The sequence below is a fragment of the Schistocerca gregaria genome, chromosome 2 (assembly GCF_023897955.1).
Source record: "Schistocerca gregaria isolate iqSchGreg1 chromosome 2, iqSchGreg1.2, whole genome shotgun sequence".
NCBI lineage: Eukaryota > Metazoa > Arthropoda > Insecta > Orthoptera > Acrididae > Schistocerca > Schistocerca gregaria.
The window spans coordinates 124,493,781-125,070,496 of record NC_064921.1 but is presented as its reverse complement, the minus strand read 5'-3'; the positions used below and the strand labels follow the sequence as shown (position 1 = coordinate 125,070,496).

The 576,716-nt window shown below is 43.6% G+C and overlaps 1 protein-coding gene and 1 non-coding gene across 8 annotated transcripts; one reads left to right on the top strand and one right to left on the bottom strand.

Annotated features, from left to right (window-relative positions):
• Nucleotides 1–182,585: 182,585 nt before the first annotated feature.
• LOC126336494 (phosphoinositide 3-kinase adapter protein 1) lies at nt 182,586–573,743 on the top strand. Of its 7 annotated transcripts, XM_050000238.1 has the most exons (22): nt 182,586–182,734; nt 188,681–188,884; nt 196,988–197,174; nt 532,663–532,798; nt 534,599–534,834; nt 535,819–535,988; nt 536,229–536,373; nt 536,461–536,612; nt 538,372–538,498; nt 539,658–539,848; nt 540,031–540,100; nt 541,365–541,580; nt 546,097–546,249; nt 556,648–556,809; nt 558,444–558,613; nt 559,825–559,942; nt 560,021–560,143; nt 566,133–566,230; nt 566,367–566,486; nt 570,522–570,648; nt 572,000–572,257; nt 572,385–573,743. In XM_050000238.1, the coding sequence occupies exons 2-22, from the start codon at nt 188,687–188,689 to the stop codon at nt 572,390–572,392; spliced, it is 3,165 nt and encodes a 1,054-aa protein (XP_049856195.1). In that variant the 5' UTR covers nt 182,586–182,734; nt 188,681–188,686; the 3' UTR covers nt 572,393–573,743. The 7 variants fall into 7 exon arrangements, with proteins under 7 accessions (XP_049856195.1, XP_049856194.1, XP_049856197.1 ...); XM_050000237.1 differs by having other exon boundaries at nt 182,652–182,734; nt 572,000–573,743; XM_050000240.1 differs by lacking the exon at nt 546,097–546,249 and having other exon boundaries at nt 182,652–182,734; nt 572,000–573,743.
• Nucleotides 327,582–327,653, bottom strand: Trnat-cgu (transfer RNA threonine (anticodon CGU)). Its single transcript has one exon. It is a non-coding gene; the product is annotated as a tRNA-Thr (tRNA).
• Nucleotides 573,744–576,716: the final 2,973 nt, after the last annotated feature.

The window sequence follows — 576,716 nt, the reverse complement described above, 5'->3', positions numbered from 1 at the left end:
AATCGTGATAGCGTTACGGAGATGTTTAACAAACTCAAGTGGCAAACTCTGCAAAACAGGCGCTCTGTATCGCGGTGTAGCTTGCTCGCCAGGTTTCGAGAGGGTGCGTTTCTGGATGAGGTATCGAATATATTGCTTCCCCCTACTTATACCTCCCGAGGAGATCACGAATGTAAAATTAGAGAGATTAGAGCGCGCACGGAGGCTTTCAGACAGTCTTTCTTCCCGCGAACCATACGAGACTGGAACAGTAAAGAGAGGTAATGACAGTGGCACGTAAAGTGCCCTCCGCCACACACCGTTGGGTGGCTTGCGAAGTATAAATGTAGATGTAGAACCCTAATACATGCACTACAGCAACTTTAACCACAAAGTACACCATCCTTCTCACTCGACCAAATTATTTGTTGAGGTTAGAATACACATCTAAAATTTTCGACGATGATTTTTCCTATTTGTGATTTCCAATGAAGGTGCTATTTCACTCCATAGCTTTGGAGCTATATCCTTTACGATATTCTTCATCCTCAGGGTGACACCAGCCCCTTCTTTCTTGAACTAAACTTATCAGTTTCTCACAGCCCATACTTCGTGTTTAAGAACGTCGACCGATTCAACCTCACAAAAACTGATTTGAATTTTTCACCTATTATCGTACGAAATTTGTATGATCGGGCGATGAAATCGGCTGCAGTCTTACCACGTACGTAATGGCGTACTGATCTCAAAAGAACGGCCGTCTCCAGACAACGACGTTTATCTGCAGAACCCACCGATTTGCTGCCATTGTGACCGCCGCTTTATAGCTTCTCTTTTCGGTCTCCATTTTCTGTCTAACCAAACCACATTAGTTGCCATTAGTGTTGTCAGTTATGAAATTAAATAACCTTCAATTGATAAATCAAAATTACCACAATGAAAGAAAATTGTTTCTGCTTCGTTGATGGATTTACGACCCTTCTTCGTAACGGTCAATAAAAAGCAAAATGTAAAATGGAGGCGCGCAGTCCGGAGCCGTGCGACTGCTACGGTCGCAGGTCCGAATCCTGCCTCGGGCATGGATGTGTGTGATGTCCTTAGGTTAGTTAGGTTTAAGTAGTTCTAAGTTCTAGGGGACTAATGACCACTGCAGTTGAGTCCCATAGTGCTCAGAGCCATTTGAACCATGTAAAATGGAATAAGTTCCTTCTCAGTTATACCACCTCTCTGTCCATCTTCCCTGCTCCACCTCTGTGTCCCCCTCCCCCACTCTGCACTCCTGTCCACTCCCCCCCCCCTCCCACCTTTCTCTGTCCTTCTGCTCCTTCCTCATTTAATTCTGTCTCCTCCTCCACCTCTATTTGTCCATGTCCTCCTCGCCTCTCTCTTTCTCCAGCTCCTCTTCCCCTATCTCTGTCCTCCCCTTCTTCTGTAGATTTCCTCGTCCCTCTCTGTTCATTTCCGCCCCCTTGAAGTCAATTAAGACAGAATATCATAATATGAAGTAGGGAAGAGTTATCTTGGCAAATACGACATCTTTGCCGATAAGATAAATTCAAGAAGTTTTGATAACAACAACATTATACATCACTGAGAGTTTTTGTTATGAAAAGAGGAGGAAGAAACCTCGGATTTAATTAATGGACAAATATCCAAGTGATAATTGTAATTAATATCTTGAAAGCCAAGTCCGAGGTGATGTTAGCCAGAGATAACATTTATGTGGAAGAGAGTTGTAAACACGACGAAGAAATTCAATGCGCCTACACCACTCTTTCACAGAAGAAGGCGCTTGCTGGCTCTCGTCCTGTAAAGAATTGCGAGAACAATTCTTGTCTTCATTATTAAGAGTACAGAACGTGACGAGATTGCTTTTGCGTACAGAAGTGTGTCTTGCGTGACGTGATTCACGAACTTCGGAAACTGATTTTCTAAGCAGAGACAGGAGCTGATAGACGCATTTAACCGTGCAGAACGGGTTAATTGAAATTTATTGACGGAACTAGTGAATATTGGACTTGACTTTCAAATAGTTGGAACTAAAAGAAGAGTGGATAGTATATGAAAGGACTACACTCGCGTAGGACACAATTACACGACTTCACGAAGACAATGCAATTACGCAGAAGAGTCAAGAAACTTATTTTTAATAGAACTGACTTTACCAACCAACTGCGTGTGCGTGTGGTGCGAAAGTTATAAAGTATGTAGTGGCCAAGGAACAATAAGCTGTGCGTTTCAAGTGAAATATCAAGCGTGGACTACATTATTAAGTGATTTAATCAATGATAGTTAACCAACGACTGTTCAGCAGGGACAGTTTAATCTGAATATCAAAATACCTACTTCATTAATTGAAAAGAGAACTTTTGAATATTTTTTTTTTTTAATTTACGGCGTAGGTTCACTCAGACGTGATCAAAGAGTATCTGTGGATCACGCTTCATACAGGTTCAACAACTCGAGCCAACAACCTACTAGAAGACTGATAATTACAATGTTTCCTCGCAATTGGTGGTGTGTACGATGCGGATGAGGTAAGATTTAACGACTACTGCATATCCGGGCAATGAATCATTCAACCTTAAATCAGAAGAAGCATCCATCGTACGAGGTCGCATTTCAGTCTCCCGTTCACCAACGGGGACCTTCGTCATCACGTATCATGTCTCAACTCCACTGCGAGAGCTGTTGCAGTCTCGGCTCTACGGCGTCGACAATATCAGCACGCGGTTGGAGTGCGGGGACGCCACAGCCCCCATGCCGGTATCTTCCTTCCCCTGTCTCTGTCATCTCCTCCTCTTTCCTTTCTCTGTCCAGCTCTTCTTCTTCTTCTTCTCTCTCTCTCTCTCTCTCTCTCTCTCTCTCTCTCTCTGTCTGTCTGTCCATTTCCTCCTACCCGCCATCTGTGTCCATCTGCTCATTGCCTTCACTGCCTGTTCCGCTCCTCCTAATCTTTCTGACTCCACGTTATCACGCTCAAATTGAAATAGTTCCAGAGGCTTAGGAAGAGGTTTTTAGCCTCGGTTTTGCCCGTTTCACATATGTCAAACACATTTCCCATATATTTAAGATATTTCACACGTGTTTGTACACTTATTTCACCTGTATCTCTAGCGAATTTCTCCGTGCAATTTCATATTCACCCAGTTCAATGTCTTATCTTCTGAACTACATGTTGTACAACGATACAATTTTGAATTCTTGTGGTATATGTGGCTACTGTAAGCGAAATGTTTGTGGAGAGAATTAGCAGCAAATAAGTAATAAATTAAAACTCAAGCTTCACGCTGTATTTATACTGCGTGAACAGTGAAAATGTAGTGAGCTAGAACTTTTTTACTTTCATCAGCGAGAAAAAATTTCGTTGTGCTTCGAAATTGTGAGTAAAGTTTGTTGCAGCTTTCTAAGTGCTCTCATTCACAAATACTGGATAACTAAACTATGAGTATTTATGCGTCGTGGGCTACACTGCTATTTCACCCCCACCGCCACCGCTTCGATAGGTAGGTAGTTCTTACCCCCAGTAAGTTCAGTATGTAATATGTGTACCAGGTTTGGTCGACATCAGTCAAGTGGTTTAGGACGAGATGTGGAACATACTTACGTACATACATTTCTATAATATGTATGGATAACCTTCAGTGGCGTGATCTTCATCCTCATTATAGGCAGCAGTTAGTATGACAGCTCGTTCTTTAAAGAATATTTCCTTTTTTGCTAAAGAAATATATAATATAATATAATATAATATAATGTCTTGAAGTTTGTCCATTGCTTTTATCCTGTTTGAATCTCATTGAACTAGTGATATAGCGCTAGCATCACAGAACGCTTGAAATTTGCGTTATTTCCTGTCTTGTGAGGAAGTGCCAGTAGTCAACGAGGCTGATATCGGCTCGTTTATTGATCACGCAATGTGCATTATCCCACTGGGCTACCGCCCCATGCTCTGGAGGATAGCACTCAGCGAGATGAACAAGCCAGCAAGAGTTTTTTCTGAGAGCGAAACTCCCATTCTTATAAGCAACTGTGCTGCAAAACTCGTGCCTCACCGTGAGCGTTGTTGAGTTCTAGAGGTGAGCAGAAGCACGAGCGCAAAGCGAGGTCCCAGCACTTGAAAATAAGACGAGAGTCTGTGCCCTCAAGACGCACAGACTCCCCGAGGCAGAACAAACTTTGTAAGTGTTTCGCACAAAACTTTTTTTACGTGGCGACTTGCTTCTCGTGATTAGTTTGCCTGGACAACTTGAGAGAACTTGGAAACGGTACAGCTTGCTGTCTTGCGCTGTATTCTCACCTGAATGAGAATCTTGTCATAAGAGGTTTACCTTGTTCAGAGTCCTCAAGTTGGCTCCATGTTATGCTAAAACGTTGTGAAGTACGTGACTCCGTCCTAGCTTCGCTGGCTATAAGAAAAGCTGAGAGAATTTTAATAAGTACAATGATCCATTCGCAGCCTTTGTCCCTGGTGCTAAACCAATTATTCTTAGTCAAATATCTTAATGTAAATTTTAATTCGCTATTTTCAGTTGCTACAGTATTAGCATTAGTGTTTCCGCACACGATCTTCCATACCGGCAATTACAATACTTGAAAATGCAGGGACTTCTCCAAGCATCCAACGGAAAATCATGGCATACGACAGTGGCTTCTCAGTACGTGCCATATCTATCGTAAGACTCGTACTTCTAGAAATAGTACGAATTAAAGACGAAGTTGGGTGAAGACATACCAATTTCTTAAGTTACTTTCTTTATCACACGTACTTTCACATATTTCATTATTAATGTTTTCTTTATCTGCCATCAACAGGTTCGGTGAAATACGCAACTAGTTATATTTTTCATAGACATTTGAAAGCCTTTTATTAAAAAAAAGGTTTTATCAAAAAACTTTCTAGTCCTACTCATACCACTACACTTAAAAAACTAGGCTTTATTTTAATGGGTACCGCTCTCTAATCGGAAATTCGTTCGTAGAATCGACTTCAGATTAGATTTAAAGCTTATTTTGCTCCTTCTCAGACACTTTATGGTATTGGGCAAACGATCAAGAATTTTTCTTGCTGCATATTGACCTCCTTTCTGTGCTACTGACAGTTTCAATAATTGGTAGTGTTATTTTTGTCCTCTATTGTTTTAGGTATAGATATTACTACTCTTCTTCAACTGTGAAGGATTATAAAAGAAATTCGTTAGAGAATATATGTATTGTAATGTTGCAGTTGAAATGCCCAACACTTTGAAGACGCGGGGCAACACAACATATTATTCTGAACGGTATTTATGTTCTGTCGCTGCAACTGCGAATATGCGTGTTTTTCTACCAGACGCTTTTCTCATTATTGAGGTAAAGCATCATCAGTGACCTGATATTAAATTATTTACATTTTGACTTGCTTTTTAGGTCAAAAACAGTTCGTTAAGAATAGGTTGATACAATATTACAGTAATTTTTTGTCTGATTTCTCGCTCTCATCGGAAAATGCCGAATGCTAGCACATCGTTGTTTTCCTGTATTAAACACTGATAATTGTGGTCTAATTTTTAGGCGTTCTGCATCATTATGCATTTCTAACAACACACTTTATACACATTACTGTATTCCGTTTGTTTTTGTACTTAAAGTATGTGTTGTTGTTTGTGTTTTTGTAGTGTTGCCAACACAACCTTTCCACTACTTTGTCTTTGAGATAAAACATCCTTTTTTAAAATTAGATTATTGTATGCGTGTAATTCTATTTAATTCTGTTTCTGTGTATTTATGTAGTGCGTAAGAGTAAAGAAGGAATAGCGAAGGAGAGATGTTTTTTCAGGGAGGGGAAAGCCATGAGGAATGGACATAACTATATTGCAGTGTGATGGAGTGAGAGTTAGAGGACAAGGTGAGACGTGAGAAGTAAAATGAAACTGTGAGTGGGAGAGGGGGGGGGGGTTGTGGGAGGGGGTGAAGGATGAATAAGCTCTTTTCTTTTTCATGTAATTTCATCAATTATTAATATAGAGTCTGGTTTCCCATATTTATCTGGTCATTGAGCAACTGTTTATTTTGTGTTAATGCATTTTTGTATGTGGAAAGTTTCTTGAAAAGGGAGGAGGGGACTGTCTTTATTGATTTTTGTTATATTCATATCGTTTTCAGTATTGCTTGGTCTATGGTGTTCTTCTTTTAGATGATCCGCAAATGTTGAATGATTTGTACCATATCCGAATGCTCTAATGTGTTCTTTATATCTTGTGTCAAATGTCCTGCCAGTCATTCCATTGACTATGATGTCACAATCTCTGCAACTGAGGTGACAGAAACCACCTTGTTAGTATCTGTCTGGTTTTGATTTTAGTTTTGGGATGTGCTTTTGCATGGAATTGTTTGTTTTGTAAGTAATGTTTATACCTTGTTTTTCGAATATGTTTCCTATTTTATGAGTGAATTTGTTATGGTTGGTCATTGCATGCCACTTTTTTGTTGCAATGCAAGTTGTATGAGTTAGTATGGTTTGGTTCGTTTAATTCATTATTTGTCTTTTTATTTTTTGTTTAGAATCCTTTGTTTGTGTCCTTTTTTAATTCTATTTGTTTTATAATGGCTAACTCTTTCTAGTAATTAGAAGTTTTTGGGGGGATCCTGTTCACCCTGTTCCACACGTAACTAATTGCTGCTTGTTTGTTGTTCTGTGGGTGGTTTGAAGTTTCATTTAAGATAATGCCACTTGCTGTGGCTTTTCTGTATATGTCACATGTGTGTTTATTATTGTCTCTTCTTAAGTTTATGTCTAAAAATTTGAGTGTGTTTTCTCCTTCTTCTTCTATTGTGAACTTTATGTTCTTTGGGTACTTGCTGTATTCTTTTTTTAGGTTCATCTACTATGCATATTATGTCATCGATGTATCTGTACCAGTAGATGACGTTGTAGCTTTTCTCTTTTATTATGTCTTCAAATATTAATTTTTCTATGCGATTCTTGAAGATGTTGCGTAATGTACCTGACACATATGAACCTTCTTCTTGTATGTAGTGTACTTTATTGAATTCACAATAATTTTATTGTGTTGTTAACTGTAATAATTTTATGGTCTCATTTGTGTGTTCAGGAGGCAGCTTCTCCTCTAACTAACACTCAGTCACAATGCTATATACCTATGTCCACTCATCATGGATTCCCCCTACCTGAAAAAAATTTCTCCATTGCTATTCCTTCTTTACTCTTACACAGTACATAAATAAACAAAAACATAATTGAATGGAATTATACATATACAATAACTTTATTTTAAAAAAGAATGTTGTGTCTGAAAGACAAAGTAGTAGAAAGGTCATGTAGGCAACATGTAAACAGAAACAGCAACACATACTTGAAGTACAAAAACAAACAGAATACAGTGATGTGCATAAAAATGTGTTGTGAGAAATGCATAGTGCTGCAGAACATCTAAAAATTGGACCAAAATTATCAGTGTCTAATACAGAATATCAGCGATGTACTAGCAGACGGCATTTTCCGATGCAAGCGAGAAATCAGCCGAAAAATCAGTCTAAGCACAAATCAACCTATTCTTAACGAACTAAAAAGCAAATCAAAATGTAAATAAAGTAATTACATACGCCTTACCTCAATAAAGCGGAACGCGTCAGGTGAAAAAATCACGCATTTTTCTAGTTTCAACGACAGAAAAAAAATACCCTCGAGAATTATAAAGCAACTACGGATACTATGGCCACAAAAATGAAGAATTTAATATCGCATAAAACAAGATTAATTTTAATTTGTATAAAACAGTTGAAACCTTCAGATTCAATACCCATTGTAAAAATAATGATCTTACGCTAAAATATATAAATGTAAAGATCAGAAACAGTTGAAAACCAGCAAAACTTAACCAGACAGGCCACTAAAAATGCCTTGCTATAACTCGAAATTAAATCACTATATACAATGAAACAGACATTAAATGAAGAATTATACGAAATGCACCTTCAGCTAGCACAAAATTTAATAATCCGGCTGTCTTTGCTTCCATTGTAGATAAAGTCGAGAACTGCACATGCAGAGATTAAACAAATTGCGACTAAAGGATAATAAGAAATTTGAAAATGTTAAATTGCGCCACAATATACCTCATAACATTAAACACATTCACTCACACAAGTTCTATCCTAAGGTGGTCAATCTTATGGATATAACACTAGATGAAAAGAAAAACAGCTCTACGAAAAAGGTCTAAAACACAGTGTTGACTCATCAGCAAATAAACAACAGATACAAGATCTCATTATAGAATCAGAATACACTCTAACTATAGAAGAAACAATGAAAACAGTGGTGTAAACATAGGGCTAACTTGGAAGTTAATAAAGTGAGAAATTACAAACATAGCAACACAGATTAAAAAACCAAACAATAATTTCAAAAATAATTGCCATGAAAAAGAGCTTAAAAACCTAAAGCAAAAACTGGAGACAGAAAATGTCATTGTGACAAAATCTGACAAAGGCAATAGTGTTGTCCTCATGAAAACAAAAGAATACATGGAAAAAACAGAAGAATTCATCAGCAAAAACAACATCAAAAGTTAAATTCCGACCCAACTAACCCATTTCAAACAAACTCAAAAGCATCGATTATAAATTTACAGACAGAGGGTTACAGAGACTTGTACATTAAAAACCTGAAGCCCCCAACATGAGATGTCAACCAAAGGTCCATAAGGAATATTAACCAGTTCATCCAATAGTAAATTTCAGTGCATCTCCTATGTACCAACTAGCAAAACAAACACAGTCATACCTCACCCAGTATTATAAACTAGAATGATACTACAGACAAAAATACCTCTCAAATGGTGGAACATATAATATACACTAAAATACCTGACATAGCGACACTGCTCTCCTTTGATGTAGAAAATAAGTACAGTTGCATCCCTGTTAATGAAACCATAAAAACAACTGAAGAAAACCTGAAAACACAACCTGCTACCTCATGAACACACACATAAAACCACAAAATTATTACAGTTAACAACACAACAAAATTATTTTGAATTCAGTCAAGAATATTACATACAGGAAGACAGTTTACGCATAGGTTCACATATCTCAAGTACATTATGCAACATCTTCATGAATCACATAGAAAAATTAATATTTGAAGACATAATAACAGAGAAAAGCTACATCATCAGCTACTGGTACAGATACATGGATGACATAGTATGCATTGTAGATGAACCTAAAACAGAGCACAGCAGCTACACAAAGACATAAATGCTGCATACAAAAACATTAAGTTCACAATAGAAGAAGAACAAGAAAACACACTCAACTTTTTAGACATAACCATAAGAAAATACAATAATAAACACACATTTGACATATACAGAAAACCCAAAACAAGTGACATTATCTTAAATGAAACTTCAAACCACCAACAGAACAACAAACAAGCAGCAATCAGATACATGTTAAACAGTCTGAACAGAATCCCCCTAAACACTTCAAACTACCAGAAAGAGTTAGCCATTATAAAACAAATTGCATTAAAAATGGACCCAAAGAAGCAATGCTAAACAAAATAATGAAAAAACTAACCAAATCACACTAACTCATACAATTCGCACTGCAACAAAAAAATGGCATACAGTGACCAACAATAACAAATTCACTCATAAAATAGGAAACATATTCGAAAAACAAGATATAAATATTACTTACAAAACAAACAATTCCATACAAAAGCACATCCCAAAACTTAAATCAAAACCAGACAGATACCAACAATGTGGTTTCTATCACCTCAGTTGCAGAGATTGTGACAACATAGTCACTGGAATGACTGGCAGGATATTTGACACAAGATATAAAGAACACATTAGAGCATTTGGATATGGTACAAATCATTCAACATTTGCGGATCATCTAAAAGAAGAACACCATAGATCAAGCAATTCTGAAAACGATATGAATATAACAAAAATCAATAAAGACAGTCCCCTCCTCCCTTTTCAAGAAAATTTCCACATAAAAAAATGCATTAACAGAAAGTAAACAGTTGCTCAATGACCAGATAAATATTGGAAACCAGACTCTACATAAATAATTGATGAAATTACATGAAAAAGAAAAGAGCTTATCCATCCTCCACCACCTCCTCTAACTCACACTCCATCACACTGCAATATAGTTATGTCCATTCATCATTGCTTTCCCCTCCCTGAAAAAAACATCTCTCCTTCGCTATTCCTTCTTAACCCTTACGCACTACATAAATACACAGAAACATAATTAAATAGAATTACACACACACAATAATCTTCTGTAAAAAAAAGACTGTTGTATCTCACGAGACAAGGTAGTGGAAAGATTATAATGGCAACATGTAAACAGAAACAACAACACATACCGTAAGTACAAAAACAAACAGAATACAGTGGTGTGCATAGAAGAGTATTGTGAGAAATGCATAGTGCTGCAGAACGTCTAAAAATTATACCAAAATTATCAGTGTCTAATACAGAAAACAACAATATGCTAGCAGACGGTATTTTCCGACGTAAGCGAGCCATCAGCCGAAAAATCACTGTAAGTGGAAATCAAACTATTCTTAACGAACTGCTTTTCGATCTAAAAAGCAAATCAAAATGTAAATAACTTAATTACAGAGCACTTTACTTCAATAAAGAGAAACGCGTCTGGTGAAAAAATCGCGCATTTTTGTAGTTGCAACGACAGAATAAAAATACCCTGAAGAATTATAAAGGGACTACGGATACAAAGGCCACACAAATGAAGAATACAACATATTATTCTGATCGCTCACTTTTGTGCAATCAGTACTTTCTAACTATTGAATTCATTCGATTCCTTCCAACACTAGCAATTGTACGAAGAGCAAAATGTAGCTGAATATATCGTTTGAGGAGCTCGGTAATATGCTGCTTCCAGTTCATGTTTTCTTCAAATATACGCCATGAAATTTGGGGCGTTCTGACTGTTAATGAAGCGCTCTATTTCATTACGCAGTCGACAACATTTAGAAGTTTAATCGCCCTATAAGAACAACTTACTATGAGTCTCATAACGTCTTTTAAAATTGCGATTTGCTACACGTAAACTCAGTGCATGACGGTATATTACTTTTTATGCAGTAGTTGCAGATTCTTGGTTGGTGCTCCTCAGTGTTTATTACACGGAAATCGTACATTTCAACAACTCTGCAAGTCTTAGTTATTGAAGCAATCCATTAAACAGTATAGGAGTAAAAGATGCACGTACGTGGTGGAATTTTACGCAAAAGTGCAGTTTAATCACTTCTGGTATAAGAATAGTTACAGGTCGTCGCAAATGTGTAATAGACCTGGAGGTACCAGAATGCGGCAGATTCAGTACACAATGATATGACAGTCTTCGATACCATAGTTTAAACGGCGAAGCATATCCGGGGACATCTGGATTCTGACCATGGCTTATTGGATATTACGCACTGATTGATAAAATTGCAAAACAGAAGGAAGATAAAGTGATACCTGGATAAGAACCTAGATTGTCGAGAACATTTGGCAGCGACTGCAGCAGGAGTATGGAATAAGCTAGAAGACCAGTTGGGTAGCTTTGAGGTAACTGTCCGATAGAAAATCTTGCATTACACAGGAGATATTTAATTGACAAGAAGAGGAAATATAAAAATACTGCGTGTGAGGCAGGAATAAGGAAACAAACATGTCTAAGGAAAATGAGACTGGTAGAAAATGAAAAATGGGGAAGGCAAGAATGGCTGGAGGAAAAATCCAAGGCTGTAGAGCAAGTCTGACTATGGGTAAGATAGATGCTACTTAAAAGAAAATTTAAAAAAGAGCCTTTAGAGAAAAGAGAAGCAGTTCTAGGAATGTCAATAATGGCTGGAGGAAAAATCCAAGGCTATGGAGCAAGTTTGACTATTACTACTTAAAAGAAAAAGGGAAATAATGGAAGGTTGGGGGAACATGGGAAGGGGGTGGGGGAGAAATGATAGAACAGACGAGGCAATACAGATCCTACAACATATCTTACAAGATAAGAAGCATGAAGGCAACCAAAGTTTATAGCTTTAGTAGATTGATAGAAAGTTTTTTATAATGTTAACTGGAATAAACTCCTTGAAATTGTGAAGGTAACAGAGGTAAAGTACAACGAGTGAAAATGTATCTGTAAGTTGTACAGGAACCATGGTACAGCTATAAATAATAGTCGCAGGATATGAAAGGGAACAGTAATTGAGAAGGGAGTGAGATAGAGGTGCAGCCTGTCTCCGGTATTCTATGAGTACATAGAACAAAATTTAAAAGAAACGAAGAAAAATTTGAATAATGTAATAGTACCAAAGATGACAAAGGACTTGGGAAACCATTTGATCGATACGAATAGTGTCTTGAAAATAATTTATGGTTATGGATTAACATGTAACAGGAGTAATGCCATATAGTCACATTAAATGAGAGAATTAGAAAAAGAAATAAGACACTAAATGTCTAGGTGAGTTTTGGTATTTAGATAGCAAAATAACAGAAAATGGAATGAGTAAACAGGATTTAAAACGCAAATTGGTAATAGCGAGAAAAGAATTTGTTTGAATTAGCGTCATACGGAAACGATACGTGGACGATGCACAGACAGTTAAACAAGACGAGAATAAAAGCTTTTGAGACATGCTGCGTTAGGCAAATGCTGGAGTTTATTTGGGTAGATCCGATAACTTATGAGGAAGTACTGAATCGAATCTCGGAGAAAAGGAATGTACACCACAACTTGATTAAAAGAAGGTATCAATACATTGGTACATTCAAAAGCATCAGTGAACAGTCAATCTGGTAACGGGAACGGGGGAGGGGAGAGAATAAATAGTATAGAGAGACTAAGGTGTGACTAACATATGCAGGGCAAATGGATCTGTAGGTTACAGTAGTTAAGCGGGGCTGAAGAAGCTTGCAAGGGATAGACTGGTATGGCGAGCTGCTTCAAACCAGTCTTCGGACTGAAGACAACAGCAGAAGTAATCCGAGAGGAATCAGGCAATGTGTAACTTCCTCAAACATTCATCTCACGAGACGACCATGGCGATAAAGTCGGAAACGCCAAAGATACTGATTTCTTCTGTAAAAGTAAGGAAAGAATTACAAGAGCTGTTCAATGGGATAAACAGTGTAGTGAACACAGAAAACTGAATGAAGAAAAGTAATGAGGAACACAGGAGGTGACATTAGCGAGAAAATTGCAATCACAATTGTGGCTACGTGGTAGTCGATGGAATTTTCTATCTTGGGAAATAAAAACATAGAGGACGAAGCAAATACGATATAAGAAGCATATGCAAATGAAGCATTCCTCACCAAAAGGTCTGTTAATATCAAACAGAGATCTTTATTTGAATAAAAAATTGCTGGGAATTTACGTTTGATTGAGAATGTATGTGAGCTGCATGTGAATGATGGGCTATGAAAAAACCGTAAAAGAAGAGAATCGAAGCGTTCGTGATATGGCATTAGGGGAGGATGCTAACTAAATTGAGACGTTTAGAAATCCGGAGGCTCTCCACAATAAGAGTGAAGAAAGGAATACTTGGATAAAGCAAACTTGAAGAAGCGTGGGAATGACAAATTATGTGAAGGCATCATAAATTACATTCGCAGCACTAGAGGCAGCTGTAGAGTGCTAAAACTGTAGCGGAAGACTGAGATTCGAATTTACTGGGGAAATAATTGAGGACGGTGTTTTCAGGCGCTATCCTGGAATGAAGAAAATGGCATAGAAGAGGAAATCGTGGCGAACCACGAGAAATCTGCCAGAAGAAGACGAATGAAAAAAATGGTTCAAATGGCTCTGAGCACTATGTGACTTAACATCTGAGGTCATCAATCCCCTAGAACTTAGAACTACTTAAAACTAACTAATCTAAGTACATCACACACATAGATGCCCGAGGCTGGATTCGAACCTGCGGCCGTAGCGGTCGCGCGGTTCCAGACTGAAGCGCCTAGAACCGCTCGGTCATTGCGGCCGGCTAAAACGAATGCATGCCGGAAGTTGATCAACCCGCGTATCGCGCGACAGTTGGGGGATGATAGTCGTACACGAAGTAACGTTTTAACAATTCTGCCCATTAAACTGAAGTAAAATTATTACGATTGAATAATATCTAGTTGTTTCAATGGAAACTTTCGGGCGGCGGAACTCGGTTTCCCAATATTTTAACACAAATATTTACCACACTCCCAGGTATTGATTTAATTACTAGTTGAATTCTCACGTGTATAAAACAAAACGATTAGCCACTTGCAGTTCATAACCATACAGTGTCGGCCTCTCGGTGCCGAAGTTCGCCCCTGGAATATAATTTCTGTGGCCCTGCAGAATTCTGGCGATCGTCGACTCTCAAAATTCTTAAAATAATCAGAGGCGCAATCGTAGGCCGAGGGGAAGCTTTCTTGGGTAATGTGATGTACAAGCTCTGCAGCTTGGGAATCAGGATCCAAGTTGCGTATTAATTTCGATAAACTGTCAGGAATTAATCTCTCAAAATGGGGCATAAACGACCGTGGTGCAGGCTTTACTCATTTCCCAGGATACAAAGTTCCCCATGGAGCTACGACACATCAAATATTGTTCCGAGCCACAGACAACAAAGAAGTTAAAATAACCAAAGAATTGAACGTATCTTTTCTGTTCACGAAATTACATTTTTCCATAAATGATCTTCAGCTACGTTTCAGGACACATCATCTTGTAACTTGTGCGAAATGTTATAATAATTATTCAAATTACGTTCAGTATTCAAAATAGCAGCTTACAACAGTGCTGCTAATTCTAGTTCCGCTACGATCCTATTCTCTGCAGTTCCACATTCTATCCATAGAGCTTTCATATCGCGAGTCAGAGATAATCTCTTCCACTATTGCAGTCATAATTAGTCTTTGAGCCATACAAATCACTTAGGTTTGTAGACCACATAGGTTTGTAGATTGCTGGCGCACCTGTAACGCTGCAGGTAGTGTAGACCAATAGGATAAACAAAGTTGCACTCCTACAATAATAGTTATAGAGGGAACACTTAGATACAAGCATAAATTGAATAACAGTAGATTAGAGATCGATGTAGTGGTGAAGGAATAATAGTATTGTACCTGTAGTGTTAGAAATTAAGCTGCAGAAATGTAAAATAATATGAAATTAGGACCCACTAATGTACTTAGGTAGTGGGTTGATGTGTATAATTATACTTATCTGAATACAGAAATTTAAAAAAAAAATCACTTGTTTGGCAACGCATGAACATTTGCGCTACAAGATAAAAAGTAATAGAAAAAAAACATGATACTACAACGTTTGTGGAAGCTGGCTTGCCGAGGGTAAGAGTAGGTGGAGAAATCACCGAATATACACAACGTACAGAAACATTTCCAAGAACTTTGTTAGTACAGAAACCGTAGACGGAGGAAAACCAGAAATGTCTGCTTGTCGCTACAAGCGTCACTGAATCTTTCCGAGAGGGAATGAAATCCGCTCCACGAAATCTGCGTTACCCCGCATCCACGTTAATTACTTCGTGAGAGTGGCTTGCGCGTTAGCGCCGTTTCCGCAAACACGATGCAAGCACGGGAGTAATGGATTTCTCAGATACTACCTCCAAATGCTAGCTGCACGCAACCACAGCGGAGCGAGATGGCAATGGCCCGTGAGGCAGCGCTGCGTGCATGGGTAGCGAAATCTACGTTCTGGATACGGACACCTCTACGGCAGCCACCCACAGCTGAGTGGTCAAAAGTTTGTAGACAGAATTTGTCTACAAAGGCTTTCAGGAGGAATAGTAAATAATTTAGGAGACTAATCGAATAAAACATTCCACGGAACATGTGTCTCATTGCTTGAAGGCCTTGAAGGGTCGACGATTCCCATCGGACGAATATGTGCATCAGGCAGTTACATACTTCTTCACGCAGCAGTAAACGGCGTTTTACCAAAAGGCTGTCTTCAACCTGGTGCGTCTGTGGAATGATTGCCTCAGTGTTCACGGATGATTTTGCCTATTTGGTATACAAATTCTGTATTGTACGGCTTACGAACGGAAACCATTTTGATCACCAATTATACCTCCGGGGATAAAAGTGTCGTTCACTTGAGTCTAGGTAACTTCGGAGTTACGATATTTGCAATATTGGGACGCGCGGTATCGCGAAGCAGCAGCACTCGTTGTCGCACCATTCCAAAACGGTGGTTTTCGGCAGACATGCAGCGCCATACGAATTCTTCATTTCTCCGATGGTTATCTACCGGTGTTTGTACGTAGGCGGACCAGAAAAGAATAATAGCACGTTGGTCTTGGACGTCGTCATAGTTCACGTTTCCGCATTTACCGCAAGAACATCTGAAAGGCACGAATGCCACACTAATTCCTTGCCTACATGTCGGTGCTTATATACCCGCATAGGAGCAGCGCTACGTTGCATATATCCTTCAGCGACGCCCTCAAACGAGAAACTTTTTGATCATGCCTTATACTTACGAGTAACCCAGAGCTTCCATTCCACGTGCCCCCTTCACAGCCGAACACTTGCTCGATTCTTAGTTTCGTTTGCAGCGCTATGTCTTGCGCTTTGCTCTAGTGGCGTTAACAGATATACATGACCATCTGGTAATGTGAGAAACAAAGCGGGGAGACGCAGACGACTTCTAGGTGCACGCTCCACACTCATTGCTATTCCCACTTCATTTAATCACTGGAAATACGACTGCTAAGAAGTTTATAAGGTGTGTACATATTTCGAAACAGTAAGTGCAAACAATTTGAGTGAAGCTACATGACAGTTACGGTAGCTACACTATCACTCTTAACAAATGCATAGTATACAATTCTTCATTCCACATATGAGTCTTCAAATTTGACCGTTTAATGTGCGTTTTGTTTTTAATGAAATGTTTTTGGTAGACGAACCTGTGTGTCTGTTATGTCATGAAGACTAATGAAAAATTTATTTTTGCAAAATATACTGTATTTTATTAAAAGTCTTGATTGTTATTTTGATGAACAGAACAAAACTTTTGACTGCAGTTGTACCACCATAACAAATTTGATGTTCATAACAGATTATAATAAAATACTCATTTAGTGACTGGAAAATTTATGTCCTTTTGTTGCGTCCTGAATTTTCGGTCCTTGTCCTACCGATTTTTTAAACCACCAGTCCACAAGTCTCCATCTTCTGCAAATTCCATCTGTGAACAATACTGACAATCTTCTTGCGAAGACAGCTCCGTCGATGCATGTCGTGTAGGCATTCTCGTATGCGCGATGATGCATGAAACGAAATGGGACTCCTGTATGTACACATTGGTCTCTCAAGTGGATACGATATGCCCAGAGAATATGACACCCTTAAAAATCGTGACACCGCCTGTGACGTATGTTGTGGGCGGTACCTGCCGTGAAACTATGACGTCAGTCAGTCCTCTCTTAGACTCCATTTCTACGGTGCCCCTGTCACCAACACATTGACTATCGCCTTCCGGAGTGGCCGAGGGTTCTAGGCGATACAGTCTGGAACCGCGCGACTGCTACGGTCGCAGGTTCGAATCCTGCCTCGAGCATGGATGTGTGTGATGTGCTTAGGTTAGTTAGGTTTAAGTAGTTCTTAGTTCTAGGGGACTGATGACCACAGCAGTTAAGTAAGTCCCATAGTGCTCAGAGCCACTTGAACAATTTTTTACTATCATCACGTGGGCTTGCAAATACTGTTACCTGTAAACTGATTTCTCAGCGTCGCTTCTGTTTGGTCATGCAACCACTTCAACATCAACACTGGAAAAACAGGTTTTGTATCCGGTTTTCACCCGCATGTATCCGCTACACCACATTTGAATTTATCAACATGTTTTTCTCTGTACAGTTCTGATAGGAATGGATTTGTAAAATTCCACATCCAAATTGACGGCAATCTATTTTATTTTAGACCCTCAATCACCCCAAATGATTCTATCGAAGCGACGTGACTCCCGTTGGTCAGACTCTTTGCGGCGGTTTAGCTTTTGGAAACGTTGTCTCTTCGGTAACGAGGATCCACCGTACACACTGGTGGCTTCTGAAAGCTGATTTCTTACGTAATTTTCGAAATGGTATAAACCATGCGTCTTTAACCAATTATCGTCCCATGTTCAAAGTTGGTTACCTCGCGGAGTACAGTCATGTTCACTACACACGAATCTGTAACAGACTGCTCATATATCGTGTTTACACGCCATACGCCACGATGCTCAGGAGTCATATAAGGCCAAATGTGTCAGCATTTCCCGTGACTTTTCGCCCATGTCTTACATGTCACAGGTTCATTCACAACTTTTTATTTGACGCTAGCCCGCATCTCGTGGTCGTGCGGTAGTGTTCTCACTTCCCACGCCCGGGTTTCCGGGTTCGATTCCCGGCGGGGTCAGGGATTTTCTCTGCCTCGTGATGGCTGGGTGTTGTGTGATGTCCTTAGGTTAGTTAGGTATAAGTAGTTCTAAGTTCTAGGGGGCTGATGACCATAGATGTTAAGTCCCATAGTGCTCAGAGCCATTTGAACCATTTCACGCTAGGGAGAAGTGGGTGTCGCTTGTTTCCTCATAAACTGAATCATGTGAAGTGTTTGGACAAAAACATGGAAACACTAGAAGCACATTACCATATCTAATACGGTGCAGGGAAACCAATGGCACTCAAAACAGCTTCCTGTCTTCTCGGAATGGGTAAATACATGTCCCGTATGGCTTTTAAGATGATATTATAGCATCCTTCCTGCAAAACATGGCCCGGTGGGGTAATGATGATGCAGCTGGATAGCTACCACGACCCTTCTCTCCAAAGTAGATCACCAACGCTCAACAACATTTGGGAATGGTGATTGCGGTGGCCAGGGGAGATGCTACAATTCATGCTGGTGCTCACAAAACCAGTCCTGGACGATGTGAGCTACGTGAAGAGATGTCCTGTCATCTTGGAACAAATCATCTCCATTGCGGAACAAACATTGTACTATGGGAGGGACTGATCGGCCAAAATTCTCACATACTCCTTGACAGTAATGCGACCTTGCAGGACAACCACGAGGCCCTTGAAATATCACGATACGGCTGCTAAATCATCACCGAGTCACGCCATGTTTCACTCTTGGGATGTAAACTCGGTCACTAGTTGGAAATTGTGTGAAACAAGGTTCATCCAACCAAGTGACATTCTTCCATTGCTCCATAGGCCATGTTTTGCAAATTCGGCACCACGTTTTCCTGTTATGGAGATTTCCATCACTGACGTGTAGTCTGGGAATTCCAGCTCGCACTGCATATTTCCTACTTACCTGTTGAGCACCGTTAGTTTGTTTCGTTGTTGACAGGGTCCGCGAGTGCGACATTCGGTTGTGCAGTGACTTTCACAGTTGTCCACCTCTTACTTTTTTTGCGCAGTCCTCTACAATGAGCGTCTGTCACGATCACTCAAGACACAGTTTCGTCCCCGTCGTAACCTGGCGGATGGTGTTTTTCGGCTTTCGCTGAAAGCAGCATAAATCTTCGATACAGTGTTTCTTGAAACATAAGACATTTCAGCTACATTGGTTAAGGAAGCACTCACCATACGAGAACCAACAACTTTCCCACGTACGAATGCGCTTAGGTTCCACATAATGCTCTCACAACCATACAGAACTCTGTTTTGACCACGACTGAAAAATTTGGAAATTTATGGTAAGGGCTATGTGACCAGACTGCGGAGGTCATCGGTCCCTAGGATTACACACTACTTAATCTAACTTCAACTAACTTACGCTAAGGATAACACACACACCCTGCCCGAGGGAGGACTCGAACCTCCGACGGGGGGAGCCGTGCGAAGCGTGACGAGACGCCCTAGACCGCACGGCTCCCCCGCACAGCGACCACAACTGAGTCTTGCAACGTATTGAGGACATTGCACAAGTACCGTTCGTGGTCAAATGTAGCAGCCCAATCCAAAAGCGTGATTAGCCTCTGCATCTACGTTCGAGCATGCGTTTCTGGCGGTGTTTCCATATTTTTGTCCACCCGCTGTAGTAGACTGTGGTGATTCCGTGCTTCTCTCGAATAGCATCAACCTTAACGTCCTCATACGGCCAACGATCCCCCATCAATACCTCCACACGCTCTCGCTCCGCGACAACAGTGAAAGGTTGTACCCAGGATATTAGAGTAAACTGGGTTGAAATGAGGCGATCAGGAATTTTACTGCACTATCATTTCTTCACTTGCAGGCGTAATGCTGGCACTGATGTGTATCCTTTCTAGACTAACTTCACCACACAATCCTAATTCGGCCTCTACGCTACTGGAATGTGAAAAGGGTGATTTTTCCCGCGATGTAATATTTCTAGGACGCTAGGGCATGACGTATTAGGAAGACTACAACTCTCTCGGAGGAAATGAGGCGTACTATAAATGTGGCTGCATAGTACAGCGCATATTAGACCTCAGTCTCTGTAACAATGTAAGATTGAATAAATCGTCTCTAGTATGGAAACCACACATTTCCGGACGTAAGTTCATTAGACCCTTTCTCTTCCGTATCCTCCCATTGATCAGTGCCTAGATTTTGTACACTGTGGGGAAAAAAAACACCCCGTTAAAAGAAGGGCAAAAAAGTATTTCTTGCAAAGCGGAAGGCATTTATTAAAACCAGATCAACAAAACTCTTGTACAGGTTGTCGAAGAAGACGCTGTCTCATTCTTGACTTTGAACAACTGAAGAAATAAATACAGAAGTTGTTTTATCCGTATAACTGCTTTGAAGCTGGCTAAAAGATTGTTGTCAGTGTCGTATTGCTTTTATTTCAGTATCGTACTGTTTCCGTTGTGAAGCCATGACTGATGTGAGCAAACACAGTTGCATTGCTTTTATACATCGCTTTGGCTAGAGCCTCCATCGTAAATCAATACTGCTTGATTGAGAGAAATGTGCTTTCGTTTCAGGCAGAGTCAAAGGCAGGCCGCAACAGTGGACGCAAGAAAAAACGAGTCCAAAAATATTCCCTTGTCGCTCAGTCAACTGAGCAGTCAATAAATACACTGCCTGGCAAAAAACTGGAGCACCCAGACAACATGGACAGATATTAATGTAGCTTCATACAAGCACACACCCTAGGCGTCTACGATTAGACTATCAATGCTTGACGTTAGGTGCGAATGTGGATTGTCAGTGAGTCGTGCGGAGATGGTTCGCGCAGTTGCCGTAACGCTGTGTCCCGGATGGCGCAGTGGTTACCGCACCTGCCTAGAAATCAGGAGGTGCCGGGTTCGAATCTCAGTCCGGTACACATTTTTCACTCGTCGCTACTGATTCCGCGTAATGAAACGCTGCACCTGACGGTAGTGACCCCTGCAGTTCGCGGTGTGTTCAGAACTGCAGTTCTGGCTGACAGAAAGGTCACAACAGTGCTTGAGTGTTGTTGGTGTTAGTGTTGTTTCCACGGCCAGGCGGAGTGACCAAGCGGTTCTAGGCGCTACAGTCTAGAACCGCACGACCGCTACGATCGCAGGTTCGAATCCTGCCTCGGGCATGGATGTGTGTAATGTCCTTAGGTTAGTTAGGTTTAAGTAGTTCTAAGTTCTAGGGGACTGATGACCACAGCAATTGAGTCCCATAGTGCTCAGAGCGATTTGAAACTTTTTTGTTGTTTCCACGCCTGGCAGGATATACAGGGTGTAAATTTTAAGTTGACAAACCAGAATAACATGAAAAATAAACCTCACATGAAAAACTGTGTAGAATCCGAAGTTGATTATTTTCAAGAGGGACAACTGCTGGTGCTAAAATTAGCCCGCCACCCCAGCCCCCTGGGGATGGGGCGGGAGGCCAGCTGGTTGGATAGTGGAATATCCAGATGTGACGGTGGCCCGATGGCGAGTTGCGTGTCAATGTAGGGGCAAGGTTTACCCGTCGTCACGATTCCAATCGATCACGTCCGACCAACGCAAGACAAGACTGCCGTATTCTGCATCCAGAACATCGTCACTGCTTCACATCTGCGCCTTCCACGCGAGAGCAAGTAAAGGATTCCCAGAAACATCATTAGTCGAAGGCTAGTAGCTGCCAGACTATGGAATTCCCGTCCCATGCATAGGCTGCCTTTAACACAACAACACAAATGACAGCTTCTGTCGTGGTGCCGTGAGAGGGCAGCACGGACTGCTGATGGATGACCTCTCACTGTGTTCACCAAAGAACCGCGGTGATGACCATCGTAAGCGAGTATGGCGGCGCTCTGGGGAGACATCCCATTGTTCCAACATTTTGGAAAGGTACAGCGGTGTTACTCTTGGCTTCATGGTGTGGGGAGACCTCAGGTATTTCTTGAGTTCAGAGGTGCTAGTGACTGAGGGAAGTTTGACAGCACAGAAGTACGTCATTGACATCCTACGTCCTTTTGTGTTATCTCTCATGCGATAGTATTTTGGTGCCATTTTTCTGCAGGACAATGCTCGTCCACACACGGCACGTGACACTACGTGATGATCAGGTTCTCTCGTGGCCAGCAAGATGGCCAGATATGTCCCTGACATGTCTGGAATCAGTTCAAGCGTCAAGTCTATCCCATTGTCAGTACCTACGGCCGGTTCACAACCGAACCTTTTCATGCGTCGACAACAGAGGGGGTGCAACATCATACTGATCAATGAGTTCATGCTGCAAAGTTCTATATAAATTTGACCCATTTTTCAGTGAAGGGAATAACTTCACAGTTAGGCTCAACCTGCGAAATTTCATTTAGTTTCCACCTTCTCCTGTGGCTATCTCGCTTTCTTTTTATTTATTTTTTTGTATGGTAGTATAGATTTATCCAACGGCATAGATTTATCCAACGGCATAGATCACCGAAGTCTGACTGGGGTAGCACTCTAATGGGTGACCAACCGGTTGCCTAGCCCTGTTGCTAAACGGGGTGCACTCAGTTCTTATGAGGAAATCTGAGGAGCTACTAGATGGAGAAATAGCGGCTGGGGTCTCGTAAAGTGACAGAGGGCCGCGCGGGGTAGCCGCACGGTCTCGTTCGTCTTTTCACGGTCCGTGCGGCTCCCCTCGTCGGAGGTTCGAGCCCTCCCTCGGACACTGGTGTGTGTGTCGTCCTTAGCGTAAGTTAGTTTTAGTCAGATTAAGTAGTGTGTAAGTTTAGGGACCGATGACCTCAGTAGTTTGGTCCCATAAGACATTACCACGAATTTCCGAATTTTTGACATAGGGCCGGGACAGCGGTGTGTTGACCACATGCCCCTCCATGTCCGCATCCAGCGACGCCTGCGGCCTGAGGATGACACGGCGGTCGGTAGGTACCTTAGGGCCTTCATGGAACTTTCTGGCGGAGTTAAGTTTTTAGTGTATATTTATGTTCCAATAATTATGCAGAGAAGACGAGACCTGGAGAGGACAGACTGTATCAAAACCGTCTTTAGACACAAGACTACAGCAACATCATTCCTTCATAACTGACATTAGCCACCACCGTGCATAGACTCTACGACTGCATCTAGATACGTACCCCGCAATCCACCTTATGGTGCGTGGCGGAGGGTGCCACGTACCACTGATAGTCATTTCCTTTCCTGTTCCATTTTAAGATGGAGCGAAGGAAAAACGACGTGGTGAGACCGTGGCTATGTACAATTAATGTAGGTTAATTCTTACAAAGAAGAAAACAGCAGCCAGCCACTGCTATTTATTTAGATAAAAAGTGCCGTCACCGGTTTCGAACTGGCAAGTTCATCATCAGACGGCTGTTCACGTGATTTTCAAGATACACTTCACATTATTGTCCGTTTTCGATTTTTATCATTCCACTGTGGCGAAGTACTTTTGGTGTGTTGTTGCCCTACTGTAGGAAACAGTGTTAGAAGCGCCCTATGCGAAAATAACTAACCTCTAAACGATGAAATACAACGTAAATAAATATGTGAGGTTATGTGGTTACGGTACTAACGTCAAAAATTCCGCGCGATTTTGTTCCGAACTTGCAGGATTGTATTTTTCGAATATTCCTGCAACTTCGGAGCAAAAACGCGTAATTTTTTACGTTAGTACCGTAACCACTTGTTGTTGTTGTGGTCTTCAGTCCTAAGACTGGTTTGATACAACTCTCCATGCTACTATATCCTGTGCAAGCTTCTTCATCTCCCAGTACCCACTGCAGCCTACATCCTTCTGAGCCTGTTTAGTGTATTCACCTCTTGGTCTCCCTCTACGATTTTTACCCTCCACGCTCCCCTCCAATACTAAATTGTTGATCCCTTGATGCCTCAGAACATGTCCTACCAAGCGATCCCTTCTTCTGGTCAAGTTGTGCCATAAACTTCTCTTCTCCCCAATCCTTTTCAATACTTCCTCATTAGTTATGTGATCAACCCATCTAATCTTCAGCATTCTTCTGTAGTACCGCATTTCTAAAGCTTCTATTCACTTCTTGTCCAAACTATTTGTCGTCCATGTTACACTTCCATACATGGCTACACTCCATACAAATACTTTCAGAAAAGACTTCCTGACACTTAAATCTATACTTGAAGTTAACAAATTTCTCTTCTTCAGAAACGCTTTTCTTGCCATTGCCAGTCTACATTGTATATCCTCTCTACTTCGACCATCATCAGTTATTTTGCTCCCCAAATAGTAAAACTCCTTTACTACTTTAACTGTCTCATTTCCTAATCTAATTCCCTCAGCATCACCCGACTTAATTCGACTACATACCATTATCCTCGTTTTGCTTTTGTTGATGTGCATCTTATACCCTCCTATCAAGACACTGTCCATTCCATTCAACTGCTCTTCCAAGTCCTTTGCTGTCTGACAGAATTACAATGTCATCGGCGAACTTCAAAGTTTTACTTCTTCTCCATGGATTTTAATACCTACTCCGAATTTTTCTTTCGTTTCCTTTATTGCTTGCTCAATATACAGACTGAATAACATCGGGGAGAGACTACAACCCTGTCTCACTCCCTTCCCAACCACTGCTTCTCTTTCATGTCCCTCGACTCTTATAACTGCCATCTGGTTTCTGTACAAATTGTAAAAAGCTTTTCGCCCCCTGTATTTTACCCCTGCCACCTTTAGAAATTGAAAGAGAGTATTCCATTCAACATTGTCAAAAACTTTCTCTGAGTATACAAATGCTAGAAACGTAGGTTTGCCTTTCCTTAATCTTTCTTCTAAGATAAGTCGTAGGGTCAGTATCGCCTCACGTGTTCCAGTATCTGTATGGAATCCAAACTGATCTTCCCCGAGGTCGGCTTCTACTAGTTTTTCCATTCGTCTATAAAGAATTCGTGTTAGTATTTAGCACCTGTGGCTTATTAAACTGATTGTTCGGTAATATTCACGTCTTTCAACACCTCCTTTCTTTTGGATTGCAATTATTATGTTCTTCTTGAAGTCTGAGGGCATTTCGCCTGTTTCATACATCTTGCTCACCAGATGGTACAGTTTTGTCAGAACTTGCTCTCCCAAGGCCGTCAGTAGTTGCAATAGAATGTTGTCTACTCCGGGGGCCTTGTTTCGACTTAACCTCACATATTTATTTAAGCTGTACTTCATCGTTTGGAGGTTAGTTGTTTTCACAAAGGGCGCTTCTGTTTTCTACCGTAGGGCAACAACACACCAAAAATACTTCGCCACAGTGGAATAATAAAAATCGAAAACGGACGATAATGTGAAGTGTATCTTGAAAATCATGCGAACAGCCGTCTGATGATGAACTTGCCAGTTCGAAACCGGTAACGGCGCTATTTACCTAAATAATTAGCAGTATTAATAGTGGGTGGTTGATGTTTTCTTCTTTGTAAGAATTAACCTACATTGACAGAGTATATGCTTCCGTACAAGCCATAAGTTCTTTTATCTTAAAAGCGCATTTCAAGATGGCTGCAGAACGATTCTAGTGCCACCATCATACATTTCGCTTAAGTACCATCTTTCTCAACATTGTTCCTCGAAAAGAATGTCGCTTTGCCTCCAGGGACTCCCATTTGACTTCCAGCAGCATCTCCGTAATACGTGTTGTTCGAACCTGCCGCTAACGAGTCCAGCAGACCGCCTGTGAACAGCTTCGATGCATTGTCTCGAGGGTTATGGGACCTGATTTGTATGACACGTGCATGCTGAAGTGGATCTCACTGGACAGCAGTCCGCTGGAAGATGTGCGAGGTGTGAGGAGAAAGACGAGCGCGTAGGAGTGTGGGAACCAGGCAGGGGGCGACCGGAAGTGTGGAGGGAGAGGACGACTGCTACCCGATTCCAGGCCGACGCTGCTTGTGGGAAACGCACCGAACGGCTGGGCGCAGGAGAGGCTCCTCGCGAAAACTTAAGACGCGACAGCAGACGGCGGATGCAGACTAGTCATCACGGCTCTCAGAGTTAGTCGCACTAACTCCCCGTCCTAAAGTACAGACATACGTACGCGAAGTATCTCAACATACCAACATGTAAAAGCTTATGATAATATTTTGCCATGAAACCTCCAGTAGAAAATAAATGTGTATTCTACAAAACTGTCATTTATAAATAGCTCAATGGACAATTTCTTACAGATTTCCGTACAAAATACTAAAAAACGAATGTGTTGTAATGTATATCATTATTTTTGAAATGAGTTTGTTTTTGCTATTATGCTAGGTAAATATCTTTAAAAAACTTCTAAATGTACGCCCACGAGCTACCCTTTTTATTTATTTAATCAGTAATTTCACCTGGCAATGTTGGAGGTTTCAAGTTCTCTCTCTCTCATTTACGGAGGCAACGTTAGTGACTCGACTTTACCATTTGTGAACTACATGAGCAGTATAAAAGGGTATTAACAATAACAATAAAAAATAATAATGCATGTGGTAATGAATATATAAAATACCGACCATTAAAATTGCTACTCCACGAATATGACGTGCTACAGACGCGAAATTTAACCGACAGCAAGAAGATGGTGCTATATGCAAATGATTAGGTTTTCAGAGAATGCACACAAGGTTGGCGCCGACGGCGACACCTATAACGTGATGAAATGGGGAAATTTTCAAACCGATTTCTCATACACAAACAGCAGTTGACCAGCGTTGCCTGGTGAAACGTTGTTATGATCTCTCGTGTAAGTAGGAGAAATGTGTACCATCACGTTTCCGACTTTGACAAAGCTCGGATTGTAGCCTATCGCAATTGCGGTTTATCGTATCACGACATTGCTGCTCGCGTTGGTTGAGATCCAATGACTGTTAGCAGAACATGGAATCGGTGGGTTCAGGAGGGTAATACGGAACGCCGTGCTGGATTCCAGCGGCCTCGTATCAGTAGCAGTCGAGATGACAGGCATCTTATCGGCATGGCTGTAAGGCATCGTGCAGCAACGTATCGATCCCTGAGTCAACAGATGGGGACGTTTGTAAGACTACATCCAACTGCACGAACGGTTCGACGACGTTTGCAGCAGCATGGACTATCAGTTCGGAGACCATGGCTGCGGTTACCCTTAACGCTGCATCACAGACAGGAGCGCCCGTGATGGTGTACTCAACGACGAACCTGGGTGCACGAACGGCAAAAAGTTATTTTTTCGGATGAATCCAGGTTCTGTTTAAAGCATCATGATGGTCGCATCCGTGTTTGGAGACATCGTGGTGAACATACATTGGAAGCGTGTATTCGTCATCGGCATACTGGCGTATCACCAGGCGTGATGGTATGAGGTGCCATTGGTTACACGTCTTGGTCACCTCTTGTTCGCACTGACGTCACTTTGAACAGTGGACGTTGCATTTCAGACGTGTTACGACCCGTGGCTCTACCCTTCAATCGATCCCTGCGAAACCCTACAATTCAGCAGGGTAATGCACGACCGCATGTTGGAGGTCCTGTACGGGCGTTTCTGGATAGAGAAAATGTTCGACTGCTGCCCTGGCCAGCAAATTCTCCAAATCTCTCAGCAATTAAAAACGTGTGGCCAATGGTGGCCGAGCAACTGGCTCGTCACAATACGCCAGTCACTATTCTTGATTAACTGTGGTATCTTGTTAAAGCTGCATGAGCAGCTGTATCTGTACACGCCATACGAGCCCATTTTGACTCAATGCCCAGGCGTATCAGGGCCCGTATTACGGGCAGAGGTGGTTGTTCTGGGTACTGATTTCTCAGGATCTATGCACCTAAATTGCGTGAAAATGTAATCACATGTCAGTTCTAGTATAATATATTTGCGCAATAAATACCCGTTTATCATCTGCATTTCTTCTTGGTGTAGCAATTTTAATGGCCAGTAGTGTATAATGTAGCGAATGTCAGACTTGTTAAAATTGTGATGAGCAATTTCCTCATTACGTTCTTGTCGAATGTGAATAATGACACCTAACAGAAACATTTGTCATCAGTATGAGGTTAACTAAGAAACAGCTTTTTTGAGTGCAGTCTCGAAAGTTAAATTACCAGGTGTCCCAGAATTCTTTCTCCGATTACAATCATCCATAAGTCATAAAATATGACACATAGACAAACATATTTTTCTTGAATTGCGTGTGGCATATTCACATTTTTGTCTAGTTACATGCTCACCGCTACTTTCTTTGTTACAGGTTCCAATGATGTTGGAAAGACTGCACGATCTGGACTTTGTACGCACGGAAAAGAAGTTGTTTATGCAGGCTGCGGTGCACTGTCGTCTTTGGAATCTGCAACTCACGTGAGGCTCTGCAGACTACCTTCTCGGAAGTTCTTGTGTCTCTCACTGTCTGAATCGCCTGCGCGCTATGTTCTAAGGAGATCACAGACACTTCTTGTTTTCTTAAACTTCTTGATACTCTTAACATCTGGCGGCTCTCTTTGGTATGCCATCCAGAATTTTCTTTATACTTTTTTGGTGACTGTGCCTCGTGACACCACAGGGCGCATTAGGCTTTCTCCTGGTTTGAGTACTCGTTGTTTTCATATGATGTCCGATTCGTCCGATTCCGCTGTTGTTATGTCACTGGGTTCAGTAACAAAGGAACAGTGAGTATGTTCCACACGAAAACCTGAATGTCTCATACGCAATTCAAGACAAAAAGTATTTGTCTATTTGTCATATTTTATGTCTTATGAATTACTGTAATCAGGTAAAGGACTTCTGGGACGTCCAGTACTTTTTGATTTCACTTTCGATATTTTGGGATCCAGTAATCACGCGTTTGGCACCCTCTAATGGTATCTAGTTGTCTTGAGTGTACCAAATTGTCCGATTTTGGGCATTTGAGACGACATTTCACCTAAAGACTTCGCTTTCACTGCGTGTTTATTGTATGTGATTACTGTTTCTTGTCTCCACAACTGCCACTGTTTGTTTTTCGGTCGACTTTCGTGCGGTGGCGTCTACGAGTTTGCTACACGTAATGTAACTTAATTCCCTTCACCGTCTTCGAGGGCAGGTTCCTTACGCGAAACAAGAAGAACATGTCTAGTAAACATGGACTCTAAAATATATGTCTTAAGATATATGTATACTAGTTGATCTCGGATGCTGTGAAACAGATCTATTGAAGAAATGCTTATAGCTTTGAAGGCACACATTTTAAGACCCCATACATACCAGACATATTTTTTCTTGTTTTGTGTGTGTGTTTGTGTGTGTGTGTTTGCGTGCGTGTGTGTGTAAGGAAACTGCTCTCAAAGCTTGTTAAAGGGACTAAGTTACATCCTGTATAGGAGCGTGTTTTAGTGTGTATGATCGGGGATGCCCTTGCCAGAGGGCAGAAATGCGGTAACCGCATTTTTTTCTGAACGTGTCAGTGATGGGGAAGTGAGTCATTTATTAATACGCTATGTGGTTACGTTCTACATCTCGGTTTGTTTCGAGGCTTAGCATGGTCAGCTGTTACTTATATTAATTTGATCGTTTATTACTTTCTTGTTTATTGTAAGGCCTCTTTGTACCTAGAAATGTTTTGGTGGTTTTAGGAGTGTCTGTTGCGATTGTTCATTCTAATAAATTCTGCATCCTGTTCCGAATTAGGTGGTTAATTCCCGTCCTTTATTAAGTGTTCAGCAAAAGCAGAATGGCTATTTTCATACTTCCTGCTCCTTATGTGTTCGTTGTATCCAGTTTTTAAGTGACATGAAGATAAACAGCCTTTTGTTAAGATGCATAGACAAACCACATTTACAAGAACGTATTAATTATAATAAAATAAATTATTAACTTTTCCTTCCAGTAAGAGGTTTCTTGCTGCGTTTGTCCGGCACTGCAATCAGAGTTACCGACTAGTGCACCCCGGACGAGTAATCTGCAGATAAAAGTAAAAATAGTAGCGTTCCTTTTCCATAAACGAGTGAACGGCCTTCAATGCTAAGATTTGTGGCACACTTTTCATGTCAAGTGGAGCAGCATTTTCTCCGGGAATACTAAATGTGAATGTAATCACGAAACATGTTTTGTTTGGAAAATAAGAACGGTCTGATTCGCTGACTCAGCGTGTGACTGGCGGACATCAAATGCTTGTCTGGCACCTATTGCTTGTCTGGCACCTGTTGCCTTTATTTCTTCTCTGACAATGAGTGGTTAGCTGGCAAATGCCAGATTACAACGTGGTACGGATTGTTGGCATGTTATAATGTTGGATGGAAGTTATGTAATACTAGAGCAACAGGGCCAGGTCTCCTAAAGCACACAAAGATTCACACCAAGTGTAAGGTGAAAAGAAAATCATCAATACTAGTGAGTGAGTGTGTGTGTGTGTGTGTGTGTGTGTGTGTGTGTGTGTGTGTGTGTGTGTGTGTCTGTCCAGTACTTCTGTCTTATAAATATTAGTTTTCTCGATTCAGTTTTCCTTTCATATAACACAAGAATGAAAAATGATTAAAAGATAATAATCATACTGGCTTATCATTGCTTAAAGGTCTACTTAGTTCCTAAACTAATGTTACGCTACCTATTCACATTTCATCACGAATCACATACTAACACTGTTCCTTTCAACAGGGCCGTGATTATACCCATGCCTTTTCCATCGTAGATCTTTGACATACAGTATTGCAGTAATATACATTATACGGTGAACATATGATGTAGAATGATAAAAATGTTTTTTTTTATTTTTTTTATTTTTTTATTTTAGCCTAACTAACTTTTTGTTGGCAACACATTGTATTGTATTGTATGGAACAGGGGACCTAAAAACTGGTTCACAACCCAACAACAGGCTACAACAGTCCACTCACCCCACCGCCGCCACGCACTGAACCCAAGGTTATTGTGCGGTTCGACCCCTAGTGGACCCCCTGGAAACGTCTCACACCAGACGAGTGTAACCCCAATGTTTGTGTGGTAATTATGGTGTATGCGTACGTGGAGAAAGTGTTTGCGCAGCAATCGCCGACATAGTGTAACTGAGGCCGTATATGGGGAACCAGCCCGCATTCGCCGAGGCACATGGAAAACCGCCTTAAAAACCATCCAGCACACCGGAACCTCGACACTAGTCCGCCAGGCGGATTCGTCCCGGGAACCGGTACGCCTTCCCGTTCGGAAAGCTGAGCGTTAGACTGTATGGCCAAGCGGGCAGGCTACCAACACATAAACTTCGTGTTGTGTAGAATTGCTTCGAGTTTTTTTTAATATTTTTCTCCATATGCATTAACTAAGTCTGGAACTTGTCCCATCATCATGTAATATATACTAATGTTTTTATGTACCTAATGATGAAAGGGGCTCTGAGCAATATGGGACTCAACTTCTGAGGTCATCAGTCGCCTAGAACTTAGAACTACTTAAACCTAACTAACCTAACGACATCACACACATCCATGCCCGTGGCAGGATTCGAACCTGCCACCGTGGCGGTCGCGCGGTTTCAGACTGTAGCGCCTAGAACCGCTAGGCCACTCCGGCCGGCCAAAACGTTTATCGCTTACTATATTTTTGCTATTCATGCAACAAAATTTCACCATCAGGTATGACGTTTTAAATTATTTGATCTTTACCACTAACTCGCTGTGCAACACATTTTGCGGACTGTATTGGCATATGCCATGAATGTACCTCCAAAATTATATCACAGTTCAGGAGACATTATATCTCAACGATTGAGAGGCTTGATAAACTCCCTTTCGCTTAAAACGTACACCGTATTCGTCCAGTGTTTCATAATGAGGGCACTTAGCGCATTCCATAACCTTTGAACATCATTTCAAACGTTTTTTTTTTTTTTTTAACTTCTTCTTGCTTATCGTCAAATATTTACCGTATTAACTCATGCGTCAATTAATCAGACCTTTGAAGCTGTTTTATACTGGGTGTTCCCCTAAACATGTAATAGGACACACAGAATGCTGCAATGAAACATATGAGGTAGGGAACCTGGGGTCGATGAAGGAGATAAGGAAGTAAACTTGACTACCGCCTTGTCAAGCATTTCTGTTTGCCAGCTTATTTACAGCAAACATGCGTACATGTTTACACGTACTGTGCTGTTTATTTACATGTACATTCTTTATTTCCTGCAAGGAAACAAGGAGGACAAGGAGGACGAACCTGACTTCCAGGAAGTTCAAAAAAATGGTCCACATGGCTCTGAGCAATATGGGACTTAATTTCTGAGGTCCCCTAGAACTTAAAACTACTTAAACCTAACTAACCTAAGGACATCACAAACATACATGCCCGAGGGAGGATTCCAACCTGCGACCGTAGCGGTCGCGCGGTTCCAGACTGTAGTGAATAGAACCGATAGGCTACCCCGGCTGGAAGTCACGACGCAGGTTTTGTTTACTTTACTTGTCCATAAGATGGCTCTGCTGCGTAGAATTCATGAATCGACGACAGACCCATTTATTGCTGAGAGCTATTCAGAGACGTACAGTACAGTCAATGGAGCAGTACCGGTACAGTATTTCCTGATCACTGGATTGGAAGGAGAGGTCCTATTCCATGGCCTGCAATATCACCTGAGCTGAATCCCCTAGATTATTTACAATGGGGATATCTAAAGTCACTTGTGTATGAGACCCCAGTGGATTTTATTCGAAATACACCAGGGATATCAACTGGGTGCGTCAGAATTTGCTCGCCGATGTATGTTTGCATAGATGTTGATGATCATCAGTTCCAGCCCATTTTGTAAGATAGAATACAAATGGTATGCTCATTGTGTCAATGGTGGTATCTACAGGTAACTAATGTAAACAAAAAAGTACACATTAGTGTAATTTTATTTCTATTATCTCCTTAAGCTGGCTTCTCCGACACCAAGTTCTCTACCTCTAATTGTTCAGTGGAACATCCTGTATGTCCTGTTAAACTTTTGCACGCTATTAGGGTAACGCACTGTGTATGGGACTTCAATTCCTTAAGGAGTCTGGAGTTTACTAATTATAACTATTGATGAACTCTACTCCAGGGAGAGCAACTTTAGCAGGTGATAACTACCTGGAAATTTTTCCGCGGTAAGTAAGCAGTAACGTCTGTGAGCTCCTACAAAATACTGCAGGGAAGGAACGTCTATATTACTTCAATTTTAAAGTAATTAGAGAGCATAAAAGACTTCTTCGTCGTAAGTAGTAAACAATCTTTTTAACAACATAATCACATCTAACACCCAAAGAACCTGGTATTGCCGGCCGTTGTGGCCGAGCGGTTCTAGGCGCTTCAGTCAGGAACCGCGCGACCGTTACGGTCGCAGGTTCGAATCCTGCCTCGGGTAAGGAAGTGTGTAATTTTCTTAGGTGAATTACGTTTAAGTAGTTCGAAGTTGTAGGGGACTGATGACCTCAGATGTTCCACAGCGCTCGAAGCCATACATGGTATTGCTTTTGTTCGTGGTATAGACTTGTGTTATATAGCTGCTGCGGCGAATAATGTAATTCTCAGGCAAGACACCTGAAACGAGCCAGCTTTAGAATGTTGCGGGAAGGCAGTGTTTTAACAAGGGTTTTTCAGGTATCAGTGACAGCATTATGACCTATCAGTGTAGAGTCGTAAGTGTAATGTCGTTACTGGACAATTATATAGCTTCAAACCAAACTAGGCAGGTGAACTGGACCATAAACATTTTTTCGTACATTATCAACACATCCGAATTCAGCATGTACCACGTTACTACAATATTCATAACGGATGCAGATTGGGTCCCCGAAAATTTCTTAAACATATCTTTAAATTGAGCCTAATTACTGCTTTTAATATAGTTAGCATGTGGCCTAATGTGTTATGAAGTTGTCTACTGAGGTAAGTAGGTAGAAAAAGCCCTGATTTATTGATGCTATGCTTCTTATAGATACATTCTTGATCCAAAAAGAGATGCCCCGCACAATGGTGATGTTCTGGAATGCTATTTCTTTTCGTAGCAGGACCTCTTTGGTTGTCATCTGTGGCACTATTGCACCACAGCGATATGTGGACGATATTCTACGCTTCGTGCTGTTGTTCCCCGTGACAAACCTTCCTGGTCGTTCATTTCATCAAGGAAATGCCCGCCCGCAAACGGCGAGAATTCATATTGCTTGTGTTCGTGCTTGCCGAACCCTACCTTGGGCAGCTACTTCGCTGGATGTCTCTCTAGTTGAGAAGCATTATGGGCACGGCCCTCCAACCAGCTCGGGATTTTGTGCGATCTAAGGCACCAGTTAGAATTTGGCACGATATCCCTCAGGAGGACATCCAACAGCTCTGTCTACATCTGCATCTACATCCATACTCAACAAGCCACCTGACGGTGTGTGGCGGAGGGTACCTTGAGTACCTCTATCGGTTCTCCCTTGTGTTCCAGTCTCGTATTGTTCGTGGACAGTAAGATTCTCTGTATTCGTCTGTGTGGGCTCTAATCTCTGATCTTACCCTCGTGGTCTCTTCGCGAGGTATGGAGGGAGCAATATGCTGCTTGACTCCTCGGTGAAGATATGTTCTCGAAACTTCAAACAAAAGCCCGTACCGAGCTACTGAGCGTCTCTCTTGCAGAGTCTTCCACTAGAGTTTATCTGTCGTCTCCGTAACGCTTTCCCTATTACTAAAAATGATCCAATAACTAAAGCGCGCTGCTCTCCGTTGAGTCTTCTCTATCTCTTTTATCAACCCTATCTGGTACGGATCCCACACTGCTGAGCAGTATTCAAGCAGTGGGCGAACAAGCGTACTGTAACCTATTTCCTTTGTTTTCGGACTGCATTTCCTTAGGATTCTTCCAATGAATCTCAGTCTGGCATCTACTTTACCGACGATTAATTTTATATGTTCACTCCATTTTAAGTCACTACTCCCAGATAATTTATGGAATTAACTGTTTCAATTTGATGACCTGGTATATTGTAGCTAAATGATAAAAGGATCCTTCTTTCTATGTGTTCGCAGCACATTACACTTGTCTACATTGAGATTCAATTGCCATTCCCTGCACCATGCGTCAATTCGTTGCGGATCCTCCTGCATTTCAGAATAATTTTCCACTGTTACAACCTCAATCAATTCCAAGCCATATAACTGCTTGCACAAGTGCACAGGTGGACCAACACGTTATTGAGTTGCTGAATTTGAGAAGCTCTTTCTCTCAAATTAACCATCTATTTCTTCTGATATTGTAATCTGCTGTCTGTATGTAGATGTACAGTACACCTACAGATTTCCATAGTAATCGCGTGTTTCCTTCGTAGCGCGTCGTCCTTCATTTTTTTGGTCACATTGTTCACGTAAACATGGATATTGTATACCTCATTAACTGAAAAGAATTAAAAGTGTGCTGTTGTGCGTATCACTTTAAATTAGTTGAGTACCTATCCTTTTTATGAAATAACAGCATCAGACTGAAAAGCCGTGGCTGGGAAGTGGGGCAACCTGGTGACAGAAAACCAAGTTTTGTTTTGGGTTTCAGTGCAAAGAAATTATTTGTACAGTAATAGAAATTATAATCAGACTTCGTTAGGATTATAACTGTAGTCTGAAATGATATATGTTGTAATTTTCAACGGGTAGCTCGCTTATAGTGCGCAATACTTACTTCACCAAACCGAGTACTTCCAAAAACTTTAACGTGCTGAAATATACATAAAAACACTTAATCATTTAGCACATCACAGGGTTACATACAATACTTCCAAATTAGACATTACTGAGTTTTAATTACTTAATATTTCAAAAGAATTCCCAACAGCACATTATTTACTTTACCTGACCGTCCAATGGCTCCAGGCAGAAACGTAGAGGAGGTGACTACTCGTACTTCACATTCTTAAAAACAGTATACAGTCGAAAATTGGAAAATACATTAATTCTTTACATACACATAAACATTGCATATAACATAATAATTTTATCGATGACAGAGCGAAATACAAAAGTTCGTTTCACCGTCTCCTTTAATGGTGGAAGCAATGTCTATTACAGAATATGGAAACGCCATTCAATGATGTTTCACTGAGGCACTCGCCTTTGACACATAATTGTGGTAATTACATAGTTATAGTTAACGGAACATGTAGTTGCTTTTTTCAAAAGTTGTTATATCATAGATAGATAATGGCTTCCTGTACACTGTACAGACAAATAAGATGAAGTAATCTTTTTCTCATGACGTTTATACAAGTGATGACGACTACCACAGATTTGTCTTCAGACGTTAACACTTTGCGGAGTTCAAGATGCTTTGAAGAATTATGCAAAGGAAACGGTGCAGAATGTATTACATATGCTAAATCTGTTAAATATGGTTCTTGATAAACAACTCATTAGATTTCGTTATTCAGTAACATTTTCATTCAGTAAGTGCTTAACTGCCTGCTTATACAGCTCAAATTTGCCGCAAAAAGTTTCAATTCGTGGTATTGACATAGATGTATTAGGTTGGTGCGTAAGTTCGTAGTGTTTAATAAACACATCAGATCCACTTAACAGAGACTTCAGTTATCAATAATGTATTCTCCTCCACTGTTTACAACAACCTCCCAACGCTGCGGTAGCTTTTCGATTTTGCGAGTGTAGAAGTCACTTGGGTTTGAGGTGAAGGAATCGTCGAACCATGTTCAGAGCGCATTTTCATCTGGAAGGGAAGTTCCTTGAAGGTTGTTCGATAGAGAGCGGAAACGGTGAAAATCAGAGGGCACAGGATCAAGTGAATAAGGTCGGCAGGGAATGACTTCCCAATTATAGTCTTTTTTGGCAGTCTAGCAGATGTGGGTGGACTGTATCGCGGAGAAGATTCACTTCACGCAGTCTTCCTGGTCGCTGTTCTTGGACTGCGTCTGCTAGACGTCTCATTTGTTGACAATAGATGTCAGCAGTGATGGTTACAACTCGAGGAACCACACCGTCGCTGTTCCACCAGAGGCATAATATTTTGTGGATGCGCGCGGTTGTACGGGGAGCTGCTGCTTTGTTTAGGCTCAGTCATTCATTTCTTTTCTTTATGTTAGCATAAAGACACCATTGCTCGTCAACAGGAACGGTGCGGGACAGTAATGGTCGGAGTTGTTCACGGGCCAATTGATGACGATCAAGCAGAGATAAGCACCCGTTGACTTTTGTGATTTGGCTTAGAGCATTCGGTACCCATACATTCGGTTTTCGAATCATTCCCTTTGTATGCAAGTATCGCACGATGGTTGAACGATCACAGTTTATCACAAGCGCCAGTTCTCGAGTACACTGACGTGCATCATTGTGGATTAATGCGTTTAAATGATTTTCATCAAATCCCGAAGTTCTTTCTGAACGTTGGAGTCACTAATGTCAAAATAATCCTCCTTAGAACGGAAATGCTCTGTCCAATGGCATTATTCCCAGACCCTATGCAGATGTTTCTGTCTGCCTCTACTGCTGTCGCCGTTGTATTGAATTCAAACAGAAGAATATGATGGATTTCTCTACTTGGAACACTAGTTTCTAGAGTCCACAACTCCATTCACTATCTCCAAATGACAATATGTAAACTCAAAAGGCGACAATGAACAATAAATAAAAAACGACAAACGATAAATTAAAAAAAAATGGTTAAATGGCTCTGAGCACTATGGGACTTAACTGCTGTTGTCACCAGTCCCCTAGAACTTAGAACTACTTAAACCTAACTAACCTAAGGACATCACACACATCCATGCCCGAGGCAAGATTCGAACCTGCGACCATAGCTGTCGCGCGGTTCCAAACTGTAGCGCCTAGAACCTCTCGGCTACTCCGGCTGGCGTCAATCGATAAATAAACTTTTAGCAACCGGAATACCAACACGAAAAAAAAAGAAACGCTACTAACTTATGCACCAACCTAATATAAATTTTCGGTTAATGTTCTCATAATGTTTTTCCCTTGTTTCTCATAGATAGCACGGTACGAGTGACATATAATAAGTAGGATAGGCGGAATAAGATAAATACTATAGTTTCACCTATTCGTAACAATAAATGCCAACAGTCAGGAAATTGTGGGTGGTGGTGATGGTTGGATGATGTTGCAGGCTGTAAAAAGTTGCGATGGACCCAAGGACAAGGTATACATGACGTTGTCAGTTGTTTTGGGGACCTTTGTTTGTAGCCAGGATCCAGACAAAGGTTGGTGGCCGGACAGCAGGGAAAGATACATCAGCACAGCTTCGGTTGTACCTCAAGAAGTCAACAGACAGATTACATGTAACTGTTCTACAACATAATTACTATTACGTAATGCATGATTTATATCAGTTGTGCTGAAAGGGTAATCTGCTTAACGTATATCTGTTACACTATTAAAATAACGAAGAATGAATCAGATACACCACTAGGATCCGTGATTAGCGTTGGTGGATCTTGTTTCTGTTTCATCTACGAAACATAACTCAGTGTCCAGTACACGGCGATTAAAACCATCAATGTTCGTGATGAATGAGTTGATACAGTTGGGACCAATGTTGTAAATAATCTTCACAACATCCTCTGTGTAAGTGTCTCTGTGGTCAGCTTTTCATTATTCTGGATACGCAGTTAAAATCACTAATGTCGGCGTATACAGCGTTTCATGTCGAAAGTCATTTGATGTACGAGGCAGGCAGAATTGTTAACTAAACTGCTGAGTCCCTGTGTGCGTTACGCCTCGCTCATCTGATTTCCTTGGTGTGTGTGTGTCTGTGTGTGTGTGTGTGTGTGTGTTTGTGTGTGTGTGATAGAGAGAGAGAGAGAGAGAGAGAGAGAGAGAGAGTGTGTGAGAGAGAGGGGGGGGGGGGGGGGGGAGTCTACGCAAAGTCTTCCCACCTCACACTACGAAAAAACCATTTTTTGTACTACACTACACGTGAATAGCAGATCGCTGAGTTACTTTTAGGTAAATGCAAAATTCTTCACAGTGCTTGTGTCGGCATTTTAATTTTGGTTGTCCATTTCTGCGCATTCTAACACACTCCTCTCATCACGCATTCACTAGTGCAAAACTATTTTTACAACTTGATCATAACTTTTCTACATTCATCATTCGCAGATGCGAACTTTAGTATCACTTCCTCGGGTAACAATGCTCTGATTAAAGTAAAATACAGGTAAAATGTTTATAGAACAATTGTGTACATTTTTATGCAATAATTGCATCCTTACTCCATTACAGAATTAAATTTACAGTCAATGACATAGTTTCCTTTTATGACTATGGGCTGATTTCGTAAAATCTTGGCATTGCCAGCGCCTCTACATTTATGTAGGCAAGGACAATATTGTGCATACATAGAATATAATTAACCTTTGGGTGTGAGTCTTTAAGTCACAGCCATTGGTGAAAAGTCGGCAAAACACATAGAAAGAACAAAGACACCCTTAATTCATAGCAGAACGTTTACTTAGAAGCTGTGAAGTGTCACAGCAAACGTAATTATTGTAAGTCAGCTTATATTGTTAATGGTACTTAATATTAATACTAAATTAACTTTCAGTCTTTACCATATAGCAATCTTGATATGTTTTTACAAATGAAATGAAATGCGGGGTGGCTAGCGCCTTCCTTCGGAATGACCAGTCGCCTTGTGCAAGTGTTTTTACAGGACGCCACGTTGGCGGCTTGCGTGTAGATGAGCACGAAATGATGTTGAGGACATCACTGCAAGTTTCTTTTAAATCATCATTTAATTTAGAACTGGTACTGGCTTGGTTGTTTGTAAATTTGCTGTTAAGCATTTACGTGGCCATGTGCATTTTCAACTGCGAGAGAAACTAAAGCCTGCAAGAATACAACGTGAATTTGGCCCTGTTTCATAATCTTTCTAAAAATGTGCCACTGATTAAATCCTGAAGTAGGCTATTAACCTCTTTAATTAAGCAAAGTGGTCCCTGTGCGTTAACTATCTGCGCAATAATGTTGTTCTTGAAATGGTCCCTGACCGTTGATAATTTTCTTAACAAACTGATCCTGAAATGAGAACTCCTTACTTCGTAGTATAAATGCTTGGAGACGCGGTGCTTGCTGCTCTGTGTTCGCCAGCAACATATATTTCCAACTACAGTTGCTGCGAGCTTAGTGCAATGCTCCAGGCAACAAGTTAACTATTTTATATGCATCGTTGAGTGGGACACTCTTACAAATAAAAAAGATTTGAATCGAGGATGTGGAGAACGCTCTTAGGTGGAATATTTCTTTAACGAACTGTTTTTAAATTATCTGATATATTATTACTTATATGAAATTCATGTCACAACACTCATTAACATTGATGACGGGCAACATTGATGACAAACTCTTACTCTCACAAATATTACACAAATAAATATGAAAAATATCTTCCAGCGAAAGCACTCAATCTGTAATAAAAAATCTGATGTTTTATTTGGTCCAGAACTACTGGAAAAACACGTAAATAAATATTTTTTACAGCTAAATACACAATATTGTGATCAACACAACAGACCAGTCACACAATGCAGTTTAGCTATGTATACAAACGTCTCCCCTTTCTTTACAGTACACAAGCACATTAATATTAAATTGGATAGTAACATATCATTTCTATCAAACTACCAGAAATGGTAGTGAGATACTGACAGGTTTCAGATAGATTATATAATGGTAAGACAGAGTTTTAGGAATCAGGTTTTAAATTCTAAGACATTTCCAGGGGCAGATGTGGACTCTGACCACAATCTTTTGCTTATGAACTGTAGATTAAAACCGAAGAAACTGCAAGAAGGTGGAACCTGGATAAACTGACTAAACCAGAGGTTGTACAGAGCTTCAGGGAGAGCATAAGGGTACAATTTACAGGAATGGGGGAAAGAAATACAACAGAAGAAGAATGAGTAGCTCTGAGGGATGAAGTAGTGAAGGCAGCAGAGGATCAAGTAGGTAAAAAGACGAGGGCTAGTAGAAATCCTTGTGTAACAGAAGAAATATTGAATTTAATTGATGAAAGGAGAAAATATAAAAATGCAGTAAATGAAGCAGGCAAAAAGGAACACAAACGTCTCAAAAATGATATCGACAGGAAGTGCAATATGGCTAAGTAGGAATGGCTAGAGGACAAATGTAAGGATGTAGAGGCTTACCTCACGAGGGGTAAGTTAGATACTGCCTACAGGAAAATTAAAGAGATATTTGCAGGAAAGAGAACCAATTGTATGAATATCAAGAGCACAGATGGAAACCCAGTTCTACGCAAAGAAGGGAAAGCAGAAAGGTGGAAGGAGTATATAGCGGGTCTATACAAGGGTGATGTACTTGAGGACAATATTATGAAAATGGAAGAGGATGTAGATGAAGATGAAATGGGAGATACGATACTGCGTGCAGAGTTTGACAGAGCACTGAAAAACCTGAGTCGAAACAAAGCCCCGGGAGTAGACACCATTCCATTACAACTACTGACAGCCTTGGACAATACTCTACCATCTGGTGAGCAAGATGTATGAGACAGGCGAAATTCCCTCAGACTTCAAGAAGAATATAATAATTCCAGTCCCCCCCCCCCCCCCCCAAAAAAAAACACAGGTGTTGAGAGATGTGAAAATTACCGAACTATCAGTTTAATAAGCCACAGCTGCTAAATACTAACACGAATTCTTTACAGACGAATGGAAAAACTAGTAGAAGCGACCTCGGGGAAGATTAGTTTGGATTCCGTAGAAATATTGGAACACGTGAGGCAGTACTGACCTTACGACTTATCTTAGAAGCTAGATTAAGGAAAGGCAAACGTACGTTTCTAGCATTTGTAGACTTAGAGAAAGCTTTTGACAATGTTGACTGGAATACTCTCTTTCAGATTCTGAAGGTGGCAGGGGTAAAATACAGGGAGCGAGAGGCTATTTACAGTTTGTACAGAAACCAGATTGCAGTAATAAGAGTTGAGAGACATGAAAGGGAAGCAGTGGTTGGGAAGGGAATGGGACAGGGTTGTAACCTTTCCCCGATGTTATTCAATATATATATTGAGCAAGCAGTGAAGGAAACAAAAGAAAATTTGAGGTTCACCGATGACATTGTAATTCTGTCAGAGACGGCAAAGGACCTGGAAGAGCAGTTGAATGGAATGGACAGTGTCTTCAAAGGAGGGTATAAGATGAACATCAATAAAAGCAAAACGAGGATAATGGAATGTAGTCGAATTAAGTCGGGTGATGCTGAGGGAATTAGATTAGGAAATGAGACACTTAAAGTAGTAAACGAGTTTTGCTCTTTCGGGAGCAAAATAACTGATGATGGTCAAAGTAGGATATAAAATGTAGACTGGTAATGGCAAGGAAAGCGTTTCTGAAGAAGAGAAATTTGTTAACATCGAGTATAGATTTAAGTGACAGGAAGTAGTTTGTGAAAGTATTTGTATGGAGTGTAGCCATGTATGGAAGTGAAACATGGACGATAAATAGTTTAGACAAGAAGAGAATAGAAGCTTTCGAAATGTGGTGCTACAGAAAAATGCTGAAGATTAGATGGGTAGACCACATAACTAATGAGGAGGTATCGAATAGGATTGGGGAGAAGAGAAGTTTGTGGCACAACTTGATTAGAAGAATGGATCGGTTAGTAGGACATGTTCTGAGGCATCAAGGGATCACCAATTTAGTACTGAAGGGCAGCGTGGAGGGTAAAAATCGTAGAGGGAGACCAAGAGATGAATACACCAAGCAGATTCAGAAGTATGTAGCTCGCAGTAGGTACTGGGAGATGAAGAAGCTAGCACATGATACAGTAGCATGGAGAGCTTCATGAAACCAGTCTCAGGACTGAAAACCACGAAAATACACTTCATCACGCAGGTGTGGGATCTGTTGGAGCAACTTATTGTTCCTGCGTAAAGCCAAGCACCGGCACGCCGGTCATGAACATTAAAGCAGAGAGGTTTGTGAAGAAGCCGTCAGCCAATAGTACGCGACCCGTCTCTAGGACGACAACGAGACAGCAGCGGGATCTACACGAATAGCACATAGGCGCCGCGCCGCCTGGCCGCGGCCCGGTTGAAGACTATACATTCTACGAGCTCTGCAGCAGCGACTTGGGAACTGTATAATTTCACTTATATTAGGCATTGTCTATACTGATGAGATTCCTTATTTTGTTTGTCCCCCACTCTTGCAACACATCCTTGTAAAGTCTGGAAGTTAAGTATTGTAATTTATCTTACATAATAAAAATTCATTAATACGATATGCTTGAAATGTTGAAAGGTCTCTGTTGGATTCCTTTCATGTTAATTTTTTTAAACTGTTGTCATTTACGGCATAAATTCCTCTTCTAAATTTACTGTGGTGTTTCTGACTATCTGGGAGGAGACTGAGCAGTGGAACGTGTTACTTTTACACATAAACAAGAACGATCTGTCACACTACTACACTTTAAAACACAGTTTATACGTAATTCATGTCCCACAGTCTCATACGGAACCTACATCCGCTTTCTTTTATATACTGTATATGATAAGATACTGTCATCCCCATTCCCTTCTGTGTGAGAGGATGGATGAGAAAATGTATTTCTAGTTGCATGCTTGATGGTAGCATACAAGCCTGTCTGCTAGAGAACAGTAGGACCAACGTCGGAACAGGTAGCTACGCTTTGTAGAAGCAGAGAGGTTTCTATTCTTAGTATGGTCCTGTCCGTCCCTTGTCATGTTGGTATAGGGAGCTGCCTCTCTGGTCACTTCCGTTTGTATTTGTGAAGCAAGCTCGGTAGGAGCCCCGCAGGTCAGTCTGTCCGCGGCGAGCGTCTGGAGTGGTAAGATCTCCGGCTAAGCGCGTGTCTGCTAAGTCTGTAGGACAATGGATTTCTTAAAATCAGCCTAACTGAAAATTTAATCACCTTTATTTCAGGATTAGCTCTAAAATATTTAATGTTATCTTAAATTGCAACGCAGTGTAATTCGAGTGTGAAGTTCAGAATATATTCCGGTAGTTGCTTTGTCACTACTTTGTGTGTAAAGTGGAACCACGTGTTGATCAATAACTCTAACTAGGATCATCAATCTTAAATGCGAATGTGCGTGAGATTATAACGTCTCGTCTTGGCAATATTTTTCAATATAGCAACTTTTCTTTATGTTCAACCCTCGTGGGGTGTACTTTGTGAGAGCAGTACCACGTGCTTATACAATTGTTTGACCATCAGGTTAGTAGCAAGACGATAGTAACCAGTTCGAGGTTTTTGTTTTGTAAATTGCTTTTCGATCTAATTTATTTTAATTATCATAATTATTGTGGAGTTACACTCTTTGTGTAAACCAAGTTGACCACGTGAAGCATGTGGTGTAATCATCAAAGTAGTCCTCAGATATTCTTTTCGGGTAGATTTCACAGGGAGTTAATATGAATTTAGTATACCAGTGTGTGGTTATTACATGATGGACAGGATTGCGCTACGAACGTAACTTCTTTGGTTGAAAATTGAATCGGTTGGTTGTGGTTAATTTCCTCTTGCATATGTTTCAACGTTCTTCGTATGTTATTTTATGAATGCAGTGTTGTATGCAGTCTCCCAATCTTGGCTCCATATTTGATGTGTTCCGTAAGATTACAAACTCAAATTTTCACAATCCTAAATAAGGCACCAGTCACTTATGAATCAAGTTTAATTTGCTGAAATTTCAATGATCAATGTTAAAATAAATTTCCAAATATAATCTGATTTATTTCTTTTTGTTTAAATTGTTTATATATATATATCACCGGTTGTCGTATGACTATTAAAAGATTATAATTACTGTTAGTCTGGTAGGGAATCTGGTTAGCTAGACTGGATACCTGGTGAAACAGATGCTCAGTAATGCAAGGTTAACTTCCCCAGACAGCTCACAGCTTTTATCCCACTTTTATGGTCATGAATAGCAGCACCGCTTACATCTCAAATTAAAGCAACAACGTTACAATGTTGTCTAGCGATCCGAGAAAGCAGGCTTCCTAGGCACCCCATATTGGACGATAGGCAGGACACAACACTTACTGCAGTACGTCCACTTGCACCAATGGCCATCAATCAGTTACCAACCGAGTTGGTGGAGGAATGGATCGCCCGACAGTAAGACCTCCTCCCCAACCTTGTGGGCGGCACTGGAGCAGGTTGGAGCGCATATGTTGCCATCCGTGGTGATCACACACCCTATTAAGAACCGTTATTTGTACTGTACAGGAAACTGTTATAAATCGCAGTGACTTCAGGGTAATTGTTCTCTTTGAATAAAATTTCCGTTCCTTTTCTTATTCTTGTGTATTTCTTTCAGCTGCTCTCTGTACTGTACTGTAGTTTAGCAGTTCTTTTTTATGTACTGTCCAAGTCTAATCGAGCTAAGTTACTTGGCAGTGACATATCATGCGAAAGTTACTGTCATCCTGTTGTGTGTATGACGTGAACTCTTCGAACTCGTCGTTTAATTAACGGTAGAAGCACTGTGATACATCTAGACTTGATGTTTTTGGTAGTACTTTTTCATCACGCTATTCCGTATCGCGTCTCACTGGACTACTGCTTAAGAGTGACGGAACTGGTCCACGAATATTCATAGGGAGCACGCTCAGAAGGAGTGCCTTTGACATTAAAAACAAGATCCTTCCAGGCAAAGTACGCGACTTTTGAATACATTGTGGGAGTATACAGTGATCAATGTTATTACAAATATTTACTATCAAAAACAGTTTTGGTCACAATTTATTTATTCCGGTGACCAGTTTCGACCACAACTGTGATCGTCTTCAGACCAATGAGTAAGAGTCTCCTTCTTCCATTCTTACTCATTGGTCTGAAGATGACCACAGTTGTGGTCGAAACCGGTCACCGGAATAAATAATTTGTGATCAAGACTGTTTTGGATGGTAAATAAAGTACACGACAGTTCACACAACGGAACACGAATATGTCGCTGGTTGCCATCGGATGGATGAGAGTCGAGATATTATGGCGCAGTCTTAGGCCAGCATCAGCCCATGTTATAGTGAAAATTTATATCCAGTCGAAACCAGTATAGCCACAAGAACATTCAAGCGAATTTTGGCTGTAATAAACTTTGGCATGTCATCTTTCAACCCAGAGTTGGTTTTAACACTACTGTGCTTTACTAATCATTGTACCATTTGGATTCGCAACGCCCTTGCGTTCATCCGATCTTTGAACTGCTTTAACCAACTATTGTAGTGCGACCTGCAGTTTAAAGTGGTCCCCGAAACTAGAGATTTGTCACATATAAATACCATTGTCGGGGATGGAAGAGCTGATAAATGAGAAAAGGAAAATACCAGAACACATCGGGGTTTGAATTCTGAGCTTCTTATTAGTAATCAGGCAGTTAACTACTTAGCCAAAATGTTACACAAGATGAAGTTACGATCTTGACAGAAATTGGAATAAAGAGTAGAAACGTGCAAATCGCCTTCAGTAAGGAATGTGACACATTTTTTTCTGAAGTCAAATTGGTTTTATTCAGGATTGTACTTTACATATTATTCCTCTATCTTTCGGCTACAAAACCCTATTTTTAGTGCTCTGTACGTCAATCGGTAAAAACGGAACCCTTGTACGATCACTTTGTTGCCCATCAATCTGTCTGTGCAACTGTTAAAAATTCTTTTTCTCCGGAACGGATGGATGTATCACGTTGAAGTTTGTATCATACACTGAGGTCTATGGTCCTTTGGCGGTGTAAAACATTGAAGCTTCACAAGTCAATGCAATCGAAGGATACAGTGAAAGGTGGCTTCACTGAATCACAGCGCCATAGACTGCGACAAAGTTTATTATTCCACCGCCTCCACTGGCAATAGCAGTTGAGAGGATATCGAGGGCAGTCGTCGTTCTGTTGGGCGAGAGAGTAGACGATCTGACTGTTGACTGAAATGTTGTACTGTTCGGTTGGTGTAATGCACAGATGTAAGAATATGCAATTGACAAAATATATTTGAGAAAGGAGATAGGCTTTTGATTTATGATGATGGTGTAATGGAATATTTTCGTCAGTATATAGTGACGTAAAAAGGTAATACAGTTTTCTTTTATAACAATCCCTCTTGCTCACAGGTACAGTCAACAAAGCGTCTGGCTCGTGTTCGTTTATTACACTTGTAATTCTGGTTTCTATGTGCAATTATAGTATTTCTGGTTGTTCAATTAGTTCATTGTAAACGGTGTTTAAAATATTTTGTCGTGTTGAGAAAGAACCGAGCCAGATACATGTACGTTGAGTCACACTACCACACACAGAACACTTTCACTTGTGATTTGTTGTTTTGTAGCTTTTATAGTTGCAGGGGACTTAGTTAATCTATTGTGTTAATGGGAATTCCTTGTCATTCCTTATTTTTATTTTATGCAGTCAGATAGCGTGCTAATACTAGTCAGGGCCAACCAGTTACGAGTCTTCGTAACCGGTCACACAGCTAGTGTAATTATTGCATTTATTCAATAATATTAGTCTTTTCTTTTTAATTAAGCCCTCTTGCAACAGCCATTTATGTCATATATTTTGATTCTCGCAGATTCACTCACCAAAACGTAGAGGGTACTTCTTGTTGATCTAGAATCACGAAATTTGGCAAGAAAGGTTTTACAGAACAGCTAATGGAAAAAATTCCAAAATTGTTAATTTGTAACTATATCACACGAAAGAAATACTTCTTTTGCCATTTGTTATCCGACGTCAAACTTGAAATTACATCCGTCAGTAGTTCTCCGTTCAGGCTGACCGGATCGCAATGAATGACTTTATTTCTCATTTAACGCGTTTCGAAATTTATCAATCACCAGATATCCAGGGCGATTACGACACGTGGATATGGCGTTCAAGCTGTGTATCAAACAAACATTCGTAGGCTAGTCTGCGAACGTTTGTTCTACATACAACTTGAAACGCCATACCAGCGCGCAGTAGTAGGTCCTGGATATCTTATGATGGATAAATTCCGAAACGTCAGATGAGCGATAATGTCATTCCTTGTCCCATATTTAATGGAGAACTACTAACTGTTATAATAATGGTCGCCTGCCTCCTGCATGACTTTGTCACGTTTATATTCATAAAATCAAAATATTTTCGCAATTTTTGGAATTCCTGAGACAGATACATTTTCAGTGTCAATGTCGATAACAGACAAAAGTGATCGAGATTCTCGATACCCGGAATGGATAAACTGCCTAAATGAAATTCGTCCGGAGCGCTCACTGCGCGAGTCCTACTCGGACCTGGCCAGTTTTTTCAGTACAATCGCCGTTCGATGGAACGTCTTGCGCCACCTTACTGGGCGGTCCTGTATCCATGCATGGTAGAACCCTACTGGCCGACGTCGGATCCAACGTCTTTCCGCAACATACTCATCGTCAATGTACTGCTCCTAGTGTATTGTCCATTTGACCTAACAAGTTGCTCTTTACGATCTACTTTTAGGCCGCGAAGAACCCACTGGGCACACACCTCTAAGTACCCTAACTGGTGGACGAGTGTGTTAGAATTACCAATAGAAACATCCAGATGTGCAGCGAGGTGTTTGATTGTGATCCGTTGATTACCTCGAATGCGAGAATCCGCACGCTGCACGAGTCACAGCTGTCTGCTACCGGCCGGCGGGGAAACCGGACAGTTTAGCAGGATCTCGTTGCGATGGTGACAAACCCCTCGCCCAACGACTCACTGTGTTTTTGTTCAATGCTAGTCTCCGTAGATATTCTGCAAGCGCTTATGGATACCTGCGATGCTCTGGTATTCCGCCAAATGAAACTCAGTGACGGCTCTCTGCTTCCTCCCCATCTGACCCCCCTCAGATTTAGTTATAAGTTGGCACAGTGGAAAGGCCTTGAAAAACTGAACACAGATCAATCGAGAAAACAGGAAGAAGTTGTATGGAACTATGAAAAAAATAAGCAAAATATGCAAACTGAGTAGCCCATGTGCAAGATAGGCACATCAAGGAGACTGTAGACATAGGAGCGCCGTGGTCCTGTGGTTAGCGTGAGCAGCTGTGGAACGAGATGTCCTTGGTTCAAGTCTTTCCAAGAGTGAGAAGTTTAATTTTTTATTTTCAGACAATTATTATCCGTCCGTCCGTCCGTCCGATGCGAGGTAACTGAGCCGTAGTATGGGGACGCTATACATAAACAAACGTCGAAACAAAAGATATGTTTTGACAGAGTACAGGGAAAACTTTGCGACTGTGAAACTGTTGCATTCATTTGTTGCAGTTTATGTGACAAACTCTTATGTTTTCATAACTTTTTTGGGAGTGATTATCACATCCACAAGAAAACCTAAATCGGACAAGGTAGAAGAAACTTTTTACCCATTCGCCAAGTGTACATGTTAGGTGGGTCGACAACATATTCCTTTTATGTGACGCACATGCCGTCACCAGTGTCGTATAGAATATATCAGACGTGTTTTCCTGTGGAGGAATCGGTTGACCTATGACCTTGCGATCAAATGTTTTCGGTTCCCATTGGAGAGGCACGTCCTTTCGTCTACTAATCGCACGGTTTTGCGGTGCGGTCGCAAAACACAGACACTAAACTTATTACAGTGAACAGAGACGTCAATGAACGAACGGACAGATCATAATTTTGCGAAAATAAAGAAAGTTAAATGACCTCTCGTTCCGCAGCTGCTCACGCTAACCAGGGGACCGCGGCGCTCATTAGCACATACATTCCTTGATGTCGCCTATCTTGCACATGGACTACTCAGTTTGTATATTTTGCATATTTTTTTATAGTTCCACACAACTTCTTCCTGTTTTCTCGAGCGATCTGTGTTCAGTTTTTCAAGGCCTATCCACTGTGCCAACTTATAACTAAATCTGAGAGGGGTGCGTGGGGAGGTTCCCTTGTTAGAACTCACTTCAATTACAGATGTCAATTTAACGGCTACGTATAGTGCCGCCTCCTTTTTCATGAAACTGTGGGGGCTAAAGTGGGAATATTCCTCTCTGTCACACAACAAATTCCGCATTTTTAACCGAAATTGGTCGAGAGAAAAAGGGTTGCATCACTCATCGAACGCCGCTGGTATATTCGTCCTCATTCGTGGAACTTTTTGCCTCACTGACTAAACAATAAAGGCCCTAGCATTAAACCGCGTGGAACGAATTATTTCTCCCCCAGTCTTCAATGATCGCAATAAAGGCACTTGGCTAACAGCATGTACCCAGCGAACGGCGTTGTGCAAGAAAAGTGCAGAAGCCAGCTGTCAGGGCAGCCGAGGCCGCTTCCGCGCTCCCTTTCTGTCGCCAGGCGGCGCAGCTGTCGCGGGCCCAAGTTGTCTCTCGGCAGCGCTTCCTGCCATCGCTCTTGCCTTCCCAGGTCCTGTGGCCACGTGCCGCGCCCCACCCGTGTGCGATTCCCGACACGTTGTCAGCTGACTCATGTGCAGTAGACTGCACAGCTAACAAACAATGGAGGCTACACCCTTCAAACACCCAGCTGGCACACGTGCACATATTGATGAACCTATCATAGACTGTGCAGAAAAAAGAGATAATACGAGGGGCGTTCCAGTAGAAAATATTACACTACTGGCCATTAAAATTGCTACCCCAAGAACAAATGCAGATGATAAACGGCTATTCATTGGACAAATATATTATACTGGAACTGACATGTGATTACATTTTCACGCAATTTGGATGCATAGATCCTGAGAAATAAGTACTCAGAACAACCACCTCTGGCCGTAATAACAGCCTTGATACGCATTGAGTCAAACAGAGCTTGGATGGCGTGTACAGGTACAGCTGCCCATGTAGCTTCAACACGATACCTCAGTTCATCAAGAGTTGTGACTGGAGCATTGTGACGAGGTAGTTGCTCGGCCACCATTGACGAGACGTTTTCAGTTGGTGAGAGATATCGAGAATGTGCTGGGCAGGGCAGCAGTCGAACATTTTCTGTATCGAGAAAGGCCCGTACAGGACCTGCAACATGCGGTCGTGCATTATCCTGCTGAGATGTAGGGTTTCGCAGGGATCGTATGAATGGTAGAGCCACGGGTAGTAACACATCTGAAATGTAGCGTCCACTGTTCAAAATGCCGTCAATGCGAACAAAAGGTGACCGAGACAATTGCACCCCATACCATCACGCCGGGTGATACGCCAGTATGGCGATGACGAATATATGTTTTGTATGTGCGTTCACCGAAATGTCGCCAAACACGGATGCGACCATCATGATGCTGTATACAGAACCTAAATTCATCCGAAAAAATGATGTTTTGCCATTCGTGCACCCAGGTTCGTCGTTCAGTACACCATCGCAGTCGCTCCTGTCTGTGATGCAGCGTCAAGGGTCTCTGAGCTGATATACCATGCTGCTGCAAACGTCGTCGAACTGTTCGTGCACATGGTGGTTGTCTTGCAAACGTCCCCATCTGTTGACTCAGGGATCGAGACGTGGCTGCACGATCCGTTACAGCCATGCTGAGAAGATGCCTGTCATCCCGACTGCTTGTAATACGAGGCCGTTAGGATCCAGCACGGCGTTCCGTATTACCCTCCTGAACCCAATGATTCCATATTCTGCTAACAGTGATTGGATCTCGACCAAAGCGAGCAGCAATGTCGCGATACGATAAACCGCAATCACCATAGGCTACAGTCCGATCTTTAACAAAGTCGGAAACGTGATGGTACGCATTTCTCCTCCTTACACCAGGCAACGCCAGTCAACTGCTGTTTGTGTATGAGAAGGCGGTTGGAAACTTTCCTCGTGTCAGCATGTCGAAGGTGAAGGCGCCAACCTTGTGTGAATGCTCTGAAAATCTGATTATTTGTATATCACAGCATCTTCTTCCTGTCGGCTAAATTTCGTGTCTGCGGCACGTCATATTTGTGGTGTAGTAATTTTAATTGCCTGCAGTGTATTTCCCAGTATTTAGGTTACAAAAGGCAAATTTTTAAACTAATCTGTGTTCAATGCGACAGTGTTAGGCCTACTTACTGGACAGGCCTGTGTGCCTGTATGGTAATACTACTCCACTGGTCGACGTTAGAGTGAACGTCTTGCTGCATCGACAACATCCCCATCAGCCACGTACTGCTGCTCCACGACTGTATCCTTCGTTGCTCTTTATGGCCTTCTGGTATACGGCGAGGAACACAGAAGGCTCACACCTTGAAGTACCCCATAACTGGTGTACGAGTCTGCTGTCAGCACCACCAAGCAGAGACGGCAAGTTGTGCAGCAAGGTATTTGACTGTGATCCGTCCATCACCTCGAATGAGAGTGTCCCCATGTTCCAACACAGCGGGAATCCCAGCTGCGTGCGGCCAGTCGGCACGTGGGAGATCGGACAGTTTTGCTCGACTTTGTTACCAGAATGAGATTTTCACTCTGCTGCGGATATGAAACTTCCTGGCAGATTAAAACTGTGTGCCGGACCGAGACTAGAACTTGGGACCTTTGGCTTTCACGGCAAGTGCTCTACCATCTGGTCCCAAGTTCGAGTCTCGGTCCGGCACACAGTTTTAATCTGCCAGGAAGTTTCAACCTTGTTGCTTTCGACTCTTCGTGCTTTCGTTCACTGCCAAATCTCCAAAGACATTGGTTTTCCGCCAAAAGAAACTCAATGACAGCTCTCTGCTCGGAACGCATCCCCTTCACAGACACCATTATGGACGCTACGTATAGTCCGCCACCTATTGGAACTTCATGAAACTGTAGGACTGAAGCGGATATTCCACAATATCCCACAGCAAATTTCGGATCTTTTCAACGAAAAGTGACCGAGAAAAAAAAAAGTGCTCGATGTACTGAACACCCCTCATATCGAATGCCAATTGAGGTGGAATGAACACATAAAAATACTAACGAAGAGAATGTCATCATGTTATGCCCCAAGACCGCTGTCATCAGCTTATTACTTTTTTACTATAGAGGTGGAGCCCCTCCACGCCCACACCGGCATGATGGCAAACTCAATACGTCTACCGCCATGTCTGCATAAGGGTTATTTTTCACTAACGTGAAGTGTTGCAGGATGTGGGTATTGCGATGTTTGCGTACGTATGGTTAGGATTAACCATTAATACGCGCTCATCTGGAGATAGATTGGGTCGAAGTCGAACGAAGGGTAGCGGTTTGAAGGGCAGAGGAAAAAAAAGTGCCAAGGCAAAAGCCAAGGGAAAAAAAAAACCTCTGCGATAGTTAGGTCGGGTGGGAAGAGCAGTAGCGGATGTCTTGCTGCCTGCGATAGGTCGTGCAAGGGTAGGCTTTGTTAGTAGTGGGTATCATGCATGTCGATATCTTTGGTACGGTGGTGTTGCTCGGGGGCTGCCGCTGTGTGCCGGTGTAGAGCTCTCGTTCAGCGTCAGCAACCTGCAACAGTTAGGTTTATTATCGTTTTTGTGTCCGATAGGTCATATATCGGATGCACAATGCAGGGTGATGTTGGCGAGTTGTTTGTGCGTCAGTGGGCGGGCTTGTCGGTGTCCCAGCTGTGGCCTGTTGGTCGGCTCTAGTAGCAGCTGGTGATTAACAGTCAGTGTTGCTGATATGCAGCGGCTTGCCGACGTTTGTCGCTTGTTAGTGTAGGTTAGTTTACCACAGGTGGCTATGCTCTAGCTAGCAGTGTTTTTGGCCGCTTGTGTTTCCACCTGTGGTTGTGATCGTAGTTTCCCAGAGTGAGGATGAAAGATTTGTTCGAGTGTCTCGAGTTCCTGTATAGTCAGGTGGCGTGTTTCTTGAATACTTCCTTAAGGGTCTCAAGGCGGTATTCTTGGTGAAAATCCACGCTGCATGTGTAGCGTGGAGCGTTGCTAATGATTCGTAGCACTTTGTTCTGTATGATCTGTAGGCGGCGCAGTCGTGTAGGAGCTGCATATCCCAGGACGGGAGCTGCGTACGTCATGAGAGGTCTAATCAGTGTCATGTATATGGACCTCGACACCCTCCTATTCAGTGAGAAAGTGCCTCTTATACTGTCCCAAGATACACACAGACCTGAGCTGAGGTATGATTTTTTTTAGGGGATCACTTGCAAAAAATATAACCATAATATTCAAACAGCTGAGAGTGGCCAAAGGAATTTGAAAGTTGTGTGTTGAAATGGCACCAGCAATTCTACCAAAGTTTCTTTGTTTAACTCGCAAAACTAATCTTCGTAAGCTTTCCGCGTAGACGTCATGTAATCAGTAGCGGTAAGCTGTGCAGACGCTGATTTCATATCTCTATGCGATACGGCAGCGGTAGTGCATGTACCACTAATGGGTTCTGGTCGCTTGCAGCCAATCAGAACAGCGGGCGACACTGACCCATATTGGCGAGTGAGTTTGAATGCACTCTGTGTTCCCGGGTCGTTTAGGCGTGACATCTTGTACTTCGGAGGTGGCTGCAGCAGCTGGAAATCTGACGGGATTGTTTCAGTTATTTAACGTGATTGTTAACAGGCAAACTATTTAGTCATTTATATTGTGTGATATTCACATTCGTATAGTTATTTTGCAATCATTTCGAGTGCTTAATTTGTGATGATTTGCAAACGGGTTGCCGCCCGGGGTGGCCAAGCGGTTAAACGCACTTCAATCTGGAACAGCGCGATCGCTACGGTCGCAGGCTCGAATCTTGCCTCGGGCATGGATGTGTGTGCTGTCCTTAGGTTAGTTAGGTTTAAGTAGTTCTAAGTTCTAGGGGACTGATGACCACAGATGTTAAGTCCCATAGTGCTCAGAGCCATTTGAACCATTTTTGCAAACGTGTTCTGGTAATAGATATGAGATATTACAGTGGCTCAAATGGTTCAAATGGCTTTGAGCACTATGGGGTTTAACTTCTGAGGTCATCAGTCCTCTAGAACTTAGAACTACTTAAACCTAACTAACCTAAGGACATCACACACATCCATGCCCTAGGCAGGATTCGAATCTGCGACCTTAGCGGTCGCGCGGTTCCAGACTGTAGCACCTAGAACCGTACGGCCACTACGGTTTGCGATGTTGCTATAGCCTTGCGTCCAGGTCTCGACATCTCTGCGTAATTATTGGAACCTAAATCTACTCTTAAAACTTAAATCCGCCAGAACAGACCTTGAAGGCCCTAAGGCACCGACCGACCGCCGTGTCATCCTCACCCCACAGGCGTCACTGGAAGCGGACATGGAGAGGCATGTGGTCAGCACACCGCTGTCCCGGCCCTATGTCAAAAATTCGGAAATTCGTGGTAATGTCTTATGGGACAAAACTACTGAGGTCATCGGTCCTTAAGCTTACACACTATTTAATCTAACTTGAACTAACTTACGCTAAGGACGTAACACACACCCAAGCCCGAGGGGAGCGCCCATTAGAGTGCTAGCCCAGTCAGACTTCGGTGATCTGACGAGGAACCGATGTTACCACTGAAAATAGGCCGTTGGTTAAACACTACCATACACAAAAAAAAGAAGAAAAGAAAAAAAAAAGAAATCGAGATAGTTACAGGAGAAGGTGGAAACTAAATGAAATTTCACAGGTTGAGAGGAACTGTGAAGTTATTCCCTTGACTGAAAAATCGTGTCAAATTTATAAAGAACTTTGCAGCATGAACTAATCGATCAGTATGATGTTGCACTTCCTTCTGGTGTCGACGCATGCAAAGTTTCGGTTGTGAACTGCCGTAGGTACTGACAATGGGATAGACTTGACGCTCGAACTGATTCCACACATGTTCTGTCAGGGACATATCTGGCCATCTTGCAGGTAACGAGATACGATATACGATACTGCGTGAAAAGTTTGACAGAGCACTGAAAGACCTGAGTCGAGACAAGGCCCCGGGAGTAGACAACATTCCATTAGAACTACTGACGGCCTTTGGAGAGCCAGTCCTGACAAAACTCTACCATCTGCTGAGAAAGATGTACGAGACAGGCGAAATTCCCTCAGACTTCAATAAAAGTATAATAATTCCAATCCCAAAGAAAACAGGTGTTGACGGATGTGAAAATTACCGAACTATCAGTTTAATAAGTCACAGCTGCAAAATACTAACGCGAATTCTTTACAGACGAATGGAAAAACTGGTAGAAGCGGACCTCGGGGAAGATCAGTTTGGATTCCGTAGGAATGTTGGAACACGTGAGGCAATACTGACCTTACGACTTATCTTGTGTTGTTGTTGTGGTCTTCAGTCCTGAGACTGGTTTGATGCAGCTCTCCATGCTACTCTATCCTGTGCAACCTTCTTCATCTCCCAGTACCTACTGCAACCTACATCCTTCTGAATCTGCTTAGTGTACTCATCTCTCGGTCTCCCTCTACGATTTTTACCCTCCACACTGCCCTCCAATGCTAAATTTGTGATCCCTTGATGCCTCAAAACATGTCCTACCAACCGATCCCTTCTTCTAGTCAAGTTGTGCCACAAACTTCTCTTCTCCCCAATCCTATTCAATACCTCCTCATTAGTTACGTGATCTATCCACCTTATCTTCAGTATACTTCTGTAGCACCACATTTCGAAAGCTTCTGTTCTCTTCTTGTCCAAACTAGTTATCGTCCATGTTTCACTTCCATACATGGCTACACTCCAAACAAATATTTTCAGAAATGACTTCCTGACACTTAAATCTATATTCGATGTTAACAAATTTCTCTTCTTCAGAAACGCTTTCCTTGCCATTGCCAGTCTACATTTTATATCCTCTCTACTTCGACCATCATCAGTTATTTTACTTCCTAAATAGCAAAACTCCTTTACTACTTTAAGTGTCTCATTTCCTAATCTAATTCCCTCAGCAACACCCGATTAAATTTGACTACATTCCATTATCCTCGTTTTGCTTTTGTTGATGTTCATCTTATATCCTCCTTTCAAGACACTGTCCATTCCGTTCAACTGCTCTTCCAAGTCCTTTGCCATCTCTGACAGAATTACAATGTCATCGGCGAACCTCAAAGTTTTTACTTCGTCTCCATGAATTTTAATACGTACTCCAAATTTTTCTTTTGTTTCCTTTACTGCTTGCTCAATATACAGATTGAATAACATCGGGGAGAGGCTACAACCCTGTCTCACTCCTTTCCCAACCACTGCTTCCCTTTCATGCCCCTCGACTCTTATAACTGCCATCTGGTTTCTGTACAAATTGTAAATAGCCTTTCGCTCCCTGTATTTTACCCCTGCCACCTTTAGAATTTGAGAAAGAGTATTCCAGTCAACATTGTCATAAGCTTTCTCTAAGTCTACAAATGCTAGAAACGTAGGTTTGCCTTTTCTTAATCTTTCTTCTAAGATAAGTCGTAAGGTCAGTATTGCCTCACGTGTTCCAACATTTCGACGGAATCCAAACTGATCCTCCCCGAGGTCCGCATCTACCAGTTTTTCCATTCGTCTGTAAAGAATTCGCGTTAGTATTTTGCAGCTGTGACTTATTAAACTGATAGTTCGGTAATTTTCACATCTGTCAGCACCTGCTTTCTTTGGGATTGGAATTATTATATTCTTCTTGAAGTCTGAGGGTATTTGGCCTGTCTCATACATCTTGCTCACCAGCTGGTAGAGTTTTATCATGACTGGCTCTCCCAAGGCCGTCAGTAGTTCTAATGGAATGTTGTCTACTCCGGGGGCCTTGTTCCGACTCAGGTCTTTCAGTGCTCTGTCAAACTCTTCACGCAATATCGTATCACCCATTTCGTCTTCATCTACATCCTCTTCCATTTCCATAATATTGTGCTCAAGTACATCACCCTTGTATAAACCTTCTATATACTCCTTCCACCTTTCTGCCTTCCCTTCTTTGCTTAGAACTGGGTTGCCATCTGAGCTCTTGATATTCATACACGTGGTTCTCTTTTCTCCAAAGGTCTCTTTAATTTTCCTGTAGGCAGTATCTATCTTACCCCTAGTGAGATAAGCCTCTACATCCTTACATTTATCCTCTAGCCATCCCTGTTTAGCCATTTTGCACTTCCTCTCGATCTCATTTTTGAGACGTTTGTATTCCTTTTTGCCTGCTTCATTTACTGCATTTTTATATTTTCTCCTTTCATCAATTAAATTCAATATTTCTTCTGTTACCCAAGGATTTCTAGCAGCCCTCGTCTTTTTACCTACTTTATCCTCTGCTGCCTTCACTACTTCATCCCTCAGAGCTACCCATTCTTCTTCTACTGTATTTCTTTCCCCTATTCCTGTCAATTGTTCCCTTATGCTCTCCCTGAAACTCTGTACAACCTCTGGTTCTTTCAGTTTATCCAGGTCCCATCTCCTTAATTTCCCACATTTTTGCAGTTTCTTCAGTTTTAATCTACAGGTCATAACCAATAGATTGTGGTCAGAGTCCACATCTGCCCCTGGAAATGTCTTACAACTTAAAACCTGGTTCCTAAATCTCTGTCTTACCATTATATAATCTATCTGATACCTTTTAGTATCTCCAGGGTTCTTCCACGTATACAACCTTCTTTCATGATTCTTAAACCAAGTGTTACCTATGACTAAGTTGTGCTCTGTACAAAATTCTACTAGGCGGCTTCCTCTTTCATTTCTTAGCCCCTATCCATATTCACCTACTATGTTTCCTTCTCTCCCTTTTCCTACACTCGAATTCCAGTCACCCATTACTATTAAATTTTCGTCTCCCTTCACTATCTGAATAATTTCTTTTATTTCATCGTACATTTCTTCAATTTCTTCGTCATCTGCAGAGCTAGTTGGCATATAAACTTGTACTACTGTAGTAGGTGTGGGCTTCGTATATATCTTGGCCACAATAATGCGTTCACTATGCTGTTTGTAGTAGCTTACCCGCATTCCTATTTTCCTATTCATTATTAAACCTACTCCTGCATTACCCCTATTTGATTTTGTGTTTATAACCCTGTAATCACCTGACCAGAAGTCTTGTTCCTCCTGCCACCGAACTTCACTAATTCCCACTATATCTAACTTTAACCTATCCATTTCCCTTTTTAAATTTTCTAACCTACCTGCCCGATTAAGGGATCTGACATTCCACGCTCCGATCCGTAGAACGCCAGTTTTCTTTCTCCTGATAACGACATCCTCCTGAGTAGTCCCCGCCCGGAGATCCGAATGGGGGACTATTTTACCTCCGGAATATTTTACCCAAGAGGATGCCATCATCATTTAATCATACAGTAAAGCTGCATGTCCTCGGGAAAAATTACGGCTGTAGTTTCCCCTTGCTTTCAGCCGTTCGCAGTACCAGCACAGCAACGCCGTTTTGGTTAATGTTGCAAGGCCAGATCAGTCAATCATCCAGACTGTTGCCCCTGCAACTACTGAAAAGGCTGCTGCCCCTCTTCAGGAACCACACGTTTGTCTGGCCTCTCAACAGATACCCCTCCGTTGTGGTTGCACCTACAGTACGGCCATCTGTATCGCTGAGGCACGCAAGCCTCCCCACCAACGGCAAGGTCCATGGTTCCAGACGACTTATCTTAGAAGAAAGATTAAGAAAAGACAAACCTACGTTTCTAGCATTTGTAGACTTAGAGAAAGCTTTTGACAATGTTCACTGGAATACTCTCTTTCAAATTCTAAAGGTGGCAGGGGTGAAACACAGGGAGCGAAGAGCTATTTACAATTTGTACAGAAACCAGATGGCAGTTATAAGAGTCGAGGGGCATGAAAGGGAAGCAGTGGTTGGGAAGGGAGTGAGACGGGGTTATAGCCTATCCCCGGTGTTATTCAATCTGTATATTGAGCAAGCAGTGAAGGAAACAAAAGAAAAATTTGGAGTATGTATTAATATCCATGGAGAAGAAATAAAAACTTTGAGGTTCGCCGATGACATTGTAATTCTGTCAGAGACAGCAAAGGACTTGGAAGAGCAGTTGAACGGAATGGACAGCGCCTTGAAAGGAGGATATAAGATGTACATCAACAAAAGCAAAACGAGGATAATGGAATGTAGTCGAATTAAGACGGCTGATGCTGAGGGAACTAGATTAGGAAACGAGACACTTAAAGTAGTAATGGAGTTTTGCTATTTGGGGAGCAAAATAACTGATGATGGTCGAAGTAGAGATGATATAAAATGTAGACTGGCAATGGCAAGGAAAAGGTTTTTGAAGAAGAGAAGTTTGTTGACATCGAGTATAGATTTAAGTGTCAGGAAGTCGTTTCTGAAAGTATTTGTATGGAGTGTAGCCATGTATGGAAGTGAAACATGGACGATAACTAGTTTGGACAAGAAGAGAATAGAAGCATTCGAAATGTGGTGCTACAGAAGAATGTTGAAGATTAGGTGGGTAGATCACGTAACTAATTATTAGGTATTGAATAGGATTGGGGAGAAGAGAAGTTTGTGGCACAACTTGACTAGAAGAAGGGATCTGTTGGTAGGACATGTCCTGAGGCATCAAGGGATCACAAATTTAGCATTGGAGGGCAGCGTGGAGGGTAAAAATTGTAGAGGGAGACCAAGAGATGAATACACTAAGCAGATTCAGAATGATGTAGTCTGCAGTAGATACTGGGAGATGAAGGAGCTTGCACAGGATAGATTAGCATGGAGAGCTGCATGAAACCAGTCTCAGGACTGAAGGCCAGAACACAACAGTTAATTATAGACGATATGCCTCCTAGTTTGTAGTTGCGCGGTTTTTTGAGAGTTTCTGTTATTTTGATTATTTGCTTTTCCTATTTTCAAAGTCGCATTTGGTGTCAAAGTCTTTTCTGACACCTCGTTGAATCGGGCGTACTGCCGGTGGTCTGCATTTTTCTAACACACTATTTCGGCGTCTTCATCAGGTGCTTCCTGTGACTGAATGACAGGCTGACCGTGTCCCGTATTTATGTCTTGGCAGAATCTGGCGTTCCCTACGCCGTCCGCTCCCGCTGCGACCGTGTCGGTTGGTCGCCTGATGCTGGAAAAACGCAGACCACCAGCAGTACACCCGATTCAACGAGATGCCACAAAATCGCCGGGAAAGTCTAAGAAATTAGAACATCGGTTCGCAGCTCGCTGTAGCGTTCTCGCTTCCCGAGCACGGGGTACGCGGTTCGATTCCCGGCGGGGTCAGGGATTTTCACCTGCCTCCAGATGACTGGGTGTTGTTGTGTCGTCTTCATCATCATCATTCATCCCCATTACGGTCGGAGGAAGGCAATGACAAACCACCTCCACTAGGACCTTGCCTAGTAAGGCGGTGCGGGTCTTCCGCGTCGTCCCCTACGTATGGGACTTCACCTCATCTGGTCACTGGGGGTCAGTTCGAAGCGGGATTCATCACTGGAGACAATTCTACACCAGTAAATGAAATACTAGGCCGAATGTGTCCGACACCACTGCAAACAGCCTTGTTGATGTACAGTGGTCAATGGTAGTAGGCGCAAGGGGCACCGTGAGCTCAGCCCCCTCTCTGTGAGCCACCTACTGCTGGTCCTCGCGCCGGCCGCGGTGGTCTAGCGGTTCTAGGCGCTCCGTCCGGAACCGCGGGACTGCTACGGTCGCAGGTTCGAATCCTGCCTCGGGCATGGATGTGTGTGTTGCCTTTAGGTTAGTTAGGTTTAAGTAGTTCTAAGTTCTAGGGGACTGATGACCACAGATGTTAAGTCCCATAGTGCTCAGAACCATTTGAACCATTTTGCTGGTCCTCGTGATCACTGAAGCACCAGCTGCAAGACGCATCGATGATGATGACGAATCCTTGGCTCTCAGCGCTTCTGTAGGGATTACTCGGTCCTCATGTTTTGTCGTCTCTCTAGGTCGACCGCTCCCTTCTGCACGCTGCGTTCGGCCATGGTACACCCATTATCGCTACTGTTCATATGTCGAGCGATTCGCCCATTACTCCTTACGACTTCTTTGAGCCCAACTGCACGTCATCTCTCAAACGTTGACATCTGCATATATTGTTCGCGCGCCTGCCAAGCTTATTTACCGTCCAGCTAAGTACACAGAAAGAAAATCACAAAGAATTAGTGCGCTGGTATTGACAAGTCGTCTGTTTACTATCCTTGGCAGCTGCCCGGTGAGATTTCGCTACAGCGTTACACATTCGTCGATCGGCGGGCAAATTTACGGTTTTACATTTTCCATCGACACATGTATAAATATCAGTTGGCAACAAATTTGCATAGCTCCTTCGTGGAGCGTCTTTTTTTTGTCTTGCAGTGTATTTTTATTATTCTTGAGCTGTCGTCAAAGTGATGCTATTGTCCTTCTTGTTTTACTTTCTTGCTTTAAAGGATTCCAAAAACCCACACCGGTCGGCAGGAAGCAACATTGCAATATCAGTTTTCTCTCTTGCTGTCTAAGTCTCGGTCGAGCTATCATCCAGTTCCCTAGTTGTGGTGTTCTCGGGATCCTCATAACTGTCTTCATCAATGCTTCCCAAACCAATATTTATTACTATTCTTTCATTCTTCTACTCCAGGAAAGCGTCATGGCGCTGGTATTCATTCCCGATACATTTAACTTGTTCAAATGGTTCTGAGCACTATGAGACTTAACATCTTAGGTCATCAGTCCCCTAGAACTTAGAACTACTTAAACCTAACTAACCTAAGGGCAACACACACATCCATGCCCGAGGCAGGATTCGAACCTGCGACCGTAGTAGTCCCGCGGTCCTGGACTGCAGCGCCTAGAACCGCACGGCCACCGCGGCCGGCATACGTTTAACTTCTGCACACTCATTCATGAATCATCCAACTGGTGGTCAGTTCTGTCAAAGCCGCAGTTGGAAATTGGAAACATTGAAAGTTTACCCTGTGGGGCTCTTATAAATGATTGAGAATGAAGCAAAATTTAGTAGAGTTCTAACAACATTTATTTTTCAAAAGAAAAAGAAACAGAGATAAATTATGCTAAACACGTTATAGATTGATTACCGTAAACAACTAACAGGTGGTTTAAGAGCACAGTGGACAGGGATCCTGGGTGGCAGAAGTGAGTCAAGTACTCTGACCCTAAAAATGTGGATAACGCAATCTGAATTCATCTGATGCTGAGCAGACTTTGATTGTTCAAATCTAAAGAGGTTTTTCCATATAGTTGCAGCTGAGAGCAAGTGGCTATTGTGATCTGTACGCCCTGACATGGCCAAAGCGGCAGTACGTTACCCTGATTGCTTCGAGCGGCGATACAACTTGCAGCTGGAGAGGTGTGTGCGGCGGAGGCGAGACGTGACGCGGCACCTGTGGATCGATGGCGGCCATGAAAGAAATTCAAAAATCTCACGGTCTAGCGATCAGGCAAACGGATCGCGATTTACTTTCTACCAGAGCCCTGAAAGCACGGTAGATTTCAGTGTGTGACACAACCGTTCGCTGGTCGTACCAAGAACCAATTTGGCTCACTTATACGACAGAGTTCACAAGGAGTCCAAACGTCAAGACTGGTAAACCAAAAACGAATATGTGTGCCCTTGGCAAACGAATAAAAAAATTATTCTGAGCACTATGGGACTTAACATCTGAGGTCACCAGTCCCCTAGAACTTAGAACTACTTAAACCTAACTAACTTAAGGACATCACACACATCCATGCCCGAGGCAGGATTCGAACCTGCGACATCTACATCTACATGACTACTCTGCAATTCACATTTAAGTGCTTGGCAGAGGGTTCATCGAACCACAATCATACTATCTCTCTACTATTCCACTCCCGAACAGCGAGCGGGAAAAACGAACACCTAAACCTTTCTGTTCGAGCTCTGATTTCTCTTATTTTATTTTGATGATCATTCCTACCTATGTAGGTTGGGCTCAACAAAATATTTTCGCATTCGGAAGAGAAAGTTGGTGACTGAAATTTCGTAAAAAGGTCTCGCCGCGACGAAAAACGTCTATGCTGTAATGACTTCCATCCCAACTCGTGTATCATATCTGCCACACTCTCTCCCCTATAACGCGATAATACAAAACGAGCTGCCCTTCTTTGCACCCTCTCGATGTCCTCCGTCAATCCCACCTGGTAAGGATCCCACACCGCGCAGCAATATTCTAACAGAGGACGAACGAGTGTAGTGTAAGCTGTCTCTTTAGTGGACTTGTTGCATCTTCTAAGTGTCCTGCCAATGAAACGCAACCTTTGGCTCGCCTTCCCGACAATATTATCTATGTGGTCCTTCCAACTGAAGTTGTTTGTAATTTTAACACCCAGGTACTTAGTTGAATTGACAGCCTTGAGAATTGTACTATTTATCGAGTAATCGAATTCCAACGGATTTCTTTTGGAACTCATGTGGATCATCTCACACTTTTCGTTATTTAGCGTCAACTGCCACCTGACACACCATACAGCAATCTTTTCTAAATCGCTTTGCAGCTGATACTGGTCTTCGGATGACCTTACTAGACGGTAAATTACAGCATCATCTGCGAACAACCTAAGAGAACCGTAGTGGTTGGCGCGGTTCAAGACTGAAGCGCCTAGAACCGCTCGGCCATTCCGGCCGGGGAAAACTAATAGTTCGCGACGTTTGAAGTCACTCTGGCAGTACCGTAATAACTTCACCACAGGCCCCCAGTCTAAACAACTCCGAAGTGAAGTCAGGAGGATAGGTCCCACGCACCAACCACGTATGCCAGAGCATCGACTAGAAGTCTTCTTACCAGACCAAAGTCCAGGACCCCAGAGCTTCTCACCCCCCCCCCCCCCCCCGGAAAAAAAAGAAATCCGTTTTCTCGCAAAGTGCACGAACGACACCGCCTTCACGCCGTTTTGAGACAATCACAGCGCTCTAGAGGCGCTATGTTTCCCCTCCCCCATAATAGCACAAACTCCTGCCAAACCAGGGCAAGAGTTAAGAAACCTGCGTCACTGAAAAAAAAAAGAAACTGCTAATTACTGGCTTCTTTAAGTTTTGTGAAGGGGGCAGATGTTTTTCTCCGTAGTCGCGTCGCTTCCCACGGCAACAAGCGAACAGATACAATCTTAAATATCTTTGTCGCCTGTGTCTTGGAGCTTCTTAGTCCTAGCTATGAGGTGTCATAAAGATTCTATCTCTAAACGTTTCTCAGATGCCGGAGTTCCTTAGCCAACTGAGGCGGCCCAATGGAAGTGGGTCACAGGCCTATTTGAAGTAACTTGTGAATTTTTATTATGTATGGCTCTGCACACAATGTCTGGTTTACGACTCCACTTTGTAGATGCGTTCCTTCCGTCCGTCGCCCCTAGCCCAGCCTTCAGCCGGCACCAATGAATCTGCAGGAGACCTGTCTCGATGAGGGGCTGCTCTGTCTGCCCTGTATGGCTGTGGGCGTGTCTGGCAAGATTTACTGAGGGATGGGCTCGCCGCCAATTGCTTCCAACATGCCGTTTCTATGAGCTAAGAACCATAAAAATACCTCATGTTTTTAGCGCCCTACGTCGACTCAAGGTCGTTAACTTTCTAGAGTCTCACTTGAGGTGTATCAGGTTGTATTGAAATCTTTGTGGAAATTAGGTGAGACAGTAACTTGTCCTATCTCAACATGGTTTACGACTACTTTTCGTTTCACTACATTCCAAATGATTTTGTTTGTATTGAGACATTATACAAGGTTTATCATGTGATTCTTGAGTTTCTCCCAGCGTATTTGATAATCAAATTATCCACGGGTGTACTGCCGGTCTAGAGTGTCCAACGGGCACAATATTTCGGCGATCATACATGTCGCCATCATCAGATGCACTGACGGACGGAGCTCCTGTACTCAGAGTGGCAGATTCAACGTGCTCTCCGCCCAACCACTACAGCACAACCTGAGGAGATGCATGAAATCAGGAGGGAGAAGGTAGGCACTGCGTTTATGCCATATACAGGCGCACTCTCGGGGAAAATCGCCCGCATTTTGAAGAAACACCGGGTTGGAACTGTGTTTTGTCCTCCGAATAAAACTCGTGCACTGGTGGGGAGCGCCAAAGATGACCTCGGTTGGAGGAAGGCCGGCGTGTACCAGATTCCGTGTCAATGTGGCAAGTCGTATATTGGTCAGACGATGCGTACCGTCGAGGATCGATGCCGTGAAAACCAGAGGCACACTCGACTGATGTATCCGAGCAAGTCGGCGGTCGCTGAACATTGTTTGTCGGAAAATCACGCTATGGAGTATGACCGCACGAGGATTCTGGTACAGACGTCGAGATACTGGGACAGCGTTGTTAGAGAGGCAATCGAAATTCGCACCAATGACGACCTCATAAACCGTGAATGTGGCTATAATCTTAGCAAGGCTTGGGAACCAGCGATTGGGTTAATCAAGAGTAAATCGAGCAAACGTATAGTTGTGACGACCACGGCGGACAGAGCCATCACACCGACGTCATCTCAGACGCCGTCGCAATCTGTTCCACCTCGTGACCGTGGCGCGGGGAGCGGGCAGCGGAGGGAGCGCGCCGCGGGCGGAGGGTATTTAAATCGGCCGCCGCCGGCGCGACCGAACCCAGTTCCCTCTAAGCAGCCATAGCGTACGGATCTCCGTACCGGCACGTTCACAGGAGCTCAGTCCGTCAGTTCACCTGATGATGGCGACATGTTTGATCGCCGAAATATTGTGCCCGTTGGATACTGTAGACCGGCAGTACACCCGTGCATATTTTGAAGGTGTATCATAATAATTATTCCTCGTTTTCTGATATAATAGAGGGCATGAAATTTAAGTTTTTTCTTAATAAAGCAATGTCCAGAAATGCCTCGTTTGGACTTACACTGGGATGAAGGAAACTATATACTGTAATAAAAATACTGGAAGGACTTCATTACAAAACGAATGTAGAATTTAGAGCACGACCTTAGGAGTGGCACTTATTGAAAATGTGCTACAAATTGGCAATTCTGCCCAACGCCACTGTGGATGTGTCACACGATGTGAAAGTCGTCACACCCACTCTTACTCACATTTCACACCTTCATTTGACGTCTGTTTGACGGAGGTCAAAACTTTGGCGCCCTGTATTGAAATCACGCTGTTTTCTTACAAGCAGCCAAGGAAGACTTTTCAGACGCACTGCCACTCAGAATCGACACGAACAGGCCTCAGAAGGTGGCTTAAAGAGCGTCAATAGAATCAGCTCTTCCCTTAGAGAGTTAATTCCGACACATTGTGCGGTAAAAAACGACAGTTCGGATTGCGATGAGCGACAGGAAGAAGATACTGTCAACCGTTGACACTGAGGACACCCTCGCACATTTTAGCCCTTCTCTATGGACACTGTGGGGCTGCAACTCCATTCAACTTGATTGCAGCAGTTTGGAGCGCAGTACGACCGCAGTTTATGCTCTCGTGTACAAGCTGCAACCATTCGACAAAATCTGAGTATGATCTGAAGCATAAAGGCTACTAATGCCGTTTCAACCCTCCTGTTTTCCATCCTCTTGTGGCAAAGGCTCCCTCTAAGTGGCGGCCACTCTAGCGCCTGAGGATTAGGCAACTTCTTCGATTCGCCTTTGGTTGCGGTATGCCTGCTTTCAGGCTCCAGAGCAGCCATTAGGCTGAAATGGTAGCGAAGTTTCTGACAGGTACAGCTGTAACGTGCTCAACAAAGTAGTGTGGGTGGCACTGCGGGTTTTTCCGAAACCGGGTTCTTAGAAGGACCCTTTGCCGTTTTATCCACGCAAATACACCAAAGAGCCAAACAAACTGGTACACCTGCTTAATATCGTGTAGGACCCCAGCGAGCATGCACAAGTGCCGCAACACAACGTCACATGGACTCGACTAAAGTCTAAAGTAGTGCTGGAGGGAGCTGACACCGTGAATCCTAAAGAGCAGTCCATAAATTCGTAAAGAGTACGACGCGGAGGAGATCTCTTCTAAAGAGAACGTTGCAAGGCATCCCAAATAAGCTCAATAATACTGATGTCTGAGGAGTTTGGTGGCCAGCGGAAGTGTTTAACCTAGAAGAGTGTTCCTGGAGCTACTCTGTAGCAATTCTGGGCGTGTGGGGTGTCGCATTGTCCTGCTGTAATTGCCCGAGTTCGTCGGAATTCACAATGGACATGAATGGGTGCAGGCGGTCAGACAGGATGCTTACGTACGTCTTACCTGCCAGAGTCGTATCTAGGTGTATCGGGGCTCCCATATCACCCCACATGCACACACCCTACACCATTAGAGCCTCCACCGCTTGAACAGTCCCCTGCTGACATGCAAGGTCCATGAATTCATGACGTTGTCGCCATACCCGTACACGTCCATCCGTTCGATACAATTTGAAACGAGACTCGTCGGACGAGGCAACAAATTTCCAGTCATCAGCAGTCCAATGTCGATGTTGACGGACCCAGGCGTGGCGTAAGGCTTTGTCTCATGTAGTCATCAAGGGTAGACGAGTCGGCCTTAGGGTCCGAAAGCCAATACCGATGACGTTTCGTTGAATGGTTCGTAGGCGGACACTTGTTGATAGCCTAGCATTGAAATCAGCAGCAATTTGCGAAAGTGTTCCAATTCTGTCACGTTGAACGATTCTCTTATGTTGTCGGTTGTCCCGTTCTTGCGGGATCTTTTCACGGCCGCAGCGAATTCGGAGATTTGATTTTTTACCAGATTCCTGATATTGACGCTACACTCATGAAATGGCCGTATCGAGTATCCGCACTTCATCGCTACCTCGGAGATGCTGTGCGCCATCGCTCCAAAGAGGTGTGATCACGTAGAAAACGCATGCAGCGCTACAATGTCCCTAGAGAAGAACTGAAGCATCCGAGGGTGCCACCAGTGTCAAAGGTTGTCAAGAACGTTTTCCTGTCGAACGAACTGTGAACTGTCGTTTTCGACCGCGAAATGTGTGGGAACCAACGTCCCGAGTGAAGGGTTGTTTCACTGACGCTCTTTTTGCCACCTCCTGAGGCCTTTTCGAGTCGATTCTGAGCGTCGGTGTGTCTGAAATGTCACCCTTGGCCACCCGTAAGTAAACACCGCGATTTCAACGCTGGGCATCGCGGCTCTGACCTTCATCGCACAGACGTCAAACGAAGGGGTGAAATGTGAGCAAGAGTGGGTGTGACGGCCTTCTGATCGTGTGACACGCACGCGGTGGCGTTCGGCAGAATTGTGGACAAATTTTGTACCAGCAGGTCATCGTTAACGTGTCTTACAGCTGACATGACTTTTCGGGCTGTGGTCTTTTTTTCGCATCTGTCGACACCTCGCTGTCTGAAGCGCCGCCGAGACGGTTGGTGACGTCGCAGGGCGCCACGCTATAGCGCCAGTACAGAGGATGGGCGGCCAGAGTGGCCGAGCAGTTCTAGGCGCTACAGTCTGGAACAGCTACGGTCGCAGGTTCGAATCCTGCCTCGGGCATTGATGTGTGTGATGTCCTTAGGTCAGTTAGGTTTAAGTAGTTCTAAGTTATAGGGGACTGATGACCTCAGAAGTTAAGTTCCATAGTGCTCAAAGCCATTTGAACCATTTGAACAGAGGATGGCTGTAAGCACCTCTTAATTTAAAATTTATGCGTCGCGATGCGAGGCAAATACTGGGTTTCGGAAAATTCGTCCTTTAATTGCGTTGCACAGTGTAAAGTGCAGTGGCATGTCACGCTGTAAATAACTGCCTGGAATGCTTAGAGGCTTCGTATTACGGAAAAAGACGGCATCCAACATGCAACCGAACTTAGTGCTACTGATAGTGGGTCAACAATACACTTGTGTATACCGTCAGAAACTCTAATTCAACCTACTGTACCACAAACAACTATTAGTTCATTACAATTCCGCCAGCTATAGCTCGTGAAATATGGAGTACTATAGTACAGACTGAATCTGTGAACGTGTCTTTACCGTCTAATAACAAAATTATATTTATTCCGATTTTCATTGCAATGAGTATTTTTTGTGTATTTCCAATACTCCGCGAATTATGCGTTTAAATTGTGTCAGACCTTTAAAATAACTGTAAAACTGGATTGCTGTATGTTGGGGTGGGACCCAGTCACACGTTCTGTCCCGGGCCTTGAGCGCCTCCACCTGCGCTGGTCGATGGGGTCGCGCCTTTTCATCCATAAAACTGAAGTCAGGGACGAATGCACATCAGAAATGAGGCACGTGCGGAAATATAACTGTGCCACAATAACGCAGACCAATGAATGTAAAAAATGTTCAAACATGTGTGAAATCTTATGGGACTTAACTGCTAAGGTCATCATTCTCTAAGCTTACACACTATATCTACATCTACATCTACATCCATACTCCTCAAGCCACCTGACGGTGTGTGGCGGAGGGTACTTTGAGTACCTCTATCGGTTCTCCCTTCTTGAGCCAAATTATCCTAAGGACAAACACACACATCCATGCCCGAGGGAGGACTCGAACCTCCGCCGGGACCAGCCGGCAGCGCATTAGACCGCTCAGCTAATCAGCGCGGCACCACTAAGTGTACCGTGTTCATGATTCTGAAGCCAGTAAGCCCTTGCAACATTATGTCTCCCCACACCATAACGCCTGGACCACCAAAACGATCGACTTCGGCAAAGTTCCTGGGTGCATAACGTATTTCCACATCTCGCCATCTGAGAGTACGTCCATCATTGTCGAACGTGATCGTTTTGGTGACTTAGGTGTAACGTTGTGGGGTGACCTAATGTTGCATAAATCTTTGAACGCGGTACACTCACAGGTCATAGTTATTGTGACAGTGTACTCCTTGCCCATTGATACGCCATCAGGGGTACTTCCAGCCCTGATTACATTTTTATGGACGACAATGCGCGACCGCATCGAAGTGCGCAGCTGCAGCAGCCCTGGAACGAAAGGATATTCGGCGTAAGGGATGGCCTTCCGTTCCCCCGACTTAAAACCCACAGAGCACGTGTGGCATGCGTTGGAGACACGTACTGCAGCATGTCCACACCCAACAATGACCATCCAACCATCCAGCAGTTGTCAACCGTGCTGCTAGAAGAATGGATCGCCCCCTTGCTATCCTGATCTGCATGTGAGCAAATTGTAGAGCATTTGTTTCCGTCCGTGGTGATCACACGCCCTGTTAAGAACCTTTTGTCGCCTTTCGTAACGCCAGAGGGATGATTATAAATCTCGGTGACTTCAGTGTAACTGTTGTCTTAGAATTAAAGTGTCGTTTCCGACCGACCCATTGTGTATTTCTTTCAGTGGTCTTCTGTATCATAGTTTAGTAATTCTTTTATATATCGTGTATGTTTCATTGAGCTATCTTGCTTGCCAGTGACACATCACCCGAAAGTCATTTTCGACCTTAAGTACTGCACATCAGTGTGTATGACAAATCGTCTTTTTGTGGTGTCCTCTGAACGTAGTCTCAGTATTTAAGGGGTGTTACAAGATGAACAAAATCAAATGGAACAACAGCTCGTAAACTCACTCACCTGAATTCCAGATTTCAGTGAAGCTTCCTTGTTGGAGTCTGGTTCGAATTATTTTAGATTTTTATCAATTTTCTTTAAATAGCATCTCGCCTTCCTCGGTTGTAGCCTTCGTTGCAATGTACTTTACATAAATAAAGTTTAGATTACTAGAGATCCGTGCCTTTCTCAGTGTTATTGTTTCTTTTGCGATTTCTCATGTAGGTAAGGGGGTTGGAGAAAACTATGGAAACACTTCGAGGAATGCGTAGTTGGATATAAATGTAGATGCTAGCCAAACCTGCAGATTGCGCTGTTGTGTTGGTCCATGAATGGCACCTGTGCAATGTCCTCAATAAGTTTCAAGTGACAATTGAGTTCAGAACATCACTATTGTAGTAGTGACTGTATTATGTCGTAGCTAATTGAATAAGAACGTGTCAATTCGATGGTGCTTGTATTATACGTGATTCCACAACCAAGGTAACCGAAGTGTTTGGTGTGTCAAGAGGCTCTGTATCGAGGATTTACAAATGGTTCAAATGGCTCTCACGACTATGGGTCTTCACATCTGAGGTCACCAGTCCGCTAGACGTAGAACTACTTAAACCTAACTAGCCTAAGGGCATCACATACATCCATGCCCGAGATAGGATTCGAACCTGCGACTGTAGCAGCCGCGTGGTTCCGTACTGAAGCGCCTTGGACCCCTCGGCCACCGCGGCCGGCGGGGATTTACACTGACGTAACAAAAGTCATGGGATATCTTCTAATATCGTGTCGGATCTCCTTCTGCAAGGTGTAGTGCAGCAACTCGACGTGACATAGACTCAATAAGTCGTTGGAAGCCCCCGTAGAAACACTGTGCGATGGTGCTTCTATACCCGTTCGTAATTGCGAAAGTATTGCCAGTGCAGGATTTTGTACACGAACTGACCTCTCCATTATGTCCCATAAATTTTCGATAGGATCGACGTCGGGCGATCTGGGTAGTCAAAAGATTCTCTCGAACAGTCCAGAATGTTCTCCAATCCAATCCCGAACAACTGTAATCCGGTGACATCGTTATTTGGAAACATGAAGATCATGACTGTAAATGGTCCCCAAGCATTGCACCATTACGTGTCAGTGATCGAAGCAGTTGGACCAGAGGACCCAGTCCATTTCACATAAACACAGCCAACACCATACGGAGCCACCACCAGCTTGCACAGTGCCCTGTCGACTGTTTGGGTCCTAGGCTTCGTGGGGTCTGCGCCACACTCTAAGCGTACTATCAGCTTTTACCAACTGAAATCGGCATCATCTGACTAGGTCACGATTTTCAGTGGTCTAGGGTCCTACCAAAATGATCAAGAGCCCAGAAGAGGCGTTGTAGGTGATGTTGTTTTGTTAGCAAAGCCACTCGCGTCAGTCGTCTGATGCCACACTCCATTAACGCCAAATTTCGCCCCAGTGTCCCACGCACGTCGTACGCATTGCATTGAGTTCTGCAGTTATTTCACGTAGTGTTGCTTGTCTGTTAGCTCTGACAACTCTTCGTAAACGCTGCTGGTCTCAGTCGTTTAAGGCGCTGCAGTCACGGACTGTGCGGCTGGTTCCGGCGGAGGTTCGAGTCTATTCCTCGGGCATGAGTGTGCGTGTTTGTCCTTAGGATAATTTAGGTTAAGTAGTGTGTAAGCTTAGGGACTGATGACCTTAGCAGTTAAGTCCCATAAGATTTCACACACACATCAACCGTTTAAGGCTGAACGGCTGTCGGCCACTGCGTTGCCCGTGGTGACACGTAGTGCCTGAAATCTGGTACTCTCGGCACGCTCTTGTCATTGTGGATCTCGGAATATTGAATTCCCTAACGATTTTCGAACTGGAAGGTCCCATGCACGTAGCTCCAACTAGCATTCACCGTTCAGTATCTGTTAATTACCGTCGTGCGGCCATAATCACGCCGGAAACCGTTTCACATAAATCACCTTAGAAAAAATTATAGTTCCGCCAATACACGGCCGTTTTATACCTTGTGTACGTGACACCATCTGTATATGTGAATACTGCTATTCCATGACTTTTGTCACCTCAGCGTATGTAGGATACAGGCAAAGCGGATTGAAGTGTGTGCTGAGTTGTCGCAAGAGACGGCCATCGTAGAGGATTGTGACGAAAATTAAGACAGCTGCAAAAATCATCACAGAAATTGTAAATATGACATATTTACTGTACTCGGACAAAGATGCATAAGCGCGCTGCACGAGTAGTGGACAAGATCCACACTTTGAGTTTAATGGGATTTGTGATGCGCTTGGTCAACACCCAGTTGCGCAGAGCTAGGGCATTATAATTAGAGGCATAGTAGCTAGCAGCTGAGTTTGAGAGAATTCCATCTGTGAATGTGGAAGATAAACATCTGGAGTACTTTATTATGGAGAAGAAAGCCTGTTTCCAAAAAAGTTTTGCATCACTTCGGTTCCCAGAACTCCTGAAGGCAGACGTTGACTGAGGATATTGTATCACAGAGAATGTCCATTTGACTGTTAAGAGATGTCACTAAACCCACCCAAAGATGTAAAAAAAAAATGCATGAGCAGCGCCTATTAGACGGAGGGGGTCCGACAGCCGATCAGTTTCAGTCGCTGCACCAGGAAGGAGGTACACGAGTCGTGTTGTCTGTAGAGCAACCATGCATAGACGGTCAATACCGCGGTTTGATCGCATCCGCATTGTTACTTTGTGGCAGGAAGGGCTCTCAACAAGCGAAGTGTCCTGGCGTCTCGGAGTGAACCAAGGCGATGTTGTACGGACATGGAGGAGATACAGAGAGAGACAGGAAGCGTCGATGACATGCTTCGCTCACATCTCCAAAGGACTACTACTGCAGTGGATGACCGCTACGTACGGATTATGGCTCGTAGGAAACCTGACAGCAACATCACCGTGTTGAATTAGCTTTTCGTGCAGCCACAGGATGTCGTGTTGCGACTCAAACTGTGCGCAATAGGCTGCAAGACGCGCAACTTCACTCCCGACGCACACGGCGAAGTCCATCTTTGCAACCATGACGCAATGCAGCGCGGAACAGATGGACCGCTCAGGATTGGTATCACGTTCTCTTCACCGATGAGTGTCGTATATGCCTTCAACCAGACAATCGTCGGAGACGTGTTTGGAGGCAATCCGGTCAGGCTGAACGCCTTAGACACACTGTCCAGCAAGTGCAGCAACGTGGAGGTTCCCTGCTGTTTTGGGGTGGCATTGTGTGAGGCTGACGTACGCCGCTGGTGGTCATAGAAGGCGCCGTAACGGCTGTACAATACGTGAATTCCATCCTCCGACCCATAGTGCAACCATATCAGCAGCATATTGGCGAGGCATTCGTCTTCATGGACGACAATTAGCGCCTCCATCGTGCACGTCTTGTGATTGACTTCCCTCAGGATAACGACACCTCTCGACTAGACTGACCAACATGTTCTCCAGACATGAATCCTATCGCACATGCCTGGGATAGATTGAAGAGGGCTGTTTATGGACGACGTGACCCATCGACCACTCTGAGGGATCTACGCCGAATCGTCGTTGAGGCGTGGTACAATCTGGTCCAACAGTGCCTTGATGAACTTGTGGTTAGTATGTCACGACGAATACAGGCCTGCATCAATGCAAGACGACCTGCTGCTGGGTATCAGAGGTACCGGTGTGTACAGCACCTCTGAACGTCTCGCTGTGTGGTGGTACAACATGCAATGTGATCTTTTCATGAGTAATAAAAAGTTCGTAATTGTTAGACGTTTATACTGTAAAGCCTTCCTTGACAATAATCAGAGCTTAATTTTTCAAGATTTCTTTTCTTTAAAGTAAAACACTACTCCTTCATTCTTAGAAAAGTTTTAAATATTTTGTCGTGTGTACATCGCGCTTTACGCTACACGCAACCTCAGATTGTTTCTAACAAGCGAAGAAAAATTTGGTATGATTAGCTTATTTTTCTTTAGCTACTGCATTCGATGATTTCAGTTTGCTTTCTAGTCCGTTAGTACACCAGACACAGTATAGCCTGCTGAGCAAGAGGTAAGTTACTTTTCTTTCAAGGCAGATCTCACTTTGTATTCTTGTGAGCAAACAGTGCGTAGTCAGAATTTTCAAGGTGTTGTGCTACGCAAGCAAATTAATTTACAGGAAACGGTTACTTTCTTCTGAGTTGAGCAGTATTTTATTTTGTGAATATTTGAAGTCAGACATTGCACTTCGTGTTACTTAACTTTCGTAACGTACTTCAGCATTGAGTTTCAGTTTTACTTGGGAATTTAATTAGTTTCATTTATTTTTTGTAAATTATAGATTGCAGCTATCAGTCGTCCTTTTAAAATTTTATTGTGCAGATCTACATTTCAGCTAGAGGCTAGCCATTTTCAGTGCAGTATTATTTTCGCTCAGTGCATGTAATGCCTGTTGGTTGGGCTTCATCCACTGTTCATTGAATACAAATGTTCAATGTGGATGAAGCCCGACCAACAGGCATTACATGCACTGAACGAAAATAATAGCCCACTGAGAACGGCTAGCTTCTGGCTAAAATCTAGATCTGCACCTTAAAATTTTAAAAGGACGACTGATAGCTGCAATCTATAATTTACAAGTTAATATAACAATCGCTGAGTGAAACAGCTTTCTGAATGGAAGGTAACCTGATGTAGTTTCATTTTCCTTATTTCAAAATCAGCGTTTCAGCAAGATTAAAGTTTAATTTCACGACGCTGTTAACAAGCACAATATAATGGCAACCAAGGTTCAATATTGCTCCTCATCTTAATAAGGCGTTACACAAGGAATTTTTGAAAAAGAATATTCAGTAACTCACATATAGATAAATTAGGCCTACTTAGAAAGCTTGCAATTAGAAGGGGCACTCGCGAATGCCGTCAGCTATCACTCCGTACACATTACTCTTTCCCTACCTTTACATGCGACATAACTTCCGAAAGACGAAAACCGAATTGTGGAAACAGTGTTTCTGTTGTGTTTACATGCTGGGCTCAGAAACGTATTTGCTAGCCCATTTAAACATGGTGTCTGGAAGACAGCTATTACAGTTTCTGATTTAGTCAGTGTAATCGCTATTTCTCTTCGTTTAAACGAGGCGTAAACAACTTCAGTCTAATATTTCTACTTATCTTTCACTGTACAAAAAGCCACTCCGTCCATATTAGCAGAAAATTCTTAAAAACAAGATGAATCCTGACAGCCCAAGCACGTTTCAGAATGTTTTGCGTATACTGAGAACGAAAATCGATTGTGAAATTGGAAAACAAGCAGCTAGAAGCGGATTTCTAGAATAGGTTTTGAACTGTTTACATGAGCACCCAGAAGCGGTATTGGGAAATTGGTTTACTAACCGGTTTTGCAAGCCCCATGTAATCTGGATGATTACACTATACCTGCCAGGTGTACTGTGCAGGTGATCAGGAACTTTTGCAGGCGAACACGACTGCGGAATCGACAGGGGAATGGCGGAAATTCAACTGTTTCTACCTATGCTGTTGTCCAGGCGGGTGTCTGTGCGGTTCCCCACCGCTGGTTTCTACATTTACATCCATAATCGGCAATCCCAGTGTAGTGAATCTTACTGGGTACTATAAGTTTCCTCTAATTTACGTCTATGGACACAAACTTTTTGTTAACAGATTACCGGTTTCTGTATATAATGACCATCATCATATCTGTTTTATAAAAACAAAGTCCTAAAACAGATCGGGTGATGGTGATTATAGAAACCGGTAATCTATTAGCAAAAAGTTTGTGACCATAGACGTAAATTAAAGGAAACTTATTGTATATATGGGTCACTGTTTTATACACGACAATGTCGCACCTTGCGTTACTGGGTACTTCCCGTTGCAGTAGGTGGTAAGATTTTCCAGATTCCCTTCGCGTATGGAGAATGAGGAGAACTGTGTCTGTGTGCGCTGTGATTAGCCCACTATGGACTTCCCTGTCCCTATAACAGAGATACACAAGACGCTGTAGAACATTCCTACACTCTTCGCTTAGTGCAGGTTCTCGAAATTTTGTAATTACGCTTTCGCTGGATAGTTTATCTCTATTTTGAAGAGTCTCGATTCCGATTTTTTATCATTTCCGTGACACTTCCCTATGAGTCAAACAAAGCCGTTACCGTAAACGTCATCCTTCCTTGTAGACGCTCAATAGTTGCGCAGTATTAGAGTGGATCGGAGACTGACTGCAATTCCTCAATATGTTACCAAAGAACCTAAGCCTGCCACCTGGTTTAATTACAGTTGAGTCTATATGACGATTTCATATCATATCTCCACAAATAACATCCAGGTATTGGTATGGGTTGACAGATTCCATTGGTATCCTAATCATAGGAGATTATGTTCCTTTGCATTTTGTGAAGTGCGAAGTTTAACATCTCTGAACATTTGAAGCAAGTCGGTAGTCTTTGCACCACTTTGATATTTTATAGCGATCTAAAGTATCCAGTGCGCACTTTAGCTTCTTTTCAGCACATGATAAGTTCCAAATATAATTCTATTGCCGTCCGCATTATGCTAATTTGTACTGAGTCAGTAGCATCCTTCGATTTTAAGACAGTATTTTCATTTATATGGGGTGGACAAAAATACGGACACTCCAAGAATACGTTACCGCGCGTAATAAGGCTTACGAAACCCGTTGGCATTCTAAACAGCTTCCAATCGTCCCGAAATGGATAAATACAGATCCTGTATGGTTTTCAAGGGAATCTTATAACATTCATCCTGAAAAAATAGTGACAAGTTCCGGTAAAATGGTGGAGGTGGATAGTGATCATGTACATTTCTTTCCAAACCGTGGGAATGTTCATTGGTATATCGTATAAAAGTGTGAGGTAAATCGTTCAAGAACTTTTCCAGGTGTTAACACACAATGTTTCCCTTTCATATAACACATATAAGGTGTTCGTAAATTCCCGTTACAAATTCCTGGGACTTCTAGAGTGAAGTGAGTATATATGTATTTTGAATTGCAGTGAACCGTGAATTTACTTTCAAAACCTTTTCTTAAGAATTTGCTTTATTTACTAGCAATTCATCAAGAACATTAACACATTTAATCACACTATGTGAGCCTGGAAGTAGTTACCAATGGTAACTGAAGAATCAAATTAATTTTTTTCAATAAATGGAAATTTTATTCCTAAAAGCCTATTTAAAAAAAAAAACTGATTGAAAATTATAATCAGAAAGCACCCTGTAAATATCAAGTTACAATTTATTGAGAGGCAGAAATAACAATTTTTTTAATAGTATGAGCTTTCGGGCTGAGAATCTTGCCGCTGCCTTTTAACACGGCCGTAGTCACGACCGCTCACAACCACCTCTGAAAGACTACACTGGTGCAAATCTACAACACACCAGATTACTTTAAACTAAAAATTTCAACAACTCACTCAAGCACATTAACTATGCACCTCGTAAGAGGGATGGTAACGGTACAAAACACTCACATTAAAAATTATTTGCCACCGAAAGTGCAACTTGTTTTTAAAAGAACTCTTACGGTGGAAGGGTGGCAATTTTGTATACTTAAAATGACCATTTAAATAAAATCCATGAAATGCAGTTTCACATAAAATGTACCGACATGCTCTACATTACACACATACCACTCCGCAAGATGATAGGCAAGATAAAAACATATTTCAGGAATTCGACCTAAGCAATAAATTCATTAACACCGAGTCCGAGAAACATGGCAGAGGTAGCTATTAACGTACAGCAGACCGACAGACACAGACACTAACTCCCTAACAAATACGGACGAGAGACAGACGAGCAGGCTGGGATGAGTAGAATTTAACAAGCAAATGAAACAACATATCACGAATCATTTAACTTCTAATAAACTGCGATGTGTGGCGAAGACCTGGCGCAGCACCCACTGAACGTCGTCCGCTGCCAGTCGCTTCAAGGGACGCGGGGAGGCGCGCCGATCTCCCGCTTCACGGCGCCGCAGCTCGCCGCGGCAGACCGACGCCGTGGGTTGACTCCTGTTGCTGTCGTATCGGCCGCGAAGCCACTACGCCTCGCTATACAGCTCGGCCCACTGGACTCAAGTGGCGACCTGTCCTGCGCCGACGCTCAAGACGGACTAGTCACCTGGTGTCCCAGTGCGCGACCGACCAATCGATCGATCGAACCCCCTGTGACCATTGCCCGCACAAGCTCGAGCAGACTGGCGGGCCAACACATACCAGCACTCCGGACGACGGACAGACACTAACTGCCCCACACTGACCCGGCAAACCAACTGACCGGACTCGCTCCGACTGACCTACTAACGCTGCCGAGCTCATAGCGCCCCTTAAATGCACGTGAACAGGCAACTTTTCCCCTCTCGCACCAGTGGAGACAGCAAAGTTGCGATTGCCACAGCGGCGCCACCGTCAGAAACGGAAGGAGACTGCTTTACACTACGCTCTGCGGAGTGCTCTTCAAAACGGCAATTTTTACCACGGCTCATGCAGCCCATGTCCAATAACGTCATCCAGTGACGCTACAGAGCGTCGAAGTTATAGGCTCCAGCACCTGTAAGTGTACACTTAAAAAAAGATGAATCTGTGATGATGTTACGTAATTTAGAGAAACATGGAGATGGTTAAATGTGTGAATTTCACGTAACGGTCCCTCCTTCGGCAACGAACGAGTCCAGTTACAAGCGAAAGTGACTGACAGTGGAATACATGTGCCAGTACAATTGTTGCTAACAATGTAGGGTATGCAACTTTCAGAGGTGGTAGTACGGACCTGTGGTGTGCGTACTGTAAGACCTTCAGTACACACACCATCAGATTATTTGACTTGTCGCTCTAACGAAGTAGGCGTGGTCTTATCGTGGCATGTTTATCTTCTACCGTTAGGTCAGACGATAGAATCCCACTTGCACGGTTAGAGTTGCAGATTGATGGCGACCAACTTTAAACAGAACTTGATTAATTTTCACATACATTTATTAAAATAATAAAAAGCATAGACATTACGTAACTTGATTCTGGATGCTGTTAACAATTGACAATCTCAAGTTCCTTTGGTCTTGGTACGTTAATCTTATTCTCACATATCTCTGATTCTTGACAAAGTGTCTATACATTTATCTTCATGGCTATGTACAGGAATATGATAATCTTATTAGGCGTAGACTGAAACTTGACTGGATACTGGTACAGACAAATGCAGACTGGTGCAGACTGGTGCAGACTAGTGCAGACCAATGCAAACTGGTACAGACTGGTGCAGACCAATGCAGACTTGTTATAATACCTCGCGCGTTCAGGTATCACTGCACGGGTGTGATCTGCGAGGAGAAAAGGTTCTACGATAGCATCAATCTCATTGGCTGCGTTACATACACTCCTGGAATTGGAAAACATTAAACGAACGAAAAATATTATTTATTGCAAAATTTAAGAAAAATCAAAAGAAACTTTTATTCATAAATTGATACACAAATTTCCAGATTCTTTACGGAATAGGAGGTTACCTCTTGTGGATATACACTCCTGGAAATGGAAAAAAGAACACATTGACACCGGTGTGTCAGACCCACCATACTTGCTCCGGACACTGCGAGAGGGCGGTACAAGCAATGATCACACCCACGGCACAGCGGACACACCAGGAACCGCGGTGTTGGCCGTCGAATGGCGCTAGCTGCGCAGCATTTGTGCACCGCCGCCGTCAGTGTCAGCCAGTTTGCCGTGGCATACGGAGCTCCATCGCAGTCTTTAACACTGGTAGCATGCCGCGACAGCGTGGACGTGAACCGTATGTGCAGCTGACGGACTTTGAGCGAGGGCGTATACTGGGCATGCGGGAGGCCGGGTGGACGTACCGCCGAATTGCTCAACACGTGCGGCGTGAGCTCTCCACAGTACATCGATGTTGTCGCCAGTGGTCGGCGGAAGGTGCACGTGCCCGTCGACCTGGGACCGGACCGCAGCGACGCACGGATGCACGCCAAGACCGTACGATCCTACGCAGTGCCGTAGGGGACCGCACCGCCACTTCCCAGCAAATTAGGGACACTGTTGCTCCTGGGGTATCGGCGAGGACCATTCGCAACCGTCTCCATAAAGCTGGGCTACGGTCCCGCACACCGTTAGGCCGTCTTCCGCTCACGCCCCAACATCGTGCAGCCCGCCTCCAGTGGTGTCGCGACTGGCGTGAATGGAGGGACGAATGGAGACGTGTCGTCTTAAGCGACGAGAGTCGCTTCTGCCTTGGTGCCAATGATGGTCGTATGCGTGTTTGGCGCCGTGCAGGTGACCGACACAATCAGGACTGCATACAACCGAGGCACACAGGGCCAACACCCGGCATCATGGTGTGGGGACCGATCTCCTACACTGGCCGTACACCTCTAGTGATCGTCGAGGGGACACTGAATAGTGCACCGTATATCCAAACCGTCATCGAACCCATCGTTCTACCATTCGTAGACCGGCAAGGGAACTTGCTGTTCCAACAGGACAATGCACGTCCGCATGTATCCCGTGCCACCCAACGTGCTCTAGAAGGTGTAAGTCAACTACCCTGGCCAGCAAGATCTCCGCATCTGTCCCCCATTGAGCATGTTTGGGACTGGATGAAGCATCGTCTCACGCGGTCTGCACGTCCAGCACGAACGCTGGTCCAACTGAGGCGCCAGGTGGAAATGGCATGGCAAGCCGTTCCACAGGACTACATCCAGCATCTCTACGATCGTCTCCATGGGAGAATAGCGGCCTGCATTGCTGCGAAAGGTGGATATACACTGTACTAGTGCCGACATTGTGCATGCTCTGTTGCCTGTGTCTATGTGCCTGTGGTTCTGTCAGTGTGATCATGTGATGTATCTGACCCCAGGAATGTGTCAATAAAGTTTCCCCTTCCTGGGACAATGAATTCACGGTGTTCTTATTTCAATTTCCAGGAGTGTATTAATACGCGGATCGTCGGAAGCAGAACTTGGTCCGTCTCCAAGGCAGCGCCATCTCGTAGTGCGGAGACGGACGAGCGCTGCGCCTGCGCTGTTGTGCTTAGCGGGACGCGCTTGAGTGGGAAAGTTGTGTACGAGCTGACTACGCGGAACTATGTACACAACAGGACCAAATCAATCAAAACTGTCAAGCCAACATGGGTTCTAAGATGTATACCTGAGGAGCTATGAGCACTTGTTCATCTTCGATAGTGTAAAACACACTCCTTGAACGAGTGCTCGTAGCTCTTATGGCATTCATTTTAGAGCCCCTGTTTACTAGACTTTCTTCTTGTTTTAGTCCATGCTACCACCTCTGAAAATTACCTACCACACAATAGTAGGGAAGATTGCCCATTTATCAGACATTTTTCTTTATGTTCATATTTCACGTACTTTATTAAATGCTGTGTTAAAATAAAATACACTTTCACATGCCACAAGCGTCTCAATAAAATATATCTTAACAAGGGTTTCATTGTTGATATTATTTTGGGCGCAAATTGTATATTTATGCGCATTTCAGTGTTTTTAAATTAGGGTTCCTACTATCGGATAGCAGTCAGGATTTAGTACAATTCGATATAAGAAGAAACAGCGACTGTTCTATAATACAAAACTTTGAAAAACACAGCCCTCAGACCCGAGAAACATATTGCAAAAACAAAATTTTGAAGAACACAACCCTCAGTCGCGAACACCTAGGTTTCGGTGTCACAAGAGACACCTTCTTCGGACAAAATTAAAACTAATGTTACAGCATAACGTACCAAAAAATACGAAAGCTGCGGTCATGCCTGACAGCGTCAGATAGAATTAAAATGAAATGCAGAAGAGGTGCAAGCCACGAGGGGCTGCCGTGTGTCCTCTGCCACAGTCAAAACAAAACTGAAACATCGTGTGACTTGTGCGCCACGGCAACTTCAAGACAATTCCGCCATATGGCGGCTAATGGGTGAAACAAGCTATTTTGTAAACATCACTCGTAACTGCAGAGAGGGAAATGAACAAACACCTGAACGGTGTACATGAAGTAATTACAATAGCAGGATACTGCATGATATAAAATACAACTAATGAATGACTGGCTGTAGTACAAAAATTTCAGAATCAATGCATAAAGAATACATATACGAAGTAATCCATTAAATGACATTACTGCTTGCTATAATAGATACGTTATTAAATCCAAAAAAGTTTTTTAATTTACATATATGAGCCGTAAAAGTAGAAAGAAAAGGTATCTCTGAAACTGCAAGAAGTAGTTGGTACAACAAAGTGTTACATGTCGTCAAGCAGCGGCTTTATGCCATTGAAATAACTTCGTCAGCGCAACTGCCCCTGCACCTTGAGAAATAGACCGTCATTCGAAAGTAAATGCTTGAAAATTTTCAGCTCTTCTAAAATATCAAGGGCGTAAACTTGACAGCCATGTTAAAAACCTTAAGAATCATACTTTATCTTTCAAGTACTTTTAATAGACAACGTACAAAAACATTACTTGCAGAACAAAAAGACGTTATTCATCTGTTTACCGTGCATTACTTGCTTAATTTATTACAGTGATCACATACAAATTGTAAGGGGTTCTCCACCCTGCTGGAGCAAATGTAATTTCGATGTATTGGTCACGCGCTGCCTGCGACAGAAAATGTCCTTGCTGTAGTACAGTCGTAGGTCAGAGCAGTCTCGTCAACAGTTGCAGTAGCTCGCCACTACAGGGCAGTTGTAGTCTGTCGCTGGTGCAGCGCAGTTCATAGCCATGTATTATAAGGTAAATTTTATTATTTTTATTGGCATGTGCATAGTTAAGTCACTTGTCTGAGATGTTAATATGAATTTGTTTCAATCTTTTTGTGATTCGTCAGCACCAGTTTGTAAAACCATAGCTTAGACACTACATACGTTTTGTTGATTCATTTAGCTTTCTATTTTGCTCAACATCCCATCGCTGAACATCTGTAATTAGTATACAATTAATTCGATACTGTAATGAAGTGTAATCTCTGTAATATTCACAATATGAGCAAATGATCTTTTGTCTTCCTCATATAATCTCTTTGGTTATCTTTGAGGTTCAATGATTTTGCCTAAGTAATTTTTTTGTAGAAATGTCAATACGTGCAATTATGTGTTTTACTTAATATGTTTGGTTGCTGTTATGTAAACTGCTGATCTTCACTTATGGTTCTTAGTTATTTCATATGTGAAAGGTGTTGTGGTTCCCCTCGGGAACGGAACTTCATAGCGCGCACAAAATGTGGTTGGCATGAATAAAAAGGTGGAATCAAGAGTCATTGGGGGACGAGCAACCAAATTATCAACTACTCACGTAAAAGTTGTGTATTGTGTTGGTTCCGAGAGAGGCTTTTCCTGGCTCTTTCCAGTGTCTCCGATGGATGGATAGAGAGCTTGAACTATTCTGAAACTGGTGTCTATCATCGCCACCAAGAAATGACAGAGTTAAGCAGTTCTACCCGCAAATCCACCTACCAACATGCAATCGCCACCACACTGCGCAATCACTTTAATGGAACACTATAGTAATGTACAGTGAAGGATCAGCTCATAGGATGTTATAGTGTACCCAGATATAAGGTAAAATTTTACTGAACTCTTGTACCTACCGTGATTTATCCTCAGTCACACATCCACTTAGGGTACCTCCCACGCTAAGTTGTTTATCGAGTGTCCTTTATTGAAGACATATTAAAATTAATATGGCAATAGAGTGTGCTAAAATTAATATTGTTTGTTGAAACGATCTCACATATATCTCAAATTTGTGTTTCACTGCAGTAAAAGTTCAGAACTGGAACTGTTGAGAGTTATATGTTCAAGCTTGCTAAATGTTTCACTGCTGTAATAAAAGTGTGTTTAGTTTGCTCTGCTACAGTGGTGAAGATTAAGGGCCCCCCTCCATTGAAAGTAGTTCAAATGCACCAAGTTACTTATTTACAGAAAGTTTCAGTTACGTTTGTTATTCAAGTGAACTTTTGTACGATATTGGGCTCCCCTTGTGTATTAAAAGTGCATATTAATGGTGTAACAGGATGAACGGTTTGTCTATTGTGCTCATACTAGATAACGATTAATAGAAAGACCACTATCTATGAAAACAATAATTACTTTATTCAAAAGACAGTGAGAAGTAATCTGTTAGTGAATTCCATTTGATTTTCATTCTAACTAGAAAGGTGTTTAGCAGTGAAAAAATGGTCAAAATGGCTCTGAGCACTATGCGACTTAACTTCTGAGGTCATCAGTCGCATAGAACTTAGAACTAATTAAACCTAACTAACCTAAGGACATCACACACATCCATGCCCGAGGCAGGATTCGAACCTGCGACCGTAGCGGTCACGCGGTTCCAGACTGAAGCGCCTAGAACCGCACGGCCACACAGGCCGGCCGTTTAGTAGTGAAAGACTTAATCCATGCACAGTAACTAAATTTTCTGTGGACCACATCCATATTTCATGTCAGATTTGTTTGAAAAGTAATATTAAACCTATGTCCAATGAATATTAATAGTAACATTATTGAAACCATTCAGTTTGACTAAGTCCTCAAGGTTATAGTATGATTTATTATCTGGTATATTTATGCAAATAGTTTGTTCTGATCTGGTAGCTCCAAACTTAACGTGAACATACTCTATCCAGGTGCCAGAGTTCATTGCACTCGCATGTGGCAAACGATAGGTTGTGTTTGTGCGTTAAAGTTACTCATACTTATTTTCTTGAACTAGAATGTCAATCATTCTCTTGGCTAATTAGGCTGGCGACCGTTTTCTTTATTCTTTGAACAGTGTAGATAGGTAAAATGTTGTTTGTTACGGTTTAAATATATACGTAATTTTGACTTTCACTTCCGTTAAGCCACCTCCGTTAGGTACAACACGGTCAACATAACAAAATTACTCTCAGAGGGTAACACTGCTCTGTTGCTTTATACCATAACTGCTTTAACAAGATAGTTTTATTTCACGACCTGCCTCCAACTTTAAGGTTATGGTATAGCAGTAGCGGACGGCAGTGTTATAAGTTGACCCACATTCATAATATTCAGTTTTTTATATAATGGATTGCAGATCCTTATCAATAATGTAAGCGATTTTCAGAATATAAGTTTTACCAGTCTGCAAAAAGAATTAAGGAATAATTTTGCCTTAAGTCATTACCAATCCAGATCTAGTCATTTATTTACATTTCAATATTTCAGAAATTTTCACAGGTCATAGTCAGTTTTTTTTTTTTTTTTTTTTTTAGTAATCAGACGACCGTCTGTATAGCTGTGTCAACAAGCAAAGTCAGTTTTACTAATAATTTAGATCTCATACAAATGTTGTCCAGTAAGAGTAGATAGGCCAGCACTGCACTAAGCTGTGCCATTTACGAGCAGATATACAGACATCGTTATGCGGCGACACCATTATGAGGTAAGAATTTTTCACATTGATTTCACAGGGCCATGGCCTAACGCTGCTTACGCCAAAATTTATCAGTTTTCATGAGATAAGATACAAAAAAAATTCATTTTTTATTTTATACGAGAAGGTTACAAAATGTTGTCCATCCCTTTTTGGCAACGCTAGAACACAATTCATGCGCCCAACGAAGACCTTTTGTGCAGCGGATCCACCGTTCACCACTTGTGTCTAATTTGTAAGAGTGATTGCAATATAGGCACACCTCATCCGTGCTGTCTTCCTCATCAGTGGAGACAAGAGGAGCACAATCACCCTCAGATGAGGAGGAAGATGAGTAACGCTTTCTTCTGCTTCCTTTTTTCTGTCTTGTTGCAGACGTTCCTGATGCTGCAGCTGTTGATCTTTCCGAAGATGAACGTTCTGACACGGCTCTGGCTGATTTTGTGGTTGATGGGCCTGGTTCAGGCCTAGGCTTATCTGTTGTGCCGTGTAACTGCAACTTTTCTTCAAGCGATTTCTTGAAAGGCGAGCTAGTGAGTGTAGCGGCTTTACCAGTGGGATGTGCTGTTGCATTTGTTTGGCTGACTGTTGAAGGTGGACGCACATGGAAAAGTGAAACAATTTTTTTTTTTTCGTTTGGCTGGGCTCCAGAAGTTGATGATTGTCAGGATTATTTTCGTGGCCATCACCCAATCGGATAAAGCCCAGCCGCGCGGGATTAGCCGAGGTTACGTAGTGTGTAAGCTTAGAGACTGACGACCTTGGCAGTTAAGTCCCATACAATTTCACACACATTTGAACATTTTTCTGATAAAGTCCTGTTCTGAAAAAACATCCCTGTTAAAGGGGACTATGCCACATTTTTTTAAACCACTCATCGCGATTTCAAGATCTGCGCGCTTAGCATACCTTCCCCATCAGTTCCCCGACTTGATATGCTGTGCCGGCCGCGGTGGCCGAGCGGTTCTAGGCGCTACAGTCTGGAACTGCGCGACCGCTACGGTCGCAGGCTCGAATCCTGCCTCGGGCATGAATGTGTGTGATGTCCTTCGGTTGGTTAGGTTTAAGTAGTTCTAGGGGACTGATGACCTCAGAAGTTAAGTTCCATAGTGCTCAGAGCCATATGAACCATTTTTTTTAAATATGCTGTGACTGCCTTAAAGCAATGGTTATACATCCAGGACTCTATTTCTTGGCTGTACTATGTTTTGATTGGTCCTATAAAGGCTACATCTAATGGCTGGAGTTTGTGTGTTACGTGTGGTGGTAGACACACTTTTATTACACCATGCTTCCTAGCTAATTCAATCATGTCGATGTTCCTCATGTGGGAGAAATGCCCGTCCAGTATCAAGATAACTGGGCTGTCGGTAAATGGTTCTGTAACTGTAAGAAGTGCTTGCACCATTCTGTAAAAATATGGATTTGAATCCATCCTGAGGGGTGACAACTTGCAACTGTTCTTGGAGGACAATCGTTCAACAATTCCACTTTCTTTTATTTTACGAGGAAAGACAATCAGCGGCGGAACAAACATGCGAGCTGACTCATGCAAGTTACCAGTGTCATCAGGGATCCTCTTCCTCGTGGTGACATACTTCATACCTGCTTTTTGCCCCTTAAAACTAATAATTTTTGTACGTCGATTTTGAACAACGGTTATTCCCGTTTCATCTATGCTAAACATTTTGGTAGGATTGAAACCGATCTTTTGTAGCTCAGGTTCCAGAATGTCGAAAAAGGAATCAACTTGTTTTTTACGCACAACCTGTAGCTCTATCCAAAGAAACGGACACCAGTCTTCTTAAACTAAGACAGAGATGATGCTTTATAAAATTTCTGAGCCATTTTTTCCCGCTGCTCCTTTTGAAAGCGCGAACGGATGTTCGATGTCATTTCTCACTGCTAATTGCAAAGCAAGCTGCCTTACGTCACATGACCATAACCCAAAATATGTACCTTCCATTACTTTAAAATAACCTACGAATTATTCTTCCAAGTCATTTCCTAACACCCAAGATTTCCCTATTTCTTTTTTTTTCTATTTTTAACCAAACTTTCAACATTTTCAGTCATGTTCTTTACAAAGCCTACTATGGTTGATTTGGGAACATGGTAGATTATTGCTGCTTTCAAATACCCATATTTCTTCTCTCCAACGGCATTTACTGCTGATAACATTGCTTGCGGATCGCATTGCGTCCTTTTCTTGATTGGTGTCGACAATGACATCTACTAAAGATGCAAAGCAAAAAAAGCTATGTAAAGTATCGGATACCCGATAGGTAGAACCCTCCCACTATCCGATAAAAGGAACACACGCATGCAAGTAAAGACCAGCATATAACAAAGACAGAATTTAACAAACACATTATTTCAAGCTATTGTTCAGAAGTTGAAACTATAAGCTTTCCCACTATATACAACATTAAACCTCATACACTTACACTTACTCGATGTCTGCAAGTATAGTGAACGATGAGACTGGTTTGATGCAGCTCTCCATGTTACTCTATACTGAGCAAGCTTCTTCATCCTTCAGTACCTACTGCAACCTACATCCTTCTGAATCTGCTTAGTGTATTCATCTCTTGGTCTCCCTCTACGATTTTTACCCTCTACACTGGCCTCCAATACTAAATTGGTGATCCCTCGATGTCTCAGAACATGTCCTACCAACCGATACCTTTTTCTAGTCAAGTTATACCACAAGCTCCTCGTCTCCCCAATTCTGTTCAATACCTCCTCATTAGTTATGTGATCAACCCATCTAATCTTCAGCATTCTTCTCTAGCACCACATTTCGAAAGCTTCTATTCTCTTCTTGTCTAAGCTATTTATCGTCCATGTTTCACTTCCATTCAGGGCTACACTCCATACAAATACTTTGAGAAACGACTTCCTGACACTTAAATCTATACTCAATGTTAACAAATTTCTCTTCTTAAGAAACGCTTTCCTTGCCACAGCCAGTCTGCATTTTATATCCCCTCTACTTCCACCATCATCAGTTATTTTGCTCCCAAAATAGCAAAACTCCTTTAGTACTTTAAGTGTCTCATTTCCTAATCTAATTCCCTCAGCATCACCCGACTTAATTCGACTACATTCCATTATCCTCGTTTTGCTTTTGTTGATGTTCATCTTATACCCTCCTTTCAAGACACTGTCCATTCCGTTCAACTGCTCTTCCAAGTCCTTTGCTGTCACTGACAGAATTACAATGTCATCGGCGAACCTTAAAGTTTTTATTTCTTCTCCATGGATTTTAAAACCTACTCCGAACTTTTCTTTTGTTTCCTTTATTGCTTGCTCAATATACAGATTGAATAACACCGGGGATAGGCTGCAACCCTGTCTCACTACCTTCCCAACCACTGCTTCCCTTTCATACCTCTCGACTCTTATAACTGCCATCTGGTTTCTGCACAAATTGTAAATAGCCTTTCGCTCTCTGTATTTTACGCCTGCCACCTTCAGAATTTGAAAGAGAGTATTCCAATCAACATTGTCAAAAGCTTTCTCTAAGTCTACAAATGCTAGAAACGTAGGTTTGCCTTTCCTTAATCTTTCTTCTAAGATAAGTCGTAGGGTCAGTATTGCCTCACGTGTTCCAACATTTCGACGGAATCCAAACTGATCTTCCCTGAGGTCGGCTTCTATCAATTTTTCCATTCGTCTGTAAAGAATTAGCGATAGTATTTTGCAGCTGTGACTTATTAAACTGATAGTTCGGTAATTTTCACATCTGTCAACACCTGCTTTCTTTGGGATTGGGATTATTATATTCTTCTTGAAGTCTGAGGGTATTTCGCCTGTCTCATACATCTTGTTCACCAGATGGTAGAGTTCTGTCAGGACCGGCTCTCCCAAGGTTGTCAGTAGTTCTAATAGAGTGTTGTCTACTCCGGGGGCCTTGTTTCGACTCAGGTCTTTCAGTGCTCTGTCAAACTCTTCACGCAATATCATATCTCCCATTTCATCTTCATCTACATCCTCTTCCATTTCCATAATATTGTCCTCATGTACATAGGCATTGTCTTGGCTCTCTATATACTCCTTCCACCTTTCTGCTTCCCTATTTTGCTTAGAAGTGGGTTTCCATCAAAGTTCTTGATATGCATGCAAGTGGTTCTCCTTTCTCCAAAGGTTTCTTTAATTTTCCTGTAGGCAATATCTATCTTATCCCCAGTGAGATAAGCCTCTACATCCTTACATTTGTCCTCTAGCCGTCCCTGCATAGCCATTTTGCACTTCCCGTCGATATCATTTTTGAGACGTTTGTATTCCTTTTTGCCTGCTTCATTTACTGCATTTTCATATTTTCTCCTATCATCATTTAAATTCAATATTTCTTCTGTTACCCAAGGATTTCTACTAGCCCTCGTCTTTTTACCTATTTGATCCTCTGCTGCCTTCACTATGTCATCCCTCAAAGCTACCCATTCTTCTTCTACTGTATTTCTTTCCCCCATTCCTGTCAATTGTTCCCTTATGCTCTCCCTGAAACTCTGTACATTCTCTGGTTCTTTCAATTTATCCAAGTCCCATCTCCTTAAATTCACATCTTTTTGCAGTTTCTTCAGTTTTAATCTACAGTTTATAAGCAATAGATTGTGGTCAGAGTCCACATCTGCCCCTGGAAATGTCTTACGATTTAAAACCTGGCCCTAAATCTCTGTCTTACCATTATAGAATATGTCTGATACCTTTTAGTATCTCCAGGGTTGTTCCATGAAAACAACCTTCTTTCATGATTCTTAAACCAAGTATTAGCTATGATTAAGTTATGCCTTGCGCAAAATTCTACCAGGCTGCTTCCTCTTTCATTTCTTAGCCCCAATCCATATTCATCTACTATGTTTCCTTCTCTCCCTTTTCCTACTGACGAATTGCAGTCACCCATGACTATGAAATTTTTGTCTCCCTTCACTACCTGAATAATTTCTTTTATCTCATCATACATTTCACCAATTTCTTCGTCATCTGCAGAGCTAGTTGGCATATAAACTTGTACTACTGTAGTAGGTGTGGGCTTCGTGTCTATCTTGGCCACAATAATGCATTCACTATGCTGTTTGTAGTAGCTTAACAGCACTCCGATTTTTTTAATTCATTATTAAACCCACTCAAGCACTACCCCTATTTGATTTTGTATTCATAACCCTGTATTCACCTGACCAAAAGTCTTGTTCCTCCCGCCACCGAAATTCACTATATCTAACTTTAACCTATCCATTTCCCTTTTTAAATTTTCTAACCTACCTGCCCGATTAAGGGATCTGACATTCCACGCTCCGATCCGTAGAACGCCAGTTTTCTTTCTCCTGATAACAACGTCCTCTTGAGTAGTCCCCGCCCGGAGATCCGAATGGGGGACTATTTTACCTCCGGAATATTTTACCCAAGAGGACGCCATCATCATTTAATCATACAGTAAAGCTGCATGCCCTCGGGAAAATTTACGGCTTTAGTTTCCCCTTGCTTTCAGCCGTTTGCAGTACCAGAACAGCAAGGCCATTTTGGTTAGTGTTACAAGGCCATATCAGTCAATCATCCAGACTGTTGACCCTGCAACTACTGAAAAGGCTGCTGCCCCTCTTCAGGAACCACACGTTTGTCTGGCATCTCAACAGATATTCCTCCGTTGTGGTTGCACCTACGGTGCGGCTATCTGTATCGTTGGGGCACGGAAGCCTCCGCACCAACGGCAAGGTCCATGGTTCATGGGGGGAGGAATACATAGAATATAACTCTAAATTCACTCAGGCAACCACTTCACCAGAAATCACGCTTCGTACTGCGACAAAACTCAAAATGGCATCTCAGCAGACCAATACTTAACAGTTCCTGCTACCTCCGACAGAGTGCAGTCCTTACTTGATTAGAAACCTTAATATCCGATGAATGGGAACTATACGATAATAGAGCACTCTTCCCTACTGGTACACATATTCCACTGTCAGAGGTATCAGAACGGTTTTCACTTGTAACGTGCGACTTGTTCGTTTCAGTTCTGGGGCCGTTACCGAAAACTGATACATTATTATTCTCCATCACTCATGAAAATTTACAGTATCGTCAAGGAATCACCTTGTATGTACATACATTTTCAGAGGCCGGTGGCTATAACTTTGACGTTCTAAAGCATGTAAAGCGTCGTTGGAGGGCCGGCCGTTGTGGCCGAGCGGTTCTAGGCGCTTCAGTCCGGAACAGCGGTGCTGCTACAGTCGCAGGTGTGAATCCTGCCTAGGGCATGGATGTGTGTGATGTCTTTAGGTTAGTTAGGTTCAAGTAGTTCTAAGTCTAGGGGACTGATGACCTCAGATGGTAGCACTCAGGAGGACAACGGTTCAATCCCGCGTCCGGCCGTCCTGAGTTAGGTTTTCCGTGATTTCCCTGAATTGCACCAGGCAAATGCCGGGATGATTCCTTTGAAAGGGCACGGTCGACTTCCTTCCCCGTCCTTCCCTAATCCGATGAGACCGATGACCTCGCTGTCTGGTCTCCTTCCCCAAACAACCCCACACACACCTCAGATGTTAAGTCCCGTAGTGCTCCGAGCCATTTGAACCATTCGTGGTTGGATGAAGTTTCCGCACATGGATTCCCATTCAAACTATTATATACTCACTCTCTTGTAAAAGCTGTAATGGTAAATTCTGACCACCCTGTATGTTTTTGTACATTACATACATTTAAAAAAAATCTATAGGGAGTTTCCGTAAAAATGTAATAGAACATAGAGAATGCTCCAATGAACAATATGAGGTAGGGAACCTGGGGTCGGAAAAGCCAGCGGAAGGAGATATGGAAGTAAACTTGTCTACCGCTTTGTCTAACGTTACTGTTTTCCAGCTTAATTACAACTAAAATGCGTACTAGTTTACACAGTACTGTGCTGTTTATTTACATGTACATTCTTTATCCCTGCAAGGTAACAGGGAGGACGGCCTGATTACTAGGAAGCCATGATTCAGGTTTTGTTTGCTTCACTTGTCCATAAGGTGGTTCTGTTCTACCTTAGTTGTTGGAGAACGTACCCTTCGCTGTTCGTGATAGGATGTAGATACAACTTGACGGTGTACCGCTTCACTTCAAAGTGACTGTCCGCAACCATCTCAGTGTTGTATTTCCAGCTAGCTAGACTGGAAGGAGAGGTCCTATTCTGTGGCCTGCAAGGTCATCTGACCTGAAACCCCTAGATTATATTCTACGATATCTAAAGGCATTTGTGTACGAGACCCCAGTGGATACAGAGATGGAATTTGTTGCCAGAACTGTAGCTCCCTTTGATGTGATTCGAAACACACCAGGGATATTTGTCAGAGTGTGACAAAATCCTGTTCGCTGATGTCATGCTTGCATTGAGGTCGATGGTAGTCAGTTTCACATTTTGTACGACACAGTGCAAATTGTACGTCCACTGTGTCGTTGATGGTATTTGAAGTTAACTCTAACTAACATAAATAAAAAGTAAACGGTAATGTGATCTTATACCTATTATCTCCTTAAGCTGGCTTGTTCAGCGCGGCATCCTATATATGTTGTTAAATTTTTGCACGCTCTTACGAAAACACTGTGTACAACCTCCGAACATTCATTAGACTATTGTCAAAAATTTGAAGTAAATCGGTCTTGAACGTATAGAGACTTTTTTGGTAACAATTTTGAATAACGTCTTGTCTTTATATGCACTACTGGCCATTAAAATTGCTATACCACGAAGATGAAGTTGTACAGACGCGAAATTTAACCGACAGGAAGAAGATGCTGTGATATGCACGTGATTAGCTTTTCAGAACATTCACACAAGGTTGGCGCCGGTGGCGACACCTACAACGTGCTGACATGAAGAAAGTTTCCAACCGATTTCTCATACACAAACAGCAGTTGACCGGCGTTGCCTGGTGAAACGTTGTTGTGATGCCTCGTGTAAGGAGGAGGAACACTTATCTTCACGTTTCCGACTTTGATAAAGGTCAGATTGTAGCCTATCGCGATTGCGGTTTATCCTATCGCGACGTTGCTGCTCGCGCTGGTCGAGATCCAATGACTGTTAGGAGAACATGGAATCGGTGGGTTCAGGAGGGTAATACGGAACGCCGTACTGGAACCCAACGAACTCGTATCACTAGCAGTCGAGATGACAGGCATCTTCCCTGCATAGCTGTAACGCTTCGTGCAGCCGCATCTCGATCCATGAGTCAACAGATGACACTGCAGCACAAACAGGAGCGCCTGCGATGGTGTACTCAACGACTAGCCTGGGTGCACGAATGGCAAAACGTCATTTTTTCGGATGATCCAGGTTCTGTTTACAGCATCTTGATGGTCGCACCCATATTTGGCGACATCGTGGTGAACGCACATTGGAAGCGTGTATTCTTCATCGCCATACTGGCTTGTCACCCTGGGTGATGGTATGGGTTACACGTCTCGGTCACTTCTTGTTCACATTGACGGCACTTTGAACAGTGGAAGTTACATTTCAGATGTGATACGGCCCGTGGCTCTACCCTTCAGCCGACCTGAGTGACCCAGCGGTTCTAGGCACTTCAGTCTGGATCACGCGACAGCTACGGTCGCAGGTTAGAATCCTGCCTCGGGCATGGGTGTGTGTGATGTCCTTAGGTTAGTTAGGTTTAAGAGTTCTAAGTTCTAGGGGAGTGATGACCTCAGAAGTTAAATCGCATAGTGCTCAGAGCCATTTGAACCATCTACCCTTCATTCGATCCCTGCGAAACCCTACATTTCAGCAGGATAATGCACAACCGCATGTTGCAAGTCCTGTACTGGCCTTTCTGGATACAGAAAATGTTCGACTGATGGCCTGGCCACCACATTCTCCAGATCTCTCACCAATTGAAAACATCTGGTCAATGGTGGCCGAGCAACTGGCTCGTCACAATACACCAGTCACTACTCTTGATGAACTGTGGTATCGTGTTAAAGCTGCATGGGCAGCTGTACCTGTACACGCCATCCAAGCTCTGTTTAACTCAATACCCAGGCGTATCAAGGCCGTTATTACGGCCAGAAGTGGTTGTTCTGGGTACTGAGTTTTCAGGATCTATGCACCCAAATTGCGTGAAAATGTAATCACATGTCACTTCTAGTATAATATATTTGTCCAATAAATACCCGTTTATCATCTGCATTTCTTCTTGGTGTAGCAATTTAATGGCCAGTAGTGTAGTTGGCAGAATTGTAGCTCCCTGTGATGTGATTCGAAACACACCAGGGATATTTGTGAGGGTGCGACAGAATCCTGTTCGCTGATGTCGATGGCGGTCAGTTTCACCTTTTGTAAGAGACAGTACAAATTGTACGTTCACTGTGTCGTTGATGGTATTTGCAGTTAATTGTATCTAACGTAAATAAAAAGTAGACGGTAATGTGATCTTATTCCTATTATCTCCTTAAGCTGGCTTGTTCAGTAGCGCAGCCTCTATATACTGTTAAAGTTTTGTACGGTCTTACGTAAACACCCTGTATAACCTATGACACTCCGAATACTTATTAGAGTAGCGTTAAAAATTTGAAGTAAATCGGTTAGGAACTTCTCGAGGTTTTTTGATAGCAATGTTGAACAAGGCGGGTGCCAGTATGAGATTCATTGGAAGAGTCCTTAGAAAATGTAGTCCATCAACAAAGGAGGTGGCTTACAAAACACTAGTTCGACCTATCTTGAGTATTGCTCATCAGTGTGGGATCCGAACCAGGTCGGGTTGACAGGGGAGTTAGAGAAGATCCAAAGAAGAGCAGCGCATTTCATCACAGGGTTATTTGGTAAGCGTGATAGTGTTATAGAGATGCTTAGCAAACTGAAGAGGCAGAATTTGCATGGTAGTGTAGCTTGCTGTCCAAGTTTCGAGACGGTGCGTTTCTGGATGAGGTATCGGATATATTGCTTCCCCCTACTTATACCTCCCGAGGAGATCACGAATGTAAAGTTAGAGGAATTGGAGCGCGCACGGAGGCTTTCCGGCAGTCGATCTTCCCGCGAACCATAAGCGACTTCAACAGTCACAGTGGCACGTAAAGTGCCCTCCGCCAAACACCGTTGGGTGGCTTGCGGAGTATAAATGTAGATGTAGATGTCCTGTCTTTATATAGTAGTACAGATTTATTATGTCCAAGATCGCTTACAAGTTTAAGCAATTCTTGACCTAATGTATTATTATGTGAAAATTTTAAAAGATTCCATTTTTATGTCTAACAGTATGCCAAATTCAAAAAATTGAGTGGAGGGCCTCGAATTTATTTAGATTGGGTTCCGCGACGAGGAAATTAGTGTAATGGCGTAGCGTAAACTGGGTTTTTCGCCCAAAATGTTGGCACTGGCTTGTCGAATAACATATGAGAGACGGCAGTTGTCGTCGAGGTTTCCCTCCTGCGCTCTCCACATTCACAGATTCGTCCCCGCTGGTGAGGGACTAAGCAGGCGCAGCTGCCGCACGGAAGTAAAAGCGAAAACAGAGCGGAGCGGCGGAGTAGGGTGCAAGGCTATGACCAGCTCCAGGAATAGTCGCGCCAGCTGCCTACAGACCCGACCGAGCGAGCGAGCGCCGTCCCGGCGTGCCGCGACGCTTCTGCCGCGGCCGACGGCCTGGCGCGCGCCCGTCCCGACCGGCCGCGCTGGTTGCCCACCTCCCGGGCGCTGCCTCCCCCCTTCCCGCCCCCAACTCCCTCCCCCGAGTGTCGGGGACCCGGCAGAAGCGGCAGCGGCAGCGGCAGCGGCGGGTACCGCACGCCTAGCCGCTCGCTAGACACGCCAGTAGCTGGCCATCTGCTCGCCAGTGAGGCCACGCAGTCCCCACCGCGCATGCGCACCGCTTCCCGCTGCCAGCGTGCCAGACACTTGATGGCCCACATGTGCACGCCCAGCGCCGTTCCGCAGTCTCCTTCTTCCGCACAGTAGCCGAAGAACCGCGACAGGCACGAACGACTGTCACACGCTCGAGTGGATACCATCGAAAGGAAAACAAACACACACACTTGTCACTTCGGCGTACCACCAATTGATGCCGCGATTGTCGACTTCATCGATAAGAACTACCTCCGAGATTACTCAGTGAACCTACGGCCGGGGACTGTCGGGGCGTCCAAGTAGGGGAGTCTTAGCAGGCCATTAAGATGCCCTGGCCGCGCTAGCTGCCAACGTCGGTGGATCCCTCCCACCCCCCGCCCCTCCGTGCACCTGTCCAAACCCTTCGCGTGTGTGACCAGCATCGTCGTCGGCGCCTTCCCGGCCACCGGATGCGGCTAGCCTGCGCCCACGACACAAGCAGCGACAGATCCGTCCTCGCTACTTGCTGAAGATCCGAGATCGTCCGGTCCGGAGCGGCTGCAGCTGCAATGGAGGCCCTCGGTAAGTCTGCTTTGGAATCTATCTCCGCGTGCTCGTATACTCGGACTATGTACTAGTGCCACCTTGCCGCCCCTTCCCAACTTCTGTCATCTCTTCCCGCCTCCTCCCGCCGCTGCTAAGCAACTAACCCCTTCCCCACTCTTATACCTCCACCTGTAGCGGAGACGAGCCACTGAGGTCGCAGCTACTGTCGGATCCTCCCCACCTCCGACACCAAGGAGCCAAGCTTTTTTTGTAAATGACTTTTTTGTCTCGGCGGGCTCCTGCGTGCGTTAAACGCTTGTTGTGTATGCGCCGTGAGCTCCCGTCTCCCTGGGGCCCGCTTCCTGTCGGGTGCATTTGACGGTCCGCGCGCGCGCAACACACACACACACACACACACACACACACACACACACACACCTCTTCTTTCTCTCCCTGTCTTCTTTTTCTCTTTCTCCGCCTGCTTCTCCTCCTTTCGTCCTCCCCCAATCTCCCAGCATCTCCGGAACCGCGCTCACTGTACGTACGTATGTGCCCGCGCGCCTTTCTCTGTGTCCCGCCACGGCAGCCGCGCCAGAGAAACAATCGCTGTCCGACAATGGCAATGTGTTGCCGTGACCATTGTGCCTGCTGACCCCGCCGAGGACTCCCCGAGGCCGCGGACGAACGCCGTTCCATTGACCGGCAACGCCACCACGTCGCCTTTCGCGGGACCCACTCCTGGATTCCGTGCTGGCAGGTACAACTTGTCTTCCGCACTTTACATGCGCTTTCCGCGGCCAGCTGTCGCGTTAGCGCCAATGCGCGTGCGCATCTCGTCCAGTGAATGCGTTGTGACACTTGAGTACGAGAATGGAGATGTGCGCATGCCGCCCGACAACAGGTGCTGCCTCACATATTCATGACGCCGAGCACTTCGCGAGCCAACTCGCTGTTAATCGCGGCCGTGTGTAATTTGGAATCAGATTTTCTTTTGTTATCAATAGACCTGTCGTCATGGTCTGTAAATTAGAGATATTTTTGTTGTTATTACGTCTTCTTCGGTCGCAGTACTTTAATTTCCTCTTTAAGTGCAATGCGTTTCGGACATACGATTCCATTTTCAGCGACTACGATGACGTCATTGGGCGTTACATCTGCTTCGGCTTGTCACTTAAGATGGGGTAGGACGGCAAACGGGCCGACTTGGAACAGAAGAGGCATCACAGGACATTTTAATTTCCACTGTCTACACTTTTACAAATAAATTCATAAAATTTTGTCAGCATCACCACGAAGGATTCAGGATTCACACTCATTGCAGTGGAACTTCGAAAACATGACCCTTTCTTTTTACATGTGAAATTTCATCGTTTTTTCACTTACTAATGGCTGCATTTGTTGCTATAGGTACACTTTTCTTCATAAGTTGGAGATATTCTTCGATGAATTTTGCACAGCATACAAACCATACTTAAAGGCGTATGAAACTCTCTTACTTATGAAGAAAAGTGTACCTAAAGCAACAAATGCTTCCATTAGTAAGTGAAAAAATGATGAAATTTAAGATGTAAAAAAAATACTTCGTTATGTTTTCGAACTTCCACTGCTATGAGTGTGAATTCTGAATCCTTTCTGGTCAAGCTGACAAAGTTTTATGAATTTATTTGTAAAAGTGTAGACAGTGGAAATTAAAATGTCCTGTGGTGCCTCTCCTGCTCCAAGTCGGCCCGTTTGACGTCCTATCCCCCTTAACGCTAAATGACGGCACAGTTGTTTTACGAGGAAATCATCTCAGACGAAATTAACGAACAACTGAAGTACTGTCTTTAGTTACCATAGACCTAGATAATATGGACTGTGCCTGACGTAGTTGTACTGAAACCAACATTTAAGTCACGTGACGTGGGGCGGGAAGCCGAGAATGTCATGTGGAAATTATAGTGCATATGTGACATTTCTGTTACAGATCAAATGTTGCGCTTTTTACTAGAAGCAGAATGAAAGACCTTCAAACATGCTCAATTAAATCTTATTTTGCATCCTGCAGATTAGGTAAACTGACGAATACTTACAGGGATATATTCCATGAGTTGAATGTTAGACTTTATGCCGATCCTCAGATGTAAAACTCGATTAAACACTAACCTCTTAAAATGACAATGTTAATATCTAACTCACTACAGTAATTCTCTACAATACTTTATTAAGTATTATGTCTACTGTTTTGGTATCTGTACTGGATAAAGTAAAGCCTTAAAATATAAACGCTTATTATGGGAATACTGACATTATGGATACAAAATGATTTTATTTCTTATAAAAGCGTAATAGAACGTTTCATATGTATTGTTGAAGAATCGTCAGAAAACTAATGCTGTCCACAAAACCGACAGTTCGTATTCTGCTCCTGTGCTTCGGTGAATTAAGTGACAGTGCAACAAAAACAGGCATTCACCAAATAACTGTAATTCTGTCGTTTGTGAAAAGAATTGTCAATACTTTTCAAATGGCCACTTGTAAAACGATAACCTTCGCATTAATATTATGAATTTTGAACAGTTAACTTTACTAGTACTGACGTATAATAGCTATAAGTCATTTTATTTTTGAAATCATGCTTTATTTCAGGTATAAATAAAAAAACTGTCAGCCCCGCTTCGCATATCGCGTAATGACAGATTCGGGTTGCTGCAACGAATTTGGCTGCTGCCCGAGTCACGTGACTTAGATATTGGTTTCAAACTTCGACATGGAAGAGATTGGTGGGTGCACGGCACATGTTATCTGTGGTCTATGTTAGTTACCTTCAAAGAGTAGGAATATCTGTGGAGTGATTACTCAGAGGCGCAGCACGGAATTTCTATCGTCAACAGACATCCGATTCCAACAGCCACGTGAGTCTGGAGCGGCATAACGTTTGACTATAAGCGCTGTGCACATTTTGAATGTAATTACATCGTTAGAACAGACAGAGCGCGCTGAAAAGTATCATGTATTTCGTAGGCGAGTTTCATAGGCATGTTAATAATTTTCTTTCGATATTTGACTGCATCTGGCTTAAATCTGTGAATAGATAAATGCAAGGGCATTACGCTTGTTTCCGACGAGTGACACAGCTTACATGTCGTAAATTGCTTTACCATAGAAAACATAAAAAACCCATCGCTGTTTTTAGGTTTTGTATTGCACTTTATCTTATTGTCGAGTCTCTGTTGTAATAAATTACGCAGTTTTAAAAAACTCATTCTGCACGAGATAGGAATCAATACTACAGTTTCCTAATGTGACTAGTTTAAACAAAAATGGTTTGAAGCTCTACATAATTCGGAGGTAGTGACTGGGACTATTGTACCGTATCTGCAGGGTAAAATTGATAGGTAGCACTCTCCCACAATGGCGAACTGATATCTAACATTCTCCCGAAAGAGCGAATTTATTGAGCACTTATCTCGTAAATACATGGCTACGCAATCGTATAAGTTAGACCTACTATATTAACTTGTTAGTACACTGCCAGTATGCCATTATTTTCAACACATAAAGCGCCCCTTTCTGGGGTAATAACTCGACTCTGACTTTGCTGGTAGTTACCTATGAAAAGCAACTTTTCCTCGTTTGACGCATTTCGATTTGCAAACGTACTGTAGCTTGCAAAAATTATCGCCATTTCTATTACTATTAGGTAGGTAAAAATAGAGCAAATAGTAGCAACATTAAAGTCTGTCTTAGCGCAAAATGCAAATAAAGAGCACGGTACATTACTCACATGATAATTTCCGTGTGATGTTGGTGACATGTGCAAATCGGCTACGCTCATTCCGTAGATATTCCTGCTGTATGATTACCTTCATCTAGCCACAGTATATTCGTCTTACGCATTGGTGGAATGCTTCCACATTTTATCTTACGCCTCAAATAATGTAACATGTTCATGACTGTAGTAAAGGATTCAAATGACACATTTCATTTAGTGATTCAGGGATGTATTAAGGGCTCCATACGTGAGCGACAGACAGCAGTAATTCGTCGCCAGGTTGCGCGATTTGTCCGTACATCGCATGTATGTGCCCAGATCGCAACAATCGATCACTGATCGCACGTAATTCGCGAGCAATCTGTTAGATCACATGCGACGAACCGGTCATGTGTGGTAATATGGTTTCCTGACGGCGATCCTTTTGTCTAGCCGTTAAAGCGTGGCTGTGTAGTTTTGTTTCGTTTCGCTATGTGTACCAGAAGTATTTTAGGTTTACACTTCATGGCTCTTCTGGGAGCATGATCCATTCTTGAAAGTTAACGGCAGTGTTGCCCCAATTAAATTAGAAAAGAATACAAATGCCCAGTCAGATGCGTTATTGTTTTTAACTTCTAACGATGTGGACATTTTAATGTAAATGTTTAAGCCATAGCTGCTCTAGAGCTATAATTAAGTCACTCTTATAGAATTTACAACAAGAGTTATGGTAAACAACAGTGCTGCTTTTGGTAACAGACTTGTGATCAATGGAAACTGTAACTCTGTGTCATTTGCTACAATTACCATAAACGCGTTCCCCATCACGTTTAATAAGCTTAAATTTCAGTTGGTTTTTTTTTTTCTAGTATAAGTCGACAATCGGAGATTGCAAATCTTTATCATGGAAGGAGCAAATTTTGAGGAATAAATTGAGTCACACAATAATGGTAATGATCGTGCCAAATCTCGTGCAGTGTATGCAAGAATGTGAAAAGTAGATTTTAACTGCCTAGAGTTTTTTATTTCGTCATTTTTGTAAAGGAAAATATTGTGACAGTAGCTACTCAAATACACTATTGAATCACAAACAGAATTGTTTCACTTGAAACATGTAATATAGTCATAAACATTTTAAATTATCTGAAGTCCAAATGTGTAAGATTTTTCCAACGCAGAAGACGAACAGTTCCTGGCCAAATTAACTTAACCTCTCATAGTACTTCATTTATTTCTTAATGTCGTCTGAGACACTATTCTCGTAAAACTAAGAACTGCATTATTCATTCACTTCGAGGTGACAAAAGAAGCATGTGAAACGCCCAGAAACGCCAATATAGTTCTTGAAAATGTTGTAGCTCCGAGATGCTTTGGCTCTGAATGTGATAATTAAATATTACGACTGAAGACGATGTATTGTTGTTGTTGTGGTCTTCAGTCCTTGAGACTGGTTTGATGGAGTTCTCCATGCTACTCTATCCTGTGCAAGCTTCTTCATCTCCCAGTACCTACTGCAACCTACATCCTTCTGAATCTGTTTAGTGTATTCATCTCTTGGTCTCCCTCTTCGACTTTTTCCCTCAACGCTGCCCTCCAATGCTAAATTGGCGATCCCTTGATGCCTCAGGACATGTCCTACCAACAGATCCCTTCTTCTAGTCAAGTTGTGCCACAAACTTCTCTTCTCCCCAATCCTATTCAATACCTCCTCATTAGTTATGTGATCTACCCATCTAATCTTCAGCATTCTTCTGTAGCACCACATTTCGAAAGCTTCTATTCTCTTCTTGTCCAAACTATTTATCGTCCATGTTTCACTTCCATACATGGCTACACTCCATACAAATACTTTCAGAAATGACTTCCTGACACTTAAGACGATGTATTTTTTTTCTAGTAATACATCTGACGATGTATTACTAGAAAAAAATGCTCGTTAAATTATTTTGTTGTCAGGGCTATATTGTGCTACACAGGAACGATTGGTTACTTGGTCTGTAGATGAGGTAGATAGCTCAAGACGTTATTATGACGCTCGATTATCAAAACTTAATACTGACTGCTTTTCTCCAGATTATACTTTCTTGGTGCATCTGTAATCTAGTCCCCAAAGAGGGTCTTTTAGGGGTGAAGTATACTCCAATTGCCTTTTGTTTACCTATGTTTTGTTTGGTCAAACCGTGTTTCTGCGTGTGTAATCTGTGGCTGAATGTCTTCCTACGTTTGCAGTGGCGTCTCTTGTGACATATCTTTCGCAAATCGCGCTAAGATCATAATATCCTTCAAGTGAATATCGTTCACGCACACATTAATAATATTGTTGACACAACTGATCCGTGAGGCATGGCAGTTGAATATTGCTACTCTTGTGTCTACGTTCAAGCTTACACGTCTGACTCACATTCTTCGCCCTTGGAGGTAACCAACTTTCAGATTCACATAGCAATCGGGGATCGTGCTGTTTAGTTTAAACTTCGTAATGAGATTTTGTCTTCCGTTTTATCATAAGCTTTCTCCGCGTCTAGAAATACTGATGCAATGAATTTACTTTGGTTAACGTTCATGTGTTGTGTAAGTGCTTCCTAACTCTGAGAAGTTGGGTTTCTCTGATAGTTTTCTTTGAGATTCATGCACTCCCGGGCGATATGTGTTGACTGGTGGATACTGTTATAGGCGAATTTTGCAGTAAACATTGATTAACCTTTATTATAATGTGTTAAATCAATTTTTTTTTATTATAACGATAAAGTCTTGCACAGAGTTCGGGCGCACAAGAAAATTTGTGGAAGGAAGTGATATTTCATTTCGTGGATAAGGTTGTTCTAAAAGACCAACGTTTTTGCTGACATGTGATTCGAGTTCAAGTCACTGAATTACAGGCAAAAGCTAAGGAGTGATTTCGTTACCGAGCAGATGCGATTGGCCACCAAGAGGTTTTATTGGTTTATAACTGTTACGAATTTCTTGGAAGAGTTGTTATTATTCTGACGCACACAAGTATTAATTACACTGGTCTTTTCTGTCAATGGTAGGAAATTCGTTTAACGAAAACACGGTATTTTCAAGTAATGCATGAGCTGAAAGTTGGAATTTTGTCGACCATCAGTTCCGGAAGTTAATAAATGAATAAGACTGTGAGATATTTATTTGATACACAACAACAGTTTCCATAATAATTATTTTTTCAACATATTCCGCACCTTGTCTCAGTATTGCTTCAGTAGCCCTATATGTACTTGATTGGACGTAAGCCTTACATTATAAGAAATGCACACGCAACGTACGTATTGGGCGTTATTTTTGACAACAAAATAGCAAAAAGTTTAAACGCATTTTCGAAGAATCGTCTGGAAATGAAAACGTTGTCGATCGGACTGATACGTTGTCTTCTAGTTCTGAGTGAACAATGGTGATACTTGTAAAGCAGTGGCAGCAAACGTTTTTGCTCAAGAACCAAAACTGATATTGTTAAGCGACACCTTTTATTGATTGGTAACTGAACCCTGGTACTACTCAATTCTTTAGTAAATCAAAATTACAATCTTACCACAGTTATTTAAGGGAGATGGGAAGCCCGGGATCACTGGTGATGGACAAGCTTGTGATTATTGTACAATTTTAATTTGAAGCAAAACAAATTTTATTATAAACTTCAATTCGGACATTTGCCCTCTTACTGATGCAATATACAAATCTTCACTTTAATTGAATTACATAAACACGAGTAAAAAGGATATTATTTTGCATCAGCAAACCAAAATCATTGATAATAGGCATGGTAAATAATCAACCATAAACAATCTTCCTCGGTTAATCATATAAATAATCAACCATAAACAATCTTCCTCGGTTAACCATATCTCAAAGACTAATAATATTATACATTTCTAACCAAAGTTACACAGCCACACAATACCACAATTTCATAAATGAGAAGAGATCTTATGTTGTTGTTGTTGTTGTTGTTGTCTTCAGTCCTGAGACTGATTTGATGCAGCTCTCCATGCTACTCTACCCTGTGCAAGCTTCTTCATCTCCCAGTACCTACTGCAACATACATCCTTCTGAATCTGCTTAGTGTATTCATCTCTTGGTCTCCCTCTACGATTTTTACCCTCCACGCTGCCCTCCAATGCTAAATTTTTGATCCCTTGATGCCTCAGGACATGTCCTACCAACAGATCCCTTCTTCTAGTCAAGTTGTGCCACAAACTTCTCTTCTCCCCAATCCTATTCAATACCTCCTCGTTAGTTACGTGATCTATGCACCTTATCTTCAGCATTCTTCTGTAGCACCACATTTCGAAAGCTTCTATTCTCATCTTGTCCAAACTATTAATCGTCCATGTTTCACTTCCATACATGGCTACACTCCATACAAATACTTTCAGAAATGACTTCCTGACACTTAAATCTATACTCCATGTTAACAAATTTCTCTTCTTCAGAAACGCTTTCGTTGCCATTGCCAGTCTACATTTTATATCGTCTTACTTCGACCATCATCAATTATTTTACTTCCTAAATAGCAAAACTCCTTTACTATTTTAAGTGTCTCATTTCCCAATCTAATTCCCTCAGCATCACTCGATTTAATTTGACTACATTCCATTATCCTCGTTTTGCTTTTGTGGATGTTCATCTTAATATCCTTCTTTCAAGACACTGTCCATTCCGTTCAACTGCTCTTCCAAGTCCTTTGCCGTCTCTGACAGAATTACAATCTTAAAGGTTAATAAAACTTAGCTGCCCACATAAAGGACCACAGTGAAACATGCTAATACTAAAAATACAAGGTGGGCCAACCACGGTCGCAAAACGTGTACACGGAAATAATAACAAGTTGCATGTTCATTAAAGATACACAAATTATTAAAATAGGTATTAAATAAGAAAGGCTTACTAATAACTCAACGAGTAAAATAACTTACAGGAACGCTAATATTATAAGAGGGTGGCCCCACTTAACTAACGGACATAAAGACTCTGAATGATTCCCAGATTGCACTTAACTTCAGAGAATAGCGTTAAGGCCCATAGCAATGTTTGGAAGCAATAACGCTACGGCCGGCAGACAATACAAGCGTTCACTGTTCACGGCTTGTGCACAGGGTCACATAGCAGGCGGTATATATTTATATATAATCCGACCGGCATCACAATGAGCGGTCCTGACAATTCACAACCGGGCCGACGCCAGAGACAAGCAGACTTAAAAAAATGGCCTGCAGCACAAATAGATTGCAATGAAAACAAGGTCAAATCACAGCCACACTGGAATAAATATTAAGCACGCCCCGAAATCCTTACGGAGCAATACTCTAGCATTACCCGTCTCCCAGTAAATTAGCGGGAAACCTTAGAGATCACGTCCAGTTGCCGTAAGGCACTTTCAACATTAAATAAACATACCAAATGCTCCCGTGACGAAAGATTAACCATCAACCCTACAGCTGCCGGGCACGTACACATCCGCAGCCAGTACCAAGGTTGGCAATATGCGCTAAAACAAGTTAAAATTTGTATAAAAACCACTTCAAACACACACTCCACAGATAAACAGAAACGAAATGAGGAACATCAGGCTCCTTAAAAATAGCCACTGTGGAACCAAGTTCAGAACCATCTCTGGCAACTACACATGCCACAATAAGTTTCAACAGTCTTCTTATCTGAACACAGAATAAAAGTTATACATGACTTTGGAGCTTGCAAACTACGAGCTGGGAAGCTGTTCAGCGTGAGACGACGAACCCACCACAATTTTACACGCCAAGGCGCCCAATGATCGGCGCCGTACACCCGGAGCGCGCCCCAAGGCAAGGGCGCCAAGCACGGCGAGGCCCATGCGCCACGGTTAGGGACGCGGGCTTGTTGTCAACACAAGTTGGTTCGTTGAACTCCGACCGGGGGCTCACTCGTCACCCGTTCACCCGGAAAACCGCCGGGGGAGCAGTCAAAGGTAGTAGGACAGCCGAATATCGATGTCAGCGATGCAAGTGGAGCACCCTGGCGCCAGCAACCACTGCTCAGTAACCTACATGTATTAGTATGCCACGAGTCCAAAACAGACTAGCTTCAGTTAGAGCGCGATAAGGCGGCCGCCATTCCCAAAGTAATGATCGTTAAAATTCGGCATCATTCGGAACACCTCGTGGCGACTGTGGTCTGTTTCAGATTGCTGCCAACGTCAGCGAGCTAACAGTTGTGACAATGTAATTGTACGGTAAAGTGTGGTTGGCTTTACTAGTGCGAGTGACTTTGATTAATAAAAGTATTTATACTTACGTTTAAAAGCGCTGCTTAATATGAGACATGATGTAAATGCTCGTTTTCTTCTGCTCACTGCTTTATATTACAACAGTCTTACGGTCCACGGTACAGATGATTGCCACATTTGAAGATGGCCATCGCTGTAATGAGAATTCCCAGTCCGTGTTACTTCTATATCAAAATTTATATTTATTTATTACTTATGTAGAGTGAGAAGATTAGGGGCTTAGCGCCATTTCTTACATCTGACCTGGAACAACACACACAAAAATATTACAAAAATATTCACAAGAATTATAACAACAGTAATACACTATGGCAGCTGATCGGTGCGAGTCGCTCAAGTCCTCGAATTGTCACTCCTGGAAGACAAACAGTAAAACACTTCCTCTCATAAACACTCTAACCGCATAGCGGCCTTGTTACTTACCGCTCTGACCCCATCAGCTTTGCTTAGCTCACGGCCGAGTTCGCCAGCTTTAATTACAGTCGTGTACGCGAAAAAATATTACTGTTCCTACAAGTATTTTTTTTTGTTACTGAATAGGAAAACTACTCTCTTAAGAAACTCGTAGCGTTAGTTGACATTTTTGGATTTGATTTTTTTATAGATAAGTATTGTTATAAAATACGACTAGAACCGCAGGCCGCACCAACACGTGATTCTGGGCGCATAAGGAACTCGGGTCGCAGTTTGACGATTACTGTTGTAAGGCGTTAGAAATGAACTTGTTCAAATGTGTGTGAAATCTTATGGGACTTAACTGCTAAGGTCGTCAGTCCCTAAGCTTACACACTACTTAGCTTAAATTATCCTAAGGACAAACACACACACACACACACACACACACACACACACACACACACACACACACACACATGCCCGAGTGAGGACTCGAACCTCCGCCGGGACCAGCCGCACAGTCTATGACTGCAGCGCCTTAGACCGCTCGGCTAATCCTACGCGGCAGAAATGAACTGTTTCAAAATATATCACACGAGAGATATTTCTCTTGTGTGGTTGGTTACATGCCAACCCATCATATTTTTAATGCAATAACTTCAAGGATTGACAGCATCAGATTCACGTTTTTCCCATCATCTAGTTGGAATATCTATGGGAGCGGCGGTATTCAGACGTTTTGGTGGTGTTCAGTTTCTCGTTGTCTGCACTATAATGATTAATGAAAACTTTGTTCAGATGTTACTGCGGTCACACCGTCCGGCCTGAAACCACCGCATCAGCCACGTGAATTGCGTATTTAACGCAGATCGAACCTTCTTCTATTTAGTATTGAGAGCCGGCCGTTGTGGCCGAGCGGTTCTAGGCGCTTCAGTCCAGAACCGCGCTGCTGCTACGGTCGCAGGTTCGAATCCTGCCTCGGGCATGGATTTGTATGCTGTCCTTAGGGGAGTGGAGACCTCAGATGTTAAGTCCCATACTGCTTAGAGCCATTTGAACCATTTGAACAGGTGTATATTGTTAGTTATGTAAGCCCATCCACAGCGGCAAGGTCATATCGCATCGGATGGAAAAAAATCAGTTTTCATTTGTACTGAGGCCAAAAACTGCATAAAATCATTAATAAAAATCAAATTGGATTATTAATATCCGTAGGACGGGTGCAAAATATCTTCAATATGCTGCCCACCGTTTTCTGCAACAAGTTCAAATCGAGAAACAGGATGTTCCATAACTGATCGAAGTGTTTCCGGGGTCACTTTCAGAATGCGTTGTGCAATGCGTGTCTTCAATGCAGCTAAGTTTCCAATCGGAACACTGAACACAACATCTTTCAGATAGCCCCACAGCCAGAAGTCACACGGATTAAGGTCTGGTGATCGGGACGGCCAGGCTGTAGGGAAATGACGACTGATAATTCTGTTGGAGAGCTGGAATGATGTAGTTGCGCAAAAGACACTCATCGCACTTACCAGTGACGGTACAGGTAACAGGACCAGAAGCACTTGTCCCTTCGAAATACTATGGCCCTATGATAAATGGTGGCGTACACCCGCACCACACAGTGACCTTCTCAGGATGAAGTGGTACTGGTTGATTTGCGTGTGGATTATCCGTTGCCTATATTCGACAATTCTGTGTAGTGACATATCCTGTCAGATGTAGAGGGCTTCGTCTGCCCACAAAATCTTCCATGGCCAACCATTTCCTACTTTCATGCGAGCAAAAAATTCTAAAGCAAAGGTCTCTGTTGCTGGCAGGCCAACAGGAAGCAACTCGTGCGCATGAGTAATTTTGAATGGATAGTAAAGAAGGATGTTTCGTAGGATTTTACGCACCGTGCGCACGGGTATGTCCAATGTTCGGGCAATTCTCCGTGACCTACACACGTTTGCACTCCACCACTCGTCTCCTGCACTGCTGTGGCCACTGCTTCCACTGACGTCAAACCATTGCGTTTCCTCCCTCTATCAGGTTGCACACCTAAACAACCCGTCTTTTCGAATTTCCGATTCATTTTCTCAAGGCCCACGGCGGTCATCGGACAAACGCCTTTTTTTCAAAACCTGCAGGGTCCAGAACTTCTGCAGAGTGACGTGTGCATAGTCATCATTTTTGTAATACAGCTTTACAAGCAGAACGCGATCCTGCGTTGAGACAGTCATGGCGAACGTCGTAGACGCGAAAGGAGGCAAAGCCGTGTACCCGGCGTGTTTATACCAACTTCAATGGGGTGTGCGCATGACAGGTGTTTTCGTGAACGTATTCTGAGACATACAGGGCCATCTATTGGTCAACTTTTACACTCTTCTTCTTTCTTCTGTCATACGTTTTACCACTTCTCCGATAATATTCAGTTGCAATTTGACGTCATTCTGAGCAATGGCGTTATTTCTAAAGCGTTTTGGAAGTTTAATTATAATCGCCCTGTAGATACGGTACAGCAGAAAGCCTGTAACAATACCTTGGGGAACGCCAAAAAAAATTGTGTTTTACTCGGTGACTTTCAGTTAGTTACCTCTGACAGAAAATCGCGAATCCTCTTACATAACTAAGACGATATTCCATACGCACGCAATTTTACTACAAGCCACTTGTGTGGTACAGTGTCAAAGGCTTTCTGGAAATAAAGAAATGCGGAATCAATTTGAAATCCCTTGTCAGTAGCACTCAGTACTTCGTGTGAAAAAAGAACTGGTTGCGTTTCACAAGAACGATATTTTCTAAATCCGTGTTGACTGTGCGTCAATAGACCGTCCTAAAATGGTTCAAATGGCTCTGAGCACTATGGGACTTAACATCACAGGTCATCGGTCCCCTAGAACTTAGAACTACTTAAACCTGACTAACCTAAGGACATAACACACATCCATGCCCGAGGCAGGATTCGAACCGGCGACCGTAGCGGTCGTGCGGTTCCAGACTAAAGCGCCTAGAACCGCTCGGCCACCAGCGGCCGGCTAGACCGTTCTCTTCGACGTAATTCATAATATTCGAACACCACGCATGTTCCAAAGCTCTGTTGCATATCGACGTTAATGATATGGGCCTGTAGATTACTCCTACTACCTTTCTCGAATATTGGTGGACCTGTGCAGCTTTCCAGTCTTTGGGCAAGGAACATTCGTTGAGCGAGCGGTTGTGTGTCATTGAGTATAGAGTATTGAGTATAGAGCTATTGTATCAGCATGCTGTGAAAGGAACCTAACTGGTATACAGTCTGGCCGGAAGATTTGCTTTTATTGACTTAAGTTGCAAGTCGCTTCAGTACTCGGAGGATAACTATTTCTGAGTTCCTCATGTTGGCAGCTGTTCTTGATTCAAATTCTGGAATATTTACTTCATCTTCTTTGGTGAAGGAATTTCGGAAGGCTGTGTTTAGTAACTTCTGCTTTGGCAGTACTGTCGTCGGTACTATTTCCAAAGCCATCCGGCAGAGAAAAAACTGATGCTATCTTGGCGCTAGCATACTTAACATACGACCAGAATCTCTTTGGATTTTCTGCCAGGTTTCGAGACAAAGTTTCGTCGTGGAAACTATTATAAGCATTTCGCATTGAAGTCTGCGCTACATTTCAAGCTACTACAAAAAATCGCCAATCTTCGAGATTTTGCCTTCGTTTAAAATTGGCACGCTTCTTTCGTTGATTCTGCAACAGTATGCCAGCAAAAATAGAAGTATAGCGATGCCAATTATTCCCATGGGGACGGTGTTGTCGTATCCCCTCCAGCGGAACTGCGACAGCGACTGGATGTTAAACAAGCACTGGTATGTAGAAATGCATGTCAGCTGTTGTAGATGCTTCTAGATCGTAGTGACTGAAAATACTGCTTGAGTGACGCTATTAGTTATCATGGAAGCGGCGTGGAAATATCGATGTACGCGTTACAACAGCAGACTAGCTGTTACAGAGTATTGGCATGTAAGTATGGCAGCCGTAACCATGTATGTGAGATCCCCCAGTTAACAGTGACCAAGTAACCAACATGATAACGGGTAAAATAGGCGTATTTGTGGAAAAGTAAGTTACATCAAAGGAACACTACGACACGATTTATTATGGCCCCATCAATGTAGCTGAAACTTAAACAAAAAGTATAAGCAATCAAAATTTAAAAGATACTGAGAGCATAGTTTGTTTACAGTCATGAATATTCCATGAAATAGGCGTCCATAATGTCAGATGCTACATCACTACAATACAATAGACCATGGACCAATCTACGTAGTCACAAATGCAAAACAAACGCATAAGCACCCAAAATTTAAAAAATACTGTGAAAATAATTATTTGACATAATGAAATATCCATACAACAGCGACAAACATGAAATCAAAATTACTATTTGGAATAATAAAAACAAAAAGATAAACGAACGCAAAAGATATACCGTTCTTTAGTTAGTCTACAACAAGTCCAGCAGATTAAATCAAGGGAGGCATGCTACAGTAATTGTCAGAAAACAAACTGGCCTATTAATTCCGGTGGATTGTGCATATCGATAAGTCCACGTTTGCGTCTCTAAACCACTATCTTTGCTGGCATAGAATCTACGAGTTTTCGGCAAATCCCCACAGATGGCTGTCGGTGTTCTCACAACCGATTATTATTGTTTACTCATATATATATATATATATATATTGATGGAATGCTGTTTCTGTTATTTTGTGAAATGTAATGCGCCTTTTGTGTAACTAGTCTGGGTGTACCTTATTGCGAGAACTGTTTTACGTCCTGTATGCCTGACTGGCTATTGCTGACGTAATTCGATATGCGGTTGGCGAAGCATCGCGTATTTAAGCAACTGCGTTGCTCTTCGTGGTGGTTGACCTTTGTGGAGCCGCAACCCTTGCACCGGTCTTCGCCACCGCCTCCCATCGTGGGTATGTTTGCTTGTTTTAGTTACTGTTATATCTCTTGCATTTTGTCATTACTTTTATCAGACTGCCCTCTGAATCCATTCGGTGTTTATATCTCAGTATAAATGGTCTAAGCGAAACCGGCTACCATGGCAATTAATGTTTTGTTGCAGTCAAGACTGTTTTTAATCCATTTTTAAAATATTTTAGCCAGGTAAATATTTTTCTCCACGAGAAATGTTACTGCAAGTTTTCAGTTGCATTTGTTACTTTCTGAACAATACCGACACTAATGATAAAAAAATGCATTACACCAAAAACCAAGGGTGTATTCGGACATATCAGAAGATTTTTCGCAATACACTATTGTTACCAAAATCTTCACTATGTAGTGAAATTGTGGAGACTAAAACAACTAGGTATGATTATCGCGAATTGCTTACAAGACAGGAAATGTATGTTAGGCATGAGTAATCATTGTTAAGTGACAAAGGAAATATATATTTCTTTACCATAACTACAGTTTGAGTACTGCATCTTCGTTCTTGATGTAGAAGCAGCTATTCATTTTAAATTTATTACCAGAAGTTCGCTGCATGTATATTCTTTGTGTCTTTAGAGACAGCACATCGTCTTTGCGCCCTTCTAGCTCATCTGTTTGCTAACTTACATTCGTCTTTCAACTGTCATAGTACTATGTTCGAGCACGTTTCCGATTAGGACGTTCTTGTGTGTACTATTCTCTTTGAATCGCATTGTTGTTGGCCTCGTTAGCTGCCGGGTCAGCACAGCAGACTGCTGACTACAGCGGCCTGGTTTCGATTCCCGCCCTGATCGGAGAGTTTCTCTGCTTGGGGACTGGGTGTTGTGTTGTCCTTAACTTCGTATCGTCAAAACTGACACGAAACTCTCCTAAAACACACTGTCATAGTGCCATTCCACTATTGAGATGGCTATGTGCACAAACCTGAAACCAATAAATGAAAAACAATTGCATTATAAATATGTCATTCGTAGTCTGTGCCCCCATCCGTAGTACTGGTTGGGTAAATGACTTCATATTTGATTTTGTTTCATATGAAATCATGGCTTCATTCCTCGCATTGTATCCTGTGCTCTGACATGTGTTTTTACTGCTTACGCATCGGTGTGAAGCGTCCGGTTTAAATGCATAGAAAATATCTTACTAGTATTCTACGTTATTTTTGTTCCCAGCCGTTTTTCGTACTCTCGCAGGTAGTGGAGGCCACCAAAATTTTCACTGACGTCTGCTAAAATGTACGTATTAATAACGTGTCAAGACGTTTGGGTAAGTGTAGTCACATTTTTAATATTTGGAAGGAAGATTGCTCTAGTCACTAAGACTACAAATCATACTCATCTACAAGTACGTCGAAACTCTTCAACCTAATGTGAAATGCATGGTACTCAGAGGCAAGTACATACTCATTTAGTGCAGATGCTATGCAGTTAATTACCGATACTATCAAAACATGCTAACATGGAGTTCTCCATTAAATGCAAGAAGTACGAAAACGGATGTAGACAGACTTAAAGTGTATTAAGAATCAGTATCGAGTAGTTCACACACAGTTACGTGAACACCGAGAAATTTCAGCAGCGAATCTTAACTCTGACATCTTTTCACCTAGAATTTTAATTCCACTATTGAACCCTGTTTTTACGTTTGTCATTGCTTCTGATGACATTGCTATCCTGAGTGAAAGTGAAGAAGAATTAAATGATATGCTGAACGGAATGAACAGTCTAATGAGTACACAGTATGGTTTGAGAGTAAATCGGAGAAAGACGAAGGTAATGAGAAGTAGTAGAAATGAGAACAATGAGAAACTTAACATCAGGATTGATGGTCACGAAGTCAATGAAGTTAAGGAATTCTGCTACCTAGGCAGTAAAATAACCAATGACGGACGGAGCAAGGAAGACATCAAAAGCAGACTCGCTATGGCAAAAAAGCCATTTCTAGCCAAGAGAATTCTACTAATATCAAATACCGGCCTTAATTTGAGGAAGAAATTTCTGAGGATGTACGTCTGGAGTACAACATTGTATGGTAGTGAAACATGGACTGTGGGAAAACCGGAACAGAAGAGAATCGAAGCATTTGAGATGAGGTGCTATAGACGAATGTTGAAAATTAGGTGGACTGATAAGGTAAGGAATGAGGAGGTTCTACACAGAATCGGAGAGGAAAAGAATATGTGGAAAACACTGATAAGGAGAAGGGACAGGATGATAGGACATCTGCTAAGACATGAGGGAATGACTTCCATGGTACTAGAGGGAGCCGTAGAAGACAAGAACTGTAGAGGAAGACAGAGATTGGAATAAGTCAAGCAAATAATTGAGGACGTAGGTTGCAAGTGCTACTCTGAGATGAAGAGGTTAGCACAGGAAAGGAATTCGTGGCGGGCCGCATCAAACCAGTCAGTAGACTGATGACAAAAAAAAAAAAAATGCTTCTTCGATACACAGATTAAATAGTAGGGGCGAAAGACTATACCCCTGTCTTATTGTTTTTAATCCGAACACCTCATTCTTGGTCTTTCAATGTCATTGCTCCTTCTTCACTCTCGTACATTTTGTATATTACCCGTCTTTTCCTATAGCTTAACCCAATCATTCTCAGAATTTAGAACATCTTGTACCATTTGACATTGTCGAACGCTTTTTTCCGGATGGACAAATACTATAGATGTGTCTTGATTTATCTTTAGTCTTGCTTCCAAAATCAACCGCAACGTCACAACTGCCCCTCTGGCCCCTTTACCTTTCGTAAAGCCAAACTAATCATCTAATAGGTCCTCAATTTTCTTTTCCATTTTTCTGAGTATTATTCCTGTCAGCAAGTTGGTTGCATGAGATGTTAAGTTGACTGTGCCGTAATTCTCACACTTTTCGGCTCTTTCAATCTGCTGCATCGCGTGGATGATGTTTTTCCGAAAGTATATCGCCAGACTCACACATACAAGCCAACGTGAATAGTCGTTTTATTGCCACTTCCCCCAAAGATTTTAGAAATTCTGATGAAATGTTATCTGTACCCCATACCTTATTCGCTCTTAAGTCTTCCAAAGCTCTTTTAAATTCTAATACAGGATCCCCTATCGATTCCTTTTTTTAAATTTTATCACGTAATCAGTCAAGTATTTCCCCCTCATATAGGTATTCAATGTACTCTTTCCACCTATCCGCTCTATCCTCTGTATTTAACAGTGGAATCCCTTGCTTTCAATATCAAGATACTGGACGAGCCCCGAGTTTGTGCCACACACTACAAAGCTTTACACTATACGAAACGCTGGTCTACCAATCATGTGACATTCGCCTCGTGCAACGTGAGTGCAAGCTATAAACTATAGACTGCGAAATAGCCGCAACAAGCTGTACCTCTGCTCGAAATTTGACATTTTCGTGAAACAAGGGTGCAAATAACTATGTCAAAACGAACGTACACTCCCCGAGCGAGTAAAATCTTCCATAGCGGCGAGAATTGAACCTGGGACACCGCGATCTATATGCAGCGACAGGAACACCACCACCACCACGAGTTGTGCAATTGTTTGTATGATGCTGTGATGTAATTCTACTTGTATCCATGTTTCACGAAACTGTCAAATTTCAAGCAGAGCAATAACTAGTTGTGAGTAGAGTAGTTTCTCGCTTATGGCTTGCACTCACATCGAACGGCGCAAATGTCACGTGATTTATAGACAAGCACTTTATACAGTATCGAGCTCTGTGGTGTATCGCACAATCTCAGGCTCGTTCAGTATCGTTTACCATCTATATTAATAGTCGCAATTATGCCGTGCTGAGTGCTAAATTCGCTTCGTAATTTCACGATAATATTTTCACAACAGAAGTAAGGTAATAATTTCACTTGCACATCCTCAACTTTCCCTTCGTCTCTAATTTCTCTTTCTCACTTCCTCTACTAATGTATTGATAGTAACGTCATTATTTTTTTCAGAATTCACTCTCTCTGGATCACAAATAAAATAACACTTTGCTGGGTGTTATGGGGATTCTCTTTAGAAATGTATGATATCACGCGTTTTTAAAACGATATAACAGGTCAGCTTTACTGTACAAGTTTTGTAGCACTCCTTTTTGGCCTCTATAATACAAAATTTTAAAAATCATCGCCCTCATTCTCTTGAATCTGAAGTGTACGCTCTTTCCCGTTGTGCAATCTTCTCTCCACACTTCTTTTACGCATTTTGGTTGCTGATGATTCTCTACAATAGCATCACCTTTTAGGTAGTGTGTAAAATAATGCAGGCAACAACAAAGTTCAACTCACCACTATATTACGAGCGCGTTTTCTAACTTTCGCCAACTCGCTACGACTGCTACGAGAACAAGAACGGACGAACATTATTTTTTCTTTTCCTGCTGCCGTCTTTGGCAAATCAGAAGGTGTCGGTAGCAGTGACACATTTGCTCAAGTGCGCACCTAATCGGTTTCAAAAGAATTATGAACGAAAAGCAATATACCAAACGCTACATTACAACAACTAAAATAAAGTGTTAGGTCGTTGCAGGGGGTAGAGCGTGGTATTACATCTTGCTCCGAAATCTTTCATCCAATGTAATGGATTCATATTGGTAAGGAATCGGAAAGTATCCTATATTGTTTTTAGTGACATTTCGTTGTTTGCCTGGCAGCAGTATCGCGGCCACTAAGCACGATGATCTTTGGGTGACAAATTAAAAGAACTGCAATCATATTCGTAAAGAAAAGCAAAAAGTTTTCATATTTGACAACAGGGTCACGTATCGTTACGAAGCTGTTCTTTCCATTAACAGTACATTGCCCATGACCCATCAGAGCAAAGAAAACTGTTTCAATTACGAATCCCCAAAACATGGCTGGAGGGAGGTTATAGCGCCCTTGCAACAATGATAGTGCGTTAGCTACTGCTACAGCTGCCCAAAGGCCTTATCTTTACAGGCTCTACCTATTCCGAACTTGTTGATTATAGATTCAAATGGCTCTGAGCACTATGGGACTCAACTGCTGTGGTCATCAGTCCCCTAGAACTTAGAACTACTTAAACCTAACTAACCTAAGGACATCACACACATCCATGCCCGAGGCAGGATTCGAACCTGCGACCGTAGCAGTCGCACGGTTCCGGACTGCGCGCCTAGAACCGCGAGACCACCGCGGCCGGCGATTAAAGATTATTCGCCGAGTGGTTCTAGGCGCTTCAGTGTAGAACCGCGCGACCGCTACGGTCGCAGGTTCGAATCCTGCCTCGGGCATGTATGTATGTGATGTCCTTAGGTTAGTTAGGTTTATGTAGTTCTAAGTTATAGAGGACTGATGACCTCAGATGTTAAGTCCCATAGTCCTCAGAGCCATTTGAACCATTATAGATATATTCGGACTATCATTTCCAAAAGTAGTGGCAGTGTATAATGCATGTGCAAACGATAAAAAGTATTAAATTTATCGTATACACTTTGTGTATAGCGCCTTCAGTCCCGGTGATGAAGTAAGTAGAAAACGTTTTCATCATTTGTTGTATTGTTACTGCACAGTTACATTCTAAATTGCTTAGTTTTTTTTTATTTTTTGTTCTTTCTAAAAATACTTGAAGTACATATATGCGTACTTCAAGTCTTAACCAGTAGGCGGCAAAAAATTGTAACACATATTAAGAGCTTTTTTCATGGAATTTTAAAAGGCAGTCGTTTTCAAGTACGCACAAATCTATATTCCACCCCTTGCACACGATTCTTGTGCGTGAAACACACCCTTCGTAGCTATATGTAAAGGCATTCTTCGCCATTCTGTTGAGTCATATCTGCAAAACGCTGAAAGTGGCACTGCAAGCTGAGTGTGGTTCAATGTAGTAGCAAAAACTAAAACTACACATCCTACACGAATGTGTGATACAAGTCATGATTTGGTAAAAAGCGTTTATTAATCCTGTGATGAGAATTCTGTAAGTCCACATACGTGTACCCACGAACTGAAGACGTTAATTGTTCTCGTCTTGTACAGATGGCACGAAGATGGTCAGTTTGCGACCGAAATCGATAGCCACATTAAAAATAAGTATATATGTGTAGTGCATGATGCAGTTCTCAACCTTTCGTGGAAATTCTTCCATAATGCCGACACACAATAAAAAAAAAACGACAATTTGCAAGTCAGATAAAAAGTCCGTCTTCTGACTTCTCATGACATAATGACATATTTCTCCACCTCGCGCCGTATTGCTGTGAACTTCTGCAGAACGCGAAATGACGTAGCTTCGTGTTCCAGACTGACAGGAACCTCCAGGTTCGTTGTCCAACTTCCATTTTCCTCGTTGTCTTTTGGACGTTTCACCGCCTCTGCAGAACAGAAATTTTGTTCTTACGAAACAGCGAAAGATGCTAAAGCAGCTTACCGAATAAATACTTCGCAAGTTTCTTGCTGCTTCTTTGCAGACACCGCAACACTCTCTTCGGTGTCCCCGCCCGGTTCTTACAGAATTTTAAGCTTGTCAACATGACAGGCAAAGTTTCTCAGGAACAGATGTTGCTCTCAGGTGCACTAACAGGCGTTTCGGAAGCCGATTTCTGAGAAAACATTTTATTAAATCTTTTGTGACTCACCCATTAAACTGTAGAACGTGAGAATTTTTACATCCCCTACCTTTAAAAGGTTACGAGAGTCCATCTGTTGTCCTATGAAAAAGCGGTTGCGAATACAGTAATTAATAACTTTGTGTCATTTCGTACAGGTTTAAACTATTGCTTCACATATCGTATAGTGGGTTAAAATGTTATTTGTTTGGTCTTAAGCGTGCGACAATGATAAAGTATATTTTGCCATTGTTGCTCTGGCTTGCATACATAACATACACATTTTAAAATAATTAATACCTTAAACTTTGTTAATCATAATCATTAGAAGTTAACGTGTAGCCATCGGACCACAAGTCGTTTTTAAAACCGAACGTTTTACCATAGGGCTTCCTGTTTCTAATGAGCTATTCAGAAATCCTTGTACAACTTTTAAGACAATTCGTTTGTGTTGTTCCTAATTTAGAGCTGGATGCCCCTTTCTTCAGAGCAACTACATAGGATGAAATAGTCCACCGAGAATAGCTGCGAAGCAAAGTCATAACTCATGGATACAGGTATTCTTTATTTTTAATGCCGCGCTAAGTTTCAAATATTCAGCATCGCGGTATAAGATGAGTTATAAGAGTAAATTGGTCTTGGTGAACTCCACAGAACTGAATTCATTTCTTGGTCTCCCTCTATGATTTTTACCCTCTCACACTTCCCTGCAGTACCAAATTTGTGATCCCTTGATGTCTCAGAATGTGTCCTTCCAACCGATCCCTTGTTCGAGTGAGGTTGTCACAGATTTATTTCTCCCCAATTCTGTTCAGTACCTCACCTTCAGTTATGTTATCTACTCGACTAATCTTCAGCATTCTTCTGCAACACCACGTTTCAAAAGCTTCTTTCTCTTCTTGTCTAAACTGTTTATCATCCATGTTTCACCTCTGCACATCACTACCCTCCTCACAAATACTTCCAGAAAAGTTTTCCTGACACTTCAATCACTATTCGGTGTTGGCAAATTTCTCTTCTGCAAAAACGCTTTTCTTGCCATTCCCAGTCTACATTTTATACCCTCTCTGCTTCGGCCATCATCAGTTACTTTACTGCCCAAATAACAAAACTCATCTACTATCTTAAATGCCTCAATTTCGCCTGATTTAATTCGACTACATTCCACTACCCCTTTTTTTGTTTTGTTTACAAGATATTGTCCATTCCGTTGAACTGCTCCTTTGCGTCTGTGACAAAATTACAGTGTCATCAGCAAACCTCAAAGTTTTTATTGCTTCTCCCTGAACCTTAATTCCTACTCCAGATTTTTCTTTTGTGTTCTTTACTGTTTGCTCAATGGACAGATTGAAGAACATCGCTGACTGGTTACAACCCTGTCTCACTCCCTACTCAACTACTGATCCCTTTTCATGCCCTCGACTGTAACAACTTCTGTCTAATTTGTGTACAAACTGTAACTAGCCCTTCGCTCTCTGCGGGCCAGGGTGGCCGAGTGGTTCTAGGCGCTACAGTCTGGAACCGCGCAACCGCTACGGTCGCAGGTTCGAATCCTGCCTCGGTCATGTATGTATGTGATGTCCTTAGGTTAGTTATGTTTAAGTAGTTCTAAGTTCTACGGGACTGATGACCTCAGCAGTTAAGTCCCGTAGTGCTCAGAGCCATTTGAACCATTTGAACCTTCGCTCTCTGTTTTTTGACACTGATACCTTTAGAATTTCAAAAAGAGTGTTCCAGTCAATATTGTCAAAAGCTTTCTTCAAGCCTGCAGATTTCATAAACGTAGATTTAGTTTTCCTGAAGCTATTTTCTAAAATTACTCGTAGGGCCAGTATTGCCTCACCTGTTCCTACATTTCTCCTGAATCCATTGTTATACAGGGTGTTACAAAAAGGTACAGCCAGACTTTCAGGAAACATTTCTCACACACAAAGAAAGAAAATATGTCATGTGGACATGTGACCGGAAACGCTTACTCTCCATGTTAGAGCTCATTTTATTACTTCTCTTCAAATCACAATTATCATGGAATGGAAACCGACAGCAACAGAACGTAACAGCGTGACTTCAAACACTTTGTTACAGGAAATGTTCAAAATGTCCTCCGTTAGCGAGGATACATGCATCCACCCTCCGTCGCATAGAATCCCTGATGCGCTGATGGAGCCCTGGAGAATGGCGTATTGTATCACAGCAGTCCACAATACGAGCACGAAGAGTCTCTACATTTGGTACCGGGGTTGCGTAGACAAGAGCTTTCAAATGCCTTCATAAATGAAAGTCAAGGGGGTTGAGGTCAGGAGAGCGTGGAGGCCATGGAATTGTTCCGCCTCTACCAATCCATCGGTCACCGAATCTGTTGTTGAGAAGCGTACGAACACTTCGACTGAAATGTGCAGGAGCTCCATCGTGCATGAACCACATGTGTCGTACTTGTAAAGGCACATGTTCTAGCAGCACAGGTAGAGTATCTCGTATGAAATCATGATAACGTTCTCCATTGAGCGTAGGTGGAAGAACATGTGGCGCAATCAAAACGTCACCAACAATGCCTGCCCAAACGTTCACAGAAATGTCTCATGTCAACACAAGCACCGAAGTCAACATTACCTTCCTTCAATTGGGCCAACTGGCGGTGAATCGAGGAAGTACAGTACATACTGACGAAACTAAAATGAGCTCTAACATGGAAATTAAGCGTCTCCGGACACATAACATCTTTTCTTCATTTGTGTGTGAGGAATGTTTCCTGAATGTTTGGCCGTACCTTTTTGTAACACCCTGTATAATTTAATGTCATTTGTCGCAGTGGTCTGCAAACGAAGGCTTGATGTTCCGCCAGACGGGCGCTCCTCATTATGCCGTCGTCATTCAGACTTGGGTCGCGGCTCCGACTCTAATTAAAGGCCTGGCCAAGATTCGACAGTTCTATTCTGGGTATCGACGCTCCTGGCCGTCGGGCTATATTTTCGCGCGTCCGTATTTCGAGCGAGACTTGCACGAACAATCAGTCGTTTACCTCGACCAATATAGGTTCTGCAGGGGAACAGAAGCGTAGCAGGGGCAGAAAACGGCACGTCAGCACGTGCGTCAGTCGCGCTCCAGAATGCAAACAACTCGCCGCCTAACGTAGCATGTGCACTACCATGCTCCCCAAGTCCGTATTTCCTCGGCTTGGTTCACGGCTTGGCCATGCCAAGCGAGGAATCAAGGCAAGCTTCCTGTAGGAGTTGCTAATAAGTACACATCCAGGAGACATCGCTATAATACCTACTAACATTGTCACTAGCATTGATAACAGTCTTACCTTGTCGATAGACAGTCCACAAGTTTCTGCAGTTGGTTGGTTGGTTGACTCGGGGGGAGGATACCAAACCGCGAGGTCATCGGTCCCTTAAGGGGGGGCAGAACGACGAACGGGCCGACTTGGAGCAGGAGAGGCATCACAGGACATTTTAATTTACACTGTCTATACTTTTACAAATAAATTCATAGAATTTTAACAGCAAGACAAGCAAGGGTTCAGGATTCATACCCATAGCAGTGGAAGCTCAAAAACGTAACAACACACTTTTTTTTTACATGTGAAATTTCATCACTTTTTCACTTACTACTGGCTGCATTTGTTGCTATAGGTACGCTTTTTTTTCCTGAGTAAGAGAGATTCTTCGATGGCTTTTGCACAACATACAAACCATAGTTACAGGTGAATGAAACTCTAGAAGTTATTTAATTTATCAAAAAATGAATAAACTATTCCATTTTAAACTTCATGTTTAGAAAAAAATTCAAGTTTTATAGTTAATTATCTCAATTTTTACCACAGTTCTTTTAATAGATTTGGAAGTTTCTAGAGTTTCATACACCTGTAACTACTGTTTGTATGCTATGAAAAATTCTCGAAAAATCTCTCTTACTTGGGAAGAAAAGTGTACCTATAGCATCAAATGCAGTGAAAAAATGATGAAATTTCACATGCAAAAAAAGGTATTTTGCTACGTTTTTGAACTTTTACTGCGATGAGTGTGAGCCCTCAATCCTTCCTGGTCATGGAGACAAAGTTTTATGAATTTATTTGTAAAAGTATAGACAGTAGAAATTAAAATGTTCTGTGGCGACTCTCCTGCTCCAAGTCGGCCCGTTTGACGTCCTACCCCCCCTTAAGATAAGAGAAGGATGGGGAAAGAAGTCGGCCGTGCCCTTTCAAAGGAATTATCCGGGCATTTGCCTGAATCGACTTAGGGAAATCACGGAAAACCTATATCAGGATGGCCGGCCCGAGTTTGAGCAGTCGTCCTCCCGTATGTGAGTCCAGTTTGCTAGCCACTGCGCCATCTCGCTCGATAAGTTTCTTCAGGTATGCTGTACACAGCTGGTTGATGATATGGTCCCATAGACCTACGATCGCACAGACTTCCATATTGAGGAAATAGTAATAGGCAACTCTGACACAGAGAAACATCTGAGAGGGATGTCAAACAAAAGCCATCAGCCGTCTGTATTTTAAATATTATTTTGTTTTGCTACCACTTTCGGCGTTACACTATGCCATCTTGAGGCCCCATGACCCTACTACAATCCATATATATATATATATATATATATATATATATATATATATATATATATATATATATAGAGAGAGAGAGAGAGAGAGAGAGAGAGAGAGAGAGAGAGAGAGAGAGAGAGAGAATACACAGAAGAAAGATCCTTATCTACAATATAGCAGTTCAGCAACTAGAGGCAATTAATTCTATAAATTATCTGAGAATAGGCATCAGGAGTGATTTAAAATGGAATGATCATATAAACTTGATCGTCAGCAGATGCCATACTGAGATTCATTGGAACAATCCTATGGAAATGAAATCTGAAAACAAAGGAAGTAGGTTACAGTGCACTTGTTCGCCCACTGCTTGAATATTGCTGACCAGTGTGGGATCCGTACCAGATAGGGTTGATAGAAGAGATAGAGAAGATCCAACGGAGAACAGCGCGCTTCGTTACAGGATCATTTAGTAATCGCGAAAGCGTTACGGAGATGATAGGTAAACTCCAGTGGAAGATTTTGCAGTAGAGACGCTCAGTAGCTCGGTAAGGGCTTTGTTGAAGTTTCGAGAACATACCCTCACCGAGGAGTCAAGCAGTATATTGCTCCCTCCTACGTATATCTCGCGAAGAGACTATGAGGATAAAATCAGAGAGATTAGAGCCCACGCAGAGGCATACCGACAATCTTTCTTTCCATGAACAATACGAGACTGGAATAGAAGGGAGAAGCGATAGAGGTACTCAGAGTACCCTCCGCCACACACCGGCAGGTGGCTTGCGGCGTATGCAGAAATAGGCGTCGGCATACAGTCTCTGGTATCCGTAGACAACTTTTTAAGAACACGGTTCCCTCGATTATCACTTGGACTGCCAGTGATAATCGAAGGGATCGCGTTGTTGAAAAGTTGTCTACGGATACCAGAGACAGTATGCCGGCCTCTGTTTCTAGTGTCCAAGAGGTGGGAATCTCCCTTCATGTTGGTCAGGAGGCTGAAGATAGTTTAGTGTGAAACCGAAGCTGGTAGCAAAACAAAAACAAAAAAGATGGCTGAAGATGATTTTAATTTGACCTTTTGTATTGAACTGCCGACGTCCAGCAACCGTCTGTATAAATATGGATTTAGAGACACAGCTGAAAGAACTGAAAACAAATTAGTACCCAGTTCCGGAAGGAATCCTAGTTCAGTATTACAAAGAGTACTCCACGGCATTGGCCCCTTAATTAGCTTGCATTTATCACAAGCCTCTCGCCCAGTGCAATATCCTAAGCGACTGGGAAAAAGCGCAGGTGACTCGTGTATGTGAGAGAGGTAAAATAACTGACCCGCAAAATTACAGACCAAGGTCTCTAACATCGGTTTGTTGCAGAATTCTTGAGGATGTTATGAGTTAGAAATAAAATTTTCCTTGAGAGAGAAAAGCTTGTGTTCACTAATCGGCACGTTTTGGAAAGCATCGCTCTTGCGAAACTTAGCTTGACCTTTCATCCCATGATATCCTGCGAAATATGGATGAAGGGCAACAGGCAGATAACATATTTCTAGATTTCCGAAAAGCGTATGACACTGTGCTCCAGTGCAGACTGTTAGCGAAGGTACGATCATATGGAATAGGTTTCCAGATATGTGAGCTGCTCGATGACTTCTCAAGTAATAGAACTCAGCACGTTGTCCTCGACGGCGAATGTTCATCAGGTACAAGGGTATCGTCAGGAGTGCCCCAAACAAGTGTCATAGGATCGCCGTTATTTTCCTTATTCATAAACTATCGGGCGAACACAGCAATCTGTGGTTTTTGCTGACGATGTTGTGATGTCGATAAAGTGTCGAAGTTTAATGTCTGTAGGATGGTAAAAGAAAACGTAGACAAAATTTATAATGAATGGGAGCTAGCTCTAAATGTAGAAAAATGTAAGTTAAAGCGGATGATTAGGATAAAGAAACCCCCGCTGTTCGAATGCAGAATCAGTAGTGTCGTACTTGACACAGTGACGTTGTCTGAATATCTGAGCGTAACGTTGCGAAGTGCTTTGAAATGGAACGAGTATGTGGATATTGTAATAGGGAAAGTGAGTGGCCGACTTCGTTTTTTGGAAGGATTTTGGGAAAGTGTAGTTTATCTGTAAAGAATATCGCGCATCGGACCCTATTATGAGTAATGTTCGAGTGTTTGATATCCGTACCGGGACGGATTGAAGGAAGACATTGAAGCAATTCAGAGGAGAGCTGCTTGATTTCTTACCGGTAGGTTCGAACAACACGCGAGTAATGTGGAGATGTTTCGAGAGCTCAGATGGAAATACCTGGAGGGAAGGTGCCGTCTTCTCGAGAGATACTATTAAGAAAATTTAAAGAACAGGTATTTGGAACGGGAAAGGAAATGTTTAGCACGCTCCGCTACGCTACATATGGTGACATCCGGAATATGAATGTAGATTCCGGAGATACTGATTGCTGGGTTTCACCCACTGTTCCATATGGTCCCAGACACCCTCCATGCTATAAAGATCGCTTGATTCAACGGACAGTAAAGTTCCGGTAGGGTACTTGAGTCTTCGCCAAACCAAGAAAGCCTGCGTGGAAATCCTTGTGAAGCCATCCGTTGTCTTTTTCGAAGGCAGGCCACCAAGAATGTTAAAACAAACATCGTGGTTCATCAAAAGTTCCATTCCTGGTTCACTGTGTTGACTGTGCGTCAATAGACCGTTCTAAAATGGTTCAAATGGCTCTGAGAACTATGGGACTTAACATCACAGGTCATTAGTCCCCTAGAACTTAGAACCACTTAAACCTAACTAACCTAAGGACATCACACACATCCATGCCCAAGGCAGGATTCGAACCTGCGACCGTAGCAGTCGCGCGGTTCCGGACTGAGCGCCTGAGCAGCTAGACCACCGCGGCCGGCGGTTTTTAACAAAAGCCGTTACTGTACAGTTATGTTTGTTACAAGTCACTGGAAACAGTGATATTCCTAAAATACCGAGGATTAAGCGTCTAGAAGAACTAAATCAGAACGACGACATAAAACAAACTGCAGTAACAGGGGGGAATTCTAAGGAAGACGAATTCGCCCACGAGTTCTTCAGACAAGTTTTGAGTACTGCTCGATAGTCTGAGAATCCTCGCAGGTAGAATCAACAGAAGAGATCAAAGACAAGAAGCGCTTTTCATCGCGAAAGCAGTGACTCACAAAACACTCGTCCGCTCGTTGGTGGAGTGTCACTCGTCAGTGTGGTCTGCTCACCAGGTTGGATTAATAGCGGAAAATGGCGGCGGAGAAGATACAACGAACAGCGCCGTGTTTCGTCACGAGTGCGCTTAGTAGGCGCGAGAGGTCATCATACTCCAGTGGCAGACGCTGAAAGAGTGGGGTTCTGCATCATGATGAGCTTTGCTATAAGCAATTCCGAGCTCGTACGTTCTGAGAAGAGTCGAACAACATATTACTTCCTCCCATTTCTCTCGGAGTGGGTGCGACGACGAAAATCTGAGAAATTAGACTTCATTCGGAGGTTTACCGACAGCCGTCCTTCACATGCAGAATTCGCGAACAAGGAAGTGGGGGTTCAAAATGGTTCAAATGGCTCTGAGCACTATGGGACTTAACAGCTGTGGTCATCAGTCCCCTAGAACTTAGAACTAATTAAACCTAACTAACCTAAAGACATCACATACATCCATGCCCGAGGCAGAATTCGAACCTGAGACCGTGGTTCCGGACTGAAGCGCTCGCCACCGCGGGTGGCGTCGTTAGTCATCAAGGATAAACAAGTGGCCCTCCGGCTCCGAAAGCCCATATCGATAATGTTTCTTTGAACGGTTCCCACGCAGACATTTGGTGACCCAGCGCTGAAATCTGCAGCAATTTGCTGATGGGTTGCACTTTTGGCACGTCGAATGATTATCTTCAGTCGTCCTTGGTCCCGTTCTTGCAGGATGTTTCTCTTGCCGCAGCAGTGTCGGAGATTTGATGTTTTACCGTATTCCTGATATTCAGGATACACTCGTGAAATGGCTGTACGTGAAAATCCTCGCTTCATCGCTACCTCGGAGATGCTGTGTCCCATCGCTCTTGCGCCGATAACCGATTTAACAAATGCGTCAGACACTTGTAGTCTTTTATAAGCGCCGCCCACCTCAGAGCTGCATTCTGGATGTTTACATATCTCTGTATTTGAATACGCACTCCTACACCAGTTTCTCTGGCGCTTCAGCGTATACTGTCGAGTCACGTTAATGTGACCACCTGTCAGAACCACTTTTTGCACCGCAGATCTCTGCCAGAAGTGCGAGAAGAGTTGAGAATCCACGGCGCGAACAGCACGATCGAGGTGGTTGCACAGATTCTCGATTGGGTGAGGTGGCTAGGGGAATACGTTACTCTCATCCGCTTGCTCTTCGAACCACGCACGTACAGTACGAGCTGTGTGACACGAGGCCTTGTCCTGGTGGCAGATGCCCTAGTACCGTGGAAAAACAAATTGCATGTAAGGGTGGACGTAGTCCCCAAGGATAGATGCGTACATGTGTTGATCGACTGTGCCTTTCAGAATGGCGAAATACATACTGCTTAGAACCATTTGAACCATTTTTTTGACTAACGACACAACGTTTTACGCCTCTCCTGGGCCTGTCAACATCGACACTGGACTGTTGATGACAGGAAACATGTTGTCTGGTCGGACGAGTCTCGTTTCAAATTGTATCGAGGGGATGAACGTGTACGGGTATGCAGACAACCTGACGAATTCATGGACCCTGCAGATCAGCAGGGGACTGTTCAAGCTGGTGGATGCTCTGTAATGGCGTGGGGCGTGTACAGTTAGAGTGATCTGGGACCCCTGATACGTCTAGACACGACTCTGACAGGTGACACGTACGTAAGCACCATGTCTGATCACCTGCAACCATTCACGTCCACTATGCATTCCCACGGACTAGGGCAATTCCAGCAGGACAAAGCGACACCCCATACGTCCAGAATTGTTACAGAGTGGCTCCAGGAACACTCTTCTGAGCTTAAACACTTCCGCTGGCCGCCAAACTCCCAAGATGTGAACATTATTGAGCATATCAGGGATGTCTTACAACGTGCTTTTACTTATTCTGTACTGTTACTTATTCATGGACAGCCATGCAGGATTCATGGTGTCAGCTACCTCCAGCACTACTTCAGACATTAGTCGAGACCATGCCACGTCGTGTTGAAGCAATTCTGCGTGCTCGCGGGGGACCTACACGATATTAGGCAGGTGCACCAGTTTCTTTGTCTCTTCAGTGTAGATTGTCGATTGCTTTTTCTAGGTCGGCAATTCCTATAAAGATGCCTTGATGCTTCTTGCTTCCATTATCAAGTGAACAACGAGAAGCAACTCTCTGGTACTTTTCCCCTCACTAAAGCCAAACTAACCGTTATCTAAGAGGTCATCTATTTTCTTTTGATACGGAGAAGTAAAAATAGGAGTATGGTACACTCGCACAACATCCAGAACGATGGTTTTCAACATTTTAGCGCTCTACTTTTACAGCAAATTATACACTACTGGCCATTAAATTTCCTACAACAAGAATAAATGCAGATGATAAACGGGTATTCATTGGACAAATATATTATACTAGAACTGACATGTGATTACATTTTCACGCAATTTGGGTGCATAGATACATTTTCACCCCATCTGGGTGCGTAGGTCCTGAGAAATTGGTACCCAGAACAACCACCTCTGGCTGTAATAACGGCCTTCATACGCCTGGACATTGAGTCAAACAGAGCTTGGACGGCGTGTACAGGTACAGCTGCCCATGCAGCTTCAACACGATTCCACAGTTCAAGAGTAGTGACTGGCGTATTGTGACGAGTCAGTTGCTCGGCGACCATTGACCAGACGTTTGCAATTGGTGAGAGATCTGGAGAATGTGCTGGCCAGGGCAGCAGTCGAGCATTTTCTGTATCCAGAAAGGCCCGTACAGGACATACAACATGCGGTCGTGCATTATCCTGCTGAAATGTAGGGTTTCGCAGGGATCGATTGAAGGGTAGAGCCACGAGTCGTAACTCATCTGAAATCTAACGTCCACTGTTCAAAGTGCCGTCAACGCAAACAAGAGGTGACCGAGATCATCACTCTGGGTGATATGCCAGTATGGCGATGACGAATACACGCTTCCAATGTTCGTTCACCGTGATGTCGCCACATACGGATGCGAGCAACATGATGCTGTAACAGAACGTGGATTCATCCGAAAAAATGACGTTTTGCCATTCGTGCATCCAGGTTCGTCGTTGAGAACACCTTCGTAGGCGCTCCTGTCTGTGATGCAGCGTCAAGTGTAACCGCAGCCATGGTCTCGTAGCTGATAGTCCATGCTGCTGCAAACGTCGTGGAACTGTTCGTGCTGATGGTTGTTGTCTTGCAAACTTCCCCAGCTGGTGACTCAGGGATCAAGACATGGCTGCACGATCTGTTACAGCCATGCGGGTAAGATCCCTGTCATCTCGATGGCTTGTGATACGAGGCCGTTGGGATCCATCACAGCGTTCCGTTTTACCCTCCTGAACCCACCGATTCCATATTCTGCTAACAGTCACTGGCTCTCGACCAGCAGTGTCGCGATGCGATAAACCGCAATCGCGATAGACTACAATCCGACCAGAATCAAAGTGCGAAACTTGATGGTATGCATTTCTCCTCCTCAAACGAGGCATCACAACAACGTTTCACTTTGCGACGCCGGTCAACTGCTGTTAGTGTATGAGAAATCGATTGGAAAGTTTCCACATGTCAGCACGTTGTAGGTATCGCCAGCGGTGCCAACCTTGTGTGAATGCTGTGAAAAGCTAATCATTTGAATATCACAGCATCTTCTTCCTGTCGGTTAAATTTCTCGTCTGTAGCACGTCATCTTCGTGGTGTAGCTATTGTAATGACCAGTATTATATTTTCTGTAGCGCTTCGCATGATTTTCAACTTTTCATTCTTGCGGCGAAGCGTACAATGTGGAACAAGTGTTTCACTTACTGTGTTCATTGCCATCGTGTGTGTGATTCGCTTGTACGTGTGGGCAGAGCGGGTTCGGTCGGTGGATGTGTATTTCAAAGCCAATCGCAGTCCTTGCCGGGTCGCTACAGCGGAGTGCCGTCGTGCGCAGTGCGTTGGCGCGTCGTCAAATTTTCAGGTGGCCGCTAGCGGACCAGGCAAGCTGCTCTGCGGTCGCGTTAATTAAACGCGCCGCCATCAGCGCGGCAGCCGCGAATTACGGCTCCATTTGGCGAGCCGCGGCCAGCCGTGCCGCGCGGCGCAGAGATTCCGGCCGGCGCATCCGCCTCTGTTCCCGGTCTCACTTTGTGTCGCCTAACTCGCTCTTGATTAACGCCGCGCCGACACAAGCGCGCCGCTGCGACGGAAGTCTGCTGCCCTCTCTGTAAACAGGGGAGGGTTGGTAAAATTACATTACGGACAGAAACAACTGCTCGAATGCCTTACCTGTTTATGAGAAGCAACTTTTCAAAACTCATAGTGTCACGTTTTCAATTTTTACACGAAACGCTCAGATAGGACTGGTGGTAAAAATGTGTTTATCACAAGATAAAATTTTTGTTCTACTTTCAAGGTATGACGACTTTCGTAGTAGTCTAAATTCGGTTTGTTGTGTTCTATTTGACACTGTGCGTTTTGATGTAAGACGTCTTCATTAATTTTCAGTAACGTAGAACTGGTCAAACCTTCCCGTCTCCCCCATCTCTTTTGTTCCCTTCTACAATGACCTATGAAACCTTTCCTTCGGATTTCTGTCTCTTGCTTAATAATAACAAATGAAATCTTCCCTTTCAAATTTATTCTCTTTCTCAATCTTCGCATACAAATTTAAATGCTGCTTATTAAAATTGATTTTGTGAATATTTCGACGAAACATAGAATGTGTCGACCTCGTGCCCCTCAGTCGTTACCTGCAATAACCCAAAACTTTTCCTTACCTTTTTTACTGTTACTGGATCGCCATCTGACTGCTACATCGAACTGCGACATGAATATACTCTGGTTTACTAGACTCTATTAACTGCTGGTGGGCTGTCATAATAAGTGGCTGTATTTATTACCAAAGCTGACGTTATTCTTTAATAGCAAAGCTGACGTTATTCTTTAATTAATTTGACTGAAGTTACGTAATTCATAGAAACACTTTTTCTTGACAACAATAAAATTATTGCAAGGATTTACGTTGATGGTTTTTGGGATGGATTGTAATCAGTAATGTAACGTTGCTGGCAAAAATTAATTATATTCTGAAAACATTTCTTCATTTTACAATAATCTTAGAACTAGCATTGCGCAAACGTACCTTCAGTAGTCTTGAGTTCCGCAAAGAAAATAATTCGATAATATTAGTTCCTCTTATGAAAATAGTTAACTGATGTCTCTGTACATCCGTTTATAATCTCTTGTAAATCATAGCTGGTGGCTGGCAGGCACACTGCTCCTCTCAACCTCTCGCCTCAGACCTGCTACCGACTCGTTTCACATTTCGCTAACTACTGACTTCCTACGAACGTACGAACGCTACAGTGCGGTCTCTCCTGCCAACAATCCCGGTTACCTTTACAAAATGTATCAATGCGCGGTCTTTCCCGCTCCTTTCTTAAAATGTATCCATACGTGTTCTCTCCCCCCCTTTTTAAAATTATATCAATGTGCGATCTCTCTTGCCAACAATACTTTGGTGCAGACATTCCCTGCTACCACAGTTATTTCCAACATCAAAAATATTAATTATTCCTACTTAATCCTAATAATAAAATATAAACATCCTTCATAAATTGTGGTTTGACAATAAACAATAGAAATATACACGTCTTACAGTGGCAAACACATTTTTTTTTTTTAATTTCTCTTTTAGTATTCAATGAACGTCTTCAACACCAGGGAGCAACCACATTAGTCCTCCTAGGGGCATCCCTTGCATTGGTATATTCTGCAGTAGAATACTGTGCACCAGGTTGGCTCCAAAGCTCCCACGTAGTGAAAGTAGACGTCCAACTGAACTCAGTTATGAGAGTAATTAGTGATACAGTCCGGTCTACACCAACTTCCTGGCTACCAGTGCTTTCAAACATCTGTCCACCAGACCTCCGTCGAAAGGCTGCTCTTTACAACCACTGCCAGCAAGTTTCTGAAAACAACTCGATCCCTCTTCATGACGATTTGCTATCAGTGCCCATAAAACGCCTCAAATCTAGAAGACCAGCATATGAAATTGGAGTCCAAATGCTATCCACAGGATTCGACAGGGCGCAGAGTGGAAATGTGAGTGGCAAGCTACAAGAACCCGAAACCACGAACTTGTAAACAGTGCAACAGTTCCAGTTCCAGGTTTCCACCAACCAGAGGAGGTGTGGGTGCAGTTAAACAGATATCGGACTGAAGAGGGTAGGTTCAAATACAACATGCACAAGTGGGGCTTTTCAAGTGACATTGCGAATGAATGTCCAATCAGACGCTTCCCTGGTGGCATTGAGAAGCTCCATCAAGAATCCCTCGAGGTACTCGCTGCATCGAGTCCATCGACATCGGAAGTGTAGGCTGAGCCGTTTTAAAACTTCTGTACTGTATATAATTTCACATGTTCATTTTTGTTTTGCTAAATGTGTGTTACTGTTATTGATGCATACGATAATAATAATAACACCAGAGGCAGAAACAAAAACATAAATATGCTACATTTGCAACCACGGCGTTCACACTATTTTGCAAAGCACAGGCTTCTCTTCTAAACGATCACAGACAATACCTTGGGCATTAAATTCGTGACCTGGATGAATGATAATCTCGGTGAAAAATTTCATTGTCTTACCTGGGTCACTGATAATCTAGGTGAAACTCTTCATTTCCCTCCAATTTTTTTCCAAATCAGGCTTAGTAATTTTTCTAAAGTGACTTTCTTTCCTCGTTTATTAGTTTTCAGAGATGGTATTTTTGATCTGTTTGCTTCTTTGCTGAAGCTGTATGCACGTTTGCCTAGCGGCAAAAACCACTTTGAAGGATCATCAAATAAGTAGTTGGAGTGAGTTTTGATTTTTCACATCAGTTAGCCTTTCACCTGTTATTTATTTCTGCCAGTGAATCATTTTCGAATCACTGATCCCATTTACAGTCTTCTGTAAGTTTTTACATCGTTCCTTTTATTAAATATTTCCCAGTCTTTCCGCAAAATCCTTGTTTCATCCACTTCGCCACACACTTCCTAGTATTATTTCAATTCAATATTTCTGAAATTTTACGAAGTTTCCTTTTTACGCTCCCAAAAATTCTCAGTAGATAGAAAAAGAGTCGAACTGGAAGACAGAGAAGTACATCACTCACATCCACTGGAGATTCGCTTCTAAAAAAAGTGAAAATCAATTAAAAATACGTCAAAATCAATTAAATAATACGCGGCCACTGTCTGTTATATTCCCAGTCTTAACAGAACAATGTTTTTACGTCTGATTTCTGTATACCGAACAGTCAGAATGCAAAAATACACAACAGTGCTGTAATACTGAAAACGATTGCCAATTGTTGGTAAGTTAACAGTCATCAGTTCATTCCACCAGCCAACATTGCGTAATAACACAAGATAAAATAAACTGATGGACTATATGCAGTTAGATTCATTCGTACTAGACGGCAAATTGCTACTTGTACTCCAATCGACATAATAATAAAAAAGTCACGTTCAAATGCAATCCTTGTATACCAACGGCTATAAAAAAAGGGGGTCTGGGATCAAAATTCAGATGCGCTGATGTCGTTCCTTCTCTCAGTGAGGGCTGTTGAATGGAGTGAGCCCAGAGTGTGGATTGAGAATAAACCAAAGAATGACGACAGTAATCAGGTATGGCAGACATGTTAGTAGCGATAAACTTAATATGAGAGTTGTGGTGCGCGTAGTAGACAGTGTAAATTGTACATTGGCAGCAATATAGCACACGACACATAAATAAAAGAGAATATAACCAGCAGACTGCAACAAGCAAAGAGGGCATTCCTCGCTAAAATAAGCCTTTTAGTATCAAACATAGGCCTTAATATGAGGAAGAAATTTCAGAGAATGTATGTCTGCAGCACTGCGTTGTATGGTAGTCAATCATGGAGTGTGTGAACGCCTGAAAGCAATAGAATCGAAGCGTTTGAGAAAAGGTATTAAATTGGATGTTGAAAATAAAGTGGACAGGTAACAAATGAGGTCCTGCACAGAATGAGTGAGGAAAAAGTAGCAAGAAGGAGAGGCAGAATGATGTGTTAAGACATCTGGCAACAGCTTGCATGGAACTACAGGGAGTTGTGGAAGACAACAACGGTAGGGGAAAACAGAAATAGGATTGCATGCAACAAATAATTGGAGACTTGGGATGTAATGTTACTCTGAGATACAGTTGGCACAAAAGAAGTCGCTGTAGGTCACGTCATACAAGTCACAAAATGATGATCCCACAATGCTTATAGCCGAAAATAACAGGTACTGGGGAATAACCGATCACCAAATCGAATTGAACGAAGACTTCACAATTGCTCTAACGCTATATTAATACACTACTGGCCATTAAAATTGCTACACCACGAAGATGACGTGATACAGACGCGAAATTTAACCGACAGGAAGAAGATCCTTTGATATGCAAATGGTTAGCTTTTCAGAGCATTCACACATGGTTGGCGGCGGTGGTGACACCTACAAGGTTTCCAGCCGATTTCTCATACACAAACAGCAGTTGGCCGGGGTTGCCTGGTGAAACGTTGTTGTGATGCCTCGTGTAAGGAGGAGAAATGAATACCATCACGTTTCCGACTTTGATAAAGGTCGGATTGAGCCTATCGCGATTGCGGTTTATCGTATCGCCTCATTGCTCCTCGCGTCGGTCGAGATCAAATGACTATTAGCAGAATATGGAATCGGTGGGTTCAGGGGGGTATTACAGAACGCCATGCTGGATCCCAACGGCCTCGTATCACTAGCAGTCGAGATGACAGGCATCATATCCGCATGGCTGTAACGGATCATGCAGCCACGTCTCGATCCCTGAGTCAACAGATGGGGGCGTTTGCAAGACAACAACCATCTGCACGAACAGTTCGACGACGTTTGCAGCAGCATGGACTATCAGCTCGGAGACCACGGCTGCGGTTACACTTGACGCTGCATCACAGACAGGAGCTCCTGCGATGGTGTACTCAACGGCGAACCTAGGTGCACGAATGGCGAAAGATCATTTTTTCGGATGAATGCAGTTTGTGTTTACAGCATCATGATGGTCGCATCCGTGTTTGGCGACATCGCGGTGAACGCACATTGGAAGCGTTTATTCGTCGTCGCCATACTGGCGTATCACCCGGCGTGATGGTACGGGGTGTCATTGGTTACAAGTCTCGGTCACCTCTTGTTCGCACTGGCGGCAGTTTGCACAGTGGACGTTACATTTCAGATGTGTTACGACCTGGCTCGTCACACTACGTCAGTCTCTACTCTTGATGAACTATGGTATCGTGTTGAAACTGCATGGGCAGCTGTACCTGTACACGCCATCTAAGCTCTGTTTGACTCAATGCCCAGGCGAATCAAGACCGTTATTACGGCCAGATATGGTTGTTCTGGGTACTGATTTCTCAGGATTTATGCACTCAAACTGCGTGAAAATGAAATCACATGTCTTTTCTAGTATAATATATGTCTCCAATGAATTCCCGTTTATCATCTGCAATTCTTCTTGGTGTAGCAATTTTAATGGTCCGAAGTGTATCACTTCGTTCGGCTATGTGTTACGGCTCTTGAGATGGTTATCAGTTCGTCATTCGTCCTCTAACAAGTGTAGCTACCTGTATATTGGCAAAGTGTCATTCCACATCTATCAGCCGGTTTTGGGTTGTGTTTAATAGTCGTTTATTGCCTGCATTGGCGGAACAAGTTAGAATGAAGACAATAACACTATCCTTCTGTCCGCAGAATACTTCAGCCACGCAGCGCAAGGTAATCAGACTGCCGTCTCTCTTCTTCTCTAAATATATGGCGCCACGGAAGACTGACATGGCTAGCTGTCTATCTGAGCGCTTGTTTGTATCTGTCCTCCGCTCCGTACGGAAGTGCGGAAGTTGCTACAGATCTCAGTCTGAGAGCGAGCCCGTATTCCGAAGCTGAGTTTATTTTCCTTCAAAGCCGAGGCGCGGCGATTACGGAAGATTAAGCAAAACAACAGCGTCTTTTATAGTCTCGGAGTGGCAGACGAACGCTGTTTGTTGTTCCTCTGGCTGTGAAATAACCAGTGGCTTATGCCAGCCAGTTGAAATAGTAACAGAGAGCAGAGGAATTTCTTCCTTTTCTCTTGGGAAACAGACGTAACAGCGGTACCGATCGCCGTCTTTCAAAAACCTGCTGTTCAGTCATCGTATTATGCGAACTGAGGAGCCAAATTCGTTCCAAATGTATCGTTTTTGAGGTAGTATTTTAATGGAGATGTGAGACTTTAAATTAACGTCAGAGGAAATGAAAATCCCCGTAAACAGTCGTCTCCATTAACAGAAGAAAATACGAGGTATGACACAAAAGAAAGAGCACCACGGTGGCGTATACTGGAACACATGTCAAGCAAGACATGGATTCCATTCTATAACAAAACCACAGAGAGGGAGAGAGAGATACACACGTGCAAACTAGGTATTCACATTTGTGTCTGGGGCTCATGTCCCAAAATGAAAATCCTCCAGTGCCGACCAAGATTTTATAGAGTTGATTGTAACGCAACTGTGGAAGTGGTAAGAAGTGGTAATCCCCTCCAAAATACAGTGCCTGATACACTACTGGTCATTAAAATTGCTACACCAAGAAGAAATGCAGATGATAAACGGGTATTCATTGGACAAGTATATTATACTAGAATTGACATGTGATTACATTTTCACCAAATTTGGGTGCATAGATCCTGAGAAATCAGTACCCAGAACAACCACCTCTGGCCGTAATAACGGCCTTGATACACCTGGGCATTGAGTCAAAAAGAGCTTAGGTGGCGTGTACAGCTTCGATGGCTGTCCATGCTGCTTCAACACGATACCACAGTTCAACAAGACTAGTGACTGGCGTATTGTGACGAGTCAGTTGCTCGGCCACCATTGACCAGACTTTTTCAATTAGTGAGAGATCTGGAGAATGTGCTGAGCAGGGCAGCAGTCGAGCATTTTCTGTATCCAGAAAAGCCGTACAGGACCTGCAACATGCGCTCGTGCATTATCCTGCTGAAATGTAAGCTTTCACAGGGATGGAATTAAGGGTAGAGCCACAGGTCGTAACACATCTGAGATGTAACGTCCACTGTTCAGAGTGCCGTCCATATGAGCAAGAGGTGACCGAGACGTGTAACCAACGACACCCCATACCATCACGCCGGGAGATACGCCAGTATGGCGTTCACGAATACACGCTTCCAATGTGCGTTCACAGCGATGTCGCTAAACACGGATGCGACCATCACGAAGCGGTAAACAGAACCGGGATGCATCCGAAGAAATGAGTTTTGTCATTTGTGCACCCAGGTTCGTTGTTGAGTACACCACCATGGCAGGCGCTCCTGTCTGTGATACAGCGTCATGGGTAACCGCAGCCGCAGCCTTCGAGCTGATAGTCCATGCTGCTGCAAACGTCGTCGAACTGTTCGTGCAAATGGTTGTTGTCTTGCAAACGTCCCCATCTGTTGACTCGGGGGTCGAGACGTGGCTGCACAATCCGTTACAGCCATGGAGATAAGATGCTCGATCCAGCACGGCGTTCCGTATTACCCCCCTGAACCCACCGATTCCTTATTCTGCTAGCAGTCATTGGATCTCGACCAACGCTAGCAGCAATGTCGCGATACGATAAACCACAATCGCGATAGGCTATAATCCGACCTTTATCAAAGTCGGAAACGCGATGTTACGAATTCTCCTCCTTAAACGAAGCATCACAACAACGTTTCACCAGGCAACGCCGGTCAACTGCTGTTTGTGTATGAGAAATCGGTTGGAAACTTTCCTCATGTCAGCACGAGGTAGGTGTCTCCACCGGAGCCAACCTTGTGTGAATGCTCTGAAAAGCTAGTCATTTGCATATCACAGCTTCTTCTTCGTGTCGGTTAAATTTCGCGTCTGTAGCACGTCATCTTCGACGTGTAACAATTTTAATGGCCAGTAGTGTAAAAAAAAATATGAAGCACCCAGAAGGGGAATAGGAAACGAAATTAACTTCAAAGGTAGACAAGCTACACTATGTGACTAAAAGTATCCGGACATCCCAAAAACATATGTATTTCATATTAGGTGCATTGTGCTGATACCTACTGCCAGGTACTCCACATCAGCGACCTCAGTAGTAACTACACATCGTGTGGGAGCAGAATGTGGCGCTCCGCCGAACTCGAACGTGGTAACGTGATTGGGAGTCACTTGTGTCATACGTCTGTACGCGAGATTTCCATACTCCTGAACATCCCTATGTCCACTGTTTCCGGTGTGATAGTGAAGTGGAAACGAGACGGAACACGTACAGTACAAAAGCGTACAGGCCGACCTCGTCTGTTGACTGACAGAGACCGCCGACCGTTGAAGGGGGTCGTAATGTGTAATAGGTAGACATCTATCCAGACCATCACACAGCAATTCCAAACTGCATCAGGATCCACTGCAAGTACTATGACAGGCGGGAGGTGAGAAGCATTTCATGGTCTAGCGACTGCTCATGAGCCACACATCACGCCGGTAACAGCCAAATGACACCTCGCTTGGTATAAAGGGCGTAAATATTCTACAACTGAATAGTGGAAAAACGTTGTGAATAGCGATCTGATGGCAGGGTGTGGGTATGCCGAACGCCCGGTAAACGTCATCTGCCAACGTGTGTAGTGCCAACAGTAAAATTCGGAGTCGGTGGTGTTACGTTGTGGTCGTGTTTTTCACGGAGGAGGCTTGCACCCCTTGTCGTTTTGCGTGATACTATCAAAACACAGGCCTACATTTATGTTTTAAGCACCTTCTTCTTCCCACTGTTGAAGACCAATTCGGGGATGGTGATTGCATCTTTCATCACGATCGAGCACCTGTTCATAACGCACGGCGTGGCGGAGTGGTTACACGACCTGCACAGATTCCTTACCTGAATCCTCTAGAACGCCTCTGTAATGTTTTGGAATGCCGACTTCGTACCACGCCTCACCGACCGACATCGATCCTCTCCTCAGTGCAGCACTCCGCGAAGAACGGGCTGCCATTGCCCAAGAAACCTTCCACCGTCTGATTGAACGTATGCCTGCGAGAGTGGAAGCTACAATCAAGGCTAAGAATGGGCCAGCACCATCTTGAATTCCAGCATTACCGATGAAGGGCACCACGAATTTGTAAGTCTTTTTGAGCCAGATGTCCAGGTACTTTTGATAACATAGTGTATGTGATGTTATTTCATTGATTAGAATATCGAGTTAAATTTACAATGAAGTTGGCAGTGTCAGCCAGTTTGTCAGCATGACCTTCCACCTCTCTCTGGCCTATATTTGTGCACTAATTCTGTTGGGAAGGGTCATGGGTCATATACCCGCTGTACTTTCTCGTGTGGCAAGCTGGCCCACAGCTCTTGCAAACATGTCTATGATACACTCGATACTGACAATGAGACGAAGATGATTCGCGAGCTTGTTCCACACTCATTCTATTGGGGCCAGATCTGGGGATCTTGCTCACCATGACGCAGTGTGTCCACACTCCACACCTCTGCCCAGGCCACCGCCATATTAGTCAACGAGAGTTCATTCAGGGTACTGCTGAAACTCCTTTCATTTCTGAACACACTCCGATGCCATTCATCTGCAATGCATGCTTCGATGTCACAACACCGATGCAAATGCAGCCATTTGTGTTGTATTAATGGCAGCCCATGCATGGGACGCTAATACCCTAGCCGGCCTGCTACGCGTCTCCGGGCAGCCCAATACTTGTACTCGCGGCCGCATGCAAAATGTGACATCCTTCCTTGTGGTAACCGTGGTCGACTGGAACCTTGATGACGCGTGTTCCTGCCATCTCCTTCCCACACAGCCCGACATTGGGACACCGTCACATCTTAATGGACCACAAATGTGGATATAGCTCGATTCGACCAGCTCAGCTACATAGAGAGCTACGCGAATATAAGGTATCTCCGTGTCCTTCTGTGATCACAACATCTTTCGCTGTTCACGCACTTGAATATCTTACCAGACATGGGAAGGACACTAATGCACTCCAGTGGCTTATCGCTTAAAAGAACTGCAACTCTAATCATCTACACAGCCGCTGACGATGTGTGTGTGTACGAAGTTACACTGACATCCGTTACGGTCTTCTCAGAGCTTAACTTTTTTATATGTCAGTGCGCACTCATTAGCCAGAATATTATGACCACTGCCCACCGCGAGTTTGAATGTTGCCTAATGGCGTTATGTGAACGTGAGACAGTAAAGAAAATAAAAAGTGGTCAGAGATGGACGGGGAATCATTGTGGCGACGACACGGGGAAATCTACTGGCTTAAGCGACTTTGACAAAGGTGATAATACACTACTGGCCATTAAAATTGATACACCACGAAGATGACGTGCTACAGACGCGGAATTTAACCGACAGGAAGAACATGCTGTGATATGCAAATGATTAACTTTTCAGAGCATTCACACAAGGTAGGCGCCGGTGGTGACACCTACTACGTGCTGACATGAGGAAAGTTTCCAACTGATTTCTCATACACAAATAGCAGTTGACCGGCGTTGCCTGGTGAAACGTTGTTGTGATGCCTCGTGTAAGGAGGAGAAATGCGTACCTTAACGTTTCCGACTTTGATAAAGGTCGGTATGCAGCCTATCCCGATTTCGGTTTATCGTATCGCGACATTGCTGTCGAGATGAAAGGCATCTTATCCACATGGCTGGGCCGGCCGGGCTGGCCAAGCGGTTCTAGTCGTTAGGTGCCGAGAATACCAAACATCAAGGCGTTACCTCTCACGATGGACAACACAGTGGCCGACGGCCTCCACTTAGTGACGGAGAGCAGCGGCGTTTGCGTAGACTTGTCAGTGCTAACAGAGACAAGCAACACTGCGTGGAATGACAGCAGACATCAACGTGGGACGCACGGCGAACGTATCTGTTAGTGCAGTGCGGCGAAATCTGGCGTTAGTGGACTATCGCAGAGGACGACCGGCGGAAGCAGCCTGCAGCGCCTCTCCTCTGCTGGTGCCATATTGGTTGCACCCTAGACGACTGGAAAACTGTGGCCTGTTCAGATGAGTCCCGATTTCAGTGCGTAAGAGTCGATGAAGGGGTTCGAATGTCGCGCAGACTGCACGAAACCATGGATCCAAGTTGTCAACAAGGCACTGTGCAAGGTGGAGGTTGCTCCATAAGGGTATGGACTGTGTGTACATGGTTGGACCGGGTTCTCTGGTAAAACTCAACTGATTATTGACTGTAAATGGTAATGTCCCGCGATTGGGAGACCTTCTGCATCCATTCGTGGACCTTATGTTCCCAAATATGTTAACAGGTCACAACTGTTCGCGATTGGAACATTCTGGACAGTTGGAGTGAATGGTTCAGTCGCCCAGATACTCTGACATGAATCCCATCAAATATTTATGGGACATAATCGAGAGGTCAGTTCGCGCACAGAATCTTGGAGTGGCAACACTTCGTAACTATGGACAGTTGTAGAGAAAGCATGGCTCAGTAATTATGTAGGGGACTTCCATCGACTTGTTGAGTCCATGTCACGTCGAGCTGTTGCAGTAAGCTGGTCAAAAGGGGGTCCGATACGATATTAGCAGATATCCCACGACTTGTGTCATCTCAGTGTATTAGGACATGTAAAACAAGTATGTGTCGTCATGTTGTTGTTGTTGTGGTCTTCAGTCCTGAGACTGGTTTGATGCAGCTCTCCATGCTACTCTATCCTGTGCAAGCTTCTTCACCTCCCAGTACTTACTACAACCTACATCCTTTTGAATCTGCTTAGTGTATTCAACTCTTGGTCTCCCTCTACAATTTTTACCCTCCACGCTGCCCTCCAATGCTAAATTGGTGATCCCTTGATGCCTCAGAACATGTCCTACCAACCGGTCCCTTCTTCTTGTCAAGTTGTCACACTAACTCCTTTTCTCCCCAATTCTATTCAATACCTTCTCATTAGTTATGTGATCTACCCATCTAATCTTCAACATTCTTCTGTAGCACCGCATTTCGAAAGCTTCTATTCTCTTCTTGTCCAAACTATTTATCATTCATGTTTCACATCCATACATGGCTACAGTTCATACAAATACTTTCAGAAACGGTTTCCTGACACTTAAATCTACACACGTTGTTAACGAATTTCTCTTCTTCAGAAACGCTTTCCTTGCCATTGCCAGGCAACATTTTACATGCTCTCTACTTCGACCATCATAAGTTATTTTGCTCCCCAAATAGCAAAACTCCTTTACTACTTTAAGTGTCCCATTTCCTAATCTAATTCCCTCAGCATCACCCGCCTTAATTCGACTACATTCCATTATACTCGTTTTGCTTTTGTTGATGTTCATCTTATATCCTCCTTTCAAGACACAGCCCACTGCGTTCAACTGCTCTTCCAAGTCCTTTGCTGTCTCTGACAGAATTACAATGTCATCGGCGAACCTCAATGTTTTTATTTCTTCTCCCTGGATTTTAATACCTACTCTGAATTTTTCTTTTGTTTCCTTTACTGCTTGCTCAATATGCAGATTGAATGGCGTCGGGGAGAGGCTACAACCCTGTCTCACTCCCTTCCCAACCACTGTCTTCCCTTTCATGCCCCTCGACTCTTATAACTGCCATCTGGTTTCTGTAAAAATTGTAAATAGTCGTCATATTTTAAGTGAAAGTTTGCACGTCCAAGGAAGTAATCCTTATAGCTATTTTATTGTTTAAATACGTAAACTGTCTACCAGTTGTAATTCGTTTTCCCATGTTTTGCTGCAGATCTGAAGATGGTCATTGCTGACCAACGGACCAAAGTTTTCTGGTCATTGGCGGAAATAAAAGGAATTTCTTCCGTTCCCATAACTGGCCTCCCCTTTGCTCAGTGGTTTCGCGACTGTATCGCGTGCGTCACAAGCGCTATGAGACGGCAGCCAGCGCCATTTTCAGTGGTGCGGGGGGACAGGAAGGACTGAGCTGCGAGAGTGCGCGGCGCACGTGCGCTGTGCCGGCCGATGCAGCGAGTCGGGTGCACGCATAAGCACGCACACGCATGTACATGCCCTGTAATAAGCCGCGCCACGAGCCGCCACGTCCCCAGTTCATAGCCGCGTGCGCCACGAGTGTGCGGCCGTGACTCAGCCGTTACGGCGAACGTTCGCTTCTGCGGAACTGCTGTACAAGTCACAGCTACGGGCGCCGACGACCCTAGCAGGCCCCTCTCCTTGCTAGCCTCTGTCTCGCGACGGTTATGACGCACGCTGGCGCCTGCTTCGAGCCTCCAGTCGTACACACCCCCACTGTGCTCTAACGCCTAACAAAGAACCGAACAGGCCTTGAAGAGCCAGCGGCTTCGACCGGCCGCCTTCTTCAGCCCTTAAGCGGTCGGCACACGGACCGTGCTGCCGAACGTTAACGTTGAGCGTGCCAAGTTCAACGTGCTGCTCAACGCTCAGGAACGACGCGACTTGTGCATACGGTACGTGGGCCCCAACGCGGTATACGCGATCGCAACGCACTCCAGCGGCAGTTTGAGGGATGTTTCGTAAATCACACTGTTTACTCAACGGGAGCGCGTAAAATTACCACGCTAGCTCTATTAAAACGTACATTTCCTCCATTGTCCACGAAAAGGAACGTACCATGTCCACTCAATAAGGACACAGGCTTATAAAAGTTCCATTACAAACAGTGCGGTACAGATTTGAAACACTTCTCCGAATACGATAAACATTATTTCATCATTCCCACATTTTAGTAAAACCCCAAGGTCAGTCTTACTTCATCACTGTTCCTACCCAGTAGCAGAATCTTTGCGATATGTGAATTGCGAAGTGCAAAAGAAAAAGGAGCAAGCTGTCCTGTAGTTTAAGCCAATCGAACAAAGTCACCCCTCAAAAAAAAGGTGAACTTATATTTAAATAACATCAAATATTATAGCATACACTTACATTGAACTAATAATAAAGTATCAGAACCTAATAAAAACACAAATGTTAGGGGAAAAAATATGGAAGTGTTAAGATGCGAACCACTGCCTCAGCAAAAACTCATTGGTAAGTCCGAGACGCTACTTTTTTTCCAATTTATTAGTCATGACATTCCACAGTAGTACATAATTTTCAACTGACATTTAAAAGTAATAAAACAAAGTAAAATTTACTCATTCCGCTAAACCAACATCTAACAATTTATGTGTAATCATATTACATTACCTGGACTGAAAACTTTAATTGTAGATAATTATGTCACTAATTGAAATTTAATTATAACAAATTGTACCAAGAACAATGTGTTTTGGGTGGATATTCAGTGCGTCGCTGCCTTCAAATAGCCTAATCTCATAATACACAAGTTACAATAATTCTTTTGCAATAATATGATGCTTCTCATTATTTTATTGGAACGAATCACACAGTTAACAACGGGTTTTCCAGTGATTCTCAATTTGCTGGTGCTCAGAAACGGCATATATACGTATAGGCTTGAAATGAACCAATATGGTGCCTCACAACTCTGTACTGAAGGGAGAGGGCGTGCCATCTCATTTGTCAACGCTCAGACGCACGCTCAGTATACCTGACGTGCCAGATATTGCTCTGCGCGTTCGGAAAGACTCCCGAGCGTGCTATTCCACGCTATGACGTCAGAAACTCGGCACGCTCAACGCTCGGATGCACGGTCCGTGTGCCGACGGCTTTAGGAGTCACAGTATGGGGATACAGAGGGGTAGTTGGTCAGCATACCGTTCTCTAGGGTGCGTATTTGTATCTTTCCACCATTGTGCCGATCGTTTCGGTACTCAAAAGCACCGAACGGTCTAGTCCCTGCGTTATTCAGTATGCATTTCGGTAGCGATACCGTTCGGGTCTACAGAACCGAAGCGCTGTTGTCGGTTGGTGTCGTGCAAGCCAATTAAAAGCAAGCGGCCGCAGATCCGCACATGCGCACTGTAACTCGCACAGTGCGACGAACACAAAGCGGCTAGGAGACGACACAGGCTCGCCATTCTTCCAAGTACCGAAAATTGCGTTTACGTTGCCATAACGCATGACGCCGCATTCCATCGAGCTGACGTGACCGCCTTCATCGCCCTTGCCTCCTCCTTAACAGTATCAGGCGCAGTATATCCTTTCCCATGATTCTCAGCTGAAATGCATAAAAATTTTTACAGTTTCTCTGATAATAACGATAGTGTATTTATTTCACTGTATTCTGCAGATTGTCGTAAATGCCGCATTACGCCATCTTATTCTCATTTACACCGACATCGTGTTTTGGATTTTACGTTTCGCAAAATAAGTTACGGATAGTGTGCAGCCGGCCGGGGTGGCCATGCGGTTCTAGGCGCTACAGTCTGGAATCGAGCGACCGCTACGGTCGCAGGTTCGAAACCTGCCTTGGGTATGGATGTGTGTGCTGTCCTTAGGTTATTTAGGCTTAATTCGTTCTAAGTTCTAGGCGACTGATGACCTCAAAAGTTAAGTCACATAATGCTCAGAACCAATAGTGTGTAGTACCACATTGTATTAATACGTCTATAAAAACACCCGAAAAATTGAATCTGAGAGTTTCAAAGAATAAGAAGATAAACAGGATGTGGTTATAACTCGCTCCTAGAGATCCAAATGATTAAGTAGCCCACTTCCCCATATTATACGTCAACGATTTGGGTCTTAAAAACAAAACTGAAAAAGAAAACGCATTTCTAGATCTCCTGCAGTTCGTCGAAGTTTATAACATGCATCTCATGAACGAAAATGTTTCGTATATGGCACCACAGTCTAAAAATATTACGGCAGAAATCTTTCATTTCTGTCTACTGTTGTTGAGCATTCGATCGCTGATAAATACTTGTGACAAGCACGATTATGAAGATGACTGCTGCTTGTTACATTCCCAGTAATTTAAGTTGTGCTCTTAGATTCCTGTATAACCGCATACTCGGAAATCGCTACACATTCAGAAAAGATGGTGAATTACTTCTGACAAGAAAAAAATATAAAGGTCACTGTCGGTTGTTTCACTCACAGCAATTTCATCTCCAACAATTTCATATTTCGTATTTCAAACACACAGAAATCACGAAATCATTACTGATTAAGTGCTCTCTTACATGTAAAAATAACGAATATTGCACAAAAATCTTAACTTACACGAATAACAATGTCTCAGAACGTGTTGCATATAAGAAGAGCAAAAAAATAAATTTGCATCCTTTCATACCGCAATCCCGGGCGCTAACCACTTGGCCACGCCAAACAACAGACTGACTCTCCTCAATTCTTGTAGTGTTGTGTAGAGGAACGTAGGCTGACTTCGTTGCCAAACGGTGCTGCGTAAGTCACAAATGGGTAATAGTTTGGAAGGTTTCCAATATCAGGCTTCGCATAATTGCTTTATATTGTTACTTGAAAGTTGTAAACAAGTTTCGATAATTACTAACTAAACCATTTGTGGGAAAAAGTACACAAAGGCAGTAGTAACGTCAGTTCACACTCATGTAATATACGTAAGCAGAACGAATGTCTTGATGTTTCATGATCTTTAAACTCTCGTTTGCATAAAAATAACACGTATTTTGAGAGAATATTGACCAAAAACTTTTTCTATGTAATCAATCACAGTAACAACCTAACCTAACCATATTTCTAACAACGGAAAATAGTCTATTATGAACTCACATTCCAACCGGTTGCGTCCTCTGGTGATTCATTAGCAACACAAGCTAAAACCGCTAAATATGTTTAAATTAACAAATTATAGGTGTACATAAACCACAGCTCACCGATCGACAGGGCCAGACCGAAATCCAAAACCTCTCGGTACAATTGTCGTAAAATCGGTGGAAGGACCGGTTAGTAACAAATCTCAGAAGCTTATTTCGATAACGAACCGAAAATGACGTCACTACCGAGACTAACCTACTACACCGATCGGTAAGAACTATACAGAATAAGGCCCCAGGCAGTTGTCAGTTTTCGTGACCGGTGGCCGCTACTTCTCTAATCAAGTAGCTCCTCAATTTGCCTCATAATGTGTGCTCTTCGCCTGCGAACAGTAGCCAACAGATCCGGACGGTGACTCATCCAAATGATACCTAAGACCGACAGCGCTTAACTTCGGTTATCTGACAGGAACCGGTGTTACCAGTGCGGCGAGGCTGTTGGCTCTAGGGCTATTAGGTAAGTGCAAACGCGAGGAACCTTTTCACAGATGTGTTGGGCAGCGTCTCTAGTACATCTGTCCATCGTGTCACGTGACTCTTTTCAATTCTGAGCCTAGAGCAATAGTGTCTCCCGCCAAGTACGCTTGCCCGCCCGGTTAGCCGAGCGGTCTAACGCACGGCTTTCCGGAGTGGGAAGTGTTTATAGTGGTGCTGGCAGAAACATTCTAGCACTTTCAACGGTTGATAGCACGAACGAACCTGCAGTGAGGATAAAACGGATTGGGGTACATATACCAGGAATATTGCCGTTTTGGTTACAGTGAAGCGTTGGAATGCGACGTATCGTGCTGTTGTGACTGAAGTGCATTTCAAAATGTGTGACGATGTGGTGGCCACGTAGCCGAAATTTCGACAACAATTCAACATTGGAAGACACGGAAAAGTACCAGAACGGCACACAGCTCCGAAATTGATGGATCAATTTCTTGCTACCGCAAGTGCCATGAATGATAAGCTGAGGACAGTGCGGGCGGCAGAAAATACTGAGTCCTAGGCTTTCAGTAAACAAACATGCTGCAGTTTCGCCCTTATCACACATAAGTGTGCGCTGCATTCTCCACAGTGATTAATCACCCATACGAAATATAGATAACATGCAGGTTGCTCGAGCACCATTGTGCCTCCTGGAAACACTTCAGTACATACCTAGTCGCTCTATTGGATGAGAACAGCGACATTCTTCCCAAATTTATTATCTTTTAAATTGAAAGTGGAAGGGGCAGAAAGGAAAGGGATGATGTTAGTGATGCCAGCTGCATCGGGACTTCGTGAGGAATCAGCGGCGACAAATGAAAATTGTTACCCTACTGGGATTTGTGGTGTGTGTACTGTAAGACCTTCGGTACACACACCATCAGATTATTTTACATGTCGCTCTAGCGAGGTAGGCGAGTGTCAGCAATATGTCTCGTGGTCTTATCGTGGCGTGTTTATCTTCTGCCGTTAGGTCAGACGATAGAAATGCCACTTCCACACTTAAGAGTAGCAGATTGACAATGACCAACTTTAAACAGAACTTGATTAATTTTCACATGCATTTATTAAAATAGTAACAAACATAAACCTGATGTAACTTGATTCTGGATGCTATTTACAATTGACAATCTGAAGTTCCTTTGGTCTTGGTACGTTAATCTTATTCTCACATATCTCTGATACTTAACAAAAGTGTCTATAGATTTATCTTCATGGCTGTGTACAGGAATATGATAATCTTATTAGGCGCAGACTGAAACTTGACTATAGACTGGTACAGACAAATGCAGACTCATACAGACTGGTGCAGACCAATGCAGACTGTATAATCGGAGGTCTGCACACTCGTTATAATACCTCGCGCGTTCAGGTATCACTGCGCGAGTGTGATCCGCGAGGAGAAAAGGTTCTACGTTAGCAGCAATCTCATTGGCTGCGTTACATATTAATACGCAGATCGGCGGAAACAGAATTTGGTCTGTCTCTAAGGCAGCGCCATCTCGTAGTGCGGAGACGGACGAACGCTGCGCCTGCGCTGTTGTGCTTAGCGGGGCGCGCTCTAGTGGGAAAGTTGTGTACGCGCTGACTATGTGGAACTATGTACACAACAGGATTCGAACCCAGAATTTCCTGCTTATGACGCGGCTGCGTTAACCACTGCGCCATCCAGGCACAGTTTTGATAGCAGTAGCGTAGACTATCTCGACACGCCTCTCGACCGAACCATATTCCCTCTACCGCCACCAACCCGCAGTTCCTATCTGTATCATCCATGATACTTAGAGATTTCCGTAGGTGTCAAACGTAATCGTGCATCCTCACTGAAGGTGATGGATTCATTACACATCGAGGCGAATCAATTAAATGAGTGCCACCAGGCATTCGTGTAACAGATTCTTTATGTCTGGTGCGGCACACTTTGAACTGATAGGCCATGTTAACAAGGAAAACATGCGATACAGGAAGAAGTAATCCATAGTGGAAAGGTCACTGTTTAGTGCGGTACTTCGGCTTGGACCCTACTTTGCAAAAGCAATCACAGCCAATTTAGAACATTACAGAGGTCTGCTGAAGATTTTTCTGATCGTTCAGTTACAAGGACAGGGTGCTGATTTGACACCAGTTTACTTCCAGCAAGATGGGGCCTCTGATCATAACATTAGACACACAAAGTCAACGTTACGTACTACGTCGTTCCCGACCTGAACCGTCCCACGTTTTTGGGGACGTCATGTGACCATACAGAGCCCCCAGCCTCTGTGGGGGTACCTCAAGAGCCGACTGCTTACTTCACTTACGAAATTCTGAGGCGACGCACTAGTGAAAATTACCAGACTATTCCAATTGAAATAATGCACAGTTTCGTTCGTTGGCTCCGTCAGTTCATGAGAAGGGAGTGAGGTTGTTTAACGTACGAATTTTTTTTTAAAATGGCATTATTTCTAATCAATTACCATTCCGGTCCTTTACATGCCGTAACTATAATTATAAGACCTATAATAAATTGGTAGATTGTTTATGTCAGATTCTCTGTTTAGTTTCAACACAACGAAAATTTTCCGTCCATTATCCGTAAATGTTGTTTTTGGACTATTTAAGGCCTTTGTCGCTTAGCGATGGTCTGGAATTCTCATCTCCAGAGTATCGACGACGGCCTGCATTCCTCAGGCAAGTGTCCATCACATGTGAAAAATGAGCAGCGTGTAATAAACATTCTTCGGCTTTCTGCTCTGTGGCACTAAACGCTTGATTGATGCGGCACCCTTTCGTAGCCACATATGTCGCCCGCTTTGAGTTACGGTGGCATTAAGCGTTTCCGCCCACATGAATCTTTCACCACGATTAATGGCCCGGCAAAACACACATGCTGCTTCTCAACTAGAGTACCAAATTTATTTCCAGGTTGTGTCACTTCGATCTCGACTACTCCCTAAAAAGAAGGACCCCATTTGATTAGGCTTTAGTGCTAAACAGTGTAAAAAGGAAGAAGGGATTTTAGACTTTTATTTCTTGTCAACATCTGCACCATTATAAAGAGTGGGTGAAATATGGCACCCTCCTCGTATAACATCATTCACGAAATTGTTGAATGTCATTGTCCTTCCTGTATTTCTAATATAGTCTTTGAGCTTTCGTGCAGCATTCCTATGGCCTGTATTAATTTGTCAGGATATCCACAACTTCCCCATTACTGACCACAACTGTTCCTATCAATATCGTCATAAGCTTTGATGGCGTTTGCAAATGTGATGCGTGTTACTAAAGTAAACTCATTTATTTTTCCTAGTATTTGTTGCAATTGATATTCCATTTCTAAATATATTTTATTCTTCTCCACTTAGACGTTCCAACATTGGTTTGAGCGGTTCTTCCATGTAATTTCTGGAGACTTTCATCTTGTATCTATAAATTTTATAAATGAAAGTCTGTATGTGAATGTTAATCTCAGGAGCTACTCTAGAGATTTTGATACAGTTTGAGCCGCAATGTCACGGATTGCGCGGCCGCTCCCACCAGAGGTTCGAGTCCTCCCTCAGGCGCGTGTGTGAGTGTGTGTGTGTGTGTGTGTGTGTGTGTGTGTGTGTGTGTGTGTGTGTGTTCTTAGCCTAAGTTGGTTTAAGTAGTATGTAAATCTAGGGACCGATGACCTCAGCAATTTGGTCCCATAGGAATTCACACACATTTGAGCATTTTGATACAGTTTTCACTAACAGACTAAAGCACGTTATATTTGACGTACTAGTAAATAAATATTACTCTGGTACATTAATACTGTGTATTGAAGTTATTAACATCTCCAAGGACCAACGGAATACTCCATAGATATTCTCTTTGATATTTACTGCCTTTCCCACCGCCTTTTCTTGAAAATTGATATAACTTCTTTCCAACTTTCCAGGGATCTCACATTTTCTTAATTTGCCACCATTGATTTATTATACGTACACAATACTGCTCAGTGCAGCATCTTGCCTTCATACTCTAGTTTCATGTATTTACTGCATCGGTTCGAGTCGATTTACTCCTTTTAATTTCTTCTATTAATGATTCTTAAAGTTTCGTATTGTAATGTGATGAACTTGCAAGAATTCTTCCTTCTCTTCAGTTTTATCTTCCTAATCTTTCGCATAGTGTCATATGTCCTTACCGAACGAGATGGCGCAGTGGTTAGCACACTGGACTCGCATTCGGGAGGACGACGGTTCAAACCCACGTCCGGCCATTCTGATATAGGTTTTCCATAGTTTCCCTGAATCGCTTCTGCAAATGCCGGGATGGTTCCTTTGAGAGGGCATGGCCGACTTCCTTCCATTATTTTATGGGACCGATGACCTCGCTGTTTGGTCCGCTAACCCAAATGAACCAACCAACCATAAGTGCTTCTGGTGCGAGAGAAGAATTAATGTTGATAAGCCACCATGTAAGAATGAATCTCTATAATGTTCCCTTCACGGACTTTCACCAAGATATACACTATGTGATCAAAAGTATCCGGACGCCCCCGAAACATACGTTTTTCATATCAGGTGCATTATGCTGCCACCTTCTGCAGATACTCCATAACAGCGACCTCAGTAGTCATTAGACATCGTGTGGGAGCAGAATGTGGCGCTTCGCCGAACTCGAACGTGGTAACGTGATTGGGAGTCACTTGTGTCATACGTCTGTAAGCGAGATTTCCACACTCCTAAACATCCGTAGGCCCACTGTTTCCGATGTGATAGTGAAGTGAAAGCGTGAAGGCAGAAAAGCGTACAGGCCGACCTCGTCTGTTGTCTGACAGAGACCGCCGTTGAAGAGGGTCGTAATGTGTAATAGGCAGACGTCTATCCAGACCATAACACACGGAATTCCAGTCTGCATGAGGATCCACTGCAAATACTATAACAGATAGGGATTCCAGACTGCATCAGGATCCACTGCAAGTATTATGACAGTTAGGCGGGAGGTGAGAATGATTTCTTGGTCGAGCGCGGCTCCTAAGCCGCACATCACGCCGGTAAATGCCAAACGACGCCTCGCTTGGTGTAAAGAGCGTAAACACTGGACGACTGAACTGTGGAAAAACGTTGTGTGGAGTGACTAATCACGGTACACAATGTGGCGATCCCATGGCAGGGTGTGGGTGTGGCGAATGCCCGGTGAACGTCATTTGCCAGCATGTGTAGTGGAAACAGTAAAATTCGGAGGCTTTGGTGTTATGATTTGGACGTGTTTTTCATGCAGGGGGCTTGCACCGCTTGTTCTTTTGCGTGGCACTATAACAGCAGAGGTCTGCAATGATGTTTCAAGCACTTTCTTGCTTCCCACCGTTGAAGATCAATTCGGAGATGGCGATTGCATCGTTCTACACGATCGAACACCTGTTCATAATGCACAGCCTGTGGCAGAGTGGTTACACGACAATAACATCCCTGCAATGGACTGGCCTCCACAGAGTCCTTACCTGTATCCTACAGAACATCTTTGGGATGTTTTGGAATGCCGACTTCGTGACAGGCTTCACAGACCGACATCGATACCTCTTATCAGTACAGCAGTCCGAGAATAATGGGCTGCCATTCACCAAGAAACATTCCAGCACCTGATTGAACGTATATCTGTGAGAGTGGAAGCTTTCATCAAGGATAAAGGTTGACCAACAACATATTGAATTCCAGTATTACCGATGGAGGGCGCCAGGAACTTGTAAGTCATTTTCAGCCAGGTAACCGGATACTTTTGATCACATAGTGTATGCACAGAAGGAAGCAAGTTTCGTATAGCAATGCGTTTGCTTCGTAAAAACTTCCGGCTCGGCGTTTTCTCTCAATTTTATCACTATTTACCTAGTAATACAACAGCGAGAGTTAAAGTCTCTATCCCCTGCAAGTGTAACGTAAACGTCGTGATATACACACTACCAGTTCAAAAGTAGAGAGACATCTTTGTGTACGGAGGAATTAATCTCTACATGTGACAAGAGGCGTGCCCACCAGTATATTAGGCGGCAGGAAGTATTGGGTTGCCAGTAGAGAAGCGGTAACAATAGCACAGGTCATTCAGGAGAGGTCAGTGGGAAGTGGGTTAGTCACTGGATGTCACCCGAGCAACAACTCCATCTGTGACATTTCAAACGTTCTAAAACTGCCCAAGTCGACTGTTCATGATGTGACTGTGAAATGGAAATACGAAGGAACAATCAAAGCCAAATCAAGACCAGGCAGACCCTATGTAGTAACTGACTGGGACTGCTAGCTTTCCGGAGGCTAGTTTTAAACAGTCACATACAGTTAGCGGATGGATTCAGTCATGATTCTCAAAGTGCTGCCAGCAATCCCAGGTACCACAATGATAGTGCACGTGAGTTAAGAAGAACGGGGTGCAATGGTCGAGCCAGCTGCTCGTAAGCTCCATACATATTCAAATGTGTGTGAAATCTTATGCGACTTAACTGCAAAGGTCATCAGTCCCTAAACTTACACACTACTTAACCTAAATTATCCTAAGGACGAACGCAACACACCCATGCCCGAGGGAGGACTCGAACCTCCGCCGGGACCAGCCGCACACTCGATGACTGCAGTGCCTGAGACCGCTCGGCTAATCCCGCGCGGCTGCTCATAAGCCACTCATTCGGAATTCAGTGCTGTGTGCTACTTGTGGTGTATAAAGCGACAACACTGGACACTGGATGATTGAAAACGAGTGATTTCCAGTGATGGATCACACTTTACGCAGTGGTAGTCCGAAGGGACGGTTTGAGAAACGCGAATGCCTGGAGGAAATTACCTGCCGTCATGTGTAATGCAAACGATGAGGTATGGAGAAGGTGGTGTTATGGTATGGGTGATATTTTGTTTGGTTACGGTGTATTGCATTAAAAACGACTGACCTCAACACGTTACCATTGCTTACTGTACACCGTAGACGAACAGTTCAGAGACAATTACTGTATCAGTCAGCATGACAATGCAGCCTGTAATGAAGTATTATCTGTGAGGCAATGTTTTGTGGGCAATAACATACCTGAAATGGACTGGCCTGTCGAGAGTCCCAATGTGAACCCGTTGGAACACCTTTGGGATGACTCCGAATGTCGGCCTACCTCCAGACGCGACGTACATCACTGCCTCCTCTGGTTTTGGCTTATTGGACAGAATAGGCTGCCATTCCTCCAGTCATTTAGCTTCCTCACTGAAAATGTCTTCAGCAGAGATCAAATCATCATAAAGACTAAGGGTAGACATAGCCTATATTAATGTTCACTAATAAGTGTCCGGGTACTTTTGATCAGATACTGTACTTACGATGTAAATGTCCAAGAATAAAGAAATCTGTTCCTAATATCAATTAAGGTTTGAGATATATTTTTGATTGAAACTGGGAAAATGTTCACTCGCCTAAGTGAGACGTAGTAGGGACAGTGTCTTGGGCAGCAGAAGTCGGAGCCGACAGTGCCAGTACAGCTTCCATTGCGATACTGATGGCGGGAGCAGTCGAGATCGCTCGCTATAACAACTAAATTAAATCGGACCACAAGTTGTAAGACTTATTGCCTGTTACATTTGTCATGGTACCTTTGGCCGTTATTTAACAATTTTCTGATGTCTGACCAGCATTCGTGGATGACGTTGTCAAAGATTCGTTTGATTAGTATTTGATTCTTTAACTTGTCAATTGGTCTTTCCCATGTGCGGTTGAAGTAAGAGAGGCACATTCTTTCACCAGTTTATACGCCGGCGAACCAGGGTTACTTAGGTCGGTCTTAATGGTACACCATCTTTATGGTTTTTTTTTTTTTTTTTTTTTTTTGTAACCCATACGTTTGAGGTGCCGGTTCCTCTGAACCACCATCGAGAGAGAGAGGATGCCTTGACGAATCGATTCGCCTTCTGCTCACAATCTTTGGTCTTCATTACAACGCTGTCACTTCCCTTTACCTTTCATGAACTTATATGGTCTTGTCGTAGTTTGTGATTTTGACAGTTCGTCACTCTACTGTTATATATATAAGCGACAGCAGGGACTTATCTGTGGCACGCCTCCCATGAGACCCACATTCCCGACTTATTGTCCCGCATTATATTCATAGTGCCTCTGCCCATCATATTCAATACTCACGGCTTTTTGCAGATTCCCGTAAGAGTTCGGGCACGGTTTGTGCATCCGCAGAGAAGAAGATGGTCAAATGGCCGGTGAGGTGCAACTATATATATATGTATATATACTGACCATCTTCTTCTATGCGGATGCACAAACAGTGCCCGAACTCTTACGGGAATCTGCAAAAAGCCGCGAGTAATGAGTGTAATGGGCAGGGACACTATGAATATAATGCGGGACAATAAGTCGGGAATGTGGGTCTCATGGGAGGCGTGCCACAGATAAGTCCCTGCTGTCGCTTATATATATAACAGTAGAGTGAGGAACTGTCAAAATCACAAACTACGACAAGACCATATAAGGGTGTTACAAAAAGGTACGGCCAAACTTTCAGGAAACATTCCTCACACACAATGTGGACACGTGTCCGGAAACGCTTACTTTCCATGTTAGAGCTCATTTTATTACTTCTCTTCAAATCACATTAATCATGGAATGGAAACACACAGCAACAGAACGTAACAGCGTGACTTCAAACACTTTGTTACAGGAAATGTTCAAAATGTACTCCGTTAGCGAGGATACATGCATCCACCCCCCGTCTCATGGAATCCCTGATGCGCTGATGCAGCCCTGGAGAATGGTGTATTGTATCACAGCCGTCCACAATACGAGCACCACGAGTCTCTACATTTGGTACTGGGGTTGCGTAGAGAAGAGCTTTCAAATGCCCCCATAAATGAAAGTCAAGAGGGTTGAGGTCAGGAGAGCGAGGAGGCCATGGAATTGGTCCGCCTCTACCAATCCATCGGTCACCGAATCTGTTGTTGAGAAGCGTACGAGCACTTCGACTGAAATGTGCAGGAGCTCCATCGTGCGTGAACCACATGTTGTGTCGTACTTGTAAAGGCACATGTTCTAGCAGCACAGGTAGAGTATCTCGTATGAAATCATGATAACGTGCTCCATTGAGCGTAGGTGGACGAAACTAAAATGAGCTCTAACATGAAAATTAAGCGTTTCCGGACACATGTCCATATAACATCTTTTCTTTATTTGTGTGTGAGGAATGTTTCCTGAAAGTTTGGCCGTAGTTTTTCGTAACACCACATTTGACCATCTTCTTCTGTGCGGATGCACAAACCGTGCCCGAACTCTTACGGGAATCGGCAAAAAGCCGCGAGTAATGAGTATAATGGGAGGGACACTATGAATATAGCCGGGCAGAGTGGCCGAGCGGTTCTAGGCGCTACAGTCTGGAGCCGCGCGACCCCAGCGAGCAAATGAGGTGGGCAGGGACGAGTGTGCGACAGGTTGAGAATGTGAATCGGATGAAAAGCGTGGTCGGATAGCTGAAGTAGTTAAGGCGACCACTCGTGTAAAGCGTAAAATTTTCAACTTTTGCCACTGACTTGTTACCGAGCGAGGTGGCGCAGTGATTAGCACACTGGACTCGCATTCGGGAGGACGACGGTTCAATCCCGTCTCCAGCCTTCCTGATTTAGGTTTTCCGTGATTTCGCTAAATCGTTTCAGGCAAATGCCGGGATGGTTCCTTTGAAAGGGCACGGTCGATTTCCTTCCCAATCCTTCCCCAACCCGAGCTTGCGCTCCGTGTCTAATGACCTCGTTGTCGACGGGACGTTAAACACTAACCACCACCACCACTGACTTATTTCAATGACCACTTGCCGCTAACGTTGCTACCTCCATCGAAATACTTTTTATTTTGCAATGTGGTGGGTTTGCTCGACGCTCAATCGTAGCGGTTTCAGTGAGTATTTTCAAAAGGAGGGGTATGAATGTCAGTCCAGTGCTATCACTGATGTACTTCGTTGGTAAAGCTCTGAGCATGACAGCGATGTTCTGTCCTTTTTGAAGGAAAGATCGTTCCTTTGAGGTCAGTGGTTGACCACTGTGCATGACATGTCGGGCATCGCCTTGTCGATCTGGTTACATCATCTTTGAAAATTTGCTTGGGTCCTCGGTGCAGCGGCCGAGTTCGCTGTAATACTCCGATGAGTAGCGCTGTCGGTCTTGTCCCAGATGTCATGATGCACGCTGCCACTGAGTCCACAGACATATCCAAAAAATTGCTCATCACTTCTTGCCAAGTTTGTCCTCGTTGCGTGAAAAATGGTTCAAATGGCTCTGAGCACTATAGGACTTAACGTTTGAGGTCATCAGTCCCCTAGAACGTAGAACTACTTAAACGTAACTAACCTAATGACGGCACACAATCCATGCCCTAGGCAGGATTCGAACCTGCGACCGTAGCGGTCGCTAGGTTCCAGACTATAGTGCCTAGAACCGCTCGGCCAACCCGGCCGGCGTGTGTTCTTTCCTTCATGAGTGAACTCACGCAACGAGCCGGCCGAAGTGGCCGAGCGGTTCTAGGGGCTACAGTGTGGAACCGCGCGACCGCCACTGTCGCAGGTTCGAATCCTGCTCGAGCGTGGATGTGTGTGATGTCCTTAGGTTAGTTAGGTTTAAGTAGTTCTAAGTTCTAGGGGACTGATGACCTCAGAAGTTGAGTCCCATAGCGCTCAGAGCCATTTGCACCATTTGAAAGAAGGACACATACATAAAGGATTTGGACATCTCATTAAGAAGCCGAATAAACTGAAACTTGGCCCGAACGAATCTTTGACTGTGCCGGCTACTCGTCCTGGCAAAAGGGGGACAGATCGTTAAACAAACGTCGCTCGAAGATCTCAAGGCAAAAGCCAACAGCCGTTACGTCAACAAGTTTTGTGCAGGGTGAACAAAGCAGAGCCCCTGCAGCCGCGTGGCGGGCAGAGATAGCGGCGTGTGTGGTCCGGTGGCTGGCTGGTGTGTTTACCCCTGGAAGCGCGGCGCCAGCCTGTCGGGCCGCCCCGCCTGGCGCCTTTATACCCGCTGCTCGCACTGACGCGGCTCACGTACGCTGCCGGCCTGCTCCTGTACTGGACTCTCGTCTGCAACGTGAGGTCGCCTGGCGCCGGGCAGTCCAGTGCAGTCGGGCGGCACGCCCCGCCGGCTCGCATGCTAAAACACTTCGCGCCTCCGTCTCGGAATGCCGGCCGCCGGCCTTCACCACGCGTGGGGAACTTCCCAGCAGGGCGGTCTTCTGGCTCCTGGCCTCGGGCCTCTGCTCTGGCCATCTGAGGCACTGGGTCAGCACCGATTCCCTCAGGCCCCGGCACCCCGCCTCTGTAGCTGTAGCCACTAGAGCCCAGTTTTTTCTTTTTTTTTCGTCATCAGTCTACTGACTGGTTTGATGCGGCCCGCCACGAATTCCTTTCCTGTGCTAACGTCTTCATCTCAGAGTAGCACTTGCAACCTACGTCCTCAATTATTTGCTTGACGTATTCCAATCTCTGTCTTCCTCTACAGTTTTTGCACTCTACAGCTCCCTCTAGCACCATGGAAGTCATTCCCTCATGTCTTATCAGATGTCCTATCATCCTGTCTCTTCTCCTTATCAGTGTTTTCCACATATTCCTTTCCTCTCCGATTCTGCTTAGAACCTCCTCATTCCTTACCTTATCACTCCACCTAATTTTCAACATTCGTCTATAGCACCACATCTCAAATGCTTCGATTCTCTTCTGTTCCGGTTTTCCCACAGTCCATGTTTCACTTCCATACAATGCTGTACTCCAGACGTACATCCTCAGAAATTTCTTCCTCAAATTAAGGCCGGTATTTGATATTAGTAGACTTCTCTTGGCCAGAAATGCCTTTTTTGCCATAGCGAGTCTGCTTTTGATGTCCTCCTTGCTCCGTCCGTCATTGGTTATTTTACTGCCTAGGTAGCAGAATTCCTTAACTTCATTGACTTTGTGACCATCAATCCTGATGTTAAGTTTCTCATTGTTCTCATTTCTACTACTTCTCATTACCTTCGTCTTTCTCCAATTTACTCTCAAACAATACTGTGTACTCATTAGACTGTTCATTCCATTCAGCAGATCATTTAATTCTCCTTCACTTTCACTCAGGATAGCAATGTCATCAGCGAATCGTATCACTGATATCGTTTCACCTTGTATTTTAATTCCACTCCTGAACCTTTCTTTTATTGCCATCATTGCTTCCTCGATGTACAGATTGAAGAGTAGGTGTGAAAGGCTACAGCCTTGTCTTACACGCTTCTTAATACGAGCACTTCGTTCTTGATCGTCCACTCTTATTATGCTCTCTTGGTTGTTGTACATATTGTATATGACCCGTCTCTCCCTATAGCTTACCTCCACTTTTTTCAGAATCTCGAACAGCTTGCACCATTTTATATTGTCGAACGCTTTTCCCACGTCGACAAATCCTATGAACGTGTCTTGATTTTTCTTTAGCCTTGCTTCCATTATTAGCCGTAAGGTCAGAAGTGCCTCACTCGTGCCTTTACTTTTCCTAAAGCCAAACTGATCGTCACCGAGCGCATTCTCAATTTTCTTTTCCATTCTTCTGTATATTATTCTTGTAAGCAGCTTCGTTGCATGAGCTGATGAGCGGATTGTGCGATAATTCTCGCACTTGTCAGCTCTTGCCGTCTTCGGAATTGTGTGGATGATGCTTTTCCGAAAGTCAGAAAGCCAGACTCATATATTTTACAAAGCAACGTGAATAGTCGTTTTGTTGCCACTTCCCCTAAGTAGCCCAATACACACTCGTATACCACCGCAGTAAACCAGTTTACCCAATATGTTCCAAAACGAAACGCATAAAATGGGATTTCCTGGAGCTCTCTTCATCATTACAAGTAAGGGCCAAGTGTTTCAGATACCCCTTGGGATAGGGACTATTTGTCTACCCAAGAGAACGGACTCCTTAGTGTCACTCTCCTACAGCCGCGCGGGATTAACGGATCGGTCTACTGCGCTGCAGTCATGGACTGTGTCGCTGGTCCCGGCGGAGGTTCGAGCCCTCCCTCGGACTTGGGTGTGTGTGTGTTTGTTCTTAGGATAATTTAGGTTAAGTAGTGCGTAAGCTTAGGGACTTATGACCTTAGCAGTCAAGTCCCATAAGATTTCACACACATATTTTTAAACTATCCTACAGTATAGGGTCAAAATACGTGGGCCTTTCTCATAGTCATCACTGCTATTTTTATTGATGCGAACTACGGGAGATACATAAATCACAACAGCATAACTGTTGTCATTTTTCCACAGAATTATCACCAGTCATTATGCACTTTAGCCAGCTATGAAGCAGGACCTGCTTGCTACGCTTGTAAAAATCGGGACCGAGCCGTTCTACGCGCTTCAGTCTGGAGCCGTGCTACCGCTACGGTCGCAGGTTCGAATCCTGCCTCGGGCACGGATATGTGTGATGTCCTTAGGTTAGTTAGGTCTAAGTAGTTCTAAGTTCTAGGGGACTGATGACCTCAGATGTCAAGTCCCATAGTGCTCAGAGCCATTTTTTTGAAAACAGTTTCGTGACTGAAACAGAACAGAATCGTTTAGATTTAACCCCTCTGGGGGTAATTTACCCGCAGGATCGGAACCACTGCTCTAGCTGAATGTGCAGGCGTCAAGGACCCATCCGATTGTCGACAGTAGCGCAACGGCTGCAGCCTGATTAAAACCACTTCTTACAAGGGAACCTCTCCATCGCACCCCCCCTCAGATTTAGTTAAAAGTTGGCACAGTGGATAGGCCTTGAAAAACTGCACACAGATCAATCAAGAAAACAGGAAGAAGTTGTGTGGAACTATGAAAAAAAAGCAAAATATACAAACTGAGTAGTCCATGTGCAAGATAGGCAACATCAAGGACATTGTGAGCCCAGGAGCGCCGTGGTCCCGTGGTTAGCGTGAACAGCTGCGGAACGAGAGGTCCTTGGTTCAAGTCTTCCCTCGAATGAATAGCCGGCACGGTAGCTCAGCGTGTTCGGTCAGAGGGCCAGCTGCCCTCTGTAATAATAAAAAAAAAAAAAAAACGGAGTTAATGGATCAACAACGAACTAAAACGGGTGTCTTTCGACGTCCGCCTAGAGCAGATACAACGAACGAAAACGAACAAAATGAGATTTAAAAAAATGGCAGCACGGTGGCTCAGCGTGTTCGGTCAGAGGGTTAGCAGCCCTCTGTAATAAAAAAAACTGAGTTAATGGATCAACAACGAACCTAAAACGGCTGTCTTACGACGTCCGCCCCGAGCAGAGGCAACGAACAAAAGCGAACAAAATGAGATCAAACTAAAAAAAAATGAAAAGTTTAATTCTTCATTTCGAGTTTATGTGACAAACTATTATGTTTTCATCACTTTTTGGGAGTGATTATCACATCCACAAGAAAACCTAAATAGGGCAAGGTGGAAGAATCTTTTTACCCATTCTCCAAGTGTACAAGTTAGGTGGGTCGACAACATATTCCTGTCATGTGACGCACACGCCGTCACAAGTGTCGTATAGAATATTTCAGACGTGTTTTCCTGTGGAGGAATCGGTTGACCTGTGACCTTGTGATCAAATGTTTTCGTTTCCCATTGGAGAGGCACCTCCTTTCGTCTACTAATCGTACGGTTTTGCGGTGCGGTCGTAAAACACAGACACTAAACTTATTACAGTGAACAGAGACGTCAATGAACGAACGGCCAGACCATAACTTTTCGAAAATAAATAAAGTAAACTTTTCACTCTAGGGACGACATGAACCAAGAACCTCTGGTTCCGGGGCTACTCACGCTAACCACGAGACCCCGGCGCTCCTTAGTTCACACTCTCCTTGATGTTGCATATCTTGAGCATGGACTACTCAGTTTGTATATTTTTCTTATTTTTTTCATGGTTTCGCACAACTTCTTCCTGTTTTCTCGATTGATCAGCAGTTTTTCAAGGCCTATCCACTGTGCCAACTTATAACTAAATCTGAGAGGATGCGATGGGGAGGTTCCCTTGTTAGTATACGCTTCACACGTGCGAACGTGGTTACTAATGCACCTCAGCAAAGCATCAGTTTACACAGTGTTCGAGGGCTTATCAGCAAGCCGCGGTCCGGCGCTTTTAACAGCTCAATTTAACTGTCGCCCGCCAGACGCTTTCTGCTCGCGTTGGCACGCGGCTCGCTGTTGTCGCAGTCTCGCCAGCAGTGCAGCTGACAGCTCAAGTGGCAAACTCTTTTGGTCGTAGCGCGACGTGACAAATGCCAAGTGACGAGGAGCTCCAACCACCAGCGCGTGTGTCGGTGGCAGTCGGGCAGTGAACATAGTGGCTCGCCCTTCGCCTGCAGGGAAGACGGAACAGCTGGTCGCTGCTGTCGCTTTTTACTGGACGGCAAGGCGTCTGGTGCGCGATAGCCGGTCCAAGACGAGTTCCATTGCCCGCGCCTGTCAGCTGGGGCAGCTTCTGGCCTGCTACTGTACTGCAGGCGCAACGGGGACCGCGTCCGCAGCGACTGTTGTTATCTCGCTACTGCACAGAACGTGTTATTCCGTGACTGTTGGCTGACAAACAATTTATTAAAGGCGATCCGATATTACTTGGTCGAGGTAAGGAACTGATATACATGTAAACAAGGAATTGCTAAGAGCTGCGACCATCGTATGCTTCTATTCTCTACTATTAAATATAGTGAAATTGATCCAGCTAAACTCATCAGCTCACATGAGAAAGCAGCGACATTAGGACCACAGATTTACTTCAAACTTTGTACATCTTTAGTAGGCCATTAGTACAAGTAGGTACACTGCCGACCGATGTGGCCGAATGGTTCTGGTCGCTTTAGCCCGGGACCGCGCTACTACAACAATCGCAGGTTCGAATCCTGCCTCGGGCATGGATGTGTGTGATGTCCTTAGATTAGTTAGGTTTAAGTAGTTCTAAGTTCTAGGGAATTGATGACATCAGATGTTAAATCCCATAGTGCTCAGAGCCAGTTGAACCAGTAAGGTGTACTGCTCTGGCAATTGCGAGAAAATAGCAAGAGCAATCTGTTATGTGGCTTATGTATCTGTGCATGGCTCTGTACATTAGTATGCACTTTAAGCTTTGGCGACGATGTCCGACCAGCCTCATTAGCTTACTAACAGAGACTCTGGCACCATATTTCCTTGATCCTCAGATGGCACTTACCGAGATACCAGTGCCCTCTTCCTACTTTGGAAGGCTTTACCTGGAAATACACTACTGGCCATTACAATTTGTACTCCAAGAAGAAATGCAGATGATAACCGGGTATTCATTGGACAAATATATTATACTGCAACTGACAAATGATTACATTTTCACACAATTTGGGTGCATAGATCCAGAGAAATCAGTACCCAGAACAACCACCTCTTCATACGCCTGGGCATTGAGTCAAACAGAGCTTGGATGGCGTGTACTGGTACAGCTGCCCATGCAGCTTCTACACAATGCCACAGTTCGTCAAGAGCAATGACTGGCGTATTGTGACGAGCCAGTTGCTCGGCCACCACTGACCAGACGTTTTCAGTTGGTGAGAGATCTGGAGAATGTGCTGGCCAGGGCAGCAGTCGAACATTTTCTGTATCTAGAAAGGCCCGTACAGGACCTGCAACATGCGGTAGTGCATTATCCTGCTGAAATGTAGGGTTTCGCAGGGACAGAATGAAGGGTAGAGACACGGGTCGTAACACAACTAAAATGTAACGTCTACTGTTCAAAGTGCCGTCAATGCGAACAAGGAGTGACCGAGACGTGTAACCAGTGGCACCCTGTACCATCACGCCGGGTGATAAGCCAGTATGGCGATGACGAATACACGCTTCCAATGTGCGTTCGCCGCGGTGTAGCCAAACACGGGTGCGACCATCATGATGCTGTAAACAGAACCTGGATTCATCCGAAACAATGACGTTTTACCATTCGTGCACCTAGGTTCGTCGTTGAGTACACACCATCGTAGGCGCTCGTTTCTGTGATGCAGCGTCAAGGGTAACCGCATCCATGGTCTCCGAGCTGATACTCCATGCTGCAGCAAACGTCGTCGAATTGTTGGTGCAGATGGTTGTTGTCTTGCAAACGTCCCCATCCGTTGACTCATGGATCGAGACGTGGCTGCACGATCCGTTACAGCCATGCAGATAAGATGCCTGTCATCTCGTCTGCTAGTGATACGAGGCAGTTGGGATTCAGCACGGCGTTTCGTATTACTCTTGTGAATCCACCGATTCCATATTCTGCTAACAGTCATTGGATCTCGATCAACGCGAGCAGCAATGACGCGATACGATAAACCGCAATCGCGATAGGCTACAATCCGACCTTTATCAAAGTCGGAAAGGTGATGGTAAGCATTTCTCCTCCTTATACGAGGCATCACAACAACGTTTCACCAGGCAACGCCGGTCAACTGGTGTTTGTGTATGAGAAATCGGTTGGAAACTTTCCTCATGTCAGCACGTTGTAGGTGTCGCCACCGGCGCCAACCTTGCGTGAATGCTCTGAAAAGCTAATCATTTGCATATCACAGCATCTTCTTCCTGTCGGTTAAATTTCACATCTGTAGCACGTCATCTTCGTGGTGTAGCAATTTTAATGGCCATTGGTGCACCTCCCTACTGGACTTTCTCCCCGTCTCTCGCTTAGGCCGGTATTAAACTATCAAATTTCTTTGTCTATGTTGATATGTCAAATATTTTTGTCAAACAAGTTTGTTGCTGTGATAGGGCACGTTGTCAAATCTCGTCTGTCGTCAAATAAGTTTGATTAAATCTAGGGCCTCGCGGTAGATCTGATCATAAAAGCCGCCTGTCTTCTGTTCATTGCAATGTGACGTTACCATGTGGAGCGTTCTGTCATCTGCAGTGTGTTTATAAACATGGCCGGTAAATACGATTGGTGTGTACCGACAACTACAAAATTAATAGAGATCTATGAATCTGATGCGCTTTCCAACGCGAGGCACCCTGAATACAAAAATAGTGTAAGAGGTCCATGACTAAGGAATTTTTTGCTAGCGCACTCGAGCGGATGTAATTTCGATATGTAAGCTATAAGAGAATCTGGACGAGAGAGCAGTGTTGGCTGCAGTAGGCAGTGTGTGACAGTAGGAGTAAGTAGTAGCTAGCAGTCTGGTGTATGGAGTTGGCTGGGGAGCGATGGCGGTGCCTGAGCGATCTAGTACAAGGTAAAAGCAGCCTCGCGCATATGTAGTGTTGTTATATCAAGTCCCAAGTAAATGTTTTAAAAATCTCTTAATAATAATCTTTCTCATAAAAATTAACTTTCGACAATCATTCATCTCAATTTAAAGAATTTACTAATTTCTCCAATCCATGGTCATCCCGATTATTGTAAAGAAAAATCAGTTGTTTCCTTTTATACATGACAAATCTATCGGCCAGCATTGCACTGGGCTGTGCCAGAAGCATTTATTATAGGAGCAGATATATACACGTTATCCGGCGACCTTATTGAGGTAAGAATTTTCAATTTATTCAAAATGATCTTTCAGGGCCATGACTCAGCACTGCTGACGTCCAAATGTACCCGTTTATATTCACAGTCAGTTAATTATTGAAAGGTAATATACGAGCCACAATTTTATTGAGAGGTTAGTCGCATTTTACTATTCCAAGGTTACGGAAGTTAACTGTTGGTAGGTTACGCTAAATGTGAATGCAATATACATATTTTTACTGTTGCGACGTTAAAATAGATTAACTCTCTCCTGTAGCAAGGAATCGGAGAGCTACAGTGAGCCTTCGGCATATATAGCAGTTCTTAAGTGAGTATTGTGCCTTGCGATATGAGGATACACTTCACTGAGCAAATACTGAAATGTACGCTCATCCAGTCTTAAGTAATTGATGTACGACTCGGCGTCCTCCACTACAAGCTCACGTAACAAGTTTTGTTGAATGCTTTTATCGTCTCGTCGTAAAACCCACGGCTTCAGCCAGGCACGTTTCCTTTTTTTCCCCGCTACTCTTCCACATGTGCACACAGTGCAATTGCGGAACATGTAACTGCCACGGTTAATAACAAGTTGTTGTTGTCAGCCATCTTGAAGTTTGACGAAAAATATGATAACAATGTAATACCCCTTTTTAACGTCACGTCAAAGATGTTTGCCAAATAAATTTGACGAAGATTTCATCATATCTTTGATCAAATCTTTGACAAAGAAATTTGATAGTGTAATACCAGCCTCACCAACGACCCGTGGCATCTACGGCACACTAATTCGCCGCAGATCGCCCGTTGTTGTCGAACTGGCATGTCCTAACTTGCATTGGAACGCTGTAACGCTCGATTCAGAAAAATGGTTCAAATGGCTCTGAGCACTATGGGACTTAACATCAGAGTTTATCGGACCCCTAGAACATAGAACTACTTAAACCTAACTATCCTAAGGACATCACTTATCAGGACTGAAGCGCCTAGAACCGCTCGGTCACAGCGGCCGGCGCTCGATTCAGGTATACGTTCGTCCCGGTACATGACGGTGAACAGAAAACAAATTTCTCGAGAGGGAGACTCCATAGGATCTATCTTGCAGATTCGCCTTTATGTGTGAACTGCAACGTCCAGGATACAGACGAACACCGGCTCCATTGTGGGCCGGCGGAAGATATCTGGTATTTTGCGCGTCAAATGTTGGCTCTCTTTTTACGAACGTCGCCCTCTTATGTCGATTTCTGCACTTTCCTCTACCCGGACACTGTTTATTACCTGAGGACGAAAAACAACTCTGTCGCATGGATCAGAGGTCACGCGATTCATTATTTATTTGGAGGTGGTGTCGTAGAACTCATGGATTTTTGGAATTATTTAAACGACCGTCATGGTGCTATTTTGAAGAACCCAAAATACAGTGAATACTTTTCGAACTGCTTGCGGAGCATCTTCCACGATCCGCCTCGTAGCTGGATTATTCATCGCAGAAGATAAATTTGATACATGCACACAAGATGAACAGATAACGCTACCTACACGAATTTACAAGAAGACATGCTATGAAAATGCGGCGGTGGCGTCCATGGAGTATCGACGACGCATGTGCGTGTTACAGAAGTGTACCTTTTTGTTTATTTTTCTTTCTTTCAGAGGCACGTTATGGAAGAGGCGGATTTGTTTTTTGTCAATAAATAAATGAATATTCTCTTTTGGCCATTTACCCCAGCCATATGTTTCTGTTAGGCCACTGGGACATCGTGGCCAGGCCTCGTACAATGACCCCTGCCCACTTTGCCCCAGAGACCATTCCTCCTATTCCTTAAAAAAATCACTGGAAATAATAATAATAAAATTTTAAAAAGTGGTTATTGTTCGACCTTTGCAAAACTAACATGTATGAGGCGACTGTTCGACTCCCGCTCAAACTTAATTGTTAATCTACAATTTTTTCACACAAACTATCGGAAGAAAGAGTAATTTTTCAAAACGTCAACGAGATGTACACTCCTGGAAATTGAAATAAGAACACCGTGAATTCATTGTCCCAGGAAGGGGAAACTGTATTGACACATTCCTGGGGTCAGATACATCACATGATCACACTGACAGAGCCACAGGCACATAGACACAGGCAACAGAGCATGCATAATGTCGGCACTAGTACAGTGTATATCCACCTTTCGCAGCAATGCAGGCTGCTATTCTCCCATGGAGAAGATCGTAGAGATGCTGGATGTACTCCTGTGGAACGGCTTGCCATGCCATTTCCACCTGGCGCCTCAGTTGGACCAGCGTTCGTGCTGGACGTGCAGACCGCGTGAGACGACGCTTCATCCAGTCCCAAACATCCTCAATGGGGGACAGATTCGGAGATCTTGCTGGCCAGGGTAGTTGACTTACACCTTCTAGAGCACGTTGGTTGGCACGGGATACATGCGGACGTGCATTGTCCTGTTGGAACAGCAAGTTCCCTTGCCGGTATAGGAATGGTAGAACGATGGGTTCGATGACGGTTTGGATGTACCGTGCACTATTCAGTGTCCCCTCGACGATCACCAGAGGTGTACGGCCAGTGTAGGAGATCGCTCCCCACACCATGATGCCGGGTGTTGGCCCTGTGTGCCTCGGTCGTATGCAGTCCTGATTGTGTCGGTCACCTGCACGGCGCCAAACACGCATACGACCATCATTGGCACCAAGGCAGAAGCGACTCTCATCGCTGAAGACCACACGTCTCCATTCGTCCCTCCATTCACGCCTGTCGCGACACCACTGGAGGCGGGCTGCACGATGTTGGGGCGTGAGCGGAAGACGGCCTAACGGTGTGCGGGACCGTAGCCCAGCTTCATGGAGACGGTTGCGAATGGTCCTCGCCGATACCCCAGGAGCAACAGTGTCCCTAATTTGCTGGGAAGTGGCGGTGCGGTCCCCTACGGCACTGCGTAGGATCCTACGGTCTTGGCGTGCATCCGTGCGTCGCTGCGGTCCGGTCCCAGGTCGACGGGCACGTGCACCTTCCGCCGACCACTGGCGACAACATCGATGTACTGTGGAGACCTCACGCCCCACGTGTTGAGCAATTCGGCGGTACGTCCACCCGGCCTCCCGCATGCCCACTATACGCCCTCGCTCAAAGTCCGTCAACTGCACATACAGTTCACGTCCACGCTGTCGCGGCATGCTACCAGTGTTAAAGACTGCGATGGAGCTCTGTATGCCACGGCAAACTGGCTGACACTGACGGCGGCGGTGCATAAATGCTGCGCAGCTAGCGCCATTCGACGGCCAACACCGCGGTTCCTGGTGTGTCCGCTGTGCCGTGCGTGTGGTCATTGCTTGTACAGCCCTCTCGCAGTGTCCGGAGCAAGTATGGTGGGTCTGACACACCGGTGTCAATGTGTTCTTTTTTCCATTTCCAGGAGTGTATTTCCCTTAGAAACTCTGAACAGTCCCTGTAAATGCGGGAAAACTGCACTCATTCGATGTAACAGATGTGTTTTCAATTCATCTTTTCAATGCCTGTATGAAAAATACCATCCTGCAAGGTGGGATGGAGAGCACATCCGACGAGTAATTGTACATGGCACATCGTGATTTGCTTTAATACTTAATAACGTCATTTGCATCATTATTTATCGAGGTTTGACTTGGGTCTTCCAAGGCTGTTCCTCGTTCTTGAAAATACAAGTGGAAATAGTAAATAGTCAAATAACATATAAAATTCACTACAGTCATGAAACCGCACGTGAATTTTTTTTCATTTTATCACCTCTCAAATGCCATAAAAATTAAATAATGCGACCAGTGATAAAATAATATAGATTAAAAAGTAAGTGTCGGCGGGATCTGAAATGTTGCCTTTTCCCCGATCCTCTTGCTATGCGCGAACGCTAACACATGACCACACTCATTTCCTCCAATCCCCATCTTCGTACAGATACATAAGCGACATAATAGACGCGTAAATTTTCTCTTGAGATTTTCTCTGAGCTGTCAGAGTAGTGCACTCTACTACATGCACATTCTTAACGAACATTTGCAATTAAGCAACAAAAACTTTTTTGAAGGTATAGAGCCGCTAATTAAAAATGGTCTGAATGGCGATACCCTCCTCGCTGTAGTCTCTTAAGCATCGTTTTACCTTGCATTTTCATGTTTTCCTTGTACATTAAAACGGCTCTGAGCACTATGGGACTTAACATTTATGGTCATCAGTCCCCTAGAACTTTGAACTACTTAAACCTAACTAACCTAAGGACATCACACAACACCCAGTCATCACGAGGCAGAGAAAATCCCTGACCCCGCTGGGAATCGAACCCGGGCGTGGGAAACGAGAACACTACCACACGACGACGAGCTGCGGACTCCTTGTACATTACTTGAACCGTATTCTCTTTTGTAAATATTTCCTGTGTGTTACTTGTAATTTTTAAAGTTGTCTATGCAATGCCTCATTTGCTCTTGTCTGTAATTCGATCACTTTTTCCTAGATGGCGCGAATCTGTTTTTGTGTGCAACCCGTGGCTGCCCTGGCCTGTTAGCCGTCTAGTGAGAAGGTAGCGGCTGTGCGTTGATGCAGTTCTTGGCCCTAAGCGATCTCGCGGCTGCCGTTGTATTTCCATGTAATATTTTATCCAATTGACAAACATGTTAGATTTTTACATTTTAGTTTTTGTCCTTGTGACAATTTCTATTTGACGAGAACACTTTTGCTTAGAAGTTTTTCACCCATGGTGTGATTACATGGATTTATGGAACTAATCCTATTAAGTATATTATACTTCAAGCCATGTCATCATATTTTCTAGGTAGTCCTATGTAATTTTTATTCTGATGAAGATTGCCACCGGTCGCTGGTGGCCGAACGGTTCTAGGCGCTTCAGACTGGAACCGCGCGACCGCTGCGCTCGCAGGTTCGAATCCTGCTTCGGGCATGGGTATGTGTGTGATGTCCTTAGGTTAGTTAGGTTTAAGTAGTTCTAAGTTCTAGGGGACTGATGACCTGAGATGTTAAGTCCCATAGTGCTCAGAGCCATTTGAACCATTTTTTGAAGACTGCCTTAGTGCTGTCGAAACCATGGTCAGTTTGACAATGTTTGCAACCGAGGTGGCTATACACACATCTTGACATGCACTTTGTTGTTTTAATGGCTTAGTAAAGGTGTACAAAGTTTGAAGTGAATCCATGAACCCAACGTCATGGCTTCCCCTATCAGAGCCGGCCGCGGTGGTCTAGTGGTTCTAGGCGCTTCAGTCTGGAACCGCGCGACCGCTACGGTCGCAGGTTCGAATCCTGCCTCGAGCATGGATGTGTGTGAAGTCCTTAGGTTAGCTAGGTTTAAGTAGTTCTAAGTTCTAGGGGACTGATGACCACAGAAGTTAAGTCCCATAGTGCTCAGAGCCATTTGAACCCCTGTCAGGTATTTCCTGGACCGTTTAAGGTATCGTAATCGTATCTTTAGTTAAATTAAATGTGAAAAAGTCCTCACTAAAAGACGTATAGTCTCATTTCATAGGTACATTAATTACTGAGGTATCTGTTCCACCGTTGCGTTCTGGACTGTTCAAAATGTTCAAATGTGTTTGAAATCTTATGGGACTTAACTGCTTCGGTCATCAGCCCCTAAGCCTACACACTACTTAACCTAAATTATCCTAAGGACAAACACAACACACCCATGCCCGAGGGAGGACTCGAACCTCCGCCGGGACCAGCCGCACAGTCCATGACTGCAGCGCCTGAGACCGCTCAGCTAATCCCGCCCGGCGTTCTCGACTGTAGCTGTCATAATTCCTCCTGCTAATATCGTAGTTGTACAAGAGAAAAAGTCAACAGCATTTCACTCTTCACTATCCGTTTAGTAGTTACTGTACGTAGAAATTACAATATTTAGAACTTAAAATTTATCATATTAACAGAATCTTCCGTCGGTTCTTGATAACTGTCTCTTCTTTTAATTTGTTGTGTATCACTCTCCATCTTTCATACCTCTTGATGAAGCCTTGTCTAGTACAAATTTTATTTTATTTTATTAGTTTTGTTTATTAATAGAATCTGTTATGTAGGCGTGCTAAAGGTTTTCCTCTCTACTCCATTGTCATTCATGTACAGTTCAGTTTTTACTTTTTCATTTCAAAGATGTTACTTACTGTATGTTTCTACATCAGTCTAGATGTGTTACTTCTCTTCCAATGTTGTCTGCTAACATTTAACTTCTTTGGCGATAATACTCAGTAAATGTCTGAAGATGGCCTTGTAAGCCGAAAACCGGTTTACAATAAAAGTAATATTGTAGAACAAAAGCGAACTGGTGCTTTTCATTTATCTTAAAATTTATGTTTCGAACATGAAACCGAATGCTATCTTACGCGCTCAACCTGATGCAGCAACGGCAGTGTACTGACTAAAGGATAATTATGGAAAAAAGGTCAAATTAAATGTTAAATAACTTCACGTCAAGAGTTTAATGTCTCAATGCATATTTACATTAAAAATTACGTCACCAAAAAACGGAAATCACAAAAGAATTTGGTCGAAACAACTCCTTCAAAATTCCATTAATGTCATCAGATTTTTAGAAATGCCCACCGCCTACTTCACTGCACGTATCGGACAGATAGGAGAGAATTTTTCTATGTCATTTCATACGCTGCCACAATACCATGTTTTAAATCATCTCTGAGGCTGTTTTTCTTAGTCGTAAGTCCTCTAACTGGTGTGATGGGCTCGCCACGAATTCATCTGCTTCGAGCATGCAAGTGGGCTGTTTAGGTTTTTATATTGGTAACGCCACGTAGCGCTATTTATGAAAATCGCTGGCTGTGCTGTGTGCAGTCTGTGCCTGGTTGGCATTGTTGAAATATTCTCTATTGTAGTGTTGGGCAGTTGGATGTGAACAGCGATAGCGTTGCGCAGTTGGTGAGCCGCCAGAAGTTTTGGATGTGGGGAGAGAGATGGCGGAGTTCTGTGAGCGGATGATCTGGACGTGTGTCCAATCAGGGCAGTAAAATTGTAAGACTGGATGTCACGAACTGATACATATATTATGACTCCTGAACACTATTAATATAAATACATTGTTTGTTCTTTATCAAAATATTTCATTTGCTAACTATGCCTATCAGTAGTTAGAGCTTCCAGTAGTTAGAATCTTTTATTTAGCTGGCAGTATTGGCGCTCGCTGTATTGCAGTAGTTCGAGTAACGAAGATTTTTTTGAGGTAAGTGATTCATGAAAGATATAGGTTATTGTTAGTCAGGGCCACTCTTTTGTAGGGATTATTGAAAGTCAGACTGCGTTGTGCTAAAAATGTTGTGTGTCAGTTTAGTGATGATCAGAATAAGTAAAGAGAGAAATGTCTGAGCACGTTCAGTTTTCCTCAGCTGTTTGAAAATCAAATAACGTCAACAGATGGGGACGTTTGCGGGACAACAACCATCTGCACGAACAGTTCGACGACGTTTGCAGCAGCATGGACTATCAGCTCGGAGACCATGGCTGCGGTTACCCTTGACACCACATCACAGACAGGAGCGTCTGCGATGGTGTACTCAACGACGAACCTGCTGCACGAATGTCAAAACGTCATTTTTTCGGATGAAACCAGGTTCTGTTTACAGCATCATGATGGTCGCACCCGTGTTTGGCTACACCGCGGCGAACGCACATTGGAAGCGTGTATTCGTCATCGCCATACTGGCTTATCACCCGGCGTGATGGTATGGGCTGCCATTGGTTACACGTCTCGGTCACCTCTTGTTCGCATTGACGGCACTTTGAACAGAAGACGTTACATATCATATGTGTTACGACCCGTGGCTCTACCCTTAATTCGATCCCTGCGAAACCCTACATTTCAGCAGGATAATGCACGACCGCATGTTGCAGATCCTGTACGGGCCTTCCTGGATACAGAAAATGGTCGACTGCTGCCCTGGGCAGCACATTCTCCAGATCTCTCACAGATTGAAAAAAAAAAAGGTTCAAACGGCTCTGAGCACTATGCGACTTAACATCTGTGGTCATCAGTCGCCTAGAACTTAGAACTAATTAAACCTAACTAATCTAAGGACATCACACACATCCATGCCCGAGGCTGGATTCGAACCTGCGACCGTAGCAGTCGCGCGGTTCCGGACTGAGCGCCTAGAACCGCGAGACCACCGCGGCCGGCTCACCAATTGAAAACGCCTGGTCAGTGGTGGCCGAGCAAGTGGCTTGTCACAATACGATAGTCACTAGTCTTGATGAACTATATTATCGTGTTGAAGCTGCATGGGCAGCTGACCTGTACACGCAATCCAAGCTCTGTTTGACTCAACGCCCAGGCGTATCAAGGCCGTTATTAGGGCCAGAGGTGGTCAGGATCTATGCGCCCAAATTGCGTGAAAAAGTAATCACATGTCAATTCTAGTATTATATATGTGTTCAATGAATACCCGTTTATCATCTGCATCTCTTCTTGGTGTAGCAATTTTAATGGCCAGTAGTGTAGCAAAAGCGAACTACAAATAAAATATGACAATCGATAAATAATCTCATAACAACAGTAATACGTACATAAAAAGCAAAAGCGCTACGAAGTTAGGCACCGACCTAATAGAAAGTTATAGTAAATGGGGGCAAGAGAAGGAGGAGGAGTTCATCAGGTAAAATATCGCTTCTCGACCGCAAGCCGCGCAGTGTCTTACGGAGTAAAGACTCAGATGTAGACAAGTCGCAAAGCGTTAGATGCAGCAGCGAGAGTGGCGATCTGAGCTGAGGGCATTAGTCGCTATTTCTGCGTCACAGCTGCGACCGGCGCCGGTATTGGCCGTGCGCCAGATCAGCGCTGAACGCGGAGCACCGAGCAGCTGTAATTAAAAGCAAACACGCGGCCCAGGCTGGTGCAGCAGAGGGCGGGCAAACGCTGGGCTCCGCTGTGTGCTTGCGGTGCGCTTGTGACTGCGGTACAAAATAATGTGCACAGTAGAAAATGCTGGTCCTGTGTGTTTGTCGTGTCCTGACATAGGTGGGAGAGGCAATGGTGTAGACGCCCAGAAGATGACCTCTAGGACGAGTTGAAACCGGTTGGCAGTATAATAATAAGAAATGCGATCAAGAGTGTTTTTGAATAATTGATTAATCATACTAATCGCTGCTTCATCCCCACAACCATGTTGTCCAAAAATCTAGGGTTTTGAAATACTTGTTTATTCCAGACACGACTAACTAATACACCAGAAGCTAGTTCTACGCTTAGAAAGAGCATGAATAACACTGTTACGACAGAAGTCAGTGCAGAAGTCCCAGGAGTGGATGCTAACCACAGTAGCAAACACTTGCAGCATCTTAAGGCAACAACTTAGTTGCAAAACAAAACATAATGAATGTGACAGTGTTCACTGAGGCACTCCAAGTGACAGAGCAGACTTACGCGGAGCTGGACCGAGGCTAGAGTCGACGGACGCGGATTGGCGCCCAGATCGTCTGACTCAGATCTCTGCCAAAATGCGGAATCTAGGGATTTTAAAGAGTCGCGTGGGGGCACTGTTTCTCCCACTTAAAGGAACTCACCCAGTCCCGCAGGTCTCTTGCAGGTGCCTGCCAATCACGGTTTAGTTAGGTCCCCTCTTCTGCTCCTAAGGCGGGGATGTGTTCAGCTGAAAACTAAACCTAACTGCTTTGCAAATAAGGCTTGCAACATTATTGTTATACATTTAGCCCCGCCCCTCGGGCTACCCGGAGTAGGGACTGCTAGTCAACAGTTTTTGTGCGTTTTCGCTCTCTTTCTAACACTCGTGGGTCTATTGACGTTGTTGTTCTCAGTGCTGTTATCAAGCAGGCTTTATACATTAGTACGTGCCTGTTCGTTACAAAGTTCTACATCGTCTAGACGACTTATGAAGTTACATGTTAGTTTCTCGAAGAGTAACTAACGCCCTGGGACCGCGTCTGGGGGCGTCTACATTTTCGCAAGGCTCTCCCCTCACTGTTTACTTCATGTAACAATATCTCTCCTAGTTTCGCCTGCCCTCAGCATCGTCTCTGCTTCCACGCCTTGGAACGCCCGTCCTCCTTTCTCACAGCTTCAAGACAACGCTACAGTAGGAAGGAATAATCAATATATTACCTGAATGAGATTTTCACTCTGCAGCGGAGTGTGCGCTGATATGAAACTTCCTGGCAGATTAAAACTGTGTGCCCGACCGAGACTCGAACTCGGGACCTTTGCCTTTCGCGGGCAAGTGCTCTACCAGAGCACTTGCCCGCGAAAGGCAAAGGTCCCGAGTTCGAGTCTCGGTCGGGCACACAGTTTTAATCTGCCAGGAAGTTTCATATCAGCGCACACTCCGCTGCAGAGTGAAAATCTCATTCTGGAAACATCCCCCAGGCTGTGGCTAAGCCATGTCTCCGCAGTATCCTTTCTTTCAGGAGTGCTAGTTCTGCAGGTTAGCAGAAGAGCTTCTGTAAAGTTTGGAAGGTAGGAGACGGATACTGGCAGAAGTAAAGCTGTGAGTACCGGACGTGAGTCGTGCTTCGGTAGCTCAGTTGGTAGAGCACTTGCCCGCGAAAGGCAAAGGTCCCGAGTTCGAGTCTCGGTCGGGCACACAGTTTTAATCTGCCAGGAAGTTTCAATATATTACCTGTTGATGACACCAGTATGACGACTGCCCACCACGAAACTCGGGACCGCTGATACTGCAACCACGTTACGCGGAAGGAAAGTACACTAGCTGATCAAAAGTATCCGGATACCCCTACGTAATGTGGAACTGACCACTAGATGTCACGAGAGGCGGACCAACTAGCCAAAATGGGGCGGGCAGTACTGTGTTTTGGAAAGAGGAGCAACAACAACACAATGGGTCGCTCAAAGAGCTCGATGACTTCGAAAGATGATTTGTCACTGGATGTCAAATGGTTCAAATGGCAGTGAGCACTGTGGGACTTAACGTCTGAGGTCATCAGTCCCCTAGAACATAGAACTACTTAAACCTAACCTAAGGTTAGGATTCGAACACGCAACCGTAGCGGTCCCGCGCTTTCGGACTGAAGCGGCTAGAAGCGCTCGGCCACACGGCCGGCTCAGGAGAACATTCAGCAACTCTGTCAGTCGATACCAAGTCGAGTAACTGCTTGTATAAGGAGCAGAGGTGGAGGAACGCGTTGTATTGACCTTCAAAATTTGTGAAGCTCTTTCTCTTGAATATATCATTCATTTCTTCTGAAATTTTAATCATCTGTTTGTCTGTGCATGTACATCACATCTTCCCACTTTCGTCCAATTCGCATAATTCCTTCATGGCCGTCTTTTTTCTGTCTCGGAGTGTATTAGGACGGTCAAAATTCTGAACTGTTATTTTGTTTGGCCGGCCGCTGTGACCGAGCGGTTCTAGGCGCTTCATTCTGGAACTGCGTGACCGCTACGATCGCTGGTTCGAATGCTGCCTCCGGCATGGATGTGTGTGATGTCCTTAGGTTAGTTAGGTTTAAGTAGTTCTTAGTCTAGGGGACTGATGACCTCAGATGAGAAGTCCCATAGTGCTCAGAGCCATTTGAACCATTTGTTAATTTGTTTGTCAGGTTAGTGACTGCAGCTGGCAGTGTCGTAGAGCCGGTAACTGTGAATCAACTGTGGCTTGGACCGTTACAGGAGCATTTACGCCTTGGGACAGCCTGGAAAACGTTATGTGCAATCATGTTTAGTACCGATGGTGAAGTATGGGGAGGTAGTTTTATGGCATTTTTTCGTCTTTTTATGTTTTATCCCTATTACGCTTGAGAAGACGGTAAATGTCGAAGGATATGTGTATATATTTTAGAGCATAAGATAGCTTCAGATATGAAGTTTTTATTGTCTTGATCGCGTGATGGTTGACTGGACTATTAGTTTCGACCGGGCGAAGCTGCTATCTTCAGATCCACAGTGGACATGTTATGAAGTCATGCTGCACGATAAACTGAACGTTTGTTTTTGTAACATCGCAATGTACTAGTGGTACGAGAACAAACGTGCCCGCATAGCATGATTTCATAACCTGCACACTGTGGATCTGAAGACGGCAGCTTAGTTCTGTTGAAACTAGTAATCCAGTGGACCTACAAGCGATCAAGGCAAAAAAAAGAAGCTTCATATCTGAAGATCTCTCTACACTGAATTCATTGATCGCTCTCCAGACGACAGTGTCAGCTATTTATAAGATATTGCAGCATTGTTTACTGTGCACATTAGAGAATCCGCTCTGAGACTATGACTGTAATAGCATGAGAATGCACCCCGTCATAAAGCAGCAACTGTGAGGCAGTGAAATTCTTTGAACGGACTGACATGCCCAGCGTCCCGCCATGAACCCAATGGTGCGCGTACGGGGTCAGTTACGGTGTCGACTTTGTTAAAAACCGAGCGTCCAAATAAATAACTCCCCTGGCTTCCGCCCTTGAGGAAGAATTCGTTGCCATTACTTCAGAGATTCAGCCACTTCAGTGTTCATGTTTGATGGTCGGAGACACAAGATCGTTTGTTACAGGTAGTCTGCGAAAACCATTTCATAGATATTGGCCACTGATGGAATCGTGTGTACGTTTGAAGTTCACCCCCCTCAGCGTCAGTTAAGGCCTGAAGATGGTGTACTGAAGCACCGAAACTAGTGAGCATATAATGCATAACAACGTAAGAACTGCTGTGGGTGTTCCAATTTATTACGTAAGCGAGCGGCCGAAATCCCTCAGGCCTCAGAGCAGAAGGATGGAGGAAAAAAAACTAGTGGAAGTGTTCCCAACAGAGTTCCAGCCAACATAACCCTTATTAACCTCCAGTAATAGATCTGCAGACATTGTTAATCAGACAGTATTTATCAAATTGTTAATCTTTAATCTGTTTTTAAAATAGACTTGTAACACGTATCCACCTATTTGTGGTTCTCCATTCCAAGCTTTAATTCGTGTCATAAAAAATGTTCGTTATTAGTGACGGGTTGCTGATTGAGATTCTTAATCTTCCAAATGCTTCAAAAATTTTGTTGTTTTCTGTTCCTCCAGTAGATGTAACTTTTTGCCCTTAGTTGCCACGTGAGCGATTTGTAAAAAAAAAAAATTGTTGGTTCATAGTGCCCTCAAAGCTTTAGATGATCCACGAACGAAAAAAAATGGCTCTGAGCACTATGGCACTTAAAATCTATGGTCATCAGTCCCCTAGAACTACTTAAACCTAACTAACCTAAGGACATCACACAACACCCAGCCATCACGAGGCAGAGAAAATCCCTGACGCCGCCGGGAATCGAACCCGGGAACCCGGGCGCGGGAAGCGAGGACGCTACCGCACGACCACGAGATGCGGGCTCCACGAACGAAAAATTTCTTTCACAGCCCCCTTCTGGTAAGTGCTCACGGCACCGCGTTCTAACGTCAGTTCCCGTCTGTCCAATGTATGCCCAAGGCCACTGAAGGCATGGCAATTTTTAGACCCCACAATTAGCAACACCAACCCATCTAGGCAGTTTGTTATGGATGAGTTGATATTGAATAAGAGCCCGGGTCGAATAACAGATTCTAACACCATCCTCTTTTAAGGAGACCTGCAAGCTTATATGAAGCGCTACCTACGAATGGCAAAGAACCGTAAACAAATGAAAACATATGGGTCCAGCGACTTTCTCAAATCTCAGTCGTCTGTGATTTATACCCACACACTTAAGTGCTAAGGCCGGCAGGAGTGGCCGAGGGGCTCTATGCGCTACAGTCTGGAACCGCGCTACCGCTACAGTCGCAGGTTCGAATCCTGCCTCGGGCATGGGTGTGTGTGATGTCCTTAGGTTAGTTAGGTTTAAGTAGTTCTAAGTTCTAGGGTACTGATGGCTTCAGAAGTTAAGTCCCAAAGTTCTCAGAGCCATTTGAACCAGTTTTTTTAAAGTACTAAGGAAGCGAATAGAACCCGGGTCTGCTGCTCACTGTGCTAACCACTACCCTATCCTGGCAAATGGCGTTGGACAACTGCACAGAGTCACTATCACGCCATCCTCTTCAATCCAAATTACGATTCATTCCTCAGCTCAGGGAATGGGGAATGCTAAGGAGCTGAGACGTAAATGGGAATGTAGACTGAGGAGGGAGGCGTGTTAAGGTAGTTCATATAGTTGTGCAAAACCACCGTGCCAGGATTGCTTAGTGGTTGCCGCATCTGCGTAGCGACAGCAGACCCGGGTTTGAATCTGGCCTTGGTACAAATTTTCATTCATTGCTTCAGTCTGCGTATATAAATCAAAGTGATGTAAGTACGCTCAAACGTAGCACATTACTTGTATTGGCTGCCTCGCATGGAGGTACAACGCGACATTTGGACTGAGCAGGAGTGGCAGCAGCAGTGACGATGTTGTTTGTGTGCCGCAGACAACCCGTCCTACTTCTCGCTGGGCCAGGCGGAGGCCGAGCTGCCGCTGCCGCCGCCCACGCCGCCCGCCGCGGCAACCGCCAGCCCCTTCTCGTTCCTGCAGCGCTACCGGCGCGCCGTCGCCGCCAGCGCCGCCGCCTCCGCCACCCCCGCGATGGGCGGCTCGCACTCGGCGCCCGCAGCCGCCGCCGCGGCCGGCCTGGGCCCCCTGCTCGCCGCCCCCGCCCCCGCTCCCGCCGAGGCGGCCGGCGCCTGCCACGCGCTGCTCGCCCCCGCGCAGCTGGCCTCACCGCCGCCCCCGGCCGCCACCCCCGTCACGGTGCCAGCTACGACGGCTCCGGCGCCGCCCTGCACGCCGACCACGTCTCCCGCCGCGACCCCGAGCAAGAGCGCAGCGGTGCGGCCGAAAGACCTCAACGTATCGGCCAGATACCAGAGGCCGACGCCGGCCAGGGGCGGCGGCTCGCTGCCGACGCCGCCCACGTCGCCCATCTCACCCGCGTCGCCGCCCCCGCCGCCCTTTGGAAGCGGCGCCACTTCGACACCGTTCAGCTCCGCAGGCAGCAGCAGCCGCAGAAGCTTCCGGTCGCTGCTCAGGTCGCGCTCGGCCACGCAGGTAAACAGTGTGCACCCCGCTGACATAACTTCTAGTTAATAAAAAAACACACACACTTGTATACATTCATGATCATAAATTAAGGATAATTGCAGAATGTGGTGCCATACCTTGTGGCACTACACAAAATTGGCGCTAATAGCATAGGCACATTGGGAACACACACGACACAGATCTGTAAGTCCACGGTACTGGTGGTAAGATGAGAAAACCGTCCCGCAGCACGTATGCTACAAAACGCCACTGTTTCCTGCGCATGTACCCTGACAATAAGGGACATGATCGCCATGCACACGTACACGGGACACACAACGGGTTGGCATACTCTGCATCAGGTGGTCGAGCAGCTGCTGGGGTATAGCCTTCCATTCTTGCACCAGTGCCTGTCTGAGCTCCTGAAGTGTCGTAGGGGTTTGAAGACGTGCAACGGTACGCCGACTGAGAGCTTTAGGTCTGGAGAACAGGAAGGCCACTCCATTCGCCTGATATCTTCGGTTTCTAGATACTCCTCCACGATGGCAGCTCGGTGGGGCCGTGCGTTATCACCCATCAGGAGGAAGGTGCGACCCACTGCTCCCTTGAAGAGGCGGACACATACTGGTCCAAAATGAAGTCCCGATACACCTGACCTGTTACAGTTCCTCTGTCAAAGACATGCAGGGGTGCACGTGCACCAATCATAATCCCACTCCACACCATCAAACCACAACTTCCATACAGGCCCCTTTCAAGGACATTAAGGGGTTAGTATCTGATTTCTGGTTCATGCCAGATGAAAACCCGGCGATAATCACTGTTCAGACTATACCTGGACTCGTCCGTGAGCATAACCTGGGACCACTGTTCCAATGACCACGTACTGTGTTCTTGACACCAGGCTTTACGGGCTCTCGTGCGACCAGGGGTCATTCGAATGCACCTTGCAGGTCTCCGGGCGAATAAACCATGTCTGTTCAGTCATTTGTAGACTACGTGTCTGCAGACAACTGTTCCAGTGGTTGAGGTAAGGTCCGGAGCAACGCTACCTGCAGTACTCCGTGGCCGTCTGCGGCCACTGATGGTGAGAATCGGTCTTCTTGTGGTGTTGTACACCGTGGACGTCACGTACTGTAGCGCCTGGACACCTTATCAGAACAACAGACATAAGTGTCTGAGACACATTTTCGAGCCTAATCCAGAGAAGTTACGCCAATAATAACAGAGTGCACGATGCCACTTGGCTGTGGCTAAACATATGCACTGCCTTTTATCTGAATCAAATGAACCCGTTAGATATGCAGATCGCCTCCCTACGATTCAGATATGTTTAATAAACCGTGCACAAAGGAAACTGAAAGAGATGAGGTGGCTCTAACAGGAGAGTCGAGCATGTACTACTTGTCAGTAATGATCAAGGGGCTCGTCTCTAAATACTGCAGTGAGAAATCCGTAGCTGGGATCATCTTCTGTTACAAAATATTCCACAGGAGGAACAGCATATGACAAACAACGTAATAGTTAACTCATTCACATATTGGAGCTGAGTAGAAATTCTAGCACGACAGCTGTATAGTGACAGAGCTGGCAGAAACTGAGTGGCAATCTCCATGAAGAAGGGAAGAATGTAGCCTGGTAACTAACTCACAAGGTCAATTAAGTCAGTTAACTACACGGCTACGTTCCATACATCATGACTGCGTCGTGCGTGTGGTATTAGGAAAATACATGCAGGGACCCAAATAACTGAGTCATGATTAGGCCATCGACTGCCACAGCGCCCTTTAAAACGGTATCCACGTGCTTTAATTCAAAACGTGCCTACATCATTAACATATCACACCGATTATATGGCAGAGCATCAATTATAAGAGGCGTAAAGACGAGCCACGACCTCAGCAAATGCAGACACCTTCCGCACTGCAAAAGCTGGCCTGACCTGCACAGAGGTTGCGTTGCTCGCTTCGGCGCCTGTCCAGCTGTAGAGCACTGGCACAGCTCGGTCTATACCGAGATGGCCATCCTGCATCGCGTCATAACTCAGAGTTCATCTTCACGTCCCAGAAAAGAGTAACGTGGAAACGGAGGTCCTGTAAGCTCTCTGGCAAGGCCACATAAAATTACTGGTTGCCCACTCAGAATGTTAGAAACGTCACCAATGGGAAGCCATTTAGCAAACCATTCCCTCTGTCTTCCAAAAAGTTTTTTATTATTTGAGCCACTAACCTAACTTTTAGTTTAAACAAATTTACAGCAGTTTGGTTCTAGACCCCATCGATGGAAATAAGACAGGTGTGACTAATTCAAAAGAACTTAAGTTACCGCCTCTCCACAGAATGAGATCAGTTCCCGCACTCGAGGTAATTTGTAGGACACTGCCCAATCAAAGGGTGCGCTCCTTCCCACACCAAATGCTCAGATCAGTAACCTCCAAGCACCTACCTGGGAGGCAGAGATGAAATTCAGGAGTGGGCCTAATGTGAGATAGTGTTTCTATACCCTCGCACGATCTTATCCAAGACCAAACCGCCGCTTAAAATTTCCAGAAATATTATCTTGGCTCGTCAGCCCAGTGCCAACCATGATACAGTTAAATTCCTAGCCGAGCCTAACGTGCATGCGAATGCCCTCCTGCAGGTTCACAAAATTTTATCTGCAGTTGGCTCAATTGCCAAGAATCCTAAAGCTGCCCATTCACAGGCTGACCAGTCAGTCAACTCCCCCTGCTAAGCATATCTGCCCTGACACGTTCGCCTTTGTGTAGATGGTTTTATAGCGCTCTTGTCTTTGGTCTGGGTGCGGCATCTCCACCGGCGCACTGCTAAATGCTAGCCCGGACCCTTAACTGCTACCCCACACTCTGCCCTTTCCCCTTCTGTTTTCGCATAGTGAAAGCTGCCACGTGACTGGGCGCACATAGAAACGCCTTGAGTCGCAGTGTGCCCAAGCAGTCAGATGGGTCGCTAACTCGCTCAGCTGGATGGAGTTAGCCAACTGGTCGGCCTCTGAGTGGATGGCTGAAAGCACGATCAGTGCTTTTCGATGTATCATCTTAACTGATAACAAGGCTGTCCGGACATCGGATAATGAGAGTGACTGATAAAAGGGTTTGCAAGACCATCTGTTGCACTGGCAACGCCTTTACCTGAGCAGTCAGATATACTGGTGTGCCTGCACACACTGCATCCTGGGAACACCGTGTCCCCTGCAGCTGACAGAGTGCCAGATTGGGCGTCGGAAGAAGCATTAGCCAGCCCATGTGCAAGCCAAACTGTAATTAATGGAAAATATTTTGTTAGAGTGGAATAGTTATCCCCACAATCATCATTAGGATTCTTTTCCGTATCAACACCTGCAATGCAGTTACTCAGATACCAAAAGCATCTCTCTCTCTCTCGACAGAGTAACAAGTACTCTTTATGAGAATGAAACCAGCAGGATGGCTCTAGCCTGACGTGTTTCAAGATAAAGCTTCACTCTCCTCTTGGATGCAAAGACACTGGTTACAGAGCAGTTGTTCCAAAGTCATATCGCTGAAATCGAGGAGACGGTGTGTAACGCACAGCCAAGAGGTTGTGCGTTTTGGACCTGATATTGCAGTTATGGAGTGGCCTAGGAATCTAATAAGTAAAGAGAGGTTGTAATCTCCCCACTACATTCTGTCTCGGCATGAAATTTTGCCCAAATTTACATCCCACCCTCTACAATCTACGTATTGCCAAAACCATGTACCCACAAACTGTTATCCAACTCGAACTAGTATGCTAACCTCTGACTAAACAGAACCTAATTTGAACTGAACTGTAAGTGATGTGAATGCAACTTTCTTTTATTAAGTGCGCAACGGAAGTGAAACAATTATCTGGGTCTAATCAAAACTTCCACTTACCTCGCGTCTTGACAACATTGTTGCAAATTTCTCGAGATCGTAACAGCAAGCAGGCAGGAGCTACGCTAGATTTCGATTTCTATTTCTAAACAAATTTTCCCAACTATACTCAAACTGTTCCGTACCACGTAGCACAATGTAGTAATGCGTGATGATAAACAGTGGGATGGGGAGAGTAACTATTTTTGGAAATTTATGGTAAGTTCCTATGGTACCAAAATGCTGAGGTCATCGCTCCCAAGGCTTACACACTACTAAATCTAACTTGTACTAACTTACACTAGGGACAACACACACCCATGCACGAGGGAGCACTCTAAAAACCGACGGGGCGAGCCGCACGAACCGTGGCAAGGCGCCCAGACCGCATGGCTACACCGCGCGCCAAGTAACTGTTCCTACGAAATGATATTCCAAGACAACAATTTTAGAATGAAGTATATATTCAAAAACACAGAGTAAAACTGAGAGTGGTCTTCACACATAACATGCGTCTGCACAATACTATTCTTAACAAAGTGAACAATGGTTTAAAAAGGATACAATATTAAGAGAGAATTTCTATAAAAATCAAACAGCTTACTCAATTAGTACGTGACTCAGGGAAGTGGGGTGATGCTTTAGCTGTGAACAAATGATCGAAGTTAACTAGCTGACGACAATCATTCTGGCAAACAAGCTGCTCAGTGCTGCACTCTTGGTTGGTAGATTCGAGGAAGGGGACCAAACAGCGAGGTCATCGGTCCCATCGGACTAGGGAACGAAGTAGGCGGTGCCCTTTCAAAGGAATCATCCCGGCATTTGCCTGAAGCGATTTAGGGAAATCACGGAAAACCTAGATCAGGATGGTCGGACGCGGGATTGAACCTCCTCCTCCCGAATGCGAGTCCAGGGTGCCGGCCACTACGCCGTCTTCCTCGGTTGCTGCAGTGTTACCCCAAGCTTCTTCTCTTCAAAAAATAATATCATTCTAAATTTATATTCTCTCCACTTTCTGAAGAGCCAAAGAAACTGGTACAGGTTCTTAATAAAGTGTAGGACCCCGCGAGCACGCAGAAGTGCCGCAACACGACGTGGCATTGACTCAACTAATGTCTGAAGTAGTGCTGGAGGGAACTGACACCATGAATCCTGCAGGGCTGTCCATAAATCCGTAAGCGTACGAGGGGGCGGAGATCTCTTCTGAACAGCACGTTGCAAAGAATCCCAGATACGCTCAATAATGTTCATGTCTGACGAGTTTAGTGCCCAGTAGAAGTATTAAACTCAGAAAAGTGTGGGGTGTCGCACTGTCCTGCTGGAATTGCCCAAGTCCGCCGGAATGCACAATGCACTAATGGACGCAGGTGATAAGACAGGATGCTTACATACCTGTCACCTGTCAGACTCGTAACTAGACGTATCAAGAGCCACAAATCACTCCAACTGCGCATGCTCCACACCTTTACAGAGCCTCCACCAACTTGAACAATCCCCTGCTGACTTCCCGTGTCCATGCATTCATAAGGTTGTTTCCATACCCATACACGTTCATCCGCTCCGTAATATTTGAAATGAGACTCGTCTGACCTGGCAACATGGCGCTTCAGTCTGGAACCGCGCGACCGCTACGGTCGAAGGTTCGAATCCTATCTCGGGCATAGATTTGTGTGATGCCCCTAGGTTAGTTAGGTTTAAGTAGTTCTAAGTGTAGGGGACTGGTGACCTGATTTGTTAAGTACCATAGTACTTAGAGCCATTTGAACCCCTGAGGAAGCGATGGAGCAATCAGAGCGTGTACTTTATGTCTCGTTCTTGTGTTCAACGCGACAATTTTGTCTCTATATTTACTATTAAAAACAGTCTTGATCACGATTTATTTATTAAGGTGACCGGTTTCGACCACTACTGTGGTCATCTTCAGACCATTGAGGAGGAACCTCTTTCCGCTGGAGAATCACTACTACTCACATGGCCTGCTCCAGACCTGCCTCGTACAGACGTGCTGTTGAATTGTAGCCTGCTGGTTACAGTCTGCCTGCCCTGGCATGCAGAGAGGAACTAGGAGTGGAGTCAGCGGCGTGTTGTGGTTGTGGTTGCAGGCGGTGATGCAGGGCGAGCCGCGGCCGTCGGACGTGGCGCCCGGCGGCGAGCTGCTGTCGGAGGACATGGTGGAGCTGACAGTGGAGGGCGGCGGCGCGCGCTACTACAACCTCACCGTGCCGCCGGCCGGCCGCCGCAGGCACTCCATCGGCGCCTTCCTCGCCAGGGACCGCGACGCCAGGGCGCGCGCCGCCGCGCTCAAGGTAACGCGCAACCACTCACTTCTTTATTTATCCTACTGTAAGATGGCAAGAACTATGCCCCTTACATCAACTCATTAAAGATCACCGAACTCACGTTGAGCGAACAGTAGGACTGAACAAAAATGACTGACAAGGTACAATGCATCTTGTAGAGGGTATAGTATGGACGTATTGGAATAATTAATGTCGGGTGATGGTTTTAAAGTATTTCACGTGGCATGAAAACTTTGTGGAAACGCGTCGATTTACTGGAGGCTAGTTTATCCCAGGGAAGTATTCAGAGTTGACCGCAGCTGGGTGGCGGCGCGTGGCTGGGGAGCGGCGAAGGGAAGCGACAATAGACAGCTTAGGGCGTCTCAAGCTCTGAGAAAGCGGTAACGGGGCGAGGCCTCCAGCTGCCTTAAGATGAGTGACAGTGAGTGGGTGGTTGACCCCACGCTGGTGTACCGGGAAGCAGACGGAGAACTTGAACGCCAGTTGATAAATGTCCGTCGTCCCGTTTTCAGTGAAACGTGCGAGAAAGCCGCACAAAGCTACGGTGGAGTGGTCAACAGAGGCCAAAATATGTGTGTTCGTGACTATAGCAAGTTCACACTGTAGTCACCCTCTGCAGAGTCTGAAGTAAATCAGGTGAAGAGCGACAGAATGAAATACGCCGGCCTCCGATGGGAACGTAGGACCGAGGAATTTGAAGTACTCTCCTGGGAGTCAGAATTTCGGAAAAATTGGTGTTTTATGCAGGTCCTAACCATGATGGGTGGCCTGGGAGGAGTTAAATAGCAGAAGTTGAGAGGAAGGGAAATTTTGTGGGAATTTGTTCACTTCCCAGAGCAGGTATTGGTCGGCGCTGGGAAGCGATGCATAATTAACGCGACTTGCGCTTCAATTGGCGTATGTGATTTTGCTGGAGGGGAAACCGAGGCGAACAGCAGACTCACAGAAGTCTCCGTAAATGTCTTCCGATCCCAGCTTGCCTAGAGCGCGGACGTGGCGTCCATTGCTCAGCTTGCCTGAGAGAGAGTGAGCATCTCTGCAATTTATGACTTAGCCAACGGAATGATTGAACTTGGAGATAGAAAGTTTTCGTTCAGCTATGTACTGAGCAAGATAGCTAGGAGTGAATAGACGAGAGCAGCCTTGCAGCACCACGAGGATGACCGACATCCGCACAACGACGACGCCCCGCCACGCTGAAGTCGGTGACTGCGCCCGCTCCAGCTTCAGTTAGGCCACTGATTAATTTGTTGGATCACATCGGCAAAGTTTCCATGTGGGTTTCATGGGCCGTGTATTGTAGAATTCTTCTCGCACTTCGCATTACGCCTGGGTCAGTCGATACGAATTAATTTTGATTTATCGCACTTTACTCCATGGAAACGCAATTTATTCCCACTGCCTGTTAGGAGAATCATGTAACGTGATGATTGAAAGTCATGAGGTAAAACAAATTTGTGCTAATCGACTGCATCTGTTTTCAATCAAGTAGTTGAAATCCCAATTAATTTTATGTTCAACATTTGCATCTGGTGTTCAATAGCTGAATATAACATCAATGTACACCCCTTTTTAATTAAAATGGATCAGTTCTGAATCAATTAATGTCAACACTGCCACCGCAGTTCAATCAGGAGTCACAGAGCCTTATTACTTTCTTTGCATTATCCAATATTGCGGCAGTTTTGCACTCTCTGTTGATCTGTTAGTCAATTAGCTGGGGTGAACATACACCAAAACCAGATAAGTGACGGGTGGGGTGTTACACTACTATTTTCGAAGCATAAAGCTTCATCTACAGGTGCCATCAAATAATTGTGGAAACATAAATACGAGGGTCACACCACACACGTTGTTCTGCAGAATGTGTGTGTCCGGCGACACACCGTCTGACTTTCGGAAGAATCCCACACATACTGTTGTGGTTGGCAGGAGAGCCAACCGTGTTCGTAAAGGTGGCCGAAATGCACGCGTTTTATCTCACGCAGTCTGGCGTGAGGTCTGGAACATGACAAGGGAATTAGAATTGAGAAAAACGGACGTAGCGGGTGGAATACTTAACTTTAATCCATTAATGAAGAACGTCGCTCTTTATGGTACATGATTCACAATATCAATAGTACGGATAATGGCGCCTTGCTAGGTCGTAGCAAGTAACGTAGCTGAAGGCTATGCTAACTATCGTCTCGGCAAATGAGAGCGTAGAAGTCAGTGAACCATCGCTAGCAAAGGCGGCTGGGCGAGTGCTAGGAAGTCTCTCTAGACCTGCCGTGTGGCGGCGCTCGGTCTGCAATCATTGATAGTGGCGACACGCGCGTCCGACGTATACTACCGGACCGCGGCCGATTTAAAGGCTACCACCTAGCAAGTGTGGTGTCTGACGGTGACACCACACATACAAATCCGAAGGCTGCAAGAGCTGGCATGGCATCTCAGATCGATAATGTGACCAAAATAGAAATGCACCGTCTTTCTCATGCTGGCCGGGTGGCGTCGGGGCACCTCGATCTTTAATGTTTGTGCAGGAAAGCTAAAAATTTCAAACTCAGTTATTCTCTGTGAATGCCAGTGGTGGTATGGTGCCCCCTGCTACGCCAGGCAGCAGCTCTGCTTAAAGAAAGCCTCTCGTAATGAGGCTCACTGACTGCCTTCTGCCGACCATAACAGGAGTGTACCTCCCCAGAGTGAAAAACACAGAGCCTTTCTCCCAGGTCAACACGTTCAGTGCGCTCGATAGAATAAACAGCAAACAGTGGCATAAAATGAAACAATATCGATCTATTCAATTGTCTGCTCTTTGGTACTTGCACGTTAGTTGTTGAAGGTGTTGTTAATGATTCGTGTGGCCATTTCCGATCAATACGAGGATCTTTCTTTTTCAACCTTTGATCGCAAAGCGTAAACCACAGAGAAGAGGTAAATGGATGGTATGCACAGTAGGCGATTGAACATCTGCTCCATATGGTCTGTCACTGCCGAGTTCATGACGCACGTTTGTGCCGAGCTGCAGTCGAATAAACACGCTCAGCTCAACTGTTGCCGGCCCCGGTAGCTGAGTGGTCAGCGCGACAGAATGTCTATCCAAAGGGCCCGGTTTCGATTCCCGGCTGGGTCGGAGATTTTCTCCGCTCAGGAACTGGGTGTTGTGATGCCCTAATCATCATCATTTCATCCCCATCAACGCACAAGTCACCAAAGTAGCGTCAAATCGAAAGACTTGCACCCGGAAAACGGGAGGTCCTCGTCACACGACATAGCTCAATTGTTTCTCCCGCCATGTTGCGAATTGTGAAGCGGTACTAGTTTCCTGCAAGTAGACGGAACCGAAGACAAAAATAAATGCAACTGTTGACACTGAACGACGTTTGGGTATAGCCGTTCAAAATAAAACAGTAAGTATTTTGACTTCGAGAATTGTTCCGATCCATGACGACGGCCGTCCTCAAATTGCTGCTGCAGGCAAACGGCTCCTTGAGCGACTGCAGTGCGACATTTCCGATCTCTCGCCGTACAGCCCTGACCTACTACCGAGTGACTTCCATCTTGACCCCGAACTGAAGAAGTCGTTAAGAGGGCAGTGCTTCCAAGGTAACGAGGACCTTCAAGCCGACGTCAAGACTTCTCAGTTCCAACATTTTGTTGACGCTGGAGCAGCAACCTTTTTAATACTTCACGGAGAGTTTATTAACAATCTGTACAGTTGCAGTTCATAAGTTTGACGACTAGGTTCGAACCAGCTGGTTCATTCTCAATCCTGGCCTACTGCGCCTTCACTGAAGGCGCCTGATCTTAACAACAAACACAAAAAATGGCTATACATGCTTTATAAAGATGACTGTCGGAATCAACATGTGCCATTTTGATGTTTTATTCAGATGAGGCACTTTCAGTACAGCCGAAGTACGCCAGGCTTGAGAATGAAACAGCTGCTTCGAAACTCGTCGCCAAACAAATGTACGATTAACAAACCCTTCATGAAACACTGCGCCAAGACTCGTTTCAATTCATTATCGGCAACGTTTTATGAAGAGGGTATTGGAACGATCCTCCACAGGTACGACAACTGCCTGGGTCGTGTCGAATAGTAATCATAAGTGTATGTAACTTCTGGTGATACAACACATGGGGGAGCAATAGGTGGCAGAGGAGGGGTAGGGGCCGGGGGGGGGGGGGGGTGTTACTAGCTAATGTCTAACTGCAGTCAGGGGCAACAGTGTAAGAAACGGTGTAAGGTGTAAGGTTTTCGGGACGGAACAACAACTATGTAAGCTGTAAATATTTTTGGTTTAATGTTGCAATCTTATCACAGAAATACACGCATTTACACAGTTTACAATGTGACAATGTTGCGACAGCAGTCAAACTAGCGCATCTCGTCCTTAGAACGTGAAATAATTCTAAACACAACAATGGTAAATTTCAACTAGAAGTTTATTCACAATATTATTCTTACAACTACGTCATGATGTTGGCCAGTATTACGATAAATCATCCGATTCTGGTTCAAAGTTCGGTACTGTTTAGGATGACAAGCAAGTTTACGCAGGATGGTTAGTTTTGTGACAAATTGAGCAAACGATTATCCAAGGTCGCTCGAGTTTACAGTGGACCAACAAGTTAACACTTCTGCTTGCAGTATTTACCATAGCTGCGATGAGCTGTCGTCTGCATGGTTGCTCTCGTCCTCTGAAATCCCTATAAAAACTAGTTAACCCTTTGCTGATTTTTCCAGCAGAAAATCTCCCTCTGTTTCTCGTTATGCGAGAAAACATGTACTCATCCCTAGTCTTGGAATATGGCGATATGCACGCGATGGCTGGAGCCACCTGCATATTAAAATGCCCTCTCAGTTCTCGCAAGAAGTTAACTAATTGGCTGGTTCGTTTAGCCAAAGTTGGAGTTCAACGACGCTACAGCTAATATGTAGCTGAATGTCAGCCACAGTGAATGCAGTGTTCAAGCAAATTTGTCCTCTGCTTTGTACAGAGCTTTATGCACCCCATTCTGCACTTGACGCCAGCTCAGAGAAGAGTCCCTGAAAATTTCGTTCTTCTCTTTCTCGTAGCCGAACTGAACTGTCTCCCCACCTGGATTTTTTCATTCGCCACATCACGGCCAGTAGGAGCGTTCCTCTTATTTTTGTGGAAACTCTCTCTGCCAATCGCAAGGGCCCCACTATTAAACTGCGTCGACATCTCGGCACTTTACTCCTTCCTAGTTCGTTTTCGCCAATAGAACTTTTGTGCCTACTCCAGACGCCTAAAAGTTACATGCGTACATCACACCTATACCACTCGCTGTTCAGGTGATCAACGGTGTCAGTGTTTCTGTTTATATCCATTTGGTATTCGGAAACGCAGTTTTGTAAACCTTCTTTCTGTCCTACTTCTGGTGGCCCACTACTTGTTCTCCGCCCGCATCTCGTGGTCTTGCGGTATCGTTCTCGCTTCCCACGCCCAGGTTCGATTCCCGGCGGGGTCAGGGATTTTCTCTGCCTCGTGATGGCTGGGTGTTGTGTGATGTCCTTAGGTTAGTTAGGTTTAAGTAGTTCTAAGTTCTAGGGGACTGATGACCATAGATGTTAAGTCCCATAGTGCTCAGAGCCCTTTTGAACGTGCTCTCCAGTATGCGTCATCTGTCCGGTCGCTGACTCTCGCCGCTAGACGTCCCATTAGAGGTTTTCGTGGTGCCTCTCGTGGTTCGTCCTCTGCTTCTGCCCACGCTTGCTTCCACACAAATCGTCTCCTCTTGCTGTTTGTTTCACCTTCTGCTGATTGACATACATAATAAAGGAGCAGTGTGTTAATACCGTCAATTGAGTGTCATCCCTTTTGCATTGCATACTTATAGGCAAATCTGCTCATTACCACCGAAGTAAGTTAGGTGTCCTCTTCACCTTCCCGTCACAATGTGGTAAACTCTTATGTGAGGTGCGAAATTGACCTTCATTCACTCTGCCACCTTACAACGGGTACAACGACCGTTTGTCACAATCACGCAATGCACACTTGCATCCGCGTTATGACTTAGCAGATATTGTTTTTCCACTTACGAGCTGCCGTCTGACCGTTGATGGGCTTATTATTGCTACGAAGATATGGTATCCAGTTGATTTGGCCCTGCTTGCATAACTTGCTGGCATAACTTGCTTTATAGGTTGTACTGTTTTGATTTGAAGACTACAATGGTCTTTGTCTTTGTGGTTCGTACGTTGATGGCAGGTTACGCTTACGGGCCTGAAGATGACGATTTTTGGCGTCGAACCTGGTAGCATGTTTGGAATAAACGATGTTGGATTGCAATAAAGCTGTTGGTTGCAATTACCGTTATTCAAGTGCTTCATGTCCAGCTGCTGTCCCAGTGTCCTCGATGGATTACCAGTGGCAGAACTAATTCTCTGGTCCGGCTGCAACTAATCTCAGGCCAATGGTGCGGGATAACACGGACTGTTGCTTGTTTTCAGAGGGCAGGCGCAGTTGTAGACGAGTTACGATTGCAGGACGGCACTGGGCTACAAGCAGACACAGTCCCATTCGATATACAGATCGCTTTCCTACGATTCAGATGTATATAATAAACTGCGTGCAATGGGAACGGATGAAGAAGATGCCCTGACAAGTGAATCTTAGGTGTGGCTCCTGTTGAAGTAAATAGTGATGCTGGAAATCAAATACTGAAACGAATGATTGGTACTGAGATCATCGTTTATTACTATATTTATTATTTTTTATGCACAAATGACTTATTATGGACTACTGGGATTTGAAAAAACGGCCCACATAAAAAATACAATAAAATATTATAGCAGGTATCTACATCTACATCTACATGATTACTCTGCAATTCACGTTTAAGTGCTTGGCAGAGGGTTCATCGAACCACAATCATACTATCTCTCTACCATTCCACTCCCTAACTGCGCGCGGGAAAAACGAATACCTAAACCTTTCTGTTCGAGCTCTGATTTCTCTTATTTTATTTTGATGATCATTCCTACCTATGTAGAATGGGCTCAACAGAATATTTTCACATTCGGAAGAGAAAGTTGCTGACTGAAATTTCGTAAAAAGATCTCGCCGTGACGAAAAACGTCTTTGCTTTAATGACTTCCATCCCAACTCGCCTATCATATCTGCCACATTCTCTCCCCTGTTACGTGATAATACAAAAGAGTTGCCCTTTTTTGCACCCTTTCGATGTCCTCCGTCAATCCCACCTGGCAAGGATACCAAACAGCGCAGCAATATTCTAACAGAGGACGAACGAGTGTAGTGTAAGCTGTCACTTTAATGGACTTGTTGCATCTTCTAAGTGTCCTGTCAATGAAACGCAACCTTTGGCTCGCCTTCCTCACAATATTATCTACGTGGTCTTTCCAACTGAAGTTGTTCGTAATTTTAACACCCAGGTACTTAGTTCAATTGACAGCCTTGAGAATTGTACTATTTATCGAGTAATCGAATGCCGACGGATTTCTTTTGGAACTGATGTGAGTCATCTCACACTTTTCGTTATTTAGCGTCAACTGCCACCTGCCACAACATACAGCAATCTTTTCTAAATCGCTTTGCAATTGATACTGGTCTTCGGATGACCTTACTAGACGGTAAATTACAGCATCATCTGCGAACAACCTAAGAGAACTGCTCAGATTGTCACCCAGGTCATTTATATAGATCAGGAACAGCAGAGGTCCCAGGACGCTTCCCTGGGGAACACCCACTATCGTGTCGAATAATCCTACAATAAAGTACTGATGTGAGTAAGGGTTTCAACTGAAAAGCATCGACTTTAAGGTATCGAGATGAAAGCACTCGATACCGAGAGTTTCGATACTTTTTGCGTGTTCCCAGGCACACCGGCTCGTATGTGAGAGGTGAGTGAAACCGGCACGTAGTGTATTTTCGCGGGTAATGGCGAGACACAGGAAGGACGAGCTGGCAAGTGTCCCAGTGCAACAAAGGTGCAGCGCTGGCCGTCAGCGCCTCCTCGCCCCGTGTAGCGGCCAGGTGACGACGTGGGCGAGGCCGGCGGAAGCGCCCGCTGCCTGCTGCTGGCTGCTCGGCTGCACACCCAGACCCGCTGAGGCAGCGGCGACGGCTGTTGCAGGTGTCGGCGGCTGCGTCGGCCGTGTCCGCGGACGAGGAGACCGCCTCCGCCGCCGCCGCCGCCTCCGCCTCCGGCGCCGCCTCCAGCGGGGGCCGCACGCACCGCGCCGGCTCCAGCTCCAGCCAGGGCTCGGGACAACACTGCCGCTCGTCGCACGCCCGCCGCAGGTGCCCCAAGTGCTCCGCCGGTGAGTACCCCGCCTACGGTTCCACTAGCAGCGCTATGCCTCAGCCCGCTACCGCCACTGTCTTACACCGTCAGTGCTCATTCAGTTCTAATAACTAACGAGGGCTGTTCGGAGATCAAGGTCCGATCGGGCGTGAAATGGAAACCGCAGGGAAAATCCGATGAAGCTTTGAACAGATATGTTGGGCAGTATCTCTTGTATACCCGCCGATCGCGTCAAGTCGCTCCTTTCAGTTCTCAGCGCACAGTGAACAGGTAAATATGCCTAGGACAATAGTGTCTACCGCTAAGTATGTGGATCTGATGTCATGGAGCCCACATCACATTCACTACTGGCCATTAAAATTGCTACACCACGAAGTTGACGTGATACAGACGCGAAATGTAACCGACACGAAGAAGAAGCTGTGATATGCAAATGATTAGCTTTTCAGAGCATTCACACAAGGTTGGCGCCGGTGGCGACACCTACAACGTGCTGACATGAGGAAAGATTCCAACCGATTTCTCATACACAAACAGCAGTTGACCGGCGTTGCCTGGTGGAACGTTGTTCTGATGCCTCGTGTAAGGAGGAGAAATGCGTACCATCACGTTTCCGACTTTGATAAAGGTCGGACTGTAGCCTATCGCGATTGCGGTTTATCGTATCGCGACATTGCTGCTCGCTTTTGTCGAGATCCAATAACTGTTAGCAGAATATGGAATCGGTGGGTTCAGGAGGGTAATACGGAACGCCGTGCTGGATCCCAACTGCCTCGTATCACTATCAAACGAGATGACAGGCATCTTATCTGCTGGCCAGCACATTCTCCAAATATCTCACCAATTGAAAACGTCTGGTCAATGGTGGCCAAGCAATTGGCTCTTCACAATACGCCAGTCACTACTCTTGATGAACTGTGGTATCGTGTTGAAGCTGCATGGGCAGCTGTACCTGTACACGCCATCTAAGCTCTGTCTGACTCAATGCCCAGGCGTATCAAGGCCTTTATTACGGCCAGAGGTTGTTGTTCTGGTTACTGATTTCTCATGAACTATGCACCCAAATTGCGTGAAAATGTAATCACATGTCAATTCTAGTATAATATATTTGTCCAATGAATACCCGTTTATCATCTGCATTTCTTCTTGGTGTAGCAATTTTAATGGCCAGTAGTGTATCTGTCATGCGTTTGGATCTTCACAATTCTCGGCCGCACTCTGCAGGGGGAATGAAGATGCTCCTGTAGCGTTTTCGATGGGAAATGTTTGACAACCCCTAATTGGCTGTTCCCGTGTTTCATTAATGCTCACGTGAACAGCTGGCTATTAAGAAAAAAATTTGGTACAGATATCGAGATGTGCACCAGCGTAGAGAAAGGGTGGGAAACCCAGGTGGCTGGCTTGTATGACAAGGGTAATGAAAAATTGGTTCAGCGCTACGACAAATGTCTTAAATCGCAGCTGCGACTATGTAGAGAAGTAGCTGGAAGGTGTAGCTAACTGTTGCAAATAAAACATTTTTAGTTTTCATAGTAGCTTCCATGTCGCGACCAGTCGGACTTTACTTTCCGAATAGCCCTCGTAATTCTCGAGTGGGGACGTATTCTAGGGTCGCATTTTAAGTTTTCACAAGCGACCATTACGCGGCGCCATTGAGATGCGACACTACTATTGTTTCAAAATTTATCATTGTTTAAAGAATGACAGCTCAGAAATTGAGCCGAATACATCGTTTACAGCGAACGTCTAAAGAAACTGTTATTCTTACGTCAAATTTCAGGTTAAGGTTGAAATCCATTACGTCCAGTTATGCTTAAACCTGAGTGTATAACTGTTATGGCTCCGATACTGATTTCCTGAAAATATTCCCCTCCTTGTAAAAATATTTTGACCTCTGACTGAACAACAATGCGATCTGATTTCAAATAGTGAAACACTGGGTAACAAGCACACTTTCAAAGCTAACAATATTGCATCAAGCTCAAGAAATCCAACACAAAAATCGGGCCTTCACCCATCCCCTATCCTAGGAATAAATTCCCTAGAATGATTCTTGATAGTTAATCCACTTCCTAAATTAAAAAAATTCCAGAAAAACATAACCAAAACGTTCGTGAACCTCTTTTCCGAAACCTTAAGCTCAGATTTGAGGATCGAGACCTCGCTCTCCCAGTCTTTTAACGTAGCGGTTCTTGTTCCTCGTCGTCGTTACTCGAGCAGTGGTATTCCCGTAAAATAGGTGGATGCGATCTGCATCGTGTGGGGTCTCCTGTTCTTGCGTTAAACGAGAAAATAGTTAGCGAGAAAAGGAGAAATCGGACTCTGTGGATGCGTTCCTTTCGCTAAACAAACAAACTGCCTCCGAAACTTTCACTCGAAGATTCTAGTTATATTATTTTTCCAGAGCTTCAGCAGACTGATGTCACTCGATTGGTTACAGATCTGGTAACACTAATATCAGTATCAGAGACTTCATCCAGTCATAAGCCGTCTCTTTTTGGTTATATGAAGAATATTGATGACGTGCCTCTTTAAAGCCCCGTTGAGTGATGCACGGCAATTACTCACTAATAATCTGTCTATTGCATACGAAGATTTCATCCTCTGTGTCGCTATAATGAGTACGCCAATGAGTGCTTGAAGTCTGTATCCACAATAAACAGACTTCTAACGACTGATTGCTATACCGTTTCTCAACTTCAAATAAACATAATCGCTGACTACAGTCATACTATATGGAATCGAGTCTGTTTAAGGTGCGATTGTCTTCAATACAGCTCTGAAAACCAGAAATTCGTAGTTGTTCCTTACAGACACACAAGAAATTCATTAAGGTAATCTTGGGTATTAATAACCGCTTCATCTTCGTTTAGTCCTTTATTATTGGATCACTACTTTTTTGCCGTCAGTATGACAGAGCGCCGACCGCTGTGGCCGAGCGGTTCGAGGCGCTTCAGTTCGGAACCGCGCTGATGCTACGGTCGCAGGTTCGAATCCTGCCTCGGGCATGGATGTGATATCCTTAGGTTGGTTAGTTTTAAGTAGTTCTAAGACTAGGGGACTGATGACCTCAGATGTTAAGTCACAAAGCGCTTAGAGCCGTTTGAATCATATGACATAGCATGCGGCCGCGTCCCCTGGTCGCAATTCAGTACAGATCGGAGAAGTGAACCCATTCATTATATTGGAATCCGGCTGTTTTATTCTATAACATACCGCCTTTTAGCGGTGTTTTATTCTGACGGACAACGAATATAGGGTAAAACGGTTCCGAGCTTTTCCGCTGTAATGTTTTGGTCATATGTTCACCCGAAGACGTGGTTTTTAGTGCTGCGAAATGGCTTAGTGCAGCTGAAGCGGTTATTAATACCCAAGATGACTACTCATAGCTGTGGTTGCCCTACCTACAAGGTTGTTGTTGAGATATAAGAGCGTAGGTGTCCGCGGCCGGTGTCATAGTGATTAAAATTCTTGTGGGTATTACGCCGCGTCATTGCTAAAAACTAACAACAATAATAAACTGAAACTGACGTTTCGGCCGAACTGCAACGGCCTTCCTCAGGGCACGACTTGTTTTGCATGGGGATAGGTGCTTCTATTTATTACAGACTATCGATGTCTGACGTCACTGTTGTAAAACTTTTAATTGGCCCTCTAATATGATTGGCTACTCATGACGTAGGGGCAGATGGAAGGAAAGAGGCTATTCGTGAACGATTGGTGGCTGTCCGCCAATCAGCGTTCGGCTTGTGGTCGGCAAGTTTTCCTCCTGGTGTGCGCGGAAGTGGACTGACAGTTGCTCTACAGCTGTTTGTGCAGAAACGTCCGTGTCCCGTGTAGCTTCTGCCCCGCGACCGCTCGCGGCCCGTTGGACTGGGATGGCCGGCAGCCAGGACGCCGGGAGTTTGTAGCCATCTTCTCTGTTGATGTTGTCAGGCTGCTTAATAATTTCGATTGTCTCCCGCATTTTGCGCTCTCGCATCCACGATTCTTTCGCCAGTACTCGGGCTTCCTGGAACCTGATAGGTTGTCCACAGTCACGGTGGTGTTTCTCTATCGCTGATTTATTATGTTGTACGTAGCATTTGTGTTCTGCTACTCGTAAGCTGACAGGCCTCCCTGTTTCTCCTATGTAGGCAGCTCCGCACTCACCCTAGTTCGTAAACACCTGCAGTGTTAAGATTGTTGACTACATCCTTGGTGGAACTTATCATTTCGTGGATTCTGTGACTGCTTCGAAAAATTGGTTTGAAACCTCGTCGGCGGAGGACGTTGCCTCGCCGCTCACTGACGCCTTTTACACATGGTAGGTGTACCAGTGGGAGCTTCTCTTTGCCTTCTTCTCGCGTTCTGCTCCCTTTGGTTTTAGCTACCTTCCTTATGCTAGTCTGTAATAAATAGAAGCACCTATCCCCATGCAAAGCCAGTCGTTCCCTGAGGAAGGCCGTTGCAATTCGGCCGCAACGTCGGTTTTAGTTTATTATTGTTAGTTTTTATCAATGACGCGGCATAATACACAGAAGAATTTTAATCACTACGTTGTTGAGATAGTTTGAAACAGTAGTGACGTTGTAGCTTTCCTAAATTTAGTTGAGAAGGAGGTCGAGCAGATACTACGAGACACATACAGCATTAATAGTTCACTTTATTAAGACTCTCCAAGTTAGAATAATTAAATTTACAAGCAGCCCTTGTCTACGTAGGTGACATATATTTATTACTGTCGCTGTCGCTTAACTGTTAGCACTTTGTTCTTGTAAGAGAGTTCAATTAACTATAACGTTGATACACTGCTCTGACTTGTAACAACTCGCGCTGCTGGATCTAATTAGAGCCGTCGCTGCAAGAGACTAGGCGGCTAACGTTGTCCGGCACAGAGCCGGGATGTACTGAGTCACGGGACGCAGCCGCGTCGGCTCACGGCACAGCACGGGACGATCTGGTTAACGTGATTTTGCGCCGCCAGCGCTCTACAGCGGTAGATTTCGCCTTTATTTGGCTCGCAACCCAAACAGTTTCTTCACGAAAATGGACGATCTTAAAATTCCTACGTTAGCTGTATAAAAACGCACATTTCCTCCCATGTCCGAATGCTAGTCACATTGTTTCTGTCTGTGATATGCATAGATAAAAACTTAAATATCCGTGAACATGTAATAAGAGAAAGAGGGAAGGTACATGCCAAGTCAGTAACGACATCAGCTTACAAAAGTTCACCAAATAAAACAAACTCACTCCTGACAGTGAACACATTTATATTCACCCAACATAAAGCAGCCCACCCTGATACTTGCCGGCACGGTAGCTCTGCGTGTTCGGTCAGAGGGCTGCGTGCTCCCTGTAATAAAAAAAACTGAGTCAAGGAATGAACGATCAACTTGAACGGATGTCTTGTGACGTCCGCCCACACCAAACGCAACGAAATACACCGGAAAAAAAAAGCTGAGTGGTCAGCGCGGCAGTCTGTCACGCCGAGGGGACCGGGTTCGATTCCCGGCTGGGCCGTAAATTTTCTGGATGTTGTGTTGTCCTCATTATCATTTCACCATCATTAGTGGAAGGCAACGGGAAACAACCACTGGAATCACTTCTCTAGACGCTCATACGGTGGACCTCTCTAACGAGGCTTCCCTCATACAAGACCTGCCGTAAGGAAGGACATACAGTTTTTCAACATAAAGCATTACAGAATTTATTTCGATAAGCTCAAGCTTTTAAAAAACGCGAACGTTAAAAAAAAAGAGTTGTATACCGCACGAGTAGAACCTTCTACCGACTTAATCTGTGTTATGCCTCTATCCACTATGCTGGACTGTAGCTTCCTGAGAAAAGATTTTGTATTTTATGCCATTGTGTTCTATGGGCTTTAATCCCCGAAAAGTTATTAATTATAACAAATCCTAAAAAGAACGACACGTTTTCGTCAAGCCTTAAAACGGCTTAGTCTCAAAGCACAGCGTTATAGTAACTAAATACCCAAATTATTTAACCATCAATATGCGTTTTCCATCATTTTAATGCAAGAAATCGTACCAATAACAATTCGTTCTCCCCACATCCGATGTCTGGTGGTGCTTGGAAACAGCATATATTCATGGATATAAGATATAATGTAAATCCCACCGAATACGGGCTTCTATCCAACACGACAAATACAACATGGCGTCTTGCTTTCTGACGCCTTCAAGCTTTCTGATTGTGGCGCAGGCAGCAGTCTTGCTTCCTATTGGTTCTACTTTACGTGACACGTCGTCGAAATATTGCAAAACTATATTGTGTTTAAATTGACGAAATGATTCCTCAACGTAAAGTAGCAGAAAGTGACGTCACAAAACTCGTAGAACGCCACGTCAGCGTTAGCTAACTTGTCCCGTATGCCGATGGTCTTAAAAGACGCTGTCGTTGTAAGCGATGAATGCAGAGTGGCAGATCGGCGCCGCGCTTTGACGTAAGTAATCACCCAGCAGCGATGGCGTATGCAACTTATTGACGGTGTGTCTACTCCCATGTATCCCATTCGTTGCTGCGTCAAGCAGCGACAGTTCAGTTGTGGTTCGTCGTGGCGTACTAACAAGATACCGCTCTTCGAAGGACACTCTACATCTACATCTACATCTACATCTACATGACTACTCTGCAATTCACATTTAAGTGCTTGGCAGAGAGTTCATCGAACCACAATCATACTATCTCTCTACTATTCCACTCCCGAACAGCGAGCGGGAAAAACGAACACCTAAACCTTTCTGTTCGAGCTCTGATTTCTCTTATTTTATTTTGATGATCATTCCTACCTATGTAGGTTGGGCTCAACAAAATATTTTCGCATTCGGAAGAGAAAGTTGGTGACTGAAATTTCGTAAAAAGGTCTCGCCGCGACGAAAAACGTCTATGCTGTAATGACTTCCATCCCAACTCGTGTATCATACCTGCCACACTCTCTCCCCTATAACGCGATAATACAAAACGAGCTGCCCTTTTTTGCACCCTTTCGATGTCCTCCGTCAATCCCACCTGGTAAGGATCCCACACCGCGCAGCAATATTCTAACAGAGGACGAACGAGTGTAGTGTAAGCTGTCTCTTTAGTGGACTTGTTGCATCTGCTAAGTGTCCTGCCAATGAAACGCAACCTTTGGCTCGCCTTCCCGACAATATTATCTATGTGGTCCTTCCAACTGAAGTTGTTCGTAATTTTAACACCCAGGTACTTAGTTGAATAGACAGCCTTGAGAATTGTACTATTTATCGAGTAATCGAATTCCAACGGAGTTCTTTTGGAACTCATGTGGATCATCTCACACTTTTCGTTATTTAGCGTCAACTGCCACCTGACACACCATACAGCAATCTTTTCTAAATCGCTTTGCAGCTGATACTGGTCTTCAGATGACCTTACTAGACGGTAAATTACAGCATCATCTGCTAACAGTCTAAGAGAACTGCTCAGATTGTCACCCAGGTCATTTATATAGATCAGGAACAGTAGAGGTCCCAGGACGCTTCCCTGGGGAACACCTGATATCACTTCAGTTTTACTCGATGATTTGCCGTCTATTACTACGAACTGCGACCTTCCTGACAGGAAACCACGAAGCCAGTCGCACAACTGAGACGATACCCCATAGCTCCGCAACTTGATTAGAAGTCGCTTGTGAGGAACGGTGTCAAAAGCCTTCCGGAAATCCAGAAATACGGAATCAACTTGAGATCCCCTGTCGATAGTGGCCATTACTTCGTGCGAATAAAGAGCTAGCTGCGTTGCACAAGAGCGATGTTTTCTGAAGCCATGCTGATTACGTGTCAATAGATCGTTCCCTTCGAGGTGGTTCATAATGTTTGAATACAGTATATGCTCCAAAACCCTACTGCAAACCGACGTCAATGATATAGGTCTGTAGTTAAATGGATTACTCCTACTACCCTTCTTGAACACTGGTGCGACCTGCGCAATTTTCCAATCTGTAGGTACAGATCTATCGGTGAGCGAGCGGTTGTATATGAGTGCTAAGTAGGGAGCTATAGTATCAGCGTAATCTGAAAGGAACCTAATCGGTATACAATCTGGACCTGAAGACTTGCCCGTGTCAAGCGATTTGAGTTGCTTCGCAACCCCTAAGGTATCTACTTCTAAGAAACTCATGCTAGCAGATGTTCGTGTTTCAAATTCTGGAATATTCCATTCGTCTTCCCTGGTGAAGGAATTTCGGAAAACTGCGTTCAATAACTCCGCTTTAGCGGCACAGTCGTCGATAACAGTACCATCGGCACTGCGCAGCGAAGGTATTGACTCCAGAAATAACGGTCAAATGTTTATGTTAATATTTTATTGTGGTTCACCAGTACAGTGAGAGAACTGTTAATTTCCTAAATGCGATACATTCACGACCACAGTTACGGGGCGTAGAAAGTTATTTATCCGAGGACTAAAAAAAGATTTGTAGCCATTGCGCACGTAAACACGAGTGATGGAGCTTCTAATACGGCAGTAGCAGCGAGAATGTTCTCTTTTCTAGTCTGTGTCACAATTACTTCCTACGTTCCAAAATTCTGGTCGTCAAAGTCAAGCATGCGTGAAATTCGTATTTTTCTTTTTTATCATTTTCTTCATTCCTGTAGACACATTGCCCTATAATTTGATGCTTGTTAAAGGGAGGCTCTGGTTGAGACCGATGAAAACACTGATTTCTTCATTCCTGTAGACACATTGCCCCAGCTCGTGGTCGTGCGGTAGCGTTCTCGCTTCCAGCGCACGGGTTCCTGGGTTCGATTCCCGGCGGGGTCAGGAATTTTCTCTGCCTCGTGATGACTGGGTGTTGCGTGCTGCCCTTAGGTTAGTTAGGTTTAAGTAGCTCTAAGTTCTAGGGGACTGATGACCATAGATGTTAAGTCCCATAGTGCTCAGAGCCATTTGAACACATTGCCCTAAAGTTTGATGTCTGTTAAGGGGAGGCTCTGGTCGAGACAGATGAAAACACTGATATTTTTCTATAATTTTCATCGCTGAAGTATACAGATTATGTTCGCAAAACGATTTTTTGGTTGTGAAAGTTATATAGAAGTTGCAGTGTACTGAATTGAACACTCGTACCGACCGAAACACAGACCAGCTGTAGGCGCTCGGAAAGAGTGTGAAACCTTATGGGACTTAACTGCTAAGGTCATCAGTCCCTAATCTTACACACTACTTGACCTAAATTATCCTAAGGACAAACACACACACACACCCATGCCCGAGGGAGGTCTGGAACCCCCGCCGGGACCAGCCTCACAGTCCATGACTGCAGCGCCTGAGACCGCTCAGCTAATCCCGCGCGGCGCGCTCGGAGAATTAGATCAGAAGATTCGACTGGTAAAGGAATTTCTGTCCAATGAAGATTTGCTTAAAAGATGCACCGGTGCGAACACACTAAATGACAACGAGAGCTTCAACGCATGTATTTGGAAACTGTTGCCGAAACATCTTCATTGCGCGGCAAAAGCAGAGGATATATAACTGCAGATCTATTCAGCGAAGGTTATCCCTTTATTCTGAAAACAATGAATGTGCTAGGACTCGTCATAGGGGGGAACCGCAAGAAGTTAGCGGAGTTACCTGACAGAAAACGCGTGGCCGCTGCGGGGCAAAGAATGTCTGTTTGTTAAAATAACCTGGACTGAAAAAAGATAGCACCAAATGCAGAACCACAGCACGTTTGAGGAACAGTAAGAATGACCCTATATAGTCATGGGACCGCGAATTAACTCCAAGCTTTTAAACATGTCTTTTTTTATTTTATTTTTTTTACTCCAAACTTTAACAGCGTTTGTCTCGAAACATTTTTCAGCGCACGAAGCGCTCTAGGGCTTCGACAAATTAACCGATTCATGTGATTTTTTTAAATGAAAGATAACTCAATTTAGCGGGCCTTAGGGAGAGCTTTTTTTAATTATAATTTTAAATACTTTTTTAATCATCTGAACGTGGAAAAACATGCCAAGAAATTGTTTTTAAGACAGTTGCCACTTTTTTCCGAGGTATTTTTTAAAACCCCATCGTGATGGTCCCTTCAGATTCTTTCTTCCTTATTTTACATTTTTATGGGTTTCAGAAATAGCCCAGAGTCTGTACAACAAGCCAGGACGTGCCGCGAGGCGCTTATTTTGGCAAGGGCTGCAGCCACTATTTTTAATTTGCTAATAAATAAAAAAATTCATACACGAATGTGTGCATAATAATGTGATAAAACTCTCAGTTCAATAAAAAATTATTGTATAAAAAAAATTCTGAACTTCACCCATATTTCGTGCCTCTCGTCTAGAACCTCCCCTTAACGCATCGCTACGGACATAACAGCGTGTGTGTGTGTGTGTGTGTGTGTGTGTGTGTGTGTGTGTGTGTGGGCGGGCCGTTCTCACCTCCCGACAATGCGCGCGGCTTCGCTTTTAGTGTAGTGCCTGACCAGTGCTTAAGATATCTGGCGGAGACTGAATCTGCTGCTTGCAGTGGTAGGCGCGCCACTGTCCCGATATCTGTGTGTCGGACATTGGCGCGCAAACAGAAAGCAGTCAATATTGTGCCGGAATGATAACTGCCCAAAATATTTACTTTGTCTGGTGCCAGGTTGTGTGGAATGCCGTAACGTGTTGCCACTGGACACTGCGGCGACTGCTAACAGCAGACGCCTTCTCTAGTAGTCATCTAGTAAATCGGGACTATAGTATTTCATACTACGTCGTTAGGATGACAAGTTGTACGTCTGTCTTTGATATCAGCAGAGAAAAATCTGGGGCCGGGAGTAATTTTCGAGAGATAGAGTAACATACTGAACGGCCTGTGTGTGGTATAATCTTTTACTAACTTTATTACATCGCGTCTGTTTAGCGACGCAAATAGCCTGTAATAAGGATGATTGCGTCATGTTACTACAAATTGATTGTCGAGAAGGGCAAATGTGTCAGTTTGAGGTAAGGGACCCCAATGAGGAAAGGACCGAGTTGAAGTTGTAAGTGAAACTCATTAAGATGCCTCTGACAGTAGTCTTGTTGCTAACATTGCACCGTAGGACACTTTCAGAGGTGGTAGTATGGATCAAAGCAAGGCAAAAAGTCTAGTAGAAACGGTCTCCAAAATGCATACCTGAGACGCTATGATCGCTCGTTCGTCTTCGCTATTATGAAACACATCTCTATTGAATAACTGCTTACAGCACCTAAGATGCGAATTTCAGAGGCGATGTTTTCTGGACTTTTTCTTGTTTTGGTCCATACTACCACTTCCGGAAGTTGATTCTAGTACAATCGTAAGAAAAACAATACGGGTACATGTATTTCACTGTCAGAGCTATCAGAAGTAATGAAACGTATGTTGCTTCACAACCTAAAATCTCAAATTTACGCATATTCACACACATGAATGGTAACTTTTTTCCCAAGTTTTATTTAGTGATGTATTATGGTCAACGATTCCACTTGTTATATTACTAACAGTATATTCCAAATTTCTTATTATAATATAACTATATTATTACCAGTACGTAATAATGTGGTCGTTTAAACCCAATAAGCGACGGATAGCCGGTGTCTGGCACCACTATGTTCCATTATAAACCAAACTAAAATATTAGTGTGTTAAACAAATTAAAACTGCTGAACACGTTATAGAATTGGCTAACTTCCTCTTCAATATATCCCTGCTGTGGTGGTGAACATAATATCCCTGCGCCAGAGAAGCTGCAGCAGTTCGTAAGCGTGTCAGATAGTGCCAACACTTCAGTCTGAACTACCAACATTGGCGCACTTACGACCGTACATACATACAGACCGATAAGCGTCTTTATCTCTGCCGTGTTAAGGTGTGAAACAAACATGGAGAGTAAAAAGCAGAGCCTCTGTCATTATGCTGCATGCGCAGTGAAGCCGACAATTCGTTTTTTCTCATGTATAACTAAACTTGAGTATTGATTTAAACAATTGAACGACTTGTATGACTATTATAGATGTAACAGTACAGTTAATGACATTTTTAATTCGCAATATAAATGCAATGAATTATCATTTCAAATTTGGCCATTGGTAACACCAGTTAGAAAACATTTTATTCACTGTTTTTTGTTTTTTCGAAACGAAAGAACTAGTCCTGTTTTTGTTGCTTTGTCAGTCATTTGGTTCAACACTTCCAAAGGCGTGCAAGACGAAATATCAGATAATTTATGGATTTGTAGTTTTAGCTTGATGATGTCCACTATGGACAAACAGTAGTTGCTGTTATTCTGGTGAAGGTTGGGTTATCCCGACTGAAACCTAGGTAAATTCTAGATAAACGGTGCAGCTGAGGCTGTTGATTATTAAAATTAAAACTGTTTGAGTTGCTCTTTCATTTGACATATCATTTATAACTGTAAGTTTAATGTAATAAATATTATAAAGCGTTAAAACCCCGATATTAATTTATAAACACCCTGTATACTTTACCAACACTACAGAACCGTAGTCTTTATTACCTGTGATCTCAGGGAACAACTATGAGACTGCACCGTTACTCGCGCTGCGCATATGCGTAGAGGGCAGTTTCCTCCTGCCGTGCCCCTCGCCCGTCTTACAGCGCCTTGTCGTGGCACGATCGCAATACAGGGGCCGAGGTGTTCGCAAGGCACCGGCCCGTCGTTGGTTGGCTGGCTGGTGCAGACGCTCAGTCATACACAATGCCGGCGGCGCAGCGCGTCCTTTTGTGTGCTAATCGCTGCTGGGGGGCGGAGGGGGCTGGGAGGGTTGCCGCCGAATTTGAGCGGTGCCGCCGGCGCTTAGCCGCGTGTCCCCCGCCGATTCCGCGAGCAAAACCTGCGCCTCTTCATTTCAGACACACGCCGCGCTCCGCGTGCCGGAATGCGCGGACAATGGCTGCCTCGCGGAGGCGACTGAGCTGCGCGAAATAGTGAGCGGCGTGCTGCTGTAAGCTGCGCCTGAGGATGATATCTCACTTCGCTACCGAAACGTATCCTGTGCGACCCCGCCGGATGCGCACGTCACAAGCGCAACGTTAGTGGCCTGTCGTCGTCGTTTCTAGAGCTGTGTAGTTTCCATTGCAGAAAAAGAGAGTCCCTGTAATAAGCGGAACCTCGGCCCGCTGAATTCATCCTGCTGGAGAATGAGAAGTATGTACACTACTCGCCATTAAAATTGCTACACCAAGAAGAAATGCAGATGATAAGCGGGTATTCATTGGACAAATATATTGTACTAGAACTGACGTGTCATTACATTTTCACGCAAATTGGGTGCACATTTCCTGAGAAATCAGTACCCAGAACAACCACCTCTGGCCGTAGTAACGGCCTTGATACGCCTGGGCATTGAGTCAAACAGAGCTTGGATGGCATGTGCAGGTACAGCTGCCCATGCAGCTTCAACATGGTACCACAGTTCATCAAGAGTACTGACTGGCGTATTGTGACGAGCCAGTTGCTCGGCCACCATTGACCAGACGTTTTTAGTTGGTGAGAGATCTGTAGAATGTGCTGGCCATGGCAGCAGTCGAACATTTTCTGTATCTAGAAAGGCCCGTACAGGACCTGCCACATGCGGTAGTGCATTATCCTGCTGAAATGTAGAGTTTCGCAGGGATCGAATGAAGGGTTGAGCCACGGGCCGTAACACATGTGAAATGTAACGTCTACTGTTCAAAGTGCCGTCAATGCGAACAAGAGGGGACCGAGACGTGTAACTAGTGGCACCCCATACCTTCACGCCGGGTGATACGCTAGTATCTCAATGACGAATATACGCTTCCAATGTGCGTTCACCGCGATGTCGCCAAACACGGATGCGACCATCATGATGCTGTAAACAGAACCTGGATTCATCCGAAGAAATGACGTTTTGCCATTCGTGCACCCAAGTTCGTCGTTGAGTACACCATCGCAGGCACTCCTGTCTGTGATGCAGCGTCGAGGGTAACCGCAGCCATGGTCTCCGAGCTGATACTCCATGCTGCTGCAAACGTCGTCGAATTGTTGGTGCAGATGGTTGTTGTCTTGCAAACGTCCCCATCTGTTGACTCAGGGATCGAGACGTGGCTACACGATCCGTTACAGCCATGCAGATAAGATGCCTGTCATCTCGTCTGCTAGTGATACGAGGCAGTTGGCATCCAGCACGGCGTTCCGTATTACTCTTGTGAATCCACCGATTCCATGTTCTGCTAAAAGTCATTGGATCTCGACCAAAGCGAGCAGCAAGGTCGCGATACGATAAACCGCAATCGCGATAGGCTACAATCCGACCTTTATCAAAGTCGGAAAGGTGATGGTAAGCATTTCTCCTCCTTATACGAGGCATCACAACAACGTTTCACCAGGCAACGCCGGTCAACTGCTGTTTGTGTATGAGAAATCGGTTGGAAACTTTCCTCATGTCAGCACGTTGTAGGCGTCGCCACCGGCGTCAACCTTGTGTGAATGCTCTGAAAAGCTAGTCATTTGCATATCACAGCTTCTTCTTCGTGTCGGTTAAATTTCGCGTCTGTAGCACGTCACCTTCGTGCCGTAGCAGTTTTAATGGCCAGTAGTGTAATTGTAAATCCATGATAGAAACACAGAGTGAGGAAGAGGGGCTGGACGAACTGTTGTAGAAATATATACCATCTGCTGTTACTTTTGAAACCTTTATGTAGGTTAATAGATTCAATGCTTCAGTACGGTCCTCTTCAGGTCCGTTTATGGTTTAAAAACAGTTAAAACACTAAAGTTTAAAATAAGTATAATAATACGGAAAAGCTGTTATATCAAATCGATACAAGTAAGTAATTATGAACTAAAAATAATATGCACCACAGTGCTTTATAGACAGGAGGTATGAGTACCTCAGGTCTGTTAAGTCAATTATGGAACACAGTGATGTCATTACAATGTGACGTAGCAAACCTACAAAGCCCAAGACATGAAACACATTTAGTAAAAAGTCAAAAATAAAATCATAGGTTTGCTACATCCTGTTACATGACATTAGTGTGTCCATACTTGTCTTAACAGCCCTGAGGTCCTTATATCTTATGTCTATGAATTGTTGTAGTACATATTATTTTTAGTTCATAATTATTTAATTGTATCTATTTTATATAACACTTTTATTCCGTTATTGAACTTGCTTTATTCTTAACTGTTTTAAGTATTTTTTGTAACCATATAAGGGCTTGAAAAAGACCCTACTGAGACGTTGAAACTAGTGGACCAAATGAAGTTTTCAAAAATAGCGGCTGATGGTGTATATTTCTACAACGAAAAGTATGTATGGCGGAACGCTGTCTTTGGCGTTGCTCGCGAACCGTAGGCGGGAGCCGATAGCCGCTTGACGCACAGGCCCCTTTTTCGGACTCTGCGGTGAGTCTCGTATCGGTATTAACTGAGAATAAAGTACACTATCTGATCGAAAGAGTACGGACGCCGGTATGGAGTACCTAATAGGTCACTAGACGACACAGATTAAAAGGAATGTTGTGCTGTTTTAGAAGAGAAGCAGTAACAACTATCGTTCGGCCAGGAATGCACAGTGTCTTAAATGTCGGCTAGTCACTGCGTGTCACCTCAGCAACAAATCCGTCAGGTACGTTTCAATTCTTCTAAAGCTGCTCGCGTCTACTGTTGGTGATGTGATTCTGAAGTGGGAACGCAAACAACAACCGTAGTTGAACTAAGACTGGGGACGCCTCAAGACGTCTCAGAACAAGTTCCTTCTTCTTGTGACATAGGGATAGAAAGGAAGCTATTATCAGCAAGCAGATGGTCTGGTGGGCTCACCTTTATCCGCCTTACTATCAGAAATGTTCATGGACAAGTGGGAGATTGATTTTCGTAAGAAGGACCCACTGGCATAACATGTTGTGTATTGGTACAGATAGTTAGATGATATTCTTTGTATGTGGAAAGGTTCCAATAGACAACTCCACAAATTTGTGGAAAATATGAACCAGTGGCACACTAACATAAAGGTCAGCACCTAGTTGAGGGGGGAGGGGGTTCAGCATAAATTTCCTGGACATTAACTTAAAGGTAGAAGACAGTAACCATACATTTGAAATTTATCGAAAAGAATCCTTCACTACACATTCATCCCGGCTTCCACTCAACATCCTACAGCCTATAAACAAGCAGCATTCCACCACGTGATCCACCGTCTCCTTCCCTTCCTATGTCCCAAGAGGAGACCAGGAACTTGATGCAATAAAACAATAGCCACAAATAATGAATTTAACCCCAACAGCATTGATAAAATTCTAGGTAAAAAGATGAAGAAGCAAGCCAGGTTCCTACTGTCCCCAAACAAAAACACAAAAGAACTGAAAAAGAAATGGTGCGGACATAAAATAGGATAAGTAACAATTTGATTGCAAAGGGTTCCCTATGTTTTTCTATGTCCCCCAGTTGCTTGTTCAATGCAAAAGACAATCAGTCAGCCGTCACAAATAGTGGGGTTTATACAATCACATAATGTGAGTGTCAGTCTTGCTACACTGGACAGACGGTGAGGTCAATAATTACAATGTTTCACCAAGAACGAACAGCTGAATCAATTAAAACTGCATACTTTTTACATGATTGTCCAAAAGCAAGGTAAATGTCCGAAATTCTTCTTTCTGTTGGTGTTACTGCCCTATTTGACATTCACTAAATGGGTCCAACATGGAATGTAGTTCAAGATTAAGAGATACGACTCAGTAACAGTAGTTTATTACTTTAATTGCTATGTTAAATATCGTCCATACTTAGTATCATTCGTACAATAAAATTGGTTATAACTTTGCTTACAACATTCGCCACCTCGCGGGGTAGCCGCACGGTCTAGGTGCCTTGCCACGATTCGCGCGGTTCCCCTGTCGGAGGTACGAGTCCTCCCTCGGGATGGGTTTGTGTGTTGTAATTAGCGAAACTTAGTTTAAGTTACACTAAGTAGAGTGTAAGGCTTTGGATCGATGACCTTAGCAGTTTCGTCCCATAGGAACTTACCATAAATTTAAAAAATATATACATATCATTCGATATCTTGAACGGTTCAGGTTATAAAAAGGCTATTACGTATTACGCGATTCAGCACCGCGTAAACAAGTACATGGGAAGGACATTATGACGGAAGTTACGCAAATTGACTATTTTTGTGCTTGGGGCACCAAATCTCCGAAGTTGGAGCAGAAGTTGGAACTAGGGCATTCGGAGAAATACAGCACGAACCAAAACTCAATTGTAATGGTAAAAAAAAATAAAGCTCTAGCTATAAAAAGGAAAGGTTTTTACGAGTGACATCAGATTCCTTTAATTCTGGTAGGCAGCGTGCTCTTAGACACAGCTTCCGTTTCTCAGAAACATTCTTTAGTCTTCCCAAGTACTTGGCGACGATGTAGCACATCTACTCGCTGGGTGTAAATTCCCAGAAAGGACGCTAAAGATTTTTACGGCGAGAGCGAGCAGGGAATAAGATCCTGCGAGCACCGGCGTCTCTTAGGCAGCCCTCCACGTCATCCGACGGCGGCGGGACGGAGTTTTACGGAAATTGAAGTCTCTCCGACCGTCGCTGCAGCTTTTACTGCGAGAGCGGGCGGTTCGTTAAGAACACCGAGCACTGGCGGGGAACAAGGGGGGGGGGGGGGGGGGAGGGTGCTACCGTGAAACGGGGCCACAGCTCGCTAAAGCCGTCGGCACACGGACCGAGCATCCGAACGTTGAGCGTGGCGAGTTTCTGACGTCATAGCGTGGAACAGCGCGTTCGGCAGTCTTTCCGAAAGTGCAGAGCAGTATCTGGCAGTCAGATATTCTCAGCGTGCGTTTGAGCGTTGACCAATGAGATGGCACAACGCCACCTACGTCACACGCACGCCGTCTGCCTTCAGTACAGAGTTGTGAGGCGCCATATTGGCATTCATTTCAAGCCTATATGTGCACTCCTGGAAATTGAAATAAGAACACCGTGAATTCATTGTCCCAGGAAGGGGAAACTTTATTGACACATTCCTGGGGTCAGATACATCACATGATCACACTGACAGAGCCACAGGCACATAGACACAGGCAACAGAGCATGCACAATGTCGGCACTAGTACAGTGTATATCCACCTTTCGCAGCAATGCAGGCTGCTATTCTCCCATGGAGACGATCGTGGAGATGCTGGATGTACTCCTGTGGAACGGCTTGCCATGCCATTTCCACCTGGCGCCTCAGTTGGACCAGCGTTCGTGCTGGACGTGCAGACCGCGTGAGACGACGCTTCATCCAGCCCCAAACATGCTCAATGGGGGACAGATCCGGAGATCTTGCTGGCCAGGGTAGTTGACTTACACCTTCTAGAGCACGTTGGGTGGCACGGGATACATGCGGACGTGCATTGTCCTGTTGGAACAGCAAGTTCCCTTGCCGATATAGGAATGGTAGAACGATGGGTTCGATGACGGTTTGGATGTACCGTGCACTATTCAGTGTCCCCTCGACGATCACCAGAGGTGTACGGCCAATGTAGGAGATCGCTCCCCACACCATGATGCCGGGTGTTGGCCCTGTGTGCCTCGGTCGTATGCAGTCCTGATTGTGGCGCTCACCTGCACGGCGCTAAACACGCATACGACCATCATTGGCACCAAGGCAGAAGCGACTCTCATCGCTGAAGACGACACGTCTCCATTCGTCCCTCCATTCACGCCTGTCGCGACACCACTGGAGGCGGGCTGCACGATGTTGGGGCGTGAGCGGAAGACGGCCTAACGGTGTGCGGGACCGTAGCCCAGCTTCATGGAGACGCTTGCGAATGGTCCTCGCCGATACCCCAGGAGCAACAGGGCGTGCATCCGTGCGTCGCTGCGGTCCGGTCCCAGGTCGACGGGCACGTGCACCTTCCGGCGACCACTGGCGACAACATCGATGTACTGTGGAGACCTCACGCCCCACGTGTTGAGCAATTCGGCGGTACGTCCACCCGGCCTCCCGCATGCCCACTATACGCCCTCGCTCAAAGTCCACCAACTGCACATACGGTGCACGTCCACGCTGTCGCGGCATGCTACCAGTGTTAAAGATTGCGATGGAACTCCGTATGCCACGGCAAACTGGCTGACACTGACGGCGGCGGTGCACAAATGCTGCGCAGCTAGCGCCATTCGACGGCCAACACCGCGGTTCCTGGTGTGTCCGCTGTGCCGTGCGTGTGATCATTGCTTGTACAGCCCTCTCGCAGTGTCCGGAGCAAGTATGGTGGGTCTGACACACCGGTGTCAATGTGTTCTTTTTTCCATTTCCAGGAGTGTATATATGCCATTTCTGGGCACCAGCAAATTGAGAATTACTGGAAAATCCGTTGTTAACTGTGTGATTCTTTCCAATAAAATAATGAGAAACATCATATTCGTGGCAAAAGAATTATTGTAACTTGTGTATTATGAGAGTAGGCTATTTGAAGGCAGCGACACACTGAAGATCCACCCAAAATGCATTGTTCTTGGTACAGTTTGTTATATTTAAATTTCAATTAGTAACATACGTACGATTAAGGTTTTCAGCAACGTTTAACATAAAATAATTGGAGATTCGTGGTATGTTGTTCGTGTAGCGTAATGAGTAGCGTCAGTGTCCTGTGCTGAGGTCTTAATTGGGGAGGGGGGGGGGGGGCGGTTCGCGTCTTGACGCGTCCATATTTGTGTTCCTTAACATTCGCGTTTTTATTGGATTCTGATACTTTATTATTAGTATAATATAAGTATATATTATAATATTTGATCTTATGTAAACCATTTTTTCCGGGGTGATTTTGTTCGATTGACTTAATGTACAGGGCAGCTTGCGCTACTTGTATAAAGATATTTTGCTCCTTTTTCTTTCACGCTTCGTAATTCACATGTTGCAAAGATTCCGCTACTGGGTAGGAAGAGTGCTCATGTAAGACTGACCTTGGGGCTTTGCTAAAATGTGGGAATGATAAAATAACCAAGAACCGAATTAGTACAGCACTGTTTGTAATGGAACTTTAATAAGCCTGTGTCCTTATTGATTGGACATGGTACTTTCCTTTTCGTGGACGATGCATGAGATGTGCGGTTTAATAATAGAGCTAACGTGGGAATTTTACGCGCGCCCGTTGAGTAAACAGTATTATTTGCGAACCAGAAACATCACCGAGCGAGGTGGCGCAGTGGTTAGCACACTGGACTCGCATTCGGGAGGACGACGGTTCAATCCCGTCTCCGGCCATCCTGATTTAGGTTTTCCGTGATTTCCCTACATCGTTTCAGGCAAATGCCGGGATGGTTCCTTTGAAAGGGCACGGTCGATTTCCTTATCAAACCTTCCCTAACCCGAGCTTGCGCTCCGTCTCTAATGACCTCGTTGTCGACGAGACGTTAAACACTAACCACCACCACCACCACCAGAAACATCCCTCAACTGCCGCTGGAGTGCGTTGTGATCGCGTATACCACGTTGGGGCCCACGTTCCGTGTGCACAAGTTTCGTCGTTCCTAAAGGTTCAACAGCACGTTGGACTTGGCACGCTCAACGTTGCCGTTCGACAGCACGGTCCGTGTGCCGACGGCTTAAGGGGAACCGACGTCATGATCCGAACGAAAGGTCACGTAGCGACGGGTCGACTGAGGAGCAAATGATGTCGCGCAAGAATCAACACACTCGGTCCGGTCACCTTAATTATATAAGCAGTCAACGTGCAATAACCACTCACAGATGGCAGGTAGCAGCACTGTGAGTCGTTGTCGTAATGCGGAAACGGAGCGATTGGACTGACGTGAGCACTGGCTCTGCGGCCAAGGATGGAAGCATTTCCGAAACAGCAAAGTTTCTACATGTTCGCGTGCAGCCGTGCATGACAAAATGGCGCTATCCAAAACCAGCGATGAGGCAGGTGTGATGCACCACAGGCCATAGATGACACGGGTGAACGACGGTTCCAACGATGTGTACGCGCGAATACACGCGCAGCTGTTGGGCGACTAACTGCCCAGATGAACCAAGGGGCTACCAACAGCGTCTTCTCACCGATCGTTCAGCAAACACTGCTGTGTAAATTCCTCCTCAGTAGGTGCCTGGTTCATGCACCCATGCTGACGTCGACGAGGGCTGCAGATACCACGCCAGTCCCATAAATGGACATTCACTGAATGGAGACAGGTGACCTTCTCAGCTGAATCACGTGTCATGCTCCATCGGACTGTTGGCCGTTGGCGCCTAAGGCGTGAAACGTCTGGAAGCACACACCCTGCAACCAGGGGCCTTATTGTATATCATTCACACCGATCGATGCATTACGTTAGTCTCGGTAGTGACGTCATTTTCGGTTCTTCATCCGAATTTCCTATTCAGTAAGCTTCTGAGACCTGTTACCGAACGGTCCTCCGCCGATTTTTCGACAACTGTACCGAGAGGTTTTGGATTTCGGTATGGCCCTGTCGGTCGGTTAGCTGTGGTTTATTTACACCTATAATTTGATATATTAGTGATTGTGTTACTAAAGAATCAAAACAGGATGCGTCCGGTTCGAAAGTAAGTTAATAACAGACTATTTTCCTGTGTTATAAATGTGGTTAGGTTACGTTGTTACTGTGAATGATTACCACATAAAAAAAAGTTTTCGGTCAATACTCTCTCAAAATACCAGTTATTTTAAGCAATTAAGAGTTTAAAATCATTAAATATCAAGATTTCGGCTTTCAAAAATGGCTCTGAGCACTATGGGACTTAACATCTGATGTCATCAGTCCCCTAGAACTTAGAACTTAAACCTAACCAACCTAATGACATCACATACATCCATGCCCGAGGCAGGATTCGAACCTGCGACCGTAGTAGCAGCACGGTTCCAGACTGTAGCGCCCAGAACCGCTCGGCCAACCCGGCCGGCATTTCGGCTTTACGTATATTACATGTGTTAGCTGAAATTACTAGTGACTTTGCGTACACTTTTCCGCAAATGGTCTATTTACTAAGTATCGAAACGCGTTTAAAACTTTAAGCAAAAATGCAAAGGAATTTTGTCAAGCCTGATAGAGGAAACTTTTCAAAATTTCATGCATTTACGGCTTACGCCCGCATCACTCGGCAACGAAATCAGCCGCGTCTCTCTCGCTGGGAATTATATAAAATAAAGTGACGGTAGCACGTACGCTGTAGTAGCGAAGTCTGCCGGCACGGTAGCTGAGCCTGTATGGTCAGAAGGTTAGCTGCCCTCTGTAATAAAAAAACTGAGCGCGTGGATCAACGATGGACTTGAACGGGTCTCATGAGACGTCAGCTCCAAAGAAATCCAACAAACAAAATGAGATCACTAAAAACACTGCATGAAAATGTAAAGTGTCATGTATCTCGCAGTGTATGTGCTTCCATTGAAGAGCAACAGGACGAGTTTACCGTACTCCCCTCGCCACCAAGCGTCCCGGATTTAAATCCAATCGAGAATATGTGGTGCCTTCTCGATCGGGCTATTCGCGTCAAAGGTCCTCGTTCTAGAAACCTAGTGCAGCTGTACGTGGCACTAGAGTCTACATGGCTCCACATTCCTGCCCGTACTTTCTAGATCCTCACAAATTCTCTTCCTGCGCGGCTCATACTGCAAAAATTGGTTTTTCAGGCATTTGACAGGTGGTCATTGTAATGAAACTGGACAGTGCATGAGGGCAGGTACAAACATGGAAAAATCTTCATCATTTTCCTTTCCAGTGAGTACCCAGTTTTTATGAGGTGGAAGAACGTTAGTTTTTTTCTTTTTTTAAGTACAAGTTTCCTTCTGTCCTGCTTATTTACTCGTAGTGAAACAAGTTACACGACGAGCTCGTTTCGGCGGTTTTCCATTATCAAGTGTAAGTCTTAGCTGGTATGTGGTGATCTTCGTGGTGTAGCAATTTTAATGGCCAGTAACGTATTTATGACATCTTGTATACACTTGTTTTTAGCCTTTGAAAAATGTAATATCGTAAGCCAATTTTCATCGAAGAAAAGTTGTTTCAAGCGCAAAAATGAGCAGGACGTCCTGTACTGCGTCTTTCCAGACTATAAAAAGAACCGCGTTTATTTTCAAGGGTGCATTTGTGGCGACATTTCCTATATTTTTGCCCCAGTTGGCTCTGGGCCCGGGTCTCTGGAAGGACGCCTGGAGCCGGTGTTGGGCGGCTGACGTCACAGCAGAGCACAGGAGAGGAGGCAGGCAGGAAGCGTCCATCTAGCGCTCCCTGCTCCCCGCGGCCCGCGGCACCTGTTGCGCGGAGAGGATGTCGCGATTAGCGGAGGCAGCCGCGCGCCACGCCGACCGCGGCCACCGGCCGTGCAGGGCTTCTCACGCAGCGGTAGGGCCGCCCTGAGAGCGGCGGAAGGAACGGGAGGAAGGGCGTGCCCGCCGTGTGAGAGAGCGGCGCCGTGATTGAGGCGCGGTGCCGGGAGATGACACACAACAGCCACATCCTCATTGCCGCTAACTGCCACCTCCTTGCCGCCCGGTCTAACCCCTGCCTCCGACGCTGAGCCGGTTGATGATGCCCGCGGTCCTCGCCGGAGTTACACCTCGCAGTTCGAGTCGTATACACGAACGTCCCCCCTCACTGTATTCCTAGGGTTGCGCGAGTCTGAGGCAGACACCTACATGCACATGCGGGGAAGAAGGTTCCCCAGAACACACTGTCTTTTCCTGCGGGCAATACGCGAACAATAGACGTACACTACACTTAGACTACACAGATACAGACATAGATATTTACACAGCAATAAGAGACGAAGAACAATGGGCACAATTAAACGCACTGACAAACAGTATTTCAAAAACAACACATGAAGAGTATATGCGGAAACGGCATGCCTAATGCAGCGTAACAGAAATTCCCGAGGATGGACAGCGATACCCACAGTGACAGCGAAAATAGTGACAATGTGGAGGAAGAGGAGGAGGAAGCTGAGATGCGACAGTAAATAAGCGAAAGTGCTGGCGATCTAGCCAAGAAAACACCAAATGCTGTACATGGATGGGCACCTACAGTAGTTAATACATAGGATTAGTAATAAATAGGATAAGCTACATTATTTCTCTACTAATAACCATTGTGTGTGTGTGTGTGTGTGTGTGTGTGTGTGTGTGTGTGTGTGTGCATTCCGAGGTATTCACTGTCAGTCACACTCGGTGACTGTACTAACAAATCTTTCATATATCCTATCTTCTTTTTATATTCTTCTTAAAAAAAATCAACAAAATTTTATTTATATTTCAACCTTAAATTATCGTTATTTTGAAAAGTATCACTCTTTGTAAATGTAGATAAAACAAAAGGAAATAAAAATGTAAAAAGATGGAAAACGAAAATTGTAAGATGTACGACCTGTTTTAAACATCAGGTAACAGGTCTGTAATTTGGCAGTAAATGAATAAATAACAGATACGCAGCCGGCCTGCGTATTTTAGCCTTGTTAGCGATGAAATAAACTACGCACAACTAAGGCCGGTTCCAAGGCGATGTATCAAGTGCGAGGAATAACTACGAGGAGGAATAAGGAGATTTGCCGACAGGATAAAGCGACCAGCAGGAAAGATGCTCCTGTCGGAGCAGACCAAAAGACGGGTGCGCTTTTCTTTATTAAAAGACTGTGACTGAAAAGTGGGCCACCAGTTCGCTTATTCTACCTTCATCACCTTTAAAAATTGGTATGCGTACGTTTTCGCCCTTCTTTAACATACAAGTCACCTTGAAACCTTCTCGTCTCCTCAATATCTCTTTTGTTACGCAACCTTCCATTTTACAATAATCTATGAAACCTACCCTTAGGATTCCTACCTCTTGCTTAATAATAACAAATGAAATATTTACTTTGAAATTAATTTCGACGAAACATAGAATGTGTCGTCGTCGTGGCCCTCAGTCGTTACCTGCAATAACCCAGAACTGTTCCTTACCTTTTTTACTGTTACTGGATCGCCATCTGACTGCTACATCGAACTGCGACCGGAATATACTTACTCTGTTTTACTATACTCTATTAGCTGCTGGTTGACTGTCATAATACGTGGCTGTATTTATTACCAAAGCTGACGTTTTTCTTTATTAGCAAAGCTGGCGTTATTCTTTAATTAATTTGACTGAAGTTACGTAATTCATTGTTAAACTTTTTCTGACAACAATAAAATTTTGCAAAGTTTTACGTTGATGGTTTTTGAGATGGATTGTAATCAGTAACGCAATATTACTGGCAAAAATTAATTATATTCTGAATGAAATTATTTTACAAACTTTAAAATGGGACTTACTTTTTACAGTAAACTTGCAAATAGCAATGCGCAAACATAGCTTCAGTAGTCTTGAGTTTCTCAAAAAATTAATTAAATAATATTAGTTCCTCTTATGATAATAGTTAGCTGATGTCTCTGTACATCCGTTTATAATCTCTTGTTAATCATAGCTAGTGACTGGCAGGTACACCGCTCCTCTCACCTTCTCGCTTCAGACCTGCTACCGACTCGCTTCACATCTAGCTTACTACTGACTTCCTACGAACGTTGAAGTGGGGTCTCTCCTGCCAACAATGCTTTCTGGTGCAGACAGTCCCTGCTACCATTACAAAACGTATCAATGCGCGGTCTTTCCCTCTTTTCTTAAAGTGTATCGATACGCTGCTCTCCCGCCCTTTTTAACATTATATCAATGTGCCGCCTCTCTTGCCAGCAAAACTTTGGTGCAGACATTCCCTGCTACCACAATTATTTCCAACATGACAAATATTAATTATTCCTACTTAGTCCTATTAATAAAATATAAACACCTTTCATAAATTGTGGTTTGACAATAGACAATAGACGTCTTACAACCTCTCACTGCGATAAGTTCCAAATGGTTCAAATGGCTCTGAGCACTATGGGACTTAACTTCTGAGGTCATCAGTCCCCTAGAACTTAGAACAACTTAAACCTAATTAACCTAAGGACATCACACATATCCATGCCCGAGGCAGGATTCGAACCTGCGACCGTTGCGGTCGGTTCCAGACTGAAGCACCTAGAACCGCTCGGCCACCGAGGCCGGCCGACAAGTTCTCCTAACTGCAACTCACTCACACCCATTAGTTCATCGTCGTAAACCCATCATTCTCATCCACTCTCACTTGCCCAGTCTCACTTACTTATTCAGCCCAACTCATCGTCATGATCCCTTTGTCTCTCTCTTTCAATGTCTCCCTCATTCTGAGCGACCACAACGTCTCACTGTCGCTGTCTCCTCTTGCTCTATCTTCTCAATATCGCTTTCACTCTACTGGTCACTGTCATACACACTCTCTCTGTATCACTGCCTCTCACCCACTTCCACTTTCTCCTTCACTTTATTCCTCTCCCACTGGCACCGTCTCCTTCTCCTAATACTGTTCTGACATTGTCGACGATGTTGCGCTGCCAGTCTGTGCCACTCTTTCCCTCACACTGCCTCTGTTTCCTTCGCTACTTCTATGCCACAGCCACTCTCTACTCTCTTCCACTATTTATTACTTTTCCGTCTCTTTCCCGCTGCTTCTAAATCCTCCTCTCTTAGCATAAACAAGCGCGAACATGTTAGCGCCGGCCGAAGTGGCCGAGCGGTTCTAGGCGCTACAGTCTGGAGCCGCGCGACCGCTACGATCGCAGGTTCGAATCCTGCCTCGGGAATGGATGTGTGTGATGTCCTTAGGTTAGTTAGGTTTAAGTAGTTCTAAGTTCTAGGGGACTGATGAGCTCAGAAGTTAAGTCCCATAGTGGTCAGAGGCATTTGAACCATTTTTTGAACATGTTAGCACGGGAAAATTTTGGTAACATTTTTAAAGGTGCTGGGGGAGAGCTGTATCCAACTTTTAGGTCTCTCTTTCAATCAAGAGGAGCGCATTCGCCTTTTTTGTACTTTAATAGGAACATTTTTCTGCTAGCTACCTTCGTTTTCCTGTTACAGCGCTGGCCGGGGTGGTCGAGCGGTTCTAGACGCTACAGTCTGGACCGCGCGACCACTACGATCGCAGGCTCGAATACTGCCTAGGGCATGGATGTGTGTGATGTCCTTAGGTTTAAGTAGTTCTCAGTTCTAGGGGACTGATGACCTCAAAAATTAAGCCCTGCTACACTTATGCCTCTTACTCATATGAAAACAATTTCATAGGTCAGTAAAATTTTCATAATTTACTTTTATTATACTGAACTAACACAGAACTAAAAAGTTTTGTACCTCAGTCCGGATTTTACGTGATAAAAATTTTGCATGTGCTCCAGTACAACAACAGCGTGGGGTCCCAGAACTCTTCTGATGATAACGGAGACCCTTCACCGCACATTTCCCTGTGCTACGTTTTATAAACAGCCCCAAGGTAACAAGTATTGTGGAATAATTCCTGAGTGAAAAATCAAGCCGAAAGCGTTTCTATATCTATTATAATCACTATCTTAGAGTCAGCAACGTCTGCTTTCGTTCAAGTGTGGATTCCAGCAGATCCTGAGCCAGATAGCTTTGACCTGTCGTTTCCTCCCTCCTCTTGAAAGAGAAGTAAAGCTGATGCGGCAGCAAAGGTACGGCTGCTAAGTAGCCTTGTGAATCGAGTAACCGAGAGGATTAATTTAGGTCTCAGTTGTGGGACGTCTATTATTACACATGTTATATTCCCGTAATGAACATGCGAAAATATAAGGGGGCGTACAGATGCTTAAATATGTTCAGTAATTTTTTCTTCGCTCGGAACTCGAATGGAAAAGGACACATTTTCGCTTACAGTGATGGGTAGTAGAGGCGCCAGAGACCAAGAAGCAAACGTAATACAGGTGAAGGAAAAAGCAACAGCAACACTTAATTATGTGCCTACAGACTACAGCAAAGCATTTGACTATGTAATACATTCAAAAATGTGGGATGTGTTAGGTTTTATGGGAATGCCAGAGCACGATATACAGCTAACCAGAAATCTGCACCAAAAACCTGAGAGCTACAATAAAAGTATTATAAGGATACACAAAAACTTCCGCGATGGAAAAGGGGTCATACAGGGGTATATACTATCACCATTTCTTTTCAGTTTGTATGGCAAATAAGTAATGAGAACTGCAGAGTTAACAGACACGGAAATTGGAATTAAAATTGGGAAATTTTAATCAAAATTACAGATTCCAGTGATGAAGACATGAAAAGGATGCTGAAAAAAATTGGAAAAAGTGTAGAAGTTGGTCCAAAGCTCAATTTGAAAAGAACAATAAACCCGAGAATGGGAATGCAGACTGATGTGATGAAAGGAGGAGAAATCGTTCAGGAAGTTGATAAATATATTTTTAGGATCCACGAATGGAAAAGCAACTTCTGCACTGAAGAAATACGGAGGGTTCTACTTTGAAAAGCTGTTAAAATTAAATTAAGCAAGATGCTGAAAGAAATCACATTGTAAAGACTAATAGAAATAAAAATGCTGATAGAAATCACTTTGTAAAGACTAATAAAAACAAAAAAATTTGATCTTTCCTATATTTTTGTACGGATGTGATTCGTGGACAATATAAGAAGTAAATAGTAAGGAAATCGATTTTTTGAAATAATGGGTTTGGAGAAAGGTTCTGAGCATTTTATACACAAAAAACTAATAAGTAAAATAGTCCGGGAGAAAATAAAACAAAACAATCTGTGGAGGCCAAAAAATCGCGGTTGAAATCTTAGATATTTTGGGCATATCATGATATCAGAGCTGTAGTGCTCAGAAGGAAGGAAGATTGGATTTAATACGCCGTCGATCGAGGTCACTGGAGCACAATCTCGGCTTGTGTCAAGGAGAGGCCGTGCCCTTTCGAAGGAAGCACCCCGACATTCGCCTGGAGCGATTTGCAGAAGTCATGGAAAATGTAAATCTGGGTGGCCGGACCCGAGTTTGAACCGACGTTCTTCTGGATACGAATCCAGTGTCCTAGCCGCTGCGACACCTCGCTCGGTGTAGTACTCGGAATAATGTAAGTACCGTAGGGGAAATCAGAAGGTGGGTAGAAGACACCAAAGAAGGCACCAGTATAACCTCGTAAGAACTCGAAACCAAACCTTTCAAGACTGCTTGGATGGACATCGTTCATCATGACACGTATTAGATAACAGCTTACCGAGTATGCGGGTAGATGTAGGTACATGTGCCACTGGGAACGATATTATTTGGACAGGCGGTGTAGTTCAAAGGCCCGTTTGTCACAGAGGACACCTGCAGCCTAGCTGAGAGCAGCGCACTTTGCTGGCCCAGAACAGCCGTCAACTTTGCCATTGATTCGGGCTGGAGTGTCTGCCCTGTTTGCCGCCTTTGAAGAGTTGGCTCTGTCCAGTCCTCCTGCCTCTCGCTTTGCACCTCCCCCTCCCCCCCTTCTCGTGACCCCGTGACCTCCTAGGCCTCCGCCGTTTGCGCGTGGCCACCTTCTTGCTCCGCCTGCTGTAAACTTCGATAACGAGCCGTGAAGTTGGCGTCCCTTGTACCCGGCCGGCGGGCCGGGCGTGTATCGGAGCTCTCTGAAGTTTGCGCCGCTCATTAAATTAAATTACTTCGTTACAGGAGGTCATCGCCGGACGAATACGCACGCGTTTGAAGGCATCCGACCGTATTTCCCATACGTCATCTCTGACCACTATTCAAATGGTTCTGAGCACTATGGGACTTAACTTCTGTGGTCATCAGTGCCCTAGAACTTAGAACTACTTAAACCTAACTAACCTAAGGACATCACACCCATCCATGCCCGAGGCAGGATTTGAACCTGCGACCGTAGCGGTCGCGCGGTTCCAGACTGCAGCGCCTATAACCGCTCGGCCACCGCGGCCGGCTCTGACCTCTGTGCTCCCCGTCTTTTGCAGGAATATACAATTCCCGATCTCTTTAAGTTCTACAGGTTTCACAGCGTTTCCCGGTCTTCTCCGTATTCCGCCTTGCCTTATTCCGTGTAACCACGGGGTCGGCATTTCGTTTCAGATGTGATATTGTCAGCGTGTTGTTTCGGGTGTGACACAGTCGGTACGTTATTTCAAATGTACCATTCTTCCCAGTAGTGGGTGACCAGACGCCCGTCTTTACGCCACCACTCCCCCCCCCCCCCCCCCCCAAATCACGACCCTGGGAAGTGCGTTGAAGAGCAATCTGTGGAAGCGAGATCGTGTCGTCACCACGATCCCCACCCTAGCGTACATCTGCTTAGAATGCAACTGGATTCTCACCGCATATTAATTGTATGCATTTGGCTTCAAAATAATGAAGTGTCCAGAACATGCTGCGGCTTAAGATGGCGGCTGATCTGCACGCCAATCGACCGACCGTGTCCAGAAGCTGTTTCACAGTGTGGACACTGGAGCATGTGTCTCTCGGTTTCTTTGCCTGGATTGATACACACCACTGTGGCCACTCTGGCAGCCGGCCTCTGTGACACAGCGGTTCTAGGCGCTTCAGTCTGGAACCGCGCGACCGCTACGGTCGCAGGTTCGAAGCACGGAAGTGTGTGATGTCCTTAGGTTAGTAAGGTTTAAGTAGTTCTAAGTCTAGGGGACTGTCAAGTCCCATATTGCCCAGAGCCATTTGAGCTACTCTGGGAGAAAGTAGTTCTCCACTGTCTCACCTGCGGTAGTTCACACAAAATGGCTGAAACGAACCCCGACTCTTTACGTTGGTCACTCGGAAGAAACGAAAAAGCGGTATTCCTGCGAAAAACAACGCCTCCCTAGGCGGGAGGTTGTCTGCAAACCGAGTTTGAACGTAACAGTTTGAAGTCCGCCACTAATTTGGCGTTATGATTTATCTAAGATCATGAAGTAATTAGAAAGACGATAATGCAATTTCTTAATCAATAGCACGCTAGCTGTGACTGTCTCAAGCCAAGCGAAACTGCAAGTAATGACTATTCACATTTCAGAATGTAATATCTCATGACAATCGGCAATCCATGATTGTGATTGATAAAACAATAAACGAAATCTCAAATTTCAACTTTGCCATTGAATAACAACATAACTCTTATTTTATTACATCACTCGGCGCCCGAACAGGGACAAATTCTCAGGTATCGCCAAACAATTTCCTAATGGACCAGAAAGTTCTTGAGGGCTCATAAACAACTTTAACATCACACAAAAAGGGAATTCGATATTAAGGCTGGTGCAAAAAGACGATAAAACAGTAAACTAAATCTCAAATTTCAACTTTGCCATCGAACAACAACATCACTTTTATTTTATTACATCACAGAACTGAAAATCGTCATTGTTGGTTCTTTATCTTGAGTATTTGTTGACCCAGGAAAAATTACTTTCAAGTTTGATATTTGTCAAATTTATCAGCTCATTACTTCTGCATACAGTCCATCCATGTTTACAGTCATTTGACTCGTCATCTGTCTTTCAGTTCGAACCTGTACGTGGGTTTAAATTCCTTGAATTCTTCAGATTGCTTTCGTTGTAAGGTTTGACGAAATGTTCGTTAACACCTCTCAAAGTTGGTGCATCGGCATGTGCTGGAAAGGCCTACTATTTACAGTGCCTCCCTCTCTGTTACAGAACGGAGCAAAGAGTTTGAGTTAACTGTCTGGTTGGATTCATAGATTGAGGCAGCTTTTGACTGATTTACACCAAAATCCGAGCAACCCTTCTGCAATAACAGTTTCACATGTACACATTATTTTAATTTCTCAAAATCTGTTTCGGAGCTGCAGCCCAGACATAAGCTCGCCTGTATACAAATAATTAATTTAGTCTTCGCATAAAGGTACGAATTTCGTTAATGGCATTAAAATACTACTGTACCACCATAAATTTATGCAATACGTAACAGGATAAAGCATAAAATATTGTTTAGTTAGCTAAGTAATCTGCTAAGTAAATAGTTATCCCTATGAGTAAATGTAGTCATTTGCTTAGCAGATTACGTAGCTAGCTAACGCGTGTGGTGCGCTTAAAGAATATCACACTCTTAAGAACGAACAATGATTATAAACCATTCAATCTAAGGAATATGTCTAATCAACATATGCTGTACATAATAGAACTTACCCTGTTTCATCGGCGCCAATCTGATTCAGTCCTAAAAAACTGGCCAGGTGCGATTAGGTCTCCCGCACTGAGGGCTCCGTACAAACCTAATTACTTATAGAGTCAGCTCATCCATTTTGGTAATCGAGAATCTGCACCATTCTTCCCTTTTATCGACATTGATGCCGGCGAGACACTTGTCCCAGAGATTTCAAGATTATATATTAATTTCAGTAAGGAAAATCTGCCATAAAGTCATATGGGAATAATCCGACCATTCTTGTACTCATGAGCAGTTCTCCATTCGCGCTGACTGGCTACGGTAAAAGCCAAATATCTGGATATCTGATGGACAAATTCTGAAACTTGTCATACGACAGTGAAGTAATTCCTTGCCAGATGGTTGACTTTTACCACAGCGACCCAGTCAGCCCGAACGCAGAAAGACTGATGGTTTTAGTTTCAAGTTTGACGTCGGATAACAGATGACGAAAGAACTATTTTCTCGTGTGAGGTAATTACTAATTTAAAGTTTTTGATTTTTTTTCCTTTAGTTGTACCGTGGAACCTTCCTTCTTGTCAAAGTTCATTATTCTAGTACAACGGGAATTACCCTGTAAGCGAGTGAGTTTGCGAATATTAAAATATTTGAAATCAATGGCCGCATCTTTTGATTGCATACACTTAAAAGCTTCACTGTTTTACATCGCCAAGGGACCTTACACCTCAGTATGTGACATAAATTTCAAGATGATGCGTCTACCCGCTGCTGTGGGAAAAGGGTTTGTAAAAGTAGGACAGACGGAGAGAGAGAGAGAGAGAGAGAGAGAGAGAGAGAGAGAGAGAGAGAGAGAGAGAGAGAGAGAGACGAATAGGAAAGCGATCCTATAAGAGTTTTGTTTTTACCGACTGAGTTAAGGGACCCTAAAAATCGTAGAACGCATCTTATGCTCACGCTTAACATACCTAGGTATTACAATTAAGAACAACTTAAGTTGGAAAGAACACATAGAAAATGTTATGGGGAAGGCTAACCAAAGGCTGCGTTTAATTGGCAGGACACTTAGAAAATGTAACAGACTTACTAAGGAGACTACACTACGCTTGTCCGTCCTCTTTTAGAATACTGCTGCGCGGTGTGGGATTCTTACCAGATAGGACTGACGGAGTACATCGAAAAAGTTCAAAGAAAGGCAGCTCGTTTTGTATTATCGCGAAATATGAGAGAGAGTGTCACAGAAATAATACAGGATTTGGACTGGAAATCATTAAAAGAAAGGCGTTTTTCGTTGCGACGGAATATTCTCACAGAATTCCAATCACCAACTTTCCGAATGTGAAAATATTTTGTTGACACCGACTTACATAGGACGGAACGATCACCATGATAAAATAAGGGAAATCACAGCTCGTACGGAAAGAAATAGGTGTTCATTCTTTCCGAGCGCTATACGAGATTTGAATAATAGATCATTGTGAAAGTGGTTGGATAACCCTCTGCCAGGCAATTAAATGTGATTTGCAGAGTATCCATGTAGATGTAGATGTAGAAGTATAAGACCGAATGGTATGGAACGCAGCTTGGTTAGATTTCAGTGAAATTAAATGTCCTCTGGACAATATATGTTAATGATATAATTTTTTTGTAGTTTTTTTGTAGTTTATCATCATTACTGCACTGTCTTCAAACGCATCGTAGCTGTTTCGTTCCTTTAGCCAAGCACAGCTATTTGCCTAGCGGATTACGTAGCTTTCTGTAATCTAAATTGCGTTTTATGCGATTAGTGTCATATTATGTATCAGAGACACTGATGAGACAAAACAATATGACCAGTTACTTAAAACCGTGTTTCTCCACCTAGGGAACGCGATACAGTGGCAATTCTGTGAGTTGAAAGGATTCAACAAATCACTCCGCAGGAGAGAGTGGGCTGATATGAAACTTCCTGGCATTTTAAAGCTGTGTGTCGGACCGTGACTCGAACTCGGGATCTTTGCCTTTAGCGGGAAAGTGCTCTACCAACTGAGCTATCCAAGCGCGACTAATGACCTGCCCTCACAGCTCCAATTCTGCCAGTACCTCGTCTCCCACCTTCCAGACTTCACAGAAGCTCTTTTGGGCATCTTGCAGAACTAGATAGGAGACGAGGTACAGGAAGGATTGAATCTGTGAGGAGGGGGCATGAGTAGTGCATGGTTAGCTCAGATGGTACAGCGCTTGGCCGCGAAAGGCAAAGGCCCCGAGTTCGAGTCTCGGTGCGGCACACAGTTTTAAACCGCCAGGAAGTTTCATATCAGCGCACAGTCCGCTGCAGAGTGAAAATCTCACTCCGGAAGTCTTCGGTACGTCCCCAGAGGTAAATATCTACGCACAGGTGCCTTAAACCACCGAGCGAGGTGGCGCAGTGGTTAGCACACTGGACTCGCATTCGGGAGGACGACGGTTCAATCCCGTCTCGGGCCATCCTGATTTCGGTTTTCCGTGATTTCCCTAAATCGTTTCAGGCAAATGCCGGGATGGTTCCTTTGAAAGGGCACGGCCGATTTCCTTCCCAATCCTTCCCTAACCCGAGCTTGCGCTCCGTCTCTAATGACCTCGTTGTCGACGGGACGTTAAACACTAACCACCACCACCACCACCACCACCTCCTCCTCCCTTAAACCATGTGCTAGTAGTTTGTGGGCCGTAGCTAACCCCCTATAAGGGTACCAGACGCGTTCCATCGGGTTCATATTAGGCGAGTTAGATGGCCAAGGAATGAACGTTAGTTCATTGTCTTGTTCATCGAACCACTTTAGCACGATGCTGGCCTTGTAAAATCAGACAGTTATCCTGCTGGAAGGTGCGCTCTCTGTCGGGAAAAACATATGGCATGAAGGGCTGCAGGTGGTATGTACCCTGTAAGGCGTGTACTTAGTCTCTGTAGTATTCCTCCGGATGTAAAGGAACTAGAGATACCAACGAGACAGGGACATGGACGCGTTTACAAATCGCGGATCGTCGGGAAACCAGGTGCGCGGCAGAACAAATGCAACGTGTTCTCCCCCGCTAAGCAGGCGAACGACAGTTCATCTGTATTGAATGGGCGGATGTTGATCAGACATATGTCGTCTGAAGAGCACGTGGCGGTAAACTTGGAGAAGACGTGCGAGTTCGTATTCGCCGCTGCCTGAGGCGTATCCGCGAAAAACAAACTGCCTGAACGAAGCATTTGTCGCTACAAGGACTTGGAAATAGTGAGCAGAATTCGTAATCTGTTGCATATGTTCACGAATGGTATTTCAGTCATGAATCTGTAGAATTTTTTTGTGTTTGCATGAGTCTACAGCCTTGCAGCATTTTAGAAAAGACGACGGGGCATAGACTGTGATTAAAAATATTTATTTCCGTACGCGATTTAGTCATTTGTGTAATTCTCAAGTAACAACTCACTACAAAATGATCTTCTTAAGAAGACATCGTCATATCAACCTTATTTATCTATATCTCATGTGATGTGTATAACAAATTGTGTTCCCCACCAAAAGATTGTTTCGTTATCCACTTTTATCTCCCCTTTGCCAGTCTCCTCATCTCCATGTACATGTTACGCTACTTACTCAACAAATTACCCGTCATTTCTCATATCTGCCGTCTTCCGACGTTATTATTCTCTTATTTTACCTAAATTTCCAAATTAATTAGTGTTTGGAGCATTACAAACGTCCTCACTGCCATCCAAAGTGTCAGCGCTTGCCCGCGAAAGGCAAAGGTCCCGAGTTCGAGTCTCGATACGGCGCACAGCTTTAAACTGCCGGGAACTCTCATATCAGCGCACACTCCGCTGCAGAGTGACTTGTTGAATAAAAATGGCTCTGTGCACCATGCGACGTAACTGCTGAAGTCATCAGTCGCCTAGAACTTAGAACTAATTAAACCTAGCCAACCTAAGGACACCACACACATCCATGCCCGAGGCAGGATTAGAACCTGCGACCGTAGCGGTCGCTCGGCTCCAGAATGTAGCGCCTAGAACCGCACGACCACTCAGCTGGCACTTGTTAATGCATCGTGTTTCAAAGGTATAACGGGAATGGCAGGCAAAGCCAAAGGAAAAGCTGTCAGGAAGAGGACAGGGTTATAGATCGTAGATCGTAGAGCCGATCGAAGGGACAGAATGAAAAGTAAGAATGTATCAACAGAAGAGGATAAAAGACAATGGAAAGAGCAATGCAGCTGAGGAATTCAAACGAACGGGAATAGAAAGAGGAAGAAAAGAGAGAGAAGGCTAAATAAAAATAAAGGAAATCCATTGAATTTGTTTCTTTCCCTCCCCCCCATGCCCCATCCAACCCCAACATTTCCCATTTTGTAATAGAGCTTTTTTTCTTATTTTGGGGGGGGGGGGGGTGGAGGACGTTCAAAATGCATCCTGGACTAATGAATTTAGAAACGAAGGTAAAAGTTTTTAATTTCCTCGTAACTACCTTATTAGATACTCTTTTCTTTTTTACTTTTCTCTCTCTCTCTCTCTCTCTCTCTCTCTCTCTCTCTCTCTCTCTCTCTCTCTCTCTCTCCGCGACCGCTACGGTCGCAGGTTGGAATCCTGCTTGGGGCATGGATGTGTGTGATATCCTTAGGTTAATTAGGTTTAAGTAGTTCTAACTTCTAGGGGACTGATGACCTCCGATGTTAAGTCCCATAGTGCTCAGAGCCATTTGAACCATTGTTTCTCTCTCTTTTCACCTTCAGTGCAGATCTTTATGCTTTATTCTGTGTACATTCCTTCTTCGTTCGTACTGTAGTCCATGTTTACGTCTTACATTGTGCCTCCCAGTTCCTGTAAACTTATCTGGCGCACTGTTTTCTAATGGACTAAGTTTCATCACTTAAGATACATTTTTCTTCATCTTCGTCATTTCCTCCTCAAAAAAGGTGGGTTCCTCTTAGTGTAATCGACTTGCACTCTCCAAACGCCTTCCATCCTGCCCCTCCACCAACTTACATTTTCTTCAACCAACCCCTAGTTATTCCTTCAACAAAGCTTAGCTTATTATTTTCCGACAGCTTACTCATTTGAATTTTCCGTTTGTTATATTGATTCTCTTCTCACCACCAGAAGTTTCTTATTTCCGCGATCCTTCATTTCAGTTGCGTCCAAAACTATACACAAAATGCAAATTCGGAAAAAAAGAATGTCAGCCCAATATTCCTCTGCTTTTGATGGCTCCATGTCCTCCAGGTTCCGACGTGTAAGTGCTTATGATCAGTGCTGTTTTTCTGGGGGAACGCTGGGGGATGAGTACCCCTAAACTTTTTGGCCGACAAAATAATTTTTTTACGATGTTGAGGACTTGGAAGAGTGCCAAAGATTTATTTCACGGACGTAAATTTTTTATTTCAGTTTTTCGTGTTGGTGGGAAAAGCGATGCCATTGACTCTTTCAAGCATTTCGAAGCTGCGGCAATCTGAATCTCTGGCAGCCAGTTCGACAAGCATGTAGTGCCCTCGCCCGCTAATAACGGGCGATGGTAGTGCTAAACGGATATGCGTACGCTCAAACGCCGAGCTACCGATAGATGTCTCTACAGTCCCGCTACCATGATGATGTTCATGATGTCATGGCTAAAAGCAGACGGGTGGTATCCCATGCTTCAATTATAAGTAATTTTCGCTGCATTATATCCAGTGTCGCAGTACCCTCAAACTTTTTTTTTTTTTAGAAAAAAAGCACTGCTTGTGATCTATTAAAGACTGGACTTTCAGATGCCAATAGTAAAGAAGGTGGCCTGTTGACACTTTCTAGCTTAGTGGAGTGGTCATAAGAAAAGCCGCGTCGTCATTCGCCACGAGTACGTTGCAGAAATAGGACTGATCGCCGAAACTTCCGCGAAGACAGCAGAAATACGGAGCCCAGAAATACGGCTGTTGATTCAGATATTTCTGACGTGCCGGCATTTCCTGTGGTCGGTTTCATTGCGGCGAATTTCGTGGCTGCATCTTTCTCGGAACACCTGCGATATTTTCGGCCACGTGCGACCGTGCAGAGCGTAGAAGGGAGGAAGAACGTTCTACGTTTTTAGGTGCAATCTGCTCGTGATTGTCATGTACTCCTCGTTACGAGTCGTGCTGTCAGGCGTTCAGTGAACAAGCGAACCCTCTGCTGAAAAGTTTGATTAATTTTCATGTATTTATTTCATCTGGCAAAATAGTGAACTATTTCACGCCTAACCAGATATCCGTAGAAAATAACGTCGCATTCTGCATAGTACATTATGATGTTGCAACACTTGTGAGAGCTCGGTTTCCTAAAGTATTTCTTAAATTAATTTCGTGAAACATGTTCTCAAGTTTTTGACGAATGCTTTCAAATGCTATATTACTCTCAATTTCAATTTCTTGGATATTATATTAAAACACTGTACTAAGTACTGATGTAAACAGCCGGCCGGAGTGGCCGAGCGGTTCTAGGCGCTACAGTCTGGAACCGCGCGACCGCTACTGTCGCAGGTTCGAATTGTGCCTCGGGCATGGATGTGTGTTATGTCCTTAGGTTAGTTAGGTTTAAGTAGTTCTAAGTTCTAGGGGACTGATTACCTCAGAAGTTAATTCCCATAGTGCTCAGCGCCATTTGAACCATTTTTTTGAAGGTAATACGTGATCTCTCTTACCTGTTATTCCTGCTAGTCGTTTATTTCCACTCTGGTCGTCTGAATCTATGGATTTCGCTAGTAATTATAGCAACGCTGATTATTGGTGCCGCACGGGATTAGCCGAGCGGTCTAGGGCGCTGCAGTCATGGACAGTGCGGCAGGTCTCGGCGGAGGTTCGAGTCCTCCCTCGGGCATGGGTGTGTTTGTCCTTAGGATAACTAAGGTTAAGTAGTGTGTAAGCTTATGGACTGCTGACCTTACGAGTTAAGTCCCATAAGATTTCACACACATTTAAACATTTTTTGATCATTGGTACACCTGATCAACTACATAAACGAACAGCGATTGGCATTCACCCGTTCAGGTTTATTGGGCTCAGCTTGTGTAGCCTCGTCCCCCTTTGTCTCTGGGAAACACGTTATTTCTAGATGTGACGGGGATTGTCCTGGCTGGGACATCAAGTACGCTAACCACGCATTCAAAAATCAACTTATGATTAGTTCGGAAACCAACGTAGAATGTGTCCAGAAATAATCAAAAACCAACTGGGATGCGTTTCAAAAGCATATGAATAATCCTTAGACCGACGTGCGCTGGATGCTGGGCGCTTTGTGAAACAAGGCTTTTTCTTCGAGGATTTGGCGCCCTCTTAAATTGCCGACCGGGGCAGATACCTCAGTTCCCCCCCCCCCCTTCCCCCCCCCCCTCCCTAGAGGCAGACCTGCGTAACACCCCAGTAGAATAATAATACCACCGCTACCGTTCCCTTCGGACGAGGGAGCTTGACAAGCGGAAAGAGTGTCGAAGACTTCCGGCCCTTTCACGCGGGCGGCACTCTTTTTGTGAGGGAGGTGGCGACAAGACGAGAGACGCGAATCCTCTGGGGACCGCGAGAGGACATGAAATGTGAGCGGCGGCGGCGGCGTCTGCGTAGCTGTGCGTGTGCGGCGGGCGCTGTGAGCAGGCAGGACAATGGGGCGAGCCAGGGTGGACGTCCGACAGGTGTTTGGCCGTCGGCGCACGTCGCGGCCGCGCTTCCGGCGGACCCTGGCTGGTCCAGAGGCTGCTGTCCGGGCCAGCGCGCGCGACTCTCCCCGCTCTGATACATGGCCCCCGCGGCCACGTGCGCCGCCTTAATTCCGCCCGTCACCTGCCCCAAACTGCGGGCCACTCGACGGTTTCGCCAAATATTTGCTTCCCCTGCGCGTACACGTGGAGCGTGGGTCTGTCGCCAGCGGGGCAGAATTGCCACGCTGTCCGAGTGATGCACGGCCCGCTGAGAGATCACGTGCGCCCATACATTGAGTCCAAACGACGCACCAGCTGAGTATACATTGCCACCTCGTCGCCTCTTTCCTCAGTGATTTATTTCGAGGACGCGCAGGAATACTGGATGGCGCCGGGGGGGGGGGGGAGGGGGGGATTCACCATAGCCACCCTTCTCACATTAACACAGTTTGTTCACGTACTGTATGGCCCGTTGGGAACGGATTACTCTTTACTAGAGATAACACGAAAAGTAGTGTGGTGTGCGTACTGTAAGACCTTCAGTACACACACCATCAGATTATTTGACTTGTCGCTCTAACGAAGTACGCGAGTGTCAGCAGTACGTCTCGTGGTCTTATCGCGGCGTGTTTATCTTCTGCCGTTACGTCAGACGAAAGAAATGCCACTTGCACGATTAGAGTAGCAGATTGACGGTGACCAACTTTAAACAGAACTTGATTAATTTTCACACACATTTATTAAAACAATAGCAAGCATAAACATTACGTAACTTGATTCTGGATGCTATTTACAACTGACAATCTGAAGTTCCTTTGGTCTTGGTACGTTAATCTTATTCTCACATATCTCTGATACTTGACAAAATGTCTGTACATTTATCTTCATGGCTATGTACAGGAATATGATAATCTTCTTAGGCGCAGACTGAAACTTGACTATAGACTGGTGCAGACTAATGCAGACTGACTAATCAGAGGTCTGTACACTCGTTATAATACCTGGCGCGTTCAGGTATCACTGCGCGAGTGTGATCCGCGAGGAGAAAAGGTTCTACGTTAGCAGTAATCTCATTGGCTGCGTTACATATTAATACGCGGATCAGCGGAAGCAGAATTTGGTCGATCATCTCGTAGTGCGGAGACGAACGAGCGCTGCGCCTGCGCTGTTGTGCTTAGCGGGGCGCGCTCTATTGGGAAAGTTGTGTACGCGCTGACTACACGGAACTATGTACACAACAAGTAGTCTACTTCGCATATTTTCATACGCTTATGTCACATGGTATTATTTTTTGGAGTAATTCTTCTGATTCAAAAAGGATATTTTTGGTTCAAAAACGGGATGTTCGAGCTATGTGTTGTGTACGTTAGAGAACGTCTTGTCGACCCCTATTCAGTAGTCTGGGAATTCTGACATTGCCCTCACAGTATATATTTTCTTTAATGTCGTTTGTTGTTAGCAATATTAGCTTATTCCCAAGAGTTAGCAGCTTTCACTCAGTTAATACTAGAAATCAAATCTGCACGTGGAATGCACTTTCTTGATTCTTGTGCAGAAAGGAGTGCAGTCTTCTGCTGCATCCATTTTCAATAAGCTATCACAAGAACTCAAAAATCTTAGCAGTAGCCCAAACACTTTTAAGTCTAAACTGAAGAGTTTCCACATGGCTCACTCTTTCTATTCTGTCGAGGAGAGCTGACAATTTAACCAAATTCCAGTGTTACATTGTTGATTTTCTTTATTTGAACTTACGAATTGTTGCCTGAATATGTTACTTATATTTCATTTTATCTGTTTCTACTATCGTGTTATAATTTCATGTATTGACTCGTTCCGTGACCATGGAGTCTTTTCCTTAATTTGGTCCCACGGAACTATAAATAAATAAATAAATAAAAATAAAGCCCGAATCAGATAACACGAATAGCGTGTTTGGTTTCAGGTTCAAAAGGTTCAAATGGCTCTGAGCACTATGGAACTTAAAATCTGAGGTCAGGCGCCAGGATTAGGTGAGCGGTCTGAGGCGCTGCAGTCATGGACTGTGCGTTATGGGGCTGGTCCCGGCAGAGGTTCGAGTCCTCCCTCGGCCATGGGTGTGCGTGTTTGTCGTTAGGATAATTTAGGTTACGTTGTGTGTAAGCTTAGGGACTGATGACCTTAGCAGCTAAGTCCCATAAGATTTCACACACATCTAAGGTCATCAGTCCCCTAGAATTTAGACTACTTAAACCTAACTAACCTAAGGGCATCACACACATCCATGTCCGAGGCAGCATTCGAACCTGCGACCGTAGCGGTCGTGAGGCTCCGGACTGGAGCGCCTAGAACCGCTCGGCCACACCGGCCGGCTTTAGTTTCAGGAAAGAAAAAGGTGCTAAGGAATCAATTCTCTTACTAATGATAAGCAGATAACAGAAACGTCAGGATCTGTTCCTAGGAGATACAGGCTTCCACAGTGAAACGTAGAAGACGTTGACAATCCTTAAACGAGTGCCGATGAAGTTCAGACAGTCACGGACAATCTAGACTTCGGTTGTGGTTGTTGTTGTTTTCATTCCGCCCACTGTTTTGATAAATTCATCAAATCTGAATGCCGTAAATTCAACTCAATGCCTAGGAATTACAATTACGAATAACTTAAATAAGAAAGAGTACATAGAGAATGCTGTGGGGAAGGCAAACCAAAGACAGCGTTTTACCGGCAAAACACTTAGAAAATGTAATAGATCTACTAAAGAGACTCCCTATACTACCTGTCTCCGTACTCCTTTGGAGTACTGCTTCGCGGTATGGGATCCTTCCCAGATAGGGTTAACGGAGCACATAGCGAAAGTTCAAAGAAGGGCAGCACGTTTCGTATTATCTCTAACTAGGGGAGAGTGTTTCACAGACAGGATACAGGATTTGGGGTGGACACCATCTAAAGAAAGGCCTTTTTCGTTGTGGCGCATTCTTCTCACGAAATTTCAATCACGAATTTTCTCCTAAGAATGCGAAATCGTTTTCTTGACACTGACGTTCCTAGGGAGAAATAATTCTCATAATAGATTAAGGAAAATCAGAGCTCGGACTGAAAGATACTGTTAAGTCCCATAGTGCTCAGAGCCATTTGAACCACCCACTGAAAGATAGAGGTGTTCGTTTTCACAGAGCGCTGTTCGAGATTGGAATAATAGGGAATTATTGTGAAGGTGGTTCGATGAACCCTCTGCCAGGCACTTAAGTGTGACTTGCAGAGTATCCATGGAGATATAGAGTAGATGTACACTCAACTGTCCACTGTACACTAACCTGTGCAGATCTCTTCATCTGTGTATAACTACTAAAACATAAATCAATTTGTTTGTATTCGTGTCATGGTCTTCCTTATAATGTTTCACACGAACCCGACACATACATATACGCGGGCTTTCTCTCTCTCTCTCTCTCTCTCTCTCTCTCTCTCTCTCCCTCTCCCTCTCCCTCTGTCTCTTCCCTCTTCCCTACATTACAAGATTGTCCGTTTGTTGACACCCATGATTGCTTCTGCTTCTTTCGATAAAGTTGTGCCCTAAATTTTTCCCCAGTTCGATTAAGTACCTCCTCATTAGTTATTCGATGCACCCATCTGGTCTTCAGCATTCTTCTGTAGCACCACATGAGCTGCTTACCAACCAGGTTTCATTTCCATACAAGGATACACTCCATATTAATATCTTTTTATACCTGGGATTCTCAGCCATGTATTTAATTTTCACGTTGATGTATTTTGGAAAAACTTCATTATTCTTGCACTGTTTGCTGCCTTTAGTAGTTTTATCTTCGTAGTAGTAGTAGTTTATATTAAATGTTAAATTCTTCTTCTTCAGGAATGCTTTTCTTGCTATTGCCAAACTGCATTTCACTCGTATATCCTCCATACTTCGGCCATCCTCTCTACTTTGTTGCTCAGATAGCAAACCTCATCTACTACTTCTAGTGTCTGATTTTGTAACCTGATTCCTTTAGCATCACCTGATGTAACTCGGCTACATTCCATTACCCTTGTCAGTCTTTTGCTGATAATCTTATAATCTTTTTTTAAAGATAGTACCAGTTTCGTTTAATTGCTCTTCTAGTTGCTTTACAGTCTCAAACAAAATTAAAATGTCACAGGGAAACCTCAAAGTTTTTATATCTGGACTTTAGTTCCCTTAGCAAATTTCTCCGTGGTTTCCTTCACGGCCTCCTCAATAATGCACTCATCGATTAACATCGGACACGGTCTCCCTTTTCAACCACTGCTTCCCTTTCATGTTCTGTAGTTTGGTTCCTTGTATGTTATCTCTCCTACCTTTAGAATTTGAAAATTACAGTCCAGTAAAAATCTTTCTCTAAATCTATAAATAGTTTAAACGTAGGTTTATCTCCAACGGTACGTCATGTTTCAGTACTGCCTTGCGTATTCCTAAGTTTCTCTCGAATCCAGCTCGGCTTCTGCCATTTTTCCATACATCTGTAAATAACTCGTATCGGTAGTTCGCAATCATGATTTATTAAATTGTTACTTCTGTGATTCTCAAACGTGTCAGCACCTCCATTTTGTGGAACTGGCATCATAACATTCTTCTTGAAGTCTGAGGGTCTTTCGCCGGTCTCATCTGCACACCTATGAACATCTTAACATTTATATAACCAAAATGGGAGCAATAATAGTGGCAGGTTCAAAACGACAAGTTTTTGATAAGGAGTGTGACATAAATGATGACTAACTGCTCAGCTGCCGACCGGGGCACACATTTTCAGTTGTCCACATCGAGGTATATCAACAACACCTGTCGGCAGCTGAGGCTTTCAGTTAGTCATCATTTATACCAGGGAAAAGCTGCACGGTCATCAACAGTATTCTGTTCTTTCGAGAACAGTTACTGTCTTCATATGCAGGGTGTTACAAAAGGACCGGCCAAAATTTCTGGAAACATTCCTCACACACAAAGAAAGAAAATATGTTATGTGGACATGTGTCCGGAAACGCTTACTTTCCATGTTAGAGCTCATTTTATTACTTCTCTTCAAATCACGTAATCATGGAATGGAAACACACAGAAACAGAACGTACCAGCGTGACTTCAAAGACTTTGTTACAGGAAATGTTCAAAATGTCCTCCGTTAGCGAGGATACATGCATGCACCCTCCGTCACATGGAATCCCTGATGCGCTGATGCAGCCCTGGAGCATGGCCTATTGTATCACAGCCGTCCACAGTACGAGCACGAAGAGTCTCTACATTTGGTACCGGGGTTGCGTAGACAAGAGCTTTCAAATGCCCCCATAAATGAAAGTCAAGAGGGTTGAGGTCAGGAGAGCGTGGAGGCCATGGCATTGGTCCGCCTCTACCAATCCATCGGTCACCGAATCTGTTGTTGAGAAGCGTACGAACACTTCGACTGAAATGTGCAGGAGCTCCATCGTGCATGAACCACATGTTGTGTTGTACATGTAAAGGCACATGTTCTAGCAGCACAGGTAGAGTATCCCGTATGAAATCATGATAACGTGCTCCATTGAGCGTAGGTGGACGAAACTAAAATGAGCTCTAACATGGAAATTAAGCGTTTCCGGACACATGTCCACATAACATATTTTCTTTATTTGTGTGTGAGGAATGTTTCCTGAAGGTTTGGCCGCACCTTTTTGTAACACCCCGTATTACTCGTGCGACCTGGCAGAACGGTGCGCTGTGAAGTAAGTCATATGTAAAGTAGACCTAATTATAGGCCTCCCCCCCAAAAAAACATGAGTATAATTAATGATTAAAAGAACAATGCAAAAAAAAGTAGTGTAGTCTTGCTTTCCGTTTCACATCCATCCTGGAACGCTTCACATAGTTGTTCATTTTTATGCTAGAATGGTTCGTTTGTCAAGCTCTATGTTCCACTTTTTGTGAAACGACAGTTTAAATATACTTCATTTTATGAAGACTGGTACACACACAAAAAAAAAAAAAAACAGAAAAGTCTACAATCTGTCAAATAACACCGGTAAAACGTGCAAATGAAAAGATGCATAATATTGACTGTCGTATACTGAAGCCCGAAGTAGTTTTTCGACAAAATTCGACCTACAGAGATGATATTCTCAATGTGTGTGTGAGTGTGTGTGTGTGTGTATGTGTGTGTGTGTGTGTGTGTGTGTTGTCCGCCCGCAGGCATGTTTCTGTCAGCTGTCCAGGAACCGCAAGCCGCATAGGAAGAGGAAAATGAGAGAAGTCTGGACTGCTCAATTAACTGCAGGAAATTACGCCGTAAAATGACCTCTAGTTGGGATGTAGAGTGGTGTCCTGCGAGGTTGGCAGAGCGGTTGGGCTATACTGCTAGTGGTGCGTGGTGCGGCTTGGACGCACAGGCGCTGGTTCGGTATCAGCCCACTCCTCTCTTGCCTGTGACACCGTTTTTACTAGGTAGCAGTGTGATAATCGTTACCACTTCCTTGTCTGATAGCGCCCGTGTTTCATTGCGCAGAATGCGCGTCTGTAGCACAGTGCGACTGTTTCGCAACAGTCGAAACTTTTACAGCGAAGCAGATATCGTATGTATGGCTATTAACTTACGAAAAACAAAGAGCTCTACCAAAGGTTCTCGACATATTATTGTTTGCGCAGTACAGTTTGTTGGGGATTCGTTGGATCTCAGCTCACCAGTGTGGCCGAGCGGTTCTAGGCGCTTCAGTGTGGAACCGCGCGACCGCTATGGTCGCAGGTTCGAAACCTGCTTCGGGCATGGTTGTGTGTGATGTCCTTAGGTTAGTTAGGTTTAAGTAGTTCTAAGTTCTAGGGGACTGATGGCTTCAGATGTTAAGTCGCATAGTGCTTGGAGCCATTTGAACCATTTGAAGTAATAACAGATAAAATAAACTGTTTATGAACCCAAAAAAAGACAAGGCTTAAGACTATGTAAATGCAGTCAGCAGTATAACACAGGAATCAGCTTAATTTTTCAAGGAACTCCTCGACAGAACAAGAGGAGTAACCCTTGAGGAAACTCATCAGTTTAGGTTTGAAAGTGCGTGGATCGCTGTGAAGACTTTTGAATTCTTGCGGTAGCTTATTGAAAATGGATGCAGAGGTATACTGCACACCTTTCTGCACAAGAGTCAAAAAAGTGTGATCCAAATGCATATTAGATTTCTGCCTAGAACTAATGGAGTAAAAGCTGCTAATTCCTGGGAATAAGCTAATACTGTTAACAAGAAATGGCAGTAAGGAAAATATATATATATTGTGAGGCCAATGTCAGAATACACAGATTCACCAGCAGCGGTCGACAAGAGGTTCACGAACTTACACCACTTATTGTCCAAACCGCCCGTTTCTGAGCCAAAAATATCCTTTGAAAATGGGAAGAGTTACCCCAAAATATAATACCATACGTCATAAGCGAATGAAAATAAGCAAAGTACATTACTTTTCGTGTCGAACTATCACTTAGTTCAGGCACCTTCCGAATAGTAAAAATGGCAGCATTAAATCTTTGAACAAGATCCTGAACGTGGGCTTTCCACGACAGTTTACTATATGTCTGAACACAAAGATATTTCAACTGTTCAGTTTCACTAATCATATGCCCATTCTGTGAAATTAAAACGCCGGTTTTTGTTGAATTGTGTGTTAGAAAATGTAAAAACTGAGTCTTAATGTGATTTAGCGTTAATTTGTTTTCTACAAGCCATGAACTTACGTCATTAACTGCGCTATTTGAAACAGTTCTAATGTTGCACACGACATCCTCTACCAAGCTAGACTCATCGGCGAACAGAAATACTTTAGAATCACCTGTAATATCAGAGGGCATTTCATTTATATTTATAAGCATCTACGGCAGTGTGACAAAGTTTTTGAATTCATGACTATAAAAAGGATACTATCCTTCTAGGAGTAATTACCATAATCAGATGTGCTTAATCCACTCAGAAGCTTTGAACCGATGTATAAACACATACAGTTAGACGCTTGAACATCATTGGGACTTAACATCTGAGGTCATCAGTCCCCTAGAACTTAGAACTACCAAAACCTAACTAACCTAAGGACATCACACACATCCATGCCCGAGGCAGGATTCGAACTGCGACCGTAGCAGTCGCGCGGTTCCGGACTGAAGCGCCTAGAACCGCTCGGCCACCGAGGCCGGCAGTATTAATCACACGACACATTTGTATAACTTCACTGATAGGACGAACGTAAAAGCCTTTCGAACTGCCTTCCTCTCTTTTTTGAGTGACATAACCTAGTGGCGACCCTTTTGCGTAATATTCCAGCATCACCGTCTGCTTTCTTGCCGCACCAAATGAACTTAGATTGACAAGTGGTGCGGCAGTATGCAGGGGACGCTAAGGAGCTCAGAGAACAAATATTAATAGACAACATATGGAAACCGGCAATCCCAAACCACTCTTTGGAGATTTTTTTGTTTCTACCGGCACGTGTTACAGAATCTCAACAGTCGCTATTGAAATAGTAACCTGCATTCTTAAGTGGCCGGATGCTGTCCTTTTTATAGTCATGAATTCAAAAACTGCCACATAGCTGTAGATGGCACAGAACGCGCTTATGATTACGAGAGCTCTCTCGGTGCACGTGGAAGCAGTTATTCACATCAACGTTCAATAACACTTTTTTTTTAGCTCATAATTGAGCAGAAGATCGACAGCTGTTATTTCGCTGGAGTTCTTATTGACACGTCACGAAGTATCGGATACCCATTAGCACGAACTTTTGAATAACTCAGGAATTCAATAACGGCCACTTTACTTCCTCTGCTACTGGGCAAAAAGAGGTCCTTGTTCATTCGTTTCACCCAACGCTGACACATTCAGACATTTAGGTGCGGGGTTATAGGCAACCCTGTTCCCGACCTATATCTTAGAACTAGGGCAATATAGAAATGCTACAGTCCATCTCGTTTGCAGTAATAACTGTCTTTCTGTGCAGCATAACACCAGTTACAGTAATGAAATGCAAGCATCGGTTCATTCAGTTCGAGTACTGACTTTATGGTCGACTTACTTTATGAAAACTATCCAAATCCGAGTGGCTGACTACGCGCTCTTATTGCACCATGAAAGGTCACTAACACAGTACCGGAAAGAAGCTGCCTCGGCGATTTCCTCCAGATGAAATATCCTCGGCTTAGGGGATTGGGTGATTATGTTGTTCTCATCATTTCATCATCATCATTCTTGACAGTGGCTAGATTGGACTGCGTAAAAATCGGATTGCGTAAAAATTGGGACTTTGTACGGGCGCTGATGACAGCTCAGTTGAGCGCCCCACAAACCAAATGTCAACATCATCCTCGGCTTATCCGTTGGGTGGCTATTGAACTTCATGTGAATGTAATGAGTAGGAAAATCAGATGACAGATAAAGTCTGGAAATGTAAATCATCCCCGAAAGCTGCAGGTTACCCGTTCGATTGATTTTAGAGATTTGTCATTTTGTTCCGGACTTCGTCCACTAAGGCAGCTTCTAATATGAGGGTGAGTCAAACGAAAAACTTAAATTTGTAATAACAAATCAAAATTTCGCGTCGTTATCTTGTAAGTTTGTAAGCATGCTACAAGAGCGTGCAAAATAGCCTGTAGGTGGCAGCATAGTGCAAACATACCGTCGCAGTATCACTGTAAAGATGGCCGCCCCATTTGCGACTTGCACCAGGGGAGAACAGCGTTCTTTTATTCTGTTTTTGCGTAGTGAAGGTGTGAAACCTATTGAAACTCATCGACGAATGAAGGTTCAGTACGGTGATGCATGTTTGTCACAGCAGCAAGTCTACGAATGAAGTAGGAAGTTCGCAAATGGTGTGACTTCAGTGGAAGATGCTTCTCGTCCAGGTCAGGCACAACGAATTGTGACTCCACAGAACATTGCAGCAATTGAAGCCATAGTGAAGGAAAACTGCCAACTGATACTGAATGACATTGCAGCATGTTTACAGATTAGTCATGGGTCAGCACACCACATTGTGCTTGATGTGCTCCAGTTTCACAAAGTGTCTGCAGATGGGTGCCACAGCAGCTGACTCCTGAAATCAGAGAACGACGTGTTGATGCTTGTGAAGAACTTCTTCGGTACTTTGAACGAGAATGTGATGGCTTCCTTGCAAGAATCGTTATTGGGGACGAAGCCTGGGTTCACTTCCACCAACCGGAAATGAAGATAGCGAGCAAGGATGGCGCCATTCCTCACCACCAAAACCAAAGCAATTTCTAACAGAACCATCAGCAGGGAAGGTTATGCTGACACTCTTTTGGGGCGAAGAAGGCGTCATTTTGGAGCATTACATGCCCAGAGGGACCGCTGTCATCAGTACATCATACACAGATCTCCTAAAAAATCATCTTCGGCCTGCAATCAAATCAAAGCGACATGGATGGCTGTCAGCAGGTGTCTTTTGCAACATGACAATGCAAGGCCCCACACTTCCCGTACAACAGTTGCAACAATCACAGAGCTGCATTTTGAGTGTCTTCCTCATCCACCACACTCACCAGACCTTGCCCCAAGTGATTTGCATATGTTTGGATCACTCAAAGACGGAATGAGAGGGAAGAAGTTCCGTTCTGATGAAACGCGGTGCATGAGTGGTTGCGCGGACTACCAAAAGAATTTATTTCTAAAGGAATTTATGCACTTTGTAAGCGCTAGAGGACTTGCATTGAGCGTGGGGGAAATTGTGTTGAACAGTGATACAGCTGTGTACCACTTCTACACAATAAATAATATTTTTTAAAAAAAACTTAAGGTTTACATTTGACTCACGCTCGTACATAACACGTTACAATTTACAATCTCAACCATCATACACATACACACACATATACTTAAGATTTACATAAAAAATTTTACTGTGTTTTATGCAGATCAATTAAATCTTGATCCATTCAGCATCACGTTTTTTCATAGGTTCGTTGGTAGTACCTGTCTACTCGTTTCTTTCAGCGCGCAAGAGTCCAAGGGGTTTCGCACACTGCCTAAACTCGCTGCCCTCACCTTGCTGCTGAAAAATTGCACAGAACCGAAGCCAAGTCTATATCGGTACGTGGAAGCGCATTCGATGTTACACGAGTACTGCAGACAGAAGCCGAAGCGTTTACTCGTAAGATGTCTTCAGCTGTGCACTTGACAGCTCCCGCGGCAAACATACTGTAACGTTACAGTGAGAGGACATGCCCGAGATTATAGAGCTAAATTAGAGATATTATTTAGTGCTTGTTCACTTGCTCTGTCGCTAGCAAGAAGGCCTCTGGCGATGTGTCCGTTGTCATATCTTTGCACCACTGACAGTCCGGGATTTTCTACTGTGTAGCACAGATTAGTTGCATTTCATTAAGAACAAATTTGAGTGTCTTCTATAGCGCAGATTTCGAATGCACCAGGCACATGCTATTGGGGATCTTTCCAGTGGGAGCAGTCCTGCATTGCCGTTCTCATAATGGGAATAACATGGGATATAATTTCGACAATTTGTTTTTGCACAACTTCGTGCATAATCTTGAAAGCATGAATTAAATCAATAACTGTCTCAACAAAGTGGTAATTATTTCGACGATAGTGAGGTAGAATTATAATAGGGATAATTACCGACAGTCGCGTTTCACACACAGCATTAACGCATGGAACTGTGAAATACGTAGCGAGGTGGCACAGTGGTTAACGCACTGGACTCGCATTCGAGAGGACGACGGTTCAAACCTGCGCCCGGCCGTCCTGATTTAGGTTTTCCGTGATTTCCCTAAATCGCTTCAGGCAAATGCCGGAATGGTTCCTTTGAGAGGATACGGCCGACTTCCGTCTCCATCCTTCCGTAATCCTATGGGACCGATGTCCTTGCGTTTGGTCCTCTCCCTATAGTCGACCAACCAACCAGCTGTGAAAGAGGTAAGTGATAGTGCATGTGACACGAGCATTGTAGAGGATGCGAGGCATAGCCGTATTTTAATTAACACCTCTAAAAAGTAAAGGTAGATAATTAATCTTTTGTGTGTTAGCACGTACAAATCTTCGGTCCTGCTATACATTTATAATAATTTATTATGTCACGACTTTCTAATTGCTACAAATATCCACATTACCGGATCCAGCCTGTTATGATCGTCATTTACCTAATAAGGAGGTACTAAGTAGAGTTGGGGAGTTGGGGCGCAACCTGCCTAGATGAAGGGATCGGTTGGTAGGATAAATTCTGAGACGTCAAGGGCTCACCAATTTAGTACTGGATGCAAGTGGGGAGGTGAGAGTGATAAAAATCGTAGAGAGAGAGCAAGAGATGGATACAGTAAGCAGAGTCATAAGGATGGAGGTTGCCATTAGTTATTCGGAAATGAAGAGGCTTGCAAGGGATAAAGTAGCATGGAGAGATGCATGAAACCACAACAACAGCTTTATCATCTCGTTTACGATATGACGGCTTGACGCAAATTTTATTCGCAAGCTTTATACCATTTTCATAATATTAACTGTGCATATAACTGAAGCTCTACGTGATGACGAAACTGTTAATTAATTGTCACCTCTGTAGATGACGGCAACGGCCTTGCCGCAGTGGATACACCGGTTCCCGTGAGATCACCGAAGTTAAGCGCTGTCGGGTGAGGCCGGCACTTGGATGGGTGACCATCCAGCCGCCAAGCGCTGTTGCCTTTTTTCAGGGTGTACTCAGCCTCGTGATGCCAAATGAGGAGCTACGCGACCGAATGGTAGCGGCTCCGCTCAAAGAAAACCATCGTAACGACCGGGAGAGTGGTGTGCTGACCACATGCCCCTCCTATCCGCATCCTCAACTGAGGATGACACGGCGGTCGGATGGTCCCGATGGGCCACTTGTGGCCTGACGACAGAGTGCTGTGCTCTGAAGATGACAATGATATGCTGATACCCGATAATGTCAAAATTTGTAGTAATTAGCCCATCTTGACATAATAAATTATTATAAGAAGATTTATAAGGCCGCATCCTTCCTTGACAACACGTCAGTTTTTAGAAAAAGTTGGTACACACTGAAACCCCAAATCACAGTACCGTGACACGGAGACGGATAGCACCATCCTGTTTGCCTTCTCTAGCGGCGTGATACGATACTGTGGTGCAGAAACTTCAGTGTGTACCAGGACTACAAATAAAAAGAAAATTAATTGATGATAAAATCTTCTGAGTCGCTAGGCCGCGTCCTACTCCTCATCAAACTTCTTCACTTCTCGACGTTCCGATCCTTCTGCTCGAATCTTCTTCTTGATTCCACTGGCGTCACTCAGTCTGAAAATAGTCGAAACCAGAAACTTCACTTCTCCGAAAAAATGGCGGAAAATAGCTTTTGATCAGAGAACGCTCCACTCTCTTCCGAACAGTGTTCGCCGGCCGGAATGACCGAGCGGTTCTAGGCGCTACAGTCTGGAACGCCGCGACCTCTACGGTCGCAGGTTCCAATACTGCCTCGAGCATGGATGTGTGTGATGTCCTTAGGTTGGTTAGGTTTAAGTAGTTCTGAGTTCTAGGGGACTGATGACCTCAGAGGTTAAGTCCCATAATGCTCAGATCCATTTGAACCGAACCGTGTTCATCCATCCAGGGACAGCAATGGAATCCTGTAGAGGAGCAGAGGGATCGAAACGTCGAGCAGTAAAGGAGTCTGAAGAGGAAAGTAATGTGGCCTAAGGCCACACAAGATTTCACCATCAGTGACAACGGCCACTTTATTTTTTCGAGACGAGAGTTGAGAGTCGACTGCCGCTCGTAGGTATGGATGCATCTTCGGGGAGGCCTAAGCGGGGTCCTCCTCAGCCCAATAACTAAGCGGCAGAGCTCGTTAGCGGCCGCCTCTTGCAGTCGGGTGTCGCGGAAATGCTGGACGCGGAAGGTGCAGGGTGGCGGGCGTGTGCGCGGTGTCCAGATATAGCGCGACGCAGAGCAGGGTGGATAACCGGAGGCAGAGTCAAGCACCTCTGGAAGAGCCTTCCTTCCTGCGGAAGCCACGCGCGCCCGCGGCTCTGCCACACGCCACGCCGTACAAGGCGCTCCGCCTCTTCCGGCCGGTCCCTATCTGTCGATGCGTGCCCGGGGTGCACGCACGCGCTGCGTACAACCGCGTGTAATAGACGCACTCCTGTCCCGCCACACTAGCCTACCGTGGGAACGTCGCTAGACTTCGCGAGCCACAGTACTCCACCTACCACTTTCATTCCCTTTTTCCTGTTCCATTGAGCAATGCTGCATGCGAAAAATGCATGTAAGTCCACGTTTGTCACTGAAGTTTTTCACCTGGCTGGTTTGATGCGACCCGCCATGAGTTTCTCTCCTGTGCCAATCTCTTCGTCTCATGATAATACACTACTGACCATTAAAATTGCTACACCACGAAGATGACGTGCTGCAGACGCGAAATTGAACCGACAGCAAGAAGATGCTGTGATATGCATATGATTAGCTTTTCGTAGCATTCACACAAGGTTGGCGCGAGTGGCGACACCTACAACGTGCTAACACGAGGAAAGTTTCCAACCAATTTTTCATACACAAACAGCAGCTGACTGCGTTGCCTGGTGAAACGTTGTTGTGATGCCTCGTCTAAGGAGGAGAAATGCGTACCGTCACGTTTCCGACTTTGATAAAAGTCGGATTGTAGCATATCGCGATTGCGGTTAATTGTATCGCGACATTGGTGCTCGCGTTGGTCGAGATCCAATGACTGTTAACAGAATAGGGAATCGGTGGGTTCAGGAGGGTAATGCGGAACGCCGTGCTGGATCCCAACGGGCTCGTATCACCAGCAGTCGAGATGACAGGCATCTTATCCGCACGGCTGTAGCGGATCGTGCAGCCACGCCTCGATCCCTGAATCGACTGATGGGGACGTTTCGAAGACAACAACCATCTGCACGAACAGTTCGACGACGTTTGCAGCAGCATTGTCCATCAGCTCGGACACCATGACTGCGGTTATTACTCTTGACGCTGCATCACAGAGCGCCGGCGACGGTGTACTCAACGACGAACCTGGGTGCACGAATGGCAAAACGTCATTTTTTTCGGATGAATCCAGGTTCTGTTTACAGCATCATGATGGTCGCATCCGTATTTTGCGACATTGCGGTGAACGCACATTGGAAGCGCGTATTCGTCATCGCCATACTGGCGTATCACCCGGCGTGATGGTATGGGGTGCCATTGGTTACACGTCTCGGTCACCTCTTCTTCGCATTGACGGCACTTTGAACAGAGAACGTTACATTTCAGATGTGTTACGAACCGTGGCTCTACCCTTCATTCGATCCCTGCGAAACCCTACATTTCAGCAGGATAATGCACGACCGCATGTTACAGGTCCTGTACGGGCCTTTCTCGATATAGAAAATGTTCGACTGCTGCCCTGGCCAGCAAATTTTCCAGATCTCTCACCAATTGAAAACGTCTGGTCAATGGTGGCCGAGCAACTGGCTCGTCACAATTTGCCAGTCACTACTCTTGATGAACTGTGGTATAGTGTTGAAGCTGCATGGGCAGCTGTACCTGCACATGCCATCTAAGCTCTGTTTGACTCAATGCCCAGGCGTATCAAGGCCGTTATTACGGCCAGAGGTGGTTGATCTGGGTACTGATTTCTCAGGATCTATGCAGCCAAACTGTGTGAAAATGTGGTCACATGTCAGCTCTAGTATTATATATTTGTCCAATGAATACCCGTTTATTATCTGCATTTCTTCTTTGTGTAGCAATTTTAATGGCCAGTTGTGTATACTGTATGCTCGTTCGACTGCTCGTTAGTTTTGACTGGTCCTGCAATTATTTCTCACTTGCACTGAGGACAGCACTGTTATCAGCATATCTGACTACTGATATCCTTTCACCCTTAATTTAAATCACACTCTTTAATCTTCCTTATTTCCTTCATTGGTTTTCGAATGTATAGAGTGAACAACTGGGGCGAAAACAGTATCCCTCGTCATACACCCTTCTTAATCCGAGCTCTCCTCTCTTGGCCTTCCATTCTTATTGTTCCCTCCCGTTTGTCGCACAGGCGACGAGGTGTGTCGCAAGCAGCTGGGGGCGCCCAGCTAACGTGGAAGACGGGAGAGGATGGGAGAGGAGGGTTGGAGCCATGCCTGAGGCCTGCAGCGCACGTGGCGCACGGACGACCCTGCTGCCGTGAGCTAGCGCAGGTGCCTGCGGCTAAACGCCGACTATTTTTGACGCGGCGTCATATCGAAGATGGGGGTGAGGTGCAGCCGTGTTTACATCACAAACGATGACCGCGCCGAGGGCGTCTTGACAGGCTAGGGGCGCAGAAGGTTTTACGGGGGAATCCTCGGATATTTTCGTCAGAAACAGAGCTCTGGTGTGTGTATGCATGTGTGTATATGTCAACAGAGAGCTGGTCCCCACTCCTATACAACAACGTGTTATCTTGTATAGCTGCAGGAAACCCTGCTGCCAGTGAGCTTAGCGTTACTAATTTACAAATACTGCCAGAAACTGTAACGAATATATCGTGCAGCTTATTAATAGACGAATAGAAGCTTTACTTTTCGATCATACGATTAACGGCCATTCACCGGAAATAATCGGCTAGTGATAGCCGCTAGTGTAACCGCCAATTTCCGGGAGACGGAGCTCTTGCCCAGCCAGGAGATACTGGGCTGGTCTTCCCTTCACTAGGTTAAATTGTGGTGATCTGGTCAGACCGTGCTGTTTACAAAGGCAAATTGTTACAAAGGCAAGTTGTTATAACAGGATGGCCCGTGTTCCCAAACATGCATACATAAGTACATACACTATGTGATCAAAAGTATCCGGACACCTGGCTGAAAATGATTTACAAGTTCGTGGCGTCCCCCCCATCGGCAACCTAGGAATTGAATATGGTGTTGGCCCACCCTTAGCCTTGATGACAGCTTCCACTCTCGCAGACATAAGTTCAGTCAGGCGCTGGAAGGTTCCTTGGGATATGGGAGCTCATTCTTCACGAAGTGCTGCACTGAGAGGTATCGATTCCGGTCGGTGAGGTCTGTCACGAAGTCGGCGTTCCAAAATATCCCCAAAGGTATTCTGTAGGATTCAGGTCGGGACTTTGTGCAGGCCAGTCAATTACAGGGATATTATTGTCGTGTAACCACTCCGCCACAGGCCGTGCATTATGAACATGTGCTCGATCGTGTTGAAAGATGCAATCGCCATCCCTTAATTGCGCTTCAACAGTGGGAAACAAGAAGGTACTAAAACATAAAATGTAGGCCTGTGCTGTGATAGTGCCACAGAAAACAACCAGAGGTGCAAGTCCCCGCCATGACAAACACGATCACACCATAACACCACAGCCTCTGGATTTTACTGTTGGCATTACACATGCTGGTAGGTGGCGTTTACCGGGCATTCGACATACCCACACTGTGTCATCGGATCGCCACATTGTGTACCGTGATTCGTCAGTCCACACAACGTTTTTCCGCTGTTCAATCGTCCAATGTTTATGCTCCTTACACTAAGCGGGCATGTGTGTGTGTGTGTTGTCCTTAGCGAAAGTTAGGTTAAGTAGTGTATATAAACTGAGGGACTGATGACCTCAGCAGTTTGGCCCCATAGAACTTAAACAAAACTTTTGTACCAGCCAACTTAAAGTACTACTCAAGTGTGGGGGACCCATACCAACTGGGACTAACTGGGTATAATGAACGTATGTATGAAGTAGGAGCAAAAATGAGCCACATGCTTCGTTATACTATGGAATAGCTGCACAGAAATCTTGAAACATCTGACTGATGATGGACTACTTACAAACTTTCAAGAACAAGTATTATGCAGGAGCCTCCTTACGTACCCTCCTTTAGGAAGCGACAAAGGTAAATACACAGCGGACAGCTCAATTAAGTAGTCACTGTTCCCGCACTGCATACACAGACAATGGAAAGTACGCTTCGCCATGCACTTCACAGGGGTCTGAAGGGTATGAAAATTGATGTAGATTATTGGAGCGTTAGCAGCTAGGATTAATAGATGAATTACATACGTTGTGTCTGTTCTTTGAGACGTGTCCGCGAGAACATGCATCAAGTAATTAGGGTGGAGATGGGCAATGACCCCTTTAGTGTAGATGCACACAAAGCTCGAAATCTTCAGTGAATCGGCGAGGTGCTGCGAATAATGAGGTTAATCAGCACTGGCACTACATCAGTAGCGCGTGGTACAAGTCGAGAATTTCGGTCCCACGGGAGGGTGCAGTGGTCAGCGCAGTAGACCTGGGTTCGGATCCTAGTCTGACGTAAATTTTCAACTTGCTCCACTGATATAAATCAATCCCCATTGGCCGCTAATGTCTTCAATTCCTTCGTGCATTAATAGACGAGACAAAAAAAGGTTCAAATTGCTCTAAGCACTATGGGACTTAACATCTTAGGTCATAAGTCCCCTAGACTTAGAACTACTTAAAACTAACTAACCTAAGGACACCACACATAGCCATTCCCGAGTCAGGATTCGAACCTGCGACGGTAGCAGCAGCGTGGTCCCGGACTGAAGCGCCTAGACGAGAAGATCCAAAGAACAGCAGCTCGTTTCTTGAAAAGTCCGTGTAAATATTTTTATTTGCTTCTTATGCGTGGTATACATCATCAAGATTTACTTCAAACGATTATTTTAAACAAAATACCTCTCAACACTTGAAACTTACATTCGATGTGTCACCTTGTGCCAGTCTATTTGCTACTGAAAATTGTATCAAAAACCCACTGGGTTTCCTGAGATTAGCTCCAGCGAACTTCAATTTATATGTTTAGATATGAATATATATATGTAGATTCCGGTAACAATAACTGCGTGTGGCTCAGGTACCGAGCGTTAAGTCTTTTAACTTTGACGCTATTTCGGCGACTTGAGTTTCCCTAACGCGACCCAATTGCGCAACTGGGGAAAGGCGACCTACACTTTAACGTGGAATCCGAACGACATGTCGTTCCGGCGACTTCTCACATCGTTGAGATGGCGTGATTTTAAACCTAAGACAGATTGAAAACTTCCGTTGTCCGACAGGGATTAGACCCCACGACTTCTCGGGTTCTAGGCAGACGCCTATACAGCTAAATTATCAGGGACGGCATTAGATTGTGCCCTAGCTTTGCTGCTCTTTGGAGTAGCAACGGCTGTTTAATCCTTTTCCCACCAGATGTCACCGCCTCTGTTGCTGACCAGTTCGTATTTTCCATCGCTGACACTAGACGTCATTCCAAACGCCAATTAAATAACACACTCAAGAGCCAACGAAACTGGTATACCTGCCTAATATTGTGTAGGGTCCCGGAAGAACTTCCGCAACACGATGTGGCATGGACTCGACTAATGTCTGAAGTAGTGCTGGAGGGAACTGACATCATGAATACTGCAGGACTCTTCAGAAATCCGTAAGAGTACGAGGGGTTGGAGATCTCTTCTGAACAGCACGTTTCAAGGCATCCCAGATATTCTCAATAATGTGCATGTCTGCGGAGTTTGGTGGCCAGCGGAAGTGTTTAACCTCAGAACAGTGTTCCTTGAGTCACTCTGTAGCAAATCTGCACGTGTGAGATGTCGCATATTCTTGCCGGATTTGCCCAAGTCCGTTGGAATGCACAATGGACATGAATGGATGCAGGTGATCAGATAGGGTGCTTATGTACGTGTCACCTGTCAGAGTCGTATCTAGACGTATCAGGGGTCTCACATCACGGCCCACGCCTCTACAGAGCCTCCACGTGCTTGAACAGTCGCCTGCTGACATGCAGGGTCCATGGATTCATGAAGTTGTCTCCATACCCGTACGTCTCCATCCGCTCGATACAATCTGAAACGAGAGTCGTCCGACCAGGCAATATGTTCCCAGCCACAAACACTCCACTGTCGGTGTTGACGGGCCCAGGCGAGGCGTAAAGCTTTGTGTCATGCGGTCATCAAGGGTACACGAGTGGGTCCTCAGCTCCGAAAGTCCATATCGATGATGTTTCGTTAAATAATTCGCACTTCTGTCACATTGAACGATTCTCTTCAGTCGTCGTTGGTCCCGTTCTTGCAGAATCTTTTTCTGGCCGCGTCGATGACGGAGAGTCGATGTTTTAGAGTCGATGTGAAATGATCGTACGGGAAAATCCCCACTTCATAGCTACCACGGAGATGCTGTGTCCTATCGCTCGTGCATCGACTGTAACACTACGTTCAAACTCACTTAGATCTTGATAACCTGCCATTGTAGCCAGACACTTGTTGTCTTATACAGGCATTGCCGACCGCGGCACCGAATTCTGCCTGTTTACATACCACTGTTTTTGAACATGCATGCCTGTAGCAGTTTCTTTGGCGCTTCAGTGTATATACACGTTATCATTTGATGGTAATAAATTACAAACACAAACCTTTCTCCTAAATCAGTCTATTAGTGAGAACCGTATCAAAGACTGTACAGTAGTTTCTGGTATGAGTATAGACTTAAGTCAGATAGAAGAAGATGATGCTGATGAAGATGTACATGCACATGGCTACTCTGCAAATCACACTTAAGTACCTGGCAGAGGGTTCATCGAACCACCTTCACAATGATTCTCTTTGACTCCACTCCCTATGTATATCTGCGTCAACAAAATATCTTTGCGTTCTGAGGAGAAAGTTTGTGATTGAAATTTCGTTAGAAGATCCCGCATCAACGAGAATCATCAACGAGAATCTTCTTTGTTTTAATTATGTCGACCCCAAATGTCGTGTCATTTACGTGACACTTTCTCCCCTTCCGAGAGGTTGTAACAATGGAAAATTCTACTGAAATGCAGAAGGATCTGCAACGAAATGACGCACGGTGCAGGGAATGGCAATTTAATCTCAATGTAGACAAGTGTAATGTGCTGCGAATACATAGAAAGAAAGACCCTTTATCATTTAGCTACAATATAGCACGTCAGCAACTGGAAGCAAATTCCATAAATTATTTGGGAGTAGGCATTAGTGGTGATTAAAAATGGAATGATCATATAAAGTTGGCCGTCGGTAAGCAGATGCCAGACTGAGATTCATTGGAAGAATCCTAGGAAAATGCAATCCGAAAACGAAGTAGGTTACAGTACACATCTTCGCCCACTGTTTGAACATTGCTCACCAGTGTGGGATCCGTACCAGATAGGGTTGATAGAAGACATAGAGGAGATCCAACGGAGAGCAGCACGCTTCGTTACAGGATCATTTAGTAATCGCGAAAGCGTTACGGAGGTGATAGATAAACTCCAGTGGAAGACTGTAGGAGAGACGCTCAGTAACTCGGTACCGGCTTTTGTTGAAGTTGCAAGAACATACCTTCACCGAGGAGTCAAGCAGCGTATTGCTCCCTCCTACGTATATCTCGTGGCCATGAGGGTAAAATCAGAGAGATTAGAGCCCACACAGAGGCATGCCGACTATCTTTCTTTCCACGAACAATACTAGACTCGAATAGAAGGGAGGACCGATAGAGGTACTCAAGGTACCCTCCGCCACATACCGTCAGGTGGTTTGTGGCGTATGGATGCAAATGTAGATGTAGATATTTCTGGATGGATAAATAATGTTTGCTATGCTTCTCTTTAAAAAAAAATATCGTTTCTTGGTGGTGGTAGTTTATATTTTGTATCTCTGTTGTTTCTGCGTCATGAGTTAGTTTGCAACTTACCTAGGACACTACTTTTCCACTCAGCGTCATCTGACGTGTCTAGACTGCACTTGCCAAAGGCGTGCGCTCAGCGTCAGCGTCTTTGCTTTCTATAAACGTCCAGCTAAGCCACCAGGAAGCTTGCAGCTGGCGCGTGTGTTTAACACCCCAGACGACAGCTGTAATGAGTCATTTGCGCTGTCACCGGCCACGTAAGACGTCAATTGGCGAGGTGCGGACAGGAAGCTACCGGCGTTTATGCGTCGGATATCCTGTGTGCGGCTGCCAGCGAATCCCACGCAGTGTGGCAGGTGTTTCGAACAGAGACCGGAACGAAGCTGGGGTCTTCCGCCGGGCACACAGCTGTAGCGGTAACTCGTATGCCGCGAGAGGGATACGAGCTGCTGGCGGTGGTCTGTGACCGGCACATCGATGGACAGCACTGGGTACCTACATGTGTTGTCTACGCACTGACGCCATTACTGAGTGCTTAAGGTGCCTCCGATAATCGTGAGTCCCGCCGACTGTGAAGTACGGGCTGTTATAAGATTTCTTAGTGCTAAAGACCTAAAAGCGATCGACGTTCATCGTGAGACCTGTGCAGTTTACGGAGAAAATATTATGAGTGATGGAATGGTAAGAAAGTGGTTGAGAGCATTTAAAGACGGCCACACAAATGTGCATGATGAACTACGGAGTGGGCGTCCTTCGGTCGTTAATGAAAGTTTGGTGCAGGAAGTGGACAGTAAGGTGAGAGGAAACAGACGCTTTACGATTTCCTACTTGCGGTATGACTTCCTAATGTTTCTCGTAGTGTTTTGTATGGCGTTGTGACCGAGCACTTGAATTACCGAAAATTGTGCGCACGTTGGGTACCGAAAATGTTGACGGATGTGCCCAAAACTAAACGTTTAGACAGTGCATTGACTTTCCTTGACCGGTACCACAACGACGGTGATGATTTCTTAAACCAAATTGTTACGGGCGGTGGTACATGGGAGGCCTACGTCACACCGTATTCAAAGCAACAGTCCACGGAAGTTGAGCAAGGGCATCGTTTTGCTGCAAGACAATGCCCGTCCGCATGTGGCGAATCAGACCAAAGATCTCAGACATTTTTTCGATAGGAAACTCTACATCATCCTCCGTACAGCCCCGAACGTGCGCCCAGTGACTACCATGTGTTTCTGCTCTTCAAGAAACACCTGGGCGCTCAGCGTCTTCAAGATGATGACGAAGTCAAAACAGTGGTGATGCAGTGGTTAACAAGTCAGGCAGCAGACTTCTATGAGGAGGGTATTCAAAAACTGGTACAACGTTATGACAAGTTCCTCAATATTGACGGAAATTGTGTAGAAAAGTAGATTAAGTGCAGGCTTTCATGTAAAAATAATATTATTGAGAAATCTTAGCACGTGTTTTTTTTTAATTTCAAAACGGTACCTACTTAAAAAAAAACACGCCTCGTATTACTTACAAAAGAAATTCCCCATCGCACCTCCATCAGATTTAATGGTAAGATGTCCAGTAGACAGCCCATCAAAAACTAAATCGGAACAAGAAGGAAGAAGGTGTACTGAACTGCGAAAAAAGAAACAAAATAGAAACAGTGAGCGATCGAAGCTCAAGATATGCAACCTCGAGCGAATTGCAGGAACCACGCGTCATGGTTACGTGGTCACGACGTCGGACTTCAACGCGGAAGATTCGTGCTTAAATCTCCCTTGTGCCCAAGTTTTATTTTTATTTTTCTCTCCAAAAATTACGAACTGTGCTTTCACTTATTGCCCTTGTCTGTTGTCCTGTAGCCTTGGTAACTGTCATACTATACATTGTTTACAGATTATGAGTCATATGGTGAGAATATATTACCGTCGCAAGCAAATGTGGTGAATTGTGAGAGCAGGTGATATGCCGCAAACACTTCTCACAGAAATGAAAACAAGATATAAAGAGGTGTGAACCGTGTTACAGCAAAGGAATTAAAAGGGTCAAAACTTCGAAAACGGAACAGAGGTACTTGTGTAGAACAAATAGGAGGTACGTACATCAGGAGGTCCCTTCCCTAAACCTCGTTGTTGCAGATGGACGTTACACCACGACACAGACACAAACCTGAATACAGTCCGCAGCTCGTGGTCGTGCGGTAGCGTTCTCGCTTTCCGCGCCCGGGTTCGCTTCCCGGCGGGGTCAGCGGTTTTCTCTGCCTCGTGATGACAGGGTGTTATGTGATGTCCTTAGGTTAGTTAGGTTTAAGTAGTTCTAAGTTTTTTCATGTTTTCATGCTTGATCTGCGATCAAGTTTTGACAGGCTACCCACTGGCCGATCTTACCACTAAACCTGAGGGGGTGCGATGGAGAGTTTCCCTTGTTAGGTATAACCTTCTCCGCTACGAGTGTCAGCAATGTGTCCACGGTACTGGCCTCATTTTTACAGAAACTGCGGTCCGTATAGGGATCGCATCGGAAAAGATCTGTCCTGTAAACTGTACCGATCTGAGGTCTTAACTGTGTTACGGAATGCAATATTCCGAGATACATAGTGTGGAGAGTGTGCCGAGAATATCACATTACACAGGTCCTCTCACCACGGACAATGCAATGGCCGATGACCCTCACTTAACGACCGAGACCAGCAGCTCTTTCGTAGAGTTGTCAGTGCTAACAGATATTGATGGGGTACGGCAGCAGACGGCTGTCACGATTACCTTTGACACACATATATATATATATACAGACCTCCCGTCGGGTAGACCATTCGCCGGGTGCAAGTCTTTCGATTTGACGCCACTTCGGCGACTTGAGCGTCGATGGGGATGAAATAATGATGACCCAGTCCCTGAGCGGAGAAAATCTCCGACCCAGCCGGGAATCGAAGCCGGGCCCTTAGGATTGACATTCTGTAGTGCTGACCACTCAGCTACCGGGAGCGGACTGTACCTTTGATAACGGAAGAAGAGTGGGAAACCGTGGCCTGGCCAGACGAGTCCCGATTTTAGTTGGTAAGACTGATGGTAGGGTTAGAGTGTGGTGCAGACCCCACGAAGCCGTGGGCCAATGCTGTCAATAAGGCACCGTGAAAGTTGGCGGTGGCTCCATAAAGGTGCCGGCTGTGTTGACGCGGAATGGACTGAGTCTCCTGGTCAACTGAACCGGTCACTGGCTGGAAATGGTAGCGTTTGGCTACTTCGGGACCTTGTGCAGCTATTCATGGAATTCATGCTCGCAAACAACGATGAGCTACGTCACCGGGCCACGATTGTTCGCGATTGGTTTGAAAAACATTCAGGACAATTGGAGCGAATGATCTGGCCATCCAGATCGCCCGACATGAATGCCATCGAACATTTTACGAGAAGTAATCGAGAGGTCTGTTCGTGTGCAAAATCCTGCACTGGCAACACTTTAAGAATTATGGACGACTCAGTACGGTTCTAGGCGCTACAGTCTGGAACCGCGCGACCGCTACGGTAGCAGGTTCGAATCCTGCCTCGGGCATGGATGTGTATGATGTAATTAGGTTTAAGTAGTTCTAAGTTCTAGGGGACTGATGAACCTCAGCAGTTAAGTCCCATAGGCACAGAGCCATTTGAACGGCTCAGTATTTCCGCAGTGAACTACCAACGGCTTGTTAAACGCATGCCACGTCAAGTTTCTGCACTGCGCCGGGCGGTATCCCATGACTTTTGTCACCACAGTGCATGACGTCATGCTTAATGCGAGCATGGGACGGCTCATGACGCCACTAAAAGTCGGAACATCCCTCAGAAATGGTGACGTCTGACAACACTACTATGTGATCTCTTTCCTCTCGGCGCCTAGGAACGGTCCTGCCTTATCTCGTATTTCCGACTGTTGTGTTTGTTCTGTTTCCTATACAAATGTAACAATAGTATCTAAGTACGTACAACCCGATGTGTGCCCAAGAATGTTTTATTAGCAAACGAAACACGTTTATTGCAACCGTGTGTGTAAGTTCTTGATTAAAACAGGAAAGACGATCCGTCGACTGACCTCCTTCCGAGCGTTAGAAAGGAACGTGTGCAGAGAACGCGTGATACCAAAACCCGTTTAACCGTCCTGACACGTCTCTTCGCCCGCAATGAGGCACTGCAGTGTTTCGTCACGTATGCCTCGGAAAAACAGTGTATTCTTGAATAGGGGCATTACGGGGAGAGGCAGGCAAGCAGTCGCATCTAAAGAGTTCTCGTTACAGCATCAAGTACTCAGGATTCCTGCTGGTTGTGTCCAAGCGTAGGAGCTACTACCGAAAAACAACCGGAGTGCGGTTTTCAGTTTCAGTTTTCTGGTTTACAGTAGCAAATATTCAGACGCAGGTAGTCCACATTCTTAACCCTGTATGCCTATCCGCACTATCACTTCATCATCGACTATCACACCCTCTTCAACATGCTCATCCTCATTGCACCATCATTCTCTATGGGCAATTCCAATATCTCTATGTACTCAGATGCCTCTAATCCCTCCTCTTTAAGGACCACTTTAACAGTATCCTTCGTCCTTTACCTTTTTTCTCGCGATTTTCAGCAAATCCTTGCTAAAATGAAATACACTACTGACCATTAAAATTGCTACACCAAGAATAAATGCAGATGATAAACTGGTATTCATTGGACAAATATATTATACTAGAACTGACATGTGATTACATTTTTCACGCAATTTGGGCGCATAGATCCTGAGAAATCAGTACCCAGAACAACCACCTCTGGCCGTAATAACGGTCTTGATACGCATGAGCATGGAGTCAGACAGAGCGTGGATGGCATGTGCAGGTACAGCTGCCCATGCAGCTTCAACACGATACCACAGTTCATCAAGAGTAGTGACTGGCGTATTGTGACGAGCCAGTTGCTCGGCCTCCATTGACAAGACGTTTTCAGTTGGTGACAGATCTGGAGAATGTGCTGACCAGGGCAGCAGTCAAACATTTTCTGTATCCAGAAAGGCCCGTACAGGACCTGCCACATCCGGTCGTGCATTATCCTGCTGAAATGTAGAGTTTCGCAGGGATCGAATGAAGGGTAGAGCCACGGGCCTTAATAAATCTGAAATGCAACGTCCACTGTTCAAAGTGCCGTCATTGCGAACAAGAGGTGACCGAGACGTGTAACCAATGGCACCCCATACCATCACGCCGGGTGATACGCCAGTATGGCGATGATGAATACAGGCTTCCAATGTGCGTTCACCGCGATGTCGCCAAACACGGATGTGACCATCATGATGCTGTAAACAGAACCTGGATTCATCCGAAAAAAATGACGTTTTGCCATTCGTGCACCCAGGTTCGTCGTTGAGTACACCATTGCAGGCGCTCCTGTCTGTGATGCAGCGTCAAGAGTAAACGCAGCCATTTTAATGAGAAGAGGGGCTAACGCAGCCCCAAATTCAATATAGAATCTGACAGGGATTCCATCGCGGCCTGGAGCTTTGTTCAATTTTAACGATTTCAGTTGTTTCTAAACACCACTACTACTATTTCATTCATCTTTCCAGTGGGACGAGGGTTAAATTGGGACAGTTCCCCTTGGTATTCCTTAGTAAAGGAGCATTTGGAAACGTAGTTAAGCATCTCAGCTTTTGCTTTACCTCCCGCAATTTTGTTTCCTGTCTCATTCGCTAGGGCCTTTCCTGTCTTACTCGCTTAGGGACTGGACACTTTTTGTTGCCACTAACAGCCTTTACATACGACCAGAATTTCTTTGGATTTTGTGATATGTCATTTGACAATATTTTACTGCGGTAGTCATTGAAGGCATTATGCATTGCTCTCTTCACAGCCAAACGCGTTTCATTTAGCATGTCTCTGCCTGTAGCCCTACGCTTTGCTTTACACCTATTATGCAGTAATCTCACTTTCTATAGAAGTTTCTTTCCAGTGACTGTTTGCCATGGACGTTCCCTCCCATTACGAACTGTTCTACTGGGTACATATCAATCCAGTGTGTGGTCAACTATTATTTTAAACTTGTGTCAAAGTTCCTCTACATGGTCTTGACCTATGCAGAAAGTTTAAAGTTCCTCACTGAGATAAAACATTACTGATTTTTTTGTCTAGTTTACTGAACATATATATCTTTACGCGTGTTTTAGTTGTCCTTTGTATTTCGGTAATCATTGTTGCCACAACCGCGTCGTGCTCACTGATGCCAGTTTCGATGTAAGCATGCTCAAAGAGGTTAGGTATATTTGTTGCCATTATATCCAATATATTTCCATAATGAGTGGGGTTCTTAACTATCTATTCCAGGTAGCTTTCAGAGAAGGCATTAAATAAAGTTTCACAGGATGTCTTATCACTAACGAAGCTGTAATTTTCCCAATTTTTTCTCGGATGATTGTAGTCTCCACCGACGATTACAGTATAACTGGGGAACATACGTACAAGTTAACTGAGGTTTTCTCTGAAGCTTTCGGTCACATCAGGAGGTCCAATTATCATTTTATGCACGTACCTGATATTTAGTATAGACCAAACAATCTTACATGCAGCTTCAATTCCTATCGCGGTGGATTTGTCTACTGCTACAAATACACCACCTCCGTTTCCGATTTGCCTATCCTTTAGATATGCACTGAAATTTCCCCCAGAAATCTCACTGCCAACAATGCCAATTTTCAACCAGATTTTTGTGCCAAATTGAGTCCCAACAATGCTGCTAGTGAAAACACATCACTTCAAATTTTCACTTGCTACTGAATATGTCCCGGTCTGTTACAGGATTCGTAGGGCTGGAAAGAATATGAATGTGTTGATTTTTGTAAGGAACAGTTAACTGAAAACGCGGAGATGAAAAAAGTAAGTAAACTCTTTGTTACTTCAAAAGTAATCGCCGTAACTATAAATAAATTTACGCTGATGAGAGACAAGACGGTCAATGTCTTCATGGAAAAACGTTTGCGGTCGCCAACGGAAGCACGATAGTATTTAGGCAGGCACCTCGTCGCCCGAAGCAAATCGAGGGTTCCAAAAATGTGGAAATCTCACGGGGACTATTTGAAGCCTATGAAAGCGCTTCCCTACGCAACGTCTGCAGCTTAGTCGAAACAACCTTGGTAACATGTGGGAGGGCATTATCCTGCAACATTATGATGCCGTCCGTCACCATTGATGAGCGTCTGGACTTGATGGTGCACTTCTATTTTTGGAAAGTGTCCACGTACCACCGGGGCGTTAATAGTGTTGACGTGTTCCAGAAAGTCAATGAGCGACAGCGGCCGTCGATTTGCTTCGGACGAAGAGGTGCACGCCCGGATATAATCATGGTTCCGCAGGTAACAACAATTTTCCATTAACGCAGTCACAGTCTTGTCTCACAGTGGGATAAATGTGTTAACAGTTATGGCGATTACTTTTGAAATAACAAACGGTTTGCTTGATTTTTTTTCCTTCTGTCTCTTTTTTATTTGACTATCCGTTGTAATGATGACTCTTCCGCTGCATTACGATGTGTAAGTTAATTTACACCTTTGATTGGTAGATAAGAGCGTCTAGATTCTTGACTGGTATATTTAGCCACCGCGAGATATGTTCCCAACAAAAAACATTAAAATTAGAACATGCTTAACCTACATTATAAATAACAATAACAAGGGACACAAGACAGAACCTTGTGCTACAACACTGTTTCAAATTAAGAACGTCTACCACTATGTGTCCGACATGTATTGATAAGACAGTAGTTAGCAAAAAGCTACGTGTGCAAAGATACAACAAATACTCTCCCTTTTAACTGTCAGTGAGTAAAATGGTGCAGCGATAAGCCATTGGACTTGTTTCGGGAATACGACGGTTCAAATCTCCATCCGGTCATACAGACTTACGTTTCCCGTGGTTTCCGTAAATCATTTTAAACCTTCTGAGTATTGTGACTTTCGGCAAACAACGACTTCGTTTGCGCTAGATGGTAACATAAGACAGCCCCTGTGAATGATGAATTGCGTATGTGTGAATTTTTGCATGGTGAAGAAGGTTCAAAAGGTTCAAATGGCTATGAGCACTATGGGACTTAACTTCTGAGGTTATCAGTCTCCTAGAACTTAGAACGACTTAAACCTAACTAACCTAAGGACATCACTAACATCCATGCCCTAGGCAGGATTCGAACCTGCGACCGTAGCGGTCGCGTGGTTCCAGACTGTAGCGCCTAGAACCGGCGGTGAAGAAGGCGTAGCACCTATAAATAGATATACAGGAATATTATCGTATCGGGGTAGCCGGTGGTCTAGGACGTCTTGTCACGGTCCGCCCGGCTCTCCCCGTAGGAGGTTCGAGTCATCCCTCGGGCATGGGTGTGTGTGTGTTGTCCTTAGCGTAATTTAGTTCAAGGTAGATTAAGTAGTGTGTACGATGACCTCAGCAGTTTGGTCTCATAAGACCTTACCACAAACTTCCAAATTTCCGTATATTACCATCTAATCCTGGGATATTTTTCGATGGAGTGAGAACGTATAGAGGAGAATGCACCGAAAGAGACGCAGAATAGCACATCTACATCTGCGTGATTACTCTGCTATTCATAATAAAGTGCCTGGCAAAGGGGTCAGTGAACCACCTGCAAGCTGTCTCTCTACCGTTCCACTCGCGAAAGGCGCGAGGGAAGAACGAGCACTTGCATTGTTCTGTGCAAGCGCTGATTTCTCTTATTTTATCGTGATGATCATTTTTCCCTATGTAGGTGGGTGCCAACAGAATGTTGTTGCAATCGTAGGAGAAAACTGACGATTAGAATTTCGTGAGAAGATCCCGTCGCAACGAAAAACGCCTTTGTTTTAATGGTTGCCATTCCAACTCACGTATCACGTCTGTGGCACTATCTTCCCTATTTCGCGATAATACAAAACGAGCTGCCCTTCTCGGAACTTTTTCGATGCTATCCGTCAGTCCCACCAGATGCGGATCCAACACCGCACAGCAGTACTCCAGAATAGGACGGACAAGCATGGTGTAAGCAGTCTCTATAATGGACCTGTTGCACCTTCTAAGTGTTCTTCCAATTTACTTCACATTAAAAATTATGTAACCTCCCATAACATTTGAAAATCGGAATAAATTCTTGAATCGCATTGTGTTATTCGTGAAAAGAAAAAAAGAGAAGAAAGAAAAAGAAAAAAAACATAACTGTACAATAATTTTATTGTTGAAACCTTTACCGACACACTTTAATGCTTCCTAAGAACATCGTTCATAATGGGCGAAAAGAATAATATCTGCCTCACATATCTCAGAGGCTAAACATTCTATTTCCTCTTTTATTAACTGTATGTACTTCCAAAAGTGGTTACCCAATCCGAGCTTAGTGCCCCGTCAGTAATGGCCTCGCCGCCTTTGGTAGGTTCAATCTTAAAATTTCTTCTTGTTCTTCTTCTAACTGCCTTTCCGATGAGGTCTGGATGTGGTAGGTGTGCCGAGCGGTGAATAACACCCCACCCTTTGCTTATACCTACCTACCTTCCTGTCTGCGAGTCATACAAATATTGACTCACCGCTGGATATGATCTCCCACTCGCCGCCTTCTGTCCGCAAGTTCACACACACACACACACACACACACACACACACACACAAGCGCGGCCGCGGCTAGCTGCCTCGGCGGCCGCTCGCAAAGAGTGATTCGTAAGCTCGAGGCCATTCAGCCTGAAAGGAGATAAGTTTATACAGACGGCGCCGCAGCAAACCTGTTGTTGCTCCGCGGCCGAACAAACAGTTGGGTCTCGCTGTGTCCACACTGGATGTTTCTGCGCCGGCGGCTACGCTGAGCGCTCTGCGACCCAGAAGGGATTTTTCTGCACGGCACGGGTGGATGCGTTCGCTTAAGACCCGTTGCCACGTGTGCGCCCTGTATATAGACGTTTACAGAAAAGTCACACACTGCATTTCCAACAGAGATCCTACTAGCGCACTCTCAGGTTTAGAGTTGCCAACCAGTGCGTGCGCAATACAGCTAAATAATGTTCTCTGTAGGCGCTATAAAAGGAAATGTTCTTGCTGGCTGACAGTCATCGTCGCCCAGCGCAATCCGCTAAGGATAGAAATTAGATTTTGGCCAGGATGTTGACTTTATGCTGTAGGTACCGTTTAAGAAGGGAATTTTCGAAATTGCACGCCTAAGGGCTTGATACAGGGGATGAAACGTTTTTTGATAATATGTCGTAGATGCAGCAGTTTTGAAGCTGAAACTACCAAAATTGGTATTTGGTTTGCCAGTCACAAAAAAAAGTGTTTCAGCTTTTCTGAAAAATTTCTCGCCTCAGAACTTGAAATAGTGGAGCAAAGTAAGCATATTTAAAGCTATATCTGTGACAACCGGTATTTAGCTTCTCTGTCAGAAATTTAAAAAAATACGTGTTTCAGTGTTTTAGGAAATTCAACCTGTAAATGGAGGATGAAAATAGTTTTGAAAATGAAACTTCCTGGCAGATTAAAACTGTGTGCCGGACCGAGACTCGAAAGGCAAAGGTCCCGAGTTCGAGCCTCGATCCGGCACACAGTTTTAATCTGCCAGGAAGTTTCATATGAGCGCACACTCCGCTGCAGAGTGAAAAGTTTTGAAAATATTTCATTATGAAGCATTTTTAATGGTAAATCAAGGAATTTTGTATTTGGGCTCGCGGTTAAAAATAAAATGTGTTCGTTTTCTGAAAATTCAGCCGTAAGGAGATAAAAGTGGTGTTGAAAGCTTTTCATTACAAAAGCATTTTAGGAAATAAATATCTGAATTTGTTTGGCTTTTCAGCTAGAAATTAAAAAAAAAAGACGTGTCTCACTGTTGAGGAGGAGATCAGTGTTTAATGTCCCGTCGACAGCGAGGTTATTAGAGACGGAGCACAAATTCGGACTAGGGAGGGATGGGGAAGAAAATTGACCGTGCTCTTTCAAAGAAACCAGCCCGGCATTTGCCTGAAGCGTTTCGGGACAATCATGGAGAAGCTAAATCATGATTGCCTGACGAGGGTTTGAACCGTCGTCCTCCCGAATATGCGAGTGCGGTGTGCTAACCCCTGCGCCACCTCCCTCGGTTGTTTATTTCGAAATTCAACCCCTGAACGGGTGAAAGAGGGGATGATAATTTTTATGAAATATTTCGTCGTATTAAAACGTCTTGAAAACGGAACCTATGAAAATGGGTTTTTGTCTTCTAGAGAAATATCTGTTAGGGGATGAAAGTTTCAAAGGAAAAATCACCGTAAGAACTGAAAAGGCAGGATTAACGAATACGTCCGACCGCAAATACCAGATGCGCCTTTTGGTGAAAAGTACATTCGGGAAAGGCCAAGCCTCCAGCACCAGAAATGAAACAAAACACAACATCCATGAAACCTGTAAATAGTACTTTAAGTTATTACTACATAATAGAAAAGCATACTGGTAAAATTGTTCATAATCTGTACATATTTATCGTCAGAAAAGGTAAACTAAATAGTATTAAAAAAATATGTATATATTCCAGGCCAATCAAAATGCCTTGCAAAGAATGAAGGTGAAACGCATATGGCACCAAAACTGTGCTTCATTCAGTTGTAATTAGACGATCCAAAAGTAAAAATTATCAACATATCGTAATATTTTAAGCAACTGAGGACTACAGGACGACAAAAACTGAAAATTAAAAGACTCTGAGGTTTCTCAGCGACACTGTAATTCCGAAGAACTTGGAAGGGCAGATCAGTGAAATGGATAGTGTTTCGAAAAGCGATAAGATGGACATCACCAAAAGTATAGTGATATTAATGGAATTTAGTCACATTAAACCAGGCCACGCTGAAGGAATTGGATTAGGAGATTTGCTGCTTGGGCAGCAAAATAGCTGACGATGGCCGAAGTAGAGAGGATATAAAATGTAGACTGTCAATGGAAAGAAGAGCGTTTCTGAAGAAGAGAAATTTGTTAACAGCAAATATAGATTTAAGTGTTCAAATGGTTCAAATGGCTCTCAGCACTATGCCACTTAACGTCTGAGGTCATCAGTCGCCTAGAACTTATAACTAATAAAACCTAACTAACCTAAGGACATCACACACATCCATGCCCGAGGCAGGACTCGAACCTGCGACCGTAGCGGTCGCGTGGTTCCAGACTGTAGCGCCTAGAACCGCACGGCCACTCCGGTCGGAATTTAAGTGTTAGCAAGTCTTTTCTGAAGGTATTTGTCTGCAGTGTAGCCATTTATGGAAGAGAATAGAAGTTATGGAAGTGTGGTGCTACAAAAGAATGCTGAAGATTAGATGGGTCGACCACGTAACTAATGAGGTAGTACTGAATATAACTGGGGAGACAAGAAGTTTGTAGTACAACTTGACCAAATGAAGGGATCGGTTGATAGTAAACATTCTGATACATCCAGGAATCACCAAAAATCGTAGAGGGAGACCAAGAGATGAATACAGTAAGTAGATTCTGAAAGCAGAAAGATGTAGGTTGCAGTAGCTACCTGGAAATGATGAGCCTCGCGCAGGATATAGTAGCATGGAGAGCTGCATCAAAGCAGTGTTCGAGCTGAAGACCACAACAACAACAGTGCCTTGCACTACTACTACTTCCACTAGGCGCAGCTTTTTCTGCTTATCTTCGGTATAAAGCAGTTAAAAGAGGGGCTACCTCAAACTCAAATTCTGTGTTGAATCTGTTAGTTACCTTTTGCCAGAATGAAATTTTCACTCTGCAGCGGAGTGTGCGCCGATACGAAACTTCCTGGCAGATTAAAACTGTGTGCCGGACCGAGACTCGAACTTGGGACCTTTGCCTTTCGCGGGCAAGTGCTCTACCAACTGAGCTACCCTACCTTCCAAACTTTACAGAAGCTCTCCTGTAGGTTCGCAGGAGAGGTACCGAGTTCGAGTCTCGGTCCGGCACACAGTTTTAATCTGCCAGGAAGTTTCAGTTACCTTTTGGACGCTGAAGATATCATCAGTTTTAGCGATTTCAGTTTCCGACTTTTCCAGCTCGGAGCTGTGGGTTTAGCCCAAGTAAAAAAAAACAAATGCTGTCCAAGGCGCGAGAGACTGTGACAGTGAGGCGGGAGGCCGAGGTTTCCGGAAGCTAGAAGGAGCCAGCAGGCAGCTGCAGAAACAGCGCCAGCTGCGGCTGGCCATTTCCGGGTGCTGGACGCCACCCCTACCCCTCCTCCTTCCCCACCCCACACTGCTGGGCTGAGACAGAGCGCCCTCGTTTTCCGCAGTCTGAGGGCGTGCCGGCCAATTTGCCACAGAGCCTCCTCTTCTCCCCCCGCTGGTCGGCTGGACCATTGTGTCCAGCCGCGGCCGTGCGCCCGCACCGCTGGTCTGGATGAGCGCAGCAGACTCCAGCCGCCAGATGGCCAGCGCTCCGGACACTTGACACCGCACCACGCCGAGTCTCCCCAACCCAAGGACAGCGGCCTGCTTTCATACAGCCCGAACCGTAAGGAGGCTTCATTGTTACTCGCGCAGGAACAAAAGGCTTGCAAGTCGGACTTCTTGTAACCTATCTGTCTCGCGTTTACTTGCGCTTACCTGTGAAGCGTCTACAACGCTCGTAGAACATTATTAAAGTTCAAACATTTCGTTTGGTTGGATTTGACGTCCGTGTAGCCAGCTCATCGTATGTACGCCCTGGTGACTGTGTTGGTGGCATGGGTTCCGCGGTAGGTTGCTGGCTGGCACGAGCGGCTGCGCTCAACCAACGCCGACCGAAAGGAATTGTGGGTTGGTCGGATCGCGGTCAGGAAGGAGGTTGTTGGTCTCGAATCCGTTGGACAGTGGTAGAGTTGTTTAATAACTGAAGGGCCTTGAACATTAGGGTTTTTAAAAGGAAGTGGCCATCATAGTGTTCCACATACACCGCCTGAAATGCATTCTGATACTACCAGCAGACCACAACGGTCCCGCAGGGCAGCCAAAGTATCAAGCGTTACGAACTCTTTTTACCCCCACCTACATCACTATGGGGACTGAGTGGATCAGACACACAAGAACGCGAGTTAATACAACATTGTCATCCAGTTCTGAGCTATGTTGAACATCTCAACTCTCTAGCTCATTCGGAAGTTACTTTAAAATTAGTTGCAAACTTTGTGCCGAACAGAGAGCCAGACAGAAAAGCTAACAAACAAAAACGTATTAAAAGCTGTGCTCAGCCTCCATCTGGTGTACATCTGTTGGGCACCATAGAAACTGGTCGCCCTGTAACACGGGGCTAAGAACCTACGTTGCCCCCGGCGGCATTCGGGCATGTGTAGTGCTGTGGCTGGGACGGCGTGGTCGGTGTTTGCGGGCAATTAGGCGGCGATTAAGAACCGGCGAGCAGCACGCGCGTGTCCGGAGCACGGGTAATCAGAGGCCGGCGGCCCGCATGCTCTGCGTCTCTCCCACGGCCGAGGAGGGCACTCGTGCTTGTTGGCGCTGCACTGTTTTCCACGCTGTAAAAGAAGGAAAAAACCTCCACGCCTTATTTTGTCGTACCGAAATTTGTACTTCATTAATCTTCTTCTTCTTTATCGTCGCCTTGTCCCACGTCACGTAGGGTCGGCGTTGCTCTTCTGGATCCTTCTCCTCCATAGTACTCTGTCCATTGCCTCTTCCTTCTTCCATCCTTTCTCCCTTAGGTCCCCGGATATCTTATCCTTCCACCTCATCTTCGGTCGTCCTCTCCTTCTCTCTCCTTCAATCTTTATATCTTCAACTCTGTTTCCGATATACTCCTCCCCTTTTCTCTGTAAGTGTCCGTACCACCTTAGTCTGCTCTCTTGTATCTTTTCCCCCATGGGTCCCACTTTCACAGCTCCTCTAACAAATTCATTTCTAATCCTGTCCGTCCTTGTTACCCCACGCATCCACGTCAGCATCCTGATTTCCGCCACTTCCATCTTCCTTTCCTGGGCTACTGTGATTGGCCATGTCTCTGCCCCGTATATCATAGCAGGCTCTACCACCGACTTGTACACTTTCCCTTTCAACCCAGTGCTCACATTCTTGTCACACAACACTCGACTCATTTTCCTCCAGTTGTTCCAACCGCACTTTATTCGGTGTTGTATCTCGCTTTCCAGTCCTCCGTCCCTCTGTATGTACGACGCCAGGTATTTAAATTTGCAGACAGATTTCAGTTTATCATCGTGGATTTGTACTTCATTAATATGTTCGTTAATCTAGAAGTAAGTACGTAATTACTCGTTTCGTAGGTTCAAAAGCCTTTTTTCTAACTCTAATGAAATATTTAAATTACGGCTACATTGCACCTTTTATACACTGACGGGAAAATAAATAACACCAAGTACGAGTTGTGAGACATAAACGAAATTTGGTAGGCGTGGTTCTGCATCTGAAAGATGGTATCTCTTCAGATTTCGCACTATGAGGACACGCTGACGCTGCAAAGACGAGCCTATCCTTGGCTCGAGATGGTGCGGGTTGGACAAAATTTGTCATTCCTGCGGTTTCTGTGGGAGAGAGGACAATATCTTACCACTCTTGTTGATTTGCCTTTGCTGGTGTAACTTGATAATGAGAAAGACACACTGTGATGGGGGATTAGTAAAAACTTAATGTGGTGTCACCGCCACACACACCACACTTGCTAGGTGGTAGCCTTTAAATCGGCCGCGGTCCGGTAGTATACGTCGGACCCGCGTGTCGCCACTATCAATGATTGCAGACCGAGCGCCGCCACACGGCAGGTCTAGAGAGACTTCCTAGCACTCAGCCCAGTTGTACAGCCGACTTTGCTAGCGATGGTTCACTGACTTCTACGCTCTCATTTGCCGAGACGATAGTTAGCATAGCCTTCAGCTACGTTATTTGCTACGACCTAGAAAGGCGCCAGTATCCGTACTATTGATATTGTGAATCATGTACCGTAAAGAGCGACGTTCTCCATTAATGGATTGAAGTTAAGGATTCCACCTTCTACGTCCGTTTTTCTCACTTCTAATTCCCTTGTCATGTTCCAGACCTCACGCCAGCCTGCGTGAGCTGAAACGCGTGCATTTCGGCCTCCTTTAGTTGCGAGGTGTTGGCTCTCCTGCCAACCACAACACTTAATCCCTCAGCATGTCAGGCCAACGCGTGGTTGGCCTGTGATGAGGTTGTCGGCCCAGTCCACGGTTGCAGTTGTGTCCTGCTTTCCTGTAGACGTCGCGAAACCTGTCTCAGAGAGGCAGGATCCCGGTATACTCGTGGAGTTGGCGAGTCGAGAAGCTCCTCGGAAGATACATAGCAGTCTTCAGGGCGCGGTTCTGTATCCGCTGCATAGTCACAATGTGAGCATCTGCGGCTTTCCCCAGACCACGGCCGCATACTCTTAACAGTCGTCGAACCAATGTTAGGTACAGCGTGATGCCGTGTTGCGGTGGCAATGACGACTGCGGGTTTAGCAGCGGATACAGGGCGCGAACGCGTCCTATTGCTCTCCCTTTCACAACACGGATGTGATGCTTCCAGGTGAGCCTGCGGTCTAGGATAGGTTCTCCCAGGATTTCGACTGGCGTCAGTCCTGGCGGCAGAAGTCTTCGGGTGAAGACGACTGCCTGGCTCTTTGTGCAGTTAAATTTCAGCCGCCACTTTGTTGCCCACGGCGTCGCACCAGCGTTGGAGGCGGTTTCTCAGCACTTGGGCGTTCATGCTGCGAGTGAACAGGGCTGTATCATCAGCGTACAGCGCCAGTTCGACTCCTGCCACCTTCGGCGCGTCGGCAGTTTACAGGGAGTACAGCGAGGGGCCGAGAACCGGCCCCTGCGGCACCCCTGCACGTATCTGCCGGTCTGTGGACGTACCGTCGTCAGCCCTCACGTGGAAGGTTCGGTGAGACAGGTACGACCGCAGAAGCGTCATGTGGGACGTCGGTATACCTTGTTCAAAAAGTTTGAACTCGAGACCGTCGTGCCACACCGAGTCAAATGCTCGGGAGACGTCGAGGAACACTGCCCCAAAGTATTCCCTTGTTTCCAGTGCCCTCATCGCCGGTTCTACCACCCGCAGGAGCAGGTGGGAAGTGGCATGTTCTTCTCGAAACCCGAACTGCTCGTCCGGGATGATGCCCACCTGGGTGACGTGTCGCATCAGTCTTCTCGCATACAGCCTCTCGAAAAACGAGAGCAGGCTGATGTGTCGGTAGCTGGATGCCTGGCGTGAGTCCTTGCTGGATTTCAGAATGGCCACGACATCCAGGTGTTTCCACGCAGAGGGGAAGAACTATGAGGATACAAATGAGGTTCGCTTTAAATACACGCTGTAACGGTCGTGAGCGTTAGTGTTGTGTACATAGTTCCAGTCAGCGGGTACACAACATTCCCACTAGAGTGCGTCCCGCTAAGCACAACAGTGCAGGCGCAGCGCTCGTCCGTCTCCGCACTACGAGATGGCGCTGCCTTGGAGACGGACCAAATTCTGCTTCCGCTGCTGCTATCGTAGAACCTTTTCTCCTTGCGGATCGCACTCGCGCTGTGATACCTGATTGCGCGAGGTATTATAACGAGTGTACAGACCTCCGATTAGTCAGTCTGCATTTGTCTGCATTAGTCTGTACCAGTCTGCGTTTATCTGCACCTGTCTGTACCAGTCTATAGTCAAGTTTCAGTCTGCACCTAAGAAGATTACCATATTCCTGTACATAGCCATGAAGATAAATGAATAGACACTTTGTCAAGTATCAGAGATATGTGAGAATAATATTAACGTACCAAGACCGAAGGAACTTCAGAATGTCAATTGTAAATAGCATCCAGAACCAAGTTAAGTTATTTTTATGCTTGTTATTATTTTAATAAATGTGTGTGAAAATTAATCAAGTTCTGTTTAAAGTTGGTTATCGTCAGTCTGCTACTCTAAGCGTGCAAGTGGCATTTCTATCGTCTGACCTAACTGCAGAAGATAAACAAGCCACCATAAAACCACGAGACATATTGCTGACACTCGCCTACTTCGTTAGAGCGACGAGTCAAATAATCTGACGGTGTGTGTACCGAAGGTCTTACAGTACACATACCACAGTTAGTTACCTCTGAGACTGGACGTTGTGAGTTGATGTTAGTCAAGAATGCCTTCACGGTGACAAAGACGCCATTATCAACATCTCAGTGAGTTTGAATGAGGTCATGTAACAGGGCTACGAGAAGTTTGATGTTTCTTCTGCGATACTGCAGACTTGGAGGGAATATAGCCACGTACATGATTGCTGGCAGCGGTTGTCACGAAAATGTATGGTCGTAAGAAGACCAGGATCTGGACTGCCACGTCGCACTATCGAGAGGGTAGGCCATCGTGTTCTGTGTATGGCTCAGGCGCATCGTACAGAATCTGCAGCAGTAATATGAGCAGCAGTTGGCACAGCAGTGACACAACGAACTGTTACAAATCGGTTACTTCAAGGACAGCTCCGAGTCAGACGCCATGTACCATGCTTTCCAGTGACCACAAACCACAACCTTTTGCGACTTCAGTAGTTTCAGACGAGAACTCAGTCGAGGGCAGGGTGGAGGTCTGTTGTGTTTTCTGATGAAAGCTGCCTCGGTGCCAGTGATGGCGGTGTCTTGATTAGAAGGCCAGCTGAGAGCCTGCATCCAACGTGTCTGCATGTTAGACACACTGAACCTACACCTGGAGCTGTAGTCGGGGGTGTGATTTCATATGACAGCAGGTGCACTCCCCACTCCCTAACTACAAATTTGTACGTCAATCTGGTTATTCGACCAGTTGTGCTGCTGTTCACGAACAGCATCCCGGAGGATTTTTCCCAACAGGGTAACGTTCACCCACATGCCGCTCTATGCAGCATGTTACCCAACATGGTGCTTCAGAGTATCGACATGTCGCCTTGGCCTGTTCGATCATTAGATCTGCCTCCAATCGAGCACATATGGGACATCATCTGACGATTATTCCAGCGCCGTCCTTGTATTGAGCGACCGGGTACAACATGCGTGGAACTCCACCCCACAAACTGACATCTGGCACCTATGCAACACAATGCATACACGTTTGCATGCTTGCACTCAACAGTCTGTCTGTTTGACGGTTAGACCTTATTTGCAATGGATTGTCTTGCACTTACATTAATTTACCTATTTTAATCACTTAAATATGTCACCTGCACAAAAGTTTTGCCAAAATTTCATTACTCTACATTAATTATTTTTTGCTGTTCGATTTTTTCTCATCAGCGTAATTTGCGTACATCATTTAGATACGGCGGTGAAAGTCAGCGATTGTAAAGACAAAAGGTACGCTTATAAAATAACTTTTTCTGCTACCTATCACGATTTTCTTACTTATTTGTAGTTTGCAGGACGCGTACCTAGAAATTAATCCCACTTTCAAGTGCGCTTTTCGTGCGTTATGTCATTTATTCTTGACTTTTCGGCGTCTGACGTGTTGCATTTGTGGTGCCACCGCCAGACACCACACTTGATAGCTGGTAGCCTCTAAATCGGCCGCGGTCCGTTACTACACGTCAGACCCGCGTGTCGCCACTATCAGTGATTGCAGACCGAGCGCCGCCACACGGCAGGTCTAGTCTAGAGAGACTCCCTAGCACTTGCCCCACTTGCACAGAAGACTTTGCTAGCGACGGTTCAGTGACTACATACGCTCTCATTTGCAGAGACGACAGTTTAGCGTAGCATTCAGCTACATCATTTGCTACGACCTAGCAAGACGCCATATTCAGTTACTATGTCTTCTAAACAGGTAATATAGTGACTTGTGTACCGTCAAGAGTGACGTTCATCATTAATGGATTAAAGTTAAGTATTAAACTAGCTACGTCCGCTTTCTGAATTCTAATTCCTTGTCATGTTCCAGACCTCACGTCAGATAGTCCTTCCTCCTCACGCCAGCCTGCGTGAGTTAAAACGCGTGCATTTCGGCCTTCAGTTGTAACACGGTGTTGGCTCTTCAGCCAATACAACAGCATTGTTCTGATGTCTTTAATGCAATATATAAAAGCACAATCAGTTGTTAATTATTGATCGATGTATGTATAGATTTTATGTCGAAACTTTAAAAAACACGTTCTACTTACGATTTCTTGTGGTCCACTTCTGCAGAAACTCAGGCGTATTAAACATCACACACAGAAATTACGCAAAAAGAAAACAGTTAAAAATATTTTTAATTTTAGTCAACGAAGATAATCCTATAGCCCGTTCACCTTCTTTCGTGCCAAGGGTACTCAATAATTCGGATCATAAATGAGCAAATAATTATCAGGATTTTAACGTGTAAGCAAATAATGATACAGGCTATTAATAAAAATACCAGGTGTACGGAATTATTGTATTTTTCGGCGTTGGCTCATGGAAATAGTTTCATTCCTGGTTTCACCCTCTGACCAAGCCATCGTGGGATGGTACTAGAAGCAGGATAGATGACGCCCGCCTGCACATGCGATACGCGATTAGGAAACAGGTATCTAGCAGTCGCAAGTGTACACCCAAGTCTGTAAAACACAGTAAAAGAATTTCTTTACAAGGCGGTCACTGGGCTCCACGAACGAAGTATGCTTAGTCTATACTAAACGTCCAGCATTTTCGCTGCTCAGCACTGAATGTTTCCCCACTTCATTCTCGATCTGAGCCGTAGGACTCTGCAACATACAGGTGCTACTCAGCAGCCTGCATCCAATACAAAACCACATCGTGTTGAAGAGTATTAAAGATTTATCGGTTACCTTTGGCGTAGGTTTCATGTCGGCATAACCCAGCTGTTTTTCTTCAACAGAGAACCAGTTTTTCTGTCTCATTGTAGACACTAAGTCAGCTTTCCGCGTCCCCATCTGTCTCAGATTTAAATGTTAAAAGTGGCTGTATTTGTCTGAAGAGTGATCATGAAGGGAAGTGAAACACGGACGCTAAACAGTTAAGGCAAGAAGAGAATAGGAGCTTTTGAAATACGGTGTTGAGGTAGAGTGCTGAAGATTTGATCGAGTAGCTCGGATAGCTATTGAAGACGAAATGAATCAAACTGAGAAGTAAAGAAACTGGTGGCACAACTTGAGTGAAAGAAGGGATCGGTTGAAAGCATCAAGGAATCATCGTCTACTGTGGGAAGTGCGTCGGAGGGAACGGGGGGGGGGGGGGGGTAAAAACTATTGAGAGACCAAGACTCTGATCCTGTAAGTATGATCAAATGAATGAAGAGGCTTGCACAGGACAGAATAGCTTGGAGAGCTGCTTCAGACCAGTATTCATACTGAAGACCAACAAGAACAAATTTACAAACATCAGTGTTTTGTATCACAGAGCTGCTCCTTATTGCTCCCATGCGTGCCTAGTGAAACCTACCCTTAGAAAAATTATAAATGACTGTGCTGATAAACCTCTTATTTTATTTTATTTGCAAACAGCTGAGCAAAACTGGACGCGCTCAGACATTTCTCTCTTTACTTATATTGTGTGTCAGTTTAGTGATGATCAGAATTTTTAGCGCAACGCAGTCTGACTTTCAGGCGGCCGAATTTTACGACGAAGGAATTTCCAAGCTCGTTCATCGCTAAGATAAGTGCCTTAATTTAAATGGCAACTATGTAGAAAAGTAGAATTTAAGTGTGGCTTTCATCTGTATATAATAAAAACAATTTACAATACTTTATTTATTTTTAATTCCAAAACGTAATGTACTTTGTGATAGCCCTCGTATTATCTACACCCCGCTGGGTGTACGTTTGCGATGTTAAGTCTCTAGAGATGTTTAATTAAATGTAAGAGAACACATCAGTTCCCACACATTCCAAATGAAATCCATAAACAATTAGATTGTGCTGAAGGTTTTCTTTGCTCTTGGCAGATAAAGTGAGTAATGTTTGTTTTGCACAGTATTAGCGATTGTCCCTACTTCCTTCTACCAAGAAGTCGACGAGTGCTGTACTTTGTGGTCGGCGTTCCGGTTACGTAACGCCGCTGTGTACGGCCGTGGGAAGGCGACTGCACTTCGCCCTGTTCAATTCAAGCCGTCAGTCTCCTCGTTGGCTGTACCGCCGGTAGCAACACCGACTCAAAGGAAGGCCTCGCCGCTTGTTAGTGACGTCACGCCAGCTAGGCACGGCCAACGCCAGGTCTGTTGCAGGCATACTCATAATGGTGGTGTCTCCCTCTCTGACACACGAAAATGTGAAACTATTGGCGCTGGTTGACCAAGACACGTTGTTCTAAGAGATTTCTGCAATCAATTAATTGTGCAATTCATTACACTTCTTAACAAATAATGTACTCCTGAACTTAAATTTCCACCTGTTTTAAGGATTGACATACAAAAACAACTTCATGGTCCAGCAGCAACAGAATTCGTGCTTCTTTACCTTATTTGTACATCTGAGGAAGTTACGTATGTACTGGGTTGCTTTTACAAGAAACTGTGAACATTTTGGTGCTCTTCTTTAGGTATCTCGGTTGACTATGTGGTGAGGAGCACTGAATGTTAATTAAATACCTTGCGATTGTACACGGAGGGGGTGGGGGACAGAAGAAGAGGAAAAAGAGAGATACTTATTTTATCAAATAAAATTTTTTTATCTTATAAAGTTTCTCCTTTCAGTTGCAAGAGGGGAATATTTATCTTTTGTAATGTGCATGTTTAAAAAAGTTTAAGCTGAGCAGTATTTTCGATGTATGAAGCTATTTTGTGACCTCTTTAGAATTCCTTTCGTTGAAAACGACTGTAATCCAATGACTGGCAACAGTTGGACATTTACACAATGAAATTAGTTCACATTTCCAATGACGATGTCAAACGAAAATAAATAAATAAATAAAAGAAACGAGTTAATTGTAAGGGGGTTGGGGTACGTTTAGATAACAAAATGGATCAAGTAAATATAGTTACTTGAATGCAAAATTTCCGAAACTTGCAATGGGGCAAAGCATCTTCCCATATTGATCTACGTTTGTTTCGACAGGATTCAGTAATACAGAACTATGATCTTCATTTGTAGCTTTACGATAGTAAGAAAATCTTTCATCTACATAAAATTACAGAATCCAAAACAATACCAAACATTTTGTCCAAAAATAACAGATTTATAGTGATAAGCACGCCCAGGCGTTTCTCCCTGCAACAGACCTGGTGTTCGCCGTGCCTAGCTGACGTGACGTCACGAACAAGCGCCGAGGCCTTCCTTTGAGTCGGTTTTGCCCAGAGGCCGAGGGGCTCGAATGCTACTGTAGGCATCAATAACTATCCCTTCGTGGCCTACAATACTGCGCGCTTCACTGCCTGTAGAACTGTATACGGGGAGGTAACAAGCAAGTGGTAAGGGACTTCCGCTGGTCCGCGCAAATAGGATCAAAGCATCGGTAATTGTTGGTACTGGGTACTTCCATGTCCACCCCGGCACTTCTTTACTCGATGCTTTTCAATTGATTCTTTTATTCATGTCCAAACTTACAGCAGATATCGTATGAAACGGTCCAAGTGATAATATATGCGGTCCAGTCTCATTGTGACCACCGCCTGTATTCGACGTTAACGTGCAGTAACCAATCAGACGCCAGGTGGCAACACTAGCATCTCATCTTTAAGAGCAAAAGTTCTCATCGCTCAAAAACGTGCTTTAAGAATTGTACGTGATGCACACCCACATCATCTTAAAGGGTTGGTCATTCTGACAACTGCTTCACTGTATATTTGTTCCCTCATGATTTTTGTCGTAAGTAATCCACTGCACTTCAAAAGAAACAATGAAGTACATAATTATAATACCAGAAGGAAAAAGACTTTCATTACTCCAAATTAACATTGCCTTTAGCACAAAAAGCGGTGCACAATCCCGTAGCTAAAACGTACCCAGTGACATGAAATGTCTGACAGACAGCAAAGTAACATTTGAAAACAAACTGGAAAAGTATCTTCTTGGCAATCCTTTTATTATATAGAATATTTTCTATTGTTGTAATATGTAACAGATGGTGGTGATACTTATTAACTCACATCTGGACATTTATTAACAGTAGTAATTAAAACTTAAATTCTCAGGCTGTAGCCATATGTACAAATTAATTTGCAATGTAAACGTAAAATGAGCCGTTTCACATTATTACGATTAATTGTTTAAATGATACATGGAAATGAAACAAACAAACAAAGTTAATTCTCACAGTTTCGCAGTACTTCCTACACTGTATGTTCTTTTCTGTTCTTCCATTTTCCTATATTTATTTATTTATTCATTGTAACGGCCTGTGTAGTGCAGATATTCTGTTGTTACAATTGTCAGTTGTCTTATACTCTGTCCCTGTATCACTTTGCATATGTAATACTTCTTCAAACTGTTGTTTACTACTCTTATCAACTATTAATTGTAATTTATTAATTTCATTTAAAGCTCAGAGGGTCAGTGAGACTGTAAGTTTTGATTACGGTAGTGAAAGAACGCCTTGTAAATAAAGACTTGTACTATGCGATCTAGACGGTGTTATTCACAAACGATTCACAGTGATTGTGGACACATATTTATTTATTTCTTTGCTAGCCGAGAAACCAGGCATTGCCCAGATATTTATTTATTCCAGTCTTCTATTAGTCTATTTCCTCCTCCCTCTTCTCTCCGTCTATCTTGTCTTGCTCCCACTCTCTCTCTATCCCCCTTCCCGCTCTTTCTATCCACCTTCTGCCCCCCTCTCTCTACCCACCCCCTGCCTCGTTATCCACTACTTCTCCCTCCTTTCTCTGTCCATCCCTCTGTTCCGATACATGACGTCCACCCCTCCCTCTCTGTGCATTTCCTCTTGCCCCTCTCTGCGCCAACCTGCTGCCCCCCCCCCCCCCCCACTTGTAAATCTGTTACTTCCCCTTCTCTACATCTCCTCTTCCTCCCTTCTTTGTTAGTTTCATCCTTCCGTGTCCACGCCTTGCTCCCCCTCCTCGTCGTCCTCCTCCTCCTCTTCCCCTCTCTCCTCCTCTTGCATCCCCCCTTTCCTTTCCGTGTCCACCTCAGCCTCCTCCCTCTCTACGTCCATCTCCGCCTCTACCCCTTTCTCTGACCATTTCGTCCTCCCCTGTCCATCTCCTCATTGTATCTGTGTCTATCTCCCCCTTACCCTAACTGTCTGTCCATCTTGTCGCCCTCCCTTCTCTCCCCACATTATCACAGTCACCCCAGTCGGAGGATGGTAATACTTACCCTACACTATGTCTTTCAAATGGCTCTGAGCACTATGGGACTTAACTGCTGTGGTCATCAGTCCCCTAGAACTTAGAACTAGTTAAACCAAATTAACCTAAGGACATCACACACATCCATGCCCGAGGCAGGATTCGAACCTGCGAGCGTAGCGCCTACAACCGCTCGGTCATCCCGGCCGGCCTGTGTCTTTCCATATTGTAAATAATATGTGTACCAAATTTGATTGAAATAGTTCCACGGGTTTAGGATGGGCTTTTTACCCTAACTTTGAAATATATTTGACATATGCCTATGGAAGTGCACACCTTAATGTTTATGACATCGTATCTCCTGAGCTAAGTGTCATAAAATGATATAATTTTGCTGGTACATTCAGTGGTATAAGTGAATACTGTGTGAAAAATCTTACACAAATAGAGTTGGTAGTAAAGATTCATGCCGTAGTTTTACGGCATGAAGAGCGAAAATGCAGTGAGAGACAAACTTTTTTCCTTTCAACATTTTGTGGGGATCGTCAGCGAGCAGAAATTTCTTAAAGGTTTGAAATTACATGTCAGTTCTGTTGCAAGTCTCTCATTCTTAAATACTGGGTTTTCTCGCGTCGTGGACTGCACTGCTTTATCACCCACAACTCGTTCCGTTTCGTTGAGTGGTTGGTTGATTCGGTGGAGCTGACCAAACAGCGAGGTAATCGGTCCCATCGGATTAGGGAAGGATGGGGAAGGAAGTAGGCCATGCCCTTTCAAAGGAACCATCCCGGCATCTGCCTGAAGCGATTTACAGAAATCACGGAAAACCTAAATCAGGATGGTCGGGCGCAGCTTTGAACCCTTGTCCTCCCGAGCACGAGTCCAGTGTGTTAACCACTGCGCCACCTCGCTCGGTCCCGTTTCGTACGTGGGTGGCTCCTACCCCCACAGCGATTCTTTCCAGATAATAAGTGATATGTGTACCAAGCTAGGATGAAATCGGCGAAGTGGTTGAGGAGGAGATGTGGGACATAGAAACATATATACATACATACATTTTTATAGTTTCTAACATTCTGCGTGGTCTCTGTTTGTTCTAAGTCGTGTCTGCCTACCAATTTCGCGCAACGACGCTCTGAGCGTGTTTTTTAGGAAATTGACTAGTTTGAACCTGGGACCTGTTGCTGGTAAGGAGACGCCAGACCACACATGACATGAAGAGTTCAGAAGAGTTCAATGAGACTAGCGATGATATAATCAAATACTTAATGATTTCAGCGTCAGCTCAATTGCACTCCCTGTAAAAGAATCTTAATACTAACTAAATTTAGTGGAAGGGGTTCAAGTCTTTCCTATTTTTAGTTAGCTGGTAAAATAACGTCGAAAAAGCAGTTAAGTTTACCACTGGAAATTTTATTCTACTCACAAAACATTGTTTATAAATTGCACTATTGATAAAAGAAAATATTTTAATACAGGATGATAAAAACCAAATGTGTTCAACAAAAATGTGAACGAATATTCCCTGAATGGGATTCTAAGTTCTGTAATGAATCGAAGGATGACCTATGCCATATCACATCTATATTCTAGATTTAAGTTAAGTTTCACAAAAGAGAAAACCATCAAAATGGTCTACAGTGACCCTCAATTATCTTTAATTACTTATCTAACTTGTCGTAAATTACAGTGCCTGATGTAGCTTCTCAATAGTTATATAACAGAAAAATCATCGAGTTTCAGATCTTTTCTTCAAGTGGCAAATGTGAACACCATGAGTTTTAATTAACGATCGACACTAGTATTACGCAAAAAGGAGGTGTAACAGATGACACTTCTGCAGTTCTGAGTGAAGCCTTATGCGCTCAAAAATGCGGCATCGCGTGCGTTCATTACCTTGTCGGTGTTTTCAACGTAACAGAGACGTGAAAAAGTCTCACGCTAAAACTTGCAGCTGGTGTGGCCTTTTAGTGTTATCATAAGATCTATACTGTTCTTCTGGAGGGCTCTATCTTTTAACATGGGCTGGGGGTGGTCCTGACGGTTGGCTGGCGACGTGGGTGTCCGTCTCTTATCGTAGGACCTTCTAGATTAACACGGTTCTGCTCTCGGCTTCTGTTCTCGTTTCTCCCCTCGGAGAACTGCGTCTGTCTCACAGTGGGAAGGTATGACATGCATTTAGGCATTCTTGTGTTAGTCTGTGGTATTCCATTTGTTCACTCGTTAATCGTATTACTTTGGTTAATTTAATGTCACGATTTATTCGGAGCTATGTGACATACTGCTGGATTTGCTTATCATGTCAGGGTTTTCATGGAATGTGTTGGATTTGCCTGACACCTTACAAGTTGTATAGATTAATACGTCTGAGACTCAAATGCTCGCTGCATTGACTGTTCTACAGGAGTACGCAGAGTGACTCGTATCGATGCCATGAGCACATGGCATGCCGCGCACTAGTCGTAAATAACGCTCCCCGCCAGGTAACGTGTGTGGATCTGTAGCAATAGTGTGTGACCGCAGCTCCAGTGCTGCCAACTACGACTGCCTTGCACATAATGCAGTCCTCAAGGGGTTTGTTTACGCGGAGACACATTAGCCGGCAGATCTGCCGCCCACAGCGCTGTGACCGGAGAGCAAACCTGCCGCTTCACTTGTGACGCAGGGCTCCGCCCGCCATTATCCCCGTGTTCGCTCCAGGCAAACACCGAGAAGGCGTCGGTGGCAGCGGGCGGCGCCGTCGTAAATGGATGAAGCGAGCAGACGGGGCGAGCCGGCGCTTGCCGGCCCGGAGCTCAGATCCGGTGGGAAAGAGGGGGGAGGGGGGGGGGGGGGGAATGCGAGTGGCGCGCGTCATAGTCGATCGAGGTGTGACGTGAGTCGATAAAGCGGCGGATCGACGTTCGGCCTGCAGCCACAGCCCCCCGTGGCGCCAGCTCGCGCATTGTACCATTAACACAGAGTGACGCCCTTCACAAAGCGTGCGTTCTGCTAGTGCCTACGGGTGTCGAAAAGAGGCGTTGTGGTTAGAGACACGACAGACAGTATCCAGCGACTGGAAAAAAGCGCAGGTGACGCCTGTATATAAGAAGGGTAGAAGGACGGATCCTCAGAATTACAGATCAATATCCTTAACATCCTTAACAGAAAGGAGCGTATAAGATGAACATCAACAGAAGCAAAACGAAAATAATGGAATGTAGTCGAATCAAGTCGGGTGATGCTGAGGAAATTAGATTAGGAAATGAGACGCTTAAAGTAGTAGGTGAGTTGTGCTATTTGGGGAGCAAAAAAACTGATGATGGTCGAAGTAGAGAGGATATAAAATGTAGACTGCCAATGGCAAGGAAAGCGTTTCTGAAGAAGAAAAATTTGTTAACATCGAGTATAGATTTAAATGTTAGGAAGTCGCTTCTGAAAGTATTTTTATGGAGTGTAGCCATGTATGGAGGTTACACGTGGACGATAAATAGTTTAGACAAGAAGAGAATAGAAGCTTTCGAAACGTGGTGCTACAGAAAAATGCTGAAGATTAGATGCGTAGATCACATAACTAATGAGGAGGTATTGAATAGAATTGGGGAGAAGAGGAGCTTGTGGCACAACTTGACTAGAAGAAGGGATCGGTTGGTAGGACATGTTCTGAGGCATTGAGAGATCACCAATTTAGTATTAGAGGGCAGCGTGGAGGGTAAAAATCGTAGAGGGAGACCAAGAGATGAATACACTAAGCACATTCAGAAGGATGTAGGCTGCAGTAGGTACTGGGAGATGAAGAAGCTTGCACAGGATAGAGTAGCATGGAGAGCTGCATCAAACCAGTCTCAGACTGAAGATCACAACAACATCCCTAACATCGGTTTTTTGCAGGATTCTCGAACATATTCTCAGTTCGAATATAATGAATTTCCTTGAAATAAAGAAGTTGCTGCCCATGCATCAGCACGGCTTTAGAAAGCATCGATCCTGCGGAACGCAACTCGCCCTTTTTTGACACGATACCCTGCGAACCGTGGATGAAGGTTATCAGTCGGATGTCATATTCTTTGACTTCCGGAAAGCGTTTGACTCGGTGCCCCACTGCAGATTCCTAACTAAGGTACGAGCATATGGGATTGGTTCCCAAGTATGTGAGTGGCTCGAAGACTCTTTAAGTAATAGAACCCAGTACGTTGTCCTCGATGGTGAGTGTTCATCGGAGGTGAGGGTATCATCTGGAGTGCCCCAGGGAAGTCTGGTAGGTCCGCTGTTGTTTTCTATCTACATAAATGATCTTTTGGATAGGGTGGATAGCAATGTGCTGTTGTTTCTTGATGATGCTGTGGTGTACGGGAAGGTGTCACCGTTGAGTGACTGTAGGAGGATACAAGATGACTTGGACAGGATTTGTGATTGGTGTAAAGAATGGCAGCTAACTCTGAATATAGATAAATGTAAATTAATGCAGATGAATAGGAAAAAGAATCCCGTAATGTTTGAATACTCCATTAGTAGTGTAGCGCTTGACACAGTCGCGTCGATTAAATATTTGGGCGTAACACTGTAGAGCGATATGAAGTGGGACAAGTATGTAATGGCAGTTGTGGGGAAGGCGGATAGTCGTCTTCGGTTCACTGGTAGAATTTTGGGAAGATGTGGTTCATCTGTAAAGGAGAACGCTTATAAAACAATAATACGACTTATTCCTGAGTACTGCTCGAGCGTTTGGGATCCCTATCAGGTCGGATTGAGGGAGGACATGGAAGCAATTCAGAGGCGGGCTGCTAGATTTGTTACTGGTAGGTTTTATAATCACGCAAGTGTTACGGAAATGCTTCAGGAACTCGGGTGGGAGTCTCTAGAGGAGGCGTTGTTTTCGTGAATCGCTACTGAGGAAATTTAGAGAACCAGCATTTGAGGCTGACTGCAATACAATTTTACTGCCGCCAACTTAGATTTCGCGGAAAGACCACAAAGATAAGAGGGATAGGGGCTCGTACAGAGGCATATAGGCAGTCATTTTTCCCTCGTTCTGTTTGGGAGTGGAACATGGGGAGAATATGCTAGTTGTGGTACGAGGTACCCTCCGCCACGCACCGTATGGTGGATTGCGAAATATGTATGTAGATGTAGATACACCCCTTTTTTCGAGTCAATGAAATACTCAATACTTTGGATTCCATGCAGAAACCGACTTAATGAGCGACAGCAATATCTTCGGCATCGAAGCCTACAACAGTACTCTTAAAACCTCTGTGAATTACATGGAAGAGAGCACTTCCACTATATCAGTTATTAAGGCTTTTTTCTGTTTCGTGGGAAGAATGATTGCTTCAACGCCTCCATGTAATTAATCTTCGTGATCCCTGCGGGTGCAATACCTAAAGGGTTGTAGCATATTGTCGGAATCGCTGGAAATTAATTCATCAGAGTAAATAGCCTGTAACAGGATAGTTTGCGTCTATCTTCAAGCGACTGTTCGTTTTGTTTTCCTCATAGCACCCGATATGGGTCAGACAAATCTGTGCACCAACCAGGCTGCCCTTCTTTATACACGTCCAATATTTTCTATTAGTCCTATTCTTCATAGGTATCAAACACGTAACCAACGCTAAAACGACACTCTTCTTGCGTTGGCGAATTATGACGTAGCCTGCAACAAAACTGACACAAGTGCCCTGAAGTGGACAAATTGCGAGATAGACATGTGAAGTTTTTTTCGTACATGACAGGACAGTTCACACGCACTTTTCAGTGACATAAACTAAAAATTGCTTTTTCTTGACTTGTGTCGCTTTTCTTGCTGGCAAAAGATCTATGTTACAGTAACATTCCCAATATTCTAGGATCGGTCGATGAGTATTTTGTAACCAGGCTCCTTTGTAGTCAATCTACATTTCCCTATTGTTCTACCAGTGACCCGAAATCTGCCATTTGATCGATCCATTTCGTATCACTACAAACTTTTGCACCCCAAATATTTAACTTGATCGATTCTAACTGTCATTTCTCTCGGAAAAGCAGGTGAGTGATATAATATATACATGTAAAACATTTACAGTATACTCATGCTTCCTAACACATGAAAAACAGTTTTCTCACGTTCGCCATCAAGGGGAAATACAGACACTAGATTTTGATCGATTCCTGCATCCTTATAACAAACGTGTCTAAAGATAGAGCTGTTTGGCCCTGAAATTTTACATCAGTGAGTGCAGTTGCAGGGAAGAGGCAAAAGCCAATACAGTTGTAAAAATATTTGTTTTTCTTTTTGAAAGGCAATTATCAGCATATCGCACACTGGAAACAACAGCGACAATTCAAAAATGCAACACTTTAGAAAAATAGGTTTAAAGAATTCCATAAAATTTACGTCGAGATAGTATAAGCTTCTTGTAAACGTCAAAAAAGTATTTTTGCAGTAAATTCCACTGCAATCGATATAGGAGTAATATGGACATGGAGCTCTGTTCTCGTCGAAAGTGAGGAGTTATCAGGTGGTTGCTCAGTAGTTCTTTGAGTTTCGTCACTTTTCTTGGTTTCCTAAAAACATTTTTGTTTTTTCTTGTGACCCCTTTGTGATAATTTTGCCACTTTTCCACCCCAGATAATACTTTTTTCTGCTTATTGTAATAAAACTCAACGTTCGATACTCTATCAGCTAAAATCAGTACTTAAGTTAGAATAGAAACTGAGAAACAAGTTGATATTGTATCATCAGAAAAACACAAAATTCTAAATTATAATTTATAAAAATTAGTTAAACATCAATTAGGTACAATTTAAGGAAAACTATTTACAAAACGTAGATTCATAGATGGTAATATATAATTTAGGAATACTTTTCGCCGAGGAGAGATTCACTACGAACATTTTTTTTTATAGAAGAAATACCTAGTTTTTCTTGTACGCTGCAACACACGAAATTTCGTAATATTTACTACAGCTATAATCGTCAATATGTGCATGCATGCATGTCTGAAGGACAATGTATTCCAAAATACGCTGAATAAACACAAACATTATATCAATCAACTGTATTAAATATTTACATCCAACTTACCTTCTACATGAACAGTGTCTAAACTCAGAATGTGGCGCTCTTTCGAATGACCCATGAACATCTGCCGGTAGCAACGCTGAAGCGTCACTCTTCTTGCCGTGGCGAATCACGACGTAGCCTGCAACAAAACTGACACGAGTGCCCTGAAGTAGACAGATTGCGAGATAGACATGCGACGTTTTTTTTCGTACACAATGGGACACTTGACGCGCGCTTTTGAGTGACATAAACTAAAAATTGCTTTTTCTTGACTTGTGTCGCTTTTCTTGCAGGCGAAAGATCTGTGCTACAGTAACACTCCCAATCTACAGCTTCGACATGATGTGAACACCCAGATTTTACATTATATACAGAAAGTCACCGAGATAGGAAAGGTGACTTGTAGCACAAGCTAAAAAAATCTTTTAAAACAATGAACGGAGTGTTTCTAACCAAGCTACAATGAATTGCACAGGGACTCTTAAGTGACAGCAAACCTACGCCGGTCATAGGGTGAGGCAGCTATTCGGTACCTTATCAAGGACATCGTGGTTAATGGTAATATCCATAGGCTCCTTCATAACAACGTTACGGGGAACGCCTGCCGCTGTAGCAGCGTTACGTAATGCCCGATGGAGCTTTTCCGTTATCGTCGTTAAACACGCGCCTGGTTGTCTGGACCTCTCCGCAACTTTCGTGCGATGTGAAGCCCTCTCGTAGGTTTCCAGTTGCTCTGGCCGGCGATCCGCCTGAAGAGCAAAACGCAAGCAACCCAAGACCCCGTTTATACCAACGCGGCAAAGAGACGCTTTAAATTTTGGCGCTGATCCCGAGATAGGCTGCATGCTCGAAACAGGACAGACGAAGTAAAAATCATCGTTTAGTAGTGACAGCATTACCTAATCAGGAAACAGGAGTAGTTGCACCAGTACATTACGGACAATAATCTAAATCCACCCCTTTCTTCCTTCATGCGGGAACCGTATAAAGAAGGCATAGGCACGGAGTGGCTGAAATGCGAAACAAGTACTTCATATTACCGCGACTGACTCAGTTGCTATGGATCGGAACATAAGTGCTTTCCTTTCCTCGGATATGACTCGCCAGTAGTTAACGCCCTGTTTTTAAGTTTGATAACACTGTAGCTGCAAGAAGGCACTTGTTAAGTTTCGAAAGATAGCTGAGGAAGATTGGAGTCGCAGTTCAATGGTGAGTGCAATAGCTTCACGCGCTTCACGCTTGCGTAACAATACAGACACCTACAGGTTTTCCCCCTTTCGGTTGCTTCATCACCGACAGAATAATCAAATCTGAAAAATCAAACTTTCCTGTCCTGGATTTACAGGTGATTCTCATTAACGTTTAAAAACGGCGAAGCGACGTAGATAACGCTGAAATGATAAGTTCAATATAAGACACATGGCATCACTAATGCCCGGAAATACCCCAAAAATGGATGAGAAATGCTGAACATGTGACATCAGCAGATGACATACCTCGCGCACATGCAGTGGTTTGGCGTGTGCGTGAAGGGTTGATTGAAGGTTGCAATACTTGCGTTCGAGCAAACAATGCCAGGAAAGGTTGATATTATAAATAAATGCATAACTTTGGCATAACCGAATATGTACGGTACGGTACGGTACGGTGAAGTTACAGACTGTGCTCCGTAGTCACACGGTAGACCATGTTTTCGCACTCTTGTCAGCTCATAATCAGTGTGAACAAGGTCATTTTACGATGTTTCTTAAATGTTGTTGTTGTTGTGGTCTTCAGTGCTGAGACTGGTTTGATGCAGCTCTCCATGCTACCCTATAGTGTGCAAGCTTCTTCATCTCCCACTACTTACTGCAACCTACATCTTTCTGAATCTGCTTAGTGTATTCATCTCTTGGTCTCCCTCTACCATTTTTACCCTCCACGCTGCCCTCCAATACTAAATTGGTAATCCCTTGATGCCTCAGAACATGTCCTACCAACCGATCCCTTCCCCTGGTCAAGTTGTACCACAAACTCCTCTTCTCCCCAATTCTATTCAATTCCTCCTCATTAGTTATGTGATCTACGCATCTAATCTTCAGCATTTCGAAAGCTTCTATTCTATTCTTGCCCAAACTATTTATCGTCCATGTTTCACTTCCATACATGCCTATACTCCATACAAATACTTTCCGAAACGACTTCCTGACACTTAAATCTATACTCGATGTTAACAAATTTCTGTTCTTGAGAAATGCTTTCCTTGCCATTGCCAGTCTACATTTTATATCTTCTCTACTTCGACCATCATCAGTTATTTTGCTCCCCAAATAGCAAAACTCTTTTACTACTTTAAGCCTATCATTTCCTAATCTAATTCCCTCAGCATCACCCGGTCGCAGGTTCGAATCCTGCCTCGGGCATGGATGTGTGTGATGTCCTTAGGTTAGTTAGGTTTAAGTAGTTCTTAGTTCTTGGGGACTAATGACCACAGCAGTTAGGTCCCATAGTGCTCAGAGCTATTTGAACCATTTGCATTATCACCAAGGACTATGTGACCATTTTGCCTGATCATTGGTAAAATCTTTGTTTCCCAAAACTCAAATCATCCAGCGCGAGGATGAATTGTCGCATCTATCCTGCCCACCACAGCCACCAGGTCCCAGTATTACTGAACCTTCAAAAAAAAAAAAAGTTCAAATGTGTGTGGAATCTTATGGGACTTAACTGCTAAGGTCATCAGTCCCTAAGCTTACACACTACTAAACCTAAATTATCCTAAGGACAAACACACACACCCATGCCCGAGGGAGGACTCGAACCTCCGCCGGGACCAGCTGCACAGTCCATGACTGCAGCGCCTGAGACCGCTCGACTAATCCCGCGCGCACTGAGCCTTCGTGGGCAACTTGGGAGAGAAGGGTAAGTGACGGCTGTTCACCTCCATCACGTTACCTAAACTTGCCATTATTTTTCAGAAAGAATGGTATGATATTCCCTTCTTATAAAAGCATACACGACCTGTGGAGTCGATTTGAAACTGTTTTCAGTGCTAACTTTTACCTAACCGATATTAGGCGTGGTAATGAGTTCTCAGTGTTTCCATATTTTTATCAGCCACTAAATTTTGTCCTTTGAGCGTATGTCCGGTCTGGCGGGGCTCAAAAACGGTTTGTAACAACGTAATTAAATTGGAAGGTGACAGTCTTACGACGGAATCTGAAACGGGAATCATACCATTAAAATATGTCTCGAAAGGCTAACTTGGAACTGGAGAGTACGGCTTCGAGCTGCTACTTAATTATTTGCTGTGTGACTCACTTTCATAACAGCACTCGTTGCCAGCGGCAGGATTCTATGTACAGACGGCGCCGAGTGGAATTGGAAGTGCGGCGAGGGCCGGCAGAGTGAGTGAGTGAGACAGCAGGTGCGGTAACAGTTGAATGCGGCGGGCGAAGACTGAGGCGGCAGAGGCCTCACTCATCTCATGAATGGAAGCGCCGCGCAGGCCCCCATTCAGCCAGACGGCGGCTCTGATGTCGCGGCGAGCCTGGCAGAGGGACGGGAAGGGACGAGGCGTTCTGCCCGGCTGCTGGCGGGTATAAATACACGGCCGCCAACCTTGCCGCAAGGACACGGCCTGCGACGGCTGCCTACGCGCGGCTCGCTCGAGCAGGGTGATGACCCCTTTAGAGTCAAATGTCATGTCACTGGATCTGTTGCCAGTCGTATCTAGTCGTTACTTAGTAACGAGAATCCTACGAGATACAAAGTATTGGTTCGTTTTAGACTATAGCTACGCAAGCCGATTCAGCTGCCCCTACAGCTGTCGTTTCATTCAACCCGCAGTTCTTTCAAAACGACGAGCGAGATTTTCATATTCTCACGCTCACTACGCGCAAACTATTCGTTCAAAAGAAAAAAAGAATAGGAGCTCTTTGCAGGAATTTTAAAGTAGTTAGTTTTCTACTGGGATACGTTTTCGCTAGAGGCCGTAATTTTCGAGTCATTCAAGAAAAACGTATAAAAATTACCTTCGAACTCACTCCCCCTTCCACATTCAGTCCGCAATCGTTCAGGATTTCTAGTATGTTCTTCATGGCACTCCCTCCTACCACTGTACAAATTTTTGCGACTGCATGAATTATTTCCCACTTTCTACCTTTTTCGGTTTTTATTGATTGGCATCACTACACCAGCAGCTTAGCTAGAACTTACAAATTGTAAAACTGACTTTCGTATAAATTTTACCTAGCAATTTTGTGAATTCTAACAGCATAAAATTTAAAAAAAATACATCGCTGTATTCGTCAGGCCTTCTCTCCACGAAACTACTGTGCTTGTAAGGGTTAAGGCTGGATCGAATTGTCAACGTAATTCACTTCAGCTTAACGTTTACAAAAGTCGTTTTTCGTTCATTACCCTCTTGGGCACGTTTAAATTAATAATTGATTGGCGACTCCATGAGTGCTGTGTGCACAACGACCAAATGATAAATAAAATTATAAGGAAGGTCAGCATTTGCCGTAATTTGATGATTTATTTACAGCAAAGTCGAGTTTCGATCACATAATGATCACCAGTGCTTTAGCGTACAAATTAAAGCTCGTAGGCACTGGTGTCTTGGTATTAGCAGTAACAGAAGCTATGAAACGATCGGGCTTTAATTTGCTGTTAATAAATCATCAAAATTACGGCCAATGCTGACCTTCCTTCTAATTTTGAATTAATAAAGTTCAGGAAATAGCTGGCTATGCTGCCGTTATAGCCCAATCAATAGAGAACAAAAAAGATCGAATATCGGGAATATTTTATGTAGTGAAAGCAAGGTGTGCCCTCGAACATCACACTACTTTAATTCTATCATATGTAGTTTGTTTAATGAAGGTAGTTTTTTTTTAGAAATTAGGCTGTGTATTGTTTTGGTTATTTTGAATTAATTTGTTTCGTTTTAGGCATATTTCCTTAGTATATATATATATATATATATATATATATATATATATATATATATATATATATATATATACTAAGGAAATATATATATCTGGTTAAATATAAATACTTAAAAGTTTATTTTATTATTAATAAGTGATTATTTTAATACATTTAGTTACCGGAGGATTATAGCTACTTATGTTTTAGCTTAAAATAAATTATTGTATTATAAATTTTATAATAATTTGTAGATTAATATTAAATATTATTATAACTGGATATAATAAATAAGATTAATAATATAATGTACTAATGTACTAATATAAATAATAATATTAATTATAATAATATAATTATAAAATTATCTATAATTAGATTATTTAATTAATATTTAAGTTAACTTAATATAAAATTAATTATATATTAATAACATCACATTAATTTACATATTTGTATCGAATTCCCCATTACATATATTTATTATATTATTTAATCTTTCTTTTTTATTATTAGTGAAAAGAAAGATTAAATAAGAAAGAATACAATACATTTATTTGTATACATGTTCCATATCTATCTTTATATATAACAGAGAAGTTGTTGTGGTCATGAAGGGGAGTAGGTGCGTTTGAGGGACACTTTTGTACGTTGTTCTTGAATAACTCTAAAACTGTGATCTACAGATAAAACTTAGGCTGGTGCAAAATTTAACTAGCCTACATTATTTTTCCTACAAAAAGGTCATGATCATTTTTTTCTGCAGGAGTAATTTGCAGGTAGCGAGCGAGAGAATTTGAAAATCTCGCGCGTGGTTTATGAACAGCTGTGACACTGCTGATTGCATAAAACGACACCTGTATGGGCAGTCTAATCACCCTGTATGATACACACACGGATCGAAAGTATCCGGACACCCCTATGTAATGCGGAATTGAGCAGTCGATGTCCTGAGAGGTGGGCTCTTTGGTATGCAAGGAGGCGGGGACTATTGAAAGTAGAGCAGCAGTAAGAGCAGAGTGGGTCGGTCAGGAAAGCTCTAAGACTTTGAACGTTGGCTAGCCACTAGATGTTACCTGAGTAACAAATCTATCCGGACGCTTTTGATAAGGTAGTGTAGAACGCGCGCGCCCCTACCGTTGCCGTGTTGAGTTTTTTAAACCAACATCTGTGTCACGTGACGAAGGGCAAAATGTCAAACTACAGTTTTCCCATTTGTACCTAATCAGGCATTGATTATGACAGTTAGACAACTTTTGTTAGTGGCTTTACACGAGCAGCAAGTAAAAGAAAAGCTGTCATCAATGCGGAATTTGTTTGAACGGTACACAGTGCTGTATTAGGCGTGGCCCTGTTCGATGTGGTACGCCGTTGTCCCCCTCCGACCTTTGAACTGAAACACCCAGCCAGCTATTGGGGACCTACAGCTGAATGAATCGTGGTGCAATTCGGCATTTTTCTCACCAACAAACATTGCCAGAAGTGAAAGGTGCGGTACGTGGGGGACAAAAATCTTTGGAGTGATCGGCGATCGAACCCACGACGTTTGTTTCCGTTGTATGGCACTTCACTACTGAGACGTCGAGTACTGGTGCAATTCGTCTAATTTCTCCGAAATTCGTAATATTAACGCAATAGTTCACGACTCTTACACTTAGCCAGTTGAAAGGGTAGCAAACAGTGTAGAATACACTCATTTTACAAGCGACGAAATCACATCTTTCCTGTGAATTCCTGTATTTGTTGCACTTAGTGATTTAGTTGACTACTTCCAAAACAGCAGAAGACAAAACATCTGTTTGGTATGAAGCATGTAGTTTTCTGACAATTTCTCAAAAATATATGAAGAAATGACATCAGTTTCTATCGGTAAAGTCCGGTTCTTTACATAAAATAATGTTTTATGATTTATGACTTTTGATTAATCCAGTACAGACACGGAAACAGTATCCAGATGAGAAGCATAGAATATTAGAAGACTTTGATTTTGGATTAAATTCGTTTAGTTCAAAATTCATATGGCTCTGAGCACTATGGGACTTAACTTCTGAGGTCATCAGTCCACTAGAACTTAGAACTACTTAAACCTAACTAACCTAAGGACATCACAAACATCCATGCCCGAGGCAGGATTCGAACCTGCGACCGTAGCGGTCGCGCGGTTCCAGACTGTAGCGCCTAGAACCTCTCGGCCACTCCGGCCGGCAAATTCGTTTAGTGATCTGGACATTAACAATCCGTTGTCTCAAAATGTCATATATCAAGGTCTAGATCTGAGGATGCAACTATTTGGGCACCCCTGATTGTGACGTGTGTTCCATTTAGTTTGAATTGATAATATATTCCTAAAACGACGTACTACCTGTAACCTCAACTGTCAGCAAAATAATGTTACACTCGCGGCTGTTCCAGTTTTATTTTCCTGCTGTGTACTTTAGCTGTGTTGGTCGGAGCGCCGCTGCAGTTAAGGCAAGCTTTGGCACAGAGACTCGGGCCCCAGCTCTAACTGCGTAGCCCTGTAACCCTTCCATGCCCTTCCGCCGCAGATGCTGAGATTCCTGGGTCACGTGACTCGCAAACAGCGGCGCCCTTGTGGGCAGAACCCCGGTACAGGACTGGAGCTCACCGTATGTCTTCTCCCGCCGCTGCGTGCGTTACCAGCTCGCAGCCCGAAATCTGATTGTGGCGTGCTGCAGTAAAGAGGGACGCAGCTATATACGATGTTTTGAACTCTGGAGCCACAGCCAGGGGAAGGATTTCTCGAGTTCAAGGTGCGCCATATATGACGCCCGAATTTCGCGGCTAGATGTGACGTGTGACACCCGAATGTTCCGAGTGGATGCGCCGTTGCAGACACCTTTATGAGCAGTCTATTTCAGAGAGGTCTGTAGTCAGAACGCTAGCAGGTAGCAGGATAACCAATTTGGAATGCGGGATGGTCATCGATAGAAGACGCATGGCTCATAAAACTTGGGTTTTCGAGGTGGGCTGTGTATGGAGTGGTTGTTCACTGCCGCAGAGACAATGTCTCCACGTGCTTAAACCGCGACACAGGACGACCACAAATGAGTGACGAACGGATGTCATGTCATCTCCGTAGTACAATGCAGGGCATTCGACGGTCCACAATTCTACATCAATGTCTACATCTATACTCTTAAAGTCACTTTGTAGTGTATAGTGGAGGATACTTCGCATACAAAATCAGTGGAAAACATTCTAAAATGCGATGGGTATTTTATTTTTAAAAATTGTCCGGTTTGGGCCTAAAAAAATGGTTTAAATGGCTCTCAGCCCTATGAGACTTAACATCTGAGGTCATCAGTCCCCTAGACTGAGAACTTCTTAAACCTAACTAACGTAAGGACACCATACACAACCGCGCGGGATTAGCCGAGCGGCTTTTGGCGCTGCAGTCATGGACTGTGCGGCTGGTCCCGGCGGAGGTTCGAGTCCTCCCTGGGGCATGGGTGTGTGTGTTTGTCCTTAGGATAATTTAGGTTAAATATTGTGTAAGCTTACGGACTAATGACCTTATCAGTTACCTCCCATAAGATTTCACACACATTTGAACTTTTTTTTTAACACCATACACATCCATGCCCGAGGCAGGATTCGAACCTGCGATCGTAGCAGCAGCGCCGTTCCAGACTGAAGCGCCTAGAACCGCTTGTCCACAGAGGCCGGCTTCGGCCTAAACTTAGGCCATCTTCAAACAGCACCATCAACTGAAATTGACGATGCGTACAACAATCAGTTGCCCTCAGTCGCTGAAACTGTGAGTAATTTTAGCGACTGAGGTCAACTGACTGTTCTTAGCATCAAGTTCAGTTGCTGGTGCTGTCTGAAGATGAACTAAGTCTAGGCCGAAACCGGGCATTTTAATAAAATACCCATCGCGAAATAGACTGCTTTTTCACTGATTTTATGTAGATTACAAAATCGCTGTTGCGAAAGTCATCATCATCATCTTCATCATCATCATTTAAGACTGATTATGCCTTTCAGGGTTCAGACTGGAGCATAGCCCCCTTATAAAATTACTCCATGATCCACTATTCAGTGCTAACATTGATGCCTCTTCTGATGTTAAACCTATTACTTCAAAATCATTCTTTACCTAATCCAGGTACCTTCTCCTTGGTCTGCCCCGACTCCTACCCTCTACTGCTGAACCCATGAGTCTCTTGAGTAACCTTGCTTATCCCATGCGTGTGACATGACCCCACCATCTAAGCCTGTTCGTCCTGACTGCTACATCTATAGAGTTCATTCCCAGTTTTTCTTTGATTTCCTCATTGCGGACACCCTCCTGCCATTGTTCCCATCTACTAGTACCTGCAATCATCCTAGCTACTTTCATATCCGTAACCTCAACCTTGTTGATAAGGTAACCTGAATCCACCCAGCTTTCGCTCCCATACAACAAAGTTGGTCGAAAGATTGAACGGTGCACAGATAACTTAGACTTGGTACTGACTTCCTTCTTGCAGAAGAGAGTAGATCGTAGCTGAGCGCTCACTGCATTAGCTTTGCTACACCTCGCTTCCAGTTCTTTCACTATGTTGCTATCCTGTGAGAATATGCATCCTAAGTACTTGAAACCGTCCACCTGTTCTAACTTTGTTCCTCCTATTTGGCACTCAATCCGTTTATATTTCTTTCCCACTGACATTACTTTCGTTTTGGAGATGCTAATCTTCATACCATAGTCCTTACATTTCTGATCTAGCTCTGAAATATTACTATGCAAACTTTCAATCGAATCTGCCATCACAACTAAGTCATCTGAATATGCAAGACTGCTTATTTTGTGTTCACATATCTTGATCTCACCCAGCCAGTCTATTGTTTTCAACATATGATCCATAAATAATATGAACAACAGTGGAGACAGGTTGCGAAAGATTTTACCAAAATTGTCGAGTATTTTGCGTACGCGTGTCCGTTTCGTGTGACAGTCACGAATGGTCCGCAGGTAGAACGATCGTTAGTAACCCGAAGTGTGAGCTCGAATCTCGCTCATTTTACCCGCGACGGGTGTTCAGTAAGTAATACAGTACTTTCTTTCTCAGTGCTTGTTGTTTTTATTCAGTATTCCAGTACACCATATTATTCCCCACTCTGGGAGGGCCTGTGTGGTACCACTCTACTGGTCGACGACGGAGACACTGTGTTGCACCAATAACCTCTCCATCAACCACTTCATGCTTCCCGCGGAGTGCATCCTTCACTGAGCCATTTAGATGGATGTCGGAAGGTGCGATATCCGTGCTGTAGGGTGGATGAGGAAGAACAATCCTGTGACATTTTGTGGGCGAAGACTTGCGTGACATCCACATCTACATGGATACTCTGCAAATAACATTTAAGTGCCTGGCAGAGGGTTCATCGAACGACCTTCACAATTCTCTATTATTCCAATCTCGTATAGCTCGCGGAAAGAATGAACACCTATATCTTTCCGTACGCGCTCTGGTTTCCCTTATTTTGTCGTGGTGATGTACTTCCCTATGTAGGTCGGTGTCAACAAAATATTTTCGCATTCGGAGGAGAAAGTTGGTGATTGGAATTTCGTGAGAAGATTCCGTCGCAACCGGAAACGCCTTTTAATGATGTCGAGCCCAAATACTATATCATTTCTGTGACATTCTCTCCCATATTTCGCCATAGTACAAAACGTGCAGCCTTTCTTTGAACTTTTTCGATGTACTCCGTCAGTCCTATCTGGTAAGGATTCTACACCGCGCAGCAGTATGCTAAAAGAGGACGGACATGGGTAGTGTAGGCAGTCTCCTTAGTAGGTCTGTCACATTTTCTACGTGTCCTGCCAATAAAACGCACTCTTTGGTTAGCCTTCCCCACAAAATTTTATGCGTGTTCCTTCGAATTTAAGTTGTTCGTAAATGTAATACCTAGGTATTTAGCTGAATTTACGGCTTTTAAATTAGACTGATTTGTTGTGAAACCGAAGTATAACGCGTTCCTTTTAGCACTCATGTGGCTAACCTCACACTTTGCTCCGACATAATGGACTCACAATTACAGAGAACACTGTTTCACCACGACGGATGCTTGGAACGTGCTGACGACATTGTACAGGTGCTATTCGTGGTTAAATAAAACAGCACAGCCTGCAGACTTGGGTAGCATATGCATTTATGAGGTTACCTTCCATTCGGATAGTGGGTGCACTCAGCGACTGTTATGTAACTTATAAATTATAGAGTGCAGCAATCAGTCGTCCTTTTTTAGATTTCATTAAATCTAAAAAAAAGAACGACTGATTGCTGCACTCTATAATTTATATGCGTTTATGTTCAAGCATGCAGTCATGCTGTGTACCCATATTTTTGTCGAACGCCTGTAGTTGCTATAAACTACTGTTGTTCCAGTAACTTGTTCTCACGGCTGTATACTTATAGTAGCGAGCTACTTTATCAGAAACAGAAACAAAAATTCGGGCATGCAAGAAGTTTCTTATTCTTCTGGCCGCCTGTACCCCTCGTTAAAATTATTTGTTCTTCTTCGGAACTGTGGCAGCTTTTATTGGTCTACTTTCTCAATAACGCGTCGACAATGTCGGCAGGAAAGCTCTGAATAATCGATATTCAAATTAGAATGGATTCTGAATCATACAAGGCCACGCCACCTCGTTTGATTTCCATTTACTGGAGGAAGTGCAGGGCAGGCGAGGTGTGCCGCCAGAGGTTCACCAGAGGTCACCTCCGCTTCCCGCTTCCTGTCTCCCCCCCCCCCCCGGCCCCTCCCCTACTTCCTTTCTGCCACTGCCGGAGCGACGCGTGATCCGTGAAAAAGACATCGCGACATCCCGCCTCAGGATTAGCTCTTCTCCCGTCCCAGAAGAGCTGAGCGCCGCCGCCGACGCCGCCGGAAGCTACAAATGTGTCCCCAGCACCAACAACATCCAATTTGTCGCGCGCAGTCCCGGACCCGACCTCACCGCGATGGGCCTTGCGGCTGTCTCCGAGATACCGCTGCTGCCGAGGTCGTTGAGTTCTCGAAGGAATTTATTGACTGACGAAGACAGCGCCGATTACTGTGCACTCTATACAAGAGGGACCTCTTCTCTGCCTGTTGTGTGTGTGTGTGTGTGTGTGTGTGTGTGTGTGTGTGTGTACGTGTGTGCGTGTGTGTGCGTGTGTGTGTGACCTCTCGAGTGTCTTTCATAAACCAGAGGTCGTCAACCTCGTAATGTTTGTTGCTTACCATCGTGCTACTGTCAGGTGAAGAACTAGAAGCGCTCATCAAGTGGAAAGAAAGTTTCTATAGCTACTGTAACGGTTATTAGGAATTTACTACACGACAACAATCCATCTTAATTACTCAACATATTTATTGACTATCGATCACTTTAGAAATAAAGTTTGAACTCTAATGCAAAGCAGCCGACGTCTCGACACTAGTACGGTCAATAAGAAGCTTCCACAAAGAATCAAAAAAATGTTTAAATGTGTGTGAAATCTTATGGGACTTAACTGCTAAGGTCAGCAGTCCCTAAGCGTACACACTACTTAACCTAAATTACCCTAAGGACAAACACCCACACCCATGCCCGAGGGAGGACTCGAACCTCCGCCGGAATCAGCCGCACAGTCCATGGCTTCAGCGCCTTTAGACCGCTCGGCTAATCCCGCGCGGCACAAAAAGGATCAAAAGTTGTAAAAACAAGGTGAAACAAGAGCAGAAAAATTTTTCGTAAATAAAGGAGTACGACAAGGGTGCCCACCTCAACTCTTTTTAATACTCATATTAATGACATTAGCCTAAACTGAAGGCAAGACATACAAAAAGGTATGAAAATACCAAAGACGCCATATTATATATTGTATTGTATTATATTAAACCGGGGACCTAGAAACGACAGAGAGGCTTTGTCTCGCGTTAGCCCTCAGTGAGTGGTTCACAAGTCCACAACAGGCCACAGCAATCCACCCACCCGCCCTAAGTGGACTCCCAGTGGACTCCCCCGGGAACGTCTCAAACCAGACGAGTCTAGCCCCAAACGTTTGCGTGTAGAGTAATTATGGTGTACGCGTGCGTGGAAACGGTGTTTGCGCAGTAATCGACGACGTAATGTAGCTGAGGCGGTATAAGGGGAACCAGCCCGCATTCGCCAAGGCAGATGGAAAACCGCCTAAAAACCATCCACAGACTGGCCGGCACACCGGCTCGGGAAGCAGAGCGTTAGACCGCGCTGCTAGCCGGGCGGGCATATATTAAATATAGTATTGCGGTATTCTGAGGAATACTTTATTTGCAAAAATTGCGATTACTGTTTCGACCAGTTAAATGGATATTTCCAGATCACATAACATAAAGCAATGTCTACATTCGTTATTAAACCGAGACACTTTCTTACAAACACGTTTACAATTCGAAAATAAAAAAACTGTGGTTGTAACTGCAATTTTTGAGTTTGCACTTGTAAACGTGATTGTGGCAGTGTCTCGCTTTAATAACCGATGTAGACACTGCTTTCTGTTATGTGATCTGAAGACGTCCATCTAACTGGCGGACATTAGTAATAGTTGTATCCTTTCTTATGATGTTGATAAATAAAAAGTTTTCCGAGAGAAGACTACAGCACTTTATTTAAAGATTGCCTCCGTAACACTGACAATGTCAGGTAAATACAACAATATTAAATGTTTTACTTCATGCAGCTTATTCTTCGATATTGGAAGAAAAAGAAGGCGACATACTGTAATATCAAATTTATTTTGGAGATAACAGTTTCAGATAATGTGCTGTGTGTAGGAACCAAAGACTAGCATCAGAAAATCGGGCATTATCACTGCATTATCCCTGATTTTTATTATCTCTTCGATTTTATTTTTGCTCTGCTAAAGACGAAGGGAACTTAAAATTGTAAATATTACGTATTACAACTCGATAATAAGATTAAAGTTGTATTCAAGGATGCAATACGAGTGCTCATCTCCGTTAAATAATTAGGTGAGATTGGAACGTGAATGTTATTCTTGCCATCCGGGGTGGCCGAGCGGTTCTAGGCGCTACAGTCTGGAACCGCGCGACCGCTACGGTAGTTCTAAGTTCCAGGAGACTGATGACCTCAGAAGTTAAGTCCCATAGTGCTCAGCGCCATTTGAACCATTTTGTTATTCTTTCTAGACATTCTAAATACTGTAGAAAGTTCCAGTTACACTGCGTCAACGTGGAGTTGGTGAGACGCTGGGGGGGATTGGCGAACGAACCTGCAAATAAACACGGCGACTTTCAACAGACTCAAAAAAAGAATTCTACTAAAACTCTTTATAAACATGTTACCACATGGCGAAACACGCGAGGCCAGTTTAGTTTCAGTGGTCGATTCAATAGACCATTTGACAACCAAGAATACGTGCCAATCTTGTCTATAAAAACATAAAACACAATAAAAATATTACAACATACACTGAACCACGTCATCTGGCATTATAAACAATAAGATAGTGACATTTCTGAAGCCAAGAATACAGGCGTGATTTTCTGGGGCAAAGATCCGGCCCGACCCAAAATAAGTGTGAATCATTTGATTTTAGTACAAGTGTCGCCCTTCACTTATTTTGGATGTAAGACTGGCCTAGACAGTAATGCAGATCTAGATGAAATATTGGCTATACTTGGACATACGTGTAGCATCATTCATAATGAGTTTAAAAGTAAGACCAGCTCAGAAACGAGGGTAAAATTTTAGAAAACTACTGCTCTTCCAGCACATCTAAATGGAAGTGAATGCTGGGTGCCTGCAAAAAGAACATTAAGTCAAATAAAAGTGCAGAAATGAAATTTACAGAAAGAACAAAACGCTACTCTAGAACAGACCACATAAAGAACGATATAGTGCGACGACAACCAAAAGTAGTCAACCAAAAGCAGAATAGCAAAATACTGCAACAGCGCTGGTACGAGTACGTACAAAAAATGGACAGTATACGGCTTCCAGAACTAGCCTTTGCTTACAAACCGGCAGGAGGGAGAGATGTTGGAAGACCAAAGAAGCGATCGACAGACAGTTTGTAAACAAAGACAGTTTGTGAACACGGAACACGCTCAGTAAAGTGTAGAAGAACGACTTCCACTCTCACAAATCTTCAGATCAAAAATGTCACTTCAGAATACACCCGTACATTCCAGAGCTTAATATTTCGTAACATACGTACAAACAAAAGCAGATCCAGGGCAATGGTGGGCTGGAAAGATGTCTTGGGGGGTCATAATTCCCTGATTCCCTCACCACAAAAAAATACTAGACATGTTTATATTTTTACTTTTATCAGTTTACAAACTTCAGAGATTACTTTCAGAGAATAAAGTAGCATGAAAACTGTCTCGAAGATAGCGAGGAGCTTTAGAAATTACAAGCTGCGTTTAACAAAGCATCAGTTCGCGGCGTGACCGGCAACATTCCAACAGGTAAGGGTGCCTACGTGCAGCCTAGCCTGACTTAGCAACTGTCGACAGCAAATCCGACACGTTTCGTAAGACCAAAGGTGGAACCGGTAGACTGTAGTGAAAACTAAGTGGTGTAAGTCAAAAATCCGCCTCAGTTGCGAAATATTACTGGTCTTTACCCAGGTTTCAGCTAGAGTAATCTAGCCTTCTACAGAACCATAAAATAAATTAATATATGCCAGGATAAGGCACGGTACACGCGTGAAGAGGTCGTACGGGCTAATCCCCACTTCACCGCTACCTTGGAGATACCGCGTCCCATCGCGAGTATAACACCACGCACAAACTCACTCAGATGTTGAGGACGTGCCATTGTAGCAGCAGTAATCGATCTAACAACTCCGCCATAAACTTGTTATCTTATACAGGGTGTTACAAAAAGGTACGGCCAAACTTTCAAGAAACATTTCTCACACACAAAGAAAGAAAATGTTATGTGGACATGTGTCCGGAAACGCTTACTTTCCATGTTAGAGCTCATTTTATTACTTCTCTTCAAATCACATTAATCCTGGAATGGAAAAACACAGCAACAGAACGTACCAGCGTGACTTCAAACACTTTGTTACAGGAAATGTTCAAAATGTCCTCCGTTAGCGAGGATACATGCATCCACCCTCCGTCGCATGGAATCCCTGATGCGCTGATGCAGCCCTGGAGAATGGCGTATTGTATCACAGCCGTCCACAGTACGAGCACGAAGAGTCTCTACATTTGGTACCGGGGTTGCGTAGACAAGAGCTTTCAAATGCCCCCATAAATGAAAGTCAAGAGGGTTGAGGTCAGGAGAGCGTGGAGGCCATGGAATTGGCCCGCCTCTACTAATCCATCGGTCACCGAATCTGTTGTTGAGAAGCGTACGAGCACTTCGACTGAAATTTGCAGGAGCTCCATCGTGCATGAACCACATGTTGTGTCGTACTCGTAAAGGCACACGTTCTAGCAGCACAGGTAGAGTATCCCGTATGAAATCATGAGCGTAGGTGGAAGAACATGGGGCCCAATCAAGACATCACCAACAATGCCTGCCCAAACGCCCACAGAAAATCTGTGTTGATGATGTGATTGCACAATTACGTGCGGATTCTCGTCAGCCAACACATATTGATTATGAAAATTTACTATTTGATCACGTTGGAATGAAGTCTCATCCGTAAAGAGAACGTTTGCACTAACATGAGGATTGACACATTGTTTAATGAACCATGCGCAGAAGTGTACCCGTGGAGGCCAATCAGCTGTTGATAGTGCCTGCATACGCTGTACATGGTACAGAAACAACTGGTTCTCCCGTAGCAGTCTCCACACAGTGAAGTGGTCAACGTTACCTAATACAGCAGCAACTTCTCTGACGCTGACATTAGGGCCATCGTCAACTGCACGAAGAATTGCCTCGTCGTTCTAGGTCTTCCCCAGTGGCGAGTCATAGGCTGGAATGTTCCGTGCTCCCTAAGACGCTGATCAATTGCTTCGAACCTGTCGGGACACCTTCGTTCTGGAAATCTGTCTCGATACAAAAGTGCCGCGCCACGGCCATTGCCCCGTGCTAATCCATACATCAAATGGGCATCTGCCAACTCCGCATTTGTAGACATTGCACTGACTGCAAAACCACGTTCGTGATGAACACTAACCTGTTGATCCTGCGTACTGATGTGCTTGATGCTATTACTGTAGAGCAATGAGTCGCATGTCAACACAAGCACCGAAGTCAACATTACCTCCCTTCAATTGGGCCAACTGGCGGTGAATCGATGAATTACAGTACGTATTGACGAAACTAAAATGAGCTCTAACATGGAAATTAAGCGTTTCCGGACACATGTGCACATAACATCTTTTCTTTATTTGTGTGTGAGGAATTTTTCTTGGAAGTTTGGCCGTACCTTTTTGTAGCACCCTGTATAGGCGTTGCCGACCGGAGCACCGTATTTGGTCTGTTTACACTGCTCCGCATTTGGTTACGCACGCCCACACCAGTTTCTCTGGCGCTTCAGTGTAGATATAGCAAGGGAAGCGGGCAATAAAGAGTTGGATCCCTGGACAGGGGGAAGCTGTTAAAGTGGCAGGGGGCGCAATGTGTGTGTAGAGCGGACAGGCGGCCCTTGTTAAGCCATTAACTCAGTTTCGCGCCCGCCCCTTTGTGTTCGCAAATAGACGTGGAGAACGAGCCGTGGGCGAAACGTCGCCGATCAAAAGCGTCGCTTACACGCCCGGGTCTAAGCGGAAGCCCAACACAGCACTCTCGCCCCCACGCTCGCGTCACTCAATGGGAGCGGACAAAGCCGCCATTAGGCGAGTTTTCCGCGGCCAAACGGCGCATCCTGGCCCTGCGCCAGCCGCGGTCTGGGGTTCCACCCCCGCGACCGCGCGCCGCCTATTTACAGTACGGAAGTCTGTTTATAGCTGCCTGCACGGTGCTCTGGCCGAGCCAAGGGTGTGCAGAACTGACAAACGCCGCTATCCAGAGTATCACCGTTCCTCTGGCAACCTCGAGGAACCATTGCAGCTCCTCGACATACAGGAAACATCTGTATCTAACGACGTATTACACGCTGGCTTTTGTCTCGATATCTTCAATCGAAGTTTGTTTAACGAAACTTCTGATTTTTCGCCGTCAGGAGTTGCTGGCATTGTCAAGGGTTCACCCTTCATCGTTAGTGATGGACTGAAGTCGAGCTCGCGGCCGGAGATAATACAGTGAGCTGACAAAAGTCATGGTACAGCGATATGCACATATACATCCTGCAGTATCTTGTACACAAGGTATAAGAGGGCAGTGCATTGGCGGAGATGTCATTTGTACTCCGGTAATTCATATGAAAAGGTGTCCGACGCGATTATGGCCGCACGACGAGAATTAACAGTACCTCAAGCGGTAGACCCTATGGTATTTGGAGTCAATCAAGATCCACGGTGTCAAAGGTGTGCAGAGAATACCATATTTCAGGCATTACCTCTCACGACGGACAACCCAGAAGCCAACGGCCTTCAGTTAACGACCGAGAGCAGCGGCGTTGGGTGGAGTTGTCTGTGCTAACAGACAAGCAACACTGCATGAAACAGAGCTTGGATAGCGTGTACAGGTCCAGCTGCCCATGCAGATTCAACATGATACCACAGTTCATCAAGAGTAGTGACTGCCGTATTGTGACGAGCCAGTTGCTCGACCATCATTGACCAGACGTTTAAGTTGGTGAGAGATCTGGAGAATGTGATGGCCAGGACAGCAGTCGAACATTTTCTGTATCCAGAAAGGCCCGTACAGGACGAGCAAAATGCGGTCGCGCGTTATCCTGCTGAAATGTAAGGTTTCGCAGGGATCGAATGAAGGGTAGAGCCACGGGTCGTAACACATCTGAAATGTAACGTCCACTGTTCAAAGTGCCGTCAATACGAACAAGAGGTGACCGAGACGTGTAACCAATGGCACCCCATACCATCACGCCGGGTGATACGCCAGTATGGCGATGACGATACTCGCGTCCAGTGTGCGTCCACCGCGATGTCGCCAAACAAGGATGCGACCATCATGATGCTGTAAAAAGAACTTGGATTCATCCGAAAAAATGACGTTTTGCCATTCGTGCACCCAGGTTCGGCGTTGAGTACACCACTGCAGGCGCTCCTGTGTGTGATGCAGCGTCAAGGGTAACCGCAGCCATGGCCTCCGAGCTGATAGTCCAAGCTGCTTCAAACGTCGTCGAACTGTTCGTGCAGATGGTTGTTGTCTTGAAATCTTGATCAGTAAAATATAGCGCGTTCAAAAAATTTCCGTCTGAGAACGTTGCTGAAGCGTATATGCTCCACCCAGCTCGGCTTCGATGTGGATGTATAAGCACCGACATGTAGTCAAGGAGTTGGTGAGGCTTTAGACTAAAAACTTTTTGATCGCCCCTTATCATATCACATCCCAAGTATTTAAAAATATTTATTTCTTCTAGCTGTTTCTTATGAATTAACATTTTTTTTTTCTCGTACGTGCTCTTTGCTATGATATCCCATTATCATAGTTTTATCTTCGGATTTTTTCATATTACAATTATTTGCTAGCATGACAAGGACCAAACTGCTCCCTGTAATTTATCTTTCTGCGTGCTAAGATTATTTGAACATCTGCGAACAGGAGTGTCTAGTTAATAACTAAGCTTATAGTGGGGCACTACTTTATCTTACAATCACGTTTCGACGTAATCTGTGTGTATATTAAATAACGTGGGTAACAACATTGTCCCATTCCTTGAGATTCTCGCAGGGGAACTTCATTTTTGTACTTTGATTTTGTTGTGTATGTACGTACTTCCAACTAAACGTACTAAATGCTGAGGTATACCACTCTTTTTCAAAATTTCGCACAATGCTACTCTGTTAACTTTATCAAGGGCTCTATCATAATAAAGGCTATGAATATGGGATGAATGTAACTCGTTGTTTTTCAATAATTTTGCAGAATGGAGGAAAACTGTCTAAGCAAGATCTTCCCATCCGAAACCCAGTCTGTTCTTCTGTAAAAACTTTTTAGAAAGCATCTTTAGTTCTTTAGTCTATTTGTTACATGGAGATCTTTATAAAGGTAGCTGCTTAGAGCCGTCAGATATCCAAAGTAAAGCATCGCATTCTCAACTGATGATGTTTACAATAAGTGAAAGTAACTGCAGATGGACTGCTGAAACCTCAAGATGCTTTACTTCGAATATTTGTTGTTAGTTTCGCAGATATCTCCTATCCAGAGTTCAGAAGACTTACTTTGTCAGCCGGCCGCGGTGGTCTCGCGGTTCTAGGCGCGCAGTCCGGAACCGTGTGTCTGCTACGGTCGCAGGTTCGAATCCTGCCTCGGGCATGGATGTGTGTGATGTCCTTAGGTTAGTTAGGTTTAAGTAGTTCTAAGTTCTAGGGGACTAATGACCACAGCAGTTGAGTCCCATAGTGCTCAGAGCCATTTGAACCATTTGAACTTACTTTGTCCTTGTCGAGAAAGATGGAACCGTAATGACAAACTGGGCCGGGTTCCTGGAGGATGGCAGTTCGAATCCCTGACAAATCGTCAAGATTTGAGTTTTCCATGATTACCGGAAATCGCTAAAAGTGACTACTGGGATGGAGCCTTTGAAAGGCACGGCTTATGGCCATCCTTCTCCAAACCATGCATCTGAATTCTTACTTTTACTTCTTTACTTTATGCTTGAGTGGGATGCAGTCTTTCTGCCGTCTGTCACAAAATACGCCTTCTCGAAATTTCCTCAATAGCGTTTCGCGCGAAAAGACCGTCTTCTCCGTTCCAAGTAGAAGCTCTCGGAGCATTTCCGCAACACACTCGCAGGTACAAATCTACCGGCACGACTCTAAATCTCACATTTGTCTACAGCAATAGTCTAGAACGAGTTGAGCACTTAATTTTTCGCAATGTACTGGTTTACCAGACTCCGTCACAACTCTCAATTAAATAGGGTGATAGCCACGCGGGCACGTGACGTGGGTAACAATAGTTCGTATGCGAGCCAGACACGGAAGGGGGACCAGCCTAGCGAAGATATGGGCTACAACTGCGGAAATCCATTGACTGTAAACAAGTATCTCGAAAACGGTCAAGCTGGTCGAATGTTCACTTGCTACTGTCGTGAGCATCTACTGAAAAAGGTAGAATCGCAGTGAAACTACGACGAGGCGCTAAACGGTTGAACATCCACGACGTGGGGTTCGGAGGCTTACCTCCTCGGTAAAGTAGGATCTCTGCCGAAATACAGAACGCTGGTGCACGCAAAAGTGTATCGCAGCACAGCGTTAATCGAACTTTGTTGAACATAAAGCTCCGCAGCAGACCACCCCAACGTGTACGACACCGTCAGTGGGCAATGGACCATTCGACCGTCGATCAATGGAAACGTAAGGGATTTTCGGATGAATCGCATGTTTGCTACACTAGGTCGCTAGTCATCTCCACAAACGCCGTCATCGAGGTGAACGGCGGCTCGAAACGTGCAGCGCGCCACTGACGCAGTCTGGTGGGAGCAGTATTATGCTGTGGGAGACATTCTCCCGCACTCGGATGGGACCTGTGGTAGTCATCGAAGACACGCTGAACCTGCATCCCACCATGCTTCATGTCTCCCTCGACGGCGATGTCATCTTTCAGCTATATAACTGTCCCTATCTAGGGGCCAGAGTCGTGCTACAGTTGTTCGAGGAACATCACAGTGAACTCAAGCCGATGTCTCGGCGACCAAATTCGCCCGATGTAAATCCTATGGAACTCACCTGAGTCACTATCGGGCGCCATCAGCGCGTACGCAAATCAGCGGCTCGTTGTGTACTCGTATTTCATGACCTGTGCATAAACATCTAAGAAACCTACCAACAACCTGTCCGATCCCTGATACGAAGAATCAGTGATGTATTTCGTCCCAAGCCGAGCGGTTTTAGGCGCTTAAGTCTGAAACCGTGAGACCGCTACGGTCGCAGGTTCGAATCCTGCCTCGGGCATGGATGTGTGTTGTGTCCTTGGGGTAGTTAGGCTTAAGTAGTTCTAAGTTCTAGGGGTCTGATGACCTCAGATGTTAAGTCCCATAATGCTCAGAGCCATTTCGTAACAAAGACGGACAAATAAGGGTCAAATGGTTCAAATAGCTCTGAGCACTATGGGACTTAACATCTGTGGTCATCAGTCCCCTACAACTTAGAACTATTTAAACCTAGCTAACCGAAGGACATCACACACATCCATGCCCGAGGCAGGATTCGAACCTGCGACCGTAGCGGTCACGCGGGACAAATAAGGTATTAAAGAGCTGGTGGTAATGTTTTGGCTCATCAGTGTATACGACTCGTGAAAAGCACCAGTACCCACGGCACACATCGACATTGCACGCGAAGTGACGCTTTGCTGGAGCGCGCTTGAAACGACGCACAGTATGCGCAGTGAAGTTGAGAACTCTGAATGAAGATAGTTCCAAAGTGTGAAGTATCAAATAACAATTGTTCTTAATCCGACAATAGGATGCGCTTGTTCAGCTAGTGTAACAATCATACCTGTCAAGGCCCTCGTTATTTTGAGATCCAAGCCTGGCTGGGTTGGATCGCCTGCGGTTGGGGATGCGGCTAGATCAGTTTCTTTCCGGCCTAACCGGAAGGCAGCTGCGTGCTGTGAAGACACGTGCGTAGCAGGACGTGGCTCCCACGTGTAATCAACTGCCTGCCACGTGCTGCGGCACGTGTTCTCGGTGGTCCCTGCAGCGGAACCGTACCGCCACCCACACGCGCCCACTCACAACTTCGTCAGCCTGCCTGCAACCAATCACCTCTCCTTACGACGGAACTTTCGTCGGAAACATAACAATACGGACCTCCAGTGAGTCTAACGAAGAAGACATACATGATCCAAAATACCACTTTTCATTTTGCCTGAAATTTAGCACAGCTCAAAAAAAAATAGTTCCTATTTATTTTTATCTATTTATTTATTTAACTTTCAGGTCATCTCTTACATGGAACCTGGATTTGATACTCACAGGTTCTTTTTATTTTTTACGTCATAAAAGCCTAGAAAGCAATAAATAAGTTTGTTGTTGTTGTGGTCTTCAGTCCTGAGACTGGTTTGATGCAGCTCTCCATGTCTCCATGCAACCCTATCCTGTGCAAGCTTCTTCATCTCCCAGTACTTACTGCAACCTACATCCTTCCGAATCTGCTTAGTGTATTCATCTCTTGGTCTCCCTCTACGATTTTTACCCTCCACGCTGCCCTCCAATACTAAACTGGTGATCCCTTGATGCCACAGAACATGTCCTACCAACCGATCCCTTCTTCTAGTCAAGTTGTGCCACAAACTTCTTTTCTCCCCAATCCTATTCAATACTTCCTCATTAGTTATGTGATCTACCCATCTGATCTTCAGCATTCTTCTGTAGCACCACATTTCGAAAGCTTCTATTCTCTTCTTGTCCAAACGATTTATCGTCCATGTTTCACTTCCATACATGGCTACACTCCATACAAATACTTTCAGGAACAACTTCCTGGCACTTAAACCTATACCATAATTTTAATATGACAAATAGTAATAACACAGCATTATTAGAATCTATAATGTTCTGAATGTATGTATAGACAATATGATTAAATACTGCTCACTGACAGCTGATGAAGAGACTGATAACCTTGCAGTTTAGACCCGTTAATCAACAAACCAACCAACCAACCGACCAACTAACTAATGGACTTAATAATAGCAGTACGTCTACTACTGCTAACTGACTCCTGAAACACGTAGAATAATTAAACTTCCACTTTTTCAGCATGTTTGCTATAGTGTAAACATAATGTGAAAAGAATGTTCAAATGTGTGTGAAATCTTATGGGACTTAACTGCTAAGATCATCTGTCCCTTAGCTTACACACTACTTAACCTAAATTACCCTAATCCCGCGCGGCACTAATGTGAAAACTTTTTATCGCTAAGAACTTAATAACAGCCTCCTTGAACTGAAACCGAGTCTCCATATCACGTACAGTTATTTTTTATGCAAAGTTGAAATCGAAATATCAGGTCCAACGAGCACGCCTTCTTCCAAATTCTTTTCTGGTATATGGGGAAGCTTTTCATAGAGATTCTCGAAACATTGTCCATATTTGGTTAAGACCTTCACAAACTTTCTGATTAGGCCGGACTTAAAGAGTAAACGTGAACTTTTTTCGGAACTATGAGGTTCTTGCAACAAATCCCGAAGGCAACGAAAATGTCCAACATTAAAATCACTAAAAATGCATTTCTTAAATATCATACTTTCATTGTAAGGAATGGCACGTTTTACGAAATTTTTACTATCATACCAGGATCCACAACTCAGAGAACCAGAAGAATAAGCCACGTTCATTTTTAAAAAAAGTTCGTTTATCGTTGACCAGCGCTATGATCATTGTTTGTTTTTCCAATCGCCACGACAGGTACATTCTTTGCACACTGAACTGATTGGGGAGCATTATTCTAGAAAAATACTAAGGTTCCAGAAATCGTGAGACAACAATATATAAATAAGCGTCGCTTGGACTATATTTGGTTCCATTATTTCATAATGATAGCGAAAAACTGTTAGGTACTGTAGTCGCTCCTTGGATTCATCAACTACCATGGTGCTCGTCTGAGACATTTGTTGTCTTAACAGGGAACACTGGTTTATATTTGTAACTCAGGACAGACTCTGTATCGTTAATGTGTAACTCAGCCCCCACTCTCGTGAAACTGTGGTCGTTGAGTTCATCCAAGAGATCTAGAACGCATGTAGACAACGGCATCCAGCATGATACCGTGTACCTTGACTTCCGGGAAGCATCTGATACAGTTCAGCAGCGTCTTTTAGCGAACAAAATACGAATTTATGACAGCATTTGGGACTCCAAGCTTATATAACACTCAGTCTGGCGGGACAGGAAAGATGTAAAAACAATTTCGGGAGTAACCGAGGGGTGTGTTAGAGGACCGATCCCGTTTACACTATGCTTACCGGACAAAAGAATTAGTCACTCCAGTACCCACTAACAGATCAATCATTAAGCCTTTACGGAACACGCAGCCATAGTCACTTGTTCAAGCGCGCGTACACTGACTCTACATGAGCGTAAGTACATAGTAATCAGTGAGACATTTATGTTTCCAGCGGACATTGTACATAAACATGGGTAAATGTAAGGACATGGCAGAGTGGCAAAAAGGGGAATCGTGTTCGGCCGTGACCATGGGCATACGGTTTGTGAAGGTCCTGGGTTTGCAGGTGTTTCGCGGCGAACTGTTTGGCGTGTCTACAGGCAGTGGTGTACGAGACGTGTCCATGGAGCACATCAGAACTATGGTCAGGAAAATATCCTGAGAGGGACCAGCCGGCTGCTGTGGCCGAGCGGTTCTAGGCGATTCAGTACGCAACCGCGCTGCTGCTACGGTCGCAGGTTCGAATCCCGCCTCGGGCATGGATGTGTGTAATGTCCTTAGGTTAGTTAGGTTTAAGTAGTTCTAAGTCTAGTGGACTGGTGACCTCAGATGATAAGTCCCATAGTGCTCAGAGCCATTAGAACCATTTTTGAGAGGGACCGGAGACTCGTTTCACGCCTAAATCGTTTCAAAACCCCACAGGAATTGCTGTAAGCTGTGAATGAAGATCCATCCCCATCTGTTAGCGAAAGAATATTGCGACGGGAACGACATGCAATCAATACTTCGAGTCGGTCACCTCGCAAAAAGCCATTGCTCATTATGCTGAACACTCCTCTACGCTATTACATCTCCACTGGCCTGCAACCTCATCTGACTCGAACCCCACAGAAAATCTGTGGGACAAGTTGGAACAACGGGTAAAACGCCGACATCAGCATCTCCACATTTGGTGGAAATGCGCGAAGAGATCCTCAGCGAGTGGGTTTACCTGGATGCGACGTACCTTGAAAACCTTTTGACTCGCTTCCCAACGGAATCTAAGTGTTAATTAAGACCATGGGCGCAATTACATGGTATTAAATGACGGATGTAATGATTTTTCTAGTGGTGACAAAGTTTTTTTGTCCGATGAGCTTTCCTGATTTAGTGGATATCGGAAGCTCCGTAAGGTAGTTCACGGATGGTGTTTTGGCCTTTCTGTAGCAAAACACAGGGAGGCCCGGGGAGGGTCGGCGACTTACGCCGGCCAGGGTGGCCGAGCGGTTCTAGGCGCTTCAGTCTGGAACCGCGACCGCTACGGTCTAAGTTCTAGGGGACTGATGACCTCAGAAGTTAAGTCCCATAGTGCTCAGAGCCATTTGAACCATTTTTCAGTTTCCCAAAGAGATGACAGTCACATGGAGCCAGGTCAGGACTGCAAGGCTGGTGTTTCAGTGTTGTCCATGCGAGTTCTGTGATCGCTTCCATGGTTTTTTGACTGACACGTGGCCGTGCATCGTCGTGCAACAGCAAAACATCCTGCTTTTGCCGATGTGGTCGAACACGACTCAGTCGAGCTTGAAGTTTCTTCAGTGTCGTCACATATGCATCAGAATTTATGGTGGTTCCACTTGGCATGATGTCCACAACCAAGAGTTCTTCGGAATCGAAAAACACCGTAGCCATAACTTTTCCAGCAGAAGGTGTGGTTTTGAAAATGGTGAAAAATGATGGAGTCATGTTTCATCACCTGTCACAGTTCTTCCAAGAAATTCATCTCCACCGTTCTCGTACTGTTCCAGTAGTTCGCTGCATACCGTTCTTCTTGTTACTTTGTGAGCCACTGTCAACGTCCTGGGAACTCACCTGGCACAAACCTTTTTTAACGCCAACACTTTCAGTATTCTGCACACACTTCCTTCCCCTCTCCCAACGTAGCGTGACAATTCGTTCACCGTGATGCGTCTGTCAGCAGTCACCAATTCGTTAAGCCTCTGCACATTGTCTGGAGTGTGTGCAGTACGAGGCCTGCCGCTGCGAGGACAATCCTCAGTATTGCCGTGCCCGCTTTTATCACGTAACCTGCTAGCCCACCGACTAACTGTACTGCGATCGACAGCAGCATCTCCATACACCTTTTTCAACCTCTTGAGGATGTTTCCCACTGCCTCGTTTTCACAGCACAGGAATTCTATGACAGCACGTTGTAGCAACCATCTTGAAGACATGCTGTGACGGCGCAACTCACGGGAAGGGGTTGAACTAAGTTTTGAAACAAGCTGGAAGGATGTATCTACACACTGTAAAACTTTCACACCTGCAGAATGAAAACTGTATTTTTACGAAAATAGCGTGCATTTCTTTTGGAGTGACCCTCGTAATATCACACTAGACTAATGTGGGCCAATGTATCGGATGGTCAAATAAAATTTCTCTTTAAAAATGTTATAGACGGGAAGCAATCTGACGATTTGCGTCGACACTAGGCGTTGCGTGAAAAACGTGACGGTCAGTATTTGTGTGGCCTGACTCCAGCTAGAAACTGCAAAAACGAAACTCCATAGAAACACCATAGAAACAGCACCTGACGGCTGTTAGAAGGGCCTCCCTGTATAAGTTGTAGGAAGAGCAGATGTAAACCGTTTCAGTGGAAGAATACTAAGTAAATGTGATACGACCACGAAAGATGATTATGATGTTTGGTTTGTGGGGCGCTCAAATGCGCGGTGATCAGCGCCCATACAATTTCCCAACATTTGCTCAGCCGAAACTCGCTGCTTTGCATGAATGATGATGAAATGACGAGGACAACACAAACATCCAGTCATCTCGAGGCAGGTGAAAATCCCTGACCCCACTGGGAATCGAACCCGGGACCCCGTACTCGGGAAGCGAGAATACGACCGCGAGACCCCCACGAAAGTGGTAGCTTACAAAACCCTCTCATTAATTTTTGTTCAGTGTCATGAGTAATTCCATAACACACCAGTAGTGTTGGTACAGCAAAAGTGTTTGACACATATAAGATAAATATTCTGCAAGTTTTATTTCTCATGAAAGATCTGCTTTTGTGCTACAAAAAGGTGCCAGTAAGTAATTTAAGTAATACTTCATCCTACTGGCGGTTGTTTCGACATAGCTTCATCATTTGGCAGAATTCTCTGAGTTAAACAGTACGTGTATCATAATGTATCATACGTACAGTAATTGAGAAAGTGAGCCTCGAATATGGCACGACACTATAATTGCAACTTAAGTGGTATAAAAAAGTATCTCTTACAACTTGTCAAAGTTATGACGCACACTTTAAAGCTATTCTGCAAATATAACAAAACATATTCGCTTTATTTTGTTTTTCTCATAACGCAAAGTCACAGCCGAAGTATCCAAAGTGCTGAACTAACTTTTTTTTATTATTATTATTGGAAATTTTCACCGAACTGGCTGTTTACCTACTAAAGTCCGTGGATTTAATTATTTCCAGCGAAATTTTCAAATTTCACATTTTATTCAGTTCCTCAACAGCTACGTGAAGATCACTGTCTTCGCTGGAAGTCAGTGTGAGTTTGTTAGGATACACTGGTGCTTTCAATACTTTACGGGAGAGCTTCATTTCTGATTGTAAAGCGTTGTGCAGAGAAGGTTATCACCCCAGCGACAACTTTATTGTCGCAGCACGTTGATGATAACACTCGCAGCTAACACTGCCCTGGACCGGAAGTGCACCTCGGTAACTGTTTACGTCTCGTCTCGTCGCGTCGCACCATGCAGCTTGTTGACACAGTTGTACGCTATAGCCCCGTTGCCGCCTTTTCCTTGATCCCGTGCCGTTCACTTTATCTATCGCACGTGCAACATTGTGTGCCATTACGTTTGTTAATCTGTGAGGTTCTTCGTAAAATTAAGATTCCGATCCATCTTTCTATTTGAATCTGAAAAAGGCTCTTATTTGAGTAGTATCGCAATCTCCTTAGCTGATCTTTATTTCTAATAGAAACGTTAAACCTGTCAGTAGGGAGCGAAAGTTGATGTCTCGGCCGCGGTCAAGACAAAAGCTGTCACCAGGCAGGTTCCCAGATCAGCAGCACCTGATATCGCACGGCAGAGAATATCTGCATCGAAACTCCACGACTGCCACGGCTTAACCACAATGCGTTGCGTAGATGCCCGTTTTCTTCCCTTTACCTGCGTCCGAAACTGATGATCCCAGGCGCTGTGGTGCAACTGGAAGCTCACATTTTTTCCAGTGTTTGTTACCATTGTGACTATCAGAAACACTAAGGAGGCACGAAGTACACAATGTTTTTTAATACTTCGTTGTTACCCATGCTGTCCTATGCAACCGCATCTATGTTAGTATAACAAAGTTTGTTATGAATACTTACTGGCATATGTGATCGATTATGTAGTTTTGGGGTCCCCTTTACATTTTTTCATATATCTGTTCGATGAATATTGTTTCTGTGTATTATTTATTCTTCTTATAGGAAAATTTCCACGTGTCTTAAGTTTGTGTGTCTTGTGTATAGTGGTCGTACTTCGGTGACATGATGATCTTATTCAGTGTACGAGGGAATATCAAAAAGTGAGTTATAAATCATTATACCCGGCTAAGTAACTTTCATTGGCGTGACAGTATCAACGTCAGTAAGTCTATATAAAAGACGGTCGGAACGCTCTGCCAGTGGTTCAATTCAAATGGTTCAAATGGCTCTGAGCACTATAGGACTTAACATCTGAGGTCATCAGTCCCCTAGACTTAGAACTTCTTAAACCTAACTAACCTACGGACATCACACACATCCGTTCCCGAGGTAGGATTCGAACCTGCGACCATAGCGGTCGCGCGTTTCCAGACTGAAGCGCCTAGAACCACTCGACCACTCCGGCCGGCTGATCAGATAAGATACCTATATATATATGACTGCACAAATATTTTGAGAGAGATCTTCTTCCTCTTGTAATAGCAGTTCATCGTAGATCGCTGCAGCAACGAAGTGGACCTAACAACTGAAAAAAGCCATGCCATTCCCGTTACCAACAAGGGTCATAGGACAAATGCACATAATTCTAGCCCTCAGTCGTTGATGTTAATCTGCAGGCCATTGTGGCCGAGTGGTTCTAGGCGCTTCAGTCTGGAACCGCGCGACCGCTACGGTCGCAGGTTCGAATCCTGCCTCGGGCATGGATGTGTGTGATGTCCTTAGCTTAGTTAGGTTTAAGTAGTTCTAAGTTCTAGGGGAGTGATAACCTTTGATATTAAGTCCCATAGTGCTCAGAACCATTTGATGTTAACCTGTTGCAGAACTATGGAACATGTTTTATCGATAAGAACTCTGACGAGTTTTTGATAACGAAAATCTTGTCTACAAAAATCAACATGGATTCCGCAAACAGAGAGCTCGAGAAACGGAACCCTCTCTGTTCCTCCCCGAGATCCGCAGCGGTGTAAACAACTGCGCTCAGGTTGATGTCGTGTTCCTTGACTTCACGGTGCATTCGACACCGTCCTGCACTGCCCGTTAGTGAAGCAACTATGAGCTTATCGAGTATGGGATCAGATTTGCGACTGGATGGAAGACTTTCTTGCAGACAGAACACAACACGTCGCTCTTAACGGAACAAAATCGACAGATGTAAAGGTAATTTCCGGAGCACCTCCAAGGAAGTGTGATAGGAATGTTACTGTTTACGATGTATTATAAGTGCTCTAGCAGAAAGCGTCGGAATCTCTCTAAGACGGTTTGCAAATGATGCGGTTGTCTAAAAGAAAGCAGCAGCGCGAGAAGACAGTAATGGTATGCAGAATGACCTGCACCTGCAGAGAACTGATGAATGGTGGAAGTTCTGGCAGTTGACCCTGACCGTAAATAAATCTAACATATTGGGCATACATAGGATAAGAAACCCACTATTGCAAAACTACACTATTGCTGACAAGTTTCTGGAAACAGAATCTACCGTAAAGTATCTAGGAGTAACTGTCCACAGCGACATTAAGTGGAATGAACAGATAAAACAAAGTAGGAAAGGCAGATTTCAGACTGAGATTCATAGAGAGAATCTTAAGGAAACATAATTCACTCTTGAAGGAAGCGGCCCTTAAGGTACTTGTTCGAATGCTCTTTCAGTATCGTTCATCAGTATGGGATCCTTGCCACCTAGGACTGGTAAAAGGGATAGAGACGATCCAACCAAGAATGGCGTGTTTCACCACCGGTTCATTTGGCCGGCGTTACAGAGACGATCAACAAATTCCAGGGGCAGACGCTAAAAAAGAGACGTTATGCATCACGGAGAGGTTTACTACCAAAATTTCGTTGGAGTACGTTCCGCAGGAAACATGTTTCGTGCCTCACACATCTCGCGATATGATAGCGACGAGAAAATTCGAGAAATTTGAGCTAATACGGAAGCTTAACGACAATCTTCCTTTCCACGCGCCATTCGCGAGCGCAACATGAAACGGGGGCATGAGTTAGCTGTAGCAGAAATAGCCTCAGGCATACACCGATAGGTGGCTTACGGAAAATGATGCAGATGTAGATTAGTTCTGTCCAGCAATCGGTCAGATGGTTAAACAGAAACAAACTCAGATAGAAAAACCGGGCAAGGGGAGCTTAGTACGCGTAGTTCATTACCTGCAGCATGCATCAGCCTACGCGGTCAGATATCTGACCTTTCCCAGCAGTTGCGGTGTAAAACGCTAGTGCACAAGCGAAGCCCGAGTCGCCTTTAATGAAGCCCGACCTGAAACTGCGAAGCTCTTTGCTTCCAACCCGGCCGGGCTATTCAGTAAATATTGATGCTCGCCTGTCTATATTTAGGCGTCTCATTTCGCCGGCGGCTGCAAATACTGTTTGCTCCGTGTGTGTGTGTGTGTGTGTGTGTGTGTGGACCGACCCCGTGTCAGGTCGGATGGGGGGCGATGAGTGGCCAGCAAGTCAAAATGGCCCCGGCAGTTAACAGCCAACCAAGCGCTGCTCGCTCGCTCGCTCGGGCCGCGGTTTTGCGTTTCTGCGTCGTGTTTCCCCATGTCCCACGGCCATGTAATCAGCAAGCTGACTCGAAGAGTAATCCGATTATCTGTATGTTGCCGGTCCGGCCTCTGCGAAATTGACCGGTGCGCTGCGTCCACCGTATCTGCGCGGTGAGTATGTCGTAAAGGGAGTTACGAATGAGGCAGTACTGGTTACGACATGCATTAGTGTATGGCTGATTTCGGGATATCATTATTTACAAGTGGGACCTCCCTACTTTTTAAGCTTCTACTATTCCCATATTTGTATCCATACTAACGAGTTGTCTGGTTCACTGATGAAATGAGATTTTACATTCAAAAGGTTTAGGATGTAGGTCGTTTCCGAGTTCATATTCATAATGAACCTCTTGCGCAGCGAATAGTCTGGTGCAGGGGTTCGGAAATGAACGAAAACCATCGACAATTCTACCATGAATGGTATTATAACTATCGCACAGTTAAAACTATCGAAAACATTGAGGTATCAACAGTAGCGGATATTGTATAAGAGCGCAAGGCCACGTTAACACTCTGCCTTTTGACAGCTTGTTGATTTATAGGTTATTTTTCTTTGAGTGATGTTAAACATAATGTACTCGTAGATGCAGTAAGCTGAAATACAGTACACGACACTAAATCTACCGCGTTACGCAACATTGCTACTCCTGTTCTCTGCACATCAGGGTCGCGAGCACACCTTCAGTTGTGCGTGTTTTAAGGAGGTTTTGTGCATGCGCAACTCGAGTGACGCAATTGCTTTACAAACCAAATATACTACGGATTTGATCAACTAGGTGCTAGCCCTTGCCACTCTACTGGAAGTTCACGTCAGTGCCGCCAGATAGTGGCACACTGCAGTAGATGTTTATCTCTGTTCGTTTGGTATAAATTCCACTAGAAGGTAGCACATTCCCCCGATGTCAAATTCACTCACTATATAATAAAGTTGGATCGGACAACAATATATGTTATAACTATACTAACGGAAAACCAACTCTGTGGGATTTTGAATGAGATGTAGTATATTAAGTTCTGGATTTTATCATACAGTAATCCATTTGCAGTATTCAAAATCATAAAGCACATCATCGTCGACTGTGAGACTGGCATTTATTCATGCTTCTGACATCTGTTGGTCTCATGGTGGGTCAGGTTTATCTGTGATGAAGGCCCGTATTGTATATATGAACATTCACTAAAAGCTGCCTCACTGATTTCTCTGATATTCACTTAAATGTGGGTTCGACGACTGTGCCCTTTCGTCTCTTATGGTTCTGAGCGCCCCATTAGTATTCTAGTCAAGTGACAATGTTGGTAGACATCACTACTTGAATTTAATTATATCCGCAAACATCAGTTTGTGTTTGGAGTTCGTTGTTTACTGCACAGGAATCGGCTCTCGTGTGCAGTTCAACACGAACTCTGTTGAATCTGTTTTAAGTGCTGGCAGAAAAGAAAATTACCAGGAAAAGTTATCCGCAGTGCAACTAGGGGCTCGCATACCAGCTAGGTTGACTGAGAAAATGACGAAACCAAATGAGCGTGACTACAAGCGAACGTTCAACAAAGAGTTTTATAATCAGCGTCAGTTGTTGTGTGGATGCAACGTAAGAATGTCTCATTTTCAGCCAGGAAGTTACCTCAGTAACTCAGGATCTTATACATATGTTCGAAAAAATAAACGGCAACTCCCACTTAACACAGGAATGCGAAACGAAGAGTAGCGAAAGCTTAAATGTTATTTCGTTCTTGCCTTAAACTATATTTAATTATACACAAAACATCAAAATTCCGCGAAAATAATTCTTCATTTTCCAGACAGGTTATGTAATTACTACTGCCGGCCGTTGTGACCGAGCAGTTTTAGGCGCTTCAGTCCGGAACCGCGCTGCTGCTACGGTCGCAGGTTCGAAGTCTGCCTCGGGCATGAACGTGTGTCATGTCCTTAGGATAGTTAGGAGTAAGTAGGTCTTAAGTTCTAGGGGACTGATGACCCCAGATGTTAAGTCCCATAGTGCTCAGAGCCATTTGAACCTTTTTTTTTTTCATGGCCTGCTCCCATGTTTCCATCTCGTCCTGCTAGTTCCAATACTAGACACTAAAATTTGAATCTTACTTTTTGATATATCGTGCATCCCTGAAATGCATTACGACAAACTAAAACTTCTTTCACTCCACCCCCTATTTGCCCTCGAACTCTGTAATCGTAGATTGCATTGTTTAATCTTGCTTCACAGTCACCTTCCATAGGGGATCTAAACTGTATTGTAAGCTCAGAAATGAGACCACATAAACAAGCATTCTGTAAATCTGCAGATAGCATTATATTGAATTGTTTTAAAATAATTTGTCGTGGAACTTGAGGCGCGTTGTCAAAACATTATAACCTACAATGGCAGTTTTCTCCAATCTCATGAGACATTAATTTAATCTTTTATTTACATCATATAAGCAGCCATTGTTTTTTCTTTTCTTTCCTTCATCAGCTGGTGACGTCCTTGTATATTTTTTCTACAAGCATCACTTAACGGCTCATCATTTCTATATCAGTATTGCATAAACTTTAGTGCACTACATAAAGAACTTTACACAAAATATTAAAGTGCAAACAATGTAAATAATTACAACAATGTTTGACAACTATTTGTTTGGGCTGCAACCTTATAATTATTTACTTTAAAGCCCAGCACTCCATTGACTAAGCGTTTTCTCCGTTTCCGTATGGACTGAGCCGTTTCTTTCCCTGTACAATTTCTTTTGCTGTATAACTGAGTTTGTCTTTTCCTACTTACTATAATACAAAATATTGGATCTCTTCCGTTCTTTAATATACTGGTAAAATTGAAAAAAGTGGACTAAGTTCTTTCTTTCTCTAAGCCCTAACTCTCTAGTCCCCCTTCCACTATCTTATTACATTAATAATTTCACGCTGCTGCGCTTCATGTCTGAAGCATTTCGCAAACTCTTCAAGTTTTTGAAACAGATTTTGCACCTAAATTGGTAATAACGAAATCCCCCGAGATTCATTTTTGGTAGGCGCCATTCTGTTGGCAGATTTTATTCCTGCAATTAAACAATTTTAAACAACAAAAACAAACATACAGGTCCAACCGTGCAGCTCTGTTTCAAAGACCAACAGATATAAGCACCGACTCAAAAATTCTTAAATGCAACAGTTTCGATAACATATAATAGGAAGAATTTACCATACACAAAAAAAGGTAGGAGAAGGAAAACAAATAATAAACGAATACACAACACTCTGCAATGAAAAAAAGAAAACGAAAAAGAACTATCAGAAGATCAAGGAACGTACACACACACACACACACACACACATACACACACACACACACGCACGCTAAGCCTGCTGCCATTACGTAAAACAAGATGGCGGAACAAATTAATATCTGTTAAATAGTGAAACAGTGCGTGTTAAAAAGTACAGTTTTCTTACCCTTTAGAGTTCACAGAGGCGCAGAAGCAGAATCAACAAAAAGTAAGTCTATTCAGTTGTCATAAACAGGCCCCTTTCCCACTCACCAATTTACAAAGCACACTCAAACATTTTCAAAAACTATTAATTTAACTTAAAAAACGATAACGATTGGTAAAGAATCATTGTTGACAGCAAAACATAACATTAGCAAAACAGGAGAAAGCAATAGTTTCATTTCAGGCCTAACATCGATAAATATACGTTACGTAATACTGAAAAATCCTGAGTAATTGTAGGTGACCAACTGGAGCGAAATATCGGCTGTACTGCGAATGGCAGACAGTCGCATAAATATCAGTATGTGATAGTGAGGTACGTACTCTTCTGATAGTAATTTTACAGTTGTAAATAGCACAATCTCAAAATCGTGTGTATTATCATGCAAAATTTCTTTATATGTTACTCGACTGAAAACAAATGAATCCACCGACAATGGTGTTAATTGCGCCAATACATGTTTGGCTGGAAAATAAGAATAACTCGCGTTAGCTCAAGGCAGAAACTTATTTCCATAAATATGTATTAGGAAGCAAACACGGAAAAAAGTGGTCGTCAGCTAAAACATCAAAATATTTTCTGTAATCTGGGCGACGTAATTCGAAAAAATGCACGATGTTTGCAGACTCCATAGTGACGTTAGTTGCTTTATTAAAAACAGTAGTCGAAGTCAATCTGGAGGATTTTTTTCACATCTTTCACAGGCTCTCATACGAAATCAAAGTTCCGTTAGTCTCGTTAACGTATCGATCATTTTATACAAGTCGTTTGCGTCTGAATGCTTGTGCAATATCAATAGCGAGGCCAGCCACCTATTTTGTGCCATTCTTCATATCTTCTTACCTTTGTTCGGCATTCCTTGTTTAGCTGAAACTAATCGCACCCCTTTTGATTTTGATGAAGTTGAGTCCTGCCCCATCCCGTTGTCGGAGCTGATAATCCAGTGATAGAGCGCGTACAAGCAAACAGAAAGGTCGCAGGATCATGTAGTTTCTTCAGGATTCCACGTCAAATTGTAGGTCCCTAGGTCCCATTATCTCGGAATGTTTACTGGGACAGGTACACTTGCACCAGCCCGTTGAGCCATGCGGACCAGTAATGTAGATAATTGATAAGGTTGGCAACTTAACCAGACGACACCTTCTGTAGCAGCACTGAGCACGGTGCTGATTCCAGATACACTTCACAAAGCCGAATAAGGAAAGCTATTGATTTAACGATTCGGTGCTGTGTAAAACCAATACAGCATTATTGTGTTGTTTTTGTTTTCAAGATCTCTTTAAAAAATATTTATGCGAATTCAAATGGTTCAAATGGCTCTGAGCACTATGGGACTCAACTGCTGTGGTCATCAGTCCCCTAGAACTTAGAACTACTTAAACCTAACTAACCTAAGGACATCACACACAGCCATGCCCGAGGCAGGATTCGAACCTGCGACCGTAGCAGTCTCACGGTTCCGGACTGCGCGCCTAGAACCGCGAGACCACCGCGGCCGGCTTATGCGAATTCCTTTCTTGCTTCATAATGAGTGAAACAGATACGAAAGTAGATTTATTGTACTGTCGTTGTTTAATTCAGTCATCTCTTAGTTAGACTACAGTTTCCCAACATTCAGATTCGCAGCTTTGGTTGCAGTAACTATACAGTATTTTGCATTAATTTTTATCAGCTTAAGTTCCATTATATCAACTGAAATACAATCAAGTAACGCAAACCTACCAATTTAAAATGATTTCTCTGTATTAAAAAATTAATGCCTCCTGTGAGGTTTGAACTCACGACCCCTGGTTTACGAGACCAGTGCTCTGCCACTGAGCTAAAGAGGCGGATAGCAGATTAAGACTATATACAACTTCTTCTTGTCCTTAGACATGCGTAATGTTCATAGACATACGTAAGACACTGTAATTCATGAACTAAAATACATTAATGGCAGTAATTCATTATATTACAATTCACTTGATTATTGCTCCAGAAAAGTGAGCGTTTCTAGGGATCGTGTATGTGGTGCGGCTTTTTTCTCGTCAGATTTTACACACTTGCGGGTCACTGAACGAGGGTTTAATGCTTCCTGTCATAAGTTATCTGTCACGTGCACAAAATGTCTGCCGCCTGCCTTTCATCAGCGTGTCTGTCGCTTGTGACGTCAGCCCGTTAGTGTACGACACGCCGTTCATGTGTCGAAAGACGAACATAAAGAGGAAAGTCAGAGCTACTGTCCAGACGCACAAACACTTAACTTTTTCCTTCGCTACGAGTGTGGAGAGCCACTTCAGGCTAACTCAAGTCGCAGACTATTCCACCGTGAACACCCGTAAGAGAGACAAGTTTCGTTCACTTGCAGTTATCCTATGGACGTCGTTGACTGTGTATCTTTTCTTTAGACTGTTCAAAACAGCCTGGCTGTTTCCTTTGGCAGAACCCCACTATTGTTTATGTTACTTCTATTTACGTTGTACGATCACTTGACTCGTTCCTAAAAAAAAAAAAATGGTTCAAATGGCTCTGAGCACTATGGGACTTCACATCTGTGGTTATCAGTCCCCTAAAACTTAGAACTACTTAAACCTAACTAACCTAAGGACATCACACACATCCATGCCCAAGGCAGGATTCGAACCTGCAGTCACGCACTCGTTCCTAATTTAGAGCTACAGTATGCCGTAGTAATCTGCCTTCATGCTTATGGAATAGTTAGATTTCTTTTTAATTACAATTAATTATCTTTATGTAAAGAAGGATCGAGAGGAATGCGACAAAAAACAGTAAGCTAAAAGGGCAGGAGGGGATTAAAAAAATGTTCGCAAATCTTACTCCGCCACACAGAAATGTCGACAAAAAATAGTAAGCTAAAAGGGCAGGAGAGGATTTAAAAAAAAGTTCGCAAATCTTACTCCGCCACACAGAAATGTTTCAATTTAAAGAAAATCAGAAAATGTAATCTACGTATACTGACTAGCAGCAAATGTGCCCAGTGCCTATGGGTTTGCTGCATATAAAATAACTTTTGCTGCTGGGTGCATGATTATCGATTTATTTATTTCTTACACGATGTGAGAAAGAATATCGTGACTGGCAACAGAAAACGCGTCTTACAACAAATTAAAGGTAACAATCAATGCAACATCATGTAATAGAAAACATCATACATAAATGTCGTAATTTACGAAAATTATATTGGAAAATGAAAATCATTTCCCGAAAAGCATCGTGCAAGAAATAAATGAAAAGAATGTAGTGACTGCTTACAGAAAACGGTGTTAACTTACCCACTATTTTTTTGTAGTCACAGGCATTCGCCCATCACTTTTAACAGGTAAAATAGAAAAAAGTATCCAGGATCATTTGTCGTTATATTAATAAACTACTTCACCGGTTCGCTGCTATTCTCTTTGCAACCGAAAGCGGGAAACGGCTCTTAAATTGAATTGAAATGTTACCATCCAGTGAACGACTTCTATGAAAGAATTCACATTTGTTTAAACGTTCCTGCCTGGCAACAACTTATGCACAAGTCTCAAACAAACTGTAGTCTCTCAGTTAAGTATTTGAAGTTATATACTTCAAAATGGTAGCTTTACTACTCTCCATAATTAGTCCTGTTGGCACAATTCTAAGTTTTATTGTTTACAAAATAGTGCCTCCTTTCCTCCACATGAACGTAACAGCATCAGTACTTGGCCTTGTATATTTGGAAAACGAAAGTTTCTTTATTAAAATGCAAACAGCATTTGCTATTATTGCTGTTATCATCTAGTTCATAGGTAGGTACTGTAATAATAGACATATCAAATCCCAAAGTGAGGCTAATAGGCGGCTTATTTAAATACACACAGAATTTAGTCATAGCGTTTTAACTATCATTGCCAGTATGTCAGATTTCTTAGTCACCCAGTGTTGTACTCGCTTATGATCCCTAACCAGAATGCAAATTCCTTCTGAAATTTTTTCTTCCATAGCGAAACAGATTAGGATATTTTTCTGTTCTCGTTTAACTGAAGAAAATAAAATTGATTAGTGTGTTTTTTCTTTTTGCCTTATTATATGTTGCCCCTGACATAACACGTGTAGCCATTCACCTTGTGTTTTAGCCAAGTGTGATAAAAGAGAAACATGGCATAATTACATACAAAATTACTATATTATCTGCAGAAGAGGTATCTTAACATTCAGATTTCTAATCGATGTTGAAAATTTCTCTTTTACAGAAATGATTTTCTTGCTATTGTAAGTCTGCATTTTGTATCTTCTCTACTTAAGTGATGTTTCTACTTTCACTGTCTCATTTCCTAATCTAATTCCTTCAGCATCGCTTGATTTGATTCGACTACATTCCATCACCATTGTTTTACTTCATTTACGTCCATGTTATAACCTCTTTTCAAGATACCATCCATTCCGTGGAACTGTTTTATCAAGTCATTTGCTTCCTCAGACAGAATTACAGTTCATCAGCAAAGCACAGAGTTTCATTTCTTTTCCCTGAACTGTGGTCTCCTATACTGAGTGAATAACATTGAGGTGGGGTTACGCCTCTCTCTCACTCTCTTTCGCCTCTTCGACTTTTATAGCTACAGTCTGGTTACGGTACGAATTATTAATAACTCTGGCTATCCGTCCTTTAGTGTTCCTGTTCTCAAAATTTCAAAAGATTATTGCATTCAAAATTACCAAAAACTTTCTGTAAACTTACAAATGCTATAAATGCACGTTTCTCTTTCTTCAGTCTCTCTGCGTCGTAGTGACAGTATTACATCTCTTGTTCACATCTCCGGAACCCAAACTGACCTTTCCCTAGGTCGGCTTGTACCACCACTTTTCCATTCTTCTGTAAATAATCTGTATCAGTATTTAAGGTCCGCAGCTCGTGGCCTTGAGGTAGCGCTCTCGCTTCCCGCGCATGGGGTCCCGGGGTCGATTCCCGGCGGGGTCAGGGATTTTCTCTGCCTCGTGATGACTGGTTATGGTGTGTTCTTCATCATCAACTAAAAAGAACTTGCAATACGGCGGCCGAACTTCCCCGCATGGGGCCTCCCCGCCAACAATGCCATAGGATCATTTCATTTCATTTTCATCAGTATTTAAGCATTTCTGAATTATTAAACCAGTGCTTTGGTAACATTCACACTGGTATTACTACAATCTCCTCGAAATAACTAACGACTTTCTTCTTCGTTCCTTGAGGTAGATTAATGCCGGAATGAGTACTCAACCCAAGACAGAATTTTGCAAACTGGAACTGCGCACAGAATGAACTTTCAACATCGCTTGAGTGAAGTTGCGTTCAACTGGAGGGTACCAGGAACGCTTAGCCCTGTATAACTTCAGCAGAGTGCGGGAGGTCGCCACCGGAATTCTCTGACAAGCGGAAATGACTTAATTCGGGCGCGGCCGGTGAGCGGATAGCCGAGGCTCAGATGTTTACATTCTCCGGGGCGGCGGTTCGCCTTTGTTCGCCAATTAAGCGCCCGGGGCCGAGGACATAGTGGGCGCTGTGTCCCACGGCGAAACCGGATAGCGGCCGGACGGAGCAAGTAGCAGAGGGAAAGTTCTCCGTCCGTACCGTACACGGCTAGAGGCTGGTTCGTGGGGAACTAATTATGCAGTAGCTCCACACACTTGCGATACGCGTTACCCATCTGTGGAGAGAACTGGCTGTGCAACGTCTCTCATAGGCACGCGGTATCGGATAAAAAGCATCAATATTTTGACTTACTGATACTTTGAATTATCAATACTGTTGACTTATCGTTACTTTTATTTACCGAAACGTCGTCTTTTCGATGCATCTACTTACCGATTGTACTGTTTCTCCTGGGTGGACTTGGCTTTTAAAAAATGTAAACTAAATATTACGATAAACTTCATAATAATCGATAAGTACGCCACAGGAGAAGAGATAAAACAACAATGGACATGTTATTCCATGGAGTCTTGCGCTTATATGCATGAACTATCTTTCCTTTGTCTTTCACTTATCTTATCTGCTTGGATTCGGACCTCAGAGGACGTTCTTGTGTATAGCTCATATTACTGTGTAAGTAGGCTGTTTAGGTTTTTTTTATTGGTAACGCCGCCGCCACGTAGCGCTCTGTATAAAAATCACTGGCTGTGCCGTGTGCAGTCTGTGGCTGGTTTGCATTGTTGTCTGCCATTGTAGTGTTGGGCAGCGGCAGTTGGATGCTAACAGCGCGTAGCGTTGCGCAGTTGGAGGTGAGCTGCCAGCAGTGGTGGACGTGGGGAGAGAGATGGCAGAGTTTTGAAATTTGTAAGAATTGGTGTCATGAACTGCTATATATATTATGACTAGTGAGGTAAATACATTGTTTGTTCTCTATTAAAATCTTTCATTTGCTAACTGTGCCTATCAGCAGTTAGTGACTTCCGTAGTTTGAATCTTTTATTTAGCTGGCAGTAGTGGCGCTCGCTGTATTGCAGTAGTTCGAGTAACGAAGATTTTTGTGAGGTAAGTGATTTGTGAAACGTATAGGTTAATGTTAGTAAGGGCCATTCTCTTGTAGGGATTTTTGGAAGTCAGATTGCGTTGCGCTAAAAAAATATTGTGTCTCAGTTTAAGCACAGTCTTGTATAATTTTTCTAAGGGGACGTTTCAACTGTACCAGGTGATAATGTAAGTTGTACTTAAAACCCGAAAAATATAATGGTTATTTTGTCAAAAGAATTTGTGTATGTGGTCAGTCAATTGCTAGTCTGATAACCTGGATTGCCTTAAGCAGATATGGGCCTTAACAAATAATTTTCATTGTTAGGCTCCATCTTATAAAAATCTTTAATATCTTTCTTTTAGCTCATCTACGAGACGTGCCATCGGTTAGGACAATTAACCTTATTTCAGATCTCACGAGATCGAAGGCAGCTACTAAAAATTTAACAGTTTTACTTACAGATTTTCGTATATAACGAGATAACATCCGAGGCAGAAAAGGTCTGGTCACAGGATTCCAGTTCCATTATAGGATTTCATTTGTAGATGCTACTCTTGTTATCTTATAATGCGGAATCGAGACGAAACCACAATGTTAAGTTACATATTGCAGTAGTGCACATCGAACAGACTTGGCAAATATTCTCTGGTACAATAAGCACACGACTTCTCACGAGCCTGGAATAATATCCGTAGTGTTGGATAAATAAGAAAAGGACAATTAATTATCGACTATTACGTAACTACCCTGGGAACTGAGCTAGTTTACTGAGTGCTTATTTACGTCGGGCTAAATCAAATAAAAATTACACTGTTAATAATGTTCCTACATTAGTTATTTCTCTTTTATGCTGAGCCATTGTATTAATTTGTGTTTATTTTTTATATAAGTCACGGCTCAAAATTCATTATATTACATTACACTGATAGCAAAGAAAAAGAGTCACAAATAATTTTTACTTTATTACATTACACGGTACTCCCTCTTATCGACTCTCCTACTCGATACACCGAGTTACAGATACTGCAATTATCGGCACCGACTCATCGACACTCCAGTTTATCGATACTGTGCCTTATCAGATCTTAGACTTAGACATGCTTCTACTCGTTGACACTTCTATTCGTCGTCGCTTTTATTTGTCGTCGTTTATACCTGCCGACGCTTTTCTACTTGCCGACGCTTCTAACTGTCGATACTTTAATAAACGATCCGCCAGGGTAAAGCAGCTATAAGAGATGCAGCCCTAGACACGACAGGCATCAATAAGTGGATCAAACCCCCAAAAAAAGCAGGTTTTATTCAGAATTACAGTACACAATATTACCGCCCCCCTTCTCTTTATTACTCCCCAATCTTTTGCCTACAAAACGTTATTTTTCAACATAATTGCGACGGCCTTACGCCACGTTATGGGAGGGACTGTATGAATGCACGATACCGCTCTACTGATCGACGTCGGAGCCAACGTCTTCCATGTACTGCTTCCCATGGAGTGCATCCTTCACTGGGCCAAACAGGTCGAAGTTGGAAGGTGCGAGATCCGGGCTACAGGGTGAATAAGGAAGATAGGCTCAACGAAATTTTGTGACTTCCTCCCTGGTGCGAAGACAATGTGAGGCCTTGCGTTGTCATCGAGAAGCATAAATTCGTTAGCATTTTTGTGGCGACGTACGCGCTGAAGTCGTTACTTCAGTTTCCCGAGTGTAGCACAGTACACTTGAGAGTTGATTGTTACACCATTAGGAAGAACATCAAACATAATAGCCCGTTCCGAGTCCTATAAGACGGTCGCCATCACTTTGCTCGCTGGGGGTGCAGCTTCGAACTTTCGTTCGCAGCCTCGTAACGTGCAACATGATCCTTCGTTGCCCTTTGCGCTCTTCTGCTAGCTGGCGAGGAACCCAGGGAGTACACAGCTTTGAGTAACCAACTGGTGAACAAGTGTGTCAGAGCTACACTACCAACAGAGACATCCAGTTGAGCAGCTAGGTGTTTGATTCTGATCCGTCGATCGCCACGAATGTGTTCGCACCTTCCAAGAATGCAGGTCATAGCTGTGTACTACTGGCCGGCACGCAGGAGATCGGACAAGTTTACGCGGTCTTGTTGCGGTCATGACAGGTGCCTCGCCCAACGACTCGCCGTGGTTCTGTTGACTGCAAGGTCCCCATAGACTTTGGTTCAAATGGCTCTGAGCACTATTGAACTTAACATCTGTGGTGATCAGACCCCTAGAACTTACAACTACTTAAACCTAGCTAACCTAAGGACATCACACACATCCATGCCCGAGGCAAGATTCGAACCTGCGAACGTAGCGGTCACGCAGTTCCAGACTGAAGCGCCTAGAACCGCACGGCCACAGTGGCTGGCCCCCGTAGACTTTCTGCAAGTGCCTACGAATATCTGCAATATTCTTTTTTTAGCCAAAAGAAACTCAATGACCACTCTCTGCTTGGAACGCATTGTCTTACAGACGTGTTTTTCATTTCGACATTTGACGAACAGCAGTGTTAATAACAAATTCAGTCATGTATGAGAAAGTGATATTCCAAGACGCATTTGTCAGAAACAAGGTAGAAATATCTGCGCATTACTGTAGGCGTGACCGATATATGTCCACCTCAGTGCCAGTTGTTGTGTTGGGTTGTTCTAAATGGATGTTCTACGTATATTGTTCGATATGTTTACATTTTTTTAATTTTAGCTATCAGAAAATGGTTCAAATGGCTCTAAGCACTATGGCACTTAACATCTGAGGTCATCAATCCCCTAGACTTGGAACTACTTAAAGCTATCTACCCTACGGACATCACACACATCCATGCCCGAGGCAGGATTCGAACCTGCGATCGTAGCAGCAGCGCGGTTCCGGACTGAAGCGCCTAAAACCGCTTGGCCACAGCGGCCGGCTTTAGTTATCTTTGAATCTTGTGTTATATTTGTGTTTTGTTTTCACTTTTACCGTGTTTTATCCAAGATTTAATTATTTTATATTCGAAATTATTTCTACATTATTTTTGTAATGCTGTTGCAAATCTATACAGTAATAAAGAAGCGCATAATCGTTCGAGTCAAAGAAATGCTGAATATACTTTGATTTTGTGCATCAATGAACGATGTTTTCTAGGAAATGACGTTTTCGACAGACCTTGACGCACCGTCCTAACGTACATTAAAAACGGTACAAATTTTATGTTTAGTTTTTATTGTATCGATTATCGTTTCAATAGTATTTGTTCAGAAATATTAAACTCACTTTGTGGAAGGGGGTGTTTCACCCCCATTAAAGAGCGTATGGGGAAGTACAGAACAATAAGTCTCTTATTTTGCTCTGCACTACAGTATGTTGAAAGCCTATCAAGAATCGAAGTGTATCCCCTGGGTAGCTTTATTTGTGAGTCTCTACAACAGATCGCATCTCCAACACCTCACTTTAGTCTTCAGAGTTTAGAATGTGTAGCAATGCAGTGCAGCAAAGTGATCTGGCTCTTTCAATAAACGTTTCCTACTATTCATCATTTTGTTTTGCAGCTCCTTCTATTGGCCGTGTTTGCAGTTAAAATTGTTGGATGTGAGGTTCGCCAGTTATGCAAAACACCGTTTTTTCTCAGTACCCAAACATGTTTCGGCATCACTGTGCCATCATCAGTGGGTTTTCGTTTTTATTTATTCGTTACATATGGTGTGCATGAATTTTAGGGATCACTTGCGTGTTAATTACTACGGGTGGCTTGTCATGTTTTCACACAAGTGATCCAGAAAATACATACACGCGAAATGTTAAGAATATATAAAAACGAAAACCCACTGATGATGGCACAGTGGTGCCTAAACATGTTTGAGTACTGAGAAAAAACGGTGTTTTGCATAACTGGCGGACCTCACATTCAACAAGTTTCCTACTATGTTTATAATGTAGATAAGTAATCTTAGGAGCCACACCTCCGATACGAAGTGCGTACGTTCTTCGGTCGCTGCTGCGACCTTCGACTTCGAGCCACTCCGCCGAAGAGACAACGGGAAGTTCCATCATCCATGCAGTGTTGACAGCGCTGGCCCTTGACGCTATACATCAAGCAAATGGGCTAAGTAGGGGAGCAAGAAAGATCTATTTGTGATTTATGAATAATGGTCGTACGTCGCAAATCGTTCTTTCGCTGCGACACTCAGCCCGCTTAGTCGTTTTTGCCGTTCGATAATCGATGCGGAACCGATCTCTTTTCTGACGCGTCGCCTGTAACACGCGCGCACAGCGTGTGCTCGTGCCACTCGAGCCAAAGTGCTGACTCAGCAACAGCCGGCCGTTGTGTACATCTGTGTGTGTGTGTGTGTGTGTGTGTGTGTGTGTGTGTGGAGGAACGCGAGTTCCCTCGCGCAGCTGGCCCCTGCTTTGCCCGCTAAATATAGCAGACGTTACGAGCGACGGCCCGCTAGAAAATATTCGCACATTCCGCACTTTGCACTCCTGTGAGTCGCGACGCGAAGAATAGCACCTTCTGCTGTTGTCTCGTATGGCAAAAAGGTGATCCTTCTGTGCCGCACTCCCTTCCTCACTCCCTCCCCCCCCCCTCTCTCTCTCTCTCTCTCTCTCTCTCTCTCTGTGCCTACACTACTCGTAACACACTCTGGCAGCGGGTGGTCCCCTTGACAGGTTCGTCCTGGCTTGTGCGTTCGCTCTCAGCGCCACCTACTGTAATATTCTGACATGCTGCTTCACCACATTTATAAAATCTTCTTCCAGGAAGAGGTTGATAACATTATGATCAGCCAGAGCGGAGAAGATAAACTGCGGAAGTAAATGTTTATTTTAGACGAATTCTACGCGAAACAATAGGCCGCGTCTAAATGGTCCACAAGTGTGTTAATCAAAATTATGACGCCTTACCTTGATCTTCTGCTGCGTCACCCCCTCCACGTAATCTCCTTCGGAGCGAATACATCGACGCCGACGTTCCTACTGTTGTGATGATGCAAAATTACTTTCGTCTGGTCACAACTGTGGGTTCTTTGATCGCTCTGGGAGAAAGCTCATCAAACTAAAATACATGAAATATTAAATCACTTTATTACATTAACGAGTATAAGATTTTACTTATCTTTGACACACTCCTTTGCCATAGGAATATTGGAAAATTTACAACTGTCATGGACTAGCAGAGCGTCACTTGATGCACTCAGAAACAAACTGTTGTCTTGAGGTACGAAATGCAATCTTTACCAAGTACATTTAATCTGAAACTGCCCTATTCGATGATGTTGACTGCTGTAGCTGTGGTCTCGAAATGGGCAGAGCCTTGTTAGCTCCATACTATCCAAACGTCAGGAAGAGGCGCTACTATGCTAAATGGCTCTCAGCACTGTGGGACAACGTCTGAGCTCATCAGTCCCCTAGACTTAGAACTACTTAAACCTGACTATCCTGAGATCGTCACACACATCCATGCCTGAGGCAGGATTCGAACCTGCGACCGCAGCAGTCGCGCGGTTCCGGACTGAAGCGCCTAGAACCGCTCGGTCACAGGGGCCGGTGCTACTGTTCTAAGAGAGGCATAGACTACAGGAGCGCTTCCTATGTGTCGTTGCGGTATGCGGTTTTTAGCAGAAATTACCTAAATAATGTTAAGTCGAAAGAGGACGTGAATTATCCCGGTGGTGTACTCAGTCGTTCGTAAGTCACTTCTGTATACTTTTCTTCTCAGTTCCTTCCCTCGAACACCTCAAAACATCGCTACAGAACTCTCTATTGGCCGTCTGTCCAGAAGGGGGGAACTCTTTATGAACAAAGCTGTCAACACATTAAAAAACATCCACCATCATTTATATTATTCTTGACTTCTCGAGCCATTTTTTTGACCGAGGCGAAGAAGGACTCTTCCATTGAGACGAAAACTGCTTAATTTCAGAGTAATAACCAAGAATCCAACTTTCGTCACCAGTGACATCCTTTGAAAGTAATCCTGGGTTATCTTGAAGCGCCGGCCTGTGTGGCCGAGATGTTCTAGGAGCTTCAGCCTGGAACCGCGCAACCTCTACGGTCGCAAGTTCGAATCCTGCCTCGGGCATGGATGTGTGTGATGTCCTTAGATTAGTTAGGCTTATGTAGTTCTAAGTTCTAGGGGACTGATAACCTCAGATGTTAAGTCCCATAGTGCTCAGAGCTATTTGAAACATTTTTTTTGTCTTGAAGCAGTTGCTTAAGTTCCCAGCAGACCCGACACGATGTTGCTTCTGATCGTCACGAAGCAGTCGTGACGAAAAAACTTTTTCGCAGTCCTCTCACGTTCAGTTATTTTGACACAATACGGTCACATCTAACAACTCATTCCCAAGGTGTTGCAGAAGTGTTGGTGGACTCTTTACGATCTTGCAGAATCACATTTTGCAGCGTGATGCATTTAACTAGAACACTGATCACTTGTCGTTATTCGCCCACTTTCGAAACTTATACCAGTCGTATATCTGCGTCTGACGCAAAGCGGTTGTCTTCAAAAGTCTGCTTCCCCCATTAGATGCGATTCGGAATGGTTTTGCTAGGTTGGAAAGTCACATGATATTGATGTAATGATACCGATTCGAATCGCTAGTTGTCACTACGTCAACTACGTTTTCAAAGAATCCAGCGAAATGTTCGGCAGGTTTCAGTACAACTCCCATATTATTATTTACTATCATTATGATAAAACAGAAAATACGTGTGTTCTTCGTTGACGGGCAAAAATATTTTAACAAACTTAGCTGTTTTTGTAATGTTCTGGGGACTGATGTCCTTCAGATGTTAAGCCCCATAGTGCTTAGAACCATTTGAGCCATTTGTAATGTTCTCGTCAACCACTGTAAATGTGAGGATGAATTTCAGAGTTCGTTAGTGTAAGGAAGTTATCTTGGAAAGGAATGTATGGACGAGAAAAGGTGGCCCATAATGATAGGTGCGACAGAAGGCCAGCATTCTCAAGGATTTTTATGAACGCACGCAGCATGTTTCAACTGGAAGAAGTTATACGAGGTGCGACAATAAAGTAATGAGATTGATGTGAAAAAAGATGTTGCTTACCATTTTAGTCAAGTTTAGTGTTGTCTCCTTCAAATTAGCTCCTTTCTAATTGCACACGCTTTTTCCAGCGTTTCTGCCATTGGTGGTAACATTTCTGGAACTCATCTTCTGTAATATCCCCCGAGACCCTCGTCACAGGTTTGGGGCATTTGTATTGTTTGAAAATGGTGTCCCTTGACAACCGTTTTGACTCTCGGAAATAGAAAAATCTCGCACAGAGCGATATCTGGTGAGCAAGATGGCTGTGGGAGTACTGAAATTTGTTTTGAGGTTAAAAATTGCTGTACTGACAAAGCAGTATGGGATGGCGCATTATCGCGATGCAAAATCTAGTTATCAGCAATGTTGGCACAGACATCAAGAACTTTACGAAGTCTTTCTAAAATTTATTTGTAGTAATATTGGTTAACTGTTTGTCCAGGAGGCACTCACTCTCTGTGAACAATTCCCTTGGGTTCAAAGAAGTACACAAGTATGCATTTCACTTTTGACTTTGACATGCGAGCTTTTTTTGGTCTGGGTGATCCCTTTGAGCCACATTGCGAACTTTTCGTTTTGTCTCTGGATCATACTAAAAAAACCAACTTTCATCACCAGTGATAACACGGCTTAACAATTCTGAATTTATTTCCGTTTGCTCTAACAGATCGGCTGCCACATTTTTCCGTGTTTCTCGCTGTTCTGGTGAGAGATTTTTGGGGACCATTTTTGCACAAATATTTCTCATACCAAGATCTTCAGTTATTATTAGACAAATCGTTTCTAGATTGATGTTCAGTTCTTCTGCATGCATTTTCACGGATAATCTGCGATCAGATCGTACGAGATCACGCACCCTGGCCAAGTTGACATCCGTTTGTGAGACTGATGGTCGTCCACTGCGGTCTTCATCTTCAACATCCGTTTTGCCTTCACTAAACATTTTATGCCAAAGAAAAACTTGAGCTCTTGACATAACCTCCTCTCCAAAAGCCTTCTGAAGCTTACCGTAAGTTGTCGTCGCGTTTTCACCCAATTTAACGCAAAAAGAAATGACATACCTTTGCGCAATATTATACGGTTCCATTTCAGTGACGAGAGACACAAACATGTGTTAACTTACTACAGCACAACTCAAGACTGGGCAGTTGCATCGATGTGCTGCTTGGACTAGAAGAAGCTTGTAGACCAAGGTCAAAGATATTGTGCCAACGCAAGCCAGCAGGGTTGCCACATTTTGCAAAGAAAACCAGTCTCATTACTTTATTGTCGCACATCTTACATGCAAGACACGGGGTACTTTCACAAATATAGCCGACAGTAGTTCTCTTTGTGGCCGAGAGTGATACTGTAAAAATGCCGATCCATAAAAGGAAAAACATAATTTGGTACTCAGCTGTGATGCTCCAACAGATGACATCGGTTTCCCAGAGCACAGAGAAATAGATAATTTCTCGGTTCTCGGATTTTGCACTGTTACTCTAATCTCCCATCTAGCACTGCACTGTCATGTTTGCCGCGTTGCATTAATTCGTACCAAAGAACGCCGAGCTCAAGGCGAACAGCGCGTGTCTACAATGGCCGTCTTCTTCCAGCTATATATGTCTCCCTTGGAATGAGGGAGAAGCATATCAAGAACAGCCACCGGATTAGTATTCCGAGGTGGGGCGGTTATCCGAGAGTTACTGCTAAATAAATGGCGGTGACGTCACGCGGAATCGTAAACTTGTGCGGAGCTGCGAGGAGCATCTGGGAACAAGGTACACTAGTAGTTACTGTGCAGGCCACGAGTTGGCGCTGGCGCATCAGCGGCGCTTTATGTCCGCTCGCGTGGCAGGCGCGCTCATGAAGTTCACTCCATCGAGAAAATTTTAACCAAAGGGGCGACTAGCTGCAACGCCGAAGAGGAGAAGTTTCTCATGAAGCTCATTCCTCTGCACCATCTGCGGCAGTGGAGTATCATCACTGAACGTAAACGGCACAAGCTGCCGTAAGGTGCATGGCAGAGACTATCTTGTAGCGCTGCTAGTGGTTTCTTTTTCTCTAGCAAATGGGACGAAGTTTAAACGACCTCTTATATGAAGGCTAAAATTTTCTAGGATGTTAGTCTGCGTCATGTTACACATTAATTTCTTCTACTGTACATGATCTACATGGTGATCAAAAAGTCAGTATAAATTTGAAAACTTAATACACCACGGTAGAGAGGAAAAATTGACACACATGCTTGGAATGACACGGGGTTTTATTAGAACAAAAAAAAAAAAAACAAAGTTCAGAAAATGTCCGACAGGTGGCGCTGGACAGCAAAACGTCAGTGACTGCACATGATAATCGTATATAAAAGCAGCTGTGACGAGAGAATCAGATGCGTCAGCAGTCGCAGCATGTTGACGTTACCTGAAAAGGCGCTTTTAGTGATCCTGTGTTAACAGACGTGTGAAAGATCTCTTGCGCGCGTCGTTTGTTGATGATCGTGTGCTCAACCGCCACTTTCGTCATGCTTGGCCTCCCAGGTGCCCAGACCTCAGTCCGTGCGATTATTGGCTTTGAGGTTACCTGAAGTTGCATGTGTATCGTGATCGACCGACATCTCTAGGAGTGCTGAAAGACAACACCCGAAGCCAATGCCTCACCATAACTCCAGACATGCTTTATAGTGCTGTTCACAACATTATTCCTCGACTGCAGCTATTGTTGAGTAATGATGGTGGACATATTGAGCATTTCCTGTAAAGAACATCATCTTTGCTTTGTCTTACTTTGTTGTGCTAATTATTGCTATTCTGATCAGATGAAGCGCCATCAGTCGGACATTTTTTGAACTTTTTTTGTTCTAATAAAACCCCATGTCAATCCAAGTATGTGTGTCAATTTGTACCTCTCTATCTACTTTATTCCATGATTTATGCAGTTTTCAAATTTACACTGACTTTTTGATCACTCGGTATGTTCCGACCCCTCAGCTGGGATCTTCTCCAGGGTCTTCTGGTCAGCGAACTGTGTGCGCCAGAAAACCGTGCTGAAGATCCCAGCAGAGGGGTCGAAACGTCGATCATGTAGCAGGAACTGAAAGGTAACATGACGTTACCTAAAATCCTAGAAGATTTTACCTTCAGTGGCAACTGCTATGGAAGCCTGCACACTTTACAGAAGACTCCCTACATGCTTTTATTCTGTTTCGCAGTCCTTCTACAATATAATATATTGCTGGCAGGATTCATGGTGTCAGCTACCTCCAGCACTACTCCAGACATTAGTCGAGACCATGCAACGTCGTGTTGAAGCACTTCTGAATGCTCGCGGGGGCATGTGGAAGGTGTACCAGTTTCTTTGGCTCTTTGGTATATAACACTCATATCGTCTGCAAAACTGTGGTGTGCATGCTGTAAGACCTTCAGTACATACACCATCAGATTATTTGACTTGTCGCTCTAACGAAGTGTCAGCAATATGTCTCGTGGTCTTATTGTGGCGTGTTTATCTACTGCCGTTAGGTCAGACGATAGAAATGCCACTTCCACGCTTAGAGCAGCAGATTGATGGTGACCAACTTTAAACAGAACTTGATTAATTTTCACACACATTTATTAAAATAATAACAAGCATATAAATTACTTAACTTGGTTCTGGATGCTATTTACAATTGACAAGCTGAAGTTCCTTTGGTATTGGTACGTTAATCTTATTCTCACATATATCTCTGATACTTGACAAAAGTGTCTATACATTTGTCTTCATGGCTATGTACAGGAATATGGTAATCTTATTAGGTGAGGAACTTGGTTATAGACTGGTACAGACAAATGCAGACTGACTAATCGGAGGTCTGTACACTTGTTATTATACCTCGCTTGTTGATGTATCACTGCGCAAGTGTGATCCACGAGGAGAAAAGCTTTTACGTTAGCAGCAATCTCATTGGATGCGTTACATATTAATACGCGGATCGGCGGAAGCAGAATTTGGTCCGTCTCTATGGCAGCGCCATCTCGTAGTGCAGAGACGGACGAGCGCTGCGCCTGCGCTGTTGTGCTTAGCGGGGCATGCCCTAGTGGGAAACTTGTGTACGCACTGACTACGCGGAACTATGTACACAACAAAAACGTACCACCTTTGCTTGTCAAATGGAAAGAATAGTAGAGGGCTCAAAATTGATCCCTGTGCGACTCCCTTCCTGACTTCTTTCCCCCCCCCCCCCCCCCCCCCCCCCACACTGAACAGTGAGACGGCCTTGGCTAATCGCGGAGCACAGGGCGCTTTCCTGCTACCGGCCCCTCAAGGCTCTGGCGGCAGACAGCTCCTGGTGCAGCCCTGTTAGGACGAAAAATTTACTAGAAAGGAAAGGAGGGGGGAGGGAGGAGGGAGAGGGCGGCGAGGCAGATGTCACGAGGCAGATTCACCGCCAAGCTTAGAGTGAAACTTTACTGCAAGGCTGGTGCTGGGAAAAAAAAGCGACGGTATAAAAATAGACGGTCCGGTCGGCGCAACAGTAAAAGTCGCGCTGTCACACCTGCGGCCGGCGACGCGACGTCATAGCGGGCGAGAGCTCGTAAAAAGGGCGGCGAGGCAGATGGCTGGCTGGCTAGAAGTGTGCAGAAAAATGAAGCGCAAGGGGGGCGAGGCGGCCGTCGCTGTGAGTCAGACGCAGACGCCGCCGCAGACACTGCTACGGCTAGCCGAGTATTTCCGTCTGCCGCAGCCAAGGCGGCCGTTCGTGACCGAGGCACAGCCGGCGTGCGAGACCAGCTGCCGCTATCCTCGCATCAGCCACGTTAATGTGTGGCTCCCGATACTGTTACCGTAACGCGATTTCCCAGGACCATTTCTGGTCGGGCATGGCCGGCCGGGGTGGCCGAGCGGTTCTAGGCGCTTCAATCTGGAAGCGCGCGACTGCTACGGTCACAGGTTCGAATCCTGCCTCGGGCATGGATGTGTGTGATGTCATTAGATTAGTTAGGTTTAAGTAGTTATATGTTCTAGGGCACTTATGACCTCAGATGTTAAGTCCAATAGTGCTCAGAGCCATTTGAACCATTTGAAGACTGTATTATTGGCGAGCATTTGCCAGAATTGTAAGCACCGTAAAATAACTGGGAGTGTGCGCCTGAAGCTATTTAAAGCAGAACGACCATATCAGGGCTGTTCTAGGAAAAGAAGACGACAGATTGAGAGTCATTGGAAAAATCCGTAAGAATATAATTCATTTACGAAAGACTAACTTACAATTCATTAGAGCTATTGTGAAGTTTTGCTCATCAGCCTGGGATCATCGCCAGGCAAGGGGGCTGAATTATGGGATGAAAATATAATAATTTTAATAGCTGTGTATCTGGCTACGAAGTCTCGTAACCGGTTGGCCCTGAGTAGTGTTAGTATGCAATCTGACTGCATAAAACAACAATAAAGAATGAAGGGAAATTTCCGTTAACACAATTGATTAATTAAGTCCCTAGCAACTATAAAAGCTACGAAACAACAAAGCACAAGTGTAACTGTTCTGTGTGTGGTAGTGTGACTCAACGTACACGTATCTGGCACGTTTCTTCCTCAGTACGACGAGATATTAAACACAATTTACAATGAACTAATTGAAAAACAGAAATACTATAATAACACATAGAAACCAGAGTTACAAGTCTAATACATGAAAACGAGCCAGATGCTTTGTTGACTGAACCTGTGACCAAGAGGCATTGTTATTTAGGAAATTTGGAATAAAAAATTCTTTGTTACCTCCATATATATTGACGAAAAAGACACTGTGATCTCAGTAGTGAGACAGTGTGTGTTTCGGAAGTTAACAGAAGCCACGAACCCCCTTGAAGATGTCCTCCGCAGATGGGGACGAAACGTTGGGTTACAATGCGAAATCCATCAGACCACGGCATAATAGCCCGGAAAAGAATTTTATTAATCATCTTCCATATATACATTATACCAACCGAACAGCATCTACTCTCCCGCCCAACAGAACAATAACTGCACACGACATCCTCTCAACAAGCACTGCCCACGGCAACCTGTGCAGTACAACTGCTCTCGACTTATCTGAACAACTACTGCGCAAGTGGAGGCGGCGGAATAATACTCTTTGGCGCAATCTCTCGCGCTGTGGCTCAGTGTAGCCACCTTTCAAAGGCATAACAAGATCGAAAGAGGACCGGCGTTAATCTTCAAGGAGATGCTCTTCGAACTCCAGCTGTTCGTCATGGAGAGGTTTACAGTTTAAAATCCGAGAGTTTACATTCCAAGGAAAGTCAAATCCTCTCTCATCAATTCTCGTCACTGGACTTGTCGAACTATTCTATTCGTCGTTGTTGTAGAAGAGGTGCCTCTCCAGCGTAGCAGCTATCTTTAGTTTAAGAGTCCATGACTGTAATTTATCCCAGAATGGCAACTAAAACAGCTACATGTACAAATACAAGACGCTGTGTGCATCAGAAATATATTCACTGTCCCATACTGGACGTGGCTATTTTAATATTCATAGCGACGGAGGTGACGGAGATACATAGTCGCTCGTGACTCGCATGGTGGGGGTAGCTCCCTGTTTTATGGATGATAAAACTGCCGTTCTCTCTTGGAGGACTTCCTCATTTTTACTGTGTATAGCGTAGACACGTAAGGTAGATGTAGGTATTCCGTCTAACTTAAATACCGAGAGGATTTATAGCTTTCAAGAGTAGGTGTCGCCCGTTAATCTTATTTTATGTCATTTGCTTACTGTCGTTTCATTGAAACCTAATTGTATGCTTCTTGTTTCGTGCATATCTTCTTCGATTTAATAGGTAGCGACTACGCTTCATATGACGCGAAACCTCTCAGAATTCATCGTATCGGTGTATTACAGCGCCAACGGTTTATTGTAGTTCGCTGGAGCAACGAGGGTAGTTAGCGGTTGGAAGAAAGTGCAGGTCATTTCCGTTTTTATGAAGGGTCACAGGACGGATGCACATCATTAAGCCGATATCGTTTATTATCAGTACGTTCTAGAATTATTGAACATGTTTTATGTTCAGGATTTATGATTTTTTGGGGAACGAAATCCCCTGTACAATAATCAACCTGGATTCAACAGAGATGCTACGAAACTCAGCTCGTTCTGTTCCTCCACAGGATCCGTAGCTTTGCGCATGTTGATACCGTGTTCCTAGACTTCAGGAACGTATTTGACGCCGACCCTCACTGCCGTTTAATGAAAAAAAAAAACCATGAGCCTACCGAGCATCGGACAATATTTGCGATTCAATTGCAGACAGAAGTGAACACGGCGCTCTTGCAAAACAAAATCTACGTATGCAAAGATTTTTGCGGTGAATCCGAAGGAAGGGTGACAGAGAACGTTTCTGTTTGCAATGTATATAAATAATATAGTTGAAAGCTTCGGAAGCTCTTTATGACTGTTCGCAGATGATGCGGTTGTCCATAAGAAAGTAGCTACGCCAGAAGAATGTATCGATTTGCAGAAAGACCTACAGAGGACTGATGATACTTGCAGATTCTGGCGGTTGGCTGAACAGAAATAAATGTATCTTATTGCGCATATTGTACAACTACAGTACTGATGGCAAATTGCTAAAATATCTAGCAATAACTATCGAGAGCGACCGTAAGTGGAATGACCACATAAAACAAATTGTGGGAAAAGCAGATACCGGACTGAGGTTCATAGGAAGAATCTTACGAAAATGGAACTCATCCAGAAGGAAATGGTTCACAAGGCGCTTGTTCGACCGATTCTTGAGTACTGTTCATCAGTCTGGGACCCATAGTAGGTAACAGTAATAGAAGAGACACAGAAGGCCCAACGAAGAGCGGCGCATTTCGTCACGCGAGTGGGACAGGGAAGCAGGTAGCAGTTAGTCGTGTCAGAAGTACCCACCGCCGCACATTGTCAGGTGGCTTCCGGAGTATTGATGTAGATGTAGACTCCTCGGATTCATCACCATCCTTAGAAGACCTTGGATGTGTTTTACTCTCTTTCAGTAGGTTCCTACGTCATATTGTCAAGTTTCCGATATTATTAAAGTGGTGGTCATAATACTGTTGTACTCTTCACAGTTACCTTTCTTTTTCTAGTTGATTCACCCCCAACTGCCGGTGGGGGAGTACACTACTACCGCTTACATTTAGATGAGAAAAACCTCGTCTGGTGGTTTGGGTTGTACAGGGTTCAGTTTAGTCAAGTATTTGGCTAAAGTTTTATGCCTCGTCGCATACTGCCACCAACCCCACATGAGGCGTGAGTGTTGGTTGTCTTACAAGCCTGTTGGATGTAGGTGACTGTGATGAGCTTGTGTTTTGTGAATTACCAATGTGTTCAGAAGCCACTTCTAGCCGAAATATTTGTATTTTACTTGTTTTTTTTTATTAATGTTCCACCTTTTGCGGTGTGTATCGCCACAATTGGCAGATAATGAGATTTTTCATCTCGGATAATGCGGCATTCAAAAAAATCGTAAGCCAGATGGCAATAAATTTCGCCTGGTAACTGTTAATGAAAGCATGTTTATTTAGCTGTTCAGTCGAATAATAGCCAGGACGGCTATAGATTGCGCAAATTATCTCGGAGATAAATTATAACAGTTCCAATTCCTAAATCCGACCAAGGTTTTCGAGAGGTCCCTTTTGCTCATTAGGCGAATGCAGGAACTGGAAATCCCCTTATAAATATTCCGAATTGGGATTCCCTTTTCTCCAGTCTCAGTCAGCTGGGATGTTGGATTGAAAACAACAAAGCTCTTCATTATCCCGCAGTGCTCTCAAGGGAAAAAAAAGTACCTTGAACCATTTGGAAATACTTGGCGCACCATATGTATTTCTTTATTTTACCCCATTGTATTACGTGTAAAATGAATTTGTCACATTGTTTCTTTAAATTGAACAATGTTGTGTTAGCTTGAATGCATCAGCTGTGGTACGTAATGAGAAGTTAAAAGTAATGTGGTTTGTTTTCATTGCACAACCCGTATTCTCGTGTTACCTGGGGTAGCTTCCGGCGCGAAGAAAATTAAGTCTGTCGCCCTCCTCCTTCCACACTCCACTAGAGCGTGTAATTGCATTACATGACAATTTTCTGCGCCGCGAGACAATTTAGCCCGCTGGGAGAGGGGAAAAAATGGCGCACGACGACGTGCCGCGAATTGAGCAGCAGTGTTAAGTAGCACAGCGAAGAAGGTCCACTTCCCCCCGCGTCTGCTTAAGTGAGGAGGTCGACAAATGAAGGCGCGGGCGGCAGTGGAGGGGGTAGACACTGGGACTGGTAAAATGGGGCGCGTTGTGCAACTGTCCGCCTACTGAGGCGAGAGCTCGCGGGCGTGTTCCTTTTAAAGGGAAGCTGCCGCTTCGCCCAGCAGCGTGGAGCAGCCGGTGACCCAGTTTCTGGGTCAGGTTCAAAGAGCATCGTGGTTGTGAACGGCGCTTAGCGCCTCCGCAATGCGGCCTGCCGAGAATTCCTCCCAGTGTGTGACGTCACAGGTCACGAGTGCGAAGTCTTCCCTCTCCGCTGTTCTCACTGCTAGCCGCGCGCGCCATTTCAAGGGGCAGTCTTTGAACGTTTGCACTGCAAAGGCGAGCAAAAAAAAGGAAAGAGAGAGGACTTATTTTTAGGTTTTCTGCGAATTCCTATGTCACTTCACGTAACTGCAGTTACTTATCACGTCCGAGCCCGACCACCTGTCCTGATTAAACCCATGTGCAAATTCATATGTGTGTACACAGACAGGGTGAACCAAATTCGCGATTCCTTGCCTCTGTTGTTGTTGCGGTCTTCAGTCTGAAGATTGGTTTGATACAACTCTCCATGCTAATCATCCTGTACAAGCCTCTACATTTCAGAATAACTACTACTGCCTACACGCTTCTGAATGTGTTTACTCACTCCTTGGTCTCCCTCTACGATTATTATCTCCCACAATTTCCTCTAGTACTAAATTGGTGATCCATTGATGTCTCAGAATGTGTCCTGTCGACCGATTCCTTCTTCTAGTCAGGTTCCGCCACAAATTTCTTGACTCCCCAATTCTGTTAAGCATCTCCTCTTTATTTACGTGATGTACCCATCTAATTTTCAGCATTATTCTGTGGCATCACATTTGAGAGCGTATTCTGTCTTTGTGTAAATGGTTTATCATCCATGTTTCACTTCCATACATGGCTACACTCCAAACAAATACCTTCAGAAAAGACTTGCTAACACTTAAGTCTATAATTGACGTTAACAAATTGCTCTTCTTCAGAAATGCTTTTCTTGCAATTGCTAGTCTAAATTTTATTTCCTCTCTGCTTCTGCCATCATCATTATTTTGTTGCCCGAATACCAAAACTCATCTCCTACTTTCAGAGCCTCGTTTTCTAATCCAATTCCCTCAGCACCACATGATTTAATTAGACTGCATTACATTATCCTTAGTTTGCTTTTGTTGATGTTCACCTTCATGTTCAAATGTGGGTGAATTCTTCAAGTGACCAAATTGCTGAGGTCATCGGTCCCTAAGCCTACACACTACTTAACCTAACTTAAACTAACTTACGCTAAGGACAACACACACGCCCATGCCAGAGGGAGGACTCGAACCTTCGACGGGGGAAGCCGCCCGGATCGTGACAACACGCCTTAGACCGCGCGGAATGTTCACCTTATATGCTCCTTTCAAGACACTGTCCATTCCGTTCAGCTGCTCTTCCAAGTAATGCTGTCGCTGAGATTTGGCGACATTGAATTCGGTCAAAGTTTTCATTTCTTCTCCCTGATTCCGTACTCCTAATTTTTCTTTCGTTTACCGCTTGCTGAATGTACAGATTGAACAACATCGCGGATAGGCTACAAATCTGCCTCACTCCTCTCTCAACAACTGCTTCCCTTTCGTGCCCCTTTACTCTTGTAACTGCCGCCTGGATTCTGTACAAGTTGTAAACAGCCTTTAGCTCCCTCTGTTTTACCCCTGCTACCCTCAGAATTTCAAAGAAAATATTGTAGACAACATGGCTAAGATTCACGACTATCACGCTATCGTCACATGTTCGAATCGAGCCTGATATATATTTTTTTCTTTCTTCATTTTCATCGTACAACACATCAGTAAATAATAACTTATACGTATTCAAAAAAAAATAAAAAATAGTCATTTTCGCTGTAGTAATTTCATAAATATATCAATCATTACAAGAAACTTCAAATTTGTGGTTCGTATTTAACGTACGAAATATTTGGTTAACTTTAGCTTGATTACTGGGGAGAGCACATTGATCCTACACTTTCCGATCAAATCTTTGTAGATGAAAGAAAAGTAAATCCTCGGTGGTTAAAGAATTTTAGTATTTGTTTCTTTCCGTATTATAACTTGTATGGTATGAAAGTGAGCTATTACAAGACGACAGCACGCTGAAGATTTATAAAACAGGCGTCTTTCTAGGTACGATTTGTTATAATTAAACGTCAGTTAACAATTATTCGGTGATTAAAGACTTCAGGAAATCGAAACATAAAACCCGTGATGCAAAAATGCTATGAAAGGTCATCATTGAAGGTGTGAATCTACGAAGTCGACTGCAGATAGTTCGTTTTCTGCTGTATCCAAACATCTTTTTGCTGGAGTTTATGCTTTCGAAGAGTTTCTGGGACTTTCTCCTCAATTTAACAGAAGTACCTTCTGTAACATTCGATGTTATGTAAATATAAGAGCACTCTCCTTCAGGAGTGAGTTTGTTAGCTTTTGTAAACTTGCCAGCGAACGCGGACCACCGAATAGCAAGATGGCTTTCTACATTCCTATCTGTGTCAGTCGCAATACAATATCTACATCTACATCTATCTACATCTACATGACTACTCTGCAATTCACATTTAAGTGCTTGGCAGAGGGTTCATCGAACCACAATCATACTATCTCTCTACTATTCCACTCCCGAACAGCGAGCGGGAAAAACGAACACCTAAACCTTTCTGTTCGAGCTCTGATTTCTCTTATTTTATTTTGATGATCATTCCTACCTATGTAGGTTGGGCTCAACAAAATATTTTCGCATTCGGAAGAGAAAGTTAGTGACTGAAATTTCGTAAAAAGGTCTCGCCGCGACGAAAAACGTCTATGCTGTAATGACTTCCATCCCAACTCGTGTATCATATCTGCCACACTCTCTCCCCTATAACGCGATAATACAAAACGAGCTGCCCTTCTTTGCACCCTCTCGATGTCCTCCGTCAATCCTACCTGGTAAGGATCCCACACCGCGCAGCAATATTCTAACAGAGGACGAACGAGTGTAGTGTAAGCTGTCTCTTTAGTGGACTTGTTGCATCTTCTAAGTGTCCTGCCAATGAAACGCAACCTTTGGCTCGCCTTCCCGACAATATTATCTATGTGGTCCTTCCAACTGAAGTTGTTTGTAATTTTAACACAATATTTATTCATTCACAAAAAAGTTCTGCATTTTGAGATATATAACTTCTCTGTAAACATTTTTTAATATTTTGTGCACTCTCTCTCTCTCTCTCTCTCTCTCTCTCTCTCTCTCTCTCTCTCTCACACACACACACACACACACGCGCGCGCGCCCGCGCGGGACGGGGTGACCGAGCGGTTCGAGGCGCTACAGTCTGGAACCGTGCGACCGCCACGGTCGCAGGTTCGAATCCTGCCTCGGGCATGGATGTGTGTGATTTCCTTAGGTTAGTTAGGTTTAAGTAGTTCTAAGTTCTAGGGGACTGATGACCTCAGAAGTTAGGTCCCATAGTGCTCAGAGCCATTTGAACACACACACATTTACATGAAGTACAGAAAATTGCAGCAAATAAATGTTTTTTGGCTTTGTCTACATGAGAGCATGCACTAATGCACTACTTTTTCCAAGTGTTGTTTCACAAATCCTAAAACTTCTGCTGCGCAAGAGAAGCAGTTATCTAGTCAGAATGGGAACTTGCTTTAAATGTTCAGGAATGTAAAATTGTGATCTTCAAAAAACGAAAAAAACATAGTATCCTATGATTATCAATGAGTCGCTGTTTGAATCGGCCAACTCGTGGAAGTACGTGGGTGTAATACTATGTAGGTATGTGAAGTGGAATGATTCCATAGGACCAATCGTTGGTAGAGCAGATGGTAGAATACTAGTGAAGTACAGTCAGTCAACAAAGGAGATTGCTTACAAATCACTCGCTTGATCCATTCTAGAATACTGTTCAAGGGTGTGAAATCCGTACCAAATAGTACTAACAGGGGATATTGAACGTATACAGAGAAGGGCAGCACGAATGGTTACAGGTCTGTCTGACTAGTGGGATGCTGAAGAAACTGAAATGGCATACTCTTTAAGACAGAGGTAACCTATCCCGACAGAACCTACTTACAAAGTTTCAAAAACCGGCTTTACATGACGACACTAGAAATATACTACTATCCCATACGTATCACTCATATAGTGATCGTTAAGAGAAGACGAGATTAATTACAGCACGCACAGAGGCACTTAAACAATCACGTTTTCCGCGCTCCGTACGTGAATGGAAGGGGGTGAAACCCTAATAGATGATACGAGGGGAAGTACCCTCTGCCATGCACTTCACAATGGTTTGCGTTTTCAGAGAATAGATGTAGATGGAGAACAACATGAGGGTTTTACTAAAAAGTGAAATCATTTTGTCTTATGTGGAAGACTATTGTAATTTTGTTTTATACCGTTTGTTATGGAACTGTTATGAGCTGATGTCCCTACAGACAGGATATGGAACTTTTCTTTTTGGCCTCATAACATGATCTGGTTACTGAAGTTTTTATTTATGCATGCTACTGAAAGAACAACATGACTAAAATATGAAAAAGGGTAGAAACGAGTGTTTTAATAGAGCTAACATAGGAATTTTACGCCAGTCCATTTTCGTACACAAACTGTGACCTGCGCGCCAGATACAACCTACAAATACCGCTGGCGGGCGGTGTAGTCTCGAAACATGATGAGGAACACGTTGCATGTGATGTTCCAGCTCGTAACCACGACGTAAACCGTGTCTGGCTTGCTTAACGATGAGAAACACATCCTGTGTGAGGATTACTTTACCTGCTGCAAATCTTTAGGGGGATGGTGACAAAGAAGCTAGTCAGTCACATTATGAAGGGACAAGCAATAGCCGGCCGGAGTGGCCGTGCGGTTCTAGGCGCTACATTCTGGAACCGAGCGACCGCTACGGTCGCAGGTTCGAATCCTGCCTCGGGCATGGATGTGTGTGATGTCCTTAGGTTAGTTAGGTTTAATTAGTTCTAAGTTCTAGGCGACTGATGACCTCAGAAGTTAAGTCCCATAGTGCTCAGAGCCATTTTTGACAAGCAACACTGGAAATTTGCATAGAGTAGTACCGGAGGTACTCAATAGGCAGACGTAATCGTTAACTCCCGTATGCCACGAAAAACATTCGTAATTGACAAGTAGCAAATGGAAGTGGCAACTCAGTCGGAGCCAGCTCCTATTAATGCAGTGCTGGCGAGAGCGATGCAGCCCACTTGAAATCAAATGTCAACGAATTGAAATAGAACTAGGGTCGAAGTTAAGCATGCTATCATCACTCCACTATCGTATGAGGCAGAACCAGGAATGATTCAAAGAACTGCAGACGCACTAGCTAACTACTGACCCCAAAAATCATTTAAGCTGGTTCTACTCAGAAGACAGGACGAACATCTGCCTCAAGAAAGAACAATACCACAGGAAAATTTGGATTCCGTGAAGAGCATTCAACATCACAATTGCTCACAGCCTTTGAAGAGGCCACCCTGGATTTTAACTACAAAGCACTGCTGCAAAAAGTAGCAGGAGCATCCGATAGCGACTGGAACAGTGGGGTGATCAAACCCTATACTAATGGGCTGCCAGACTCACGGGTGAAACTTTTCGCTATGAAATGAAAATGAAAACAAGTTTATTTTGACGGGACAACTGTTACCATCGTCAGTGATGAAATCGGCTACAGTTGTAAAAAATTTTATTTCCTAGAAGCAAAGCACAGTCCGGTTTCGGGACCAGTGTCCCATCTTCAGGTGCATCTCGAAAGGTTGTTACCATTAAAAGAGTAAAAGGACTTAAACTAAAATTCGTAAAAAGAACCGTGCATCTGCATAAAATGGGAATTCCAAAATGTCGAATAACAGAGGTTAAGTTATGTTAAAACAGTGTCTTTCTCGTGCATGGTATAAAACAGGGAGACCCTCTCAATTCCTGGGCCTGCCGGAAATCCTCTCGCAAAAGACGACCTACATAAAGAGACAGATACTGACATTAGAAAAGCGGAATCATCATAAGTATAATGAAATTATATACCACCCAGCTTCCCACAATCCCCATTCCGAAACTTAAGGGCATGCGAATCATGGATGTGCATGATGTTAAACGGGGTATCTTTCGGCTTTTGAAACGAATAAAACAGCGTATACGAGTATATAGTGTGTGCACTTAGAGGCATGTGTGAATATACGATGTGACCCCTGAGTAAAGGTTGTGAGTTGCCCGTGCTGCATACACACTTTATGTGACAGACTCATTGGCGAAACTTATGACTGTGAAATGAAGAAGCACAGAAACTCAGTTACCTAAAGAATTCCGAGCACACACCATTGGTGAAATGCTAGCAGAAGGGGCCATACAGTCGGTGGACCAACGAAGGTCGGCTAAACCAAAGACTACGGATACCAGTTATTTAATATTGGCTCCTGTTATGACTACACGAGAGAGGGGCCTGCAGATGGTGCAACGGAACACTCAAGCTGGTTGCGCAAATAAATTAAACGCAAAGGAGATGGCTGCACGCGTTTTAATTTGCGTTTAAACGTACTCCATGCTTATAATGGTCAGTGAGAATTTCACTTATCAGTGAAAATTTAAGTTTATCAATTGAATGTGGGCTGAGAATATATAGATCTTCTAGAGGACCTTCTCTGGATTAAGCCCACGCAGTATGGAACCTGGCCTCGACGACGTACTTTGACAGACCCCAGAAGCAAAGAGTGTAGCGCTACGGAGAGTATTCCTCGCGCCAAGGAACTTCCCGTGTCAATGTCTTCAAGGGACTGCAGATGAAAAATCAGTATAATATTCAGAAGTGGGACTATTTACTCATACTGTGGAGAAGGAATAAAAACTTTGAGGTTCGCCGATGACATTGTAATTCTGTCAGAGACAGCAAAGGACTTGGAAGAGCAGTTGAACGGAATGGACAGTGTCTTGAAAGGAGCGTATAAGATGAACATCAACAAAAGCAAAACGAGGATAATGGAATGTAGTCGAATTAAGTCAGGTGATGGTGAGGGAATTAGATTAGGAACTGAGACATTTAAAGTAGTAAAGGAGTTTTGCTATTTGGGGAGCAAAATAACTGATGATAGTCGAAGTAGAGAGGATAGAAAATGTAGATTGCCTATGGCAAGGAAAGCGTTCCTGAAGAAGAGAAATTTGCTAACATCGAGTATTGATTTAAGTGTCAGGAAGTCGTTTCTGAAAGTATTTGTATGGTGTGTAGCCATGCGTGGAAGTGAAACATGGACGATAAATAGTTTGGACAAGAAGAGAATAGAAGCTTTCGAAATGTGGTGCTACAGAAGAATGCTTAAGATTAGATGGGTAGATCACATAACTAATGAGGAGGTATTGAATAGAATTGGGGAGAAGAGAATTTTGTGGCACAACTTGACTAGAAGAAGGGAGCGGTTGGTAGGACATATTCTGAGGCATTGAGGGATCACCAATTTGGTACTGGAGGGCAGTGTGGAGGGTAAAAATCGTAGAGGGAGACCAAGAGATGAATACACTAAGCAAATTCAGAAGGATGTAGGTTACAGTAGGTGCTGGGATGAAGAAGCTTGCACAGGATAGAGCAGCATGGAGAGCTGCATCAAACCAGTCTCAGGACTGAAGACCGCAACAACAACAACAACTGCGTCCTGGGCGCCGCGATGAAGAAACGGATCACTACCTGTGACCACCACTAACAAAGCGATGGAGGCACACAATTAAGTCCTAAATAAAAATAGCTCGGTTGATGATACGCTTTCAGTCAAGAAGTACACAGACTCTCTTACCCAGAGAATGGGAGTCAATACAGTCGGTAAAGTCACAGGGACGAGGAAGGGGAGATTAGTGTTTAACGTACAGTTGACAGCGAGGTTACAAGTAAGGAGTACAAGCTCGGATTAAGTAAGGATCTCTGCCATGACCTACCAAGGGAACCTCCCGGTATTTTGCTGAAGCGATTTAACAAAATCACGGAAAATCTAAAGCTGGATGGCCGAAAGCGGGTTTGAACCGTCATCCTCCCGAATGAGAGTCCAGTATGCTAACCGCCACAGAGACGATCACCTCCTGTCAGGACTGAGCCTGCCTATCTGTCTTGACAGTGCCTGAATGCTGATGCGTGAACATCTCATGAGACGCCGCCATCACTGCACAGGCACTAAGCAGGGCGTCGGTGGGAAACCGCACTGCACCAACACCGACTCGGCGCTTGTTGGTGACGTCACGTCAGCTAGGCACGGCGAACGCCAGGTCTGTTGCAGGCAGAAACGCCTGGGCGTGCTTATCACTATAAATCTCTTATTTATGGACAAAATGTTTGGTTTTTTTTTTGATTCTGCTGTTTTATTTAGATGAAAGATTTTTTTACTGTCGTAAAGCTACAAATGAAGATCATAGTTCTGTATTACTGAATCCTGTCGAAACAAACGTAGATCATTATGAGAAGATGCTTTGCCCCATTGCAAGCTTCGGAAATTTTACTTTCAAGTAACTATATTTACTTGATCCGTTTTGTTATCGAAACTTACCCCAACCCCCTTACAATTAACTCGTTTCTTTTATTTATTTATTGATTTTCATTTTACATCGTCACTGGACATGTGAACTAATTTACATGTGTAAATTTCTAACTGTTGCCAGTCATTAGATTACAGTCGTTTTCAACGAAAGGAATTCTAAACAGGACACAAAATAGCTTCATACATCGAAAATACTGCTGAGCTTAAACTTTTTTAAACATGCACATTAGAAAAGATAAATATTCCCCTTTTGCAACTGAAAGGAGAACCTTCATAAGACAAAAAAAATTTATTTGATAAAACAAATGTCTCTCTTTTGCCTCTTCTTCCGTTCCTCACCCCATCCCCAAACGTGGACAATCGCAAGATGTTTCATTAACATTCTGTGTTCCTCACTCCATAGTCAACCGAGATACCTAAAGAAGAGCACCAATATGTTCACAGTTTCTTGTAAAAGCAACCCAGTACAAACGTAACTTCCTCAGATGAACAAATAAGGTAAAGAAGCACGAATTCTGTTGCAGCTGGACCATGAAGTTGTTTTTGTATGTCAGTCCTTAAAACAGGTTGAAATTTAAGTTCAGGAGTACACTATTTGTTAAGAAGTGTAATGAATTGCACAATTAATTGATTGCAGAAATCTCTTAGAACAACGTGTCTTGGTCAACCAGCGCCAATAGTTTCACATTTTCGTGTGTCAGAGAGGGAGACACCACCATTATGAGTATGCCTGCAACAGACCTGGCGTTGGCCGTGCCTAGCTGACGAGACGTCAAGCGCCGAGGCCTTCCTTTGAGTCGGTGTTGACTGCACACGGATACCCAACTCGATATTCCGTCCCTCACGTGCGCAGTTGAAGCGGAACCAGGAAGCCCGCCGGAAAGATGCACGGCGGGGTGTCGTGGTTGGACAGGGCGGCGAAGCGCCCGGATTGGCAACGCCGGAAGCGAGGCGTCTCGTGCGCTGGCGTGGTGCACATGTGTAGGCAGCGGCTTCCGCTGGGGAAGTCGTAAAGACTGGCCGGGGTTGGCCGCCCCACCCCTCGCCGGCGCTACGGCTGTCGTGTCTCACCTCACACACACCCGGTAACGGTAGCTGCTTAGCGACACGTTACGTGGAAGCACAGTGCCCGTCGAGTTCGTTACACCTGGGACGGGGTGGTGGTTCAGTAAAGCTGTCCTCACACGGAACGTCCTCGTGGATCTGAGCGAGATGTGACACGTTGTAAAGCGGAATCACATCGTTTCAAGAGACTTCCCAATCGTGAAGCACACAATAATTCATTTTGGATCTTGACATTGTGTCTCGAAAAGTAGAGTAGAGCGATGTACGAACTGTTTCTGCCTCACAGGCTCAGCCAAGAAGACGCCCTATTGCGATTCAGCTTTCTACATATGCATCTGTTGTCTGTAAGCCACCTTATAGCGTGTGACAGACTACTTTGAAATTACAATGAAATGAACACCCTTAGCTGCTTACAGGCGTTGACATGCGTCAACGGGGACAGATGAAAACGTGTGCCCCGACCTGGACTCGAACCCGGGATCTCCTGCTTACATGGCAGACGCTCTATCCATCTGAGACACCGAGGACACAGAGGATAGCGCGGCTGCAGGGATTTATCTCTCTCACGCCTCCCGCGAACCCAACATTGTCAACGTATTGTCACGCACTACATTCGTAGTGCCCCGCCCATTATACTCATTACTCGCGACTCATTGCCGATTCCCGTAAGAGTTCAGGCACTGTTTGTGCATTCGCACAGAAGAAGAAGATGGTCAAGTGGCCGCTGAGCCTTAACTATATGTATACTAAGATGGTATCTGTTCTTTCGGACACGTCCAAAAGAACAGATACCACCTTAGTATTTATACAGACTACTCTGTTTACCGTTTTCACTTCCCTCCCTCCCTCTATCCCGTTTCGAGCCCCAGCGGCGTTGACATCACTGTGTTTTGGAATTATGGAACATGTTTCATCCCCAAGAAAACGAAAATCTCCTCTATAAAAGTCAACACAGGCCCCGCAAATCCTTCATGAGATCCATGGCGCCTTAGGCAACAGCGCTCAAGTTCATGCCGTGTTCCTTGACTAGTATCGCACCAGCGACTGGATTCAAGTCTTCCTAGCACAAAGAACTAAACATGGCTCTCTTAGGAAAATTCGACAAATGTTCAGGTAGTTTACAGAGTACGCCAAGGAAGTGTGATAGGACTGTCACCGTTTACAATACATACAAATGGTCTAGTACAACTGTCGGAAGCTCTTTAAAACTGTTCGGAGATGATGCAGTTCTCTACAAGAAAGCATGATTTGGAATGTGTTACAACAGCGAAATCGGTATTCGCGGGTGGAAATATCATTTTTCATCTGTTTGTTTCTAGTTACTCAGTGGTCTAGAGCACGCTCCACCCTAGAGTTTCGGGTCTGTAGAGAAATAATTTCCAGTCTATATCTTCGGGCCGAGCAGTCCTAGGCGCTACAGTCTGGAACCGCGCGACCGCTACGGTCGCAGGTTCGAATCCTGCCTCTGGCATGGATGTGTGTCATGTCCTTAGGTTAGTTAGGTTTAACTACTTCTAAGTTCTAGGAGACTGATGACCTCAGAAGTTAAGTCCCACAGTGCTCAGAGCCATTTGAACCATTTTGAACCTATATCTTCGGAATTATGTTGCGTGAGCGATCGGGAGGCAGTATCGATTCACAGAATGACGAACAAAGTGTTGATGGATGGTTAGAAGTGGACCCTCAACATTAATAAATGTAACATACTGCGCATACACAGGAAAACAGATTCACACTATACACCTACACAAATTGCTGCGAATACTATCTACCGTAAAATATCTCGGTATAACTATCCAGAGTGACCGTGAGTGAAACGACCACATAAAGCAAATAGTAGGAAAAGCAGATGTTCCTACGAATGTGAGTCTGCCAATCTTAAGGATATGTAAGTCATCCACAAAGGAAATGGCGTACGAGGCGATTGTTCGACTGATTGTTGAGGATTGTGCACTAGTCTGGGACCCTTACCTTGTGGAACAGATAAACGGGATGGAAAGGTCGAACGAACATCGGCCCGTACTGTCGCGGGATAGTTTAGTTGACGTTACAGATATGCTCAATTAACTACAGTGTCAGACTCTACAGGTGAGGTGGTTTGCATCACGGAGAGGCTTTCTACTGAAATTTCGAGAGCACTGTCCGGGAAGAATCGGAAAACGTATTATTTCCTCCTGCAGACATGTCTCGACATGGCGACGCCGAGAGAATTCGCGAAATTAGAGCAATACAGAGGCTTACCGACAGTCACTTTTTCCATGCGCGTGAGTCGTGCTTGGGTAGTTCACTTGGTAGAGCACACTTGCCCGCGAAAGGCAAAGGTCCCGAGTTCGAGTCTCGGTCCGGCACACAGTTTTAATCTGCCAGGAAGTTTCATATCAGCGCACACTCCGCTGCAGAGTGAAAATCAGATTCTAGAAAAAAAAAAAACTTTATTTTAACTCACAGTTTCCCAAACCATCCACAGCTTTGAAACGCTTTCACTGTAAGCTCGTCCTCCCCTTCTTTGCTTGCTTTGTTGTCTGGAGTCCCACCACCGAAGCAGCCAACATTCTACATACTCTGAGATATCAAAATGGTTCTCAGGAATGATCAGACTCATTTGGGAAAGCCCTCTTTCGCATTCACCAGATGTCGTTCGTATTATCTTGTTAGTAATTGTCAACGGAAACAGATTTGTTGGATACTTTGTTTTGTTTTCACAATTTACACCAAATTTCTCACAATTCTCAAAAATATACTCACAACGTCTTTAATCGTATCTCGTTTGTTGAACTGGAAGCGCACTGCAAGTGAACCAAGATCTTATTCCACAAAAGCATTGTCTGTGATGTCTTTGGGTCAAGTACTTGTGCCAAGTATCCGGACTGAATTGGCCAAAGCTGCATCATCTCCACTCAACAATCCCATTTCAATCGCTTGTGAAAAGTCTTAAAAGTCAGCCAGATTAACGGGCAATTCTTTAGGTCGTCTACATAAAGTAGAATCTGGTCTCGCATCAGCTAGATATAGTTTTACACGGCTCGAACCACAACGAAACTTCTGTCTTGCCACGTCTTAAAGTCTGCGGATCTACTTTTTTTGTTTTTTTGTTTACGGTAGAAGTACCGGTATGGGGTACCGGCTAGGAATGTTGATATACTTTTAAAATGTCGACATATTGGATTCCCGATACTTTCAAAAATATCGTTATCGGACGTTGATATTTCGAAAAAAATTATCGACATAGCGATATATCGACGGAAAATATGACGACGAAACACAAAAAAAAAAAAAATCGACTGAACATTGTAAATCTAGTGCCAGTTTTAGAGATTTATATTTAAGTATTTATATATTATTAGATAATCTGAACATGAACAAGCTAGCAGCCTGGTTATCCCCTCAGAGGAAGAATGGAAACGAAACCAATGCACGTTCACTCTTGGCGATAACCACCTTGGTAACAATGGTACCTGCAGGTAAGTGGCACAATAAAAGGTGTCCGATGGTCCGTCGTTCGGTTTCGTCACATATCTTATTTCCCCGGAACTCTTAATGTCGACTTCCGTATTTCATTTCTGCAAATGCCAACGACATAGCAGCTGTAGCGTGAAAATTGCATGGTGAAGTTAAACATTTCGGTTTTTGTTGGTAGCGCCGAGTGCTGATTACGTCAGCATTACCCCTCACACGTATCCGCCCACCGCTAAGACCAATCTTGTGATTTAGATTTTTGTTCATCAGTTTCAGCATCTGTTTTTGAAGAACGCCGATGTGAAGAAATGGCACACTGGTCACGTTATAAATTGTTCAACGGAACTAGTCTGCTGTTTTTTTCAGATTGGATATCCTGTTATTCAATTCACCCCACCCCCACCCCTCCCCCCTACGGTGCAATCGCACTCCTTTTTTGTGCCATCTAGACTTACTTGTGTCACACACTTAAAGAGAGAGATTGTACTTAATGGAAGTTCCAAATGCAGGAAGTCTCCTTCACACGGTGAAAGTAAAATTATATTCATTTACAATTTCGAAGGAATTTATCGAAAATTGCAAAGAAATATATTATAAAATGAAATAATTGGCCCTCGATATTGGTATTTCGATTTCAATATATCGATATAACAATGAAGTATGTGTGCCCTCTATACACCAGTGTATTTGGACAAATCTATACATCGATATTTTTTCAAGAGCTCCAGTACCGGCGCGTACAGTCACAAACGAAGCACTGATTACAACAAAGTATTTTTACAGATACATGTACCGGGTAATCAGAAAGTCAGTATAAATTTGAAAACTGAATAAATCACGAAATAATTTAGATAGAGAGGTACAAATTGACACACATACTTGGAATGACATGGGGTTTTATTAGAACCAAAAAAATAAAAAAGTTCAAAAGTGTTCGGCTGATGGCGCTTCATCTGATCAGAATAGCAATAATCAGATTAACAAAGTAACAGAGAGCAATGATGATGTTCTTTACAGGAAAAGCTCAAATGTCCACCATCTTTCCTCAACAGTAGCTGAGTCGAGGAATAATGTTGTGAACAGCACTGTAAAGCATCTCTTGGGGTTATGGTGAGGCATTGGCGTTGGATGTTGGTTGTCTTTCAGCATCCCTAGAGATGTCGGTCGATCGCGATACACTTGCGACTTCAGGTAACCCCAAAGCCAATAATCGGACGGACTGAGGTCTGGGGACCTGGGAGGCCAAGCATGACGGAAGTGGCAGCTGAGCATACGATCACCACCAAACGACGCGCGCAAGAGATCTTTCACGCGTCTAGCAATATAGGGTGGAGCGCCATCCTGCATAAACATCGTACGTTCCAGCAGGTGTTTATCAGCCAGGCTGGGGATGACGCGATTCTGTAACATATCGGCGTACCTCTCACCCGTCACGGTAGCAGTTACTGACGTTTTGCTGTCTAGCGCTACACATTTTGTTAACTTCGCTTTTTTATTTATTGGTTCAAATAAAACCCTATGTCATTCCAAGCACGTGTGTCAATTTTTATCTCTCTATCTACATTATTCCGTGGTTTATTAAGTTTTCAAATTTATACTGACTTTTTGATCACCCTGTAGTTCACGGGCAACTGTTGTTACTGCAACTGCATTGTTGCTCAAGTGGGCAATTTCAGAATTGAAGTGCCACAAGTTGTTATTCCGACCGGTGAGGGATAGGCCGCCACCAGATCAGTGGCCGCGGTCACGTGCATCCCAGCTTTGACAGCTCCAGCAGTGGTAGACGTGCCTCGGACACATACGAAGGGCTGATCGGCAGTATGGCGCCTGCCGATTGTTTAGGTCGCGATGCAGCGGCGATAGGAAGCGACGTCACAAAGGCGCGAGGCGCCTGCGTCGGCGGCCGAGGCGGAGCGTCACATCCGCATTCCGACGCCGACGGCGGCGCCGGCGCCCCGTCTGGCCGCTGCTGGCACGCGCCCAGCCACTGCGGCCCAGACTACGGTGTACTGTAGAGCAGACACAGGCACTTGCAGCCGAGCTACCTCGCGCCGCCTGTGCCGATTGCATCGTCTGGGCGCCGCGCCGCTGCTCGCTTTCACTTTCGCACGGGGCGTCACACTCCGGCGGTCGCGACTAGAGTCCTGCATGACCGAGTAAGCGAGCACAAAATACGGGATGAGGCGAGCACACCCTAACTGGGTAGGCTCCCCGCACTAGTTCTAGTGACAGAGCACAGAAGCCGTGACCGAATACGTAGCACGCAACTTCAAACACATTGCCCGTGTCACTATCCGTGTGAGACTGCACTCAGTACGGGCTTCTCATTTGTGGCGTATCTCTCTTATACATTGAAGAAACGGAATGGTCTAAAAAGCCAAGTATGGAGCACATTTTTCTTGGTTGTAGACGAAAACAGTGCGTCTACTGGGTACGTATCGTGCATAAACTGCTCCACATTACTGTGTTTCTAATCGGGAACCACTCATTTAAAGAAACACAGTTGCAAGGAACCTCAGAAAGATACAGCTCCTTCATGGATACAGGCAGTAATAAAAAACAGTATTACAGCAAAGTGTGTTGCAGTGTGTGCGAAAGATTTGAGACCTTTTAATGCTGTTTGCGGTGAAGGTTTCAGAGAACTAGGCCAAGCATTAAAACATACAGGTGCGCATTATGGAGAAGTTAACGTGGCAGATGTCATGCCACATCCCTCTACTTTAAGCAGACATGTCAAAGAACAAGCTGATGTAATACGAAACAGCATACTGCCTTCTGTTATTGCGGAAGCTATTAATAAAACATGTGCTGCGACAGTTGATATGTGGACTGATTCGCATAATCAGGTGCACTATTTGACGCTTACAACACATTACATTAACACAGATTGATCTCTTGTGATCAACGTTTTATTTACAACAAAATTCCCGGACGGTAGGAAGACGGGAGTAAATATTATAATAGAAAGTGTGCTCTATGAATTTAGCTGTGTTACGCACTCGCTCTTGGAAACGTTACTTTTGTATTAAAAGAGAGAGAGAGAGATAAATACATTGTGTGTGTGTGTGTGTGTGTGTGTGTCTGTGTGTGTGTGTGTGTGTGTGTGTGAGAGAGAGAGAGAGAGAGAGAGAGAGAGAGAGGGAGAGAGAGAGAGAGGGGGAGAGAGAGAGACAGACAGAGAGGCGTTGGATTTGTACTGTACAGTGCAGCGAGCCGGGGCGCGGCGAGCTGAGACGTCCGCGGTGACAGGTCATGCTCGGTTATCCGCGAGTCCGGAATACGGACAAGAGACATGGGGCGAGTACGTGGCCGAGCCGAATCGTATGGGGCAGCACACTAGCGGCTCGGTCCCCCCGTCAACGGGCGAGCTGTGACCTGTCAAACATTGAGCGTTGCGGCACCCTAGTCGGGACACAGGTGGCGCGTGACCGCGGCGAACGGGCGCGCTACCACGTTTCATCCTGAAGGTAGTAAACAGGGGCCCCCAGACAGGCGACTGCGGCTCAAAAATGGTTCAAATGGCTCAGAGCACTATAGTACTTATCTGCTGTGGTCATCAGTCCTCTAGAACTTAGAATTACTTAAACCTAACTAACCTAAGGACATCACACACATCCATCCCCGAGACAGGATTCGAACCTGCGACCGTAACGGTCACACGGCTGCAGACTGTAGCACATAGAACCGTACGGCCACTCCAGCCGGCAGGCGACTGCGGAATGTAGCGCAGATACAGAGTTCTAACAATAGCCAAACACGACGATGATGATGGTGATGACATTTTCTGAGCAAAAGTATCCGGACGCAAGACCCGCCCGGTTAGCCGATCAGTCTAACGCACGGCTTCCCAGAGCGGGAAGAAGCGCCTGGTGCCCGGCGGACTTGTGTTGAGGTCCGGGAAGCCGGCCAGTCGGTGGATGGTTTCTGGGCGGTATTCCATCTCCCTCGGCGAAAGCGGTCTGGTTCCCCTTATTCCGCCTCAGCTACACTATGTCGTCGATTGCTGCGCAAACAAATTCTCCACGTACGCGTACACCACCATGACTCTACCATGAAAACATAGGGGCTACACTCGTCTGGTGCGAGACTTATCCTACTGGGGGGGGAGGGGGGGGAGGGGGCGGTGGACACCGGGGGCCGAACCGCACAGTAACCCCGGGTTCGGTGTGGGCCGGCGGAGGGGTGAAGTGGACTCCGGTAGTAGTCGTGTGGTTGTGGACCACTGCAGCTGTGGCGGAGACGGAATCTCTCCGTCGTTTCTAGGTCCCCGGTTAACATACAACATCCGGACGCATCGGTGTAATGTGGAATTCACCACTAGATGTAGCGAGAGGGCCGGCTGGAGTGGCCGAGCGGTTCTAGGAACCGCACGACCCGCTACAGTCGCAGGTTCGAATCCTGCCTCGGGCGTGTCATGTCCTTAGGTTGGTTAGGTTTAAGTAGTTCTAAGTTCTAGGGGACTGATGACCTCAGAAGTTAAGTCCCATAGTGCTCAGAGCCATGTTTTGTAGCGAGTAGTGGACCCGCCAAGGAGTATTGTTTTGTTAGCAAAGAATGAGTATCAGCAGAATCGGTCGGTAAAGAGAAAGCAGCGAACTCGGACGTGGACGAGTCATTGGATGTCACCTGACTGACAAATCCATTACACACATTTCAACCCTTCTAAAGCTACTATTTTAGCGACGTCACTCTCTACAGCTGTCAGATACGAAACTGCGGTTTTAACCAACAGCTGAAAAAGAAAGAACTCTACCGGTTTCAGCCTCGCAGTCCATCATCATAGAAAAGGAAAAACATCAGTTGCAAAAGGAAATCATCTTTCTCTTAGAGCCGGCTGCAGTGGCCGAGCGTTTCTAGGCGCTGCAGTCTGGAACCGGGCGACCGCTACGGTCGCTGGTTCGAATCCTGCCTCGGGCTTGGATGTGTGTGATGTCCTTAGGTTAGTTAGGTTTAAGTAGTTCTAAGTTCTAGGGGACTGATGACCTCAGCAAAATGGCTCTGAGCACTATGGGACTTAACATCTATGGTCATCAGTCCCCTAGAACTCAGAACTACTTAAACCTAACTAACCTAAGGACATCACACAACACCCAGTCATCACGAGGCAGAGAGAATCTCTGACCCCGCTGGGAATAAAACCCGGGAACCCGGGCGTGGGAAGCGAGCCATTTTCTCTTAGATTTTTTTTCGAAAGTCCGAACGTTACGGTAAGTATACGTTTCCATCTATCATGAAGATGGTTTTCTCTGTTTGTATTATTGTAAGAATAATCTGATGCTGAAACTTCCTGACAGATTAAAACTGTGTGCCGGACCGAGAATCGAACCCGGCACCTAATCTGATGCTGTTTGTTTTGGTATGCGATATATATATATATATATATATATATATATATATATATATATATATATATATATATATTCGCTTCGAAACTGATAGTGGATGAGCGACAATAATTGTCGATTCGTCTGGATCCTGTGCAGCAGAAATTAACGAGGGAGAATGTTGTTAGAAGAAAAGCAATTACTTCTTTCTAGAAGCTTTCAGCTACTCCCCATCCCACTGATGAATCGAAGTCTGGCGAAAAGCTATAATTTTGATAGGTAAACATCGCCACTGCCAGCACCGCTTGTTTTCGCAATTTCAATGACACGATTCTGTCCGTTGTGGTGTGAACGCAGAGTTTTTATGTTCTTTTCTTTCTTCGGCGGTTATCTGCGACCTGCACTGTATTAACATTAAGGGTATTTCATTTATTGCAGCATCATGTTTTTTCCCGTCTGATAATCCTTGTTTCCCACGTCAGAAAGACTCGGCTCTAGTTCATATTGTTAACACATTCATGTTCTTTGCGCTCGGTTTCCATGTTCTAACTTCTTTAATCTCGAAATCATTTGTTCAGAGCGCCTTGGGAACTGTGAAGTGCACGGCTGCAGGCCTCTTCACCCACTGCAAGCACACTTGTGAGTGAGCGCCATGGCTTCTATCGGCAGCATTCGTCCATCGTTGTATGCGCCGTCACGCACGGATATAGACTTCCGTTTCGATCCGTGGAACATGCAGGAGCAGGGTGACGTTAGTCACTCTGTACAACTCTACGGATCCCTGGGGTACGTTGAAAGGTAGGCGCAAATACACTCCTGGAAATTTAAATAAGAACACCGTGAATTCATTGTCCCAGGAAGGGGAAACTTTATTGACACATTCCTGGGGTCAGATACATCACATGATCACACTGACAGAACCACAGGCACATAGACACAGGCAACAGAGCATGCACAATGTCGGCACTAGTACAGTGTATATCCACCTTTCGCAACAATGCAGGCTGCTATTCTCCCATGGAGACGATCGTAGAGATGCTGGATGTAGTCCTGTGGAACGGCTTGCCATGCCATTTCCACCTGGCGCCTCAGTTGGAGCAGCGTTCGTGCTGGACGTGCAGACCGCGTGAGACGACGCTTCATCCAGTCCCAAACATGCTCAATGGGGGACAGATCCGGAGATCTTGCTGGCCAGGGTAGTTGACTTACACCTTCTAGAGCACGTTGGGTGGCACGGGATACATGCGGACGTGCATTGTCCTGTTGGAACAGCAACTTCCCTTGCCGGTCAAGGAATGGTAGAACGATGGGTTCGATGACGGTTTGGATGTACCGTGCACTATTCAGTGTCCCCTCGACGATCACCAGAGGTGTACGGCCAGTGTAGGAGATCGCTCCCCACACCATGATGCCGGGTGTTGGCCCTGTGTGCCTCGGTCGTATGCAGTCCTGATTGTGGCGCTCACCTGCACGGCGCCAAACACGCATACGACCATCATTGGCACCAAGGCAAAAGCGACTCTCATCGCTGAAGATTACACGTCTCCATTCGTCCCTCCATTCACGCCTGTCGCTACACCACTGGAGGCGGGCTGCACGATGTTGGGGCGTGAGCGGAAGACGGCCTAACGGTGTGCGGGACCGTAGCCCAGCTTCATGGAGACGGTTGCGAATCGTCCTCGCCGATACCCCAGGAGCAACAGTGTCCCTAATTTGCTGGGAAGTGGCGGTGCGGTTCCCTACGGCACTGCGTAGGATCCTACGGTCTTGGCGTGCATCCGTGCGTCGCTGCGGTCCGGTCCCAGGTCGACGGGCACGTGCACCTTCCGCCGACCACTGGCGACAACATCGATGTACTGTGGAGACCTCACGCCCCACGTGTTGAGCAATTCGGCGGTACGTCCATCCGGCCTCCCGTATGCCCACTATACGCCCTCGCTCAAAGTCCGTCATCTGCACATACGGTTCACGTCCACGCTGTCGCGGCATGCTACCAGTGTTAAAGACTGCGATGGAGCTCCGTATGCCACGGCAAACTGGCTGACACTGACGGCGGCGGTGCACAAATGCTGCGCAGCTAGCGCCATTCGACGGCCAACACCGCGGTTCCTGGTGTGTCCGCTGTGCCGTGCGTGTGATCATTGCTTGTACAGCCCTCTCGCAGTGTCCGGAGCAATTATGGTGGGTCTGACACACCGGTGTCAATGTGTTCTTTTTTCCATTTCCAGTAGTGTAGGTACTTAGGTGTATAGGGTGTTTAGCGACTTCACCAACTTATTTTAGACGAGTGTGCTTACAAGAAATCGATAAAAGTTTCAAAATGAATGAGATCACTATAAAAAAACACAGAAAGTCAGTCTCTCTTTCTCTCTCTCTCTCTCTCCTTCTCTCTCACTTTCTCTCTCTCTCTCTCTCTCTCTCTCTCTCTCTCTCTCTCTCTCTCTCTCTCTCTCTCTCTCTCACACACACACACACACACACACACACGCACACAAAGAGAAAGGGCATAATGAAAGTTGTGCAACACTACAGCAGAATAATAAAAACAGAGCCAACGAGTATGCAACACTCCAAAAACTCCAACCTTCGAGTTTAGGCTGGAGTGTGGACAACTCACCATATATCTAGACCAGAATCACACTCTTCTCGTTATCCGCTAAAATAGCGGGCAGATGGACACTTATATCTACTGCTGTCCTTTCGTCGGAATAGAAAACGTAGTCGGTTAAAATAAATATGGCGCACCGAAATGTGTACGCTACAGGCATCATAAACGGGCGTGGGTCCCCCACCTCCTCCCCCCCCCCCCCCGTCCCACTGCCAAGGGTAAGAAAGTCCTATACGGAGACGAGTAAGTAGGACTTCATTACCTGTGTGATCGGAAGGAGGAATTCCACTGACGTTCAGTGGGTTTCGTAGCTCACATTTGTCTCTCAATTGCATCCACTCTTCCCCTCACTGATGCATGACTCGGCTCAGCAGCAAGTACACAGCCTCAAGGGGAGTGGCACAATGTCGAGCTCTCTCACCAAAAGCCTCTTTAGCTGCTTTGTCATCTTGCTCGTTTCCTTTAATTTCCGCCGTCCCATATATCTAGTAGAATATCAGCACGTTTCCTGACCATTGCAGCAAGAGAAAAGAATGTTCTGTATGTTGCACAAATTTTTCTGCTGAGTACATTTGTTAAATGGCCTGCAGAGCATTAAGAGAATCGGAGCAGATGAGAAACATGTTCCCTTGTTCTCATCTCATCTACTCCACTGCCTTAAGAATTGCGTACAGCTCAATATGGTAAACGGTGAACGCATGTGTTGGGCAGATCCCGAAGACATGATGATAAAATACTCTAAGGCAGGGTAAAAATACGGGGAGCTGAAGAGGGTGCAAAATATCTACAGAAACCAGACTCCAGTTTTAAGTGCCGAAGACCATGAAAGGGGAGAGGTAGTTGAGAAGGCGGTGACACAGGGTTGAACCATGTCTCCAAATCTGTAGATTCAGCAGGCAGTAAGGAAAGCCACGTTGTAATACGGAAAGGGATTTAAAGTTCTTAGAGAGAATAAAAAACTTTAAAGTTTTCCGACAACATTGTCATTCTGGCAGAGACATCAAGGGACTCCAAAGATGATTTCATCGGATCGTCTTGAAAGTTGATTTACGATGAAAGCAACAAAAGCAAAACAAAGCTAACGGAATGTAGTCGAGTTAAATCAAGAGATCCTAAGGAAATTAGCTTAGGAAATTAGACACAAATATCAGTCGATTAGTTTCGCTACTGAGGCAGCAAAATAACAGACGACACCCGAAGTAGAGACCACAAAAATACAGGTTAACAACTGCAAGAAAATCGTTTCTGAAAAAAATCGAATACTAATTTACATGTTCGGAAGTCTTTTCTGAAGGTATTTGTCTGGAGTGTAATCTTGCAAGGAAGTGGAACATGGACGATAAGCAGTTTAGACAAAAAGAGAATAGAAGCTTTTGAAAAGTGGTACTACAAAAAAATGCTGAAGTTCAGCTGGGTAGACTGAGTAACTTCTGTTGAGGTACACCACCGAGCTGCGGAAATTTAGGTCACAACATGACTAAAAGAAGGGCTCGGTTGATCGGTCACATCTTGAGGCATCAAGAAAGAGTCGATTTGGTAGTGGAGTGAAATGTGGGGTTAATATCTGCAGGGGAACGTCAAGCTTATATTTGTGCTCAAGTGCGTCTTTCCATATTCTTACGTGGCTTACGTAGCCTGTGTAATCTTGCTTCCTAGATAGGCGAGCACTTAAACATCGTCTGTCGTGTTTCCTCAATTTCTTTAGTGTCTACCAAGTAGCGAGTCTCTTCTTTGCTAGTCTACATATTTTAGTCATTTTAGTATACTCTACCTGAATTCTATACTGAATAACCTTTGCAGTTTCGTAAGAAGGCTAAAGTCTCCTGAGAATTTTAGCTTAAATGTGTGTTTCCTTTGCAGCTTTAAATATGTTCTATTATTTTCTTACACTCATTTTCTAACGAGACAACTCTAACAACTGGGTTGATAAGAAACATTCTATTCGCCTATCTTAACTAGACCTTGTCTGTCTTTGTTTCAAGTCCTATTAGTTGTTCCTGGCTATTGTCGATATTGTGGCTTCCAAAGATAACTATTTTAGCTCTGCAAGTTACAACATAATGTCTCCAAGATGCATGGTAATTTTGTTCGAGTAGTTTTGTTTGTATCTAGAACAAATTTGGTACCAAAGATAATTAAAAGAGTTATTAAATTGCAGCTGGCACTGGCATCGCTCCACATCAAATGCAGTATCTTCTATTACGCGTGCTGTAATGGACGAACCGTCTCTTGCTCTGTGTACAAAGCATAAATTTATCATAATGGCGCTTCTGCTAACAGATTCTGAATGCGATGACGCCGAGATTACGTGCAACACTCTGTTTGTGAATTGGCGAGATGAAATGGGGGTATCAGCGAACTAACGCTGGACAATAAATAATAGGACATAAAGGGCAAACGCGAAAGCGCACACACACACACACACACACACACAGCATTTCGCTGTTCTCTACATCCGTTCCAACATCATAATACACTGTCTGAGAAAAAAAAGTGTATGCCCAGACGAGAAGAACAAAACTAAATGAAACTTCCCGGGCTGTACTGGTGTATGATGTTAATTCAATTATTGCAAAATCGAGCCAAATTTACAGAGACTTTGGCAGTGTGATTGCACTCATCTGTATGACGTTGCACCTCGTCTGCCCTGCACAGATGTGCTACTTCGGTTGGGAAAGGTGTCCTAAAGCTGTCGTGTCCTCTCTTGAGGCAAACTGGCCCACAACTGTTGTAACTAGTCCTTGATATCCTGAATATTGACACTGGGACAGAGAAAGCGTCCAATCTGGTGCCAGATCTGGGAATGTTGCTGGCCTCGGGGGTACCCATCATGCAGTTTGCAGGGACGCGTACCGTGTGTGGACGCGCGTTATCTAGTTGAAAAATGGCACTACAGTACTGTTGCATGCGTGGTGACCCGTGACGACAAGGGATGTCCGTGATGTACCGTCCTGCCACCGGAGTTACCCCTACCACTACCAGCCGTGACCTTGTAATACAAATACGGTGAAAAATAGCGAAGTGAAAAAAGCAGTGGGAAGTGATGAGCACTGCAGATTATGAAGCCTTTTTGTCACCTAAACGGTGGTCTTCAAGGCATGTGCTTAATGCCTGCTAGATACTGCCGGAAACTGGTATGCAGACTTGCCCATCCACACATTACACCAACCGGGACTGAATTTTATCGTTCTGGTTGCACGAAGATACCACGGCCGCTGTGAAATTAAAGTCCGTGAACACTACATCTTCACTGCTTAGCTCAGCTGGCGTCTTCTAGAGACGTGTCGTGGATGCCCATTTTCAGATATCGATGTCCCCTCTGAATTCTTCTCAGCAGGTCGCAAGTTGATTGCTCCTAAATTGAACACATTATGACTCGGGCGAAATAAAGGAACAGACAGTGACGTTGGATGCCACAACTGCCTCTCCAAATTAAAGTCAAATTTTGCCGTGAACAGCCTGCAGACGCACAGAGTCTGTAAACGAAATTTTGAAACTTGAAATATTTCCCGAACACCATGAATAAGTCTTACTGCACGCAGTAAGCTTTAACATTTAGTTTACATATCCTTTGGTAATATCACACGACAGATTTCAATGTCCTATCACTTACAACAGACGTCTTTACACCTTTCAGTCCCGATCGCGACTCCTGCAGACGCTTAACCACTGTTTCCCGCCTGTCTCCTTCTGCTCGCTTCTTATTGGCCCATCTCAACATCTAAGAAAAGTTCACCTTAGTTACAACACCTAACTTTTCTCATTAAAATTATAAAAAAATGTCGTGTGACTATGGCCTCTCGTCAGGTAGACCGTTCGCCGGGTGCAAGTCTTTAGATCTGACGCCACTTCGGCGACTTGCGCTTCGATGGGGATGAAATGATGATGATGATGATGAGGAGGAGGACAACACAACACCCAGTCTCTGAACGGAGAAAATCTCCGACCCAGCCGGGAATCGAACCCTGGCCCTTAGGATTAACATTCTGTCGCGGTGACCACTCAACTACCGAGGGAGTACATTAAAATTATGAAAGTTGTTGAAATTATTAAATGATTGTTCTCAGTACAAGCAAGACCGCCGGTACGGTTGGAAGCTATAATTTAATGGTAATCTGCGAAAGCCAGCTGTGAGCTATATGCGGCTTGGCGTCCCGTCCGAACGGTTACTCGCCACTGCTCCAACGTACGAAGCCTCTCTACGTGACCATGTGGCGTCGTGTGGTGTGAGATCAGCTACCAGCTTCGCTCTACACACTCCAGCCTATAGTGTAATGTAGGAATAAAAGCGGGGCTCAGTGTGGCATACATGGCGCAATCTGATGTCGTATGCTTCGGCTCCGTACACAGTGGCGCCGCCAGTAACGCCACTGTGCTTCACCAAATCATGGGAAGAACGGGACATCTTACCCGGTCACCACCAAACCCGCCGGCGATGATCTTCCGCGGTAGTTCAGAACCGCGATTCATCGCTGAACACACTGCGACGGCATTCATCAGCAGCAGATGCTTTCCAGTCAAGGGACCACTTTTGTGTTGCGACGTTAACGGCAATCTGCGCATGGGACAGTAATTCCCAACTCCGGTCGCATATTAGAATCGAGCCTCGGGCCTGGATGTGTGTGAGGTCCTTAGGTTAGTTAGGTTTAAGTAGTTCTAAGTTCTAGGGGACTGATGACCTCAGATGTTAAGCCCCATCGTGCTCAGAGCCATTTGAACCATAAATTGCAGAATGTGGTGCCACACAACGTGGCACTACACAAAACTGGCGCTAATAGCATAGGCACATAGGGAACACACACGGCACAGATCTGTAAGTCCACGGTGTTGGTGATAAGTTGAGAAAACCGACCCGAAACACATGTGCTACAAAACGCCACTGTTTACTGCGCATGTACCCCGACATCAATATGGGATATGATCACCAAGTACACGTACACAGGCCGCACAACGGGTTGGCATACTCTGGATCAGGTGGTCGAGCAGCTGCTGGGGTATAGCCTCCCATTCTTGCACCAGTGCCTGTCGGAGCTCCTGAAGTGTCGTAGGGGTTTGAAGACGTGCAGCGATACGTCGACCGAGAGCATCCCAGACGTTCTCGATGGGGTTTAGGTCTGGACAACATGCAGGCCACTCCATTCGCCTGATATCTTCTGTTTCAAGGTACTCCTCCACGGTGGCAGCTTGGTGGGGCCATGCGTTATCATCCATCAGGAGGAAGGTGGGACCCACTGCACCCCTGAAAAAGCGGACATACTGTTGCAAAACGACGTCCCAATACACCTGATCTTCTTCAGTTCCTCTGTCAAAGACATGCAGGGGTGTACATGCACCAATCATAATCCCACCCCACACCATCAAACCACGACCTCCATATAGGTCGCCGGCCGCGGTGGCCATGCGGTTCTGGCGCTGCAGTCCGGAACCGCAGGGCTGCTACGGTCGCAGGTTCGAATCCTGCCTCGGGCATGGGTGTGTGTGATGTCCTTAGGTTAGTTAGGTTTAAGTAGTTCTAAGTTCTAGGGGACTTATGACCTAAGACGTTGAGTCCCATAGTGCTCAGAGCCAAGTCTCTCCATAAAGGTCCCTTTCAAAGACATTACGGGGTTCGTATCTGGTTCCTGGTTCACGCCAGATGAAAACCCGGTGAGAATCACTCTTCAGACTATACTTGGACTCGTCCATAAATAAAACCTGGGACCACTTTTCCAATGACCATGTACTGTGTTCTTGACATCAGGCTTTACGGGCTCTCGTGTGACCGGGCCTCAGTGGAATGCACCTTGCAGGTCTCCGGGCGAATAAACCATGTCTGTTCAGTCGTCTGTAGACTGTGTGTCTGGAGACAACCGTTCCAGTGGCTGCGGCAAAGTCCCGAGCAAGGCTACCTGCAGTACTCCGTCGCCGTCTGCGGGCACTGGTGGTGAGATATTGGTCTTCTTGTGGTGTTGTACACTGTGGACGTCCGGTACTGCAGCGCCTGGACACGTTTCCTGTCTCCTGGAATCGTTACCATAATCTTGAGATGACATTTTGTGGCACACGGAGGGCACGTGCTACGACCTGCTGTGTTTGACCAGCCTCCAGTCGCCCAAGTATTCTATCCCTCATATAGTCATCAATATGTGTTGTTTGAGCCATTTTCAACACACAGTCATCATTAGCACGTCTGAAAACGTCTGCACACTTACTCGATGCACCGTACTCAGACATGCACCAGCCGGCCGCGGTGATCTCGAGGTTCTAGGCGCTCAGTCCGGAACCGCGCGACTGCTACGGTCGCAGGTTCGAATCCTGCCTCGGGCATGGATGTGTGTGATGTCCTTAGGTTAGTTAGGTTTAATTAGTTCTAAGTTCTAGGCGACTGATGACCACAGATATTAAGTCGCATAGTGCTCAGAGCCATTTGAACCATTTGACATGCACCAACACACCTCTGCGTATGTGGACTGCTGTCAGCGCCACCGTGCGACGACCGCAGGTCAAATGCACCGCATGGTCATACCCCGAGGTGATTTAAACCTGCAAACCGCCCACCATGTATCAGCCTTATCCTTAATTTATGAGCATGAGTGTATCTCGTTCTTAAGTTTTGGAGAGTAGTGGTGTATCCTGACTTTTTATTTTATGTGATTTCTCGTAACCTCACGTTCACCGTTCAGCACTGGGCTACGCAAAGTGACGTCACATAGTGTGAACATACCGCCATTTGAGTGTGACGTTGTCATTCACTCAGTTTAATCCCTATACACTGCAAGTCGACCTTTACCGGTCGGTAATTTGGGTCCGACGAATAGCTCTAGTTTAACATAGATTACACGGCGCTGCGAACCCAAAGATACATTCTGTTTAATCTTTTGTTTCTGCCAACTCGCACCCTTCTGTACCGATTCAAATAATGTACGTGGTGATCGAGCACTAAATGTTAACAAGAAAAAAAAAAGTGAAAGGAAGATTCGAAACGCGATGATTACAGGATAAAGGGACGGCCACAGCAATAAACAGAAAATGTGCGCGAAAACGCAGAACTAAGTCGTTTTTGCTCTGCGCTGTATTTGCAAAGGAGGGGAAGCGGTTTATCACGATGCTCTGCGACGCCGCTTCATTAGTTAATGAGGCTCAAGGCGACCTCCACGTCGACTTCGCCTTCCTCCATAGCTCTCTCTCTCTCTCTCTCTCTCTCTCTCTTCGTCCCTGCGAGGATGAAAAATGCGTCAATAGCGGCAGAGCTCCGCGGAACAGAAATAATTTTGCGAGGTGCTCGCTCCACTGTAAACTCACGGGCTCTATAGTCAGACAAAAACAGCGCGCTATTTTCCCAAAGTTTGCGTACAGCAGCTGCGTCTTTCGTTTACTCGCGCTGCTTGTTGATGGCTTTTGTTGCAGAGCTACTGCGGCACGTTTCCTGACAGTTACAGGTTATTGTTTCCCAGACTGACCTATTGAGACAACTGTTTGAACCGTTACTGTTTGGAAACGCCTTGACGTTTTGTATCTTTTGGTAAGACATCTCCGACAGGCAAGCTTACTAGACGAGACTGTTTCCCGTTAGCGAGTTTGCATAATACCATACCACAGACAATATGTTTGTCATTGAAGGTATGGGTTATTTGCGCAAATACCGAAGGAGGCTATGAAAAAAAAGGACAATCGTTCATTTGGAGAAACAGAGTGAAAAGAATGTCGCACTGTGCAGTGTGGTATTCTTGCCACCACACTGTAACCCTTGTCTCTGAGAAAATATTGAGTTTATAATGACAAACAATTGAAGGATCTGATAGATGACGACAGGTGTGGCTTTTGGAAAGGTAAATGCGCCAGAGAGGCAGTTCGAACGTTGCTATTGGTAATGAAAGCAAGACTGAAAAAAAAGTCATGACATGTTCATAAGATTCATCGACCTGGAGAAAGCGTTAGACAATGTGAAATGGTGCATGATGTCCGGGATTCTGGGGAAAATAGGGAGAGACGGGTAATATACAACATGTACAAGAGCCAAAGTGAATAATAAGGGTGCTCGGTTTAAAAAGGGTGTATGACAGGGATGCAGTCTTTCACCCTACTGTACAATCTGTACAACAAAGAAGCAATGACGGAAATAAAAGAAAGTTTTGAGAGTGGGATTAAAATTCAAGGTGAAAGAATATCAATGATAAGATTCGTAAGATTCGCTGATGACATTACTATCCTCAGTAAAACTCAAGAAGAGTTAAAAGACTACTTGAATCGAATGAACAGTCTAACTAATACAGAATGTCGATTAAGTTGAAGGAGGATGAAAGTAGCGAGAAGTAGCAGAAACTTAACCTCAGAGCTGCGGACAAAGGAGCATACGAAGGAATTTCGATACCTAGGCGTGCGGTTCTAGGAGCTATAGTCTGGAGCCGAGCGACCGCTACGGTCGCAGGTTCGAATCCTGCCTCGGGTATGGATGTGTGTGATGTCCTTCGGTTAGTTAAGTTTAATTAGTTCTAAGTTGTATGCGACTGATGACCTCAGTAGTTAAGTCGCATAGTGCTCAGAGTCATTTGAACCGTTTTTTGGATATCTAGGCAGTAGAATAACCTTTGATGCATGGAGCACGGAGGACATAAAAAGTAGATTAGCACAGGCGAAAAGGGCATTCGTGGCCAAAAAATGTCTACTAGTATCAAACATAGGCCTTAATCTGGGGAAGAAATTTCTGAGAATCTACGTTTGGAGCACAGCCTTGTATGGCGAAACATGGACTGTGGGAAAACCGGAACAGAAAAGAATGGGTGCGTATGACATGTGGTGGTGCAGAAGAATGCTGAAAATTAGGTGGACTGATAAGGTAAGAAATATGGAGGTTCCCCGCAGAATTGGCGCGGACATTAGAAATACTGACAATAACAAGGGGCAGGATGGTAAGACGTCTGCTAAGACATCAGGAAATAACTTCTATGGTACTAGAGGGAGCTGTGCAGGGTGGAAACTGTAGATGAAGACAGAGATTGGAATTATCCACAAATAATTAAGAACGAAGGTTGCAAGCGTTACTCTGAGATGAATAGATTGGCACAGGCTATACATTGTGATTGCGTGATGACACCAAGTGTCAAGGATGATAGAGAAGAGTAAATGCATAATCTGAGGTAAGGAAAGCTGGTCGGGAAGCGACGAGGTCGGAAGTTACACGTGAAAATCGATCTGATACCTCTGACAGTGGAATACACGTACCGGTACTGTTGTTACTAAACCTGTACGGTAGCAACTTTCAGACGTGGCAATATGGACGAAAATACTAAAAGAAAGGTCAAGTAAGCTTTCGACTCCGCCGTTTCTGGACCAAGGTTCCTTACCTCAAACTGATACTTATACCCTTCTCCATCACCGATGAAGGGCATACCTTAAGAGCTATGACCACTTCGCTTTTGTAAAACACATCTCATCTACCGAAGAAGTAGCCATAGCTCTTAAAGTATGCGTTTTAGAGCTCATGTTTACTGTACATTTTTTCCTTGTTTTGGTCCGTTCTCTCGCGCGCAAACATATGGAAACCAAAGAGCTTGCAGTAGAAGACCTGTGTTTCATAGTACCGAAGATGAACAATTTCTCACAACTCTTAAGGTATGTACTTCAGAGCCAATATTTGTTAGACCACCACGATGAAAGGGAAATCAGAGCTCGTATTGAAAGATATAGGTGTTCGTTCATTCCGCGCGCTGTACGAGATTGGAATAATAGAGAATTGTGAAGGTGGTTCGATGAACCCTCTCTCAGGCACACGAATGTGATTTGAATAGTATCCATGTATATGTAGATGTAGTGTGGCATTCGTCTCTTTCCGATATTCGTGCGTTAGATGCGGAAACGTGAAATATGGCGACGTTATTACCATTGTGCAGTGATTCTTTCCTCGGCTGCCGAAGGACACACACCGGTAGACATCCGTCGGGGAATAAAGGCTCTCTGTGGGGCAATATGTCTGTCGAAAACCACCATTGTGCAACGGGGCGCCAAGTCCTGTGCTTGTAGCGATTCGGCCGGCCACGGTGGCCGAGCGGTTCTAGACGCTTCAGTCCGGAACCGCGCGATTGCTACGGTCGCAGGTTCGAATCCTGCCTCGGGCATGGATGTGTGTGATGTCCTTAGCTTAGTTAGGTTTAAGTAGTTCTAAGTTCTAGAGGACTGATGACCTCAGATGTTAAGCCCCATAGTGCTCAGAGCCATTTGAACGATTTGTAGCGATTCGACACAAGACGCAAGTGTCGTAACGCAGAAGTTGTGCTGACTCAAGTGGGAGACAGTCGAGCACTTGCCCTATAGTCCTGATCTCTCCCCATGGGATTACCACTCCTTCAGCCCCTTAAAAAGTCCTTGAAGGGACGACGACACCTGTTGGACGAGGACGTGCAGCAGGCATTTACGGACTTCTTCACGCAACAGGACACAGGGTTGTACCAAACGGTTATCTTTAATCTGATTCTTCGGTGGTATGATACTCACGATTATTATTGGCGTACCGATTCTGGGCTCAACAGTCTTACAGTGGCAGTGTTGCCTATGAAGCAGATACTGCCCGTGTATCTTATCTCCAATTCGATAAGACACTTCGGAATTCACACTGGTATGCAGTACGACAGTAGTGAACTCTTCATCACCATCAGTAAACTTCCGATTGTCGGCAATATAGTGGCGTTGGCATTACCTCCTTCCACGGATATTCGAACCGGCTCAGTCTGTGTTAGCGATCAAGGCTAAGAGGCCGGGTGTCACTGAAGAAGTACGGGATGGAGTGGATACATTAATGTACGATTTTCGAGTAGGAGGAACCGCCGTACGGAGGGAAATGTGAGCGTAGCCGAGAGCTATCTGGAGCGCAAAACGCGCAGGCATCGGCGCAAAGTAAAAGCCGGCCCCGTGCAGAGCGCCGCGCCGGCGCGTCTCCGCCGGAGCAGATAAAGCCTTTTGTGGCCGTGCAGTCGCAGAATCGCTTTGAACAGCCAAGCGCGGCGGCGCGGTCGGCCGCTGCACGAAATGTCAGTTCTGTGCGTCGCGAACGCACGCGTGGTGCTGCTTGTCCCAGGGAGGGGACTAAGGGGGGGTAGGGACCACGCAAATGGTGGAAATGAATAACTTGTGTGGCAGTGTCTGCCTGGCACGCTGTAAAAGTCAACAAACAGCACTTCATAAGTTAAAATTGCAAGACAACAAGAAAGCAAGAAATCGCAGGAAATCAATGAGCATTCGGCCACGTGTAGGGTCTAGAGACAGACAAATCTTCGGAACGCATAACACTATTACGGTAAACTGTGTGCTTTCGGATATTCAGACGACTCTATGGCTTCATTTTTCAGCTTCGACGGCCGATTCACTAGTCTTCTTCATGTGCTGCAAACTGTGCTGTTATGCGTATTCGCAACTCGTTGCAGAACTCGAAACCATAACCTTAATGCCGGCCACAGTGGCCGAGCGGTTCTGGGCGCTTCAGCCCGGAACGGCGCGGCTGCTACGGCCGCAGGTTCGAATCCTGCCTCGGGCATGGGTGCGTGTGATGTCAAAAAGTGGTTCAAATGGCTCTGAGCACTATGGGACACAAATGCTGTGGTCATCAGTCCCCTAGAACTTAGAACTACTTAAACCTAACTAACCTAAGGACATCACACACATCCATGCCCGAGGCAGGATTCGAACCTGCGACCGTAGCAGTCGCACGGTTCCGGACTGCGCGCCTAGAACCGCGAGACCACCGCGGCCGGTTGTGTGATGTCCTTAGGTTAGTTAGATTTATGTAGTTCTAAGTTCAAGGGGACTGATGACCTCAGATGTTAAGTCCCATAGTGCTCAGAGCCATAACCTTAATGAAAACCTTGTTATTGTTGTTTTCTTCAGTCCGAAGACTGGTCTGATGCAGTCTTCTATGCTAATCCAGCCTGTGCAAGCGTCTTCATCTCTGAATGACAACACCACTGGCCATTAAAATTGCTACACCAAGAAGAAATGTAGATGATAAACAGGCATTCATTGGACAAATATATTATACTAGAACTGACATGTGATTACATTTTCACGCAATTTGGGTGCATAGATACTGACAAATCAGCACCCAGAACAACCAGCTCTGGCCGTAATAACGGCCTTGATACTCCTGGGCATTGAGTCAAACAGAGCTTGGATGGTAGTACAGGTACAGCTGCCCATGCAGCTTCAACACGATACCACAGTTCATCAAGAGTAGTGACTGGCTTATTGTGAAAAACCAGTTGCTCGGCCACCATTGACCAGACGTTTTCAGTTTGTGAGATATCTGCAGAATGTGCTGGCCACGGCAGCAGTCGAACATTTTCTGTATCTAGAAAGAACCGTACAGGACTTGTAACATGCGGTTGTGCATTATCCTGCTGGATTGTAGAGTTTCGCATGGATCTAATCAAGGGTAGAGCCACGGGTCGTAATACATCTGAAATGTAACTCCCACTGTTCAAAGTGCCGTCAATGCGAACTAGAGGTGACCTAGATGTGTAAACAATGGTACCCCATACCATCACGCCTGGTGATACGCCAGTATGGCGATGACGAATACACACTTCCAATGTGTGATCACCGCGATGCCGCCAAACACGGATGCGACCATCATGATGCTGTAAACAGAACCTGGATTCATCCGAAAAAATTACGTTTTGCCATTCGTGCAGCAAGGTTCGTCGTTGAGTACACCATCGCAGGCGCTCCTGTCTGTGATGCAGCGTCAAGGGTAACCGCACCCATGGTCTCCAAGCTGATAGTCTGTGCTGCTGTAAACGTCGTCGAACTGTTCGTGCAAATAGTTGTTGTTTTGCAAACTTCCCCATCTGTTGATGATCCGTTACATTCATGCGGTAAGGTGCCTGTCATCTCGACTGCTAGTGATAGGAGGCGGTTGGGATCCAGCACGGCGTTCCGTATTACCGTCCTCAACCCACCGATTCCATATTCTGCTAACAGTCATTGGATCACGACCAACGCGAGCAGCAATGTCGCGATACGATAAACCGCAATCGCTATAGGCTACAATCCGACCTTTATCAAAGTCGGAAACGTGATGGTATGCGTTTCTCCTCCTTACACGAGGCATCGCAACAACGTTTCACCAGGCAACGCTGGTCAACTGCTGTTTGTGTATGAGAGATCGGTTGGGAACTTTCCTCATGTCAGCATCTTCTTCCTGTCTGTTAAATTTCGCGTCAGTAGCACGTTATATTCGCGGTGTAGTATTTTTAATGGCCAGTAGTGTACTTCATTGCAGGACAGAGCATGAAGCCAACCGTATGAAAGGTAACGCGCTCTAGACATTGCCGTTGAAATTTGTAGCGCTGCAAGCGTGCTTGACGTCACTGAAATCCAAATCGATGCGACACACCGGGATACACGATTTGTTGCCAATCAGCGCTCTGTTATTCCTGTTGACGACTCCATTAATCCTAGACGTGTATTTGTATAGTCCTTTCTGCATACTGGCATTCACGTTCATGACCACCAGCTAAGTAATATACTGCTGGACAAATGCCTTCTCCAGACTTCTCCAGGCCTTTGCATCCACGTCGCACCTGCATGATTTCTAAATTCATCTTCCCACCGCCCAATGCGTCGTCGCCTTGGACATTTTTTTTTTATCTCTTGGAGTCTAGCAAGGAACGTCCTCGCTCTATATAGTAGCCTTTTCCGCCAGGCTTCGATTTCTCACCATTTACATTGCATTTTCATTACAATCCGAATAATTACATGTTCTGCTCTTGTCCAGTTCGCTGATCCACTTGTTTGTCTTCCTGTCTCTAGTAATAATTAACACTCGTTTCTTTACTGCCCACTGAAATACTTCTTTTTAGAATTATTTACGCACTAAACGTTTGTCTCATTACCATTGCCAAAGCTGTTTTTAAACACTAATCACGTACTGTTATTTTCACATACAGCGGAAGTTTATTATGGAAAATCTGTTTCGTTTACGAAAACCTTTACAAGCCAGATTAACTGTCCTGTTTATTTCTACTGCTGTTAATCCAGTCGCTGTCTTCAAGTCCCTTTTTACAAAACCTCGTCACGTGCTCAATGAGTACTCAAAGAACTGTCACTGACGCCCGAACAAAGGGAACTAACATGCATTGATACTAGAAAATAGTGCATTGATAATGACTAGGCACTAGCCGAAATCTGGATTTGCCACGTAAAGCCTGAAAAAAAGGACGACTGTTTGCTGTGCTTTACATTTATAAATAACATCAAAGTCGCTGAGTGCACCCGCGTTCTTAGTGGAAGGTAAGTTGATGAACTACTGATATTTTTAAAAATATCGGGAGTCTGATATATCGATATTTTAAAAATGTCATTGTCTCATTGGCTCCTCCCGATAGATCTAAAATTAGTATCGATATATCGACGGAGAATATAGGGAGAGAGAGAGAGAGCTGTATATTTAAGTATTGATTTATTATTAGATATTATGTATAACAACAAGCTAGCAGCCTTCCTTTCCCGGTTAGAGCCAGAACTGAAAGTAAAACGATTCACTTTCACACCTGGTGATAACCACTTTGCTGACAATGGTGAGTGTATGTTAGTGACTCAATAAATGATGTCCGATGGACCTGTCGTTCGGTTTCGTCACATATTGGATTTGTTCCGTACACTTCGTGTCCACTTTTTTTTTTCATTTCCGCCAATGCCAGCAACCCAGCAGTCGTACGGTTAAAATTGCTTGGTAAAACTGAACTCTGATTTTTCTGTCGGTGGCGCCGAGTGCCGATTACGTCAGCATTTCCTCTCATCAGCATTTCCTCTCACACACCTCCGCCCACCCTAAAGACCAATCTTGTTATTTGTTTTTTTTTTTTTTTTCATCTTCAGCAACTGCGTTACTACAAAGATGATCATCGCCGGCGAGTATGGTAGCAACCTGGGGAGGAATTCCATTCTTCCATTGTTTCGGAGAGGCACAGCGGTGAGAGCAACCACAGGATACGACTTGATGTGACAGCTGGTACTGAATGAGGAAACTCCGAATGCGCAACAGAGCGTCGTGGGCATTCTGCGTCCTGGTGTGTTACCTCTCATATGAGTGCATAATGGTACCATTTTTCCCGTCCACACGTGTCTCTGTGAAATGTCCTCGTGATATTGTGAGACTCCCGTGGCCATCAAGACCCCCACAGACCTGCCGCTGAGAGAACGCGTGTGGGGACGTAAACTCTGTCCTACATATACAGAAAATCAAGGACCAGTTACAACAGGTAGTGGTCTTCCTCGAGAGAAGGTACGGCTTCGTGATCCTTCCCAACCGAACCAGTGCACATATGCAGACTAGGGGGAGTGGGGGGGGGGGGGGAGGTGTGCAACGTCATATTGGTCAATGACCTCAAACTGTCACATTTGTAGTATATTTGACTCGATTTTTTATCAATTAAATGACATTACGTACCATCTCAGCCCGTAAAGTCTCATTTCGTTCCCATGTCCCTTTGTAAGTCTGTTGCATGTTTCTGCCAGGCAGTGTATTTAATGTTGACGAAGTGAATTTCTATGGGGTAAAGTAGTACTGGACCGTCCAGAACATTCTTCATTTAATTTATTTATTTCGGAGAACATTTTATCCTTACTAGGCGCAGAGATACATAATTATTGTGTATTTGCTGCATTAAAAAACTAAAGAACTTGACATGAACATTATGATCCTGTGTAACAGACTAATCTGTGAACTGCTGCACCCAATCGCTCGAATCCTGCCATTCGAAGTCTCCACAGTGTTGGAGTGACCGGTTCACACTACTCTTCACAACTCGCCCGACCTAGTAGGTGTAATAACAACCTCAGGTGCATCGATTGCCACGGTCAAGATATTTAAATACCTTGAACAATGCCCCTCACTGTCTCACTGTTTCACCGATATCCATACGGAATTTGTACGCTCTCCTCATTAGAATTACAAAGGTACTATTTCCTCTTTATTAAAGTACTAGCTGACAAACCCAGCATTGCAGGGGTACACATTTTGCCAATTTTCTATTCGAAACGAAACCTCATATATATACTCCTGCTGTAGATTCGGTGTGAGATGATCCCGGGCACTTCCTGTACGCTGGGCGCAGCTGCTTTGCGTGTCTGCAACGTGATTTTGTAAACGCCTACAGCCGTTTGCGCTTCGCAGTTGAAAGCTGTCAAATCGCTGCCAGATGTCAGAGACTTCCTTGACTCGACTGTAGAAGTGTCTTAGTAGTAAAAATTTTTCCCCATAAATTTGTAATTATGTTATAGACCACTTTAGGCAACGGCCTTGCCGCAGTGGATACACCGGTTCCCGTGAGATCACCGAAGTTAAGCGCGGTCGGCCGTGGCCGGCACTTGGATGGGTAACTATCCAGGCCGCCATTCGCTGTTGCCGTTTTCCGGGGTGCACTCAGTCTCGTGATGCCACTTGAGAAGCTACTCGACCGAATCGTAGCGGCTCCGGTCAAAGAAAACCATCATAACGACTGGGAGAGCGGTGTGCTGACCACACGCCCCTCCTGTTCACATTCTCACCTGAGGATAACACGGCGGTCGGATGGTCCCGATAGGCCACTTGTGGCCTGAAGACGTTTTTTTGCTTTATATACCACTTTAAATGTCTAAATTCCGATGAAGGCACTCTTAGAAATGTTGAAACCTGGTTAGTAAGACTAAAAAATTGTGACCGAGGGCTTATTTATTTCAATTTTAATTTATAAAAGGGCACTGAACCAAACAGCCATGTTCAAAACTTTAGTAGTAAAGTATAAACGTATTAAAAGTTCGTGCATCACACGGCGTTTTTTTCACGCTTCTGAATGGTTATAACGTATATTTGTTTAATTACGTACCGTACAACGGTTTATTTTTGTAGATACATTCAGTAGCCTATGTGGATACTGTCTGCGAAATTTGCTGGTAGTGGACTTAGTAGCAAAGAAGTAATAAAATTAAACGTCATGCATGTTGCAGCAACTTTTCTCGCGTCTCATTGTTATGACAGTCATATCTTCTCCACTAAGGTAGGTGGTTCTCAGCCCCACAGCGGTTGTTGTGTGTGTGTGTGTGTGTGTGTTTGAGGTTTACGCACAGCGGTTGTTGCCCGACAATAAGGGGTATGTATACCAAGTTCGGTTACAAACTGTCCATTGTGTTGAAAGATGTGGAACATACGCACATACTCGTACATGCACGCATACATTCATCAATTTTTATAATACGCATGCATTACAAAAGTATGTAACCTCCGTTCACCGAACTCGGAACCGCCGATTTAGACACATTCGCGTAAAAGAAATGAAACTCGGAAGACCGAAATCTGATTTGACTATCCATATCGATTTAGGCGTAAAACGCAAACACGATAGCGAAAATCGGTTCGCGCAATTAGATTTTCGTCTCTCGCAAGCTGTGTCGTGTCAACGTGGTCTCTCCCACTTTCCCGAGCCGCTCCCAGTTGTTGCATTTCGCTAAGGGGTCACTCCCCCGCTGAGCGGAGGGTTTCACAGCCCCCGTCCTTGGTGCCTTCTCGTGTTCAAGGCCGCAGCCGCTGCCACCACCACCAATCCATTTTTATTGAGGACACTCTCCAGCTGGGCGTGGCCGCTCCAGCCCTCTCCCCTCTGTCTCCACCCCCCCCCCCCCCACCCCCCCGTCGGGTCATTGTAGTTACTTCGAGAGCGCAGCTGCTCCAGTCCCACCACGCCATCTTTAGACCCCAGCAGTTTCTCCATTTACTTTATGCCCTCAGTCTCTCATTTACGGTCCTCCTCTATTTCTCTCATTTTTCTACCGATTCGTAGGTTGTCGCTTTCATGTTACAATAAATAAATTTTGAATAACCACCGTAAACTAAGCAGATTCAGAAGGATGTAGGTTGCAGTAGGTACTGGGAGATGAAGAAGCTTGCACAGGATAGAGTAGCATGGAGAACTGCATCAAACCAGTCTCAGGACTGAAGACCACGACAACAACAAACATATACACACGACAGCCTACGAACCATGGATAGAGATAGACAGGCAGATACCTTATTCCTAGAATTCTGGAAAGCTCTCAGCACTGCACCACAGTGTAGGCTGTAACGATAGGTCCGACCGAACAGAATAGCTTCTCAAACGGGTGACTTCAACGTAGACTTTTTTAGCGATACTTAGGCCAGGACTGCGAGTCTTCGTCAGAGACAAAGGTAATCTTGAGCACACCAGTAAGTACTTAGTGGTAACACAAAGAAGCGGTAACTAACGGGGCAGTCACGTAAAATCTACATCTACATCCATACTCCGCAAGCCACCTGACGGTGTGTGGCGGAGGGTACTTTGAGTACCTCTATCAGTTCTCCCTTCTATTCCAGACTCGTATTGTTCGTGGAAAGAAAGACTGTCGGTATGTCTCTGTGTGGGCTGATGGTCTCTTCGCGAGATATATGTAGGAGGGAGCGATATACTGCTTGACTCTTCGGTGAAGGTATGTTCTCGAAACTTTAACAAAAGCCCGTACCGAGCTTCTGAGCGTCTATCCTGCAGAGTCTTCCACTGGAGTTTATTTTATCATCTTAGTAACGCTTTCGCGATTACTAAATGATCCTGTAACGAAGCGCGCTGCTCTCCGTTGGATCTTCTCTATCTTTTCTATCAACCCGATCTGGTACGGGTCCCACACCGGTGAGCAGTATTCAAGTAGTCGGCGAACAATTGTACTGTAACCTACTTTCTTTGTTTTCGGATTGCATTTCCTTAGGATTCTTCCAATGAATCTCAGTCCGGCTTCTGCTTTACCGACGATCAACTTTATATGGTCATTCCATTTTAAATCATTCCTAATGCGTACTTCCAGATAATTTATGGACTTAACTGCTTCTAGTTCCTGACCGCTATATTGTAGCTAAATGATAAAGGATCTTTCTTTCTATGTATTCGCAGCACATTACACTTGTCTACGTTGAGATTCAATTGTCATTCCCTGCACCATGCGTCAATTCGCTGCAGATCCTCCTGCATTTCAGTATAATTTTCCGTTGTTACAACCTCTCGATATACTACACCATCATCCGCAAAAAGTCTCAGTGAACTTCCGATATTATCCACAAGGTCATTTATGTATATTGTGAATAGCAACGGTCTTACGACACACCCCTGCGGCACATCTGAAGTCACTGTTACTTCGGAAGACTTCTCTCCACTTAGAATGACGTGCTGCGTTCTCTTATCTAGGAACTCTTCAATCCAATGACACAGTTGGTCTGATAGTCCATATGCTCTTACTTTGTTCATTATACGTCTGTGGGGAACTGTATCAAACGCCTTGCGGAAGTCGAGAAACATGGCATCTACCTGGGAACCCGTGTCTATGGCTCACTGAGTGTAGCGGAAGAATAGCGCCAGATGGGTTTCACACGATCGTCAATCAGTAATCGTCAAATCAGTATATCGGAAGAGAAATGGAGGACTTAGGTATTTGGGGGGGTTTCTGGGAGGGTGCAGTTCATTTCTAAAGGCGCCAGTGCGCCCAATTCTGGAGTATTGTTCCAGCGTTTGGAACCATTATCCAGTAGGTATGATATCACGCATAGCACAAACTGAGAGACGCACTGAAACGAACACAAGCGAACATGCGACTCTCTCTCTGGTGTAAATGCTAGGCGCGCGTGAGCGAGCGGCTTTCGGTCGTGTTCGATCCGCATCCGCTTGTGTTTGCTCTTCTTGCGATAGTTGTCTTTTAGCGGCCAGTCAAAGGAAGTTCACGTCATCTCGCTTCGACGCTAGCAGTACGGAAAGGTTTCGTTTGCGGTTTTGTCTACTTTCGTTGTTGCTGACATGAGTTGCGCCAGCGATAGAGTCGTCCGGAGAGAATGCAGTGTGATTCTCGGATCCAAGAATTGCGCAGTACAGATGATGATGGGGAAAAAAATGACTGGCAGTAAAATGCTGAAGCACCCAAAGTTTCTACTGGGGGACGTGAGAAAGACGATAAAATCGTTAGACGCTGGCATCAGGTGGGAAAGAAGTGAATAAGGACAATATTTGTAATTATTTTATTAAAAACGAAAAGAACCTAAATTTCCCGGAAAGTAAACAAATGCGAATATTTAGCTACAATTTTTACGGATGTGTAGCTGTGTTACATAAGCTGATGCAAAATCTGGTTCACTTCTGCATGATATTTTGTTTGGCAATATAGTCTCAGTCACTATGTTACCATAGACGGACTTGATGATGGCACAATGGAATACCGAAACGGGTTGCCTCTGGAATAAATCAGAGATAAAAATACGGATGTTGGTTTATTTATTGCTGGTCATATACAGGGCGAACATAAGTAAAACCGACAAATTGCAGGAATGGATTCCTGACTGGAAATGGAGGAAATAAGCTCCTTTGAACATGTGTCCGGAAATGCGTCGTTCCCACGGTAGATGACGCTGACGAATGACATTTCCTCTGATCACGGAACCTCGTTCCGTGTGTTCCCTACGTGTTGTAGGTTGTGTGACTGACGCAGCGTACTGTAAGCAGCAGGATGGTGCGCTATTCATGTCGGGAACAAGCCGAGATGGTATTTGTGTACGGCCACGCTGATGGAAACGGCCGAGAGACAGCACGACTATACTAGAACAAGCCCGCCCGGTTAGTCGTGCGGTCTAATACACGGCTTTCCAGACTGGGAAGGAGCGCCTGGTCCCCGGCACGAATGCGCCCAGCGGACACGTGTCGCGATCCGGTGAGTTGGCCTGGCTGTGGATGGTTTTTAGGCGGTTTTCCATCTGCCTCGGCGAATGTGGACTGGTTCCCCTTATTCCGCCTCAGCTACACTAAGTCGGCGATTGCTGCGCAAACTAGTTATCCATGTACGCGTACACCACCATCACCAACATTACTCTACCACGCAAACGTCTGGTATGAGACGTTCCCTGGCGGGGGCGGGGGAATAACCTTGAAAGACTGGTTCCGTGTTGGGCGGCGGAGCAGTGAAGTGGACTGCGGTAGTCGTCGTGGGGTTGTGGACCACTGCGGCTGCGGTGGGGACGGAGCCTCTCCGTCGTTTCTAGGCCCCCGGTAAACATACAATACTAGGACAATCACCCTCATAATAGACGCCAACCACATCACACAACATTTCGAGCCTTGTTTGGGCGTTTCTGTGATCATAGGTCCTTTCATACAGACGAAAGTGCAAGGAAGCGGCGGACTGTGTGTACACCAGATTTGGAGGTCCGGGTTCTGCACGATTTAAGACAAACTCCCCAGGCAAGCGGCTCACCAACATGGTGTGATGATGATGATGATGAGGTCCCATACTCCGAGGAGCATAGGGGACGATGCGGGAGACCCGCACCGCCGTACTAGGCAAGATCCTAGAGGAGGTGGTTTGTCATTGCCTTCCTCCGACCATAATAAGGATGAATGATGATGATGAAGACGACACAACACCACTCAGTCATCTCGAGGCAGGGAAAATAGCTGACCCCGCCGGGAATCGACCCCGGGACCCGTGCGCGCGAAGCGAGAATGCTACCGCAACACCACGAGCTGTGGAACTACATGGTGTAAGCAAAGTTCGAATATGTGGATCCTGCATGGCATCCACTGCTGTCCTTGTCACCTGCAATCCCATGGAGGCCACTTTGAACATTTGTTGTGACGTGGATGCGATGCAGCTCTGTAATGTGTTCCAGGACGATTTGTTCTCCATTTGATAGAAACTTCTTTCCTCCATTTTTCAGTCAGGAATCCGTCGTCCCTGCAGTTTGTCGTATTTTATTAATGTTCACCCTAGATTTACAGTGCGTCTCTTTTCTCTTGCTCACCCAAAGCTACTTTTCTCTGATGCGTTAAATGAAAAATTGTTTCAATCAATGTTTTTAACGTCATTGGATAGTTCTTGCTGAGGGTAAATGTTTTATGTATCCTTACAGATGTAAGAGACACAGGGTAGAGGTAAATTTTTTTAATGGAACCATGTACATTTTATTCAAGAATATACTAACCCCCTCCAAGAGCTATTCAAAAAAGTATCACACACAGCTATATTTGTGAATAAAACGTAGATACCCAAACGATAAAGAGTACACAGGTTGTGAAGGAACCGAACTGTTTACTCCATTGATTGTACACACTACGTACCTCAACACTTGTAGAGGTGTGTGTTTTGTTTAGAATTTCCGACTCACATAAAGACATGTACTCCCCCCTCCCCCTCCCGCGCACTTCATTTGTTGTTGCTTTAGCGTACAAGACAGTGCATACTAGTATATCGTGCTGCAGAGTAACTTAGTAGCTGCGTGTTGGTACTACACATTGTGAACAAAGTTTTCGTTTTGTAAAGGTGTATGATGTACACAAATGACAATAAACTAAAAATGCTGCTAATCTAAGCAGAAAGTACGTCGACAGGAAATAATTTAGTAACTTGCATTTTTATGTTCAGTACTATTAGAGAACATTATGATTATGTTATTACGTCTATCTAGTGCTCTACTGTACATACCCGTACTGTAATTTGTTGTAAGCGGGATAATTTGTTGTAGGTGGGCTAAATTACCTTCAGGCACTATTACAGTACAACAGACGATTCCCCGACAAGCCATCGCCTTCACGCTGGATGTCTACGTAAAGCGGGAAGTTTAAATGCAAGAACTCGAAATCGTCGTAGAACACGAACAGACGAGGCTTCTGAGGTCACTGTGTAGGTGGACGTAGCTGTGAATCCTCAAGTCAGCACACGACGAATTTAAAGTGTAGTTTACGTCTCCAAAACAAGTGCACATCGCATTCTGCAACGTCGTAAATTCCATCTTTACCATGTTCCTTTATACTTAATGGAAACTGCAAGGTTCAGTTTTGTCAATGGGCTCAGCAGCAACTTCTGACTAATTCTAGTTTCTTCTCAGATGTTCTTTATACCGGCGAGGCGTCATTCTCCAAAAGGAACTGTCAAGATGAGAAATATGCATCATTGGTCCAGCAACAATTCACGGTGGCTCGACAGGTAGAGCATCAACGTCCGTGGAACGTTGATGTTCGGTGCGGAATTATTGGATATACCATTACCTGACCTTCCTTTGTAAATAGCAACCAAAATGGCAGACAATATGTCCGATTTTGAAGATACTGTCTTCCTGTTGTCTTGGACCCTGTACTTCTGAATCAGAGGATGGTCCTGTGGTATCAACATGATAGATGCCCTGCGCATAACGCCTTACAAAAGCGACGAATTGTAGACCGTAAATACCCTGGTATGAGGATCGGACGTGGTGGGCCATTTAGTTAGCCTGTCCGATGTCCGGACCTTACACCGCTGCAACTTTTTCTGTGGGGAGCAGTCGTGGGGGCTGACTACCAAAATATTCCAACAACACCAGAGGACATGCAGCAACGCATTATTGATACTTGTACAGCCATCGCAGGTCGTCCTTCATCCATAGAGTGACTCCATGCATGGATGCAAATGGTCACCATTTTGAGCATGGCGATAAAAACGTTCGTTTTTCATGCAATGGTAGTAACACAGGAAAAGTTACTACAAAGGGCCGTATTACTTCTGCAAGTACTGTAATACGGTACTACGCAATAACAAGACCCACTTACTGTACAGTGCAACGTTAATTGGTATTTTGTAAAATGTTCAAACACACATTGCAGAGGTTAAATGATTTAGTTAATTAAATGCACATAAAAGGAACCTACACCCTCAACAAGAACTATCCAATGATTTTAAAAATGTCGCTTGAAACAATTTTTCATTTAAGGCATCAGAAAAGAATTTACTTCGAGTGAGCACAATAAATGGGACACCCCGTCCCGCCTAGCAAGGAGATGTTACGTATTACTTATCATTCCCATAGCTACTAGTTTTGTGTATAAAATAGTACAGTGCGGTACATTTTTGAATAGCTTTTGGAGAGGGTTTGTGTATTCTTGAACAAAATGTACATGATACCAGATGATTCAGATGGCTCTGAACACTATGGGACTTACTTCTGAGGTCATCAGTCCCCTAGAACTTAGACCTACTTAAACCTAACTAACCTAAGGACATCACACACATCCATGCCCGAGGCAGGATTCGAATCTGCGACCGTAGCGGTCGCGCGGTTCCAGACTGAAGCGCCTAGAACCGCTCGGTCACTCCAGCCGGCATACATAATACCATTTAAAGAATTTAACCTCTACCTCGTATCTCCTACATCTGTAGGGACACATAAAAGGTACCTACACCCTCAACAAGAACTATCCAATGATGTTAAAAAACATCGGCTGAAACAATTTTTCATTTAAGGCAACAGAAAAGAATTTACTTCGGGCGAGCACAATAAATGGGACACCCCGTCCCGCCTAGCAAGGACGGATGAAGTGAAATTCAAACACCAAGGCTACATCCTAAGCTACATACAACAAAACTACTGTAACACAAAATCACACTTCACAAAAGTCACAGACTAATAAATAGCATCTTCGCACCATTTCTTGTTAAGCGGCGCACCAAACTACACAACTCTATGGAGGCGGACTTCAAGACTACCAGTATGCGAAAAATACAGATTTCATCCTGGTATGGAGTTCACGTGAAACTTCAGGTTGCCCCGTGATTGACTGACTTTATAAGTCAAAGGTCAGTGAAAGGTAAGATCGTAACACTCCGATACAATCACGCTGAGTAGAGCACCGGCATTCTGACTGTGGATAGCTTTGCTTTACGTCGTACGAAGCACTGGCGGTAAGCGCCCTTAGGGTGATGGCGCCGGTCCTTCATGCATCTCGTCTCGCGTGTCGCATGTCGGGCACATATATGGCGTGTGTGTATCGATCAGCCGCGCACGGCTGCCGGCGGCTAGGCGGGTCCCGGCTTAACTAGAACAGAACAGCTCAGACTCACCGCTGTATTCCGCTCAGATAGGCCAGCCGCGGGGCGACCACCGGTTGCCTCTGACCGAGCACCACGTCCTCCCGCTGCATCCGCTGCTGGGCGGAAACACAGCGACGCAAATACGCCCCTCAACCACAGCGATTGTCTGAGAGCCTAGTCGCTCAAAACAAGCCTCTGCTACCTGTTTACGCTTTCGAGATTGATTTTAGCGTTTCCCGGCTACGAGTTCTGGCCATCGACGGACCATTCGGAGCCGCCAGGCCGCCGTGTCATCCTCTGCCCATAGTTGGCCACACACGAGTGAATTTTATCGACGGGTCACGGATATTTCCGACGGTTCCTGAAAAACACGCGGGTCCCGATTTATGACGAACGCTCCTTGTCAGAAAATGCGTTTTTCGTTGCGATTTGTCGCGGTTTAAAATCGCAGTTCACTAATTAAAAACTTGTATGCCTCCGCACTCTAGTGTCTGGACGTCTGTATTTCATATACACTTAAGAGACAAAGAATACCGCAACACGACGTGGCATGGAATCGACTAATGTCTGACGCAGTACTGGAGAGAATTGGCATCGGGGCTGACCATAGATCCATAAGAGTACGTGGGATGAGAAGTTCCGCCTTATGTAAGACACCTTTTTTCTTTTGTTTCACTCATACATGTTTCAGTACTTTTGTGCTATCGTCAGTGGGTTCTACTTTTTATTTTTAACGTGCATGATGTTATTGCCCATTTAATTTGGTAGCTGTTCTGATACACAATATACAACTTGTCGTAGTTTTGAAGTTGTGGTGCGTTCTCCCGTGTTGTTGGTGAAGTAAATAGGCTTACTTCTTTGCCTGTGTTCGAGTGGCAATGCACTTTTACCGAGTACTCAAAACATAGTTAAAAATAAAAATAGAACCCGCTGACGATAGCACAAAAGTACTGAAACACGTGTGAGTGAAACAAAAGAAAAAAGGTGTCTTGCGTAAGGCGGAATTTCTCATCCCATTTTCTTAACAATCACGGAGACAACAAGAAGAACTATACCACAATATGACCATAAGACTGCGATTGGGAGGAGGTCTCTTCTGAACAGCATGCTGCGAGGCATCCCAGATATTCTCAATTATGTTCATCTCTGGGGAGTTTGGTGGCCAGCAGTAGTGTTTAAACTCAGTAGAGTCTTCCTGGAGCCACTCTGTATCAATTCTAGACGTGTGGAGGTGTCGCATTGTCCTGCTGGAATTGCCCAAGTCCGTGGGAATGCACAGTGGACGTGAATGGTTGCAGGTGATCAGAAAGGATGCTTATGTACATGTCACCTGTCAGACTCGTATCTAGAAGTATCTTGGATCCAACATCACTCCAGCTGCACACGCCCCATACCATTATAGAACCTCTACCAGCTTGAACAGTCCCCTGCTGACATGCACGGTCCATGGATTCATGAGACCATCTTGATACCCGTACACGGTCCATCCACTAGATACAATTTGAAACAAGATTCGTCCGACCAGGCAACACGTTCCCAGTCATCAACAGTGTCGGTGTTCACGGGTCCAGATGAGGCGTAAACTTTGTGTCGTGCGGTGCTCAAGGGTACACGAGTGGGCCTTCGGCTCCGAATGCCCATATCGATGATGTGTCGTTGAATGGTTTGCACGTTGACACTTGTTGTGGCCCAGCACTGAAAACTTCAGCAATTTGCGGAAGTGTTGCACCTCTGTCATGTCGAGCGATTCTCTTCAATCATCATTGGTCCCATTCTTGCAGGATCTTTTTCCAGCCGCAGCGATGGGGAAAATCCCCACTTCATCGCTACCTCGGAGATGCTGCGTTCCATCTCTCGTGCGCCGACTATAACTCCACGTTCAAACGTTGTATGGTGGAGAAACATCGACTGTGTGAATTCCGGAACAGAAGAGAATCGAAGCATTTGAGATCTGATGCTACAGACGAATGTTGAAAATTAGGTGGACCGACAAGGTAAGTAATGAGGGGGTTCTGAGCCAAATCAGAGAGGAAAGGAATACGTGAAAAGCACTGACAACATTCTCAGAAACGTCTTCCTCAAATTACGGCCTATGTTTGATACTGTAGACTTCTCTTGGCTAGGAACGCCCGTTTTGCCAGTGCTAGTCTGCTTTTGATGTCCTCACTCCTTCGTCCGTCATTGGTTATTTTGTTGCCTACGTAATAGAATTCCTTAACTTCATCTACTTCGTGACCATCAATCCTGATGTTAAGTTTGTCGCTGTTCTCATTTCTGCCACTTCTCATTACTTTCGTCTTTCTTCGATTTACTGTCAGTCCATATTCTGTTCTCATTAGACTGTTCATTCCATTGAACAGATCCTGTAATTCTTCTTCACTTTCACTCAGGATAGCAATGTCATCAATGAATCGTACCATTGATATCCTTTGAATTCCATTCCTGAACCTTTATTTTATTTCCATCATTGCTTCCTCGATGTACAGACTGAACAGTAGGGGCGAAAGACAACAACCCTGCCTTACACCCTTCTTAGTCCGAGCACTTTATTCTTGATCTTCCACTCTTATTATTCCCTCTTGTCTCTTGTACATATTGTATGTTACCCGTCTATCCTTACAGCTTACCCCTATTTTCCTCAGAATTTCGAATGTCTTGCACCATTTTACATCGTCGAACGCTTTTTCCAGGTCGACAAATCCTGTGAACGTCTCTTGATTTTTTGTCTTGCTTCCAGTATCAGTCACAACGTTAGAATTGCCTCTCTGGCGGTTTCATCTTTTCTAAAGCCAAACTTATCATCGTCTAATACATCCTCAAATTTTCCTGTCCATTCTTCCGTATCTTATTCTTGTCAGCAACTGGGATGCCTGAGCAGTTAAGATGATTGTGCACTTGTCAGCTCTTGCAGTTTCGGAAATGTCTGGATGACATTTTCCCGTCAGATGGTGTGTAGCCAAACTCATACATTCTATATACCAACGTGACTAGTCCGTTTTGTTGTCACTTTCCCCAATGATCTTTGAAATTCTGTTGGAATGCATCAACAGGTACAAACGCATAACTGTAGGTAAGAGCCCAGTGCTGTAGGGCTCTGTCGTAAAACTTTTAAAATAAAACACACGTGCCATTGGATCCAGCTGACATTTGGCATCGCACATATGCTAGACATAAGTCAAGTGATATCTCCCAAATGGTGTCGGACTTCCTTTTACCCGGCGTATTGCAGCAACTTGACATGGAATGAATTCAACAAGTCGTTGGAAGTCCCCTGCAGAAACATTGACCCATGCTGCCTCTATAGCCGTCCATAATTGCAAAACTGTTGCCGGTGCAGGATGCTGTGCACAAACTGACGTCTCGATTACGTTCCGTAAGTGTTCGATTGAATTCACGTCGGGCGATCTGGGTGAGCGAATCATTCACTCGAAACGAACATAACTGTTTCCAGTCATTGAGCGGTCCAGTTGGGCCACAGAATCCGACCTTATAGGGATCCCAAACGTTCGAGCAGTACTCAAGAATAGGTCGTATCAGTGTTTTATAAGGGGTCTCCTTTACAGGCGAACCACATCTTCCCAAAATTCTACCAATGAACCGAAGACGAATTACATGCTTGTCCCACTTCATATCACTTTGCAATGTTACGCCCAAATATTTAATCGACGTGACTGTGTGAAGCGCTACACTACTAATGGAGTATTCAAACATTACGGGATTCTTATTCCTATTAATCTGCATTAATTTACATTTATCTATATTTAGAGTCAGCTGCCATTCTTTACACCAATCACAAATCCTGTCCAAGTCATCTTGTATCCTCCTACAGTCACTCAACGACGATACCTTCCCTTACACCACAGCATCATCAGCAAACAGCCGCACATTACTATCCACCCTATCCAAAAGATCATTTATGTAGATAGAAAACAACAACGGACCTACAACACTTCCCTGGGGCAAACCAGATGATAACCTCACACCCGATGAACACTCACCATCGAGGACAACGTACTGGGTTCTGTTACTTAAGAAGTCTTGTTGACGACTTGGGTGCATGGCTTCATGAGATCTGCGCAACACTGCGGCCCTACCATCGACTCTTACCAACTGAAATCGGGACTCATATGACTAGACCACGGTTTTCCAGTCGTCAGGGATTTAAATTTTTGGTTGCTGTTGTTTTTGTGGTCTTCGGTCCAAAGACTTCATGACGCTCTCCACAATCTATGTCTCCGAGTAACTACTGCAACCTACGTCCCTCTGAATCTGCTTGCTGTATTCATCTCTTGGTCTACCTCTACGAATTTTACTCTCCACGTTGTTGTTGTTGTGGTCTTCAGTCCTGAGACTGGTTTGATGCAGCTCTCCATGCTACTCTATCCTGTGCAAGCTTCTTCATCTCCCAGTACCTACTGCAACCTACATCCTTCTGAATCTGCTTAGTGTACTTATCTCTCGGTCTCCCTCTACGATTTTTACCCTCCACACTGCCCTCCAATGCTAAATTTGTGATCCCTTGATGCCTCAAAACATGTCCTACCAACCGATCCCTTCTTCTAGTCAAGTTGTGCCACAAACTTCTCTTCTCCCCAATCCTATTCAATACCTCCTCATTAGTTACGTGATCTATCCACCTTATCTTCAGTATTCTTCTGTAGCACCACATTTCGAAAGCTTCTATTCTCTTCTTGTCCAAACTAGTTATCGTCCATGTTTCACTTCCATACATGGCTACACTCCAAACAAATATTTTCAGAAATGACTTCCTGACACTTAAATCTATATTCGATGTTAACAAATTTCTCTTCTTCAGAAACGCTTTCCTTGCCATTGCCAGTCTACATTTTATATCCTCTCTACTTCGACCATCATCAGTTATTTTACTTCCTAAATAGCAAAACTCCTTTACTACTTTAAGTGTCTCATTTCCTAATCTAATTCCCTCAGCATCACCCGATTTAATTTGACTACATTCCATTATCCTCGTTTTGCTTTTGTTGATGTTCATCTTATATCCTCCTTTCAAGACACTGTCCATTCCGTTCAACTGCTCTTCTAAGTCCTTTGCCGTCTCTGACAGAATTACAATGTCATCGGCGAACCTCAAAGTTTTTACTTCGTCTCCATGAATTTTAATACCTACTCCAAATTTTTCTTTTGTTTCCTTTACTGCTTGCTCAATATACAGATTGAATAACGTCGGGGAGAGGCTACAACCCTGTCTCACTCCTTTCCCAACCACTGCTTCCCTTTCATGCCCCTCGACTCTTATGACTGCCATCTGGTTTCTGTACAAATTGTAAATAGCCTTTCGCTCCCTGTATTTTACACCTGCCACCTTTAGAATTTGAAAAAGAGTATTCCAGTCAACATTGTCAAAAGCTTTCTCTAAGTCTACAAATGCTAGAAACGTAGGTTTGCCTTTTCTTAATCTTTCTTCTAAGATAAGTCGTAAGGTCAGTATTGCCTCACGTGTTCCAACATTTCGACGGAATCCAAACTGATCCTCCCCGAGGTCCGCATCTACCAGTTTTTCCATTCGTCTGTAAAGAATTCGCGTTAGTATTTTGCAGCTGTGACTTATTAAACTGATAGTTCGGTAATTTTCACATCTGTCAGCACCTGCTTTCTTTGGGATTGGAATTATTATATTCTTCTTGAAGTCTGAGGGTATTTCGCCTGTCTCATACATCTTGCTCACCAGCTGGTACAGTTTTGTCATGACTGGCTCTCCCAAAGCCGTCAGTAGTTCTAATGGAATGTTGTCTACTCCGGGGGCCTTGTTTCGACTCAGGTCTTTCAGTGCTCTGTCAAACTCTTCACGCAGTATCGTATCACCCATTTCGTCTTCATCTACATCCTCTTCCATTTCCATAATATTGTCCTCAAGTACATCACCCTTGTATAAACCTTCTATATACTCCTTCCACCTTTCTGCCTTCCCTTCTTTGCTTAGAACTGGGCTGGCATCTGAGCTCTTGATATTCATACACTTGGTTCTCTTCTCTCCAAAGGTCTCTTTAATTTTCCTGTAGGCAGTATCTATCTTACCCCTAGTGAGATAAGCTTCTACATCCTTACATTTGTCCTCTAGCCATCCCTGTTTAGCCATTTTGCACTTCCTGTCGATCTCATTTTTGAGACGTTTGTATTCCTTTTTGCGTGCTTCATTTACTGCATTTTTATATTTTCTCCTTTCATCAATTAAATTCAGTATTTCTTCTGTTACCCAAGGATTTCTAGCAGCCCTCGTCTTTTTACCTACTTTATCCTCTGCTGCCTTCATTACTTCATCCCTCAGAGCTACCCATTCTTCTTCTACTGTATTTCTTTCCCCTATTCCTGTCAATTGTTTCCTAATACTCTCCCTGAAACTCTGTACAACCTCTGGTTCTTTCAGTTTATCCAGGTCCCATCTCCTTAATTTCCCACATTTTTGCAGTTTCTTCAGTTTTAATCTACAGGTCATAACCAATAGATTGTGGTCAGAGTCCACATCTGCCCCTGGAAATGTCTTACAACTTAAAACCTGGTTCCTAAATCTCTGTCTTACCATTATATAATCTATCTGATACCTTTTAGTATCTCCAGGGTTCTTCCACGTATACAACCTTCTTTCATGATTCTTAAACCAAGTGTTACCTATGACTAAGTTGTGCTCTGTACAAAATTCTACTAGGCGACTTCCTCTTTCATTTCTTAGCCCCAATCCATATTCACCTACTATGTTTCCTTCTCTCCCTTTTCCTACACTCGAATTCCAGTCACCCACTACTATTAAATTTTCGTCTCCCTTCACTATCTGAATAATTTCTTTTATTTCATCGTACATTTCTTCAATTTCTTCGTCATCTGCAGAGCTAGTTGGCATATAAACTTGTACTATTGTAGTAGGTGTGGGCTTCGTATCTATCTTGGCCACAATAATGCGTTCATTATGCTGTTTGTAGTAGCTTACCCGCATTCCTATTTTCCTATTCATTATTAAACCTACTCCTGCATTACCCCTATTTGATTTTGTGTTTATAACCCTGTAATCACCTGACCAGAAGTCTTGTTCCTCCTGCCACCGAACTTCACTAATTCCCACTATATCTAACTTTAACCTATCCATTTCCCTTTTTAAATTTTCTAACCTACCTGCCCGATTAAGGGATCTGACATTCCACGCTCCGATCCGTAGAACGCCAGTTTTCTTTCTCCTGATAACGACATCCTCCTGAGTAGTCCCCGCCCGGAGATCCGAATGGGGGACTATTTTACCTCCGGAATATTTTACCCAAGAGGATGCCATCATCATTTAATCATACAGTAAAGCTGCATGTCCTCGGGAAAAATTACGGCTGTAGTTTCCCCTTGCTTTCAGCCGTTCGCAGTACCAGCACAGCAACGCCATTTTGGTTAATGTTGCAAGGCCAGATCAGTCAATCATCCAGACTGTTGCCCCCGCAACTACTGAAAAGGCTGCTGCCCCTCTTCAGGAACCACACGTTTGTCTGGCCTCTCAACAGATACCCCTCCGTTGTGGTTGCACCTACGGTACGGCTATCTGTATCGTATCCCTCCAATACTAAATTGGTGATCCCTCTATGCTTGAGAACGTCTGGTGCCAACCGGTCCATTGTTTCAGTCAGGTTGGAGAACAAATTTCTATTCTCTCCAATTCTATTCAGCACCTCCTCGTTAGTTAAGTGATCTACCCACGGAACCTTCAGCATTCTTCTGTAACACCACATTTCGAAAACTTCTATTCTCTTCTTGTCTAAACTATTCATTGTCCATGTTTCACTTCCATACATAGCTACACTCCATACAAATACATTCAGAAAGGACTTTCTGATATTTAAATCGACACTCAATACTAAGAAATTTCTCTTTTTCAGAAACGGTTTCCTTGCCGTTGCCAGTCTACATTTTATATACCCTCTACTTCGACCATTATCAGTTATTTTGCTCCCAAAATAGCAAAACTCTTCTACTACTTTAAGTGTCTCATTTCATAATCTAATTCCGTCGGCATCACTTGATTTAATTCGACTGCATTCCGTTATACTCGTTTTGCTTTTGTCGATGTTCATCTTACATCCTCCTGTCAAAATACTGTCCACTCCGTTCAACTGTTCTTCCAAGTCCTTTGCTATCTCTGACAGAATTACAACGTCATCAGCAAACCTCAAAGTTTTTATTTCTTCTCCTTGGATTTTAATCCCTACTCCAATTGTTTCTTTTGTTTCCTTTACTGCTTGCTTAATATATAGATTGAATAACATCGGAGATAGGCTACAACTCTGCCTCACTCCCTTCTCAACCACTGCTTCCCTTTCGTGCCCTGACTCTTATAATAGCCATCTTGTTTCTTTACAAATTGTAAATAGCCTTTCGCTCCCTGTATTTTATCCCTGTCACCTTTAGAATTTGATAGAGAGTATTCCAGTTAACATTATCAAAAGCTTTTTCTAAGTCTACAAATGCTATAAACGTAGGTTTGCCTTTCCTTAACCTATCTCCTATGAGAAGTCGTTGTGCCATTGTTGTCTACATGTCTCCGGAATCCAAACTGATTTTCCCCGAGGTCGGCTTATGTAAGTTTTTCCATACTTCTGGAAACGATTCCTGTTGGTATTTTGCAGCCGTGACTTATTAAACGGATAGTTGATAGTTTTCACACCTGTCAGCATCTGGAATTGGGATCTTATATTCTTCTTGAAGTCTGAGGGTATTTCGGCTGTCTCTTCCTCTACTCCTATTCCATTGCCTGTCGATCTCATTTTTTAGACGTTTGTATTCCTTTTCGCCTGCTTCATTTATAGCATTTTTGTATTTTCTCCTTTCATCAATTAAATTCAATATCTCTTGTGTTAACCAGCGATTTCTACTAGCCCGCGAAAGGTAAAGGTCCCGAGTTCGAATGTCGGTCCCACACACAGTTTTAATCTGCCAGGAAGTTTCATACCAGCGTATTCTCCGCCGCAGAGTAAAAATCATTCTGATTCTTTCTGTTTATCCAGGTCCCATCTCCGTAAATTCCTGCCTTTTTGTAGTTTCTTCGGTTTTAATCTGCAGTTCAGAACCAATGAACTGTAGCCAGAGTCCACATCTGCTCCTGGAAATGTCTTAAAATTTAAAATCTGGTTCCTAAATTTCTGTTTAACCATTATAAAATCAATTTGAAGCCTTCCAGTGTCTCCAGGTGTCTTTCACGTATACAGCCTTCTTTCATTATTCTTAAACCAAGTGTTAGCTGTGATTAAGTTATGCTCTGTGCAAAATTCTACCAGGTGGCTTCGTCTTTCATTCCTTTCTCCCAGTCCTTATTCACCTACTACTTTTCCTGTCATCGAATTCCCGTCCCCCCATGACTATTAAATTTTCTGCTCCCTTAACTATTTTATCTCATCATACATTTCCTCAATCTACTCATCATGCCTAATTGGCAAATAGACTTGTACTATTGTGGTGGATGTGGGCTTCGTGTTTATCTTGGCTACAATAATGCGTTCACCATGCTGTTCATAGTAGCTTACCCACGTTCATATCTTTTCACTCATTATTAAACCTACTCCTCCATTGCCCTTATTTGATTTTGTATTTATAAACCTGTATTCGCCTAATCAGAAGTCCTGCTCTCCTGCTACCAAACTTCACTAATTCCCACTATTTCTAAATTCTGATTACAAAATGTAAAATTATGCCCTTCACAAAATGCAGAATATGATTACAATGTCAGTGAGACACGATTGGAAACATTGAAGTCATATAAATACCTAGGAGTAATAATTTCTGTCAATATTAAATGCAATGATCACATACGCACAGTCGAAGTTAAAGCGGGAGACGACGATTTCAGTGCATTGGTAAGATACTCGGAAAATTCACTCTACAAAAGAGACTTGCTTGCAAAACAGTGGTGCATTCCATCTTATAATATTGCTCAAGTGGATGGAACCCATAGCAAATATGACTACGGTGTCCGGTAGTACTGAAAGTACACACCACGAGTAGTCACAGGTTTGTTTGACTCGCGGAAGAGCGTCACCGAAACGTTGACAAACATGACTTGGTAGACTCGTGAATACAGACGCCAAAACTCTCACGAAAACCTACTTACGAAGTTTGAAGAACCAGTCTTAAAGTGAAGAAGCTAGGAATACATAATAGTCCCGACAAGGTAAAATATAGTGCGCAGAAAGGCATTTCAGCAAGCATTGTTACCGCGCTCCACACTATATTGGAACAGGGAGACAACCTACAATGAGCAGAATCGTGTCTCTGTACTTTACAGTTGTTTGCAGAGTGTGATTGTAGGTTTCTTTCTTTTTCGTCTCTCTGTGTGCATTCTGCCCAGTAGTATAATGTTCTTAAATAAGCCATTAATGTGGTCTCCAAACATAACAACGCAGATTGATTTCGTTATATGGCATTCGTATTGCTGTGTATCAGTCTTCTATTGTATTCTGGGTTCTGTGGTCTTTCCGTAGTAGTAGTAGTAGTTCCTGTTCAGCTGAGAAGTGATGTGTTGACGCATGGGAACCTCCTAGAATCTACGAGTATTTACATCATAATTGTGTGAGGGAAGCTGTGGCATGAAACTGAGGTCGCTTACTTCAGCTGAGCGCCGACTGCTATTTGGAAACTTCCGTGAGTGTTTCCGCACAAGTGCTCAAGATACATCTCGCTCTTGTGCCCGAGCTGCTGCGCTTTCGCCCGCGCTATCTAGCGGCTCCTCTCGGAACTACAAGCGCCTTGCGCGCTCTCTTGTAGCGTCGCGTTGAAGTATTTCCTTCCTCTGTATATCGTTGTGTGTCGCGTCTAATAAAGCTGAATTAGTTTGTAAAGGACCTCATGGACTACGTAATTTAAAAACTGCTGAGATTGTATTAAATTCTCAATTAAAGAAAGAAGTAAATATCTTGGCGTGTCTCTGCGCACAGAATTAGTACTTAATGAGAGTTTGTGTTTACTTGCTTAACACCAGATTGTGATGCGGCCATTACTTGCCCGGAAAAAATTAACAGGACATTTCATTGTGAAAAATTCTTAGACTGTGATGTCCTTAGGTTAGTTAGGTTTAAGTAGTTCTAAGTTCTAGGGGACTAATGACCATAGATGTTAAGTCCCATAGGGCTCAGAGCCAATTGAACCATTTTTGAAATTCTTAGACATATTTTTATTTGTTGCTTACAGTGCTGATCAATTACACTCTTCGAATACAGAACAGTGGTAATTAACCAGATGGTCTGCATCACATTAATGCAACGTAAATCAGCCTAATAAACATTTTTCTGACTCTCAATATTTTTCATTTTATTGATGGAATAATGTGGTATAGTGTGTAAGTTGAGGTTTATTGAGATTTCATAAGTTCATACAGGCTTTTAAATTATCGGTGTTCGTAGAAAAACGTGCTAGTACTCATTGTTCTGTACAGTCCTCCATGTGCTTTGGTCATCGTGCCGAGAAAGAGAACTTAATGTGAGGGAATATTCATTTCGTTTGTTAGCCTGCTGTTCACATAAAAAAAATCATAACTCGCCTTGTTTATATGAGGTGGCTGTCTTCGTGTGGTGTGTTCGGATACCTGCATTGCTATGGTTCCTTGAGTTTTTAAACGGAATTAAGTAAATCGACAAAATTTTGTGACTGATAGCGGTCTCTGAGAAACTTTCTTATATTTCTGGAATAGCCACCGTTGACTGACAGTCAATATAGCTTTAAACTCAAAATTACTTTCGTCCTCCGATCCCTTCAATTCCATCATTGTAAAAAGTGAACACCACTACATGAAATTACTATCCAGCTGTCGACACCGTGCTGCTGACGCCCTAGATTTACAAAAGTTGGCTGCTTTGCGCTCAGCTATAGTATTAAGCCATATTAATACGAAAGTTATATTTCATATAGAAACTTTGCTTCGCTAATAGTTCGGAAGCGTTTCGCAGCAAACACGACTGAACCAAAGAGAGCCAGTGGCTGTAACTTAAAACACACATTGACAAGCAAAGGAGTTTACAGAGAAACTAAGACAATAAGCAGCATTAACTAGAATTCAGCAAACGGGTTCCTGCTCATTACTTGTTTCTGTAACTCTTTTCTTGAGAAGTACGTGGGATACGTTGCTGTTGCGTTTTAGTGAAACGGTGTTACATTTCCAAACAACTAAGAACATAGCGTTCTGTGGTTCTTCTTCATTGAAAATACTTCAAGGAGGGAGGGAGGGAGTGAGCGAGTGTGTGTGTGTGTGTGTGTGTGTGTGTGTGTGTGTGTGTGTGTGTGTGTGTCTGTGTGTGAGAAAGAGAGAGAGAGAGAGAGAGAGAGAGAGAGAGAGAGAGAGAGAGAGGAGAAGAGAGAGAGAGGGGAGGGTGAAATCAACCTGAATGGGTTCTATAGAACCCGCAACACTACTTCGAAACATTAAGAGTTCATTAGCCCGACGAAACACTTCACTCTATTAAATGAGTTCCATGGAGCCTGTTATCGAGGACAGTAACAGAACGTACATAACGATTATTGTGCGTACTTTTCGTTGCTACAAACGATTCTTTCCAACAGACAGCCGAAGGGCAGTGGATATAAGGCCAAACGTCACGAGAAACGCGCTCAAAACGATCATCTCATGCGTCCGTGGACTCAATCCTGGGCAATAGTTTCACTGAAAGGAATTTCTTTGCGTCACAGTGAAACCGGTAACAGTTCCTTGGTATCACGGGTAGCACGCTGGCACTGGGACGGAATTGATGTGCCAGATTATCCCACACATGTTCCTTTTGGGAAAGTTATGGGGATCTTGCTGATCAAGGGAATACCTCAACATCAAGCAACCAATCCATAGAGACGTGCCATGTGTGGTCAAGCATTGCCTTACTGAAAAAATGACAACGCGATCCTGTCACAGAGGCAATATGTAAGGACGCATGCTGTCTGTCACTTACCGCTGTACCGTCCGAGATCCCACGTCACTACCAGACGTGATATGAAGTCGTACCCTACGGCTTTTGTGACTACTCTCGTTATCTTGATATTAGTTGAGTAATTAGTAATGGTTAGTCGTCGTCAGTGTTGTATGCTTTCTGATGTCATGGCGTGGTAATTGTTTATTTTCTTTGTGAGAAGACGCCACAAATTAATGTTTTTAAACTTTGTCGTAAGGCAGGGGTCTTAGCAGAGCTGAACATTTCGTTGTATCTTTCTCCCTTTCGCGTTGATGGGTTAAACAATGAATAAAGACAATAATCTTTAAGCAAGACCTGTCCAATTTAATTTTACACTCTTGTAAGTAAGTTAACATCACATGAAAAGTTATGCGGGTTATTATAAAGTCAATGTTCATTAATGCTGGCAGTCAAAGATCCCCTGCTAATTCTTCGTTCGATTTTTTAAAAAGAATTTGACGATGGCTGCTCTGGTCTGCGTAATATAGCGATCAAAAATGATTGAAGTTATCACAGTACGAGCTTTGAATGAGATCGAGGCGCTATTGTCTCTACTATTTATAGACTTATAAAAAGCATCAGCTGACGCAACTATAACTACGAGGGTAGCTCAGAAAGTAATGCACCACTTTTTTTTCTCAGCCGAAAACAATGCTACGAATGCGAAACGTTACTTAGGTATTATTTGGAGTCTCCTGATTGAGTGCGCCAAATTTCCTTCACGTCCAACAGATAGCGTAGCTGCAGGACAGTTCCAAAATGGCGTCTGTAGGTGATGTACGGTACAGGCAACGTGTTGTCAAATTTCTCACTGCAGAGGAAGAAACTGTGGGGAACATTCACAAACACTTGTGCAAAGTCTATGGAGCATCTGCTGTCGACGGAAGTACTGTTAGTCGCTGGGCACGGAGAGTGTCATCAGAAAGCGGTTCGGCGGAGCGCCAGGATTTGCAGCGGTCGGTGAGACCATCCACCGCTATCACACCTGACCTAGCCCCCTCACACTTGCGCCTGTCTGGGCCATTAAAGGATGGGACTTATGGAAAACAGTTTGAGGGTGATGAGGAGCTTACACAGTGAAGCACTGCCTCTGCCACCAGGACACGGACGGACGTGGCGTACACACCCTTGTTTCGCACTGAAGGAAGACCATAGAACAAAACCCTGAAAACATGTTGTTGTTGTTGTTGTGGTCTTCAGTCCTGAGACTGGTTTGATGCAGCTCTCCATGCTACTCTATCGTGTGCAAGCTTCTTCAGCTCCCAGTACCTACTGCAGCCTACATCCTTCTGAATCTGCTTAGTGTATTCATCTCTTGGTCTCCCTCTACGATTTCTACCCTCCACGCTGCCCTCCAATGCTAAATTTGTGATCCCTTGATGCCTCAAAACATGTCCTACTAACCGATCCCTTCTTCTAGTCTAGTTGTGCCACAAAGTTCTCTTCTCCCCAATCCTATTCAATACCTCCTCATTAGTTACGTGATCTACCCACCTTATCTTCAGCATTCTTCTGTAGCACCACATTTTGAAAGCTTCTATTCTCTTCTTGTCCGAACTAGTTATCGTCCATGTTTCACTTCCATACATAGCTACATTCCAAACAAATACTTTCAGAAACAACTTCCTGATACATAAATCTATATTCGATGTTAACAAATTTCTCTTCTTCAGAAACGCTTTCCTGGCCATTGCCAGTCTACATTTTATATCCTCTCTACTTCGACCATCATCAGTTATTTTACTTCCTAAAGAGCAAAACTCCTTTACTACTTTAAGTGTCTCATTTCCTAATCTAATTCCCTCAGCATCACCCGATTTAATTTGACTACATCCATTATCCTCGTTTTGCTTTTGTTGATGTTCAGCTTATATCCTCCTTCAAGACACTGTCCGTTCCGTTCAACTGCGCTTCCAAGTCCTTTGCCGTCTCTGACAAAATTACAATGTCATCTTCGAACCTCAAAGTTTTTACTTCTTCTCCATGAATTTTAATACCTACTCCAAATTTTTCTTTTGTTTCCTTTACTGCTTGCTCAATATACAGATTGAATAATATCGGGGAGAGGCTACAACCCTGTCTCACTCCTTTCCCAACCACTGCATCCCTTTCATGCCCCTCAACTCTAATAACAGCCATCTGGTTTCTGTACAAATGGTAAATAGCCTTTCGCTCCCTGTATTTTACCCCTACCACTTTCAGAATTTTAAAGAGAGTATCCCAGTCAACATTGTCAAAAGCTTTCTCTAAGTCTACAAATGCTAGAAACGTAGGTTTGCCTTTTCTTAATCTTTCTTCTAAGATAAGTCGTAAGGTCAGTATTGCCTCACGTGTTCCAACATTTCTACGGAATCCAAACTGATCCTCCCCGATCTCCGCATCTACCAGTTTTTCCATTCGTCTGTAAAGAATTCGCGTTAGTATTTTGCAGCTATGACTTATTAAACTGATAGCTCGGTAATTTTCACATCTGTCAGCACCTGCTTTCTTTGGGATTGGAATTATTATATTCTTCTTGAAGTCTGAGGGTATTTCGCCTGTCTCATACATCTTGCTTACCAGCTGGTAGAGTTTTGTCATGACTGGCTCTCCCAAGGCCATCAGTAGTTCTAATGGAATGTTGTCTACTCCGGGCGCCTTGTTTCGATTCAGGTCTTTCAGTGCTCTGTCAAACTCTTCACACAGTATCGTATCTCCCATATCGTCTTCATCTACATCCTCTTCCATTTCCATAATATTGTCCTCAAGTACATCGCCCTTGTATAAACCTTCTATATACTCCTTCCACCTTCCTGCTTTCCCTTCTTTGCTTAGAACTGGGTTGCCATCTGAGCTCTTGATATTCATACACGTGGTTCTCTTCTCTCCAAAGGTAGGCAGTATCTATCTTACCCCTAGTGAGATAAGCTTATACATCTTTACATTTGTCCTCTAGCCATCTCTGCTTAGCCATTTTGCACTTCCTGTCGATCTCATTTTTGAGACGTTTGTATTCCTTTTTGCCTGCTTCATTTACTGCATTTTTATATTTTCTCCTTTCATCAATTAAATTCAATATTTCTTCTGTTACCCATGGATTTCTAGCAGCCCTTGTCTTTTTACCTACTTTATCCTCTGCTGCCTTCACTACTTCATCCCTCAGGGCTACCCATTCTTCTTCTACTGTGTTTCTTTCCCCCATTCCTGTCAATTGTTCCCTTATTCTCTCCTTGAAACTCTGTACAACCTCTGGTTCTTTCAGCTTATCCAGATCCCATGTCCTTAAATTCTCACCTTTTTGCAGTTTCTTCAGTTTTAACCTACAGGTCATAACCAATAGATTGTGGTCAGAGTCCACTTCTGCCCCTGGAAATGTCCTACAATTTAAAACCTGATTCCTAAATCTCTGTCTTACCATTATATAATCTATCTGATACCTTTTAATATCTCCAGGATTCTTCCATGTATAAACCTTCTTTTATGATTCTTGAACCAAGTGTTAGCTAGTAAGTAGGCTGTTTAGGTTTTTTTTTTTTTATTGATAACGCCGCCGCCACGTAGCGCTCTTTATGAAAATCACTGGCTGTGCTGTGTGCAGTCTGTGGCTGGTTGGCATTGTTGTAATACTCGCCATTGTAGTGTTGGGCAGCTGGATGTTAGCGGCGCGTAGCATTGCGCAGTAGGAGGTGAGCCGCCAGCAGTGGTGGATGTGGGGAGAGAGATGGCGGAATTTTGAAATTTGTAAGAATTGGTGTCATGAACTGAAATATATATTATGACTATAAAGGTAAATACATTGTTTGTTCTCTATTAAATTCTTTCATTTGCTAACTGTGCCTATCAGTAGTTAGTGACTTCCGTAGTTTGAATCTTTTAGTTAGCTGGCGGTAGTGGCGCTCGCTGTATTGCAGTAGTTCGAGTAACGAAGATTTTTGTAAGGTAAGTGATTTGTGAAACGTATAGGTTAATGTTAGTCAGGGCCATTCTTTCGTAGGGATTTTTGGAAGTCAGATTGCGTTGCGCTAAAAATATTGTGTGTCAGTTTAAGCACAGTCGTGTATAATTTTTCTAAGGGGACGTTACAAGCTATGATTAAGTTATGCTCTGTGCAAAATTCTACCAGACGGCTTCCTCTTTCATTTCTTAGCCCCAATCCATAATCACCTACTACGTTTCCTACTCTCCCTTTTCCTACTGACGAATTCCAGTCACCCATGACTATTAAATTTTCGTCTCCCTTGACTAACTGAATAATTTCTTTTATCTCATCATACATTTCATCAATTTCTTCATCATCTGCAGAGCTAGTTGGCATATAAACTTGTACTACTGTAGTAGGCATGGGTTTTGTGTCTATCTTGGCCACAATAATGCGTTCACTATGCTGTTTGTAGTAGCTTACCCGCACTCCTATTTTTTTTTATTCATTATTAAACCTACTCCTGCATTACCCCTATTTGATTTTGTATTTAGCCGGCCGCGGTGGTCTCGCGGTTAAGGCGCTCAGTCCGGAACCGCGTGACTGCTACGGTCGCAGGTTCGAATCCTGCCTCGGGCATGGATGTGTGTGATGTCCTTAGGTTAGTTAGGTTTAAGTAGTTCTACGTTCTAGGGGACTGATGACCACAGATGTTAAGTCCCATAGTGCTCAGAGCCATTTTTTTGATTTTGTATTTATAACCCTCTATTCACCTGACCAAAAGTCTTGTTCCTCCTGCCACCGAACTTCACTAATTCCCACTATATCTAACTTTAACCTATCAATTTCCCTTTTTAAATTTTCTAACCTACCTGCCCGATTAAGGGATCTGACATTCCACGCTCCGATCCGTAGAACGCCAGTTTTCTTTCTCCTGATAACGACGTCCTCGTGAATAGTCCCCGCCCAGAGATCCGAATGGGGGACTATTTTACCTCCGGAATATTTTACCCAAGAGGACGTCATCATCATTTAATCATACAGTAAAGCTGCATGGCCTCGGGAAAAATTACGGCTGTAGTTTCCCCTTGCTTTCAGCCGTTCGCAGTACCAGCACAGCAAGGCCGTTTTGGTTAATGTTGCAAGGCCAGATCAGTCAATCATCCAGACTGTTGCCCCTGCAACTACTGAAAAGGCTGCTGCCCTCTTCAGGAACCACACGTTTGTCTGGCCTCTCAACAGATACCCCTCCGTTGTGGTTGCACCTACGGTACGGCCATCTGTATCGCTGAGGCACGCAAGCCTCCCTACCAACGGCAAGGTCCATGGTTCATGGGAGGCCTGAAAACATGAGCAACAACAAAAAATGTAAATTAAAGGTAGATTAAGTCCACATACGCAAAGCACACGCATGCAGTTAAAATTGTGTGACATATTTTACACGTGATGTGCTCATGTAAACATACCTATGCAGGTTTAATAGCAGGTACTATTTAGCAATAAGTATATCACAACCAAGAATTCTTGCTAAGAAGAAACCTCTAACTAATCAACTAGCCCTTTTATTTTTTTTGTGAAAGCTTTTTCTAAGATGCTCAACACGTTGCATACTTTAATTTGGTAAACCTCCCTATTTTGTAATAACGCATCATAAACGAAATATGCAAACAGCGAAAGATGATGCAGGTACAATGAGAGAACGAGATAAGAAAATCTCAGATGGAATTAGTCACCTATTTTGAGACGAGCCAGGGCTAGGGCGCGCACTTGCTTGTCTACAAACGCGCGTGGTTAGCGGTTTCCTATTCCCGCTGGCACGACAGTGAATTCACCTTCATGTTGATTCACAGTTCAGCCACGATATTTCCGTACAGTGCCTGGAATTTCGCTACACTGCGCGGGTGGAGGACGTGCTAAATAACGTTCCAAAGTTTCTAGCACACCTGCGTACAGTATGTCCTGCAAGTACATCATCCAAAGTACACACTTTTATATACATTAATTTACTAGTGGCCGTGCCAGACTGTTACTGCAATTAAAAGCCAGTACTTCATCTTGCAGTCACAATTTTTGCACGCGGTTGCACACTGTCGCGGCTGTGAATTTTGGCAATACTTTCCGCGGATGGTTTTCATGTTCTTCTCGTCAACGTGGTGGCATGATCCTCTCGTGTGGAGAAGAAACTCAAACTTTTCGTGTGTTTCATTCAATGCCGTTCATTTCAGCATTTCTTCTCCTCCCTCTTCCTATTTCTTCGCCATCTGCTCGTCCCCTTTTTTTCCCAGTCCTCACTCTTCGACTCGTCTTGCCGTCGACATAATTTTCTCAATGGCAGCAAGAGGCTTGGAAGAGAAGTTTTTTTATTTCTTTATTTTGACTTTGAGTTACAAGGATCATACAGGCAACGTCGGTTATAAAGAGCCAAAGAAACGTAACTGCAAAATAGGCAGAATAAGACAAAATTATGTTGTAATACAAACACACTCTTAAAGTAAAATAAAAGCACAATTAAAGAAACATCAGACAGCCAGCGACTGTGATAACGATGACGCTGGAGCAGAATAACAAACAGCACTACTCAAGAACAGTATGACAAACATGCATATGCTCTTACAGTAAAAGACAATACATGAAAGGGAAAACACCTTACATCATACAATAAGTACAATAATATGGAAGAACAGTTGAATGGAACAGTATACAATGTCTTCAGAAGAGGTTAAAAGATGATCGTGAACAAAAATAAAACAAAGGTGATCGAATTTAGTTAAGGCTGGTCCCGGCGGAGGTTCGAGTCCTCCCTCGGGCATGGGTGTGTGTGTTTGTCCGTAGGATAATTTAAGTTATGTAGTGTGTAAGCTTAGGGACTGATGACCTTAGCAGTTAAGTCCCATAAGATTTCACACACATTTGAACATCTTGAATGTAGTTGAATTAAATTAGGTGGTGCTGAGTGCCTAAAAGTAATATAAAAGTTTAGTTACTTGGACAGCAAAAAGGCTGATTACGTCTGTAGAAAGAAAAACATTTCTGAAAAAGAGGAATTTGTTAACGCTGAACATAAATCAAACTGTTAGGAAGTCGTTTTCTTGAGGTATTGGGGTGGAGTGTAGCCTTGTACGGAAGTGAAACGTGAACGATAGGCAGTTTAGACAAGAAAAGAGTAGGAGTTTTAGAAACGTGATGCAACAGAAGACTTCTGAAGAATATGTAGACAGAATAACTAATGAGTAGATAGTGAATCCAAGTGAGGAAAAAACAAATGTGTGGCACAACTTGACCAAAATAAGGGATCAGTATATAGGACACATCCCCAGGCACAAAGGAATCGCCAAATTCATAAAGGAGGGAAGTATGAGAGGTGAGATTTGTAGAGGGAGACCAGATCATGAATACAATAAGCAAGTTCAAATGGACGCAGGTTTGCAGTAGTCACTCACAGAACAGGCTAGTGTGCAGAGCTGCACCAAAGCAGACTTACGACTGACTACCACATAAGTAAGAACAACAGCTGAAACTGCGAGCCGGCTACAGTGGCCGAGCGGTTCTAGGCGCTTCAGTCCGGAACCGCGCTGCTGCTACGGTCGCAGGTTCGAATCCTGCCTCGGGCATGGATGTGTGTGAGGTCCCTAGGTTAGTTAGGTTTAATTAGTTCTAAGTTCTAGGGGACTGATGACCTCAGATGTTTAGTCCCATAGTGCTCAGAGCCATTTGGACCATTTGAAACTGCGAGCAGGGCACACGCCCCGGCTGCCGTACCCTAGTTACGTCACAGGACACGGCAGCATACACAGAAAGAATTCAGAGACGCGCTGCCTGCACCTTAACAGGCCAGTAAATTCAGTAAGAAAATGTCACAGGGGTGGTCTGGGCATACTGTGAAACAGTTCGACTGCCATCATCGTTTATCTCCCGTAGAAATCCTGATACTGACATAAGAGAGATTAGGGCGCGCAGCAAGGCATACGAACCCATGTTTAGGGTTGTTTATAAATAACTCATCTGATACAAATCACGATTTTCTTTATTTTATTTTTTTTCTTTATTTTATTTTTAGTTTCGAGAATTGATTCCCACTTTCAAGTGTGTTTTTTGTGTTTGTTATGCCATTTCCATGTGATGTTGTCGATATGTGAGAGTCTGCTTCATTTCGTTGACTATTGCAATATATAAGAAAACACGCGATTTTTAGTTGGTTGTCGATCTTTTTGTGAAGTTAATGGCGAAATTTAGAAGAATTTGTACATATAGTTTTCTTATGGTCCATTCTATGGATCAAATCAGAATAAATGTTCCCCCCCCCCTCTCTCTCAAAATGCGCGAATGTAAAAGGGCAAAAATCACTAATATTGATAAGTACCTGCCATCAGACACTGACGTGCGGAGTACATACATGCAAAGGCAGATGCCGAGTAGATGCGTAGAATCTATCAGACTTTAGAAAGAATAGCAGGTACATAATTTTGAAGACGGCAAGAGCAGGTAAGTGCGAGAAGTCCGACAACCAGCTTAATGTCTCATGCATCCAACTCGGCCGGCATGGATGGCCGAACGTTTCTTGGCGCTACAGTCTGGAACCGCGCGACCGCTACGGTCGCAGGTTCGAATCCTGCCTCGGGCATGGATGTGTGTGATGTCCTTGGGCTAGTTAGGTTTAAGTAGTTCTAAGTTCTATGGGACTGGTGACCTTAGAAGTTGACTCCCATAACGCTCAGAGCCATTTGAACCATCCAACTTGCTGACTCAAAATGAAACTCTAGGAGCTGTTACATGACGATCCGTTTTTTATTCAAAAAGATACAGGCACCAGAAGGGCAGTTTTAATGTTGCAAGACGTAAGATAACTCAAGACACGTTCAAAGGCTATGTCGACGTGGGAAAAGTGTTCGACAATGTAAAATGGTGCTAGATTCTGATAAAAGTTGGAGTAAGCTCTAAGGTAAGGCGGCTAACATAGAATATGCACAAGAACCAAGAAGAAACAGTAAGAAGAGAAGAACAAGAACGAAGTTCTAGGATTAAAAAGGATATAAGACAAGGATGTAGTGTTTCGTTCCTGCTATCCATCGAGGAGCCAACGACAAAAAAAAATGTAGGTTCAAGAGTGAGATGAAAGTTAAGGGCGATAGGATGTCACTGAACACTTTTGCTGATGACGTTTTACAAGTCGACCACCGAAAGTGGATAAGAACTAAAGGAGGTGTAGAATGCAATAAGTTGTCTAATGAGTATAGAATATAGATTGGGAGTAAACCGAAGAACAGCGAAAGTAATCAATAGTAGAAACGAGACTAAATGTAAAGTTAACATAAAAATTCATGATGACGAAGTAGACGATGTTAAAGAATTTTGCTGTCTTGGAAGCAAAATAACAGATTAAAACGAAGTAAGGAGGGCATAAAAATTAGACTAACAGTGGCAAACATGGCATTTCTGGCCAAAAGAAGTACACCAGTATAAACACACAGACTTAATTTGCGAAAAAATTATGAGAATGTACGTACGGAGATGGAATGTGGGATGGCAGGAATCGAAGTGTCTGAGATGTATTGCGGAAGGATGTTGAAAATTATGTGAACTGTTAAATTAGAGAATGACGAGGTTCTCAAAAGTTCGGCAAGGAAAAGAACTTGTGGAAAACACTGACAAGAACACTGGGCAGCATGATAGTGCAACAACTCCCACTCGTACTAAACCTCCTGACATGTCTGTTTAGCCGGCGCGTCCGTAGATGGTGATATAAGGGGCATACAGTATAACTGGCCGCGCTTTCCCACCGGAGTTCTGCGATAATTAAGCCAGTCCGTCCTTGAACTTAGTGAGCTGCCGCGTAGGAATTCTTCCTACCTGTTATGTGGAGATGCTCTCGAAGTTTTATATCCCCTCGCAGAAACGTAGCAGCGCCGTCGGATTCTGAAAGTGCAGTACTACTGTCTATGTTTTATGCAATGAAGCGGGAAGTAGTTATTTTGTGCAAGTAATATTTACGCGGGAAGCCATTCTGGTACGTTCGTTTAAGAAACACCGTAAAATTAACTTGTTCACACTGACTATTAACGGTAAGAGAGCATGGTCTACCGCTTGACTAGATCGAAAGGCATCCTAGCGACGAGTGCCGGCTATTGCGCAACCAGCGAGGTGGCGCAGTGGCTAGCACACTGGACTTAAATTTTCCGTGAGTTCCCTAACTCGCTTCTGGCAAACGCCGGGACGATTCCATTGAAAGGGGACGGCCAGCTTCCTTCCCCATCCTTTCCTAATCCGATGGGACCGATGACCTCGCTGTTTGGTCCCCTTTCCCAAACCAACCAAACAACTATGGCGCACAGTCTGTAACTTGAGCGTACAATCGGTATGGTTCGTACAAGATCGTACATCTTCGGCTATGCCAAAGGTATTCATTTATTTATTAATATCAGCGTTTCCAGCCATTGTAAAACTACTGAAAGATAGTATTTAATGTCTCAGTGGGAAACGGCAACTTTTGTTAGCAAATATTTATTAATAATAAGTACTCGATTCGCCTCAGAATAAATCTACTTTCCCTACGCATCTCTTTGCTGTCGTCACGAGCAATTTCTGCATAGGCATCTCATCCCACTGGCTCCGAAAGGGCCAGATGGCCAACCACCTCTGCTCCCTTGCATCGGAACCTACCGCTCCCTCCTTATTCCGTACTTACTGTAGCGCCGATACATTGACTTCGATGTATGTGGAACAGCAAAAATGAAAGTAAAAAAAGGCTATTATCTGTAAATAAGGGGTACCTTACAATAGGACATGTGTTAAGACACCAGAGAATAACTTTCCTGGTAGTTCAAAATGGTTCAAATGGCTCTGAGCACTATGGGACTCAACTACTGAGGTCATCAGTCCCCCAGAACTTAGAACTACTAAAACCTAAGTAACCTAAGGACATCACACACATCCATGCCCGAGGCAGGATTCGAACCTGCGACCGCAGCGGTCGCGCGGTTCCAGACTGTAGCGCCTAGAACCGCTCGGCCAGCACGGTCGGCTCCTGGCAGTAAAGGCAGCTATAGAAGGTAAAAACTGCAGGGGAAGAGATAAATCCAATTATGATAATTAATCGATACCCTCAGCTGCTAACAGGTGTTGTTGATATACCAATGAAGACAGCAGAGTAAAGGGCGCCCCAAGATTTGGAAAGGTGATTCCATGCCACGGGACTGTGCGAGGAGAAAGAGGAAGAAGAATATTTTAGAAAGCTGGAATGATGCAGGCCCACCACAATGTCGCAGTTAGCTCCTTTTGCCAGCACGCGCCACAGGCGGGCAGAGGTAGCGCGCCGCCTGGAACAGGCCGTGAGCTCGGAGCGCCCACGCCCCCGCGGCAGCGGGTAACGAGTGCAGAACTGTAATATCCGCGCCGCGCCGCGCCGGCGGCCTCTCGCTGGGATGGAGGTCAGCCTTGATGGGCTGTCTAGCGCTCGCCCATTAGCGGCTTTCGTCGCTCTTTCCGAGCGCGCACCATTCTTCTCTCTCCTTTTTTTCCCCTCGCGAACTTCAGCCACTTTCTCACGCTTCTATGTTCAGTGAGATCTCAAGATCATCGCGGGCTAACAGCACAAACACATGGCAGCATGCGCACTCATTCATAAGCGCGCTGACGCACACTCTACTAAACTACTGTGCACAAAATTTTGCTTGTAGGGCATCAGCGACTGACAAGCACGATTAATTCACTACTGGCTATTACAATTGTTACACCGCGAAGAAATGCAGATGATAAACGGGTATTCATTGGACAAATATTATTACACTAGAACTGACATGTGATTACATTTTCACGTAATTTGGGCGCATAGATCCTGAGAAATCATTACCCAGAACAACCACCTGTGGCCACAATAACGGCCTTGATACGCCTGGGCATTGAGTCAAACAGAGCTTGGATGGCGTGTACAAGTACAGCTGCCCATGCAGCTTCAACACGATACCACAGTATTGTGACGAGCCAGTTGCTCGGCCACCATAGACCAGACGTTTTCAATTGGTGAGAGATCTGGAGAATCTGCTGGCCAGGGTCAGCAGTCGAACATTTTCTGTATCCAGAAAGAACCGTACAGGACCTGCAACATGCAGTCGTGCATTATCCTGATGAAATGTAGGATTTCGCTAGGATCAAATGAAGGGTAGAGCCACGAGTCGTAACACATCTGAAATGTAACGTCCACTGTCAAAGGGCCGCCAATGCGAACAAGAGGTGACCGAGACGTGTAACCAATGGCACCCCACACCATCACGCCGGGTGATACGCCAGTATGGCGATCACGAATACACGGTTCCAAAATGTGCGTTCACAGCGATGTCGCCAAAAACGGATGCCACCATCATGATGCTGTGAACAGAACCTGGATTCATACGACAAAATGACGTTTTGCCATTCGTGCACCCAGGCTCGTCGTTGAGTACACGGTTGCAGGCGCTGCTGTCTGTGATGCAGCGTCAAGGGTAACCGCAGCCACGGTCTCCGAGCTGATAGTCCATGCTGCTGCAAACGTCGTCGAACTGTTGGTGCAGATGGTTGTTGTCTTGCAAACGTCCCCATCTCTTGACTCAGGGATCGAGACGTTGCTGCACGATCCATTACAGCCATGAGGATAAGATGCCGTATTACCCTCCTAAACCCACCGATTCCATATTCTGCTAACAGTCATTGGATCTCGACCAGCGCGAGTAGCAATGTCGCGATACGATGATCGGCAATCGCGATAGGCTACAATCCGACCTTTATCAAAGTCGGAAACGTGATGGTACGCATTTCTGCTCCTTACACGAGGCATCACAACAACGTTTCACCAGGCAACGGCAGTCAACTGCTGTTTGTGTATGAGAAATCGGTTGGAAACTTTCCTCATGTCAGCACGTTGTAGGTGTCGCCACCGGCGCCAACCTTGTGTGAATGGTCTGCAAAGCTAATCATTTGCATATCACAGCATATTCTTCCTGTCGGTTAATTTTCTCGTCTGTAGCACGTCATCTTCGTGGTGTAGCAATTTTAATGGTCAGTAGTGTATATTTTGCAGCAAAGTCATATCCAACATACCGAGACAGTACTAAATCTCAAATCAGATGAAGAGACTTGTATTGAAGGAATCTTTCGAGCATTGTGTTATTTTTACATTCTATTACCGAAAACGGTGTATTTTATGTAGTTGTTGCCCTTCTCTACAGTGTGCACACTTTAAGGGTGTGTTTTGATTACTTGGAGGACGACATTAGCTCTACGGCGACGAATAAGGAACTTTTGACGACACACACAATTCCATTTTATGAAATGTGGCTTTGTAGGCACAGCATGTATTAACATATACTGTTGCAAGAAAAGTTTTGTTTTCTGCCAAATAATACTTCACTTACGAGTCTCGCAAAATGCACAACATACCTATTTGATAAACGGTATTGTCTCTACTGCAGATCTTCAGATTGTCAGCCGGCGTCTGTGGCCGAGCAGTTCTAGGCTCCTCAGTCCGGAACCGCACTGCTGCTGCGGTCGGAGGTTCGAATCCTGCCTCGGGTGTGGATGAGTGTGATGTCCTTAGGTTAGTTAGGTTTAAGTAGTTCTAAGTCTAGGGGACTGATGACCTCAGATGTTAAGTCCCATTGTGCTTAGAGCCATTTGAACCATTTTTTTGTAGATTGCCGCGCGGGGTAGCCGTGCTGTCTACGGCGTCTTGTCACGATTTGCGCGGCTCCCCCCGTCTGAGGTTCGAGTCCTCTCTCGGGCATGGGTGTGTGTGTTGTCCTTAGCGTAAGTAAGCCTAGGGACCGATGACCTCCGCAATTTGGTCCCATAGTCCATTCCATAAATTTTCAAAAATTTTTAGATTCATTAACGCTTAACCATCGATTGTATACAAATGCAGAGTGCTGCAGATAAACTATCTTGATGGGTGGTAGAACAGACGCAACCTCGTGTTTTAAAATAATTTTTATTCGGTTTTAACTCTCCGAACTGCTGCGGAGCTTTCCCTTTAAGGGGGGTAGGACGTCAAGCGGGCCTACTTGGAGCAGGAGAGGCACCACAGGACATTTTATTTTCTACTGTCTACACTTTTACAAATAAATTCATAAAACTTTGTCATCTTGACCAGGAAGGATTCAGGATTCACACCCATAACAGTGGAAGTGCAAAAACATAACAATTTTTTTTTTTTAGATATGAAATTTCATCATTTTTTCCACTTACTGTTGGCTGCATTTGTTGCCACAGGTACATTTTTCTTCACACGTAAGAGAGATTCTTTGATGAATTTTGCACAGCATACAAACCATACGTACTGGTGTATGAAACTCTAGAATTTTCCAAATCTATTAAAAACTGTGGTAAAAATTGAGATAATTAACTACAAAATTTGATTTATTTCTAAACATAAAGTTTAAAACGTAACAGCTCATTCATTTTTCCACAAATTAAATAGATTCTAGAGTTTCAGACACCTGTAAGTGTGGTTTGTATGCTGTGCAAAATTTATTGAACAGTCTCTCTTACTTATGAAGAAAAGTGTACCTATAGGAACAAATGCAGCCAATAGTAAGTGAAAAAATGATGAAATTTCACATATAAAAAAATTATTTTGTTATGTTTTTGAACTTCCGCTGCTGCGAGTGTGAATCCTGAATCCTTCCTGGTTATGCTGACAAAGTTTTATGAATTTAATTGTAAAAGTATCTTCTTCTTCACTAGCGCTACAGCCCTTTGTGAGCCTTGTCTTCTTCAACAATCTTCCTCCACACTTCTCGGTTATTTGCTGCTCTTTTCTACGCCCAGGCTCCCATTTGGTGATATCCATTATTACCTCGTTGATCCATCTTTTTCTAGGTCTCCCTTTTCGCCTGACTGAATGGATCATACCTTTCATCATTTTCTTTGGAATTCTATCCTGTGCCATTCTCTCCAAACGTCCTAGCCATGGTATTCACTCTGATTTCACAAATTTTACTATGTCCCTGCCTTATATTAACTATTTTAAAAGTATAGACAGTGGAAATTAAAATGTCCTCTGGTGCCTCTCCTGCTCCAAGTCCGTTTGACGTCCTCGCCCTCTTAAATGGCTTCGTTGCAGTCGCAAATGTAAACACCGCACCCCAAAACAGAGGGTCTGATATTCCGACGCAATGTTCCTCGTTAGCTACAGTGATTAATTGGTTCAAATGGCTCTGTGCACTATGGGACTGAACTTCTGAGATCATCAGCCGCTTAGAACTAAGAACTACTTAAACCTAACTAACCTAAGGACTTCACACACGTCCATGCCCGAGGCGGGATTCGAACCTGCGACCGTAGCGGTCGCGCGGTTCCAGACTGTAGCGCCTAGAACCGCACGGCCACTCCGGCCATCACTGTGATTAATTCCGGCGAAATAAATCTGCGAGCCCCGTCGGGCCGCGCAGTGTCAGATGGCCGACCGCGCCTCCTGTGTTTGAGAGCCAGCTAGCACGCTCTGTGCCCATCGCAGCGGGACCGGCCGGCGCAATGGAAGCGCTGGAGCCTCCTACGCCGGGCGACGGCACACCACGCGGCCTCGTTGGCCGCTCACTTAATCTTCGTCAGCCGGCCGCCGAGGCACGGGGGTCGCAAGCGAGCCGCCAGTACGTGGCGCCGTTTCTGGACCACCCACCAGTCAGCTCTTTCCGAGCCATGTTCACAAAACGCGATACGAATCCTGCCAAGGCCGCCTGCCGCATGTAGGTCAGAGTGATGACATACGGAGGCTATTCATAAAGTATGAATTAGCCTGTAATGTTGATGCATTAATTTCTTCTGAAAGCGGTGCTGATATTCAAGACGATAAAAGCGGGCTAAAAGCTGTGAACTATCTGGCGAAGTTAACCTTGCATTACTGAGCAACTGTTTCACCAGGTATCCAGTCTAGCTTACCAAATTCCCAAGCAGACTAACATTAATTATAATCTTTTAATAGTCATCTTACGACACCCGGTGAGATATATATAAAAAGAGAATTTAAATAAAAACAAATAAATCAGTTTATATTTGGACATTTATTTTAACATTGATTATTGTTATGTTAAAATTTCAGCATATTAAACTTGATTCATAACTAAACTGGTGCCTTATTTAGGATTGTAAAAATGTGAGTTTGTAATCTTACGGAACTCATCAAATATGGAGCCAAGCTTGGGAGACTGCATACAACACTGCATTCATAAAATAACACACGAAGAACGTTGAAACATATGCAAGAGGAAATTAACCACAACCACCCGATTCAATTTTCACCCAAAGAAGTTACGTTCGTAGCGCAATCCTGTCCGTCATGAAATTACCACACACTGGTATACTAAATTCATACTAACTCTCTGTGAAATCTTCCCGAAAAGAATAGCTGAGGGCTATTTTGATGATCACACTACATGCTTCACGTGGTCAACTTGGTTTACACAAAGAGTGTAACTCCACAATAATTTTGATAATTAAAATAAATTACATCGAAACACAAATTACAAAAGAAAAACCTCGAACTGGTTACTATCGTCCTACTATTAACCTGATGGGTCAAACAATTGTATAAGCACGTGGTACCTTTGCCTTTCGCGGGCAAGTGCTCTACCACCTGAGCTACCCAAGCATTTCTCATGCCCCGTCCTCACAGCTTTACTTCTGCCAGTACATCGTCTTCTACTTTGCAAACTTTACAGAAGCTCTCCTGCGAACCTTGCAGAACTAGCACTCCTGAAAGAAAGGATATTTGGGAGACATGGCTTAGCCACAGCCTGGGGGAAGTTGTGAGGACGGTGCGAGAGTCGTGCTTGGGTAGCTCAGATGGTAGAGCACTTGCCCGCGAAAGGCAAAGGTCCCGAGTTCGAGTCTCGGTCCGGCACACAGTTTTAATCTGCCAAGATGTTTCATATCAGCGCACACTCCGCTGCAGAGTGAAAATCTCATTTTGGAATTTTATATTTGTTTGGAGGTATATGTCTGAAGTGCTCCTACACACTGAAATGATCCCGCCTCACTAGCGTATGGAGAGGCTAAAACAAAGTTTTTGAAGCCCGTCTTCACGTTATCATTGTGACACGACACTGTGGCTCTGGGATATTAATGTGTACCAGGATATCAGACAAGCACTACCAAACAGAGAAAAACTTTGTTTTTTCGAGGTAATAATTACAACTTCGACTACCCTCGTATCACCGCTTCGACTACCCTCGTATAACCGCTTCGACTACCCTCGTATAACCGCTTCGACTACCCTCGTATAACCGCTTCGACTACCCTCGTATAACCGCTTCGACTACCCTCGTATAACCGCTTCGACTGCTCTCGTATAACCACTTCGTTAGTGATGACCTAAAACGTTGCTTTATTTTGTTTCCATTAGTGTATAGGTTGAACTCATTTAAAAATTTATGCAAAGATAGATTCCACCACAATGACCGTACTTGGATCACAGTCCACCAAAAACGTAATAATGTAATGGTAGGAGGTTAGGCACATTCTCGCAGTCAAAGGCATGACAACGAGTGCATCTGCACAGTAGCCGTCAACTACTTATGGACCATCTGATCAAAAGTTTCTAGACACTTATAAGGCGCAGTGATTAGCACACTGGACTCGCATTCGGCAGGACGACAGACCAAATCCACCTCCGGCCATCCTGCTTTAGGTTTTCCGTGATTTCCCTAAAACGCTTCCGGGATGGTTCCTTTGAAAGAGCACGGCCGATTTCCTTCCCCAATCCGTCAGCCCATGAGACCGATGACCTCGCTGTTTGGTTCCCTCCACCAAATCAACCAACGAATCAACGCCCATATGTATTCATCGACCACTAGACGTCGCGAGAGGCGCACCCTTCTGTATGAAAGGAGGCAGGGAGTATTTTGTCGACAGTAGGGAAGCAGTAACAGCAGAGTGGATGGGTCAGAAGATGGCAGTGGCTTTGGCTTTGAACATGGGCTTGTCACTGCATATGGCCTGAGTAACAAGTCCATCAGATATATTCCAACCTCTCAAAAGCTGCCCAAGTCAACTGTTGGTGATGTGATAGTGATCCTGTGCTAACATTTCAGCAGGATAATGCCCGCACGTATACGGCGAGAGTTTCTAATGTTTGTCTTTGTGCTTGTAAAACCTTACCTTGCCCACTTAGGTCGCCACATCTCTCCCCAACTGAGAACGTTTGGAGCGTTATAGACATTGGCCTCCAACCAGTTCAGTATTTTTATGATCTAATGCGCCAGATGGACGGAATTTAGCACGCTACCCCTCAGGAGGGCACCCAACAACTCTGTTAATCAGTGCCAAGGCGAATAAATGCTTTCATAAGGGTCAGAGATGGGTAACGCTTTTATTGACTTACACAGTTTGTGACGCTCTTTCTCTTGTATAAATCATCCGATTTTTCTGAACTTAATCACTTGTTTGTCTGTACATGTACATTACATCTACCAATTTTCGTCCTATTCGGGTAGTTTCTTCATGGTGAGGTTTTTTTTTTTTTTTTTCGCAGAGGAACTACACAAACGGTTAAGCCACGGTATTACGACGTGCTGACAGATCCGCCTCCTACAAAATATAACAGTCCGTCGACATATACTGAGCAGAATTGCACGATCATTAAAATGGGAATACTTCCAAATTCCAAATCTACACTCCGCTTGACACCTTTCGATGTTTGGTGGAGGTCTCCTCTGGTAGCCTTCCTGTTCCACTTGCGAATACTGCGCGGGAACAACTGTCGATAAACTTCCGTATAAGTTCCAACTTCTGTCATTTTCCCGTAGTGGTCATTTTGCGAGGCATATGTGAGAGGCCACAGCCTGACTCTTCTTCGAGCATACGCTCTCGAAATTTCAGTACAAACTTTCTCTGTGGGACACAACGCCTCTCGAGTAAAGACTGCCACGGGAGTTTGTTCAGCATCTGTGCAACGCTCTCACAGTTACTAAACGATACCGCGACAAAACGTGCCGTTTTTCCTTGGATTTTCTCTGTCTCTTATGTTAATCGCACTTGGTATGGCTGCCAGACTGATAAAGAATGCTTCGGAACCGTTCGGACTGTTTTTAACCTATTCGTGGATGAATTATATTTCCTTCAGATTCTTCTCATGAATTTGGGCGTCTCGTCTACTTTTCCTAAAATTTGTTTTTTATGGTCACACCACTTTAATTCGCTACGAACGATTAGCCCGGGATATCTTATGGTTTTTACTGTCTCCTGTGATTTTTCACCAATAGCGTGATCGAGCAGTAATCGATCTCCTAGTCTATTTACGCGCTATACTTCGCTTTCATTTACTTTCTGGGTCAACTGCCAATCTCAAGACCGATTATCGATCCTTATAGGTCTTTCTCCATTTCACTGCAGTCTTCTGGCTTGCAGTCTTCCTACAGACAACAGTATCGCCCGCTAGAAAGCTTTCTTTCTCCAGGAACGTGATTATGCGTGTGCACAGGACATGATCCAAATTTTACAAGAGATAGATGTCAGCGATAGAGGCCTGTAATTATTTCGTAACATTTCACTGTAATATGTTCTGTTTCCAAATATATACATTACAGCCGATCCCTTGAAGCCAGACGGTAAAAAAGTGCTAATTAGTGCATTTATTTATTTATTAAAACCGACCAGATTAAGGCCTTCTGGCCCTTTCTTACTGATGACCAGGAACAACACATACCAAAGACATTACAAAATTTCCCAATAATAATAATAAAAAAGAGCACATATATTAGCTTAGCACATCTGAAGACATGTTTAGCATTATCAGAAGCGGAAGGAATAAGGAAAAAGGAGAAGATTGAAATGACAGTGACAGTGGCTGTTAGAAAAGAACTGAATATAAATAGAGAAATCTGTTAACAAGGGGTAGGGGAAAATTCTGTGAGAAGGTGTCTGACAAGAATGCGTTGCACAGAATGTAGGAGTGATGGGTGTTGTGATGGAAGGTGGATCATTAGCGCTCTTTTGAAATTTCCAAAGAGTTTAATTTCTCTGACATTTTGATCCCAGGCTGGTTTCCTGATACAGAAAGTGATAGGGAAAACATGGCAGTGCTCCGTTCGAAGCTTTTGATTCAGATCAACACGATGGCTTCTAAATAAACTACGTTCCTGTGGAATATCTAACCAGGTTTGCGACTGAATCAAAATGTTTCTGGCCAGCAGGACACACCATCTACATCTACATGGATACTTCGCAAATCACACTCGGGTGCGTGGCAGCGGGTTCATCGAACCCCCTTAACAATAATTCTCTATTATTCCAATCTCGAACATCGCGCGGAAAAAACCGACACCTGTACCTTTCCGTACGAGCTCTGATTTCCAATATTTTATTAGATGATAGTTTCTCCCTATGTAGGTCGGCGTCAACAAAATATTTTCGCATTCGGAGGAGAAAGTTAGTAATCGAAAGTTCGTGAGAAGATCCCGCCGCAACGAAAAACGCCATTGTTTCAATGACATTCACCCCAAATCCTGTGTCATGTCCGTGACACTCCTTCCCCTATTTCGAGATAATACAACAAACTTGCTGCTCTTCTTCGTACTTTCTCGATGTACTCCTTTAATCTTGAAACTTCCTGGCAGATTAAAACTGTGTGCCGGACCGAGACTCGAACTCGGGACCTTTGCCTTTCGCGAGCAAGTGCTCTAACAACTTTTTTTTTAAATCTAATTTTGTTCGCTTTAGTTCGTTGCATCTGGTAGGTGCGGGCGTCGTAAGACATCCATTTATGTTCGTTGTTGATCGATTGACTCAGTTTTTTTTTTATTACAAAGGGCACGTAACCCTCTGGGCGAACACGCTGAGCTACCGTGTCGGCTATACCAACTGAGCTACCCAGGCACGACTCACGCCCCGTCCTCACAGCTTTACTTCCGCCAGTACCTCGTCTCCCACCTTTAATCTTATCTGGTAAGGATGCAGACCAAGCAGCAGTAATCAAAAAGGCGACGGACAAGTGTAGTGTAGGCAGTTCAAATGGCTCTGAGCACAATGGGACTTAACTGCTGAGGTCATCAGTCCCCTAGAACTTAAACCTAACTAACCTAAGGACATCACACACATCCATGCCCGGGGTAGGATCCGAACCTGCGACGGTAGCGGTCACGCGGTTCCAGACTGTAGCGCCTAGAACAGCTTGGCCACACCGGATGGCAGTGTAGGCAGTCTCTTTACTAGATCTGTTACAGTTTCTAAGTGTTCATCTAATAAAACGCCGTCTTTGGTTTGCATCTCCCCAACGTTTTCTGTGTGTTCTTTCCAATTTAAGTTATTCGTAACTGTAATTCCTGGGTATTAAGTTGAATTTACGGCCTGTAGATTTGACTGATTTATCGTGTAATCGAAATTTAACGGATTGCTTTATCACTCATGTGGATGACCTGTCACTTTTCATTATTAGGGTCAACTGCCAATTTTCGCATCGTACAGGTATTTTTTCTAAATTATTTTGATCTTCTGATGACTTAATTGCGCGATAATCGGCAGGATCATCTGCAAACAACCTTAGGCGAATGCTCAGATTGCCTCCTAAATCGTTCATATAGATAAGGGATAGCAGAGGGCCTGTAACACTACGTTGGGGAACGCTAGAAATCAATTTTGTTGTACTCGATGACTTTCCGTCAATTACTACCAACTGTGACCTTTCTGACAGGAAGTCACATAACTAAGACGATATTTCATAATCACACAATTTCACTACAAGCCTCTTGTGCGGTATAGTCTCAAGAGCCTTCTGTAAATCTAGATATATGGAATCAATTTGAAATCCCTTGTCAGTAGCACTCAACACTTTGTGTGAATAAAGAGCTAGTTGTGTTTCACAAGAACGACGTTGTCTAAGTCCGTGTTGACTGTGTGTCAATAGACCATTCTCTTAAAGGTAATGTTCCACAGTACTGCTGCATATCAACGTTAATGATGAATTTAGTGGATTACTCCTAATACCTTTTGTTAACATTGGTGTGACCTACGCTACTTTACAGTCTTTGTGTACGGATCTTTCGTCTGGACCGGAAGACAGCACGCCATCTTGAATGGGAACTTACCTGCAGACACTGACCTCAGCGACAAAAGTAAAACAGTGGGAGAGAAAAACAGATCGGGATTTGGGTAGCAAGTCTGTGCACAGTCTTCTTCCGGATGACGTCACTTCCTTTTTTTTTTCTCGCCTCTTCCCGAGGGGTAACATCCGGCGAGGTCCATGGTAGGCGGAAGGAACGGAGCTGAGAAAGATAAGCAACGAGCGGACCGGAAATTCCGTGGATAACTGGAAGAAACCGGGATAATTGGCCTCTGCGTTTTAAATGAGGCTGTAAATTGCAGAAGGACTCCCTGGCACAACGTTTAACCGCCCGAAAAGCAGACTGCAATCTTTCGAGGGTCCGTCGAATTTCAAATAACACGTATCACGTTCGGGACAGTTACATCGAATTCTGTCATTAGCCAAACCTTATTATCGAAGATTTATTATCTACCGGAGAAATCGCGTTCTCATCTGTTCAAAACTGATACCCGCTAATGTTGGAGACACAGCTACAAATCCGAGAATAAAATGTTGGTAGAAGTGTTGTTCCAGCCCGCCGGAAATGATCCGAAACATGTGTGAAGCCGTCATCATGGAGAATTACAATGCCTCTCGGCACGCTGTTTCAGCAATACCGACCTAATGCTATATTTGGTGGGCACTATAAAGACACTCGCAGTTATATTAACGGTGCAAAAGGAGATAGGTCTGACAGTACCAAACAATTCTGAGTAGGTAACTGTTAAGTAAATAATATCGAAATAGCAAGGATTGTTAGACTTTACTGTGAATATTCTGTAATTATACTAAAACGGTACTGGACTTGGGAAGTAATCATAGATGGTTTTTACCTACATACGTGTCACAGATTTAACTGAAGCTAACGAAGAATCATTTACATCGTGCGCATTTCTCTTGACAAAAGCAGAAAACCAATTCTAATGCAACGTAGCCTGGTATTGGATTGGATTGGTGCATAAGTATGTACCGTTTTTCCATAAGGTTAATAAACACTACAGATACACATAACGGAGACTTTAGTCATCAATAATATATTCTCCTTCACTATTTGCAACAGTCTGGGGTAACTTTTCCATTTCGCGACTTTCAAAATCACGTGGTTTTGAGACGCAGAACTCGTCGAGCCATACTCAGAGCGCAGTTTCATCTGGGAAGAAAGTTTCTTGGAGGTTGTTCAATAAAAAGCGGAGAAGGTGAAAATATAAGAGCGCAAGATCAGGAGAATAAGGTGGGTTACTATTAACACAACTGCAATCGAGTGTTTATCGTAAATACAGTAATGGCAGCATTTAAGACAAATGGTATGTGTATTTGCCAGTATCACATAAAGGGTTAAGGAAACTATTCAATTTCAACTGTTCTAGAAGTCAATCGGTAGAAACGGAACCCTTAGTAAGATTACTTTGTAGTAAGATCACTTTGTTGTCTGTCTGTCGGAGTGTTAAGAACAATTTCTCTCAGGAACGGGTACACGTATTAAGTTTATATTTGTGTCACTTACTATGCTCTATTCTCCCTTGACCATGTAAAAATTTAAAGTGTCTGCGTCAGTACAATGAAAAGATACAGTCATTTATATCACATACTTTGAACTCGCAAATTCACGCAGCAAAACCTATAGGGCACTTCCCGCTTACCTAGAATCATGAAATTTAGCAGCAAGGGGAGGTTTCATAGTAAAAGTAAAGGGAAACATCCGAAATACACTATTGGCCATTAAAATTGCTACACCTAGAAGAAATGCAGATGATAAACAGGTATTCATTGGACAAATATATTATACTAGAACTGACATGTGATACATTTTCACACAGTTTGGGCGCATAGATCCTGAGAAATCAGTACCCAGAACAACCACTTCTGGCCGTAATAACGGCCTTGATACGCCTGGGCATTGAGTCAAACAGAGCTTGGATGGCGTGTACAGGTACAGCTAGCCATGTAGCTTAAACACGATACCACAGTTCATCAAGAGTAGTGACTGGCGTATTGCGACGAGCCAGTTGCTCGGCCACCATTGACCAGACGTTTTCAATTGGTGAGAGATCTGGAGAATATGCTGGTCAGGGCAACAGTCGAGCGTTTACTGTATCCAGAAAGGCCCGTACAGGACCTGCAACATGCGGTCGTGCATTATCCTGCTGAAATGTACGGTTTCGAAGGGATCGAATGAAGGGTAGAGCCACGGGTCGTAACACATCTGAAATGTAACGTCCACTGTTCAAAGTGTCGTCATCTCGACTGCTAGTGATACGAGGCCGTTGGGATCCAGCACGGCGTTCCGTATTACCCTCCTGAACCCACCGATTCCATATTCCGCTAACAGTCATTGGATCTCGACCAACGCGAGCAGCAATGTCGCGATCCAATAAATCGCAATCGCGATAGGCTACAATCCGACCTTTATCAAATTCGGAAACGAGATGGTACGCATTTCTCTTCCTTACACGAGGCATCACAATAACGTTTCACCAGGCAACGCCGGTCAACTGCTGTTTGTGTATGAGAAATCGGTTGGCAACTTTCCTCAGTCAGCAAGTTGTAGGTGTCGCCACCAGCGCCAAGCTTGTGTGAATACTCCGGAAAGATATTCATTTGGGTATCACAGCATCTTCTTCCTGTTGGTTAAATTTCTCGTCTGTAGCACGTCATCTTCGTGGCCCAGGCGTATCACGGCCGTTATTACGGCCAGAGCTGGTTGTTCTGGGTACTGATTTCTCAGGATCTATGCACCCAAATTGCGTGAAAATGTAATCACATGTCAGTTATAGTATAATATATTTGTCCAATGAATACCTGTTTATCATCTGCATTTCTTCTTGGTGTAGCAATTTTAATGGCCTATAGGAACCATCGGTGCACGAGTCATTCCCTCACTTATCGGGATGTTTTAAAATCCGTTTTTCTTCTTTTCTTCTTTTATCTTACGCCATTTAAACCACACTCATCTCATTATATTTTAGTACGAGCGTTAAAGCGAGCGCCCAACAATCCCGTCATCATCATCGTCATCGTCATAGTACACCTGGTGCTTTCTGAGCGAACGGCTCGAGCAGATTGACCCTGCGCAAACAGGCGCCGTAATTCCCACGCGGCAAACCGCCCCGAAGGGCGGGGAGGCGACAATCTAATCAGGACGGCAGGTCAACAGCCACGGCCTGGCGGGCACTTGTTGTTGACAGCACTGGGACTGGACGTCTGTGTGGGCCCGCTCTGTTGGGACGGGCTCATCAGCGCCCGCGGTAAACGCTCCGCGTGGGAGGCGGCCGTCCGCTGCGCCGACCTGAGGAGGCGCGCGGAATGACGAAGCGCTCCGCTGACGCGCAACTGCCTTCTCGCCAGGCCTTGAGCCTTCTCACTAAGGTGCCTCGCACCGCGAGCGATTCACTGTAACAGACGTCACGCTCCTCTCTATTGCACTACCTCTTTTCCTGTCAGTGTGTCTGTATCTGACGAGACTATAATGAGTTCCGCCAGTCTCTACTGTACTTTATTTCACTTCCTTACTAATGTTATAGCACTCCGTCTTCATGCCACGAGTGGCCTACCGGGACCATCCGACCGCCGTTTCATCCTCAGTGGAAGATGTGGATAGGAGGGGCGTGGGGTCAGCACACCACTCTCCCGGTCGTTTTGATGGTTTTCTTTGACCGGAGCCGCTACTGTTTGGTCGAGTAGCTCCTCAGTTGGCATCACGAGGCTGAGTGCACCCCGAAAAATGGCAACGCCAGACAGCGCTTAACTTCCATGATCTCACAGGAACCGGTGTATCCACTGCGGCAGGCCGTTGCCCCTTACTAATGTTATCCCGCTACATATCTTTACTGCGTTAACAACACACATATAAACATTCTAATACACAACATTCCCAGCCGCAGAATTTTCATAATTTTGAACAGTTTCTGGTAATCGAATTAATATACTAAATGACGTAAATTAATTTACTGCTATCTAGAAATATTTTTTCTCCGCAGCTTGGCCAACTGCCGCGCGGGATTTGCCGAGCGGTGTAAAGCGCTGCAGTCATGGACTGTGCGACTGGTCCCGGAGGAGGTTCGAATCATCCGTCGGGCATGGGTGTGTGTGTTTGTTCTTAGGATGATTTAGGTTAAGCAGTTTGTAAGCTTAGGGACTGATACCCTTAGCAGTTAAGTCCCATAAGATTTCACACACATTTGAACATTTCTGAACATGCCCAACTAAGGACCATGTTCCAATTTCCTTCTTTGTTGTCATTTATTTTTTCGGACTCTTTCATCTATTCACTGGATTCTGATCACTTCGGATCAGGTTTTGTTTCACTCTCCTACCTTCGAATCTTTTCTTATTCAATATATTTTCCCTAACCATTTCTGTGTCATTTATTTCTTCAGCTTATACATTATTTTTTTTCCAAATTCTAGATTTCTAGTTGGATTCATTTTGTTGACTCACATATATCTGAAGATCTTTTGGTTAACCTGCTGTCTTGCATTAGATACAAATGTCAAAAAAAAAAACCTGTTTTCGCTTCCCCACCACTTTCTTCACGTTTTCTGTAAAATTTTACGTTTTCGACAAATTTTCCCTGTCATTTCGTAACTTCTAACCTTCCACAGACTTTCGTTGTCTTAGCATTCTCCTACAGATTCGCCTTTTTAGCATTTCTAATTTATCAAAATTACAAAAATGGTACAAGTGGCTCTGAGCACTATGCGACTTAACTTCTGAGGTCATCAGTCGCCTAGAACTTAGAACTACTTAAACCTAACTAACCTAAGGACATCACACACATCCATGACCGAGGCAGGATTCGAGCCTGCGACCGTAGTGGTCGCTCGGCTCCAGACTGTAGCGCCTAGAACCGCACAGCCACTCCGGCCGGCTCAAAATTACACTTTAATGCGTGACATGCCTTATTTTTGCGGTTTTAGACAGGCCTTTTCTCATTCTATATGCCATTTTCATTAAGTGTATTCTTACTTTTATAGCAGCTTATTCCGAAGTATTTTCTTGGATAATCTCACAAAGATATTCTAGTTAACATTCTCTATTTGGCCAACATCTGTTTTTTCAGAAAGTACTGTATATCAAAGTCATCTACAATTGCGGTACAGTTTATTGCAATATATTTGTTTGTTCTTCTCAACCTTGTCGATGAAATCTGATACTCGTTCAGTTTTTCAACCCAGATTCTCGCTGTTTTTTAGAGCAAAATGAAAAATAACTGGGGATAGGCTGTCACGTCGTCATACACCTGTGTTCGTTTCATAAGACATGATTTGTGATGTCATATTTCTCACATAGTTTCACTTAAATAGATACTGTCAAGAACAAGAATACCAACAATTTTTGCCCACTTTGAACTGTTACTTTTTTAAATACACGCAGTACTGAAGCACTACGTAAATGTAAAAATTGTTCAAATACTTTCACGAGGACAACCCTTCCTAAACGATTTGGCTTTAAAAATGGGAGAGAGGTCTGTGTCTGTTCTGTATATAGTTGCAGCTCACCGGCCATTGACCATCTTCTTCTGTGCCGATGCACAAACAGTGCCCGAATTCTCACGGGAATCGGCAGTGAAGCCGCGAGTAATGAGTGTAATGGGCAGGGGCACTATGAATATGAGATAGAGAAGATCCAAAGAAGAGCGCCGCGTTTCGTCACAGGGTTATTTGGTAAGCGTGATAGCGTTACGGAGATGTTAGGAAACCCAAGTGGCAGACTCTGCAAGAGAGGCGCTCTGCATCGCGGTGTAGCTTGCTGTCCAGGTTTCGAGAGGCTGCGTGTCTGGATAAGGTATCGAATATAGTTGCTTCCCCTTACTTACACCTCCCGAGGAGATCACGAATGTAAAATTAGAGAAATTCGAACGCGCACGGAGACTTTCTGGCAGTCGTTCTTCCCTCGAACCATACGCGACTGGAACAGGAAAGAGAGGTAATAACAGTGGCACGTAAAGTGCCCTCCGCCACACACCGTTGGGTGGCTTGCGGAGTATAAATGTACATGTAGATGTAGAATATAGTGCGGGAAAATAAGTTGCGAATGTGGTTCTTACGGGAGGCGTGCCAGATATAAGTCCCTGCAGTCGCACTATCCTCTGTGTCCTCGGTGACAGATGGATGCCGGCACGGTAGCTCAGCGTGTTCGGTCAGAGAGCTGGCTACCCTCTGTAATAAAAAAACTTAGTGGAACTATCAACAAACGAACTTGAACGGATGTCATGTGACGTCCACAACGATCAACAATGAAAAAAAAAAGATGGATAGAGCGTCTGCCATGTAAGCAGGAGATCCCAGGTTCGAGTTCCGGTCGGGGCACACATTTTCAACTGTCCCCGTTCACTTATATCACCGCCTGTTTGCAGCTAGGGGTGTTAATTTCATTGTAATTTCAATTTATTTCTGGTTCGCTTCTACTGTTTGTTTTCTGTGGTCGAAGATGTATGACAGTAAGAGACGAATGAAGACGACGAGCGATTCTGCGATATGTGAAGCTGTGTCAAGTTTGGCGATTCCTTTCTCTTGGATATTACGTAATCCGTCATTATAATGACTGATGAAGCTAAGAGACTGATGGGCCGCTGTGTTTAGGAGTGTCTGGAAATCTAATATTTGTGGTACAGATTATGGTGGTATTATAAACTACTTTGTGGTTGCCTTTCAATCTAGTAGCTCTACGCTGATATCGCTGCTTATGTACTGAAACGATTTGTACTACCGTGAGCACGCGCAAGTGTTACTCTCTCACCTGCGTCGAGTTATGAATTCAAGTATTATAACCGGATACTGTTCGATTCTCAGTGTTAGGAATGAAGGGAAGTGAACACACGACGTAACCGAACTAGTAAGGAGGGAGATTAGAGAACCGGACAGCAACCAGTATCGGCGGGCGTGAGCATTCGTAGTATAATGATCGTGTAAGTCGTAAATATGGAGGCGAAACGTGGACGCCGTTATCTCTCGTGTCAGTAGGATTCTTGTTAAGAAATCGTGACTGTTGCTAAGAAATGATATAGAATATCAGAAGATGTGGTTTATACCAAGTCACAATAAGTTTATTGACGACGTGATACTGTATTTATGATTAATCTGTCGTGTTCCAGAAGGAATGAGAAGATGGACAGCCCACAATAAATATAGGTATGGCGACTGTGTTTCTGAATTATTTCTGCTTACGTAAATATGCCCAACATTTCGGCAATCTCACGCTTCAGACTCAATGTTTATAAAGTCACCTTGCGAACTGAAGGTGGAAAACCAATGAAAATAAGAGTTTCGGGAAGAGCTGGAGGTATGCTCCGAACCAGTGGATGAAGTTGAGGTAGGAAGCCCTAAAGAAAATAACAAAAAAGCTTAACGCGACTGCCTGAGAAGAGCGGGAAAACTAGGTTCGAGAACCGGTCTGTCACAAATTTTGTACTGTCGCTACTTATATAAAAAAGTACCTGTAAGGTGGCTATAATTTCTCACTTTACAAGCACTCACCTACATACTTTGCCGCGATTTACAATCGGAGTTAGGTATCATTTCATAGGCTGTAGATCGCATATTTAAAGAAAACTGACATTGACGCGTACACCTTGTAAATAGTTGTTAAACTTATTGCATGAAAGGTGATGGGTTGTCTTTATTATCAAAACGGAGTAATGAATGATTGTCTATACCAGCAAAGATTGGAACGCCAATGGAAATTAAACGGCAGGCGTAACTAACTGATGCCCTGGGTGGAAGTAGCCCAAGACGGACGGTCGGGGCACATGAGCGCTGAAGCACAATAGAGTGGCGGCTGGCCGGTTTGTAGCGAGGCCGAAAGGATAACCTGATAATACTTCTGAAACTCTGAAAATTTGGACGCAGCAGAGAGGAACAGGGAAGCGTTACCTCGGAAATCACGCAGGCTGGGTTATTTTCGAGGATTTTTGTTCTGAGAAGCGTATCATTGTACGAATTCCTAATTAACGGCGATTATTTCCTCGTAAACTTTCCGCGCTGTACGACAAAAGACTAAAATACGGTTGGTCTGCGTTCGGAAGAATCTGTAGACAGGAAGAATATTCCGTGGTTTCGAGAACACGATTTGCCTTCTGCAGTTACGAGGGAGGGGGGCCGAACTTTGCTGAGAAGCCAGTGACTGGGAGAAAGGTCTTCCGGTTTGAGCTCCCATTTTTGATGGTCGCTCAGTATCAGCTTTTGTTGGTACAGACGGACTTGCCATCTTTGCTCTCAGCAGATTTTATAGTCAGAACGTTTGGGCACTGTACTGTTGCGAACTTATACGAATCTGGACTTCGCCTCAGGGTAGGGAGTCGTCGTTGAACACGCAGCGTTCAGTGATTGAGAGTACTTCTTCTGTCCATACTCACGTTGAGACGTTATCTGAATTCTGTCCTTGTGCTTCGCGTTTCTTGTCTGTAGAACACAAAGAGGAGAAAGTATTAGATTATACTCGTCAGAGGACCACCTTCTGCCATCCTAGTGTTTGAATGAGTTTTTTATTTTGTGGCTGGAGTTCTTTCATCGTCGCAGGCGTGTACGATAACCATCACTCAGACGCACCGGACGCAGTACATACGGCGATATTGCTAATTCCTTCGACTTATTAGTGCTACAAACGTAAACAGCTGCGAGCACGTAACTTTTATTTCCACTAAGGTTACACACCACTGTAGACCATCTTTGAAAGTAGTGTCTTCTAGTGTTTGGTACGTAGATGATGCCAGTCAACTCGGAGTATTTATACATACATCAAAAAAACTTTTGCAACACCTGGGTTCCGAGAGTTTCGGAACCTGTACAGAAAATTAGAATAGAAATCAACATAAACATAATTTCCATCCTTTTTATTGCCCATGAAAAATACACATTGCGTATTGTACCACCATACAACGAGACTTTCGGAGGTGGTGATCCAGATTGCCGTACACACCGATACCTCTAATACCCAGTAGCACGTCCTTTTACATTGATGCATGCCTGTATTCATCGTGGCATACTATCCACAAGTTCATCAAGGCATTGTTGGTCGAGATTGTTCCACTTCTCAACGGAGATTCGGCGTAGATCCCTCAGAGTGGTTGGTGCGTCAAGTCGTCCATAAACAGCCCCTTTCGATCTATCCCAGGAATGTTCAATAGGGTTCATGTCTGGGGAACATGTTGGCCACTCTAGTCGACCGATGTCGGTATCCTGAAGGAAGTCATTCACAAGATGTGCACGATGGGGGAGCGAATTGTCGTCCATGAAGACGAATGCCTCGCTAATATGCTGCCGATGTGGTTCCACTGTCGGTCGGAGGATGGTATTCAGGTATCTTTCAGCCGTTACGGCGCCTTCCATGAGTATGTGCGGCGTACGTCGGCCCCACACAATGCCACCCCAAAACAGCAGGGAACCTCCACCTTGCTGCCCTCCCTGGACAGTGTGTCTAAGGCGTTCAGGCTGGGCGAGTTGCTTCCAAACACGTCTCCAGCGACTGTTTGATTAAAGGTATGCGCGACACTCATAGGTGAAGAGAACGTGATGCCAATCCTGATCGGTCCATTCGGCATGTTGTTGGGCCCATCTGTACCGCGCTGCATGGTGTCGTGGTTGCAAAGATGGACCTCGCCATGGACGTCGGCAGTGAAGCTGTGGATCATGCAGCCTTCTGCACACAGTTTGAGTCGTAATATGACGTCCTGTGGCTGTACGTAAAGCATTACTCAACATGGTGGCGTTGCTGTCAGGGTTCCTCCGACCCATAATCCGTAGGTAGTGGTCATCCACTGTAGTAGTAGGCCTGAGCGAGGCATGTCATCGACAGTTCCTGTCTCTCTGTATCTCCTCCGTGTCCGAACAACATCCCTTTAGTTCACTCCGAGACGCCTGGACACTTCCCTATTGAGGGCTCTTCCTAGCACAAAGTAAGAATACGGACTTGATCGAACCGCGGTATTGACCGTCTAGGCATTATTGAACTACAGACATCACGAGACGTGTACCTCCTTTGTCGTGGAATGACTGGAAATGATTGGCTGTCGGATCCACTCCGTCTAATAGGCGCTGCTCATGCATGATTATTTACATCTTTGTGCGGTTTTAGTGACATCTCTGAACAGTCAAAGGATACAAAATCCACAGTGAATGTGCCTGCCTTGCCCCCCCCCCCCCCCCCCACACTCCCCTAGAAGCCCAGAAATTACGCCACTTCATTTTTTTTCTGTAGCTGTTTATCAAGAATCAAGTGTACTAGAAACCAGTTTATGATGTAAGAGATATGCGCCATCGCATTCGTGCAGCTATCGCAATGCAATATCAATTCTGTAAAACTCTTGGAAAGAAGCGGACTACAGATAAGATGTCTGTCGCGCTCCTATTGGTGAGCATATCGAGATGTATTAGTCGTGTAAACAAGTTTTGAGATACCCTATTTGTAGAAATAGACCCTCAATAGATATCTCTACTAGTTCTGAAGTTACTACGTTTTACATCATTACCTTGTCTATAGTATTATGTACAATAATGGTCTTATAATACACTCTCGGGGTACGCCCGGAGTTACTTTTACGTCTGAAGTAAAAGACTCTCAGGTTGTCTAGGCTCGACATGCGACCTGTGCCCACAGCTGCACCTACGAAAGTGGTCCTCGCAAAACTGAAGCTTTGGGGGCGTGTCGTGATTCTTGTCTGGACAAGTTTCAAACATATACCGTATGTAAAGGCCACCACGAGCGGAGAGGAGAGAGGAAGTGAACGGCAGCTTGGAGCGGCGCTTGGAAGGGACCACAGCAGCGTAGACGCACGAGTTTCTCCGTGTCTCCGCGTGACTGGATGCACAGCTGGTGCGGCACAGTGGAAAGCTGCAGCGCTGTCATGCAGCTGCTCCTCTAAACGCCGGCCCCATTAGATTCCTTGACTCGATACCCGCGCACTCGCCTCTGGCAATCCGAGCCACCGAACAACGATCGCAACTGACCAGGCTCACAAGAGGACGGCGCCTACCCGTCAACACCGAGTTTGTTCTAATTTATTGTCCAACGCAAGGTTTGGCCAGAAATGAAATTGACAGATGTGAGAGTTCCAGGTGTCCAAGCGGTTAGATATGAAAACCGAGTAGGGCTCACATTCTGCGGTTTCGTACAAATTTAGTCACTGTATGTATATAAATATTGTTGTTTTGTATAGGTCAATGGTCGGTTGCAACTTCGGTGACTTGCTTGTCCCTCACCTACTGCAGTTACCCAACTGAGGAAAGATTACCTACAGTTTAACATGGGAGGTGAAGGCTAGGTTAAAACAGTGACTGACATTCTCGTTATCCGTCCCAGATTCGATCCCAGATCTTCTCGGTTTCTAGGCATGAGCTTTGATGCTTCGTCGTGTATACAGATAGTTCGCCAGTCGGTTTTAATCAATGAGTTTGCGAGTATCTAAAAATGTGACATATATGGCTGTATCTTTTAATTGCAGTGATTTAGAAGCTTAAATTTTTTTACACCCCCAAGGATCCGCAGACCTTAGTGTTTGACGTCAATTTCAACTTGATATTTCCAACCGTTCCTGAGAAAAGGGGTCTTAAAAAACGGTCACAAAAACAGACAATAAAAGGCAAAAAACACTTTTTTATCTGATAAAACTATATTTTCGATGCTTTTTCTCTACTCTTACTGTAGAACCCTGCGAAATTTCATTATTCTAGATCAACGCCTAGTACGCTAAGGTTTTGATGAGAGCTTGCGAGTATCCAAATATGTTATGTAAATGGCTGTTTATTTTGACTAAATTTACTTAGAAGCTTAAATTTTTTACACCGCCAATGGATCGTAGACGTCAGAACGTGACATAAATTTCAATTTGATATCTCTACCCGGTCTCAGAAAAAAGGGTCTCAACAGTGAGACCGAGAGACGGACAACAAAGTGATCTTACAAGGGTTCCATTTTTCACGACTAGGGTAAGGAATCCTCAAAAATAGCATTTTTGGGGCGGGTCGGCTGAGATATGAACCATTTATATTAATCGCAGTTTCTAGGCGGCAGTTGGCCCAGAGGAGGGCGTACAGAACGATAATCCAAGGGTCGCGCCGTCGAGTCTCTATACGCGAACATTTTTATTTTCTATTTTAAAGTTACTTTCACTATAAATAAACCGAAAATCAACAAAGTAACTCACCTGTATACAGCGCAAGGTACTATAACCCTTTCTGGAAAATTATAACCAACTGTCTACGTACGCCTAAGAAACAGTACTAGCTCTTTTCGAACGAGGATTAAAAACAACGGTGGATGAATGCGTGGCAAAATATAGGAATTTCATTACGTCGTCAAATTTTGAGAAACTTACAGCAGCCTTACAACAAAAAAAAGTCCGTTATTTATTACTTCCTCGCATATTCCCATATTTCTCTCGAAACCAAACTGAGGTCCTTCGATTTCGGCTTCTATGACTCTTTCTGCTCGTCTGTAAATAATTCGTGTATGTAGCTATTATTAAATCACGACTTATTAAATCGAATCACTTTCGGGGTTTACTTTATGGAAGTAATAATTGACAAGAGAGTAATACTTGGTTGTAGCCTATCCCCGACGTTATTCAATCCGTATATTGAGCAAGCAGGAAAGCAAATAAACGAGATACAGTAATTAACTTAGAAAGGGAATAAAAGTTCAGGGGGAAGAAATAAAAGCTTTGGAATTTGCTGATGACACTAATTCCATCGGAGGAAGTAACGGATTTGGGAAGAGCAGTTAAACAGAAACGATAGTGTATGGAAAAAGAGGTTATAAGACGAACACCAACAAAAGTAAAAATTGGCTAACGGAATACAGTCGAATTAAACCAGGCGGAGCGGAGGAAATTAGAAGCTGAAGCAGAGGAAACGAGACAATAAAAGGAGTAGGTGAGATTTGCAATTTGGGCAGGAAAACAACTGGTGACGACTAAAGTAGAACGCATGTAAAATACAGACTGACAAAAGCAAGAAAAGCATTTGAGCAAGAGGAATTTGTTAACATGTAATATAAATGTAAGTTTTGAAAAGTCTTCTCTGAAGGTATTTGTATGGAAAGTAGCCCTGTACGGTAGTGAAACGTGAGCGATAAATCGTTTAGACAAGAAGAGAATAGAAGGTATTGGCATATGATGCTACAGAAGAATGCTGAAGGTTAGGTGGGTAGGTAGTGTAACTAATGAATTGAAACATCCCCTTAGAAAAAATTTATAAATGACAGTGCTGGAAAACCTCTACGTTATTTGATTTTCAAACAGCTGAGCAAAACTGAACGTACTGAGACTTTTCTCTCTTTATTTATTCTGATCAACACGAAACTGACACACAATATTTGTAGCGCAACGCAATCTGACTTTCGATAATCCCTACAAAAGAATGGCCCTGACTAACAATAACCTATACCTTTCATGAATCACTTACGTCGCAAAAATCTTTGTTGCTAGAACTACTGCAATACAGCGAGCGCCAATACTGCCAACTAAATGAAAGATTCTAACTACTGAAAGCACTAACTACTGATAGACATTGTTAGCAAATGAAAGATGTTGATTGAGAACAAACAAAAACGTGCGTCCGTCTTAAAAATTTCCTTTTTCTGTATAGAAAGTCTTACAAATTTCCTTTCTCAGTTGTGCGACTGGATTCGTGATTTCCTGTCAGGAAGGTCGCAGTTCGTAGTAATAGACGGCAAATCATCGAGTAAAACTGAAGTGATATCAGGTGTTCCCCAGGGAAGCGTCCTGGGACCTCTACTGTTCCTGATCTATATAAATGACCTGGGTGACAATCTGAGCAGTTCTCTTAGACTGTTCGCAGATGATGCTGTAATTTACCGTCTAGTAAGGTCATCCGAAGACCAGTATCAGTTGCAAAGCGATTTAGAAAAGATTGCTGTATGGTGTGTCAGGTGGCAGTTGACGCTAAATAATGAAAAGTGTGAGATGATCCACATGAGTTCCAAAAGAAATCCGTTGGAATTCAATTACTCGATAAATAGTACAATTCTCAAGGCTGTCAATTCAACTAAGTACCTGGGTGTTAAAATTACGAACAACTTCAGTTGGAAGGACCACATAGATAATATTGTCGGGAAGGCGAGCCAAAGGTTGCGTTTCATTGGCAGGACACTTAGAAGATGCAACAAGTCCACTAAAGAGACAGCTTACACTACACTCGTTCGTCCTCTGTTAGAATATTGCTGCGCAGTGTGGGATCCTTACCAGGTGGGATTGACAGAGGACATCGAAAGGGTGCAAAAAAGGGCAGCTCGTTTTGTATTATCACGTTATAGGGGAGAGAGTGTGACAGATATGATACACGATTTGGGATGGAAGTCATTAAAGCATAGACGTTTTTCGTCGCGGCGACACCTTTTTACGAAATTTCAGTCACCAACTTTCTCTTCCGAATGCGAAAATATTTTGTTGAGCCCAACCTACATAGGTAGGAATGATCATCAAAATAAAATAAGAGAAATCAGAGCTCGAACAGAAAGGTTTAGGTGTTCGTTTTACCCGCTCGCTGTTCGGGAGTGGAATAGTAGAGAGATAGTATGATTGTGGTTCGATGAACCCTCTGCCAAGCACTTAAATGTGAATTGCAGAGTAGTCATGTAGATGTAGATGTAGATGTAGATGACGGACACACGTCTAGATCGATCATTCTCAAAATTCTGCCATCTCTCTCCCCACATCCACCACTGCTGACGGCTCACCTCCAACTGCGCAACGCTACGCGCTGTTCACATCCATCTGCCCAACACAACAGCAAATATTCCAACAATGCCAACCAGCCACAGATTGCACACAGCAAAGGCAGTGATTTTCATGCAGAGCGCTACTTGGCGTTACCAACATAAAAACCTAAACAGCCTACTTACAGAGGTACTGACTCGAGTTGGGGAGAAAAGAAATTTGTGGTACAACCTGACTAATAGAAGGGATCTTTTGATACAATACTTCCCGTGGCAGCAAGAAACCGTCAGGCAGGTGGGGAATAAGGGGGGTGGGGTGGAGATAATAGAGGGAGACCAAGGACTGAACAGCGGAACAAACACTGGCAGCAGTTACTTCTGTAAAATATCTGGGAGTATGCGTACGGAACGATTTGATGTGGAATGATCATATAAAATTAATTGTTGGTAATCCGGGTACCAGGTTGAGATTCATTGGGAGAGTCCTTAGAAAATGTAGTCCATCAACAAAGGAGGTGACTTACAAAACACTCGTTCGACCTATACTTCAGTATTGCTCATCAGTGTGGGATCCGTACCAGATCCGGTTGACGGAGGAGATAGAGAAGATCCAAAGAATAGCGGCGCGTTTCGTCACAGGGTTATATGGTAGCCGTGATAGCGTTACGGAGATGTTTAGCAAACTCAAGTGGCAGACTCTGCAAGAGAGGTGCTCTGCATCACGGTGTAGCTTGCTCGCCAGGTTTCGAGAGGGTGCGTTTCTGGATGATGTATCGAATATACTGCTTCCCCTTACTTCATGCCTCCCGAGGAGATCATGAATATAAAATTATAAAATTAGAGAGATTCGAGCGCGCACGGAGGCTTTCCGACAGTCCTTCTTCCCGCGAACCATACGCGACTGGAACAGAAAAGGGAGGTAATGACAGTGGCACGTAAAGTGCCCTCCGCCACACACCGCTGGGTGCCTTTGCGGAGTGCAAATGTAGAATGTAGATGTAGATGAATACAGTAAGGAGGTTGAAATGGATGTACATTGCAGTAGTTGTGGTAGTTACGCAAAGATGAAGAATGTGTTAGAGGATAAACAAGCATATAAAGGTGCATGAACCAGTCTTCGAATTGAAGAACACAGCAATGCAGCTTTGTTTACACTCACAAGCGAAGAGCTGCCTTCTAGCTTTGCTAGAGTTCTCTGTCTGCGCTACCGGATGTGGCCGACTATTTGAATTTATTGACGCGAACGATATCTCGCTGTACGTAGTCGGGAAGTTCTCGAAAAGCAACGGTAAGCGCGCGGGTTCGTTTGTCGGCAGCGCGGTGCGGCTAGTGATTACGTCAGAGGTGCCGCAGCCGTAGCAGCAGACTTGTTGACCAGAGGACAGATAGTAGGGGCCTGTGGCTGCAGTGGAGGAAGCGAGCGCCGGCTGCCTTGCGGGACGCGAAGTGCTTGGCGCCAAGACGCAGCAGTGCCAAGTCTGGACCGACTGCTGACGAACTGGCCGGAAGGGCTCGTTACAGGCGAGGCTAGTGAACCGTGCCGCACAGCAGTGCGTGCTCGTGTCAACACACTGGGCCCGGGGGCGTGGGTGCGCGCGCACCAGCAACCGGGGGCCCAACAGCATCAGGCTCAAAGGTGTCGTACCACTGCGCCCGTACTCCATAAGGTGCCAAGGTCAATTTCAGGATGTAACACAAGTACGAGCAGTACGTGGCGGAGGGTACTTTGCCCCAATATTTATACATTACTGGCCATAAAATTGCTACACCAAGAAGAAATGCGGATCATAAACAGGTGTTCATTGGACATGTATATTATACTAGAACTCACATGTGATTACATTTTCACGCAATTTGGGTGAATAGATCCCGAGAAATCAGTACACAGAGCAACCACCTCTGGCCGTAATAACGGCCTTCATACGCCTGGGGACTGAATCAAACAGAGCTTGGATGGCGTGTACAGGTACAGCTGTCCGAGCTTCAACACGATACCACAGTTCATCAAGAGTAGTGACTGGCGTATTGTGACGAGCCAGTTGTTCGGCCACCATCGACCAAACGTTTTCAATCGGTGAGAGATCTGGAGAATGTGCTGGCCAGGACAGCAGTCGAACATTTTCTGTATCCAGAAAGGCCCGTACAGGACCTGCAACATGCGTTCGTGCATTATCCTGCTGAAATGTAGGGTTTCGCAGGGATCGAATGAAGGGTAGAGCCACAGGTCGTAACACATCTGAAATGTAGCGTCCACTGTTCAAAGTGCCGTCAATGCGAACAAGAGGTGACCGAGACGTGTAACCAATGGCACCCCATACCATCACGCCGGGTGATACGCCAGTATGGCGATGACGAATACACGCTTCCAGTGTGCGTTCACCGCGATGTCGCTAAGCACGGATGCGACCATGATGATGCTGAAAACAGAACCCGGATTTATCTGCTAAAAATGACGTTTTGCCATTCGTGCACCCACGTTCGTCGTTGAGTACACCATCGCAGGCGCTCCTGTCTGTGATGCAGCGTCAAGGGCAACCGCAGCCATGGTCTCCGAGCTGATAGTTCTTGTTGCTGCAAACGTCGTCAAACTGTTCGTGCAGATGGTTGTTGTCTTGCAAACGTCCCCCTCCGTTGACTCAGGAATCGAGACGTGGCTGCACGATCCGTTACAGCCATGCGGATAAGATGCCTGTCATCTCGACTGCTAGTGATACGAGGCCGTTGGGATCCAGCACGGCGTTCCCGTACTACCCTCCTGAACCCACGGATTCCATATTCTGCTAACAGTCATTGGGTCTCGACCAACGCAGCAGCAATGTCACGATACGGTAAACCGCAATCGCGGTTTACTTTATCAAAGTCGGAAACGGGATGGTACGCATTTCTCCTCCTTATACGAGGCATCACAACAACGTTTCAGCAGGCAACGCCGGTCAACTGCTGTTTGTGTATGAGAAACCGCTTGGAAACTTTCCTCCTGTCAGTACGTTGTAGGTGTCGCCACCGGCGCCAACCTTGTGTGAATGCTCTGAAAAGATTATCATTTGCATATAACAGCATCTTCTTCCTGTCGGTTAAATTTCGCGTCTGTAGCACGTCATCTTCGTGGTGTAGCAATTTTAATGGCCAGTAGTGTATATGCTATTATTTCACCTATCACGTTTAAGGCCTTCACGTCCTATCACGCCACTAACCAGGCATGCTTAGCAAGGTAACATTGAATTATCTCTAGTACTGTTGATAAAATATCGATATATAATTGTATATTTACGTACAATATCGATATGCATCGTAAATTATTTCCACACAAATATCGATATCAAAACGGCAATATCGAATGTAGTTAGTTATATTTTATATAATTTTTCCCTATTTACAGTAAATATTTGAAGTTGTTCTTTTGTGACTGTAGTGGGACGTAACTATACTTTCACCATGTGAAGGAGACTTACTACCTTTTTAGCTTTTATCACGTCCAATCTTTTCTTTTGACCGTGTGAACCAAGTGGCACAAAAGAAGCAGTTCGATTGCACTGGACGGTGGTGGTGTGAATGGAATAACAAGAATTCCGATGTGAAGAAATAGTACACCAGTTGCGTAAAAAAAAAAAAAAAATGTTTTTACCGCGACAAGTGTGCTGTTTTTTCACATCGGTAGTCTTCGAAAACAGCTGCTGAAAACAATGAACAAAAATCTGAATGACAAGACTGGTCTTCACCGTGGGTGGAGACGCGTGAGGGGAAATGCTGACGTAATCGGCACTCGGCGCTGCCAACAGAAACTGCAGTGTTTAGCTTCACCGCGCAATTTTGTCACCAAAACTGCTATGTCGTTGGCGTTGACAGTAATAAAAAAACGGGGAAGTCGACATGAAGTGTTCCGGACAAATCCGTAATGCAACGGATTCGAACGACGGACCCATCGGACACCTATTATTGTGCCACTTACCTGCGATTGTTATCGTTAGCAAAGCGGTTATCGCCAAGCGTGAACGTGTATCGTTTCCCTTTCATTGCTTGCTGTGAAGGGGGATAGGCAGATATACAGAACATCTGATACTAAATCAATGCTTGAATTTACAGCTCTAAAACCGACAATATGTATCAGTGTACAGCAGACATTTTTATAGGCAGGTACTTCGATATCGTTTTCGTTGTTCATCTATAGATATCGATACCTTTTTTGGTTTATCGAGAGCAGAGAATGATTATTTTTGACATCGACATATCCGATTCCCGCTGTTTTTAAAATATCAACAGTCATATGTAGCACACGAGTAGAACATGATTATAACAATAATAATAATAATAATAACAAACAGAAGAGAATAGGATTAGAAAACGTGGCTCGAGAATATTTGCACCATTTATGCTGTAGTCATTTTTTATTAATATTTGTTCGCACGACATGTTTCAGCAGCATGCTACCGACATCAGGTGCATTAAAGACATGTACATAAATACGAAATTTTTCCTTGTTGTATGGAATTTATTGAGGTCACCGACTCTATGATAAATTTCTGTAGTAATTTCTACTGCTTCAGTCAATTTACACTAATATGTATTAGCACGACACAATACGGTAGGATGCTGTTATCATCAGGTGCGTAAGGAACATTAATCAGAAGTATGATGAGGATTATTTGCTGCACGTGACAGCGAGTTTGAATTGCGAAATTTAAACATGTACAGAAAGGTTCTTCATTCTATGGTACATCCTAAGGGTGTTGTACGTTTTAAACCATTTCATTAATGTCTTCACTTACATTTTTTTTTAAATTTATTTGTCTCGTGCACAGACCACAGTTACAAACACGTCGTCATCACTTAGCACTATCACATTCAGTTGTCTACTTCCCAAAGACTCTGAACTGCTAAGATGTTTAGAATGAAAACATCTGAATGTGAAAATGTTGATTGGTGATGTGTTTGTTACTGTGCTGTGTGTGCCGCCAGACCGAAGTGGAGGACAAAGGAGAGGAAGCTTACTCACAGCCAGAAAATGATACCCTTATGGGCTAACAAGGGAACCTCCCGATCGCACCCCCTCAGATGTAGTTATAAGTTGGCACCGTGGATAGTCCTTGAAAAACTGAACACAGATCAATCGAAAAAACAGGAAGAAGTTGTGTGGAACTATAAAAAAATGAGCAAAGTATATAAACTGAGTAGTCCATGCGGATGATAGGCAACATCAAGGATGTGAGCCGCTCCGGAACGAGAGGTCCTTGGTTCAAGTCTTCCCTCCAGTGAAAAGTTTAATTTTTTATTTTCAGTTTATGTGACAAACTATCATGTTTTCATCAGTTTTTTGGGAGTGATTATCACATGCACAAGAAAACCTAAATCGGGCAAGGTAGAAGAATCTTTTTACCCATTCGCCAAGTGTACAAGTTGGGTGGGTCGACAACATATTCCTGTCATGTGACGCACATCCCGTCACCAGTGTCGTGTAGAATATATCAGACGTGTTTTCCTGTGGAGGAATCGGTTGACCTATGACCTTGCGATCAAATGTTTTCGGTTTCCATTGGAGAGGCACGTCCTTTCGTCTACTAATCGCACTGTTTTGCGGTGCGGTCGCAAAACACAGACACTAAACTTATTACAGTGAACAGTGAAGTTAATGAAGGTACGGACAGATCATAACTTCGCGAAAATAAATTTTTCTCTCGAGGTAAGACTTGAACCAAGTACCTCTTGCTTCGTATCTACTCACGCTAGCCACGGTACCACGGCGATACTGCGATTACGTTCTCCTTGTGTTGCATATGTTGCACGTGGACTACTCAGTTTGTATATTTTGCTTATTTTTTCATAGTCCCATACAACTTCTTCCTGCTTTCTCGATTGATCTTTGTTCAGTTCTTCAAGGCCTGTCCATTGTGCCAACTTATAACTAAATCTGCGGGGGGTGCGATGGGGAGGTTGCCTTCTAAGAAGAAACAGAAGACTCGTCTAACTGGTCAAACGAGCACCGCGGTCCTAAGCAGACCCAGATGAAAATAATAATAATAATAATAATAACCATCTGCACGGAAAGTAACATAGCACTTGAAGCAGTATTTACATAACAACCATCCGTAACTGCCCATTTACATGTTTCTTTTAGTGCACAGATATCCGTGATAGCGAATACTACGTTGCAAGAATGCTGCCGATAGAAGCCGAAGCTTTCACTTCAAACAGTGAGGGCGTCTGCAGCTGCGCAGTTCACAGCCCAGGAGTGATCGGCTGGCGCACAGTGTGTTCAGACACCCTGTGCGCCGCCTGCTCAGCGTTAGTCTGATGTTAGTTCCGACACAGTTCGCCGCTTGTACTGTTTTACCAGTCTGCCCAGCCTACGACGTCCGACATCTGCAGGGAGGGGTGCGCGCCCAATTCCACGACGTCTGGAAGTGATTTCACCTTTGTTTTCATCACGTGTTGAAGACACTCACCACTGTACTCCCCTAACATACAAGTCGTATAGTCTCGTGGCCATCACAATCTGCCCTCGTTTAAACTCAGATACATCGCGCGATTTCCTCATTCTACACACGCACAACACGCTTACTGGTACTACACGCACCGAGCGTGTGTCTGACTACTGTCATTCCTCGCCAGGTGACGCTGCTAATCGCCTGGACGGGTTCATATCGATAGTAACTCGGCAGTAATAATGTGCTGGTTGATCACTGTATAATGCAGTCATCTGGGTTGAAACACAAAGTAAATATAAAGAACGATTAGGACAGAAACTTTTCTTAGGCTTGTGTAATTCTAGATGCAAGTTAAAGAATTTAAAGGCAAGTAAGCCGAAACTAGGCTGGCCAGACGAGAATTTGAATCCCGCTCTCTCTGCAGGAGAGACGCTCAGTAGCTCGGCACGAGCTTTTGTTGAAGTTTCGAGAACATACCTTCACCGAGGAGTCAAGCAGTATATTGCTCCCTCCTACGTATATCTCGCGAAGAGACCATGAGGATAAAATCAGAGAGATTAGATCCCACACAGAGGCATACCGACAATCTTACTTTCCACGAACAATACGAGACTGGAATAGAAGGGAGAACCGATACAGATACTAAAAGTACCCTCCGCCACACACCATCAGGTGGCTTGCGGAGTATGGATGTAGATGTAGATGTTGTGTGTGTTAGGTTCACAGAACGGGGGGGGGGGGGGGGGGGAGGAATATAAGGCTGTGTAGACGTTTTCTGGTGGTGGGAGCGGCAGAAGAAAGTGCGTGAGTGAAAGCGGAAGTGATCGCGTAACGTACACAGTCGAAAGCGGGAACGAGCAGACAATTATAAGTTGCAAGCTGCGCGCGACAGATTAACAAATAGAAGAACGATAATTGCAACTCCTCTCTTGTTGGTCGGGGCCCGCGAAAACAGTATGGGACCCTGGGTACGCCTGGATCAAAACACTTTTTTTTTATTTCCCCAAACTACTTTCCTTATTGTAAAACATGAAAATGAACTTAGTTGCCTACATTACGAAAACGGCATTAAATGTTTTACTGTTTGGTTCCAGACACACTTGCGTATAATCTTATGGTACATTTGACTGTATAGTCATTATACATTATGTTTTTGTGATTTTTCGCCACAGAGAATGTTATCTGAAAGGCTTGAAGGGTTGTCGTTCCAAAATATGAACTTAAATACGTCTGTATTATGAAAATGAAATTTACGGCAGTACTGTGAGACACTTTCTGTGATCACCGGGCTATAACGTATTCTGTCCTGTACTGACGTTGGTTGGTAGACTGCAATTGCTCCGAAAATCACAGAAAAAGCATAAGTTTTATTTTACCTGTAACTAAAATATTACTTCCTTACATACGTGCCGAGTTGCCTATGCTTCCAAAACGAAAGATACACATCTGTCAAAGTTACACCGGTATGAAAACATAAACTGTGACACACATTTTCGTACAAAAAAACTTACAAGTTGATGCGCTATTTCAAAATACGATTTTCGTTTGACACATACTTTAAATAAGAAACGAGCCTGTAAATTACCGATAATGCTGTAGAAATAATGAGCTCCACCGCCAAAATCGAAAGACGCTTAAGTTCGCAAAAAAGGCTACCATTAGAAATCGTTGTGAGAAGGGAATGAGCTGGTAGAGCCGAGTAGGTTGGGAAAAATGTACGAATGAGGATTATTTTTGATTAGTTTCATGCTGCCTGGTACTCATTGCGAGAGACTAAGAATATTCGTAAAGTCGGTCCCCAATATTACGGAAAGGATTTTCCCATTTGAAGATGCACTATAAGTGAGGCTCGAATTTTGTGTTTAGATGTGGCTTATGGTTCATGTCTGAGGAGTCTCTTACAGACACGTGCGTAGTGAACATGGCAGCGCGTCGTGAGTTAAGCATGTTTCTATGTGGGATGATGACTAAAACGCGCAGTCCTATCTTACTGGCCACACACAAGAATTTGAAATCCGAGGTCAAGAGTGTCCAGGTTGTGCACACCCAAAAAAAGTTTTGCATCACTCGGTTCCGAGAGTTCCGGAACCTATACAGAACATTGGAATAGAGATCAACATGAAAATTATTTCCGCCTTTGTTATTCCTCATGAAAACCATACATTGCAAGTTGTACAACCATACAGCGAGACCTTCAGAGGTGGTGGTCCAGACTGCTATGCACATCACTACCTCGAATACCCAGTAGCACATCCTCTTGCACTGATGCAAGCCTTTATTAGTCTTGGCATACTATCCACAAGTTCATCAGGGCATTGTTGGTCGAGATTGTTCCACTTCTCAACGGCGATTCGGCGTAGATCCCTCAGAGTGGTTGGTGCGTCAAGTCGTCCATAAACAGCCCCTTTCGATCTATCCCAGGAATGTTCAATAGGGTTCATGTCTGGGGAACATGTTGGCCACTCTAGTCGACCGATGTCGGTATCCTGAAGGAAGTCATTCACAAGATGTGTACGATGGGGGAGCGAATTGTCGTCCATGAAGACGAATGCCTCGCCAATATGCTGCCGATGTGGTTGCACTGTCGGACGGAGGATGGTATACAGGTATCTTTCAGCCGTTACGGCGTCTTCCATGACTACGTGCGGCGTACGTCGGCCCCACACAATGCCACCCCAAAACAGCAGGGAACCTCCACCTTGCTGCCCTCCCTGGACAGTCTGTCTAAGGCGTTCAGGCTGGCCGAGTTGCTCCAAAGAAGTCTTCAGCGACTGTCTGATTAAAGGCATCTGTGACACTCATAGGTGAAGAGAACGTGATGCCAATCCTGAGCGGTCCATTCGGCATATTGTTGGGCCCATCTGTACCGCGCTGCATGGTGTCGTGGTTGCAAAGATGGACCTCGCCATGGACGTCGGCAGTGAAGCTGTGGATCATGCAGCCTATTGTGCACAGTTCGAGTCGTAATACGACGTCCTGTGGCTGTACGAAAAGCATTATTCAACATGGTGGCGTTGCTGTCAGGGTTCCTCCGACCCATAATCCGTAGGTAGTGGTCATCCACTGTAGTAGTAGGCCTGAGCGAGGCATGTCATCGACAGTTCCTGTCTCTCTGTATCTCCTCCGTGTCCGAACAACATCCCTTTAGTTCACTCCGAGACGCCTGGACACTTCCCTATTGAGGGCTCTTCCTAGCACAAAGTAAGAATACGGACTTGATCGAACCGCGGTATTGACCGTCTAGGCATTATTGAACTACAGACAACACGAGACGTGTACCTCCTGCCTGGTGGAATAACTGGAACTGATCGGCTGTCGGACCCCTTCGTCTAATAGGCGCTGCTCATGCCTGGTTGTTTACATGTTTGGGCGTGTTTAGTGACATCTCTGAACAGTCAAAGGGACTGTGTCTGTGATACAATATCCACAGTGAACGTCTATCTTCAGAAGTTCTGGGAACCGGGGTGATGTAGAACTTTTTTTTATGTGTCTCTTATCCGTGCCAAAGAGACAATTTTCGACGAGCATAAACCGCCGCAGAGGACGGTCACACTTGCTTGAGGAACGGACCTCACTTCGCCTCAAAAGGGGCGACAGTCATCGCCGCCGTTGTGAATGTGGGGCGTCTGGGCTTCACGGGTGACACTTATTGTAAGCTGTGTGATACAGGTGCATGGAGATATAAATGATATAACTGGAATATGTTAGTTGTCTTCTTCCTTCAAAAGGAGGAAACAGGTGCAAAATATTGAGGCTAATAAATTGCGACGTCCTTCATCTCGGGAACTTGGAGCGGCGAAATCTCCACAGGGAAGTCGTAATTTGAGCCGCGTATCAAGTGCACGGTGGGGCTCATGTAGCGCCTTGGCACACCTCCATCATTCAGTACAAGCGCTTCAACAAAAACGTCCAAACAAAAATACGGACCTTCAAGGTTCCCGTTCAGAAACAATAAAACCGGAAGAAGTAGTGCAATACCGTGCTGAAATGTAATGCCTTCGAACTTTTCTATGTGGAAACTCTCGAAGCTTTTTAAATAACACGTTATTAACATTATACATATTTATTCTTCACTTGCATCCCTCTACCGCTAGAAAGCTCCTAATTGTCGCATGTATCGAGGCGCTACGTAACGTAACTATGTCATTGGGTGAGAAATGGCGTGCTGTAATCGAGTTTCGAATTCGAAGAGGCCGGAAAGTGTGACCGAAAGGTTGTAGGCGCTTCAGTCGGGAACCGCGCTGCTGCTACAGTCGCAGGTTCGAATCCTGCCTCGGGCATGGTTGTGTGTGATGTCCTTAAGTTAGTTAGGCTTAAGTAGTTCTAAGTTCTAGGGGACTGATGACCTCATAGCGCTAAGAGCCATTTGAACCTTTTTTTTCCGAAAGTCCCAACTTGGCCCTTTCCGATTTTCATCGGTTTCCAAAACTTAGATCGCGCCTTCCAGGACTTTGCTTTGACAGTCATGAAGCGATGCACGCAGAGGCGAGGTTGTGGCTCTGTCAACAGACTCAGACATTCTACAGAGACTGTGTCAACAAATTGTTCTCTCTTTGGAAGAAATGTTTTCGTCGCCACGGTGATTATGTTGAGAAATACGAGGGTTGGAACTTAAATAATAGCAACTATTTATTCACAACCGATACAAAAGAGTTACATGTTTGCCCCTGTTACTGCCCTTCAAAGTAGTCATTTGAGTTATGTAGAACACGTTGCCAGCGATGTGCAAGGCGCAGTATACCGTTAGCAGAGCCTGTTCTGTTGATGGTGCGAATGGAGCGGTCTACTGCCTGTCGAATCTCTGAAACAGTTCTGGAGCGAATGCCACGAAGTGGTTCCTTCATCTTCGGAATCAAATCAGTCACAAGGTCTTAAGTCCGGGGAGCATGGTGGATGGTACAGTACTTCCCAGTCCCATCGACCGAACACAGCCGCCACAGCTTGCGCTGTATGCGCCCGCGCATTGTCGTGCAAAACGATGGGTGGATTGCGCAGAAAGTGTCGCCGCTTCTTTCGCAAAGCAGGTGCATTGACGGTCTGCCGTAGAGGAACGTAATGCATTAGGGTAACACCACCATAGTCGCACACTAGAATCATCATAACTTTAGACCGCTCCATTCGCACCATCAACAGAACAGGCTCTGCTAACGGTATACTACGCCTTCCACATCGCTGGCAACGGGTTCTACGCAACGCTGGTGACTACAGAAACAGGTGCAAATATCAACCTCTTTTGTATCGGTTGTCAACAAATAGTTGCCACTATTTAAGTTCCATCCCTCGTAAATACAAGAGATGAAGAAAGAAGATGTAGAATATTAATAATTTTCCTTTATTTAAAAAGATTTAAGAGTTTTCACATCAAAATTGGGAGAGACTTTTCAGCACGCCCTCGTTCTTTCGCTTGCGTGGACGACCACTCCCCGTCTTATTTCATGTAAATGAGTACATCCGTAGGGCCACATACAGGAGCCGATCTCCATGATCATGGAACGAGTCGGCACATGAAATTACATCAAGGAAGATAACAATAAATAAAATAAAGTTTACACTTCTGTGGAGAGAGATTTCTGCAGACTCTGGGGCTCTTGCTATGATAAGTGGCTTTTCCCAGTCAGCATACAGGCACACTAAGGTTTTGTTTCCTGTCTGGCAGTGTGGCAGCCTATTCTACGGAATTCTACGGTACGTGTTACTAGGAACTGGTTTTCGTATATGCTGAAAGGCTGAAAAAATTGCGACCTGTCACTTTCTTATGATTATTTTGCCTTTTCCAGTTTCAGGCTGGTTCGCCTATCTTCAGCCGAGGTTTAGGCTAGGATGGCATGTGACACTTTAGCTGTAAGTTCGCTATGCGTAAGTATGGGAAAGCAAGTAACCTGTTGGTGGTGACAGAGTGATCTGTAGCTTAGGCCGAGGTCTGGATTAGGTTGGACTGCGGCAGTTTGGTTGTGAGGTGGCGGGGCCAATGAATGTGTAAGCAAAAAAAAGTACCTGATGTGTCTTGGGTTCCGCAGAAATGCCGATACACTCCTCCGCACAAATACCACAAACTAATATGAGAAACGTTATTTTTTCTGCGGAGTTATATTTGTCATTATTTTTATACATACATTAACTAGCAGCTGGCCGGAGTGGCCTAGCGGTTCTAGGCGCTTCAGTCTGGAACCGCGCGACCGCTACGGTCGCAGGTTCGAATCCTGCCTTGGGCATGGCTGTGTGTGATGTCCTAAGGTTGGTTAGGTTTAAGTAGTTCTAAGTTCTAGGGGACTGATGACCTCTGATGTTAAGTGCCATAATGCTCAGACCCATTTGAACCTTTTTTTTTTTTTTTTTTTTTTTTTCAAATAATAATTTAAACCATTTGAGTGCTGTCCTATTCATACCATAGTACTTGAGTTTATCTAGAAGTTTTCCATGATTTGAGGCTATAAGGCAATCCAGTCTCAGGAAATCTAATCTACAGTCATAGAAGTAAACTACGTACATTACACCGTAACGTTTAGTAATGAACGTATCTGTTAAACGTAGGTCAGTTGAGGCTAGTGAACGAACCGATAATGGAGAGTTTAACATTTCTTAGCCATTGTGGAGGTAGTGTCTCACATACAGCTTACAGCATTACTCGCTTACTATGCTGCAAGGAGCATGGCCACCCAGTAAGGCAGTAGGTTCAAACTGACCTTCGGAGTGATAGCTTCTTTGTTTTCACAGTGAGCACACATGGAGGTTCACGCCCTCTACGATTCGCTCACGCAATACGCGTCGCAACGGGCGCCAAGCCACTCAACGTAACGTCGCTTCTGACCCTGGCACCACGCGGGCTCCAAGGACGAATTTTCGCTGGGACGCAGTTTGCTCCGTCTTTCGTGCCACCTCACCGTTGATAAGGCTTTACGGTCGCATTAATCGGGGAACGCGATAGTCCAAGGGGAGCGGAGAACACGAGAAGAACGCGAGGTATGTTGGAATAACACTCTCATCCCGGACGGCAAAAAAAAGGGGAGGGGGGGGGGGGGGGGGGGAAGCGGTGCCGGCAGAACCGCAGCAGCGGTGGCTATGGCGGTGTTTCTCAGAGGAGAGCCGTGTTTACATGTTGCAGGGGGCTGTCGGGGCTACTGCCTGGAAAACTGGCCTGCTGTGTCTGTTTTTTACAAGCCACAAATCTTTCCGTTGGTTCACTCCATCTGTCCCTTCATTGCGCTAATCCTTTTCATTTTTACGTCACCAACACACATCGTCTATAACTGTTTCGCATGGTCTAATCTCCATTATTATTCTTTCTGTGTTCCGTTTATAGTTCCAAATAGCAACAAATTGCCTGTTAGCGCATACTGTAGTTTGCTTCAACGTCCACACCAGCGTACATACTCTGCAGACCGCCATATGGTGCGTGGCGGAGGGTATATTCCACCACTCTTCGCCATTCCCTTTCCTGTTCCACTCGCAAATGAAGCGGGGGAAAAATCACTACCTGTATACCTCCACACGACTCCTAATTTATCTTGTCTCGACTTCGCTTTGTAAGTAGGCTGTTTAGGTTCTTATATTGGTAACGCCACCGCCACGTAGCGCTCTGTATATCAAAATCACTAACTGTGCTGTGTGCAGTCTCTGGCTGGTTTGCATTGTTGTTATTGTAGTGCTGGGCAAGTGGCTGTTGACAGCGCGTAGCGTTGCGCAGTTGGAGGTGAGCCGCCAGCAGTGGTGGATGCGGGGAGAGAGATGGCGGAGTTTTGAGAGCGGATGATCTGGACGTGTGTCCATCAGACGCAGTAAATTTGTAAGACTGGATGTCATGAACTGATATATATATATATATATATTATGAGTTTTGAACACTATTAAGGTGAATACATTGTTTGTTCTCTATCAAAACCTTTCGTTTGCTAACTGTGCCTATCAGTAGTTAGTGCCTTCAGTAGTTTGAATCTTGTATTTAGCTGGAAGTAGTGGCGCTCGCTGTATTGCAGTAGTTCGAGTAACGAAGATTTTTATGAGGTAAGTGATTTGTGAAACGTATAGGTTAATGTTAGTCAGGGCCGTTCTTTTGTAGGGATTATTGAAAGTCAGATTGCGTTGCGCTAAAAACATTGTGTGTCAGTTTAGTGTTGATCAGAATAGGTAAAGAGCGACATGTCTGAAGTTCAGTTTTGCTCACCTGTTTGAAAACCAAATAACGTAAGGGATTTACCAGCATAGTAATTCACTAATTTTTCTAAGGGGACGTTTCACCTTTCCTTACGTGAAATGTACCTGGGCGGCAATAAATCCTTTTGCAGGCAGCCGCATTCTCTGAATTTTCTTAGTAGTGTTTCGCGAAAAGTACGTTGCCATTTCTCGACGGATTTGGGTTCATGAACCATCACCGTAACACTCGTGTGTTGATTGAAGTTGTCGCTAATAAATGTAGCAGCAATGCTGTGAATTGCGTCGATGTCTTCCTTCGATCCGACTCGGAGGGGCCGGCCGCTGTGGCCGAGCGGTTCTAGGCGCTTCAGTCCGGAACCGCGCTGGTGCTATGGTCGCAGGTTCGAATCCTGCCTCGGGCATGGATGTGTGTGATGTCCTGAGGTTAGTCAGGTTTAAGTAGTTTTAATTCTAGGGGACTGATTACCTCAGATGTTCAGTCCCATAGTGCTTATAGCCATTTTGGAATCGGAGGGGATCCGAAACACTCAAGCAGTTCTCAAGAATGGGTCGCACTACTGTAGTCTGCTTTATAGATGAGATACGCTTTCCTACAATTCTCCCAGTGAACAGAAGACGACTCAACACACTGGTCGAACATTAGAGAATTGGTTTCCTGTTAAAATGTGGTTCAAGTGGCTCTGAGCACTATGGAACTCAACATCTGTGGTCATCAGTCCCCTAGAACTTAGAACTACTTAAACCTAACTAACCTAAGGACATCACACACATCCATGCCCGAGGCAGGATTCGAACCTGCGACCGTAGCAGTCTCGCGGTTCTGGACTGAGCGCCTAGAACCGCTAGACCACCGCGGCCGGCTGTTAAAATGTGTTCAAATGTGTGCGAATTCCCAATGGACAAAACTGCTGAGTTCATCGGTCCCTAGACCTAAAGCACTCAGTCTTCAGGCCACAAGTGGCCCATCGGGACCATCCGACTGCCGTATCGTCCTCAGCTGAGGATGCGGATAGGATGGGCATGTGGTCAGCACACCGCTCTCCTGGTCGTTATGAAGGTTTTCTTTGACCGGAGACGCTACTGCTCGGTCGAGTGGCTGAGTGCACCACGATGAAATGGCAAGAGCACATGGCGGCTCGGATGGCCACCCATCCAAGTGCCGGCCACGCCAGATAGCGCTTAACTTCGGTGATCTGACCGGAACCGGTGTAGCACTGCGGTAAGGCCGTTACCTCCCTAGACTTCCACACTACTTAAACTAACTTATGCTAAGAACAACACACACACACACACCCATGCCCGAGGGAGGATTCGAACCTCCGACAGGAAGGGCCGTGCAATCCAAGACATGGCGCCTTAAACCGCGCGGCAATTTTTTTTCTACTCATCTGCATTAACCCTCAAATCACGAGGTGGGGTCTCTGCGACCCCTATGTTTAAACAGAGATTTAAGGAAAAAATCTTTTGAAATTTTTAATTTTTGCAAAATAACATTTACTTTTACAATTATTTAAGTATTGTTTAAATGCTTCCAGTTATTTTTATTGCACTAAACAAAGACTGCAGCATTTTACTATTAACACACAAAACCACATAATTTTGTGTAGTTCTTTTAAATAGTACACATAAATAGACTATTAATAGTCCGAAAAATTATGCAATCCTTGTAGCAAATAAATTTCCAAATAAAACTAAATTCCAGGGTTTAAATTTGCGCATTAAAATTCCGCACGATAGGTACAAAAAGGAAGTCTGCCAAATTGACACTCAATGCTGGGAACTACATTTTTATCACCACTCAGAACACATTACATTTTAACAGACATTTTAAGTATTTCATTAAAGAAACGGACAGATCCCCATCACAACTTTACTAAAGTACTTCCTCTCAATGATACTCTTGATCAATAGCAGAACTGTGATCACTGGCTAATGCAAAATCGTCGTTTATTTCTTGATCTATGTCTCTGAAACCTTCTTCCATAGACCGACTAACAATTTCATCAAACTCGGGAAAGTTAAAAATATCACATTTGTGCCAACACATTTTGAGCTATACGGTACCGTACTGAAGAAAACAGGTACCAGGCGCGGTCTAGGGGACTCCAACACCTATCAATAACACGTGTCAACAATAAACACACAAGGCGATAACACAACCGACACAAAAACATCGTAGGTATGAGTGCATGGTTTCGCGGCGATATGAATTAATAAAATTTACTCGGGCTTCCAACCGCGTCAGGTTGTTAAAATCCCACGACCTTTCGACCGAGCTATCCCCGGTCATTGTCAAATGGTAAGACTGACTGCAGGCTGTGACGTCACTAGTGCTCCCTTCCTCTCCATATATGGTAATGTTTTCATCTAGCGTTCGTCGCGCCCGTTTTAACACCGCTGTTCTGAGCTGCAAACCGCCGTCCTTGTTGATGGCGTTTTCAGAGGTTTTTATTTCAATAGCTTCTTTTATGACGCTATCTCAAAATTCCTTCGTCTTTAAAACGACAGATGTTTCGTCGAATAGAATTCGGTGTCCATTTTCTAAGGCGTGTTCTGCCACGGCTGATTTTTCTGGATACCGTAGGCGTAAGCACCTCCAATGTTCCGTCCGGCGTTGCTCCAAGTGCGTACTGTTTGGCCGACGTAGTAACAGCCACACTGACATGGTATCTTGTACACTCCAGGCGTTCTGTGCCCTAGATCGTCCATCACAGGTCTCATGAGCTGTCGAATTTTTGCTGGGGGCCTGAACACCGATGAAATGTTAAAGCTCTTCAGGAGCCGGCCAATCTTTCCCGACACTGTACCGCAGAAAGGCAAAAACACAACTTTCTTGCTTTCTTCTTCGGTGGCGTTCTCTTCTCTGTTGGTGTGTTTCTCGCGTGTCACACCAGCTATAGCCTATGACACCTGTCCGTGGCTGTACCCTTTTTCCCGGAAGGTGGCTCAGTTCTAGTGGCAGACTTTCTGCGTCTGAGACTAAAAGTTTTCCGGGAAAACGGGTACACACTCTGGATGTAGCAGTCTAAAGAGCGCATCAACTGTTTCGTACTCTACATTAATTCTGTAGTTTTTGGAACACTAATTCTATAAATTAAATTGTTCAGAAATAAAAACAGTTCTTATTGCCCATATAGTGTATTTACCTTCAGAAATTCCCCCTTCAGTGCTTAATAAATCGCTTCGCACGTTTCTGGAATTATTTTTGGTTATTGTGCCTTGTCGTATCCGAGTGCTACAACTGCACGTATAGCATTTATCAAGTGAGAATTCTGCTTTGTATTATTAGAAGCCTCGTAACTAAACATATACTGAAATTCACTCTCATCCGTTCGTAAGCAATTTGTATAAAACTTGACGTCCTCCACTTCCAGCTCTCGTAACAAATTTTCCTGAATGTTTCTGGTATCTCGAAGTAACACCCATGGCTTCATTCAAGTATGTTTCCTTTTATTCCTACGCTTTTATTCCAAATGCACACACAATGAAATCGTGGTACAAGCAGCTGTAGCGCATTACAATAAGTAGTTGTAAGCCATCTTGAAATTTGACGAAAATATGACGATAGTCTAGCACCCGTTTTAAGAGCCCCGCCAAAGATTTACATCTACATCTACATTTATACTACGCAAGCCACCCAACGGTATGTGGCGGAGGGCACTTCACGTGCTACTGTCATTACCTCCCTTTCCTGTTGCAGTCGCGTATGGCTCGCGGTAAGAACGACTGCCGGAAAGCGTCCGTGAGCGCTCGAATCTCTCTAATTTTACATTCGTCATCTCCTTGGGAGGTATAAGTAGGGGGAAGCAATATATTCGATACCTCATCCAGGAACGCACCCGCTCGAAACCTTGACAGCAAGCTACACCGCGATGAAAAGCGCCTCTCTTGCAGAGTCTGCCACTTGAGTTTGCTAAACATCTCCGTAACGCTATCACGCTTACCAAATAACCGTGAAGAAACGCGCCGCTCTTCTTTGGATCTCCTCTGTCGCCGGCCATGGTGGCCGAGCGGTTCTAGCCGCTCAGTCCGGAACCGCGCGACTGCTACGGTCGCAGCTTCGAATCCTGCTCCAAGCATGGATGTGTGTGATGTCGTTAGGTTGGTTAGGTTTAAGTAGTTCTAAGTTCTAGGGCACTGATGACCACAGATGTTGAGTCCCGTAGGCCATAGTGCTCAGAGCCATTTGAACAATTTATGTCCTCTGTCAACCCGACCTGGTACGGATCCCACACTGATGAGCAGTACTCAAGGATAGGTCGAACGAGTGTTTTGTAAGCCACCTCCTTTGTTGATGGACTACATTTTCTAAGGACTCTTCCAATGAATCTCTACATGGCACCAGCCTTACCAACAATTAATTTTATATGATCATTCCACTTGACATTGTTCCGTACGCATACTCCCAGATATTTTACAGAAGTAACTGCTACCAGTGTTTGTTCCGCTATCATATAATCATACAATAAAGGATCCTTTTTTTCTTTTTAAGGGTCAGTTGCCACTCCCTGCACCAAGTGCCTATCCGCTGCAGATCTTCCTGCATTTGGCTGCAGTTTTCTAATGCTGCAACTTCTCTGTATTCTACAGCATCATCCGCGAAAAGCCGCATGGAACCTCCGACACTAGGTCATTTATGTACCGCGTGATCAAAAGGTCAGTATAAATTTGAAAACTGAATAAATCACGGAATAACGTAGATAGAGAGGTACAAATTGACATACATCGTTGGTATGACATGGAGTTTTATTAGAACCAAAAAAATTCAAACGTTCAAAAAATGTCCGACAGATGGCGCTGCATCTGATAAGAAAAGCAATAATTAGCATACCAAATTAAGACAAAGCAAAGATGATGTTCAATGCTCAATATGTCCACCATCATTCCTCAACAATAGCTGTAGTCGAGGAATAATGTTTTGAACAGCACTGTAAAGCATGTCCGGAGTTATGGTGAGGCATTGGCGTCGGATGTTGTCTTTCAGGTTCCCTAGAGATGTCGGTCGATCACGATACACTTGTAGTTCAGGTAACCCCAAAGCCAATAATCGCACGAACTGAGGTCTGGGGCCCTGGGAGGCCAAGCATGAGGAAAGTGGCGGCTGAGCACACGATCATCACCAAACGACGCGCGCAAGAGATCTTTCACGCGTCTAGTAATATAGGGTGGGACGCCATCGTCCATAAACATCGTACGTTCCAGCAGGTGTTTATTAGCCAGGCTGGGGATGATGCGATTCTGTAACATATCAGCGTACTTCTCACCCGTCACGGTAGCAGTTACAAAACCAGAATCACGCATTTTCTCGAAGAAAAAATGTCCCGATAACGGTAGACGTGGTAAATCCAACCCATACCGTGACTGTCTCGTCGTGCAATGGAGTTTCCACGACAGTTCTAGGATTTTCGGTAGCCCAAATGCTGCAGTTGTGGGCGTTGACAGACCCTCGGAGCGTGAAATGAGCTTCGTCGGTCCACAACACGTCACTCAATCAATCGTCATCTTCCGCCATCTTTTGAAACGCCCACACCGCAAATGCCCTCCGCTTCACTAAATCGCCAGGTAACAGTTCATGATGCCGCTGGATTTTGTACGGATAGCATCGGAGGGTACGCCTAAGTGCCAACCAAACAGTAGTGTATGGAATGCCGGTGCGACGTGCGACTTCCCCGTGCATAGAGGAACCCGCTACAGACTCCGTTTCTTTCTGAACTGTCTCAGCAGCATTACGCCTTGTGCTCGGTCGGCCACTACAGGGTCTATCGTCTAATCAACCCGTGGCTTCGAACGTCGAAATCATTCTCGCCACAGCTGCATTTGTCAACGGACCTTTACCCGTTCGAATCCCCTTCCTATGGCGATAGGATCGTAACGCTGAACTAGCACATTCCCCTTTCTGATAATACAGCTTCACTGAAAGCGCCTTTTGAGGTAACGTCAACATGCTGCAGCTGATGGCGCATCTGATTCTGTCTCTCATTACAGCTCCTTTTATACACGATTGTCATGCACAGTCACTGACGTTTTGCTGTCCAGCGCCATCTGTCGGTCATTCTGTGAAGTTTTTTGGTTCTAATAAACCCCCATGTCATTCCAAGCATGTGTGTTAATTTTTACCTCTCTGTCTACATTATTCCGTGGTTTACTAAGTTTTCAAATTTATACTAACTTTTTGATCACCCTGTATATTGTGAAAAGCAATGGTCCCATAACACTCCCCTGTGGCACGCCAGAGGTTACTTTAACGTCTGTAGACGTCTCTCCGTTGAGAACAACATGAAGTGTTCTGTTTGCTAAAAACTCTTCAATCCAGCCACACAGATGGTCTGATATTCCGTAGGCTCTTACTTTGTTTATCAGGCGACAGTGCCGAACTGTATCGAACGCCTTCCGGAAGTCAAGGAAAATGGAATCTACCTGGGAGCCTGTATCTAATATTTTCTGGGTCTCATGAACAAAGATCTTTGTCGAAGAAACTTGACGAATATTTGATCTTATTTCTTCGTCAAGGAAATGTGATAGTTTAATATCGCATAAGGAAAGGAACGAACTTAGTAAGTCTATGGGAACGAAGCGAGCAGAAGAATGGGTGGTACTATTCGCGCAGCCTGAGAGGCCAGCGGGCAGAGAATTCCGCAGCGCCGGCGCGCGCTGCGGTGTAGGCAGGAAGCCGCATTGCGTCAACAGCGGCGGCAGCTGACAAACAAGGAACGAGTCGGCGCGGCCGGATGAGCAGTGGGAAGGCGTCAGCGGCCGGCCGCCGCGTCTTGTGATGTGTGAGGGTTGCGGCTGCTGGGGAGGAGGGCGGCGTTATCAGGGGTCGCCGCTTCCGGCCGCGTCTCCTCCACTGCCGTGCCGCCCAGTAGCGTCCCAGCCGCCGTCTAGCCACCACCCTTTCTGGCACCGCCTGTCGCCGATGCTATCATAGCGAGAGCGCCGGTGTCTGAATCGAGCGCGCTAGCAGCGGCTTCGCCTCTGCCAGCATCCACCTGTTGCTGTCGCGGCAGTCGGCGGCGGAAAACGCCCCCCTGGTGGCTGTGTCGTGCTGTGGCGGCCATGTGTCTGCGTTGTTTACGTCATCGAGGCACTGGCCGGCGCGAGTGTTGTTTCCCCGTGCGTCGCGACCTGCTCGGTTCGCGTGTGCCGCGCACTGAGTCACCACCGCACTGACAAGTGAACGCTGGTCTACTCCGCGAGAAGGCGCATCGTGGCACCCCGACCCGAGGTGAGTCACGCACGTGAATCAACAAAGCTGTGTGCTTCACTTCGCTCACGGTCAGTTGTAGCCTTGCGCATAATAGTTCGCGACTGGGAACGTTCAGTTTAGTTCGCGGTTCCGTCGCGAACTACGTCGCTCTTTTAGTTCGTTAGCTCCCATCTCGATTTCCAGAAAGACAGTTCGCTCGCTTTGCTACCGCTACTGCACCCGCTCTTTTATTCGTTACGCTAGTCTTTTAAATGATGACCAGTGTTGACTGTGCCTGTATTATTACAGTAATTAGACTTCGAAACGGCAAATAAACCAGTTATTTACACAAATGAGTAAAATGGGGTAATCAACTACTTTACGTACAGTGCAGTCGTAGTACTTTAATCTTAAAATATATTTATTTATTAGTTCATTGTAGGAATATTACTTACAGAATATGCTAAATGCGTTTTTTGTGAATAAAAATACACTTTCATAAATAATCGACTTTTTTTAAGTTTTAGAAATAACCAACAAAAAATATTTCTGTTTTAAGTGCAGGTTAAGTACTATATGGCACAAACAATAGTACCTTTATCAGTAACTGAAGAAACACTTATAATTTGTTACCAAACAATTAGACATAGAAAAAATAACTATGACCCCTGAGTGAGATCGTATTCTAAAGCATACTTTTTGTGCTTTGTATTATCACTCTTTATATAATGTCTTCTAATTTTCAAGTGAAATATTATAAAAGTTTACATATTATTATGTAAAACCATTAACTTGGAAACTTTGTTCGTTGATAACAGTGTTCTTCGTTCATTAAGGATTTGTCCCGTCGCCGAAAAAACGCGGTCGCAGGGCACTGATCTCGCTACTATGCAACATCTCTTTAACACATATGCATATACATGAGGATATAACTAACGACGCTCGTGCCACCACTTAAGCGAATCTTTTTTTTTTTCTATTTAAATACTCTTCGTTGAGGTATTTATCGAGTTCGCGAATACCAGCAGCAAGTTGGTTATCTGGTCTAGTGATTGTTCTTATTTATTGGTCATACTCGTCCCATATAGAGTCGTTTTTTTTTATTTTCATTACTGCTGCTACTAGAACAAGACGCCGAAGGGTCCCTAGCAGTAGGATCAGCCACTAAAATATCTCGATCCTCCCTCTGAAGTAACTGCACTCTGCCAACTTTATTTTTGAGGCGTTCCATTGCAGCTTCACAAGCTTTTTGATTTCTAAATCCTCTGTCTAAATCGGGGGTCCAGAATAGTACACTCAGCGTATAGAATGTTATTCTCTAAATCTTTAAAACGGTCTTCCATGCCTTTCTTGAGCCCTGATTGCACAGCGATGATTTTTTTTATTGTTAGAAGCATGCTTCTGCAGAAAGCTGTTGAGCAGGATACAATACACAATAACCTTTGACAAAGTCACATTTCTTTCGGCACTTACTTCTACCGTGATTTTTTTAAAGCCTACTGCGGTCTCTCGCTCCGTCTCGTTGTTTTCCGTTGGTCTTCCGAAAAGAGCGAACGAACTAAGCAGCGAGGTTATCCGTGAACTAGTTCGCCTGTGGGAGTGCTCTTCAGAACTAGTTCGTTCGCGAACTACGCAAGAATAGTCAGTTGCAGTTTACATATCACCTACTCCGCAAACCACTGTCAAGTGCAGACACACAGATAGACAGGATAGAAATGTATTGACACATCGAGGTTTGGAGTCAGTTCATGAACCATGCACTATGTTTACGTGGAGCTCCCAAAACCGGATTTCGTAAATCGATTCCAGTTGCTCCATTAAGCATTTCAGTATTGATTCTGAAAATGCGGAACTATACACTCCTGGAAATGGAAAAAAGAACACATTGACACCGGTGTGTCAGACCCACCATACATGCTCCGGTCACTGCGAGAGGGCTGTACAAGCAATGATCACATGCACGGCACAGCGGACACACCAGGAACCGCGGTGTTGGCCGTCGAATGGCGCTAGCTGCGCAGCATTTGTGCACCGCCGCCGTCAGTGTCAGCCAGTTAGCCGTGGCATACGGAGCTCTATCGCAGTCTTTAACACTGGTAGCATGCCGCGACAGCGTGGACGTGAACCATATGTGCAGTTGACGGACTTTGAGCGAGGGCGTATAGAGGGCATGCGGGAGGCCGGGTGGACGTACCGCCGAATTGCTCAACACGTGGGGCGTGAGGTCTCCACAGTACATCGATGTTTTCGCCAGTGGTCGGCGGAAGGTGCACGTGCCCGTCGACCTGGGACCGGACCGCAGCGACGCACGGATGCACGCCAAGGCCGTAGGATCCTACGCAGTGCCGTAGGGGACCGCACCGCCACTTCCCAGCAAATTAGGGACACTGTTGCTCCTGGGGTATCGGCGAGGACCATTCGCAGCCGTCTCCATGAAGCTGGGCTACGGTCCCGCACACCGTTAGGCCGTCTTCCGCTCACGCCCCAACATCGTGCAGCCCGCCTCCAGTGGTGTCGCGACAGTCGTAAATGGACGGACCAATGGAGACGTGTCGTCTTCAGCGATGAGAGTCGCTTCTGCCTTGGTGCCAATGATGGTCGTATGCGTGTTTGGCGCCGTGCAGGTGAGCGCCACAATCAGGACTGCATACGACCGAGGCACACAGGGCCAACACCCGGCATCATGGTGTGGGGAGCGATCTCCTACACTGGCCGTACACCTCTGGTGATCGTCGAGGGGACTCTGAATAGTGCACGGTACATCCAAACCGTCATCGAACCCATCGTTCTACCATTCCTAGACCGGCAAGGGAACTTGCTGTTCCAACAGGACAATGCACGTTCGCATGTATCCTGTGCCACCCAACGTGCTCTAGAAGGTGTAAGTCAACTACCCTGGCCTGCAAGATCTGCGGATCTGTCCCCCATTGAGCATGTTTGGGACTGGATGAAGCGTCGTCTCACGCGGTCTGCACGTCCAGCACGAACGCTGGTCCAACTGGGGCGCCAGGTGGAAATGGCATGGCAAGCAGTTCCACAGGACTACATCCAGCATCTCTACGATCGTCTCCATGGGAGAATAGCAGCCTGCATTGCTGGGAAAGGTGGATATACACTGTACTAGTGCCGACATTGTGCATGCTCTGTTGCCTGTGTCTATGTGCCTGTGGTTCTTTCAGTGTGATCATGTGATGTATCTGACCCCAGGAATGTGTCAATAAAGTTTCCCCTTCCTGGGACAATGAATTCACGGTGTTCTTATTTCAATTTCCAGGAGTGTATCTGGCACTTCAACAGTCGATATTCGCTCCAAAGCAAATGTGTAACTTTTTTTTGAAACTTGAGTGTGTTGTCAGGTACCCATTTTAAGGCGAGCGAGGGGTGGTAAGCGCACTTGCTTGTCTACAAAACGCGTGTAGTTAGCGGTTTCCTATCCCCGGTCCTCCGGCAGTGAATTCACCTTTATGTTGATTCACAGTTCAGCCACGAGGCACGATATTTCCGTCCAGCACCTCGAATTTCGCTACACTTAGCGGGTGGAGGACGTGCTAAATAACGTTCCAAAGTTTCTAGCACACCTGCGTATAGTTTATTCTGCAAGTGCATCATCCAAAGTACACACACTTAACACACTTCTGTACAGTAGCGCGGAGTGGCCGCTTCGTTCGAGGCGCCATGTCACGGATTGCGCGGCCCCTCCCACCGGAGGTTTCGAGTCCTCCCTCGGGCATGGCTGTATGTTTTGTTCCTAACGTAAGTTAGTTTACGTTAGTTTAAGTAGTGTGTAAGTCTAGGGACTGATGACCTCAGTAGTTTCATCCCTTAGGAATTCATGCATGCTTAAACATTTGTATTGTCAGGCTATGTCTTATTTCTTTTTTTCTTTTTTTTTTATAGAAACAAATGTTTCAGCTAATATGGACTAAATGATTATTTGTTCAGTAGCGGAGAAGCAGAAACATTAGATTGACCATAAGTTCTCTACCTGTAATATTTACTTTGACAGCAACAGCCACCCAAGTGCTCACTGAATCAGTTAGTGGAACGCCACACGTGTGTGACAAAAATACACACACACACACACACACACACACACACACACACACACACACACCAGAATCGCAAAAGCGATATTTGGCCAGTCTAGCAGACCAGGTTCTGGACTTAACATGTAAACACGACAGCGATAAATGGTTTTCGTAATTCGGTTTTCACCTTCCGGAAGTCGTGTCGCGTGTAAACGAAGTAACGTTTATGTACCTGGTTCGGTAAACAGAGGATGGTCAGTATCGATATATCGATAGTTGCATGAACTGCGTTAGTGCTATCGATACAGAAGATGTGTCGTATTCAGTCTGTCTAATTTTTGAAACATGAAAAAATAGATTTTTTTAAAAAAAAGTAGTTAGGTTCAAACAGAAAACTTTTATGATTAAAATTTTTCGTTTGAGAGATCTGTCACTGATTTTGAAAGACGTACGCATGAAGTTTGATTGAATGAAAAACATATCAATTATTTCGTTGCTTTTGACTCACAGAAAATTTACTGACTTGGTAACTACAACGAACTATCACTACTAAGGTATTAGACAGAAAATAGACATTGACAGGACAGAACCTGAGGAATAAAGGATCATTAATTTGATGATGGTGATAATGGAGAATTGTGTGGGAATGAAATTTGTAGAGACCAAGGCTTGAATCCGGTATATACAGGTTCAAATTGTCGTAAGTTGTAATGGTTGTGCCGAGACGAAGAGAGATGAGCACAATTGAGAAGCGTGGAGAATTGCACCAAAACAGTCTCCAGATACGATATATTAGTGTTTCTTCCGGTTCCAATACCGCATGGAGCGACTGAAGAATGCTTAAATGCGCTACAATTTCTCTAACTTGTTTTCACTGTCAGTACGGAAGCGATATATAGGTGGCTGAAATATATACCTCGTTTCTTCCTATTGTAAGCAGGCTTCTGTGGAGTAATTGGCGACTATCTTCATGCAGCGCTACCCTGTGGATCAAAAGAACCTGTCGCCATTCGCACTGCCCTCCTTTGTATGCATTCAGTAAAGACTTATTTCGTAGGGGCAGAGCCGGTTTAAGGCCCAAGCGACACGTAACACAACTAATACCGAAAACTGGCCCTGGGTGTGGGTGCCGTACAGTTGTGTGACTCACCTCACAATACTTAACGAGTATTTTGCTGCCAATCTCCTTTGTAGACAAACTCAATTTTCCAACTATTCCACCACTAAACGCAAGTCCGCCCACCTTACGTATGATGCAGTGTGAGAATTCTATATCATATAACCAGAAACAGTTGCCTCCAGGTATTTGTATGAGCTGATTTATTCCAGTAATGACTCAGTAATATATTTTCTACGTTCGTCAAGAACAATTTTAGTTTCAACGTGAGGGAGTGTGGGTCCTGAAAAGGGCATGCTGAACGTAATTATTAGCTATCGACTAAAACATTCAGCCAGATAAGCCCATACAAAGTAATTAAATCAACATCTTTTACGATTACATAGCACTAATACACGGATCTTTTTTTTGTTATGTTGCGTGTCCATAGGTAATCGCCTAAACAACCTGCGCATAAATGCGGCCCAGGCAAAGAGAATGTTTTGTTCCTACACACAGCAAACCGTCAAGTCGCCGCCTCAAACATTTAGAAATTTGTGGTAAGGGCTGTGGGACCAAACTGCTGAGGTCATCGGTCCCTAGGCTTACACCCTAATTAATCTAACTTAACCCTACTTACGCTAAGGACAACACACACACACACACACACTCAAACCTCCAACGGGTGGAGCGCACAATCTGTGACAAGGCGCCTGAGACCTCGTGGCTACCCCGCGCGGTTTGGCGCCTCAGGCCCAAGCGATAGCCACCTAGTTGAATAGGGGGGAGGGGAGCGTGGGCGGGCGTGAATTACTCATTTCTACCGGGACTGTGTAGACACGCATGCACCGCATAGGCTGACTACCGGCTCTGTGTCCCGTATGAGATTTGGCCACCCTGTGTAAATCTGGATGGTCGGATGGGGATTCGAACCGTGGTCCTCCCGAATGTGAGTCCAGAGTCCAGTTCGCCTGGTCCAAGGATAATTTGAGCAGACATGTGAAAGAGAAACAGGCACATGCGTCGAAGATGAAGACAATAGCTTCGAACTTATCGCATTGAGAAAACACAGCTCCAGTTTTGTACTGTCAGTTATACCACCTCCCCTTTGTTGCAACTAACGAAGTTCTAAGTTCCTAGGAGCGTGTTTGATGAAAACTTAAGTTAGAAAAACCCTATCGTAAACCTCCTGAAACGTCTACCTTCAGCTACTTATCCCATAAGAATAATACTGCCAAATTTGCAGGTTTGAAAATTAGGAAGTTAACTGATTTGCGTAGTTCCGTTCACTGATGTCGTACGGGGTAACTCCTCATTTAGTCAAAAAGTATTCAATGCACAAACATGTAATAAAGTAATTTGAATTGTGTGTCTTCACACATTACGTCTTGGCAGGCTCTCTTTAAGCAGCTGGGAATATTATCCACTGCCTCACAGCACATTTATCCACTTTTGAAATTTATTCTCAAGAATCTGTCAGTGTTTGAGAGAGAGAGCAGTTCACTAGTACAACACAAGAAGAAAAAAAGATATGCATTACCCCACAACTAATAATAAAGGGGTGCAATACGCAGCTATCAAATTTTTTGACACACTACCAACGTAAGTAAAGTGTCTGGCAGACAGCAGAAGTGTTTTGCGGATGTTGATTAAATATGTCTCTCCTTAAAAACAACTTCAATACCAGTAAGACATTAATGAATGGTAATAGTCATTTATACCGAAGATGGAAGTGGCAACGTGTAGCAATGTAAATAAATATTTAGCGTCTTTTGTATCTTTTCAGCTGACATGTTCCATATCAGAACGTTTATCGTGAATATGGTCTATGGAACAGGTAACTAAGTAACCAACAATGTACTTCGATTAACAGAGCAGTTTTGTGCCAGCGCTGTATACAGTCTCTATAATAAAGCTTCCGAAGAAAACAGCGACTGTCGTATAACAGGTGTAAAACGTTACATAGGGTTATAGACGGAGAGACGCTGAATGAAACGCCTCGAGCATCAAAGAGAGAATACGCTAAGCCTTCAACAACTACCGCAGCAGAAAGTTACTGTAAGACGTGTCACGAAATCCAAAGAAACTCAGGTCATTTATGGCGTCAGAGTGAGCGCCCAGAAATTCATAGACGACGTCCAAATGTTGTGCAGAAAATGGAAACAACCACTCTGCTTGAAACCTCCCCTTCGAAAAATTTATGAATTACTGTGCTGGTAGACCCCTTACGTTATTTGATTTTCAAACAGCTGAGCAAAACTGAACGTACTCGGACATTTCTCTCTTTACTTATTCTGATCATCACTAAACTAACACACAATATTTTTTGCGCAACGCAATCTGACTTTCAATAATCTCTACAAAAGATTGGCCCTCACTAACAATAACCTGTACCTTTCATGAATCACTTACCTCACAAAAATCTTCCGTTACTCGAATTACTGCAATACAGCGATCGCCAACTCTGCCAGCTAAATAAAGGATTCTAACTGCTGAAGGCACTAACTACTGATAGTAATAGTTAGCAAATGAAAGATTTTGATAGAGAACAAACAATATATTTACCTTAATAGTGTTCAAAAGTCATTATATATATGCAGTCTTCCAAATTTCGTTTTTCTGACAGACACACGTCTAGATCGTACGCTCTCAAAACTCTGCCATCTCTCTTCCCACTTCCACCACTGCTGGCGGCTCACCTCCAACTGCGCAACGCTACAATAGCGAATATTCCAACAATGCCAACCAGCCACAGACAGCACACAGCACAGCGCCACGTGACGTTACCAACATAAAAACCTAAACAGTCTACTTACATAAAAACCTAAACACCGGACTTACATAAAAACCTAAACAGCCTACTTACATGCTGAATACGCGGAAGCACATCATTAATCAATGAAGTTAACAAAACCTGAGAGATCGTATTACTCCCGCAGCTGGCCAGCCGTCAATATTCGCACCGAAAAGTGACGCGTGCAGACGTGCTCTGGTTCGTGAACTGCTGCTCAGGATTCGACTTCCCTCTCTCTTACCTAACGCTCGACCACATACGAGACATCGCTGTTGATTTCCATTCATCTGCCAATGGGGCCTCGCGGCCAACAATGCCATACGATCATTTCCATTTCCAGCAGACTGCACTACCGCTTCGTTTCCTACGGTGACGCGTATTAAATTACTTCTTTTCCTTAAATCTTTGTCACTTTCCGTCGTGTTGGTGTTGCGTCGGTTCTTCGGAATGCCGAGTTCACGGCTTCTTTCGGCTGTGGCCTTAAATGTCGGTTTTGAAAACGCCGTTCCAGGAAGTGATCAATAATACGACATCGTTTATATTGAGCGTCTCACATCTTCATGGTAGAAAGTATATGAATGATCGGACATTTAAACCTGAGTAATTTTCGATAAGGAATGTACGAGGGGTGCTGAAAAGATAATGCCTCCGCATTTTTTTATGTTGAGACTCTCAGAGGTTTTTAAAGTAATAACAAACGCTATTAACTTTCTGCGTCTTCATTCTTCATGTCTACGTTATTATTTCTCACCATAGACACGCTGGCGATGAACATATTTCTCCCAATGAGAGACCAGATTTTTTGATACCCTTAGCCGGCCGTGTGGCAGTGCGGTTCTAGGCGCTTCAGTCTGGAACCGCGCGACCGCTACGGTCGCAGGTTCGAATCCTGCCTCGGGCATGGATGTGTGTGATGTCCTTAGGTTAGTTAGGTTTAAGTAGTTCTAAGTTCTAGGGGACTGGTGACCTCAGCTGTTAATCCCATAGTGCTCAGAGCCGTTTGAACCATTTCACACCGAAACTTCAGGTACACTTCAACAACGCCACGAATAGTTAAACTGAACATAATAGCCAAATTTGTGCCGTTCGATCCCAATTATATCGAAACACGCACACCTAAACTCGTCCGCATACCAAGAACGCTGCTGAACAACTGATTAAAAATACTGCCTCATCAAAAGTATCCGGATATATATTAGTAACAATTATTACGGCGTGCCTCCACCTTATACTACATGGTGGCTTGAGCTTTTCAGAATACACTTTCAGTGAGGTGGCTCAATGTCTGTCGAGGAATGACAGTCCATTCATCGCCAGGACCTGATACCAGAGAAGTTAATCATGTTGGGTGCTGCGGTCTAGAGCTAAGTAGACATGTTGACTCATCCCAAAGGTGTTGCCCTGGGTTCATGTCGGGACTCGGCTCACGGCAGTTCAGTTCCAGGAGTATTATTGTGCACAAACTATTAAGGCCAATAAGAGGCTTAGGTGGAAGGTGCGACAAGCAACACACTACTGTTTACCTGAGGGTCGAACGTCATTCATCTCTGGTCCATATGTATTTTAAACTAGTTTGTGGAGTAGATAATGCAAAAGACACGAAGCACATGGCGGCGATGCTGTCCACTGTTTTCTAACCCAGTTGCAGTTGGACAACACAACGTGTTATTAAGAAGGATTTTTAAGTACCAGAAGACAGTGTTACTGTATCACAGTTAGTATGCCGAACGGATTCTTCACCGTCTATCTATGGCATATGACGTACTAATTATTGAATTTTATTATTATAAAGAACACACGTCTGACAGTTTTGACTTTACTTCCGGTGTACCCAGCAACTTGGAGGGTAGGGCATCTGCCATCACACTCCTCCCTCCCTTCTTACTTAGAAACAAGTTTTCTGCGTAGATTCAGCACCAATTTGAAGAAAGGCAGAACATTAATGGATACTTTATAGTAGCAAGTGCAGCCAGAAACTTTTGTCGTTGAATCTAAAAACTATTTCGCCATTCGTTGCGAAACTACTCTGAGTTCTCCCCCCCCCCCCCCCCCCCCCCCGCGATTCCCCTCTTTATATCCTGGGTATGGTTTTGGAATGTAGTCGAATTAAGTCGGATGATGCTGAGGGAATTAGATTAGGAAATGAGACACTTAGAGTAGTAAAGGAGTTTTTCTATTTGGGGAGCAAAATAACTGATGATGGTCGAAGTAGAGAGGATATAAAATGTAGACTGGGTAGACTGGCAATGGCAAGGAAAGCGTTTCTGAAGAAGAAAAATTTGTTAACATCGAGTATAGATTTGAATGTCAGGAAGACATTTCTGAAAGTATTTGTATGGAGTGTAGCCATGTATGGAAGTGAAACGTGGACGATAAATAGTTTAGACAAGAAGAGAATAGAAGCTTTCGAAATGTGGTGCTACAGAAGAATGCTGAAGATTAGATGGGTAGATCACATAACTAATGAGGAGGTATTGGATAGAATTGGGGAGAAGAGGAGCTTGTGGCACAACTTGACTAGAAGAAGGGACCGATTGGTAGGACACGTTCTGAGACATCAAGGGATCACTAATTTAGTATTGGAGGGCAGCGCGGAGGGTAAAAATCGTAGAGGGAGACCAAGAGATGAATACACTTAGCAGATTCAGAAGGATGTAGGCTGCAGTAGGTACTGGGAGATGAAGAAGCTTGCACAGGATAGAGTAGCATGCAGAGCTGCATCAAACCAGTCTCACGACTTAAGGCCACCACCACAACAACAACAACATCTACATCTACATCTACATCCGTACTCCGCAAGCCACCTGACGGTGTGTGGCGGAGGGTACCCTGAGTACCTCTATCGGTTCTCCCTTCTATTCCAGTCTCGTATTGTACGTGGAAAGAAGGATTGTCGGTATGCTTCTGTGTGGGCTCTAATCTCTCTGATTTTATCCTCATGGTCTCTTCGCGAGATATACGTAGGAGGGAGCAATATACTGCTTGACTCTTCGGTGAAGGTATGTTCTCGAAACTTCAACAAAAGCCCGTACCGAGCTACTGAGCGTCTCTCCTGCAGAGTCTTCCACTGGAGTTTATCTATCATCTCCGTAACGCTTTCGCAATTACTGAATGATCCTGTAACGAAGCGCGCTGCTCTCCGTTGGATCTTCTCTATCTCTTCTATCAACCCTACCTGGTGCGGATCCCACACTGCTGAGCAGTATTCAAGCATTGGGCGAACAAGCGTACTGTAACCTACTTCCTTTGTTGTCGGATTGCATTTCCTTAGGATTCTAACAACAACGGTTTTGTCTTGCAGTTTTCATTGTAACTTTGGCGACGAAATCGCAAAAGGAGTCTGGGTTGGAATTGCTCAGGTAAGTTTCCTGACTTGCCTCATTACGTGTTTCGAGCGTGGACGATACACTTCCTCAGGTTCCAGAATTGTTACGGTGCAACAAGTTGGCGAGAAGGAGCGCGCAGCGGGGCTCTATTGGCCGCTACAATAGCAGGAAGCTGGCCGACCCGAAGGCGCGCGCGGACTTCCTGTCTCGCGCGCCAGCCAGTGCCAAAGATATTATGACAGAGAGCGCTGCCCGCCACGCCACGCGACGCGGCGCCGCGCCGTTTGCTCTGGCCAGTGCAGTCTGCTTGGGGAGTGCGCCGCGGTCGGACGTACGTCGTAGCGAGCGCTTCAGAGAGAGCGCCAGTGCGCCGTCCTTACCGCGCAGGCTCGCGCCGGTTCAGGAAGTTGGTGCGCAGGCGCGCGATGCGGTCGCCGCAGCAACACGCCGCTGCCGACCAAGGTGAGTCGCGGGCCTCTTCGTAAGTTCCACGGCCTTAGCAGGCGCGCAGAGGTCTCGGCCAGAGTGAAAGTGGCTGTCAGATGGACCGGTACGAGTCGAGAAAAAAACGGAGAAAGCTGCTCTCGAGTGGAGCGTTGCGTCGCGTCGTGTTGGCCGTGCAAACGAGAGAACACCGACGCGCACAGGTTTCCCTCTTTAGAACCTGCTTGGCGAATGTCGTTAACTAAAGCACAAGCAGTAATTAATTTGGGCCATATATGTCTGTGTTCACCCAGTTATGGTTAACCAACGTCATTAGGGAAACTGTTATGAGTTTGATTTTCTGCTTTATTGGTACATTTTCCCCATGACTTGTAAAATATCTTTGGATCCGACTTAGTACACTCGTGTGTAACATGTCTTCATGTGTACCTAGAAATTGTTGCGTGGTGAAACTCAGTAGCAGCTCTGTATTATGCCATATATAACGTTCTGGCCGCGCGGGATTAGCCGAGCGGTCAAAGGCGCAGCAGTCATAGACTGTGCGGCTGGTCCCGGCGGAGGTTCGAGTCCTCCCTCAGGCATGGGTGTGTGTGTGTTCGTCCTTAGGATAATTTATGTTAAGTAGTGTGTAAGCTTAGGGACTGATGACCATAGCAGTCAAGTTCAACTGGCTCTGAGCACTATGGGACTCAACTGCTGTGGTCATCAGTCCCCTAGAACTTAGAACTACTTAAACCTAACTAACCTACGGACATCACACACATCCATGCCCGAGGCAGGATTCGAACCTGCGACCGTAGCAGTCGCACGGTTCCGGACTGCGCGCCTAGAACCGCGAGACCACCGCGGCCGGCAGCAGTCAAGTCCCATAAGATTTCACACACATTTGAACTTTTTTATAACGTTCCGTTTTCATCGAGTCGTTAGGAACTGAATATAGGCAAGCATTATTCAGTTCAGAATGAGATTTTCACTCTGCAGCGGAGTGTGCTCCAAGTGTCATTGTAGCATACAGCTATCGAAATTTGATCTAGATAAACTGAATAGTGAAACTTCCTGGCAGATTAAAACTGTGTGCCGGGCCGAGACTCGAACTCGGAACCTTTGCCTTTCGCAGGCAAGTGCTCTGCCAACTGAGCTACCCAAGCACGACTCACGCCCCGCCCCCACAGCTTTACTTTTGTCAGTACCTCGCCTTCTACCTTCCAAACTTTACAGAATGTCACTTGCGAACCTTGTAGCTCAATTGGCAGAGCACTTGCCCGCGAAAGGCAAAGGTCCTGAGTTCGAGTCTCGGCCCGACAGACAGTTTTAATCTGCCAGGAAGTTTCACTATTCAGTTTATCTAGATCAAATTTCGATAGCTGTATGCTACAATGACACTTGGAGACCTCCTTTTCTTTCAGTATCACATTTTAAATTTTGTAGCGAGAGAAACAGTCGTCTATGACGAAGTTGTAGTACCATTTGGCTTACCCATTGACAGTGGCCATCTGACTAACTGCACGTGCACACGAAGAAACTCCTGAGTTATATATGTGTCTAGCAGGGCACGTGCCTATTTGAGACATAAAGGGAAGGGCAAATGACTTTTTGTACATATCGATCCTTCTGGAGGACCGACACAGTTCAGTTTCATTCAAAAAAATTATCCGACGCTTCTGTTGTAATATTTGATGAAACCTGGACTTACAGCTTATTGGGAGTGTCAAAGATCAACCTAGACACCCAGTAAACAGTGGATTTGTCAATACTTAGGCCCGTTTTAGTTTATGTTTACAAATTACTGTCTTGCCACGCCCACCCTGTCAAGTGTGGCCGTCAGGGTGGCCGTGCGGTTCTAGGCGCTTCAGTCTGGAACTGCGTGACCGCTATGGTCGCAGGTTCGAATCCTGCCTCGGGCGCATGGAAGTGTGTGATGTCCTTAGGTTAGTTAGGTTTAAGCAGTTCTAAGTTCTAGGGGACTGATGACCTCAGAAGTTAAGTCCCATAGTGCTGAGAGCCATTTTTGAACCTTCCAAGTGTAGCTGACACACACACACACACACACACACACACACATACACACAAATATGAACACATATATGAATGTTGCAAGACATTAGAATATATAAAGGTTAACAAAAAAATGGTTCAAATGACTCTGAGCACTATGGGACTTAACATCTGAGGTCATCAGTCCCCTAGAACTTAGAACTAAGTAAAGCTAACTAACCTAAGGACATTACACATATCCATGCCCGAAGCAGGGTTCAAACCTGCGACCGTAGCGGTCACGCGGTTCCTGACTGAAGCGCCTAGAACCGCTCGGCCACACCGGCCGGCAAAGGTTAACACACCATATACTGTGTAGCAATTTAGACTGAACTTTAAGATATACGGTTATTTCGGGCTGATATTACAAACTTTAGTAAGACCCACCAGGTTAGCCGAGAGCGCTAATGCTCTGCTTCTTGGACTCAGGTAGGCACACCGCCCCCGGATCGAATCCGCCTGGCGGATTAACGACGACGGCCGGTGTGCCGGCCAGCCTGGATGTGGTTTTTAGGCGGTTTTCCACATCCTCGAAGGTGAATACCGGGCTGGTTCCCACATCCCGCCTCAGTTACACGGCTCGCAGACATTTGAACACTTTCGTACTATTCCATGGATTACACTACTCGCAGACAGTTAGGGTACACTAATTCCGTCCCGGGGGGTACAGGGTGGCGACAGAAAGGGCATCCGGCCAGCCCTTTCACTAACAGTGCCAAATCCGACTAACCATGCCGACCCTGCCTAACTGTGGGAAAAGGGAAAACCGAAAGAAAGAATTACAAACTTTGCTAAAGTTGTAGGGTAGACGGCTTTCAGAGGTGGTACAAGAACGAAAACAAGGAAAAAGTCTTGCAAACATGGGTTCTAAAATGCATACCTTATGAGGTACAGGCACTTTTTCAGTAGAAGCGACATTTCACAGTAGCGAAGATGAAAAATTGCTCATAGTTCTTAAAGGTATGAATAGTAGATCTCATGTTTACTGCACTTTTTTCCTTTTTATGGTCCGTACCACAGCACCTGGAAGCTACCTACCCCACAATCTCAACGACGACAGCGCCAGTACATTTATTCCATTGGTATCGGAACAATTTTCGCTTACAATTTTAGACTCGGTCGTTTCTGGACCAAGGTCTCTTGAATTGATACAGTTACCTTTCTCCATCATCCCTGAAAGTCTGTATCATCACGGAATTACCCTGTGTATACATTTTTTAGGAAAACTAACAAAAAAGCATTAAAACAGGTTAAGTACCTTATTTTTGTTTCGTATACAGAAAAACAGGAATAATCCGTTTTTGAATTTATAGGTCTCTTGAGGTACATAAGCGAATTTTAGTACACAGAGCTGCCACTAGAGTCATCAGCAATGGCTGTAACCTGGCAAGGCATGAAGTTGAACTGAGAATGGATAACATTTATACGTTACTTCATGCTGTGTCAACTCTATACCACGGCTTAGTGGGTGGAGTTAGGTGCAGGTCTCTCGAGAACGGGTGACCTGGGCGACAGTCGAACACCGTCTTAGCGAGGTGAGTGGGGTCAACACAGGCAACATGCGGTCATGCGTTATCTCGTCGAAGTCACGGAGACCTCGAAGACATGGGACAGCCACCGCCACAAGTTTGCTGCGGTCCACATTACCGTCAATACGACCATGCCTAGTACATTCTAGTGGTGTTCAAATCAAAATTCGGTTTAGGAACAGGTTTATCTATTTTACAAGCATTCTTGTTCTTAAATCACAGTCAAGAGATTGTATAGCAGAAGTTCTTCTTCATTGCTGCAAAGCAAGATGTACCCACAGGATCTCTTGTGGAGCAGTTTCCCTCAGGTCTTCCCCATCTCATACCTTCGACAATGCTAGGTCGTCCGCCTTAGGAGCAGTTTCCCCATTTCGAGTACAAGGGAGTATCCGCTCGTTAGTCCTGCTAGGAGGCAGTTGCCTTGCTAAAGGAGCGTCCCCTTACCTCCGGCCACTCGTTTCTTGCATTCGTCAACCACTTCCTCCACCACTGAGAAGTGGATGTCACGATTTCCCTTGCTCTGGCTTAGGAAGCTCAACGGCATTTCGTAGAATCTCCGGTAAATTTGGAGAGGGTTTACAGACATAGGAGGAACAGGTTTAAGTAGTAGATATGAATTTTTGAGCGGCAAGCCCGACCCGCTCCTTGGAAGCTCATTGAGCTAAATGGTGATCTCAGCACTGTTCCCATTATCCAAGTGCTTCCGTGCACTGTACGTCACTACATAACATCCAACTAAGTAGCAGCTCTCGCGTGAACCTCCACATAACACAGTGCGTGGCTGTCTTCTGTGTTTCTTAAACAGACTAGCTAGCTTAAAAAGCTGATACAGCCCATTCTTTGTTCTTTTATCGGAAACTGTTATCTGCACTGATGCAAGTGAGCCGTCTGTTTGCTGTGGAACAGCTCTGTATTTACTGAACGTCATTACGAGAACACTCTAAACTCTGGTGTTACGTTGCCGCCGTCATACTGGTTTCCTTGTGTAGCAGAAGGCTGGAAATGGTATCATCTATGCCACTTGGGATTATTCCTCTTCAGAAAAGTAGCGGATTGTTCTGCTCGCTCAACAAGTCACAACTGTCAAAGTGGAGGTGGAGGGGAAGGAGGATGCGGAGGAGGAAGAGGAAGAAGAAGCTGTTGCCGCGATGAAAATGACTCGTAGCCAGGCGGAAGGATGGCGCCAGCCAAATGAAGGAAGATCGGTAGATGGACTGAGGAAGCTCTTTGCTGGATTCCAAGGGAGAAGAAAAGACGGAGGCTATGTCATAACGCAAGGCACCCAACTTTCATCACATTACCAAAGATCCAGGAAGATATGGATGAGTACAGGTTAACTTTTTAATGTGTAGAAACAAAAAGCACTGGATGTCAAATAGGTGGTGATGTGAGTAGCTGTAATGCCGCCTCTCCACACCCTCTCCCTCTTTCTACACCAACTCAGATTCCTCATTGTAACGTCACTGTCGCTGCATCTCGATCGATGCGAGAACAAATACGGCGTCTGTGAGGAGCGACAATGTGCAGCTAAGCATCTCTGGGCTCAACAATTAGTTTTACGTCGGCTTGATTTAGAGCGCGCTCCAGCGCAGCAGTGGTTGATGATCGGTCGTGAACTGTCGATCAGAGGAAGTAGTCGGAAGGTAGCCAAGTGGTGTACTAAATACTACAGTCGTATTTTGGACAAAGTGTAAATTACAGTAATAACAATAACAACAGTAATGGGCAAAAATTCGTAATGTTGAAATTTTGTTCGAATCGTCTAACATAGCTTTAGTACTATAATTTAACATTTGGGTAGAACAGAGGAGTGACAACCCAGTCTTTTGTGCTTAGTGAAGTCTGCACAAATTATACTCGTATAGTGCTAGTTAAGAAAGAAGATTAGATGGGTAGATCACATAAGTAATGAGGAGGTGTTGAATAGAATTGGGGAGGAGTTTCTGGCACAACTTGACTAACTAGAAGGGATCGGTTGGTAGGACATGTTCTGAGGCACCAAGGGATCACCAGTTTAGTATTGGAGGACAGTGTGAAGGGTGGGAGACCAAGAGACGAATACACTAAGCAGATTCAGAAGGATGTAGGTTGCAATAGGTACTGTGAGATGAAGAAGCTTGCACAGGATAGAGTAGCATGGAGAGCTGCATCAAACCAGTCTCAAGACCGAAGACCACAACAACAACAACAAGAAACAATCAATAATCGATAAAGAGAGGTAAGTTATCAACAAAGTAAGCAAGCAAGCACAGGAGTTCACAATTTCAAAACTGGCGACCGTGCCGGGACAAAGTGAGATCCTCTGATGACTGCTGGTAACTGGACTGACACGCGCTCACACAAGCAACCATAATCGTCATTGTTGAGCCTAGAGGTGGTTAACCGCGCGTTGTTGCACCTCATAGAGGTTATATTTGTTGTCTCCTCGATGGAGACAGAACATCACTCAACGTTAGAAAGTATTTATTAATGTCAACGACAGGAACTCTTGTTTATATAAACAGTAACAATTGCTGAAATAATATGAAAAATAAAGAATTGACGTAACATGTTCACAGGAAGGTGTTCGCTTAAGTAAATTGATAATCAAGCATGTATTTTTGTGACAAATTATCAGTTTCACATACACACTGATGAAAGAATAAATCCCTGTTTGCCACATCTAATTGTACACAATAAGTTTTCATTTTAGGAAGAACAACTTTTCCACATTAACTGTTATTAAATGTATTTATTCACGAAGATCACGATTTCGGCCACTTATGTCATTTTCTCTTGGTATCTCTCCATGATGTGCAACAATACACGTTTCTTTTAGGACACTTTCCTTATAGGAGGCTACTGTGCTCATCTCAACCCTGTTTATGTATCTCATATGTATGGAGTCGCGTCGTTTTTGTAAAAGAGCTTAGCACTCCATTTAATAATTGCCATCGAAGCCATGTTATATGCACAAATAATTTCCACCTTGCATCCATCTGTCTCACCTGCGGAAATTCCGTATGCTGATATCGTTTCGACAGCAGTTATTTCATAAGTGTTACATTTTTCTATACATGTGAGGAAGACTTCTGCGTTATTGTACAGATGTCATATTTAATCATAGTTGACAAGAGGACAGCGTTTTCTTCAAAGGAACGATGTACCGACGCACTTCATAGAGAGACGTCACTTGAAATTTTGCAGTAGGCCGTGCCGCCTTTTCTAAAATATTGCCTGACTTAGAACGTGAGAAAACAGTAAGTAATTCCTAGCTGTTAACTAGGAAATCATATGCGTGGCCCTCCGCTATATTTACTTTGTCACATTAGCAGTCGCAGCGGGGAACACTTGTCACTACCACTGTTTGCCCAACTCTTCCCCCCTATGTGTCCTTTGATGTCTCTAATTTTATCCCTGAGGTGTTTGTTGTAGTTACTTGTAGGAAAGAGCAATGTTTTCTGGGAATTGACTGTGACTGTATGTTCTCCGAATTTTGAAAGCAGTCCTTCGTGTGTGTGTGTGTGTGTGTGTGTGTGTGTGTGTTGTGTGGATTCCTAAGGGACCAAACTGCTGAGGTCATCGGTCCCTAGACTTACATACTACTTAAACTAACTTATGCTAAGAACAACACACACACCAATGCCCGAGGGAGGGCTCGAACTTCTGGCAGGGGGAGCCGTGCAATCCGTGGCGCGGCTGTGCTTCGTGTAACGCTGTACGCTGTCGTTGAAACGATTCTCAGTGAGTTATTTAGCCACTCTGTGACGGCCTCGTGGTTTTTGCCGGGTATTTCTTCTCTGAAACTGTTGAATTTTTCCGGTCAGTGACAGATGATAAAGATGCCAAACAGCCGACCTTATTCAAGAGGTGAAAGACATGAAACGTATTCGCAGTTGCAAATACGAAACACCTCCAGCTATATAATTGAATGACGATCGCGAAAATTTTTGTGCACCGGGACTCGTAGCCGGAATTTCCGCTATACGCAAGCAATTGCCTTAACTGCTTCCGCTATCCGAGCACAACTCACGGCCAAACGCAGACGCCCATATCTTGTCCTTCGTGTATCGTACCTGCACTCGTACATCCCATAAACACTATTCCCGTACAGGGGAGACATTGTGTCTCTTAGTGGCAGATCCGACATCGGGCGATAAATAGGAAACTGCAGTGCCAGTGTTATTCAGCAGTACAACGAAATGTTCGTTCGGACGTGCGACACGTATGCCTGTCCGTAGGAACATTGCATCATACTGCTTCGCAACACAGGCTCTGCAATTAAGTGTTCGTCGTATCATTATTAACGGAGAGTGGCTGTGCGTATGGCTGTGCCATTTGTACGACGGCATTAACATAAACATCCACATAATCCTGCATGGTGAACCAATTTCAGGCATTTTTTTTTCTCATGTCGAGAAAGAAAAACATAAATTCGTCAACATTGAGGTCATTAGAGACAGAGCATCCGTTGAATTACTGAAGGAGGGACTAAGAGCTAGTCGTGCAGTACAATTCGTGCACTGTAAGAAGACTGTCACATCCTGAGGCATCAAGGAAGTGTCTGGTAACAGAAAGAAGTGTGTGGGAGGGGTAAAAATTGTAGAAGCAGCCAAGGCTTGAATACATTTCTTTTTTCTTGGCCTCCACCCCCTACCCTCACGTGGTCGGCATGTTAACTTCCATTTGGCAGCGTTAGTGGTTGCGGTAGCCGCATGCTCTTGCTGTCGCCAGCACTTCCACCCCATGTGCTCCGTCACAGATCTACACTGGCGTCCAAAATTAAAGCAACAAAAGGAAATTTTGCAAGGTTGCGTTAATTTTGCCACCAAACAGTGTAAACAGATGGCAGTAAAGTAGAAACAATGTAAGGAATACAGAACCTAAACAAACGCAACGTGCGTAACGGTAGACAAAAATGTTCTTCGTTTTTTCCAGATTAGCGAATTTGCGCACACATTCAGATAACTGGTTGATGTGCTCAGTATGGGCTGTGACCATTTCTGAGAGCACTACAGGCCGGATATCGACAGGAAATGCTGTCAATCTCATGCCAAGGCAAAAACGCCCAGTCTTCCTGCAGAGCTGCTCGCAATTCTTGAAGAATGGTTGGTAGCTGCTGACGTCATGCATCCCCTCTCCCTAGTGCATCTCACACATCCCCTATGGGATTCAAATCGGCATAAAGAGCAGACCACGCCATGCATGCAATATCTTCAGTTTCCAAGAAAGCATCAGCCACATGTGCTCTGTGAGGTCGAGCATTATCGTCCATCAGTATGAAGTCTGCGTCCACAGCATCTCGCAACAGCTGCACGTGATATCCCAAGATCTCGTCACGATGTTCAATTTCACGAAGAGGAATTTGAGTGATCAACAAAATCCCTGCCTACAACATTAGGGATCCCCTGAATACCGGTCTCTGTCAGTACTAGGGCAAGGAAAGCATCACTCCAAGTACCGTTATGCATGATGGTGACCGTGACGCAAGTACGTGACCTCACCTGATGACTCAAGTACCGTTATCCAAAAATGGCGGTAAGCTAGGGCAGTTGGACTACCTCCACTAACGTAAGTCACTCCATCCTAGGAACAGGCGGGAAGTTAGAATTTTGGTGGGAAGGTAGGCCAATTGGGGTACATCTACTAACCTAACTCACCTCTTTTTAGGAAATAGTCATGAGTCTTAATTTAAACAATTGCAAACATTACCACCATCAATTGTCTTCGCCATCCTCTTAGGAAAATGGGCTTAAATATTGTTGAGGGGGGTTAGTATGATGCTACTGTGCAATTTGAATATAATTTCTATAAATTTGTGTAAATTTCTATAAATTTCTTTAAATTTATTATCTACCTCCAGTAATAGTTTCGTGTTACCATCACAAGAGGCTGAGATATGTGTATTTTAATAGGAAAAGCAATCCGAAAACAAAGGAAGTAGGTTACAGTACGCTTGTTCGCCTACTGCTTGAATATTGCTCACCAGTGTGGGAACCGTACCAGATAGGGTTGATAGAATAGATAGAGAAGATCCAACGGAGAGCAGCGCGCTTCGTTACAGGATCATTTAGTAATCGCGAAAGCGTTATGGAAATGATAGATAAACTCAAGTGGAAGACTCTGCAGCAGAAACGCTCAGTCGCTTGGCACAGGCTTTTGTTGAAGTTTCGAGAACATATCTTCACCGAGAAGTCAAACAGTATATTGCTCCCTCCTACGTATATCTCGCGAAGAGACCATGAGGATAAAATCAGAGCGATTAGAGCCCACGCAGAGGCATACCGACAATCTTTCTTTCGACGAACGATACGAGACTGGAATAGAAGGGAGAACCGATAGAGGTACTCAGGGTACCCTCCGGAGTATGGATATAGATGTACTACATGCACTGGACATAACTCCTTATTAAAACAATTACATACAGTACCACCATCAATTGTGGTAACCATCCTTGTGTAAAATGTGATCGAATTTTGCTGGCAGGTGGTTAGTATTGTGTCGCCTCCCACTAGAGACTGCTCATTAAATTAGAATATAATTTACACAAATTTGTTAAAATTTAAGGAAATTTCTGTTTGTCCTTGCAGCCAAAAACGGTCCCCCCTTTCTGATGTCACACGTGGCCGGCCCTGTTCTGGTCTTCGGGATTCAATTCTGGTCTTTATAAACTGTCGCCACATCCGAGAAACAACAGAACGAAGTCGTCGGGGCGCATCAGTTTGTGTGTGCCCTGTTTCCATCCTTCCTGTGGCCCTCCACCGCAGACTGTCTGGTAGGCGTCTTCTCTGTGCCATATTACACCGTCTGTGACTGCGTACACAGCGACTGTGGATGTAACACTACCAGATAAACAGTACACCGTTTGATAGTGACCTAACGGTGTAGCTGGCGTGGCTGTCCGTGGCCGGAATGCCGTCTTTTGTGAAGAGCGCGATCGTACTGACATCTGTTGACAGTTTGTAAGATCGTATCGTGAATTAGACACAGGACGGGGAAACAGCGGTTTGTTGCTTTATTTTTGGACACCAGTGTATATCTGCTCCTGGTTTATAGTTGAATTAACGTGTTGGTTTATTACTTGATGCTGATTAATACTTATGGTTGGTCATAGATCTAATTTTGATATCACCTGAGTACCGTCCGCTTATGACTGAACCACTGAAGTGACAATGCGGTTATGTACAGACCATAAATTTCCACAAATTTACAAAAGCTTTAAACCAGGTATGGGCAACCTTTGGTGATCCCCGACGGGATACACATACTTAAGCTCGCAAACCGCTTCAGCGCGACGCGACACCGACACTCCCGCCGCTCAAGGTCAAGGTACAGCGTCCGTGAGTTTAACGTTTAGGAGTAACACGCCGACATGAATGGTACCGCCTGCCTGACACGCTACGCCAACATACAATGCCACAAAACAAGTGTTTATGAGAGTACAATCATTTTATGTTCGCGCGGAATTTCTCCCGCCGTCCGGATTCAAACCAATTGCTGGCCGGATGCGGCCGCCGGGCCTCCGGTTGCCCAACCGTGCTGTAAACCATCACCTCCTCGAAATAGTCTCAATTTATCTTTCTTCTCTGTGTCATGCTAATCAAAGCCCTTTCGTCTTTATTTAGTATTTGTTCATTACATTTTCCTTCAGTCTAGGATGCTTTTGAGGTTTTCCCCCTTACCCCCATCACAATTGCCTTGAATTTTTGCATTTCTTGCTTCCCCAGAGTCTGTCCTTCGCAATCCTAGCTTAAAATGCTTCGAATAAGTGTCTTGGTCAATTACTTTCGTGTTGGTATATTAATGTTGTTGTTTGTTAGTAAGTTACTCTTATTTGTGAAGGCTCGTTTAGTCATTACAGTTCTTTTAATATTCATATATTTCTGCTGTCGCCAGTTACTGTACTTCCCAAGTAGCAAAATTAATTTATTTTTTTGCATTAGTATCGTATTTCATATCTCACCGTTTGTCCTTCCTTGTCTATTCGACTTATCTGTCACCATTATTTTAGTCAGGTTTGTGTCTATTTTCAGTTTGTGGTTGTGCAGAACATCTGACATAATTTTGGAAAGTCTCTGATATCTACAGCAGATAAAGTTCAGTGTATTTGTTTGCCATTAATTTTAAGGCCTTGGGTACTACGCTTAATCATTCATGTTCTATCTCCTATAAATGAATCAAATGAATGTGTTGGACACATCTTATTCTAGTCCCCTTTTTTTTTTAAGACCATTGATGTTTATTTGTGTCCTCTGGTTTTTGTGTACAATGAGATTAAATCTTTTGTCTCTCCAATCTGTTCCTGTTTTATTCATTTTCCAAACGGTATCTCGCAATCCACTCGTAACAAACGCCTTCTCTATGTCAATGAATGAAGGATACATTTTCCTCATCATCTCGATTCTCGAATAGAAGATCATTCGCAGTGCCATTACGGGATCCCTATAGCCAGAATGAACAGAAAGGGGGGTCGCTAGAGGGGGGCGGGGGTTGTAAAGATCACTGTTACACGACGTACTTTAGAGCGCGCAGCATGCGGTGGCTAGCAGGTACAGATGCAGATGTAGGTTGTGGATTCCGTTTTGAGTGTCTATCGTGCTTCCTACGTTTGTCCACCGCGTGCTTGACGTGAAGATGGTCTGGTAACAAAGCATTAGCCGGCCGTTGTGTCCGAGCGGTTCTAGGCGCTTCAGTCCGGAACCGCGCTGCTGCTACGGTCACAGGTTCGAGTCCTGCCTCGGGCATGGATGTGTCTCATGTCCGGAACCGCGCTGCTGCTACAGTCGCAGGTCCGAATCCTGCCTCGGGCATGGATGTGTCTGATGTCCTTAGGTTTAAGTAGTTCTAAGTCTAGGGGACTGATGACCTCTGATGTTAAGTCCCATAGTGCTCAGAGCGGTTTGAACCATTTGAACCAAGGACTACAATTTGCTAGGCATTTGCTTCGTAGCAGCGAATCCACTGTTTTCCTCGTTACAAATCGTGTCAGTAGAGCCTCCGGTGCAGTATCGATGTAAAAGATACCCCTGAGCGCCGCGCGGCTACAGGCGCTACGTCACGGAATGCACGGCCACTTCCGCCGGAGGTCCGAGTCCTCCCTCGGGCATGGGTGTGTGTGTTGTTCTTAGCATAAGTTAGTTAAGTAGTGTGTAAGTCTGGGGACCGATGACCTCAGCAGTTTGGTCCCTTAGGAATTCACACACATCTGACCATACCCCTGAGCGAGTTCAGCCCTCCTTACTTTTCACTTTTCCGAAATGAGGATACAGCTTTTAGCGTACATCAGCGCCAAACGACGTCTGGATTGTCGGAAGCACCACGACGGCTTCCGGATGCAGCCGACGGGAAGCTGTTTCGCAGATAGTCGCTGCAACTTTATCTGAGGAAATGCGCGCGAGCAGTGGTCGACTTTCTGCCGCTGGCAGGCTGTTGGCAAGTCAGCTGGAGCCGATGCTGAAACGAGAACTGCCGACACTTGCCTGCTTGCGATGAGACGGCTGACGTTCTGCTCTAGGCCATCGACACTCGTGTGGCGCGAGCGAAGAAGGTTCTGTACTCTTATCTACCCTGGACTCGTTCCCATGTGATCATACAGTCATGCTCATAAATTAAGGATAATGATGATACATGGCTAAACAACGCTCTGGTGGGCGGTTTGCGGGTTTAAATCACCTCGGGGTATGACCATGCGGTGCATTCGACCCGTGGTCGTCGCAAGGTGGCGCTGGCAGCAGTCCACATACGCAGAGGTGTGTTCGTGCATGTCAGAGTACGATGCAGCGAGTAAGTGTGCAGACGTTTTCAGACGTCCTAATGCTGACTGTGTGTTGAAAATGGCTGAAAGAACACATATTGATGCCGTTTTGAGGGGTAGAATACTAGGGCGACTGGAGGCTGATCAAACACAGCAGGTCGTAGCACGTGTCCTCCGTGTGCCACAAAGTGTGATCTCAAGATTATGGCAACGGTTCCAGCAGACAGGCGCTACAGTACGGGACGTCCACAGTGTAAAACACCACATGAAGACCGATATCTCACCATCAGTGCCCGCAGACGGCCACGGAGTACTGCAGGTAGCCTTGCTCGGGACCTTACTGCAGCCACTGGAACAGTTGTCTCCAGACACCCAGTCTACAGACGACTGAACAGACATGGTTTATTCGCCCGAAGACCTGCAAGGTGCATTCCACTGACCCCTGGTCACAGGGAGAGCCCTATAGCCTGGTGTCAAGACCACAGTACATGGTCATTGGAATAGTGGTCCCAGGTTGTGTTCACGGACGAGTCCAGGTATAGTCTGAACAGTGATTCTCCCCGGGGTTTCATCTGCCGTGAACCAGGAGCCAGATACCAACCCTTAATGTCCTTGATAGAGACCCATAAGGAGACTGTGGTTGGATGGTGTGGGTGGGATTATGATTGGTGCGCGTACACCACTGCATGTCATTGACAGAGGAACTGTTGACAGACCAGGTGTATCGGGACGTCATTTTGCACCAGAATGTGTCCGCCCTTTCAGGGGTGTAGTGGGTCGCATCTTCCTCCCGATGGATGATAACGCACGGCCCCACCGAGCTGCCATCGTGGAGGAATACCTTGAAACAGAAGATATCAGGCGAATGGAGTGGTCTGATTGTTCTCCAGACCTAAATCCCATCGAGTATGTCTGAGATGCTCTCGGTCAATATATCGCTGCACTTCTTCAAACCGCCTTGAACACTTAAGGAGCTCCGACAGGCAGTGGTGTAAGAATGGGAGGCTATACCCCAGCAGCAGCTCGACCACCTGATCCAGTGTACGCCAACCCGTTGTGCCGCCTTTGTACGTGTGCATGGTGATCATATCCCACACTGATGCCGGGGTACATGCGCACGAAACAGTGGCGTTTTTAGCACAAGTGTTTCGGGACGGCTTCCTCAACTTATCACCAATACCGTGGACTTACTGATCTGTGTCGTGTGAGTTCCCTATGTGACTATGTTAATAGCGCCAGTTTTGGGTAGCGATACGTTGTGTGGCACCACATTCTGCAATTATTAATTTATGAACATGAGTGTAGATTCACAGGAACTCGTGTTTCCTCTGCGGTGCTGTTTCTGTAAAATGCATATACTTCACATTCAGAAAACGTATATTGTGAAGGTTATTTACGCCTCGTCAGAATTTAAACATCTCGATGTACATTGCCAGACAACACACGGGAAGCATCCAGAAGACATGGTCAGATGCTAAAGTACATACACACCATTGGTGGGTGTGTAAATGGTAAGAAATGCAATTCTTTGTGACAGATAGAACGGCCAACATAGTACGTTATGTTGTTGGCGTTTATAACGGAAGTGAACAAGGTGAGCGATCACTGTGTAAGACGCAAAGATGCCGCATTCTCACATGAAGGAGCGTTATCAGCAACTGATACAGTTTAGGACTAGTCTGGTTCTGTTTATCCATTTGGCTGGCTAGTTGAATCGTACAGTATTCGGAGTTGGTAGGCACTCCGAAGTGGCAGTGCTCCGGTGTTGGGCTGCACCGGAACATGAAGCTGTGCGACTTGTCCTCAAGTTTCCGATTTCTTCTTCAACGCCACAAGGGAGGATCGGTGATTTGCACATCCACGCCTGACGTCCGAACATAATTAATGGAGCCCCTACAACATTCCGTGCCGTGCCGCACAATTGGTCGGAGGCTATCAGTGCATCCCGCTCCACTGGTCGGATACAGGAGCAGGTGGACCAGAGAGCGCCCCATGCGTAGGTTGCCGTTAATACCATAACAGAAACGGCTGTGTTAGACGCGGTGCCGCGACCGGGAAGCACCGACTGCTGATGAATAGAGTCGCATTGTGTTCGGAAATCAATCGTGGCTCTGCACTACGCCGGATGATCAGAGTTGGCGTTTATGGCGCCGATCTGGTGAGAGGTAGTATTCTTTCAATGTTTTGGAGAGGCACACCGATGTTACATCTGGCGACGTGCTCTCGGGAGCCACCGAGTATGACTGCAAGTCACTACCACTTCGCTGGTAGAGACTGAGGTAACACTTACGGCACAACAACATGTCACGAATACTCTGCCCATTCATATCTTACCTCTCACAGTATCGTAGTGTCAGTTATGCTCGCGCATAAAGGGCACTTCTATGCAATGCCTGCGTCATATTGAGGTACTTCACTGCGAGTAATGTTCTCAGCCCTGTCCCTGATACATGTGGGACCAGCTTGGACGTCAACTCCATCGCAGGATATGAAGTTCAAACTGCGACGGTTGTGGGTTAGCTTGCCTCAGGAGAGAATGCTAAATTGTTCCAAAAGAATTAAGTGATACTTTTACACGAGAGGTCTCAGGAAACTTGATAAAACTAAAACTACTGACCGTTCAAATTGCTACACCACGAAGATGACGTGCTACAGACGCGAAATTTAACCGACAGGAAGAAGATGCTGTGATATGCAAATCATTAGCTTTTCAGAGCATTCATACAAGGTTGGCGCCGGTGGTGACACCTACAACGTGCTCACATGCGGAAAGTTTCCAACCTATTTGTCATACACAAACACCAGTTGACCGGAGTTGCCAGGTGAATCGTTGTTGTGATGCCTCGTGTAAGCAGGACAAATGCCACAAGGGCCTTCATCAAGCCTCGTGTAAGCAGGACAAATGCCACAAGGGCCTTCATCAAGTTTGCGACTTTGATAAAGGTCGGATTCTAGCCTATCGCGATTGCGATTTATCGTCTCGCGACATTGCTGCTCGCGTTGGTCGCGATCCAATGACTGTTAGCAGAATATGGAATCGGTGGGTTCAGGAGGGTAATACGGGAACGCCGTGCTGGATCCCAACGGCCTCGTATCACTAGCAGTCGAGATGACAGGCATATCCGCATGGCTGTAACGGATCATGCAGCCACATCTCGATCCCTGAGTCAACAGATGGGGGCGTTTGCAAGACAACAGCCATCTGCACGAACAGTTCGGCGACGTTTGCAACAGAATGGGCTATCAGCTCGGAGACCATGGCTGCAGTTACCCTTGACGCTGCACCACAGACATGAGCGCCTGAGATGGTGTACTCAACGACGAACCTGGATACACGAATGGCAAAACGTCATTTTTTCGGATGATTCCAGGCTCGGTTTACAGCATCATGATGGTCGCATCCGTGTTTGGCGACATCGCGGTGAACGCACATTCGAAGCGTGTATTCGTCATCGCCATACTGGAGTATCACCCGGCGTAATGGTATGGGGTGCCATTGGTTACACGTCTCGGTCACCTCTTGTTCGCATTGACGGGACTTTGAACAGTGGACGTTACATTTCAGATGTGTTACGACCCGTGGCTCTATCCTTCACTCGATCCCTGCGAAACCCTACATTTCAGCAGGATAATGCACCACCAGATGTTGGAGATCCTGTATGGGCCTTTCTGGATGCAGAAAATGTTCGACTGCTGGCCTGGCCAGCACATTCTCCAGATCTGTCACTAATTGAAAACGTCCAGTCAATGGTGGCCGACCAACTGGCTCATCACAATTCGCCAGTCACTACTCTTGATGAACTGTGGTATAGTGTTGGAGTTGCATGGGCAGCTGTACCTGTACACGCCATCCAAGCCATGTTTGACTCAATGCCCAGGCGTATCAAGGCCTTTATTACGGCCAGAGATGATTGTTCTGGGTACTGATTTCTCAGGATCTATGAACCCAAATTGCGTGAAAATGTAATCACATGTCAGTTGTAGTATAATATATTTGTCCAGTGAATACCCGTTTATGATCTGCATTTCTTCTTTGTGTGGCGATTTTAATGGCCAGTAGTGTATTAAGTCACCATGTTTGCTCCTTAACGTCAGCTCCCTCCCAGCTGAGGTATCGATAAGGGCACTAGCACTGCGTCCTCCTCCTTACAGAGGAACCTGTCTATGGTCACATCCATCTTGGTGAAAATTTGTAATTGTAAATTAAAAGCAGTTAAATGGGAATCGAAATTACCTAGAAACTCATCCACAGCTAACTAGGAACAGTATCCAATTTCCATCTGTCTCTCATCTCGTGAATGCACATAAAATCCCCATGAATTTTGGAACTTATTTTTAAAAATGTATTCGCTAAATAAAATATCACATTTTAATTAAATATCTCTCTATTTTGACCATATGATTATACTATAATCTTTGTAACTTTGGAAGCTACAAGCTTATCCCTGTAGGTACATTTGTACTCCACAAGACATTACTATGTCTGACACTGCGTACTTCTGCTATTTCTGTAACTGCCCCCCCCCCCCCTCCCCTTCCTAGATCCAGTCGGGAATGCTGAATGGGGAGGGCGAATGTTGGTACAATGGAAGGCTCCTTCCTCAATTTTTTTAAAATTTCTTTATTGAAATCAGTATAATTATACATATCATCCCACTATCTAAGTACAGTAGCGGGTACTAATTTCATATTATTTTACATTTCTGCAGCTTAAATTCTAGCAATTTAGACGACACCGAGACTCTCATTTTTCCTACGAAATGTCGAACTGCGTAAACATAGGACTTAAGCGTCGGAGCGATTTAGAGAAATGGCGGTTTGAACTGTAGCCTACATAAGCTGCACCCATTATTTCTAAACGAGCACAGTAGTATATTCTGTCAGCGACTCGGGGTCGTATTCTGTGCCCACGAAATTTTCGACGACTTGCTGCTTCTGGGCGCGATACAGAAGATGCCACAACGATCTGCACAAGTAAAAAGCTCGCAGCAGGAGTCCTTTGCTAGAACGTTCTCACGCGTGAATCACGGCTGTTTTGACGTTCCGTGCCCCGCGGCGGTGATTCAGCGAGTGACGTGCCGGAGGAGTTGCAGCCCACGTGGCGAACGTGCGCCTTTGTTGTTTTGCGGAAACTCCCGCGAGTGCTGTACTTCCCCTCCATACGAGTAAAACACTGTCTTGTGTGTCGCCTCGGCTACGTCTACCGTACGCGCGCCACTCTCCGTCATTCTGTTATTTCGTCTGGTTCCATCCCATGTTCATCCACGACCTACAGATTCCATCAGTAATGATCAAAAGCATCCAGACGTCTATTAAAAAACTAGCACTCCGACCGAACGGGCCATGAAGGCTCAACGGTGTCGACTGGCCGCCGTGTCATCCTCAGCCCACAGGTGTCACTGGATGCGGATATGGAGGGGTATGTGGTCAGCACACCGCTCTCCCGGACGTACGTCAGTTTACGAGACCGAAGCCACTGCTTCTAAATCAAGTAGTTCCTCACAAGGGCTGAGTGCACCCCATTTGCCAACCCATACAAGTGCCAGCCCAGCCCGACAGCGCTTAACTTCGGTGATCTGACGAGCACCAGTGTTATCACCGTTGGCCGGCCACCTGTTACCGGATATTAATATTTCATGTGTCCACCCTTCGCCTTTATGGCGGCTTGAACACTGCTGGGGCAGTTTCAATAAGGTGTCTGAATGTCCGTGGAGGAATGGCAGCCCAGTCCTCCTCAAGAACCAAAACCAGGGAAAGTAAATAGTGATCAGCGCTGGTATCTGAAATGAAGTCGACGTTCTAAGTCACCCCAAGCTATCTATTGGTTTCATGAATGTTGTTATCCACAAAGCATTTCCTCACAGATGCTGCCTTATGACAGGGTAGATTGTCATGCTGATACAATCACCGTTTCCGAACTGTTCCTCTCTGTGCGCAGTACACAATGCTTGTAAAATTTGTTAATATTCTTCCGCTATACGCGTTTTCTTAAATCCAATAAGGCGACACTAACAACGAAAAACACCCCGTTACCCGAACACCACCTCCTCCGTACTTCACTGCTGACACACGCCTGATGACACGTAACGTTCTCAGGTCGCAAACCCAAATCCTTCCAGCGGATTGCCACAGACCATCACGATGGTTCTTCACTCAAAATCACTCATAATCTAGTGGCGTAGACCTTTGCACCAGCTCAAGTGTAACTAGCAGTTGGATGCAGAAATAGCTAAATTCATACGCACAGTAATTGGGTTACATGGTCTCTTGGTAGCACTTTGGAAATCTCGAGCAGATTTGTGGTCTTTTTGAAAACTATCTCCGTATTCCTCCACGGTCTCTGCCCGTCAAGAGATGAGATCTATATACATGTAAGAGCGCTAATAACCTCGCCGTTGAGCGCCCGTAAGCTGCAAACAATACGTGAGATCTGCTTTGTCTTTATCAGCTGTAGGTCTTAGTTCCGTGTCCACTTCAGTCAGGTCAGCAACAGTTAGTTTGGCCAACCTCAGAAGGGTTGAAATGACCCTGATTGATTTCTTATTGAGGTAACATCCAACGACCAGTCCACAGTGGAAGTCACTGACCTCACATATTCGATCCATTCGTACTGAGAACACAGTTGTCCCCGCCTCCTTTTAAACTGGCGGGTCCGCCTCTCGTGACATCTAGCGGTCAATTCCGTATTACAATGGGCAGTCTTTACTTATTTCGACCGAGAAGATCGCGCACCACAAAAATGGAAGAAGCTGTCACCAGTACTAACTCAAGATCGAAGTCGCCGTGAAGTGCATTGCCGTAGAAGTGCAAACAAAATCTGGTTACGGGATTGGCTTTGGTAGATTTGGGAAACATCCGCGCAGAACATCCTTAATTTGTCACATGTGTTTTAACTCGACAAACTATAATGCAGTAGCTTCTCTCGCACCAGCTTTGCTTCGTTGGCAGGAATAAATAATTGCGAAAGCACCTGACCCTATTAATTATTAAAAATTACAGTTGTGTTTGGAACAGTCTAGGTACTTAGAAGAGTTAAAACTGAACAAAAGTGTTTGAATTTATGAATGTGTGCGATCCCGCTTCATTTTTTTTTTTAAGCAGATCTGTGTCTATATGTGCAACTAATTTTGAAAGTTACGTAATCTGGAGCTCTAGAAGCACAAGGGCTAGTACATCAAACAGCTCAGGGCCACGATGTGGACAATGCGATCACTGTGACCTCTGGTAATAGACAACTGTAGTACAGACAACAAAAATAATGTAGTATGTCCACATTTGCGCTCTGATGACTATTAACAACATAGTGACTTCAATCAAGGAGATGTTGTGTTCACATGTGTAGTTTTAAGAAGTACCTCATTTATTTTGTGGTTTTGCTAGTCATTATTGTCTGCTACATTGTATTGTTTTTCGTTAACTTGGGTTGGGTTAAACGTCGATTGTACACAAATGCAAAGATTAACTCCCGCACAATAATACAGTAATATAACAGTGCTGAAGATTAAATTGTTAGGTCGGATAACTACGGAAGAATTGCTGAATCGAAATGAAGAGAAAAGAAATTTAGTGCAAACCTTGATTATAAGATAGGGCAGGTTGATAAGACATATTCTGAGACACTAAGGACTAATAAATTTGTTAGTGGAGGGTAGTGTTGCGGATTAAAATTTGTAGAAAGAGGTTCAAATGGCTCTGAGCACTATGGGACTCAACTGCTGTGGTCATTAGTCCCCTAGAACTTAGAACTACTTAAACCTAACTAACCTAAGGACATCACACACATCCATGCCCGAGGTGTAGAAAGAGGCCACAGTTTGAGTAGAGTAAGCAGGTTCAAGCGGTTGTAGGTTGCAACAGTTAAACAGAGTTAAAGAGGCCTGGACAGGATGGACTCCACTACATCAAACCAGTCTTCCGACGGAAGATCAGGACAACAACAACGGTTCTCATTTTACTGTATCGTTCTGGTGCATTCTTTAGAAGCTGGTATCTGCGTGCAATCTTGTTACTGTAACTAGGTGTATATAAAAATGAAATAAAAATGTGAATTCACTTGCAGAATAGAGATGGGCTAATTAGCTTGTTGGTGTATCAGTTGTCGCAGCTTAGTTCCAGTACTGAGATAGCCAGTCAGGCCGTTACGCGCGTAAATTCAAGTACTTGCACGCGCTAAAATGTGGGTCCGTCTGTCACCAATTGCTAAAATGCTCATTACCAGTGAAAATGTGCCATTTTTAAAAGTGATAAATTCAAGCAAGACAAGAAAAAGTTAAGTTTGTTCGATTTGAGGAAACCAAACCAAGAACAAGTTTGACGACACTCTCTCTGGCAGGCAGCTGGAATTTATGCGCGCGACGGCGCGACTGGCTAACTTCAACGTTAGAAAGCTCGGGAACGGCGCAACGTATCGAATTTTCTCTCAACAGTTATTGCTCAGCACATCCTCCTCCTCTCCAACACCCTTACAAGCTCTGTTTCTTGCCACATTGTACGAGGTGCATTCAAGTTCTAAGGCATCCGATTTTTTTTTCTAATTAACCACTCACTCGAAATCGATGAAACTGGCGTTACTTCTCGACGCAATCGCCCTGCAGACGTACACAACTTCACAACGCTGACGCCATGATTCCATGGCAGCGGCGAAGGCTTCTTTAGGAGTCTGTTTTGATCACTGGAAAATCGCTGAGGCAATAGCAGCACGGCTGGTGAATGTGCGGCCACGGAGAGTGCCTTTCATTGTTGGAAAAAGCCAAAAGTCACTAGGAGCCAGGTCAGGTGAGTAGGGAGCATGAGGAATCACTTCAAAGTTGTTATCACGAAGAAACTGTTGCGTAAAGTTAGCTCGATGTGCGGGTGCGTTGTCTTGGTGAAACAGCACACATGCAGCCCTTCCCGGACGTTTCTGTTGCAGTGCAGGAAGGCATTTGTTCTTCAAAACATTTTCGTAGGATGCACCTGTTACCGTAGTGCCCTTTGGAATGCAATGGGTAAGGATTACGCTCTTGCTGTCCCAGAACATGGACACCATCATTTTTTCAGCACTGGCGGTTACCCGAAATTTTTTTGGTGGCGGTGAATCTGTGTGCTTCCATTGAACTGACTGGCGCTTTGTTTATGGATTGAAAAATGTCATCCACGTCTCATCCATTGTCACAACCGACGAAAAGAAAGTCCCATTCATGCTGTCGTTGCGCGTCAACATTGCTTGGCAACATGCCACACGGGCAGCCATGTGGTCGTCTGTCATCATTCGTGGAACCCATCTGGATGACACTTTCCGCATTTTCATGTCTTCATGCAGGATTGTGTGCACAGAACCCACAGAAATGCCAACTCTGGAGGCGATCTGTTCAACAGTCATTCGGCGGTCCCCCAAAACAATTCTCTCCACTTTCTCGATCATGTCGTCAGACCGGCTTGTGCGAGCCCGAGGTTGTTTCGGTTTGTTGTCACACGATGTTCTGCCTTCATTAAACTGTCGCACCCACGAACGCACTTTCGACACATCCGTAACTCCATCACCACATGTCTCCTTCAACTGTCGACGAATTTAAATTGATTTCACACCACACAAATTCAGAAAACGAATGATTGCACGCTGTTCAAGTAAGGAAAACGTCGCCATTTTAAGTATTTAAAACAGTTCTCATTCTCGCCGCTGGCGGTAAAATTCCATCTGCCGTACGGTGCTGCCATCTCTGGGACGTATTGACAATGAACGCAGCCTCATCTTAAAACAATGCGCATGTTTCTATCTCTTTCCAGTCCGGAGAAAAAAAAAAAAATTGGAGGCCTTAGAACTTGAATGCACCTCGTATATATCGATAGTAGTAACAGCCCTGCAACACTCCTTGCGGTACCCCGGAATCCACCTACACATCTGACGATTTTTTCCCGTTAAGAACGCCGTGTTCAGTTCTGCTTGCTCGTTAGTATTCGGTCCTTTCGGAGGCTTGTCCAGCATTCCACAGTTTCGTATTTTGTTCACTACATGACTCTCAGAATCTGTGTCGAACGCTTTTCAGAAGACTTGCATCAAGGCAGTCAATCTGAGCGTCATCGCCTGGCTACTACCCCGTAGAGTTCATGAACGAACAGAGCGACCTGAGTCTTAGAGGACGGTTTATTTGGCCATCCACGTCGATACCGCTGCAAAAACGTTATTCCCTAAGTGGCCAGAAGTCGTGGGAAGCCGCTGGTTGTGATGCTGAAATTTGTTTATGTTACAGTCCCGGTAAAAACGGGTTTCTGACGCCCCACATTCAACGTCATCATCTATATCACTCACAGTAGGTCGGCGATACCATCGTACAGCTGTGCAGAGGCGACGTGACATCCGTTCGTCAAACACTGGGTGCCTTGTGCGGCGGTTTACGCATATAGAAACATAGTCTGCGCGATGTTGAAGATCCGCACTACACACTGTTCACCTCACAAGGGAACCTCCCCATCGCACCCCCCTCAGATTTAGTTATAAGTTGGCACAGCGGATAGGCCTTGAAAACTGAACACAGATCAATCAAGAAAACAGGAAGAAGTTGGGTGGAACTATGAAAAAAATAAGCAAAATATACAAACTGAGTAGTCCATACGCAAGATAGGCAACATCAAGGATGGTGTGAGCTCAGGAGCGCCGTGGTCCCATGGTTAGCGTGAGCAGCTGCGGAACAAGAGGTCCTTGGTTCAAGTTTTCCCTCGAGTGAAATGTTTACTTTCTTTATTTTCGCAATGTTATGATCTGTCCGTTCGTTCATTGACGTCTCTCTGTTCACTGTAATAAGTTTAGTGTCTGTGTTTAGCGACCGCACCGCAAAATCGTGCGATTAGTAGACGAAAGGACGTGCCTCTCCAATGGGAACCGAAAACATTTGATCGCTAGGTCATAGGTCAACCGATTTCTCCACAGGAAAACACGTCTGATATATTCTATACGACACTGGTGACGGCATGTGCGTCACATGACAGTAATATGTTGTCGACCCACGTAACTTGTACACTTGGCGAAAGGGGAAAAAGATTCTTCTACCTTGCCCGATTTAGGTTTTCTTGTGGATGAGATTATCACTCCCAAAAAAAGTGATGGAAACATAAGAGGTTGTCACATAAACTGCAACGAATGAATGCAACAGTTTCACAGGCGCACAGTTGTCCCTGTGCTCTGTCAAAACATATGTTTTTAACGTTTTCAAATTTTTCCGTGTGTAGACCGTCAAATTCTGCACATGTCCAAGCAAATCCGAACATTTCCTGGAATTTTGGAGAGCGTAGTTGATTATGTGTGAGTGCCTGAACTTTGATAATTGTCTGAAAATAAAAAATTGAATTTTTCACTCGCGGGAAGACTTGAACCATGGGCCTTCGTTCCACAGGTGCTCACGCTAACCACGGGACCACGGCGCTCCTGAACTCACATTATCCTTGATGTTGCTTATCTTGCGCATGGACTACTCAGTTTGTATATTTTGCTTATTTTTTTCATAGTTCCGCACAACTTCTTCCTGTCTTCTCGATGGATCTGTGTTCAGTTTTTCAAGGCCTATCCACTGTGCCAACTTATAACTAAATCTGAGGGGGGTGCGATGGGGAGGTTCCCTTGTCAGAACCCTAATCCTTGTGTAATTTCCGACTTGCCATGACCCATGTCTCTTCTACAGGTTATCGTCCTACATTTAAAATCGGTAAGTTCGCGACATTCTACCGTGTTCACGATACCCCTCTCTGCAACAGATTGCTCACATACCGTGTCTACATTCGGGGAATAGGCCGCAGCATTCAGGTGTCATACATGACACGTCTTCTAATGGGACAACCCTCCCGTGACGTCATCAGTGTACAGCATCTTCCATAATTCTGCAACACATTCAAGTCACTGATTTAGGGGTACAGTCGTGTGTACCTGTTCGCCTACCCACATTTACATCAGTACTTGGCAAGCCACCTCACGGTATGTGGCGGGCGGGGGTGGGGGGGGGGGGGGTGTTTTATTTATTTTACACGTTGTGATGATACAGTGTTTGGAGCGGTGTACCATCGATTGTTCCCGCCATGTGACACAAGGAATGTAAGTAGTTGTAGGTTTATTCTAATATTTAGATATGGTAAAATGAAATATTTTGTTGTTACAGCTCTAGTACTGGACGAAATGTTTGTTTATTTCTGCTTCATGATACGAGCGGGGCAGTGGCGGAAGGAAACGTCTTTCTGTCGTCACATAGTCACATCAGAAACGTAACAACAAAGAAGACATCCCGAGGCGATACGCCCACCCTTGCCGTAATATTGGGAAAAAAAGAAGAATGTTACAACTGAAGAAGAATTTGTATTGAATTGATACTGTAAAGATCGAGAGAATTCATTTTAAACTTTAGTCACGAATGGGTGCAAACTCGCTCATGCACGTTGTTAATGTTTGACACGTGGCTATTTATAACTGTATGATTTCACTATAACAAAGTCGATAAAAAGTGAAGTTATTAATTTTGAAGTGTTCAGTCGAAGAGTTTATATAAAGATAATTATTACGAATTTAGTCTGAGTGGAATATATTGTGAGTTAAGTGAAGTTGATTTTCTAAAGTTGAAGTGAGCTTCATGAAACGGGAGATCAAATTATACGGGATAATCCTATCTTTGGAATACTGAATCCACGGACGTGGTATGTTATGAACTATACCTCAAGGCGATAGGGATGCTGAGATTTTCTTTAGCAGGAATACAAAACATAAATCTAAATTCATAACATTCCAGAAGCGAGGGTTTATCAGATTAGGGGCGAAGTAAGTTTTCAAGTGACAATTATAAATGACCAGACAAAGGTCATCTTTGTACTTGAATCGCAGCTACGGCGGACCACTATACTAAAGTCGCTGGATATTGTTACATCAAATGCAATTTTAAAGTGGAAAGACATAGTAATTATGGAAAAGAGTTAGTTGGAACTAGTCCAAAAGCCAATTATTCTTTAAAAGTAAAACTTCGTGAGTCTGTGATTTTTGTTAGTGAAAAATCATAAAATGTTATTAGGACCAAAGATCAATTGCTGTGGAAACGTGAGACAAAGTGAATATCTTTGGGTTTGCTACGTCGATAAAATAATAAACAAGACGGTGATAAGGAAATTTTTATAATCATGAATAATACTAAAGCTACTACTACCAATGCGCTTACGCCCGCGACGATCGACCGTTAAAACCTGCATATTGATTATATCTTCGGAACTATACAGTGTACGGCAGTTGCAGTATGTGCTTTGCTTTATTGCAGTAGCATGTCGTAACTGACAGGTAGCAGCTTTTTGTCACCTAGCAAGATAATTTGCCGTGCCACTGTAACTTCTAGTTCCGTAGGACCCTCCAAGATTTTCGAATTATTGTGGTACCTTATGGAAAATGGACGTAGCCGTATACTATACACTGTTCTGGACAAGAGTCAAGGAAGTGTGATCCAAATGCAGATTAGATTTGTGCGTAGTATTAACTGAGTGAAAGCTGCCAATTCTGGTAAATAAACTGATATTGTTAACAAGAAACAACGGTAAAGAAGAGGCCAGTGTCAGAATTCGCAGACTAATGCACAGGAGTCGACAAGAGGTTCGTGAATTTGGACTACTTATTGCCCAAACCGCCCGTTTCTCAACCAAAAATACCCTTTGTGAATGGGAATGAATAATGCAGTTTACATCCTTCTGAATCCGCTTATTGCATTCATCTTGTCTTTCAAATTCTAAAGGTGGAAGCGGTAAAATACAGGTAGAGAAAGGCTATTTACAATTTTTACAGAAACCAGGTGGCAGTTATAAAAGTCGAGGGGCATGAAAGGGAAGCAGGGGTTGAGAACGGTGTGAGACGGGGTTGTAGCCTCTCCCCAATGCTATTCAATCTGTATGTTGAGCAAGCAGTAAAGGAAACAAAAGAAAAGTTCGGAGTAGGTATTAAAATCCATGGAGAAGAAATAAAAACTTTGAGGTTCGCCTATCACATTGTAATTCTGTCAGAGACAGCAAAGGTCTTGGAAGAGCAGTTGAACGGAATGGACAGTGTCTTGAAAGGAGGGTATAAGATGAACATCAAGAAAAGCAAAACGAGGATAATGAAATGTAGTCGAATTAAGTAGGGTGATGCTGAGGGAATTAGATTAGGAAATGATACGCTTAAAGTAGTAAAGGAGTTTTGCTATTTGGGGAGCAAAATAAGTGACGATGGTCGAAGTAGAGAGGATATAAAATGTAGACTAGCAATGGCAAGGAAAGCGTTTCTTAAGAAGAGAAATTTGTTAGCATCGAGTATAGATTTAAATGTCAGGAAGTCGTTTCTGAAAGTATTTATATGGAGTGTAGCCATGTATGGAACTGAAACATGGACGATAAATAGTTTGGACGAGAAGAGAATAGAAGCTTTCGAAATGTGTTGCTACAGAAGAACACTGAAGATTAGATGGGTAGATCACATAACTAATGAGAAAGTATTGAATAGGATTGGGAGAAGAGAAGTTTGTGGCACAACGTGACCAGAAGAAGGGATCGGTTGGTAGGACATGTTCTGAGGCATCAAGGGATCACTAATTTAGTACTGGAGGGCAGCGTGGAGGGTAAAAATCGTAGAGGGAGACCAAGAGATGGATACACTAAGCAGATTCAGAAGGATGTAGGCTGCAGTAGGTACTTGGAGATGAAGAAGCTTGCACAGGATAGAGTAGCATGGAGAGCTGCATCAAACCAGTCTCAGGACTGAAGACCGCAACAACAACAACAACAACAACTCAACCTTTAGGTAAAGCTAGGTCAGAAGTGGCCGCCGTCGACCTGAAGCACCACCCCCGGTTCCAGAAGTAATGTGGCAGACACCCACTTCCGTGACAGACGAGGCTGTGGACATTTCGCAAGACGCGCAGCGGACGCGGCGACGCGTCAGGACGGTCCACTTCCCCCGGCTGCCGGTAGCGGAACTTCCGGCGCTGGTGTCGCTACGTGCGCTGCCTTGCCGAGTCGTCCTACAGGCCAGCACACCCGCGCAGTTCCGCTCCCGTTGCCGCCGCCTGCCGCCTGGCCCTGGGCGCGCTCGCTATTAAGTAACGGGACGCCGCCCCCCACCAGCAGCGTATACGATGCCACCCATGCTGGTCGCATCTGAACCTCATACCGCCTGTGACATATATTTATACAGGGTGTTACAAAAAGGTACGGCCGAACTTTCAGGAAACATTCCTCACACACAAAGAAAGAAAATATGTTGTGTGGACATTTGTCCGGAAACTCTTACTTTCCATGTTACAGCTCATTTTATTACTTCTCTTCAAATCACATTAATCATGGAATGGAAACACACAGCAACAGAACGTAACAGCGTGACTTCAAACACTTTGTTACAGGAAATGTTCAAAATGTCCTCCGTGAACGAGGATACATGCATCCACCCTCCGTCTCATGGAATCCCTGATGCGCTGATGCAGCCCTGGAGAATGGCGTATTGTATCACAGCCGTCCACAATACGAGCACGAAGAGTCTCTACATTTGGTACCGGGGTTGTGTAGACAAGAGCTTTCAAATGCCCCCTTAAATGAAAGTCAAGGGGGTTGAGGTCAGGAGAGCGTGGAGGCCATGGAATTGGTCCGCCTCTAGCAATCCATCGGTCACCGAATCTGTTGTTGAGAAGCGTACGGACACTTCGACTGAAATGTGCAGGAGCTCCATCGTGCATGAACCACATGTTGTGTCGTACTTGTAAAGGCACCTGTTCTAGCAGCACAGATAGAGTATCCCGTATGAAATCATGATAACGTGCTCCATTGAGTGTAGGTGGAAGAACATGGGGCCCAGTCGATTCATCACCAACAATGCCTGCCCAAACGTTCTCAGAAAATCTGTCGCATGTCAACACAAGCACCGAAGTCAGCATTACCTTCCTTCAATTGGGCGAACTGGCGGTGAATCGAGGAAGTACAGTACATACTGACGAAACTTAAATGAGCTCTAACATGGAAATTAAGCGTTTCCGGACACATGTCCACATAACATCTTTTCTTTATTTGTGTGTGAGGAATGTTTCCTGAAAGTTTGTCCGTACCTTTTTGTAACACCCTGTATACAAGGTGATTTTTTTCCACCGTGTACAAACTCTAGGGATTGATCGATGGGTGGATACGGAACAAAAAAGGTTTAATCAACTTACATCCGGAAATACATGGTTAGAGTGGTCCATTAATAGCGACAGGGGCAAATATCTCACGAAATAAGCATCAAACGAAAAAACTAGAAAGAACGAAAATCGTCTAGCTTCAAGGGGTAAACCAGATGTCGCTATGGTTGGCCCGCTAGGTGGCGCTGCCATAGGTCAAACGGATTACAAATGCGTTTTTTTTAAAAAAAACATAGGAACCCTCTTTTTATTACATATCCCTGTAGTACGTAAAGATATATGAATATTTTAGTTGGACCACTTTTTTCCCTTTGTGATAGATGGCGCTGTAATAGTCACAAACGTATAAGTACGTGGTATCACGTTAACATTCCGCCAGTGCGGACGGTATTTGCTTTGTGATACATTACCCGTGTTACAATGGACCGTCTACCAATTGAGGTAAAGATAGATATCTTGTTGATATATGGTTACTGTGATCAAAATGCCCAGCGGGCGTGTGCTGTGTATGCTGCTCGGTACCCTAAACGACATCATCGCCGGCCTGTATGGCCGAACGGTTCTAGTCGCTTCAGTCTGGAACCGCGCGACCGCTAAGGTCGCACGTTCGAATCCCGCCTCGGGCATGGATGTGTGTGATGTCCTTAGGTTAGTTAGGTTTAAGTAGTTCTAAGTTCTAGGGGACTGATGACCTCAGATATTAAGTCCCATAGTGCTCAGAGCCATTTTGAACGACATCATCCAAGTGAGGAAGTGTTCAGCCACGTGTGAAACGTCAACCACGACCAGCAACAAATGATGATGCCCAAGTAGGCGTTCTAGCTGCTGTCGCGGATAATCCGCACATCAGTAGCAGACAAGTTGCGCGGGAATCGGGAATCTCAAAAACGTCGGTGTTGAGAATGCTACATCAATATCGACTGCATCCGTACGGTATTTCTATGCACCAGGAATTGCATGGCGACGACTTTGAACGTCGTGTACAGCTCTGCCACTCGGCACAAGAGAAATTACGGGACGATGACAGATTTTTTGCACGCGTTGTATTTAGCGACGAAGAGTCATTCACCAACAGCGGTAACGTAAACCGGCATAATATGCACTATTGGGCAACGTAAAATCCAAGATGGCTGCGACAAGTGGAATATCAGCGACCTTGGCGGGTTAATGTATGGTGCAGCATTATGGGAGGAAGGATAATTGGCCCCCATTTTATCGATGGCAATCTAAATGGTGCAATGTATGCTGATTTCCTACGTAATGTTCTACCGATGTTACTACAAGATGTTCCACTGCATGACAGAATGGCGATGGACTTCCAACATGATGGATGTCCGGCACACAGCTCGCGTGCGGTTGAAACGGTATTGAATAGCATATTTGATGACAGGTGGATTGGTCGTCGAAGCACCACACCATGGCGCGCACGTTCACTGGATCTGACGTCCCCGGATTTCTCTCTGTGGGGAAAGTTGAAGGATATTTGCTATCGTGATCCACCGACAAGGCCTGACATCATGCGTCAGCGCATTGTGAATGCATGTGCGAACATTACGGAAGGCGAACTACTTGTTGAGAGGAATGTCGTTTCACGTATTGCCAGATGGATTGAGATCGATGGACATCATTTTGAACTTTTATTGCATTAGTATGGTATTTACAGTTAATCACGCTGTAACAGCATGCGCTCTCAGAAATAAGTTAGTACAATAATCACATTGGAACAATAGAAATAAAATGTTGAAACGTACCTACATTCTGTATTTTACTTTAAAAAACTTGCCTGTTACCAACTGTTCGTCTAAAATTGTGAGCCATATGTTTGTGAGTATTACAGCGCCATCTATCTCAAAGCGAAAAAAGTGGTCCAACTGCAACATTCATATTTTTTACGTGCTACACTAATATCTAATAAAAAATGGTGTTCCTATTTTAAAAAAACGCAGTTGACATACGTTTGACCTATGGCAGCGATATCTAGTGGGCCAACCATAGCGTCATCTGGTTTCCCCCTTGAAGCAAGACAAGTTTCGTTGTTTGTAGCTTTTTCTTTTGACGCTTATTTCGTGAGATATTTGGCCCGGTCACCTTCAATGGACCACGGACCAGTCTGCTGCTTACAGTGCGCTACGTCAATCACAACACAGCCTTCAACATGCAAAGAACAGACGGTACGTGGTCAGAACAACTATCCTTTCTGAGCACCAACTACCGTGGCAGCGCTGCGTTTCCGGACACCTGTTCACAGGACCTTTTTCCTCCATTTCGTCACGAATCCGTCCCTGCAATTTGCCGGTTTTATTAATGGTCACCCTGTTTATGCGCTGGTCGATGCTATCGCTCATTATCATCACGTAGGAATGAAGCCAGGGCAGAAAAAGATGCACATGGGCAAGGATTACCAATAACGTTGGCTGATAGAGTGTAACGTATTCGACGATTTGAAAGTTAGTGTGCCCATACAACATTATATCTCCCCACACCATAACCCATGGACCACCAAAACGATCATGTTCGATAATGCTTCTGAGCGCACTGCGTTTCCCCGTATGGGGCATGTCAGACTATAGAACTGAAATAGCCGAATTATTACTGAAGAGTAGGCCTATACAAAAACCAGATTATAAAGGACGAGGACGATTATCGTGCATAATTTACCAGAGAGACTGCACGTGAAACATTAGCCCTGTTTTCCTGAGCATATTGACCCAACAGCATCAACATAAAGGCTAGCAAGACACTATAAAGATTGAACGAACAAAAAAATGGCCAAACCAGTTGAATCTTACACATGTATTTACATTCAGTAAGTTGTGCGCGATTGTTACAACGTCGGACCAATCTGCGGAACCGTGAAATGGCTCGAATGCCAGGCGAACGTGTTTACAATTTGGCCCCAGGCCATTGGAACTTAAATCGTAGGTTAAGGGGTTAAGTGCATCAAACTGGAGCGCCGTATCATCCCAATGCGACAGTTCGCGTAAGAAACAGGAACTGCCGCGTAAGACAGCAATCGGTTTCACATTTAAAGCAGATAAATTCTAAATATTGATCGGATTTTGCAGAGTGAAAAGCCGTTATAAGTCGGCTCTTTTAGTAGTATGCTAGGGTACTATCCCTTGTTCCATGTAAATTAGCGGAACGAAACCGGTACCACTGTAGTTACTACAGCTATGAAAAGATGTAGGTCATTTAGCGAGGAATTTTACAGAATTCATTTGGGGTGAAAACAGAATTACCGTATCTTAATGGGTTAAGGAAATATCTCAGGTGGACAGCTTAGCTCAATCACGCTGAATATCGTCAACATAGACACAATTCAGAGAATTCACAAAGTCGAAACATCGCTACTTCAAGAGTTTGATCCGTTCCAGAGCTATAGTGGAACGAACACACACACACACACACACACACACACACACACACACCTCTGTTCAATGCACATATTTGGTAATTTCGTGAACGCTTCAAGATAACAAATGTTTGGAGGTGTAATTACAGTTCACGGTTAAAAGATGTCATTTACCCACGAAAAGTACACTCCAAACACTGCACTGCTACTTGCCAACAATGGTATTTCGAGTTCCGTCAGGCAGTTTTCATTTTCGCAGTTTTTCTGTTACTTCAGGTAACCGCTTGTATGGTTTGTTGGAGATATAACACCTGTTTGCTACACCATTAATTCTGTTGATCGGGTTCTGCATTTCTCGTCATCGCAGTCCACATCATGTGGAAATAAATAAATTAATTAAACCGCCGTGCTATTTGAGGCAAGGTTCGTACTCGTTGTATACAGCGCCCTTGAAAACTGCCGAGTCACGATCCCCGAGTCAACGTTCGTCCTATTTGTTGGCAGCGTCTGCGTATCTAACTAGTTCGTCCTCTTATATTGTCAGTTCGTAGAATACTTAGGTTCTAGAAAGGTTACTGCACTAGCTTATTTATTTCACATTATTATGCACTGTCAGCTTGATTTTTTCGTTAAGCGATCCATATACTGTCGATACTGTGCAATTTTAATGATTGTCTGTGGATAATATACTGTACAATATATTGACAGATCTTCTCAAACTACATTTCTATAGCACACACTGACTGGAATGTGTAATCTCTGGATAATATTCTATATCTTTGTCAGTTCAGTCGCAACTGTTTATTTTCTGCCATTTGTTGTGTTGTGTTAATGGAAATATGAAAATGGCTTCGAAATCAGCGGAATGCTCGTTCAATTTGTAATTATTGGAAGTCTAATAGATGTTTGCCATCCTTATGGTGTGTAAAATCTAACGATCGTAGTAACCGGCACAACAAAACCGAGCAATAACCTCACTTGTTGTCAAAATAAGGGAAATACATCAAGAAGCAGATAAGCTTCATTTAGTAAACAGGTTAAATACCTTTCAGGCTAATTATAAGAAGGGCAGCGAGTAGCAGGGCTGGAACTGACGTGCTGCAAGGGCGTCTAATTAAAATATAAACAAGTATACGTATACACGCCTTTATTTTTTATGCAGTGTTCCGCGCTCTATATAACAGCTGTGGTCCGTTCCTTCACGATTGGGCTTATTGGCTGTGGCGATCTTACACTTACGAAATTTAAGGGCTTCAGATGAATTTCCTGTGCCCGGTCAACGTACGGTAAACAGGCGCTGAGTGGCAGGAATAGAGCCTGGCTAATGAATGTCCTTTTTTTATCTACAGGCTTAACCATTTGCCTATGTACGTCGATTGAGCGAGCGTCCATTTTCAGAAAGATCCGTAACGATTTTCTTCGCTTATCCTCAAGTCTCTTAGTCAATGTGTCAGTCTTCCCAACTAACACCACTACTTCATCCACCTAAGGTTGAAGTTTGCACAATACCGCATTTCTGTCTGGAGCCACCGGTTAGTACAGTACACAGTATTATTCCTCAGTATTATTGACAGCCTACACCTGTCAGTACAGTACACTGTATTATTCCTCAGTATTATTGACAGTCTAGAGACAGTATTAAACGGCATTCTTAACGAGTTGTCACTTGATCTAACCTGTAAACAATGCGCTAACAAGGAGATACAGAGCCCTGGACCTTCCAGATTGTACGAACATTCTTGTGAATGGTTTTAGGTCCTTGATTCTGACTGGAAAGTTGACAGATCATATCAATATCCAAGAAAGGAAGTAGGAACAATTCACTAAATTACAGGACCATATCATTAACGTTGATATGCAGCAGCATTTTGGAACACATATTGTATTCGAACATTACGCATTACCTCGAAGAGAACGGTCTGTTGACACACAGTCCACTAGGATTTAGAAAACATCGTTATTGTGAAACACAACTAGCTCTTTACTCGCACGAAGTGTTGACTGCTATTGACAAGGGATTTAAAATTGATTCTGTTCCTGGATTTCCAGAAGGCTTTTGGTACTGTACCACACAAGCAAGTTACTAATAGAATATCGTTTCAGTTATGTGACTGGATTCGTGGTTTCCTTTCAGAGAGGTCACAGTTTGTAGTGATTGACGGAAAGTCATCGAGTTAAATAGAAGTGATTCCTGGCGTTCCCTACGGTAGTGTTATAGGCCCTTTGCAGTTTCTTATCTATATAAACGATTTAGGAGACAATCTGAGCAGCCGTCTTAGGTTGTTTGCAGATGATGCTGTCGTTTATCGTGTAGTAAAGTCATCAGAAGATCAAAACAAATGGCAAAACTATTTAGAAAAGATATCTGTATGGTGCAAAAATTGGCAATTGACCCTAAATAACGAAAAGTTTGAGGTCATCCACATGAGTGCTAAAAGGAATGCATTAAACTTCGATTACACGATAAGTCAGTCAAATCTAAAGACTGTAAATTCAACTAAAGATCTAGGAATTACAATTACGAACAACTTGAATTGGAAGGACCACAAAGAAAATGTTTTGGGGAAGGCTAACCAAAGACAGCGTTTTATTAGGAGGACACTTACAAAATGTAACAGATCTACTAAACAGACTGCCTACAATACCCTTGTACGTCCTCTTCTCGAATACTGCTGCGCGGTGTGGAATCCTTACCAGATAGGACTGACAGAGTACATCGAGAAAGTTCAAAGAAGGGCAGCACGTTTTGTATTATCGCGAAATAGGGGAGTCACTGACATGATACAGGATTTGGGGTGGACATCATTAAAAGAAAGGCGTTTTTCGCAGCGGCGGAATATTCTAACGAAATTTCAATCTCCGACTTTCTCTTCTGAGTGCGAAAATATTTTGTTGATGCCGACCTACATATGGAGAACCGATCATCATAATAAAATAAGGGAAAACAGAGCTCGTACGGAAATATATAGGTGTTCGTTTTTGCGCACGCTGTACGAGAACTGAAATAATAGAGAATTATTGTGAAGGTTGTTCGATGAATCCTCTGTCAGGCACTTAAATTTGATTTGTAGAGTATCGATGTAGATGTAGATCGAAAAAACTGAGGTCAAAGGCTATGACTCAAGATCAGTTTCGGGTGTCGTGGAATCGCTAGAACACCCAAAAATAAGGAAATAGACGTAAAGCGTGCTACTCAGTCGTATCCAAGATTTTGTGATTTTGACTCGTTGCAAATATTCTTGAGAAGTAAAGCACTTGCTAATTGGGGGAGTGACGAAGTGATGTAAATCCTGAACGGATTCATATTTCGTGCGTGTGGTTTCGAATCACACTTTTCACAATATTTCTTACTCATTGGCAATAAGTGTCGTCGATGCTCGTAGGTTCGTACACTGATCACTTTTATTATTGTTCAAAGCAAAATTTAATTTATCAAGCTAACAGCGAATAAATTTCGCAACAGTTTTAATCCTGTACTCAAGTTTGTGGGACACATAATAAATAGGACTACTAACACGGGGTATTGAATGTGTACAAAGGCAAGCAAGTTTGGTGACAGTTTTTTAGGCCACGGGAGAGGGTCATCGAGATGCTGGGAAAATGGAACTGACAGACGGTTGAAACTACCGGTGCTAGCTTGCTTACAAAGTTTCAAGAAAAAGTGTTAAAGGAGGAAGCAAAGAATGGGTTAGAACACCCTGCGTGTTACTCCAGCAGGGACAGCAAAGACAAGATAAGGCTAATTACGGCACATGCAGAGGCGTTTAAGCAATCATTCGGTCTTCCTTAGCTCTGTTGGTGAATGAAACGGGAAGAAGCCCTAATAACATATGTAATGGAAAGTACTCTCTGTCGTGCACTTATCGGTGGTCTCCAGAGTGAATGTTGCAGGGGTGCAACAAAAATACAGAACCACCAGAAGCACATTTCCATTCTACCTAATACGGTGTAGGAAACGTGTTGGCGTTCAAAAGAGTTTCGAGTGTTCTCCGAATGGATACCTACAGGTCCTGTATGGTTTTCAAGGGAATCTTACATTCATCTTCCAGTGGCAAGTTCAGGCAACGATGATGGAGCTGAATAGCAGACAGACACCCTTCTTTTCACAGCAGACCAGAAAGAGTCAATCATGTTGAGATCTGGTAACTGTGGTAACCAGGGGAGACGCCCAGTTCAAATGACTCTGAGCACTATGGGACTTAACATATGAGGTCATGCGTCCCCTAGGACCTAGAACTACGTAAACCTAACTAACCTAAGGACATCACACACATCCATGCCCGAGGCAGGATTCGAACCTGCGACCGTAGCGGTCGCGCGGTTCCAGACTGAAGCGCCTAGAACCGCCCGGCCACTCCGGCCGGCGCGCCAGTTCGTCCTTGTACTCAAAAAACCAGTCTCGTGTGATGCTTGTTTGTACAAAGGCCTTGTCTTCTTGGAAAACAGCATCACCATTAGGGAACAAATATTGTACTGTGGGATGGACCTAATCAGTTGAACATGTCACACAGTCGCTTACAGAGTAACCATTCGGCCCGTGGAATACCACGATATGGCTGCCTAAATCATCACCCAAACATCGCCATGTTTCACTTTTGGGATGTAAACTCGGCCAGAAGATGGGGAAAGTGAGCAACAATACTCATCCGACCAAATGACCTCCTCCCACAGTGCAGATTGTTTAACTTCGGTACCACGTTTTACCTGCTGTAGCCATTTGAATCAGTGATGAGTGGTTTTAGAAATATAGCTCTCTCCCTGAAATTCTGTGCCTGTGGACATCCTTTCGTGCTATTTTGGTGCCTGGTCCCGGCGGAGGTTCGAGTCCTCCCTCGGGCATGTGTGTGTGTGTTTGTCCTTAGAATAATTTGGGTTAAGTAGTGTGAGCTTAGGGACTGTTGACCGTAGCAGTTAAGTCCCATAAGATTTCAGCACATTTGAACATTTTCTGTTTTGGTGCCGACAGGTTTCGCGAGTGCGACATTCATTTCTGCAGTGAAGTTTGCTGTTGTCATAAATGGTTCAAATGTCTCTGAGCACTACGGGACTTAACCTCTGAGGTCATCAGTCCCCTAGAACTTAGAACTACTTAAACCTAACTAATCTAAGGACATCACACACATCCATGCCCGAGGCAGAATTCGAACCTGCGACCGTAGCGGTCGAGCGGTTCCAGACTGTAGCGCCTAGAACCGCACGGCTACTCTGGCCAGCTTGCAGTTGGAGTCCTCGTATATTTTGCGACAGACCTCATTCACTGACAGTCTCTGACGATCACTCAGAACACACTTTCAGCAGCGTTGTGACTTAGCGGATTATGATCTCCTGCTTTCCGCGTATGCGGTACAAATCACCACACAGTTCGGGTCCCTTGGTTACGGAAGCATCCACCATCAATTTGCCCAATTTCGAATTCACTTAGCTCCGACATAATACACACTCAACTACACAGAACCTGTTCTGACCACGACCAACACTTATAACGTTTTGAGCACACCACATAGGCCCCGTTCATAGTCAAATACACTAGCGTAACGTACAGGCGTACATTTATGTTCAAGCATTCATTTCTCGCGGTTTTTTTATATTTTTGTCCAATCCCTGTAGCCTGTAAAATGCCATGCACTTACTGGTAGTCTGCAGTGTGTGGGTGTCGATGTAAGCTAGCTTTCTGTATAGTACAGTGTAAGAGGGATCTGTGAAGGGAAGGGCGTGTAACACGAATTATGATGAAGCCTAATAAAACACATGGTGCTGCTCAAACTTTCCTTCGGATAGGCGACTACATTACTTTCCTTCCAACCAATACCGTTTTAAAATGAAGCTACTGCCTCTTAGTACACAAGGCGTTACTCAGTACCCTTTTCTTCCAGTTATACCTCTCACATCATAGTTCGAGAAATTTGTATTTGGCGTATAAAGGTGCTAGTTTTGACAGGCGACATCTGAACAACTTCCAGAAATACCCTTATAACAATGAATCAAAATAGTTGCTGCGCATACTGTTATTCAAAGGAAACGACCCAGACTTTTCCTTACGGCAAAGTCTTGCCACAGTAATGCGGATGTTTGCATCTGTTTCGCGGTTTATGGAACTGAGTTTGATCATGCGATCCTCAGTTGTGCGATAAGTGCCGTCCGGTTGCGTGACACAGCGTGTGTGTGTTAATCTAGTGACGTTGCCGAGCTGACGTCCGAAGGAATTGTCGCTCCAACAGGCGACTGGTACTTCCCCTATGTGCCTTCCTATTTAGACGCGGGGAAACATTTACTCAGAGACACAACTGAAGATCTCTCTTTTAAATTTCGCCTGTGTGTGAATGTCATTTGGACATTCTGCTTTTATGTGTGTGACAGTATACTAAGAGATTAAAAAAAATAAAAGGCCCCAAGGATTTTTGAAAATTGTTCCAAATTCAATATTCATACAGTTATTGGCGAAAAATGCAAAACTGTAAACTTTAAAGGTCGTTGGATGAATGCGTGACGCTCTAGCGCTTTTTCCCCGTGTAGCTAGCAAGGATAGTAAATACGGGACATGCTGATACCAGGACATAAAGTCCATTCAGTTTTCTCAGTTGGATAGTAACCATGCCTCGCAGACAGGCGCCGAAACAGTAAAAGTATATGTCAGCATTTGAGATGACATTTAGTTGGACTGAAAGAAGCCGTTGAAAGTAACGCGCGAATCGGTCGAGATTTGAATACGAGCTATATCACTATTCGATGTTGGCTGGGGGTATCTAATGTATACTAATAATAAATCTGTAAAACTGTCGCCTTTGTCTGTTTGAAACTCTTCTGGAAAAGGGCAAGACAAATTTTCACAGGGTTCTTGCAGGTAACTTGAGCATAGCTTGAGGCACCGTTATACTTCATTTCAGCAATACGGATTACGGAAAAAATATATCATAATTGAAAGTTTTATCCGTGCTAATATTATAAACGCGAAAGTAACTCTGTTGGGCTGCCACGACTAAACCACTGAACCAATTTAGATGATATTTGGTATACAGATAGCTTGAACCCCAAGGAGGAACCTAGGGCACTGTAGAAAGTGTATAGCACATCATCTTCTGATATGAAGAATATTACGCGAATTACGAAAAAATATTTAAGCTAAACAGTACTGCACAAATGCTGGATAGGTCATTCAATGGAATGTCATCAGCTGCTAAAAGACGAATTTATTTTAACACATTTCGGTTTACCCGTCTTCAGATGCTCAAATAAATCACAGAAAGTACGTGTTGAGTACATAACTGTCAGATGTAGACTGTCAGAGGCAAACTTAGTCATGTATTCAACATCTGGACAGTATGATGTATTTGAATATCTGATGATTGGTAAACCTGAAACGTGCTATAATGAATTCAACTGTTCACCAGCTGATGATATTTCACTGAGTGACCTATTCAGCATTTATGCAGTACTGTTTAATTTATACATTATGGTCGCATGCTTCCTACACGACTTTCTGTCGAACCTTCAACGAAATATATTTGCTCTTTGAAAAAGCAATTTACTCTGTGACTTTCGGACTTTTATAATTTTTTTGAAAATGCTTTTATTGGTTAATACGTGCTATGTGATACGATTCAAAGTAATGAATAAAATGGTTATAAAATCTTCAGTGTGTTTAACCCATAGTTCCACACTACATTTTGCGTAATGTACATGCAGTGTAGTATAATGTATAGCTACTTCAATAACACGATGCATTTCTGCTCATGGCCCTCTGTACGTGCTGCTTGGCAGCGACGCTACGTATGCCGACTTAACAGTCCGCTGGGACAACTTGGTAACTGCAACACACGCCATGAGCTTTGCTTACCTGAATGGCCCGACACGTGAGGGCAGCTGAAGTTAATGCAAGTGAACAGTGGCTTGCTTACTCACCATTGCTCGTCGTGACGCAACTGCTGATATGTGAGTGCAGCTGCGAGTAACAGTAAGTGATCAATAAGTGGTTTCTGGTGAATAAGGCGCACGTAAAGAAACTTGTGTACTCTCTTTTTTGCTGAACTGAGGCGACTAACAAGGTCAGATGCGACCCTGTGTCTCCTGAAAGTAACTAATTTTTTGACGAGTATCATCTGCATCATATTTTTAGGGTAGACAACTCGTTATTGTTGCCCAAGAGCAACTATCTCCTTATTTTCGGTCTTTACAAGCTCCTCTGTTTACTTTGTAGCGTTTTGCAAGGCTTAGGCCATACATTAATAACGAACTGCGAGTCTCGAGGGGAGAATTGCAGCAGCGCTTTGAGACAAAATTGTTTTTCTAGATATACTACACTCTGATATCTCTCTAGTTTTAATTTCGAGCAGCGCTTTTCTCTCGTGCAAGGGAAGTATTTGCATGATGCGCATCCACTTCGACTTTCAACAGAGCTGTTCTAACGGAGCCGCTTATAAATATGCAAATGCAGCCGTGTGCGAATAATTTGTCTCTCCGAGGTCTATGAGACCAGGCCGAGGCTGAATTTAAACCTGCCTTACAAGGCAGGGGCTAAAATTTTGTCATATAAATGCAGTACTGAAAATGATTTAGCATATAGTTTGTAGACTAGAGAGCACATGTATTTTGTGTTTCAAGCTGTTTTCTTGATTTTTGTGTACAGACTGCTTTTACAATGGTGGTCAGGGCTTTTCTGTCGTTACTTATGTAGTTTTAAGTGTCTCGAGAAGTTTGATGTCCATTATTACATTCTTCTGTATGTGTATGCCAGTCTCTACTACCCTTTCCCTCTTTTTGCTGGAAAATACAGAGTATTAGTTGTTGGAAGTTGTTATACCAGATTGTAGCGTATAGGATGGCTGTTTGCAAGTGACGAAGTTTCATGGACAAAACAGGCAAATTAGTGTGTGTTTATCTCTCTTACCTCTCTGTCTGACTGGCTGGCTGTGTGCGTGTGTGGGTATGAGTCAAAAGAATAAGAAACTTTTTAATTACTATTTACTGCTGTTTTTTGTTTTAAGAGTCTAAAGAAGATCACTAGTCTTTGAATAAGTTCTTGTATAACTACTCTTATCTATCAGCCGCGCGGTCTCAGGCGTCTTGTCGCGGTCCGTGAGGCTCTCCCCGTCGGAGGTTCGAGTCCTCTCTCGGGCATGTGTGTGTGTGTGTGTGTGTGTGTGTGTGTGTGTGTGTGTGTGTGTGTGTGTGTGTGTGTGTGGGCCTTAGCGTAAGTTAGTTTAAATAGTGTGTAAGCTTAGGGACCGATGACCTCAACAGTTTGGTCCCATAAGACCATTAAGTTTAATGAACGCACGAGCTCATTGAAAAGCGTATCAAGCGAGCTGAACATAATGTGAGTTACACTTTGTGGTAGATTAAAATAAAATCTCGAGAAATGACCTTCTGGAGGAGAAGACCTGTATTACTCAAAAAAACAAGAATAGTCAACAATGTGACTACAGCGCTACAATTTTTCTATGCGATTTCCATGGCTAAGTTGCGGCGATTGCCTATTATATGGCCGAAAAACTAGGCCTTAAGAACAGTTTCAATTAACATATTGAAATGGGCGGAGAAGACTAGATTTCTGATTTTGAAAAGAGAAATCCTGAAATAAATTGAATAAAACCATGACACAATTATTAACAGAGTTCTAGGTTGCAGTAGAATTGAAGTTCATTCATTTTTTCTAATGTGAACATCATTTTCGAAAAACATGTTGTGTACGTATTTTGATACATGTTAAGATAGTGACAGAGGCAGCGTGGCCACTGTGGAAGCGACGCAGCTGTGTTACTTACAACAAGAACTTTATTCTGTCTGTATGTCGTACCGTTGGTATTATCTTGTAAGGGTGTCGACATTACCTAGATACCGATAGGTTACAGACTTGTTAATATACGAGGGAAGATCGGAAAGTAACGCACAATAATTTTATAACTAAAAGGTTTAATACGTAACAAAGCAAAAATGTCACAAATGAAGTTACATCTTTTGCGTACTTTTCTACATCGTCACCAACGTTCTCAACACAATTTCTCCCATCGTGGTACCAATTTCAATATGCCCTGTTCGGAGAAGTCCGTTTGGTTGGAGTATAGCCTTCTGCGGGCAGCTGATTCCACTTCCGCATCCGTCGCAAAGCGTTTGGCGGTCAGGAATTTCTTCATGAGTCTAAACTGACGAAAGTCATTTGGTCCAAGATCCGGACTGTGTGGTGGATGCTGGACCATTGCCCCCCTCAGGTTTGGCTATTTTCTCACGAACAGGAGCAGGGGGGGGGGGGGGGCGGGGCATTGTCATGAAGATGTTTGACACAGTAAGCATTAATGTTGTGGCGTTTGTCACGAAGGACACAACACAACTTAACCAGTGTTTTAAAGTATGCTGCAAAATTCACAGTGGTCCCGTGTTCGGCTAAGTCTACCAGTAACACACCATGCATATCCCGAACACTTTCGTAACAGACTGAGTCACTTTGAATCTTTTCGTGTTGGCCAGCAACCATTTTCCACCCAACAGAGGCATGACTGGTTTCGGGCGTGTAGTGGTACGCCCACGCCTCATCACCAGTGACGATTCCTTTCAGAAAGTCGTGCCCTACTACGGCGTAACACGTTAAGTGATCCAAGCTTGTCATCATTCGCTGGCTCTTGTCGTTGTCTATCGGGTTCTTAGGCAGCCAGCGGGCACTGACAATATCGTGTACAGCGCCGAAGGAAATGTTGAATTGCTGCGATAAGCTTCGCAGTTACGCGCGCCAGTCGTTCAAAATTGCTGCCTCAGTGGCTCCGATAGCTGAAGTTCACACGGTCCTCTTGGAAGAATGACCGCCACTTAGATACATTGTTACGGTCCATACAATCGTCCCCATTCCCGCCACGCATGCCCTTGTGAATTTCACTCGGTTTATGCCCTTTGGCCCACATATAACGAACTACACTGCACTGTTCTTCAGAAGCTGACGACAGTAAGATGCGCGCCATGTTTTGTTCGTAGTTCAGGCTTCTCTCGCTAGAGCTCCACATGAAAAAAACACATCCCCTTTAGCGCAAATCTCAGACTATATCGTCATGAAATTTCGACATTCTTGTTGCAGTACCAGAGGAGAAAAAAATTGTTCTGCGTTATTTTCCGATCCTCCCTCGTATTTATGTGGCTCCGTAGATCGTCAACATTCTTCAGTATTTCTAGTTCAGCTATACATCTGATATTGCTGGGTCACATAGGTTGCCATGACACGTAGGGAGCCATGAATTTTTCCGTGAAAGTGACAAGACTACAAAACATAACGGAACATTTGTTACGGTTTCGGTATTCCGCCAGTCTCTCTAAACACGTCAAGAAATGGCCGCGAAAGCCCCAGCAACTGATTGCTTCTTTTACTAGCCCCGTTCATGCCACGGTCTCATCAAGATTCTTAGAGTGCCTAGCCCTTTCGAGTTTTATATGTACTCAGCCATTGTACAGCACTTTGACACGGGTGAGTTTGAATGCACACTGGTAAAGTCAGACGTGACGTCAAAATGACATATCCACACTGTATTGAAGACGACTGTTTGACGTCACGTCTGACTTTACCGGTGTGCATTCAGACTCACCCCTTTGACGCAGGATGTGGACAACGATTGTGCACAGGTGTTTGTGGCAGCTGTAGCATTTTAAATGTTTTTTATGCAGGCAGTAGACAGATCTTGGAGCCGTGAAGAACTGTTCATCGTCAGAATGTTTTGTGTCGACATATTGCGTCTGTGGAAGGACGAGGAGGAACGCACATGGAGTATAGCGGGGCCCCGATTAAAAATAATGATCGACCGGCGGGCGGCGGAGGCGGCATTTCCGAGAAGCCTGGAATCGGCAGTCAAAAGGTCAGCCCGAGATAGCCGCAGCCCCGGTTCGGCGCTTTGTCGGGTGCACCGCAGCCGCTGGGTTAGCTCCTGCAGGGGCCGCGCCGCCTCCGGTGGAACGGCGCACTTGATCCCATTGTTTTCGCGATACGGCGCGCCGGCCCCAAGGCCTAGGAAACAGCGTGCGAAGGTCGCCAGCTTGCTGGGAACGGGCTGGCCTGTTCTGTGCGCGTCAGTGTCACACTGGAGTCACGACCGAGGTGGCTTCAGCTGGAGCTTACTTTTAGGAACTTTGTCATTTTATACTGCAACCACTGACAGTCCGCCCGAGGACGAACAAGTAGCCCTGAATGACGTGCAGAAAGAAGCACCGACGGTAATCACTGCTGAAGATGAGAATGCGCTTCACTATCGAACAAACAGAAAAAACCCTTAGGAGGATATGATAACAAATAAAAAAACTAGTTGGAACTAATCTGCTGGTAGCTGTGAGGATAATAATCAACAAGTGCATCAAATTTGGAAGAATACCTATCAGAAAATTGGGAAAAAGGTTGACAAGAAAAATCTGGAGAACTACTTTCCGGTTGGTTAGTAATCACGTCTTTTAAAATTCTTGATTATAACTGTAGCAACCTGTTGAGCAAGCGGTGTTTCGAAAAGGTAGCATCAGGCTTCATGTTTCCTTGATCGATTTATCGAGAAGCTTCGACACCTCGGAGATTTGGGGAATCATGAAGGCCCTCGAAAATACAAGGACATAAAAGTTCATGAGATACATCTACGAGCAGGCAAGAATGATAGAATGGATGAAGACTTCATCGTCAGTTAGATCCCAATCGACATAGCAGTTCGCCAAGATGACACCATCTCTCAGACACGGTTCACACTTGCACTGGAAGATGCATCCAAATCACTAGACCCGAATAATACAGTAATACTAGCCATACCTGGCGAACTTCGTTCCGCCTCTGAAAACCTTTATATGTTATAGCTGACCCGGCAAACGTTGTTTTGCCATGTAAATTATTTCTAGTCTATAAGAATAATGTATATGTGTAACGCAGTGTATACATGTAACAAAACAGCCGTTGTTGGCGGGAGCTCGTGACACAAACAGTAATAATGGGGGGAGTCTGGCAGTATCGGCCACTATTAGTTCTAGCTTTCTACGGTAGATAACCCGGATTTAACGATTGCAGCCGATACACGGCTCGTCCATGAGCATACAAACATAGCGGAAATTTCGTGTCAAACGTGTTTGCCAGCATCATGAATGCTGAACACCCATCGATTTTTATTGTACGATTAAATTCTTTTAGAGGAACAAAGGAGAGCATAGGAACTTCTTTGTTCCACTAAAAGAATTTGATCGTACGACAATCGATAATGGCATATCAGCTGTCGACCACGGCAAAGATGTTACATTATCGAATCAGAAAGACGAAATCGCCACGCTTCCCAGAGTTGCGAGCCGCCGCCGTAACTTGGCAGTGTTCATTTAGAGCTGTATGGGACGAGAGTGGCAGTTCTGTTTTGACCACCGCCCCGAGTGGACAGGGACGGTGTCGTTATATGGTCACACTTCCGGGCGAATAGCAATCGCTAATGTACAGACTGTAGAGTGGTTCAACGGACAAGTGTTGCCTATCTGCAGGACGACATTCAGAATTCGTATCGACAGACTTCTACGTACACGCACCTCAGTGTCTTCGGCTGCTTTTTGTTACTTGGACGGCGATACATTTATTTGCATCATTAATTCCACGCGTGTGCACACAGCCACACCAGTGGAGAGCTGAAAATAAGTATAATTTTCGCATCAAAGTGTGTTATGTTTTTTGACTGTACATTCAATAGACTGTTTTCTTTGGCCATCTGCATGTTGGAAAGCAGAACAGATACCGCACGAGAAGTTGAGAATTCAAACCTCAGTATCGCAGAGCACTTTGACGCAACTCTCAAAAATCCTCGAGAAATTCGACTTTGAAGTTTTCCGAGTGTCCTTAATACCTTAAAGCAAGGGCGAGTTATCGACAGAGACATCGGCTCTGAGATAGTGCTCGCACGCCAAGATGACGGCCTCTCTTCAGTTCCAGGCTGACATGAATTTGTAAAGAAGGGCGCGTGTTCCACCTAGCATTTCCATGAAGCACAAAATACATGAAGACGGAAAAAGACCGGCAGCGTTCGTGACGAGGGATCGCTGTTTGTTCATCAAATTTCTTAATTAACAAATATCTAATTGTCATTTTTATGTAAACTGCATATCTTCCTATTTCTAAACACACAGCAGACACAACAGTCCAGTTTTCATTTCAAATATAAATGGTTGTATACTGACCTTTTATAAAACATTGTTAATATCGATAGTTTAACATAAATAATATTACAAACTACTTTTTCATATTTATGTATTTTACTCTTGACAGAAATGGTCGCATAACATGCACCTTTGTTTAAAAATTTACCACAGTAGGAACACGAACACAGGTCGATCTCGTTGTAGGCAAGGATTCTACCGCAGAGGCTGTCGAAAAATCGCCCGTAACTGTACGGTATTAAAGACACTTGGTTAACTTCAAAATAGATTCTCTCGAGAATTTTTGAGAGGTGCATCGAACTGCTTTGTGTGACTGAGATTTGAGTTCTGAACTTCACGTACCATAAATATACGTATGTAAAAGAATTACAAAAAATCGGATTGTCGTGTGGTCTCCTTGTCAGCCTGGATTGCTGCAGCTTTGTTCCCCGGAAAATGCAGAAACCGAATTACTATACGATATCCTACTTTTTCGTTCTGGCTGCTTAAGACCATTAAAATTAATAATAAATATTGAGTTTTTTATTGAAATTAACTTATATCTTACAGTAGCTCATAGAAAGAGCTGAAAGTAACCGCCAAACTGAATGGAGACACTGCAGTGTAATCCATTGAGAGAATTACACTTGTTTGCACAGTTTGTGGTTCGAGCGTAGTTGGTGCTCCACCAGTACTTGCCACCCCCAACATCCGGAGCGTCATGAGTTGGTCACAGCCTGCCTCGAGGATTAATTGTTCCCGCAACGTCTGACACACCGCTTGGATCATACGTGAAACACCACAAGTTTTGACATTAGCCCAGAAACGCGTCACAATTGGTCAAGGCTGTAACAGCACAGTGCTCGCTCGTCCTTTACCAGAACCACTTGAACAAAGAACGATCATTATCATATGATCACGGAACTATTTTCACTTTTACGTCCAATAGTTACGGACAGGAAAACATCATTTTATTTTGTGGCGCAATTCCAAGTTATTTTATGCCGAAATTTGTGTAATGTTTTTTGCAGATTCGTTGTTATTTATACAAACTGTTAATGCTTTTGCCAGTTTCGTTATTATTTTTATGCCAAATTCCGTATAACTTTCGTTTGCCACATTTCGTATCATTTTCTGCTGAAGTTGGTGTTTTTGCCAAATACAGTGTAATTTTTTGCCAATTTCGTTTTATTTACTGATTCGGCGTCTTTTTTTTGCCATTTTCTGTGCCTATGTTTTGTGAAATTTGGTGGTTTTTGTGGCACCTTCCGTGTTATTTTTGTTAATTTCGGTGCTAGTTTTATCGTCACATCAAGTTTGCTATGTGGCTAACGAAATGTCACTTTAACATTATACATGAATTTTCGGAAAATAGGAAGTCAAAATGCATTTTCACCATTCAGTATCTATCAATTGAGTAAATTGTTCTCCTCAGCTTTATAAGATTTTAATGCGGCAAAACCGGCAACGGTAGCCGAGCGGTTCTAGGCGCTACAGTCTGGAACCGCGCGACCGCTACGGTCGCAGGTTCGAATCCTGCCTCGGGCATGGATGTGTGTGATGTCCTTAGGTTAATTAGGTTTAAGTAGTACTTAGTTATAGAGGACTGATGACCTCAGATGTTAAGTCCCATAGTGCTCAGAGCCATTTGAACCATTTTTGGATGAAGATAATTTTCTCCATTTTAGCCGCAGGGAGGTCAGAAGTTAGCGTAGGGTCTTTTGCTAAATAGGAAATTGTGGATAGCTGCAGCTTGTTCTACACAGTCGGCAGATGATGGTTGAAGTTATCGCTGTATCAAGCAGGTACCTGCAGATACCAGTATTTGAATGCGGCCCCTATTTTGACCGGAAGCGAAGTTGGAATCTTCCTACTTGTGGGTCAGGGGTCCTGAAGATCGCTAGTAAATCGCCGAAACTCTTAGCCAAATGAGATATACTTCGAAATTAGACGACTGAAAGCTGTTTGATTTAACACCCTATATCAGAATGTTTCTGAACACGTCTTCTATCAACAATAAAAATGAAGAAGAAAACGCACACTAAAGTTTGTGGGAAAAAACAACCCTGTTGTGGATGTTCAAGTCAAATGATAGCTGTAATAAAAATATAAAATCATACTATTCAGGCGCACAATAGACAGTTTACGGTATTACTTCTTTAATACCTTATTGTGAGGAATTTCAACCTCTTTATTGCATCTATTGATTTAGTGGACTTCTCGTACACACACACACACACACACACACAGAGAGAGAGAGAGAGAGAGAGAGAGAGAGAGAGAGAGAGAGAGAGAGAGAGAGAGAGAGAGAACCAGGACGCAAAGAGAGGCTGGGAGACTATCGAGCGAGATGTTGCTATTACGTCACCGGCCAAACAGCTGCCAGTTTCGCCGCTGTTGACAAACCGCCCCCACCCCCTCTGTAACTGACAACGTTGGCTGAGTCACTCCACAGGAATTGCGCAGAAGAGATGCTCCGAAGGGTGTGGTCCGCGGGTGCGGGAATCCCCGTGAATTATACTGTTCCTTCTGTATATATGAGACAGATGTCTCTGCTGGTCCGTCAGTGCACCATTGCGATCGCTCCCTTGTTGTGTGTAGAGTACCGTAGTCTCTGTTTAACGTCTACTCGCATATGTCATGCTTTATCTTCCGTGAACTCCCATAGAACATAACACAAACGGGTGCCGTTGTGGAGCTCAAACGATTATTTCCGTGTCACGCCTCGGTTTTCTGGGCGATTGTGAACTGCCAGCAGCAGCGCAACGCTACTCTTTCGCTTTGTTATGTTGTCTCTGGACCGGAAAGTGCTGATGGAACTAGCATGCTGCGCCAAGTCCCGCACGACGTCGACGTTTCGTATCGGGGACACCTCGCCGCTCCATTTCAGAAACGTGCCAGCTGGGCTGAGACCGCGTGCTGAATAATGTCGGGCGTATAAGGGAAGTGCGATGCGAGCCGTAGATTATTACGTAGGCGAAGACAAGAAGGTGCCATTCTGTCACAGACTGCGAAAACTGGCAGGGCAGCAGGCGCAAGGCAGACTAGGAGGAAGTACGAAGTAGCGTGAACAGTGGGAGCGCGTTATCCAAACAATGAGGCCGCGCCTGATGAAGTGGTTGTGTCTGAACAGCTGTGGGAGCGGCTCTGCAGCTCAAACATACCGGAGCACCGTCACACGAACCCATCACCCGCACAACGACAGCGAGATTAATCCGTCTCCACCAACGTCGGCCGATTTCAGCATTAGTGAAGGGGCTAGAAATGCGTGGTTCATGTGTGAGTACCATTTACACTTTAACTGCTGAACAGCTATATTTTGTAACACACAGATGGTTATTTTAATGCGTTGTCCAAGGCAAGTAAATTGCATAAAAAAGTTAAGGCGGATTTAACAAAAAAAATCGTTACTATTTCATCAAAGTACGGAAAGGATCATAAAATCGATAAGGCGCAAACAACAGAAAAAAAGTAATTGCCGGCGTAATGTTTGGCAACATTTTGTGTACAACAAACCGTAACAAAAACGCTGAATTTTTTAGAGCTCTTCATTGTGCCCCTGCATCGAAACCAGATGTTTACGTAGCACAGAGATTTAAATAGGAGATGCATAAAATGCGATTGCTAGCTACTCAAAGTTATAATCCAATATGGCGTCTATTCGGTTTTTGCTTCAGTCAGTCAATCAGAGCACAGGACAGGTCACTTAAACTCGTTTGTAGCGGTTAAACAGAACGCTGACTGTTTATTTCAGTATTACTAGGTTTTGGAATGAAATATTTGATGACAGACTGATCTTTAGCCTACCCTCAGATGTAGGCTAGTTCGAAAGGTGATAATTTCGTCAAATGTTGGGCGAATACATTTTTTTAGAAAGAAATTGATGGTGACAGACATCTTTAGCGTAAAGCTATCTTGGCGGAAGTAGACATTAAGAGATTAGTGGCAGCAGTACAGTTATAAGGTTCATAACAGAAAACTACAACGAACCACAGGTATGGTATAAAAAAAGTTTATTGAAATCATACCAGTACCGGTTTTCTGATTTATTGTAGATCCATGGTCACATGGCTGTTACAGATGTTCTCGCTCTCCTGCTCTGGTCACGAGGTTTATGGGTTTTGTGCACTAAGAAAAATCAGATTTTTCGTGCGAAATTCGGTAAACTTACGAGAGATGTTTTATTCCCTTTCTTTTTGACCTTCACAGAAACAAACATGAAATGTCCACTTTGACAAAATTACTTTATATAACCCAAGCTACATATTTTGAGGATGACTTGTGTTCTGCTCAAGTCTAATGAGTATTAAGACGTAAGTAAGAGAACAAATCATTCATCTCATACATAAAAGTAACTGTTTGCCCTGCTATTTTTCTGATACTTATACTTTTGTTTGCTTTAATTTGTTGCAGTAGTAGCACTAGATAATGGCCCTTATGCCGAAATATAGATTGTGGAATAAAAGCTGTTCTGTAGTCAAATGGCGAGAAATGATTTTAATGTTCATGAAACATGGCGAAAACTTTCGTGGTGTTTATTCCTGTGTGATGAATTAATCGTGCATTGGTGTAATATATTTTAAAGTTTCTACATTCTGACACATGCACTTCTGAGTGCTGTTAAATTCTTGAGAAACTGCTAGAACATACACCTTTCTACGTTTTATGGCAGCACACATGCTCAACAATTACAAAATGTGCATTAGCTTCACATAAACGACATAAACGACAAAGACATTACTTTCAAAGACGTTAGAGTTTGAACAGATGCCGTGTACAGTGAGTGTGTGGGCGCAATTATTATCTGTAGCGTAGCCCAAGATGCATGTTAGTATGAAAGGTGGATTAGTGAAGACAATGAATGTAATTTTGAGATGAGGAGTCGTACTATGTGTTAGTACAGACTAAACGGTGCCGTCATGCGTAGAGACGCAGCAACAGAAGACAGCGAAAAACAGGATATGGGTCCGAGATCGGTTGTAAAATAGAGCCACTGGCCAAATGTTAATTTACTGACTGAAATCGCTATCACGGACAAGGAATATTGTTTTCCGATGAGTTCTACATCGGACGACACGTTATTAGTGTTAATACGAAATAAAATAGAGAAGTAAAATACGTTAATGAGAGAGGCAATCGCATTCAGCGAGAGATTAGGAGTAAGAGATGTCTGGCGACAGAAAGATCATTCTAATGCTCGAAGTTCAGTTTTGTAATATCAACAAGCACAATCAGTAAAATTGTATGGGAGCCTATGAAGCAATTATATCTGCCCGGCAAGGACCTGTTCAGGAAGTTAACGTATTTTGTGAAACTGACACGCTTTTCCCAGACCTCTTACTAGTCACAGCACATATACGGGGTAGTTTTCGAAATCGAGCGTTTTTAAAACCTGCTATGTAACACAACACTCTGTATTTTATTCTTAAATTAATGAAGTTAGCACTGTCATAGAGAATTCCCCGTTAACCATCCTAAAGTGTCATGTACAATGATTATCCGTGCATAGGCCTATTCTTGTGTGTTAAAGGGCTCCTTAAAAAGTGAATCTAGGGTATGTTATACCGTTTGGCGAATTGAAAAATATGAAATAAATAAACAGTGCACACTAACGCCGCGTGGTTGGTTCCTGTAGCTCTGTCAACATCTGCTTTTTACGGTTTACATAAACGACCTGGTTGATGGTATTGACAGCGGCCTTAGACTGTTTGCCGATGATGCTGTAGTCTTCAGGAAAGTAGTATCACACGAAAGTTGTGAACGAATGAATAAGGATTTGCAGAAAATAAATGCATGGTGTAATGACTGGCAGTTATCTCTCAATCTTAGTAAGTATTCAAAATGGTTCAAATGGCTCTGAGCACTATGGGAATCGACATCTGTGGTCATCAGTCCCCTAGAACTTAGAACTACTTAAACCTAACTAACCTAAGGACATCACACACATCCATGCCAGAGGCAGGATTCGAACCGGCGACCGTAGAGGTCACGCGCTTCCAGACTGATGCGCCTAGAACCGCACGGCCACAACGGCCGGCTAGTAAGTGTAACCTACTGCGTATAAAAGGCGAAAATACCCATTAATGTATGAGTACAAAATAAATGATCAGTCTTTGGAAGCGATAACATCAGTCAAGTATCTGGGTGTGACTATTCGAAATGAGCTCAAACGGAATGATCAGATTACACAAGTAACGGGTAAGGCGAACTCTAGATTGCGGTTTATTGGTAGAATCCTGAAGCGCTGCAGTCCTTCAACAAAGGAAATAGCTTACTATACGTTAGTTTGTCCAGTCTTAGAGTATCGTTCGTCTGTATGGGACCCTTACGAATTGGGTCTGATTCAAGAGATTGAGAAGGTCCAAAGAAGAGCGGCAAGATTCGTGACTGGTACATTTAACCATCGCGAGAGCGTTACAAATCTCATAGAAAGTTTCAAGTGGGACACACTTGCAGATAGACGACGCGCTAAACAGAAGGGGCTGGTCACTAAATTCCGAAATCCAATCTTCACCTAGGATATAGAACATATATTATTACCACCAACTTTCAAATCGCGTAATGCTCACCATTCAAAGATAAGGGAAATAAGAGCTCGTACTGAGGCGTTCAGACAGTCGTTTTTCCCTCGTGCGATCCGCGAGTGGAACAGAGGGGGGAGGGGGGGATATGACTTTGGCTCTAATTATGCCCTCCGCCACACACCACTTGGTAGCTAACGGAATATATATGTAGATCTAGATGAATGAAGAATATTGTCAACAGTCATAATTTGACCTCACACGTTTGGTATGTATTGAGAATATTTCGAGGTCCATCAATACTGCTCATCAGTATTTCTGGAACGACAGTACGCCAATACGCACCCTCAGACAGTCACTACATTGACAGTTTGGCAGTATTATTGAACGTGTGAGGACCCCTGCCCCTCGAGTTTTCCGGAGCGCTGGTGTGCCGGCTTCGTCAGCCAGGTGACGCGGGCGGTCCGAGTCAGCGCTTCGCGGTTCCGTGGGTTTGTTGTGCTCCGCGACGGCGCACATGTGTCGAAGCTGTAAAAAGGCGAACGAATGTGGCAGCGCGGATCCTGTTCCTTCATCGGCGCCGTGTTTTACGGGGGAGGAAGCCCGCCGACGGAGTGCGTGACGTGCGTAAACTTCCCGGGCCAGAATACCACGGGCAGACGGATGGACGCCTGTACAAAGTGCACTGACCCCAGGATCTACCCCGCACTCGAAGAACACTCCCTCGTTTCGGCTCTCCCGCCTCCACACGCAGGACGAAGAGGAGGAATTACGGTTTAGCAACCCGTCGATGTCGTCACAGCACCTCGGAGACCAGTTCTAGAAACTGCTAGTCGAGTTTGGATGAAGAAGGGGGAACCACTCCAGCTTTCGCGAGAGATGCCGTAGGGAAACAATACGCAACATTGCAGGCCACTGCCATTCGGAAATGTCTGCAGAAACACGTTTCCGGACCAGAAGTGATTACGTGCGTCACGATGTGACCACGAAATGGACGAAATCGAGTAGGTGGAAGTGAGCTGGGCTCTCCCGCATTCGCATTCCACTAAGAAAACAACTAAGAAGGAAAAGAGAAAAAGGGCTTCGAGCGTGCATCCTTTTTTAAATAATCGAACTGTTTCCGAAAGTTTAGCTCTTGAATGACACTGGATACATACATTTTCAAGTGTTCAAGCGCGATATGGAAGAGATCCTTTAAAAGCAATTTGTCTGAAAATTGGTAAGACTGATACAAATATACCATTTACATCCAGATAGACGATTACCTTTCAGTTTTTGGCTGCTGGTGTGATGCACCTCTTTAAAGTACACTTCTCATTGATGTTCCTGCTTCTACCAGAAGTTTGCAACACATTCCTGGAAGAGTTTAATGAATGCATGAAGAACTACAAAGTCCAGGAATGCGATAGGACTAACTTTATACTCAGAATTATGGGACCTGAAAAGCAATGTATATGAAGATTGTAATAAAAAACACATTTGGATATTTGCCATTAATACAGAAACACAAGTGATGAATGCATAAAGTATTGTGGACATAGGCAGAATGCGATGGTGACATAAATTGGTGATTTCTCTTCAGTGAACTTTCCAAGTTTTACATATTACAGAGCTTATTACCTTTCATGTTAAGATTCTTCTGTCAGTTTTTGGTAGAACAACATTAAAATGAATGAAAAGCACTATATTGCTTATGTTCTACCTTTACCACGGCCCATACTCAAACACTAACAGTCTCTTCTTTGGTTACACTATTGGTAATGAAAGCATCAAACTGTAATTGTATTTGCACATGAGTGTTTAGTGCCCTCAGTCTTGCAGACGTGTATATACCAGTACATTTGGCTGATTGTCTCGCAATTGTTGTGTGTTACAGGCAGTGGCCGGATGGCTGACATGGAGGATATTGTGATTATATCCAGCAAGCAGAGCCACGCTGCCGAGCTGTGGGTGCGTTATCTCAAGTACTGCTTTGAGGAAGTGGGCAAGATACACAAGAAGCCACCCTACAAGTAAGGCAGCACTTCTGTTAATCTTATGCTTAATATTTCAAAAACACCACATTCTTGCAGCCCATTTTCTAACAATTTCATCTGCCTTTGAGCTATGATTACATGATCTTGATTTTCTCACAATGTTTTCTCTTTCAGTATCTGGCTGACTTTTAAAACTATTTGTTCTTGTAATAGTTTATATGCAGGCAGGAGGTTCTCTTGTACAAATTTGATTTCGAAGATCGTCTCTGGTACCTGTAGAGGAACCCCACCATTAAGCTTTTAGTGGCATTGATATTATTATTTTGTTTTATTTCGGTTTCAATGAACTTCATTGTTAACATACATAATTTACTTCCTTTAACTGGAACAATGGGAAAGGAAAAAAGTGTGAACTCCGCTCTAGCCGTATCTGTAGTGGTCTTGTACATCTGTATCTAGATAAGTTCCACAGCTCTCTGACAATGTTTTGTGGAGCCATTGTTGCAAAGTGATTTCATTATTTTGAAGAGAAACGCTATCCATTAAAGATGTTCCTTCCTTTGGATGTCGGATAACAGCAGGGATACAAGAAAATATCACAACACAAAAAATTGTGTGTACAAAATAACCTTAGTGTGTCACATTCACTGATAGAGCTGCAACAGAAAGTGAGGTGGTTGGACTGCTGTTGCTTCTGGCTTGAAAAAGTGATAGAAGAGTTAGTGGCCATTAGTGAGATGTGATTTACTATTATGAAACCATTGTGCCTTAAGCAAAATGGTCAACTGTATCTAACAGCAATGAGTACGTCTGGAGAGCATTATGCTTGCTTTTTGTGTATTTGTTGATATATTAAAAAATCTGGCAGCTCGGATAATTCAATCAGAAACTAATTATCACATTGATCCTATACAGTGATGCTCATTCCTTCAAATGACAAGCCATGTGATATTTTCCCCACATATTCACAGATGTGTATGACTGAGGAAGATGAGATGTGCTGTAAATAGTGTTGTAAACATACGAAACTACAATCGTCTGGCCACAACTATGTTTTTTTTTTAATTACTCAGTGAGGTGGTCCATTCAACTAAAACATACAAAATATTAGTTTACTTTATTACACAAACGAATAAGAGATTTGGTTGACTTTGCCACAGGAGTGCTTGATAAGCTACATATGTTATTGACTGTTAACATGTGCATTAATAAACTGTCTTACAGTAAAATGTTCCACATTTAAATGAACAAGTCCATCAGAAGCTAAATATTGTATTGATCCAGTACTGTGATGTTGACTCCTTTAGATGAGGTCATGAACTGGGATGGAAATCTTGTTAGCTCGACACGATATTGACCTCAATATGAGGGCACTGCCGAGCTGACAGGAGAGGCATGGTCCTCAGGAGAACCTCCTGTATTTCGCTGCAGACTGCAGCAAGCCCTTGTTGTTGTCTGTGGTATTGATTCATGTTGCCAACTTTGATGTGGCAACACGCTCTTTGTACAATATCACAAGTAGAACTATTCTGAATCTCAAAAACCTATGCAGAAAAGGACATATGAGGAGTCCTCCAGTAGTGAGATATACTAGTTTACCAGTCGTCCCATATATCGTTTGTTTTGGGTAAAATGGTTATTAACTGCAATCCTTACTGAACTCAAGATCGGAGTATGTAGTACATACTATTATTTTTGATGGCTTTATAAGGAAACCAGACTCAGAGGCAACTGACAAAGTGAAATTTAGCTTTTAATGATTCAGAATGACATACTTATCCTATAAAGACCTGAGTCAAATTTAGGAAACACTAAAGTTTTCCCATATTATTCCAGAGTCCTATGTGTGGGGATTGAAGAGATAGCTGGTGCTTCCCGGCCTCCTCCAGCACTGGAGGAGAAGATGGTGCGAGTGAAACTGCAGGTGGTGGTGATGTGCTCAAAGCTGCTTGACCATGTGTACAACCATCCAGGCCCAAGCACAGCACTTGGCCGCCTGCTGCAGCCAGAGCGGGTTGTCGCACTGTTGCTGGGTGTGGAGGAGTCGTCCGTTACTGAGCAGCATCGTGCAGGTAAGCTGGAGCATTCTGCCAGAATCAGTATATGGGAAGTTCTTAGCCATAATTCCAGATAGCTATTAACTTTGACAGTAGTATATAAAACAGTTTAATATGTATGCATCAGACTTTCAAGTCAGAGCAGCCACATCCTGGGTATGCCATTTTGAAAAGATAAGGCCACTTCAGCTTTAAGTCCTTTGTTTATAGGCACAATATGTTTAGCACCATTTTAGCTGTAATAAATAAAGTTATATTCAGATCAAAAAAAGAGAAAATTACCTGAATTAACAGTACTTGGTGAGCTGTTAATCATGGTATGACAGAAGAAGTGTATGTGATTTTAATTTTGGTATCTGCTACTTAATGAAAATTTATTGAGTGTGAATACTGGGTTATCCGACTCTCTTTTTTCGATCTGAACATGACCTGATTTTATTGCACCAGGTGATTCAGCTAAAATGCTGAGAAACTGGCCATGCCTATAAATAAAGGGAAATGGTCGAGCTTTTCAGAAAAGTTAATATGTGTTTGTTAATAGTGGTTCATCAGTCATGTAGGTAGCACAAATGAATATTACAGTCACTTAGGAAATCAGAACTTCAAAATTAAATGTGGTTACTCTAATGAGCTTACCTAGTATCATCATTGTCAAAATGGATCGTTATTACACAATTATATGATTTAGGTTGCCAAGTTAACAATTATTATTTAATAATTTGCTTTAAATTTTTTTCAGAAAAAGTGATCAGTACTAGTACCACCTTCAGTTAATGTCACAAAAATTGTCCCCATTGCATTTACACATCTTATAGCCCTGATGCTTAGTAAAGAGTTCAGAAACTTGATTTTTGTTTCTTCTATATGCTTCTTAGCATTTATTAACTGTTATGTGAGAATTAGGCCTAATGCCTGTTCAGAATTATTTTTTATTTGGTGTTTTCTTATCCATAGAAAGGTGTCAACTGACAGGTGATAATACTGATTTTTCCCCTTTAGCACTAATTTCATACCTGCAGTGGAGGAAAATGACAGTGAAAGACCAGGATGAAGTATTTGTCAGAAATTTGCTGGATACAGCGATGGGAATTCTGTCCAGAGCGTCGCGTCAGCAGCGAAAACATGGTGAAAAAGCACAGTTTTCTTTGCATCCAAAGAAAGTAAAAGAGGTAAATATCCTTATTAGAATAATTTTTAAAATATCTTAGAAAAAGCTATTAGTAAGATGTCATAGTTATTTTAAACCAGTTCTACAGTCAAATGATGAAATTAGTATAGAAATAGACTGTTGTGGTATTAACATATAGTTGTATGTATGATATAGAAAGAAGAAATTATCATTCCTGAAAGTGTGCAATTGTTTAAGATGCCCTGTGTTTAAATTATAAATCCACATTGTTCTTTATTAGCGGCAGAGTAAGGTCCTTGTGCTTCTCAATGAACCACTGGGGGAAGACGATAAAGTGAATGTCAGTGTTGACAAGAATGGTGAACGATTACAAATTGCCACTGTCTCTAGGAAAAATCCATATGCAGTCTACTTCCAGCTACCAGGTATTTGCCTCCTTGTTATTCACTGTGACATTTTGCTCTAACCACACAATTAAAGAAAAGTAATAACTCATAAAACTCTGTTTACAGAAAGCTGTCTTGAGGTTTCCATGTTGGTAACCATATATGTTGAAAAGAATGGCCAGTCCTTGGGTGGACACTTGCTGAAATGTGAAAGTAAAATGAGACAACTTGATCAAATTCTGCGATCTTCTGATAATCCTTTGGAGTTCATGTGCCAGGTAAGTATTTGATTGAATTCAGATTAATAAGCTGAGGAATAGTGCAAGTGATTGAATTTCAGTGTTCTGTATTGTATATTGTAACTGCACAGTGTCAATGTCTAGACATCTCTTTAATACATACGTGTATTCAGAGGGGGAAAGGGCTCAAAAAGTCACACTGGACTTTCTCAACAACCAAGTAAGACAAGCAGCTAATGTTGACATGTAAAGAGAACCGGTAATTGGGGAACATTATGAAGAGTGAATGATGATAACTGTTAGCTCACCCTGATGAAAATACCAGTTCCTCAGATTTTGATGTCAGGAAATTCTACAGGCTGTAACGTTGTCAATAATTATTGGGTTAACATTATTTATAACAAGGCACTCCATTGCCTTGGTGCAACATTTTTTTCCCCACATTTTGATTGGAAGTATGAATGTACTCCAACCCCGATTTTTTCATGGTGGTTGCTTGGGAGTTGGCCCATAACATTTTCAGAGGTCCTAACAATTAGATATCATCCAGCTGGTTTTAATTTTGTTTATCCAGTTACCCTTTAGTTTAAAATTAGCAGCATGTAATTGTTTGGCCAAGAGTGAGAGCATGCGAAGTACCTGCAAAACATGTTTCTTGTTTAAAAAAATCATGGAGTTCATGTTTCTGGAAAACATTAGGTTAATGAAACTTTGGTGATTGCCTGACCAAATTATCACAGAACAGTGAGTGCTACAGATACCCAACAAGACATGTGCAACCTTAGTAGTTTATGCAGGGATATTTCCTAACACAACATTGTTACCAACACAAGGTTTGCTTGGGAACTTACGTATTATCATGACAACATTACTGAATAATTTCCTGTTTCACCATTATCAGGAACTAACAGTCAAAACTAATACTGTATTGTTATTTTATATGTAAAATTCAACTGCATTATGTAATAATGACACCCAAGGAATAAATTCACACCACAATATTTATGTATTCTATGATGGATGAACGCTAGTAGAGCCACTGATAGCATTGGAAAGTAAGCAACCTGGTCTATTGCTCCATAGTGTCTTAGCTTGAGTACCCATCTCCGCTGGCCGCTGTGGCCGAGCGGTCCTAGGCGCTTCAGTCCGGTACCGCGCTGCTGCTGTGGTTGCAGGTTTGAATCCTGCCTCGGGCATGGATGTGTGTGATGTCCTTAAGTTAGTTAGGTTTAAGTAGTTCTAAGTCTAGGGAACTGATGACCTCAGATTTAAGTCCCATAGTGCTTAGAGCTATTTGAACCATTTGTACCCATTTCCCTGCACCTCCTTTAGTGGGACATAGTGTCAAAGAAATATGCTGAGTTACATATTGTCCTTCTTAACCAAGGGAAGTGTCACAGAGGGTAAGGCAGGAGGATGTCAGTCGAAGTTTCAATCTGACCACTTCGCTTTAAGTTTTCCACAGTCTCGCTAAACTGCTTAAGCTGAGGGCTGGGGTAGTTCCTTTGAAACTGTAAGGCAGATTTCCTCCCTCTATGCGAGCTTGTGTTCCTTCTCTAATGACTTCATCACCAAGGAAAATAAGTAGATATACATGCTTATTAAGCTATTATTTGTGGAAAAGAAAATCAGAAATCGATAGACAGTTTTAACTGCAAGTATTTTTCTTTTAATCATGTACAGAGTTGAGGGAAATTATATTTCTGGTTGCAGTTGCCTCATAAATAACCTGAAGAAAATGAAACTACACAGTTTATTTCAACAGTATTTGTTACTGTAATCTGATTTATTTTTACAGACGCTGGGCTTCAGTCCTGGTGACCGTGAACATCTGGACAACTTTTTGGTAGCAGCATTTCAGCGCAATGTACCTGCCCATTTTAATCTACTGAATGGGGCAAATGTCTACCTCAGATCACATTCTAGTAAGTTTAAAAAAATCACACATTCTTTTTCATGTGGAAACTTGAAATAAAATTAGAATTAGTGGTGCATCATCCCCTGAATAGGCCTTCTGTTATATTTCGTTTTGTTATGTCTCTTTAGAATCATAAGCAAATTGTGCAGCATGTCTCGTTTATCTGTTACCCCCATACTCTCCACCCTTGTTGGATCCCATGTATCCAGGATCAAAGTGGATGGAAAGTTGTAAAACTGGCATACATCCTCCTAACGTGTGTTATTTCTTCCTTCACTCTTCTGGCGACTTACAACCTGGCTTCATCTTTTGTCTTCTAGTTTCAAATTCATGTTTGTTGATGGCATTCCTTAAGTTTTCCTGATCTTTTATGTCATTTGTTGTCATGCCTAGCTGTCTGTGGTCATTTTCAACTTCCTTTACCCTTTTCTTCCCCAGTGTTGATGGATGTATTGTTAGAAAAGTCTTTTTGCAATCCTGTTCTGATTATAGCAGCAATAATTAAAATTATGGCCTGAAATCATTTTGTGTAGGCACAACGTGGTGGTTGTTCTTGTGAGAGGCTTTATTTCCCTAGCATGCAAAAATAATTGTATTTGATATGATTAAAGTGGGATTGGCACTTTATACATCCCTAGACCTGTATATTGCTGTGACATTTGAACATGTAGCTTTACGTAATATTTACCTTCTATTATTGAGGCGATACTCTTCAGGGATTGATGAACTCACACAAGAGGAAACACATCCTTTCATACAAATAAAAATTGCGAGGAATTTTATGTACTTTTCTTGGAGGTATTCAAATAGAGTCTCTTTTTGTTTGATAAATAGTATGTTGCTGTAGTTAGTTTACAAGGTAATTTCTCCATGCACTCAGTTTTTCTCATGTCTGGAGACTCCCCATCATTCAATTACCTTGCCTTCTATTTCTAATAGGTGGCTATGATCGTATCTTTTGTTGATTGACCAACAACACAATGCACCAGTGAAGGAAGACCATATTTTTTAAGCTGTAAAAGTATTCTGTTTCTGATTGTTTTGCTTTGAAACAGTTGTTAGATATTTTACTTTTTCGTAATTGAGTAGCAGAAACTGAACACTACTGTGCTGATACAATAGTCTATAAGAACAATAGTAAATACAATTTGCATGTTTCCCCTTAGGTCCTGAAGAATATCCAACACTCCTACATTTTGCTGCAAGATATGGTTTGGAGAAATTAGCATGCCAACTGCTCGATTGTCCAGGTGGTGAGCAGGCATGTATAATTCGCAATGTGTGTGATCTTACCCCTGCGGAGATGGCAGACAGAGGTGGCCACTCCAAGTTGGCCCAGACTCTGAGAGGATACATGGTAGCATCTGCAACATAATCTTAAATGCATGGTATTTTTAATTCTTCTATTCCACCTCTACATCTGTTTTCAGTTGTCTGGAATGTGTTGAAAATGATGAATCTAGTTATAGAATAATTCTTATCCCTTTGTTTACATTTGGCAATAATGTGAATTTTTGTTTCTTTTCCACAACTGGAAAGCAAATGACAGAATTCACCAGCATGTACAGCTACCTCAAGATCATGAGTGAAGAGAAGGCAAAATCAGGAGGTAAGCTACTATAATATATTAGTTCTTGTTAACATTATGTAATTATTTGTGTCAATAGGAGAATTCAATTGAGAAAACTGTAAAATTAGTAGGAGACAGAATTTCCTTTCAGTACTTACTTTCAGGAGGTGCAGTTTCAAATGCTGTCACTAGAACCACTTTTGCTCTCTCTGACATCCTCTTATTTTATGGTTCCTCTCAGCTTAGGGTCTGAGTGAACTGATTTCCCTTTCTAACTTTTTCACCAATGTATCCCACCTTTCTCCCTAAACAAGAGCATATAAGTTTTGAAAGCTAGGATTGTCATTTTCTAATAAATTATGAGACAGAGTTGCCGACCATCATTTTCCCCTAGGAGATGATGTAGTACTGCATATAGCTTACAAAAGTAAGTGTTGACACTGTCTTACCTTTGGAAACTAGTAACAACATGATTAGTAGAGATGGACTGATGAACTCTTATTTTTTGGATGGTGTTCATGTCTGGTTTGTTAATTTGAAGTCATGTTAGCTCACAACTTGTGCTGCATTATGTGAAACAATTGAGTTGCTAAATCAGATACTGAAGAATCTTTACATTGATAAATATGGGAAGCTGTGCATGATCTTTATTTATATTTTGTGGGGCACCATTATTAAGCCATCAAAACGATCCAGGCCTTGGGAGATGGAACTTTGAAGGGAAAGACAGACTGACATCTGCCATTGCCATTTACAGATTCTTCTGTTATTCATTAGCTTGACAAAATACCAACCCTAACTCCTTGCTTCAGAACTAAGCAGGTGGGAAATTCATTTTCTAGCTACTTTCCATTTATTTATTTTTTCATCTCTGAAATGGTTGCCCTTATGATGCATTTTTCTCTCCCCTACACTTCTTAGAGCCTGCTGTACTTTCATGTCAAGACGTCGGATTAGTGTATGACACTAAAGTTACTGTGCAGCTTGCCCATTTCTGTTCATGTAGATGCAGCTGAAGTTCTGGTTTCTTTCTTTGTTCCATAAAGTGATTTCGGCAGTCAAAATTTCATATGTAGCAGACACATGAATAGAAGTTGACAAAAATACTACCTTTTCTAATCAAAGGGCCTTTCATCTGGTAAAGGAGAGATGGCAGAATACATAGTTACAAAAGTGAATGTTTCCATTAGGGTTTGACCACATGTGTACTTGCTTTTGCTTGGAAAGCATATTTTTAAAAAATATCTTTACTTTCGGGAAGCCAATTACCTTGGGTTGATTAATTATAATGATTTACTTTCAGAAAAGGAGGAAACAGACTATCTGCGACCAAGACCCCTCAGTGAAACATACCAGGTACCTCCATCAGCGCGCACTCTCATGGAGCAAAATTACCAAATTCCACCAACTGCACGGCCCTACAACCAACAAAATGACAGCAAAAATTCCCACTCACCTGCCAGTAAAAGTGAAGAGCCTGAATATGAAATAGCAGGATACATGGAAATGCATCCTTCAGGTAATATAGATTTGTTTTCTTCTAAAACTAACACTTCTTGCAAGAAAGAGAGAAGCATGACCAAGCATCACAATATTACCTTGTTAATATTTGCAGGCATTCTTCTGTAGTTTCTAGTGATTTGTGTGTATATGTTTTAATGTACAGGCACAATTTCTGAAGTAATGCCAAATTTGATTCTGCTTCTACACGAAGAGATTCGCAATAACACTGAATGGGATATAGAATAGTAGAGTCTGATAACTCTGGTACACATCAATATACAGTCTCTTAGGTGATTACACACTTACGTAAGTAAACACGAGTGAGGCTGATGGCCAGTGCGCGGGCTTATATTTAGCTTTGTGCGCACGGCACAACACTCCCTATGCCCTCTGTATAGATTGTGAGGCAACCTCTCTGGGCTGGCCATGGAAGCACTTGCACCATGCACTGTGTGATTACATGTGCTCATATTGTAGGGTTACAGTAATATACATGTAGTGCTTTTGTGAAACACAAAATATCTGCACCTAAGTGTCATGCCTCAAATCAAAGTATTAATCACTAGCAAGTAATAATGATTTGCTTTGTAGGTCAATGAAGATGTCTGAAACAATTAGGCAAAACAAGTTTGGCTACAAACAAAAATAAAAGTTATTACAAACAATGAGTGATTGTTAATCTTATCTGCCATTCGAAGAACATAAAATGTTAATATCTTTGGAGGAAGAAGCAAGCAACATTATCATAGAAAAAAATATTGTTTTTTAGTGTGTAGGCATTTGCATTGGGTACGACATAACCAATTACTTTATTTATTATTTGGGGAGACCCATATTGAATCCAATACATCACATAAATTTGTTTAATCACATAAAAATACAGATATTTTATCTTCCTAAAACTCAAGCTGCCATCAGCAACAGTCGAAGAAAAAGGAAAGAAATTAAATACTTGAAGCAAAGGGCAAAGTAGTTTATAAAAAGGAATTGGTGGTTTGGAAATTATGGATAAGGAATTGTGAACTATACTGGCAGGGACTCAAGTGGTTTTTACAATTTGCCTTAAAAGTTACTGTAACAAAAAAAAAGTAGATATACCATACTTTCAGTGTTTATCAATATAAGATAATGATGTCTGGTGACAGAAGGTCATTATGTGATAACTATAATGGAATTCCATAATAGTGTCTTAAACACCCTTAAAACATTTCTTTTTTTAAATTGTAGTTGGCAGTAACACAAATATAACATGCAATGCAGTTTGTTCACAACATTGGTTTTGAAACTCAAGATGTTTTACCCTGTTTTCATTTGTGCTTCTCACTCAAGGTTGAAAATAGGAATTGATACAAACGTATTGTACTAGTAGTATACAAAGATATACAAATGAATTCTGATGTTAAACAATGTTTACAATTTTGTCACAATCCCTGTAGTGTTTACTGTTAAATATGCAATTTGATTAAAATCATAGCCATTGTGATTATTAACGATTCTGTGAATATTTCATCTTGAGAACCTGGATGACAGGACACTGCTCTTCATTTATAGAAACTGAAAATTACTGCAACATGCAGCACATTCATTCATTCATTAATCTATACAACCATCCATTCATTTATTGTTTCCCTCAATCCTCCCACAAAGTGAGGTATGTAGAATAAACCAGGTTGAACGTTAATAAAAGAAATAGCTGTTAGAAGCTAAATCTGTACACTATATTAGCAATAAGCTATTACTACTGCTCTTCGGAGCTATCAAACAAAGTTAGTGGATTGGTTAAGGAGTTATTGGATGGGAAGTCATTGATAGAAGAGGAAGGAAGTTAAGGCATGGCCCAGGGATGTGTGCTGGGACCCTAGTTATTGATGGTGTATATTATGACCTGGTAGGCAGTAGTAATAATGACCTCAGACTTTTCACAGATGACCCTGTTATCTTCACTGAAGTGCCCCTACTCTCTGAAAAAAGCTGCAAAATTATTCAATGAGGGCTTGATAAAATTTCAAAGTGGAGTAGAGATTGGCACTTTGCTTTAAACACACAGAAATGTGAAACTGTCACTTACCAAAACAAAAAATATTAGTATTGTATGACTACAATATTAGTGTGTCGTACTTAAAATCAGTCAACTTATACAGACACATGGGTGTAACGATTTGTTGGGATTTGAAGTGGAATAATCACAGGGCCATGGTTAAGGCAGGTGTCAGACTTGGGCCATCTGCAGGGTGCTGGGAAAATGCAGTTAGTGTACGAAGGAGACTGCTTAAAAATTACTTGTATGTCCCATTTTAGAATATTGTTCATGTGTGGGACCCATATCCGATAGGAATAACAAGGGATATTGAACACATATGAAGAAGGTTCAAAATGGTTCAAATGGCTCTGAGCACTATGGGACTCAACTGCTGTGGTCATTAGTCCCCTAGAACTTAGAACTACTTAAACCTAACTAACCTAAGGACATCACACACATCCATGCCCGAGGCAGGATTCGAACCTGCGACCGTAGCAGTCGCACGGCTCCGGACTGCGCGCCTAGAACCGCGAGACCACCGCGGCCGGCTATGAAGAAGGGCAGCACACATTGGTTACTGGTTCTTTTCACAAATGCGAGAGTCACAGAAATGTTGATGGATCTGAATCTGCAGATTCTTGAAAATAAATGCAAATTATCCGGAGAAAGCCGACTTAAATGAAGAATCTAGAGATATTATTCAGCCCCCTGCATGTTGTTGCTATATGGGATGTGAAGACTAAATTAGACCAATTGTATCACACACTGAGACACGTAACTTGTCATTCTTCCCACACTTCACGTGTGATTGGAATGGGAAGAACCCCTAATATGTGCTTAGTATGGGATGTGAAGACTAAATTAGACCAATTGTATCACACACTGAGACACGTAACTTGCCATTCTTCCCACACTTCACATGTGATTGGAATGGGAAGAACCCCTAATATGTGCTTAGTACTCTGCCACACTTTGCATGTATGTATGCAGTTGTAGATGTTAAGTTTACTTTAGCACAATAAAATTAGCCTGAAAGCCACTACTTTTTAAAAACCCACTGCTGCATCAGTTACATCAACTATTATATCATGTACACCAAACTTAATGTTTTGATCATCGCATTCCTGTTCATCGAAGAAAGGTGACATAAATTTGCAGGAGTAAAGGCCTGTTAGCAATCAACAGTGCTACTTGCCTTACACCTAACATGAGTTTTCAATCGCTGAATCTAGACAATGAGATAATTTACGGGAGTGGCTATTAAGACATGCTTTAAATTTTCTTTTGTGTTTGTATTATGTCAGTTTCTTAGTTTATGTACGTTGAAAACTTATTAAAATCTTTGCAACAAAATACAGGAATTGTTGAGAGTCCTAGACCAGGAGGCAAATTCTTCAGAAAAAGTATTCTTGTGTCTTGTACTGTGGATGTGTGACTCACATTTATAAGGAAAGTAGCATTTATTATTAGCAGAAAACACCATTCAGTAGTAAAATCATGAAAAAATGACTAAGAACGCTTGATCATTGAAGAAGTCACTACAAAACTAATGTTCACAATATTCTTTCTGCTTGTTTTTCCTGAATGGATACTTTATTTACATTGGCAATATTCCCAGAAGATAATTCTGTAAGAGAGAAAAAAATAATTACATGGAAAATATAAATTACTTGCTTAATTCTGCAGCATATATTGAAGACCAGAATTGACTTTTCCCCATCTACTAGAGTAGATTTTAAAAGCATGTAATATTTGAAATAACACATTGAAAACAACATATCAGAGTCATTACATATACTGATGTTTTACAACACAGTATGTTATCCTAAATAGCGATTCTATTGGGTGAACACTGATACTGGTTGTGCCCAGAATAGCCAGATAATACCAAACATCTGTGTTAGGTATCAGTGCTTTAACTTTCACCTTTACATATAACAAAAGTGTGCAGATTATGGTCTTACTAAAGGAAAACTAGGTTCTGTAAACAGTGTCAGTAAAATTATTAGAAAGATGCAACACAACTTTCATGTAAGTGAAAGAGGAAATGAAATAAAGTGTAGATATTGATAAACTGTTGTGAGTGAAGGAGAATGCTTAAAACCAGCTTTGAAATTACAGAATACTGTGAGTTCATGTGTTGGTAACATTGGACTAATGGAGGACTTTGAACATACGGTATGTAAGAAATGAAAGCATGAGAGTGATTTATTAGGAAAAGAAGTCTAAAAATAGGCTTTTGCATAAAATTCTTTACAAAATTACAGAAACCAGATTCCATGAAGTAATCAAAACATCATTAGATGGTGCCTGTCAAATTAAGTAGTTAATCTTCTGCGAGGCTCTGTGTGGAAGTCCTTTATACTTCACATGGTATTATACAGCATATCTCTTTTTACCATCAGCTCCTTATTTGATCTTAAATGTGCCATTGATGTTTTGAGTTGAAGCCTTCTCACATGTACTGGTGTGCAATAATGTAGCATTGCAAGACCTACTTTACTGTTTACAGGTTCACCAAACAGTATTAATCTAAAAAATAGTCAAGAACTTGCTGTTTCACCCACTAGGACTCACAACCAATCTCCTTCACCTATGAGTAGTGAAAATACAAGTGTGCATCATTTGGATCAGACGAATGGTTCAGAGGATAAGTCAAGGACAGGTAATACAAACAAATATATGCTCTGTGTTAGATGTTGGAATGCATATTGTTATATACTCTTGGAGTTACTCATGAAATCAAAGAATATATATAAATTTTAATTGACTGGGAGATACATTCTGTATTGTGTATGATCTTCGGAGTTACAGTTTTTATGTTGTTGAGCTTAAAGTTGAAGAAGGCTTTTGCTGTATTGCAAATAAAAACATAAAATTTCCTTCATGGTAGCAGAGGGTGGTTGCTTGTGTTCTGCAATTACTGATGCAATAAGTGATTAAAAGATCAGTGAAAAGTCTTTTGAATTTGTGCAAACAACATAACTTCATTTATTGCATATATTGACTGTTACTCTTTATTTTTTCCCTGTATTTAAAACAAAGAGATGTAAAGTTCCAGCCAAAACCAGTTCCATGTTGAGGAGCTCACCAGACATGATAGTTATGCAAGTTGAAAGTTCTCAGTACAAGTTTACTTAGAAATGACAAACTTTGAGACTGTGTGTGTGGTAGCAATGCTAATCCAAAGAAAGAAGTTATGGCAACTTTCAAGCTGATTTTGTTACAAGATCTAATCAGTTACATGCACATATGACATGCACCTACTGTTAAGCAGATCTGGAAAGAACTGGAACAAGCTTTTGATGACAATGGTTTAAACAGATGACAGGCATTACTGAAGGGCCTCATTTCCACTGTTTTCGAATAATACAAAAGTGTTGAAGATTACATGAACAAAATTGTGTCATCTGCTCATAAATTAAGAAATATTAAATTTGATGCCAGTGATAAGTGGCAACACACACATTGGCCAGTAATCCTGAAACTTACAATCTAATTATGATGGGATTAAAATCTCAGGAATATGGATCTGTGTAAACTTAAAAAAATAAAATAAAAATGCTTTTATAATAAGTAAAAGACATGGAGAGACCCGCTCTTTTCATGGGAAAATGGCCTGTTCTAGGAAAACAGGTGCACAAGCAAAACATATGAAAAGGTAATAAGGAGTCATGGTGCTTCAGTTGTAACAAATACAGCCACATTTCCAGGCAATCAAACAGAAGTAAAAGACAAATAAATCCCCAAAAGATAAAACATTTAACAAAGGCTTTATGGCTTGTTCAAATTCAATGAATTCAGACAAGTGATATGAGTCTCAAATGTCTGTAGCACATGACAAAGCAATGCAACTGGATATATGATGTATGTAAACCCATCAGTACCTGTGACACTGTTGCCAGAAAGACATTGCTTCCTGTAGAAAGGCTAGGAAATGTCAAACTGATATGGAATGGTGATGAAAACAGAATAATTCAGGTAAGAGATGTGTTGTATGCACATTATAAAAAGGCTGTTAAAAAATTAAGGATCATGCACATAATGTCAGAAATTAGTAATTTGGAGAACAAACTTGAGGCTGTATGAAGTGCAGTGAAACAAGAAGCAGTACAACCACCCACAGAACAGGATACCTCTATTGAATTGAATGGAAGGTCTATGTATAGTGAGTCACAGGTAGCAAATATATTTAATAATAATTTCTGAATTATAGTAGAAATTGTAGAGACAATCAGTCCAACAGAAAAATCACAGTAGTATTTTGAAAAAGTAGCTCTCATAAACTTCTATCTTATGAATATATCACCAGCTTCTCCGTTTTAAACTAAGAAAATCATTTATACTCTCAAGAATAAAACTCTTCTAGTTTTGATGGTATTTCCAATAGAGGTCTAAAGGTTTATTCCCATACAATAAGCTTGGTCTTACCTGAAGTATGTAATGCATAGTACCACTTGGTATTTTCTGCAACCCGTCTAAGGCATTTCACTGTGCGAATCACAATATTCCCCTAGATAAACTGAATTTTTATGGGAATGATGCTGAAGCCACCCAATGGATGTCATGTTTAACCAAAAAAAGGCAAAAATATACAAAAGGGACATTATTTCGACTGTGGAGAAATCGTGTATAAGGTTCCCCAGGCTCAGTCTTAGGTCCGCTATCTTCTTAACATGTGTAAACAATCTTCTGTCTAATACAAAACAAGTAGAATTAGTTCTTTTTGGAGATGACACTAGTATTTCAACCAATCCAAGCATATGAAAAGAAACAGGAGAAATAGTAAACAAGGTTCTTAAGAGTGTCAGTGACTGGTTTTCTGCAGATGGTCCCACTCTCAATTTTAAAAAGAGATAACATATTCAGTTCAGCACATCTAGGGGAAGGGGGAGGGGTACTACACCAATGGTAGGTATAACACATGGTGTGGAAATAAAAAATAGGGTGGAAACATAAAAAATTTTGTGTGCCCATATTGATGAGAATTTATACTGGAAAATTTACATTGTGAAACTTCTAAAAAATTTAGTTCAGCCACATTTGTACTTACAATCATATCAAATTTTGGGGAAAGACAAATAAGGAAGTTGACATATGTTGGTTATTTTTATTCAGTTATGTTATTTGGAATAACATTGTGGGGTAACTGATCTTCAAGAAAGAAAATCTTTGTTGTTAAAAAATGTTCTATAAGAATAATATGTGATGCTTACTGGTAGGCATTTGTTTAAGGAGCTGGCCATTCTGACTACTGTTCCACAGTATATTTATTCCCACAAGAAGTTTGGTGTAAATAATCCAATACAGTTCAAAAAGAACAATGATGTACATAACTGCAGTACCAGAAGATAAACTGACATTCACTGTGCCACATTACATTTGTCTTTAGCACAAAAAGGGGTGCACAATGCTGGTCTGTTACCTGGGGATATAAAATATTACAGGCCTCAAAGTAAAATCTAAAAACAAACTGAAAAAGTTTCCTCTTGACAACTCCTATTGTAATGAGTAAAAAGCAGTGGGTAGGATTACTAACTCACATCAGGGTGGGGCAGGGGGAGGGGGGATTGGGACACCACTTATAAGTTTTCAACATGTACCCATGTTCATAAATTAATTTTAGATCTGATTGTAAAATGACTCATTCCACAACATTGTGATTTATCATGCTAATTGATGTACGGAACAAGAAACTAACTAACTAATCAAAACTTGATGCTTGTCTTCTGTAGTTACTGTGATGGTTAAAAATGGACACCAACTAAATTTTAGGTGTAATACTTGTGACATACACAAGAGGGAGGGTATGTTTGTGTTCAGCAGCATTTATAAGTAACCTGTATTTATTAAATGCACACACAGAAATGACTGTAATATAACATCTCCTCATAATTTAAGTGTCATTATACTGTTTCATTGTACATGATATATTTGAATTCTAAAGGTGTAAATAAGCTATCAGAGGGTACCAAGGCTGTAAGCTTGTCGTCCGCAAGTAGCAAAGAACCTAGCCCATTCATGACATGTCTCCAAGTGAAGCAAACCAGACTACCACTCAGTCATATTGGTTCAAGAGCTTTACAACCAATGCAGTTGATTCACATTGACAGATGTGGTCACATGGAGTCTTCATCACAGGGAGAATGAAATATTTCATTGTTTTCATAGATTATTATTGTAGAATCAGAATTTTATTGTCCCATTACGTACAAGTTAAATCATTGATTGTATGTACAGGAGACTCGTCAGCTTATAACTATGATAAATTATACACGAAATACAATATTTTTATATAATCACAATAAAATCTGAATATTATTTATTATTATTGTTTTTATCCAACTCAGATGGTCAGATCATTAAAAAATTCATCAACAGAGTAATAACATTTCTGCACCAGGGTGCTATACAATTCTCTTTTTACTGCCTCAGTGTGGACCTTTCTAAAATTTGTGTCTTTCAGTTTATTGTATACTTTCATTCCCATATATTGTGGAGTCTGTGCAAAACGATTAAGCCTTTCTGTAGGCAGCATGAAGCTTTCTTTGTTTTTAGTTTCAGAACTATGCTGGAAATTATTTGACAAAAAGAGTTCAGGGTTATTACTTGCAAAAAGAATTATTTCATACAGATACAATGAGGGAACACTTATTATCTTAAGATCTCTTAATAATGGCCAACAAGATTCTCTTGGCTTTACAGTGCATATGTTTCTGATAATTTTTTTCTGCAAAGTTAATATGTTGCTAGCATTCCCCCAGAAGATAATACCGTGTCTCATTACTGACTCAAAGTAACTATGGTATACTACTTATTTATTAGTGACATTGACTAAGATGGACACCAATGCAAATGCCAGGCTGTTTAGTTTATTTTTTTAGATGTTCTATGTGTGAGGACCAAGATTGGTTTATTTATTTATTTTTTTTTTTTTTAGATATTCTATGTGTGAGGACCATGATTGGTTTCTGTCCAATTGCATTCCTAAACATGTAACGTGCTATGCTTCATTTAGCTCCTGGCTTCTGTGCATAATGTGAATATCATTTATTCGAGACTGTTTTGTCTTAAATTGAATCAGTTGTGTTTTTGAAATATTTAGCTTTAGGCTATTTAGATGGAACCAAACATCTAGGTTTTCTAGTGTTTCTATGACATTTTCAGGAATTTCTTCTGTGTTTTTATTTTGTACCAGTATTGATGTGTCATCAGCAAATAAAACTGAATGATAATTTGTATTTGTGGGTATGTCATTTACATAAAAAAGAAAGAGAATTGGGCCCAGAAATGAGCCTTGTGATACTCCCTGTGAGATGGTTCTCCACTTCAAGTAGTATTTCCCTTTGCTTGATGTTACAGCAACCCTTTGCTTTCTCTCCATTAGATATTACTTACACCACTGTAGGGAACTATCCATAATTGCATATTTTTTCATTTTATGTAATAGTAAGGAGCGATTCACACAGTCAAATGCTTTGGATAAGTCACAGAAGATTCGTGCAGCTTTTTGTGGCTTTTCCAAAGTGGAACTAACTTAGTCACAAATTCATTGATTGCATGAATTGTACTTTTGCCTTTACAGAATCCAAATTGATTTTTTTTGAGATTACATAGTATTTGTAAGAAAAATTTTGAATTTGAATTGCGACAATCATTTCAAATATCTTAGAAAACACAGGAAGAAGGGAAATTGGATGGTAATTTGCCATATCATCTTTGGAGCCTTTCTTAAATACTGGTTTGACTTCTGCATATTTTAGAAATTCTGGAAAGTACCCTTCAAGTGATTGATTAATTATTTTGTGCAGCTGCTGTAATGACTTTGGCAGGTATTTCATCAGATCCCACATAATTTTTATTTTTTAGGTATAGTATAGTTTTTTCTACATCTTTTATTGTTACTTTGTAAAATTTAATTAGGCTCTCTTTCTTGCTCTGCCTTGAGCCAAACAAATGTACCTTATCTTGATAAGAGTCTACATTTATGAAGAATTTATTAAAATTGTCTGATATCTGAGCAGGATGTACAATTATTTTATCTTTTACCTTTATTTTAGAGATTTACTGGTTGCTAGGTTTGATTCCAAGTTCAGATTTGACTACTGTCCATACTGTCTTGGATTTATTTGTGTGTTTTTTAATGAATTTAGTATTTGCCATTTCCTTTGCTGATTTTGCAACCTTCTTAAATAGTTTTTTATAAGCTTTAACATAGTTTAACTTATTTAAAACTGTGATTGAATCTTTCGTGAGCCAGTGTTTGTTTAGGCAAATAACTCAGATATTCCTTCCTTGTGAAAGAATGATTTGCAGCTCATCAATTTTTGTGATTTTATCATGAGGATTGTTGCATTTAGGCCTTTTATGTTCCAGTGCATTGGGAATGAAGACTTACATTTATGTATAGTTTCCAACACATCTTCCCTTGAATAGCCCCCTTCACTTTCACTGTTGAAGTTATAAATGAAGATGGGAAAAATATTTGCTCAAATAATTGTAAGGAGCACTGCAAAAACGAATTCAAAAATGTCATGAATGAAACTTGCATTAAGGGTCAGACACCTGCTCTGTACCAAGTGTATGTTAGTTGATACTTGAATATAATAGAGGGAAACATTCCACGTGGGAAAAATATATATGTAAAAACAAAGATGATGTGACTTACCAAACGAAAGTGCTGGCAGGTTGATAGACACACAAACAAACACAAACATACACACAAAATTCAAGCTTTCACAACCAATGGTTGCTTCATCAGGAATGAGGGAAGGAGAGGGAAAGACGAAAGGATGTGGGTTTTAAGGGAGATAGTAAGGAGTCATTCCAATCCCGGGAGCAGAAAGACTTACCTGACATCTCTGCCCAAACTCTTTGCCTTTACAAATGTCTGCTTGTGTCTGTGTGTGTGCGGATGGATATGTGTGTGTGCGCGCGAGTGTATGCCTGTCCTTTTTCCCCCTAAGGTAAGTCTTTCCACTCGCGGGATTGAAATGACTCCTTACCCTCTCCCTTAAAACCCACATCCTTTCATCTTTCCCTCTCCTTCCCTCTTTCCTGATGAAGCAACCGTTGGTTGCGAAAGCTTGAATTTTGTGTGTATGTTTGTGTTTGATTGTGTGTCTATCAACCTGCCAGCGCTTTCGTTTAGTTGATGTTTGTTTACACAAACAATTCTGGGCAGATGCAACACTGACAAATGCCTATATTATTATTAGAATCACCTGCCAAAGTGATTGGTGGAAAGGGACAAGACCTGACATTTCCTGCAGTGATTCACAAAACCAACACTGGCATGGTGTGAAACAAATTTTAAGGTATCTTTAGTGAACCAAGAATCTGCAGCTACTTTTTTACTGAAGAAGACTTCGCAGAAATAATTGTATATTGTGATGCACACACTGGCCAATAATCCTGTAGATAGAAGTCCACGTACTTGATACATTTCTATTTTCCAGACAGGTAGTATCGAATGGAATTCTTGCAGACAGGAGACTGTTGTGCTCCCTGTTTTGGAGGCAGAATACATGAGTGTGGTGTCAGCATTTCAATAAGCTCAGTGGATTCAACTGCTACAGACTGAGCTCAGTCAATGAGGAAATAATCCACTAGTCATACACTACAACAATAAAAATGTAATAAAGCAGGGATCCACAGACTGCTGTCATCTGAGAGTGAAATATAACTATCCATCTGCATTTAATCAGAGAAAATGTTAAAAGTTCAGTAATAAAGTTTGTGTTTGTGAAAGCTATGAAATGGAGGTAGACAGTTTGACTAAACGAACAGTATATGAAAAAAGTTTTGTGTCATTTAGTCATTTAACAGGTGTATTCTGGTCAGCATGTTAAGATATTAGAAGGCAAATCATTTTTTACTCTGGTAGTTGCTCATGAAATCATAGAGTATACATAGATATTCACTGCCTATGAGGTTACTTTCTGGAATTAATTAAACTTATTTTTTTCCCCATTATGTTTAACAAATACAGAGCGCTTTTTTAAAATTGTAAATAACTGCATAAAATTTCCTTCATTCTGTCTTAAGAAGGCATTTAATTTCTTTGTAACTGTATACTAAAGAATTCTCTCAGTTATAATTTATTTCTGAAAATTATTAATATAAAATAGTTTCTCAAGGATATCCTGGTAATGTCAGCAGAAGCCATGGGAATTGAATGTGAATACAAAATTAACCACCATGTGTAAGCAGAAACATTCAATATAGTGAGAAACCTCGCAGACAGTGTCTCATTGCATTCACTTATGTAGGGGGAGTCAGTGTGATCATGAGTCAATCTTTTCTTTCTCTCTCTGATTATTTTATTTTGTTTCTTTCCTTCCACCACCTCTCTGGAAATTTAGCTTTTGTTTATGTTAAAAGTATGTTAGCGGAAAAGGAGAGGAGCAGAGAAGGGAAAAAGATGGGTGGGTGTGTTAATAGAGAGTAGTGCAAAATGAGGGTAAGGGGATGTGAAATGGGAAGAGGTGATAGGACAGAGGGGACAGAAACTGTTGATTAGAGGCTGTGTGGACAGTAGATTACTGTAGGCTGAGACTAGGATGATTCCAGGAGGGGAGAATGTGTTGTAAGGATATCTCCCATCTGCACAGTTCAGAGAGCTGGTGGAGTAGGGGAGAATCCAGATGGTTTGGGCAGTAAAGCAGCCATTGAAATCAAGCATGTTGTGCTCAGCTGTATGTTATGCCACAGGGTGGTCTACTCTGTTCTTGGCTACAGTTTGGTGATGGCCGTTTGTCCTGGTGGACAGCTGGTTGGTAGTCATACCAATATAAAAAGCTGTGCAATGATTGCAGCAAAGCTGGTATATGACATGGGTGCTTTCACAGGTGGCCCACATTTGATGGTGTAGATAAACCTGTGTCAGGACTGGAACAGGAAATCCTGGGTAGGTAGACTGAACAGGTCTTGCACATGGATCTTTCGCAGGGATATAATACCTGTGTCAAATTTTGGTATTGGGAGTGGCATAAGGATCAACTAGGATGATGTAGGCAACAGAACACTACTTTAGGAAGTGTGGGAAGGATCTCTGGTAGGATCTCTCTCATTTCAGGGCATGGTCATACATGATCAAAGCCCTGGTGAAGGCTGTGGTTTAGCTATTCCGATCTGGGGTGTTAATGGGTGATGAAGAGAGCACTCCTTTGTAGCTGGTTGTTGAGTGTGGTGGGAAGATAGGGGCATGTGGAGATATGGCAAGGGAGAACTTGTTTGCAGAGTAGGTCTGGGGGATTGTGCTTGTCAGTGAAGGCATTTGTTAGACCTTCAGCATACTGGGCAAGAGAGTTCTTGTCCCTGCAGATACATTGTCTCCAAGTGACCAAATTGTATGGGAGGGATTTTTTCGTGTGGATGGGATGGCAGCTGTTGAAATGCATATAATGTTGGTGGTATAGCTGCTATGTCAGATCAAGCTTTTCAAACCCTGACAGGCTAGTTTCCATTAGTACAGTGTTCGTCATGCCACATATGAGTTCCTGGGGTGCCAGTAGTCCTGTCTGGCTACAAGAATATTTAAAATGGGACTGAAGGAACTTGGGAATGGCTGTAGCCCATTGGGCTTATACATCTACTTCTACACTCACACCTTGCTACAGAAATTTGGCTAAATAAACAGTAGCATGGAACTTATAACCCTACTTTCATCTACTACATTTTGATAAGGACAATAAAATGTAGAACTTTACAGTCAAAATACAGGTTATAGGAGTTGGAAGAGAAGTTGAATAAGGTAAAAGTGGTACATAATGAAATTGTTGGAAGTATTGCAAAAGAGTGAAGACCAAATAGGATTAAAATCAGGTCATATAGTTATTACAGACTCACAGAGCAGGAAGGAATTTCAGGTGTAAGCATTTTTGTAAATAAATAATTTAAAAACAGTGTTACAGACATTCAAGGAATCCCAAAATTGTATTAGACAGACCCTAAGATATTTAATGGAAACCATTCAGTTTTATGCAACAACAAGCTCCATTTTTTGGTAGTCAGGATAAGTGCATAGGTCACAGCCTGGGGGTCCCTGAGTTCATGGTGAAGACTCCAGGGCTGCTGGCTGACACATGACAGGTGCTGGGCATGGCTCTGCCATGCCAAAGATGATGTACTTGGCTGGGCCGGTGTTTAAATGCTGATTCTCAGCACTGAATTTGTGGAAGGGCTGACTTTGTGTGTTGCTGTGAATCATGTGGAAGAGGACAATGGGTGGGATGTATGGTAATCAAAAGCAAGTTGATGATGTGGAAGTCGGTACAGCAGAAGTGGCTTCTCAGGGGCAGGCTACGGGGCATTGACACTCAGAACAGTGTGATGGTAGTCCTCTTGCTGCTGCTAAGGGTTACTGACAATCAGGGGTGACGGCAAGCTGTGGCTGATTCCCTTGTGTGTGGCCTGGCTGGCACTCTGTGTTACAATATTTTAATAAAAACCAAGTCGTGAAAGACTTCTGCATCACAACACATTGTTGTTTTCAACAGACTGTGCTATGTCCATTCAGAAACATAACATCTATTCAGCTTGTATTAGCACACTGGCAAATATGTACACCAATGCTACTGCTTACATTATATTTGATCAGGTTAAAAGCAAATTCATAATTGAAAGAGCAGTCGGAGGAGGTGATTCTGTATCATAGAAAATATTGTTCGCATTGTTAGAGGAAATCATCAGACCTTAAGTTGGGAAAAATAACAGATTAGATTAATGGAACATACATAACTAACCTCTGTGAACCAAAATTGTGTGCTAGGTAAACAGACCATTCCATTTACTAGTTAATATAAACCTTACGTAATTCCAAAATAATTTGCTTCTTTTGTTGGCCCTCTGTTTTAAAATTTAAATAGCAGCAATGACAAACTACAACATTTTCTTACATGATTTTTAATATGAACCTGACTTCTTTGATTTTCCATTAATATAGATAGAGTGTTTGAAACTATTTGATGAACTGCATAAACTGTTACAATCAAGTTCTTTCAAGTGATACTAGTGGTGAAATTAGTTTTTTCATCTCATTGTCATGTAATTTTTTTTTCAGGTTCACCAAATCATAGCGCACTGTATCCTTTAATCAACAATCTGAGTACAACCAGTTCTCCAGCAAGGCATTACAACAGGTCTCCTTCACCCATCAATTGTGAAACTACAAGTTCTCATCACTTGGATCAAATGAATGGGTCAGAAGATAAATTAAGTATAGGTAATTACAAAATTGTTTAAAGTTTCAAATTTTTAATCCTTAAGTGTGCTTAAAAGTTGAAAACATACTGCAATTATTCACATAAGAAATTAAGAAGTTATTCCATCATGGCAATGAAAAAAGACAAAGAAGATGAGAAGTTACTGGTTAATGTAATGTCCCTAGTAAAATAATGAGAGAGGAAGGAATGACAAGGTACTAGCAGTGCAACAGAAAGGGTGCATATAACATCCCCCTCCCCCCCCCCCCCCCTTTCCTAAAAAAAAATTGTAAGATATGTCCAGTTAGCTAGGAATGGAAGTCAATATTGAAGGCTAGCACATAAGGTTTTAAATCTGGCCGGCTTCAGTAGAAGCAGTCAGTACCAGTTTGGGATCTTGTTATCTTATACTAAATTCTTCTATTGTCACATTGCTTGATGCTATACATCCTTGTGGATTTCCAAAATTGTGCTCACATACTGCTAACCACATTTCACTAATAGGTGACTCAGTTTGTAGTAGGTAGTAACATCAAGGACACACAATGCTCAAATGTGAACAGCTGAGAACTGCTCAAAATATATAAATGTTAAGCAATGAAATTATTTCATTAATCACATGGGAATGAATTGAGTAATTGTTTGAGAATGAACAAATGCATATGAAGTTAGTCTCCATTAACTCAAATGTGAAGTTATCTGAGACAGCAAAATGAAGAAACAATAAAAGACTGACCACCTTATTGGGAACCGAGTGTTACTGCTGTAGTTTGAAAAACTTTATAGATTTTTCTTAGCAGTAGACTTACTGTTATTTCTTGTAGAGTAAATGTCACTTTCAGTCATCGAGCTTGTGGAATCTCTGTAGATGAACTGACTAGAATAGATTTAAAAATATAAGCCTGTAACAAGTGACTGAGAACTTCCTGGCCAACAAACTTTGTTGGAATGTGTATTTGGAAAATCTGTTCACTAATTTTATAACAAAGAAAAATTCCAAAATAGAAACGAAAACAAAAATGGGGAAAGCCAATCACACAGTGATCCAGATGGCTAACAAACTGTGTCCAAAGGCCAACTGAACAATTTTGATGCTGCAATTTACAACTCATGCCATATAGATTCTTCCAGTCACCAGTTTTTCTGTATTGTACGTATGGGAACTCTCCCTGAAATACATTCTTCATTTCTACAAGCTACCTGTTTTTAGTGAATGTCCCCAATTGCCCTTCCTCACATCCCCCTTTATATTCTTCTCACCCCATTTCATTCTCCTCTCTCCTCCTCCTCCTCCCCCCCCCCCCCAATCCTTGTAACATCCTATCTCTATTGTATCTCCTTCTGTATCTTTCTCCTACTCTCTGTCCTTCCCCTGATAGTATCACCTTCTTTTTCTGGTCCCCGTGTGCAGCTAATTGTCCCAACCCCAAACTATCATATTTCTTCCTCCCCCCACCTCTCTATTTTGTTGCAGTCTACCTCATCTGGTACAGTAGCTGCTTACAATGTCTCATCAATTTGAGGTAGTGGATTATCACTATAATTATCACCCTTCAGTTATGGCACATCAAGACGATGACCAGAAACAAGAACTAAAAATTTTAGACCATATGAATCTTACAGTGGTGCTTTAATAATCTTTATTTTTGTACAGGATCAAGCATAAAAAAGTCACAGGACCATCTAAATTATGGAACACAAGATGAACTCATTGAAATAATAAATGATTTTAAAAACAATGTAGTTACAATTTCTGAAGTTGAAAAATTTGTTGAAGCATGGAAAAACAGAAATGATGTGCAACAGTCTTTTAAAGAGAAGCAGGTGAGTGCATGAAGAAACAGTTCAAATGAAATATTTCTTAGAGGTTAGATATCAAGCTATAACATCCAAATATATTAGTGTAATTCAGCAGAAAAAAATGTTCAATAAGTGTAAGATGTGGAAATATTACTGTGGAATCCTTAGTAATATAGGATCAGTTCACTGTTTGATTTACAGTAACATAAGAGGTGGAATTTATTCACTGATTTCCTTATTGAAGCCAAAAAAATCACAGCAATAATAAGGAACAATCTGAATCACTGTGACAATAAAATAAGAAAAATTTTAATTCATGTAAAGAGTTTCCAACAGTTATTCTCCATCCATCTTTTTTGAATGGAACAGGAAAAACAGGGCTAGGATAATGCTAACTAAAGTATCTTTTGATAAACACTGAATCGCGACATAGGTATATAGTCAGAGAGGTAGAACAACCTCAGAGAGTAATGTTAGATTTTTCATTTGTACTAAATAGAATGATTTTATTCAGTTGGCAGTGATAGAAATTGAGAAGAAGCACATTTGGACCAATGAAATGGATTGAAGAGGGGAATAGAAATGTTGAGGGTGGAATACAGGAGGGGCTACAAGAATTGTTGGGAAGAGGCTTAACAGAATAAAAGGTGAATTAGGGGATACTGCATATTACAAGTAAGAGAAGGTGGTGTGGCAGAGACAAATAAAAGATCAAGATAAGGAGGAGTAAAGAGTGCAAAAAGAGAGAAAGAAACATGCATGAGAGAAATGACAGGGAGAATATGCTTGTTATTTTTTATTTTCATTAGTAGTTATTCATTCAGGATAGGCAGAGGGACTCCAACTTAAAAAAAAATTACTAGAGAGGAAAATTCTATTACAATCATTGTGTGCACATTCAGTGTCCAAAATAGAAATGAGTAAGTTAAGAATTATCACCAAAAGTTGTGAACATAAACTTGTATTTTTTACTACCACACACCACACTTTAAGATAAAACTGTAAATAAATAAAATAATTAATTGATTTCCATAATATCAGTTGTTGTGGAAACCCACAAACTTTCTTAGAAAATTGTTTTCTCTTCAGTATACTTGACATCCCAACATTCATTGGATATTCGATAAAAAAAATAGTTTGCTTCCATATTCTTTAATCATTCTTAATTGTAATGTATTTTCACACACTGACAGGATCAGTGAAACAATTTCAACATATTACCTTTTGTAAAACAGGCACAACTAAATCTAATGAGAGAAGAATACGAACGAATTCAGCGTCAAATGAAAGAACACATGAGGAGACCTACTCCATTCGACCGCATTAGAAATTTCTTCAGAGGCAAAGCAAAAGGTTAGTACACGTTTTACTGGCATAAGGTACGATTGAACAGGATAGTGTAGGTACTCATAGGTTCCTGTATTGTTACAGAAGCGAAGGACACCGCAAGTGAAACTTCTTCGCAACCAAGCGAGAGCTCCAGGGGGATAAATGGAGATGTACTATCTGTATGTCAGAGGCCTGCTAGCAGCCTGAGCCTTCACAGTGTTTCAAGTGAGTCAAGTGTAAATCCATCCAGGTGAACATGAAACAGTGAAACCATCACTAAACTTAAATTTGAGGTCGTTCAATAAACAACACCCCACAATTTTTTCCTCAGAACACATTTATTCTTAGGAATTAGAAATTTGGTGACAGTATCAATCAGCATTTCTCTTGTGTGTACTATTTTTCTACATAGTCTCCATCACATTCCATGGCCTTACACCAGCATTGTGTAAGAGCCCATATTTCATGCTGATAAAAGTTCTTGTCCTGTGCTCATAGCAATATTTTTACTGCATGACTTGCACTTTTCTTTTTGTTCAACATTCTTGCAGACTGAAAAAGTCAGAAATGGTTCTTGAGTTTGTTCAGGCTTCACAAATGCCTCTGGATTAACAGTTGACCATTTTGACAACTTATCCACAAGAATGACACCATCGTTACCAAAAAACATTGTCATCCTGACTTTGCTAGCATTGGGACTGTCTTGAAAATTTTGTGAATGCGAGTGGTGCCAGTCTAGTGACCATCTTTTTGTTTCCAGCTCAGAGTTTCGTTGCCTGTAATAGTCCATGACAGATAGGTCTCTCCATTGGTCTCAAACTGCTCTGGCACTTTAGGTAAAATAGCTTTTCTTTGAATCGTGTGGTGTGTTGTGAGCATTCATTGAAGCCATCTTGGGCACATAATTGGATATCCAAGAGTCTCAGTTATTGCACATGCACTTACAATGCTCACTAATAGCTTTAGAACCAGTTGTTGAGTTGTGATGCACTGGTCTGCGTGAATAATGGTATCCACACAATACACCATGTCAGGACATTACATATTGATTGTGGCCAGTCATGGGGGTAAGTTTCTGCAGTTCCAGACGCTATGGTTTCTTTCTCTGCAACTGCAAATTCAGTGACAGCATGTTGCTGGTATTGAGTGCCTTATGTAGACACCATTTTGCTGGTTCACTGCATCTCTACCATCTGTCAGAACAGTTCATAACTTTACACACATGGTGAAGAAATTCAAATTTGAAGCCTCTAAAAAGATATTTCCTTACTCTCTCCTATTACACTTTTATCTAATACTTCATACTAAGCATTAATGTAACTTTACTGATTTTAAAGAATGATAAAGTTGTCTATACACTGGAAAAGTTAGTGATCTGTCAAACTGAATTTACATCCCCAAATCCAAACAGTCTGATAAATAATAGAAAGAATTGCACATAAGGTACTTTCATACTTAAAAAAATATATCGGGGGATTTTCAGTTTCCTATCTGATGACCATTCGTAACTTTTTCACCAAAATATGAAACTCCATTCTGTACCTTAGAAAAGGATGCATAGTTTGTATGGAAATTATTTTTATTTCTAGTATCAAGGTTATGAATTACACAGTTCATTTTAAATTCACTCTTATTATTAATTACAAATACCAGCAGGGAGGCTCTTCCACAAAATGTTAATGACCATGTCACCTGTATGACTCCCTCTTTGCAATAAACATTTCAAGGTAAAGAGAGAGGTACATGTTAATGGATACACACTGTACAAAAGACAAATGGGGTTCAAAGATTGCAGTATAATTTTCCACATTCCTGCATTGTCTGCAATGTTCTGTATCTGCCATATGTGTTGCCTACTTGTTTATTTTCACTTTGTACATCTCTCCTTTTCCTTGTTACCCCAGAAAAGAAACTTCCTTCTTGCATACAACCAAATTGTGAGCCTGTTTACATACAACTACACAGATGTAAATCAGACTCCCTGCAACTTAACCACTATTTCAGGATATGCACCATTAGGTTAAGTCTCATCCCTCTTTATACAAGTTCCATTCCATGAAGGAAATATTTTCATCCACATATATTATTGCTTGCTTATAAAACAAAATTATTGCACAGAGAAACAAACGAATTATCAATTGCTGTTACAGCTTGAATTACTCTTTTCATCATCAGTGTACAGTTACAGTTTCCCAGTTAATGTTCCACTTCCTTCTATCACAGAGAACATCATTCATGTCCTTGCTCTGTCAGTGAGATCATCCTGGATCATGTACATCCAACAGTTTCTGAGTCTTCCTAAAGGACGTTTTCCATCCACCTCTCTTTAGTCATTTATTCTTGCTGCTCTTGTAGATTCCAACTTCATTACATGCCTGTACCAGTGTAGTTGATGTGCTGATTCAGTCTAAAAGGGATATCTTGATTCCACCTTTCTTCAGCACTTCCTCATCCCTTAAAGTACCCATCTTGGTCTTCTGGATGGTGGAGCTAAGGAATTTAATTTCCAGTGCCTGGAGTCTTGATAACTCTATCTTTGTGAGGGTTCATGCTTTGAAATCATAGGTCAATACTGCTATGAAGTACCTGGTGACCATCACTGATCTTCCTTTCTCTGGAATAAAAGGTTTCCCTTTTGCACTCTGTTGTTAATCTGTCAAATCAAATTATCTGTGGACATTATACTTTGAGGTACAGAAAACTGTTCATACACTTAAGCTGGTGGTCTTCTAGTTTCACACTTGCAGGATGTTCATCTCTGGTGACTGCCATCAACACTGTCTTTGCCTCGCTTATGTGGAGGTTGTATTCCTGGAACTGTGATTTCTGCACATTGAGTCTCGTTTCAACTCAGTCTTCCATTTCACCCCTGATCATGTCATCATCACATAAGACAACTGCATTTAAGTTCACCAAAACTTTTCTTTGTGTTCTTTATTATGCTTGTAACAGTGATGAACAGAGGACAGTGAACTCCTGCGGTGAACTCCACTCTTGATCTGAAACCATGAAGATTATTCCTGTCTAACTTGTGCATGAGTAGCCCAGTCCTTGTACATGTGGTTTTTCACTACCAGTCCTTCACATACATTCCTTCTTCTCAGGCACTCCTTGAAATTCTCTCTTGCAACATTGTCAGATGCCTTCTTTACATCAAGGGATACTTGCATTCCTTGTTTTCTCCCATTATTTTTCAATAACCATGCAGATATTGAAAATTAAATCCATTGTTTATCTCTTACTTCTGAAGCAATACTGCTCCTCTTCCAATGACAGTTTATAATAATTCTCAGTCTTTGCTCTATGACTTTTTTTTAGAATTTTCAACCCACATGACAGCAGGGCCATTCCTCAATAATTAGTGAGACTTTATGTACTTAAACAGAGTATTTTTCTTAAACAGAGTATTCTAACACCCTTGCTACAGTCTGGTGGCATCATGTTGTCTTTCCATACTACACCGAGTGTTCTGTGCAGCCACTGTATGCCCACATTCACGTCATCTGCAACTGGATATTTTCATTCAGGCTTAGATTTTAAGGCTCTCTCTGTTTCTGCCCAAGTGATGGGAAACTCCTTGCAGTAGGTTTGAATGTCTGATTCTGTGTTGTACTCTTCAACTGATACATCCAGTAGTTGGGTGAAATTGTCCTTTGGGGCTTCTCTGATGTCACTTTCTTTTCCAACCAGATTTCCATGTGGATTTTCAAGTGTCTCTATGGCATACAATGGTTTCTTTTTACCTTTGATGACACTATACAGTTTCTTACCATCTCAGCTATTCTCTTCCAGTTTCTGAGTGAACATCGGTCACATTTTGGCCTTTTCTTTTGCAACTTTTCATTTTTTAACTTCCAGTTCTTATTTTTGTATATTTGCTCCAGATCACTGATCTTTGCTACATTGTTAGTAAGTTCCAGTTTAATTTTTTTCGAAATCTTTCTTTTTATGAAAGATTCTATTCCCTTATTGCTGTTCTCACTCTTTCATTCCATCAAGACATTTCCTTTTCCCTTGTTTTCACACTTGTCTTCGCATTAACCCACATTGCTTTCTTTGTCAAGGTGTCACGTAGTCTACTCTATTCAGCCTCTTCAGTTTTCACTGTACTGGTATAAGAGTTATTTATCCAGTTCTGACAATCAGCTGTTTTATCTGTTTTGTTGTAGTTCAAATAACACGAATTTTAACATTTTCCTATTCTCTGATTTTGGCATGTGGATGTTTTTCAAGTCTGCTACTAAAAGGTGGTCACTGTCAAGGCTCTCACTGGTTATTACCCTAACGTCTGTAACAAATCTATTTCTTTCTTCATCTATGATGACATAAGCTATTACAATACTATGATGTCATTCCTAGCTGTATCTTGTCTCTGTCTTTACTTGAACCTTCTATATTTTATGACCAACTTGTTCCTCTAAAATCCAGGAGATGTTCACACTTCACATTTCTTCTACCATATCAACATATTCTTAGGTGCTTTTCTATATGTACCAGCTTGTGCAGCCAGATCTTGTATAATTATGGTTCTGTCTTCACTAATGACCTTTTTCAGAGCACCTAGAAACTGATTTTTTATCATCCTGGCAATATCCAGTTTGCGGTACAGACATCTGCGCCAGAGTTAGTTTTTCTTTGCAAAATGCACAGTTGCCCTCATTATTATCTCATTCATAAATTTAATGTCTGGGACTGCTTCCAGGTTGTTATTGCCATGACAGTACAACATACACTGTTTCCTTAATTTCTTCGTCACCGTTCCCTCTCCATGTGTTTTGCAGTACCCGTACCATTCTTTTCCTTCTTTTCATTCGATCATTAGTTCTTCACACATTCCTGTGAGGCTGAGGAAATGATGATCTGAATCTGTATTAGTTGTCTCCTGTGGGGTTTGTAGGTTACTGTCCGTAGCAGTAGTCTGCTTATGCTGACATTTTAATCAGGTTGAATGCATTCTGAGGCTCTTATATGAGTTGAAAGCAACTATAACTGAAGTCTTTTACTGCCTTGCTAACATCATCAAGAATTTCACTTCGGAGTTTCCTCCCTTGTCTTTTAGACATCACCTGCCATATATAAAAGGCAACAGATTTTTGACAAATTTAAGAGGACTTTACTCTGCTCAGACCTTATCAGCCTGCTAAGGGAGAACTCTTTCTCTTGCAGCCACCGTTTCTCCCTTAGTGGGTCAGATTTGGTACTGGCTTTCCAACACTCCGGCAGAGAATTGCAGGTAGTACTGTCAAATGTTGCATACGGTAGCAGAAGTGCTCCCAACCTGTATATTTTCTAAAACTGAATTTGTACCTTCAAAGTAAGGTGGCATATGAAATGATGCAATTAGGGATGATTCTCTTAAGCTCATCCTGTTATTAACTTCCCACCTATTAGGTGACAAGTTTCCTTCATTCCATATAAAATTGGCACCTTAGCACCACTTCATGCTGTCTTGAAAAAATTAACAAGCAATTAACATGCTTGTGAAATGAGCATCTCTCTTTATTTTCAAAATTGTGTGAAAAAGGAAACTATTCCCATGACAGACGAGGGAAGTAGAGAGAATATTTGGCATACAGTGTTATTGTATTGACATGTAAAGCCCACAGCCAAATCCCTCAATCGGTCTTAGTGACAGTTGTACATCTCAGATGGTGAGTAGTCGATTGGCCAGGTTTGCATCTGTAAAGCACATTTTTAATCGAAATTCACAAAATTATGTGAGAGCATACTCAGAGGTGCAGTGCAATATATGCAGATTTAGTTAAAAATGTCTACTGTATTTGGGAATTCCACTGCTTTTCATTGCATATGACACTGCATGGAAGTATTTTCTTTGTATCATTTACTCTCATATATGTACAAAGGAAGTTTTCAAAATACGACATTACAAATCTCGAAGAACGTCTCTATTGAGTGAGTATTTTAGTTGTTTAAAGATGATAAACAACACACATCAGACAATCACAATATAATGTTAAACAAATTTTATTCAACCATACTATGAGAAAAATAATATCACTCTGTCAAAGGTGCATTGGCAAATGATATACTCTATTTAAATAACATTAGAAAGACTTCATAATTAATTAATTTCACTGCTTCAGTTTTGCCTAGAGTAGCCATTCTGATGATCAAAAAACTAGAAGAGGAATTTGTTTATGTACTGTTAGTCATATATCTTGTGATCATACAGTATTGCTGTTATTAATTGAAGGTTCGTCAACATCCTCTGGCCGTATGAGCACAGTGAGCGGGTGCAGCGGAACAAGCATGGGTGACAGTGGAACACATTCAGATACTGAGGACAGAAAGGTACTAAAACATACATACTGAAGCTACAACATTTATTACTGCAATTTGCTTACTCAGTCCACTGTAATAAAGTAGACGTTAGTGAGATACTATTAGATGTAATATATTATAGGTGCTAAAAATGTCTGTTTTGCAGCACATCTGTGACTTCAGCAAAATGAATGGAAGAATGACTGTTCAGAACTATGAAGTTCCTCCAGCACCTCGTCCACTTCAAGCAAAATGGCAGTCTCCCCATTTGCCGACGTGCATAGAGGTAGGTAATGAAAAAGGACTTAACATTTATTTGAGACTGGCTGTCAGGAGACGTGTCAGTGATAAATGTTGTGATTATATTACTGTGATAAGCATTTTGATGGGTGCATACTTGACACAAAAATGATGATTGTCGGTCCCTAGGTATAATTTGAAGTGAAGGAATCTGAAGGAAATTCTTTTTCTATAAATAAATCACTTGCAGACTCCTATTCCAGGACTTTGGGAATTAGCTTTTATGTTCCAACATGTGCATCAGGTTCTTTTTTTTTTTTAATGAAAGGACTTGTCTGGTGCATGATGATGATCATAACAGTATATATGAAGGTGGTCAGACACCAATGCACACCTCTAATGTGCAGTCCCAAGTGTTCAGCAAGGAGATGGGCTAGTATCATAAGCAAATAGGCAGAAGCCTTCATCCTACTGTCTAGCCATGCAGTCAACATTTCAGCAATGGGTTTGCTTTTTCTAGCAGGCAGGAATTAACTGAATATAATTGTGTGAAGTACAGGCCTACAGGAACCTGACTGAGCTTGCATCATCACAGGAACCCTGTTTATATCTGAATAATGTAAGGAGAGGCAATTCTAGAGAGTAGGATGAGCTTGGGCAGAAATGCCTCACTCACCTACTGTAAAACATGCCAAGGAGGCCTCAAGCAAGTTGAAGCACATGAGGTTGATTAGTAAAGTATCAAAAGTTACCCAACACCAGAATGCCTATACTGTGGTATGTTTTACTTTTTTATTTTTTTAAATTCCACAGTAAAGTTAATTTCTTAATTTCACAAATTTTCTTCTTTCATTCCCTACTCTCTGTGAATGTAAGCCCATACATCTTTTGCAGATATGTAGATCCTGCAAAAAATTTTTTTGAAGAGTTTCTTGTTTTCTGACGGTGATATACGAGGTGCGACAATAAAGCAATGAGACTGATTTTCTTTGCAAGAGATTGACAACCCTGTAGGCTTGCGTTGGCACAATATCTTTGACCTTGGTCTATAAGCTGTTTCTAGTCCAAGTGGCACATCAATGCAACTGCTCAGTTGTGAGTTGTGCTGTAATGAGTTAACAAGTGCTTGTGTCTCTTGTCACGAAAATGGAACCGCATAATATTGTGAAATGGTATGCCATTTCTTTTTGCGTTAAATTGGGTGAAAACATGATGACACCTTACGGTAAGCTTTAGAAAGCTTTTGGAGAGGAGGTTATATCAAGAGCTCAAGTTTTTCATTGGCATAAAATGTTTAGTGAAGGCGGAATGAATGTTGAAGATGAAGACCACAGTAGACGACCGTCAATCTCACGGATGGATGGCAACTTGGCCAGCATGCCTGAACTCGTACTATTTGATCGAAGATTATCTGTGAAAAGATTGCAGAAGAACTGAATATGAATCGAGAAATGGTTCATCTAATAATAACTGAAGATCTTGGTATGAGAAAGATTTGTGCATAAATGGTCCCAAAAAATCTCTTACCACAACAGCGAGAGACACAGAAATATGTGGTAGCTGATCTGTTAGGGCAAATGGAAATCAATTCAGAACTGTTGAGCTGTGTTGTCACTGGCGGTGAAAGTTGGTTTTTTCAGTAGGATCCAGAGACAGAACACCAAAGTTTACATTGGTGCTCAAAGGGAATGCCCAGACCAAAAAAGGCTCGCATGTCAAAGCCAAAAGTGAAATGCATGCTTGTGTGCTTCTTTAATTCCAAGAGTGTGTGCCTCCTGGACAAACAGTTAACCAATATCACTACAAAGAAATTTTAGAAAGACTTCGTAAAAGAGTTCTTCATGTCCATGCCAACATTTCTGTTAACTGGATTCTGCATCACGATAATGTGCCATCCCATACTGCTCTGTCAGTACAGCAATTTTTAACCTCAAAACAAATTTCAGTACTACCACAGCCGCCTTATTCAACAGTTATCGCTCCGTGTGACTCTTTTCTATTTCCTAGAGTCAAAATGGTGGTCAAGTGACACCATTTTCAAACAATACAAGATGTCCAAAAAGCTGTGACGAGGGTCTTGGAGGATATTACAGGGGATGGGTTCCAGAAATGTTACCATCAATGGCAGAAGCGCTGGAAAAAGTATGTGCCATCAGAAAGGAACTACGTTGAAGGAGACAACATTAAACTTGACTAAAACGGTAAACAACATTTTTTTTCACATCAGTCTCATTACTTTATGTATTATGTATACCTTAGTGCAGAAGAACTCCAACCATAAAAGATAGAATGTAAAGGGGAAAGTTTTGAAAATAGGTGAGAAAATCACAATTCGCATACTGAAAATAAAATAGTACAAATTAATGATAAATTCATAGAACCAGTTGAAGAACTTTGGTATTTATGGCGGTTGAAGACATCAATTATATGAATAGCAAAAGAAATGCACAAAAGATAATATGGCTTGAAATGTTTCGGATGAAGTGTAAAGGGTTTTCAAAGCTGTATCCCAGAAGAAAGTTTGTAGTCAGTGTTAACACTAATTTTGACATATGGAAATGAGATACAGACCTGTATATGCAAACATTTTAAAATTTTGGGTTACTTCATGGTCACTGGACATACGTATGTTATCAAAAGAAATAGTGAAACAGACAGGTGGATCACTGCAGACTAGAATGGAAAAAATAATTATGACTCTTATGGAAGTGAAATAATGAAAAGCCTAGGAAGAAAAAACAACAACATGGAAAGGATAGATTGCTACTCACCACAGAGTGGAAACACTGAGTCACAGACAGGCACAGTGAAAACAATATTAGAAATATTTAAGCTTTCAGACAAAGGTCTTCCTCAAAAGTAAAACGCTCTCATTCATACACCAGCTCATACACACGTGGTTTAGTGACTGTAACAAGGCTGAGGGGCAAGTCACTGACACCACAGAATGAAAGGGACATAAAGACCGTAAATGGATTACGTAAGGTAAGAAAAAGGTGGGATGTAACAGCTTGTCAATGATGAGATTGTGAGGGATAGAATAGATGCTCGCATTCGGAAAGAATGGAAAAGGAATTAGACTGTGTCCTTCTCAGAGGGACCCTCCAAACATTTGCTGTAAGCAGTTTAGCAAAACCACAGAAGACCAGACCTGGACTTGACCTGGTGTTGTTTTGAAAGTAAGTACAGTGTCTTATCACTGTGGCACCCTTTTTGGGGTAGGGGTTTTTATGCTGGCTTTCTTTTCAGTTGCCGGCCGGAGTGGCCAAACGGTTCTAGGCGCTACAGTCGGGAACCGTGCGACTGCTGCGGTCGCAGGTTTGAATTCTGTCTCGGGCATGGATGTGAGTGATGTCCTTACGTTAGTTAGGTTTAAGTAGTTCTGGGTTCTAGGGGACTGATGACCTCAGAAGTTAAGTCCCATAGTGCTCAGAGCCATTTTAACCATTGCTTTTCAGTTAAGTTAATGTGGGGGCTACCAGCAAGAAAAGCAAATAGAGATATCTTTCAGAAATTCATACACCATGAGAAAGGATATGTTTGTGGGTCATCTGTGAAGGAAATTGGGAATTGTTTATTGGCTGTGAAGATAGTAGTAGATGGGAAATTCAGAGGATCATTTAAATAGTAAAACAAATGAATAAGGATGCCTGCTGCAGTAAGTACATAAAGATGTGAAGATTAACAAAAGATAGGATGATGGCATCAAACCTATTAAAAGACTGACGACTTTAAAATAAGGAAATGTTAATTCCCCTTGTTAACAATAAAACAGAATGTCATTAATATCATGTATGCATTTTGTAGTAGCTGCTACTCTACTTTCTGATTCATTTCACATAGCTGAATGGCCTCCTTGACGATTGTATCTGTTGAACAAAATGTGTGGATTAGTGAGTGTTTTCTTGTGTAGGTATTAAGCAGATCTTAAACCCACAAGAGGGATTTTTAGCTGTGTAGTAGGGGCGCTGGCAAAAAAAATGAACAGTGTTGTTAAGATATTCAATACAGTAATATTTATGACCTTTAAGGTAACTTTCATATCCACAAATTTTGGTTGACTTAAATGCACTGTTTATAGGACCGACCACCACAGCCAGTGCCTCGCCCAGATTTGAATGGAGAGAGCATACCAGTAGATTCTGAAGAACGTGCCAGCTGTGGTAGTTACATAGCACCAGATAAACTAGCTCCACCCGGCAGCACTGGTAATCATAATTTTAATTTCCATGATTTGCTTTATTCAGTGACATTAAATCAGATAATGCATTTGATGCAAGTAGTTTCTTTCTGCATGCCCATTTGATTCCAGATTAATGGACTGCAAACTGTATTTTAAATTCTTCATGCTAGATGTTACAGAATGTCTTAAAATGGTATTGCAGTCCTGTTTCACATTACTTATAAGTGAGAGACTGAATTATAATTCCATAATTTCAGTCAATTAAAAAAAATGAGTTTTTTATACAATGTCTTTTTAATTATTGGACTTTTTGTTAATGGTTCACACATTTTACAATTGATGATATGTGGGCTTCTGTCACTGGTGTCCACAGAAGTTGTCAGTAAAAATATACCTGATAATACAGTACACAACAATTCTATTAGCATGGTCATGTTTGGAGCAATTAAAATAACAATTACTGCATTCCATCACCAGTAACATATGTTGTTGTAGATCACTATATCAGTTAGTCACTAAGTGACTGTCAGACAGATTATGTGCAAGAACTGCAGTACAGATAAACATTGGAATCGGTAAAGCAACTTTTTACAGTTACATTGGTACTGGTAGTGATCAATAGGAGATGAATCTGCACGTTGTTTGACTGTATTTATGTTGAATCTTCTCTCAAAATGCTTCATTCTTAATGAAGTTTATGACAGGAGAGTATGCTTGTAACCATCCTCAAATTAGTTATCTTCTGCAAATCCTCTACAATACATGAGGTTGTAACAAAATATGAAATAGTTTTTGCTATCCATGAAAGAATACTTGAAAAATTTGTGTACTATGGTGTGTTGAAATTTCCGTTATGATACTGAACCAGGATAGTTCCAAAAGCTTTAGCTGTATAACTGAGGATTTGATACTGAAGTGATTATACAGTTAAATCACATATTCTGTCCTATTTGAAGCTCGCCTTCTTTATTCTTATTTATTTTTATTTACACTGTAGTCTACTATATAAGAACATAGTGGATGTTTCTGAGACATCCACAATGATCTCCATCAAATAAAATACTGTAGTGCCAACATCCCATTTTACGTAATTTTGAAGTGCAGTTGTAAGCTGAACACATCATATTGGTGGCTTGTGTTGCATACATGCTTGGATGATTAGAATGAGCATGGTGTTGTTCAGTAAAGAGGCTTAAATAGTTTATTGTTTGCCATTGAAGTTTGACAGCTTTGATCTTTTTCAGAGTAGTGATGCATTTATTGGAATGCCACAAAAGTGTAATTAGCATGTGTTACTGTTCATTGACCAAACATACTGTACAGCACTGAACGGTACGAATATTGGCTAATAATAAGTTTGCCTTACTTGGTTACAGGTCGAACTCTCATACTGAAGTCTCCAGTTAGCAGAAGGAAGGGATACATTCAGACTGAAGATACCCAAACAGAAGCAGAATACTTGAAAATTGAGGCATCTGAAAGTAATGAGAAAGACACTGTAACCCCACTAACACCAAATTCCCCAGCACCTGACTACATGAATGTGCATGTTGGCATTGAATCTAACTTTCCTGACTACATGAATGTTGAAATTTCAAACAACGTTAACCCTGCACCCCCTATTCCACCCCGAGGTAAGATTACTGATTTCTTGACATAAATTTTCAGAAGCTTCTGGTATTTTTTCTGTAGAAGGAAGGATCCTATTTTGTACTGACAGTACTATAACCACATGACAAATAAAGTCTATTTGCTTTACAGTTCCTTAAAAAAATGAAGATATGGACATCAAAGATCAGTAAAGCATTTGAGGAACAAAAAGAGATTGTTAAATAAGATGGCATAATGTGCCAGGTTGTGCAGCTGAATCTACATAAAGAAAAGACATGGAAATTTTACTATAACATACAATTGTCTTGTCTGAACTACACTTCTGCTTCCAGATATATGAGTGTTGTGCGGTGTCTGTTGTACATTAATTTGCATGTATTTCAGACTGGACATACTGTTTGTGTCACTATGTTGAAGTGAATGCTTTAAATGCTTGCATTGGTGAATAATTTTAATTTACAGTTGGAAGGCATAGAATTTTTGCTGTATTTTTGTGACTGAAAATAATGATTCCATTTACACTGAGTAAATCTTGTAACATTTATTTGAAGTGCAGTCAAATTCTAAGAGTTCATTTGTCAGAAGAGGGGCCTAAAACACTGTGTGGTACAGAAATTCTGTTTCTTTTCATAAATGTTATATGTAGAACATTCATTCCTCTTGAGTCCACATATTATGTACATGTTGTTGCATATTGTATAAATGTTTTATAGAAACATATTTTTGTACATTAGGCAGGTATTTATGTAAACTGATGATGTAATTAATTATAGTTATGTAATTAAACTTAAGTACGACTTTCCCCAGTTATGCAAATAATAGTCAATAGTTTGGTGATATTTTTATGCACAATTTTCACATTATTTGTGGAAATTTCTATTGTATATATTAAATGTAATTTATAAATGCATGAAGCATTACTTTTATGTAACTTTCCCAAGCTCAGAGCTGGTGTGTATAATGATGCTACGGTCAGAGGCTGTTACTCTGGTGGGAACAAGAACTACTACAATGAAATAATTTTGCAGCTGTGCAAAATTTGACAATAATGTTTAGCAGAAACATACATCATCATTACTTCAAATTCATTTTTCATGTGGCTTATTTGTATGGACTGTTGTGGATAGCAGCTTTGTACTTTATAATGTGCCATAATTTAAAGTGAATGTGGAACTGTTTAATAGGAAATTTAGGTTTAACTGTGTGAAAATAAATCTGAATCCACTCAACTCAAAATAACTGTATAATTTAAGTTATTTTTATACTGAGTTATACAAATATTTGCCTGTTTATCAGTGAATTGAGTTATTTTACATACAAATATATTATTATATCCCACCATCTGCTTGTATAAAAGCCTGAGTAAAAATGAACTCTACCAGCATAATTTGAGAATGTATTTCTGTGAGATATTTGTAGTAATGTCAGTGTGATGTTCGTGTATGTATGTAATGTGAATTTGATATTTGTGCCTAATTGCAATAATAAAATACAAGAAGAAAAAACTTTTTTGATGAAAATCATTGTACATTATGACAATGTTTGGAAGTACAGAGAGTTGACTGCCATAAAATATTCTTTCAAAATTTTATCTACACTTCTCACATTGTTTGTATTCTCCCTGTACCCTCTTGCACATCAGTATAAACTCAGAATAACTTATTGATCCATTTTTTTCTCCAATGTTCTTTCATCTGACCACACTTTATATTTTTATAAATGAACAACCTTTTTTCTGCAAAATGACTTCTGTCCCTTTATTGATCATTGTATATTCGTATTACCTTCTCTTTAAGATAAGCTATAATAATGTTTTCCTAACTAATACTGCAGACATTAAGTGCTTCAGAAGATTTCAAAAGATAGAAAATCTGAGTCAGTTATAGATCCTAAACATCTTCTAACATCTGTAGAAAGTTGAATCTAATCTGATTAAACAAAATCTAACAATTCATAAAGGATTAAAATTTAATTTAAACTTAAGCTGCATCTTAACATTTATTCTATCAGTCAACAGAATAATTAATTACTTGAGAAAATGAGATTAGAAAACTTTACAAGACTGTAAAAGAGAGATGTTAAGAATGCCAGGGTTTTGACAGTGAGATTAGGATTGCAATTTGGATAGAACAGTAGGGCTACAATGACAAATATGAACAGTTAAGAGAACCATGATATAATGATTTATCAATTAATTTGAATGAAAGCTGTATGTATTAATATGAAAAGTGGTCAATGATGATTTCTTTGTAGAATAATATAATTTTTCTTACAAACAAAGGGTAATGTAGGTAGTGCTCAAATACAAAAGATAGTGTACAATTAGGTATTGATGGAAACTTTGAATATACATTTAAATTGTACACATTCCAGCATCTGAATAAAAAGTTGGAATATCAGTTAATATGTATTATTTTCATGGTAATTAGAATACAAATCTGACAAAAACTATAAAAGAAAAGAATGAAAATTGCATTAATTAACTATACTTTGAGGAAGGGAAAATTCTCTGTATTGTTGTACTGAAGTTTTACTGAAACTGGTGTCCATGCTGATTATTGGCTGTAATAGTCAACAATATATTTATGATATGTATTTACTACAGATTTGCTGAGAAAAGAAATTAATGCACACAAAGAAGATTACTGCAGGAGAAAACATACATTTTGACTATTTTTCACAGCTTTTTATTTTGCACAGTCTGTGTTTCAGGTTTCAAACATATTTTATTCAAAGATGTTTGTATCACTTCCTGTGGCTTTATTCTACTATGAAGAAAGAAGTTTACTGGTATATCGAACTAAAATACCCGAACAAAGTTTTGCATCACACTCAAAGCCTTTCTGTCTGTGTATAACTGTAGAAATTTTAAAGTAGTATGGGGTTTTTAATGTCAGAATATGTTAGGACATGTGAGTAATATTAATCCTTCCATACCGAGAAGATAACACAATACTGAAACTTATAGTAATAAAGAATTATTAATACAGCTTGGTGCCATGTATTAAGAAAATCACATAACCCCCATGACTTACATTGTGGGTTTTACTTGGGAACCTCTTTCTCAATAATGTTTTGACCACAGCAAATTGCCATGTATAGCCATCTATGTAATGGAGGTAAAAATGCTATCCCTGTGCTAAGAGAAACGTTAGCAAGTTATAAGTGGTTCAGTTGTTGCCAGCACTACAACCTCAGCTATCCACATTCGCTCACTAATGTCATCAGCAATGAGAAAGCAAATGTTTCCCACAAAATCTTGGCTACTTGGTTGTGAATGTGCATGTGCAAAGGACACTTTTTTTCTTACATGACCCTTGTGCCTCTGATAGTAGACTACATGTGGCACAACTATAGTAAACCTGCACTCTCAGTGCAGCTGAGCAAAGTGTGCTCTTTCTCCACTGTGTATTAGACAATACAGCTTGTGTATGCAGTTCCCTCTTCAGCCTGCTGCAGACAGTCTTTTCAAGCTTAAACTTGCATGCATTGTCAGTCTATGGAAAGACCAGTTGTTGGAATATGAATTTGCTTGCCGAATTGGTGTACACCACAACAATGCCATTGCATCATTCAGCTAATATTGTGTGGCACAATATTTTGAAGTTTGACCTGTACACAAATATCTCCACATGCCCAATTTCACCTCTAAGTGTCCATTACAAACAGAAGTGCAACCCACCTACGCCCCCCCCCCCCCCCCTACCTCACCCTTTCTTAGAAATGGTAGTTCTGCAAAGAAGATGGCCAAGGGAACACATGGAAAGGAATGAGGACAAATGGTGATAGGTCCTCTCCACCAACAAGAGAAGAATTTCTCTCACACCTGGTATCATTGTCAAAGGGTATGGAGCTGGCAGAATATGAAGACTTATCTCGGGCTTGGAGTTCCTCAAGTTTATCAAGGTTATGCGTCAGTCATTTTTTGGAGTGGTATCTCATAGGTGCTGGATTCCTGTAATTGATAATAAGGGCACTTTTAAGGACTAGGCAGTATTTAGACAAGATCCTGAAACCTATTTTCTACTCCTACAGCACATTTTGGCAATGTGTTCATGTTTCAATGCACTAGCACAGTGTGTCCACTTTGTGAACTCATTCCCCAGGTGGTAAAATCAACCTAATATAATGGCTTGTGGTATGGGATGACATCAGCCTGATACGAAATTGCTCTGGACCAGTTGAAACATTGCAGGAACTAGCCTGACACAGAGGATGACCTCAGGAGGGCCACATTGAGTAGTAATGGCTTGACCTTCTTGTGAGCGGCAAACTGAGGAGGATTTAAACATGTTACAAAGCATATGGTTTAGGAAAATGGTATTGAAAATAGTGGGCTGTAGATTTTGATTTCACCAACAAACAAAAATGTGCACATGCAAACTGCATTTATTTTACTTATTGTTTTTCACAATAACATTACTTTTCAGCGTTCAGTAACCCAACAGGTAAAAACGGAACCCCTGTAGCAGGGGCAGACAA

Coding starts and splice junctions, on each gene's coding strand:
- LOC126336494 (XM_050000237.1), top strand. CDS start 188,687: ATGCAGGGCGAGCCGCGGCCGTCGGACGTGGCGCCCGGCGGCGAGCTG. Junction 532,799..534,598: donor CACAAGAAGCCACCCTACAA/GTAAGGCAGCAC, acceptor ATATTATTCCAG/AGTCCTATGTGTGGGGATTG. Junction 566,231..566,366: donor CAGATACTGAGGACAGAAAG/GTACTAAAACAT, acceptor TCTGTTTTGCAG/CACATCTGTGACTTCAGCAA.